The sequence below is a fragment of the Caretta caretta genome, chromosome 2, assembly GCF_965140235.1.
Source record: "Caretta caretta isolate rCarCar2 chromosome 2, rCarCar1.hap1, whole genome shotgun sequence".
Classification (NCBI taxonomy): Eukaryota; Metazoa; Chordata; order Testudines; family Cheloniidae; genus Caretta; species Caretta caretta.
This window is the reverse complement of record NC_134207.1, coordinates 265,932,546-266,506,736: the sequence shown is the minus strand read 5'-3', so window position 1 is coordinate 266,506,736 and position 574,191 is coordinate 265,932,546. Positions and strand designations below refer to the sequence as shown.

Sequence of the window (574,191 nt, the reverse complement as noted above, 5' to 3'; positions counted from 1 at the left end):
ACACAAATCTTTTCTCCCTGGATCGGACCGATCCTGATGCTTGCAAAGTGCTCTGGGACGGACTCCTGACGGTCAGCATGGGCGTCCGAGACCGGCTAGAGCTGCCTCTCACTCTGGCTGAGTTCTCGGAAGCCCTCTGCCGCATGCCCACCAATAAATCTCCAGGCATGGATGGGCTGACCATGGAGTTCTACCATGTGTTCTGTACGTCCTCGGCCCGGACCTAGTCACAGTCTGGGCCGAGTCCTTGCAGAGTGGGGTCCTCCCTCTTTTGTGCAGGCTAGCCATGCTTGCCTTATTGCTGAAGAAGGGGGACCTCCGTGACTTACCGAATTGGTGTCCCGTCTCGCTCCTCAGCACAGACTACAAAGTCGTAGCCAAGGACATCTCACTGCGGCTGGGGTCCGTGCTGGCGGACGTGGTCCACCCAGACCAGACCTACACTGTCCCGGGCCGTACCATCTTTGATAACCTCTATCTGGTCTGGGATCTTCTGGAGCTTGCATGTAGGGATGGTCTGTCGTTCGCCCTGCTGTGCTGGGATCAGGAGAAGGCGTTCAACAGGGTAGATCATGGGTATCTTCTGGGCACTCTGCGAGCGTTTGGCTTCTGACCCCAGTTTGTGGGTTTTCTCCAGGTGCTGTACGCCTCCGCGGAATGTTTGGTCAGGCTCAACTGGACCCTGACTGAACCGGTCAGCTTTGGATGGGGAGTACAGCAGGGGTGCCCACTCTCCGGCCAGCTGTACACTCTGGCAGTTGAGCTCTTCCTCTGACTCCTTTGCAGGAGGTTGACGGGGTTGGTGCTGCGGAAGCTGGAGCTGCAGCTGGTCCTGTTGGTGTACGCTAATGACGTGATCCTCGTGGTCCAGGACCCAGTTAACTTGGCGCAGTTGGAGGGTTGCCAGGCCATTTACTCAGCAGCCTCCTCTGCCCGGGTCAACTGGGTCAAGAGCTCTGACCTGGAGGTAGGGGACCAGTGGCAGGCGAGCTCCTTCCCACCCGCGCTTCAGGCCATCCGGTGGAGCGCCAGTCCGCTGCTCTATCTCGGCATTTACCTTTCTGCCACGCATCCCTCTCCGCCGGAGAACTGGCATGATTTAGAGGGCAGAGTGATAGAGCGGCTCCGGAGATGGACAGGACTACTCCGGTGCCTCTCCCTTCGAGGGAGAGCGCTGGTGCTCAATCAGCTAGTCCTGTCCATGCTCTGGTACTGGCTTAACACCCTGGTCCCGGCTCCGGGCTTCCTGGCCAACCTCCGGACGGGGATTCTGGAGTTCTTTTGGCCAGGACTGCACTGGGTCTCTGCAGGGGACCTCCACCTGCCCTGGAGGAGGGAGGGCAGGGCCTGAAGTGCCTACACACTCAGGTCCATGTCTTCCACCTCCAGGCCCTGCAGAGGCGCTTTTATAGGGCAGGTAGTCCTGCATGGAGCTTACTGGTGCACTCCTTCCTGCGCCATTTCTGAGGGCTCCGATATGACCGGCAGCTCCTTTATCTCCATCCGAGAGGTGTTCTGTGAGACCTCTCCGGGCTGCCGGTCTTCTACAAGGATCTCCTCTGGACCTGGAAACTGTTCTCAGCAACCAGGTTCGTGGCGGCCACTGAGGGGGCAGATTTCCTTGCGGAGCCCCTGCTACACAACCCCCAGCTCTGTGTGCAGGTGGCGGAGTCCCCCTCGGTGCGCCAGAGATTGGTCCTGGCAGAAGTCACCAGCGTTGGAGACCTCCTGGACTACGACTGGGGAGACTGGCTGGATTCCCTGACACTTGCTCGGCGCATGGGGCTCTCCAGACCTCATACTCTCCAGCGTGTACGTCAGGAGGTGAGGGCCGCTTTACCGCCCACTGCTCTTGCCTACCTCGACCAGGTCCTGCGAGCTGGCACGCCCTGCCCACTCTCCACTCCAGGCCCTCCCGATCTTTTCATCGGGCCCCTGTCCCGTGAACCCAACCGGCCCCCCTGCCCCTTCACCATGAGCTGGCTGCACGACTTGCAGCCGGTTCGTTTCCAGACTGTACCAAGGAAACATCTATACACGCTCGTGCTCCACACTCTTCACTTCCTCACCCTCTCGTCCCACCCCAACACAAAGTGGCGGGACCTCCTGCCACCTCTAGAGGGTGAGGAGCCCCAGTGGGCCAGCCTATACTCCACCCTGGTCCCTAAGCCTGCCGGGGATATCAGTTGGCGGCTCCTTCATGGGGCTGTGAGCATGGGCGTGTACTTGGTACGGTTTACCCCTGTCCTGGACACCTGCCCCTTCTGTGGTGTGAGGGAGACCCTGACGCATGTTTACTTGGAGTACGCCAGACTACAGCCCGTATTCCGGCTCCTCGCAAATATTTTGTTACGTTTCTGGCTGCACTTTTCCCCTTACCTTCTTATCTATGGACTCCCTATTCGTGGCCCCACAAAGCCATGGGACATTCTGGTCAACCTCCTCCTGGTCTTGGCTAAAGTGGCCATCTATAAAACCAGGGAGAGGAGGTTGGCTGATGGAGACTCCTTTGACTGTGGGGCCTATTTCCAATCTTCCGTCCGTTCACGCATCCAGGCAGAGTTCCTCTGGGCGGCGTCCACTTGACGCCTTCGAGGAGCAGTGGGTGCTGTCCGGGGTTCTCTGCTCGGTATCCCCGTCAGGTTCCCTTTGTTTGACCCTTTGACCGCACTCCTGTTCTTGTTATTTTATTAGTTGTCCCCCAAAATAATTTGGCTTCCAGGTCCTGTGGATCCCCCCCTTAGGCTGGGCGGGGTGGGGGATCCTTCAAACACTCTCCTGTAGCCATCTGGCCTGACCCTGTCACAACACTCATCATCCCCCAGGATACAGGCCAAGCCCTGCTTTTCTGGTCCCAGAGTTCAGTGCGGTTCTTGCCTTGGAATCGCTGTTCTCCATTCTGTATGCTAATGGGGATGCCTTCCTGTCCCATCTTTGATGCAGATGAGACTAGGGGAGTTGCCTTAATCCTGTCACCCTTGTCAGAGGGGGTCTAGGTGTGTCTCCCACCGCCCTTCACTGTTCTCTGCAAGGCTTTTCTCTGATCAGTTTTGGTTCAAGCAGAGGCTGGGTGCCGGGGGATGTCCTTCATGAGTCAGACAGGCTGGATACTGTGCCCTGGTTCCCCAAGAACACAGAGCTGACTGGTATCAAGACCCCCCCGTTGATGGGATGCTTGCGCTGAGTGACTATCCCCATCACATCCTTACTCCGTAGTACCGGGTCTGATCTTCCATCCTTTGCAGCCGCTGCATCAGTTGTTGTATCCAACAAACCAGCAGAACCAGACCAATTGTTAGTATAATTTGGAAATCAGTGATCACCACAATGGGGTGAAGTATGATATTCAAAAGATTTGTTGTACTGGGACTCCACCCAAGCAAAATCTCCCACCAGGAGTGATGGTCTGTGTTTTTAACTGTGGCTGCAAGCCTAGAGATCTCCTGGTTGTGTTGAATCTTGAGTTTGATATTCTCCCCCAAAGTTCTGAGCCTTTGCAGCTCAGCTTGTAAAGAGGGATGAGTTAATAGACCCATAGTAGACCCATTCCCAGTGAAATGGGGGAAATCTCCTTGTAGAGCTCAGCATAGGCATTTAAATGTTGTACAGTCTATGTAGGCACAGTAAACTTAATATCACAACTAACAATGGCAGTTACATTACAGAAACAGCGATTAACGTAAGGCACCACGGGTTGAACCAATGTCCTTTAATACAATATTACATCTTGTCCTCTCTCTCTCTCTTACACACAAACACGCACACGCACACGCTTTACCAACATAAACCATAACAGACCCCTCTTGTTGGATAATGTCGAAGGAACAGTGAGACTTATTCCCAGGTTGTGGGAAGAAGCATTCATCATGTTCCTCCAATGCTTGGTCTTCATAGATATAGCCCAAACCTTCTTTTTTCTTACACCCTTTTACATTTACTGTGTTCCACTCATTATCTTTCTGCCAGGCCCAAGTGTTAGGGTCTCTGGAGTACTTTACTGAGTTATTATTAATCTGTAATCTCAGTGGGACTACTGTTGGGTGGATTACTCTAATTTCTTTGCTTGCCACTGTTATTAGGGTGACTGTTATTAGGTGCAAGCTTTGCTGGTGGTGACTGTACAAAGCGTTAATTAGTCTCCACCAGGGCTGGAGAACTAATTCTTCTGCCGTTACATGGGGCTGAATTAAGTTGATTGCCTCCATGGGAATTTGTCCTGCTATGGCTTGCCGAATCATTTCCATCACTACGTTTTGGGTGAGAGCCTGATCTTGCTCACATGCTGAGGTCAATGAGACATTCTGGAGGGACTGTACACCAGACACCATTAACTCTTCATTCTTTTGTATGAGTCTTTCCCACCCAGGAAATACCTTACTTGTTAACTGCTGTTCCTCACTTAACTGTTTCAAAGATGCTGTTAAGGGGGTTTCCATCTTTCCTATACTTTCGGTGGCATATGACAGTTTATTAGCCAGAACTTCTATATTTGCGGCATCAACTAAAGAGATTCCTGTTCCTACAGGTGCAATCCAATCACTTAATTCCCTTTTTACTCTATTTACATGGTTGGCCCCTTGCCACATTCTTACCCATTCATCCCAACCCTTATGGCTAGTTCCAATCAAGGGAGCACATGCAGGTGCAATGTGATGTGCCCTTCAATGGAATTTCCCAGTCTGGGGGACCTTGTTGAGTCAGATCATGTCCAGCTAAAGTCCAGTTCAGCGGTTCCTAGTTCATGAGGAATCGTTTGCTATTCTTGCCTGCTGGCGTGATCAGAGACAGCTGCAGTTCATCTCCGGGTAACGGAGGTGTCTGAGTTCTAATGACAATGATGAGATGTAGGGGCATGGTTGTTCCCCAGACAAAGGAGGAAGCCAGGGCTACCCTGCACCTTCCGCCACCCTGGAGGCTGTCACGGGGTATGTTTGATGGTGTACATCCTGTTTGAGACCACAACGGCTTACAGAAGAATGGGACAGAGTCTGGGGTGGACTTAGTTTCATAACAAAACCTCTCCTGGTTTCTTCTCTTCCATTATATAGTTTCCTAAGGAAAGATGCAGGCAGTAGTATTTTAAGAGCACTTATCCATTCCCGGGGTCCAGTGGCAGTCTGCTCCCAAGAACCGATGCCCAGGGCCGGCTCCAGGCACCGGCTTTCCAAGCAGGTGCTTGGGGCGGCATTCAGAATGGGGCGGCAGTCCGTGTCCCGCGGCGGCATTTCGGCGGCAGCTCCGCTGTTCTTCCTGCCGCGGCGGCTTTTGGGTGGCAGCTCCGCTGCTCTTCCGGGCTTGGCGGCAATTCGGCGCCTGCTCTGGCGCTGATGCGGCAGTGGCAATTTGGCGGCAATTGCTTGGGGCGGCAAAATTGATAGAGCTGCCCCTGCCTATGCCTGTGTCTAGAGCATCTGCATCACAAGGAGAGGCATGTAACTGAGCCAATTGGGTTAAGTCCATGCCATCAGCAGAGGGGTACATTTGCCAAACATGGGCCAGCCATGCAACGGCTGTGTCACGGTTCAGTGGCCCTAGTCCCTCAGCAATAGCCTTGGCCTGGCTAGGAGACCATCTTACTACGTCTGTCACCAGCTCTGTTGTGGGGAGATCAGCTCCTGCACCTATGCGTATAACCTCCCTTGTGGAAATGGGCAACATTATGCATGTGTGGCCAGTTGGGGTTGAATGAGTTGTTGGGGACAGCATCAGGAGGGGATATCTTTATTTTCCCAGGGGGCTCCAAATCACAATCCTCTCTGAGCCTTACAGCTGCTACCCCCCCCCCCCTGTATGTGCGCTACGTTGGGCACACAATTTACTAATCTCTGCCTCACGCTCCTGATGGCCTGCTGCTGTCTTGGCTGCCCTGTTCTCTTCTGCCAAGAAGCGAGTTGCTGCTCTTGCTTCTTCTAACAGAACTTTTGTGTGTGTTAACTCTTTTCTATACTGTTCTGCATTCTTGCTTGCTTTGTCTCTCTCCTCGTGTATATCTCTAAGTACAGTCACCATTCTGAGCTTTTCTGCTAGCAATTCACATCTGTCTGTCTCACATTCGTTCAAATGCTGTGGTAACTCAAGCCCCAGTTCCTGCCTTCCCTTTACCATTTCCACCCTGTCCAGACATTCATAAAATAATGCCCATGCAGCAGCTGCATCCTTTGCACCACCACATGGCTTAAAGGTTGTGCGATGTTGTTCAAAGCTCAGACTACCTTCAGTCAGGGGATTCTCGCCCTTAAAGCACGCCCTTTCCCAGGGGCATTTCCTTTTCTTCATTACCTGTCTCCCTAATCTGTTGGTTTTCTTCTGTCTCAAACGAGGAGCCAAGAGGTCTTTTTCAGACATCTCTACTTCCCTTCTTTCACTAATGATCCCCACCAACATCTCTTTCACTAGCCACAGTATTGCTCTCAAACCTTTAATTTTTAAGGCACTACTCTTAACTCCTTATTGCACAGTTCTACAGGTATTCTAAGCACGATTCTTAACACAAGGTTACCAGATATTCTATGAGAAAGGGACCTTGCTAAAGGAGCTTGGTCTGAAATGGAAAAACAAGCTTGCTCAGGTCTGTGCCTCAGTTTTCCTTCTCCACAGCAACTACACAACAATTACCACGTGATTAGGGTCACAAGCTACCAGATTTGCCCGTTACTTTGGAGTATGCTCATTTATTACTCTTTGCCGGGGGGGGGGGGAGGGAGGGGCGTTCCGTAATTCTATCAATGTAATGCTTGTGTCACTTGTGTTTTCTTATAGAGCTCTACTTTCTCCCTTATACAAGTCCCCTCACAATGGAGCTATCCTGCAGGACCTAGGTTCCCTAGGGCTGGGTTCCTCCAGCCCCAGAATCAGATGAACACACACACACTAACAGAGCAAGTCTGAGTGGACTGGGTTAAGCAGGATTTCCAACCTGCCACCCTTATATGTCCCTGGACTCAGTGGGCTGGGTCAAGCAGCACTTCCAAGCTGCCACCCTCGTATGTCACAGGTTCAGCACGTCCCTATCCCCACTTTCACATTACAATTGTTCTGGTAGTAACCCACTTGATAAGCAAACCCCACGGTGTTTTTGGGTGCTACAGGGATCTGTAGCTTAGGTAAGAGGAGCATTGTTGCAGAGTAAATGGGGAAGCAAAAAACACAAAAGAGTAAAGTTCTGAGTGAGAGAGAGGGAAGCAACCAGCTTAACCATAAAAGTTATTTATTGAATAATAGTGATAATCACACAAGGAGAGCCTAAACAAACATAAGGTACATTATTAAAGATTACAAAAGGTCAGATATAGAAAACTATACCTGATCAAACAAGTCAGGGTTAAAAAGTTATACCTGAGGTAGAAAAGAAAACAGAGAGAGAGAGCGAGAGAGAGCTGGGGTCTCACCACTCCATGAAGCTTGAACTGGTCGGGGTTCCCGGGTGATGGTGGTAGCACGGGGTCTTGAGTGCTGGAGACAGGCAGAGCTCCCAGCACGATCAGTTAGGAGAAGATGAAGTCCCAGTGGAACTGATGCACAGTTTGGATCCAGGCATCAGAATACTTACTTGAGCATGGGTAGGGGTTTTTATAGGGAAACAACAATGGTTCAAGGGAGAACACTAGATTTGTTTATGGGTAAACTGACTCAAGGGTTTGCTTTAGGCTAGACCAGGGGTGGCCAGCCTGAGCCTGAGAAGGAGCCAGAATTTACCAATGTATATTGCCAAAGAGCCACAGTAATATGTCAGCAGCCCCTCATCGGCTCCCCCCACTCCCAGCACCTCCCGCCCACCGGCAGCCCCGCCGATCACCACCTCCCCGTCTCTCCCCGCACCGCCTGATCAGCTCTTTCGTGGCGTGCAGGAGGCTCGGGGGGAGGGGGAGGAGTGTGGGCATGGCAGGCTCAGGGGAGGGGGCAGGAAGGGATGGAGTAGGGGCAGGGCCTGTGGCAGAGCCAGGCGTTGAGCAGGGAGCACCCCCTGGCACATTGGAAAGTTGGCGCCTGTAGCTCCAACCCCGGAGTCAGTGCCTAGACAAGGAGCGACATATTAACTTCTGAAGAGCCGCATGTGACTCCGGAGCCCCAGGTTGGCCACCGTTGGGCTAGACAGTAGGAACTGATCATTCCTGGGTATGGGTGGTGTTCCTTCAAGGGAGCTCACAATGCAATTAAGCAGCTTCAGTATTTTGGATATCAGTCAAGGATTAATTACTAGAATTGGTCTGATAACTGCTGAGCTGGATGTGTGTAGGCGTGGGTTCATTAACATCTGGAGCAGAGATCCCCCAGGATGCAGTGCTTCCCTGCTTTTCTGGTCCCTGAGTTTAGTGCGGTTCTTGCCTTGGAATCTCTATTCTCCATTCTGTCTGTTAATGGGGATGCCTCCCTGTCCCATCTTTGATGCAGATGAGGCTAGGGGAGTTGCCTTAATCCTGTCACCCTTGTCCGGAGGGGTTTAGGTGTGTCTCCCACGGCCTTTTCATTGCTTTCTGTAAGTCTTTCTTCTGATTGGTTTTGGTTCAAGCAGAGGGTGGGGGTGGGGAGGAGTGTTCTTCATGAGTCAGACAGGCTGGATACTGAGCCCTGGTACCCCAAAAACACAGAGCTGACTGGTATCAGCCCTCCACCCAGCTGTGCCAACCCACAGCCTCCCACAACCCTCTCCCCCACACAAACCCCCACAGCCATGCTGTCCCCCTAGGTGGCCATGCTACTGCCCCTGTAGCCTGCCAGCCCAGCAGCCATGCCATTGTCTCCTATAGCCTCACCTCTCAGTCCCCATGCATACCACCGCCCTCTGCCAACAACCCCCCTCTCCTCCACAGCCCCATCACCATCCCCTGCCCCCCACAGCCCACACCACAGACAGACCCCTCCATTTCATAGCTGTGCCACCCCCACAGCCATGCTATCAGCCCCCGACAGATCCCTCCACTGCAGGTGCATCACACCACCAGAGTTGCCCCAACTTCAGTCCGCTTTTAAGAAAAAAAGAAAAAAAGCGGGGAGCTAGCCGACCCGAGCCGCAGTTACCGACCATGTGGTGGTACTGAATTCGCGTGGGAGAGCTCTCCAAGCTCAGTGTAGTGAACAAGCAAAGTGCTGGTGGTGAGGTCTCAAGAAGAGACAAGTAGTTACGAGTCATTTCAAGTCAACTCAAACCACCATCGCGGGAACTGGCACTGTCCTCCTGGTCAGAGGTCTGCTCTGCAGCATCACATTCCTACAGCTGCTCCAAGAGTGCCCAAAAAATTGAAAGGCAAAATTCAAAAAAGGAAGGTCTTTTAAATGCTTTTAAAGCTCCCTCAGAACTGTGCAAATGTGCAGCAGAGACTGAGTGAGAGTGGGTGTTGTGTGCACCGGCTGGTGTCGTCCTCACAGTGCATGCCCAAGTGAGTGGCAGCCAATCACGCCCTCTGGTGGGAAATTCAAGCAAAAACAAAAGGCGGAAGAACACCCCTCCTCCCCCAAACCCTGCAACCCACTACTATAACACATTAAAAGCAACTTTTAAAAAACCAACCCGAATCCGCTTATTGTAAGCGGACTGGGCAACGTCCTCTTGCAGTTTTTATGAAGTCATGTTATTTTGTTAAAATACTGTCATATCTTGGTGTGCAAATTGGAAGAAATGTTTGTAACCCCCCCTTTCCTCCCTGGGTTACTCGGGAACAGGCAATATTCACCTGTGTGCCTGGGCGCCTGATGTTGTTATTAAAGAAGATCCTGAGTATCCCAGTGGTGATGTTGAACAGGTGGGAATCTTCTATTCACCCCTCTGCTGCAATCCCTTACTCCTAAAGGAATTTAAATTGGCGGTGCTTCCACCTGGCTGGCCGCTGTACACACTGGGAACGTCCAGGAATAAAGCTATTCTAATAATAAATAATATAATCTGTGGCATGGGTATAAGGCATGGGTGTAACTCAAAAATACTAATTATAAATAATATACATCCAATATACTTACATTAGAGTTAGCACACCTTAACTTAAAAAAGCAGTCTAAGGTTATATGTCACTACTAATTTAAATCCACAGGGAGCAATTGAATAACATTAATTAACAAATATAGTATAAAGGAATAAATGAAACTTCTCTAACTGGCATTTACACTGCCACCATTTACCCCACCCCGCAGTGCACACTCCTCTGGATTTCAGAGTCCTAGACGCTTGCGTGGGTGTGCTGGAAGATCTGCAGCTGGAGAGAGCGCTCTGTTGGTTCTGTGTATCAGTCCAGCCAAGGCAACAAGCTGCACAATCCCGCTGACGATTGGAGCTGGTTCCACCAAAGGTCAGCAGTTCTGGGTCCTGGTTCGGTAGGAAGATCACTCTGCCTCTCCTCAGACTCAGTCTCTTTGCTGGGCCCCTTCCCTTGCAAGTACTTTCCCAAACAAGAGTGGGAGCTACTCACAGTTCCTTCACTGCAGCCCCACCTCAGTCAGCTCTAGGCACAGCAACAGTCTCTGCCCTGGCTCCAACAGCCTTTGAGGCTCCCTCGATCAAAGCCGCTTCTGGCTTCCTAGCAGCAATCTCACTTCCCAAAATGGAGTCTACCACCTGGCTCTCCCTGCAGGAGGAAGTCTCTCCCCCTCTTTCCCCAAAGCATCATGGGAATTATAGTCTTTAAGGCTAGATTGCAGCACACAGGCCTTTCCCCTGGAACACTCCCACTAAAGTTCAGGGGCCCCTCTAGTAAAGGGTGCCTACATTTTTCCCTTCCCCCCCAACCAGAAAAATCATAGAATCCTAGAATATCGGGGTTGGAAGGGACCTCAGGAGGTCATCTAGTCCAACCCTCTGCTCAAAGCAGGACCAATCCCCAACTAAATCATCCCAGTGTCAAAGTTTGACTCAGACTCACAATTTATCAGACCACTCTGTTTTATTAGTAAAGCTGCTCTGCTAATACATTTAGAAGTGAGTCCCCCGAGTGGGGCTTGTGTCTTTTAATTTATACAGTTTTTTGGAGAACAAGTTACAGAGAAGTTACAGACAAAAGAAGAAAAAGATTTTAGTCACCACCCTTCGAGATCCCTGAGACCAGTCACGTATCTTCAATTACCTGCCACCCTTAACAATCTCCTTTAACAGCTTCCAGTTAATTTAACTAATTGTCCTTCACACCTTCCATTCTGATGCCTGCTTCTTAGACGTGCTGGCTCTATCTTAATTGCTTCTCCATTCAAAAGCTAACTGTCCCTACGTGTGCTCCCTCAGATACTTTGTAACATGTTTTGGCATGCCCTCTCATATACAATGTATCCAGGATGTCCCCTTATACAACGTTATACTTATACAATGTTATACTTCCACACCAGCCAGGGCTTTGTCAAGCCTGACCTTAAAAACTTCAAAGGAAGGAGATTCCACCATCTCCCTAGGTAACGCATTCCAGTGCTTCTCCACACTCCTAGTGAAATTTTTTTCCCTAATATCCAACCTAAACCTCCCCCACTGCAACTTGAAACCATTACTCCTCGTTCTGTCATCTACTACCACTGAGAACAGTCTGTATCCATCCTCTTTGGAACCCCCTTTCAGGTAGTTGAAAGCAGCTATCAAATTCCGCCTCATTCTTCTCTTCTGCAGACTAAACATCCCAGTTCCCTCAGCCTCTCCTCATAAGTCATGTGTTCCAGTCCCCTAATCATTTTTGTTGCCCTCTGCTGGACACTTTCCAATTTTTTCACATCCTTCTTGTAGTGTGGGGCCCAAAACTGGAAACAGTACTCTAGATGAGGCTTCACCAATGTCGAATAGAGGGGAATGATCACGTGTCTCGATATGCTGGCAGTGCCCCTACTTATACATCCCAAAATGCCATTGGTCTTCTTGGCAACAAGGGCACACTGTTGACTCAGTTAAGAACCCCATTAAGGAACCAGAACAAAGAAGAAAAACAGATTAATTTACAATATAATACATACCTTCTTAATTCCTACTGCTAGCTGGGGTAACAGTCAATGGAGGGTAAAGTAGAGGCCCACTAGAATAGGCACAATTTAGGCCTAGCGTGAAGTGAGCACCACCATGAAAAACACTTGAGCTCATCCTTAGAGGATACATATTCTAGTCTGGACTCCAGAGGTGTTTTAAAATCTTTCAGCACAACCACCCCACGATGTCCTGTGGGGATGGACATCTCACTGCTGACTCCAACCACATCATATGTTAACTGCTGAGGGGGCCTGATTTCTCGCTGGGATCTCCTTACGGACTGTGCCATCCCTTCTTCCTCCTCTGCGGGAGGTGTTAATAAAGCTCCGTCAGATTCCGTGTCCACCACAGAGTTACCCATTGTAGAAGGAGCAACATCTGTAGCAACCTTATTCCCTGCAACTTGAAGACGCAGGGGGATTGTTGCATACATCTAAACCCTCCCTCAGGACTTCTCCCACAGGAAAGAATGGAAGAGCTTCAGGGTTTAAAGGGGGTGGGCTAGCTGTGCTTTCAGGTTGATTTGGCGTAAGTGACAGTGCAACAGACATATCTGAGGGTTCATGATGCATAGATATATAGTCAAGGTAAACCTCCTCTGAATCAGTCTCTGATGGGGGACCAATTATGTCCATCATGGCCTGGCACAGGATTAGCACCATGGAGCTGGGGGAGGAACTCTCGGACGTCAGAGCTTTCCTCTGGTTAAATGATTTGGGTAGAGAGGTAGGCTCAATATTGGATGGAGCACCCATTCTGACGTGTTGCCCCAGAGGAAGTAAGGGGTTTTGATGTGAAGTCTTTAATGGGCTGCCATTCTTTTCAGGCTTTAGTTGATATACTGGTAGCCCAAGCATTCGATTGTCCACAATGTAGGGCTGCGAATGCCAGCTGTTTGCAAGTTTGTTTTCCAGGGAGCCCAAGATTTTTGATAAGAACGTGATCACCAGGTTGCAGATCACAGTATTGCTCCTTCTGGTCATAATGGTCTTTATTGTCCCAGTTCATCTTATCAGATGCTGTCTGAGCAAGTTGATAAGCAGCACACAAGTCTTTTTTTCAATTAGCCACATATTGGAGGTAAGACTGGTGGGAAGACCCATCCACTGAGACCCCAAAACAGAGGTCTACCGGTAATTGTGCTTCATGTCCAAACATTAGGAAATATGGAGAATACCCAGTGGCCTCATTTTTGGTACAGTTGTAAGCATGCACAAGATGGCTAACGTGCTGGCTTCATCTAGATTTCTGTCTGGTATTCAAGGTTGCCAACATATTAAGCAGGGTCCGATTGAATTGTCCAGGCTGTGGGTCTCCCTGTGGATGATAAGGTGTTGTTCTAGTTTTTTTTATACCTAGCATAGTCCAAAGGTCCTGAATTAATCGACACTCAAAGTCCCCTCCTTGATTGGAGTGCATCCGCTTGGGCAGCCCATAATGCACAAAGTACTTTTCCCAAAGAGTTTTAGCAACAGTAGAATCTTTTTGCTTTTTAGTGGGAAAGGGCTGTGCATACCTTGTGAAATGATCAGTTACAACTAGCACTTTACAAGCATTTTTGCTATCAGGTTCAATTGTGAGAAAATCCATACAGACCAAATCCATAGGGCCTTCACTGTGAAGATGAAACAGTGGAGCAGCTCTCGTGGGTAGTGTCTTCCGTTGTATACACCAGGCACAGGTCTTACAATACTGCTGCACATCAGTCTTCATCCGTGGCCAGTAGAATCGGTCTCATATAAGCCCATAGTTCTTATCAAACCCAAGATGCCCATTGTCATCATGTAAAGGTTGCAGTACACTGGGGTCGGCAACCTTTCAGAAGTGGTGTGCCAAGTCTTCATTTATTCACTCTAATTTGAGGTTTTGCCTGCCAGTAATACATTTTAACGTTTTTAGAAGGTCTCTCTGTATAATATATTACTCAACTATTGTTGTATGTAAAGTAAATAAGGTTTTTAAAATGTTTAAGAAGCTTAATTTATAATTAAAATGCAGATCATATCAGTTTAGTGTGATCCTTGCCCTTGCTTTTCCTTGATGAGTTTTCCAATGTCTGGCATGTATTTGGATACTTTAAGCTGCACACAGGCTTCTGAGTGATCAGTTGTTAACCGGCTCCAAGAAGGACGGAGGTCAGATTCCATGTATGAAAATACCTGTTCACACAGGTATGTGGATCCAAATGTTGAAAGCATTGCAAACCCAATTTTCTTCAAACAGTTAAATTTCACTGGCAGGGATGTCCAGCAGGTCGGAATAGAGGCCCCATGATCTCTCTCGATAGCTTCAAGTGCACTCCGCAGATCTCCAAACTTTGATGCCCACAATTCTGAGCTTTTTAACTGAATGAGCTGCATTTCAAAATCTTCAACATCCATCCACTGAAATACTGACAAATCCAAGTCGCTTTTGTTGAACTTTTCAGGGGTAATTAGAAAAGAAAGTATTGGGTCAAATAGCTAGAAATCTTGAAATCTGTCAGAAAATTCTGATTACAGTTCTTGCATGTACATTCCAATCTCATCGACACTGACAGTTCAACGTATCGATAGTTCTTTTATGTATTGGAAGTAGCGTAAAGTTGAAGTTCGAATATCCCGAGAAAAAACTGCTAGTTTTACAACAAATGACTTCCAGGTTTCATAAAGATCCAGAACCGTTTGCCTTGCACCCTGGAGATGGAGGTTGAGTTCGTTTAGGTGAGCAGTGATGTCAGTTAGAATATCTGTCAGAGCTACAGTGACATGAGGAAAAAGACATTCCAACTTAAGTTCATGAATTCTATTTAACAGCTCTTGTGGTTTGAGAGGTGCACTTCCAAAGTTTGCCTTATAAATTGCTTTCATGTGTTTCACCTCATCAATGATGTCTTGTCACATTCTCTGCAAAAAGCAGAACATGAGTTTTCAATTTGAGTATCAGTGAATTCCAAATATAACCACAGAAAGCTGAAATAAATACTGATATCTCTGGCCATGACAAACCGCAGTGTCAACCCCTCGATTACACAGTCAACATGCTTGTAAAAAACAGGTTTCAGAGTAACAGCCGTGTTAGTCTGTATTCGCAAAAAGAAAAGGAGTACTTGTGGCACCTTAGAGACTAACCAATTTATTTGCGCATAAGCTTTCGTGAGCTACAGCTCACGAAAGCTTATGCGCAAATAAATTGGTTAGTCTCTAAGGTGCCACAAGTACTCCTTTTCTTTTTGTAAAAAACATTCACTTTAAAATCTCTCTCTTCGTTCTCTTCTCCCAGTTGGACTTTGTTGGAATATGTAAGGGTTAAGTGGAGACACTGGTGTGCTGGCATGGTACTGGGGAGTAGGCATAGGCATGCACTATTCCTTCTCTTGATAGATAAAGTATCATCCTGCTATAAAGTTCCCTTCTGCTTGTTAAGAATCGATAAGCTTGCAGCTGCATAAGGAATGTGGGGATCTAAAAGAATACCTTTTGTGTAAAACAGTGTTATCTCCCCCTCCTTTCCTTTCCAGCTACACAAATGAGCTCGGGGTCATGGCCTCTTCCGCCCTCCCCTGCACACTGCTGATAAAAAGAATGTGCTGTAACTAATTCAGTGCTTACTCAACAATTGGGTCAAGGGGAACAAGTACTGCAATAAAGAATCCCGTCTACTCAATCCACCTCTGGGTCCTCCTGCTCCTTCTCTAACAGGCTTCTGGTGTTTCATTGTGAAACAGCTTTCTCTTTTTGTGCGTTTCTTGGAGATTTTAGTTTCAGTTGGCAGGTCTGTTGACAGGGCTTTGGCTGCACGCTTGGCTTCTGATAGAAGAGTTTTCCACTTACCATGTAACTCTTTAAGCTCCTCAGTCAAGTTGTCAATGTTTTGTACTTCCACATCAGGAGTTGCCTCTCTTGACTGAAGAACCTTATTGCATTGATCTATGGCAACCAATATTTTGAGCCATATTGTTGCCATCAAAGTACATTTAAATGACTGTATGTAGCGCTGAATTTCCTTTAGCTCTGTTTTACACTCAGAAGACAGATTTAGTTCCTTCCACTTGATAAGTACATGTTTTATTAGTGGCAAATGTTTTGCAATTGGTTTAACACTTCCCACGCAAGCTGACAATCGAGTCTGAGACAGATTATTCAATGAACATCCAATCTTTATTTGCAATATCTCTCACCGTTTAGGCCTGTGAGCAAAAAAATTGTAGATTTTTTTTGTATGATCCCAAAAAAATGTGATTACATCATCACAGCTCTTCGCTGTTTTGAGCCACACAAATTTAAGCTATGAGCTCCACAATTAGAAAATTTGGAGAGAGGATTAATTTCAGTAATAATGGCTTGAGCACCATTATATTTGCCAGCCATATTCAAACCATTGTCATATCCCTGACCCCTGCAGTCCTGCAATGGGATATTGTGGTTTTTTAGTACAGTTATGAAGTTAGAAATATCTTGTCCAGTTTTTTGTTGCAGTCAACAAACTCCAGAGATGGTTCTTTGATAGTAAAATCTGTATTGTTGTGTAAAATGTATTTTAGGATGACTGTAGTTTGCTCTGTGTGAGAAGAATCGGGTAGCATCAACAAGCACAGCAAAATATTTAGATTGTCGTCTTTCCAATAATATTACTACAGCAGGGGGTTGTGTGTGTAGTGGACATGTGCACAGCAGGGGGCGGGGAGCTGCTGTTGCACATCATGCAGGGCAGGCTGGAGCCAGGCCCAATGCTGCTGCTGGCCTGGTGTGACATCATCACATGGGTGCGGAGCTGGACCACGTGTAGTGTCTGGTGAGCACATGCACAAGCTATTCCAGCGCAGACGCTGTCCACCTGATATTTGGGGGACCCCCCCGGGCCCTTTTTTATTAGTGGCCGGTTTTGTTCAATATCTTCATAAATGATCTGGAGGATGGTGTGGATTGCACTCTCAGCAAATTTGCGGATGATACTAAACTGGGAGGAGTGGTAGATACGCTGGAGGGGAGGGATAGGATACAGAAAGACCTGGACAAATTGGAGGATTGGGCCAAAAGAAATCTGATGAGGTTCAATAAGGATAAGTGCAGGGTCCTGCACTTAGGACGGAAGAACCCAATGCACAGCTACAGACTAGGGACCGAATGGCTAGGCAGCAGTTCTGCGGAAAAGGACCTAGGGGTGACAGTGGACGAGAAGCTGGATATGAGTCAGCAGTGTGCCCTTGTTGCCAAGAAGGCCAATGGCATTTTGGGATGTATAAGTAGGGGCATAGCGAGCAGATCGAGGGACGTGATCGTTCCCCTCTATTCGACATTGGTGAGGCCTCATCTGGAGTACTGTGTCCAGTTTTGGGCCCCACACTTCAAGAAGGATGTGGATAAATTGGAGAGAGTCCAGCGAAGGGCAACAAAAATGATTAGGGGACTGGAACACATGAGTTATGAGGAGAGGCTGAGGGAGCTGGGATTGTTTAGCCTGCAGAAGAGAAGAATGAGGGGGGATTTGATAGCTGCTTTCAACTACCTGAAAGGGGGTTCCAAAGAGGATGGCTCTAGACTGTTCTCAATGGTAGCAGATGACAGAACGAGGAGTAATGGTCTCAAGTTGCAGTGGGGGAGGTTTAGATTGGATATTAGGAAAAACTTTTTCACTAAGAGGGTGGTGAAACACTGGAATGCGTTACCTAGGGAGGTGGTAGAATCTCCTTCCTTAGAGGTTTTTAAGGTCAGGCTTGACAAAGCCCTGGCTGGGATGATTTAACTGGGAATTGGTCCTGCTTTGAGCAGGGGGTTGGACTAGATGACCTTCTGGGGTCCCTTCCAACCCTGATATTCTATGATTCTATGATTCTTTTACATCTTCCAGGCCCCTGGGCAACTGCCCCCTTTATTTCCCCCTGTCGGCGGGCCTGCAAATGTGAACCTAATTCAAAAACACCTTTAGAGCTGGACCTGTTTGAAGACCTGACTGGCTCCTCCCTTCAGGTGTTTAGAGTGACATTTATTTTGCCCCAGTCTACCTGCTCGCCATTGGCTGAACATTCTAACACCACCATTTTGGTTTTCACAACTCTGATTCCTTGCGGCCGCCGCTTTCTTTCTCATTGTGACTGCTTAAAACTAACTTTGACTATTTAAATCTTTATAATTACCAAACAAATTACATATTTATATGCACCTTATCACTGCGTTTCACTGTCACCACTCCAATTTCACTAATTTATGTAAGCCCAAATCTCCATCTCTTCCTGCTTCAGCTAATGGTGACAGATCAGCACCATTGATGCTGGACAGCGCCTCGGGCTGAACAGCATTTTCAGCACACAGAGCAGCTGAAAAATCCTGCCTATCAGTGTTGTGTCTGTAAGATTGCTGCATGGATGGGCACTTTGGTGAGAATGTTTCTCCTTTGTGACACTGTCTGAGGGTTGGAGGGGGTGTAGAAAATGTAGTAAGATGTAAGTGAAAGGTGAGATGTGTGGATGTATCCTGAACAAACCCATCTTCAAACTGAAAAGGAGTACTTGTGGCAGCTTAGAGACTAACCAATTTATTTGAGCATGAGCTTTCGTGAGCTACAGCTCACTTCATCGGATGCATACCGTGGAAACTGCAGTAGACATTATATACACACAGAGACCATGAAACAATACCCCCTCCCACCCCACTGTCCTGCTCTGGAATTTGTTCATGAGTGAGTGCAGGGCTTAAATTCTCATAGAGTATTTCCCGGAGGACTCCTCCCACTGCCTTTCCCCCAGCCTCCGCCTACCAGACAAATGAAAAGCTACTCAAGGAGACTCCACAGCAGTATCGTGTTGTTTTCATCCTTTTTTTTCTTCCCCAGCCTTGCTCCTGAGATCAGTTGCAGCATGTCTTCCTTTCTTGATCCAGGACCTCGCACACAGCTCAACACTGAACATCATGGGAGGTGGTCCTTCCAAGCTAATGAAAAGTTGAGTTGATGTGGTGTGCACTTTCAGAGATGATTGCAAAGGGGTCATGATTACGTTCATGTGTGAGAAACTCCGTTCACATTCACTTGATGTTATGGGTATGATATTGACACACTTTACAAGAGATTTTACGGGAACTGGCATTGCCTTCTGGTGACTGTCCTTGTATTCTCTGAACCCATGCACTACCGCTCTCTCGTCCAGTTGCAACCTATGGCAGAGAGCCTGGTCTTCATGTTCTTCATGGAGTATGTTGGCATTCTATGGCCTGTTCCTAGGATATAGAAATTTGACATCAGCAGCAAGTTGCTTATCCATTTTGTCTATGAGCTTATGCTGCTGCTGGTTTGCCAAACTTCTATAGAATGGGGATCAGTTGATTAATGTGATGTCCCTTGTGTTTATGTTCAGTGTGATGCCCTGAAATTCCATCACAGCTTTGGCTTCCCGCCTCTTTGCTTCCCTGAGTCTTGCACCCAGTGCCCAAAAACACAAAGCTGCCTCAGAATTTTGTCTTGTGCACTTTGGATGTTGATTTCCCTGGACTGTAACTCAAGTGAGTTCTGCTAACTCTCGTAGAGCATCAGAAAGTATGCCCAGGTTGAGTATAAAAGCTGTTGATGTCAGGTGTTTCTGGAGTCCTTTGAACATGTCTTTTTCTTTACCTTGTGCTTCTGCTGACTGCTGGAAGTGAAGAAATAGAGCACAGTAATTCTTCCAGACCCCTGCTTTCAGTGCCTGGCTGTTTGATGCAACCCATCGTGTTCCCAGATTGCGCCCAATTTTCAAGATTTCTACATGCAAAGTTGCTGCATATTCTTGACATTCCCTTGTGCTTTTTGGGGAGGCATGGTACAGAGACTACAGTTTGTCCATAAACACTTTAAAGAGGCTGACTCCCTAAACATCCTGCATGATGTCGTGAAGAGAAAGTTCCAATCGGTGGGCAGAGCAGTGCCAGACAATTACCTTTGGAAAATGCAGCTGCATGCGAGTAACCACTCTGCTATTCTGACCTAGAATGACTGCGGCTCCATCACAAGTAAGAGCAATAGTAGAGGCATCAGTGGCTGGAAACTTGATTAGGTCAACAAACGTGTTCGTAGGCTGCTGCATCTCTTCTGTTGCAAATCATATGTAAATGATAAGAGTGGAAGCCTAGCTCAAAGTAATGGCCTCATCAGTCATTACGAGATTTTGCACATACGAGATATTATATTTTTAAATTATTATTTTCTCTGCCATGTGCTGCTGTATACTAGTGCAGGTGACATTTGAGTGCAGAATTCACCCCATATTTAGTCTGTTTAACTTCTGCACATCAATTTCTGTTTCAAAACCGTAGGAGGGACAATTTTGTTTTGCCAGTTTATATGCAGTATACTGCACGTAGCCTCAATATGCTGTGACTGCCCTTGCACTTGACATACTATTAATTTATCTTTCTCTGCCTCACTCTGAATAATTTCTGCATTTTTGTGACTCTGAGACTTTGTGCTCACATATTTTTTTCCTCAGAGAGACTTCATTTGTTTTAATTTGCTGTCCCCATAGTTTGAAATATCAGAATTAGCCCAAGCTTTAACAATCTTCAAGCCTTGACCTCTGCTCATAACTCCAAAGAACTGTACTTTTGTACAGATGCTGCAACCCAGTTTACCTTTTCTAACATTTAGCCATGTTTTTTTTTTAGCAAAATCTTTTTTTTGGCTGTCTGACCAACACAGCGGTAGGTCACTCCCACCACATTCCAGTTCATCGTCATGTTCTTGCGTGTCAGGGCTATTGGGTACTGCTTCTTCATCTTGACAATCAACAGTTGCCCTAACTTCCCCATTGTCCTCCGAATCAGACAGTTTCCTCTTTCTTGTGGGAAAAAATTAGTGATTTTTATTTTTTTGACTCATGTTCAGAAATTGAGTACTGTACACAGAAATTAACCATACATACAAATCTGGTGTGATTATCCAGTGATCTTCGCCCTGGTTGATTATGTCAGAAAGACACGCTTATTTACATTCTGTGTCTCCTACCAGTATCTGTGGTTTGCCAGCCTACAAAGTGCTCCTGCTGCTCTCCATATACAGTATGTAAATATGTTAATTTGTCATAGTTACCATGAAAATAAATTGCACAGTACTCACAGATATATAGTGTTGCATAATTATTTTTATTAAAGCTGCATTTTGTATTGTTCACACTTGGAGTTCTCACCCTTTTTCTTTCTGAGCCCTCCATCCCTCAACATTCCATAAAAACTCCAGGGCGCAGCAGGGGGGGCTTGGGGCTTCAGCGGCTGGATGGGGGGAGCTTGGGACTTCTGTCTTGTGGCGGGGTGATGGCTGCGCCTCCACGGCAGGGCTCTGGGCTTCAACTGTGGGGCGGGGGAGGGGTCTCGGGGCTTTAGCCCCACGGTGGGAGGCACTGGGGCTTGGGACCCCTCCCCCCCCGCAGAGGACCATGGACCCCTGGTTGAGAACTGCTGGTTTACACCATGCAACAGCATCAGATGAGTCAATGCTTGAAAACATTTATGGGAGATCTGCTCCGGACAGCTTTGGTGAATTTAAGCCCTGAGTGAGTGTCTTTGTCTGTGTGTCTGCTTCTCCCAGTTGCTTAATTAGACTCTAGTTAGGAGAGGGACAACCAAGGAATGCAACAATGTTATAGAAATTGACTGAGGTATCATCTGGGCCTGGGGTTGTTAATTTTTAAATCTTTTATGGAATCCATAATGTTGTGGAATGTGCTGAGGATTCTGCCAATCCTCTCTTGTAGCCTAACCTTAGAATATTAGCTTGCTAGTCTAGTGGGAGCTGAACAAGTCAGGATCCCAGAGGTAGAATTGAAGCCAATCGCTTCATCATCTTGCCAAAGAGCATAAAGGGCTGGATTACGGGCTTTATTATTTAATACTTATATAATGGGATGGAGGCTTTGTTGTGCTAGGTGCTATAAAAATAGTGGTAGATGTGGCTCCTGATATTCAAATTTATTTCTACCGCCTGTCAGGAGTAGAAGTAAAATCTAGCTAAATTAAAGGGATTTAGCCATTATTAGACTGAAATCTTTAATGGGGCCAATCAATCACATACATGTGAGTTAGCTGGGGTAGTTAAAGTTCCTCTTTCAGAAGGCAGATTATCCTGGGGATCAGGGCTACCATTTCCAATATACACACAGTTATTTTGCCCTTTAGATTCTAAACTGTTTTAAAAAGATCAGTTCTAGTACTGTGCAACACTTCAAAATTTTCCAGAGGCCAAATCTGATATATCAACAACTGAGGCGAATGCTACCCTGTGCCTCTGCAATGCTGACCACCTGCATGCCTTGCTGAGTCACAAGGTGCATCTGCCTTCTCTCAATGGGTCAGTTGTATAGCTCATGGTTCTTAATGGGCCAACAAGCAGGCTAGGCAGTGCTGATGCCACTTTGTCTGGGATGTCACCCAGAAACATAGCACAAGTTTGAAATACAGACAGGATAGAGCCAATACTTATAACGTTAAATACAAAAATGATACATGCATACAGATAGCATAATCATAACCAGCAAATCATAACCTTTTCATAGACACCTCACACGACAACATTTGTACAATAGTTGCTGAAAATATATAACAGTGGTTGCAACAATGATCTATATGGTCACAGTTTGTCAATAATGTCACAGCAAGTCACATGTCCATGAATGATTCAGCTTTTTGCAGGCCGACGCCATTGTTTACATGTTAGTTTGAACGTTCCCAGGAAAGCTCAGATGTGGATTGGTGTCTCCCAAAGTCCATTGTTAGTTAAGTACTCCCAATTACTTGACTAATCCCTTCACACTGTGTTGGCCAAATTTGCCTTATGTGTTCCCTACAGCAAACACTTTAAATATAAGCATAGAGCCAATGCTCATTACTTCAGATATAAAAATGATACTCACATACAGACAGCATAATCATAATCAGCAAATTACAACCTTTCCATAGACACCTTACTTGACTTCCTTTGTACTAGATTTGGTGCAACTATAGGACCTTGGTTGCAACAATGATCTATATATACAGTCACAGTTCATGTCAATAAGTCACAATGCATTAGTCAGATTGAAGATATCTTCTCCAGTTGTATGTTCTTCCAATGGTCGGCAAAACAACAAGTCTTCTTCAACCATACCTTCATTAACGTACAAACAGTAGCAAAATAGCTAGATTAGCTACATCAGTTGATTCATCCAACTATATAGCATAATATGGACTGTTTTTCACTCTGTGTACAATTGTAGTCTCTACATTATTTGACATGTCATTAATTCTTCGTGACAACAAAGGTACCATGTCAATCCATTTTGCAAAGGTACCATGTCAATCCTTTATTGAACAAAGGTACCATGTCAATCCATTTTGCAGTCTTTTCTCCGAGCACACAATGAACAACGTCTTTTATACATGGACCAATCAAGCTCTCTGCTATGGTATGGGCTTCTTATGCTTTAGCTACTCGGTAGCTCACGCGGTATCATGCTTCAAGTGCATTTTCATTATCAGTACTTGCTTTGGATATAAAACTGGTAATGTCACTTTTCCTCTCAGCTAATTTTCGCTTGAAAAAATCAACAGGCTTGGTGAGTTGTGCAGGATGCCTAGTTTCTAAATGGCACCAAAGTAGAGAAAGTTTGAGGCTGCTCTTTGCTAGAACATCACCACAAATCACACACAGTGCTTTTAGACGTTCTTGATCACCAATGCACGCAAAGCCATATTTTACAAAATCATCATCATATTTTCTTTTCTTTGTAAGTGACTTTCCAGGACCATCATGATCATTAGACTTAGATTTTCTACAGTGTGAACTTGAGGAAACACTAGCTGATTCTTGCATCTTTACACTTTCCTTTTTCCATTGAACTTGTGTACAAAAGTTCTAATAAAAATAACACAGTGAGAATGCTAACAACCAACAAACTGGAAAATGAGAAGATTCATTTACGTCTCACTGAAGCGAAACAGCACTCCAGAGAGAATGACTTAGTATTGAATTACTGAGTCACCGTAACACTAGGGTGACCAGATGGCAAGACTGAAATATCAGGACACATTGGGCGAGCAGGGTGGGGAGGAGAGGATGACAGACACAGGTGCACAGTCTCGACCAGAGCCATGAGAGGGGGGACACAGCCCTAGGAAGCTGCAAGAGGGATTGTACAGTCCCAGCTGCAGCCCACACCACAAGCCACAGGGCAAGGACTTATGGCCCCAGCTCCAGCCCCCAGTAGAAGCCTGGGGCACAGGGCTCTGGCTCCAGCCCCTGGCTGAAGCTGCAGGACAGGGGCGCAGGATCCTGATTGCAAAGTCAGATCCAGTTGCAGGGCAGGGGAGCAAAGGGTCTCAGTTCTAGCTCTGGCTCCAGCCGCAGTCACAGAGGGGAGGCCCCCAGTCCTGCCTTCAGCCCCAGCTTCAGTCACTGACAGCTGACGCAAACTATGTCACAGAGGTCTGGAATCAGTGAGTCTAAATTATAGACTTAGTTGTAATACATATTTAAACATACAGATTTATTTGTACACTAAACAAACAACGGGGTAAAGGGCCAGGTTTTTTATTCAGTCAATAAATCAACTTCCCAATTTGCATACCTCTCAGATACGCCAGAAGTCTAGTACTTCTTGGATGACTTTGCCATAGTCATGACTTGCTTCTGGGCAATCACAAAGCTATAGAAGTCCTTGCAACTCATCTGGAAATTCATTTTGACAAGGGTTTCACTCCGCACCAAGTCTGTGGTGCTTCGATTCCGGACATTAGTCCATGCACCTTACATGATTGAAAATACACACTCTGAGTATGCATTGCTTACTGGTATACTGAGCACGTATGACACCAGCTTTGTCATGTTCAGGAATTCAGTGCTACTGTCCTTGTTTCTCAGCACTTGAGACCAGAGTTCCCCAACTGAATAGTTTCCAGGCTCCAACTTGGAGTTGATGTCTTTGATGATACAGTATTCATCATAGAGCTAATCAAGATCCACTGCTTTCTGAAGGTTTACAGCTGTCATGGCCGCAGACAGATCCTTGTATTCGAATACCCTGTTAACTTTGATGTTCAAGCACTGGGTATTGAACAAGTAGCCAGTTGCTGAAAAATCAAACCATTTCTCCAAATATAGGATTGACACATCTTAAAATTTCATGAAGTCTTTCTGGAGACATGCAGCAGTGACAGGCAGCATCTCAGTTAATGCATTTTCAACTTTGGAGCCAAAGAATTTGTCATTTTTCTGTTGCTGAAGTTTAATTCTCAGAGTATTCATTATGGCATACTCTTCACATGCTGTCATACTCTCATTTTCCAAACAGAGCACAGTATCATTGAAGATTTTCAGGGCATTCTGGAGGAAAAACAGATGAACCTCAACTTTGCTAGGCCCCTCACCTTGTTCACCATTTTCCCTGTCCGAGAACAACATCCATAGAAATGTTGGGCACTTCTCACTGCCCAGAGAAACAAAGTAGCACTTAACAGCCTGCAACATATTTACAAGCCTGTTTATAGCTGGGAAAAGACTCAACCAGCGCGTTGGAACATGGCGCAGTAAAGTGGCTTACTCCATATCCACAAAGTCAAACATATCCTTCAATGCTGCTACTCTCTTAGCAGAACTGCTGAAATGATTGAACATCTTAATCACCAGAGTCTCAATGTCAACTTGTATGGTATTGCTAGCATGTTTCACGGCGTTGTGCACAACATGGGCAGGGCAGTTTGCTGGCAAGATATTTTCATTGTCGCTTTCCATACTTCACGTTTTTGCATTATCAGCGCAGCAGGAAGAACTTTGTTGAGGTCTAGTTTGTGTGTCACAAGTTTTTCAAGTAATGTGTTGCTTATTGCCTCTGACGTCTCTTCGCTTTGCTCATAGAAGTCTAACAGTTTATCCTGGACTCCATCTTCAGGTGTCCAGTATCTCAGCGATAAGGGGAAAGTTTTCACATTGCCCTTGTTAGCTGCGTCTGTGGCACCGGAGAAATAGGGACCGTCTGGCTTGCTGGGGTCTTTTAAAAATCCTGTCGAGAGCGGTGAGAGCACATTTTTGATCAATGCCTCTGCTGGTTGCTGGTTAAAAGAAAAGGAGTACTTGTGGCACCTTAGAGACTAACCAATTTATTTGAGCATGAGCTTTCGTGAGCTACAGCTCACTTCATCGGATCACTGCATCCGATGAAGTGAGCTGTAGCTCATGAAAGCTCATGCTCAAATAAATTGGTTAGTCTCTAAGGTGCCACAAGTACTCCTTTTCTTTTTGCGAATACAGACTAACACGGCTGTTCCTCTGAAACTTGGTTGCTGGTTGTAACTTGTTGCTTCTTTTGTTTGATTTGCTCCCGGCAAGCAGGGGCAAGGAGCAATGCGGAGAGAGAGTCAGGGGTGCACAGCTGGCCCACCACAGTCCCAGACTGCACACTGAGGGGATCTAGTCACATAGAGTTTTGGGGTTCTTAGGGATTGGCTTGTTTTGGCCTTGCTTTGAAATGGGACTAGCTTGATTTTTGGCTTATTGTGAAAGTCGGGGTGCTTATTTATCATGTGAAAGTTGGCAACTGTGCTCTACCTGCCCCCTGGAGCAGTCCTTGATGAGCCAATCATTAAGATACGGAAACAGCTGCCATCTCCTCAGGAAGGCAGCAACGACTGCCATGCATTTGGTAAACACGAGAGGGGCTGCTGACTGGCTGAAGGGGAGGACTGTAAACTGATAGTGAGCGTGATTCACCACGAACCTGAGGAACCTTCTGTGGGATGGGATTGTCAATTTATGAAAGTACTGTCCTTCAAGTTGAGGGAGGCATACCAGTCCCTGGATCCAGGGAGGTGATGATGGCGGCCAAAGATAAATGCAAAACTTCAGCTTTTTCGTGAATCTGTTGAAGTTTCGCAGGTCAAGAATGGATATGGATCTGGTTATGTACTGACTGGTTAAAGAAAGAGCCCATGCTCTAAGTCCAGTCTGGGCAGGACCTGTGAGGATTTGCAATAAGGCAAGTCCCACTGTTTATCAGCTAGAAATCCAGTCAGAGAAGAAAACAACACTGAAATGTTTCAGAGGAACAGCCGTGTTAGTCTGTATTCGCAAAAAGAAAAGGAGTACTTGTGGCACCTTAGAGACTAACCAATTTATTTGAGCATGAGTTTTCACGAAAACTCATGCTCAAATAAATTGGTTAGTCTCTAAGGTGCCACAAGTACTCCTTTTCTTTTTGCGAACACTGAAATGGTTCAACTCTTCACAGCTGAAACGGTGGAAAGGAGAAAATCCTGATCAGCTCCAAACAAATTAAAATTCCTGCACATGCTAGACCCCAGAGGGCGTTTGGAGTACAGTGAAAAAAAATAAATGGAAGAACCCACTCCTGAGAAGGGGTGGGGAGAGGAGAACTCAGCTGGCTGGTCTGATTACAAGTTACTCAGTTTAGTTTGTGTTATTGTGTAACCTCAACAGGGACGGCTTGACAGCAGAGTCTCCCAAGTCTCTAGATCTAAACACAGGCAACTGCTACTAGTTCCTACCCCAGCAGACACCTAAACCTGGTAAAGCAGCACAACGGGCTGCAGGCCTATCTTTCCCTTCTCATCAAACTCCTGACACTCTCTTTCGGGCACTTGATCTTTTTTTTTTTTCCAGCCTCCTCTCTCCTCCACCCTGGAAAAAGAGGAAGGAAACAGTTTGCTCTCTGCCTAAATAGCCAGGCAGAATCAATCAACATTCACAGATCAGTGTCTGATGTGTCCAGTCCACCAATCAGGTGCCATAGCTCACTTTAAAAAAAACCTCATCGCCGTGAGATGCCAAGGGTAGGCTATTCATCAGAGTGAGATTTACAGCCCCAAAGAGTGAGGTTCAATACCCAAGAAAGAGACTTTCCAGGTGGTATGTTAGGTCATTGCTTAAGACAGGGACTCTCATCTTTGGTCCTTGGCAACCTGAAATAGTCCAGGTTTTTAATCCGACCAGCGCTTAATCATTCATTTTAAAATGTACACTGCTTAATATTGTATATGAAACCCTTAAATGTCCTAATTCATACTAAAGTCTAGAGCATGTGAGAATTCTATATGCAGTGCAAATCAGTGGATTTTAATAAAAACAATTATCTGCTGGTTGGAACAAAAACCTGGATGGTTGGAGATCTCTGAAGACCAGAGTCAATAACCCCTGGTTCAGGCACACAGTCAGTTGGGGGACAGAACAAGAGAAATATTCAAAAATAAACTGTTTTTATATAAACCTAACAAAAAAGAAAACCATTTTATCAATACAACAATCTGTTCATTTTGCATATCACCTTGTCATAGTGATCATCTGTTTGAAAAACACTTTACAGTACAAATATTATTTGTTTTGTATGTTATTGCTCATATTGCATTTACAGCAAACTAAAGTACTCAGATTCCAAAATAAATACATGCAAAATAAATTAATTAAAATAAAAAACAATACTTTAAATGACTGTAAAAATAAATAAAGTAATTAAATTGAATTGAATTACTTTGAAGCTAACAAAACATAGATAAAGGACTCAGATTCCACATTTCTTTTAATATATAATTTGGTTTTACATTTTATTCATGTGCTTTGTTATATTGCCAAGTGGCCCCCTTGGCTGTTTTTATAACTTCTTTTGGAGGCTCAAACTCAAAACATGGCTCAGAATTTGTCACTTGGATAACAGAGGACAATGTCCCGTTTAGTCCAAGGTTTGGTATGAATGGTAGTTTATTCTTTCAGTCAAGACTGAACACTCTCTCTTCTGCACTCAAGTGGGGTAAAACTAAGCCAAGCCTGGCACCCTGGATAGTTATGGGAACTTGAGAAAACCCCTAGAGCTTTTGACATTGCTCAGATATCAGTCTTGCCAATTTCAAGAGATCAAAAATCTTGAGTTGGACCCCCGAAAAGCATGACATTTAAAAAAAAAGATGACATTGTGTTTTTAGGTCACTCTTTTGATTTTTGAACTCCCCCTGCCCAAACCCAGGGTGTGTGCATGAGATAACTAGTGTTCACTCTCCCACAGGTATTGGATAAGGTGATTTTGGCCCCTGCTGCAGGAGCTCTCACCCTCACATCTGCCGGTCTCCCACCCAGCAGGACCCCCTGGTCACCCAGGGTTGACAGTGGGATCCCTGACTGCCCATGGCTGACAGCGATTTCTAAATAGAATTAAGGATCTCAGGATAGAACATTCAAATGCTGCGGCTGAAAAAATAATCCTGATATTTGAGAGTTCTATCGGGAGATGGGTGAGGCTTGATTTTACTGAAAAATTGTGTCTCTCATGAATTTATTTGAGACATGCCATGCAGTGTCCCTCCTGTATTGCCCAGTAGTGTTATCTGTGTCGGTCTGTAGTGTTGCCTCATCCCCTACAAACTGAGGGATATCTGATTTCTGCATCAACTGTCAGTCAACAAACTCCTCTTGCTGCTTCTCTATCTCAGGTGGAGAGAGATTGAATGTGTGCTAGTATCTTCCAACAAAGTGCTCAACCTGTTCGAAAGTGCTCAACCTGTTCGAAAGTGCAGTTTCCCTACTATCAAAGTTCACAAATGCTGCCGTCTTTAGCACTTCATCATTCAAAGGTAGCATGTCACATGCAGACTTGGCTACATTAGTATAGAATGCTCTGGCTGCACAAAAGAACTTCTGTTTTGCAAGAGGACTAATATCCCCTTGCCCTTCCAACTTCTGTACACCCTGTTTTGGGACCAGACCTACGGCCAGACATGAATCTGGAGCTGATTGTCAGAATTAGCAAAAGTCTACATCTGTAAGTGAGGCAGCATTTTTGATCACCTGCACCTGAGTAAACTTTCCTAGCAGTTTTCTCACATAAGTAGAAAACACACCATCTACTATGTAAATACAAGGATATTCCCTCTTGTTAGTGGTGCTAAACACGGGGAGGGCAGCCTGGTAGAACAACACATAAATTCGTGTCCTAGGATCCCTGAAAGCAGAACTTGGTCTCTTGAACCTTGCACAGCTATCGTCAACAGACAAAAGTAACTTTTGAAAACTGCAGCAATCTGTTAATAGCTACTTCCAGGCTAAGCCATCTCGTGTGAACATGCTTCAGAATCCGCCTGTCTTCAGCATCCCAGAAACTACAGAATTCCTCCACAAATGATTTTCATTATGTGCTTTTGTCAAAGTATTAGTAGCAATCAATACATACATCTCCAACATCAGATCCTGACACTTTAGAAAACGGTGAAGCACCGGCACCAGCAGTATTGTGGCTGATAAGGCACGGGCATCCCATGAAATACACACACGCACTCTTACTTTGAGCCAGTGTCTTCACTGAATTACTCTTACCCGTGTTTACACTGTCATTACCTAGAAGAAAAACTCTCCGAAAACTGAGACCGAAAAGATGAGGTGAAACACCACGCAAGGCTCGGCCTCTACCCACAGATGGTGAGAAGCAATGGAAGGGGATTAAGGTGGCACTGCCCTTATATAGCCAGGGGAGGGGCTAAGCATGGGTGCCTGCACTCCACGGCTTCACTTCCCTGCTCTGCCCCATCCCCGAGGCCCCCACTGCTGCCTGGTGAATCTGTCCCTCCTCTCCTCCACTCCACAGTCCGCCCCACCTCATGGTCCCTGCCACTCGCATTGTCCCTCCTCACACCCTTGCCCTTGCGAGACTTCCCCCCGCACTCCTCCTCACCTCCATCCCCTCCCCTGCAAGGCCACCTGCTGCATCCGTCTTCACCCCCCCCTTCCTGGAAGTCGGCTGCTCGGGCCAGCCCAGGGGTTGGGCCGGTGCCCCTCCGGCTATGGTGGAGGGGGGCTCTGGGCTCCAGTGGGCGAGGGGGAGTGGAAGGGGCAGGGCTGGGGAGCTAGCCTCCCCGAAGGGGGTGTTGCCTCAAACGGGGAAAAAGGTAACTTAGAATAAATCAGGTGTGATACAGGGAAAGAAAATGGATACCCCTTTTTCTCAGAAGTGCAGATTGGACCCACTCTGGTATCTAATCACCCGTGGACCAATACCCCAGGTAATGTGTGGTGTATAATGAAGAGGAGACAGGTAAGTAAGGTGAAAGCAAAGACGTGTGTATTGGGGATAAGAATACAATTGATAGGGAAGGGGGGAAACCACAAACACAAACCAGTATTACAACCAATAACAATAGTGACAGTGACTTCCAATGGGGCATAAAGCCCAGGCCCAGATAAATTCCTCCCTGGACCAAGTACCCTATAACAGAGATTGATTTCTTCCTACTTAATCTAGGTGCTGAACTGTGTGTGGTGGTGGTGCTCAGGACCTCAACTATCGGGCTAATGGAAAGCCGTCAAGGAGGAACTCTGAGGAGTCCAGCGGATGGATGGTGATCTCCGTGGAAGAGAAGCCCTCCGGAGATGGAACAGCAGGATAAGGTAAGTGTTGAAGATCTCCTCCGGGATCTTCGGGATAGGTGTCACTCTCGTCAATATGGTCGGAACCGCGATGAGACCTGTAGCGCACCGCACACAGGCTGCCGCTCAGATGGACAGCCCCACATCCACGCAGAGGTCAGTCTTTTATAGATGTTAAGGCAGGAAAAATTGGACTGTTCCAGCTAGCAATGCCAAGCACGTCTGAGGTGATAGAACCTTCAGGGATTTGGGCGGGAAAACGGATGGAATGTCCTGAGCCCGGAGGCGGGAAAATCCAGTCCTGACCAGTTGGGGCTAGCTTTGAGTCAGTGCCCCTGAGGTAAACAAGGATGGAGTTCCGAAGTCACATGTCAAAGACTCCATTTTGTATTTCTTATTTCAATTATCCCAACAGGGGGTTTCACCCACTACCCATGGGGCTAGAGACACAGGGTGCAAGCACCGCCCCATGGGAACTGCTAGGCAAAGTTTGGCGCATGCCCACCACATGGAATACACAGCTGCTCTACTTGAAAAACCCCTGCTCGGCTGCTGTCAAACCCTGTAGGCCCCTAAACTCGGTAGATGCCTGATTTTCAGGGGATTAGTTCCCTCAGCATCTACGTGTCTGCCTCTGGGCATGTGTGCTGCTGCCTGTCCAGACTAGGGTGGCCACTCCCTAGAATATAGGCTAACCGCACCCCCACCAGCATGGCCCCACCCTCACCTGTGTCAGCCCTCCCACATGGGCCCATCCTTGTCTGTGTGGCCCCACCCCCACCTGTGTCAGCCTGCCCACATGTGCCCGCCCCTGCCTGTGTCAGTCCATCCACATGGTCCCACCCCTGCCTATGGGGCCCCATCCCCACCTGTGTCAGTCTGTCCACATGGGCCCACCCTGCCTGTGTGGCCCCACCCCCACCTGTGTCCACCTGCCCATATGGGCCTGCCCTGCCTGTGTGGCCCCACCCCCACCTGTGTCAGTCCGCCCACATGGGCCTGCCCTGCCTGTGTGGCCCCACCCCCACCTGTGTCAGTCCGCCCACATGGGCCTGCCCTGCCTGTGTCACTCCGCACAGAGGCACCACCTTCACCCCTGCTCTCCTGGCATCTGCAGTCTCCTCCTACTCTCTCCTCGCATTTTCACTTAACAAAGCCATGTCTGGTGCCAGGTCCCGACCGGACAGGGACAGTGCTGCACCCATCTAGGACTGTCCAGCTTTAAACCGGAAGAACGGCTTCCCTAGTCTGGACCCTGCTCTCCCGCCTAAGCCCCAGAGCAATCCGTGCACCAGGAGAAGATAGGCGGAGGAGCACCTAGCTCGTGTGCAGGGCACGATCCGCTCAGCATGTCAGAGGCTGCCTAACCCACACAAAATGGGGGAGGAGGGAAAGGAGGAGGGCCTCCCTTATAACCTTTAGTCCTGTGGTCAGGGTGATCACCCCTGGTTCAATCCCCCTCTGCTTGATGAGGAGAAAGGATCTGAACAGAGGTCTCCCACCCTCTGGGGAGCGTTCTAACCAGTGATTGCAAAGTGAGTTTCACGCTGTCTCTGGCCCAACTAATATTTAATTGTTCAGCCAAAGTAGAACAGTTTCAGCAGGAGAGCTTGAGAAAGCTCTACCTGAGCGTATCCAATAGCTCAGTGGTTAGGGGCTCTCACCTGAGAGATCCCTGCTTGTCAGGCTGATGGGCAGAGGGCCCTTGATCAAGGCGGCACCCATTTCCTTGGTGCGTACCCTACGGGTCTGCCTCCTCTGACAGAATGAACCAATTGAAAGGGAATAAGTGAAGGAAATTCAGTTTGTTTATTTTGGGGGGGTTAGGGGCTGGATGAGCAGGGGGGAGCCTGAGGTTTATTTGGGGCAGGGGTAGAGCCTGGGGGTGCTGCTCTGAGGTGCTGTTGTGGGTGGGTCAGAGGAAGCCTGGGGCAGCCCCCCACTCGATTCCCACTTCTCATTACTCCCCATATGCCCCTTCCCCCCACAGCCCCAGCCCTTTTGTCTCAGCCCACTTATCCTGCCCCTTCAGCCCCCATTCACCACCCTGCCAGTTCCCATTCCCTCAGGCTGCCCATTCCCCCCCCAACATCGCTCCATCTCCTCCACTCCGCACCCCCCACAGCCAGTCACTGGGGCTGTCAGACTGCTCCCTCCATCTACCCCAGGCTGCCTGGGCGACAGCTGGGGGCATTGAGAGCACAGGAGAGACTGTCCCCTGCCTCAGGGCTGGACCCAGCCGCCCCATCGGCCGGGAGGAGGACATCTGGTGGGGGGGTCTGGCACTGAGTGTCTTGGGCCCAGAAGTCCCTAACGCTTTGCAGACAGCAGCACGGGATGGGGTGCGGGGAAAGGGACTGGATGGACACAGATGCTGCGCTCTTCTCTGGGGAGGAGGCAGCAAGAGGGGACACAGACCCTTTGGAACAAGCATCATCTAGAGGGCCCTGAGCTGGGGCAGCTCCCACTTCTCCTCCTCCCAGAGGTGCCCCTGGCACAGCCCCTTTGGCTGGGTGCCTCGCCCCTGCTCAGCAGGCTGAGAGCCTCACATGGCAGCTTCATCATGTTCCTCCGCAGCCCAGGCCATTTCCTCCCACTCACTACCTCCCCCTCTCCCCTGGCCCAGGGGCTGAGGAAGGAAGGGGGGGGAGGCTGGGTCATGCTGAGCGTCACACCTGGGAGGAGGGGGGTTCTCTGCCCAGGGTGGGTGGGTTGGGCAGGGCACAGGCTGTTCCCACCCACCACAGGCTATGCCAGCCCCTGGAGTCTTCATCCAGCCCCATGTCCTTGTGAGCACAGCCCCTTCTTGGCAGTGCGCTGCCTTGTGGCCTGGCTGGGAGCCTGGGAACCGGCCACTTCCCTGCAGTGTCAGGACATGGGTTAGGTCCCAGCTGTCAGAGTGGAGGCCGGGGCAGGGCCTAGTGCTACCCATGGGCAGGCAGGAGGAGACCTGGCTCCATGGGCCTTGCTCCAGCTGTGCTGGGGACGGGGTCTTATTCCCCACTGGAGAGGGGCAGGGATGGGGTTACTGCAGCGGCTGGGAGCTCTGGGCTGCCTATGGGACCGTGCCCTGCTCCCCTTCGAGCTGGGGCCGTTGGGAATGAGGGAGCCAGGCTCAGAGGTTACTGCTTTTATTGATGCAAGTGAATAAATGCAAAACACATGGGAAGCGCCAGGCTCAGCAAAGCGGGTTCATCGCTCAGCACAGAGGGAATGAGCCTCCCATGACCGACATGGCCCAGTCGTGGCCTCTACCCACAGGACTCAGGAGGGGCTGGGGGCTCCCGTACCCCACAGCCAGCAGCAAGCTCATGCTTTTTAGGGCCGGATTCACACTGGTGTAAATCAGGAGTGACTCCAGTGAGGTCATGGGGGATACACAGGTGTAAAACCAGTGAGGGGAGAATCAGCAGCATGTGACGCCTGGAAAGGGGTGTTTGGATCCGAGTGGCTGGCGCACACAGCTCTGGCGATCCGAGGCAGGGGCGTGCAGGCCTGAAATGCTCCCAGCTTGAAGGGTTGGTTCCAGCAGCAACTAGCTTAGTGAAAGTCAATATGGTAGCCAAATAGTGACAGGCAGCCAGGTCTCGATGGGTCACACCAGCTGAATGTGGTTCGGTTTCTCAGTCCCCATGTGGCCCTTTCCACTCTCACTCCCTGCAACAAATGAATTGGAGAGAGCGAGAATTTAGAGAGAAGAGTGAACAAGTGGGGGCAGGGCAAGGAAGTGTTTAAAAGCACCAGCCCAGACTGGTTTCTAATGTGCCCTCTCCTCCCTCCCCTCCTTTCCAGAGGTTGGGCTGAGGCCTGAACTCTGTGATCTCTGCTGATCAAAATGAGCACAGCTCCAGTGGCTTCCAGACAGCGAATACGATGTAAAGCACACTTCCTCTTTCAGCGGTGACGACCTAGCTGCAGACGGAGCGTTAAAATCCTTACGGAGTCTTTTGAGCTGAAATAGTCTCCTGAGAGAAATGGGAGAACATGAGCAAATTAAAAACTAGTGAGGACAAAGCAATGGAAAATAGGGAACAGCCGGTGGGGGGGATGAAACATAACTGGGCTATTGTGAGGGGTCTGGATTGCCTCAGGCTCTGTGCTGGACCTTGCTGAGCCACCAGCCACCGACACCTTGTTGTCTTCTTGTGCTGCGTCTCCTCATGGGACTCAGCATCCGCCAGAAAACTCACCTGCTTCTGGGAGTCAACCACTAGTGGGGCTGGGAGCTGTGTAAGGGACTGGTGGGAGTGAGAGGTTTTTAACCAGCCTTCTCCTCTCCCACACAGGGAGGTACCGTGGGGGTTTAGGAGCCTCCTCCCTCCTCCAGGGAAACAGGGAAGGGCCTCATGTGCAACACACTGAAACTGCCACTTAACGGATCTCTCCAGCAGATTTCCTCACCGCATGGAAAACTGGAGCAATAACTATTTTGTAACGTCGACCATATACCCTAGGCCCAGCCAGACCCCTCCCCTGGGGTGTTTGGGGGATGGGAAGCCAAAATTCCGGGACACATTGGAAAATGTTGGCCTAAAGAGATGACTCAGAGACTTATTCAATTGACCCTTTAATGCCTGTTGTGTCCCACTGTCTCCTTGGAGACTTGATCCAGCCCCATCTCTCTGTGAGCACAGCCCCTTCCCAGCACCATGCCTCTCTGTGGCCTAGCTCGGATCCTGGGGACCAGTTAGTCACCAGATAGGCGGATTTCGGCTGGGTCCCAGCTGTCTGAGAGTCAAGACTAGAGGACAGAGGCTACCGCTCAACTAAAGGCAGGAGGGAAGAGCCCTGCTATATAGGCCACACTGCAGCTGCTCCCCCCGGCAAGAGGGTGGGGGGAGGCTGGTGCAGGGGCTGGGTCTGCCCCATACAGAAGGTTCGGCTGGTCAGGGCAGGGGTCAGTGAGAATCTCCCACAGTGCAGGGTCATATCTGGGGAGCCCGTGGATCCCCTGGGTGGGGAGATGCAATTCCCACAGTGGGGACGTGGGGAGGGAGGGTCCCTGGCTCCACACAGAGCATCCTGCCAGAGCGACCAGGTATCCGATACCATCCCACCCCCCAGGGATCCCCAGGAAGGGGAACGAGGCAAAGAGCCTCCCTGCAGGGACGTGCTCAGGGCCCCGGGTGCAGGACTCACCAGCGGCTGCTCTTGGGCTCCATCCACCTGGGCTGATGCCCCATCATGAGCTGCCACCACACCGGGACCCTCCACGCCCAGCGGCTGCTGCAGGACGGGCGCAGCCAGGGCAGCCCCAGCCAGCGCCAGAACCAGCCACAGACGCCTCATCGTCAACCTCGGGCTGCGTCTCCTCACGGGACTGTCGAGCTCTGCTACCAATTCCGCTGAGAGAGGGGCCTTGGCCTCGTGTGGGGCTGGAGTTTGTGTGAGCGACTGGCGGGTGTGAGAGGTTTTTAACCATCCTTCCTCTCTCCCACATGGGGAGGTACCTTGGGGGTTTAGGGACCTCCCCCCCGCCCACAGGGAAACAGGCAAATGCCTCGTGTGCAATACACTGAAACTGCCACTTAACGGATCTCTCCAGCAGATTTCCTCACCGCATGGAAACCTGGAGCAAGAACTACTTTGTAATGCCGACCATAGACCCTGGGCCCAGGCAGACCCCTCCCTTGGGGAGTTTGGGGGTGGGAGTGAGGGGCAGGATGAGTTAGGACAGACTGTTCTGTCCCATTTATTAGAGTACAGATATTCAGGCCTCTCTGTAAAGGCCTATAGTGTAAGAATTTAGGTGTATTTTTATCACTTAGCTAGTTATAGAGGTGTAAAACAAAGAATCAAAATCACAGTTCAGCTGTGTATGGGCCTTCTCTCACTGTGACCTTCTGAGGCCTTGTTCTTTGCTCAGCAAAACCAGAAGCAGCCGGGTCAGCCATAAGCTGGGAAGTGTAGGGTCACATCCTCACATCCCAAACCAGTCCCATTGAAATAAGGTGCTATTGGGCTGTTAGGAAGACGATCCTGTCCTGATAGTGCCCATCACCACCAGATAAAGAAACAGATCTTAAGATGGTGAAAGAAAACTTAGTTTGACAGCATCCTGTCTGGCAAGAAATCACTTATCAATGGTTGTGGTTGTGAAACCCTCATTTCTGTATTGTTTTATCTTTATGGCCCCCACTTTTCCATTGTTAATCTGTCTGGTTCTCTAATTGCTTCCATCTGCTGTTTAATTAATTTTGCTAGGTGTAAGTTAATTAGAGTAGTGGGATATAATTGGTTAGAGAATTATGTTACAGTATGTTAGGATTGATTAGTTAAATTTTAGTAAAATGGTTAAGGTATAGCTGAGAATATTACTATATAAACTGGGGTCAAACAGGAAGTGGAAGGGGAATTGGAATCATGTTTGCTAAGGGGGGAAAATTGGAATAGGGAGCATGGAACAGGGACACAGGCAAGACGCTGTGGCGTCAGAGCTGGGAAGGGGGAACGCGGGGTAAAGGCTCTGTGGCGTCGGAGCTGGGAAGGGGGGGGGGGCGCAGGGTGAAGGCTCTGCGGCGTCGGAGCCGGGAAGGGGGACTTGGGGTAAACGCTCTGCGGCTTCGGAACTGGGAATGGTACACAGGGGGACAGACTCTATTGGTGTATAAAGAGAGAACCCCGACTGGTGTGAAGCTATTTGGAATATGCTGACTTGGAAACTAACCCCAATCAATATCACATTGTCTGCACTTCGGACTGCTGGTCTTTTGCTGCTTGCTGTCTGCGTGACAAGCACCGGGAGGAGGGTGAAGGGGAAGCCCTCTAACACCATTACTCCTACGTGATACTCTGTCTCTCACTCTGAGCCATCAGCCCCAACAGTCACTACACGGCATCTCCAGGGCGTCTGATCAGCCCAATATAAAAGGAGTCAAAGCCGTGGGGCTCCCATCACTTGCCTGGCAGAGCTGCTCAGAGCCCCCGGGGCTGGAACGCGGTGTCCCGGGGTGTTATCAGCAAAAGGGGAACTCAGGGTGACTAGTATGTGAGTGTGTTCTACCCCCCATCATGGTGTGCAGGCCTGCTCTGAACAGGGTTAGACACCACAGTGTTCAAAACACTGCCCCCCTCCTGCATCCATCTACACTCCCTGTATTCTCACCACTGGGCAGAGACAAACTTGGGGTAGGAAAGGTGGGGAATTCAGACAAAAATCTCAGTGTCGACCTCCCCCCACTTACCTGTCTAAGGGAAGGTCAAGTCTCTGTGAGCCCTGGGGTTCCCTATACACCCATGTGTACAATGTCTAGCCTTGTGTGTGCACAAGGGATGTGAGGAGAGGGAAGCGCCAGTAAAGGGTAAATTACGTGAATTCTTTTGCTGTGTTCAATGCAACTGTGCTTCCATTTCCTGCCCGGTGACAGGGAGCAGTTCAGGGCTTTGCTGAAGTGCGTTGAGATACCTGCGCCACTGGGAATGGTTCTGTGTAATAAAGCCAGAGGCCAAGATATTCCAAACTGACTGGTGAGTTTGGGGGGCTAGCCAATCCGCCTGTGGGGGCTGAGACGTGTCTGAATATCACGTACCTCAAAGGTGTCTGGAGTTGGGCACCCAAACTCATAAGTCACTTTTGTAAATCGTGGCTCTCCTGTCACTAGGTTAAAGTTCAGAGCTACTGGATGGGGCACGTAGCCCCACAGCCATGGAGAGTTTAAGGGCAAATATTTCCCAAGTGGCCATGGATTTTGGCTGTTTCAGTTTCTGGGTTTCCCAATTACCACACCTTCAGCCTGACTGTCTGAATCTCCTGAGCAGCCCCCTCCTCCTGCTCAGCACTTCGGAAACCCAGGCCCTGCATGTGTCAGGAGGGGACCCTATAAAGTAAGAGAGCGAAAAGTAGTGGGCACACCGGAAGATGTTGGCCTTGAGATGACTCAGAGACTTAATCAAACGGCCAATAAGGCCCCTTCAATATCTGTTCCACCCCCTTTGCGATTGGGCACTGGGGAGGGTGGGAGAGATGAGACCAGGACACCCTGTGTTATTAAACAGCAGCCCCTCTCATGGGGTAAGAAGTGATATCAGTTGGCTCTAAACAGAGTCAGGTCGGTGGCCCATCCATGCTGGTGGCCGACCTGCAATGGTGCCGGCCAGGCCCTGCTACTTCAGAGGAAGGAAAGGAACAGTCAGGGCTGAACATGGGGGGATTCCGTGCTGAGAAATGCCCCCCACCAAACCCAAGCTTGACACTGGCTGAGCTGGGCAGGGTCCCTCCAGGTGAGAAGGGAGTGCAGCAGGCCTGGGTCTCCCTGGGAAAATGACAAGGGACACGTGCCTCTGTCTGCTTCTACCCTCCCTGGCGAGGGCCTCAGGGCTCTCCACTTACCCACCCACTGTGCGACCCGCCCCCAGCACCCCTTGCCGAGCTCTCAGGGGCCAATGAACATCTGATGCTGTGCCAGCCCCCTAGAAGATCCTCCCTGCCCCACTTTTAAAAGTGATGGGGCCATGGCCTCCTGCCCCCTTCCGCTCCCCCGTTCCGGTTCCCCTGGGATGGGCACTGGGAGAGGAGTCGTCTCCCCACTTCCAGGGAGCCAGGCTCAGAGGTTCCTGCTTTTATTGGCGCGAGTGAATAAATGCAAAACACATGGGCAGCTGCAGGCTCAGCAAAGCAGGTTCATCGCCTGGCACGGAGGGAATGAGCCTCCCACGACCTCCCCAGCTGAGACGTCTGTTCAGCCTTGGCGGCTTCCCCTTCTGACAACTCCGCGTATGAGTGAGTACATGCCATGTCTCCAAAAGTAGATCTGCGGCCGTGCGGCCCGTCTCACTCCCACTGCCTGAAACACACACGGGCGAGACACAGCTCTAGGGGCCGGAGGAGCTGGAGGCACCAGCCCACTCCATGGCTGCCCCCTCCAGGCTCACACTGGGGAGGCCCTGGGTGTGGGTCCCTGCCCGCCCAGGCTGGGAGGCAGCGAGTCTGAGAGAAGCCCAGGGACGGTCAGTGTCCAGCAGCCTCAGCCCAGAATCCCCTTTGAATTGGTCCCAGCCGAGCCCCATCCCCTCCCCACGAGACTCGTCAGCCCTCAGGCAGCCACGCCCACTGATCTGCTGTGCCCAGGCCCTGTCTGTATTGCAGTGGGGGCGTCCAAAGTGGGCCCTCTGCCTGGCTCAGCCATGGGCCCTGCTCGGCCTCTGTCCCCTGCAGACGTGACGGGGGGCTGGGCACTGGGCGTTGTCTGGGCTCCCAGCATGTAGGAGCTTGGGGGCAAAGCAGGAACCTCCCAGCTACAGCTGCCCCCCCCGGACCCGCCAGCGAGAGGGTGGGGGGGAGGCTGGGGCCAGGGGCCAGGTCTGCCCCATACAGAAGGTTTGGCGGGTCAGGGCAGGGATCAGTGAGAATCTCCCAGGGGGCATTTCTGGGGATCCCGTGGATCTCCTGGGTGGGGAGATGTAATTCCCACATCAGAGTTGGGTATATGGAGGGTCCCTGCCAGAGTGACCCTGTATCCAATCCCATCCCACCTCCCGGGGATCCCCAGGAAGGGGCATGAGACAAAGAGCCTCCCTGCAGGGACGTGCTCAGGGCCCCAGGTGCAGGACTCACCAGCGGCTGCTGTTGGGCTCCGTCCACCTGGGCTGAGGGCCCATCACGTGCTGCCACCACGCCGGGACCCTCCACGCCCAGCGGCTGCTGCAGGACGGGCCCAGCCAGGGCAGCCCCGGCCAGCGCCAGAACCAGCAGCAGCACCAGCCACAGACGCCTCATCGTCCCCTCGGGCTGCGTCTCCTCACGGGACTGTCGAGCTCTGCTACCAATTCCGCTGGGAGAGGGGCCTCGGCCTCGTATGGGGCTGGGGTTTGTGTGAGTGACTGGCAGTTGTGAGAGGTTTTTAACCATCCTTCCTCTCTCCCACATGGGGAGGTACCTTGGGGGTTTAGGGACCTCCCTCCCCGCCCACAGGGAAACAGGCAAATGCCTCGTGTGCAATACACTGAAACTGCCACTTAACGGATCTCTCCAGCAGATTTCCTCACCGCATGGAAACCTGGAGCAAGAACTACTTTGTAATGCCGACCATAGACCCTGGGCCCGGGCAGACCCCTCTCCTGGGGAGTTTGGGGATGGGAGTGAGGGGCAGGCTGAGTTAGGACAGACTGTTCTGTCCCGTTCCTCGTAGGTGATACTTAGTCTCTCACACTGAGCCGTCAGCCCCAACAGTCACTACCCTGCATCTCCAGGGCGTCTGATCAGCCCAGTGTTAAAGGAGTCAAAGCCGTGGGGCTCCCACCACTTGCCTGGCAGAGCTGCTCAGAGCCATGGAGCTGGAACCCGGTGTCCCAGGGTGATGTTAGGAAAAGGGGGACTGAGGGTGACTAGGAAGGTATGTGAGTGTGTTTTACCCCCCATGGTGTGCAGGCCTGCTCTGAACAGGGTTAGACACCACAGTGCTCAAAACACTGGCCTCCTCTTGCACCCCTGTCTGCACTCCCTGTATTCTCATTACCGGGAGGAGCCGAACCTGAGGAAGGGAACGTGGGGAATTTGAATGAAAATCTCAGTGTCGACCCCCCTCTTACCTGTCTGAGGGAAGGTCAAGTCCCCCTGAGGCTTGGGTAATCCCCACACACCCGTGTGTACAACTTCTAGGCTTGTGTGTGCACAAGGAAGGGGAGGAGGAGGAAAGGGCAGCGCCAGTAAAGGGTTAATTACATGAATTATTTTGGCTGAGGCAGCAGGTGCTGCAGCCTGTGTGTGTTCAATGCGACTCTGCTTCCATTTCCTGCCCGGTGACAGGGAGCAGGTCAGGGCTGTGCTGAGGTGCATCGGTGCTGGGAGAAACCAGAGGCCAAGATTTTCCAAAGTGACTGGTGAGTTTGGGGGCCCAACTTGAGCCACCCTGCAGGGCCCAGCCAATCCACCTGTGGGGGCTGAGACGTGTCTGAATATCACTTACATCAAGGTATTACTGGAGCGTGGCACCCAAACTGATGAGACACTTTTGTAAATCGTGGTCTCCAGTGCGGGGTTAAAGTTCAGAGCTAGTGGACGGGGCACGTGGCCCCACAGCCATGGAGACATTTAGGTTGAAAATGGCAAAAGTGGCCATGGATTTTGGCTGTTTCAGTTTCCGGGTTCCTCATTTGCGACACCTAGAGCCTGATTGTCTGAGACACCTGGGCAGCCCCCTCCTCCCGCTCAGCCCTTCGGAAACCCAGGCCCTGCATGTGTCAGGAGGGGACCCTATGAACTAAGAGAGCCAATATTCCTGGGCATATTGGAAAGTGTTGGCCTAATGGCAGGACTGAGACTGAAAAAGAAACGGCCGATAAGGCCCCATTAATGTCTGTTTTGCCCCCTGTGCGACTGGGCTTTGGGGAGGGTGAGAGAGATGAGACCACGGACACCTCGTGTCGTTAGACAGCAGCCCCTCCCACGGGGGAAGCAGTGACATCAGTTGGCTTCAAACAGGGTCAGGCCAGTGGCCCATCCACGTTGGCGGCCGACCTGCCGTGGTGCCAGCCAGGCCCTGCTGCTTCAGTCAGTGCCCCCCACCCATGGGCCAATGAACAGCGGCTGCCCTGCCAGCTCTGTGGCAGACCCTCTCTGCCCCATGACCCGATGCCCATCGCACAGAGCTTGGGGAGCTGAGTCTATTGGCACCGACTCCATGGGTGCTCAGGGACTCAAGCACCTGCAGAGAAATATTGGGGGGTGCTCAGCACCCACGGAGCTGGCCAGTGCTGCTTCTCTGGCAGCTCTGGGGGTGGCTGCCAATCAACTGTTCAGTGTCTGTGCTGCTGATCAGCTGTAGAGAGGGACTGCCCTGCTACTCGCTCCTCTGTGCCCTTAAGGCAGGAGAGGGCAGAAAGGAGCAAGTGGGTGGGTGGGAGGCGCACAGGGGAGTGGGTCTTGGGGGAGAGGGCTGAGTGGGGGTGGGAAGAGGTGGAGTGTGGTGGTGGGGCCTCGGGAGAGTGGATGACGCCAAGGTGAGGCATCCACCAACAAAACCAAAATCAGCACCTGTGGCTGGGTCCCATTGGCAATACAGGCCAGGGGAGGAGGGTCCCCAGCACTGGGAGGCCAGGGCAGCCTGGCTTCTCCCTAGAGACTTCATCCAGCCCCATGTCCCCGTGAGCAAAGACCCTTCCCGTACCATGCCTCCTCATGGCCTGGCTGGGAGCCTGGGAACCAGCCACTCCCTTCGGTGTCAGGACACAGGGTCAGGTCCCAGCTGTCATAGTGGGGGCCAGGGCAGGGCCTAGTGGTACCCCTGGGCAGGGGAGAGGAGCCCAACTCCATGAGCCTCGCTCCAGGTGTGCTCCGGACGAAGCCTTGCTCCCCACTGGAGAGGAGCGGGGATGGGGGTACTGCAGTGGCTGGGAGCTCTGGGCTGCCTATGGGACCCTGCCCTGCGCCCCTTCGAGCCGGGGCTGTTGGGAATGAGGGAGCCAGGCTCAGAAGTTCCTGCTTTTATTGGTGCAAGTGAATAAACGCAAAACACACGGGAAGCTCCAGGCTCAAAGCGGGTTCATCGCCGGGCATGGAGGGAATGAGCCTCCCACGACCGACAGGGCCCAGTTGTGGCCTCCGCCCGCAGCGCTCACCAGGGGCTGGGAGCTTCTGTACCCCGCAGCCAGCAGCAAGCTCACTCCTGACGAGTCACCTTAGCTGACAGCTCAGCAGTGCCGGGGAACAGGTGGGGGCGGAGGGGCCAGCTGGGCCCAGCCAGAGCGAAGAGACCGGAGGTGCCGATGCCTGTTCACACTTTCCAGTTTCCATCTCTGATGACTATGCCTACGACTGAGAAACTGCCTGGTCGCCACGTTCGCCACGCGGCCCGTCTCACTCTCGCGCCCTGAAACACACACGGACGAGACACAGCGCTGGGGGCCAGAGGAGCTGGAGGCACCGGCCCATTCCATGGCTGCCCCCTCCAGGCTGGCACTAGAGAGACCCCGGGTGTGGGTCCCAGCCTGCCCAGGCTGCAAGGCAGCGAGCCTGGGAGAACCACAGGGCCTGTCAGCATTAGGGTTGCCGACTTTCTAATCGCAGGAAACTGAACACCCTTGTCCTGCTCCTGCCTTGCCCCTTCCCCGAGGCCCTGCTCCTGCTCATTCTATCCCCCCTCCCTCCGTTGCTCCCTCTCCCCCGCCCTCGCTCATTTTCACAGGGCTGGTGCTGTGGGTTGGGGTGCGGGAGGGGGTGAGGGCTCTGGCTGGGGGTGCAGGCTCTATGGTGAGGCCAGGGATCAGGAGATTGAGGTGCCGGAATGGACTTCAGGCTGTGGGTGGGCCGAGAGGTTCAGAGTGTGGCAGGTGGCTCCAGGCTGGAGCAGGGGGTTGGGATGCAGAAGGGGCTGTGGGGTCTGGGAGGGAGTTTGTTGCAGAAGAGGGTTCTGAGCTGGGGTAGGGGATTGGGATGCGGGAGGGAGTGTGGGGTCCGGGAGGGAGTTTGGGTGCAGGAGGGGGCTCTGAGCTGGAGGAGGGGGTAGGGATGCGGGAGGGGCTGTGGGGTCTGGGAGGGAGTTTGGGTGCAGGAGGGGGTCCGAGCTGGAGCAGGGGGTTGGGATGCGGGAGGGGCTGTGGCGTCCGGGAGGGAGTTTGGGTGCAGGAGGGGGCTCCGAGCTGGAGGAGGGGGTTGGGGTGCAGGAGGGGCTGTGGGGTCTGGGAGGGAGTTTGGGTGCAGGAGGGGCTCCGAGCTGGAGGAGGGGGTTGGGGTGCGGGAGGGGCTGTGGGGTCTGGGAGGGAGTTTGGGTGCAGGAGGGGGCTCCGAGCTGGAGGAGGGGGTTGGGGTGCGGGAGGGGCTGTGGGGTCTGGGAGGGAGTTTGGGTGCAGGAGGGGGCTCCGAGCTGGAGCAGGGGGTTAGGGTGTGGGAGGGGCTGTGGGGTCCGGGAGGGAGTTTGGGTGCAGGAGGGGGTCCGAGCTGGAGCAGGGGGTTGGGGTGCGGGAGGGGCTGTGGGGTCCGGGAGGGAGTTTGGGTGCAGGAGGGGGTCCGAGCTGGGGTAGGGGGTTGGGGTGCGGGAGGGGCTGTGGGGTCCGGGAGGGAGTTTGGGTGCAGGAGGGGCTCCGAGCTGGAGCAGGGGGTTGGGATGCGGGAGGGGCTGTGGCGTCCGGGAGGGAGTTTGGGTGCAGGAGGGGGCTCCGAGCTGGAGCAGGGGGTTGGGATGCAGGAGGGGCTGTGGGGTCCGGGAGGGAGTTTGGGTGCAGGAGGGGGTCCGAGCTGAGGTAGGGGTTGGGGTGCGGGAGGGGCTGTGGTGTCCAGGAGGGAGTTTGGGTGCAGGAGGGGGCTCCGAGCTGAGGTAGGGGTTGGGGTGCGGGAGGGGCTGTGGAGTCCGGGAGGGAGTTTGGGTGCAGGAGGGGGTCCGAGCTGGGGTAGGGCGTTGGGGTGCGGGAGGGGCTGTGGGGTCCGGGAGGGAGTTTGGGTGCAGGAGGGGCTCCGAGCTGGAGCAGGGGGTTGGGGTGCGGGAGGGGCTGTGGGGTCTGGGAGGGAGTTTGGGTGCAGGAGGGGGTCCGAGCTGGGGTAGGGGTTGGGATGCGGGAGGGGCTGTGGGGTCCGGGAGGGAGTTTGGGTGCAGGAGGGGGTCCGAGCTGGGGTAGGGGTTGGGGTGCGGGAGGGGCTGTGGGGTCCGGGAGGGAGTTTGGGTGCAGGAGGGGGTCCGAGCTGGGGTAGGGGGTTGGGGTGCGGGAGGGGCTGTGGGGTCCGGGAGGGAGTTTGGGTGCAGGAGGGGCTCCAAGCTGGAGCAGGGGGTTGGGGTGCGGGAGGGGCTGTGGGGTCTGGGAGGGAGTTTGGGTGCAGGAGGGGGCTCCGAGCTGGAGGAGGGGGTTGGGGTGCGGGAGGGGCTGTGGGGTCTGGGAGGGAGTTTGGGTGCAGGAGGGGGTCCGAGCTGGAGCAGGGGGTTGGGGTGCGGGAGGGGCTGTGGGGTCCGGGAGGGAGTTTGGGTGCAGGAGGGGGTCCGAGCTGGGGTAGGGGGTTGGGGTGCGGGAGGGGCTGTGGCGTCCGGGAGGGAGTTTGGGTGCAGGAGGGGGCTCCGAGCTGGAGCAGGGGGTTGGGATGCAGGAGGGGCTGTGGGGTCCGGGAGGGAGTTTGGGTGCAGGAGGGGGTCCGAGCTGAGGTAGGGGTTGGGGTGCGGGAGGGGCTGTGGGGTCCGGGAGGGAGTTTGGGTGCAGGAGGGGGCTCCGAGCTGAGGTAGGGGTTGGGGTGCGGGAGGGGCTGTGGGGTCCGGGAGGGAGTTTGGGTGCAGGAGGGGGTCCGAGCTGGGGTAGGGGGTTGGGGTGCGGGAGGGGCTGTGGGGTCCGGGAGGGAGTTTGGGTGCAGGAGGGGCTCCGAGCTGGAGCAGGGGGTTGGGGTGCGGGAGGGGCTGTGGGGTCTGGGAGGGAGTTTGGGTGCAGGAGGGGCTCCGAGCTGGAGCAGGGGGTTGGGATGCGGGAGGGGCTGTGGCGTCCGGGAGGGAGTTTGGGTGCAGGAGGGGGCTCCGAGCTGGAGCAGGGGGTTGGGATGCAGGAGGGGCTGTGGGGTCAGGGAGGGAGTTTGGGTGCAGGAGGGGGTCCGACCTGGGGTAGGGGTTGGGATGCGGGAGGGGCTGTGGGGTCCGGGAGGGAGTTTGGGTGCAGGAGGGGGTCCGAGCTGGGGTAGGGGTTGGGGTGCGGGAGGGGCTGTGGGGTCCGGGAGGGAGTTTGGGTGCAGGAGGGGGTCCGAGCTGAGGTAGGGGTTGGGGTGCGGGAGGGGCTGTGGGGTCCGGGAGGGAGTTTGGGTGCAGGAGGGGCTCCGAGCTGGAGCAGGGGGTTGGGGTGCGGGAGGGGCTGTGGGGTCTGGGAGGGAGTTTGGGTGCAGGAGGGGGTCCGAGCTGGGGTAGGGGTTGGGATGCGGGAGGGGCTGTGGGGTCCGGGAGGGAGTTTGGGTGCAGGAGGGGGTCCGAGCTGGGGTAGGGGTTGGGGTGCGGGAGGGGCTGTGGGGTCCGGGAGGGAGTTTGGGTGCAGGAGGGGGTCCGAGCTGGGGTAGGGCGTTGGGGTGCGGGAGGGGCTGTGGGGTCCGGGAGGGAGTTTGGGTGCAGGAGGGGCTCCGAGCTGGAGCAGGGGGTTGGGGTGCGGGAGGGGCTGTGGGGTCTGGGAGGGAGTTTGGGTGCAGGAGGGGGTCCGAGCTGAGGTAGGGGTTGGGGTGCGGGACAGGGTGCAGGGCGCGGGCTCTAGGTGGCGCTCCAGCTCGGGGGCAGCCAGGTGATTCTGTGTGCTGTCCCCACCAGCATGCGCTGCCCATGGTTCCTGAATCCCAGCGAATGAGAGCTGCGGAGGCCCCACGGCCACTCGTACATCTAGGAGCTGGAGGTACATGCCAGCTGCTTCCCGGGAGCTGCACCGCAGAGCCAGGCAGGGAGGCTGCCAGCCCCCTGCTCCACCAACTGGACTTTTACCAGCCCGGTTAGTGGTTCTGACCAGAGCTGCCAGGGCCCCTTTTGCATTGGTCCCAGCTGAGCCTCCCCCTCCCCCCCCGAGACGCGTCAGCCCCCAGGGGGCCACGGCCGCTGATCTGCTGTGCCCAGGCCCTGTCTGTATTGCAGTGGGGGGTCCAAAGTGGGCCCTGCCCTGCCTGGCTCAGCCATGGGCCCTGCTCGGCCTCTGTCCCCTGCAGGCGTGAGGGGCCCTGGGCACTGGGCGGCATCTGGGCTCCCAGCGTTTAGGAGTCTGGGGGCAAATCAGGAAACTCCCAGCTGGGGCTGGACAAGGGAGACAAATTCAACTACATCAACAGGATAAACCCCAGCTCCGTGCAGGGAGCGTGACGGAGGCGTTACATCGCCACGGCAAACTCTCGTTGGCCGAGCAGGCGGGGAGGCGAGCTGGGTGCTGATGCTCCACAGGGACCGAGAGCGAATTACCCCTGTGGTGGGGTGACGCTCACCGCACGTCCAGCAGGGGGCGCTCTGCAGCCAGGACATCTCACACTCCCCCTGGCTTTTCCGGGCAGGCTTCTCCCCATGTTCTCCCTCTGTCATCCCTTTGCCCCCTGCCCCCTAACGCTCAGCCCTGAATCGGAGCCAGGCCATGGGGCCCGGCTCGCATTTCCTGCTCTGAAAGGAGCCCCTTTGCCCAGAGCTGAGGAGGAGCTGGTGGACGATCCACCAGCTCAGCCCTCCCCAGCTACAGCTGCCCCCTTCCAGGGAGAGGGCGGGGGGAGGCTGGGTGCAGGGGCCGGGTCTGCCCCATACAGAAGGTTCGGCTGGTCAGGGCAGGGGTCAGTGAGAATCTCCCACAGTGCAGGGTCATATCTGGGGAGCCCGTGGATCCCCTGGGTGGGGAGATGTAATTCCCACAGTGGGGATGTGGGGAGGGAGGGTCCCTGGCTCCACACAGAGCATCCTGCCAGAGCGACCCGGTATCCTATACCATCCCACCCCCCAGGGATCCCCAGGAAGGGGAACGAGGCAAAGAGCCTCCCTGCAGGGACGTGCTCAGGGCCCCGGGTGCAGGACTCACCAGCGGCTGCTGTTGGGCTCCGTCCACCTGGGCTGACGCCCCATCACGTGCTGCCACCGCACCGGGACCCTCCACGCCCAGCGGCTGCTGCAGCACGGGCCCAGCCAGGGCAGCCCCGGCCAGCGCCAGAACCAGCAGCAGCACCAGCCACAGACGCCTCATCGTCCCCTCGGGCTGCATCTCCTCACGGGACTGTCAGGATCTGCCACTAATTCCCCTGGGAGAGGGGCCTCGGCCTTGTGTGGGGCTGGGGGTTGTGTGAGCGACTGGCGGGTGCAAGAGGTTTTTAACCATCCTTCCTCTCTCCCACATGGGGAGGTACCTTGGGGGTTTAGGAACCTCCCCCCCCGCCCACAGGGAAACAGGCAAGTGCCTCGTGTGCAATACACTGAAACTGCCACTTAACGGATCTCTCCAGCAGATTTCCTCACCGCATGGAAACCTGGAGCAAGAACTACTTTGTAATGCCGACCATAGACCCTGGGCCCGGGCAGACCCCTCTCCTGGGGAGTTTGGGGATGGGAGTGAGGGGCAGGCTGAGTTAGGACAAACTGTTCTGTCCCGTTCCTCGTAGGTGATACTTAGTCTCTCACACTGAGCCGTCAGCCCCAACAGTCACTACCCTGCATCTCCAGGGCGTCTGATCAGCCCAGTGTTAAAGGAGTCAAAGCCGTGGGGCTCCCACCACTTGCCTGGCAGAGCTGCTCAGAGCCATGGAGCTGGAACCCGGTGTCCCAGGGTGATGTCAGGAAAAGGGGGACTGAGGGTGACTAGGAAGGTATGTGAGTGTGTTTTACCCCCCATGGTGTGCAGGCCTGCTCTGAACAGGGTTAGACACCACAGTGCTCAAAACACTGGCCCCCTCCTGCACCCCTGCCTGCACTCCCTGTATTCTCACTACCGGGAGGAGCCAAACCTGGGGGAGGTAACGTGGGGAATTTGAATGAAAATCTCAGTGTCGACCCCCCTCTTACCTGTCTGAGGGAAGGTCAAGTCCCCCTGAGGCTTGGGTAATCCCCACACACCCGTGTGTACAACTTCTAGGCTTGTGTGTGCACAAGGAAGGGGAGGAGGAGGAAAGGGCAGCGCCAGTAAAGGGTTAATTACATGAATTATTTTGGCTGAGGCAGCAGGTGCTGCAGCCTGTGTGTGTTCAATGCGACTCTGCTTCCATTTCCTGCCCGGTGACAGGGAGCAGGTCAGGGCTGTGCTGAAAAGACCCTGGGGATTACAGTGGATGAGAAGCTGGATCTGAGTCATTGTGCCCTTGTTGCCAAGAAGGCCAACGGCATATTGGGCTGTATTAGTTGGAGCATTGCCAGCAGATCGAGGGACGTGATTATTCCCCTCTATTCGGTACTGGTGAGGCCACACCTGGAGTATTTTGTCCAGTTTTGGTCCCCCCACTACAGAAAGGATGTGGACAAATTGGATAGAGTCTAGCGAAGGACAATGAAAAGGATTAGGGGGCTGGGGCACATGACTTACAAGGAGAGGCTGAGGGAACTGAGGTTATTTAGTCTGCGGAAGAGAAGAGTGAGGGGGGATTTTATAGCAGCCTTCAACTACCTGAAGAGTTCCAAAGAGGATGGAGCTCAGCTCTTCTCAGTGGTGGCAGATGACAGAACAAGAAGCAAGGGTCTCAAGTTGCAGTGGGGGAGGTCTAGGTTGGATATTAGGAAACACTATTTCACTAGGAGGGTGGTGAAGCACTGGAATGGGTTACCTAGGGAGGTGGTGGAATCTCCTTCCTTAGAGGTTTTTAAGGCCCGGCTTGACAAAGCCCTGGCTGGGATGATTTAGTTGGGGTTGGTCCTGCTTTGAGCAGGGGGTTGGCCTAGATGACCTCCTGAGGTCCCTTCCAACCCTGATAGTCTATGATTCTATGGCATGTGTTGAGATACCTGCGCCACTGGGAATGGTTCTGTGTGCTAAAGTCAGAGGCCAAGATTTTCCAAACAGACTGGTGACTTTGCGGCCCAACTTTATCTGCCCTACAGGGCCCAGCCATTCCAAGTGTGGGGGCTGAGACGTGTCTGAATATCACGTACCTTGAAGGTGTCTGGAGTTGGGCACCCAAACTCGTGAGTCTCTTTTGTAAATCGTGGTCTCCAGTCATGGGGTTAAAGTTCAGAGCTAGTGGACGGGGCACGTGGCCCCACAGCCATGGAGAAATTAGGGTAAAAAATTTCCAAAGTGGCCGTGGATTTTGGCTGTTTCAGTTTCTGGGTTCCTCATTTGCGACACCTAGAGCCTGATTGTCTGAGACACCTGGGCAGCCCTCTCCTCCCACTCAGCCCTTCGGAAACCCAGGCCCTGCATGTGTCAGGAGGGGACCCTATGAACTAAGAGAGCCAATATTCCTGGGCACATTGGAAAGTGTTGGCCTAATGAGACTGAAAAAGAAACGGCCGATAAGGCCCCATTAATGTCTGTTTTGCCCCCTGTGCGACTGGGCTCTGGGGAGGGTGGGAGAGATGAGACCACGGACACCTCGTGTCGTTAGACAGCAGCCCCTCCCACGGGGGAAGCAGTGACATCAGTTGGCTTCAAACAGGGTCAGGCCAGTGGCCCATCCACGTTGGCGGCCGACCTGCCGTGGTGCCAGCCAGGCCCTGCTGCTTCAGTCAGTGCCCCCCGCCCATGGGCCAACGAACAGCGGCTGCCCTGCCAGCTCTGTGGCAGACCCTCCCTGCCCCATGACCCGATGCCCATTGCAGAGACCCTGAGGAGCTGGGTCTATTGGTGCCTACTCCATGGGTGCTCAGGGGCGCAAGCACCTGCAGAGAAATATTAGGGGGTGCTCAGCACCCATGGGGCTGGCCGGGGCTACAGGTCTGTAGGCTCTGGGGGGTGGCTGCCAATCAGCTGTTCAGCAGCTGGCCCTGCACCCCCCCAGCAGCTCTTCAGTGTCTGCGCCGCCAATCAGCTGTTGATCAAGGCTGCCCCACCACTCGCTCCTTTCTGCCCTTAAGGGGTGGGGCACCCACTGGCAAAACCAAAGGTCAGCACCTCTGGGTGGGTCCCATTGGCAAATCAGGCCGGGGAGGAGGGTCCCCAGCACTGGGAGGCCAGGGCAGCCTGGCTTCTCCCTAGAGACTTCATCCAGCCCCATGTCCCCTTGAGCAAAAGCCCTTCCCAGCACCCTGTCTCCTCTTGGCCTGGCTGGGAGCCTGGGAACCGGCCACTCCCTTTGGTGTCAGGACACGGGTGAGGTCCCAGCTGTCAGAGTGGAGGCCGGGGCAGGGCCTAGTGCCACCCATGGGCAGGCGGGAGGAGACCCAGCTCCATGGGCCTCGCTCCAGGTGTGCTCCGGACGCTGCCTTGCTCCCCACTGGAGAGGGGCAGGTATGGGGTTACTGCAGCGGCTGCCTACGGGACCCTGCCCTGCGCCTCTTCGAGCTGGGGCTGTTGGGAATGAGAGAGCCAGGCTCAGAAGTACCTGCTTTTATTGATGCGAGTGAATAAATGGAAAACACACGGGAAGCTCCAGGCTCAGCAAAGCAGGTTCATCGCCTGGCACGGAGGGAACGAGCCTCCCACGACCCACATGGTCCAGTCGTGGCCTCCACCCACAGCGCTCAGCAGGGCCTGGGAGCTTCTGTACCCCGCAGCCAGCAGCAAGCTCACTCCTGACGTGTCACCTTGGCCGACAGCTCAGCAGTGCCGGGGAACAGGTGAGGGGTGGAGGCCGGCTGGGCCCAGCCAGAGCGAAGGTGCCGTCCCCTCCCCAGCCATGGCGCCTGTTCAGCCTTTCCATCTCAAAGGGTTGATGGAGCCCAGCATTATGGGGCAGCCCGGGAACCATGTCTCGTGCATCGTTCTGTGTTTCTGCGGCCACGCGGCCCGTCTCACTCTCGCGCCCTGAAACACACACGGGCGAGACACAGCGCTGGGGGCCGGAGGAGCTGGAGGCACCGGCCCACTCCATGGCTGCCCCCTCCAGGCTGGCATTAGAGAGACCCCGGGTGTGGGTCCCAGCCTGCCCAGGCTGCAAGGCAGCGAGCCTGGGAGAACCACAGGGCCTGTCAGCATTAGGGTTGCCGACTTCCTAATCGCAGAAAACGGAACACCCTCGCCCTGCCCCTGCCCCGCCCCTTCTCCGAGACCCCGCCCCTTCTCCGAGGCCCCGCCTCCGCTCATTCCATCCCTGCTCAGTCTGTTGATCGCTCTTCCCCACCCTCGCTCATTTCCATTGGGCTGGTGTTGTGGGTTGGGGTGCAGGAGGGGTTGAGGGCTCCAGCTGGGGGTGCAGGCTGTAGGGTGGAGCCAGGGATTAGGGGTTCGGGGTGCAGGATGGGGGTTCCGGACTGGGTCTGAGGGGTTCAGTGTGGGAAGGGGCTCTGGGCTGGGGTAGGGGATTGGGGTGCGGGAGGGGGTGAGGGCTCCAGCTGGGGGTGCGGGGTCTGGGATGGGGACAGGGATGAGGCGTTGGGGTGCAGGATGGGGCTCCTGGCTGGGGGATGGGGCCGAGGGGTTCGCAGTGTGGAAGGGGGTTCAGGGCTGGAGCAGGGGGTTGGGATGCAGGAGGGGCTGTGGCATCCGGGAGGGAGTTTGTGTGCAGGAGGGGGCTCCGAGCTGGGGTAGGGGGTTGGGATGTGGGACGAGTGCAGGGCGCGGGGCCCGGGCGGTGCTTACCCGTGGAATAGTGGCCGGCATGTCGCTCCAGCTCAAGGGCGGCCAGGTGATTCTGTTTGCTGGCCTCTGGCGGCCACGGTCAGCACCACTGACCAGGCTGATAAAAGTCTGGTTGGTGGCGCAGAGGGACTGGCAGGATCCCTGCCTGGCTCTGCAGCGCCACTGCTGGGAAGCGGCTGGCATGTCCTTCCAGCTCCTAGGCATACGGGCGGCCACGGGGGCTCCCCATATTGTCCCCACCCTGAGTGCTGACTCTGCAGCTCCCATTGGCCGGGAACCGGCTCACGTTTCCTGCTCTGAAAGGAGCCTCTTTCCCCAGAGCTGATGAGGAGCTGGCGACCGATCCACCGGCTCAGCCCTCCCCACTTACAGCTGCTCGCCCAGGGAAGAGGTCGGGGTGGGAAGGCTGGGTCCAGGGGCCCTCCCCACGCCATATGGAAGGATTGGCTCATCAGGTCAGGGGTCAGTGAGAATCTCCCATGGGGCAGGGCCATTTCTGGGGAGCCCGTGGATCCCCTGTGTGGGGAGATGTAATTCCCACAGCAGCGATAGGGGAGGGAGGGTGCCTGGTGCCTCACAGAGCATCCTGTCAGAGCGACCCTGTATCTGACCACATCCCACCCCCAGGAATCCCCAGGAAGGGGCACGAGGCAAAGAGCCTCCCTGCAGGGACGTGCTCAGGGCCCCGGGTGCAGGACTCACCAGCGGCTGCTGCAGGATGGGCCCAGCCAGGGCATCCCCGGCCAATGCCTGTATCAGCAATAGCACCAGCCACAGGCGTCTCATCGTCCTCTCGGGATGTGTCTCCTTGCGGGATTCTTGGGGATCCTTAGCGGTTTTTAAGGCCTGGCTTGACAAAGCCCTGGCTGGGATGATTTAGTTGGGAATTGGTCCTGCTCTGAGCAGGGGGTTGGACTAGATACCTCCTGAGGTCCCTTCCAACTCTGATATTCTATGATTCTATGACCGCACCTGCCAGTTGATTGGAACATGAAATCCTCAGAATCCTATTGGATTCCTCAATGTGATGGATGGCCAGACAACAATTAAAACCACTCGTTGCTATCTGAGGTTGGCCAGAAGAATCTGCCCTGTACTAACACACACGGATCTGAGCACAGTTACCCAGGCTGCAGTGAGCTCCTGGCTTGATTGTTCTCTCTGGGAATGAAGCCAAGCGGAAGGCGTGAGCTTTGGCTGGTACCAAACACTACAGCTGGTGGGACTGCGCGGCTCGCCGCACTGGCTCCCCACTGGATACAGAGACCAGTGCGGGGTCTCCATTTGGGTACTCAAAGCCCTCCCTGGGATCATCCTGAGCTATGACTCTGCCTCCATGACCCCTAACTTTAAGCAACAGCTGTGTGATGGAACGGGCTACATGAGGGAAAGGTATTATTAATTGTTGTTATTCCACGGGAACGGTGAAACAGTCAGCCATAGAGGGCCCGTGGAAGCAAGAGACAGAACTTCCCTAGGAACCGGACAGCATGCTAGTGGATAAGGCATTGGACTGTGACTCAGCGAACCCAGCTTCCAACTCCTGGCACTACATCTGACATTGGGCAAGTATCTTCCCCTTTCTGTTCCCCCTCCCACCCTTTCTCTGTCTGGCCTAGTGAAACTGTAAGCTTCTTGGAGCAGGGACTATCTCGCTATGTGTATGTACAGTGCCTTTCCCACTGGGGCCCTGATTTTGGCTGGAGCCTCTAGGTGTTGCGGTGATACAAATAACAATTATGGAACTGACTGCCACAAGAATCACTGTGATCAGGCCCAAACGCAAAACCCATCTCTTTAATGTAGCTTTGTCACTATGAGCTACACACACACACACAATATAGCTTTGTCACTATCACACACACACACACACACAGATAGTGAGTTTCGTTTGAAAGGCACGCAGATTTTACAGTGAGGGGGCCACGTAGGTGTTATGTTCACCACTTACAAACAGAGAAAATAGCTAAAAATATGAAACATTTTTGTTGGAAGTTGCAACATAGCACAACTTTAATTTCTTAGTATCCAGAAACTTAACACACAAGAACCAAATACAGAGAGAGACAAAGCAGGCTGCTCCCTAAATCAGAGAGGCACACCTCATCCCACCTTGCTCTAGGCTGGCTCTTTGCAGACTGACTCTGCTAGCTTCCCTACAGAGCCCCTGACCTGCAAGGAAGACCAGGAAACCCCACTGAGCGTTTAAAGTGATAGCTTACAATTTTGACACGGTTTTCAATAAACCACAATAGATACCTGGACACAGAGCAGCTCCTGCAGGAGGCCAGAGTTCTGTGAGCTGCACCCGCTGCCCCCCCACCACATGAAACACACAATCCATTGAGGCTTCCAGAAGCTGCTGCCACTTGACCTCTCCCACCAACAGAGCAGGGGTGGGCAAGGCCCCCTTGTACATTGCTTAGGGCTCCTTTGTGGATGGGGGAGGTGGGGGTTGGGGATTATTAGGTGTCCTTTGTCATTAGTGATCACTCACAGAAAGGTAATTAGACTTCAACCCCTTCACTCCCCTGAACGTCTCGTGGGTTTCAGTGTCCAAAGAGAGACCCACGCTGTCCCCAGTGGGCTCTGCGGAAGAGGAAGGCAGGCTCCCTGAACCGTACAAAGAGCAGAAATGCAAGTTTTAAACAAATGGTTCTGCTTTCAAGGAGTGCCAGGCAGCAGCCACCAGGGGGCAGCAGAGGGAGACCTCCAGGCCTCATGGCTGGCTCCCGGCAGGGGCGGGTACCACGCTTTGCCATGGGCAGGGCACCCCGGTGCAAGGCGCCGTCTCTGTGCAGCGCCCTGGCAGTGCTATGACTGAGGTGCTGGGCACCACCGGGCAGTCCTGCCCATTGCAGCAGCAGAGCGGGAGAAGGGCAGTGTGTTTTGCCTGGCTCAGAAGGGGAGGGCTAGCGATGGCCAGGCTAGCTCAGAATCCATCCCTGCTTTGCCCTTCCCTGCAAGGGCTTCGCTTCTCAGCCCTGGGCCATGTCCCCCGGGCATGCCGGCTGGCTCGCAGACACTGGATGGCCCCTTTCCCAGGGCCAATGACGCAGAGTGGCAGGCACCAGGAACCCCAGCTGCCTTTCATAGAATATCAGGGTTGGAAGGGACCTCAGGAGGTCATCTAGTCCAACCCTCTGCTCAAAGCAGGACCAATCCCCAGTTTTTTCCCCAGATCCCTAAATGGGCCCCTCAAGGATTGAATTTACAACCCTGGGTTTAGCAGGCCAATGCTCAAACCACTGAGCTATCCTTCCCCCCACACCACAGGCCTTGCTCCTCCCTGGGTCCTTTGCCAGTGTGTGGGTAGGGGCAGCACTAGCCTCTACCCTCCCATGGCACCTGCTGCTCACTCATTCACCAGAACACAGATCCCAAGGTAGCCTTAACCCTTTCCTGGCCACCAGCCTGAAAACTCCCGTCTCTGTGTGTGAGAGAGAAAGAGTGACCCCCCCCCCCGAGGAAGGCCTGTGGGGTCTGTGCTCTAGGAGCTCTGCCCAGGAAGGGCATCGTTAATGTGAGGCCCATAGATGCTCACCCCTCTTCCCCAGCAGCAGCTTCCCCAGGGCGGTGCTGAATCTGAGTAGCCCTGGACCAGCCCCAGCCCCAGCCCCTCTGAGGGCAGCCCTGGCTGCCTGAGAGCCCCCAGGAAAGTGGGAGTGGGTAGACACTTGCCCTGTGCTGGGCTTTCCACAAGCAGCAGCCCTCCTCTGGTGCAGGTGCGAAGCCAAGGTCGCTGGAGAGGGAGGTCGCATCCCCTCAAGCCCAGCGCTGCCTCCCTTGCGCTGTACTCCACCGTCGCCCCAGGGCTGTGTCGGAAGAACCCCACAGGCACCCCGGGTGATGCTGTTGTAGGCTTGTGAACTCTCACTGCATCCTCCTGGGAAGCCGAGGGGGGCACGAGGGTGGGATGGTATGCAGCAGCAGGGGATTGAGATAGGAGATTGAAGGGGGCAGATAGCCTTGTGGCTATGGCACAGGACCGGCTCTCTGGAGAGCTGGGTTTAATTTCTGCCTCTGCCACCGAGCCCCTGTGTGATTTTGGGCGAGTCACTTAGCGTCTCTGGGCCTCAGTTGTCCTCTGTGAAATGGGGACAATGATACCCCCGTGCTCCCACCCTTTGCCTGCCTAGATTGTAAGTCCTTTGGGGTAAGACCTTTCTCTCACAAGGTGTTATGTACTGTGCCTAGCACACGGGTTCCCTGAGCTCAGCTGGACCCGCTCAATGCTACTGCTCAGCTCCTGTGCACGAAGCCTTTGAACAAGTATTTCACTAGCACTTACATGTACACAAAAGTGTAGCTCCACGGAGCTGCCTTAAGGTGGCAGCATAAGCGCACAAGCGCTCCCAGCACTGCCCTGCGGCTGGAATACATTGGCAGGCTACATCGTGTTATATACTACGTCCCCCAGCAGCACGGTTTTATTATTTAAAAAGCATTTGGTCCCCCTGCCGTGGTGGCCCAGCCGGGCTGTGGCGGACGGGGCGCTGCTCTGTAATAATTGTGATCTGGTTACAGGATGGGTCCTGTATGACTACGTTGGTTCAGTTTAATAGCTGTCTCTTGGAAAAAACAAGCAGGAAGGGAAACAGTAGCTCCAGATAAGCTACCTCCTGGTAAACGCTTCAGGGTGACAGAGGCAAATGCCTGAGCTCCTCGCTGTGAAGATCCTACCTCCTGGCTCAGCCCCAGGCGCAGAGATCATATGCCAAGGCTGGGCGCCAGCATAGCACAAGGACTGCAAAGAATTAAAAGGTTGCTCTCGGTCCAGAGGCCAGGGGAGCAGTTGCTGAGAAGTTGATCAGATGGACAGACAGTGCTGGGGATGTCTGGAGTAGGTAGGCCTGCCAGGGGCCCCATCACAGGGTGGTAGGGCTTTACGTCAGACAGCCTGTTGATTTAAAATCCTTTTCCTCTTATGTTATGTTCCTCCAGTTAAGGTTAAACGTTACTTTGGTTGCACAAGGCCATCTGGTCACTGTGAATTCCCTCACGATCATAGGCTCCCAAAGGGAAGAACAGCAGGTGCTGAGCCCAGACAGAGCTGCTGGGGTAGGCACAGGTGAATCTCATGATGCTATAGGCCAGGCCCTGGTCTAAGAGTGGGAGAATCACATGATTCCACCCCAGGAGAGGTAAGGGCATGAGGCCTGGCACATCAAGGAGAGGACAGAGATGCAGCTAGTCCTGTACCCCTGGGCACAGCTGCTACCCACATTCTTAAGGCTCCCTTTGCGGATCCAACCTGCTCCCTGTTAGCCTTGCTATAGGAGCAGCTCCCAGATCATGTGGAGCACCTCCGGCAGCTGCCATATCTTTTGGTCTTCGTTCACCCCCTTTTCCCTGACAGCAATCACGGATCCATGTTTGGCTGCTTCCCCCAGAAAAAAAGCAGAGATCTGCCCTATACATGACCCCTTACAGCAGTCTGAAGACAATGCATGCTGAATACTAAATATCCCATGACGTTCCCAGGCACCCTACAAAAAGGCAGGGCTGCCTTCCCTACGACATACAGCTGCAGTCCGGATTGAGAGCGGAGTGGCCAAGAAATACCCTTGCTCCCTTTGGAACACAGAGTTTATTATCCCCATGCTTCAGAGTGGTGAAGCCCGTCCCAGAATCCACCCTAGCCAGCTGTGTAGTGTGGAATGGGGATTCCTTCCTGGCCTCTGCAGCGACTTGGTTATGCCCTGAAGCATGAGATTTATTTACCCTTATTTTAGCCCCTTATCTACAAAGATCAAATTAACCAGCCTCTTTCCAAACCTAGCCATGGTTCTTAAAGTGACGCTTCCTTCCTGGCCGTTCCCTCACCCCCTCCTCAACAGAGTCACTTTAGCTCATGAGAAGGGCAAGCAGGGGACACATAGCCCCCTTGCTCACAGTGTGTGGGGCAGACATGCATGTAGTGACTCAGCTTCCATACGAACCCAGCTCCTGAAGAAGGAGGTAAGACCGGTAACCAAACAGCAGCACGGCTGGTCTGTCCCAAATGCATCTGTCTCAGCAGCTCTGTCATGCCCCCTGACAAAACTCCCGCTGGCTTCAGTGCGTGCAGGATTGAGCCTCAGGGGCGTAACGACCCTGAAAAGGGCACCATGGAGATCCAAGTTTATCGCCTCTCTCTGACTCCAGATCAAACGGGCCCTGTTTACATGTAAGACGGTTGAGGGCATGGGCAGGGAGGGCTCTGACTACCAGCCCTGCAAGCCCCTCTGGGATCGGAGCGGCTGACTTCCCCGGCCTTGTCTCCTGCAGAATCATCTACACCTGGGCCAAGTGGGTGTACGATGCAGCGCTGGTGGAAGTGAGGATTCTGACTCGGGAGCATTTTGTGCAGGTGAAAATGACTCACCCGAGGGCCAAGGCAGGGGAGGATCGTGCCCCGAGAGCCAAACCGGGTTCTTTCCTTCTCATGCACCCCCCCACATTGATTTGAACTTTGTAAACAATTCTGCTGGTGATGCACATGGCGAAATAGCCCCCAGCTCCCCCTCCCAGAGCTTTGGTGTCTCCCCAGAGCTAACGGGGCTGGAAAAACGGGCATCCATCCCTAAAAGCCAGTGCATCTGATTTCAAATACACCCTTGGAGCTGCCCAGTTGAGGAAGACGACGCAGTTATTACTTAGCCCCATTTCAGAGCAGAACCACGGTTTAACAGAAACTCCTGTTGCACGTGCTCAGTTCGCATTTGCAAAAGTTGTGTCTGTAGAAAGCCCATCAGTTCAAACTCAGCACAGCGCACCGTCAGCAGTCAGGCCTGCTCACTCACCATGGCCGACTTGTGATTTAGCCCCAGGAGGAGGACAGTGGGGAGAACCTTTGTGTTCATGGGAAAAAAGATTTTTTTTAACCCTCTTAAAACTTTGCAAGTAAACTTTAAAAAACAACCCCCCTACAGAGGAAGTGACCGAGGAGGGAACATTTAAGCCCCAAAAGTAAAGATTTTGTAAAACAGGAACTGCCGGACAGGATAAGACCCTAGGTCCATCTAGCCTAATGTCCTGACTTGGATAGTGGCCAGTACCAGCTGCCTCTTACAAAGGTGTAGAAAGCCCTACAGATCTGAGCTAATCTGCCTCTCTAGATACATCTCCTCCTAACCCCAACAGAGATTTATTTAAACCCTGAAGCAGGAGGTTTAATCTCCCTTCCGAAGCGCTTTGGTTCCCATTACACCACTGGATATTCTGGTATAAACATCTGGTCCCTCACAGAATCTTGAATGTTATGAATGGGTGAAAATAGCTGACACGGAAAAAGTGTTTGCAACTTAACTATAGCGGTTATGACCCGCTGAATCATTATACTGCTCGGCATAAAACAGAACTGCACCCGACCCTTTGGAAATACCAAGCACACAGCGCTAAGCTGATTTTCCACTGGCTTGCACCCTGCATAGACATACAGAGCCTGATCCAAAGCCAGCGGACATACTCCCATAGGCTTTGGGTCAGGCCCCCCCAGAGGGCGAGTAAAATGCGACCAAACCTACAGGGGAGCATTTTATACTCATAATTTATTTTATGTTGGTGGACCACTTAGCACAACGGGGCACAACTTTGTTGCAGCTTTTGGTGCTACCACGATATCCGTGTTAAACCGGAAGAAGAAGAAGAAGGTGTTAAGCAGTGGAGAGTGTTCTGAAGCAATCATTTGGCTGGAAGGTGTCAGCATACGAAGGAGAAAAGTTGGGTGAGCTGGTATCTTGTATTGGACCAGCCGGCCTGTTCTACCTTGGATTTAGCAGTGACGCTCTGAGGATGTTGCCCAGCCCTGAGGAAGAGCTCTGTGGAGCTCGACAGCTCGTCTCTCTCACCCACCAAGATTGGTTCAATCAAAGCTATTACTTCACCCACCTTGTCTCTCTAGTATCCTGAGCCTGACACGGCTACTACAACACTGCCAACAGCATACGAAGGGTCAATTATTTAACCTGCCACTTATTTCCCTTCTGTCTCCTTCAGCTAAACACTGGATAAAGCTTTCTTGCTGCATTTAGTGTTACTCTTCGGGCCTGGCTACACTTGCAGATGTAGAGTGCAGTGAGTTAAACCAGCCCTCGGAGAGCGCAGGAGGGAAAGCGCTGCAGTGTGTTTACACCGCCAGATTCAAGTGCAGGCGTGGCCACGTTAGCAGCTCTTGCAATGCCACAGAGAGCAGTGCATTGTGGGCAGCTATCCCAGCATGCAAGTGGCTGCAACGTGCTTTTCAAATGGGGGGGTGGGGTGGAGTGTGACAGGGAGTGTGTTGTGTGTATGTGGGGGGAGAGAGGTGGGTTTTTGGGGGGCTGAGAGCATGTCAGCATGCTGTCTTGTAAGTTCAGACAGCAGCAGACCCCCCCTCCCCGCCTCTCTCTCATACTCACAGAAAGCAGCATCCCACACCGATGGTTGCTTTGTCCCGGAGCAGATAAGCAGCCGGCTGTCAGAAACGGAGCTTTGAAAGGGCATATCCGCATTTCTGCAGCCAATTCCAAACAATGACAAGAGTGGCCACTTGATTTAAGGGGACTTGGGGAGGAGGGATAGCTCAGTGGTTTGAACATTGCCCTGCTAAACCCAGGGTTGTGAGTTCAATCCTTGAAGGGGCCATTTAGGGATCTAGGGCAAAAATTGGGGATTGGTCCTGCTTTGAGCAGAGGGTTAGACTAGATGACCTCCTGAAGTCCCTTTCAACCCTGATATTCTATGATTATGGGACATTTCCAGAGGCCAATCAGAGCGCAGTAAGGCAACACCTCATTCACACTGATGCTGGGGCGTTTCATCTGAGGTGCAGCAAGCTTTATGCTCCTTTTGGAGGTGGATTACCAGGAGTGCTCCAGCTGCAGAGTCCAGGAGCTCTAAGTGCCTTGCCAGCGTGGATGGGTCGTGAGTTAGGGCACCGGGGTCTGCTTTAATGCACTCTAACGTGCAAGTGTATCCAAGCCCTTAGGTGCCTCGCTGGGGACAAAAGGGTCTAGTGATGTGTCAAAAGCTTCCACATCACAACTGGATTTGCTTTTCTAGGCCTGGTCTATGCTAGGAAATTAGGTCGGTATAACTACATTGCTCAGGGGTGTGAAAAATCCACACCCCTGAGCAAGGCAGTTAAACCAACCTAACTCCCAGTGTAGACAGCAAATCCCATCAACCTAGCTACCACCTCCTGGGGAGATGGAGTATCTACACCAAAGGGAAAACCTCTCCCATCGGCATAGGGAGTGTCTTCACTGAAGCACTGCTGTGTTTTAGGTGCAGACAAGCCCCTGGAATGACTGGGGGAATGTCTACCCTTAAAACACGGCAGCTGCCCCGCCGTGCCGTCGTGCTTCCGGGCTTGTCTTCATGCACAGTGCTTCACGTACAGTCGCACCCGTGCAGCTGCAGAGCTCTAGTGAAGACACTGCTACTGTACACCGACGGTTAATCCACCTCTCCGAGGGGCGGGGGAAGCTCTCCCATCGACACAGCGCTGTCTACACGGGAGGCTAGGTCAGTGTAACTGTCGCTTAGGGGCGTGGATTTTTCACATGTGTAGTGTGAACATCTGTAGTGTAGAGCTGTCCTTAGTGTAGACACTACCTGTGCTGATGGGAAGGGTTCTCTCATCACTGTCGTTAATCCATCTCCCTCAGAGGTGTTCGCTATGTCAGGGGAGGAATTCTTATGTTGACCTAGTGCTGTTTACATCGGTGGCGGGGGGCATAGGATGGCATTTTTCACACCGCTCAGAGAGGTAACTGTACCGATGTAAAGTCCAGGTATAGCCCAGGCCTCAATTAACTGACCTTTGGAGACATGCTCCTGTGACTGTGGCTGTCCTGTACACACAGCTCTGTTACTTTACATCTGTCTAACAAAAGGCAGCCTGGCCTGCTGGGTAGGCCATTGGGTGGTGTAGAGAGGCTAGCCGGGGCTCGTCTCTCTCCGGAGCGGCGGGGAACCACACTGCCTCACTAAACTCAGGATGATACCTTGTAGGGAATTAGTCTGGCCATGGGAGACTTCCTCTGCGGCCTTTGTGAGGCTACGAATAAACACAGTGAGCACAGGCCCTAGGGCAGGACGGGGCAATGGTGAGTCAGGCCCTCAGGCCGGGGCTGAGCAGTAACAGGATATAATAACAAGCCCAGGCCCTAGGTTCCAAAGGGCCTGGGAGAGGGGGAGACGGCCACCTGCGAGTTGGGTGGCAGGGGGGACGGAGGCCCTCCCACTGCTTGGGTTTCCCAATTGTGAGCTAGGCCAGAGGCATCTGGCCTCCCTGGCAGCTGCTCTCTCAATGAGCTCTGAGGTCATAAGAACATAAGAACAGCCATACTGGGTCAGATCAAAGGTCCATCCAGCTCAGTATCCTGTCTACTGAGAGTGGCCAATACCAGGTGCCCCAGAGGGAGTGAACCTAACAGGTAATGATCAAGTGATCTCTCTCCTGCCATCCATCTGCCATCCATCTGACAAACAGAGGCTAGGGACACCATTCCTTACCCATCCTGGCTAATAGCCATTAATGGACTTAACCTCCATGAATTTATCCAGTTCTCCTGTTATAGTCCTAGCCTTCATAACCTCCTCAGGCAAGGAGTTCCACAGGTTGACTGTGCGCTGTGTGAAGAAGAACTTCCTTTTATTTGTTTTCAACCTGCTGCCCATTAATTTAATTTGGTGGCCCCTAGTTCTTACATTATGGGAACAAGTAAATAACTTTTCCTTATTCACTTTCTCCACACCACTCATGATTGTATAAGGTCCGGCCTTTATACTTCCGGAGCAATGCCTGACCCTCTGGGGAGTGGGCTAAGAGCTACCTGGCTTCACCCACTCTGGTGTCTGGAGGAATTCATTTCTCTCCAAGGCGGCGGGGAACCACACCGCCTCACTAGGGGTGGGAACTTGGGAGAGCCGGCTTCTGTTCCTGGCTCAGCTACTGATCTGCTTTGTGACTTCTTAAGTCATTTCACTTCTCTCTGCCTCTTGGGGATCGCTACAAAGAATAATTCTATATATTTTCTTTTCTATTTACCTCAATTCTTCATTTTGCTTCCTTCATTTTAACTCTCTGGCCACTTCAGAAGGACCTTTCCCTGAGCGATTTGCTAACACCCAAGTAAAGAGGTTACAAAAGTCTGTTCTTGCCACACTGGTCCCCAAGTTTAGCTCTTGCATAAAACTGTTCTCTGATATGTTAGGAAACAAGAGGCAGTGTGCACTGCTTGGAACTTGGCATGTAGGAGGAGGGGGGGCTGTCATCTGACCAGCCCTGGATTGCAAAAACAAGGCTACGGAAACGTGTGCAATGCATTTTCAAAGCAGAAGCAGAGGAAGAATTGAGCAATTCTAAGCACTCTTCTCCGGGCTAGCAGCTTCTGCAGATCGGCCTGTTAGCTGGCATCAAAACCTGGGCCTTTATTCCTAGAGCCCAAAATCTGCCGAGAGGGCCTGGCTCTCCTTCTCTGCTACCTTGGGGTAAATCAGGAGCAATGCCACTGAAGTTAAGGACTTACAAGGGTGCGACTCAAGGGAGAATCGGGCTCAGGACCTTCATGTAACTGTAGCTGGCAGGGAGCTGCGCAGTCCGTGCAGCTTGCCTGATCTGATCATTTACATCATCACAGTCAGACTTCAGCAATTCAGCTGCAGCCTGGCCCAGCTGTTTGCACACACAGCCCAGAACACTGTACCCTGGTTACGGCCAGCCAGGTGACAAATCGTGGTCACTGCCCTCGACTGGCTAAGAATTAGTCACCTTTTATTAATTTTATTACTGTCTCCACCACCCCCAGCCTGTCTGCCAGACCCACCCTCCTGTTATGCTTTGTCTTTTAAACTATCAGGACTTTGGGGCAGGATCTGTCATTTATTACATCTCTGTACAGCGCCTGGCACAAGAGGCCTACACCCTGCTTGAAGCTTTGGGGCACAATCACTTAATAAAAATCACATGGGTCCGGACAACTAACTGCTTTTGTGCTACTTACTCACTCAGTACCTGCTGGCCTGTGCAAAAGAGGGGTTTCCACACGCAGCAGATGTTACACACACAGATGCAGCTGGCCCCGGCTGTCTCATAGAGCTAAAAGAACCAACACTCAGAGCATGATCCTGCATGCTGTGCCATTGATTGTTTTTAATCAGAACTCTCCAGGGATTTCAGCTGAGAGTGCAAGTTAAAAACAAGTGCTGGGCTTGCTTCTGAGGGTCTAGATGGGCTTGCACTGATCTGGATGTTTATTCAGAGGGATCCACTTATTTTTTTCCCTTTCACACCCTTAGAAGAGTTCACTGACTCTGGAAATATTTGTCACTGGTCCAGCCAGGCATTTCTAGCCCATCGAAGGCAGGGATAGATTGAATTGGTAAGAACATATTGCATCATTCTCTAGGCCTAGCTGGGCTTTCCTCACTTCCAGTCCTAAGTGACTGGGTACCATGGAGCTGTTTCAGGCGATTGAGATTTAGGAAATGTCTTATGTTAATATTCTTTCCCTTCCAGTAACCCATTCTGTAAGCACAGTTAACAAGACACGACCGGTCACGGGCTTGCCAGAGGCACGAGGTGTTGCTGCCCCAGTGGGTTTGTACTGGTTGAGTGACACATTATTGCTCCCAGAGAAGCCGCTTTTGCAGGCGCGCTGTGTTCACATCCTACACAGCATCCCAGGCCATGGCAGGGCCACTCACAAGGGACCCACTGAATTGCTCTCATACCTCAGGCCCAAGTCTGCTTCCACTGAAATGGGTGGGTCTCTCCGCAGCTGACTGCAACGGGGGCATGACTGGGTGTGTGTGCAGGGCACTGGGGCCTAAGCCCTGGTGGTGACCGTTAGTAGACATTCTCCTTTTGTTACTCGGGGTTCTTTCAACCGAAAGCTCTTGGTAACTTTTACTCTGTGCGAGGTGGTGTCAGGAAATAAATCAGGGGAGACACGGCCGTCCGACCGATCGGTGGCTGGCACAAACAGGACAACGCAAGGGTGCTTTCACTTAAAGCTAAACTTTACTTAGTCTCAAGCACTTACACACGTCCACAAAAGGTTAGTAAAACACCCCAACTCTTGAGAATTACCAAAGCTGAGGGTGGCTCTCGAGTGGCACAGCGGCAGGCTTCCGGTGGCCAAATCTTCCGTCTGCCAGTGGGGACTGCAAGATGTATCCAGAGGGAGAGTCCAAAAAGAGTCCCCCTACCTCAAACTTTCCCCCCTTATTTATATATTAGACATGTCCCTTAAAGAAAACTTGTTACAAGCAGTTTCAGTGGTCCAGCAAAAGGTTCCTTCTGGTTATCGATTAACCAGGTGCGGGTTTTTCCAGAGTTTGCAGCCTTGAGGCCCCAATAGACATTCCCGGGGCACATCCTGCTCTTCTAAGATGCATGAATCAGCAACTTCAACACAATTCTTATCAGGAAGGAAGGGAGTCAAGCTGCCCTCTCTGTGGCACCCAAAGATTCCCCCTCCCCTCCTGCCTTGGTTAAGCTAAGCTGCTGACTTGGCCAATTTACAGCCTGCTGACTTGGCTGCTTTTAGCAATAAGCCATAGTGGTTTCAGGCACTTTACGGGTTTGCCAAAGTCTCCCCGTACAGTTTAGCTCACGTGGCAGAAACCTGTTTTCAGAGGCCAAGGGTGCAGGTTCTACCCCTGCGGCAGCATATCTGTGATTTAGCTTTAAGGTGTCCATTAGCTTCAGCCCAGGGACTCATTCCAGTGTGGCTTTGTCTTTTCCCGCTTCCCTTCCCAGCTGTTAACCGTCCCCCTCAGCCCCAGTTCCCAGGATCCCATGGCTCCAGGTCAGGTTTGGGCTCTGTGATTGCTGTCACACACTGCTACAGCCCATGGGGGCTCTAAGGATCAGGTACCCACCAGTAGCTCACTCCTGGAGGAGTGAGCCATGTTCCATGTAATCAATTGGTTACTCTCTAAGGTGCCACAAGTCCTCCTTTTCTTTTTGCGAATACAGACTAACACGGCTGTTACTTTGAAACCTTCCATGTTTATGTAAGAGCCCGGGACCTGCCCCCAGCTCAGCAACAGGCCCCGTCTATGTTCAGTTGCATACGGCTCTTCTGGGTAGGCCAGGGCAGCCTGCAGTAATGCTGGCGCGGCTGCACATCTAATTTGCCCACATGTCCAGGAATTGCACACTTAAATCAGTGCAAGGTGGCCAGCTGGGTGTCTAAACGGCTGTTGGCAGGCACAAATCCATGCTTTCCAGGGCACAGGCTGATGCCACAGTGACATGGTCACAAATCACCGTGTGCAGATTTCTGAACGCAGCTGATGCTTGGTATCATTGGGGTCATGGCACGGAGGGATTAGAGGACCGTGGAAGGGTCCTGCTGCTGGCAGGCCCCCTTGTGGCTGGGCATAGCATACCAGGCTTTCCTCCTCTAATGTCCCCATGGGACGGGTGCTCCAGTCCCTCCGGCGGTCTGCCTCATTTCGTGACTCGGCCCTCCGGCCAGGCCACAGCCGTGCCCCCCCTTCTGGGGTAACAGACAGTCCAACAAAAACAAACGCCTGGCCCCTCTGCCGCACTTGGTTCTGGCAGACGATTTTCCCAGGCTGGTAGGGAAACCCAGGCCCATCCTCTACGCTGGCTTCCAGTCCAGTGACCCTAGCACAGGCAGTCAGGCTCACGCCAGACTCCTTGTTGCTAGCTTCCCTCTAGACTTCTCCCTACCAAGCCTGTCAGCAGGGTTCCCTAGGTGTGTCCTGCCAGGGCCAGGACTCACAGGGCTCCCCCCGGAATACCCCATCAACCCCCCCCCCCGCCAAACAAAAGTATAAACAAACCCACTTCTGCCCTCCTTGGGCTTGACCTTTCATCCCCCCAATCCACAGTGGAACACCTCCCAGGGGTCTCTTTCTGCAAATCCAGATCCTGCTTCATTATCAGGGCTCAGCTCCAGCTCCAGCTCTCTCCTGGCCTCTTAGCAGACTCCCCTGCTGAACCCACTCTTCCCCTGGGCTCCCTCCTGATCTCTCTACTCTCATCCCAGAAAGTGACTGCAAAGCTTCTCCCTGCTCCAGACTTCTTGCCTTTAGAGCAACCACCCCACCCCTCTCCCAGCTGGGACTCATGGGGCTAGCCCACCGCCCTAGCTGCAGCCAGCTGGGTTAATTGGCCTCTCATTAACCCTTTTACAGCCAGGATGGGGTATATGTATCCCATCACAGGGCCAGTCAGGATCAGGTCCCCCTTGCGTACACACACACAGTATGATATAGTCCTTGCCCTGAGGAGCTTACAATCTAAAGCAGGCCCCTTTCAGTTTCTTTCCCTTGAGCTGGGGTGGGGGGATAAGTGGTATCTCCTAAGCAACACCCACTTGTGATGCCAAACTGCAGTGTCATAGCTGGCATTAAAATGATCATCACTGGGCCCCTGAGTTAGTTCGGCATGGCAATGTATGGGGCAGGAGCTTTATTTCAGGCTCTCCGCAGGCTCAGGCAGACACTGCTGCAGAGGGCACAGATGAGATCGCATCGAACAAGATGGCAGCTGGGGAGAAGTGGTGCTACACCACATTGCTGGGCATCTCTGACCCAGACCCTGGGAGTTAGGAGCTAATAATAAATGAAATGTCACAGGGAGCTGCACACCCATTTGTTCCTTCTTTCTTCGCAGCTGCTTGCCCATGCCAAGTCAGGCAAATGTTTTGCAATACACACAGCCCCAGCATTGTCCCTTGTTTGGGCTGATCTTCTTGTTTTGCACATACCAGCAGATTGGCCAAGGGAGATTTCCTGTAAACAACAGGAAAAGCCTCAGTTTCTGGGGAGCCCAAGGACATAAACAGTGAATCATGAATCTCCCCGTCGCGGAGCAAGATATAAAAGGGCTTCCTCAGGCACCAGGATGGCACTCTGCCGGCACTGCCTGCAATGGGCCCGAGGATGGAAACCTGCTGCCGGCCCGTCCTGCTGCTGGTCATTGTGGCCGCAGCAGCCACCGCAGTGCCTTCCCAACACAAGACGCTGAGCTATGAAGAGGCCATTGCCCTGGCCGTCGATTTCTACAACAAAGGGTCAGGCATCGACTATGCCTTCCGGCTCCTTAAAGCGGACCCACAGCCTGAGTGGGTAAGTAGCAGCTCACTCCCTTTATGGCACTATGTTCTGGCTGCGGCTGAAACCAGGCACCAGAATCAGACCCTCACCCACTAGGCTCCCATCTATTCAAAACACAACCCTCGAAGCTTTGAGATATTCACACCAGGTTATAACACAGCAGCTTCCTGCCTTGTAATTGTCACACTGACGGACCCCGGTTGTTGGGCGGGATCGAACCTGGGACCTCTGAAGCTTAATGCATGAGCCAAAAGCCACAATGGCCATTAGCGAAGGCTGTAGCAGACTCATTAATCTCTATGTGGTCTCGGTGCCACTAGAGGGGACAGAGCACCACACCCAGGAGGCGTGCGGGTTACATACTTCCCTGGCTGAGGAAGCACGTCCTGAGCTTCAGAGACTTCCCAGTTGAAATCCCAGATGAGCCCCCACTTGTAACGCCGACAGACCCCAGTCGTTGTCTTGTGGGGTCGAACCTGGGACCTCACTGCTTGAGCCTCTACTGCATGAGCTAAAAGCCACATGATTCTGAGCTAAGGTGGTAGCAGACTCGTGAAGCTCTAAGTGGTTTTAGTGCCACCAGAGGGGACAGAACACCACATCTGGGAGGTGTGTGGGTTACATACGGACAACCATGAAGGGTCGTAACGCAGCCTTTCCCTAGGATTTGTTAAGATAGGGATTGTTTTCTCTCTAGGCAAAAATTCATGATAAACCTTAATATTACATATATTGCAGAGCTCTCTCTATATATATTTCCAATGGAGAGCCGTGCAATAAGAGAGAAGTTTTAAATTAAGGGCCAGGTGTTCAAGCACTTGGTTGTACAAAATACAGATATGATAGCTAGACTAATTTGCACATGTGATTGCTGGGATTGCTTGTGTAAACTGGTAATTGCATTACCAGCGGCTCAGCAGTGGCATTTGTGTGTGTATTTGTCCAGTTTTCATGCTCACTTGCGATAATTATGCATGCAAATTAGGTGAGTAGTTGCCATCCACAATGTTTGTAAATCTGCCCCCCAGTGTCCACCGTGTGCCTCACTGTGCAGTGAATTGACATCTCAACAAGATAAACCCTGAGACGCTACTCTAATGGGTGCCATATAAAAGCCTAAAGTACAGAGCTGGAGAATGAGTTGAAAGCAGATTTATGGAGATTTAGCAACCGTGTCACCTTCTCCCCATGTGTCCTCTACAAACGGCGTTTGCAAAAGACTCATTTTATTTGTAAATTGCAATGATGGGGCTCAGTTCTGCTCTTGGTCACTCTGGTGTAACTTGGAGGAGTTCCAGTGGTGTGAGCTGGGTGACATGTGGGAACTTCGTCTTCTGCCTCATTACAGCTGGACCAGTGAACTGTCTGCTGCTGCAGTAAGGCTGAGCTGCAGCCCGATGCATGGCTGCCCTTGCTAGATAAATGCAGAGAGAGAAGTTGGGATCGCACAAGGCTGATGTGAGCTAAATGGCGAGGCAGAGCCTGATGTGTGGGTGCTGTTGTGGCTATGGGGGCTTACTCCCCATCAGAGTTTATCCCAAACTTCTATTTCATTTGTTTCCCCAGGACATGACGTCTAACCCTCGGCAGGCACTGAAGTTCACGGTTAAAGAGACAGTGTGCCCGGTGTCAGAGAACCTCCCCGGGACTGAATGTGACTTCAGAGACAATGGGGTAAGCCATAACCATCTCTGAAGACAGTGTCACAGGATCTGTCTCCTGTTTCGTTTAACACCCAGCTGCCGTGGTCCCCGATCAGCGCTCCCTAACCCCCAGGGATAGCAGGAGCAGAACGCTCATCACCACGGCCCTTTGCGTGGCGACAGGCTCTGTGCCGAAATAAAGCGGGCTAGTCATGGGAGTAAACCCTACTCAGGAGGAGTAAGAAATGCGGCACCAGACCCAAGCCCTCTTGCTGGAAATGAACATCCGGAAGGGGGGTGAATTCATTTTACAGTGATGTTCACAGGCTGATTTGCCAGTATCACCCAGCAGGGAAGGCTGCTGCTGGGGGGAAGTGTTCTTAGAGAAATGGTTGGGGGTGGGCTCTGACCCACCGTATACGTCTGTCTTTTGCCCATAATGGTTTGCAGCCTGTGGTCCAGCACTGCTCAGGAAGCCGCAATAGCTTATCCAGCCTTCTGCCTAGCCCAGAAGTTCCAACTTTTCCTCTCTACCGTGGTCCTCACCAGGGTCATCCAGCTGTAATCACCTCCAGGCTAGACTCTTGTAATCTGCTCTTCTTAGGGCTGTATTTACAGACCACCAAGGGCTTTAACTAGCAGGGATCCAGCTGGTGGATAAAGTGGCCATCCCAATCTCTCCCTCTTGTACCCAGCTACATCACCTCTGGTGCTACTCGTCACCATGACCTAGGCTGAGGACTTCAGCCCATTTTCCCCACAGCCAGACTTGTACCCACGCCTCCAGAGGCGGCTCACGCACTGCCTTTCCTCCCATGGCACTCAGAAACTGAGCTGAGATCTTCCTCCTCACAGGTGGTCAGAGACTGTTCAGGATTCTTCTCCACCCTGCAGAAGTCGCCCATAGTCCTCATCAGCTGCAACACTGTGACCCAGGAGGTAGGTCTTGCACTCTGGTGACATCATCTTCCAAGTGGGGGCTGGGCCGGTGATGGGGCAGGGATCGGTTTCCTGGGTGGGGATTTGAGACTGCAAGGACAGCACAGTGATGGGTGTCTAGCTGCATCCGGTAGGGACATAGCCATTAGAGACCCCCCCTGGGGCTGGCAGCTGAATCCCACAGGTCCCATCTGCCATGCAAACACCTCACTGGGATATAGGAGGAATCCAAACCTCGGTGTCGTCTCCACCTGGGACCAAGACATGGCCAGGTGAAGAGGGGGATGCCCTCTCTGCAGCTACGATTTAGTCCCATTTAGGTGGTTCATGGGTAACTGATGCAGCAGGAGCCTTTCCTAAGCCCATACAACAGATATTGCACCCCCCTCATATAGCAAGGACCTTCCCCCTGCCCAGAGAGCCATCATGGAAGCAAGGCTTGGGCAGAAATGGGAGGTGGGTACTCTTTTCTTCCATGAAAGCTTTGTCCCAGAGCTCTGGCTCTCCAGCAAGGGAGTTTCTGGCCCTCCCAGACAGGCCCCATTGTGCAGCGTCAGCCACCAGCCAGGAAGAGAGAAGCAACTGTCCTGGGGGGGACTCAAGGGCTGCCGCTGCTTCCCCCTCCTCCCAGGGCACCCACTTATAGCATCCCCTCCACTAAACACCCAGCTTCTGGCCATGGAGCAAGCGACCAAGCTGGGTCTCCTGACTCAGACCTCCCCAACACAGGGCAGTGCAGAGAACATAGCAATGGGCTGTTGAAGGAGACCGCCTCGTCCCACTTCCCAAGCAAATCCCAACTGGCAGATAGTGATGCAGAGCTGGTATCGGTCTCCCTGGAAACACTCGTGTGCTCCTTTCCTTCCAGGGTGCTCACATCAGGAGGTCCAGAAGCCCGAAACGTAGATGGTGGCGTCGTCGCTGGCACCTGCCTGGCTCCTACACACTCATAGCCCAGGGTGGACGCAAAGGCAAAGGCAAAGGCAAAGGCAGTAGATTACAAATGGTCTGATGGGAAGAGGCCTGGGCATCCACACAGCAGCTTTTGCGACTCTTGCTTTGTTACTCTGTTCCTTCTGTTTCTGTTCTTAGTTTACTCCTGACACCATGTCATGTTCTTCTGCACCAGATGTGGACTGGATACAGGGCTTCCTTAAACCCACCGGATGTGTTCATCATACAATCCTTTTATGCTCTGCTGGGTGGTATTTGACACACAGGTGTGGCTAAGGTATTAAACGAAGTATTTGACACCCCCCCTTGCCCCCAGTGTCTTGACTGTATAATACAATTTCGCATCCCATTACAGTTCCAGCCTCCTCCCTGTAGCTTCTGAATGGCTTGTAAGTGACTCAGATACGAGGGGTGGGCCACATGACATCAGAACCACAGTCCAGCTAGGCCAGTGTCTTGCCTCACACAGTGACTAGCTTTTCACGATGGCGCAAGGAGGAAAGATGTTTCAAACAACTGTCTCATTTTCCATCTCTTCCTTGGGTTGGTTTTAAACGGCCTTTCCTAAACAAGTGTCCTTTCCTTGTGTCCTTTCCTAAATAAGTGATTTAACACAGCCGGGCGACACAGGGGTGGGCCTTCGAGTAACATTTGTCCCTGGGCCTCCTGCCCAACTTCGTGAATCCACGGATGCCCAGCACAAGCAAAAGCGCTCCAGGCTCTGAAGCCAGTAGAGACACATGGGGAGCTGGGGTGGAAAGAGCTGGGAATGGGGCTCCTGCATCACAGCTGGTGGCTCGGTACAAGTGACAGGTGCTCCAGAACTGCAGATCGATGCAATAATCTAGATAGGAAGATGGTAAAAACACTCACTGTGTATGGGCCTGATCCAAAGCCATTGAAGCCAGTAGGCGTCTTTCCATTGACTTCAGTGGGGTTCGGGTGAGGCTTTCAGCTCCCACTTCCCTTTGCCTTTTGTGGGTGAGAAGCTCCGGACTTCACCTGGTCTGTCCCAGTGGCAGAGCAATCTTTGCAGCACTGAAGGCCCTATACCACTGACAAGAACCCCAAGGCAATGTAAAAAGGAAGTAGATGCTGAAATTTCCCCTGTGATCAGAGGAGACAGAGACAGTATTTGACACTGCATCAGGCTTCCCAGTCTCCCCTTACCTTTGGCAGGAGGCCCTAGATACACACTGGCCTCAGTGCTGCATTTGGGGGTGGGGAGAGTTCATCCCCTCTGAAATTGTGGTTTAAGAATCATAGAATCATAGAATATCAGGGTTGGAAGGGACCTCAGGAGGTCATCTAGTCCAACCCCCTGCTCAAAGCAGGACCAATCCCCAATTAAATCATCCCAGCCAGGGCTTTGTCAAGCCTGACCTTAAAAACTTCTAAGGAAGGAGATTCTACCACCTCCCTAGGTGACGCATTCCAGTGTTTCACCACCCTCTTAGTGAAAAAGTTTTTCCTAATATCCAACCTAAACCTCCCCCACTGCAACTTGAGACCATTACTCCTTGTCCTGTCCTCTTCTACCACTGAGAATAGTCTAGAACCATCCTCTCTGGAACCGCCTCTCAGGTAGTTGAAAGCAGCTATCAAATCCCCCCTCATTCTTCTCTTCGGCAGACTAAACAATCCCAGTTCCCTCAGCCTCTCCTCATAAGTCATGTGTTCCAGCCCCCTAATCATTTTTGTTGCCCTTCGCTGGACTCTCTCCAATTTATCCACATCCTTCTTGTAGTGTGGGGCCCAAAACTGGACACAGTACTCCAGATGAGGCCTCACCAATGTCGAATAGAGGGGGACAATCACGTCCCTCGATCTGCTCGCTATGCCCCTACTTATACATCCCAAAATGCCATTGGCCTTCTTGGCAACAAGGGCACACTGCTGACTCATATCCAGCTTCTCGTCCACTGTCACCCCTAGGTCCTTTTCTGCAGAACTGCTGCCTAGCCATTTGGTCCCTAGTCTGTAGCTGTGCATTGGGTTCTTCCGTCCTAAGTGCAGGACCCTGCACTTATCCTTATTGAACCTCATAGGATTTCTTTTGGCCCAATCCTCCAATTTGTCTAGGTCCCTCTGTATCCTATCCCTGCCCTCCAGCGTATCTACCACTCCTCCCAGTTTATTATCATCCGCAAATTTGTTGAGAGTGCAATCCACACCATCCTCCAGATCATTTATGAAGATATTGAACAAAACCGGCCCCAGGACCGACCCCTGGGGCACTCCACTTGACACAAGCTGCCAACTAGACATGGAGCCATTGATCACTACCCGTTGAGCCCGACAATCTAGTCAACTTTCTACCCACCTTATAGTGCATTCATCCAGCCCATATTTCTTTAACTTGCTGACAAGAATACTGTGGGAGACTGTGTCAAAAGCTTTGCTAAAGTCAAGAAACAATACATCCACTGCTTTCCCTTCATCCACAGAACCAGTAATCTCATCATAGAAGGCGATTAGTCAGGCATGACCTTCCCTTGGTGAATCCATGCTGACTGTTCCTGATCAGTTTCCTCTCATGTAAGTGCTTCAGGATTGATTCTTTGAGGACCTGCTCCATGATTTTTCCGGGGACTGAGGTGAGGCTGACTGGCCTGTAGTTCCCAGGATCCTCCTTCTTCCCTTTTTTAAAGATTGGCACTACATTAGCCTTTTTCCAGTCGTCTGGGACTTCCCCCGTTCGCCACGAGTTTTCAAAGATAATGGCCAATGGCTCTGCAATCACAGCCGCCAATTCCTTTTGCACTCTCGGATGCAACTCGTCCGGCCCCATGGACTTGTGCACGTCCAGCTTTTCTAAATAGTCCCTAACCACCTCTTTCTCCACAGAGGGCTGGCCATCTATTCCCCATGTTGTGATGCCCAGCGCAGCAGTCTGGGAGCTGACCTTGTTAGTGAAGACAGAGGCAAAAAAAGCATTGAGTACATTAGCTTTTTCCACATCCTCTGTCACTAGGTTGCCTCCCGCATTCATTAAGGGGCCCACACTTTCCTTGGCTTTCTTCTTGTTGCCAACATACCTGAAGAAACCCTTCTTGTTACTCTTGACATCTCTCGCTAGCTGCAGCTCCAAGTGCGATTTGGCCCTCCTGATTTCATTCCTACATGCCCGAGCAATATTTTTATACTCTTCCCTGGTCATATGTCCAACCTTCCACTTCTTGTAAGCTTCTTTTTTATGTTTAAGATCCGCTAGGATTTCACCGTTAAGCCAAGCTGGTCGCCTGCCATATTTACTATTCTTTCGACACATCGGGATGGTTTGTCCCTGTAACCTCAACAGGGATTCCTTGAAATACAGCCAGTTCTCCTGGACTCCTTTCCCTTTCATGTTATTCCCCCAGGGGATCCTACCCATCCGTTCCCTGAGGGAGTCGAAGTCTGCTTTCCTGAAGTCCAGGGTCCGTATCCTACTGCTTACCTTTCTTCCCTGCGTCAGGATCCTGAACTCAACCAACTCATGGTCACTGCCTCCCAGATTCCCATCCACTTTTGCTTCCCCCACCAATTCTTCCTGGTTTGTGAGCAGCAGGTCAAGAAAAGCTCCCCCCCTAGTTGGCTCCTCTAGCACTTGCACCAGGAAATTGTCCCTTACGCTTTCCAAAAACTTCCTGGATTGCCTATGCACCGCTGTATTGCTCTCCCAGCACATATCAGGAAAATTAAAGTCACCCATGAGAACCAGGGCGTGCGATCTAGTAGCTTCTGCGAGCTGCCGGAAGAAAGCCTCATCCACCTCATCCCCCTGGTCCGGTGGTCTATAGCAGACTCCCACCACTACATCACTCTTGTTGCTCACACTTCTAAACTTAATCCAGAGACACTCAGGTTTTTCTGCAGTTTCGTACCGGAGCTCTGAGCAGTCATGCTGCTCCCTTACATACAGTGCTACTCCCCCACCTTTTCTGCCCTGCCTGTCCTTCCTGAACAGTTTATAACCATCCATGACAGTACTCCAGTCGTGTGAGTTATCCCACCAAGTCTCTGTTATTCCAATCACATCATAATTCCTTGACATCACCAGGACCTCCAGTTCTCCCTGCTTGTTTCCAAGGCTTTGTGCTTTAGTACAATTACATCCAAAGACGCTATTATAGTCTACTGAGGTCTCAATGCATATGAAGGTTCCTGTAGATCCTCACCCCATTGCCTCACCTGGATGTTGTTGGTTTAGGCTGTGAATTCTCTGGGGCAGAGACACTGTCTCCTTATCTGCACGCTGTTAGCATGGTATGAATACATCCCAATAACCATCTGATCTATTTGACCTGGCTGAAGAAGGAGTATTATTCCTTGCAGCTATCCAAGAGAAATACATTCAGTGGGGTGTCTGTGCTCAGCTACCCAGCTGTCATGTAACTTGGAAGGATTAGGGCCCACTTACGGAAAGCAATAAAACATGAGCCTAAAGTCGAGTACATGCTTAGGTCCCATTGAAGTCCATGAAGTTCTCTGCTGAAGAGAGATGCTTTTCTCAGCCAGGCTCTAGGGCATTGAATCTGTCACCCCCTGCCAGCGCAGGGTTGTTCCCTACAAGGCAGTGCACACCCCAGTGCCTTTCCCAGCCTAGTGTCAGCAATGGAATTCCCTTGGCAGACTCGTTCACGGCCCCCAGATGTTCTACCTAGATCACCCTGTGCTAAGTTTTATCCCAGTTGGTTGCAACTGCTTTCCTCTGAGTCTCTCCCTAACATCCGGTCCTAGTCCTGCCCCCCAGCCACTCCTGAATTTACCATCCTCGTCTCACCCAAGTAAAGTCCCCTTGGAGAACTAGCCCTTCCTGCTCAGTTCCTGTGCTTGGTGGGCCAAACTCAGAGAGACCTCCACTGGGAGGGCTCCACTCACAGATCGGACTGAGAACACATCTCTAATTGCCCCATGTGGGCACTGCAGGGGATTTGAACTTTCAGGGTCTGAAGCCACTGGCTAGACTCCCACTGATTTCAATAGGCTTCAGATCAGGCCCTTGCTGTGCCCTTTTTGCCCCATCTGGTTTCCCTTGGGTTCCAGACACGCAATTGGGTCTGAATTTGGATCAGACGGTAAATACATTTAAGATAATCAGCTGTGATATTTACAGCTATTCCCAAACCCAAACGTGAGTGCAGTGGCTAAGTATGGGGAATCTAAACACAATTACATCTGACTATCCCAAGCAGATCTCAGGCACATACAGAGTGTAACAGAAACGTGTCAAGCTTCACCCTGCACACTGAGATTACTGACAGTAACAGCACCCCCTGCATGGCCTCGCCAGGTGAAAGTCACCCCTGGGCGGAGGGCCAGCCCAGGGCTATGCACCACTGAAGTCCCACGAACAACCTCCGTGCTATGTAAGGCTCTCCATGAATGTTCTCTGTCTGGTGAATCTGATTTGCTTTGTCCATCATACTGGAAGGCTGGCCCTCGACTCAGTTACAACCTCTTGACTTCTATGATCATATAATCTTCCATTAACCTGTCTCGGTTCCTGCCCCAGGGGGTATTTCCCAGATGGTTCAGATGCTCTTTCAGTCTAGTTACACATGTTGAGGAACACCTGTTTGCTGTCTGCTCAGAGACTTATTGTTCCTCATGGCCTATGAAACTTGTCTGCCAGCAGGGGTGCTGGACTAATTTGTGTGTAATGAGGGTGCAGAGAGCCATTGAACCAAACCCTGTAAACCTTGTATATAATGGAGTCCATTTCAAGCCCGGGGGGGGTGCAGCAGCACCCCCAGCACCTATATCTGCAAGTGTCTTTCTCAGCACAGGTCTACCACTGCAGCAGCCCCTGTATTGGTCTGGTCTCCTACGCTGCTCTGCCAAAGGGCCTGCGACACCCCCTGCTAATTCAGTCCTGAACCTCCCATGTAGCTTCACAATGCACCTCAGTGCTGAGCTGCAGCTCCCCTGCTCTTCCATCCTTGGCCTGCCCCCGTACCGCTCCACCAGGGCATTCCCAGCTGTTTCAGTCCTGGGTGTCCTCCACCTCTGCCAGGCCACCTCGCCCCACGCTGCCAGCAGCTCCCGCTGCTCCAGCCCTGCTCCCACCCCACAGTCCTGCCTCGGCCTTGTGGGACCCCCCTCCCTCTGCCCAATTTTTCAAGGTGGTGGATATTGCATGAGGGACTGGGGGAATGATGGGCTAACAGCAAAATCAGGGAGAAGAGCCAAAAGTATGGAAAAATGAACCCCCAAAGCCGTCTTCTCCCTCAGCTCAGGGTGTGGTGCCGAGCAGCCCAAGTGGGGGCTGCTGTGGTCACAATGAGCCACCAGGAGGCCCACACGGGCCCTCTGCATCCAGTACAGGGAAGGGCCGTCCCATCAGCCCTCTAGGGCAGCCTCATCTGTTACTCTGACCTTGCGGGACACGTTTGTGCACTTGGGTTTTCCTGAACGCTGTTGCATCTTGTGATGGGGCACATTCCTGTCCCAATCAAGAGAAGGCTAACGAGCCCTTCTGGGCTCAGCCAGCACTAACTAAGCACACCTGCAGCGCTTGGGCCACTTGGGGGAAACAAGCTTAAAAGGGAGAGCTCGTCAAGGGAAGAGGTGGCTCCCAGGAGCAGAGCGGCTGTACCCCAGAGTTAGCTGTCTCTTACAATGGGGTCACTGAGAGGAAGTCAGGATGTAAACTTCTGCCACCCACAAGAACTTGCCAGACAAGGTACAAACCGATTGCCCCAGGAAGAACTCAAAGATAACCCCTGACCTGGGGTTTAGCCATATCTCATGGCCACAAATTAGCCAGACCTCTAGAGATTCCCTTAAAGGAAAAGTCAGAGAGTGAACATCCCCTTAATCACAAGGCCCCCCTGTGAATCCAGGAGGACTGGAGGAAAGTTCCCAAAAGGGGAAAGGACTTTAGAAGGGAGAGACTCTGAAAAAGCCCAAGCGGGGCCTGGCAAAGGCCCAGCCTATCACACTTCCTTCTGCCGAAATATCCGTTGGTGGAGGTGCTGATGCAAGCAGAGATGGGAACTCTGACCAGCCGGGATCGTGGGGTTAGGCTGCACACCCCATGTTTACAGCAGCGTACAGCTTTCAGTGTCCTGTGGGCAGCCTCCCGTATGGCTGTCTAGCAGGCAAACCCATTGCTAGCTGAATATCTCTCAGGTCCCACTTGGCTAGTGATCCTCCTGGGGCAAGTGTACTTGCAACCCTGGGCAACCCTGTTGAAACCAATGGGGCAGACCCCCAGCTGATGTACCTGAGCATAGCTCCACCACGGTCAAGGGAGCTATAGCCATTTATACCAGTAGAGGATTCAGCCCAGTTAGGGCAGGATCCGATGCATTGTGTGTAAAAGTATTTCTGTCCTGGGTAGACAGTGGGGTGGAGGGTGTGGTGGGCAGGGAGGAAGATGGAGTGACCAGTGTGTGCATCCATTTCAGACTGCTAGACACGCTCCTGGGTGGCTCTCGCTTGTTGTTTGATGGCTGAATGCCTCCTTGAGTTTGGCTTGTGAGAATCACTGGCAAAGCAGAGGGACCTAGAGGATTTGGAAGCCAACAGTCACACGCACCAATAGGTAGACATTTCACAGCACCCCTGTGCCAGTGATCAGACTGGGACAAATTTACCTTCATGCCCCAGTCACCCTAGTGAAATCAACAGGCCAGACCAGGGAATGCTGTGGACCCAGGAGCTGAGTCCTGTTTAGAGCTGGGGCTCTGAGCTTCCACCTTTGCCGCAGAGCCTGGAAGATCTGGGGTTTGTGGCCCTGTGGCTGTCTGCCTGGTGGATGCACCCCAGGAGCTGCAGAACTGGAAGCATTGGGGTTCCCATCCCTGGAGCAGCCCATGTGATGGGGCTACCCCAGAGCCACAGATCCAGGAAGTCCAGGGTCTTTCTTTCCTGTGTCCCCACTCCCCAAATCCTAGAGACACACGTGTGGGGCGTCCTGCTGTTTTGGCCAGCCCATGCTTTGTCTTACACAGAACTGAAGCTTTGTTCTTTGGTCAGGCTCTGGTTTATACAGATGAGGCAGCGTTAGGTGGTGTTGGTGGGCCTGGAATTCCCCAAAATGGGGATGAAACACTTATCTAGACCCTGCTCACTGGAGCATTGGGAGGGTTGATTAGGCAATGGCTGAATATGTAAAATGTAATATAAATTCTGCTATGAGAGTACACTACTTCAAACTGAACGAGCTAAGGATGGAGGTTATTGAGAATGGGTCTTCCAGCTTCACAGCACTGCAATGTTATGGCAGTTGCAGGTTTGCTTTCCAAATGCCAGGGCATTTCTTTTGCGAATGTGGAAAGTGGAGGTTAGTTAGGTAACATCCCCAGAAGCTTGCTCGCTGGAATGGGGTCTCCTAGTCCATTTCTTTGCTGTGGTAAATGAGATCCCAATCCCACAATCACGGGCAGACAGACAGACCCTGGCACCTGTGTGGAACCCCACTGTCTTCAACAGGGTCCATGTGGGCACAGGGGACTGTCTGTACAGATCTGGCTGCAGGATCGGGGGCTAAAAGCTGCAGCTCTTGCAATGTTCAGACTAGCAATAGGGTGCACATTTTTAACAGTGAGTGTAACTGACCACGGGAACCACTCCCCTGGATTCTCCATCACTTGCAGGTTTTAAGTCAGGACTGGAGCTCTTTCTAAAAGAGACGATGCTCTCACTCATACAGGGGTTATGGGCTCAATGCAGAAATGACTGGCTGAGGTACTTGGGCCTGTCCTGTGTTCCACAGCAGGTCACTAGATGATCACAGTGGTCCCTGCTGGCCTTCACAGCTGTGACTGTATGAAAGCTGTGAAGGTCGGCAGCAATGCTTCAGTAACACATATGTTGGGGTTCCAAATTCCTTTCTCAGTGAGAGCTTGGAAGCTCCTTCACTGCGGTAAACATCACCACTGATTAGCTTCAATTTATTCTGTGGTCTGACCCTCCTGAGCCAAATTAAGACCAATTGTGTGTCTGTATCCCAAGGGAAACCATGTAGGCAAAAATGGCACAAGTCAGCAAGCGCCAGATCTGAAGCCCATTGAAATCAATGTCCAGTGACTTCAATGGACTTTGGTTCAATTGTCAAGATCCTGAAGCTTAAAACGCCCACGACTGCCCACATGGGGCAATGAGAGATGCGTCCGCAGTGAGATCTGTGAGTGGTGCAGCTCCCAGTGCAGGTCTCTCTGAGTCTGGCCAGCAGAGCCCAGGAACTGAACAAGAAGGGTTAGTTCTTCAAGCAGATTGTTACTTGGGTGAAGCAGGATGGTAAATTAAGGAGACTTAGGACTAGGAGAGGGGGTTAGGGAGTGATTTGGAGGAAAGCAGGTGCCTCCATGTGATAACAAAGAACACAAGGTAATCTAGGTAGAACACCTGGAGGGAAAAAAACAGAAGATGAGGTTTATTAGGCTGTTGTTGTTAAAATTTTCCAAAGCTCTCACTTTCATTCCGATATGGAAGGAAAACAAATTCTGAAATCTCAATTTTGTTTGTGAAACTGAATTTTTGTTTTCTGGTCAGGCCTAATTATTAACCCCCCTTTTTAGAGGGAGAAACTGAGCCAGAGAGAGAGAACATCACATTTTCCAGTACTAATGCATCTCTTTTTTTTCTATTAATGCCCTCTTCACTGATACCTGTATTGACTGCAAAAGTTGCCAGTCACTTTTTTTAGTGAGTGTGGAGCAAAACTAGAGAACATCCCCAAATCTCAGTGAAGCAGGAGTTCCAGGGTAAGTGGGGTTCAGTGAACTAGGAGTTCCAGGGTAAGTGGGGTTCTGCTGCACAGTTTCAAGCAGAACTCACTGAGACATTTGAACGACATAAAAGCAGCCACATGTTCCAGAAGCAGCTTCAGGAACAAGACCGCCAAACTCTGCAGGCTCCTAAACTCATAGACTTTAAGGCCAGAAGGGACCGTCTTTATCTAGGTGCCCTGGATGATCAGTGTCAAACCCTATGCTCTAATCGGACTCTCTGAGCAACCAGAATTCAGTGGAGTTACAGGCTCCAACCAATATCAGGGCCCCACTCTGCATACACATAGTAAGAGACAGTCCCTGCCCTTAAGAGCTTTCAATCAAAATGGGCAATACAGAAAAAGGGTGGGTGAAACGGAAGGATCATTATTTAAACATGAGTAGCTGAGGGCCAGGGGGATAAAGTGACTTGGCACGTTCATACAAGCAGTAGACACTCTTTGCAAACTTTGGAGCCATATTCAATGAACCAGCATCCAAACTGGGACTCAAGTACAATTCCGCATCTAAACTAAACCTTACAGGGACACAAGCAAGAGGCACTCGCTGGGGCTGAGGTGAAATTTGGGCTAGAGAAAGAATGGTTTTGTGATTAAGGTGTTACAACTACACAATTAATAATAATTATAAGTGAATTAAAACATGTGACAACTCAATGATCAAACAGGCAACTAGGGGAGTATTATTAGACACATTAAGAATTTCTAGTATTTCAGCTACTAACTGATAGAGAAGCATGTGATATGAGCGCACTGCCACCCAACCCCATGGGACAGAGCAACAATTTTAATTCACATACCTCACAGGGAGGGATGGAATTGTCGGTTACAAACCCCGACCGTCCTGCCTGGATTACCAAACCGTAGCTAAACAGTTAGCCAGAATGTGCAAGAAATGAGCTGAAGAAAGAATCCTGAGATTTCCTGTTCTCATCCCGCAGCAGAATCCAAGGAGACTCCAGAGCCAGCAATACTGTCCACAGTGTTCACTGCGTTTTATGTGAGAGGGAAAGTATTGTGAGAGCCCTTCTCAGAGGACACAGAGAACATGCGGTAATCACACAGAAGAGATCTGATAGTTTGATTGCTGTGCTTGACAGAACTGCAGGACCAGTGGATGAACAGTAAGTGGTCAGTGTGATATAACCAACCCTTGGTAACACATATGAGATAGTGTCTTACAAAATGTGACTCTCAAAATTAATTCAGATTGTGTGGAGATCTGGTCCAACAGAATTAAGACACGTAGCTCAGCCTTTCCCAGCGCAAAGGCCCCTGGACATCTCCCCGCCTCACCACGGGTTGTTTAGCAATTGGTGCACATGATTTCAGCAATGTATTTGAAAATTTTTTCCTTTTCCCCTGACCAACCTCCCCATGTACCTGCCCCAGCAGGGTGGCCAATGGAAACATCCTGCAGATGGAGGGAGAAAAGCCATCGATTCAGGGAGGACAGGAGCAGGCAGCCAATGAGGCACTAGCCTGTATAGAGGAGGCAGGGTATAAAAGGGCTTCCCCTGAGAGGGACAGGGCTGCCCACCCAGTTCTCACTGAATCCCACAGGGCACAGGATGGAAACCTGCCTGAAAGTCCTGCTGATCGTCAGGGTGGTCACAGCAGCCCCCACACCATCATCATCCCCTCTGCCAACCCAAGAGGATGCGGTTTTAGCTGCAGTTCAGATCTACAACCAGCCTATCGGCTCCTGGAAGCTGAGTCCTTGTCTACCCTACCGTTTAAAGAAAAGGAGGACTCGTGGCACCTTAGAGACTAACAAATTTATTTGAGCATAAGCTTTCGTGAGCTACAGCTCACTTCATCAGATGCATTCAGTGGAAAATAGAGGAGGGAGATTTTATATACACAGAGAACATGAAACAATGGGTGTTACCATACACACTGTAACCAGAGAGTGATCACTTAAGATGAGCTAATACTAGCAGGAGAGCGGGGGTGGGGTGGTGGAACCTTTTGTAGTGATAATCAAGGTGGGCCATTTCCAGCAGTTCACAAGAACGTCTGAGGAACAGTGGGGGGGGGGGGGGGGAATAAACATTGGGAAATAGTTTAAGTTGATGTAAATTACATCACTCAGGGGTGTAAAAACCCACCCCCCTGAGCAACATTCCTTACATCAACTTAACACGGTATCTACACTGCGCTAGGTCATCAGGCGACACGCTCCCGTCAACACAGCTTCTGCCTTTCACTGAGGTGGATTAATTATGTCGACAGGAGAGCTGTTTGCCAGAAGCTGGGAATGGGCAACAGGGGATGGATCACTTGATGATGACCTGTTCTGTTCATTCCCTCTGGGGCACCTGCCATTGGATCCTCTTGGAAGACAGGATATTGGGCTAGATGGACCTTTGGTCTGACCAGGTATGGCCGTTCACCAGACCCTCCGGCTAACTTGATGCCACTGCATCAATCGCAGCAGTGCGGATTTAGCATGGTAGTGAAGACAAGCCATAGCCTCAGCCAGACTGGGTGAGTGACCTGGGGAATTGCTTTGTGGCCTGTGTATATTCCATGCTGCTTGAACTCATAGGGCCAGTCAATGGGAATCGCTGCCCTCTGATGCTAGGCTCCTGAATCTACAGTCTGGTATTTGCATCCTGATTGTTATTATCGAGGGCTGATTTCTGGTGGTGTCCCTATGGGCCTGGTACTTTCCAAACGTTCAAGGACACTTAGGGAAATAACCTGTTTTAATGAAAGTCTGGATCCTGTGAGCTGCTGAGCACCCCCTGCTTGCAATGAGGTCAATGGAAATTGAGGGTGCTCAGCCCCACACAAGGGTGCTCAGAGCCATGCATGGTCAAGCCCAAAAGGAGGACACTTGGGGCCCGATCCTGCAAACACTTTTACACACAAGTCACTTCTGCAAGACAGGAACCTACATATGAAAATTACCGTGAGGCAATAAGACCTGGAATCCCAAGAGCTCACTTGGACCATGTCACTTTTCAAACCAGAATTGCACTTTCAGTAATTAAAACAAGTGCAGAAACACTGAGCGACTGGACTTTCTAAAAGAACAGCAGGAGATGGGGGAGGAATTGCAAGATACTCATTATTTGTTCAAAACATCGTGCTGAAGACACATGGGCCAGACCTCTACTGCTGCAAATCAGCCCCATTTAAGGCAATGGAGCTACACCAGATCTAGCGCACAGCATATGAAGTTACATTCCTGGATTAATATTTGAACTGCATTTGAAATATGCAAGGCCCTAGTCAACAGCTGAGAATGATTATTAACTTTTTACTTCAGTGGACAAGAACAAGTCAATGTTGCATTCTGATAGACTGGAATCTCTTTGGGGCAAGGGCCTTGCCTGTGTATGTGTGTGACAAGCGCCCAGCACAATGCGGCTCTGACGCCAATCTAAGCCTCTAGGCGATACTGTAACATAAAAGAAAAATATTTACAAGCTCAAAGTGGCGCCTGGTGCCTTGTCGATCACCATAAATGTTTATTTTGTTCTTTCATTGAATGTCTTCTTAGGACGTGTCTTCAAAAACTATCCAATCGCTGAAATTCACTGTTAAAGAGACAGTGTGCCCGGTATCAGAGAACTGTGACATCAACCAGTGTGAATTCAAAGAAGATGGGGTAAGGATCACTTGCTTCACTGAAACATCTCCATCTGCTCTTCTGTCTCACTGATCACACAGCTGCATCTTGATAATAGTATTGCTCAGATCCCCAGGTCTCACAGAAAATGTGTGTTTCCAGCAGAGACATAAAGGAAGGAATGGGGCTATGGGACAGTGCCTTTTCTGCAGTAGCCTCCTTACTGATCCTTACATCAATGTCACAGACAACATACATCCATTCATCCAACCCCTAATTATAGGACTACGTGGTTTTTAATCTCTGGTTTGCTGTTGTCAGCTGGGGCACCGTTCTACCGGGGAACCCTCACTGAAGTCCAAAGGTGAAGGGGATGCAGCTCGTGTCTAATATTATTCGTGGTACACTAGCACTTTGACATCCCTAATGAGATCAGGGGCCCATGGTGTCAGGTGCTGCACAGACACAGACAGTCCCCGCCCCAAAGTGTTCACAATCTAAGTAGACCAGACAGAGACAGGCTGGCCGAGAGGGAGTGCTCTTATCCCCGTCTCACTGGTGGGTGATGTGACCCAGTGGAGAATTCAACCCAGGTGTCCTGAATCTGTGCCCATCGCTGTAACTGCAAGACCCTGCTTCTAGTTCCATAAGCATGCTCTGCCCTAACAGCAATCCAGCCTCGCCTGGCTCAACTGAGTGTAGATTTTGACTCATTCTCTCCATGTCTATGTCTACATTTACCCATACACTTTTTTCTGTGGGCCCCTCTCACTCATCTGGAGTACACAAGGAATCCCACAGACTGCACAGTGACAGCTCACAAAGGTGCTATTGAACATGAGCCAGGGTTACCTAGATTGTGAGCTCCTCGGGGCAGGGCCCATCCTTCTGGTCTCTGTACAGCGCCTCGCACAATGGGGTCCTGGTCCACTGTGATGTCCAAACCAGGCACATAGTTGAGCCTCCCAACCTCCTGCTGAATTTGTGACCAACCCACCCTGGGAAGCAGGTCTCCACACGCGAGTGGCCTGAGCGTTATCACTCCCTGACAGGCAGATGCTGAGGTCTCTTTTCTCTCCCTTGCAGCTGGTCAAAGACTGCTCTGGATTCTTCTCCACTGAAAAGGACCCCCCTTCCGTCATTATCAAATGCGAGGAGGCGTCTGAGGAGGTGAGTGGCCGAGAGGGCCTCCTCTCTGCTCACGGCTGGGCTGAGGCAGGGTTACGGGTTTCCCTCACTGAGATCCTGGCCAGGTATTTCACACTGCACAAGTGTTCCCAGGACAAGTGTCCAGCTCCACCTGCTGGCAGTGAGCTGGCAAAGGCCGCCTGCCCTATGAGCCTGGAGGTGGAACCCTACAGCTGCCAGCAGAACCGCAGGGAGCAAATTTTAATGTCACTGGGATACATAAGAAACCTAAAGCTCCAGACGGTGCCTGGGAGCGGGGCAAGGGCAGGGGGGCTCTGTGGAGGCTCCTCACCACCTACCTTTGTCTGGCAGCGACATTTACAAATGCTGTATGATGCAGACACTGAATGGCCCCTGGTCCCACACACAAGACAAAAGGCCCCATCATGGCCCTTCTTTCTTACCCTAGAGCAGGGACCTGCCCTAACACGTGGGCCCAGGTGGGTGTGTGGAGCAGAGACAGCAAAGGGGGAGGGGATAGGAGTTGTTTATAATCATAGATCCTGCACCTTCAATGGCACGGCCCTAGCACTCTGTCTCTCCAGCAGGCAAGCGCCTGCCCCTTCCTGAGCCACAGAGCGATGTCACCCTCTGTCCAAGAGCTCACTGGCAACACTCACTCCTGAAGCTACCCTTCTGCCCCAGTAGCCACCTAGGCCTGCAGTGACACTGGCCGGATGCTCTCTGTTGCTCTGGAGAGGCTATGTGCTCCAGGGGAGCGGGCGCTGGACTGGGATTCAGGAGCCCAGGGCACTACTCTTTGCTCTGCCACTGAACAGCTGTGGGACCTCAGGCATGTCACGCTGTTACCGTCCCACCCTTTGCCCCCATGTATCTTGAGTGTAAGCCCCTTGGGGCAGAGATGGTCTCCCAGTGTGTGTGTGTGTACAGTAACACCTGTAGCCCTGATCAAAGGTGGGGCCTCTAGTCATTGCTAACCAACAATATACAAAAGAGAACAAACTAACATTCCATGAGCTGCAGGAGCCAGTGTCAGTCTGCGTGGAGATGCTAACCCTGACCGCTTTCCCCTCTAGCCTAATCTCATCTCACAGGGCTGCTGAGGAAATGGTGGTAGGTTTATTCGTCAAAATGCCTGGAACCTTATTCACGTCGGTCTTGCCCTTACTAGCTAGGAAGATCCAGAAAGAGAGGAGATGAAAGCGAGCCGATGCTGCCAGACCCAGCTGTGGCTCCATTTCCCCTCCACTGGAAGCACCATCGGAAGCCAGGCTCATAACAATCTCAACAGCTTCAGAGTATCTGCTTCTATCCGCCGCTTAGCACTTGTTTCAGTGCTGCTCTACGGGGCTCCTCTGCATAATAAACTGCCATGCTGCAAACCTAAACTGTTGTCCTCTTCTCCCCTATTGTAGGAGGAGATTAGGGACATGAACCAGAGTGAGTCACCAGACTGTGCAACAGGCCAATGAAAGACCCCGACTAAGAGTCACACGCCACCCTCATTAAAGAGACCCAACCCCTGCCCTATTGCAACAGAGATCCAAACACTAAGGCCCAACTTGTTAAAAGTGACAAGAGATTTTGGGTGCCCAACACAGAAGGCCTCAAAGAGGCCTGGTTTCAGAAAGTGCTGAGCCCCCACCCTCTGAAAACGAGGCCCCTTCAATATCTCTCTCGTTGGGCATCCAAATTTTGAGCCACCCAAAAGCAGCAGTCACTTGGGAAAACTTAGGGCCCAGGGCATGTAATGCTTTTATAGAATCATAGAATATCAGGGTTGGAAGGGACCTCAGGAGGTATCTAGTCCAACCCCCTGGTCAAAGCAGGACCAATCCCCAACTAAATCATCCCAGCCAGGGCTTTGTCAAGCCTGAGTGTAGACTGGGACTTTAATTCATCCATCACATGGCACCAATTGGCCTCAGGTGCAGTAAAGGGAATGGGTGTAACTAGCACACACAAGCCCTGGCTTCAGTCACTGAGGATCTGAACTGGGTTAACAGTCACATCCATCATGGACTCACTCAGTCTCCCTGATTTACTGCAGGTTCCAGCCAGAAAGTGGTAACACCCTCTGCCCTGTTGGTTCGATGACCCAGGTAGCCCCATAACCCCCAAAGAAATCACTACATGAGGGTTTAGTACACTCCAGCAAGGAGGGACTGACGGCATCCCATGTTAAAGGCTTGATGGTCACAGGTCCCTTTGCAGACTTGGGGTTAAATTTCCCCTAAAGAACAAGCTGGGGCTGCCCCAAGGTTTCTCCCAACCAGACACACCCGTAGAGTTCAGGCTCCTTGCACAGCTTTCAGTGAGGTGCTGATAATGAGAGTAGACCCCACAGCTCCCTTCCCACCTCCCAGTGCAGAAACCAAAAGGGACCAAATCCCACAGCAGGGTCATTAAGGGTACAATTCCACCAGACGAAAAACCCTCGAGCTGTTTGGCCTGACAACAAACCTGATTCTGCCGCCCTTATGCTCCAGCCTTAAAACACTATGAATTTGGAGTCATGAGGGACAGGAAGTCTAGTGAGAGGCCAATATGGCTGTATCAGGAGCTCTCTAGGGACCTGAAAATCATAAAGTGGAATCATGGACAAATTGCTACGGATGAGTAGAAAAGAACAACCCAAGTATGTAGGGAGAAAACCAGGAAGGCTAAGACACAAAATAAGTTACACCTAGCAAGGGACATACCAGGCAATAAGAAGAGGTTCTATAAATACATGAGGAGCAAGGGTAAAATGAAGGAAAGTGCAGGTCTGCTACGTAAGAGGGAAGGAGAGCTAATAACCGAAGACATCAAGAAGGCGGAAGAGTTTGATGCCTATTTTACTTCAGTCTTCACTAAAGGAGTTGATTGTGACCAGATGCTAAACAAGAGGGGGGGAAGGAACACAAGCCAGAATAGGAAAAACAGATTAAAGAATATTTAAATGTTAGATGTTTTCAAGTTGGCAAGGCCGGATGCCATTCACCCCAGGGTACCTGAGGAACTAGCTGAAACAGTCTTTGAATCCGTAGCAATGATCTTCCAGAACTCATGGAGGATGGGTTGGGTCCCAGAGGTTGACACTGGTTGAAAATATAGTCATGAATGTTCACTGTCAAACTGGGAGGGTGTATTTAGTGAGGTTGTCCAGGGATCTGTCCTGGGTCTGGTACTATTCAATATTTTCACTCATGATGTGGATAATGGAGTGGAGAGTATTCTTATAAAATCTGCAGATGACACCAAGCTGAGAGGGGTTGCAAGCACTTTGGAGGACAGGATAAAAATTCAAAATCACCTTGATCAATTGGAGAATTTGCAGTAAGTATTATTTAGATTAGATATGAGGAAATACTTTCCAACTATAAGGATAGTTAAGCTCTGGAATAGTTTCAGCATTAACTGCTCTCTGACACCCTCTGCTCTGCCGTGGTTCCTGAGCACCCACAATTTAAGCACACACTAAACATTCCAGGAAGCACCCACCAGCCTTATGGGGTCCCTACCGGGCCAAAGTCTTTCTAACACTTCCGCGAAGGTTGGGGTCCCCCTTGGACAGAAGGCCCTGTCCATTTGCTGGATCAGAATCCGTGTCCGTTTAAACTCAGCCTTTTATACCAAAAGCCCGTTCTCTGATTGTCTCTGGAAATCCGTTTTGAACCAATCTATTGAAACCTCTCCAGAGGCAGATCCCTTTCTAGAATGGTTCAGGTTTAGTGACTTGCCTGAATCACCCCCTCCCCTGATGTTTGTAGTTCCGGGAGGAGGTCTGGTACCCCTCCCCCAGGGAGTAGGACACAAACACCGAAGCCATTCCTAGGTTTAATGCATTGGTCCCCAAAGATCCTGCAGGGGGTTGCAGTAGCTGTCACACCCAGTTCTTCTCCCTCAGCTGCTTGTCTGCTGCCAAGGAATGAATGTGGTGGCTGCCGTGGCCACAGTGACCCACCAACAGGATCATGCCACCTCTCCCCATCCAGTGCTGGGAAGGGCCATCATGCCGCCCCACTAGGACACCCCCGATTGTTACTCTGACCTTGGGAGATTTGTTGTTTGTGCATGTGGGTTTTCCCAAAAGCTGTTGCTTCCTTTTGCAGGAAATACCTGTTGGCAAACGTGCCAGGGCAAGCAGAGATGGGAACTCAAATCAGCTGGGATCGTGGGGTTAGGCTGTACACCCCACGTTCAGAAGAGTGTACGGCTTTCAGTGTCCTGAGGTCAACAGCCCTTCTGGCTCCCTGTCAGGAATACTCACCGTCAGGTAGATATCTCACCGTACCCACTCAGCTAGTGATCCTCCTGGGACAAATGTACCTGCATCTCTAGGCACCCAGGTTATAATCAATGGAAACCTCACCTGATGTAAATAAGCACAACTCCATTAAATTCAGTAGATCAAGAGGCACTTTTACCAGCAGGGAATTTATCCCCTAGGTAGGGTATGATTTTTTCCCATTGTTCGTGAAGGAATGTCTGCCTTGTGAGACTGTGTGTACAGAAAGAACAGGAGTACTAGTGGCACCTTAGAGACTAACAAATTTATTTGAGCATAAGCTTTCGTGAGCTACAGCTCACTTCATCGGATGCATGCAGTGGAAAATACAGGAGGGAGATTTTATATACACAGAGAACATGAAACAATGGGTGTTACCATACACACTGTAACGAGAGTGATCAGGTAAGGTGAGCTATTACCTTGCTTACAGACAGCCCCCCAACCTGAAGCAAATACTCACCAGCAACCACACACCACACAACAGAACCACTAACCCAGGAACCTATCCTTGCAACAAAGCCCGTTGCCAACTGTGTCCACATATCTATTCAGGGGACACCATCATAGGGCCTAATCACATCAGCCACACTATCAGAGGCTCGTTCACCTGCACATCTACCAATGTGATATATGCCATCATGTGCCAGCAATGCCCCTCTGCCATGGACATTGGCCAAACTGGACAGTCCGTACGTAAAAGAATAAATTGACACAAATCAGATGTCAATAATTATAACATTCATAAACCAGTCAGAGAACACTTCAATCTCTTTGGTCACTCGATTACAGACCTAAAAGTGGCAATTCTTCAAGCAAAGAACTTCAAAAACAGACTCTAACGAGAGACTGCTGAATTGAATTAATTTGCAAACTGGACACCATTAAATTAGGCTTGAATAAAGACTGGGAGTGGATGGGTCATTACCCAAAGTAAAACTATTTCCCCGTGCTTACTTTTCCCCCCTACTGTTCCTCAGACGTTCTTGTCAACTGCTGGAAATGGCCCCCCTTGATTATCACTACAAAAGGTTTTTTTTTTCTCTCCTGGTGGTAATAGCTCACCTTTCCTAATCACTCTTGTTACAGTCTGTATGGTAACACCCATTGTTTCATGTTCTCTGTGTATATAAATCTCCCCATTGTATTTTCCACTGAATGCATCCGATGAAGTGAGCTGAGGCTCACGAAAGCTTATGCTCAAATACATTTGTTAGTCTCTAAGGTGCCACAAGTCCTCCTTTTCTTTTTTCTCATTATAGTGTGTTTGGTAACATCCATTGTTTCATGTTCTCTGTGTATATAAAATCTCCCTCCTCTATTTTCCACTGCATGCATCTGATGAAGTGAGCTGTAGCTCATGAAAGTTTATGCTCAAATAAATTTGTTAGTCTCTAAGGTGCCACAAGTCCTCCTTTTCCTTTTGCAGATTCAGACTAACATGGCTGCTACTCTGAAACCTGTGTGTACAGTGTGTGTGTGTGTGTTGGGAGGGGTGGGGACAAGACTGACAACTATGAGCATACATTTGAGACTGCTAGACACACTTTGGTGCAACTTGCGTGTCTTTATATGACTAAACTCCTCACTGAGTTTGACATGTGAGAGGCACTGGGACCAAGTGGATTTGGAATTTTCATGCAAAATGTCATCTGATGGACAGAGAGGAGCAAGAAGTCTCGTCCAAGTGATAGACGCTGCTGAGAAGAAGGTTCTTGTGCTAACAATGATGCGATTGGAAGGAGGGGCAGAGATGAGGGAGCTTCCAAGCTCCCACTGAGAAAGGAATTTGGAACCCCATCACATGTGTAACTGAAGCATTGCTGCCGACTTTCATAGCTTTCATACAGTCATAGTGAAGGCCAGCAAGGCCATTGTGGTCCTGTAGTCTGACCTGTTGCAGAACACAGAACAGGCCAAAGAACCACAGCCAGTCATTTCTGCATCAAGCCTGTAACTTCCATTTCTGCGAAAGCATCTTTTTGAAAGGAAATCGAATCCTGACGGAAAGCCTGCAAGTGATGGAGAATCCAGCATATCCCCAGATAAGTGATTCCCATGGTCAATTATCTTCACTATTTCAAAATGCACCATATTTCTAGTCTGAACATTGCAAGAGCTCCAACTTTTAGGCCCCAAATCTGCAGTCATCCCAAAGGACAGACCTCTGTGCCCACATGGACCCCATGGAAACCATCGGGTGCCACATGGGTGCCAGGGTCTGTCTGTCTGCACAATACTGGGGAATTGGGGTTTTATTTAGCACAGCAAAGACATGGACTGGAAACCCTATTCCAGTGAGCAAACTGCTGGGAGTGTTACCCAACTAACTTCTATTTCCTGCATTTGCAAAAGAAATACCATAGCATTTGGGAAGCAAACCTGCAACTGACATAATGTCACAGTGCTATACAGATTCACAGAATATCAGGGTTGGAAGGGACCTCAGGAGATCATCTAGTCCAGTGGTCCCCAACGCAGTCCCTGCGGGTGCCATGGGGCCTGCCAGGGCATTTTTGTGCACCCGCAGGGCACCCCGCTGCTGAAATGCTGCCGAGAAGCATTGCTGTTTCTCAGTGGCATTTCGGAGGCGACGCTTCGTGCCGCTTCTCGGTGGCATTTTGGCAGCAGGATGGCTGGCAGATGTGGGGGACCACTGATCTAGTCCAAACCCCTGCTTAAAGCAGGACCAATCCCCAATTAAATCATCCAACCAATTTTTGCCCCATATCCCTAAACAGCCCCCTCAAGGATTGAACTCACAATGCTGGGTTTAGCAGGCCAATGCTCAAACCACTGAGCTACCCCTCCCCCCATTCTGAATAACCTCTATCCTCAGCTCTTTCAGGTCGTAGTACTTTGCTCTAATAGCAGAATGTATATTACATTTTACGTACTCGGACATTGTCTAATTAACCCTCCCAACACTCCTGAGACCCGGGTCTAGAGAAATATTATAATCTCCATTTCAGGGAGTTCCAGGCACAGAAATGCCATTTATCTTTGTCTCCTCTAACGAAAGCATAACCCGAGAAAGGAAAGGCGCTTTAGTTCTCTGTAAGGTAAATCACAGACTGTCCAACACAACAGGACACAACACACACGTGTAAGTCACCTTGGGTGTGTAGTGTTCTGATATATGCGTACTGTGTGTGTGACGGGCACAGGGTATCTGAAAAATCCAAAGAGCCATTTCTAGGGAAAAATTCACAGCAAAATTATTTATTATCGGTGATTTGCATCACAGCAGCCCCTGTTCAGTGCTGGTATCAGAGTCTCATTGCGCCAAGCACCGTACCCAGGAATGAAGCCTGGACTTGGCTGGTAGCCAGCATCGATGTGAGCAGCCTTTAAGACCAGCCTGCACTGGGATGGCCCCATGGTCCCCTTTAAACCAACCTGTCTTAAAAGCACTTCATGCAAACATGAGGGGTCTCTCATTAGCTGAAGGCTTCAGGAGGACACACAAAGCTCTGTGGAAACAAGTGGGGATTCCTGAAATCCGAGGCTTCCATCTCTGTGCTCCAGATCCTCCAAACTTTGGAAACAGATTTCAAGGCCTGTAGGGGCAGCTCCCTCGCTCTTCCAGGGAAGAGAGCCGGGGAGCTGTGGAGGAGCCTGCTGCTTGGCACCATTGTGGGGACTGTATGAGCAGCGAGGATTGTGTTGGAATCAATACTGGTTAGCCCTGGAGGGAGAGGCTGGATTCCAGGATCTGCGGAGTGGGGACACAGGGAAGATGCACTGGCTGGCAATGTAAAAGGCAGCTGCCCTCCAGATCTGTCGGACTGAGGATACAGGGAAGATATGCCAGTGAGGTCTGGAGAAAGAGGCTTCTTGAGGGACCTGGACAGCCATGAGGGATAAATGTTGGTCAGTTTCCCAAGGTCAGGCTGTGCTGCAAAGGGAGGAGTCTGTGCTCCACAGGACAAACCAAGATTTCAATTAAGCAGGAGTCTTGTGATAAACAGGCGTCAGTGATCCAGTTTGTGCTGGAGAGCAGCAAGGAGAAAGCAGGGAGACATCTGACAGATACAAAAGTAACATCTTGTTACAGATGCACCTGCAAGAATGAGACTGCAAATGTTTGTGTAACAAACACACCTCCTGGGTGTGGTGTTCTGTCCCATCTAGTGGCACCCAGGAGGTGCCTGGGTTACATTTGCAGGCCCCTTGGCTGAGCACTGCTAAACCTTAGGGCTGCAACAGAGCTGCAGTGGGACTCTCAGAGCAACCACTATTCAACAGAGCGCCAGAAACTGAAGACTGGTGACTGAATTCTTCACTGCCATGCACCTCAGTCTTATTTCACAGGACACTAGCACCTGCATATACCAACCAAGGTCTATTATGCTAAGCGCTGTACGCAGACATAGGACAGGAGAGTCCTTGCCCTTATGAGCATTCAATCTAAACAGGCCACACGGAGGAAGAGTGGGAGAAAGAAAGGATCGCTATTCACAGATGGGGAGCTGAGGCCCATCGAGATAAAGTAACTTGCCAAAAGTCACACATGGAGTTGACAGACTTTGTAAACTATTGGCCAGATTCAATCATCAACACCTAAACTTTGGATCAAATACAATTCTGCATTGAACCTAAACCCCAGGAGAGCACATGCAAGAAGCACTCCTTAGGCTGAGGGGGAAAATTCGGCGGGGCAAAACATGATTTTGTGATTAAGGTGTTACAATAATAAGTAATAATAATACGTAATAAGACTCAAGGATCAGTCAAGTTAACAGGGTAGTATTATAGGACACATCAAGAATTTCTAGCATTTCAGCAACTGACTGATAGAGAAGTAAGTGGTACGAGTGCACTGCCGCCCAACCCCACGTGACGCAGCACCAGCTTTAATTCACATAAGAACAGAAGAACGGCCATACTGGGTCAGACCAAAGGTCCATCCGGCCTAGTATCCAGCCCAGTATCCTGTCTACCAACAGAGGCCCATGCCAACTGCCCCAGAGGGAGTGAACCTAACAGTTAATGATCTAGTGATCTCTCTCCTGCCATCCATCTCCACCCTCTGACAGACAGAGGCTAGGGACACCATTCCTTACACATCCTGACTGATAGCCATTAATGGATTTATCCATGAATTTATCCAGTTCTCCTTTAAAACCTGTGTGACAGGGCGGACTGGCCCCGCACTGGGAATGAGAGGGTCAACCCTTCCCTGCTGGCAGAGGAAGCCACGCACCTGAGGCTCTGCTGGGCATGTTCCAACAGAGAGTCAAGTATAAAAGCCTGCAGAGCTGCTCAGTCAGGGCTGGCAGCTGAGGTAGGAAGACACCCAGCAGAGGCTCCAGCCCAGGAACAGTGGCGATTCGTACAGGAGGGAGCGGAGGGGCCAGGAAGTGTGACCAGAGACTGGCAGCTGTGGGAACCCCAGAGAGTCCCAGGGGCTGAGGAACCTGAAGACCCTGATGCCACAGGGACTGCTACATCAGGAGAACTGGTCGGAAGCGACCCAGGAAAGGGAAGGGAGTGGTATCTCCCACCACTCTGAGGGCAGTGTGTTGCGGTAGAATTCCCCGCTGACCGGGGGAGGATCACGCCGTCAATGACAGGGCCCTGGGTTGGAGCCCAGTGAAGGTGGGTGGGCCCAGGCTCCCCTACCGGAGGTCTCTAAGCCCCCCTGCCTTTTTTTGTGATGACATAATCCACCAACCCCTCTCTAACCTCAAAGGAGATAGATGAACTCCAGCTGCTGGGCTGCACTATCCTACGAGGGGAAGGGGACTGAGAGGGACTCTGGCCCTCAGGCCACACCGCTTTAGGAGCGCACTATAGAGACTCCGGCCGCTAGGCCATGCTATCCCACCAAAGGAAGAGAAATTTTGGGAGACTCTGGCCATTGGGCCACACTGCTTTGGGAGCACACTATAGGGACTCCAGCCGCTAGGCCGCACTATCTCACCAGGGGAAGAAGATTTAGAGGGACTCTGGCCATTGGGCCATACAGCCCTGACTACCAGGGAGGTTGTAGAACTGGCGTAGAAGCCGGGAGGTGGGGTTAACCTTGCCCCACCCCAGAATCAAAGAGGCAGATGAGGTACAAAACCCGCCACATCCTGTTATAGTCCTAGCCTTCACAACCTCCTCAGGCAAGGAGTTCCACAGGTTGACTGTGCGTTGAGTGAAGAAGAACTTCCTTTTATTTGTTTTAAACCTGCTACCCCTTAATGTCATTTGGTGACCCCTAGTTCTTATATTATGGGAACGAGTAAATAACTTTCCTTATTCACTTTCTCCACATCACTCATGATTTTATAGACCTCTATCATTGCCCCCCTTAGTCTCCTCTTTTCCAAGATGAAAAGTCCTAGCCTCTTTAATCTCTCCTCATATGGGACCCGTTCCAACCCCCTAATCATTTTAGTTGCCCTTCTCTGAACTTTTTCTAATGCCAGTATATCTTTTTTGAGATGAGGAGACCACATCTGCATGCAGTATTCAAGATGTGGGCGTACCATGGATTTATATAAGGGCAATAAGATATTCTCCATCTTATTCTCTATCACTTTTTAATGATTCCTAACATCCCGGTTGCTTTTTTGACTGCCGCTGCACAATGCATGGACGTCTTCAGAGAACTATCCACGATGACTCCAAGATCTGTTTCCTGATTAGTTGTAGCTAAATTAGCCCCCATCATATTGTATGTATAGTTGGGGTTATCTTTTCCAATGTGCATTACTTTACATTTATCCACATTAAATTTAATTTGCCATTTTGTTGCTCAATACCTTAGTTCACATACCGCACAGGGAGGGATGGAATTGTCAGTTACAAACCCCGTCCGTCCTGCCTGGATTACCAAACTGTAGCTAAACGGTAAGCCAGAATGTGCAAGAAATGAGCTGAAGAAAGAATTCTGAGACTTCCTGGTCTTATCCTGCAGCAGAATCCTGATGAAGGGGACTTCACAGCCAGGAATACCGTCCACACTGTTTACTGTATTTTGTGTAGGAGGGAAAGTATTGTGAGAGCCCCACTCAGAGGACACAGAGAACATGCTCTAATCACATAAAAAGAAGTCTGACAGTTTGATTGCTGTGCTTGACAGAACTGCAGGACCAGTGGATAAAGAGGAAGTGATTGATGGGATATAACTGGCTCTTGGTAACACGTTTGAAACAGTCTCTCATGAAATCTGATTCTCAAAATTAATTGAAATTGGCTTCGGTAGGGACACAGCCACATGCGCTGAAAATTGGCCAATGTAAATACAGAATAAGGAAAAAGCGGTAGCAGCCTACAAAAGAGTTAACCCAAAGAGAGGGGGATCCATTTGGAAAGGGGGCTAGGGGTATGACTAGGAGCAATGGGATAACATTAAGAAGGAATGGGTTCGGATGACTCATAGGAAGACTTCATGATGGTGAGATGTCTCCAGCTTTGGAACAGGGGCCTCCTATTGGATACGGGGGAGCCCCATTGCTAGGGATACAAAAGAGCAGGTTCGCCAGTGAGGAGCAGTGTGGTGTGTGGTTATCCATTGTTGATGCACTGTACAGTCCCCTTGGATTTAGTGGTGACACCATCAAAACCAATGACCTGGGCCTACTGACTGGCTCTAGGGGAATGCTTGTTGTGTGATTTCTGAACTGAGAGCTGACAGGTAAAGCTCTGGTTGTCTGGACTTTAGGGGAGAGGTGTGTTCTTGATATAAGTCAGCATAGATAGAGCAATGGCAACTTATAGCAGCTGGGGTTCTGGCCCAACAGATCCTCAGCTGGTATAGTTACCCTAGCTCCATTGGCTTTTATGGATCTACGCTGACTCACACCAAGACAGGTACAGGTACCTTGGCCTTTCCCAGTTCAGAGGCCCCTGGCCACCCCCCAGCTATCGGCTGTTTAGCCATTGGTGCACACGATTTCAGCAATTTATTTGAAAAAATCCTCCTTTTCTCCTGACCAACCTCCCTCTGTGCCCGCCCCAGCAGGGTGGCCAATGGAAACATCCTGCAGATGGAGGGAGAAAAGTCACCTGTTAAGGGAGGATGAAGCAGGCAGCCAATGAGGCATTAGCCCACACGGAGGAGGCAGCGTATAAAAGGGCTTTCCCCGGGAGGGACAGGGTTGCCGACCCAGCTCTCACTGAATCCCACAGCGCACAGGATGGAGACCTGCCTGAAAGTCCTGCTGATTGTCGGGGTGGTCACAGCAGCCCCCGCGCCATCATCATCCCCTCTGCCAACCCACAAGGATGCGGTTTTAGCTGCAGTTCAGCTCTACAACCAAGAGCCAGATATAACACTGGCCTATCGGCTCCTGGAAGCTGAGCCGCAGCCAGACTGGGTGAGTGATCTGGGGAATCACTTTTTGGCCTATTAGATGATGCTTAAACTCATAGGGCGAGTCAATGGGAATCGCAGCCCTGTGATGCTAGGCTCCTGTACCTACACTTTGGTATTTGCACCCTTACTGTTATTATCCAGGGCTGATTTCTGGCTGTGCCAAGAAAGACAGTTTCTGCTCACAATCCAAGTAGGCAGTGGTTAGGGGAAGGGGAATGACAGGGAATTTATAGACCAGCCAACTCGAGTCACTGAAAGCAGCATGGCCAAAATTGGTTATAAAGAGGGAGTGAAATATGTGCAGGGACGGGTAGCAGCCAGACAGCTATTTCCCTGTATTATCACACAGCAGCTTCCTGGTCTCACTGCAGAGGAAGGGCCTGAGAGCAGCAGTTCATTCAGATTCAGCAGGCAGAGCATGTTTTCCATTTGAATTATACTCTGAGAAACTCGGGGCAGGGACCGTCTTACTCTGTGTTTGTACAGCGCCTGGCACAAAGGCGGTAGCCAGCCATAAGTGTTCAAAGAGAATGCGTCCGCCCGGAAAAAATCATGCAATTGACTTAAAAATCACGATTTAACAGAGATACCAGTGCAGTTCTAGTGGGCTTTTTTTTTTTTTTTTTTTTTTTTGCTGTCTGGGTTCTGTAACTTTACAAATAAATACTGATTATTGGTCATTAAAAGATATGGCTCTTAGAAAGCTTAAAAAGCTTTAGGAAAAGACCATTTGAATTCAGTGCCCTCCCTGGGTCTCCTTGAGAAGAGAATTCAAATTTAGTAATATGGAGAAGACAGATTTAATGTAAAGACATTTGTTAATCCCTTATTGTCATTATTTATTAACAAAGCACTGGGCACTATTCTTCCCAGAGGGACCTAATTGATATATTTATATCCCAGCAGCATCTAGAGGTTCAAGCCAAGACCACAGCTCCATTGTGCTAGGTGCTGTACAAATACATAGTAAGATACAGTTCCTGCCTAGAAGAACTTTACAATCCAAATAGATAAGACAAAGGGTCGGAGAAAGGACGTATTATTATCCTCATTTTAGAGGGGGAAACTGAGGCACAGAGCAATACCTTGCAATCAAAATAAGCATACACTATCCTATGTTCTAATGTATGTAATTTTTCATTAATGCCCTGTTCACTGACACCTATGTTGACCGCAAAAGTTGTCAGAGTTACCATTTATCTTCAGTACAAGTTTGTATTCGTTTTAAAATGCTGCCCTTGCTCTGAAAAGTGGGAGTGCCTAAAATGGCATCCCCTTGTTCAGCACAGTGGCTCCATCTGCGTTTTCACAGTCAGAACTGTCGGCTATGGGCCAAGAGTTTTGTAAGTAACAAGTGATTTCAGGTGCCCAACTTGAAACACCTCAGAAGGGTCTGATTTCCAGAACGTTCTCAGCACCCGCACTCTGAGAGTCAGACCCCCTTCAAATAGGGCACCCAATTGTGAGGCACACAAACTCACCAGCCATGTTCTAAAATCGTGGCCCATGGCTAACAGAAATGCTCACTCCTTTGTACTCCAGCTGGGTCTGCAGAGCGGGAGCTGGATTTTGTTCCTTCTCATACATTATCAACAGCACCTTGTTTCTTGGGCTCCCGTGATGAGGCATGAAAAGCAAAAGCAAGGCTTGAGCAAACATTCAATTGGCAAGACTGACAGTTAGGGAAATAACCATATTTTTAATGAAAGGCTTGATCCCGTGAGCTACTGAGTACCCTCTGCTCGCAGTGAGGTCAGTGGAAGTTGAGGGTGCTCAGCACCACACAGGAGTGCTCAGAGTGTTTCATGATCAAGCCCAAAAGGAGGATACTGGGGGTCCGATTCTGCAAACACTTGCACACACAAGTAACTTCTGCAAGACAGGAACCTACATATAGAAATTACAGTGAGGCAATAAGACCTGGAATCCCAGGAGTTCACTTGAACAATGTCATTTCAGACCAGAATCGCACTTTCAGCAATTAAAACACATGCAGAAACATTCAGTGACTGGATTTTCTAAGAGAAGGGCAGGGAACAGGAGAGGAAAGTGGGAGGAAGAAAGAGAATTGCAAGATACTAATTATTTGTTCATGCTGTAGAAACATGGGCCAGACCCTCATCTGATGCAAATCAGCTCCATTTAAGACAAAGGAGCTTACATCAGAGTTAGGCCACAGCACATGAAGTTACATTCCTGGATTTAGAGTAACAGCCGTGTTAGTCTGTATTCGCAAAAAGAAAAGGAGTACTTGTGGCACCTTAGAGACTAACCAATTTATTTGAACATAAGCTTTCGTGAGCTACAGCTTAAGCTTATGCTCAAATAAATTGGTTAGTCTCTAAGGTGCCACAAGCATTCCTGGATTTATATTTGAACAGCATTTGAAAAATTCAAGGCCCTAGACTACTGCTGAGAATGATTATTAATAACTGTTTAGTTCAGTAGAATAGAACAAGTCAATATTTACATTCTCTTTAGGGCAAGGGCCTTGTGTGTGTGTGTGAACAGCGCCTAGCACAATGCGGATCTAATGCCAATCTGGGTTTCTGGGCAATACTGTAACATAAAAGAAAAATATTTACAAGGCCAAAGTTCCTTGTTGCTCACTGTGAATGTTAATTTTCCTTATTCATTGAACTTCTTAGGACATGTCTTCTAAAACTATCCAAACGCTGAGATTTACTGTGAAAGAGACAGTGTGCTTGGTATCAGAGAAATATGACATCAACCAGTGTGAATTCAAAGAAGACGGGGTAAGGATCACTCCCTGCATGGAGACCCCTCCCTCTGCTCTTCTATCTCACTGACCACACAGATGCTCAACAGCATCTCTCAGATCCCCAAGCCTCGTAGAAAATATATGCTTCAAGCAGAGACGTAAAGGAAGGAAAGGTGCTACAGTACAGTGCCTCTTCCGCTGTATCCTATTACTGATCCTTCCATCAAGGTAACAGATGACATACATTCATTCATCCAACCCCTAATTATAGGACTACGTGGTTTTTAATCTCTGGTTTGCTGTTGTCAGCTGGGGCACCGTTCTACCGGGGAACCCTCACTGAAGTCCAAAGGTGAAGGGGATGCAGCTCGTGTCTAATATTATTCGTGGTACACTAGCACTTTGACATCCCTAATGAGATCAGGGCCCCATGGTGTCAGGTGCTGCACAGACACAGACAGTCCCCGCCCCAAAGTGTTCACAATCTAAATAGACCAGACAGAGAGAGGCTGGCCGAGGGGGAGTGCTCTTATCCCCGTCTCACTGGTGGGTGATGTGACCCAAGGTCACACACCAGGACAGAGACACAGTGGAGAATTCAACCCAGGTGTCCTGAATCTGTGCCCATCGCTGTAACTGCAAGACCCTGCTTCTAGTTCCATAAGCATGCTCTGCCCTAACAGCAATCCAGCCCCGCCTGGCTCAACTGAGTATAGATTTTGACTCATTCTCTCCTTGTCTATATCTACATTTACCCATATGCTGTTCTCTGTGGGCCCCTCTCACTCATCACTCAAGGAATCCCACAGATTGCACAGTGACTGCTTGCAAAGTAAGGTGCTATTGAACATGAGCCAGGGTTACCTAGATTGTGAGCTCCTTGGGGCAGGGACCATCCTTCTGGTCTGTGTTTTGTACTTTCCCTAGCACAATGGGGTCCTGATCCACTGTGATGCCCAAACCAGGCCCAAGGTCGAGCCTCCCAACCTCCTGCTGAACTTGTGACCAACCCACCCTGGGAAGCAGGTCTCCACATGCGAGTGGTCTGAGCGTTATCACTCCCTGACAGGCAGATGCTGAGGTCTCTTTTCTCTCCCTTGCAGCTGGTCAAAGACTGCTCTGGATTCTTCTCCACTGAAAAGGACCCCCCTTCCGTCATTATCAAATGTGAGGAGGCGTCTGAGGAGGTGGGTAACCAAGAGGGCCTCCTCTCTGCTCACGGCTGGGCTGAGGCAGGGTTACGGTTTTCCCTCACTGAGATCCTGGCCAGGTATTTCGCACTGCACAAGTGTCCAGCTCATCTGCTGGCAGTGAGTTGTCAAAGGCCTCCTGCCCCATGAGCCTGGAGGTGGAACCCTACAGTTGCCAGCAGAACCGCTGGGAGCAAATTCTAATCTCAATGGAATACATAAGAAACCTAAAGCTCCAGACGGTGCCTGGGAGCGGGGCAAGGGCAGGGCGGTCTGGGGAGGCTCCTCACCACCTGCCTTTGTCTGGCAGCAGCATTTACAAACGTTGAATGATGCAGACACTGAATGGCCTCTGGTCCCACACACCAGGCAAAGGCCCCAGCATGGCCCTTCCTTCTTACCCTAGAGCAGGGACCTGCCCAAGGTGGCTGTAAGGGTTCCAGACAGCAAAGCGGGAGGGGATAAGGGCTGCTTATAATCCTGCACCTTAAATGGCACGGCCCTAGCTCCTTCCCCTCCCTCAGAGCCACAGAGCAATGTCACCCTCTGTCCAGAGTCCAGCAGCAACACTCGCTCCTGAAGGCTACTCCTCTCCCCCACTAGCCACCTAGGCCCACAGTGACACTGGTCGGATGCTCTCTTTTGTTCTGGAGAGGCCATGTGCTCCAGGGGAGAGGGCACTGGCTAGGGACTCAGGAGACCTGGGCTCTACTTCCTGCTCTGCTACTGACCAGCTGTGTGACCTCAGGCATGTCACACTCTCACCCCTCACCCTTTCCCCCTCTGTCTATCTGGACTGTAATCCCCTTGGGGCAGAGACTGTCGCCCACTGTGCGTGTCTTACAGCAACTACCGCAGCCCTCCTCAAAGTTGGGGCCTCTAGTCATTGCTAATAACAAATGAAACACAAGAGGGAACAAAGTAACATTCCCTGAGCTGCAGGAGCCAGTTTCAGTCTGCGTGGAGATGCTAACCCTGACTTCTTTTCTCTCTAGCCTAATATCGTCACACGGGGCCGCTGGAAAAGATTCTGGAGAGGAGCTGGCAAATTTTTTCGTCAGCATGGTTTGAACATCCTTACTGCTACTCTCAAAATGGTTGGCTAACAAGATCCAGAAATAGAGAAGATCCATCTGTGCCTCCATTTCTCCTCCACTGGAAACCCCACTGGTAGCCAGGCTTATTACAATCTGAACAACTTCAAAGCATCTGCTTCGACCTACCACTTATCCACTCTTTCAGTGCTGCTCACCAGGGCCCCTCTGCATAATAAATTGCCATTCTGCAAACCTATACTGTAGTCCTCTGCTTCCATATTGTGGGAGGAGATTAGAGACGTGAACCAGAGTGAGTCACCAGACTGTGCAACAGGCCAATGAAAGACCCGGAGTAAGAGTCACACGCCACCCTCATTAAAGAGATCCATTCGCTGCCCAATTGCCACAGAGATCAAGACACTAAGGCCCAACTTGTTAAAAGTGACTAGCAATTTTGGGTGCCCAACACAGGATGTCCTCAAAGGGGCCTGGTTTTCAGAAAGTGCTGAGCAGCTGCCCTCTGAAAATGTGGCCCCTTCAAGATCTCTCTAAATTTGGAGACACCCAAAATCAATGGTCACTTTGGAAAATGTAGGACTCAGGGCATGTAATGCTTTAGAAACTGGGATTTTCATTCATCCACCACAAGATGGCAAAATATTGGCCTCAGGGGGCCCTAAGGGAATGGGTTGAAATAGCACACACAGGCCCCGGCTTCAGCCACCAAGGGTCTTAATTGGGTTAACGGCCATAGAGAAGGAATGCCTGGCCATGGTGCTGGCCGCTAAAAAGCTGCAGCCGTATCTCTTTGGGCAGCGCTTTACTGTGCACATTGACCATTCGCCCCTGACGTGGCTTCACCAAATAAAAGGGATTAATGCCAAGCTCCTGAGATGGAGCCTGCTCCTCCAGGGTTATGGCCCATGTGAAGGGGAGTGCCAATGTTATAGCCGATGCTTTACCATGAGGCGGGGGCCCTGAACTTCCCCAGGTGACTGGCTAAGTGACCCCGCTCAGTTCAGACTCAAAGGGGTGGGGAAGAGATGTGAGGAAGCAAGGGGGGTTCCTGTTGTTTTCAATGGTTTGCATGCAGAGGGGAGTGAGACTCAGTTTCCCTGGGTGTTTCTGGTTTAACAAGGTGGTGGTGGGAGAGGGAGTTTGTTGTTACAGAGGGCCAGCAAATGGCCTGGAGAATGGGTACCCCAGCGACTGGTGACCTGGTTACCGGGAGGCCCAGCTTGGGAGTCACAGCCGGTTCTGGCCAGTGGGAGGACAATGGACCGTGGAGAGAGGTCCCCAGTGACCTGACCAGCCGGTTCCAGCCAAAGGGGAAACAAAGGATGGATGAGAGGAGAGGTTGAGAGAAGAGGAGGCCCAGGCGGCCTGTTTACCTGGGACAGAAGACAAAGGACAGAGGTGGGACTTGGGGGACGGTGATATCGGATGCCCAGCTGGAAGGAGGGGGTTCTGGGCTCGGAGGAGAGAGCAGCCAGAGCCCACCTGGAGACCGGAGAGACCTAGATGTACTGTGCTGAAGGATGCTAGGCCTGAGGCCCTGAGAGTTTCCTATGCTGTGTTCAGATGCTCAATAAACCCTTCTGTTTTATGCTGGCTAAGAGTCACTCAGGTCTAGAGATCAGGGTTGCATTATTCCCTCTGGGTGTGGAGGCCCCGAGGTCCAGAGCGAGTGGACTCCCTGAGGGGGCCCACGGCAAGAGACAGGCGAGCTGAGGGCTCAGAGAGGTGCAGTTCCAGGAGGCGGAGGGGCCTATGGCTTAACCCCCGAGGGAGAGTGGACCCCTGAGAAGGGCTGTCACACTGAAGGGGGTTCCTCCCAGGGACCGTACAGAGCCGAGAGAGAGCATGAGTCCTTTGAGTCTGTGACAAGAGGCCAATATGGCTGTATCAGGTGCTCTCTAGAGACCTGAAAATCATAAAGTGGAATCATGGACAAATTGCTAAGGATGAGTAGAAAAGAACAACCCAAGTATGTAGGGAGAAAACCAGGAAGGCTAAGACACAAAATAAGTCACACCTAGCAAGGGACATACAAGGCAATAAGAAGAGGTTCTATAAACCCACTAGGAGCAAAGTAAGATGAAGGAAAGTGCAGGTCTGCTATTTAAGAGGGAAGGAGAGCTAATAATAGACAACACCAAAAAGACTGAGGATTTTGATGCTTATTTTACTTCGGTCTTCACTAAAAGTGTTGATTGTGACGAGATGCTTATCAAGAAGGGGGAAGGAACACAAGCCAGAATAGGGAAAACAGATTAAAGAATATTTAAATAAGTTAGATGTATTCAAGTTGTCAAGGACGGATGCCATTCACCCTAGGGTACTTAATAAACTATCTGAAGCAATCTTTGTACCAGTAGCAATTATCTTCCAGAACTCATGGAGGGTATGTGTGGTCCCAGAGGACTACAGAAGGGAAAACACGGTACCTCTCTTTAAAAAAAGGGAACAAAGGGAATTACAGACAGTCAGCCTAACTTCAATACCTGGAAAGTTACTCAAACAGACCATTAAACAATCCATGTGTAAGCGCCTAGAGTAGAACAGCATGATGAGTAGTAGACAAAATGGATTTGTCAAGAACTAATCATGCCAAATCAACTTAATTTCTTTTTTTGTCAGGCTATTGGCCAGCGTGTGAGGTGAAGCAGTAGATGTGCCACATGACATTTCATAGAATCATAGAAGATTAGGGTTGAAAGAGTCCTCAGGAGGTCGAGTTCAACCCCCTGCTCAAAGCAGGACCCCACCTAAATCATCCCAGCCAGGGCTTTGTCAAGCCAGGCCTTAAAAACCTCTAAGGATGGAGATTTCACCACCTCCCTGGGCAACCCATTCCAGTGCTTCACCCACTGCAACTTGAGACCATGGCTCCTTGTTCTGTCATCTGCCACCACTCAGAACAGCCGAGCTTCATCCTCTTTGGAACCCCCCTTCAGGTAGTTGAAAGCTGCTATCAAATCCCCCCTCACTCTTCTGCAGACTAAACAAGCCCAGTTCCCTCAGCCTCTCCTCATAAGTCATGTGCCCCAACCCCCTAATCATTTTCGTTGCCCTCTGCTGGACTCTTTCCAATTTGTCCACATCCTTTCTGGAGTGTAGACGCAATATTCCAGATGTGGCCTCACCAGTCCCAAATAGAGGGGAATAATCACGTCCCTCGATCTGCTGGCAATGCTCCTACTAATGCAGCCCACTATGCTGTTAGCCTTCTTGGCAACAAGGGCACACTGCTGACTCATATCTAGCTTCTCATCCACTGTAATCCCCAGGTCCTTTTCTGCAGAACTGCTGCTTAGCCAGTCGGTCCCCAGCCTGTAGAGGTGCATGGGATTCTTCCATCCTACGTGCAGGACTCTGCGCTTGTCTTTGTTGAACCTCATCAGATTTATTTTGGACGAATCCTCCAATTTGTCAAGGTCACTCTGGACCCTATCCCTACCCTCCGGCATATCTACCTCTTCCCCCAGCTTAGTGTCATCTGCAAACTCGCTGAGGGTGCAATCCATCCCATCATCCAGATCATTAATAAAGATGTTGAACCGGCCCCAGGACTGACCCCTGGGACACTCCACTTGATACTGGCTGCCAACTAGACATCAAACCATTGATCACTACCTGTTGAGCCTGACAATCTAGCCAGCTTTCTATCCACCTTATAATCCATTCATCCGATCCATACTTTTTTAACTTGCTGGCAAGAATACTGTGGGAGGCCGTATCAAAAGCTTTGCTAAAGTCATGATATATCATGTCAACTGCTTTCCCCATATCCACAGAGCCAGTTATCTCAGCATAGAAGGCAATCAGGTTGGTCAGGCATGACTTGCCCTTGGTGAATTCATGTTGAATGTTCCTGATCACCTTCCTCTCCTCCAAGTGCTTCAAAATGGTTTCCTTGAGGACTTGCTCCATGATTTTTCCAGTGACTGAGGTGAGGCTGACTGGTCTGTAGTTCCCCGGATTCTCCTTCTTCCCTTTTTTAAAGATGGGCAGTATGTTTGCCTTTTTCCAGTTATCCAGGACCTCCCCTGATCACCACGAGTTTTGCATAAGCAAATGAGAGGAATGTGGTCTAGATGAAATACTAAAGGGTGGGTGCAACACTGGTTAAAAAAAACCTACTCAAAAAGTAGTTATGAATGTTCACAGTCAAACTGGGAGGGTGTATTTAATGGTATCCTCCAGTGGTCTGTCCTGGGTCCGTTACTATTCAATATTTTCATTAATGAGGTGGATAATGGAGTGGAGAGTATGCTTATAAAATCTGCAGAGGACACCAAGCTGAGAGGGGTTGCAAGCACTTTGCAGGACAGGATTAACATTCAAAATCACCTTGATCAATTGGAGAACTTTTCTGAGATCAACAAAATAATATTCAGTAAAGACAAGTGCAAAGTACAACACCAAGGAAGAAAAAATCAAATGCTCAAATACATAATGGACAATGACTGGCTAGGTGGTAATACTGCAGAAATGGATCTGGGGTTACAGGAGATCACAAACTGAATATGAGCCAATGACAGGATGTTCTTTTGAAAAAGGTTAATCTCATTCTGGGGTGTGTTAACAGGAGTGTCATATGTAAGACCCAGGAGATCATTGTTCCATTCTACTGGGCACGGGTGAGACCCCAGCTGGAATGCCGTGTCTAGTTGTGGGGCCCACACTTTAAAAAATACATAACAAATTGGAGAGAGACCAGAGGAGAGCAACCAAAATGATAAAAGGTTTAGAAAACCTGACCTATGAGGAAAGGGGGGAAAAACGGGGCATGTTTAGGCTTGAGAAAAGAAGACTGAGGGGGACCCGATAACAGTCTTCAAATATGTGACGGGCTGTTATAAAGAGGGTGGGGATCCATGGTTCTCCATGGAGACTGAAGGTAGGACACGAAGCAATGGGCTTTATCCACAGCTAGGGAGAGTTAGGTTGTTATTATTATTAGGAAATACTAATTATTAGGAAATACTTTCTAACTATAAGGATAGTTAAGATCTGGAATAATTTCAGCATTAACTGTTCTTTTGATACCCTTCCACCTCCACCCTCATTCCTGGGCACCCACAATTTAAGCACACACTAAACATTCCAGGAAGCACCCACCAGTCTTATGGGGTCCCTACTGGGCCAAAGTCTTTCTAACACTTCCGCAAAGGTTGGGGCCCCCCTTGGACAGAAGATCCTGTCAGATTGCTGGATCAGAATCCATGTCAGTTTAAACGCAGCCTTTTATACCAAAAGCCCGTTCTCTGATTGTCTCTGGAAACCCCAGTGTTGAACCAATATATTGAAATCTCTCCAGAGGCAGATCCCTTTCTAGAATGGTTCAGTTTTAGTGACTCGCCTTAATCACTCCCTCCCCTGATGTTTGTAGTTCCGGGAGGAGGTCTGGTACCCCTCCCCCAGGGAGTAGGACACAAACACCGAAGCCATTCCTAGGTTTAATGCATTGGTCCCCAAAGATCCTGCAGGGGGTTGCAGTAGCTGTCACACCCAGTTCTTCTCCCTCAGCTGCTTGTCTGCTGCCAAGGAGTGAATGTGATGGCTGCCGTGGCCACAGTGACCCACCAACAGGATCATGCCACCTCTCCCCATCCAGTGCTGGGAAGGGCCATCATGTCACCCCATTAGGACACCCCCCAATTGTTACTCTGACCTTGGGGGATTTATTGTTTGTGCACTTGGGTTTTCCCAAAAGCTGTTGCTTCCTTTTGCAGGAAATACCTGTTGGCAAATATGCCAGGAGTAGCAGAGATGGGAACTCAAATCAGCTGAGATCATGGGGATAGGCTGCACACCCCACATTCACAAGAGTGTACGGCTTTCAGTGTCCAGAGGGCAATAGCCCTTGTGGCTCTCTGTCAGGGAAACCCACCATCAGGGAGATATCTCACTGTACCCACTGTGCTAGGGATCCTTTTGGGACAAATGTACCTGCATCTCTAGGCACCCAGGTTATAATCAATGGGAACTTCACCAGATGGTAAAAGGCATAACTCCATTAAATTCTATAGATCAGGAGGCACTGTTACCAGCAAGGAATTTATCCCATAGGTAGGGTATGATTTTCTTCATTGTGTGTCATGGCATGTCTGCCTTAGGAGACTGCGTACAGAGAGAGAGAGAGAGTGTGGGTGTGTGGTGGAGGACAGACTGACAACTTTGTGCACACATTTTAGACTGCTAGACACACTTCTGGGCAACACTCGCTTGTCATTATATGACTAAACTCCTCATTGAGTTTGACATATGAGAGGCACTGGTAAAGCCCAGGGACTGAGTGGATTTGGAATTTTTATACAATATCATCTGATAGACTGATGCTTGGTCCAAATGACAGGAGCTGCAGAGAAGAAGGTTCTCATGCTAACAATGATGCCATTGTAAGGAAAGGCAGAGATAAGGGAGCTTCCAAGCTTTCACTGAGAAAGGAATTTGGAACCACATCAACTATGTAACTGAACCGTTGCTGCCGACCTTCACAGTTTTCATACAGTCATAGTTGTTAAGTCCACCAGAGACCATTGTGGGCGTCTAGTCTGATCTGCTGTGGAACACAGGACAGGCCAAAGAACCTCAGCCAATCATTTTTGCCTCAAGCCCATAACTTCCATTTGAGCGAGAGCCTCTCTTTTAGAAAGAGATCCCGTCCTGACTGAAAGCCGGCAAGTGATGGAGAATCCAGAACATCCCGAGGTAAATTGTTCCCGTGGTCAATTATCTTCACTATTATAAAATGCACCATATTTCTACTCTGAACAGTACAAGTGCTCCCACTTTTAAGCCCGAAATCAGCAGTTATTCTAAAGGACAGAACCCTGTGCCCCCATGGACCCCAATGAAGACACAATGGGGTGCCACACGGGTGCCAGGGTCTGTCTGTCTGCACAATACTGGGGAATTGGGGTTTTACTTAGCACAGCAAAGAAATGGACTGGAAACCCTATTCCAGTGAGCAAACTGCTGGGGGTGTTACCCAACTAACTTCTGTTTCCTGCATTTGCAAAAGAAATTCCATAGCATTTGGGAAGCAAACCGGCAACTGCCATAACTTTACGGTGCTGTGTAGGTGAGGGTGAGAGACCCACTCTGAATAGCCTCTGTCCTCAGCTCTTTCAGGTCGTAGTACTTTGCTCTAATAGCAGAATGTATATTACATTTTACGTACTCGGACATTGTCTAATTAACCCTCCCAACACTCCTGAGACCCGGGTCTAGAGAAATATTATAATCTCCATTTCAGGGAGTTCCAGGCACAGAAATGCCATTTATCTTTGTCTCCTCTAACGAAAGCATACCCCGAGAAAGGAAAGGCGCTTTACTTCTCTGTAAGGTAAATCACAGACTGTCCAACACAAGAGGACACAACACACATGTGTAAAGTCACTATGGGTGTGTACTATTCTGAGATATCTGTATTGTGTGTGTGATGGACAATGGGTATTTGAAAACTCTGAAAAGCCATTTCTAGGGGAAAATTCATAGCAAAATTGCTTGTTACCAGTGATTTGCATCACAGCAGCCCCCATTCAGTGCCGGTATCAGAGTCCCATTGCGCCAAGCACTGTCCCCAGGAATGAAGCCTGGAGTTGGCTGGTAGCCACCATTGATGAGGGCAGTCTTTAAGGCAGCCTGTACTGGGATGGCCCCACGGTCCTCTTCAAACCAATCTGTCTTAAAAGCACTTCATGCAAACTAGGGGTGTCTCATTAGCTGAAGGCTTCAGGAGGACACACAAAACTCTATGGAAACAAGTTTCCTGAAATCTGAGGCTTTGATCTCTGTGCTCCGGATCCCCCAAACTCTGGAAACAGAGTTCAAGGCCTGCAGGGGCAGCTCCTTCCACGGAAGAGAGCTAGGGAGTTCTGGAGGAACCTGCTGCATGGCATGGTTGTGGGGACCGTATGAGCAGTGAGGATTGTGTTGGAATCAATACTGGCTGGCCCTGGAGGGAGGGGCTGGATTCCAGGATCTGGGGAGTGGGGACACAGGAATGAGGTGCTGGCTGGCTATGAAGGAGGCAGCTTCCCTCCAGATTTGGGGGACTGGGCATACAGGGAAGATATGCCAGTGAGGTCTGGAGAAAGAGCTGCTTGAGGGACCTGGACAGCCAGGAGGGATAAATGCTGGTCAGTTTCCCAAGGGCAGGTTGTGCTGCAGATGGAGGAGCCTGTGCTCGGTGGTCGGAGGATTTCACTGCAGTGCAGACACGCTGGTAACACAGGGCAAACCAAGAAGAACCCCGCACATTTCAGTTAAGCAGGAGTGTTGGGATAAGCAGGGTGCAGTGATCAGGTTTGTGCCGGAGAGCTGCAAGGAGAAAGCAGGGAGACATCTGACAGATACAAAAGCAACATCTTGTTACAGATGCACCCTCAAGAAGGAGACTGCAAATGTTTGCAGGCCCCTGGCTGAGCAGTGCTAAACCTTGGGGTTCCAACAGAGCTGCAGTGAGACTCTCAGAGCAACCACTATTCAATAGAGTGCCCGGAGATAAAGACTAGGAGCTGAATTCTTCACCGCCATGCACCTCAGTCTTCTTATTCATAGGACACTAGCACCTACAGACACCAACCAAGGTCTATTATGCTAAGCGCTGTACGCAGACACAACAAGAGAGTCCTTGCCTTTATGAGTGTTCAATCTAAACAGGCAATACGGAGGAAGAGTGGGAGAAAGTAAGGATCGCTATTCACAGATGGGGAACTGAGCCTCAGACAGATAAAGTGACTTGCTGGAAGTCACACATGGAGTTGACAGGGTTTGCAAAATAATGGCCAAATTCAGTCATCAGAATCCAAACTGTGACCAAGTACAACTCTGCATCAAGCTGTACCCCGGGGGGCACATGCAAGAGGCACTGCCTAGGCTGAGAGGGAAATTTTAGGTGGACAAAATATGATTTTGTGATTATGGTTTTACAATAATTATAATAAGTAAATTAAATGTTATCACGACACAAGGATCAGATGAGCTAATAGGGGAGTGTTATAAAACACTTCAAGAACTTCTAGCAACTGACTGATAGAGAAGTAAGTGGTATGAGTGCACTGCCACCCAACCCCACGTGACGCAGCACCAGCTTTAATTCACAAACCGCGCAGGGAGGGATGGAATTGTCAGTTACAAACCCCGACCGTCCTGCCTGGATTACCAAACCGTAGTAAACGGTCAGCCAGAATGTGCAGGAAATGAGCTGAAGAAAGAATCCTGAGACTTCCTGTTCTTATCCCGCAGCAGAATCCTGATGAAGGGGACTTCTCAGCCAGGAATACCGTCCACACTGTTGACAGTATTTTATGTAGGAGGGAAAGTATTGTGAGAGCCCCACTCAGAGGACACAGAGAACGTGCTCGAATCACACAGAAGAGATCTGATAGTTTGATGGTGCTTGACAGAACTGCAGGACCAGTGGATGAAGAGGAAGTGGCAGATAGGATATAACTGGCTTTTAGTAACACATTTGAGACAGTCTCTCATGAAATCAGACTCTCAAAATTAATTCAACTTTTCTTGGGTAGGGACACAGCCACGTGCACTGAAAATTGGCCAACTGTAAATACAGGATAATGAAAAAAGGATAGCAGCCTACAAAGGACTTAACCTTGTGAGAGGGGGAAACATTTGGAAAGGGGGTTAGGGGTATGACTAGGAGCAATGGGATAACATTAAGAAGGGACGGGTTAGACTGACTCACAGGAAGACTTCATAATAGAAGGTTTCAGAGTAGCAGCCGTGTTAGTCTGTATTTGCAAAAAGAAAAGGAGTATTTGTGGCACCTTAGAGACTAACCAATTTATTTGATTGGTTAGTCTCTAAGGTGCCACAAGTACTCCTTTTCTTTTCATGATAGAAAAACCTCTCAGGCTTTGGAACAGGGTCCTCCTATTGGACACGGGGGAGCCCCATTGCTAGGGATACAAAAGAGCAGGTTGGCCTGTCAGGAGCAGTCCGATGTGTGGTTATCCATTGTTAATGCACTGTACAGTCCCCTTGGATTTAGTGGTGGCACCATCAAAACCAATGACCTGGGCCTACTGACTGGCTCTAGGGGAATGCTTGTTGTGTGATTTCTGGACAGAGCTGTTGGGTAAAGCTCTGGTTGTCTGGACTTTAGGGGACAGGTCTTCTATTCATGTAAATCAGCGTAGATCCATGAAAGCCGATGGAGCTATGGCAACTATACCAGACGAGGATCTGGCCCAACAGAATTAAGACACGTAGCTCAGCCCTTCCCAATACAGGGGGCCCTGGATACCCTCTACCCACTACCATGGGTTGTTTTGCAATTGGTGCACACGATTTCAGCAATTTATTTGAAAAAATCCTCCTTTTCCTCTTACCGACTTCCCCTCTGTGCCTGCTCCAGTAGGGTGGCCAATAGAAACGTCCTGCAGATGGATGGGGAATAGTCACCTGTTAAGGGAGGACGGAAGCAGGCAGCCAATGAGGCATTAGCCCATACAGAGGAGGCAGCGTATAAAAGGGCTTCCCCCAGGGGTGATTGGGCTGCCCACCCAGCTCTCACTGAATCCCACAGGGCATACGATGGAGACCTGCCTGAAAGTCCTGCTGATTGTCGGGGTGGTCACAGCAGCCCCCGCGCCATCATCATCCCCTCTGCCAACCCACGAGGATGCGGTTTTAGCTGCAGTTCAGCTCTACAACCAAGAGCCAGATATAACACTGGCCTATCGGCTCCTGGAAGCTGAGCCGCAGCCAGACTGGGTGAGTGACCTGGGGAATCGCTTTGTGGGACTGTGTAAATTCGATGCCGCTTGAGCTCATAGAGCAGGTCAATGGGAAATCGCTGGCCTCTGGTGCTAGACTCCTGTACCTACAGTCTGGTATTTGCACCCTTACTGTTATTATCCAGGGCTGATTTCTGGTGGTGCTGGCTATGGGCTAGGTACCCTCCAGGCACTTATGAAAACAGTTTCTGCTCACAATCCAAGTAGGCAGTGGTTAGGGGAAGGGGAAGGACAGAGAATTTATAAACCAGCCAACTCGAGTCACTGAAAGCAGCATGGCCAAAATTGGTTATAAAGAGGGAGTGAAATATGTGCAGGGACGGGTAGCAGACAGACAGCTATTTCCCTGTATTACCACACAGCAGCTTCCTGGTGCTGCTGCAGAGGAAGGGCCTGAGAGCAGCAGTTCATTCAGATACAGCAGGCAGAGCCTGTTTTCCATTTGAATTATACTCTGAGAAACTCGGGGCTGGGACCGTCTTACTCTGTGTTTGTACAGCGCCTGGCACAAAGGCGGTGGCCAGCATAAGTGTTCAAAGAGAATGAGTCTGCCCTGAAAAAATCATGCAGTTGGCTCACAATTCTTGAGTGTTCTTAAAGTAATACACTTGTTTTGTTTTGTTTGTCTGGGTTCTGAGCCTTTACAAATAAATACTGATTATTGGTCATTAAAGGCATGGAGTTTGGAAGGTTTAAAAAGGTTTAAGAGGAAAAATTATTTGAATTAAATGCCTCCCTGGGTCTCCTTGCGAAGAGAATTCATATTAAGTAGTATGTAGAAGACAGATTTAATGTAAAGACATTTGATAATCCCTTATTGTCATTATTTATTAAGTGGCAACAAAGCGCTGGGCACTATTCTTCCTGGAGGGACCGAATTGATATATTATTTATATCCCAGCAGCATCTACAGGTTCCAGCCAAGACCATGGCCCCATTGTGCTAGGTGCTGTACAAATACATACTGTCAGACCTGGCGGATTGGGCTCATGCAGAAGGGCCGTGCACACCCGGGCGGTGGTGGGAGGGGATAAAGGGAACAGATGGAGTCCTGCCACTCTGGGGCTGACAGCCAGAGGCCCCGCCTCCCCGGGACAGTCACGGCCTGAATGCCACTGCCCCGAGTCAGTCACTGCCAGAATCCTGCCACCCAGGCTCTCCCTCCCATCCCTCCATCCCTCACCAGGAGACAGCCCAGGCTTGGGTTCTTTTCCCTGTCCCGCAATCACTCACCTGGAGGCAATGGCAGGGCTCCCGTTGTCAGCACTGGGCAGTGGGAACCTGGCTGTCAGCCCTGGGGTAACAGCAGCAGTGAAGAAGTAAGAGTGGCAACGGGACACTAAGTGTGCTGTGAAAAGTGATATTTCACATTGCCACCCCACCCTTATTCTGCGCTGCTGCTGGTGGGGCGCTGCCTACAGAGCTGGACGCCCACCCCGCAGCCGCTGCTCTCTGATCCCCTGGGAAGCAGTCTATGTATTTGAGTGGTGGGAGAGCAGGGAGAGATAAATGACTATAGATACAAAGAAGGGGGGTGTGATCAAATAAATTTGAGAACCACTGGACTAGAACAAGTCAATACTTACATTGTGCTTAGACTGGAATCTTTTTGCATAAGGGCCTCATCTGCGTATGTGTTTGAACAGCTCCTAGCACAATGCGGCTCTGGGCGATACTGTAATAGAATAGAAAATAATTACAAGGCCAAAGTGGAGCCTGGTGCCTTGTTGCTCACAGTGAATGTTTATTTTGTTCTTTCATTGAATTTCTTCTTAGGACGTGTCTTCAAAAACTATCCAACCGCTGACATTCACTGTTCAAGAGACAGTGTGCCCGGTAAAAGAGAAACGCGACATCAGCCAGTGTGAATTCAAAGAAGATGGGGTAAGGATCACTTGCTGCATGCAGACACCTCCCTTTGTACCTTAAGTTGACCAATAGCATCTGTCAGGTCCCGAAGCTTCACTGAAAACGTGTGTTTCCAGCAAAGACATGAAGGAATGGGGCCATGGGACAGTGCCTTTTCCACAGTAGCCTCCTTACCAATCCTTACATCAATGTCACAAACAACATCCATCCATTCATCCATCCACTAATTATCCACTAATTATAGGACTGGATGGTTTTTAATCTCCAGTTTGCTGTTGTCAGCTGGGGCACCGTACTACCGGGGAACCCTCACTGAAGTCAAAAGGAGAAGGGGACGCAGCTCGTGTAAAATATTATTCATGGTGCACTGACGTTCCTAATGAGATCAGGGCCGCATGGTGCCAAGTGTTGCATAAATTCAGACACTCCCTGCTCCGCCCCAGAGAGTTCACAATCTAAATAGACCAGACAGAGACAGGCTGGCCGAGAGGGAGTGCTCTTATCCCCGTCTCACTGGTGGGTGATGTGACTCACTCAGGGTGACACACCAGGACAGTGGCAGAGTGGGGAATTCCACCCAGGTCTCCTAAATGGCAGCCCAGTGCTTTAACTGCACGTCCACTCTTCCAGTTCTATAGGTATGCTCTGCCCTAACAGAAATCCTGCTTCACTTGGCTCAACTGAGTACAGATTTTGGCTCATTCTCTCCTTGTCTATGTCTATATTTACCCATATGCTGTTCTCTGTGGGCCCCTCTCACTCATCTGGAGTACACAAGGAATCGCAAAGTGACTGCTCGCAAAGTAAGGAACTATTGAACATGAGCAAAGGTTACTTAGATTGAAAGTTCCTCAGGGCAGGGATCATCTTTCTGGTCTGTGTTTGTACAGTTCCTCTCGCAATGGGGTCCTGATCCAGAGTGATGTCCAAACCAGCCCGAAGACTGAGCCTCCCAACGTCCTCTTTAACTTGTGACCAAACCACCCTGGGAAGCAGGTCTCCACATGCAAGAGGCCTGAGCGTTAGCGCTCCCTGACAGTAAGATGCTGAGGTCTCTTTTCTCTCCCTTACAGCTGGTCAAAGACTGCTCTGGATTCTTCTCCACTGAACAGGACCCTGCTTCCGTCATTATCAAATGCGAGGAGGCGTCTGAGGAGGTGAGTGGCCGAGAGGGCCTCCTCTCTGCTCACAGCTGGGCTGATGCAGGGATAAGGGTTTCCCTCGCTGAGATCTTGGCCAGGTATTTCACACTGCACAAGTGTTCCCAGAACAAGTGTCCAGCTCCACCTGCTGGCAGTGAGCTGGCAAAGGCCTCCTGCCCCACAGGCCTGGAGATGGAACCCTACAGCCGCCAGCAAAACCGCAGGGAGCAAATTCTAATCTCACTGGGATACATAAGAAACCTAAAGCTCCAGACGGTGCCTGGGAGCGGGGCAAGGGCAGGGGGCTCTGGGGAGGATCCTCACCACCTGCCTTTGTCTGGCAGTGACATTTACATACGTTGTATGATGCAGACACTGAATGGCCCCTGGTCCCACACAGCAGACAAAAGGCCCCAGGCATGGCCCTTTCTTCTTGCTCTACAGCAGGGACCTACCCAAAGTGGGCGTAAGGGTTACAGACAGTAAAGGGCCAGGGGATAAGGGCTGAGTCTATAATCCTGTGCCTTCAATGGCACGGCCCTAGCACACTGTCCCCGCAGCAGGCAAGCTCCTGCCCCTCCCTCAGAGCCACAGAGCGATGTCACCCCCTGTCCAGAGTCCAACGGGAACACTCCTGAAGGCTACTCCTCTCCCCCACTAGCCACCTAGGCCCACAGTGACACTGATTGGATGCTCTCTTTTGTTCTGGAGAGGCCATGTGCTCCAGGGGAGAGGGCACTGGACTGGGACTCAGGAGACCTGGGCTCTACTTCCTGCTCTGCTACTGACCAGCTGTGTGACCTCAGGCATGTCACACTCTCACCCCTCACCCTTTCCCCCTCTGTCTATCTGGACTGTAATCCCCTTGGGGCAGAGACTGTCGCCCACTGTGCGTGTCTTACAGCAACTACCGCAGCCCTCCTCAAAGTTGGGGCCTCTAGTCATTGCTAATAACAAATGAAACACAAGAGGGAACAAAGTAACATTCCCTGAGCTGCAGGAGCCAGTTTCAGTCTGCGTGGAGATGCTAACCCTGACTTCTTTTCTCTCTAGCCTAATATCGTCACACGGGGCCGCTGGAGTAGATTCAGGAAAAGAGCTGGCAGGTTTCTTCGCAGACATAAAGGGAAAATCATTCGTGCCGGTATAGGTATCGCCCTTGGCTAAGAAGATCCAGAAAGAGAGGAGATGAAAGCGAGCCGATGCTGCCAGACCCAGCTGTGGCTCCATTTCCCCTCCACTGGAAGCACCATCGGAAGCCAGGCTCATAACAATCTCAACAGCTTCAGAGTGTCTGCTTCTATCCGCCGCTTAGCAGCCGTTGCAGGGCTGCTCACCAGGGCTCCTGTGCGTAATAAATTGCCATTCTGCAAACCTAAACTGTTGTCCTCTGGTTCATGTCCCTAATCTCCTCCCACAATATGGAAGCAGAGTGAGTCACCTGACTTTGCTACTGGCCAATGAAAACCCCCCAATGAGGAGTCACACGCCATCCTCATTAAAGAGACCCAACCCCTGCCCTATTGCAGCAGAGATCCAGACACTAAGGCCCAACTTGTTAAAAGTGACTAGCAACTATGGGTGCCCAACACGGGATGTCCTCAAAGGGGCCTGGTTTTCAGAAAGTGCTGAGCAGCTGCCCTCCGAAAATGTGGCCCCTTCAAAGTCTCTCTAAGGTTTGAGACACCCAAAATCAATTGTCAGTTTGGAAAATTTAGCACTCAGGGCATGCAATGCTTTAGCCTCCCTGATTTACTGCAGGTTCCATCTAGAAAGTGGGTAACGCCCTTTGCCCTCTTGGTTCTCTGAGACTGGTAGCCCATAACACCCAAAGAAATCACTCCCTGACGGTTTAGTACACTCCAGGAAGGAGGGCCTGACAATGTCCTGTGTTAAAGGGTTGATGGTGCTCAGGTCCCTTTGCAGCCCCTCTGCCATGGGGTGAATTTTCCCCGAAAGAACACAATGGGGCTGCCCCAAGGTTTCTCCCAACCAGGCACACCCATAGAGTTCAGGCTCCTTGCACAGCTTTCAGCGAGGTGTTGATCATGAAAGAGGACCCCACAGCTCCCTTCCCACCTTCCTGTGCACAAACCCACAGGGACAAAATCCCAAAGCCGGGTCATTAAAGGTACAAATTCCATCAGCCTGAAAACCCACGAGCTCTTTGGCCTGACAACAAACTTGATTCTGCCGCCCTTATGCTCCAGCCTTAAAAATCTATCAATTTGGAGTCAAGAATGACATGAAGCCTCCTGAGAGGCCAATGCGGCTGCATCAGGCACTCTTTAGTGACCTGAACATTATCAAGTGGAAACAGGGACAAATTGCTACGGATGAGTAGAAAAGAACAAGCCAAGAATGTAGGGAAAAACCCAGGAATACTAAGATATATAATAAGTTACACCTAGCAAGGGACATACCAGGCACTAAGAAGAGGTTCTATAAATACATTAGGAGCAAGGGTAAGACAAAGGAAAGTGTAGGTCTGCTACGTAAGAGGGAAGGAGAGCTAATAACAGACGACATCAAGAAGGCTGAGGAGGTTGATGCCTATTTTACTTCAGTCTTCACTAAAAGAGTTGATTGTGACCAGGTGCTTCACAAGAAGGGGAAAGGAACAAAAGCCAGAATAGGGAAAAACAGATAAAATATTTAAATAAGTTAGATGTATTCAAGTTGGCAAGGCTGTACGCCATTCACCCTAGGATACTTAAGGAAGTAGCTGAAGCAATCTTTGAACCCGTAGTGATTATCTTCTGGAACTCATGGAGGATGGGTGTGGTCCCAGAGGACTACAGAAGGGAAAACATTTCTCTTTAAACTTAAACACTTTTAACATTAAACTTTCTCTTTAAGAAAGGGAAGAAAGAGGACCTGAGGAATTACAGATAGTCAGTCTAACTTCGATACCTGGAAAGTTACTCAAAGAGACCATTAAACAATCCATGTGTAAGAGCCTAGAATAGAACAGAATGATGAGTAGTAGATGAAGGGTGAAGCAATAGATGTCCTATTTCTTGATTTTAGTAAAGCTTTTGACACAGTCCCACACAAGCAAATGAGAGAAAAGTGGTGAAGATGAAATACTAAGAGGTGGGTTCTACAACGGTTGAAAAAACATTCTCAAACAGTAGTTATGAATGTTCACGGTCAAACTGGGAGGGTGTATTTAATGGGGCCTCCAGTGGTCTGTCCTGTGGCCGTTACTATTCAATATTTTCATTAATGAGGTGGATAACTGAGTGGAGAATACGCTTATGAAATTTGCAGAGGATATCAAGCTGAGCGGGGTTACGAGCACTTTGCAGGACAGGATTAAAATTCAAAATCACCTTGATCAATTGGAGAACTTTTTTGAGATCAACAAAATAATACTCAATAAAGACAAGTCCAAGTGCAACACCAAGGAAGAATAAATCAACTGCACAAATACGTAATGGGGAATGACTGACTAGGTGGCAATACTGCAGAAATGAATCTGAGGGCTACGGTAGATCAGAAACTGAGTATGAGCCAATGACGGGATGCTATTTTGAAAAAGCTTAACATCATTCTGGGGTGTCTTAAGAGATATATCATATGTAAGACCCAGGAGATCATTGTTCCATTCTACTGGGCACGGGTGAGACCCCAGCTGGAGTGCCGTGTCTAGTTGTGGGGCCCACACTTTAAAAAATACATAACAAATTGGAGAGAGACCAGAGGAGAGCAACCAAAATGATAAAAGGTTTAGAAAACCTGACCTATGAGGAAAGGGGGGAAAACGCGATTATGGTTATTTCTTTTATTTCTTATTGGCTTGTGGACTCCTCTGTGCTAACCCCAGATGCTTTTGTATGCTTGTAACCTTTAAGTTGAACTCCAAGAAAGTTATTTTGGGTGCTTAATTTTTGGAATTGCTCTTTTAAAATCTAGCAAAAGCCTAAGTTCCAGATGTATGTCTTTCTTTTTGTTTTTAATAAAATTTACCTTTTTAAATAACAGGATTGGATTTTTGGTGTCCCAAGAGGTTTATGCATATGCTGTTAATTAGCTGGTGGCAACAGCTAATTTCCTTTGTTTTCTTTCTCAGCTCTTCCCTGGAGGGGTATGTGTGAAAGGGCTTCAGGGTACCCCAGAGGAAGGAATTCCCAAGTGCACCTTCCTGTGTTTCAAAAAAGGGGTTTTCCATTTGGGTGGTGGCAGTGTTTCCCAAGCCAACGTCAGAGAAAAGCTGTAACCTTGGGAATCATACAAACATAGAATAACAGGGCTGGAAGGGACCTTAGGAGGTATCTAGACCCTCCCCCTGCTCAAAGCAGGACCAATCCCCAACTAAATCATTCCAACCTGGGCTTTGTCAAGTCTGACCTTAAAAACTTCAAAGGAAGGAGATTCCACTTTTACCTGGGACTTTAATACAAGCCTGGAGTGGTAAGTATTAATTTTTAAAAATCCTTGCGGGCCCCCACCTTCTGCACTCGAAGTGCCAGAGTGGGGAATCAGCCTTGACAGAACCACATTAAATATGTAACTGAAGCGTTACTGCCGACCTTCATAGTTTTCATACAGTCATAGTTGTTAAGGCTGCCAGGGACAATTGTGGTCATCTAGTCCGACCTGCTGCAGAAAATAGGACAGGCCAAAGAACCTCAGCCAATCATTTCTGCCTCAAGCCTGTAGCTTACATTTGAGCGAGAGCATCTCCTTTAGAAAGAGATCCAGTCCTGACTGAAAGCCTGCAAGTGATGCAGAATCCAGAACATCCCGAGGTAAATTGTTCCCGTGGTCAATTACCGTCACTATTAAAAAATGCACCATATTTCTACTCTGAACAGTACAAGTGCTCCAACTTTTAAGCCCCAAATCCGCAGTTATTCTAAAGGACAGAACCCTGTGCCCCCATGGATCCCAATGAAGACGCAATGGGGTGCCACACGGGTGCCAGGGTCTGTCTGTCTGCACAACACTGGGGAATTGGGGTTTTACTTAGCACAGCAAAGAAATGGACGAGAAACCCTATTCCAGTGGGCAAACTGCTGGGGGTGTTACCCAACTAACTTCTGTTTCCTGCATTCACAAAGAAATACCATAGCATTTGGGAAGCAAACCTGCAACTGACATAACGTTACAGTGCTGTGTCGTTGGGAGCGGGTGACCCATTCTGAATAGCCTCTGTCCTCAGCTCTTTCAGGTCAAAGTACTTTGCTCTAATAACAGAATGTATATTACATTTTACTCAGACATTGTCTAATTAACCCTGTGACGGGTTCGATCACAGAAACCCACTTGGGAAGTGCCAAGTCTACTTCTGCCCCTGCTTTCCCTGCCAGCCTGGGACCCCAGCACCCTGTCTTGCTGAGCCAGACATGCCAGCCTGCTCCAACACAGACCCAGGGTCTGAACCACGTGCCCCAAAGCTGCAGGCTTAAACTGAAAGCAGCTTAAGAAGTGTTCCTGTCTTTAATACTCAGGTGCCCAACTCCCAATGGGATCCAAACCCCAAATAAATCTGTTTTACCCTGTATAAAGCTTACACAGGATAAACTCATAAATTGTTCGCCCTCTATAACACTGATAGAGAGATATGCACAGCTGTTTGCCCCCCCCCCCAGCCCCGGGTATTAATACATACTCTGGGTTAATTAATAAGTAAAAAGTGATTTTATTAAATACAGAAAGTAGGATTTAAGTGGTTCAAAGTACTAATTGGCAGAACAAAGTGAATTACCAAACAAAATTAAATAGAACATGCAAGTCTATGTCTAATACAGTAAGGAAACTGAACACAGACAAAAACCTCACCCTGAGAGAAATTCCAGTAAGCTTCCTTTTACAGACTAGTCTCCTTCTAGTCGGGGTCCAGCAATCACTCACAGCTCTTGTAGTTTCTGTCCTTTGTTCCAGTTTCTTTCAGGAGTCCTTGGGTTGGAGAGGCTGTCTCTTAAGCAAGCTGAAGACAAAATGGAGGGGTCTCCCACGGCTTTAAATAGACTTTTTCTTGTGGGTGGAGACCCCCTCCTCTCTCCAATGCAAAGTCCAGCTCCAAGATGGAGTTTTGGAGTCGCATATCCATGCATGACTCATTTTGGAGTCACATATCCATGCATAACTCAGTTTTTACAGGCAGAAGCCATTGCTTATCTGCTACCTTGAACGTCTTCATGTAGACTTCTTATGTGGATTGGAGCCTTCCAAGATCCATTGTCCCTTAAGTGCTTCTTGATTGGGCACTTAATTTGCACATTCCTTTCTCAAGAAGCTGACCAAATGCTTTACAAAGGCTACTTAAAAATCAAGCCAGTAAGCAGCCAATATTCATAACTTCGAATACAAAAATGACACATGCATACAAATAGGATTAATAGATTCAGTAGATCATAACCTTTACAGAGATGTGTTACATGGCACATGTAGCATGAAACATATTCTAGTTATGTCATATATACATTCATAAGCATATTTCCATAAAGCCTTATGGGGGGCACCGTCACAAACCCTCCCAACACTTCAGAGACCCAGGTCTAGAGAAATATTATAATCTCCATTTCAGGGAGTTCCAGGCACAGAAATGCCATTTATCTTTGTCTCCTCTAATGAAAGCATAACCCAAGAAAGGAAAGGCACTTTAGTTCTCTGTAAGGTAAATCACAGACTGTCCAACACAAGAGGACACAACACACATGTGTGAGTCACAACAGGTGTGTAGTGTTCTGAGATATCTGTATTGTGTGTGTGACGGACACAGGGTATTTGAAAACTCGAAAGAGCTGTTTCTAGGGAAAAATTCATGGCAAAATTACTTATTATCAGTGATTTGCATCACCGCAGCCCCCATTCAGTGTTGGTATCAGAGTCCCATTGCGCCAAGCACTGTATCCAGGAATGAAGCCTGGAGTTGGCTGGTAGCCACCAATGATGAGGGCAGTCTTTAAGGCCCGCCTGCACTGGGATGGCCCCATGGTCCCCTTTAAACCAACCTGTCTTAAAAGCATTTCATGCAAACTAGGGGTCTCTCATTAGCTGAAGGCTTCAGGAGGACACACAAAGCTCTATGAAAACAAGTGGGGATTCCTGAAATCTGAGGCTTCGATCTCTGTGCTCCAGATCCCGCAAACTCTGGAAACAGAGTTCAAGGCCTGCAGGGGCAGCTCCTTCGCTCTTCCACGGAAGAGAGCTAGGGAGTTCTGGAGGAACCTGCTGCATGGCATGGTTGTGGGGACCGTATAAGCAGTGAGGATTGTGTTGGAATCAATACTGGCTGGCCCTGGAGGGAGAGGCTGGATTCCAGGATCTGGGGAGTGGGGACACAGGAATGAGGTGCTGGCTGGCTATGAAGGAGGCAGCTTCCCTCCAGATCTGGGGGACTGGGCATACAGGGAAGATATGCCAGTGAGGTCTGGAGAAAGAGCTGCTTGAGGGACCTGGACAGCCAGGAGGGATAAATGCTGGTCAGTTTCCCAAGGGCAGGTTGTGCTATGGAGATGGAGGAGCCTGTGCTCGGTGGTCGGAGGATTTCACTGCAGTGCAGACACGCTGGTAACACAGGGCAAACCAAGAAGAACCCCGCACATTTCAGTTAAGCAGGAGTGTTGGGATAAGCAGGGTGCAGTGATCAGGTTTGTGCCGGAGAGCTGCAAGGAGAAAGCAGGGAGACATCTGACAGATACAAAAGCAACATCTTGTTACAGATGCACCCTCAAGAAGGAGACTGCAAATGTTTGCAGGCCCCTGGCTGAGCAGTGCTAAACCTTGGGGTTCCAACAGAGCTGCAGTGAGACTCTCAGAGCAACCACTATTCAATAGAGTGCCCGGAGATAAAGACTAGGAGCTGAATTCTTCACAGCCATGCACCTCAGTCTTCTTATTCATAGGACACTAGCACCTACAGACACCAACCAAGGTCTATTATGCTAAGCGCTGTACGCACATGTAAGCAGCCAGGATGAGCTCCACCCTGACATCTGGTGGTGAGGTGTAGCAAGTTGTGGAAAAGAACTTCAGGGGCTGATGTCATTTGCATAGGCACACCCACCCCGCCTAGAATGAGGCCATAGCTGCCCAAATGGTCACTTTGGCTGCTGTGGGATCCCCAGTGTCTCTGTTATTGGGGCAGGAAGAATAAATTGTTATTACCCTGATTATGGGAATCAAGGACAGTGGAACTGTACTTGGCCTTTTGTTATGACGGAGGGACTCGCCATCAACTAAGTAGCACTCGCTAGGCAAGGGACATGGGTTCCAAAACTCTGTGAATTGAGAGAGGCTGGGGATAGGTATTAATGTGTGAGTGTATGGGCCCCCTGGTGAGGGTCTTACATGCTAATTGCACTTTCTTCTCTTGCCACTGTGGAATATCAGAGCTAATTTTGATTCTCTTAGGAGTCTAGTTACAGGCTACTGAGCTGAATTCACTTTGGGCTAATGGTGTACCAGCACTGAGGCTCCCCTACTACAAGCTAAAATCACAAAAGAGCTAAACTTACTAAGAGCTGAAATCACTGAGTGTTGTGTTAAGTATTGGGGAGCCTGAAGATATATGGTGGAGCAATTTGCAGGACAGCTGGTGGAGCAGAGCAGTTTGTGGGACGGCTGGCAGAGCGGAGCCCCTTTGAGACGCGGAGCCCCTTTGAGACGTGGGGCCATCAGCTTTAGACCACGTAAGATGCCCCTTGACGCACCCCCCCTCCAATCTCCACCCAGGTTGGGAGGTAAAACTCTGTAGATAAACTTTTGAACTCTGGGGCTGCCCTGACCAGGGACAGAGACTTTTGGGTCATTGGACTTTTGGGACTTTGGGTGATTTTGGGTTGCTGGGCTCAAGAACCAAAGGGAAAGGACATGCCCCAATTTGCTTGGGGTGGGTTTTTTTGCTCATGGGTTGTGTTATGAATCCTGTTGGTGGTGTTTCCCCAACATAATGCCACATTGTTTCTCTCTGTTATTAAAAGGCTTTTCCTACACTCAGACTATGTGCTTACGAGAGGGGAAGTATTGCCTCTTGGAGGCACCCAGCGGGGGTGGTATATATTTGTCCCAGGTCACTGGGTGGGGGCTCAAGCTGGTTTTGCATTGTGTTATTGGAATGGAACCCCTAGATACTGAACCCGGCCCTTGTTGCTGCCAACTCTGTCAGGCAGAAGGGTTACATACACATAGGACAGGAGAGTGTTCAATCTAAACAGTGTGTTTATGAGTGTTCAATCTAAACAGGCAATATGGAGGAAGAGTGGGAGAAAGTAAGGATCGCTATACACAGATGGGGAACTGAGCCTCAGACGGATAAAGTGACTTGCTGGAAGTCACTCATGGAGTTGACAGAGTTTGCAAAATAATGACCAAGTCATCAAAATCCAAACTATGACCAAGTACAACTCTGCATCAAGCTGTACCCCGGGGGGCACATGCAAGAGGCACTGCCTAGGCTGAGAGGGAAATTTCAGCCGGACAAAATATGATTTCGTGATTATGGAGAAGTAAGTGGTACGAGTGCACTGCCACCCAACCCCACGTGACGCAGCACCAGCTTTAATTCACACACCGCACAGGGAGGGATGGAATTGTCAGTTACAAACCCCGACCGTCCTGCCTGGATTACCAAACCGTAGCTAAACGGTCAGCCAGAATGTGCAGGAAATGAGCTGAAGAAAGAATCCTGAGACTTCCTGGTCTTATCCTGCGGCAGAATCCTGATGAAGGGGACTTCACAGCTAGGAATACCGTCCACACTATTTACTGTATTTTATGTAGGAGGGAAAGTATTGGGAAAGCCCCACTCAGAGGACACAGAGAACGTGCTCGAATCACACAGAAGAGATCTGATAGTTTGATTGTGTTTGACAGAACTGCAGGACCAGTGGATGAAGAGGAAGTGGCCGATAGGATATAACTGGTTTTTAGTAACACATTTGAGACAGTGCCTCATGAAATCAGACTCTCAAAATTAATTCAACTTTTCTTGGGTAGGGACACAGCCACGTGCACTGAAAATTGGCCAACTGTAAATACAGGATAAGGAAAAAAGAATAGCAGCCTACAAAGGACTTAACCCCGTGAGAGGGGGAAACATTTGGAAAGGGGGCTAGGGGTATGACTAGGAGCAATGGGATAACATTAAGAAAGGATGGGTTAGGCTGACTCATAGGAAGACTTCATGATAGAAAAATCTCTCAGGCTTTGCAACAGGGTCCTCCTATTGGATACGAGGGAGCCCCATTGCTAGGGATACAAAAGAGCAGGTTGGCCTGTCAGGAGCAGTCCGATGTGTGGTTATCCATTGTTAATGCACTGTACAGTCCCCTTGGATTTAGTGGTGGCACCATCAAAACCAATGACCTGGGCCTACTGACTGGCTCTAGGGGAATGCTTGTTGTGTGATTTCTGGACAGAGCTGTTGGGTAAAGCTCTGGTTGTCTGGACTTTAGGGGACAGGTCTTCTATTCATGTAAATCAGCGTAGATCCATGAAAGCCGATGGAGCTATGGCAACTATACCAGACGAGGATCTGGCCCAACAGAATTAAGACACGTAGCTCAGCCCTTCCCAATACAGGGGGCCCTGGACACCCCCTAACCACTACCATGGGTTGTTTTGCAATTGGTGCACACGATTTCAGCAATTTATTTGAAAAAATCCTCCTTTTCCTCTTACCGACCTCCCCTCTGTGCCTGCTCCATCAGGGTGGCCAATGGAAAAGCCCTGCAGATGGATGGGGAAAAGTCACCTGTTAAGGGAGGACGGAAGCAGGCAGCCAATGAGGCATTAGCCCATACAGAGGAGGCAGCGTATAAAAGGGCTTCCCCCAGGGGTGATTGGGCTGCCCACCCAGCTCTCACTGAATCCCACAGGGCATACGATGGAGACCTGCCTGAAAGTCCTGCTGATTCTCGGGGTGGTCACAGCAGCCCCCACACCATCATCATCCCCTCTGCCAACCCACGAGGATGCGGTTTTAGCTGCAGTTCAGCTCTACAACCAAGATCCAGATATAACACTGGCCTATCGGCTCCTGGAAGCTGAGCCGCAGCCAGACTGGGTGAGTGACCTGGGGAATCGCTTTGTGGCCTGTGTATATTCGATGCCGCTTGAGCTCATAGAGCAGGTCAATGGGAAATCGCTGGCCTCTGATGCTAGACTCCTGTACCTACAGTCTGGTATTTGCACCCTTACTGTTATTATCCAGGGCTGATTTCTGGTGGTGCTGGCTATGGGCTAGGTACCCTCCAGGCACTCATGAAAGACAGTTTCTGCTCACAATCCAAGTAGGCAGTGGTTAGGGGAAGGGGAACGACAGGGAATTTATAGACCAGCCAACTCGAGTCACTGAAAGCAGCATGGCCAAAATTGGTTATAAAGAGGGTGTGAAATATGTGCAGGGACGGGTAGCAGACAGACAGCTATTTCCCTGTATTACCACACAGCAGCTTCCTGATGCCACTGCAGAGGAAGGGCCTGAGAGCAGCAGTTCATTCAGATACAGCAGGCAGAGCCTGTTTTCCATTTGAATTATACTCTGAGCAATTCGGGGCTGGGACCGTCTTACTCTGTGTTTGTACAGCGCCTGGCACAAAGGCGGTGGCCAGCCATAAGTGTTCAAAGAGAATGAGTCAGCCCTGAAAAAATCATGCAATGGGCTCACTAAATTCTTCAGTGTTCTTAAAGTAATACACTTGTTTTGTTTTGTTTTTTTTTGTCTGGGTTCTGAGCCTTTACAAATAAATACTGATTATTGGTCATTAAAAGCATGGAGTTCGGAAGGTTTAAAAAGGTTTAAGAGGAAAAATTGTTTGAATTAAATGCCTCCCTGGGTCTCCTTATGCAGAGAATTCAAATTTAGTAATATGTAGAAGACAGATTTAATGTAAAGACATTTGATAATCCCTTATTGTCATTATTTATTAAGTGGCAACAAAGCGCTGGGCACTATTCTTCCTGGAGGGACCGAATTGATATATTATTTATATCCCAGCAGCATCTACAGGTTCCAGCCAAGACCATGGCCCCATTGTGCTAGGTGCTGTACAAATACATACTGTCAGACCTGGCGGATTGGGCTCATGCAGAAGGGCCGTGCACACCCGGGCGGTGGTGGGAGGGGATAAAGGGAACAGATGGAGTCCTGCCACTCTGGGGCTGACAGCCAGAGGCCCTGCCTCCCCGGGACAGTCACGGCCTGAATGCCACTGCCCCGAGTCAGTCACTGCCAGAATCCTGCCACCCAGGCTCTCCCTCCCATCCCTCCATCCCTCACCAGGAGACAGCCCAGGCTTGGGTTCTTTTCCCTGTCCCGCAATCACTCACCTGGAGGCAATGGCAGGGCTCCCGTTGTCAGCACTGGGCAGTGGGAACCTGGCTGTCAGCCCTGGGGTAACAGCAGCAGTGCAGAAGTAAGAGTGGCAACGGGACACTAAGTGTGCTGTGAAAAGTGATATTTCACATTGCCACCCCACCCTTATTCTGCGCTGCTGCTGGTGGGGCGCTGCCTACAGAGCTGGACGCCCACCCCGCAGCCGCTGCTCTCTGATCCCCTGGGAAGCAGTCTATGTATTTGAGTGGTAGGTGAGCGGGGAGAGATAAATGACTATAGATACAAAGAAGGGGGGTGTGATCAAATAAATTTGAGAACCACTGGACTAGAACAAGTCAATACTTACATTGTGCTTAGACTGGAATCTTTTTGCATAAGGGCCTCATCTGCGTATGTGTTTGAACAGCTCCTAGCACAATGCGGCTCTGGGCGATACTGTAATAGAATAGAAAATAATTACAAGGCCAAAGTGGAGCCTGGTGCCTTGTTGCTCACAGTGAATGTTTATTTTGTTCTTTCATTGAATTTCTTCTTAGGACGTGTCTTCAAAAACTATCCAACCGCTGACATTCACTGTTCAAGAGACAGTGTGTCCAGTAAAAGAGAAACGCGACATCAGCCAGTGTGAATTCAAAGAAGATGGGGTAAGGATCACTTGCTGCATAGAGACACCTCCCTCTGCACCTTAAGTTGACCAATAGCATCTGTCAGGTCCCGAAGCCTCACAGAAAATGTGTGTTTCCAGCAGAGACATAAAGGAAGGAATGGGGCCATGGGACAGTGCCTTTTCCACAGTAGCCTCCTTACCAATCCTTACATCAATGTCACAAACAACATCCATCCATTCATCCATCCCCTAATTATAGGACTGGATGGTTTTTAATCTCCAGTTTGCTGTTGTCAGCTGGGGCACCGTTCTACCGGGGAACCCTCAGTGAAGTCAAACAGAGAAGGGGATGCAGTTCGTGTAAAATATTATTCATGGTACACTGATGTTCCTAATGAGATCAGGGCTGCATGGTGCCACGTGCTGCATAAACTCAGACAGTCCCTGCTCCGCCCCAGAGAGTTCACAATCTAAATAGACCAGACAGAGACAGGCTGGCCGAGAGGGAGTGCTCTTATGCCCGTCTCACTGGTGGGTGATCTGACTCACTCAGGGTGACATACCAGGACAGTGGCAGAGTGGGGAATTCCACCCAGGTCTCCTAAATGGCAGCCCAGTGCTTTAACTGCACGTCCACTCTTCCAGTTCTATAGGTATGCTCTGCCCTAACAGAAATCCTGCTTCACTTGGCTCAACTGAGTACAGATTTTGGCTCATTCTCTCCTTGTCTATGTCTACATTTACCCATATGCTGTTCTCTGTGGGCCCCTCTCACTCTTCTGGAGTACACAAGGAATCGTAAAGTGACTGCTCGCAAAGTAAGGAACTATTGAACATGAGCAAAGGCTACTTAGATTGAAAGCTCCTCAGGGCAGGGATCATCTTTCTGGTCTGTGTTTGTACAGTTCCTCTCACAATGGGGTCCTGATCCAGGGTGATGTCCAAACTAGGCCGAAGACTGAGCCTCCCAACGTCCTCCTTAACTTGTGACCAAACCACCCTGGGAAGCAGGTCTCCACATGCAAGAGGCCTGAGCGTTAGCGCTCCCTGACAGTAAGATGCTGAGGTCTCTTTTCTCTCCCTTACAGCTGGTCAAAGACTGCTCTGGATTCTTCTCCACTGAACAGGACCCTGCTTCCGTCATTATCAAATGCGAGGAGGCGTCTGAGGAGGTGAGTGGCCGAGAGGGCCTCCTCTCTGCTCACAGCTGGGCTGACAAGGTTAAGGGTTTCCCTCGCTGAGATCCTGGCCAGGTATTTCACACTGCACAAGTGTTCCCAGAACAAGTGTCCAGCTCCACCTGCTGGCAGTGAGCTGGCAAAGGCCTCCTGCCCCACAGGCCTGGAGATGGAACCCTACAGCCGCCAGCAAAACCGCAGGGAGCAAATTCTAATCTCACTGGGATACATAAGAAACCTAAAGCTCCAGACGGTGCCTGGGAGCGGGGCAAGGGCAGGGGGCTCTGGGGAGGATCCTCACCACCTGCCTTTGTCTGGCAGTGACATTTACATACGTTGTATGATGCAGACACTGAATGGCCCCTGGGTCCCACACACCAGACAAAAGGCCCCAGGCATGGCCCTTTCTTCTTGCTCTACAGCAGGGACCTACCCAAAGTGGGCGTAAGGGTTACAGACAGTAAAGGGCCAGGGGATAAGGGCTGAGTCTATAATCCTGTGCCTTCAATGGCACGGCCCTAGCACACTGTCCCCGCAGCAGGCAAGCTCCTGCCCCTCCCTCAGAGCCACAGAGCGATGTCACCCCCTGTCCAGAGTCCAACGGGAACACTCCTGAAGGCTACTCCTCTCCCCCACTAGCCACCTAGGCCCACAGTGACACTGGTTGGATGCTCTCTTTTGTTCTGGAGAGGCCATGTGCTCCAGGGGAGAGGGCACTGGACTGGGACTCAGGAGACCTGGGCTCTACTTCCTGCTCTGCTACTGACCAGCTGTGTGACCTCAGGCATGTCACACTCTCACCCCTCACCCTTTCCCCCTCTGTCTATCTGGACTGTAATCCCCTTGGGGCAGAGACTGTCGCCCACTGTGCGTGTCTTACAGCAACTACCGCAGCCCTCCTCAAAGTTGGGGCCTCTAGTCATTGCTAATAACAAATGAAACACAAGAGGGAACAAAGTAACATTCCCTGAGCTGCAGGAGCCAGTTTCAGTCTGCGTGGAGATGCTAACCCTGACTTCTTTTCTCTCTAGCCTAATATCGTCACACGGGGCCGCTGGAGTAGATTCAGGAGAAAAGTTGGCAGGTTTTTTCGTCGACATAAAGAGAAAATAATTCGTGCTGCTGTAGATATCGTCTTTCCCTAAGTAGATCCAGAAAGAGAGGAGATATAAGCGAGCTGATGCTGCCAGACCCAGATGTGGCTCCATTTCTCCTCCACTGGAAGCACCATCGGAAAACAGGCTCATAACAATCTCAACAGCTTCAGAGTGTCTGCTTCTATCCGCCGCTTAGCAGCTGTTGCAGGGCTGCTCACCAGGGCTCCTGTGCGTAATAAATTGCCATTCTGCAAACCTAAACTGTTGTCCTCTGCTTCCATATTGTGGGAGGAGATTAGGGATATAAACCAGAGTGAGTCACCTGACTTTGCTACTGGCCAATGAAAACCCCCCAACGAGGAGTCACACGCCATCCTCATTAAAGAGACCCAGCCCCTGCCCTATTGCAACAGAGATCCAGACACTAAGGTCCAACTTGTTAAAAGTGACTAGCAACTATGGGTGCCCAACACGGGATGTCCTCAAAGGGGCCTGGTTTTCAGAAAGTGCTGAGCAGCTGCCCTCCAAAAATGTGGCCCCTTCAAAGTCTCTCTAAGTTTTGAGACACCGAAAATCAATTGTCACTTTGGAAAATTTAGAACTCAGGCCATGTAATGCTTTAACCTCCCCAATTTACTGCAGGTTCCATCTAGAAAGTGGGTAACGCCCTTTGCCCTTTTGGTTCTCTGAGACAGGTAGCCCATAACACCCAAAGAAATCACTCCCTGGCGGTTTAGTACACTCCAGGAAGGAGGGCCTGACAATGTCCTGTGTTAAAGGGTTGATGGTGCTCAGGTCCCTTTGCAGCCCCTCTGCCATGGGGTGAATTTTCCCCGAAAGAACACAATGGGGCTGCCCCAAGGTTTCTCCCAACCAGGCACACCCGTAGAGTTCAGGCTCCTTGCACAGCTTTCAGCGAGGTGTTGATCATGAAAGAGGACCCCACAGCTCCCTTCCCACCTTCCTGTGCACAAACCCACAGGGACAAAATCCCAAAGCCGGGTCATTAAAGGTACAAATTCCATCAGCCTGAAAACCCACGAGCTCTTTGGCCTGACAACAAACTTGATTCTGCCGCCCTTATGCTCTCGCCTTAAAAATCTATCAATTTGGAGTCATGAATGACATGAAGTCTCCTGAGAGGACAATACGGCTGCATCAGGCACTCTTTAGCGACCTGAACATTATAAAGTGGAAACAGGGACAAATTGCTACAGATGAATAGAAAAGAACAAGCCAAGAATGTAGGGAAAAACCCAGGAATACTAAGATATAAAATAAGTTACACCTAGCAAGGGACATACAAGGCAATTAGAAGAGATTTTATAAATACATTAGGAGCAAGGGTAAGATGAAGGAAAGTGCAGGTCTGCTATGTAAGATTTAAGGAGAGTTAACAACAGATGACATCAAGAAGGCTGAGGAGTTTGATGCCTATTTTACTTCAGCCTTCACTAAAAGAGTTGATTGTGACCAGGTGCTTAACAAGAAGCGGGAAGGAACACAAGCCAGAATAGGGAAAAACAGATAAAGTATTTAAATAAGTTAGATGTATTCAAGTTGGCAAGGTTGGACGCCATTCAACCTAGGATACTTAAGGAACTAGCTGAAGCAAACTTTGAACCAGTAGCGATTATCTTCCAGAATTCATGGAGGATGGGTGGGGTCCCAGAGGACTACAGAAGGGAAAACATGGTACATCTCTTTAAAAACGGGAAGAAAGAGGACCTGAGGAATTACAGACAGTCAGCCTAACTTCGATACCTGGAAAGTTACTCAAACAGACCATTAAACAATCCATGTGTAAGAGCCTAGAGTAGAACAGCATGATGAGTAGTAGACAAAATGGATTTGTCAAGAATAATTCATGCCAAATCAACTTAATTTCTTTCTTTGTCAGGTTACTGGCCCAGTGGATACGGTGAAGCAGTAGATGTGCTATATCTTGATTTTAGTAAACTTTTGACACAGTCCCACATGATATTTGCATAAGTAAATGAGAGAAATGTGGTGAAGATGAAATACTAAGAGGTGGCTGCAACAATGGTTGAAAAAACATACTCAAAAAGTATTTATGAATGTTCACAGTCAAACTGGGTGGGTGTATTTAATGGGGTCTCCAGTGGTCTGTCCTGGGTCCGTTACTATTCAATATTTTCATTAATGAGGTGGATAATGGAGTGGAGAGTATGTTTATGAAATCTGCAGAGGACACCAAGCTGAGAAGGGTTATGAGCCCTTTCAGGACAGGATTAACATTCAAAATCACCTTGATCAATTGGAGAACTTTTCTGAGTCCAACAAAATAATACTCAGTAAAGACAAGTGCAAAGTGCAACACCAAGGAAGGAAAAATCAAATGCACAAATACATAATGGGGAATGACTGAATAGGTGGCAATACTGCAGAAATGAATCTGAGGGCTATGGTAGATCACAAACTGAATATGAGCCAAATTGCAGGATGCTATTTTGAAAAAGGTTAATCTCATTCTGGGGTGTGTTAACAGGAGTGTCATATGTAAGACCCAGGAGGGAATTGTTCCATTCTACTGGGCACTGGTGAGACCCCAGCTGGAATGCCGTGTCTAGTTGTGGGGGCCACACTTTAAAAAATACATAACAAATTGGAGAGAGACCAGAGGAGAGCAACCAAAATGATACAAGGTTTAGAAAATCTGACCTATGAGGAAAGGAGGGGAAAACAGGGCATATTTAGTCTTGAGAAAAGAAGACTGAGTGGGACCCGATAACAGTCTTCAAATATGTGATGGACTGTTATAAAGAGGGTGGGGATCCATGGTTCTCCATGGAGACTGAAGGTAGGACACGAAGCAATGGGCTTAATTCGCAGCTAGGGAGAGTTAGGTTAGATATTAGGAAATACTTCCCTAATACTGTGGGACTCTTCGATGACTCCGAGCTCCAACATCCTTTTCACCTCGGCCTTGATCTCCTCCCCCTTTTTGCCGCTGGGACCCAATAGGGCCTTAAAGTTACCTTTGCCCCAGGGTCTGTGATAATGTGGTGATATGTTTCGGTGGTCCGACGTGGCTTGATTGAAAACAAATCCTGGTACCAGTTGATCATCTCAGTTACCTCCTTCTTCTGGTTTGGTGTCAGATCAGTGGATATCCTGATCTGCTCCTGCATGTTATTTCCCTGGATTGGTGTCTCTTGGGCCACTACACATGCCTCTCGTTGGTGCCAAGGCTTTAAGAGGTTAATGTGATAAATTTGTTCTTGTTTCCGGCATCCTGGCTGCCGCACCTTGTAGGTCACTTCCCCAGTGGGTTCAACCACCTCATAGGGCTCCTGCCATGGGGCCAAAAGCTTGCTTTCTGCCATGGGTACCAACACCATCACCCGATCCCCTGGTTGGAACGGTCGGACTTTTGCCTGGCAATTGTAAGGGGTTCGCTGGGCCTCCTGCGCCTTTTCCAAATGATCCCATACAATAGGGGTGACCTGGGCTATCCATTCTCGCATCTGCAACACATGGTCAATTATATTTCTCCCCTCATTGGGTTCCTCTTCCCAGATTTCTTTTGTGATATCTAGTATGCCATGGGAGTGGTGTCCGTATAATAATTCAAAGGGGGAAAACCCAGTTGAGGCCTGAGGTACCTCCTGGATTGCAAACATAAAGTAGGGTAGTAGCGTGTCCCAATCCTTCCTGTCTCGACTTACCACTTTCCTTATCATTGCCTTGAGGGTTTGGTTAAACCTTTCTACCAGCCCATCGGTCTGCGGATGATAGACTGAAGTTCTCAGGGTATGTATATGGAGCAGCGTACCAACGTCCTTCATTAGCTTCGACATAAATGGGGTACCTTGGTCTGTTAATATCTCCTTTGGTAGCCCCACTTGGGCAAAGATCCCCACCAACTCTTTAGCTATCATTTTAGAGGCCGTGTTCCACAGGGGGACAGCTTCTGTGTAGTGAGTAGCATAATCCAGAATGACAAGTATATATTGGTGGCCCCGGGCTGTCTTCTCCAGGGGTCCCACTAGGTCCATGGCTATTCGCTTGAAGGGGACCTCTATGATGGGAAGGGGTACTAAAGGTGCCCTCAAGTGGGGATGGGGACTGTGCAGCTGACACTCCGGGCAGGACACACAGTACCTCCGCACTTCTTCATGTACTCTGGGCCAGAAGAATCATCGCAGGACCCGTGCCAGGGTCTTCTCTACCCCCAAATGCCCCCCAAAAAGATGGCTAGACTTAATACAGCATTCTGGTGTTTTTGAGGTACTAGGATCTGCTGTACCTTCTGCCCCTGTACTGGTGTAACCCGGTATAAGAGATTCTTCTTCATTATGAGGTAGGGTCCTGGTCCCTGGGTTTTCCCTTCCACGGGGACCCCATCTATTTCAGTCACCTCCTTCCTAATGTTGTCGTACCTTGGGTCTTCAGCCTGGTCCCGTCCAAAATTTCCTCTCCCGGGGCTAATCTGCCCAAGATCTAAGGGGCCAGTCTCTGTTGTCTCTACTGCTTCAGAGGCATTAGGGTGTGGGTCAGACTTGGGTGCTTCTCCCTCCTGGGTGGCCTCCTTTTCAGCTGCTCGGGTCCGCCTACCTACAAGAGCGACCCTCTGGCTTTGGGTCAGTATTCGGGTTCCCAAGGCCTTAGCTGCCCTCCTTTCACTTTTTGACTTTCTACCATGTCTGGGAATGGAGAACAAATCTGGGGATATTTCAGAGAAGATTGGGGGTTGACAGCCTACTGTGGATGCCTCACTGACTTAAGGGTTTCCCCCTTTCTCCAATTCCCCTACTGGGAGTAAATCTCCAAACCCTGGGAAGTCCCTCCCTATGAGCACCGGTATGGGAGTTTAGGGACTACACCTGATTCTACCTCAATAGTGTTCCCCTGAATCTCGATTTTTACTGGGATGGTGGGGTAATAACCAACTGTCTCATGGACGCATGTTATCCCCGTACACTTAGCCCACAGCAGCTGACTACGCTTCACGAGCTTCCCCGAGACAAGTGTGATAGCACTCCCTGAATCAACCAGTGCCGTGGTCTCTACCCCATTTAGCTTCACTGGTCTGGTGTACATATCTGGGGTTAGTGAGGCCCCCACAAGGTGGATTAGGGAGCATGGGTCTGCCCAGTTCCCCAGGTTACACTGCATAGGCTCCTCGGCATTGGGACACTGTGCAGCTATGTGTCCCCACTTCCCGCAGGCGTAACATCTGTATGGAGCCCTAGGTGTTCCCCGGTCTCTTGGTTTGGGCAGTCTAACATCACGATCCTCTTCCCCCTCAGTGCTCCGACTCTTTGTGGCTTCTGGTGGGCCTTCAGCCCCTCTCTTTTTCCACCTGGGCTCTCCTGGCAGCCCAGTCACCCGAGCTCTAGGGCTTGGTGCTGCTAGTTTAACCCAGGGTGCTTCTTAACTGGTCGGGTCAGCTCCCTTGCTGTCCTTCGTCTTTCTCCCAGCGCAACAACCTCGTCGTAGGCGGAGGGTTCGTTCTGGCTTACCCAGGCGCGAAGGTCTGGCGGTAGTTCTCTCATGTACCAGTCGATGACCTGAACCTCTAGTATCTCCTCTGGACTCTGGGACTCAGTTCGTAACCACTTTCGTGCGAGATGGATGAGATCAAACAATTGGGACAGCGGGGTTTTGTTTTCCTGGTAACTTCACTCGTGATACCGCTGGGCTCCGCACTGCGGTCGTTACCCCAGATCTGGCCAGGATCTCTGCTTTCAGCTGGGGGTAGTCTTCAGACAGATCATAGTAGGCCGTCTGGGCCTCCCCACACAGGAATAGGGTGAGGATGCCAGACCACTGATCTCGAGGCCAGGCCTCCGGTAGGGCTGTCCTCTCAAAGGCCAGGAGATATGCCTCTATGTCATCCTCCCCCATCATTTTCTGCGGGCAATTGCTGGCCCGTATGATCCGTGTCCCATCATGGCCATGGTTCATCTCCGTAAGGGCCTTTAAATGATTTACCAGTTCCCACAACATAGCCCAGTCTTGAGCAGTCTGGTCCATCAGCTGGCGATTAGTCTCTTGCTGCAGCCACACTGCCTCCTGTTGGGCGGCTGCCTTGACACGGGTAGCCTCCTGCTGGGCAGCCATGGCTTGTATCAGTGCCCTCCTTTCCCTTTTTGACTTTCTACCCTGTCTGGGAGTGGAGAACAAATCACACAACCAGTGATCAGGTGTTCTGGAACCTTCCCTGTTACCTTATCCAGGGGCAAGGGACCTACTTAACCTGGGGCTGATATATCTGCCTTCTATAACTCTTCTGTAGCCATCTGGCCTGACCCTGTCACACCACAAAAGATAGATTTTAAGTGATTGTAAGTCAAAGCACAACAAGTCGGATTTGGTCAAATGAAATAAAAGCAAAATGCATTTTAAGCTGATCTTAACACTTTCAGTGCCCTTACAAACATAGATGCTTCTCACCACAGGCTGGCTGTTGCCCTTCAGCCAGGCACTCCCCTTTGAGCAACGCTTTAGTCACTTGGTGATGATGTCTGTAGATGGAGGTGGAAGAGAGAGGAAGAGCATGGCAAATGTCTCTCCCTTTTATCATGTTCTTTCTTCCCTCTTGGCTTTGCCCCTCCACTTCAAGTGAGCATGACCTCATTGTAGTCCCAAACTGTCCAAAGGAAGGGGGGTGACTCACTCGAGAGTCCAACAGATCCTTTGTTGCTACTCAGGCCAGTGTCCTTTGTTGCTGTGAGGCTGGGCTGGGTTTGTCCCATACATGCCCTGATGAGGTGTGAACTGTTCCTGGTGAGTTTTGCCTGGGCTTGGTTTAAGCCACGTGGACACATTTTCAGCCTCATAACTATATACATGAAATTACAACCTATAACATTACTATAACAACAATGCTCAGTGCATCATGAGCCTTCCAAAGACACCCGACATGACAAGCTTTGCATTGGATACCACACAATCATATCATAAGGATGAACATGGGGGTGCAGGGTGTTCCCTTGAGATACAGTGTCACAGGGTGGTTAAGCACTGGAATAAATTGCCTAGGGAGGTTGTGGAACCTCCATCATTGGAGACTTTTAAGAGCAGGTTAGACAAACACCTGTCAGGGATGGTCTAGGTAATATTTAGTCCTGTCCTGAGTGCAGGGGACTGGACTAGATGACCTCTCAAGGTCCCTTCCAGTCTTACAATTCCGTGATTAACGCCACTTAACTTTGCCTCTAAATAAATCAGAGCCTGATAAGTAGGGCCCTACCAAATTCACAGTCCGTTTTGGTCAATTTCATGGTCATAGGATTTTAAAAATCATACATGTTTCAGAGTAACAGCCGTGTTAGTCTGTAATCGCAAAAAGAAAAGGAGGACTTGTGGCACCTTAGAGACTAACCAATTTATTTGAGCATAAGCTTTCGTGAGCTACAGCTCACTTCATTGGATGCATACTGTGGAAAGTTTAGAAGATCTTATTATACACACACAAAGCATGAAAAAAATACCTCCTCCCGCCCCACTCTCCAGCTGGTAATAGCTTATCTAAAGTGATCACTCTCCTTACAATGTGTATGATAATCAAGTTGGGCCATTTCCAGCACAAATCCAGGTTTTCTCACCCCTCCCCACAAACTCACTCTCCTGATGGTAATAGCTTATCTAAAGTGACCACTCTCCTTACAATGTGTATGATGATCAAGGTGGAAATGGGCCACCTTGATTATCATACACATTGTAAGGAGAGTGATCACTTTAGATAAGCTATTACCAGCTGGAGAGTGGGGTGGGAGGAGGTATTTTTTTCATGCTTTGTGTGTATATAATAAGATCTTCTAAACTTTCCACAGTATGTATCCAATGAAGTGAGCTGTAGCTCACGAAAGCTTATGCTCAAATAAATTGGTTAGTCTCTAAGGTGCCACAAGTCCTCCTTTTCTTTATACATTTCATGATTTCAGATATTTAAATCTGAAACTTCATGGTGTTATAACTGTAGGAGTCCTGACCCAAAAGGGACTAGTGGGGGGGGTCACAAGGTTATTGTAGGGGAACCGCAGTATTGCCACTCTTCTGCTCTGCGGCTGGCGGTGGTGCTGCCTTCAGAACGGGGTGGCTGGAGAGCTGCGGCTGCTGGCCAGGAGCCCAGCTCTGAAGATAGTGCCACCGACAGCCACAGCGCAGAAGTAAGGGTGGCCGGGTACAGTATCGCCACCCTACCCTTACTTCTGCGCTGCTGCCTGCAGAGCTGGGCCCTCGGCCAGCAGCCACCACGCTCCAGCCACACAGTTCTGAAGGCAGCAGCGCAGAAGTACGGGTGGCGTGCATGGGCGGCGGGCATAATAGGCCATGGGAGGCTCTACCTCCCCCGGCGCTGCTGCAGCCACGGGACCCCTGGTTGCGGGTTTAGTGGTGAAGTTTTTCCTTTATTATGCCCCATACTGCCTCCTCGGCCACCCCAGAACCTGCATGGGGCATATCAAAAGCATCTTCTAACAGACGCTTTTCACTGGGGCGGGGAGACCAGTCCGGGGCTCTGCCAGGCGGCGGCAGCGGGGGGGCCTTGGGGCTGCGGCCAAGAGGGGGCACGCTTCTCTGGGGCTGGGGGGGGGCGGGGCCTTGTGGCTCCAGCCACAGGGGGGAGGAAGGGGTCTCAGGGCTCTGGCTGTGGGGAGGGCATGGGCAGAAGGGACGGAGCCGGGGGCTAGCCTCCCCAAAGGCAGTGAAGGAGGCAGCTGCCCTCCACATGCAGAGGACCAGTGAAGCTATACCAGCGAAGTCTGAAGAAAGAGGCTGCTTGAGGGACTTGGACTCAATGAAGGATAAATGCTGGTCAGTTTCCTAAGGCCAGCAAGGGCTGGAGCTGGAGGAGCCTGTGCTGCATGCTTGGAAATTCAGAATTTAGTGCAGACACCCTGTCAACACAAGGCAAACCTAGAGGACGACACCCCCAAATTTCAGTTAAGCTGGAGTTCTAGGATAAGCAGCGGTCAGTGATCAGGTTTGTGCTGGAGATCTGCAAGGAGAAAGCAGGGAGATATCTGACAGATTCACATGCAAGAAGGAGACTGCAAATGTTTGCAGGCCCCTTGGCTGAGCAGTGCCAAACCTTAGGGCTGCAACAAAGCTGCAATGGGACCCTCAGAGCAACCACTATTCAGTAGAGCGCCAGAAACTAAAGACTGGACCAGATTCTCCACCACCATGCATCTCATTCTTCTGATTATTTTACATGACACTAGCACCTACAGGTTCCAGCCAAGATCAGGGCCCTATTGCGTTAGGCGCTGTACATACAGATAGAAAGAGAACTTACCTTTATGGGCTTACAGTCTAAACAGGCAATTCAGACGAAGAGTGAGAGAAAAGAAGGATCATTATGTACAGATGTGGAACAGAGAGATAAAGTGACTTGCCTGAAGTCAGAGAAGGAGTCGACAGATTTTGCAAACCATTGGCCAAATTCAATTATCAGCATCCAAACTGTGATTCAAGTGCTACTCTGCATCTAACCTAAGCCCAGAGGGGCACATGCAAGAGACACTCCTGGGGCTGCGGGTGAAAGTTGGGCTAGAGAAAGGATGGTTTTGTGATTAAGATGTCACAATAATACAAAGAAGTAATCATAACAAACAATAATAATAAGTGGATTAAAGAAAAGCATGACTCAAGGATCAGACAGGCTAATAGGGGAGTATTATAAGACACGTCCAAAACTTCTAGCATTTCAGCAACCCACTGATAGAGAAGCAAGTGGTATGAACGCACTGCTGCCAAACTCTGCTTGGCACCAGTTTTAATTCACAAACCGCGCAGGGAGGGATGGAATTCTCAATTACAAACCCCGTCCGTCCTGCCTGGATTACAAAACTGTAGCTAAACAATCAGCCAGAATGTGCAAGAAATGAGCTGAAGAAAGAATCCTGAGACTTCCTGGTCTTATCCCGCAGCAGAATCCTGATGAAGGGGACTTCACAGCCAGGAATACCGTCCACACTGTTTACTGTATTTTATGTAAGAGGGAAAGTATTGTGAGAGTCCCACTCAGAGGACACAGAGAGAATGTACTCTAATCACATAGAAGACGAGATCTGATCGTTTGTTTGCTGTGCTTGACAGAACTGCAGGACCAGTGGATGAAGAGGAAGTGGTCAGTGGGATATAAGTGGCTTTTGATAAAGCATTTGAAACTGTCTCAAGAAATCTGATTCTCAAAACTAATTCAAATTGGCTTGGGTAGGGACACAGCCACGTGCACTGAAAATTGGTCAATTGTAAATAAGGAATAAATAGGGCATGAGGTTGTGGGGTCTGTCTAATGGGACACGTTATGGTTTGATGCGAGGCTCAGACTTGTAAACAGCTTCATTAATGATCTGGAAGAGAAGAAAAGAGCCAGTGCAAATTTGGGGATGTCTACGGGAAGCTATGTTGTCAGAGAGTAGAGAGGGTGTCAATTTAAAGTGGAATAGTGATTCTGGAATAACTCTGTATGGACTCTGGTTTAGCTTAGTCCACTTCCAAAGTGGATTAAGCTAATTTGGAAAAAGACACTGCTACAGCAGAATAAGAGTAGCCCACATGTGGAGTAATTCAGACAGAGCACAGATATGAACCTGGTCTTCTATGTCCCAGCTCTAACCACTGGGCTCTTAGCTATGCTGGGGTGGGGCACTCTTACTCACTTTTTTGCAAAACAAAATTAAAGGTTTTGTTTTTATTTGACAAGGGAAAGAAAACAACTGTCCAAATCTCAACATTTTTTCACAAAATTGAACAGTTGTTTTCCAGCCTGCCGTCCACAGAACCTCCCTCTTCTGTGCCTCTCCTCATAGCCACATCACTGTTTGCGCAAGAACCTTCTTCTCTGCAGCTTCTGTAATTTGGACCAACCTTCCTGCATCTCCCTATCAATCAGATACTTTGCATGCAGCTTCCAAATGCACTTAGTTCCTCCACTTTACCAGTGATTCTCATTATGGGCTAATTTCCCTGTTGGTATAAAGGCCTGTATATCCATTAACTTTAACAGCTGTTCTCATTCACATGAGCTGAGGATCATGAGCTGATTTCAATTAGGAAGCCTATTTTGGTAAATTTGCAGCAGGACCATCCCTAGCACAGGGGGTGCAGTGAGATATCTACCTAGCAGTGGGTTTGCCTGCCAGAGAGCCACAAGGGCTGTTGTCCTCAAGAAACTGGAAGCGAACATGGGATGTGCAGCCTATACAGAAGATTTCATCAGTTCTGAGTTCCCACCTCTGCTTGCACGAGCATATTTGCCAACAGATATTTTCTGCAAAAGGAAGCAACAGCTTATGGGAAAAACCCAAGTGCACAAAGAACAAATTTCCCAAGGTCAGAGTAAACAAACAGGGCGTATCCTAGTGGGGTGATAGGATGGCCCTTCCCAGCACTGGATGGAGAAAGGCTTCCTGGTCATGTGGGTGGGTCACTGTGGCCACAGCAGCCACCACTTTCACTGCTTAGCAGCAGACGCTGAGCTGAGGGAGAAGACAGCCTTTTGGTTTGTCTTTTTCACCTTTTAAGCTCTTCTCCCTGATTTGACGTTCAGTCCATCACTTAAATTAAGATGAAGTTTTGTTTTTATCCCAAGGGAAACCATGTGAGCAAAAAGGGCACGAGTCAGCAAGGGCCTGATCCAAAGCCTGTTGAAATCAGTGGGAGTCTGGCCAGCGACTTCAATGAGCTTTAGATCAAGCCTCAAGACCTTGAAGGTTCAAATCTCCTGCAGTGCCCATACGGGGCAATTAGAGATGCGTCTGCAGTCAGATCTGTGAGTGGAGCCCCTCCCGGTGCAGGTCTGTCTGTGTCTGGCCCACAGAGTACAGGAACTGAGCATGAAGGGCTAGTTCTTCAAGGGGACTGTTACTTGGGTGAGAAAGGATGGTAAATTATGCAGTGGCTGGGGTTCAGGACTAGCATAGTGGATTAGGGAGAGACTCAGAGGAAAGTAGGTGCATCCAACTGGAATAAAACTGAAAATAAATAAAATAAAGCTCAGGGTAATCTAGGTGAACATGCAGGGGGAAAATCTGAAGAGTGAAGTTCACTAGGCTGGAGGTTTTTGCAAAAAAACAATTGAAATGCCTTGGTTTTGTTTCAATATGGAATGAAAAAAACATACAAAACTTTGATTTTTGTGTGAAATGCAATTCTAGTTTTCCAGCCAGCTCTAATTATTAACCCCCTCGTAGATGGGAAAACCGAAGCCCAGAGGGATACCTTGCAACCAAAATGAGCTTATAATATAGGCTCTGTGGATGAGGGGAAAGCAGTGGATGTGTTGTTCTTTGACTTTAGCAAAGCTTTTGACACGGTCTCCCACAGTATTCTTGCCAGCAAGTTAAAGGAGTATGGGCTGGATGAATGGCTATAAGGTGGATAGAAAGTTGGCTAGATTATCGGGCTCAACGGGTAGCGATCAATGGCTCCATGTCTAGTTGGCAGCCAGTATCAAGTGGAGTGCCCCAAAGGTCGGTCCTCGGGCCGGTTTTGTTCAATATCTTCATAAGTGATCTGGAGGATGGTGTGGATTGCACCCTCAGCAAGTTTGCACAGGACACTAAACTGGGAGGAGAGGTAGATACGCTGGAGGGTAGGGATCGGATACAGAGGGCCCTAGACAAATTAGAGGATTGGGCCAAAAGAAATCTGATGAGGTTCAACAAGGACAAGTGCAGAGTCCTGCACTTAGGATGGAAGAATCCCATGCACCGCTACAGACTAGGGACCGAATGGCTCGGCAGCAGTTCTGCAGAAAAGGACCTAGGGGTTACAGTGGACGAGAAGCTGGATATGAGTCAACAGTGTTCCCTTGTTGCCAAGAAGGCCAATGGCATTTTGGGATGTATACATAGGGGCATTGCCAGCAGATCGAGGGACGTGATTGTTCCCCTCGATTCGACATTGGTGAGGCCTCATCTGGAGTACTGTGTCCAGTTTTGGGCCCCACACTACAAGAAGGATGTGGAAAAATTGGAAAGCGTCCAGCGAAGGGCAACAAAAATGATTAGGGGACTGGAACACATGACTTATGAGGAGAGGCTGAGGGAACTGGGATTGTTTAGTCTGTGGAAGAGAAGAATGAGGGGGGATTTGATAGCTGTTTTCAACTGCCTGAAAGGGGGTTCCAAAGAGGATGGCTCTAGACTGTTCTCAGTGGTAGCTGATGACAGAACGAGGAGTAATGGTCTCAAGTTGCAGTGGGGGAGGTTTAGGTTGGATATTAGGAAAAACTTTTTCACTTGGAGGGTGGTGAAACACTGGAATGCGTTACCTAGGGAGGTGGTAGAATCTCCTTTCTTAGATATTTTTAAGGTCAGGCTTGACAAAGCCCTGGCTGGGATGATTTAGTTGGGGATTGGTCCTGCTTTGAGCAGGGGGTTGGACTCGATGACCTTCTGAGGTCTCTTCCAACCCTGATATTCTATGATTCTATATCAAATGTTCTTATACTAATGTAATTGTTCATCAATGGCCTATTTGCTTGCCTCGATGTTGATTGCAAAAGTTTCCAGAATCATTTTTTTATCTTCAGTTCAAGTTTTATCTTCAGTCCAAGTAAAACGTTGCTCCTCCTTTGAGGAGTAGGAGTGCCACAAAATGCCAACCCCTTGCTCAGCAGAGCAGCTCCGTCTGCGTATGCAGAGTCAGAGCTGTCAGCTTTGGGCCAAGATTTTGAAAGAGATGAGTGATTTTTTGTTCCAGCTCTGTTTGGTCATCATTTAAACTAACATTTCTTACGACTGAGTCTCAAGCAGAGAACGGAAGGAAAGAAGGATGGTATGGTACAGTGCCTTTCCTACTGTACTCTGATTACAGATCCTGACACCCACACCACACATGCTGGACCTGGATCACTCGATAATTACCCTGTTCTGTTCATTCCCTTTGAAACATTTGGCATTGGCCACTGTCGGAAGACAGGATATTGGGCTAGACGGACCATGGGTCTGATCCAGCGTGGCTGTTCTTACGCTCTTACCCATGTCATAAACAATGTGCGCTCATGTTATAGAGGGGTCTGGGATGGAGTTTGGGTGCAGGAGGGGATTCTGACCTGGGGTAGGGGGTTGGGGTGGAGGAGGGGGTGCGAGGTGCAGGCTCCGCCCGGGAGGCGCTTACCACAAGTGTCTCCCAGCCACCGGCGCAGCAGGGCTCAGGCTGCCTGTCTGTCATAGCCCCATGCTGCTCCCAGAAGCGGCTAGCTGCTGGCACGTTCCTGCGGCCCCTGAGGGGAGGGGGGCAGCCACAGAGACATGCCAGCAGCCAGCCGCTTCCGGGAGTGGTGTGGGGCCACGGCATGCAGACAGCCTGCCTGAGCACCCCTTTTAGCAGCCCAGAGATTGCTGCCTTGATTTATTTTTGCGGGACCCCCTTGAGCCAGGGCCCTGGGCTGCAGCCTCTAAAGCCCCTGCCTTAATCCGGCCCTGCTCCCTTCTCTATCGCTTCAAACATAAGCTGCTTGTTTTCATTTTCAAGTCCCTTCATGGTCGATCCCCACCCTCCCTATCCTCTTCTCATTCGTTACTGAGCTGTCACTGCTCGCCTTTGGTGAGCCTATGCTGCTAGCCTCCATTGCCCATGTATTGCCTTCCTGCTCTCTCCCAGGCTGCCCCAGGCACTCGTGAGATGGCCGCATAAACATCTGCCAGGCCACCTCATAATCCACCTGCAGCTCGCACCTCAAAACTCTCCTTTGCCGTGATGCCTACGAAAAACAGCTGGGCTGCCAATGTGCTGAAACCTCTACCTACCATGCTGACGAGTAGTGTCCCATTGTTTCCTCGTCTGTCTGTCTCCAGCTGTTGTCCCTTGTCTTGTACTTAGACTGCAAGCTCCTTGGGGCAGGGACCATCTGACTGTTCTGTGTTTGTAAGGCGCCTAGCACAATGCGGTCCTGGTCCACCACTAGGTCTCCTTGGTGCTACGGCCACACAAATTATAATAATAATAATGAGCACGTAAAGAAATTACTAGCTCTGGGTTTAACGTACTCCAGCAAGGAGGGACTGATGGCATCCCATGTTAAAGGCTTGAGGACGCTCCAGGCCCTGTGCAGACTCTCTAGTGTGGGGTGAATTTCAGCCTAAAGAACAAGCTGGAGCTGCCCCAAGGTTTCTCCCTACCAGATACACCCACTATAGATCAGGCACCTAGCACAGCTTTGAGCAAACCTCACAGCTCCCTTCCCATCTCCCCAGACACACAGATCACCAAAAGGAACCAAATCCCTTAGCAGGGTCATTAAAGGTACAAATTCCATCACACTGAAAACACTGGGGCTGTTCGGTCTGACACCAAAAATGATTCTGCCACCCTTTTATTCTGGCCTTAAAACCGTATGAATCTAGGAGTCAGGATTGGACCCTAGTATTGGCAACAGCCTGGAGAAATCACAATTTCAGTTCTTTGCACACTGACAAGGCTTCTTAAGGTGTCTTTCAAACCTGGAGCAGGGACTGCAGAAGCAGAGGGGGAGCTGGCTCAGCATGAGCGGCAGCGTTGAACCTGCTCTGAGGCAGCAAATCCGAGGGGCGAGCGAAATATTCATAGGGGGAAATTCACCCCGGTCCAGAGGACCAGCACTGGGCCCCACTTACGTCCCGCTTTAGCACTATCGTCACAGGTACCTAGACCAGCCCTTTGCTCAGGATGCCGGTCACTAAGGGGGTCCTCAAGGTGACAGAATGCCTGCCGAAGCCATCAGTGTTGGTAGTCAGGCGTAACAGGGTATTATCAGAAGCAACATATGCCAAGCAGGAGATTTTTATACCGAAGAGACAGTTGGCAGACAAAATTTTGGCATCCCCTGCAGCAGACAAGATTCCCGGTCGGTGGTTGCAGAGAAAGCATGTGACTGAGCAGAATAAACAAGTTTATCTCACATGTTAGCTACCTTCGGATCTAGCGGCCTGATTCAAAATCCACGGTCAATGGAAAGACTCCCCTTCAGTTCGACGGGCTTCACACAAGGCGTTACGTTCACATACCACTGCCCTTGAAGTCTACCCATCTAGAGTGAGATGATGTCCCGATTTTATAGGGACAGTCCCAATTTTTGGGTCTTTTTCTTATATAGGCTCCTATTACCCCCACCCCCATCCCGATTTTTCACATTTGCTGTCTGGCCACCCTACACCTGTCACATCTCTAAACGAACTCCTCCAGCACTTTGTGAGAGCATCTTATGTTTCAATCCAATTCGTATTTGTAAAGGGCTTTGAACAGGAAAAGCACCAAATGTCCTGGGCCAGACACCCAGCTGATGTCAATGGAACTACACTAATTTACACCAGCTCAGCATCTGGCTCTTCAAGTGCTGTTTGAGGCCAGACAGTTAAAAGCCATGCTGCCTTTCACAGGCAGTGGGAGACTTCTGGACCTAACGGCACATGTAAATAGGAAAGCGTAAATTCTGCTTGGTTATACCAGGCTGGCATCAGCAGTAAAAATATCCTGAGTCTGTCACCTGGGCCTGTGTGTTACTGAGAACCCTGCTGAATGTGAAGCCCTGAACTGTAATTTGGGAAATAAGAGACGATTGCTTCATCTTTTCTTCTGCCAGTGGCATCTCCCTTCCCCCTCCTCCTCCCAGCATGTGTGTGTGCTAATCCAGCCAGGATTTGAGCAATAAAGCAAATCCCCTGCACCCATTGTTCTAGCTGAGCTCCCCTGTTTTGCACGCCCTAGCGCTCTGGCCAGTTGCAATTTCCTGTAAGTGCAAGGGAAGGTTGCAGCCTTTGGGAAAACCCAAGTAAGTAGCCAATCAGTCACCATCCACTTTACCTGAGGTACCAGAGGAGGCAGTGCATAAAAGGGTTGCCCTGGAGCCACAGGGCTGCATTTCCACCTCATGCTGAAAAGCCTGGGACCAAGGATGGAGAGAGGCTGGGGAGTCCTAATGATGCTCGGGGTGGCCGTAGCAACCACCACATCACCTCTTCCACAGACACGGAGCTACGAAGTGGCAGTTTCCCATGCTGTTGACCTCTACAACCAGAAGGCACCTGGAGACTCTCTCTTCCGGCTCCTAGAGGCAGATCCTCAGCCTGGATGGGTAAGTACCCAGGGAATAATCAGGAGGTCAGACTAGATGATCAAATGGTCCCTTTTGGCCTTAAATTCTAATGAATTACTTCGGAGCCCAGATGTGTATTAGCTGCTGACTGAAATCATGGACCACTCTGGGCTTCTGCATACTCAGGCCAACTCAAACAGGGGTCCAATCATCTTCTTGGGCATTACGCACCTCCAGCAAGGTGCAGACAAAAGCCCTTGGCTACTACTGATTTCCACACATGCAAGATCAGGCCCTGTTGTTTCAAACTCACTAGAAAAAAAGTGCTGACACCAGGTTGTAGTTTCTGTTGAGTGGCTGAAGGCTGGTGCTGAGCTACTGGACATCAGGCCTGATCCAAAGCCCAAGGAAATCAACAGACTCCCAGTGACTTCAGGGGCCTTGGGATCAAGCCCATCCTGCTGGTGAATTGCAGCTGCTGGACAAGCACAACAGTGGGGTCTGGAACATTGCTGCTCCCCCAAAAGACTTTGTTTTGTTCTTTTATATCATAGATATCTGTCTTTTCATTTAATATCTTAGGATGAAAATTCTCAAAGCACTCAAGAGCTGAACTTCCTCATTAAAGAGACTGTGTGTCCAGTGTCGGAGAAAGCTGTCACGGAGCAGTGTGACTTCAAAGAGGATGGGGTAAGGGATCACATGCTATATGGAAAATTGTGCATGTTTATTACTATTTACATTACGTTTGAATTTAGAAACCCCAACCAACAGCAGGGCTGCGTTGTGCTAGGCACTGTACACATACACACAGTGAGAATCTGTCCCTGCTCCAAAGAACTTACGGTCTAAGCAAAGAGCGGGAGGTGAAACACACGAAGTGACTTGACTTGTCCAAGTTCATGCAGCAGTGCCAGGAATAAAGTCCTGGTCTCCTGATTCCCAGCCCAGTGCCCTGTCCACTCGGCCAAGCTGCTTCCCTATGAATTCATTGCTTCAATCTGATTTAAAAAATTCTGCAGATCACCGATCAGCTCAGTCAAGGTTCTTCAGACCTTATATAAGGAACATTATCTCAGCGAGGTCCCCCACCCAAAGCCCATGCACTCACTCCAGGTACAAATAACACAGAATGGTACTTTCCAATGGATTGGTCAGTGCAGTACATGAAAAAATTTCTGTTGACATTTTATGTGGGGCTGGGGGGGAGAGTGACAATTTTCAGAGTAACATTAACTTATCCAAATGGCACCTATCTATAGAGTAATGTTTCTGATAAGTAGCAAATATAACATGACAGACTGTTAAATGCACTATGTTACACATACTATATTGAAGTCTAACAGATTCAACATATAATATGTTGCATTTTCCCCATCCAGAGCTGCCAAATCAGTTCACAGATATTAATGAATTATTCCTAATGATGAGGGCAATTAACCATTGGAACCACTTCCCAAGCGGTGGGCCCTCCAGCACTTGGTGTCTTTATATCAAAACTAGATGTCTCTTTCTCAAAGGTCTGCTTTAGTTTAACCCTGGGTTACTGGGTCTGATGCAGCGATCACTGGGTGAAATTCTCTAGCCTGCAAGAGGTCAGATTAGATGATCACATTGTGGCCTCAAAATCTAGTAATTTCCCTGCGAGGCAGGTCAGTATTATAATCCTCATTTGCAGGTGGGTAAACTGAGGCACAGAGAGGGGACGCACTTGCAGAGCAGAAAGTTGTAAGGAGCTGTTACTCGATTGCAACCAGTGATACTCGGCCTGCTGCCCGGTCTCTTTGTGCCCACAGGTGGGGACAACAGCTCAGCAGCAGGAAAAACAATATGATCTAGTGAGCTAAGGTTAGAACTGAGAGCAAGAAACTCCTCTGATCAGCCACTGACCCACTCCGCGGCCTTGGCCAAGTCCCTCAAAAACACCGTGCCTCAGTTTCTCCATCTGTGACGTGGGGATACTAATATTCACATTCCTTCCTAAAAGTAGAGGGCTGTAGCTATACCAAGATTTATTCCAGATGGGGGCAGAGACAATGGACCACGTGGGAAACACGAGGCCAAGAGACAGAGAACACGGTAGCAGAAGGGGGCAGAGACAGCAGAAGCAAGAGCATGGAGTGAACTGAAGAGAGACGAAATCAGAGAGAAGGGAATGGTGCTTTTCAGAGGGAAAAAAAGGGGTTAAAGAGGGGGAAAGCCTAATGAAGCAGTGGTCTGGAGCTGGCCAGAATGTGCTGGACATGCTGGAGAGGGAAAGGGGTGACAGAGTTATTTCTGCTCCTCTGTGGTAGAACACTCCCCCTGCAGATGGCCCCTAGCCCCGTGAGTGTGAGCAGCTCCCCTTATCCAGCCACAGAGCAGGCTGGTGGGAGCTGCATGATCGCTCTTGTTGCTCCTTCAGCCAAGCAGTCAGGGCCTTGCTGGGTGGTTTGGGTGAGAAATCGGGGCTGCAGAGGCTGGCTATTTTCTACTCTGTTTACAAAACATACCCAAGTTCCTGGGCCCCTAAACAGCAGTAGGAACAAAACCGCATGGAGGCCACTCCTTGCGGCAGAAATGTCAGATCAGATAGGGCAGCTGCCCCGTCCCGGGCAGCGGTAGCCTGTTTGCTCTGGCTTCTCGCCTAGTCTCCCGGGCTCCCCGCAACCGCTTAACACTGTTCCAGGCCCTGTTCCAGTTCCAGCACTGTTCCAGGCCCTGCGTTTGGAAGTTAGCAAACCCCCCTGGTTGTAGCTCCATGCCCTTCCTTTGGCCGCATGGGCTGCTCTGGTTGTCAGCCACCCACTCTCTGCAGTCAATCCAGCTGTTTTGCACCTCAAGAGCCTGGGTTACTCCTGCTGTTGGTTCCCTGAGCACTTTTGCATGCAAGACCCCTGGGATGAGGAGCCATGAGCACCTTTCAGCAGAGTTATCATGCCCATGTTGTAACGTCCCTAGTTAAGCACCAGACCAGGAGACAGCTAACAGGGACACAGCCCAGGAGGTACCAACAAACAGAACTTTGCTGCAGCTTCTCAGAGACCAAACTATCTGAACTCTGTGGAGCTAGTTCCACTTCCTGGCATGTGCTACAGTCAAGGCACACTCCCCTACAGGAGACGGCTGGCCACCATGTGCTGGCTGATTTCCAGACATTTCAGAGGGGGGTGGGGTGGTCCCTGCCCCAGGGAGATCAGTCTATACCTCAGCAGACCCACCCCGAGGCGCAAGGTCTGCTCCCAACGCCAGGGCTGCAGAGATTAATAAACTGACCCTTGACCTCTTCCCTGCCTTTTCTGAGCTCTTATCACCTTTACTCCCTGGCAGCTGGTGAGAGACTGTTCAGGTTACATCTTCCCTGAGCAGCAGCTGGCCACCATCCTGATCACCTGTGACACAGTGGCTGAGGAGGTAAGGAAGGTTTACACTCAGGTGATCTGCTGAGGGACCTGCATGGCCATCGTAGGGGCCTGGCAGAGTCAAGGCAGCCTTATCCACCTGGGTTCCTGGCCAGGGATTCCACACGGCATCAGCTCGGGGCATACTCCCATCGGACAAACAGATCCACATGCACCAAAGAAAGGTGCCATGCTAGGATCTATGGAGTTCACATGGGACTGAGGTGGGCAGGAAAGGGGGGGACTTGGGTCCCTCTAGGCCACCTGCTTCTAGGTGAGCCTGATGGGCTAGTGACTTTGGGAACATTATGGGATGAAGACCCCGATTACAGCAGGGGATGTCCCCATTCTCACTCAACAGCTCCAGCAAGGTTCTTCCCTCGCCACCTAGCAGGGCCCTTCACAGAGAGGTGGGGAGCAGCTGCAGTGTCTGGATCTTTACCTTTGGGCCACTATGAAAGTTCTTCTCCAGAACATCAGCCCTGACACTCCCCATCCCTTATAGTGCACATAACACATTGCCCTCTCCCAGTCAAGAGGGCAGGAGTCATACGCAGAGTCAGACCTCAGCTGGCATGAAGGGGCAAAACTCTACGGAACTCAACAGAGCTGCCACGATTTACACCAGCTGAGGATCTGGCCTGCGCGCTAAGGTTGCTCTGTTCCCCAAAGGTGTGAGTGCAATGGCAGGATTTTCCCCTCATATCCCGGTGTGCAAGTATCATCTCCTCCGGGCCCCCAGCTCTTCCTGGCCCCAGGATCGGGGTGAAAAATCGCCCTTGAAACTCAAGAGCTCCCTCTTAGGGCAGTGCAAAGCAAGTAGGGATGGGCCGGTGCTGTTCTTAAAGGAGAACCCAGCGACACCTAACGACATTCCCTCCCCCCTAGATCATAAGTGCCAGACAGAGGAGTGGAATTCTCTGAGCATCAGGTAGAGTGGCTCCCTGTCTCCCTGGAACCCCTTACGAATGTGCTTCTCTCTCTCTAGCCTACTCGTGTCCGGCGGTCCAGGTTTGGAAGATTTTTCAAAAAAGTGAGGAAGCAGCTCGGCCGTGTTCTCCGCCACTCCCGCATCACACTTGGGGGACGAATGAGATTCTAAGGCAGAACAGGGAGAAAGGCACAAACATCCCCACAGCAACTACTGTGTCTGAGCTGTGCGTCTGCCTCGATCCTGTCCCTTCGAGTCTCAGTACAATAAATGGTCATTTTCAGTGGGCTGTATGTCACTCGCGTTCTCTTTACATCCCAGCTCTCCTCCATGCCTCTCCTTTGTGTCACGTGAAGGGGACGGGAAACGTGACCCGTGAGTCACCTGACTGTGCTATTAGCCAATGGAAGGTCCCGGTGAGGAGATGTCATGCTCTAGTCCCCACCCTTTCTAAGGGTAATACTCCAGCTCAGAAACTCAATGCACATAACGGGTTTATCACCTGGCACTTCGACTAGGAGAACACCAGACTGGGAGAGCAACTGAACAAAGCCAAGTACCAAGGGCTGATGGGGGACTAGGGGTGACCTGCATGCGCAGCTATTAATTCAGTCCAGGAGGATGAGAGTGACCCAGATGTGGCAGCCAGGGCTTGCCCCACCCGCAGGTCCCTCCCAATACGTGGTGTCATCTGCATCCTAAACAACCAAATGCCGGCCAGGTTTATAATACCCCTAGCAATCCCTCCCCAAATGACCATACGGGGAGTAGCTCCCTGCTGCATTCTGCATCAGCAACACAGGGCATGAGAGAACTCCACCCCCGTCCCCAGCTCCCCCCTTGCACAGGAAGAGAAAGAAAAGAGACAGCGTGAGTACACAGTGACCCGTCCCCTCCTATAAATACATCCTCTGCAAATACAACAGCTGTCAAGCGGGATGTGTGGCCCACAGAGCTGGCTTGGGAGCAGAGCACACAAAGGGATGGGTGTATCAGGAGCGGAGCAGAGGGATGGGCACTGGGATTGGTGAAGCAGTCAGCTGGCAGGGAAGTGAACTACAGAGAGGGACTGTTAGACCCGTCCCCAAAGCTGCACATTCAAGAGGCTGAGATGTATCATTACAAGAAGCCAGGCATCCTACTGCCTCTATTGACCCCCTTGCCCTTGCTGCGATTGAGAGGCGTTCTTAGCACGTGCAAGCTGCCATGAGCCCAGTCCATCTGCCTGTAACAAGTCCATGGGACTGCCACACTGAAGAGGAGCAGTAAGGAGGGGCTGTGCTGGAGGGTGGTCCAGTGGACAAGGTGCTGGCCTAGCCCTTGGGAAGCCAGGGTTCCACGGCAAGTCAATTAATCTAGCCCTGCCTCAGTTCCCCACCTGTAAAGCAAGGAGGACACTGCCCTGCCTTGCTGGAGTGCTGTGATGATCATGCTGTTAATGATGGTGATGCGCTCAGATGTTACAGTGATGAGGCTAGACAGATAACTACCACCCCAGCATTAATTCAGGGCAGCGCCGCGATGCACGCCTGCATTTGGGAGCAAACGTGTTACAGACACAGGACCTCCCTCACCATCTGCAGGGCCCTGCTTAAGGCAGCCGGTGTCGAACAGGGAGCACCGCACCCCTTGTAAAGATGCGCTTCATTTTCTCTGCTCCTCTCCTTGCAGGGGCTTACCCATGACCTGCCCCTTTACAGCCAATCTCCCTTGCTACCAAAAAAAGGGAAGGAAACACATTTTAGTGTTATGCAACAACACAAGAGGTGCCATTCAGAACAGCTCACTCTCCTCCTCTGTTCCCCTAGAGCAGAGCTACTCAGACCTCAGGAGCCAAATTACCGAGCAACATTACCCAAAAGAGCCACAGGTTTGTGACTCCATTATAGCGCGCTATATTCCTATTTAAAGAGGATGACGGGGAAACACTTAGTTTATATATTAGTCTCACAGCAAAAGGACTGACCAAGGATTATTATTAGACCAACTACAGTTGGTTAACAACAAAGGAAAAGCCTCCTGGTTGGTTAATAATGAAATCACACCGCTTTTTACTATTATGTGCTGCCAAGGGCCACAGGCACCACCTTGAAGAGCCGCCTGCTGTGGTTTGGGACCCTCAGGCTGAGGCTCTAGGAGAAATACTGCAGGTGGGAAGGCACACGGGGTATTTGAATACTGAGCTGTTACAACGTTCGGTTACCCGTTCGGTGGCGGCATTTTCATTACACACACCTAGGGCCTCATTCCCCTCACACTTGCCGAGGTGTAAACGAGGAGCAACGCCATTGAAGCGAGCCCATCCCTCACTCCGCCTGGGCAGCAGCTCACTCCAGGCCTTGTAACCTGGTGTACTGGATTGCAGCGCTGGCAGGTTTGGCTGGCCTCCCTCCTGCGTGGTCAGGACGGAGGGGCAGCTGGGCCAAACCTGGTCACCACACCTGGAGAGGGCTGCTGGACCCAGCCCCGCAGGAAAGGAGCTGCAGGAGCTGCCGCTGCGGAGTGAGTCACGGATGCCAAAAAAAAAATTAATTAATGGACAAACAGGAAAGTGACGCTATCCAGGACTTTCTTCGCCTCCACGACAGACCATCAGCCCGAACCGCCGTCGATGGAGCTATTCCCGTGGGAACACTCAACAGTGACCACAAAGCGGGGATAGGTTTATTTGTGTCTGGTAGGAGGTGAAATTTCCCGCTGTCACGGAGTCCCTGGGCGATGCTCTGGAACTGCTCCCCATGAAGCCAGTCAGGACTCTGGGGCAGTCGCCTTTCTCTGAGCAGCCTGTCTTCAGGACACACAGCTCACACAGCTTCCACCTTCCTGGGCCTGACCTCGGAGCATTCAGCATCCTCTGCCCCTCCGTGCGCTTCCCCCAGCGAGTCCGCTCAGGCGGGGCTCCTGGGGAAGCCAGAGGGTCCGGCACCCCAACTTCGCAGTCAGACGTGACTCTCAGCCAGCCAGTAAAACAGAAGGTTTATTAGACGACAGGAACATGGTCTAAAACAGAGCTTGCAGGTGCAGAGAACGGGACCCCTCTGCTGGGTCCATTCTGGGGGGCAGTGAGCCAGACAACCAGGTCTGCACTTCACTCCATGTCCCAGCCAGCCCCAAACTGAAAACCCCCTCCAGCCCCTCCTCCTCTGGGCTTTGTTCCTTTCCCGGGCCAGGTGGTCACCTGATTCCTTTGTTCTCCAACCCTTCAGCTCTCACCTTGCAGGGGGGGAAGGGCCCAGGCCATCAGTTGCCAGGAAACAGGGTGTCGGCCATTCTCTGTGTCCAGATCCCTGCACACACCTGCCCTCTAGGGCTCTGCAATGATCATACACCCTTACTCCACCCCCTAGATACTTAAGAACTGCCTAGGGGAAACTGAGGCACCCCCACACTATTCAGAGGAAACATTAAGAACAGTCCCACTTCGTCACATCTCTCCCTCCTTCAAGATCGAACTGAGCGGGGTCACTTTACCCGGTGACCTGGGGAAGTTCGAAGCCACCAACGTTCCCATGGATGCCCCAGCATCTCTCCCATTCCTTGGTAGGAGTTACACCAGGCCCTTCCAGTTTCACGCCCTCCCTTAGGTCGGGGGTGGTCGATAGCACTAGCAGGCTGCATGTGGGAAGGTTTCTGCAGCCCATGCCCTTTGGCCACCCCAAAAACCCAGGGGGTCAAACTGGGATTGGGTTTTCTCCCAGAGCTCCAGTCTGGAGGGCTGCAATTCGGGCTCTCTTGGTTAAGGGCCACCATCTTGACCTGGGCCACATACTGTTCACTTACAGAACTAGCATGGAGACATACCTTTCTCAACAACCTTGTCTCCCCAACAAGCTGGCCAAACACAGCCACTTGGTTATAGGACGGTATACCTTTCTTAACAGCTTTCACTCCATCTGAGACCTTCTCAAAGCTATCCACACTGGATCTTTCAACAGCAAAGTCAGTGGATCCATTCACAACAGAAAATTTCTGGCTGTTAGGAACTGAAACTTTCTTGATTAAATCACTTTCACACCCTTCAGTTGCAGTAAACTGCTTGCAAAGACTCCATGAGGATTCCTTTCCCAAGGGCTTTTCTATGCAACAATTCACCCCTCCCAGAAATTCTGCTCTTACCCTCTTTACCTAGGGCTTGCTCTAGGGGAGCACTTTCCTGAGCAACAACAGACTCTTTCTGGGTCTCCCTTACATCCAGAATCACCTCTGGCCCATCAGGCGGATTCCTACACAATCCCCTTTCAGGCAAACTTACAGACTTCCTAGATAAAAGGTTAGAAGCATTCTCCTTCCCTTTGCCACACACAAGTTCAGGAATCTTTTCCTCCTTGCTACAGGTTTCCACACCCTCAGTAGGTAACACAATCACACACCTTCATGCTCTCCTTGTGCCCTGGCTAGGATCTCACCCTGATTAGACAGAGTTGCTCCACCCTTTCCAACAACACAGGAGCAACAGGCAAAATACAAGCACCAGAATTGTCTGGGCTCTGGGATTTTACATAGACCCTAACTGGATGCGACCTAGTTACAGGGCCATTCTCCCGAGCAGACAGAAACTTAGGACCCTTCCCTTCCTGGGCTTTAGCTGAGTCCAGAACCAGCTCTGAGACAACTGCATGACCCTCAACCATCACAGGCTGAAAGGCCCCTTCTGTCTGCTCCACAGACCAAGAAGAGCCGGACACACTTTCTCCTTTACCAGACACACAGCTTGGGATCTCTTTCCCCTTGTCCCAGCACACAAGGCTGGTCACAGACAACTGCTTGGAGATCAGGGTAGCTCCCTCCATAGGCAAGTCAATACCCCTGACAGACAGAGACCCATTTCCTTCACTGTCCCAATTCTCCACCCAGCTAACAGGTAAGGTCCAGGGACACTCCTCTTCCACTCTCCTCGCCTTCCCACCCTGCTGACTAGACACAGCCATCAGCTCACAAGGCTGCCTAGGCTCATCCAAACTTCCCTTACCAAGCACCTTGCCACTCCCCACAGATCCCCTGCCCTGCCTGTGTCTCCCCCCACTCAGCTGGGGTCTCAGCTCCCACTGTGCTCAGCACTGCCCTTGCTGTCCCAGTGGGGGCAGGCCACTGCTTTCCTCACTGCATCAGAGCCAGCGAGAGTCCCCAGTCTGGTGTGCAAGGGGGCAGGGAGCATCTCTCTGTCCCACCGAGTCCCAGGGGTCTGGTTACAGGCAGGCAGGTAGCCTGAGCCTAGCGGCTCCTCCCTGCTGCCAGCCAGGTCATCTGCATTTTCACTGACCATTTCCCTCTCCACCGATTGGTTCCCTGGATTCAAATTCAAACCCCTGGCAGTTACAGGAGCAGGGCCTGGATCCTGTCCCAAAGAGACACAGTCACCCCACAACAGGGTCTCGCAGCTGGTGTCCTGGGGCACCCCAACGGCCAGCCAGCCCAACCCCTCCTGGGTCTGCACAGGGATCTGGGCCATAGGCAGGGCGAGGGGCTTCGTCCCTGGGACCCTCACCCAGCTCACACAGGCCCTCAGCCTCTGAGGCTGCACCACCCAGGGTCTGACACCAGTTCTCTCTGTCCCAGGATCTCGCCACCCCAGGAATGTCTCCCCATTCACCATCACCTTCTGCTCCCACTGGGAGTCCGAGGGGCCCGACCCCAGGGAACTCCACACAGACATATAGGTTGGGGTCAGGAGTGGGAGCCTGTCCACCTCCCCACCCATCTGGCTGATGGAGTCTGTGGCCTTGGGACCGAGCAAGGGAGCTAGACACCGGGGTTTTCCGCAGGGTCCCCCTGGTTCAGATCTCCAGCCTGCTCAAAGGCAGTGAGGTGGCATCCACACCCCCCCCCCCCTTAACTAGGGGCAGCAATTTAGTCTCAAGGTTCCCTGCGGAACTGGCCCCCCGGGATCTATCCCCACTCACCCCGGGGAGGTCCCCTAGGCCTCTCCACTCCCCCACCGCCAGTTCATGCTGCTGCTGCTTCTGCAGCTCTTTCTCGGGCTCTCGCTGTCTCCCACGGTCCTCTTGCTCTCTCAGACTCCGCTCCAATCCCGTCCGTCTCGATCCCCCGATGGGGAACCCGATCGTGAAGACCCCCGTCTGGTCGGGGACAGGAGTCTTGGCGATGCCTGGCTCCCGCTCCAGCTGCTCCCAGATCCTGCTATAGCCCCATTTGGGGTCAGGAATCTGTTCCTTAGAGCAGTCATCCTCCTCCAGCTGCACGATTAACTCTGCTTTGGTGAACTTTCCAACGCTCAACCCTCTCTTTTTGCACAGGGTTACAATGTCCTTCTTAAGGAGACGGGGACAGGCCATCACTCCGCTCCTCCCAAGTTGTTGTGGACTCACAGGCCCGTGTGTTCTCAGCTCCCCACGGTTTCCAGGGAGAACCCCTAGTGTGCCAGCCCTTCTCGAGGTCACCACCTCTTTGCCAGGGTCGAGCTGCAGACTCCTCCGCCCCTTGGACTGCTTGCTGCAATCCCCAGGGGAACCCTGTTACTGCAAAAGTCCTTCTCTCTCCCCGGGCCAAGCTGCAGGCTCCTCCGCCCCTGAGACTGCTCACTGCAGTCCCCAGGGGGACCCCATTACTGCACAGTCCTTCTCGCTGGTCACACACTCCCAGGGGTTAACCGCCCCCCGAAACCGCTCCTCTCTGAGCCTTCAGCAGGCCTGGTCCTCGGCAATCCCCCTTCGTGTTACTGCTCCCCAGTCACTTACTGCAGGAAGCGCCATCCACGGGGTGCAGTACATCCCACCGCTGCCACCAGTTGACACGGAGTCCCTGGGCGATGCTCTGGAACTGCTCCCCATGAAGCCAGTCAGGACTCTGGGGCAGTCGCCTTTCTCTGAGCAGCCTGTCTTCAGGACACACAGCTCACACAGCTTCCACCTTCCTGGGCCTGACCTCGGAGCATTCAGCATCCTCTGCCCCTCCGTGCGCTTCCCCCAGCGAGTCCGCTCAGGCGGGGCTCCTGGGGAAGCCAGAGGGTCCGGCACCCCAACTTCGCAGTCAGACGTGACTCTCAGCCAGCCAGTAAAACAGAAGGTTTATTAGACGACAGGAACATGGTCTAAAACAGAGCTTGCAGGTGCAGAGAACGGGACCCCTCTGCTGGGTCCATTCTGGGGGGCAGTGAGCCAGACAACCAGGTCTGCACTTCACTCCATGTCCCAGCCAGCCCCAAACTGAAAACCCCCTCCAGCCCCTCCTCCTCTGGGCTTTGTTCCTTTCCCGGGCCAGGTGGTCACCTGATTCCTTTGTTCTCCAACCCTTCAGCTCTCACCTTGCAGGGGGGGAAGGGCCCAGGCCATCAGTTGCCAGGAAACAGGGTGTCGGCCATTCTCTGTGTCCAGATCCCTGCACACACCTGCCCTCTAGGGCTCTGCAATGATCATACACCCTTACTCCACCCCCTAGATACTTAAGAACTGCCTAGGGGAAACTGAGGCACCCCCACACTATTCAGAGGAAACATTAAGAACAGTCCCACTTCGTCACACCCGCTACCCCAAGACACACTCACAAGGACAAGTGCAAAGTCCTGCACTTAGGATGGAAGAATCCCATGCACCGCTTCAGACTAGGGACCGAATGGCTAGGCAGCAGTTCGGCAGAAAAGGACCTAGGGGTTACAGTGGACAAGAAGCTGGATATAAGTCAACAGTGTGCCCTTGTTGCCAAGAAGGCCAATGGCATTTTGGGATGTATAAGTAGGGGCATTGCCAGCAGATCGAGGGACATGATCATTCTCCTCTATTCGACATTGGTGAGGCCTCATCTGGAGTACTGTGTCCAGTTTTGGGCTGCACACTACAAGAAGGATGTGGATAAATTGGAGAGAGTCCAGCGAAGGGCAACAAAAATGATTAGGGGACTGGAACACATGACTTATGAGGAGAGGCTGAGGGAACTGGGATTGTTTAGTCTACAGAAGAGAAGAATGAGGGGGGATTTGATAGCTGTTTTCAACTGCCTGAAAGGGGGTTCCAAAGAGGATGGATCTAGACGATTCTCAGTGGTAGCAGATGACAGAACAAGGAGTAATGGTCTCAAGTTGCAGTGGGGGAGATTTAGGTTGGATATTAGGAAAAACTTTTTTACTATGAGGGTGGTGAAACACTGGAATGTGTTACCTAGGGAGGTGGTGGAATCTCCTTCCCTAGAAGTTTTTAAGGTCAGGCTTGACAAAGCCCTGGCTGGGATGATTTAGTTGGGGATTGGTCCTGCTTTGAGCAGGGGGTTGGACTAAATGACCTCTTGAGGTCCTTTCCAACCCTGATATTCTATGATTCTATAATTCTCCCTCACACTTTATATTTTTGCCCATCTCTTTCCTCCTTGTTTTCATCTCTCCCTGCCCCCTCCCTTTTGGTTAGATTCTTCCACCTTCCACCGCCTCCGTGCGGAGGGCGGATGTGCCAGGAGTGGTATGGTTTGTCACAGCAGCTCTTGGAGGCCCCAGCCAAGATTGGGCTCAAGTCTGCTAGTACAACATAGTCCGTGCCCTAAAGAATGAACAGTTAAGGCAGACAACGTGGGGGGGGAGGGTAAGAAATGAAGTGTTATTTTCATTTTACAGAGGGAAAACTGAGGCACGGAGCAACTAAGTGACTTTCTCGAGGTCACACAAGGAGTCTGTAGCCGAGATGGGAACTGCACCCAGGTCTCCTGATCCACTGCCTTAGCCACAAAACCACCCTCCCTTTCTACTCCCCCTCCATCCCTAATTTTCTTCTTACCTTCAGTTTCTCTTTGCTGTGAAGACCACACATTGCACTGGCCAGAAGGACAAGGCTCCTGCCCAGCGTCCCCCCCTTCAGTCAGGTATAAACGCTGGGTTTATACAGGGAATGAATAAAGCTGCTTTCCCTTCCAGGAACCGGGAAACCACGGGTGCTTGGGGCAGCAGCAGGTATTCTGTGTGGTCAGAGAAGCAGCCAGTTTCTGGGCACTGCTACCAATTGCCAGCCAATCTTTCTAATCCACTCCAGGCCCAGCTATGCTGGGAACCAAGGCCCCCCCTCCACAAACAAAAATAAACACAAGATTTCCTCTTGTCGGGGAAAAACAGCTCCTTACCTAGGAGAAAGCCTTTCCCCTTCACTGCACACCACCCTTCTGCTGCTTGCTTCACATTCCTCCTTCCATTTTTCTTACTGGAAGAGGTTTTTAAAGGTCACAGGTAGTCCCAGGAATCCATAATTAACTTGAGGGCTTATAGGAAAGAGAGTTTTAACCATTCTAAGGCCGATGTACAAGCCTTCAACCACCCTTCCAGAACTGTCGGGTCTGACTTTGTCACAGACGCTGTGTCCCAAAGAGCTAATGCGATCCTGGGATGCAGAAACAGGGGAATCTCGGGGAGTAGAGAGATTATTTTGCCTCTGTATTTGGCACTGGTGTGACCACGGCTGGAATCCCGTGTCAAATTCTGGGGTGCACAATTCAAGAAGGATGTTGATAAATTAGGGAGGGTTCAGAGAATTGCCTCACGAATGATTAAAGGAATAGAAAGCCTGCCTTATAGCTCCATTTATTTAGCTTAACAAAAAGAAAGTTTAGGAGTGACTTGATTCCAGGCTATAAGTACCTACATGGGGAATGAATATTTAATAACTGTCTCTTCAGTCTAGCAGAGAGAGGTGTAACATTATCCGAAGACTGGAAGATGAAGCTAGACAAATTCAGACTGGAAATAAGGCAAGAATTTTTCAGAGTGAGATTAATTAACCATTGGAACAATTTACCAAGGGTTGTGGTGGATTCTGCATCCCAGACCATTTTTAAATCAATGTAAGAACATAAGAACAGCCATACTGTGTCCATCTAGCCCAGTATCCTGTCTTCCGACAGTGGCCAATGCCAGGTGCTTCAGAGGGCATGAACAGAAAATTTCAAGTGATTCATCCCCTGTTGTCCAGTCCCAGCTTCTGGCAGTTGGAGGCTTAGGGACATGTGGAACATGGAGTTGTGCCCCTGACTATCATGACTACTAGCCATTGGTGGACCTATCCTCCATGAACTTATCTAGTTCTTTTTGTAACCCAGTTATACTTTTGGCTTTCACAACATCTCTTGGCAATGAGTTCCACAGGTTAACTGTGCGCTGTGTGAAGAAGTACTTCTTTGTGTTCATTTTAAACCTGCTGCCTATTAATTTCATTGAGTGCCCCCTGGTTACTGTGTTACGTGCAGGGGTAAATAACAATTCCTTATTCTCTTTCACCAGACCAAGACTGGATGTATTGCTAAAAGCTGTGCTCTAGGAATTGTTTGGGTGAAGTTCTGTGGCCTGTGATATACAGGAGGTCAGACAAGATGATCACAATGGTCCCTTCTGGCCCTAGAATCTCTGAAAGGCTCTGGCAAGGGTGAGCTGCCAGAGCCTTTCCCCCCTACCGGAGCCTTTCCCTGCAGCAAGGACCCTACACTACGAAAAATAGCAGGGTAGACATGGGAGGAACCGCGTGGGCGTGTGGAGAGCCATGCAGGGCAGTGGTTCTCAACCAGGGGTCCGGGGGCCCCTAGGGGCCTCGTGCAGGTTTCAGGGGGGCTCCAAGCAGGGCCAGCATTAGACTCGCTGGGGCCCAGGGCAGAAAGCCGAAGCCCCATCGCATGGGGCTGAAGCCCAGGCCCCTGAGCCTCACCACCCGGGGCTGAAGCCAAAGCCTGAGCAATGTAGCTTCGTGGGGGCCCCTGTGGCATGGGGCCCCAGGCCATTGCCCTGCTTGCTGCCCCCTAACGCCAGCCCTGGCTTTTATATGCAGAAAGCCAGCTACTGTGGCACAGGTGGGCGGTGGAGTTTTTATAGCATGTTGCGGAGGCCTCTGAAAGAAGAAGGTTGAGACCCTCTGATGTAGGGTACAGACCCTAAGGTTTTGCCTGGTCGTTACTCTACTCGCCTAAGAAGTGCCTCACTGTCTACACCGCTGTTTATAGCCATGCCAGGGTGGCACGCAGTGTATGCATTCTACACGCCGCCATAAAGCGTGTGCAGAGTAGACGTACCCCTCAGGGCACAGAGGCCCGTGCTTTCTTGCATAGGTAGGCAGGATTCCCTATATCATGTTGTGCACAGAGGGATGGCAAGATGTCCTCCAGGACACAACATCCCCTAAGCCCTCTGCACTCCTTGCGCTAGTTCGAAGGGGGAAGGGACAAGATTTAGCCCGTGCTTCACTTTGCATCAGTGCACACTACTGGCCAAAAGCCCTTCATACAACAAAATAGGTCAAAATTTAAAAAGGAGGCAACTGTGTTATGTCAGAAAGCAAACTGCAGTGTACGGATGCTGACACGCAGAAACCATGGTTCTCTGCTCATTTATAGCAACATAGGAATTGCCACATGGGCTCAAACCAATGAACCATCTCTGGTATCCTGTCTAAGGCAGTGCCAGGTGTTTCAGAGAAAGTTACAAGAATAAGCAATTATGGAATAAACGGGCCAGAAAGGAATTTTCTTCTTGACCTTAAACACCACTTTCTTCCCAGACTCCAACAGAGTTAACTCCTGATTCACATCAGCACAAGTGAGAGGAGAATCAGGCGCAGAATGGGGTTTAACTTTGCAACCTCGGACAGGAGTCGTGGGCATGCCAGGAAAAAGGACTGAACTATCCGAGATGGAAAGAGCAACAGTGAGGGGTTTTTCCAAGAAGTATTAAAAGGAGCCAGATTACAAAAGCCCGTGGGCCTTTACCAGTAGGGTGGTCAACAGTAAGTCTAGTGTTTTTACACAACTACTCCTCTGCAATAGTGTTGCAAGGTTATTTCTAAAGCAATCGGTTGTCAATATAATTACAGAATGTCAGAAGAAGGAACAGAGAGGAATTCTAGCCAACTGCCAAATAAACGGAGGGAAAACCGTACCACCCTCTTTCATTATCTCAACTGACATTAATAAAAGAGAACTCTCTACAGATGACAGTAGAAAGCGGCTATCACCAGACAATGGGTAACACATTTGACAAATTCAGAAGCAAACACTGTACTGAACTCCCGCTGGAAAAACTAATTTAAGAGACAGTTTTCAGAGTAAAAAGAAGAGGAGTACTTGTGGCACCTTAGAGACTAACCAATGTATTTGAGCATAAGCTTTCGTGAGCTACAGCTCACTTCACTGGATGCATACAGTGGAAAATACAGTGGGGAGATTTATATACATAGAGAATATGAAACAATGGGTGTTACCATACACACTGTAACCAGAGTGATCAGGTGAGGTGAGCTATTACCAGCAGGAGAGCGGAGGGAGGGGGGAAACCTTTTGTAGTGATAATCAAGGTGGGCCATTTTTCAGAGTAACAGCCTTGTTAGTCTGTCTCAGAAAAAACAACGAGGAGTCCTTGTGGCACCTCAGAGACTAACAGATAAATAAACAAATACATTTGTCAGTCTCTGAGGTGCCACAAGGACTCCTCGTTGTTTTTGCTAATTTAAGAGGGACGACCAAGAGCATACAGTGCATTTGTGAGATTACCTATTTTCCAATACCACGTGCATTATCCCAAGATTGATTTCATTCTGCTATCATGAACAACATTAGCTGGAGTAATGGGAGGTGAAATAGAAGCCAGCTGCTGTTAATGACACTGCACCACACCACAGACTTGGTAATTAAGGGTATGTCTACACACCAATCAGACACTGCAGCTGGCCCATGCCAGCTGACTTGGGCTCGCAGGACTCAGGCCAGGGGTCTGCTTCACTGCTGTGTAGACTTCTGCGCTGAGGCCAGAGCCCTGGTTCTAGGACGCTGGCAAATAAAGTGTCACAAAAATTTCACCCAGCTCTATTCCCAACACTGTAGCAGATAAGCTCTGAGTGTCTAAGACAATATTCGGTACCAAAAATATGAATTAAGTCAGCTGTAGCAGGCACCAGCAAACTCTGCGCTATTTAAACTCCAAAAGATACACAAGCCAGTTGTGAAACTTGTACCCAGGCCATTCAGACAAACAGGAAACAAAATAAAATCCCATTGGTGTTTAGGTCGGAGGAGGGAATCTGATAGGAAGCAAGGGGATATTAACAGAATATGCCATTAATGACTCCCAAGCAGTTTTTGTTGCCCTGTGAGCTGCGTGCGTTATGGGTCAGAAGCTACGTAGCAAGGAGATTAGAGAGGACCTGGATGGGAGATCTTCCAGGAAAACCCGGGTCCTCTAATAGGGATGATTCAATAGCTGGGGCTTGTAACCTAGGGCTACCGCAGCGCACAGACACTTCCCCCCACCATGGGCCCGCTGCAGCAGGATGTGGCTGTGTCCCACGTTAATCCTGCACTCGCTCTTCATCAATATGCATTCGACACACCTGGAACACGCAGGTTTATCTGTGTTCCCTATGCTAGAGCATTTAATACTCCCGCTCAGTAGTCAGGGTTCAGTGGGAAGCAGCCATACCCCTTCTCTCCTGGCTAGATTGTTGGATCATATTAAAGAAGTTCTGTATTAAAATCACAAATGAGTTTGATTCCCCATAGTTTAAATGCCAGGGTGTTACTAATTAAGAGGTCTCTTGGTTTTTGGTACTGTTTCTCTCCCTCTATGTGTGAAACTTGCAAGCTGCTAATTGCATTAGTACATTCTAAGACAGAGTCTGTTCTCAAAGCAATTCACACAGAGAGAGACTCAAAGCAATACTCTGTAACAACAGAAACAGCACCCAAAGACTCCCTGCCCTTTTGTTGTATTAACAATTGTGATTAAAATAGAGATAGAGGATGTATGTGGGGGGATGCTTGGTGTGGAAAATAATTGAATGATCAGGGAGGTGCCAGCCTAAGAATCCAGTGTCCATCGGCTGAAGAAGGCGTCAAGTGGAAATAACGGGAGGACCCTCCCTCCCTCACCCCGGAGGGCAGACTGGAATCCACCCAACAGCCTCAAGAATGGGAGAACCAAAGAACAAGATAACATCTAGCAGCACGGAGCCGTCAGGAGTGTGCTATCTGCTGATTGATTCAGCAACAGCATGATGACGCAATTCCCACAGACTGGCCTAGGAAGAAACTCCTATAAAAATGGACTCTAGAAAGTGAGAACTTTGGGGTCTGATTCTGCAAACCAACTTCCAGGAGCATCAGACGAGCATCTGACAAGACCCTGCTCCCTCCTCATGTCCAGGCCACCTGGCCAGTGGCTTGGCATGAGCAACTCTAAGGCTGGTAACTACGATAACAACCTTGCAGAACCTGTGTGTGTGTGTGTGTGTGTGTGAATGAATGTGTGAATAAATATGAGATTGAATGGCATGTTAGAGCTATAACTAACTGCTTACTAGGATTCTTTCTGTATTCACAATAAATGTGGTATGTTGCCTTTTTCCCTTTAATAAGATCCTGCTGGTTTTTATTTTATTGGTATAACAAGATGAGATGGGAAGGGGGCCTGGAACTCCATTCTGTTGTTACATGGGACCGTGGTCTGGAAAAGACTGGGATTTACAGACCGCTGATTTAGAAGGCAAACATATGCTCCACGTGGCAGAGAGATTAATTTGATTTCAAAAGTGGCGAGTCTCCTTGGAGTCAAACACATCCAATTTTATAATGAGAGTTGGTTGGGAAAGGAAGCATATTTAGCAAAACAAAATGCTATAGATATTAACATTTTTGGTATAATTCAGTCTGGTGTCGCTGGCAGCCTGGTCGGCGGGTGGCCGAAGGACTAGCTAGAACAACACGAATGACGTTGTTCATCTGGCTCTGCGGATGAGGGGAAAGCCGTGGACGGGTTGTTCCTTGACTTTAGCAAAGCTTTTGACACGGTCTCCCACAGTATTCTTGCCAGCAAGTTAAGGAAGTATGGGCTGGATGAATGCACTACAAGGTGGACAGAAAGTTGGCTAGATTGTCGGGCTCAACGGGTAGCGATCAATGGCTCCATGTCTAGTTGGCAGCCGGTATCAAGTGGAGTGCCCCAGGGGTCGGTCTCAGGGCCGGTTTTGTTCAATATCTTCATAAGTGATCTGGAGGATGGTGTGGATTGCACCCTCAGCAAGTTTGCACAGGACACTAAACTGGGAGGAGACGTAGATACGCTGGAGGGCAGGGATAGGATACAGAGGGCCCTAGACAAATTAGAGGATTGGGCCAAAAGAAATCTGATGAGGGTCAACAAGGACAAGTGCAGAGTCCTGCACTTAGGACGGAAGAATCCCATGCACCACTACAGACTAGGGACCGAATGGCTCGGCAGCAGTTCTGCAGAAAAGGACCTAGGGGTGACAGTGGACGAGAAGCTGGATATGAGTCAACAGTGTTCCCTTGTTGCCAAGAAGGCCAATGGCATTTTGGGATGTATACATAGGGGCATTGCCAGCCGATCGAGGGACGTGATCGTTCCCCTCGATTCGACATTGGTGAGGCCTCATCTGTAGTACTGTATCCTGTTTTGGGCCCCACACTACAAGAAGGATGTGGAAAAATTGGAAAGAGTCCAGCGGAGGGCAACAAAAATGATTAGGGGACTGGAACACATGACTTATGAGGAGAGGCTGAGGGAACTGGGATTGTTTAGTCTACAGAAGAGAAGAATGAGGGCGGATTTGATAGCTGCTTTCAACTACCTGAAAGGGGGTTCCAAAGAGGATGGATCTAAACTTTTCTCAGTGGTAGCAGATGACAGAACAAGGAGTAATGGTTTCAAGTTGCAGTGGGGGAGGTTTAGGTTGGATATTAGGAAAAAGTTTTTCACTAGGAGGGTGGTGAAACACTGGCATGCGTTACCTAGGGAGGTGGTGGAATCTCCTTCCCTAGAAGTTTTTAAGGTCAGGCTTGACAAAGCCCTGGCTGGGATGATTTAGTTGGGGATTGGTCCTGCTTTGAGCAGGGGGTTGGACTAGATGACCTCCTGAGGTCCCTTCAAACCCTGATATTCTATGAGTCTATGGACCGATCGATCAAGGTGATCAAGGTATAATTCATCACTTTTCGTGAATTTGGGTCTTTTTTTCCAACAAAAATTAAGGTTTTGGGCGTTTTGGAAGTATTTGAATCTTTTCTAAATATTTCATTTTATTGAAGAAATCCCCCTCCCTCCCTCCCTCCTCTTGTTTCCAGTGGGGGGAAAGGGAAAGAAAATTCCCACACGGACATATGAAACGAAACAAAACAATATTTACAAGAAATGAAATGTTGAAATGTTCCTATCAAAAGTTTTCAACCCCCCAAAATGTTGTTTTGCAATTTTTAGTCAAAACCAAAACATTTTGACCAAATTGGACATTTTTCGCGAGCATCTTTGCTTTGGTCAAAAGGATATTTTCTGGCAAAAAGTAGGTTGACCAGTTCTAGGGATAACACCTGTCCCTTCCCTGTGTAATGTAGGACATTGTTCAAACTGGATTGCAAGCACCAGCCTGTAAATCAGCACTCCCTATTGCCCTTAATTCCACTGCCCATTTCCTAATATATTTTTCACCAAATAAACAGGATTTGACACAACATAAGAGTGCCTCATGTGAGTAGCTTGGTTGCCTGCAACAGAACTATCTGCGTGAATAAAGATCACAGGATCAGGGGTTTTAGACTAGTTTGCACTGCACTTTCAATATATAATTCTCTCCCCTCCGACCACCCTGGCCCAGCTCCCCTCTGTAAATGTTGTTTCACCTTCTCCGGTGAAAACAAAAGTCTCAAATATCGACAGAATTGTGTATTTTCCATATCCAGTTTAGTTACCAAGGTGCAGTGGGAAAAAATATTGGGATTCTGGCTTTAAAATTAATAAATTTAAATCCAACATTCTTCCCTTCCAGATGATGGATGCCAAAACACAAGAATGACAGGTTTCAGAGTAGCAGCCGTGTTAGTCTGTATTCGCAAAAAGAAAAGGAGGACTTGAGGCACCCACAAGTACTCCTTTTCTTTTTGAAAACACACGAATGTAATTCAATTTAATCAATTATTAATTAGTTACAATTACATTTAAAACTGATAAAAGGAAATACTTTTTCCACGCAAGGCAGAATTCTGGAGCTCATTGCCATAAGATATCACTGAGGCCAAGGGCTTAGCAAGATTCAGAAAGGAATTAGACATTTATAAGGCCAATGAGAATATCCAGACTGATTATAGTGAAGATTATAGAAGAAACAAGAGTTTTGGAAGGGATACAAACCCTCATGCTTCAGGGCATAAATCAGCCTCTAACTAATTGGGGCAGGAGGAAATTTCCCCTCAGAGTAGGATACCCCATAATTGTGCACTGTAGGGTTTCTTGCAATTTCCTCTGAATCATCCGGTACTGGCCACTGTCAGAGATGGCATCCTGGCCTTGGTGGACCGTTGGTCTGATCCAGGGCAGAAGTTATTTGTTGGCTAATCACAATTTCCCTCCCAGTTGCCCAAAGTGTATATTTTATACCCAGCGATCAAGGTATAAGGAACAACTCTGTACACTGCATTCTGAAAAGTGCTTAACACAGAGGTCAAAGGGTCTTCAACACCGAAGATACCTTGGTACGTGACTTGCTCAGCAAAGGCTCACACAATGCTTACAAAATGAAGGTTCTTCCCAGAGCTGGGTTCAAATCCTCATCCTCCTGCTTCTATTTCTGGATTGTCTTTTTTGCCTCTTGAGGAACAAATATCTCTCAGCTCCTTTAAGAAAGAAAGAAAGAAAGAAAGAAAGAAAGAAAGAAAGAAAACCCTGCTAGGGGGCTTATTCCTTCACCCACTTACTCCCCTGGTCCTTCTCGCATGAACAGAGAGCAACAATACCCTAAGTCCAAAGGTGCAAACAATTCACTGTTTATTGGGGTGAACTTCCAGCAAGCATGATTCCAGTTTCCTTCCTTAGTGTCCCCTTTCCTAGCTCTGACACCACAGAGCCTTACACCCGTGTCCCTGTTCCCATTCCTGCCCTTAGCCAAACATGATTCTAATTTCCCCACCCCCATTCCCTGTTCCCATTTCCCCACCCCCCCACTCACACACTTCCTGATTGACTGCAGACTGTATAGTAAAACTTGAGTTCTGCTTAGCTATACCTTAACCAATCATTTTCCTGAAATTTAACTAACCAATCCTCACATATTGTAACATGATTATGTAACCAATTATATCCCACCACCTCAATTAGTTTACAGCCAGCAAAATTAATTATACAGCAGACAGAAACAATCAGAGAACCAGACAGAGACCATGCAAATAAACAATAGCAAAGTGTGAACTATAATGACAAAAAGAAAAGGAGTTCTTGTGGCACCTTAGAGACTAACCAATGAAGTATGCATCCGATGAAGGGAGCTGTAGCTCACGAAAGCTCATGCTCAAATAAATTGGTTATCTCTAAGGTGCCACAAGTACTCCTTTTCTTTTTGCGAATACAGACTAACACGGCTGTTACTCTGAAACCTGTTATAATGACAAAACAATACAGAAGTGAGGATTTCATATCCCAGCTATTGATAAGTGAGTTCTTGCCAGACAGGATGCTATCAAATTAAGTTTCCTTTTACATCTTCTAGGCACTTCCCTTTCTCTGGAGGCGACAGGCATTATCAGGACAGGATTGTATCCTAACAGCCCAATAGCACCTTCTGTCAATGTGACTAGTTTGGAATGTGAGGATCTGACCATTCGCTTCCCAGCTTATGGCTGCCTCTGCTGCTTAGCCAAAGATCTTAGCCTAAGCACAGGGCCTCAGACTGTCACAGTAAGAGAAGGACCTTACACCGGCAGAAAGTGATTTTGATTCTTTCTTTTATACCTCTATAACTAGCCAAGTGATAAAAATACACCTAAATTCTTAGAGTATTGACCTTTACAGACAGACCTGAATATCTATATCCTAACACTCCACCCCATTTTTTTCTTTTTCTTTTTCTTTTGGGATCCTCCTGGCCAGGTATCCCTGGAAAAGCATAGGACATATGGCGACACATTTCCTGATAGGGCCAGGCATCAAGGTGGACGGTGTCGATATTTCATTTGTTCCACTGCCCCTTGTGTAGTATTGTGCCCTGCACCTTCTCTCGTACGGGCATACCACACCTATTCCAATTAGTGTTCCAGACTTCCCATTAGAGTGGGCCCGAGAAGGTTGGGTCCGGGTTGTCTAGTACACTGTAGGGTTTGGAGGGCTTACTACATTACTTATAGGTTATCTCCATATGCAACGTAACACAAGTACAGTTAACAATTCAAAATCCACAGCAACTCCGAGTCCTGACCACTGCAGTATGGTCCAACATCCGAGACACCCCCAAAACACTGCCTCTCCTCCTTCGACAGGGTCAAGACTGTGTGTGTCCAGTTGCTGGCAGTTGCAACAAGCTGCCCCTGCAGGTTTTGCTTGCTTTTGTCCATATCATAAGTCCATTGAATGTTCACAGAGAAATGGGATATTGTCCAAACCAGCTTAACCACTTGGTATGGAATCAGGCCATAGGCTCTGATTTGATTATTCACAGCAATAAGATTCACTGATCCATTTGTGCACCAAAGTCCAGATAGCAGCATATAGATGGGTGTAGTTTGGTTATGGGCTGGTGTAATTGTGCCCTCAGTAATATGTACATTCCCAGCAAAACACCTTATACAGAGTACACCCAATTGTCCACCCCTTGCATAGGCCATTGATTCTGCTTCTCCATAGTCATAGGAGAGTGGCATATCCAAACATCTTCTGTTGATTTACACTATTTTACACACACCCCCATTAATTCCCAGTGAGCTCCTCCCCTTCTCATTATTTCCATAGGGCTTGTGGGGACCACCTTAGTTGCCATTCCATTTCCAGGTACCACGGTAGCTATTACACAGGTGTTGGCCTCCTAGTTGAGCATTTTGCATTCCCATACACATCTTCCCCCAGGGTCAGCCTTTTGAAGCCATCCCCCACCCATGTCATGAGATTTTCTGTTCATTAAAACACAACAATGCTAGCAACAAGACAAACACCACAGACAAACACAAAACACAGATCCATGGTATTGTGGGTTATTTTTCCGCTGGTGCCAGCTTGCTTGTAGAGTGTCTGAAAAACAAAAGAAACAATTTCCACCCCCTGGTGGGGACAGATTATTGCTTAATAATAATAATAGCACTTTATTTTACAAATTTCCTTGCTAATTGCAGGAAAAACAGAAGTATTACCTCCAGGCTGTCCTTATTTTGTTCTATAGTCAGGCTAGTGAACTACCCCACTCACTGGTCATTTATGAAATTCATGAGGTGGTGTACCCCAGTTTCCCCTCTTGTACAACAGACCATGTTTGCAATAGTTTCTCTGCTGTACCAAGCATTAAGTTTATTCTCAGGTAATAGCTGACAGACAGCTTCAGATTTTAGTACTACACACAAAATTCGTTTTTGCCTAACATCCCTTGCACTGTGATTACTCTTTTTTACACAACTGTACCCCGATTACACTTCCATCTTGTACAACTAGACACAACCAGGGGTAGCCAAGTTAAGTTCCAATAGAAACCCCTTACGTCCTTTAGTGATTTTGATTACATTACCCAATACTCAAATAATTTTGATCAGATTATTTCTCCGCCTGCTGCCTGCAGCAGTCCCTTATAGACCATTTCTGTGGGAAAAGGGCCCATTTTCCTTCAGAATAGCTGTAAAGCCTTCTGGGTACAGAAACATAGTGGTGGTAGTAGCCATTCTACCTGACCCCCTTGGATAATTTAATGACCAAGCTTCCATCCAATGTGACTGCACAGAGTTGCACATACAGTTACATTTATATAACTGGGTTTTATCATTAAACAAAAACTTCCTTCTTGTAACACCACAACTGTTACTCTTTAACATCTTCACAACAGTTACCTTTTACCATTTCCACAACCCCCAAATGTTTACTTTCCTGCAAACCCTGTATCATCAATTCCTGCAAAAGCTATTTGTAACTCACTTCTTTCAATCACTTACTCCTACATTTAGTTCTTTAAGGTAGTGCAATTTGTCTGTAACAACTTAGCCACCAAGTACAATTATTGCCACACAGCTGCCTTAACCTGTGCTGTCTTTACCGTGACACTGTTCAAAGAGGCAGTAAAACATTTGTCTCCATGGATGCCCATGGATCTTTTACTCCAAAAATTCCAGTGGAATACAGCAGACCTCCATCATACTTTGTCCAAAATAACCAAAAACAGCTCACATAAGTATCCAAAGTACCCTCCATTAAAGCTTCAGAAAAACAAAAGTGTGGAAAGGCAGGAGGAGAGATGGAAAGAAACCAATTAAGCCTGTCAGGTCAGTTTAAAGTATAGGCTACCAGCAGCAAATTAAGTAAACCGAGAAAAAGAAGAAGGAAAAGAAGAAAAGGACATAGCTAGCTCTGAGCCAAGAGTAGGTTCCCTGGGTTGAAACAGTCGGGAACCCTTATCCCCAGGTTCTCATCCTGGCTCTGGAAGAAGAGTGGGAGTTGTTACCTGCTCCTGCAAACCCCCTGCCATTTTGCACTTTGAAACTTTTTTTTTTTCTTCCCCTTCTTTCTCTCCACTCCCCCAGGACCAAGTCCCAGCTCCAGTCTCTAAAGGTCGTCTGTTAACTCTGCTTTTGACTTTAAACCCTGTTGTGCCAAATCATCTTTAACTACCCCTAACTAATTTATAACCCTCCAGCAGCCCTTGCTGAAGCAGCACCAAACTTGATAGATTCCTGGCAGCTTCCCATAATGCTGCCCTTACTTCAAACCTCTCACAAGCAGACTGAAGAGCCTCCTTTCCCTGGAAGGCATCTAGTCCCCATGTGCAGGGACCTTCTTCCGCTACCCATATACCAAGGAGGGTGGGCTCCTCAGCCACCCCCCATCCCTCTGGGTCCCCTAACACTTCCTCCATTTCCTTTTTAATCTCATCCCAGGTTGACCCCAGCACCTGGTATGGGCCCTGGTTCTTCCTTATCCATTTATCCAAATCCTTTACCCTGGCTTGCCAGAACCCGCAACTACCATCACGAGAATTCGCTATACCCCCTCCAAGCAGCTGCGCGGACTGTTGGGGAGGGGGACTTACAGGCTGCCACTCACCTATCCGATACTATCTATATCCTAACACCCCCACCAAAAATAGCTCAAATTTGGCTGAATCCTATGGACAAAAGAGGAATTTATTTGCTCTTCTGAATGTAAAAAATACTGCCTTACTAGTTAGCACTGGAAAGAAAAAGACATGCCGTGCCATTGTGCAGCAGTGGAATGGAATTTCCTTTCATTGCTAAGGTGAGAGCCGTGATAGATATCGCAACCCCACACAATGGGTTTGCGAATCATCGTGTCTTAAATTTATGTATCACTGTAGGCCGGGTATTGTATGCAACTCCCGGGGAGGGTTACCAACAACTCCTCCAAGAACCAAAAACAGTGCGGGGTGATAAAAGTGAATCACGTAGGTTGTAAACATCCCCTGGGGCTTCCATATACTGGTTCAGACTGGGTTTTCCAGAGGCCAACAGCCAAAGATCTAGCAAACGACCAGGACCTTCTGTTCAAGGAGGCCCCAACCTTTGCAGAAGAATTGGAAAGACTTTGGCCCATTAGGGCCCAATAAAACTGATAGGCATCTCCTTGTAGGGTTAGTGTGTGTTTACATCTGTTTATTGTTTATTATCTGTTTTCTCTGTAATGCTTTTGCCTCACAAATAAAGATGCTTGCTTAGAAGAGCTGTAACTGTTTATAGCTTGCCCAGTACTGAACTTGTAACTGCTGGCAATACACTGTTCATAGCCCTCGGAGACAGCAAAGCACAGGACTGGCTGGTAGGCAGGCTGGCTTGCTGGGAATACCACAGTATAAGGCAGGGAGTTGTGCAGACTTAAAGTCCCAGCTCAGAAGGGAGCAGGACAAGGGTCCCTGCCCAGAAACAGGTGATAGCTGAGACCCGACTGGGCATTCTTAGAGTGGACTATGGAGTCGGGGGGGGGAATACAGGTGTAGTTACCCTGAAACTGTGACAAGAGTGCATAACCTTCTCTATGCTGCGTCTTACTCTGAACCTGGCAATTTCCCATCCACTGATTGTAACTATAACCCAAGGCTGCTGGAAAATCGCTAGAAGGCTTCCAGTAAAATTCTGAATCGGATAATCCATCTCCTCTCTGCTCAGTACTGGGCAGCCCAGGCTTCCTGGCTACATACCACACCAAAGCCCTTGAAAACTTGCCAGAATGGGGCCTCACTAAGACACTGCAAGTTTTCCGTTGGTGCTGTTGAACTGCTGCGATAGAAACACCAGGCATTCAAAATACCCTCTTACCATCTTCAGATAGATCACCGCACTCTTACTCTTAACCTGGGCCCAGGTTGCCCCTCCTGTGTGAAAAGCCATGGGTCAGGGGACATTTTCTGAGGAAATCTCCATGACGATTCCCCTGGGAAAACCAGTGGGGCCTGCCCCCAAACCTGGGGAATTTATAGGAGCCCCACTCTGGGGTAGGCCACTGGCAGGATGGCACCATTAGAGCTCTCTCCTCCCAGTCAACTTGGATTCCACCCCCTCCCCAAGAGAGGACCCAGGCCTGTACAGAGAACCCTCCACAGAGCCAGGATCCCCCTGGACGGTGGGATCCCCCAGAGGATGGTGCCTCCAGTATTTAAATTAAATGGCTACTGGGGATCTGATTTCTTTGCTGGTCACTAGATGACCTCCTGAGGTCCCTTCCAACCCTGATATTCTATGATTCTATGATAGTTAGGTATCCCCAGCAAACCAGTTATTCAGTCTTTTTGTCTTGGGCCTGGTCTACACTTAAAAATTAGAGCAACCTAGCTACGTCACGCAGAGCTGCGAACAATTCCTTGCCCTGAGTGGTGTACTTCGGTCAGCCTCACCCCCTGTGTAGAGGTGGCTAGGTGAAGGGAAGAATCCTTCCATCAACATAGCTGCCACCTCTCACCGAGATGGTTTAATTAATTAGACAGAAAAACCCTCTTCCATCGATGTGGGAAGCATCCATACTAAGGTCCTACAACGGCACCACTTCAGCAGTTGTCGTGTAGACAGGCCCTCAGACAGCTATTCATAAATGTCAGTGACCGTGATTAGAATAATGACTATTAGCAAGTACAAGCCGGTCACCTCTGCTCTTCTGTCTTACCCCGTTATTTGTAATGGATGCAGTTCAAGCTGTGAGAGGCTGTCCATTTTCTGGTTGCAGCTGTGGGATGGGGGAGTGGGTTTTGTCCCCTCAGTTGATTTTTTTGCTCCCCTTATTGCACTGACAGATACACGGCAAGGTTTCGAAGCCCCTCTCTTTGCAGGCACCGGCTCGCTGGCTGACAACGCTTTCCTGTGGGAGAAGGGGAAAGCCACAGCTTTGAGGAAGAGCGGCACGCAGAATGAATAAGCCAATCATTCCCCCTTTGCACAAGGCTGCTGAAGAGGCAATGTATATAAAGTGCCCAGGCACTGCACTCCCACCTTACCTTGAAACAAAGAGGACCAAGGATGGCGAGCTGCTGAGCGGACCTGCTGCTGCTGCTTACCTTGGCCACTGCAGTCCCCGTGCAGCCCCCTCAGCCCTACGAGAAGGCCATTGCCCGGGCCATCGACTTCTACAACCAAGGACCGACGGTGAAATACGCCTTCCGCCTCCTTACAGCCACCCCTCCGCCTGAAGTGGTGAGTACTGAAGGGTTCCCTTCGCTAGCTGCTGTTTGAAACCCAGGCAGGGACCCGGTGAGACATGATTCTCCCTGACCCTGGGCCCCCGTCCCCTCTCGCCCGGATCACTCGGGGCCTGCTCTGTAGCCCGTGAAATAAACTCCAGTGTGGGTTGGATCAGACCCGCTGGTCTTTCGCTGTTCTAACAACGCTGAGAAGCGGTGTGGGCCGGTGGCTGAAACACAGGATTGGAACTGGGGGCCCCTGGATTCTCAACCTGGCTCTGCCACTGACCTGCAGTGTGACCTTGGGCCTGTCCCATCCTTCGGCTGCCTTGTGTAGTTAAATGATAAACTCCTTGGGGCAGAAATCTCTGCTTGTTTCTCACTATATGCATGCACAGGAATTAGCTCAATGGTCCCCCCCATCTTAGAGGAGGCCGCTAGATGCTAACAACAGTGACGACCCTCTCAACTTTGAGACTTCACACTCCCCCAAATTTACAACTCAGCAGCAACCTCCTAAGGGCAACCGGTCCCACTCCACTAATCAACCTGTCCTCAATAAGAATATCCAGCTCTTATCTAGCGCTTTGCATCAGTAGCTCTCAAAGGAGGCCAGTAGCATCATCCCCACTTTACAGATGGGGAAACTGAGGCACAGAGAGGGGAAATGACTTGCCCAAGGTCACCCAGCAGGCCAGTGGCGCAGCCAGGAATAAACCCCAGCTCATTAGGAATTAATGAAGCCGGGATTGCTTTCTATCCCCAAAACAACAGACACTGAAATAAAAAGGCATTTCAGAAGGGTTAACAATGGCTGGTCGTGGGTGGTGGGGGTGCTGGTGGAACAGGATTAGCCTGACATACTGCACTCAGGTAGACACTGTACATAGAGCATTACTGAAATATTCAAAGCTGGTTGAATGGTGCAGTTCTGTCCTACCAAATCCTCAGCGCTACATCTCAAGTAAATGCAACATTCATCCCACACTAATGAATACCAGTGGATTGCTTCAATATGCATTTATCACATCACATCTGAGATAAGGATTAGACACAGACATAGAGACTAGGAACAACAGGAGTTATATAAATTGGGGTAAATTTGTATAAAGGGTACAAAACTTTCCTGTTTCAGGGTTTAAGCCAACCACTACCTGCTGGAAGTTATGGACACCTTTCCTCTATGGCAGGTTATTCTGTAATTGTCCAGTAGGGGACTTTGATACCTTCCTCCGAAGCGTCTGGTATTGACCAATGTTGGAGACAGGAGACCAGAGTAGCTCACTGGTCTGATCCACTATGGAAATTCTCACAAGTAAGCTCACTGCAGAACATTGACACAAGGCTATCCTCTGCCTCCATCCGCCACATGATACCTTGCTTCATACCCAGGGTTTCAGTGGGACTGCTCGTTTAAGGGCACCAAGGTTGGGTCCCAAAGGCTCAGGCTGCATTTGGTGCATGCCATCGGCTGCTGAACAAAGGCAGTGGTTGAGCCCAGCGTGAAGCTACTCACCATGAGACGGTTATCTTGTTCCTTTACTGGTTTTCTCTTAGGCCCAGGGCACCATATCGAATACTCTTCAGCTGAACTTCACCATCATGGAGACCACATGCTCAGCGTCAGACAAAGCTCCTGTGGAGCAATGCGCCTTCAAAGAGAATGGGGTAAGGAACAGCTCTGGGGGTGGAGATATTGCCATGTTCTCTTGTTTAGCGCACCTCTGCTGTGATGGGCAACAAGCTCTACTGAGTCCCTGAGGGCTACAGTGGACACCTGACAGGCTTTCACTGCCTTTGGCTTTACATTGTGATGTTATGAACTATAAAGATCCAATGAATCATCACAGAACCTGCTGAGCCAGATTCACTGCTGTAAATGAAGCTGCAGGTTTCTTTTGCTTGTTCCAGCAATGAATTTAGCCCCGTGAACAGGGGTGCTGGAACAATTTGAATAGTGAGGGTTCTGACAGCCATTGAACCAAACTGTGTAATCCCTGCATATAATGAAAACCACTTCAAACCAGGGGGAGCGGCAACCCCCCCAGCACCCCTATTCCAGCACCTATGCCAGTGTGATACTCACAACTCAGAAAGATCTGTTCTCAGCTTCAGTCAGGTCTGTCAACCCACCAGCCCTAGCAGGGGGAAAAATTATGCTGAAGTTCAGGGAAAAAATGTCTGTGACCCAAGACAAAAGATGGAAGCCCCGGAACTAGAGATTCTGAAAATGGGGCAGGACAGAGGGTTAAAAAGTTCCTGGAGAGAACAAATGACAGGGAAATGGACCAAGTGATGTACTGGTTCTCTGCCACCTCTGCCCTCTGGGATATATGTGTGTTTGTTTCAGGTGAAGGGAGGGATGCAGATTCCCAAGGGTTTGGCAAACAATTTCACAGCCAGAATTTCAAAACCAGCCTTTCGTTTTGGGCATCTCCATTTGTGGGGTGCTCAGCTTCAGGCATGCAGACACCCAAAGTTAGGCACCTGACATTCATTGTTAGGTCCCTAACTAAGCATTTGACTTTCAGAGGTGGCGAGTGCCCACTTGAAGCCCCAGTCGAAGTCAATATGAGCTATGGGTGCTCTGCACCTCTGGGGAAAAAAAGCACAACACAGACCCACAGTTCCTAACTTCCCCGAATGTCTTCAGCAGTCCCCAGACTGACTGAATATCAGAACAAAGGGAAAGAGCCAGGGAAGATCAAATAGAAACATATGAAAGAAGTCAGTAAGTAATGCCAGCTGCTGACCAGATTTCACCTCAAACTACAGCAGCTGCATGGTCTAGTGGACAAGGCAGTGACACAGGGTGACCAGATAGAAAGTATGAAAAATCGTGACGGGGGTGGGGGGTAATAGGCGCCAATATAAGAAAAAGCCCCAAATTATCAGGACTGTCCCTATAAAATCAGGACATCTGGTCACCCCACAGTGACAAGACACAGATTCAGTGACTTAGCGCGACAGGAGGGGTGAGGTCTGATCCATACGTGCCTGAACACCTGCTTCCAGATGTGAGTGGTGGGGTGGTTTCCATCAGGAGAGAAGAGGAGGGTGGTTTTTCTGCTAAACGGATCTGTTTTGAGTTACTGCACCATGTGCTACAAGCCGAGAGAAGCACCATTCTATTTCTTTCCATTTTCGCACAAGAACCAGTCAAACAGATGAGCAGAAACAAGACCCTCCTCTCTCCCCATGGAAACCCCCCGCATCTAAGAGCAGACATCCAGGAACCTGTAGATCAGACCTCAGCCCCCCTGTGGAAATCAGGTACGTCAACACTGCAGCCGGGAGGTGCCATCGCGGCATGGACTCCAGCCGGCTTGGCTTGAGCTAGATCAAAGCGAGCTCGAATAACCGCAGCAGCCAGGGTGGCTCTGGCTAGCGGCTCCCGTGTGATCCCAGGGTCACTCAAGCGATGTCTGCACTTACAACACTACAGTGGCACCGCTGAAGGGCTGCCCCTGAGCTGCTGCAGTGCTTCAGTGTGGACAGCAGTGACGGGCAGGGTTCTCCTGTCGCTGTCGATAATCCACCGCCCCAGCTAGGGCGAGGGAAGAATTCTTGCACAGAGGGCCCAGCACAGAGGGCTAGGTGGGCATAACTACATCTCTCAGGGATGTGATGTTACCCCGAGAGACGTAGCTACGCCGCTGTAAATTTGCAGTGGAGACCAGCCCTCAGATTCCCCTAGATCTACCTAGATCAAAGTGACCTGGGGTATCCCTATGTGAGCTGCAGCCATACCGCCCCAACTGCCGTTTAGACAGACTCTAAGCTTTTGTCTCCTCCTCTTCCTCCCTTGCAGCTGGTCAGAGACTGCTCAGGACACTTCTCCACCCAGGAAGCATGCCCTGTCCTTGCAATCACCTGTGACGTCGCCCCTCCGCAGGTGAGCTGTCCAACCAGATGATTTGGGGGGCGAGGGAGGGGAGAACTTATACCTTGAACGAGTGGGGCTGGGGCAGCATCTCCCCAGGGTGAAAATGCCACTGGGACATCTCCTTCTGCTTTGGGTACATTCACCTGAAAATACACCTCTGCCAAACACCTCCCCCTACCTGGGACCAAGACACCCCAAGGAAGGCGGATGTCCGAGATGGCTCTTTGTCACTGCACGGCCAGGTCTAACAAAATGAGTGTGTGGGTTTCAGCAGAAGATCCCCTTAACCTCACACTACAGACATTAGGTCCCATGTTGGCTTCCCCTGTCTCCCCACAATAGGATCTGCCTTAGCTGGGATGGGTCAACCCTCAGTCTAAGCCGTAGAGCCTCATCCAGACATCAAGTGAAGTCCATGACAGTCTTTCCATTGAATTCAATAAGCTTTGTTTCAGGCCTGGAGAGAAAGTAGTACATGATTTGTATCCCCATAACGTTTCCCCAGAATATCAACCCTCCAGCTGGGAATCCCGGTTCCTCCCCAGCACAGACCCCATTAGTGTGGTGTCATCCAGCAGCCAAGAGAGCTTTCCTCCTGAAAGCGAGCCCTTTCCCCAAGTGCCCAGCAAGAGCCCCAGATGCTATGGCAGTTGCTTCTCCCGGGACGTAGAATTCCAGCCATCCCTTCCTGGCCATTCCCAGCTCCTCTTGGTCTAGCTCCAGTCTCAAACTCAGCTCCCCAGCAGGGGCTGCACAAAGCATGTTAGAATAGGCCTCTCCCCTCACCCCCCAAACCAGCCCTCAGAGATTTGGCAAGGTGCAGATGATGAAGTGGAACACCATTAGAAGCCAGGTAGGTCTCCGTGGAGATGCTAACATACTTCGTTTCCCCCCATACAGCCCGTTCGCGTCACCAGGTGGTGGCCCCTTGTGCGCTTAGGCGCAAAAATCATCGGTCATGGCATTTCCTTTTTCCACTCGAAGAATTAATCCAGAGATTGAGGAGGGGAACGCAAGCTTGTCAGACCTGCCTGTGACCCACGCTGGAAGCTTACCAGGAATCAAGGCGCAAGTCAGAACCGCCTCAGGGATCGCACTTTTCCTCGTGGCCTAGCTACCCCCTTAGTCCAATTGCATCTGCTAGGGCTTCTCTGTACAATAAACGGCTGTTCGCAGACCCATATGATTGTGCATGTTTCCCCTCACCCCTCACCTTTCCACACTGCCGGGAGAAGGGGCAGGAATCAATCCCCCACCTGTGCTTGCGGGCAGTGGAAAGCCCCCATTAGGCACTGAGCTGCCCCTCTTCCCCGGCCCATTGCCAGGGAGGGACAGAAGCCCAATGCATGGAATGACTTTAACATCTGGACTTCAAGTCCAGCAGGGAGCTGAGTCACCACGCTAAACCCAGCACGCGGGCAGAGCCAATGTAAGAGGCCTGTACCCTGGACTCACCCAGCTTAGTGACATGGACCTTGGGCACCTCTTGCTCCCATCACTGCAGCTCCAATGGTGCAACCAGCCACGCCAGGGCCCACAAAGTTATGGGGGCCCAACCAGGGTCTGATTTCAAATGCAGGAGTCCCAGGCTGGAGATCTCTGGGGATTGCACCCCTGACTGGGTGGACAGGACCCAGGCATCTGGCAGCCTGTATACCCACTGCCTGAAGGGTAATCAGATCATAGATAGATAGAACCCAGGCGTCCGTGATCCGGGGGGAGGGCTGTCTGTGCTGGTGCTGCAGGGGGCTGCTGGCCATGGGGTGCTCCTGGATCTAGCCCACGTGTGTTCCTGCCACTACCAGCAGTTACGCCACCATGCTCCACAATGGAGAGAAGCCCCGGAGGAGAGCAGGACCCGCCGGCCATGCGGGGCAAATGGGGTGGCTAAGATGGGGTGGGGGGGTCTGTTTGGAGTGGCTCCAGGCATGAGCAGCCAGCAAGGACAGATGGGGAAGCCATGGTGGCACCGCAGCACTGGGAACAGGTGGGGGGCCCAGCAGGCAGAGACAGGGGACACAGGCCCCCCTAGAGATGAAACACAAGGTAAAAGCACCGGCTCCTTTGTAGGGGGTGGAACGGGGAGGGGGGAGTTAGATTGGAGCCAGAGGGGGACAGGTTGGCTAGATTGTCGGGCTCAACGGGTAGTGATCAATGGCTCCATGTCTAGTTGGCAGCCGGTGTCAAGTGGAGTGCCCCAGGGGTGGGTCCTGGGGCCAGTTTTGTTCAATATCTTCATAAATGATCTGGAGGATGGTGTGGATTGCACCCTCAGCAAGTTTGCGGATGATAATAAACTGGGAGGAGTGGTAGATATGCTGGAGGGCAGGGATAGGATACAGAGGGACCTAGACAAATTGGAGGATTGGGCCAAAAGAAATCTGATGAGGTTCAATAAGGATAAGTGCAGGGTCCTGCACTTAGGACGGAAGAACCCAATGCACAGCTACAGACTAGGGACCGAATGGCTAGGCAGCAGTTCTGCGGAAAAGGACCTAGGGGTGACAGTGGACGAGAAGCTGGATATGAGTCAGCAGTGTGCCCTTGTTGCCAAGAAGGCCAATGGCATTTTGGGATGTATAAGTAGGGGCATAGCGAGCAGATCGAGGGACGTGATCGTTCCCCTCTATTCGACATTGGTGAGGCCTCATCTGGAGTACTGTGTCCTGTTTTGGGCCCCACAATACAAGAAGGATGTGGATAAATTGGAGAGAGTCCAGAGAAGGGCAACAAAAATGATTAGGGGTCTGGAACACATGAGTTATGAGGAGAGGCTGAGGGAACTGCGATTGTTTAGTCTGCGGAAGAGAAGAATGAGGGGGGATTTGATAGCTGCTTTCAACTACCTGAGAGGCGGTTCCAGAGAGGATGGTTCTAGACTATTCTCAGCGGTAGAAGAGGACAGGACAAGGAGTAATGGTCTCAAGTTGCAGTGGGGGAGGTTTAGGTTGGATATTAGGAAAAACTTCTTCACTAGGAGGGTGGTAAAGCACTGGAATGCGTTACCTAGGGAGGTGGCAGAATCTCCTTCCTTAAAAGTTTTTAGTGTCAGGCTTGACAAAGCCCTGGCTGGGATGATTTAATTGGGGATTGGTCCTGCTTTGAGCAGGGGGTTGGACTAGATGACCTCCTGAGGTCCCTTCCAACCCTGATATTCTATGATTCTATGATTCTAGGGGAGGGCAGTGGCAGCAGAAATGGGGGTCTGGACTGGAGCTGCTGAGGCTGGAGAAGGGGACGCATGGAGCTCAGGGGGTCTGGATCAGAGCTGGGTCCAATGCGGGATTGGAGCAGCTGAAGGGATCTGAGGGGAAGGAGCTGGGGGAGGGCTTGTGGGGGCCTGAACCAAGGCTGGGGGGTGGATCAGGGAAGTGGGGTCAGGAGGGGAGCTAAAAGGGTCTGGGGCAGGGGAGATGAGATCAGGGCTGGGAGAGCCTAGGGCTGGGCTGATGGAGGCTGGAGAGGGGTTGAGGGAGAGCTGGGGATGGGGCGGGGGCTGGAAAGGGGACCGGATTGGGGCTCTGGGGAAGTGAGCCAGGAGCTGGGGGGGCTGGAGGATGGTTATTAGTTACTGTACTTGTACCGCCTTTGCACCCAGAGGCCTCCAGCGACATCAGGGCCCCAAGGCGCTAGGTGCTGTACAAAACCAGCTTGAGCAACGGGCTCTGCTCAGAAGAGCTGACAGGCTGAATGGCCAAGACAGACAAAGGCTGGGGGGAAAGGAGGCGCCATTAGCCCCAGTTTACAGAGGGGGAGCTGAGGCCCCAGGCCAGACAGGGAGTCTAGGACCTAGACTTCCTGATTCCCAGCCGTGTGCCTTACCCCCAAGACCAGCCTTCCTTTCCTAAAGGCTGGAGGAGCTAAGGGTCTGCAAACTGACTCCTAATTGGGGTGGCTGTGCAGGGGAGTCTCCCTCCTTTTGGCATGTTGTTACTGGCTTTCCAGAGGCTGCTTTTGGGGGTGGTTCTGTGACTGGCCCTCCATCACTGACCTGTCATTGCCCCAGGCCTTGGACTGGCCCCTCTCTTCCCCCAGGCTCGGCTGCCGTCAGGCCGAGCGACTCTCCCCTCCTGGGGTCATACGGCTATGAAGCCAGCCGTCAAAGGGTCTGGTTCCCTGAATGTGCTGCCCCGTCATATCAGAGCTCAGTGGTGGTGAGCAAAAGGGCTCCCACCAGCTGGGGGGAGCAGAGTGAAACGGGGTGGGCGGGGAAGTGGGGTCAGCTCGGCGCTGGCCCAGCCGAGGGGGATTGGGAGCTGGGGGGCAGCAAAGAGGAGCTCCCTGATGACTTGAATCCCTGCCTGAAGGCCCCTCTGAAAGTGCTCCAGCCTCTCAGCCCCCCATTGTGCCTGCCAGGCAGCCCCACGTCAAAGGGTGGCCAACCCCTGATGCTGCTTTGGAGAATGGGTCCACATGGAAGGGACACCAGCCTGGGCTGTGGACCCAGCACTTGGAAGATGGAAACGCAGAGCCCCCATTGCCCCCAGGGAAAGGAGCAAGAGGCAGGAAGAGAACCCCGGGCCTGCGGGATTGATTTCACAGCATGATTGTCCGTTATCCCCATCTCTCAGGGACACCATGGAGGATTCATTGCAGCCCGGGGTTTGGCTTCCCCCTTGTGGCCGTGTTAATTATAGCTGGTATGGGATGGCCGTGATGAGACACGGAGTCTGGAGTCTGCAGCATCCGGGGTACTTGGCTCAGTGCTCCCGGGATGGCCTGAAAAACACCCCGTGCTGCATCCAAAAGGCTTTACTCCAGCACTGCCATCACTAGGTTGTTATGTTCTGGGGTCCTGAGAGGCCCCAACCAAGAACAGTGTCCCATTGTGCTAGGTGCTGTACAGACACATAGTAAGAGAGTCCCTGTCCTGAAGAGCTTACAGTTTAGAGAACACAAAGTGAAGGAGGGGAAACAGAGGCAGAGAGAAGATCAGCAGCTGAGCCGGCAGCAGACCCCAGTTTCTCTGGCTACTAATCCAGCGCTCTATCCCCTGGACCATGCTGCCTTCCAAGAGCCACCAGCGCTGGTCTGGTCTTTCTTTCCTCCACAGCGGGGGGCCGCAGAGCTCATTGGGACTCAGCTGTGCGACATACTGAAACTAAACGCTGTGTGGACCTCCCAGGTCACCCAGCGCTGCTCCAAACCGAACTAGCTGACTGACGTTTGAGCCGGTCTCCGAGCAAGCCGCAGCACGGGCCACAGGCCCCGTGCATGGTCTCAGCGTCTTTCATGGCAGCGGGGCTTGTCTGAACGATGCCAGCTGTGGTGAGACCCAGGGAGCGGGGCTGATGCACGTGTCCCAGTGGAGACCCGGGCGGGAGGATCCCTGCAGCAGAGACAGAGGTGAGCTGGAAACAGCAGCAAACAGCACTGGGAAGGCAATGACTCAAGTCAGGCACGCTAAGAATTCAGGCTGGTTCACCCTTGGGCAATGAATCACGCTCCCAGGAACATTCCTGGGACAGTGCAAGGCTCCCTGACAGCCTCTCTGATGAATCCCAGGCAGGGTGAACTTACCCGGGATCCCATCCCGTTACTGACACGGGAGGCCATTGCACTTCCCCGATGAGAACAAGACACAGTCCTGGGGCTTTAGATTTCAATCTAAACACTCATTAATTACTATTAAGGTCACACCCAGAGGTCCCATTCAGGATCCACGTCTCATTGGACTGGGCCTGTTCACACACCAAGTAAAAGACAGGACCGGCTGTGAAGAGACTAGTGCCATAGAGTTCGGGGCAGGATCTGAATTCCTTGGGCTTCCTTGGGATTTTACTTTAGGTTCATCAGTACTATTAATATTAGCTCTTATTCAGGGCCGTTAAGGGTCTCTCTCTCTCTCTCACTCACACACATGCACACAAGTTGGCTGAGTGGCAGCTGATTTGCTTTGCAATAAGCGAAGCTTCCTGTGGGAAGATCACTCAGGGACCCAGAGTGAAGATCCAGTGACTCGAAGTTGAAGTCACTCATGTTAACTTGTGTTAACTCTCCCAGGAGGGGAGAGTCGCTCGACCTGACGGCAGCCGAGCCTGGGGGAAGAGAGGGGCCAGTCCGAGGCCTGGGGCAATGACAGGTCAGTGATGGAGGGCCAGTCACAGAACCACCCCCAAAAGCAGCCGCTGGAAAGCCAGTGACAAGGTGCCCATTTTTAACAAAGAGGGCAGCCGAGCTCTGGAAGAGCTTACCCAGGGGATGTGGTGGATTCTCATCTCCCAGAGCCTCTCAGTCAAGAGTGGCCATCTTTCTGAACGGCCGACTCTGGTTCAGTCACAAGCTACCAGGCTTGGTGCAGGAATCGCTGAGTGAAAACCCCTGAAACCCAAGATGGAGTCTAGAGACATGTGGTCTGGCCATATGCCCTTGTACAGTCACAGCAGCCGTTACTTGGAGGCCGTCTGTCATGTTCTCAGGCAGGCTCCCCGGGTGGGAGATAAGCTTCTCTTAAGGCCTATTGTTTTTTCTTCATGGCTCATTGCCCTGAATAGGCCCTTCCCCAGCAGCTGTCTAGACTGAAAGCATCTTGTCTAGTGGGCATTACACAGGTGTAACTACATTTGAAATACAGATACATGGTCAATATTCATAACTTCAGATACAAAAATGATCCATGCATACAAATAGGATAATCACATTCAGCAAATCATCACTTTTCCAGTGACACCTCACATGACTTACCTTGCATTATAATTATGTCATAATCCTATCATAATAATATCACTGCGAAGAATATTGATTGCAGTGTCACACCAGACACCTGGGAAATAATTCTCTGGAGTAACTCAGAGCCCAGCCCATCCAGTGTCCCGTTTCCAGCCATTGGTGATATTTGCTACTATCTGCAGCTGCAGATCGGCTACATGCCACTGGAGGCAGTCTCATTGTACCCTCCCCTCCATAAAATCATCAAGCTCAGTTTTGAAACCAGTTAGGTTTTTTGCCCCCACTGGGAGTTGTAGGAGCTAAGACAGTTTGTAAACAGGTGGAACTTAAAACCCTCCAAATCCACAGGTGAACGCAGCCCAATGTTTAGAAAATTCACAGATCCGGATCTAAATTTGAAAGCTGTTTCCAATCTGCATCACAGGCCAAACCCAACCCCTCGGTAGGTCCAAGGGCCTCTGAGCGGAGGAAGAATCAAACTCTGGATTCGACCACCCAATGCTAACGGATAATACAGTAAAGCAGTTTCACAGGACACTTCCCCATGGCAGGAATTCTGCCCCTGTTCTTCACTCGTCCTCACTTATCCTGGTTTCACTCTAACAACACAAGGAATTCAGGGCCAGGTTTTCAACAACACGTGCCATGGAAAGCGGGTAAGTGCCCATAAAAACATGATTGGCTAGCAACTGCTGAGCAGAATGACCCCATTTGTGTGCGCACTCATCCATGCAATTCATTATTGATCCATGCAATTGCAGGAATGCACATGTGCCTAGCTTTCTGGAAATCAGGCCCTGATCCCTTACAGCAATGAGCACCATCCCTCTAAGGGCAGGCGAATATGCAGGAGATATTGCAAATTCTATGGGATGCTGAAGCCCCGGTTGCATTTGAGCAAGAAGGGGAGGAGTGTCTATTTCCACATTCAGCATTCGAGAAAACAACCCGGACAGTAATGCTGCATGACATCTGGGGTGCGGGCCCCACCATTCACCTGCCTGGGGTTCTGTTCGATCTTAAGTTTTACAGAATGGTGGAAGGAAACAGCACAAGATATGTGCCCTTGTTGCCAAGAAGGCCAATGGCATTTTGGGATGTATTGCCACCAGATCGAGGGACGTGATAATTCCCCTCTATTCGACATTGGTGAGGCCTCATCTGGAGTACTGTGTCCAGTTTTGGGCCCCACACTACAAGGATGTGGAAAAATTGGAAAGCGTCCAGCGGAGGGCAACAAAAATGATTAGGGGGCTGGTACACATGACTTATGAGGAGAGGCTGAGGGAACTGGGATTGTTTAGTCTGCGGAAGAGAAGAATGAGGGGGGATTTGATAGCTGCTTTCAACCACCTGAAAGGGGGTTCCAAAGAGGATGGAGCTCGGCTGTTCTCAGTGGTAGCAGATGACAGAACGAGGAGTAATGGTCTCAAGTTGCAGTGGGGGAGGTTTAGGTTGGATATTAGGAAAAACTTTTTCACTAGGAGGGTGGGGAAGCACTGGAATGCATTACCTAGGGAGATGGTGGAATCTCCTTCCTTTGAAGTTTTTAAGGTCAGGCTTGACAAAGCCCTGGCTGGGGTGATTTAGTTGGGGACTGGTCCTGCTTTGAGCAGGGGGTTGAACTAGATACCTCCTGAGGTCCCTTCCAACCCGGATATTCTGTGACTCTATGTGCTGGGTTTGTGTGAGGACAGTCATCTCTCTATAGCTGGTGCTAGAGAACCTAACCCCCTAATGGATTCGTAACCTCTGTGGATCAGGCGGCAGGGGACACATGCTGAACAGCAGAGCACATCTGAGAGGCATAGGCCTGCCGACGAGGGGAGGGCAAAAGGGGCAATCACCGGGGTGGGCCAAAGGGCTCCTAGGCGGGCGCAGGGTGTTACGAGCAGTGGCAAAGGCAGCCGAGCAGGTATGTGGAAGCCCTGGCTGTCATAGGTGCCGAGTTTCTAATCTGCTGGGGGGGCGGGTAGCGGCTCCCCCGGCTCCGCCCAGTTCCCCGCACACGCACCACCCCCGCCCTGCTTCTTTCTTCCCCTCGCCTCTTCCTGCCCCCACCTGGCCCCATTCTGCCTCCTCCCCTGAGCACGCTGTGGCCTCGCTCCGCCCCCCCAGTGCCTCCAGATGCCGTCAAAGAGCTGATCCGCGGCAGGCCGTATGCACTGGGAGGGAGCGGGAAGCGCTGATTGGCTGGGGGGAGGGAGAGGTTCTGTTGGGGGGCTGACAGTGGGTGCTCAGCACCCACCATTTTTTCCCCTATGGGTGCTCCAGTCCCGGAGCACCCACGGAGTCGGCGCCTGTCCTGGCTCTGCCGGAAGACCGCGCTGGGCACCAGAAGTGCAGGCGCACCAGCCGCCCCACGGGGCCCAGCTCCTGGCGTGGGTGCACCAGCCGCCCCACGGGGCCCAGCTCCTGGCGTGGGTGTACCAGCCGCCCCACGGGGCCCAGCTCCTGGCGTGGGTGCACCAGCCGCCCCACGGGGCCCAGCTCCTGGCGTGGGTGCACCAGCCGCCCCACGGGGCCCAGCTCCTGGCGTGGGTGCACCACCCGCCCCACAGGGCCCAGCTCCTGGCGTGGGTGCACCAGCCGACCCACGGGGCCCAGCTCCTGGCATGGGTGCACCAGGCCAGCCGCCGCACGGGGCCCAGCTCCTGGCGTGGGTGCACCAGCCGCCGCACGGGGCCCAGCTCCTGGCATGGGTGCACCAGCCGCCGCACGGGGCCCAGCTCCTGGCGTAGGTGCGCCAGCCGCCCCACGGGGCCCAGCTCCTGGCGTGGGTGCGCCAGCCGCCCCACGGGGCCCAGCTCCTGGCGTGGGTGCGCCAGCCGCCTCACGGGGCCCAGCTCCTGGCGTGGGTGCGCCAGCCGCCCCACGGGGCCCAGCTCCTGGCGTGGGTGCGCCAGCCGCCCCACGGGGCCCAGCTCCTGGCGTGGGTGCACCAGGCCAGCCGCCGCACGGGGCCCAGCTCCTGGCGTGGGTGCGCCAGCCGCCGCACGGGGCCCAGCTCCTGGCGTGGGTGCACCAGCCGCCCCACGGGGCCCAGCTCCTGGCGTGGGTGCACCAGCCGCCCCACGGGGCCCAGCTCCTGGCGTGGGTGCACCAGCCAACCCACGGGGCCCAGCTCCTGGCATGGGTGCACCAGGCCAGCCGCCGCACAGGGCCCAGCTCCTGGCGTGGGTGCACCAGCCGCCGCACGGGGCCCAGCTCCTGGCGTGGGTGCACCAGCCGCCGCACGGGGCCCAGCTCCTGGCGTAGGTGCGCCAGCCGCCCCACGGGGCCCAGCTCCTGGCGTGGGTGCGCCAGCCGCCCCACGGGGCCCAGCTCCTGGCGTGGGTGCGCCAGCCGCCCCACGGGGCCCAGCTCCTGGCGTGGGTGCGCCAGCCGCCCCACGGGGCCCAGCTCCTGGCTTGGGTGCGCCAGCCGCCCCACGGGGCCCAGCTCCTGGCGTGGGTGCGCCAGCCGCCCCACGGGGCCCAGCTCCTGGCGTGGGTGCGCCAGCCGCCCCACGGGGCCCAGCTCCTGGCGTGGGTGCGCCAGCCGCCCCACGGGGCCCAGCTCCTGGCGTGGGTGCACCAGGCCAGCCGCCGCACGGGGCCCAGCTCCTGGCGTGGGTGCACCAGCCGCCGCACGGGGCCCAGCTCCTGGCGTGGGTGCGCCAGCCGCCCCACGGGGCCCAGCTCCTGGCGTGGGTGCGCCAGCCGCCCCACGGGGACAAGCTCCTGGCGTGGGTGCACCAGCCGCCGCACAGGGCCCAGCTCCTGGCGTGGACACCAGGCCAGCCGCCCCACGGGGCCCAGCTCCTGGCATGGGTGCACCAGCCGCCCCACGGGGCCCAGCTCCTGGCGTGGGTGCACCAGCCGCCCCACGGGGCCCAGCTCCTGGCGTGGGTGCACCAGGCCAGCCGCCCCACGGGGCCGAGCTCCTGGCGTGGGTGCAGCAGGCCAGCCGCCCCACGGGGCCCAGCTCCTGGCGTGGACACCAGGCCAGCCGCCCCACGGGGCCCAGCTCCTGGCGTGGACACCAGGCCAGCCACCCCACGGGGCCCAGCTCCGGCCCATCCTGCACGAATCAAACCCCAGCCATCCCGCTGCAGGGGGCCCATTGACTGTTCTGCCCTGGGGCCCGGAATTGCTGTCAGGGAGCCAGGAGAGGCACCTGGGGGTTTTCAGAGCAGGAACAAGAGCCTGCAAAATTTCCCTTAGCAGCCCCAGGAACAATGTGTGTCTATTAGCTTACTGGCACCGCAGTGGTGTTGCCTTGGCAGGGGTGATCACAGCAGGTGAAGCAATAAATCCAAGGTGAACGGGAGGTCAGGAAATTACAGATTCTTGCCTCATCGAGAGCCCGCCCCCTCCCCTTCCAGCGTGTTGGTTTTTTTGCTAGTGAATCCAAGTGTTTTCAGCAACATCAGAAAATCCGCACCCTCTCCCTCTCCCTAAATCAAGCAGCTCCCTGGGTGGGCATGCACCAATTGGCCAAGAGGGGATTCTCGGAACTGAAGGGAACCTGCCTCCTTCAGGAAAGCCCGAGGGCTTTCACAATCCATCACAGGCCACCTTGCATAAGGGACCAGAGGAGGCAGCGCATAAAAGGGCTTCCCCTAAGCCCACAGGGCTACATTCCCAGCTCACACTCCAAGGCCTAGGATCGAGGATGGAGAGCTGCTGGGGAGTCCTGATGATGCTCGGGGTGGCCGTAGCAACCACCGCATCACCTCCTCCTCCACAGCAGATGCTGAGCTATGAAGAGGCTGTTTCCCTGGCCATAGACCTCTACAACCAAGAGCCACACATAGACTTTGCCTTCCGACTCTTAGAAGCAGAAGCCCAGCCTGACTGGGTAAGTACCTGGGGACATATGTAGTAAGTGCTGCTGGATATCAGAGACCAAGCCTTGGGACCCTGAGTTGTGACAGTCCCCTAAATGTATAGGCCATCCTAACCCCCTTCTTGGCTTGTAGATAGGGCCGGCTAGTTACAACACAGAAACTTCTTGCTTCCTGCGAACAACCAGCCGCACTTCAAATGCCGCATCATAGATCAGCCTCTCGTTTTGATTTAATGAGATAGGTGGGAATGGTCCAGCAGGCCCCCTCTTGATTTCACCCCCCTACACCCGAGCACATTAAAACGGTGCACCTGCTGCTCTCGCTGGACTTCAGCAGACGTTGGGAGTGGCTCATAACGCCAAGGATCAGGCCAGTTGTGTCGGCTGTTAAGTGGAGCAGGCACGTACTGGCTGCGTGGCAATAGCCAATGAAAAATCAGAAGGATGCTGAGTCTGGAAGTTTTCCTGGGCGGGGGGGGGGGGGGGGGGGAGAGAATAAAGGTCTGGGTAGATCCTGGGGCTCCGAGCAGAAGTAAAATCCCACTCTCAGCTAGCGAGTGGAGTGACCTACTGCTGGGCCACTCCCACTGCCCAGGGATTTGAGGAGCAGGTTTGGATTGTTAAGGCTACAGCGGGGGAGTCTCTCTAAGTCCCACGACAGAGGTTAGGGTTACGACAACCCTGTGTGATGGTTACAGGGAGAGATGGGTTAGGTCTTGCGCTCTGATTTACAAACTGGAGCTTTCTTTGCAATCTTGCCTGATTTTTCCAGCCTGGGTCAGGTTCCCTTTTCTATATGTGCACATAGCCCTTTGTTAGTAGTCATATATGCAAAGGCGGAGGGAAACCATAATGTGACTACATTTAGAACCCTAGACCCATCGGGTTACAAGGGACCGCAAGGGTGATCTAGTCCAACCCCTGCCAAAACGCAGGATTTGGTGTGCCTAAACCATGCCAGCCAGGTGGCTAGCTAGCCTCCTTTTGAAAACCACCAGTGCGTCTTTTCTGTGTTTGCACGCTGCCTAGCACAATGGGGTCTTGGTCCCCGAGTGGGGCTCAGAGGTACCATGCCAATTATAATCAGAGGTGGCTTATGTCTCATTGTGTAATTAACGGGCAATGAATAGGCTAGAGAAGTCTTATTCACATATCCTTAAACCATGTGCAACAATATGATTTATTTTCAATGTACAGCTACCGCCCGATTGAATGCTGACAGATACCGCAAAAGCTTGTTTCTCTCACCCACAGAAGTTGGCTCAATAAAAGATATTACCTGCCCCCCCCCACCTCGTCTCTCTAAGATACCTCGATTGCAATAGCGCCCTTTGCCGTGTATTAGTTACCTGCCAGCAGAGGAATTTCCTGCTGCACGCACTGGAGAGGTTAATTTAGCAGAGCATCTCAATGACGAGAGTGAATGCTCCCTAGCAGATAAATGCACATGGGAGCATTGCTACTGACCAGCGCAGAGTTAATGCCACGTTTTAATTTATTCTCAGGCCACGACCAATGAAACCCTCCAGCTGCTGGAGTTCACAGTGAAAGAGACCGAGTGCCCTGTGTCTGAGAACCTGCTCCTTGATGAATGTGACTTCAGGAGCAACGGGGTAAGGAGATGCTCTGTGTTTTGAAGTGCTCCGTTTCCTCCTCCTAAGGATTGGGAACAGGACTGGGTTCTTGATGTCCATCCATTCTCGTTATTCCTAAATTCTATCTGGTATCCCAGGGAGCATCTAGGAGAGCCCCATAAACTGCAGCCTTCCGCAGCTTTGTGTTTGAGGCAGAGAGGTCCTGAGCCCTGATGGATTCAGATCAGAATCCAAACTTTTCCTCAGTTAAAGGGGGCTGGGATAAAGTACTAGGTTCAGGCTGGTCATTTTGGCCCAGGTAAACAACCCCCTCCAGAAGCCAGCACACCCGTGACAAACACAACGTTCTAAGGCTGCCGGCTGCACCCTGTCCTAGCTGTGTGGCAGCCTCCCCACGGACCCTCGAGATGGCTGCACCTGTAGGATGAGAAGGAGCAGTTCCAGGAGAGGGAGGATGGGCGTGTGGTGAAGAGCACTGGACATGGACGCAGGAAACCTATGTTTAATTTCTGGCTCTGCCATAGAACACCCTGTGCATCTGGGCAAGTCCCAGCCTCTCTGGGCCCCAGCTCTCCGCCTGTCAAACAGGGAATATCCCTTCTCCCATCCCTTGTCTCTTTGTGGGTGTCTGCCTGTGGCTCTCGCATCATACTACTATGACCTAGCTCTTACACCGCACTTCTCAGCTGGAGATCTCAAAGCTCTTCCTGGTCTTTAATGTAGTTATCCTCAGAGAAGTGTTATCCCCAATTTACAGACACAGGGAGACTCAGTGACATGCCCCAGGGAATTGAACCCTGGAATCCCTAGTCCAAGGGCAGTCCTTAATTGCTAGACCAGCCATCCTCTGTGGCAACCTCTATCTCAGCTGGGCTCTCTAGGCGCTACCATAAGGCAAATAATAAGTAACAATAATTCCAGCTGAAGGCGCTTAACGAAAAGGCCCTAAAGAGAGCCAGGCCTTCCAATCCTGTTGTCCTCAGGACTCTAGACAGCAGGCAGCGTGACTGCGGGTCCCGGAGGCAGACAGAGTGGGCATGCTTGACAGCTTTAGCAGCTCCTCTTTAACGAGTCTGTCTCCCGAGCAAGAAACCGGGGGCATTTCAGAGAGATTTCACTGCAGCTCAAGAACTGAAATTCTGGAGTGTTCCCCGCTCCAGCCCCTCTCCCTTTGATATGTACCCATGGCCCCTGTGAGCGTCCCTGGAGATGTGGCTTCATATCGAGGGAAGAATGCATCCCCTCCTTGAGCTGCACGTGACACATTATCTGTGGCGATTCACTTGACTGCTGATCCTGGTCCCAGCAGGCAGCTAGGACAGGGTGTAGCGGGCAGGCCGTAACCCCCCCCGCATGACCACTCTAAGACAACTTGCAGGCCCTTCCTTAGACGAGATGTCTCCCAAGAGTCCTGGGAACAAGATCTGTCTCCTCTGGGACATGTTAACAACAGAGGGACATCAAACACCAGAACACCTGGAACGGACCAGACACTTTGCTAAACGTCCCCTGCTCAGTCCCACGGGGGTTTGGTTCCACTGCCCACCTCTCCGCTGGAAATAAACCGATGGGACGTCCTGTGACACTGATTGTCTTCTCCTCTTTCCTCCCTTGCAGGTGGTGAGAGCGTGCTCAGGAACCGTCTCCACTGAGCCGGAGGCCCCCTTGGTTCTGCTCACCTGCGACACGGTGGCTCAGGAGGTGAGCTTTCCATTCGGCTGGTGTGGGGCAGACTTGGGCTGGGTCAGAGAGTCCCCACTGTAATGCTATCCCCAGGATGGCTGCCCAAGGGCATGCGCTTGGGGCATAGTCACAAGAGAGGCTCTGGCCCGGTCTGATTGGCCATTGTATTTTGCAGCCCCTCCTCCCACTGCTTCATAAGGAGTCCGACACTCCCCATATTTTGCAGGATTGAGGGGTGGGCACAGGGTTTGGAAAGTCAATGCTAGTGACAGTACCTGGCTCTTCTATAGCACCTTGCATGTTCAAAGCACTGTCCAGATGTGAACACTGAGAAATATTATGGGATAGAATCACCGATTCCAACATAGGACTTCTCTAAATAGACATAGGGGCCTGCTGCATGGCTTCTCTTCCCCATAGCAGGTCCCTCCCCACTATAGAGAATCCATGCACTGCAGGTAACACGCACAACACCACATCTCCCACACTTGGGGGGAACTGGGTTAGAACCACCATTACCACCACCAGGTCCCTTAGCTCCAAACACACAGGCCTTGGCCTCTTGAGCCAGAGGAGACCTCCCTTAGATAGTGGTAATACTAGGTCTCCTCTCCTTCTTATAGGCCAAGCCACTAGGGGACACCATCTCACAAACACACACGGAGCTGGAATATTACACCACACAAGTGGGCCAACACAGCCAGATCCTGCACAGCAATAAGAGGGGATATAGGGCCCAGATGAGAGGTTTATGCATCAGCTACTGGTGAAGGATTAGTCAAGCAAATGAAGCGATGCTCTTAGTACCAGACTTCCCAGGTTCAGTTCCTGCTCTCAGCTCAAGCAGGACAATTCTGCTACATTCTTAAAAAAGGGGAGTCCAAACACCGTATCTAAATGGAGATTTCCCCCACATTGCAAGATGAAACATGCAAGAGTGGGGCAGGTGTAGGGGAAGGCAAACCCTGCCCTTGCAGAGCAGATGCCAGTCTCCCAGGAAATGCTCACTGGCTTTTCTCTCTTTCTAGCGTACTCGTGTCAGGAGGTCCATATTCAGAAAACTCAGGAGGAAAATCAAAAAGGGTCTTAAGAAAGGGATCCAGCACCTCCTGGCTGGTGGAAGACAAGGCCTACTCCAAGGAGGAAGACCAGGAATGATATAGAGAGCCATGGGCTGCCACTCCACTGAACCTGACAGCAGCTCTCCGTAGACCCACATTGGACGAACAAGAGGCCTGAAGAATCACATCTGACCATCTTTGGGCAAACTCCTGCCAGTGATAGCTGGGTTGTTAATTCCATGTGGTTCATTATGCGCGTTACAATAAAGTATGATGGCGTTTTAATTTGTAAAGTATTTGCCGTTGTCTCTTTACATCCCAGCACCGAGCTGTGCTTTCCCATCTGTGCTGGGGAGGGACAGATGACACACTCAGGTGGGGATTTGAACCTAAGGAAGGCACCTGTCCTTATTAGCAAATGAAAAACACTAGGCAGTATCGGTCTCCATTCCTCACCGAGGTTGCTAGGAAAGGAGCTCTCCAGCTGAGCTCAGAGCAATGGAGTTGCTGATTAGACTGGTGTACACGCTGCAGCAAAGCAAAGGAGGCCCATCCTCTTTGAAAGGGAAAAGACAAGGTGCATTGGTGAGCGCACACGAGCGTAACCAAAGGGGTGCTGGTGAGGGCGCAAGCCACCAGTCTGACATGACAGCTCACAGTTGATCACACATACAATGTAACCGATATCTTTATTACAGCTCACAGCTGCCCCCAACACAAACACAGCCAATGTTTTTTGCTGCACAATAAATCAGACAAGACACAGATGGGGGCAAATTTTCAAGAGCGCCTAAGTCACTTAGGAGCCCAAGTCTCACTGACTGACACCAAAATGGGACTTAGACGCTTTTGAAAATTTTGCCCTGGATCTTCAATATTGGCAGTGCTTACATTCTCTGGGGGAAAACGACCGATTATATGCTATGATCAAGGAATGCAATGGAATAATCTATGTAGGGCCGGGGAGGCACGAGGCTATACTGCATTGGTGCTTATTTCTATAGAGGATCGTGCAATTGTGCAGAAGCATGCTTAAAAATAGTGTTAAACTGAGTGTTTTGCTGAAAAAGGGAAAAGGTTACAAGGGGAGGGCAGTTCCAAAGTAGAGCACTAGGGGGCACTGTTTACTGTAGCTCCGCACTGACCAGCAGCCCCACCTGGAGCAGGTGCGGGGCCAGAGAAGCTGACCTGGGAACGTATGTAGACAGTAGTATATGCAAAGTATCAGCAAGGGCGTCGGAGAGAGGACGGGGGAGATTGAACCTTTCAACATGACTGGAAGCCTTTTCCCCTTCACGGATTAAGCTGTTGGACAGTCCAAAGGAGACTCGGGGCAAAGCAAAGCTGGAAAGGGCTCTGTGTGAGAAGGCGGCCCTGCCATGGGGAGTTACTGGGGCACCAGGAGAAACCACAGCAGGTGGTAGTTTCTGTCTTATTGGAATGAAGTTCTGCTCAGCTCCTCACACAAGTATTTCTGGCTCTGTCTATTCCTCTCAGCCTTCCCTTCAGAACAGCTTCATGCAGCACGTCCCTTCCCTGCAGAGCCTCTGGCCATGCAAGCTTCTGCTTTGCTTTTCCCCTCTGCTTATCGTAGAGGAGTGGTACCTAGGGAAATGCTTGATTCCCTATTGCCAGCCCCAAGCATTCCAAAACCATAGGTCAAGGATCCTGACAATCGTGAAATGGACTTAGCAAATCACAAGGCTTTAAAGCTACTATCCTTGGAGTCCTTTTATTCGCCTTTTGATTTCTGAGCCTCAGGGCACCACGATTTCAAGCTTTTTTCTCCCACCTACAAGGGCTAGAAGCCTGCTTTTATAGATTTAAAATGAAAAGCCCAGATTCTCATGTCATCACGTGACTCCAGGAGCTGGGTCTGTAAGAAAAGCACCAGCTGTCGTGACACTTGCAATAAGACCATGAGAGTTGGCCAGTAACTGTGGGAGTAACCATCCCCAGGCTCCCTACCTTGGGACTGGGCCGAGCCTTTGGTATGATGGTGCACCTCACATGAAGCTCCATCTCTTCCCAGCATTCTCATGTGTCACCCCTTTAGTCATGGGCTCAGAATCCAACTAAGGCCAAGATTTTCAAAACTGTCTAGCAATTTTGGGGTGTTCCGTTTCACACACCTTAAAACAGGCCTGGCTTTCAGAAGGCAGGTGCTCAGCACCTGCAGAAAATCAGGCCCCATTAAAGCATCTCAGATTTGGCACCTGAAAATGAAGGCACCAAAATGCCTAAATCTTTGGCAACTCAAGCAAAGGAGGCCCCGTGAGAACGGCTGTCTCTGGAAGGGAACCTGGCAGGGAGCCGGAGGGGATGGATATAACATGTCTCAGGTCTGCAAGCGAGGGGCAACTCCGCCACACACTTCAGTCCTTGTTGCGGCTTAGTAGAGAATATCAAAACAAAAAGGCTTCCCCCATTTTGCAAAGGCTTTTTGAGGCCTGCCTCTCAGTCATCCCAAAGCAAAGCAAAAAAACCAGTGAAAGAGACTAGCCAGGAATAACGTGGACCCAAAAGCTCTCAAATTATCTGTCGGATGAGATGGTGGCGTGGCAGGAAAGCAAACAGGCCTTTTGAAGACAATGGCAGCACCCTAATTCGACATCAGGCAGACTGTGCGTTAGCCTTCTTCTGGTGCTGTCAGGGCCGCGGTAGAGAAAGACGACGGAAAGTACTGGACAGTCACTTTGGGGACGGACTGGGCCTTGGGTTTTGGTTTCTTGCTGTTTTTTTTCGCCCGCTGGAATTCAAAGGAATCAGAAGGATCAATATTTCCCCCCCAGGGTCCAGTTTCTATTTCATAGTTTTCAACCAAACCATCCATCTACCCAGTTAGCTCATGATTGCCTCCTGCTGGAATAAATGGGAAATAATTTCCCAGGCCCTTGCCCAATCCTGAGTGTTTCCTGGACTGAAACCAATTCTATCCTTGGCCTCACCTCTGGGGCTGCAGCCACCTCTCTGAAGACTGGACAGGGTCATTCATCTTAACCCTGATTCTACCTCCTCCAGCCATGTTCAGAGTGAAGGACGGAGGAACCTATGGTGACTCATTCCCGCATTTCCCTCCCCTCTCGCACCAGAGAAAGGAAAACCCAGTCCCACAGGGACATGCGCTGCCGTCAGAGTTAATGAGCAAACTCCACTGAAGCCCACAGGAGCTGCAGATTGAGGGCATAATATGGGTCTCTGTCTTGGGAGCGACTAATATCCAGGCATCTGGTGGGCCCACGATGCAGCTACACATCTCTACATAGGTCTAAAGCCTTCAGAGTGGGCCCAGCAGCACCATGTGTAACCATGGGGACTGCTATAGCTTCCTCCTTCTGGTGGCCCCATATGTTTAAAGAAAAGTTTCCATGTAGGTTTGTCCGAGGATGAGATGACCAATAGCCAGCCAAAGAAAACACGGAATGATTGCCTCATTGACCCATGTTGGTTCTGTATCAATCTCCTCTAGGGACAGTCAAGGGACAACACAAACCACTGTAACTTCATTACCATGGGGGCAGAGTGTACCTGGCTCCGTGACCCCAATGGAGTGCGCCTACCTAGACAGGTAACAGCTCACCTGCTCCTGGGTGCACTTCACAGATGTCAAAGGTGCCTCTTGTACGAAGTCAAGAACTGACACGTTGGCGGAACAATCCCTTTTCATCTGGGGAGAGAGCGAGGGAGAAGTACTTCAGTGAGGGTATCTGAGGAGCCCTGTTTCAAAGCTTCATGGAGTGTAGTTTTGCAATCATTTTCAACTCAGAGGAAGCCTCCAGTGACAGTAATAATCATGGTGAATATATATTAAGTAACACTGTAATACAGAACACCCGAACTGAGGGCAGGGCCCCATCGTTCCAAGAGCTGAAGACACATCACAAAGGACAGTTCCTGCCCCAAAGAGCAGGACTCGCAATCTAAGTAAAGAATTATGTCTGAACTAGAAACATTGGCTGTTAAACAGTGAGCTCATCTCTAGAGTTGTGCAAATAACTGATTTGTCAGTTCAGTGGCTGAATCAAAGTTTTTTCCTGAGTTGTCCCATAGCAAATTTAAAAAAAAATTTTTTTTGGTGAAATAAAAGGATCAGAAAAATTGCACATCAGGTCAAATGAAGCATTTTGTTTGAGTTTTTAACCTGGTTTAATAAAAGTGAAGTAAAATTCAAACCAAAAGGTGGTGTAGGATCATAAATACAAAACATTTTGACTTTTTTGGAATTGTTTTTTTCCCCGACTGACTCCACTTGCTGAATTCAACACAAATTCACAAAGTGTTTCACTCGACCCAAATATGTGTGAATAAAGTTACTTTAGAAAAAAGTTCTCCAACTCTGCTGTTGTCAACCTCCGCTCTAGCAGCATTATCTTACCACCCCACTATTCTACTGAAACAGCTCCAAGCTACACTTCCCACTATTTCGCTATATTCACTGTGATCAGTAGCGACCATGTCTACCTCAGCTGAAGCAGCCATTTCGCAGAGAGAACACTTTGGAATTCAGCCCCTGTCTGGAGGCTGGTTTTCCAGGGTTGCTGTGCGGTTGGTTTTATTAAGGAGCGTAACTTATCTGACCACAAATGGGGCAATGCTGGTTTTTTGTTTATTAAAATGGGAACTATGTTTTTTGGAGTCCTGTTCTACCTAGGGTGACCAGATGTCCCAATTTTATAGGGACAGTCCTGATATTTGGAGCTTTTTCTTATATAGTCACCAATTATCCCCCACCCCTGTCCCGATTTTTCACACTTGCTGTCTGGTCACCCTAGTTCTACCTCGTACTGCTGGAGATGGAGCCTTCTTGCCTGAATTGTTAATTGCTTTGCAACAACATTTAAGAGGATTCAAATCATTTTACTCCCTGCAGTACCTGCAGTGATTAGGAATGCCTTGTAGCTTGGGGCAAAAGATCCTTTGCAAAGCAACGTCTTCTTGAAGCCACTAGAGAGGCTGCAACATTTGGCTTAAACACATCACTAGTTGTAAATTCTGTGGCAGGTGTAATTCTCTGGCAATGCCACACAGCCCCCGGCAGCTGTTGTTCTGAGGCAGGTGTGAGTACAGCAGGGGGAGTCTATTTTCTGTCACCATCCAAAGTCCTTGGTCAAAGTATAATCAAGGTCCAGACTCCAGAGAAGAAAGCTACACTAATGATTTTGGAGTCTGTTCAAAATCATCTGGTGGTTGGGATTTGGCCTGCAGTTCTCCTGTTGACTACCCCTGGAGTGCAGGACCCTAAACAGTCCACAGCTCAAAGCTAAAGGGCAGGCGGCTTTGACAGTGAATACACTCCCAGCTCAGCACCAGTGCCTGCCGAGGATACAAACTACACATGCACAAAAGAAAGGTTCTGCAGCACTAGTGGATTCAACCATGTTCCCTAGAGGTGACCACCAAAAAAAACCCTACCCCTGGAACAGGCAACCTTGCAGACACAGGCCAATGGCTGAAGAGGGCTGGACACCGATTTCCTCCTTCCTTCATTGGCGCTATGCGCAGAGGGTCAGGAGAACTGACTTCTTTTCTGCCACGGCTCGGCTGGGTGACCATGGGCCAGTCGCTACCCCTCTCTGTGTCCATTTGTCCTGCTATCCTTTCTTTGTCTTAGCGCCTTACATTGCAAGCTCTTGGGGGCAAGGACTGACTTTATGTACAGCACCTAGCACACTGGGGCCCGGATCTCGGTTGGGGCCTCTAGACAGCACCATAGTACAAATAAACTCACCAGCCCTACATTCACTTGCTTACTAAAATAACGGCAGGGCTAGAAAGCCTGGGAAGGAGACCCTCTTGTGCATGCAAATAAGAACACAGGCCTGGGAGGGCAAATCACAGAAGATTAGGGTTGGAAGAGACCTCAAGAGGTCATCTAGTCCAACCCCTGCTCAAAGCAGGACCAACCCCAACTAAATCATCCCAGCCACAGCTTTGTCAAGCCTGACCTTAAAACCTCAAAGGAAGGAGATTCCACCACCTCCCTAGGTAACCCATTCCAGTGCTTCACCACCCTCCTAGTGATGTGTTCCCATGCCACAGCAATCTGCTTGGGTCAAAGCCCAGGGCCACCATCGTGCAGCAGTACCAACCCCACACACTTCCTCTCTGAGGCTGTTTTACCGAGACATGAAGATAGCATATGGCCAAGCAAAACATTTACAGGGATGTTTTACATATAACAACTACAGCCACTGGCATGCAAACACCTCCCCGGCCTCCTAAAACGGGGAGGAGCATCAGGATGGGGCATGATGGACATGGCGGGGCATGAACATCTTGCTGTGACTGGAACCACGTGAAGTGGGGGCAGGTCTGGTTTGCAGGGGGCTGCGCCCAGAGTTTCCCTCTGAATTTCTGATTTGATCAAATGCTGCTGAACCTGCCAAAGTTTCCATCCAACAAAACCCATTGGTTGTCCCAGATTCCCCGTCACATGACCCAGGCATGCTGGAGACAACTAGGAACAGAGCTGTGCCCAGTGAAACCCAAAACCCGATGATCTGCCCCCGATTTCATTTATAGTTCAGCAAAACTCTCGTCATGCTGTAATGCCAGGTCAGCTGGAGTGGCAGAGACTCCATGGCTGAGGCTGCACTTAAGCCTCCCTTCACCTTCAGAGCTTTCTGAGTTATAGCAACAACCACAGTGACAACGTGTGTGTAAAATGTCTAGCTCAGATGAGCAAGAGCTCCCAAACTAGAACAGGGAAAACTGAAACAAACTGAATCGTACAGAGGGGCGATCAGGAACTTTTGTTCTCCCAGCCCCTTGACAAAAAAACAAGGGCACATTCAATGACATTTAAAAGGCAGCACAAGGATTTTTTACCCTCACACAACAGCCTGTGGAACTCACTGCCACAAGACACCCCTGAGGCCAAGAGCTTTGCAGGATTCAAAAAAGGGATTATACATTTATACGGGTAATAAGGATTTCCAGAGTTATAGTATTAAAAGCAGACAAGAGTTTTGGAAGGGATATGAACCCTCATGCGTCAGGGCGCAAGCCAATCTCTGCTGGGGGTCAGGAGGAAACTTCCACTGAGGGGCTTTGTGCACCTTTCTCTGAATCAGCTGGCACCTGCCACTGTTGGAGACAGGACTAGACAGACTCGGGGTCTGATCCAGGCTGGCAGCTGCTATGTCCCAATGCTCCCAGTGAGAAAGGGGATGGTTTCAACAGACATGCCAAACCCGTGAAAAAAATGCAAAAATTGGGCTTGTTTTTGGCTTAATTGGCTTGTGAGTTGCTTGTTGGCTAATTTTTGGCTTGTAGCTTGTTGCTTCTTTTTTATATCAACTCCCGGGAAGCAGGGGCTAGGGGCAAGCAGGGACAAGCGGGAGAGAGTCGGGGTGCACAACAGGCCCACCACAGTCCCAGACTGCACACCGGGGGTGGGGGGGATCTAGACACACAGATGTTGGGGTTCTCAGGGATTGGCTTGTTTTGGCCTTGTTTTGAAATGGGACTAGCTTGATTTTTGGCTGTGTGTGAAAGTTGGGGTGCTTATTTACTGCATGAAAGTTGGCAACTGTGTTTCACACCTACCCCATTTGGCCGATATCTGCAGTCCTCAAGGCGGTAGCTAGCCACGCTTTTCCAGCAGCTCGTCTCTTTGATGGTGAAGTTGATGCTGAAGTGCGTGCCCCAGTCAAATTGCTACAGGTACAAGGACAAATCTTTTAATGGCGTCACCAAGCAATGCCTAGTGCACAAGTCACGGCTCCCAGGCTTCCGCTACCTGCCTGCTTGTGTCAGGAAAGCCACTTGCTTTTCGAAGAGCATAGCAACCCCACAGGGGGCTTTAAGGAGACCAACAGCTACTCCTGTGTGCAGTCAGGCGTCCATGAAGGGCTGATCTCTGGGTGCGTTTCTAATGGTGCACGCTCGTGCTCTCTTAACACGGTGGTCTTAGGCCAATGCGGTAGCATAGGGACCTGCACCACACACTCCCCTTGGTCACCAGCCATCCCTGCTTTCCCATCTGGAGCCCTGCCTGACTCCAGACACGGTGGCTCAAGACGGATGGAGTTCCCTCACTGCCAGGGGCATGCACAATGTGGGGCAAGAAAGGACACAGGCCCCGCCCCCCCCAATAATTATCAGGGGCACAGATCTCCTCCAGCCATGGCCCGGGGGAGAGGGAGAGCGAGCTCCTTCGACCCCAGGTCTCGGCGGGGGAACAGAACGTGCCAACCCAAGAGGAGTCTCTCACACTCCCACGCAGGCCCCTGCTCACTGCCCTTCCTCCCGCGGCACCTCCTGGCATCCTGTGGCATGTGCTGGGGCATGGGTCAGGCCAGACCACCACCGAGCAACACACACTGGTGGATGAGGCTAGGGAGCAGCAGCAAGGCATCCACCGAAGGTGAGATTCACCCTTGAGCGAGTACCCGCACCGGCATCTGGGCCACTTGCCTCCTGCCCAAACCCTATTTGGAGGATTTAAATCAGGGGTGGGCAAACCCAAGCGCCACATCTGGGTATAGAAATTGTATGGCAGGCCGTGAATGCTCATGAAATTAGGATTGGGATGTGGGAGGGGGTGAGGGCTCTGGCTGTGGGTGCAGGCTCTGGGATGGGGCCAGAAACGAGGAGTTCAGGGTGCAGGAGGGGGCTCCGGACTGGGAAAGGGAGTTACGATGTGGGGGGTGGGGGTGAGGGTTCTGGCTGGGGGTGCGGGCTCTGGGGCATAGGAGGGTGCTCCGGGCTGGGACCAAGGGGTTCAGGAGGGGGATATGGGCTGGGGCAGGGGTGCAGCGGGGGGGTCAGGGCTCCAGCTGTGGGTGCAGGCTCTGGGGTGCAGGAGAGTGCTCCAGGCTGGAACCAAGGTATTCAGAGGGCAGGAGGGGGATAAGGGCTGGGGCAGAGGGTTGGGGCCCAGGAGGGGGTCGGGGTGCAGGCTCCCGGTGGCGCCTACTTCAAGCAGCTCCCGGAAGCCCTGGCACGTCACCCCTCTGGCTCTTACGTGGAGGCATGCCTAGGTGGCTAGGCATGCTGCCCTGTCCGCACACGCTGCCCCCGCAACTCCCATTGGCCGCAGTTCCCAGCCAGTGAAACTGTTGGGGAGGCGCTTCGGGTGGGGGCAGTGTGCAGAGCCCCCTGGCTGCCCCTACACATAGGAGCCAGAAAGGGGACATGCTGCTGCTTCCGGGAGCCACGCGGAGCCACGTCATGCACAGAGCAGGGCAAGCCCCCGACCCCCTGTGGGAGCTCAAGGGCCAGATTAAAACATCTGATGGGCTGGATCATAGAATCATAGAATATCAGGGTTGGAAGGGACCCCTGAAGGTCATCTAGTCCAACCCCCTGCTCGAAGCAGGACCAATTCCCAGTTAAATCATCCCAGCCAGGGCTTTGTCAAGCCTGACCTTAAAAACCTCTAAGGAAGGAGATTCTACCACCTCCCTAGGTAACGCATTCCAGTGTTTCACCACCCTCTTAGTGAAAAAGTTTTTCCGAATATCCAATCTAAACCTCCCCCACTGCAGCTTGAGACCATTACTCCTCGTTCTGTCATCAGCTACCATTGAGAACAGTCTAGAGCCATCCTCTTTGGAACCCCCTTTCAGGTAGTTGAAAGCAGCTATCAAATCCCCCCTCATTCTTCTCTTCTGCAGGCTAAACAATCCCAGCTCCCTCAGCCTCTCCTCATAAGTCATGTGTTCTAGACCCCTAATCATTTTTGTTGCCCTTCGCTGGACTCTCTCCAATTTATCCACATCCTTCTTGTAGTGTGGGGCCCAAAACTGGACACAGTACTCCGGATGTGGCCTGCAGTTTGCCCACCCCTGATTTAAATGGTACATAGGTCTGGGACCAGGGGTGAACTTCAGCCAGCAACAGGAGGGGCACTTGCAGGCAGCTGGCACATTGGGGCAGGGGGCTTGTTGTGGGTATGGAGAGATGGGGAAAGAAACAGATGACACCTGGCTCATTCTGATTCACAGATGGCCCTGCCGAAACTGGGACTGGCCCTAGCTGGGAATGTAAATGCTCCCGTCCTCCAGTGGTTGGGGGTTGATTTATTTGGGTTTCCTCCTGTAAAATAACCCTTGGTCAAATAGCAACATTCAAGATCGGTGTAACAGAGATTTCAGCATTGAGGGAAGCTGTCCCCCTGCACACCCACATTATAATCTCTCCTCTCATTCCCAGCTCTGCTGTCCCCTCCACCAAGCCGGTTCTGCAGCAGCCCGTGGGTAGGAGTGACCAGCACACAGAGACACTGGCTGAGGCTGACCTGGCCCAAACAGAAACTGCATTTCCAAGCAGCTGTTTACACTGGCAGCATTGGCTGGTAGGCAGAGCAAGGGCCTGGAAGTCAGGACTCCTGGATCCCACCCCAGCCCCTTCACTTGTTCTGTGACTGAGTTCAGGCCAAGCTGTTTCACTTCAGTGCCTGTTAGTTTGTGAAGTAGTGATGGTACATACAGCAGTCAGACATACAGTAAAGTTCTGTGCCGAAGAGCATCTATGTGACAACAACAGCTCCCTCCCGTTTGGAGTCACAGCTGCTGTGATAGAAACACCTCTTCCTTACGCTTTACTCCTAGCCTTGCAGAGCTGACATGGGGGAGTGGGGAGTGAGCTGCAGTCCGCTCCTCCTCAGAGGGGTCTTGGGATGCATAAGGTCCACTCAGCCACATCTGGGCAAGCCTTTCGGAGCCCATGGGGCTTTAGCAGGTAGCACAGAGTAGCCAGATGGGGACTTATAGCATCTAGGTTACAGGTCACACAGAAGAAGGAAAGCAGCCAGCTTGAGCCTCAGAACTCAGGCTGAGGGACAGGGCTGGGAGATGGATTTCTTTATCTTTTGTAAAGAGAGCACTGCAACCAGTACCGGGAAGTGTGTGTTCTGAATTGGAGCAATAAGGAGAGGCAGAGGCAATCTAGAGGCCAAATTATGTTTTATCTCAATTAGTTGGGATCTTGAGCAATCCTCTTGTGCAATCTTTCTTTACAGTTGACGGAATGTGTTGGCTATTTTCCCTCCCGTCCTTTCTCGATAACAGTCCCTTCGCTCTCCGATCATTTCTCTATTCCTGTCACTTCACCTTGTTTGCCTTAATATGCTCTCTGGACATTTTGGTTTACAGTCATTTTCTTCCTTTTCCTACAGCTCCCTTCCCCACCACTGGCTCCCCACATACTGTGTCCCTTCTTTTCGGATGCCAGTTGCTGCCTTGCTTGCTACTGCCCCCTCCCCTCCCCCCGGCTCTAGGCAGCCTCCCTCCAGACTCCACCAGCTGTTTTCACTGCTCTGTTTGGCCAGCTCACAACAGTGCTCTGTGTTTCGGGGGGGAAGGGGGGTTGATGCCTGCTCTCCCCTGCTGGTTTTGATCCCCACACCGATGCACCAAAAAAGACATTCCATGAGTCAAGCTCACCCCACTTCAATGGCTCCAGAATCTTTAGAGTTCTCTAGGACCCTCCACCCCAGAGCAGCTGTTTTGGGGTCCCCATTAAAAAAAATCCATTCTGAACACCAGGAGGCTGCTTCTGAGCAGCCAACTTGAGTGGTTCCCATTACTCGTTCGACCCACCAGCCTCCAGCACACTTGGGGATTTGCAGCCCCCTAGATCTGGAGTCCAGGAGAGAGCGAACGCAGAGCCCTGCAGAACCCTCTGCACAGCCCCTCTTCCCAGCAGAGCCACACTGAACTGGTCGGTCCAGCGCTTTGCAAGCCCCAGGACTAGAGGAGAAGGGCAGCCTAGTTATCTAGAAGAGGCATTACTAAGGTCTTGTCTCCATGCAAAAGTCACACCAGTTTAAAACGAATTTTGAAACCAATTAGGTAAAAGTGGTGCAAACCCACATGGACACATTTTAATTTCAAGGTGGCTTATTTCCATTCAGATTAAATCCATTTCCAATCTACTTAAAGCTACACTGAAATAAGTGCCCCCCATACTGGCTTAAATTCACACCTTCCGTTAAACCCGGTCAACTCCCATGTAGACAAGCTTTGCCCATGGTGGGGAGGGGCAGAGAATTCAGCAGGAAATCTGGCTTTATATAGGATGTGATTTATAGGCTTCCTATATAGCACTCCTCATTGTACCTTCAGCACCTGCATTCCTGCCTCAGTTCTGTTCCTGGAGTTCTTCCTGCAATTATACATACACCTTAAAAACCTCCCTTCCCCCCACCCCCCACACACTATGGGCTAAAGTCAATGGGGAAAAGGAGAATGCAAAGCCAATGCGCTCTTACTGTTTTGTGGAAGCTTTTGAGCTTAAACAGCCTGAACACTGCCTGCGTTCCAGTTTCTTGATTATAGGCCTCGACCGCAGAACGAGCCACATCTCGGGGGGACAGCAGCTGAGCCTCCAAAAGGGGACTGGCAGTAACGGACACCCCGAGAGACGCCAGCAGGGCCACCAGGAATAGAACCACCGCCATGGCTGCTGCTGCTTCACTGACTCCGGCGGGTGGAATACGCCGACACAGCACTTTATTCCCAGAGTTAAAGACTACCAGACTAATGGGTCAGTGTCACTGAACTCACTGCATCAAACTTGGCAAGACGCGCTCCTTTCAAAAGCAAACCTAAGCCTTAGCAGCACTCTCCGGGCTAAGTTTCAGGATGGTACCACATGTTTAAATGGGACTGATGCTGACTTCGCGGAATCCTAACTCTAAACAGTGATTTCCCAGAATCAGAGCCCAGAAGCACTTAAACAGGGGTATTTATGCAGCTGGAAAAAATTCTGGCCTTGGCTAAAGAAAAACAAAATGTAGCCAAACTCTTCTAGGTTTGTTGATGTGCAGCAAAGTTTGTGGGGCTGCTTTTTTCTCCCCTCCCCCCAAGAGAGAAGGTTCCCAGCTGGCCCAAAGCAGACGGGCCGGGAGGCACTGGAAACTCAGACCTCCGGGTGAAGTCATTCCTGTACTGACAGAGAGAATAACCATGCTGTATGCAGATTAATATTCTGCTGGGAGGGTTGAATAGAAGGTAGGAGCTTCGTCTCCGTTGGTCCGAGAGTCAGACCATAAAGCCGAGCCTAGTGACCGTCAAACTTGCCTTGCAATCATGGGAGAGAAAACTTTTGAAGGGGTTTAGAGAAGCATTTGGCCCTTTTGAAGGCACATCCCCCTGCTGAAGCCACTATGGAACATTCCACCTGGAGCCAAAACCACCTTCACTAGCTAATGAGGAGCTAGTGTGGGCTAGTGGACGGACCATAGGGCTGGGAGCCTGGAGTTCTGCCATTCAGTTGCTGCGGTATCAGGAATAGGTCCTATAACCTCATTGCGCCTATTTTCCCGTCTTTAAAAAATCAAGATCATGCTTACCAGTCTCTGTTGTGGATGGGTTTGTTAGCTAACGATTGCACTGGCCATTGGAGATGCAAGTGCTACAAGAACCTGTTGCAAAGCAAATTGGCTTCAGTCGTCTTTGAATCACGCTCCAGAAGGGCTGAGAGGTGCCAGATATTACTCCGAGTACTCCAGCGTACACAGCCAGGCAGGGTAAAACTCCACAATGCTAGGAGATCAGGCCAGCTGAGGCAGTCACCAACGCTAGTAATTTTTTGACCTTGCACCAAAAAGTTCAAAGACTAAATAGAGCATCCAAAGGGAGGGCCAATGCAGAGCACTGCCCAAACCCCCTTATCAAAGTCACGTCTCCAGCGCACCCAGAATTAGCACACCCAACCAGCCCAATTCTGAGAGACGCCACACAATCTGGGCACTCAAAACAGAGAATCCCAGTAGGGTAGGACTCAAAGGGACCTCAGTAGGTCAAAGAGTCCCGTCCCCTGCACTTAAGGTAGGACTAAGTCCATTCCTGACAGGTGTTTGTCTAACCTTTTCTTTCCAATGACCATCACCTGCCTCTAAATTACAACGATCCACTGAGCAAGTTTGTTCCTTCCCCCCCTGCAGCAAAATCCCCCAAGATCCATTGTGGTAAGATCACTGGTTTCCTATTGTTCATCACCTGCTTCCAAAGGAACAGCACCTCCACCTTGTATGGCTCCTGAAGAAGGGAGTCAGCAGTTAACACTAGTGATGAGGTACATGGGTTATGTAGTGACTTCAGACATTTCAGTCCTTGCCCTACTCCCACTACTACCAGCTACTTGGCTCGCATACACCCCAACACTCTCCTAAATGCTTCAACTCTGGAATGGCCAGGGACTGAAAGCCTGCAAAGGACAAGGAACTATTTGCACACAGGGGTGCTTTATGGAAGTCACCGAGCTCTAGATTTTCACCTTGGGGGACAAATGGCACGAAGCGTCTACGATGCCTCTTTCTACAGATGGAAACAGAGTGCAACAAGAGAAAAAGTGCGGATAGTCCCGGGAAAGGGAACATATGCATGGCATTTTCAATTCAGGTCTCATTCCAGGCACTGGGCCCACTGACCGACTCTGGACTAAGCTAGTGCAGAGGTTTCCGACCTTTTCTTATTGCGTACCCCTTTCCAGATCTACCAGCTGCCTGCGTACCCTCAGCTTTCTCATCACCGATACTTTGTGTGATACTTAACACTACCTGCCTTTAGCCATCTCTCCACATTTCATGGTTACGTACAGTTATAGTTACAGGGCAACGTTGACCACCAAACCCCTCCCTGAAGTTCTGAGTTCTTTTAGACTGGATAGTTGCTGGGCAACTGAACCCGCCCTGTTTGGTGATTGGAGGTGAGGGCTCTGTACATCAGCATCTCTGTAGCGGTGTTCTCATTGGTACATCTTGAAGTAAATTAGCTACCATAATTTTATATAACAAATTCCCAACATTTTAAAGCTTCAGCTGAGTAGTCTATTAGGAAAATGAAATAAATACACACATACATAAAATCCACCATAACACAATTTCTCCCATATACCCCCAGGGATACACATACACTAGCTCAGGGGTTCCCAAACTGGGTAAGCCCACTGATGTACAGGGTGAATTTAGCCCCTCAGACTTTTCAGAAGGAGGGCCAAATGAATCTACTGGTCTATTTTATTATCGTATCCTGCTGGTTTGGGTTAGGAGCCTTCAGAGGGGCAGGAAGTTAACGAAGCCTGGTCTGAAATCTACATCCAGGTACAGCAGCACACTTTTGCATGAGGATGGACTGGATGTTGGAGAACTTCCATACCATGGCTTTGGTGGGGAAGCAGGAGGAAGGGATAAGGTGGGAACATGAATCAGTTAAAGGGAAAGGGATCGGCTGGATTTTAAGCTTGCGATTACACTTTCTTTCACAAGGGTGATAGGATTAATATCACTGGGTAGAGCGGAGCATGGCAGAAGCTTCTACCGGGGAGAGACGCTTCTACCAGGGAGAGACACTTTCCCAACGCAGTTCAGTACCATCTGCAATTACAGGGTGGGTTCCCCCTCAGCCCCAGGCTCTGCCATTGCACTTAACTCCTACAGCGTCCACCACTGAGCAAAGACTGGGACACAACTGTGCTAGTAATGGTATTGGTCTGCGTTGTGCTATGTAGGAATATGGACTATGAGGAGAGAAACTCATCTCGTACACCAAGCAGGATCTGGCCCCAGGTCCCCTGCCTAAATAGTTGTTTTGTGTGCCCCCCCTCCCACCTTCCTGACACACAACACAAGATCTTCCAACCCCAGCACATTGTACAAGTCCTGGTCTCCCCTTGGAAGGCAATTTCTCAAACTGCATCCCCGTGTGCTTCCAAATTAAAATTAAAATATTATGCCAGCTAAACCAGTTTCTAAGTTGGGTCAGGTAGTGTAGATGGGGCCAAGGCAAATGGGAACCACATTTCAGTCTAGGGTTTTAAACACCATTCTAAAGCCATCTGGCCACAACAGCTGCCCCAGCATTGTGAACTGCCTTAGCTGGAGCCATGTTTAAAGACCAACTCTTAAGTGTTTAATCCTAGACAAGGCCACACCTTGTGCTGCACTCAGGTTGAGCCTCCCCCACAATGAGATCCGGTTTAATATATTCTTCACTTCTGGGTGGAAAACCTCCTCCTTTCCATGTGATCGTTAGGGTACAGCATGTTTCATGACTAAGATGATACTCACAATTTAGATACGCAGAATTGTCATATACAACAGTTGGACGTCACAAGAGTTGGACAGACAATACATTTCTACCATTTTTTAATATATATAAAAAGAATTAAGTTACCATAAAAGTGCCCTTTTCACATACACACAATAGAGAACATGATTAGCCAAGCGGGAGGGGAATTGGATCTTTGTGCACCAAAAAATACAATCAAAGCAATTCACATTTCTATTGCTCCGTCATGCGATGACAATAAATAGAAGCTGCAGAACTGGGGGTGGGATGCGTTTTTGTTGTTTTTTTTTAAAAAGCAAATTTAAAAATTATGAAAAGTTTTGGTTTTTTTTAAAGTCATGATTATAGTACAATGCATTGAAACAAAAGGGATGTACGAAGTGAAAATGGCACCATTCCCACACAATTTATCTCCCACTTGCTTCCTTAATGTTCATTTTCCAGAAACAAATATTTTTAAGTTTTCCCCATCACTCAGAGAATTTCCTCTGGTATTGAAGGACCCAGCTACATGGGCCTGTTGGAGAATCACAGGCTCAGTATTTGCCTACATAAATAGTACCAAACTATGCTTCAGCCATCTTACCAAACTATGTTACAGTCAACACGGCATTAGACTGGTCGCTATTCATGGCTCTGTTACTGACTGCATGACAGTGGGAAAGTCACTCAGATTGTAAGCTCTTTGGGACAGAGGCCATCTACTATTCGGTGCACAAAAAGGTCAAAGAAGAATGGGGACGCAAGGCAGTATTGTAAGATCAGGACAGTCATAGTTAGGTAATGTGGTTTATGTACGTTTTGGTCCAATCAGCAGAGAGAAGAACCAAATGATGTCATCATGCGGTCAGGCAGCTGAATATCCCCGATCGACCCGACCCCGTTCAATTGCACGTGCAGACCAGCTTGCTTCAGAGCGCCTTGTGTGCTGACATACGCCTTCAAACTCGTTCTCAGAGCTTGCTGATCAGCAATTCGCAGACGAATGCTTAGACTGAACATTCCTTCCATCTCCCACCACGGAAAGCGGCCATACGTTTCTGCACAGTACCACCACCGCCAGCAATAGTGGGAGCACTAATGTAGACAGGCCACTCACCTTGTTAACACTGGACTGGCCAGACCCTGCTCCTAGCAAGTTTCATTGACATTGTAAAGATGTTGGCAGCTAGTCTACACCACTTCTCACCACTGGTGTGATGGCACCAGAGGAAGGTTTTCAGAGAGAGCTTAGTGTAGACGCCGCCTCGACAAAGGGTGGAAGTCCAGGAGGCCCATCACCCATGACTGGGACCATCTCGGAAGGTTTATATTCCCTCCACAGCTGGGTCCTGCAGCGAGAGGCTAAGAAAACCATAGCCACACCATTTGAAGTGTATTTAAGATGGTAATTTCCTCCATTTTGTAAGGCTCACTAACATTCCATCTGTAATACTGGTACGGATCTTTGCCATAAAGTTTGGGAGCATCATGGTGATGTAGACAACTGTCCTATAGAGGAATGTGCCAATTCTGTGCCTCAATAAACCCTTTAAAGAGAATAAAATGACCCCAAAAGCTGTATTTATGCTGTTGGATACAGTCACAGCAGCTGCCCTAGAAAACCACCTTCATCCGTACACATACCCTCAGGGTGGGGCAACAGGCGGGGGAGATTAGGGATAGGTTTCTATATCAAAGGAGGTTGGCTGATTTGACACTGTACAAAATCCTTGGCAGGAATAATTGCGCTTACCCCCCGTTATCGCACATCAGAGCTAGCATGCATCGTCCATTTGAGCAGCCCAGCCTTGTCCGCTAGACAAGAGAAATACGCTGTGTCTTAAATGCAGGTCTGCTAAGTACAGAAGGCATCGCATCCATAGACCCTTCGCTAGCTGGCTTGCTAGGGGGCTCATTCTCAAGATGTGTCGCTAAGGCCTTCGCTTTCAAAGGGAGCCTCAACTTTCAGGTTTCCAACTTGAGGGGGACAGATCCTCAGAGGTGCTGACAAGATGCCACTCCCCCTGATTTCAGTGGGACCAGCAAGTCCTCAGCACTTGCCAAAAATCAGGTCCTGGATGTTTCATGCTTGAAAATATAGGCTTTAACTGGGCAGGTGTGTAACAATGCACTCCCCCCCCCACCCCGACACACACACATATTCTGACAAACTAATGGCAGACGAGGCCTTTAAAGTTTCCTTAACAAAGAGGAACTCATTCAAAACAAACTCAATTCTTCTTTGAATAGTGGGTAAACCTCTGATTAGAGCAGCTCACCTGCCACCTAAAACATGCACAATGACTAAGATCATACTCGCCTTCAAAGAACAAGGTAACCTTGGTTCTCATTTCTCTTTGGTTCAGGAACGCGGAACCACCATTCACAAAGAAGAGTCTCAAGAGAGGGGAACAGACTGACATACCGCAAAGGGAATCCTTAGAGGGCTCCTTTTCCACTATAGCCTTAGGGGATGTGGCCAGCCAGGTGGAAACAAGGACCAGATCCCCTCTTCTCCCAACTGGTCTGCAGAGCTTTGGAACCAGACAGGAAAGCTAGCTAGTGGCTGCAGATGGGACTTGCCCTACTAGGTCCAGCAGACACTCAGAAGAAAGGACTGGGTAGTGGGCGGGGGGAGATGCTAGGCTAAGACATTGCTGAACCCAGAGCACGGAGACTGCATATTGCCCCACAAAGAGGAGACCACTTTTTGGACCCTGTTTATACCTTGGAAGAGCAGGAGAAATTAAACACTTAATTTCTCCTTTGGGAATGGGTGACTTGCACCACTGGGGAACAAAAGCGCCCCTTCAACACCACACAAGAGATGGGACCTGCAACACCCCTGCCACAGGCATCAGGCAGAATGCTTGGCACGTGTCGGTACTTCACTAATGGTGTCTGAGCCAACATGGCCAACCACGTGCTCTCATGCCTGTTGAAAGCTGAAGCTGGAGAACTAAGCTGACTCAGTTATTTGCGGCAGCCCAAGGCAGCTGGCATGGATAGATAAGAACATAAGATTTGTCAAATCAGATCAGATCAATAGCCAATCAAGCCCAGTATCCCACCTCCTGCAGTGGCCATTAAAATTTAGACATAAAATGCTTTGATCGGGGTCAATCGTCGCCAAAAACAGAGCCCTCGGTCACCCATCTAGTCCCATCATTTCAGCAGTTAATATTCACCCAACCTTCAATAGCTCAAGAAACCCTAATCCGATCATATATACAAAAAGGAAGAGTCAAAAGGACTCGCTTTGTCTTCTGTCCTGCCTCATGGATGTACACCCAGGTCAGCTTGTGTTGGCAAGGATTAAGAATGTCAGAGGAAAGGTGGCATTTACTGTCCTTTCCAAGAGTTGTTACAGCTGGACACAGTTATCACATTAACAGATCTCCCAACTTCTTTGAAGCAAACCCCTTCCAACCAGCTGCTCTGAGACCTAGAGCAAAATACGCATTAGCTTGGCTGAATTCATAATCTTCATGCCTGTCAGCTGTAATGCTAACCAACCATGACAGGTTATAGATTAATCCAATAGAGAAAAAAGCGAAGAGCCAGATTCTCAAATATTGGTTATCAGAGAACAGCGAAAAAGCCCCCGCTGTCTTATACAATTGGCCTAGTATAAATACTTCCATATGCTTTTCTGCATTGTAACAGTCCTTCTGTTAATGAACACATCCGACTGCCACAGAGGAAGCAAAAAGCACTTTGTAAAACAGAAGGCAAGTACATCCCACAGTTGCTTGTCACTTGGATTAAGAAGTGGACTGAGCCAGCAGGAAATCATGAGGTTGTGAGAGAAGTGCTTTAGAACTCCCCAACCCAGCTGTCTGTACATTGTTTTGGGGAGGTACCACAAGTGTAAGAAGTGTGCTAAAAGCCTAGAGAAAATGCTCAGCAAGATCTGTAACACTGTGCTGCCATGTCCGGCTCTAGGAAGAGCCTAGTCAAAGAATTTGAGTGGCCCGAATGTTTCCAACCGATCAGAAGCTTAGAGTTGATTTAGCAACTTCATCCCTCGCAGGTTGTCACAGGAACACCCCATCCATATGGCTTTTTAGTTGTTTGGATAACTGATTAGAATATTAAATTTGTAAATACTATTAGTTTTCCATTAGTAAGCTATCAGCGAGAGACCTAACTAACTCTGCACTCTTCCATACCAGCTAATGGGCCAACAGCCTCCTAACCACCATAGTTGGGTATATATGGGCATATACACTCTTTTACCAGCTCCTCCAGGTTTGGACAGATCACACCTTAGACCACGGACATGGAGGTTGTGAGAGAAGTAAGGAATGGAGCTCAGGGAATCGGAGAATGTGCTGAAGTTCAAGTATGCTCAGAGCCAGAGTCTCAGCTGGTGTAAGTGCGCCCTGCTCTATGGACTTCAATGTTTTGATCCATAGCTCTTCTACGTGTATTTTGGATAGAATGGTGACCAGACAGGCTACCTACCAGTTAGGACTTGCAGGTTCAGAGTTGTGCGTTTCCCCTGGAGCAGTTGGTGCTATCCCAGACACCAGGCCAGAGGGACAGCACTCTTTCCCCAGCTTTTGGGAGGAACGAGACCCTCAACTGTAGAAGGCCAAGAAACAAACGTGAACTCAAGTCTTGGCGAGACGAGGAAGAGCTGATTTTCAAGGACTTCGCTTTACAGATGCATTATTGTAATTTAATTCTGCTGTGGATTTGGGATTTTAAAACAGGCTGTTTCCCCTTCCTTGCCCCTTGTAACAGTGACCCAAAAAAGGAAGCAGTATGATCTAGTGGCTAGGGTACTGCACTGGAGTCAGGAGACCTGGATTCTATTCCTGGCTCTGACACGGACTGGCTATGTGACCTTGTGGACTCTGTGCTTCAGTTAACCCTCTCACCATTTAGACTGGAAACTCTCTGAGGCGGGGACTATCTTTTACCAGACACCTGTACAGCATCCAGCACAGGGGGCCCTGATCCTGGTTGTTAACTGTAATACAAATACATTGTAAAGAGAAGATGCTGCCCACTTTATGGGGAATAACGTTATGAGATATTAAACCTGCTGAGTGCACACGGCATAACCTGTGTCCGAAGAGGTGGGAATGCAGGCAGGCAGAGAACCCCCAGCAAAATTTCCCACCCCACCCTCCAAACTGAGCTCTTTGCTATTGCTTGTTGGTTCGGCTAGCCAGGAAGTGAATTTGAGTCCCTAAATCACAGCTGTAGTGGATGAGGATTCCTGCAACCATCTGGCAATAAAGACATTACTAAAGCTGTGTTTGGAATACTCAATATCCAGATCTCTCCTGGTCTAGCTAACCCTCAGAACCGCTCTGAACACGGTTAGGAATCTGTTCTCTGCAAACAGATCTAACAGGCATAAGATTGACTTGGAAAATGCACAAAGCTTCCCTAATTAGCAAACAGGCTGCTGGAGTAACCATTAGCCCATCAGCTGTTTATGGGCATGAAACAGTGTTTGGCCAGGCAATTCCCAGTCAACTAGAAACACGTATCTCATCATCGGCATTCCAATCTCCCTGCCAAGTGAACTCATGGAAGGCATTCAAGGCAAGGCTAACGGAGATGGCTCGAGAAACTATGAGAACTATCCCAAAGTGATTCGAGATTAGCCAAAACACAATGAGACTAATTCCTCTATGACTCTCTTGTTCAGTATATCTAATTCATTCCTGACACGGCACAGTCATTTACTCATTATGGTACAAGCAGATCTACCCCAAGTAGGCCCAGTGGCACTCTAGAACTGCACCTACCAATCATTCTGCACATATGGTGGCAGTAAAGTTCAGCCTTACTCAAAGAAAGAGTCACAAGGGTAAATGCAGTTCTGAAAAAGTTTGACTCCTCCACTCCCCTTGGGTAACTTTTGATGGGCCTGCAGGATATCTACGCACTCAGTGATGCAAATACATTCTTGCTGAGGGGGAAAATTTGGGATGATGGATTAACATATGGGCAGGGGACAAACAATCCTCTCCCCTAGGAGAGCAACCCCATGATTATCACCATAGTTGCTCTACAGAAGCGGGCACCAAATGACTCGATAACTGCTGAGCCTTGCTGTATCAATGCAACACCGCTGCTAAGAAAGACACGGAAACTCTAGTATTAATAGACAGGTCAATGGGCCCCTAAAGAAATCTGCTCAATCAAACCCTTGCTGGTGAGGCTTGGCTGAGAGTGGAAAACACAAGTTGGGAAGATGAATAGGACAGAAAGAAATTGCTAATTCCTTCCTTGCCACACCCTTTACTTTCAAAAGCAAATAAACCTAAAATTCCCCCTTCCCCCGCCACACACACTCCTTCCCCAAGATACATAGTTTAAAAGCCTTGCAGCTAATGGCAAACAACAATTTTATTTTTCTACCACCTTTCAGCTCATGGCCTGAAAACTACCTTAGTTTTGATGCCGACGTTTAAAAAAAGTCTTAACAGCATGGAAATGCCAAATGAATGTTTATCCTCAAGCATGATCCATTGGTTGGTAAATGCATACAAACAGGAAATAGATATCGATACCTAGACAGAGCACCCACATTTATAACCACACACGCTCATATTATACATCTACAATATACATGGTACCTGAATATAGAGACATCCACATCCACACCCAAAGTAAAAAAAATCTAAGCAGCACTGAGGTTTTTGATATGAACAAAAAAACCAACAAAGCCCAGAAATTCAGACTCAGGACCCCGTTTGAAGAGATGCAGAGCACGCTCAGATCCCACTGAATGACAGAAATTAGGGTGCTCCAGGTCTGACAAGATCTGGCCCTTGCAGAGGAAGGTTCAAACATAAAAAAGCGCACACAAAAAGAAATGGACATATATTTATCATTCCCCCGTGTCCCTGTGTGTCAATGGAAGAGATTAGTGTTTGAATACAGCATCCTTTCCTTCCCAGCTGCTCGTCCCATCAGAAGCCTGTGTTGGCGTATTCACAGACTGTGACCAGGGCTTCACTAAAGGATCATACAGGAGGAAGTAGGTTGAGAAGGAAGCCCTAGATTAATGGCAGACCATATTCATGCAAGTGAAATACTGAAGAGCTAATAAATACATTTCACATCATTTTATAATATTATCCCCGAGTTCAAAGGGGTCTCTCCTAGGCCACGCTGTCCTTCCCTCGTCCTGTTGCGTCTAGATATTGTATATGCATAGGCTGTCAGTGTCATGCGTTCCTCTAACCCCGCTCTGATGTAAGTTAATGCAGAATGCTGGCTTCACGCTTAGACTGACTAAAGTGGTCACAGACCTACTTGGATTTTGAAAACTTTGTTGCTTCTTGATTTAGCACAAAAGAAGGTTTCAAAGAACTGTCCTCCTCCCAGTCCTGAGAGAACTCCGACGACTTGTCCAGTTAGAATACATAACCATACCATGTGCTGGCCACTCACATTTACCTCAATCAAATCATTGTGGGATGACCTACTTCCAAAAAAGTGGCAAAGTTTGTAACCTTGATATATATATATATATATATATATATAAAAAAAATAATTGTAAAGCCGCATCTCGGTGCCTGAAGTAGCTACACGGCCAGCAATGTAGGACGAGACTCCAACTTAGACTTGGACCCAGTCATCCACTCCCCAGGTCTGCAAAGGAGAACATGCATCATAAAGGCATCTGACAAGTTTCCAGGGCAAAGGTGCAGGTGCGAAGACTCCAAAGCATCTCTGTCAGGTGGTACGTGCCGCTGCAGTAAGAACACAAGGATCCATGTGTTCTTCCATTTGCAATTGTTACAGAAGAGGAGAGACAGGGATATTAAAAAGGCAAAGAACCAAGGAAGAAGGGGAAGAGAACACCTCATCTTCTGCCAGTGTAGGCTGCATGACAGGAAAACAACAGTGGGGAACATATGGGCACGGACTCCTGGGGAAAGACCAGACTGTCTGCTTGGTCGCTAATAGTCTTTCACATTCATCTCTCCTTTAAGTGAAGGATGTTGACAGTATCACACTTTTGCAACTGTCATTGTTTGGCTGTAAAAAGATGGCTGCATGGCTAGGTTAACAGATCATCAACCAAGCGTGCTGTAAAGATCTTTCCAGTGTAGCTAAACAGAAAAAGCTAGACACTGATTTAACAAAACCTTCGGCTGTGCTGAAAGTTTGTGCACGTGCAATTTTCCTGGGGCCCAAGTTATGTCCCTTGCACAAACCCTTATTGTCTATCCCTCGGCGTTATTTCTCTGTGAAGGCTCAGTCTGTATTTGAGCTTTCTTAAGTGAACGGCAGCTGTCAAACAGACCAACAACAAACACAAGAGCTCACAACACAGCAGGCCAAGTGCATATTTCAAAACCCACACAACATTTTTGTGAAATCAAAAACATCTGAATGCACAGCAGGAACTTTCCAAAACAAAGCACATGTGAGGTGCTACATTTTCATCTTTGCGCAAAAGATCAAAAGGACAGATCTTGACCATACTGGAATCCAGCTGTTTCTAATATGTATTTTGGAAACCAATGCCTAAGTTTTGTGAAAGGAAAAAAGCTTTAAAACAGATTTAATTTAAAAAAAAAGAACATTTTGGCAGTTTTCCTATTTAAATATAAGTTTGCTGCTAGTGTCATTTATATTCAATTTTTTTCCTCAGCAGTCTTTTAGAACAGTTCGATGTTTTAATCTATTTTTTTTTTGTTTTTTTGAGAATTTGAGAGGGGAAAACATTTGTCATCCTCCCTTAATGCTTACATCCAATTTTCCTGATTCAACAGAACAAAGTAAATTACATTCAAAAGAAGTAAATTAAATACATTGGTCATAGGGATAGATCCTCAGAAATTAAGAAGCAATGCATTTCCAAGGATTACCCCACACATGGGCTTCTAACAACCAATATTGGTGAGAAAGCCCCTCCTGTTTTGTAAGGGTGGGTAAAATCCAACGTGCTTGGTAACTAAACAGAATGAACTGGACTGTTTGTAATACTCAAGCTACTGTAGTTAATAATAAACTGAACTGTGGCATTAGGGTCATTTGCCCTGAACATACTGCATACACACTCTCTCCCACTGATCTGGCCAATATTAGTTTATGCAGGGTCAAACCAACATAGACTGCTCCACTGCTTCCCAACAGCATAACCAGAAGTAGACCACATCTTGATCAATGCAGTACCTGAAGCAAAGGCTAGGAGAAGGAAGCATCTGCCTAGCCTTAGATCCACGTAATGACTAGAGTGTGGGGGGAGGGAAGGGAGTAGGGGTTACACACACATGGTCTGAACGGTGAATATTCAACTGTGGCAGAGCCTCAGCCTGGAAAAATCGCAGGGTGACTTTCTTTTTAACTGTTTGTGTTCGTGAATGACACTTGAGCATCTAGAAATGTACCTCTGGATAGATCCCATCACAAAACCCTCGCTAAACCTCTCCAGAGATTGTTGCTTGGAGATGGATGCCAATGCTTCCTTCTCAGATGGTGAGGAGTGGTACGCACCCCACACCAACCCCTCCCTCGTGGCACACCATAGGGGCCATGAACGTCCAGCGGTTGGTTTCTGGGTCGTACATCTCCACCGAGCTCAGGTTGGACTGTCCATCATAGCCACCCACGCAATACAGGCGGCCGCAGTTGGCTACCAGGGAGACGCGGCTCCGTCGGGTGTTCATCGGGACGATCAAGTACCACTGATCTGCCATGGAGCTGTACACCTCGGCGATGCTGAGGAAGCCGGACCCATCGTAGCCGCCACAGACAAACATCTTGCTGCCCAGGGAAGCGGCTCCGTGCCGACACCGCTTGTTCAGCATACTTGCGACGGGGTGCCACGTTGCTGTGTGATGGTTGTAGTACTCCACCTGCAGTTAAGAGAGTGTCAACACATTGAGGGGTCCTGGCATTCAGAAACCTGCATTGCGGGTTGCACATGGACAACGAATGAGAGCTGCCCTTGAGCCTAGGTAAGTATATGTCACTGAAGATAATTACAGGCAGACTCAGAAATTTTTATCATGACTTCACAGATTTAGAGTTTAAGGCCGAAAGGGACCATCAATTCATCTCGTCCGGCCTCCTGTTTAACACAGGCCACTAAATTTCATCCAGTTATACCTGTAGAAAGCCCAATAACTTGCACTTGGATAAAGCATCTTCCAGAAAGGCAGCTAGTCTTCGTTTGGAGATATGGTGGTGGTGACTCCACCACCTCCTTCAGTAGGTGGCGTCAATGGTTAATCACCCTCAGAGTTAAAAAAAAGCAGGCCTAATGTCTAATTTGAACTTGACTGGCTTCAGCTTTCAGTTATTCTTGCTAACCTTTCTTATGGCATATAAAAGCATAGACTCGTAGGGGTGGAACAGGTCATCTAGTCCAGCCCCAACTTGCTAGACCATCCCTGACAGGTGTTTGTCTAACCTCATTCTTTAAAAACTCCAATGATAGGGATTCCACAGCCTCCAATGGGACTCTATTCCCGTGCCTAAGTATCCTTATAGTTGGAAAGTTTTCGTAATATATAACCTAAATCTTCCTTGCTTGCAGACTAAGCCCATTACTTTTTGTTCTTCATGTCCAAAGGTAGGACAATTGATCACCGTCCTCTTTATAATGGCCCTTAACATATTTGAGGATTTATCAGGCCCTCCCACCCCCACAGAGTCTCCTTTTCACAAGAAACAACATGCCCAGTGTTTTTTAATCTTTCCTCATAACCTTATGTCAAGTTTTCGAAACCTTTTATCATTTTTGTTGCTCTCCTCTGGACTCTCTCCAGTCTGTCCGCATCTTTCTTAAAGTGTGGTGCCTAAAATTGGACAATACTCCAACTGAGGCCTCACCTGCACTTACTAGACTGGGACAATCACTTCCTGTGTCTTATATATGACACTCCTATCAATGCACTCCAGAATGATATTTGCCTTTTTTGCAACTCTATCACATTGTTGGCTCCTATCCAATTTGTAATCCCCTATAACTCCCAGTTCCTTTTCTGCAGTACAACTGCCTAGCCAGTTATTCCCCATTCTGTAGTTGTGCATTGGATTTTTCTTTCCTAAGTATACTACTTTGCACTTGTCTTTATTCAATTGCATCGTGTTGTTTTCAGACAATTCACCAGTTTATTAAGGTGATTTTGATTTCTAATCTTGTCCTCCGAAGTGCTTGCAACCCCTCCCAGCTTGGTGCCATCAGCAAATTTTATAAGCAAGCTTCCTACTCCATTATCCAAGTCATTAATAAAAATATAGAATAGCACCAGACCCAGGACAGACCCCTGCTGGACCCCACTAGATATGTCCTCCCAGACTGACAGTGAACATTCATAATCACTCTTGAGTACGGTTTTTCAACCAGTTGTGCACTCCCACCTTGTAATAATTTTATCTAGACTTGTACGAGGACAACTTGGATCTCAAAATGGTTTTTCAACAAGAAAATAGGGTGGCCAGAATGTATCTGTGGTAGCTCTGGAGTGCATGGTCCATCACCCCTCTTCTTGAACTGCAGCGTTAGACCTAACTGGCGGAGCTCAAGGAGGAACATGGCAAAGTTGTGGTCCAGGCAGGCCGATATGTTAGCCCAGATTCAGCTTTTGGGCATCCCAGGCTGCCAAACAATAAGATTTTTCCCTAGTCAGCTAGGGAAGGCAGTAATAGTCAATATTACAGCCCAGTCTAAAGGCTGGGCCTCCAACTGACAAGCTAATGTTCCAAGAGCAGTTAATGGGTGGCAAGACTCATTCAGATACAACAAACCACACTTCTGTTCCCAGTAGGGCAGAAGAGATCCCCCATAACAGACTTTTCTGAATAAAAAAAAAATATAAGGAAGTCTGTAAGTTAGGACTGAGACTGGAATCAGACTAGGAATAGCAGCTCTGTCCTGCACGTGCAGCTCCCACTTCTGAGTTTGTTTAACGGGTCACGGGAGTTTCTGAAATGACATCCCACAAACAGGCAAAGAAAGCAGATGTAACAAATGTAGGCATCTGGGAATTTTAATGGTGCTTGAAACACTAAGGACCAAAGACACAAGGCTGGCTAAAATGATTTACTAAATGAAGAGGGAGGAAATGGTGAGAGCAGAGTCGACTTGTGCAGCAGTCTCACTTCTGGAAAGAGGCTCAATTCTTGGCTCAGGCCAGAAGTGAGCAGGAGTTGCACTCTCTCAGTCTAGCCTCCAGTGGGTATTTGTTTGGCTCAGTTAGCGGTCCCTGCTCAGGGATCATCCAGAACTAAATCAACAGGTGACATTAAAGATAAGGACTAAGGAGCTGTATGCTTAGATTAGGGAGCTGTGTGAGCTTTCCCACCTGCCCTTTTACCGATCTCTGGTCAGTGCTATTAGTCCAACTTCATGGCACAAAGTTACAAGAAATCAAAGTGGTGCAGAACTGGCTCTGAGATTCAGACTTACACTGCTGAAAATTTGTAAACCGTCATGCCCTCCAGACACATAGATCCTGCCTTCGAACACGGTGACTCCAGCCGCGCTGCGATTCGAACTCATGGGAGTTGCTACCGTCCACCTTGCCAAGAGACAAGCAAACAGCAGAAGTGCAAGAGTCTCTTCCTTCCATAGGCAGAGCACATGTATCTCCACATAAACACATTCAATGAGCTGCTCCATGGATTATACAAAGCTTTCAGGAGACCCAGAAGCCTTTCAGGTACTGAGTTTCTAGTACTTTTCACTCCACCATCTATAAGCTCCGCACAAGGCCCTTCGTTCTCAGATTTTATTTTGTTTAAATAAACAAAATATTTCCCTAGAATTTATCAGTGTTTACTATAAAGATTAATAATTGGGTGAATACCAGCACAATAAATTAGCTTCACTGATTATTGGGTAAATACTGGAGTTAATACTGGGGAACGGGAGGACAGAAAAAAGCAACATAGGGAAAAGGAAGAGTATTAAAAGTAAAAATAATGCTGTGGTTTATTTCATGAATTGTATGTTAACAGGACATACAAATGTGTCTTCGACTATGTCATCTTACTTTAACAGTCTTGCATTTACACTTCAACTATTTGGATATTAACAAATAGATCTCTCATGTAATGTATTGAATTTTCTTAACACAAATCGGTATTTCCATGTACCTGGATGGTCCAAAATTTAGGTGGGGGGAAAAAAATCAGTAAACCCTGAAAACGAAGGGCCTTAGCTTTGTATCAAAGCTTTACTCCATTCACTTCTCTCAAGCGAGTGCGCATGGTTTGAAGCCAAATATAGTTGCTATACAGGAAATAAAAGGTTTTTCAGCATACTGTAGCTCATCGGTTTCAAAAACAGTGCTCTCGGCTGTTACTTCTATGCTTCAGGAGAAGGGCAGAACCCAGTGGGAGAAGCAGTAGTACGTTTAGAAGCTCCTACCTGTCTGTTTCTGGTGAGTACGTCTCCACGGAGTTGAGGGATGAGTTTCCATCATACCCACCGCACACATAGATCTGCCCATCCAGCACTACTGTTCCCATTGCACTGCAATGAACGCACAACCACCAGGTTAGATTCCTTTGGGTAAATGACCCATGTTGAATTATGAAACACATTTTTTCAACACATCTTGGCTGACACCTGGTGGATGAAACAGCTGAACAAGTCTGACAATCAGGTCGAGAGATACAGCTACCGAACTGCCTATTTATATAGCCCCCAAGACCACAGCATCAAGCTGACACGGGGACGTTCACGAATAAAGTCAACTGCCGCCAGTTAGAAAACAGCTTGAGAGATGTAGAGAAATTGTTTATAACATTCTGCAAATGCGCCTCAACCCTGCCCTGAAAGACTCAACTCTAGGGAGCGAAACATTTCGTCTTTGTTCCTTTTCAACTCTACCAAGTGTGGCTACCCATGGAGCTGACTGGTGGTGGAGGTTTTGCAAACTAGGAAGTGGTTTAAGATGGCCATCTCAACTGAGCACACTTTGGTCACTACTGACCTAATATGGAATCAACCAACCAGCCTGTGAGTGAAAGGCTCAGTATCCCATTACCGGTCTGCTAAACTACTTGTCTGGCCCCAAAGCTGGTTTCACGGTAACAGACCTTTAATGCCACAAATGTAACGTCCCAATACAAATGTCCCCTTTTTTTCCCCAAACCACTTCCAAATCCTATCCCAAAATACAAACCTTACCCCAAGAAGAGCTTTGGCCCTGAAAAGAGAGATGTGCCATAGACTCCATGAAGTCCACTAAGGACTTTGCTCTTGAGGTTGATTTTATGTGGAAGATGCTCAGGTACTATGGTGATGGGCTTCAGTATAAAACCCTTTACTGCTTTACTGTACCAGTGTCACCTCCATTAAGTTGGTCACCCCTCCACTGTATTTGACAGTTAAACATCTGGCTCAAAATGCACGTTAAGGAACGAGACAATGGGATAATGGAATTCCACCTTCAAATTAAACCTTCAGTTTCACATTTAAGTTCTTCCACCACCTTCCTCTTAGCACTCATCTTGCAATGAGAAAACCATTATGGACTGCAAAAGCCAAGCTCTTGGATACAATCCTTCAGGTGCACTCTGCTCTGTGTAAAACACCCTCTTATGGACACCCACTCTGCTTTGCTTCAAAAGACTAAGTTTTAGCGAGGGTGAAAGGACAACACTCTCATGATGCACACTCTAGTAAAGTGCAAGCAGAACAGGATCCTCATGGCAGGGTTGCAGCCCAGAAGGTTGTTTAGGGGATTAGCAAACTCAGCCGCTTCGTTACTGGTGCAAAGAGCAGAATAAGCCTACTACGGAAGAAAAGCAGTCGTCTTACTGTGGGAAAAGCTCCACACAAGGAACCTCATAGCTATGGAAAAACAGTTTTCCTACTCGAGATTATGATGTGCGTGGAAATGGTTTCAGGACTTTACACTCAAGATCGTCTCCAGAGCCAGACCTAAAGTCTTGGCCGTCTACCAGTCTGAACAGGGCTTACTTGGCACAACCTGCTTAACTCCTGGATTGTGCACTACAGATTTTAAATTGTATTTGCTTGCACAGAGCAGCTAACCACCCTGAATGAGCGCAATCCCAGCAGAATCGCACTGGTGCCACCAAGTATCCGGGTTACAAACAGAATTTCAAGTAACAAGATACAGGCAATATACTCTTCCCAAGTGATTAGCATTTGAAACCACATTAAAATCAGGCACAAACGATTATGGGGAAGACGTGCTGCAAAGCTAGCAGAAGTGGGCAATTTAAGAACGCTCAGTGACTGAGGAGCAGCAAAAAGAAACCAGAGTAAAAACACTGGAAGCCACAAACACGTTTAAATTTGGAAGGAGACAGACGAGCCACAGGCTGCTGTGGAGGCAGGGACAGTGCTGCCATGAGAGTTAATAGGTGGGTTTTCACATTGTTGACCACATAATGCAGTGTGCCTTTCCAAGTGCCACCACAACATAATTCCTAGGTTGGTGTGAACTGAACCAACTTCCCCTTGCTCAGCATATAAACCACCAGATCTGCTCAGAGATAAAATCACTCAGGACTCATTTTGCAAAGCCTGGACTGCAAGCCCTGCATTGTGTAAATTGACTGCACTTTCCAGTGGAGGAGTCTATATGCTCAGCGATGCATGAGTGCACCGAAGAGACAGAAGACCCATGTGTCCATCACCCTGCCTGCCAGTGAATGAGTATTCCCTACAACACATTTTCCACTGCTTTATCCAGGCTAGTTTTAAAAAGGTCCCAAGCAACATGGCTTCCGCTACTTCCTTTGGGATATCTATTCCACATCCTTATAGATCTACCAGAAATTCTCTCTGATAATCAGCCTGTCTGCCCTGTCTCAATTTCATCTTATTTTTCTTTGTGCCACCACAAATAATTCTCTCTCAGACGCTGACACCAATAAGAGTTCTTTCTCCGCCCTTGGTCACTGTGAGGCCACACCATACATATGTAGCTCTTCATATCTTTCCTCGTACATCAATCCCTCTAGACTCGCGCTGATGTTCTCTGAACTCCCTCCAGTGAGTCATTCTGGTAAAGAGGAGCCCAGAACAGAATGTAACATCCCAAGTGCGCTTCCACCAGAGTTATGCAAAGCGCAACTACTCCCTTCCTGTTCCATTCCTTTGATCTTTTTCCTACTGTATCGCCCTACAAACTCTGATCTCCCTGGTCACCTCAGCCATTTTCAGCACTACTGATTCCTAGATTTTTCCCTGCCCTTGTGAACATTTCATCTCTTCCTCCCCTCAAATTCTTTGTACGGAACGGGGTGTATGTCTCACGTACCTTCGTTTGCTGTTCATGCTTCCTACTTTGGACCAAGAATCCATCTCTGGGTTATAAACTTCCACTGTACTCAGTCTTAACTGGCCATCGTATCCACCAATGGCATACAAGAGTCCATTCACCACAGCCACACCCACTCGGCTGCGTGCCGTCGTCATCGGCTGGCACTTCTCCCAGTGATTTGCAATGGGGTCGAAGACTTCCACCACGTTCAGTGAATCACCTGCATAAAAATTTGCTACTCAAATTAAAAAAAGTGACAGATTTTTTTTCTTTGTGGAGCCTCTGCTGAATGGGGGCAGAAGCAGAAAGCGATGGACTTTTCCCATCTGTTCATCCATGCAAGGAAGGATGATGGGGATACAGGGTTCGCGCTCTGAGTGTTAAGGGAAAAACTCTGGGCTCAGTGCCTTGAGTATCTGTAGGGATGGCCTGTGTAGGCGGCAGTAGGGAAGGGATCTTGCCCCCCAGGCCAAGGGATGATAGTGGAGCCTCTAAATGGTCCCTACTTGAGTCTCCGGTTTGGCGTAGCCTCCTCAGCCCTGGCATGGCCACATTCCTACATAAATGTTAGCAGGTGCCAGAATACCCCATCAGCACATCGGCCCCATCTCCACCCAGCCCTGATGGGGAACTGCTCAACATTGGAGGGAGTTCCTGTAAATCTGGGCTCCACAATCCAAAATGTTTGCGGACTCCTTACACCCTGCCCCTGCAATCAAACCGCTGGCAGGACCCTCACAGCAGGTACCAGGCTTTGTGACTTAACAATTAACATCGCAGGGGCCAGTCGACTCCCTGGAATCACAGCAGCACCACTCCCGCATGGCTGACCTCATCCTTCTAGGGTACGGAATCCAGGCCTCATGAGGCAGCCCTGTAGTATGCGTGTGTTCACTGGATCCGTGGCATTAGTGGGCTGCTGCATGGCATTTTAAAAGGGACTGTAAGTTTCCTGGGTTTATGCAGGATGATTATGGGCCTAAAGAACTATGGTAAAGTCCAGTTTATCCGAGATCCTACTAGCTGAACCTCCGCGTTATCAAATCCCTTCCTTGTCCCCCGTGGCTCTCACGATGGGGGACAAGGCAAGGGTTTGGATAACTGGAAGGCTCGGCTCACTGAGGAGAGACCCCTGTCCAGGACTGCGAGGAGGACGAGTCCCTGTCCAGAGGGGAGGCTGCCCTGCTGCTGAACGGCTCCTGGGGCAGCGCAGGGAACCCGCTGCAGCCTGGCAGTCCTGGAAGGGAACGAGCGGGGCTGTGACAGCAGAGCTGCAGAGGGCTCCTTCCACTGCTGCAGGGCTGATGACATCTGATCCCTGCAGGCACCAGGTGCAGGGAAGGCTGCAGTCCTGGCAGGGCAGAGTCCTGGTCAGGGATCTCTGCTCTGCCTCACCCCTTCGGGTCTGAAAGGCTTGGGTGTCAATGGCTCTGCGTCAGCACAGCGAGCCCTCTGCAATCCCAGTGTCATGGGAGCAAACGAGCAGGGCAGTGCAGAGACCCCTGGCCAGGACTGCGAGGAAGAGGTTCCTGTCCTCTCGCCCATCCAAACTCCTGATTAGTTGAATAGAACTTGTGTTAATGGGATAATGGGGAGCATACTGTCCTTGGAGTGACTCCATGTGTACCTGAATCAAAGAGAAGTTGAACTAACACATGCTCTTGTTCCCACAATGAAGCCTTGCGTGGCACGAGCCATGTTTTCATGGTTAAGGTACAACGGAAAGGTTCATAATGGAAAAGGAAACTGCCTTTACTACAGAGACTTGACTTCTTTGAAACAGACCAAAGAGCACGGCAATTATTTTACCTGTTGTACGCTTGAATGCAATGCATTAATGCTGCCAATATGTTCTTCTATTACTGCCTTCGGGGTTCTCCACACTTACACTGGAGCCCATAATTTTAAAGAGACAAATGCAACAAGTTGGTGCAGTTTCACACACACTGGAAACAATATCCCTGAACAATCCACCCAGCATTCCTAGAGTGAAAAACGTTCAACAACCGACCACAGCCCCCTTCAGCATTCTGTCGGCGGGATGGCCTGAGTGTCAAAGGGCTACAGAAAAAGGGAAGAGCAGGAGAGACCGCTCAACGTTTTATGGGTGAAGCATGACGTTTACAATCTGATGCTGTTACTCAATGTACTCGTCACTTGGTAGCTGTGGGAAGTGGATATGCAAGGTACCTGCTGAATTAAGACCTCCAACAGCATAAATCAATCCTGCGATCGATGTGCAGCACCGGGGACGCGTCTTGAATGCCGGGAGGTGCGGCCGGCGTTCTGGCATTAGGTGATAGTCTTTTGCTTCATCCACCAGGTCCCTGAAATTAAGACCAAACATTAGAACGATAGTTTGGTGGGTCTTGGGACCACCATCCAAACTGGTCCCTCTGCTGAGGTCGCCAATGATTATGTCAACTGATCTCTTCTCTACCCTGCAGAGCTAATCCTTGCAGATGCTGGCTTAGCCTCGTCAGCAGGCAGCACGAGGGAATCGCTCTTCTCCTGTGTGTGGCGCTCCCACTTCATGGGGAGAGGATTTCAGGCTCTGGGACAGCCACTCCAACACACTATCAGCATGGAGGCCCACACACACTGGACATCTCCTGAACAGCCCACAAGTGCTCACCGGCATTTGTGGCAGCAGCGGACAAGGTCATCTTGTTGCACACGATCAGTGAGGAACTGAGGTCGACAAAGGGGCAGTCGGATTTTGGACAGTAGCTCAGGTAAGTAGGGTTCCCTCTGATCTCGCTCGTACCGGACCCAGGCTAACGCAGCTTCGAATACCTGCCAGAAGAGAGAGGAGCCATTTCTTTGGTAGGTCTCTGCACTTCGGGTAGACACGAGATTTTGTTTTCTCTGTCCTGAAGCAGCTCACAAAAGGCGGGATGAAGACAAACTTGAACAGATGGACTGTAACAAAAGGAACGTTTCGCCAAGGAACACAGGTGTTCAGGAAAACAGAAGTCACTTGAGGGATCTAGAGCAAAGATACTAACACTTTGCCACTCAGAGCCCAGCATGTCTCCACTAACACCCAGCTCACCACATTATTCCTTCCCCATTCTTAGCATACACCTTTCAATCACAGAGGCCATCAATGCCGTTCCTGAATTCACCAGAGGGGTCCTCTATAACGCAGGGCATTCTTCATAAGGGCCCAGATTTGGAATTAATTCCCCACCCATTGGTCTGAAATAGCCCCAGTGTGTTGACCTTCTGGGCATGCAGCTGAGAGCTTCCATTTCAGGGGGCATTGTCCCATTGGTCTAACCAGGCTGCTGCCATGCATCCAGAGATCCTGCTGGGCTGATCAGCAGTAGATAGGAATTTGAACCGAGGTGTCCACAATACTGATGTGGAACAGCATTAATGCCTTGAAGGCCAACAATTTACACAGTTCGGCCCCCTTCTCCCAAGAACTGAATTAAGAGATTACCAGAAAAAGTTTTGCTTTGTAAACATCTGATTATTGGCATTTGTGGTTACTGCTGCCACCTTGTGGTGTAACCCTGCCACTAAGCATCATGCACACATGCTAAATATTGGGTTGTCATGGAAAAAATTTGGATAGCCACACACGTCGTTTCCAAGCCTTTCATTTACACTGGACAAAGCCAGAACCTCCCACTTCCGTTCTCTAGAGGTTTCTAGCATAAAGTATTTCTCCAACAGATCAGCTGGTAGTCATATCTTTAAACGCAACTTGCACCCCAGAAGACCCCAAAATGTTGTACAGTAGAACCTCAGCGTTACGAACACCTTGGGAGTGGAGGTTGTTTGTAACGCTGAACAAAACGTTATGGTTGTTTCTTCAAAAGTTTACAACTGAACACTGACTTAAATACAGCTTGAAACTTTACTATGCAGAAGAAAAATACGGCTTTTAACCATCTTAATTTAAATGAAACAAGCACAGGAACCATTTCCTTACCTTGTCCAATCATTTTTTTAAAACTTTCCCTGTATTTTTTAGTAGGTTACATTTAACACGGTACTGTACTTCGTTTGCTTTTTTTTCATCTCTGTTGCTCTCTGATTGTGTACTTCCAGTTCCAAATGAGGCATGTGGTTGACCAATCAGTTCATAACTCTGGTGTTCGTAACTCTGAGGTTCTACTGGACAACTCAACCGTATGCTGCACCACAATAAATGCAACACCATCTCAGAGGTGGAAGGTGGCAGGCAGCATGCTGCACAGCAGTTAGAAGGAAAACTGTCACCAAGGACATTGGGACAGAGTTTGCTGCTCACAAGGAGAGTCATGGGATCATAACTGCTTCACACAGCAGGGAGGACCTCTTGTTTTAAAATCTTATGAAAGATACGAAGCCTGTGCTAAAGTTTACCTGCCTCAGAAGAAGGTGGCTTGATTTGAGCATGTGTGAAATTTGAACAAGAGGTTCTAAGGAGATAAGACGATTCAGACCTGATGTTTATACATAAGAAAGGCCATACTGGGTCAGACCAAAGGTCCATCCAGCCCAGTATCCTGTCTACCGACAGAGGCCCATGCCAGGTGTCCCAGAGGGAGTGAACCTAACAGGTAATGATCAAGTGATCTCTCTCCTGCCATCCATCTCCACTCTCTGACAAACAGAGGCTGGGGACACCATTCCTTACCCATCCCAGCTAATAGCCATTAATGGACTTAACCTCCATGAATTTATCCAGTTCTCTTTTTAAACCCTGTTATAGTCCTAGCCTTCACAACCTCCTCAGGCAAGGAGTTCCACAGGTTGACTCTGCGCTGAGTGAAGAAGAACTTCCTTTTATTTGTTTTAAACCTGCTACCCATTAATTTCAGTTGGTGGCCCCTAGTTCTTATATCATGTGAACAAGTAAATAACTTTTCCTTATTCACTTTCTCCATACCACTCATGATTTTCTATACCTCTACCATAGCCCGCCTTAGTCTCCTCTTTTCCAAGCTGAAAAGTCCTAGCCTCTTTAATCTCTCCTCATATGGGACCTGTTCCAAACCCCTAATGATTTTAGTTGCCCTTTTCTGAAACTTTTGTAATGCCAGTATATCTTTTTTGAGATGAAGAGACCACATCTGTACACAGTATTCAAGATGTGGGCATACCATGGATTTATATAAGGTCAATAAGATATTCTCCGTCTTATTCTCTATCCCTTTTTTAATGATTCCTAACCTATACCTCTAACCAGGGACCTCTTTTTCCAACCCAGACTTTCTAAAAGTCTATTTTTCTCTAGGAATAAGCCCCCCGAACCACCACAGGGGATGGGATGGCTTGAACACTGGCAGCAAGATGCAGAGCCTTTCAGATGCAGATCTCCAGTTCAAATCAGGATCGCTGCTGCTATGGGTCAAAGTGGCAATGGTTATTCAGAGGCCTATGTGAAGTGACTCGGTGTGATTCAGTCCAGTTCCTTGTACAAAGGCCTCCATATTACGTAAGCCACCATCCCGACCGACCATCTCATTGGCAATTTCAGGAGGAAGATTCATTACAAAATGCTGTAGAGAATCTCGAAGGCATCCCTCCAGAATAAGGCTGAAACACTGTTTATTCTGTAGTTCTAGAGATCGCCTCCAGGGCGGAGATCCCAGCACCTTTCAACAGAACTGAAATTCACTCAGTAAAGCGAGAGTTCAAGATGTCACTAGAGTTCCGGACGTCAAGGGTTCTCAGCTGCGAACATTTCAGCACAGTTCAATGCCATGCTTCGCAAATAACGGATGCTCCCCAGAAGAGTGTTCTGATAACCAAGCTGAAAGAAGCCCCAATTCCCACAAGTTATGTACAGAGTGAAAGAGTCAGAGCACCATTATTCTAGCAAAGGGCATACACCCACCATCCACAACAAGGCCATCTTCTCAGCTTTGATCACTACATGGACCAGTTCAACTTCTCACCCAGATCTTGCTATGCCCCAAGGGTTTCAAATCCTCTGGTGGCAAAAGCTGCCTCTGCTATACCATTTACCAGCTGGTGCACATACCTGCTCCTCAGACTTGACATTGAGCTCTTCCCTTGAAACCAGCTCCAGCACATCTTCGAAGGGTAGAGCAAGGAACTCTTCAGACATGGACACCTCTACAAAGTGCTGGTGGATGAAGCTGTTGGCAGATTCGTAGAGCACGGCACACATCATGGTTTCTGCAAACTGACGTACGCCTAGGCAGTTCTTAGGATGAAGCCTTGGGGGATACAAAATAAGGTTATTTTAATAAAGGGGTTAACAATGTACACATTTTGAATGTGGTCCAAAGAAGCAGTGAATTTGAAATTGAATCAAGGAAACTGAACGTCAGAGAAAGTGTAACCTTGTGAAACTGATGGATGTGCCACATTAGAGAACTCACCCTTCCAACAGACACCAGTTTGCAGGTTAAACTGGCCAGTGTATGCACAGTCATGAAGATTGACTCATGCCAAATTAAGAGGACAGGGGAAATCGCACCGTAAGAACAATAAGCCCCCTTGCTGACATTCCCTGAAGTACCAAGGACTGACTGGACCTGGAGACTGATGCATGCTCTCCCCGGGCGGGCCTCCTAAAGTCAGGGCGTGACATGTAGGAGGAGTAGCAGTGCAAGAATCTACACAATGTCTATTCCATGCATAAGTACAACTTTAGATTCCAGGAATGAAACCTGTTGGTTTGACAGCAAGGGTAAGCGTGTTCTTCAGAAACTTACAAACATAGTTTGTTTTCATCAGACACCTTTGCTAATTACTGAAGTGAGATGTTGGCCACCTCTTCTTACTTGATTTTCCTGACCAATAAAGCTTTACTGAGGATGTCTTTTAGCTATTAAAGGTCAGAATACAGGAACAATCCCTGCAGAAATGAACTAGTGATCAGATCAGCTGAACAGGTGCTGCTGCATGCCATCATAAAGCAGCACAAAAGAACTGAAAAAGTATTGCTCCAGGCAGCTGTGTGGTGCAAGGAACTTTCGGCGCAGATGTTTCTAAAAACTTGTAAAAATGCTGAAAATCAAGCCCACACTATGGGAGATTTGGAAACTCCCACATAAGAGAGAAATTCTGCCACCAGATCCGTGCATCTCTGTTCAACAGGAGATGACCATTCTGGTTGTTTCACAGTATTTATGGGTCATATGGATATGAGGCATGTCAGAATACTATTGTTAGTTTCTCTTATTCTAACCCAAATGAAAACAGTTTGTGGAAACATTTGGTACCACTCTTGCCTCACTATTAAACTCACTACACAATGCCCAGAATCAGACTCTGACAGAGATACCTCAACTTTTGCCTAACTGGGGACCACAAAGTCACCCGTACCACAGCAGGGCAAACTCAGTGCTTTGAGCCAAGACCATGCACTACAGAAGCAGAAAACAGAATGCTCTGATCAAGATGGAGCCACGCATGCTTAGCATTTCCAGGGACCACACCTCCATATTTAAGAGCTTACTGGCTGTGTGTTACCATTAAAAGACTCCATAAACTGCCTTTAGCCCAAAGGTCAAATTTTGGGCACCTCCCTTTTATACTCTTCCTCCTTCTTTCAGTCCCAACGTCTGAATAATGGAAATAAACCCTAGGTGCAAGTTTCCGCAGTCTTCAGAAGGGGTCAAGGGGAGATCCACCACAATGAAGCTGCCTATTTGGATTTGATCCTCCGAAGAGGGAATCTTCACGGTTGCTTTCAAACTTTACATAACCAATTCTGAGCGCACATCAGCAGAGCATCCAAACAATGACCACGGAGAGGATGGGTACAGAACCCTGAAGGTCTGGCAATGCCAAGCTCTTACAGGGCATAAAGATCCAAACATTTAAAACAACACTGTGGCACGTTTAATAATGGAGTGAACCAAGAGTATTTTACAAAGCAAAGAGTTAGATATGGCGAGCGCAGGAAAAGCGAAGTCATTACCTGCCAAGCAAAGGTTTACACAGCCTTGGACTTTAAATCCTCGCAAACTGTGAGGTCACCAACACCCAGAAAATCCTCAGGAACACATAGCAAAGTTAAATAAGAAAAAACCCCAGTCATCATAACCTTCCTGTAAAAACTGGAACTAGACATGCATGTTCTGGCTATTCCTGAGGCAAGTGATCAAAGCCCACTGATTTTCAAATGTATCTCGTTATACATAAAAACCTTAACTACCCTCTCAAATCCATATTTCAGAGCTCAGTAAGAGTGGCCCACCATTCAAAGGTGCTCAGCATAAGCAGCTCCCATTAAGTTTAGGTGGAACTGTGGCAGCTCAGAACCTGTGGGGGAAAAAGAATCAGGCCACTTTTATTTAGGTGCCTAAAAATGGATTTGAGTCTCTAAGCGTGGCCCCAGCACTTCACCAGTGCAACCCAGTTCTCTCTGTTTGGTACCGAGCCCAGTGTGCAAAAATTAATTTTTTTGCCAGGAAAAACCAAGTATGTAATGATTTTACTAACTATTTGAGCTAATTACCTATGTTTTACACATAGTAGAGAACCCCTGGGTTCACATGGAAACATCTGAAACAGGCCCATAGTAAATTTCTTCTCTGAATCATGCATTTTGGGATAAGTCCATACAGAATGAAAAAAACTGGTTGAGATTTTGCATTTATTACGTATGTTTGGTGCAATACCATGGAATGAACTGAAGAGCTGCAGAAGAACACGGCATAGTAAAACATAAAAACTAAGTGTACCTGACACTTCTAATGGTGAACGTATGGTATATTTCCAGACACTAACCGAACTCCTTGATTTGTAGGATCTTGACATTTATTACTAAGATGGTCTTGTAGCTCAGGCACTGGACTGGACTCAGAAGACCTGGGATCAATTCCTTGCTCTTCCACAGGCTCCCTGTAGTACCTTTCATAAATCATTTGATCTGTGCCTGGTTTCCCAGTCTGTAAACTGGGGACAGTCCCTTCCTATTTCACAGGGTAAAATCGCTGTTTGAGGTGCTCAGATCTATTATGATGATGGGCAGTACAAGGTCCTACATCAAACCCCAGAGAAACATTTTAAGGGTAGATATAAAGCTGTGATAAAACTGTTCTACAGCTGCATTCAAGAAGTGGACCAAGAGAGTGCAATAGAACTGCAGAGCCCTTCGTAAGAGAGTCTGCACAATGAACCCTTACTGAGTGCAGTTAAACATGTCAGTTTAGCATTTCCATTTTCCAGTTTGAGTGATGTGACCTTTGTTCCAGACAGTAACTCATGCCCATCTGGGCCTGCCTCACCGCCCACAGCTGGACATGGAATGAGGATACACAGTCCTCCTCCACCCTTCTTGTAAAGGGCCAAAGGATATTTAACTTTTTCCTGAACCCACCACAAGCAACTGGAAGGAAGGACCACAGTTTAGCATCTTGTGCTCTAACAGCACAATTCCACCACCCTGTTCCACAGCAAGACCAGAACCCATGACCCCACGTTCTGAGGGAGCAGTCAAAGGCACAGGACCAAGGGGACCCTTACCTCTCTCTGAGAAAGGTACAGCAGGCATCTTTGATATTTTGCAGCTGAAGGAAACTTGCCCCCATCAGCAAAGACTGAACATTCTGCTGATCAATTGCTAGGTGTCCGTTGTAAGCAAAGTTGATCAGAGCCTCTAGTGCACTAAACAGGGTGGAGAAGAGCAGAAAAAGGGTCACTTGCGTTCAGCTCTATTAGATTATTTCAACTTAATAACAATCTAAGATGCTAGTAGCAACATACATTTATTTAAAAATGTGATTTATCTTAACCCTTAAAGGCACGTTTCTAAACCTATACATTTGCATTTGTGTGCAGAGATCGGCAAAAACATCATCGACAAGCTGTATTGGCTGTGGTTCCTTGGCTGCCCCAGGGAGTTACCTTGGATCCATTCCTTGCATGACAATCTCATCCTGTTTGCATTCCATCATGTCATTTGTAAACATAGCATGAAAGTAAGGGATGGAGGCTGCTAGTACGATCCGGTGGGCGCTGAATTTGTGGTCCCCTACCTATAAACAGACAGAAGGGGAACAAGGACAGCGAGCATAACTATTGGTCTAGATCGGGGTCTCAAACTCAAATGACCACAAGGGCCACATCAGGATTAGTACATTGGCCTGAGGGCCGCACCACTGACTACCCCCCCGCTGTCCCGCCCCCACTCCACCCCTTCTGTGAGGCCCCGCCCATGCCCTGCCTCTTCCCACGCCTTCCCTGCCCCAATTCCAACCCCTTCCCTGAAATAACCCTGTGGGCTGCATGTAGCCCACGTGTTTGAGACCCTTGGTCTAGATGATCCACTTTAGTGCGTTAACACCTTTAGGGGTAACCAGGGGTTGAAAAGGCTGTGCAAAAACTCTCTGATTTGACCTCTAGAGTAAGGCACTTAAATTAGTGGCCTTATTTTTAGAGGCGCTGACCTACAGCTGCAGCGAAAGTCATTGAGAGCTGCATGTATTCACCATCTCCGGAAAAAAAAAAATCAAATCACTTCTATTTAGATGCTACATGTGGAAATAAGTTTCTAACTGTAGACACCAAAGCCCACCTCCCTCCTGCTCCAGTCTAACGTTTGGAACATTTTCATTCTCCTTTACCAGCCAATGTGACTATCTGCTGTTTGGCATCTGCTGGACCCTGTTGTAGATTAACAGCGGGGTCATCTCTGGATTGTTAATGATCAACAACCAAGGTCGATAGAGTCAGTTTACCTACAATAAGTCACTCGTTCAAGAATGCGTAACTTCTCTCGTCCCAGATCTGCCTCCCCCACCTGCTTCTGTACAGGAAATACCAAGCTGCCTGGGAAAACTGTTATAATCATAATTTTTCATATCACCCATTTACTGTCGGGGCACCCTACGCCAGGAAAACAGCCAGGTCATTTAGACCTGACATGAATCATGCATTCCAGTCATTCCACAGAATTCAAAGCTGGGCTAATCAGTCATTAGTTTTCTCTTCCCTCAGCCACCAATTACTAGCTGCTGGTCAACGTAAATCCACATCTTTATTTTAGGGTTTACATTCTGTGATTTCAGCCTCTGCCTTTTCCTTCAGCATGGTCATTATACCCCAATGCCTCATCTGTTCATTTAACTTCATTCCCACATAAACTCACTTCCCCACCCCTAATAGATCTGCTCATATTTATGTTCTCTGTACAGCCCTTAACCACACTTTACGCTTTGGCATGTGCATTAGCAAAATGGTTGTGTAGTTACACCATGTCTACACAACCTCGCATCGCAGACAGCTGGATGACTAGCTCCAAAGAAGAGCCATCAAACTCAGCACTTAAGACACCAGTGATGAGTGCATTATAAATGCAGTCAAACTGGGAAGAGTCACACAACATACATAGGTTTCAGAGTGTAATCTATGCTTATTTCTCTTTAAAAAACAAATACCCTTGGCTATGTTATTAACAGATTGCTAGAGGTTTTAAAAGTCTATTTTTGCCACTAAGTTTCTTACTGCATCTCAACTTATACAATAAAGTTTCACTTTAGACTTTTGTCATCAACAATTATAGAGATGTTTATCCTTTGTAACAAACCTAATTTATATTTCCACACAAACAGAATAAATCCTATCCATATGTAAAACACATTTTCCATCTCTCACCTACAAATATAACCTTATTTAAACTGCAAATAATGAAGCGGGCCTCTAGATCAGAGGTGGGCAAACTACGGCCCACGGGACCGTCCTACCCGGCCCTTGAGCTCCCTTCTGGTGAAGCTACCCCGGGCCCCTCCCCCGCAGCCACATGGGCAGTGCTCTGGACAGCGGGGCTGCATGCTCCTGCAGGGCAGTGCGGCAGCGTGTCTGGCTCCGGCTGGGCGGTGCATCTGGCTCCGGCCGGCTGGCAGACATGCTGCTCTGAGGGACATGGGAAGGGGACTGGAGCCGGGGTGAGGGATCCCAGGGGGCGGTTGGATAAGTATGGGAGTCCCAGGGGGCCTCTCAGGGGGTGGGGGTGTGGATAGGGGTCGGGGTAGTCAGGGGACAGGGAGCAGAGGGGGTTGGATAGGGGCGGGGGGGTCCTGGGAGGGGGCAGTCAGGGGACAAGGAGCAGGGGGCTTTGGATGGGTGGGAGGTTTTGAGGGGGGCACTCAGGGGGCAGGAAGTGGGAGGGGTCGGATGGGGGTGGGGGCCAGGCTGTTTGGGGAGGCACAGCCTTCCCTACAGAGCTCTCCATACAGTTTTGCAACCCCAATGTGGCCCTCCGGCCAAAAAGTTTGCTCATCCCTGCTCTAGATAGTAACACCACAATTAACAATTAGGAAGGCCAACTCAATAGTGTAAAGGTACTTCCCTGCTATTATTGTTCTGTCTATAAATCATGTAAGTAATATGCATGCTATACGTCACTTTCTAACTCTAGGGTATTATTATTTATACACATTTCCTGCCCTTTACAGCTTAGTCTGAACAAAATACACCAAGTCACTAGACAGGAGTTCAAAGGAGGCTGAGTGTGGAGAAAGAGGAAAAACTGCTTGAGGAAGATTTCTACACACTTCTACAGCACCGTAGTACCCATGTGCCTCACAAACTTCACCACAGATGTCCTGCAATGGGACTCAGGCACAGGGTGATAAGTGACTTGCTCAAGGTCAGACAAGAAGTCTGTGGCAAAGCACCTAACCAAACGTGAATCTCCAGAGTCCCAGGCTAGTTCCTCAGGCTTATTTAAACTCCAAAGATTTGTTTCCATGGACGCTAAGGAGAGTAGAAGGGTTCCTGCTAAGGGTTTTATAAAGCCACTTTTGCTTAAAAGTGAACCAAAATCTTGCACTGAGCCTACCTGAGAGAACCCATTGAACACACACAAATACACCAACATAGAGGGTGCTTGGCGAGTCAAGCCCACAGAGAGGAAGGAAATTTTCAGACAAAGAGCCTCTGCACCTCAGGAAGTTAATGAAGTGTAACAGACTCCTACTATGCAAATGTTCTTTAATGGAATTTCCTATACCATCATGGTGAATTACCGCTCTCTGTGTCTAACTGTTGGAAGAGATTTTGTTTTTGCATAATCACTTCCATGTGGGTGAACAAATCCCGCCACAAGCATCAGGCTGTGGAATTACTCAGCGCACAACGAAGAGCAGGAAGAGTGGAAATGAGACAGCAACTGAGCCAGCTTTCAGGGGAGACAACGTTATCTCGTGGTCTGAATGCACTACTGGGATGCGGGATCAGCTGGGCCCTATTCTCAACCTGTCCACAGCTGACTTTGGCCAAATCACTGTACCATAGTGCCTCAGTTTCCCGCACCTATATGACTGAGTTGATTATCACCCACCTCCCAGGACCATTGAAGGTAAGTGCTTCTACAATAGTTTGAAGGTGTAAAATGTATTAAAAGTCGATCAAGAGTCAGAAGTGGTGGAAAGCACGAAAAAGTATCAGTTCCACGGGGTTTTGGTAATACATGGTCTCACTAAAAACATCACCCAGCATGATGGCTCTGACTCTCCAATGCCAGCAGTCCCTGTGGTACGACAGCATGAGCAAGTGTTCTTTGAACTACTACACGTTTAGTACGTGCAGCAACAGTAAAGTGATTATTGCCCCCCCAGTTTAGGGTTTAGTAAAGCCATGTTAAGGCACCACAGTTAGCATGAGCATTCAATACATGTTATTGGGGCCGTTCAGTTTCTGTTTTGATTTTGTAGGTCATCTTTCACATAACAGTGCAATTTTTTGAATTGACCATTATGCCCAGCCTTTATCGGGGCATCTTACTGAGCCCAGTTTAAAAGCAGACAAAGAGGAAAGGCATTTACTTTTTGTTGTAAATTTAAACAAACCAATACATTCTAGACATTCATTGGACAGATCATTCCCTGGACTGAACGCATCCAAAGAAAAAAGGAATTAGATGGGCAGCTCAGTTGAAGTTAAAACAGTTGTTTCCAAAGAAAGTAAGAAGTGGCTAAATCTAAAGATTTGGTGTTTTGCATAGCAGCACCCCAAAACAGGGTTTTACAGAGCAATTGCTCTCACAAGGCAAACTGAAGCATTCTACTTTAAAACATCTATCGCTGATGTGTCATTTTCAATATCTGCTGTCCTTTGTTCCATGTTACTAAGCGATATTTGCCTAAAACACGGTGGGACATAGGCAGGCCAGATGCCAGCTCTTGCCCAGGCTGCAGGCATTAGCTAAGAATTAAACTCATAGCTGGAGACTGGCCAGTTCACCTGTACGTTTGTTTTGCTCAAAATAGGTATCAGTCTTGTAAGAATGCATCCAGTGTTTAGACTACAAAATGCTTGCATGCATTAATCTCACGTAATGTGTGTATTCCAGGCTATAAGAAAATACGTCAGTTTTGCTTTATAACTTTGAAAATGTTTGCTTTGAAGCTCGTCTCCCGCACCCACCCAGAAGGACTATCAAAATCAGATGGGCCATCAAGGAACATCCCAATATAGAGAATTGGTTACTGGCCCTGTTGCACCATGGAAGTGCTATGGGCAAGGAAGCTTGTCCTGTGGACTTGGAAGCTGAATGAAGGAAATAAAACAAAGTCAGAGGAAAATTTTCCATCTTGCTGACTGTTTGAACTCTGACAATGCTAGAGACAAACTAAAGCCAGAGATCTTGAGCCCGCCCTGAGACACACTTTAAATTGCCAGATCACTACAACTCTGTCACTCTTAGGATTTAGGCGATAACTCACTTGTGTGTGTGTGTGTGCGTGTTTACTTGCTTTAACCTGTAAATAACTCATTTCTTTTTCCTAATAAACCTTTAGAGAGTTTATTACAGGATTGGCTAAAGGTGTTTTTTTTGATGTAAGATCAAGAGCACCAACTGATTTGGGGTAAGTGACTGGAAGCAATCGGAACATTTGGTTTAAGTGATCACTTATCATTACGTCAGTTTGTCTGGGTGGCAAGATGGACTGGCGAGTCTAAGAGGACTCTGTCTGTGAACCCATGATAAGACTGTTTTCGTGATCCAGAAGTTCACATTTGTTACCAGTTTGGTGAAATCTAATTATAGAGCACACCACCAGTTCAGAGTGTCTGCCCTGTTTTTGACAGTCTGCCCTAAGGAAGGCACTCAGTTGTGAGCCACTCCAGACAGCATGACACAAGGATCTTTTAAGATTTCATCCATACTTTAAGTCAGAAGCTTCCATTTGCAATGACCTAATCTGTGCCATGAGAACATCTGTGAGGTCATAAAAATACAGGCACTCTTATGAGTTCATACAGATTAGTACATTCACCTTTCACTTTTACAGACTAACATTTAAGTTGGTCTTCAAGCACAACTGAAATGCCAAGGACTAAAGTGCTGTTGACAGGAGCCCCAGGAAGAGACAAAACAGGGCACTACTGGTCAGGATTCATAGAGCTGTTTGAGAGCATCTTGTATATCACTTGCATGCTCCAATTAGCTCTTTTAACCCTTCAATTTCCTGAGCAAAAATCTTAGTAATAAAGGCCAAGGAGTCTGGTAAGAGTTTACAGAAGGATAAAACTATTTTAGAAATATTTTACAATCCATATTAGCAGGCGTCTTGAAGTTTCCTGGAGAAAGACACGGTTTACAGGGATTCAGTGGAACCCATTACAGGCAGAATCACCCACGCAGTTTATTCCACTTCTGACAAAGGATATTATGCAATGTTCCTTTACAATGATGTGTAGTACACTAATGAAAAATCATTCTCCACTACACACCCACATGCTTAAAATATTAATTAGTTCCAGCACATAATGGAGCCTTCTTCATAGAAAAACACAGTAGGTGTAATAAAAAGACATCTATTGTTTTCATGACAACAGGAGGCTGCATAACTGAGAATCCATCAGTAAACCCCTTGGTGCAAAGATCTCGTCATTTTTTTTTTTTTTGGTTAAACATCTTTAAGAGCCTTTGTTAACAGGACCACAGCTACCTAATGTGACACTGGACCTTTTTTTTGCTATGATTTCTGGGGCTATTACATTCTGAGGGAAAAGCGAAAGGGCAAAAAGACAAAGCAGTCAACTCTAGTGTAAATTAGAGAGTCAAAAACAGCATAAGCTTAGGGCAAGTCTATGCTATCGTGCTACACCGGGACAGCTGTAGCATGTCTGGTAAAGATGCACTATGCTGATGGGAGAGCACTCTCCTGTCAGCATAATTACTCCACCTCAACGAGAGGCAGAAGCTATGCCGGCAGGAGAGCAACTCCCACCAACACAGCACAGTGTGGACACCGCTTTAAGTTGATGTAACTTACACCGCTCAGTGGGGTGGCCTTTTCACACCCCTGAGCAATGTAAGTTACATCGATTTAAGTGGTAATGTAGACAAGCCCTCAGATAGGAGGAAGATAATCAAACATTCCAATTTAGGGTATTGTCACATGTCACCATTCAGCCAATCACTATGTATAAAAATATCCCCTCATGTTCGATACAGTGTAACAGTAGTTAGATATAAAAAAAAACCTCTCATAAAACACAACTGCCTGCAAAGATATCAATAAGCATCTAGAGCAACAGAAGAAAAAATGCCTTATTGGAATTACTAGGGCCAACTGATAGCTTTAAAACAAAGGGAAAATGGCATGAACAAGAAATTTAAATGGAACCTAACCCCCCCCTATTTACATTAGATCCTCTTTGGGTCTTGCAGTAAAGGTTGTGAGTAGGGAATAGTTCTCTGCATAGTTCAAACTAATCAACAGCATTCCTTTTCACTGGCCATCCAGGAAAATTGCATGTATACCAGGCTGGAGGCAATCCACAGCAGATAAAGGAATGTAAGAAATTGGAGTCCAAAAAATCTACCTGGCTCCTCTGAGTTTAAAGTACAATACCACTGTGTGTTCCATTTACATTAATTCTTATGGGGAAATTGGATTTGCTTAACATCGTTTTGCTTAAAGTCACATTTTTCAAGACCATAACTACAACTTTAAGCGAGGAGTTACTGTAGTGGAATGGGGGCTGGGAAGAGAGGTGCACACAAAATAGTATCTAACTTAAGGAGGGATCCACAATCTGGAAGAGTTTGAGAAAGACTGGAATAAGGAATGGCGTTTCAAGCCCCTGATTTTAGCAACCCAGACAAACCCTGTATGTTGGCGCAGAAATGAAAGGGCATGAGCCCTCAATGGGCACCTTGTACCCTAGCAGGGTGCGCTTGTGCCAGACACACAGCTCAACTTCTGCCCCAGAAACCTTGTGGTCAGAGAGATGATCATGAGGAGCAGTGACAGACTTCCCCAAACCCAGCTTAGAATAATCAGAGATTTGACAGATCGAGTCAAATCAGCACTTCTTTGTCTAATCGCATCTAAAACAAGCTGCCACCTGCTGCTGAAACAGCACCATGGTCTATTGAGCAACCTGAATTGCAGCGGCAGTGATTCTCAGATGAGAAAACAAGTTGGAAGAGAAGTGTTGCAAGCCTGGTACAATGTTAAAGTTATCTTACAGGTTTCTCTTGGCAATGATCATTTGAATACTGCTGTTTGTTAATCATGCACTTTTCCATTAGACAAGTAGAGGTGTCAAATACCCAGCTTATTTATGTGGCCCTAATGACACATTCAGAGTCTTTCATTTTAAAATTAAAGTTTCTAGACACTATGGTTGTGAAATTATTTTTTCAAACATGAGCCAAATGTAAAAACTGATGTAGTGTTGTCAGCCTGAGGCCATGTCTACACTACAAAATTAAGCTGACTTAACTTACGTCAGCATACAGCCGCCACAGTAATTACATTGTTTTGTACGTGTCTACACTTTGCTCCTTGTGTTGGAGGTGCATGTCCTCCCCAGGAGTGCCTGTAATGATTGAGCTGTCAGCTTGGGACAGCTCCTGAAAGCCAGTAACAGTCAACGAAAGCAACGCAGTGCCTACAGTGACACCGCATCAACCTAACTACATCAACCTTGACTCTACGCCACTCATGGAGGTCGAGCTATTAAGTTGGCGTAGGTCAATGAAAGGCAGCTTACATCAACCTAACTCTGTAGTGCAGACCGGGCCTGAGTATGCAAACAGACAAAGAGGATGTCTGAAAGCTGTGAACTCCTCCCGTCCTCCGACCTATTCATCTTATTGAGGCACTGACTCTAGAACTACAGAGTCAGCTAAGCACTCAGAAAAGAAGAAGAGCAAAAACCAGAAGTGGTCCCAAAGATTAGCACAATTAATGAGCCAAGTGAGATACAGGGACTTTAACAACAACGTACAAACCTCCTATTGATGTCTGTAGATCCAGAGTAAGGTATTGTCCTAGATTCATACCCCAGGCCCACAGACTACAGTTAAATATTGAATTCAGCCTTTAACACAGGAGTTAAGACACTCCAAGATTAATTCATTGTAATCCAAATAATAAATAGTAAATTTTCAAGTTTTACTATTCATCATATTAAATGAGCTCCTCTTTCAGTTATCGCCATAAAACTCATTTTTGTCACTGATTTTGTCCCTTCTGTCTCTACTTACAGGAAGCAGAAAGTTAGGTAGAGCTAACACCACTGAACCACTTAGCTCCTGTCCACCCAGCAACCACTATCATATGCTAGGGGAATCCCATTTACAGCCATTGTCTTCCAACATGGTTAAAGTGCTGATCAACACTGGAGAAGAGACCCTTATTCAACTGATCTGTGCTATGGCCCACAAGATCAGTGGAAAAAGTACTTTTCATAAGTCAGCTATGTATTAAAGTGGCTGCTGTATCTACTTGAAAAACACACTCAAAATTTGCTTCCATAATACCCAGTGCTGCATAATGAATAAAGCTGGAAAAGGCATCTTGTACTGAATGATCAGGAAGAAAGATCTGGCTTGAAGAGAATGAACCATGTGAACTCAACTGCTAAAGAACATGCAGGTCAGTGCTGAAAAGTGAGTTGACAGCCGGTGGAAGTGGCAGAGAAGTAGGATATTTCACTATCATGATTACTTATATGGAAAGACACTCTTGAAGAGAAAATAGTATTAATGAAATAGCCTTAGACGTCAAAGTCTTTTATCAACACAAAAGCTATTTCACAGGTATTGGCACTTCAAACCTCACCTTCTCCCCCTGAAATATGTATCAAAAGCAAGCTTGGGAGGATTGCTCAAGCCTCTGCCACAAAGACCACCAAGGACCCAACTGTGATAGTGGAATTTGTGATCTAGCTTAGGCAGATGTAATGCTATAGCATCTAGACACAAAGGAATGTGGAACCGGACTAGTTTCAAATAGGTTAAAGACACATCAGGTGGCAACTACTTTAGATGCTAACATCTCAGGAGTGAGAGGCTTCCCATCTCCATCAGACATCCACACACACTGAGAAACACAGCGCTATATAGATAGAGGTCAATACTTTCTCTCTAAGAAACTACCAAGCATGATCATCTAAGTTGTGAAGGGGATTCTCTGATTATGGCTAGCAAGCCTATCCCAAACATTATATCTTAGGGTATGTCTACACTACGAAATTAGGTTGAATTTATAGAAGTCGGTTTTGTAGAAAGCATTTTTATAGTCAATTGTGTGTGTCCCCACACAAATGCTCTAAGTGCATGTAGTCGGTGGAGTGTGTTCACAGTACCGAGGCAACCGTCGACTTCTGGAGCGTTGCACTGTGGGTAGTTATCCCACAGTTCCCGCAGTCTCTACCGCCTATTTGAATTCTGGGTAGAAATCCCAGTGCCTGATGGGGCTAAAACATTGTCGCGGGTGGTTCTGGGTACATATCATCAGGCCCCCGTTCCCTCCCTCCCTCCGTGAAAGCAAGGGCAGACAATCGTTCTGCACCTTTTTTCTTGAGTTACCTGTGCAGATGCCATACCACCGCAAGCATGGAGCCCGCTCAGCTCACTGTCACCGTATGTCTCCTGGGTGCTGGCAGACGCGGTACTGCATTGCTACACAGCAGCAGTTTATTGCCTTTTGGCAGCAGACAGTGCAGTATGACTGGTAGCCATGGTCGACGTAGTCCTGGGTGCTCTTTTAACTGGGCGCTTGGGCAAACATGGGAGTGACTCAGCCAGGTCATTTTCCTTGTTTCGTCTCAGGCGATTAAGTCCTACCGGCAGTGCACTGTCTTTTAATCTGCAGCTAGCAGAAGACGATAGCCAGTAGTCATACTGCACCGTCTTCTGCCGAGCACCCAGGTGTTGACGATGGCTAGCAGTCGTACTGCACAGTCTGCTGCCAGCAAGATGTATAAAGATAGATGAAGTGGCTCAAAACAAGAAATAGACCTGATTCGTTTTGTATTCATTTTCTCCTCCCTCCCTCCCTCTGAGAAATCAACTGCCTGCTAAACCCAGTTTTGAGTTCTATCCTTGAGGGGGCCATTCAGTTTCTCGCAAAGCCACCCCCTTTGTTGATTTTTATTCCCTGTAAGCCAACCCTGTAAGCCACGTCGTCAGTTGCCCCTCCCTCCGTCAGGGCAACGGCAGACAATTGTTCTGCACCTTTTTTCCGTGCAGACGCCAAACCACGGCAAGCATGGAGCCCGCTCAGATCACTTTGGCGATTAGGAGCACATTACACACCACACGCATTATCCAGCAGTATATGTAGCACCAGAACCTGGCAAAGCGAAACCGGGCGAGTAGGCAACGTCAACGCGGTGACGAGAGTGATGAGGACATGGACACAGACTTCTCTCAAAGCATGGGCCCTGGCAAGGTGGGCATCATGGTGCTAATGGGGCAAGCTCATGCGGTGGAATACTGATTCTGGGCCCGGGAAACAAGCACAGACTGGTGGGACCGCATAGCGTTGCGGGTCTGGGACGATTCCCAGTGGCTGCAAAACTTTCGCATGCGTAAGGGCACTTTCATGGAACTTTGTGACTTGCTTTCCCCTGCCCTGAGGTGCAAGAATACCAAGATGAGAGCAGCCCTCACAGTTGAGAAGCGAGCAGCAATAGCCCTGTGGAAGCTTGCAACGCCAGACAGCTACCGGTCAGTCGGGAATCCATTTGGAGTGGGCAAATCTACTGTAGGGGCGGCCGTGATGCAAGTAGCCAACACAATCAAAGATCTGTCGATATCAAGGGTAGTGACCCTTGAAATGTGCACGTCATAGTGGATGGCTTTGCTGCAATGGGATTCCCTAACTGTGGTAGGGCCATAGACAGAACCCATATCCCTATCTTGGCACCGGAGCACCAAGCTGCCGAGTACATAAACCGCAAGGGGTACTTTTCAATAGTGCTGCAAGCTCTGGTGAATCACAAGGGACGTTTCACCAACATCAACGTGGGATGGCCGGGAAAGGTACATGACGCTCGCATCTTCAGGAACTCTGGTCTGTTTCAAAAGCTGCAGGAAGGGACTTTATTCCCAGACCAGAAAATAACCACTGGGGATGTTGAAATGCCTATATGTATCCTTGGGGACCCAGCCTACCCCTTAATGCCATGGCTCATGAAGCCGTACACAGGCAGCCTGGACAGTAGTCAGGAGCTGTTCAACTACAGGCTGAGCAAGTGCAGAATGGTGGTAGAATGTGCATTTGGACGTTTAAAAGCGCACTGGTGCAGCTCACTGACTTGGTTAGACCTCAGCGAAACCAATATTCCCACTGTTATTACTGCTTACTGTGCGTTCCACAATATCTGTGAGAGTAAGGGGGAGACATTTATGGCGGGGTGGGAGGTTGAGGCAAATCGCCTGGCTGCTGGTTACGCACAGCCAGACACCATGGCAGTTAGAAGAGCACAGGAGGGCGCGGTGCGCATCAGAGAAGCTTTGAAAACCAGTTTCATGACTGGCCAGGCTACGGTGTGAAAGGTCTGTTTGTTTCTCCTTGATGAAACCCCCCGCCCCTTGGTTCACTCTACTTCCCTGTAAGCTAACCACCCTCCCCTCCTCCCTTCGATCACCGCTTGCAGAGGCAATAAAGTCATTGTTGCTTCACATTCATGCATTCTTTATTCATTCATCACACAAATAGGGGGATAACTACCAAGGTAGCCCAGGAGGGTTGGTGGAGGAGGGAAGGACAAGGCCACACAGCATTTTAAAAGTTTAAAACTTTAAAACTTATTGAATGCCAGCCTTCTGTTGCTTGGGCAATCCTCTGGGATGGAGTGGCTGGGGGGCCAGAGGCCCCCTCCCCGCGTTCTTGGGCGTCTGCGTGAGGAGGCTATGGAACTTGGGGAGGAGGGCGGTTGGTTAAACAGGGGCTGTAGCGGCGGTCTGTGCTCCTGCTGCCTTTCCTGCAGCTCCACCATACGCAGCTCAACCATATTGGTTTGATCTTCCAGCAGCCTCAGCATTGAATCCTGCCTCCTCTCATCATGCTGCCGCCACCTTTCAGCTTCAGCCCTCTCTTCAGCCCGCCACCTCTCCTCCCGGTCATTTTGTGCTTTCCTGCACTCCAACATTGTCTGCCTCCACGCATTCGTCTGTGCTCTGTCAGTGTGGGAGGACAGCATGAGCTCAGAGAACATTTCATCACGAGTGCATTTTTTTTCGCCTTCTAATCTTCACTAGCCTCTGGGAAGGAGAAGATCCTGTGATCCTTGAAACACATGCAGCTGGTGGAGAAAAAAAAAGGGATAGTGGTATATAAAAAGACACATTTTATAGAACAATGGGTACACTCTTGCATGGTAAACCTTGCTGTTAGCATTACATACATAGCACATATGCTTTTGTTCCAAGGTCACATTTTGCCTCCCCCCAGCGCATGGCTAGCGCCTCCTCCCTCCCCGTGGCTAACAGTGGGGAACATTTCTGTTCAGCCACAGGCAAACAGCCCAGCAGGAACGGGCACCTCTGAATGTCCCCTTAAGAAAAGCACCCTATTTCAACCAGCTGACCATGAATGATATCACTCTCCTGAGGAGAGCATAGCAAGATAAAGAATGGATGTTGTTTGAACGCCAGCAAACATACACTGCAATGCTTTGTTCTACAGTGATTCCCGAGTATGTGCTACTGGCCTGGAGTGGTAAAATGTCCTACCATGGTGGATGGAATAAGGCTGCCCTCCCCAGAAACCTTTTGCAAAGGCTTTGGGAGTATATCCAGGAGAGCCATGAATGCCAGGGCAAATTAATCATTAAACATGCTTGCTTTTAAACCATGTATAGTATTTTAAAAGGTACACTCACCAGCAGTCCCTTCTCCACGTGGCGGGTCCGGGAGGCAGCCTTGGGTGGGTTCAGGGGGGTACTGGCTCCAGGTCCAGGGTGAGAAACAGTTACTGGCTGTCTGGAAAACTGGTTTCTCCACTTGCTTGCTGTGAGCTATCTACAACTTCATCATCATCATCTTCCTCGTCCCCAAAACCCGCTGCTGTGTTGCCTCCATCTCCACTGAAGGAGTCAAACAACACGGCTGGGGTAGTGGTGGCTGAACCCCCTAAAATAGCATGCAGCTCATCATAGAAGTGGCATGTTTGGGGCTTGGACCCGGAGGGGCCGTTCGCCTCTCTGGTTTTCTGGTAGGCTTGCCTCAGCTCCTTAAGTTTCACACAGCACTGCTTCGGGTCCCTGTTATGGCCTCTGTCCTTCATGCCCTGGGAGATTTTGACAAATGTTTTGGCATTTCGAAAACTGGAACGGAGTTCTGATAGCATGGATTCCTCTCCCCATACAGCAATCAAATCCTGTACCTCCCGTTCGGTCCATGCTGGAGCTCTTTTGCGATTCTGGGACTCCATCATGGCCCCCTCTGCTGATAAGCTCTGCATGGTCACCTGCAGCTTGCCACGCTGGCCAAACAGGAAACTGAAATTCAGAAGTTCGCAGGCCTTTTCCTGTCTACCTGGCCAGTGCATCTGAGTTGAGAGTGTTGTCCAGAGCGGTCACAGTGGAGCACTCTGGGATAGCTCCCGGAGGCCAATACCGTCTAATTGCGTCCACAGTACCCCAAATTCGACCCAGCAAGGCCGATTTCAGGGCTAATCCCCTTGTCAGGGGTGGAGTAAGGAAATCGATTTTAAGAACCCTTTAAGTCGAAAAAAAGGGCTTCGTCATGCGGACGGGTGCAGGGTTAAATCGATTTAACGCTGCTAAATTCGACCTCAACTCCTAGTGTAGACCAGGGCTCAGACAGCACAACTTTGTTCATGGCCATTACACAGACAATACACTGGTGAATGCTGCTTTACAAAATATTCTTGTGTATTCCTCATTTAAATGTACGTAACCCACACCACTCAATGTAAGGAATGCAAAATCTATTTATTTATGTAAATCTCTTTCTAAGGCAGAGGGAAATGGGTGAAGAATCTCAATCTGTGCAGACTGGGGAACATTTTAGGGTTTAATTCAATAGTATGAATTTTGTACTCACTGGACTGGTCACATGCTTTGAGCATGGCAACAGCAGCACTGTATACATCTAAAAACTCCTATTCTGTTATTAACTTTAACAGGGATTCTAGCATTTTCCTCTGAAGGATCTGCTATGGGCCACACTCAGATACTGGACTAGAGGGACCACTTGCCTGATGCAGTGTGGCAATTCCTATGTTGTACTTAGCGTGTTCAGGCTTCAGGGGTTTTATTCTTTTTCAGATAGTGAATTAAATGATCTTGAAAGATAATGGGTTGACAGTCCTAGAGACTGATTTTCCATTTCTCCACAAAAGAGAAACAGTTCAGGTAGCAGCAAGCCAATTCTTCGCCCCACCAATGCGTGTCAACCCTGATGTAGAGTGACCACCCTCTGGGAATTAGAAGGGAGTACAATGTCCATGATTCGGTCAGTGCTTGGACTCTTGACTGAGAGGATCAATAAGGGTTCCAATTGCTGCTGTAGATTTTGTGATGTCGACACATCCACCAGACACTGGACTGAACTCCAGACTCATTTTGCTTTGGCCACTAAAAAAGTTGTAACAATTTTTTGCTACCACCATCCTGGGCGACATCTGAATTAGCAGCCTAATGACAGTATCTGTCTTGCAGTAACCTCTCTACGGCTCACATACCTTAGCATCAAAGGGTGAATGCTATGCCAACCTGTTACTCTGATTTATAGGTTCAGATCAGTATTTCTCTATTATAACCACCTCTACATTTTGTGTGTGTACAGATCCCTGATTGTGGGACCTAGAAGTTACTGTAACACAATAAATAATATCTCCAAGCAGCAAAAACATAAGCTCCCTGAGCAATATTAATTTCTAGCATGCATATTTTAGCTAAGATTCCTGCTTCACAACAGTGCTAGCCAGCCTTGCATTAGAGAGAATTGCGAGATTGATAGCTGTGGGAACATCTTAAATTAACAAATATTTCCTATGGCACCTCAGTGGAGAACACAGAACTATTCATGGGGCCACTCCTGGCATGCAAGGATGACTAGTGGCAAGTCATCTAAACAAATATTTAGGGTGAGAAGAACTGCACTAGATGACTCACTTGACGCACCTTTCCACCCAAAGGCATACGACGTGAATGGAGATTAGCAAACTATGGTTGGGTTGGACTTCAACTCCCCTTTGTATGTGACACAGTCTATAGCCTAGGCACCCATTTATACAGAGCTGCTGCTTCTGCCTCCTGTGGGGGACGAAGGCTCATAGGATTGGCGCCACAAACTGGTATAGGTATCGGGCCCCCCCATCCCATTGCCCCACGACCCTCACAGCTCTGCATCCCGTTCCCCGCCCCATCCCGTGTCACCCCCCCACACATTGGACCCCCCCATCCCATTGCCCCATGACCCTCACAGCTCCGCATCCCGTTCCCCGCCCCATCCTGTGTCACCCCCCCATCCCATCGGGCCCCCCATCCCATCGCCCCACGACCCTCACAGCTCCGCATCCCGTTCCCCGCCCCATCCCCCCATCCCATGTGCCCCCCCCGCACATCGGGCCCCCCCATCCCATCGCCCCACGACCCTCACAGCTCCGCATCCCGTTCCCCGCCCCATCCCCCCATCCCATGTGCCCCCCCCGCACATCGGGCCCCCCCATCCCATTGCCCCACGACCCTCACAGCTCCGCATCCTGTTCCCCACCCCATCCCATGTCACACTCCCCCCCCGCACATCGGGCCCCCCCATCCCATCGCCCCACGACCCTCACAGCTCCGCATCCCGTTCCCCCCCATCCCCCCATCCCATGTCACACTCTCCCCCGCACATCGGGCCCCCCCATCCCATCGCCCCACGACCCTCACAGCTCCGCACCCCGTTCCCCCCCCATCCCATGTCACACTCCCCCCCCGCACATCGGGCCCCCCCATCCCATCGCCCCACGACCCTCACAGCTCCGCACCCCGTTCCCCCCCATCCCATATGCCCCCCCCCGCACATCGGGCCCCCCCATCCCATTGCCCCACGACCCTCACAGCTCCGCATCCCGTTCCCCGCCCCATCCCCCCATCCCATGTGCCCCCCCCGCACATCGGGCCCCCCCATCCCATCGCCCCACGACCCTCACAGCTCCGCATCCCGTTCCCCGCCCCATCCCCCCATCCCATGTGCCCCCCCCGCACATCGGGCCCCCCCATCCCATTGCCCCACGACCCTCACAGCTCCGCATCCTGTTCCCCCCCATCCCCCCATCCCATGTCACACTCCCCCCCCGCACATCGGGCCCCCCCATCCCATCGCCCCACGACCCTCACAGCTCCGCATCCCGTTCCCCCCCCATCCCATGTCACACTCCCCCCCCGCACATCGGGCCCCCCCATCCCATTGCCCCACGACCCTCACAGCTCCGCATCCCGTTCCCCGCCCCATCCCCCCATCCCATGTCACACTCCCCCCCCCCGGCGGGGCTCCCCCCCATCCCATGCGCCCCCCACATCGGGCCCCCCCATTCCCAGTGCTCCCCCCGGCCGGTCGCCGCCCCGGTACCTTGAGGGTCACGTCGCAGAGCTTGCCCTGCCTCCGGATCTCGCCCATCACCCCGTAGCCGCGGCTGGGCAGGTCCCCCACCGAGAAATGCACCAGGTCCTCGGGGTCCAGCTCCGGCTCGGCCGCCGCCTCCAGCATCTTCCCCGCGCGCCTGCCCGGGCCCCGGCCGCCGCAGCGAGGGCAAGGCGCGAGGAGAGAGGCGCCGCCGTCCGCTCCAGCGCCGCGCTGGCCCCTCCCGGCCGCCGTAGCCAACCAGAGCCCGCGGGCCCCCGCCGGAAACGGCCTCCCCTCGCTTCCGCCTTCTCCCGCAGCACTTCCGGACGTGGTGGGAAGTGGCGGTAGTCATGGTAACGGTGTGTACACCCCCGGCCCCAGCCGCGCCCCGGAGCCTGCGGCGCGGCGGGAGCTGGCAGCGGCGGGAAGAGCGGCCGGTCCCAGTTCAGTACCGGGTGCCCGGGCCCCTGCCAGGTGCTGCACGGGCCTTCCCCCTCTCCCCGTCCCGTCTCCCCATCCCCCCGGTCCCCTCCCCTCCCCTCCCCGTCTCCCCATCCCCCTGCCCGGCCCCTGTCCCTCTCCTCTCCCCATCTCCCCATCCCCCAAATTCCCCCCGTCCCCTCCCTTCCCCTCCCCGTCTTCCCATCCCCCTCCCCGTCCCCCCCCTCCCCTCCCCGTCTCCCCATCCCCCTCCTCCTCCTGCCCCCTTCCCATCTCTCTTCCTCCCCCCTTCCCATCTCCCCATCCCCTCCCCGGCCCCTTCCCATCTCCCCATCCCCCTCCCCTTCCCCAATTCCCCCTGTCCCCATCCCCCTCCCCTTCCCCTCTCCCCAATTCCCCCTGTCCCCTTCCCCCTCCCCGGCCCCTTCCCCTCTCCCCATCTCCCCATCCCCCAAATTCCCCCCGTCCCCTCCCTTCCCCTCCCCGTCTTCCCATCCCCCTCCCCGTCCCCCCCCTCCCCTCCCCGTCTCCCCATCCCCCTCCTCCTCCTGCCCCCTTCCCATCTCTCTTCCTCCCCCCTTCCCATCTCCCCATCCCCTCCTCTCCCCGTCCCGTCTTCCCATCCCCCTCCCCGGCCCCTTCCCATCTCCCCATCCCCCTCCCCTTCCCCAATTCCCCCTGTCCCCATCCCCCTCCCCTTCCCCTCTCCCCAATTCCCCCTGTCCCCTTCCCCCTCCCCGGCCCCTTCCCCTCTCCCCATCTCCCCAATTCCCCCCAGCCCCTTTCCCCATCCCGTCTCTCCATCCCCCCCCGTTCCCCCCGGCCCCTCTCCCAGCGCCCCCATCCCCAGCCTCCTCTTCCCATCCCCCTTCCCCTTTCCCCATCCCCCCAATTCCCCCATCCTCACCTCCCAGTGCCCCCTTCCCCAGCCTCCTCTTCCCATCCCCCGGCCCCTCTCCCCAGCCTCCTTCCCCTCTCTCCATCCCCTCACATCCCCCTCGTCCTCACCTCCCAGCGCCCCCTTTCCCAGCCTCCTTCCCATCCCCCGGCCCTCTCCCCATCCCCCCGGCCCCTTCCCCTCTCCCCATTCCCCCCTCCCCTCTCCCTATCCTCCCCATTCCTCCGTCCTCACCTCCCAGCTTCCCCAGCCTCCTCTTCCTATCCCCTGTCCCCTCTCCCCGTCCCTATCCCCCCAGCTTCATCCCTACCTCCCAGCCATCCCCATCCCTCTGTTGTCATCCCCATCCCAACTCCACCACCTTGTCATCCCTGTCACCAACCCCATCCCCATCTCCCAGCCACCCCCATCCTGTCCCCACCCTGTCTCCCTGTCCTCATCCCCATCTCCCTGTCACTGTTCCCATCCCCGCAGCCATCCCTGTCCCCTGTCACCATCCCCACCTCTCAGCCATCACAATTATTGCCTCCACTTCCCCACTGTCCTCATCTCAGCTATTCCCATCTCCGTCCCCACATCCCAACCATCTCTGTAAGACCACCACCAGCCCCGCTCCCACCTATCCGTGTATTGCTACTGGTTTTGATCCCTCATCCCAGCCATCCCTGTGTTGCCACTGTCTGTGCATCTCACTGTCTCTGCATGACCACCACCACCACCCACACATCCCAACCAACCCCTCATCATCACCTCGTCCAACCTCACTTGCTTGATCACACCATCTTCTTCCCCATGTCCCAGCCATCTCCTATCTCATATTACCATTGCTCCTATGTCACCACCATCCTCATCCCTGTATCATCTCTGCCTCCATCCCCAATGTATCAGCTATCCCTGATCTCACATTGCCATGGCTCCTGCATCCTCATGTTCTCATCCCTGCATCACCTCCATTTCTGTACCCACATCCCAACGATCCTCATGCCATCTCTAACTCCACAGCCCTGTGTCACCATTGTCTCTGTAACCATGTCCCAGGCATTTAAAAAATCTGGTTGACTGCATGGCTTGGGAGATTGGTAATGGACTATGGAGCCTTGCACTTCTAGGCCACTGGTTAAAACCTGTCTGAGTGAGTGATTGCTGGCAAAGCTGAAAGGCTGTTTGGTGGCCTGTGTGGAATGACTTCGGTGGATCTCAATCCACCGGATAGGTGCCCATGTGACAAAAACAACCATCACAACTGACACTAATTGGCATCCTTGTTGCAGTCACAGCAGAAAGGCCAAGGACTGAATGAGCTATGGAGACTGAACTCCCTTTCTTATCCATAGCTGAAAACTTTCTGTCAATGGTAAAGAATCACAGGAGTCACTTTCTTCTAACACTGAACAAGGAATTTTATTAGAATAAGGAAAATTGCATTAGCCCCAAGGCAATTCTCTTCCTCTCTGTGCTTCACCTTAGAGCTTCTGCTTAGAACCTTCTCCAGCTCCCTCTTCCTGCCTGGCTTCTTGCTACAGCTTTAAAGAAACAGTGCACCTATCCTCACAACCTTCTTGTCCAGGTAGAAGCCTATTGCTGTGGTACTGTGAAAGATTACAGTACCACTACCTGAACTGTACCTGTTCTCTGGATAAAGAAAGGACTTCCCTCTCCAGGACCATCAGTCTTTCACTAGCACTAAATACATTTTAAAGTAATAACATAGAAACTGCATATTCATGTATATCTGTTTAATCTCCTCCAGGTGTCCCCAAAAGCTATTATCTGTATTAGCTGGTGAGTATCATGAGTCTGATGAGATGGTAAGAATTTTCCAATTTAAGGGTCTATCCTTGCAAGTCCTTAGTTGGTGAAACTGTCATTGAGTCCTGTGGGAGTTTTGTGCATCTCAGGCTCACAGGATTGTATCCTAAATTAGATTAACAGTATGAATTAGACACCGTGCCTGACATACCACCACACTATGGTCATCGGTCGATGCAATGTAAAGGGTTTAATAACCCTCTATGCTGGAGTATTGATAAAGAAGGAAATCTTGAGGTGTTTGGATCCAGATTATGTTCGGAGTTTGGGATCTAAACTAACTGGGTTTGGATTGGGTCATTTTAAATTCTTGAAAATCAGCTATTCTTGTGAGATTTTCAATATCTTGTGCTAAAATTTGACAAAAATAGTTTTTTTCATGATATTTCTGCCATATTTAAACCAGAGCCAAAAAACACACTCATCTTTCTTTTTGGGATCCAGTTTGGAAACACGGTTGTAGTGGTGTGTTTGGATCCAATCCCCATTCCAAAAAATCCTATTGGATTTGGGTTCAGGGTTCCAGGTTTGGGCCTCGCTTAGTTTTAAGGAGGAATCTGAATGAAAAGAATATTGTCATTTGGTGCATTAAGAGACAGTTAATTGAAACTAGAATTTGACCTTCCAGATGTCCTCTATTTTAGGAGTTCACACCAAAAGCATTTCCATCCAACCATTACCAAACTCTAGGCAGAGAGAACCAGGATGCAGAATTGTGCAAAACCAAAGAGCCAAGGAAAATGACAAGGGAATAATTAGGTACAATTAAAGAGAAATCCCCCTCATATGAAATGAATACACATACATGCCCTGGGTTGTGTTTCTTGAGCCATTCAGATTGTTTGTAAAGTGCTTTGAGTGCCTCACAAGAAAGGTGCTTTTCAGTGATCATGAGACAAAGAAATGTCTATATTTTATTATTTATTTAAAAAATGAATCAGATGGATAATAAATCACTTGAAGCAGCGTAAGGAATACAGAGCCTTGTTCTACATGGTAACAGTGATGTTGTAACCCTGTGTCAGGTAATTTGATCTTAGGTGAACAATAAACAAATAATCACCCTAGAAAGCTGATATGCTAACATACAACACCCCAGGGGTATTCACCTTGTGTAATGGCCACTTTGTGCTATCTATGCCCCTGGGAGGCTAAGAGCCCCTACAAAGGGGGCTGTTTTGGGATAGTCCATGAATAGGTGGGAGCAGGAGGTGGTGTGGCCAGAGCATTCCTAGTTATTCTGAATAATTCCCTTTTGCTCAAGGCCCACAGTGCCCATGCTAGTTGAAGCACAAGTTAAGGCAACTCTCAGATTGCAGGCTCTTTGGGGCAGGACCACATTTATCTCTCTGTAAAATGCTTAGCACAAAGTGGCCATAATCTTAATCAGAGAATCTGGGTGTCATAGTGAAATCATCATCATCATAATGAATGAATAATATAGCAGCTTTTGTCCATGGATTACAAAATCCTATGTCTGATGTAAAACATTTTCATTAAAACTTTGTGGCTAAATTGTTGCTGCGGTAGCACTGCGCCTTTAACACATCCTCCTGTTACTGTAAGAATTACATGGTTGGGACTTTGCATTTATACTCAGTGACTTCCAGTGCTCTGTTTACAGGTGAAAAGATTATTTTTCCAGCTGTCAGCATCACGTATTCCTCTTGGGATCTGAAAATCAAGCTGGTCTCTCCCTGCCTCTCAATTCACGAGTGATCAAAAGTTTGCTGACAGAACCTAGGGCCAAATTCTGCACTCAGGTACACCACTGTCAAGCTGGCGTAACTGCATCAATGTCAACGGTTTTCTACCAGATTTGTATCAGAGAGCAGAATCCAGCCATTAGCTGAGAGTTGCACTGATGATGCATGAGGCAGAATAGAATCCATCTCATTCTCCTATAGCTGTTTTGTTCTGCAGGACTAGCAGGAAGAGAAGCTTGTTTGTGTCAGTAAATAACTAGGACTCAGATACACAAGAAGAAATTGTAATGACTAAGAAGGTTTTTGCATGTTCTATTTTTACATGTTCACTTTTCTGACTTTAAAAATTTCCCTGCTTAGGCTAGATGTGTGCTTATAGTTCCTCTTAATAAACCAGTTAGAAACTACAGTTTAACATTTGTAAACAGTTTATTTTAAAAATTGATGACACTGCAGCCTACCTTTTGCTGATGACAGCCTTTTAACTGTATTTTAGAGAACACTATATTTTCTTGTAAACCTGATTTTCCCTTTCCCCCCTTCTTTTAGTTACAATGAGTGCAAAAGAAAATAAAGTACATGCATTTGCGCGAGTCAAGCCAACAGCTAATTTTCCTGAAGACATGATCAAGTATGGGCCAGACAACAAGGTAAAGGAACAAGAGACATCAGGAGCATAATGGATTTAGATTCTGATTTAAGTTATGGTAGCAGAAATGAGCAATAACCCTGCTGCAGTTACACTGGGGCTGATTTTGGCCCAATCTCTCTTGTAGCACATCAACATTCTTCATCTCTGTCTTTTTAGAGCATAGATATTTACATCAGGAGAGATATTAAGAAAGGAGTCGTCAATAACAAGCAGACTGATTGGTCCTTTAAATTGGATGGTGTTCTTCACAATGCCTCACAGGATTCGGTTTATGATGCAGTAGCTAGGGACTTGGTATCCCAAGCTCTGAATGGCTATAATGGTAATTTTTTTATTGATATGTGTTATTTTAAGATATAGTGGGGCTCCCCATCTGAGGATAAGGTCCCTTTGATGTTACATTGGAGAAATGAATGAGTCCTGCTGAATTTATTGTTTTCCTTTAAACTTTTCTAGGCACTATTATGTGCTATGGGCAAACAGGAGCTGGTAAAACATACACCATGACAGGAGCAACTGAAAGCTACAAGCATAGAGGAATCATACCCCGAGCTATACAGCAGGTACCAAAGATTTGAATTAGAAAGGAGGGGAAGAAGGAGAAACTAGTACATCTGTCATATCATCTGTTATCCTCCCAGTCCTAAGAAATGTGTTGACCGCCCCAAACATGGTCACCACCAATTTATTTTAACAGGAGATGGATATTATATGGTCCTTAAAGAAGTTGTGGGACAATAAAACATCATTATGTTGCACCTTGATGTTCCATTGTGATTTTTCATTGTAACACTGTGACCTTGTGCCGTGAGAGTGGTAACATTTCAATGCAATGTGATGACGTTGCATTGTGATATGCGGACATGTCATCCTGTTGCAACATAAACATGATGTCATGATGTGCAACTTTCTTAACCTCTCAAAAGGGTACTCTGTTGGGTGAAGAGTCTTGTGCGCCTGCTCCCAGAAGCACAGCTGAAAAGCAGAGTGTAGGGCTGACATAACCTACACAAACCAAAGCTGGAAGGTGTTCTGCATTATTTGTTTCCAGTAGCTGCTGTTTTAGGTGTTTTCCAAGCATAAAAAAGAACCAATTCCTGCAACAAAGAGCTGATCTGATTAGCTCATTGTTATATTGTCCTTAACTCCCGCCCGAATAATTTCTTACTAGTTATATTCCTTGGTATTAGTGTAAGTGCTGTTCGTGCAATTAGAAAAAAGCAATTCAGCCAGCAAATGGAATGTTCTTTATTGTTTAGATAAAACACAGAAAAGTCTTGTTTTAGGCTTCCTACCCTTGACACTATCCCTTTAAAGGTATAATATTTTCAAAACCAAAATAATTTTGAAAATCTTATTAGAGCTGCTGAGAGTGTGCCATACACTTACTAACTGATTTATAAAAAAAGAACAGGAGTACTTGTGGCACCTTAGAGACTAACAAATATATTTGAGCATAAGCTTTCGTGGGCTACAGCCCACTTCATCGGATGCATGCAGTGGAAAATACAGGAGGGAGATTTTATATACACAGAGAACATGAAACAATGGGTGTTACCATACACACTGTAACGAGAGTGATCAGTTAAGGTGAGCTATTTACCAGCAGGAGAGAAAAAAAACCTTTTGTAGTGATAATCAAAATGGGCCATTTTCAGCAGTTGACAGGAACGTGTGAGGAACAGTAAGGGGGAAAAATAAAAATGGGGAAATAGTTTTACTTTGTGTAATGACACATCCACTCCCAGTCTTTATTCAAGCCTAATTTAATGGTGTCCAGTTTGCATATTAATTCCAATTCAGCAGTCTCTCGTTGGAGTCTTTTTGAAGATTTTTTGTTGTAATATTGCGACTTTTAGGTCTGTAAGCGAGGGACCAGAGAGATTGAAGTGTTCTCCGACTGGTTTTTGAATGTTATAATTCTTGCGTCTGATTTGTGTCCATTTATTCTTTTACGTAGAGACTGTCCGGTTTGGCCAATGTACATGGCAGAGGGGCATTGGCTGCACATGGTGGCATATATCACATTGGTAGATGTGCAGGTGAACGAGCCTCTGATAGTGTGACTGATGTGATTAGGCCCTATGATGGTGTCCCCTGAATAGATATGTGGACACAGTTGGCAACGGGCTTTGTTGCAAGGATAGGTTCCTGGTTTAGTGGTTCTGTTGTGTGGTGTGTGGTTGCTGGTGAGTATTTGCTTCAGGTTGGGGGGCTGTCTGTAAGCAAGGACTGGCCTGTCTCCCAAGATCTGTGAGAGTGATGGGTCGTCCTTCAGGGTAGGTTGTAGATCCTTGATGATGCACTGGAGAGGTTTAGTTGGGGGCTGAAGGTGACAGCTAGTGGTGTTCTGTTACTTTGTTGGGCCTGTCCTGTAGTAGGTGACTTCTGGGTACTCTTCTGGCTCTGTAAGTCTGTTTCTTCACTTCAACAGGTGGGTATTGTTGTTGTAAGAACGCTTGATAGACAGACAGAGACAAACACCTAGAAGATCTCTGAGGGGTTGGAGCAAATGCGGTTGTATCGTAGAGCTTGGCTGTAGACAATGGATCGTGTGGTGTGGTCTGGATGAAAGCTGGAGGCATGTAGGTAGGTATAGTGGTCAATAGGTTTCCGGTATAGGGTGGTGTTTATGTGACCATCGCTTATTAGCACTGTATAATATAATATAACTAATATATTTGTTAGTCGCTAAGGTGCCACAAGTACTCCTGTTCTTTTTTCGGATACAGACTAACATGGTTGCTACTCTGAAACCTGACTAATTTATAGTGATTCACATCCTGAAAAGCCACAAATTGATAGGAACCTTGTTTGTGAACTCAGACTGTCATTGACAAGCATATGATCTGTGCAGGTGTTCCGGGCAGTTGAAGAACGCATTGATCAGTCCATCACTGTCCGAATGTCCTACCTGGAAATCTACAATGAGACTCTCTTTGACCTTCTCTCCACTATGCCTCATGACATGTCCGGTGACACTCACATGGCTGTAGTGGAGTACCCCCAGGGTGTCTTTGTGAAGGGCTTATCTATTCATCCAGCCAGCCACGAGGAAGATGCTTTAAATCTCCTGTTTGAGGCAAGATAAAACAATGACTCACTATTATTTCTCATCCTTATTTTTTATATTTATTTTTGCTGATTTAGCTAAGGAAAGGAGAGTTGTCTTGGGGTTAGAGCAGAAGATGGGAAGTCATGACTCTTAGGGTGAGATCCTCACTTCTTCTCCAGTCCCGGCATAAAACCCCTGGTTCCTGTCAGGGAGGATTCCCTGGTGCAGATACTGTGGAAAACAGCATATGTCTGCTGTCCGAGAACCCCCTTGCAAGTCCTGGTATATGGGCAGTGCTGTGGTGAGGCTGAAGGTGGAAGGGGTGTGTCTGGGGTGGGGCTGCATCACACAGTGCTGTGGAGATTCCAGGCAGCACTGTGGCCCATAGGGCAGGCCAGGGAGGCTGCTGTAACTTAGACAGGTTCCCAAGGTTGTCTAAATTATGCTGCGGGCCTCCCTAGCCCTAGAGCAGCACAGGACTGGGAGTGCAAACTGGCTTGTTTTCAGTGTGCTGGTGATCACATTTAGGAAGTCAAGGAGCAGGTTAAGCAGAGTGCAAAGGATAGTCTGTAACGTATCCTAGTTAGCAGAACCAATGTCTGAACCGTGTTGTTTTTCCTTTTTGAAAAAATGCTTGTCAACACTCTCCCATAGCAAGTGAAGACACTTACCATTGACACTTTCTACAGATAGATGGGGCAGTCATGGCATGCCTACATCTAGGCAGTCATGCAGAGGGGACACTCAGATAGCTGGGCAGGTGAAACTAGGAGGCATACATACATCTGCATCAACTTTGCACATAGGGGCCTTAGCTTGGACAAGAGTAAGTTGAACAGTTAGCTCCATATCTAGAAAGCATGTTTCACCAACAACTGAAAAGCCCTTAAACCCTTCCTTTTTTTGCTTTCCAATTGCTGAGACTATGTTCAGGTGTTCTGATGAAGCTCAGGCTGGGTAGTCAGCTGGGTTACTAGTAACAATCATTCTTGATTTCTAGAACGGGAGACATACGGCTAACCACAAGACCTGGGAGTCAGGAGAAGTGCCAGAGCAGTTTATGGAGATAACTAGGCACTTAGACATCAAAATGATCTAAACAGCACCCATAGTTATTTGTGCCTGCGAATTGGGGGTACAAGAAGGGAGGCTGAGTTTTGAAAAATCTGTCCTTTGATCTCTGTGCTTCCATTTCCTCATCTGTAAAACAGGGATAAGAACATTTCTCTAAAGATACCAACTTGACTGGGTTCCTGTTTTGGGGTCTCAACTCCTTACCATGAGGCAGGCCAGAACTCCTCTCGTTCTCAAAGGCTTTGAGACACAGAAAGGCCAGCCGCCTTTTGAGACTAACTACAGGTGCCTTAGTGGTGCCCTCTAGAACTTCAGTTCCTTTCTCACCGTGCTCCACTGTGACGCTCCCTGTCAGAACTGCAACCATCACAGACTGTCACAGCATCATTTTCAGTGACTGATGCATTTTCTTGTGGTCTCTTCCTATCCTATAAGTAATCTTGGGTGTCTATTACACTTAGGGGAGATCTTTGCTTCATGCTTATCAAGGAACTGAAGCAGGCATGGACGCACTAAGTCTTGCCTGCTGTTCCTCAAAGGGCCACATTTTTTGAGGATTAGGGGAGCTCTGGCCCCTTTCACACTAGGAACCTGAGCCCCAGGGATGGGAATCCAGTTAATATGGAATCTTCAGAGAAGCAGTATGACAGATAAGTAGTGATCCCTTACCTGTCTTCATGAGTGGAATATTTGCAGTGTGCTTTGAGAGCCATGCTAGAAATGCCTAGGATAGACAGATGTTGGGAGTGCCTCAGATAGAAGGCTGTGGATAAGTGACCAATTTTATTATTATCTCTACGTATTGAAGTTACAAGCATTGTTTGTTTAACTGTGACTTTAATAGTCTTCCTTTCGTATTTATTCTACTAGTATTTATTTTATTTTTTAATACAAATAATGTCCTGAATTTTGACTTCATTTTCAGGGTGAGACCAACAGAATAATAGGTGAACATACTCTGAATAAAAATTCATCCAGGTCCCATTGCATATTCACTATCTATATTGAGGTAAGGCCGCTGGCAGGTTTCCTGGGGGCTCAGAGATCTAGGGGTCTTTGGAATTTAAATGTGTACTCTACTTCTACCTTGTTGTGTGTAATGTTAAATACATTTTTTTTCCCAGTCTCATTCCAGAATTTTGTCAGATGCCAAATACACTGCTTCAAAAATGAACCTAGTGGATCTGGCAGGTTCAGAGAGAGTGGGGAAGACTGGGGTAAGCAGATGGGGGGAAATGTTTGCTCTTTGTAAGAGATGGGTCCAATTGTTAAAGTGATGCATGTGGAGTCAGAGGACTTTTCCACTACAGTTAATGGAAACAGCAAAACTGAATTCCCTTTATGCCATATTGAACATTTACCTCTAAAGGAGGCTGGTAGTAAACATAATTTATATTTCCGCTTTAGCCGACTGAATTTTATTCTAGCTTGTTTCTGGGAATTTGGTGTCAGGACGAGAAGGAGCTTGATTCTGGTGTTAGATGTACGCTTCAGTTGTTAATCCCTAAGTATGTGTCAGCATCTCCTTACCACAGTTGCACATGTGGAGCTGTAGATTTTTCAGGATCTATGCTTGACACAAGAATCAAACCCCTGGTCAGTAGATGGGAGGAACCATGACAAATCTCTACCCCATGAAAGCATCAGAGGATGCTCGGTTATCTTCCGTAGCTGTAATACCTTTTTATCAAGTCCAAATGTGCAAAACTCCATCCTCCATGCACCTGTCTCCTGCTTGATCATTCCTTCCAACAGTGTGATTGCTCAGTCTAGGCAAGAGCCTGAGCCATCAGCCTTATTGGGAACTCTTTGTAATTCAGCTTCATTCTGCAACTGCGCTGAAAGCAAAAATCCTTCTGCTTCTGGTGATACTATAGAGACTGATGCAATCACCTTTCTGAAACAATAGGGAACAACTTAAACTTTCACTGCTCCCCTGTGATATACTATGTTGTGTTGAGCAAGAAATCCCCAGGCAGCCTTGTGACAAAGAGAGGATTTCCCCTTTCAGAACCAGGAAAGCCAATATTCTGGCAGACTTGTTATTGCCCAATCACAGCCCTGAAGAACTTGCTCTCAAACTGCAGAAAGCCCTTCAGGATCTAGAATCTCATAGTTAGTCTGTGTTGGACTCATCATCTCGTTTATCCTCCACTTCAATCAGAGCTGTAAGCCCAGTGACGGACACACTCTATTTCGCAGTTCACCTAGAAAGATGCATGTGGAAACTTTTTGTCTTTTGGTCTTTCTTACAGTCTGAGGGGCAGGTTCTGAAAGAAGCCACGTATATCAACAAATCTTTGTCATTCCTTGAGCAAGCTATCATTGCACTGGCTGATCGTAAGAGGGACCACGTCCCCTTCCGGCAGAGCAAGCTCACCCATGCCCTTAAGGATTCATTAGGTAAGGACCTGGAATCGGAAGAGAGGAATGAGAAAATATCTTGGTTTCAGTTCTCATGAGGAGATCAAGCCATGACCAAACATGCTCAGTCAATCTGTTGGCTTGTCTACACAGCGATTTAATGCATGGCCAGCCAGAGTGTGAATCTACAGCGCACTAGCTTGCTGTGCACTAAGTGGCCCTGTGGACCCTGTTATAACACACTAAAAGTTCCATAGTGCACTTTGACTGCCTACCATTTCAAACAAGCTAAACCAAGGCAAAGTGATTTCCAGATCACTCACCATTCCAGTGATGTGCGCCCATGTCAAACAGCAGTATGTCAAAGTGCACTACTGAATTTACAGTGCACTCTAGCATTATCCACATGGCCAGTTAGTGCTTGGCAAGCCAGTGCACGATAGATTCATGCCCTGGCTGGCCATGTGCTAAATCACTGTGGAGACAAGCCCTCACCTAATAGTCTAACATATGAAAAATTAGCAGTGGTTTCTGTTTTTCTTACCTTAATGAAACATCAGGCGCACGTACATGCAAGCCTCATACTGATCAAGCCAGTAGAAACGTTACTAAATTTTTCTCAGCTGAGAATACTTTAAAAACACATCACAGTCCTTTCAAAGTTCTGATCCTGCAGGTGCTATCAACTCTCATTGAGCCCTGCAGAAGTTGAGGATGAGCAGGACCTGAGCAAACATGACAAATTCAAAAACTGTATTACATCTGGAATCTGTAGGACAGGTATCCACTTTAACAACAGCGTATGACACAGTCTGAATAGAGAAAGCCACTGAAGACAGGCTGTAGACATCGGCAGTAAGGAACTGAAATCATACAAATTAAGGGTGGAATTTCAAAGCTCTCAGCATTGGCCCAATCCTACTCCTCCCTCTGATTTCATTAGATGAGAGGCCAACACTGAGCGCTTTTAAAATCCCACCTTTCAGCTTTTACCCCACTCCAACCATTTACAGTTTGCATTGCCATATACTTAGCACTAACCCAGAAGGCTGGAGTCAGAACATTGACTGTTCCATTAACTCATTCCATACCTTGCTTATGAACATTATCTTTCATGTTCACCACCGATAACCCTTCCTGTTTTCTTGAAGGAAAAATTACAAACTAGCGATGTTCATTGTAGTCGTGATGTGTCTTTCATTCTTCACTCACTACAGAATGTAAAATTCTCCAGGAAGGAACCCAACACAGAGGAAGTCACATTCCTCCCCCTTGCTGTCTTTTTCAGGGGGAAACTGCAATACAGTCCTGGTGGCAAATATCTATGGTGAAGCTGCTCAGATAGAGGAGACTGTAAGTGGAGAGAGTTCCTTCAGAAACAATGTCCTTCATTTAAAGACATTTTGGTCCTGTCTGCGCTACAGTCAAAATCATGCTAGCAATAACCATGATTAAATTGTAGCATCCAGAGCACCTTAATCTGAGGTCCCAGGGAAGTATCATGTCAAATTCAACAAAATCACTTGACATTGCATCAAATGCAGCATGGTGGGAACTATATGGGGTTGGTTTTTCCAGTCTGCTAAGGTCACTCTGTGGCCACATAAGCCATCCATTGAGGATGCTAATCTTCCAAGGGGAAAATGAGACCCATCCAGATAAATACTCAAGGCCAAATTCAGTCTGGATCTAAACATGCATCGTTTCATTATGTATTATTATTATTTGTACCTTTCCAGCAATGGATTTGGAACTGTACAGCACACAGTGAAGTTAATAGTTATACTTAAGGCCCTGTTATAATCGGAGATCTTTTTTTGAAAATGCCCAGTAGTGCCACGCATAAAGTGTTGATTTTCATAGAATATGCATGGCAGCTGAGTCCCTTGTGAAGTGCTGCAGTTTTTTCAATGGTGGGGAGGCAAAAGTGAGCATCTGTGCACATCAGTCTTCTGCTCAGCGCAGCTGGTAGTGCACAGCATCACATTGGAAGAGCAGTTTGTGGGGGACGTATGTGAGACACAGTAGCCAGCGCTGCCATCACTTGGAACACAAGCAGCTGTGGCCTCAGTGGGAAGGAAGAAACGGGCATTTGTGTTCTGGTCTTCTACTCAGTGTGATGCCTGGCACATGTCAGTGTCATGTCAGAGCAGCTGTTTGGGGGGACTTGGCAGCCGGTTTTATGCGAGGCACAGTAGCCAGTGCGGCCGCTGCTTGGAACATGCACTACAAGTCACACAGAGCACAAGACTGGCATGTGCGGATGTCTGCTTCCACCTTCCCGCTGAGGCCACAGGTTGTTCATGTTCCAAATGGCAGTGGTGCTGGCTACTGTGCCTCACATAAAACTGGCCGCCAAGTCCCCCCGAACTGCTGCTCCAATGTGATGCTGCCACGGACTAAGAGCCACACAAAGCACAAGACCAGCATGCAGATGCCTGCTTCCATCTCCCCGCTGTTGGAAAAATCGCGGTATTGGGCTAATTTTGTGGTTTCCGCTCAGTCTGTGAAATTGTGATTTCCACAGGGCCTTAGCCCACTTTATACAAGGGCTGAATTTGGTCCTTGGTAGCAGCTACACAAACAATTTGGTATGCTAGTACCAGCAATAACCTCCTCATGGTGAGATCGCTTAGGCTTTGGAATAATTCTCCACAGGAAGTTGTTGGTAGCCTCATTGCTTGAGTCATTTAAAATTGGGCTGAACAAAACACGACCGTAAAGTATTGAAGGGAGGAATTCTGCAGTTTACCAGGGAAGGAGTTAGACATTTTTTGAAACTAAATGACCTGTCATACAATCTTCTCTGCTATTGGATATCATAATTGTTCTTTATTATTTGTGCTGCGGTGACACCAAAGACCTCAGTCCCATTGTGGTAGGTGCCGTACACACATATAACAGAAAGGACGGTCCTCACCCCGAAGAATTTACCATCTAAAGATGAATAATCATCTAGAAGCAACCAGGCACTAGAAGACCTACTCCTGGAATGGGGATAGTGTAGAATGGTGGCCTACAATGATATAGCTTTTCCATTTCTAGCTTCTGGGATCCTATAGTATTAAAATAGCAAAGGTTTTTGAGTCTGGTCTGGTGACCCAAACTTGCTTCCTGGTTGATAGGCAAACTGTAATGTTTTTCAGCTGTCCTCTCTCCGTTTTGCTACCAGAATGAAATGGGTCACAACAGAGCCAGCCATCAATGAGAAATACGACCCAGAGGTATGTATATTTTTGTGGGGAAATGGAAGGAAGGAGGTTCTTTTTCTTAAATCCAGGAAAAATTAAGACAACGCTTCCCAAACTTCTTCATCATGTGTATCACATATTAATAGAGAAACTGTCTCATGGACACCTTCCCTCCCACTGAGAGGATCATCTCCAGTCCCATCTGAGACCCTGCAGACCACCTCCCTTCCCACGGCTGGTCACACAACGTCCCCGCAACAACTACAGCAATTATTCCTATGGAAAAGTAACATTAGAAAAGTAATATATTTTAGCTTCTTTTAATGCACTTTAAAACAGGGAGGAGACTTAGAATTTTGTGTCCAACCAGCTCTCCTCAGACCACCAGGAAGTGCTCGATGAATTACTGGTGGTCCATGGACCACACTGTGGGAACCACTGCTCCACAACACACGTGGCAGGAGAGAACCTTGCTGTACTGTACTGTCTGATTTCACGTGTCTGTCTACAGTCGTTGGAAGCAGAGAACCATATAGAGCAGCTTCCTCCAAGAGTTTTCAGACGAGGCTGTGGACTGTGCAACAAACTGTCTTTTCCCCTTCAGCTCCTTTTCTTTCGCTGTGTGATGAACTGAGTGGAAAAGAACTGAAATGTATTTAATGAGATTATTACATGTGGATGCTAAGTGGGAGCTTTGCAAAGGCACAAAGGGCAGTTTGGCAACTAATTCCCACTGAAACTCAGTGGGAATTGCCCCCTCAATAGCCAATGCTTTAAAATAGTCCAGATTAGGGAGACATGCTGGTCTCAGGTATGCAGTGCGAATCTGCTAGCATAATGCATTCCTGTTGAAGTCAGTGGTGAAACTGTCATTGCCTACAGTGAAAGCAGCACTGGGGCTCTGTGCCTTCTGTTTTCAAAATAATGCCACGTAATCCAGAAAGACCACAGTATGGGGGCAACATATCGGTGAAGCACTGAGTAGATCAACAGGTGGCTTTCCCTTTGAAAGCTTAAAGTGATTTTACAAAGGGTGGCTCCAAGACACAGCAAAGGAGGCTGCCTACTGGAAGCTATACTAAGGCAAAGTGATTTCCAGATCACTCACTCACCATTTCAGTGATGTAAGCCCAGCAGTGAATTCTCTGGGAGTTGGTATACAGCTGAGACATTATCCAGCAGCCATAGATGTAATTTGACTTCTATATTTAGGGTGTGGGGCCACTCCAGTCAGCCAATGGGGAGGCAAATTCCACACCTGCTTTAGGCTTGCAATTCTGGGGGGAAACACCTCCCCTGCCCCCCACCAAACTACACCCATGCCGGCAGCCAATCTGAAGTGGCTTTGGACAGTTCTTTCTCTAGTAGCACTTGGTCACTTGGCATCTTTTTGTTTTCCTGCTAGCGGATGGTCAAGAATCTGGAGAAGGAGATCGCTCTTCTGAAGCAGGAACTAGCCATGCACGACAGCTTGGTAAGGAACAGGCTGCAGCGGTTAATTGCTGCCTATGCTTTCTCTCTAAGCCAGCGGTCAGCAACCTTTCAGAAGCGGTGTGCCGAGTCTTCATTTATTCCCTCTAATTTAAGGTTTCACATGCCAGTAATACATGTTAATGTTTTTAGAAGGTCTCTTTCTGTAAGTCTATACTATATTACTAGACTATTGTTGTATGTAAAGTAAATAAGGTTTTTAAAATGTTTAAGAAGCTTCATTTAAAATTAAATTAAAATGCAGAGCCCCCCGGACCCATGGCCGGGACCCGGACAGTGTGAGTGCCACTGAAAATCCGCTCGCGTTCCGCCCTTGGCACGCGTGCCCTAGATTGCCTACCCCTGCTCTACGCCATCTTGCTGGGGATCTTAGTGTGTGCTTTATCTTGATTTTAATTTATCTCTAGGATCAGTTATATCCATGCTTGTCAAGCTTTTGCTTTCCCACTGTGTCCCCAGTGGAGTCCTTTGAGTTTAGATAGAGTTCTGAGGGGTCCCCACCAGTTTTCCCTCTTGTTAATTTCCCATTTCACAAGGTTCCATGTCATAGTCATTAACCCCCAGAGTCCTGGATGACAGACAGCATAGCCTTTCAAACCCATCAGTGCCTGTCCTTAATTTGTTCAGAAGGGAGAGGCAGGGAGTGCACTACTCCCAGCCAACTCCAGAGTCCAGCGCCCAGCCAGTCTACAGGATGAGAAGCAAAGTCTAAGAATTAAACCTGCCGTGGCAAGGCAGAGCACAGCCAGGTGACTGTCAGGCTAGTATTTGCCCAGCTTATTGTAAATTGGCGCAGTTCAGCTGTTCACCTTTTTATTCCAAGGTCAACCGCTCTCTGGTGAATTATGACCCTCTGAATGAAATCCAGATAGCGGAGATTAACTCTCAAGTCCGCAGGTACCTAGAAGGAGCCACAGACGACATCGATGTGAGTAGCTACCTAACTGACAGGGGCTTGTACAACTTGTTCAGCTGGTTATATTTGGCTGGATTCCAGCCTCTTTCAGCTAGAGGAAATGAAATCAGTTTGTGGAGGAACTGAATTTAGAATTAAAGGCACCACTAATTTTTTGAACACTTCACTGTTATTTACAGGGAAACTTGGAACACCTGCCTTCTCCTCTCATTCTCATCTCCCCTTAAGTGAGTAGGAAGCTCTAGGAGGCTTCCACCCTGGCCTCAAACGTAGTGGGATGATCTGCTTTGAGCTTCCTTATAAAGACAGTGTCAGAATTCTCCATCTGGGTAAAACCATGTCATAAGAACATAAGAGCGACCATACTGGGTCAGACCAAAGGTCCATCTAGCCCAGTACCCTGTCTTCCGACAGTGGCCAATGCCAGGTGCCCCAGAGGGAATGAACAGAACAGGTAATCATCAAGTGATCCAGCCCCTGTCGCTCTTTCCCAGCTTCTGGCAAACAGATGTGTTCCCAAAGTATCGTTTGAAAAGTATTCCACCTTTTATGGGAGAGGGGAACTTCTGGGGCACTACAGCCCATCTCTCTACTCTTTGCTTTTCTCCCATCCTCAAAGGTCCCAGAAAATTTTCCTGCAGCTGATGGGGGTTGAGGAGAGTTGGCTTCTGTGGAATCCAGGGAGTCTTTTAGGGTCAGAGATGGTCAGTCTAAGTAGAAGCAGGGAAGGACTGAGGAGTTTCTTATAGGGAAAAGATGTCCTTAGTGAGGTCATGGAATCTTTTAGAGGGAAGGATGCTTCTCTGGGAGTGGGGAGAATGTACTTCAGGACTTCCTAGAGAGGAAGGATGGTCCAGTGGTTAGGCCACTCGCTTGGGACTGGGGAGATCTAGGTCTCAGACTCTGTGTATGACCCTGTGTAAGTGCCTTAGGCCCGATCTGCAAAGGCATTTAAGTTCCTAACTTCTGTTGATTGATCTGGGCCTTAATCTGTGAAATGGGGATAATAGCACTGCATTAAAGCTTGTGCGGGGCTCAGATGTTCCGGCACTGGGAACCAGATAAGTACTTTAGATAGACTCAGCAGCATGTGAGTGTGGAGAGAGCTGCATGGCCTGGAGGGTTAGAAGCTGCCTCCTGCATAATGTTGTGTGTTACACTTTGGCTGATAATTTGCTAACAATTCCTGACCTCTGGGGTTGTACACAATACCTGCACAGCTGGCATCTGCCTCAGCCAATCAGATAGATTCCTCTGTTCTTAAAGCCCACTTAAGAGGCATGAACAATGAGTGATGGTCATAGCCACATGGGGCCTGATTCTCCCGGTGTAGGATACAGGGCTGAGTTATATGTATCCTGAGGCTAGAGAAGGGGGCCCTGGGATTCTATAGCATTTGAACCAGCCTTACAGAGCAAGTTTTTTTAAACATTGCACAGTGAATGTGACCACAAGCTCACTGACCTGTCTCCCATTATATCTTCCTTGTACATATCTCTTCCTCAGATAATGAACATCAGGCAAATCCAAGAGGTATTTAACCAGTTCAAAGTAATTTTAAGGTAAGATGTTGTAGCCAGGGTGTGTGCATTAGATAAGGAGGTTTAGAAACTCTCCACCAAGCTTCTGTCTGTGACAGCACAGCACGGTGTCATGACACCGCTGGTGATGTCATTGTAGAATATGCAGACAATAAGTTGTAGTTGTGAGAAGCTCAGCCCAGCTCCTGATGGCTTGGTCGGGGAAAGGTGCTGCTGGCTAACCTAGTGACACCTATAGATCATGAGGCTGGTCCGTGGATGGTGGGCTCCATTAATTGGTTAAGTGTGCTCTGGTGTCTGATCAGGAGGGGTGAGATACTACAGTTACAAAAGTAACATGATGTCACAGCAGGAAGATTTGGGCTTTGAGGAGGGATGTGGCAAGTCTGTAGTATGTCACAGGGTGGCCATTCCTGTTCCACAGGAATCCAAACTGGTCCAGATCTCGTGGGTATTTGTGTTGGTGTTTTGCATGGATTTTGTGCCTCGGGGAATCCTTTTATGGGGCTAAAATAAAGCAAGAAGATCAGGTCTTCTCATGGTGGTTCCACCATCCAGGACCAAACTACTGTGGAGTTGTGTTATCTGGGCCATAAAAAAGGCTCCCTAAAGTATTTCAAAAGCTAGTGAAAAGTATACATGTCTGAACAGAAGAGATTTCCAGGTCTAAGGGACAGGGTGGGAAGAAAAAATAGAAGGAGGTCAGAAGAGGTGCATGAAGGAGAGCAGCTTGTGAAGAATGCAGGAAGCAGGGCGGGGAGTAGGAGGAAAGGAGAGCAGAGATAGACGTAGGGGTGATATTAGGCACAACTTTCCTTTGAAGTATGACACATTTACAAGTTTGGGGCTGTATGAAATTTTCCCTTGAGCACAATGAAAAGGGCTGTTATCTCTCCCCAGCCAACAGGAGCAGGAAGTGGAAGCCAGACTACGAAACAAATACACCCTGATAGACAAAAGTGACTTTGCAGCCATTACTGCTGCTCAGAAGGTAGGGCTTTGGGACTTGACCTTCTGCCTCAAATTCTTCCTACCCTACTTGAGAGGAACCATTGAAATCTAAGGCCCTGAGCTACCATGGTGATGGGCATGAGAGCAGAACAGAGCTGGTACAAGTCAATAGAGCTGCACCAGTTTCCACCAGCAGAGAATCTGGCCGAGTATTTTAACAGAGTGGTTTATAAAATAGAGAAAAGGAAAATACACAAGAACTATTATATCAAAAATGCCTGCATGCATGTCTGTCTGTTGTAAAATACAGGGCTAGATCCTCTGTCCCTGCTAGGCTCCCTTAGCACTGTTGGAGCAGCATAAAGGAAACTTACCCCACCCTAAAGGCAGGTGTGGATTTCCTTGGGTAGCTTAGGATACAAGACATTTTTCACTATCAGCTTGTTTTTAGTTGGTCCTAACTTTCTGAAACTTTCACCTTCTGAGCTGATCACTTCCATGCTTCGACTACGCCTCAGTTTGTTCACTTATAAAATGGGTATAAGAATAATTATCTACCTTGCAGAGTTGTGGGGCTTAACTGTAGGCACTTTGAAATCCTTGGAAGAAAGGCACAATAGAAATGCGAAGTATTATTATGACACAAAACTGCCCAATATTCCAGGCTTTAATTTAAAGCTGATTTGGAAAACAGAAATGAAATGTGAGTTAAACAGATTTCTGTGCTGAATGGGCTATTTAGCCATGCTGTTGAGGCACTGACAGAAATCAGATTTTACGTATGAAATCCTCTTGCAAACTCCTCCTTCGTTGAATGAAGATAACCCAGAGTGTGTCATTCTCTGATTTTATTAGTGAACCATGAGGACATGGCTCCATGTCTAGTTGGCAGCCGGTATCAAGTGGAGTGCCCCAAGGGTCGGTCCTGGGGCCGGTTTTGTTCAATATCTTCATAAATGATCTGGAGGATGGTGTGGATTGCACTCTCAGCAAATTTGCGGATGATACTAAACTGGGAGGAGTGGTAGATACGCTGGAGGGGAGGGATAGGATACAGAAGGACCTAGACAAATTGGAGGATTGGGCCAAAAGAAATCTGATGAGGTTCAATAAGGATAAGTGCAGGGTCCTGCACTTAGGACGGAAGAACCCAATGCACCGCTACAGACTAGGGACCGAATGGCTAGGCAGCAGTTCTGCGGAAAAGGACCTAGGGGTGACAGTGGACGAGAAGCTGGATATGAGTCAGCAGTGTGCCCTTGTTGCCAAGAAGGCCAATGGCATTTTGGGATGTATAAGTAGGGGCATAGCGAGCAGATCGAGGGACGTGATCGTTCCCCTCTATTCGACATTGGTGAGGCCTCATCTGGAGTACTGTGTCCAGTTTTGGGCCCCACACTTCAAGAAGGATGTGGATAAATTGGAGAGAGTCCAGCGAAGGGCAACAAAAATGATTAAGGGTCTGGAACACATGAGTTATGAGGAGAGGCTGAGGGAGCTGGGATTGTTTAGCCTGCAGAAGAGAAGAATGAGGGGGGATTTGATAGCTGCTTTCAACTACCTGAAAGGGGGTTCCAAAGAGGATGGCTCTAGACTGTTCTCAATGGTAGCAGATGACAGAACGAGGAGTAATGGTCTCAAGCTGCAGTGGGGGAGGTTTAGATTGGATATTAGGAAAAACTTTTTCACTAAGAGGGTGGTGAAACACTGGAATGCGTTACCTAGGGAGGTGGTAGAATCTCCTTCCTTAGAGGTTTTTAAGGTCAGGCTTGACAAAGCCCTGGCTGGGATGATTTAACTGGGAATTGGTCCTGCTTCGAGCAGGGGGTTGGACTAGATGACCTTCTGGGGTCCCTTCCAACCCTTATATTCTATGATTCTATGACAGCGAGATTTCTGGTATTTGTGAGGTGTTAGAATGAAGCATTCTGGGATATCATCAAAGAAACAGAAAATACAATAGGATTTAATAAAGGCGTGGGGAAGAAATTTTAAACATTCGTTTAAACCTATTTCTGTGATGTAAATCCCTACTTCCTCCAAACCTAGTTAGTGGGAGCACTCAGCACATGAATCTGAAAATAATTCCAAGGGCTTTTTTGCTTCTCAATTCACCTTTAAGATAATTTTTTCCACCAAGGTGCCATGAGGTGAATCTGGATTTAGATTAAGGAATTGGACAGACTTATCCCTCTGAGCAAAGTATTTAGTTCTCACAAGCTGGACATCCGCAGGGCTAATACTTCTCTATTCACATCTTCATCCCTCTCTGTTTTCAGGCAGGCCTGGTCGATGCAGAGGGTCATCTAGTGGGGGAAGTGGATGGACAGGGCTTCGGGATTGGAGTGGCTCCTTTATCCAAACACGGCGGGAAGAAAGTTAAAGCCAAGAAAGCCAAAGAGCAGCTTACGTGAGTTGACATGTAAAACAGCTGTTCCCTCTCCTGTAGTCAGGTGTCTTTCTCCACTCATGAAAATCTTCCTTATGGCAGTGACATAACCAAGGACTTATGGGCTGCTTTACACTCACAGGGGTAAGTAGCTACCCAAGGGAGAAGGCTGTGGAGAAACAGCCCCAATAATCCTTGTGATATTCTGTGTTTGTTTCAGTGAGGAGGTCCCGGCCTACCAGGATTGGTGTTGATACATGGTTGGGGCTTGGTCACAAAGACGATGGGCGGCGGGTGAAGCTTCCCCTCGGGGAGGCTAGCCCCTGCCCCATCTCTTCTGGCCAAAGCATGTCCCCGCTTGCTGCTCTCAGCCCCCCCCCACACACACACACAATGGCCCTGGCTGGGGTGGGCGCGGAGGGGGCTGAGAGCTCGGCCCTGGCTGGGGTCAAGCTCTCAGCCTCAGCCCCTGGCCGAAGTTCGAAGCCTGGAGCCTCTCCCCCATTCCGCTCCTTCTGCCCACAGCCCCACCATAGCCCCATCCCATTCCACCCCTTCCCCCGCGGCCCTGCCCCCATTCCACCCCCACTCTGCCTGTTCCCCCCCAGGCCCTGCCTCCACTCGCTCCTTCCCCTTCCTGCTGCTGCCCGAAGACTGGAAAAGCTCTGTGCCCCTGCCACGGCCCCAGGGCCAAAACAGGGAGTGAGAGCTCCTCCAGCCCTGTGGCTATAGCTAGGGTGACCAGATAAAAAGTGTGAAAAATCAGGACAGAGGGTGAGGAGTAATAGGGACCTACATAAGAAAAAGCCCTGAATATCGGGACTGTCCCTATAAAATCCGGACATCTGGTCACCCTAGTTGTAGCAGGGGGAGATTTTTCTGGGGGTCTCAAATCCACTACTGCCCCACTGGTGGCAGGAGATTTGGGCAGGCTTAGCCTCCCCCAGCCTCCATTACACACTGCCCATGAGAGACCAAACCTGCCCCTCAGAATATGTCTTTGCACAGTCAGTGTCAGACTCAATCCGTTTGGTTTTGTGGAAGTCTGGTCTGTGCAGGATTTACTGCAAATGACTACTCATGTTTATTACGGGTAGCACCTAAGGATAAACCAGGAATGGGTCCCCATTGTGCTAGGTGCTGTACAGACACAGAATAGTAGATAGTCTCTCCCATGAAGAGTTTACAACCTAACTAGACCAGGCAGGAACAGGATGGGGAAGGGGTAGAACACACCAGCAGAGTGACCAATGTAATGGCAGCAAATGGCATGATTTTGTTGTTGAGTGGGTATAGTTAGAAGGGGATCAGCAAAATGGGAAGGGAAGGGGGGTAAGAGGGACAGGGTAGGGGAGGAGAGGGTAAGAGGAGCAGATGTGGAGTGAAGCTGAGCTAAAGAGACTAGCAGGAGGGTTGGAGGAAACAGCCCATCAGCACAGGGCAGAGAAAGTCCAGAGGCCCCTATTCTAGCTGCTGCCGCTCCTGATGGCGGCAGTCTCTGGTTGGTTTCTCCTTGCAGTTATTCCGCAAGACCGCATGGGGGAAGGAGGCCCCACCTCAGTCCTAGTACCCCTGAGTGGGGGACATCTCCCCTGCACGTTTCTGGGTCCAGGAGGGGTGCTGGGGTGTGCTGCCCTGGTTGATGCCCGAGTACTTCTCCACACTAACATGCAGCTTCCATTGTCATCTCTTTCATCTCACACTGGGTGTCCCTTGCTGAACAGACTCACGGAGGCCAGTTTAAGGAGACTCTCCACTCTTCTTCCTTAAACTGGATCGGGGGCTAAGCCAAGTCTTCTGGACTCTGCTACTGGGCTCCATTGAGGGTGGATGGGGGTCCACTGTCTGCTGCTTGCTCCAAGCAGACACTTGTATATTCAGTCTCTTAATGTGCCCTAGCCAGGTCCGTGTAACCTGTGCATGCAAATGGACTTCTTGGGAACCTTCACAAGAAGCTGATCCTGTGTGTGCTGCTATTCCTACAGATTTTATATTCAGGGAGGTCCCTCTAGGTTTGCAAGTAAAGATCCGTGACAATAGAGACAATGGCTTCTGCCCCATTGAAGTTGGCAGAACTTTCACTGTTCACGTCAGAGGAGCAGGCTCAGACCTCTAGTTCTTGAATCCGAACTGGTTTCTGCAGTGTAGTTTTCGTATCAGTGTTTTGTCATATGCAGGAAATTAACCATCTCTTTCCTCTTAGCCCCACTATCAGGAAGGAAGGATTAGGAAGCCCTGTTCTGGGGAAAGATCTGGATTTTGTTTCCCCATCAAAGAGTCAGCTGGTAACTTCCGCAAGGGATTTGGATGTGAAGGAGGGACTAATACGGGAGCAGGATGCAGCGAGTATTGAGACACATCGCTCGGAGTCAGTGCCCAGGGAGGATTCCCACCGACCGAGGTAACCTTTCACCTTAATGAGGCACTTTCTATTTGCAGAGCTAAACAGGTGGGGTCATCAAGGTTGCAAAGCCAGACAAAGTGCCCACAGTTGCTGGGTCTGAGGAGGCTCGGTCTGTGATGGGGGCAGAGGGGACAGGGCCAAGGCTGAGGAAGCAGTTTCTGTTTAGCAAAAGGGACATGTAGTGTTAGCTATCCTCACTCCAGGGTATTTTGGCCTAGGTTTCCTGCTTTTACACCTTGCTGTTCGCAGTGGTACTGTAACGGGGCACCATGCACATACATGGGGAGTGCTCGTGTATGCATTTCAGTGGAGTAATGCAGCAGTGTGGTTTGTCTCCTGATTTTGGATCTATTTGATTTGGCATTCCTGTCACTTGCCAGCTGGGGATTGACATTGCATCCCTGCTCTGGGTCTAGCTCCGACTAGCTTCGAAGTGAGCTGATGGGTAAATTCTAGCCATTGCACCCGGCATCCACCCTGCTTCTGCTCTCTGCTGTCGAAAACACGTCCCTGCTGCCAGCAAAGGAAGCAGTCCCATTAGACATGTTTTTCAGGAAGCAGTAGCAGCCCTAAAATTTTGTTCTGAACTACTAAATGTTACCATTGCTCAGTAACAGAGCTGGTGCTGCTTTGGGGCTTTACATTCGCAAACCACATTAACTAATTAAGCCTCACATCCCCTTTGTGAGGTACGGATGTATTATCACCATTCTCATGGTGGGGATATAAAGGCTTGACCAAGATCGGGCAGGATGCCATCTGACAGGCTTCTGTCTAGCTTTGTAGTCCCAATTTCTAGGAGATCAATACAGGGTAGGCTCCTTTAAGGTAAGAGATGAATGACTTGCCTGTGTCAGAAGACTTCTCTGAAGGTGAACCACGATTTCTATGGATTCACACTCCTCACCCCTCTTGTAGGTTTGCTCAAGGGCGTGGCTCCCTATGGGATACCCATGGAAGATTAGCCCAAGGGCGCGTGGCTCCCTAGGGGATACCGTGGGAGGTTAGCCCAAGGGCATGGCTCCCTAGGGGATATCCATGGAAGGTTAGCCCAAGGGTGTAGCTCCCTAGGGGATACCGTGGGAGGTTAGCCCAAGGGCGTGGCTCCCTAGGGGATACCATGGGAGGTTAGCCCAAGGGCGTGGCTCTCTAGGGGATACCATGGGAGGTTAGCCCAAGAGCGTGGCTCCCTAGGGCATACCATGGGAGGTTAGCCCAAGGGCATGGCTCCCTAGGGGATACCATGGGAGGTTAACCTAATATGTAGATCCATAGAAAATACCAGCACCCTCATAGATATTTGCTGACCTCTTTCTGGTTCTCCTCCCCTGGGTTCCCAGAGTGGCCTCAGAGGCAAGAAGACTCAGAAGTTTGGATCCATAAGATCCAACTTTCTGGGAAGATTCAACTGAGACAGCTGCTAGGGAACTTTGCTTCTGTGTAAGTAACTCTTCCTTCTTGGAGTGGTCGGGCTTGTCTACACTTAAAGGACTGCGCCTTTGCAGCTGCACCAGTGCAGGGCTTCAGTGAAGACGCTCTGTGTGCCAGTGGGAGGGCTTCTCCCGCCAGCCCAGGTACACCACCTTCGACAGGAGAGGCCCTCCCACTGCCATAGCGCCGTCTCCACTGTGAGTTAGGTGCATGTAACTGCGGCGCTCAGGGGGGGCGGAAGAGCGATGTAGTCATACCAGCATGAATTGCTAGGATAGGCCAAGCCATCCAGGGAGAGAAGCAGGCATGAAGGTTAGCACAGTGAGAGCGCTGTGATGTTGCAAGTGTCAATAGATTCTGAAAGAGCCCCATGAGATGTCATTTGCAGACATTGATTATCAGTCCACTCAGGTGCAATAAGTAAACCTGAAGCTGGAGCAACTGACCCTTCCTGTATTTTTCCTTCTCTGAACCCTGGCGCAGTTCCCCTCCCTCTAAGCTGGTGGCATTTGAGGAGTTTAAAAACGAGCGAGGAAGTGAGATCAACCGGATCTTTAAGGAGAACAAAGCCATCCTCAGCGACAGGAAGAAGAAAGCAAGCGAGATCACCCACAGACTCAACCTAATAAAACAGGAGATGGACATCACCAAAGGGGCCCTTGGGGCTCAGAAGAAGGAGAGGGAGGAGCAGGGTAAGTGGCATATAGACTAGATCGGACAACACAGATCTGAGCAGGGAGAAGGGAGAGCTTGTTTCATTTCTCTGAGCTGTAACTATTGGAACACATTACGTGCAGTGCTGGGTTTGCAGTGGCGCCATGGAGCCGGGCCCATGCTCAGAAGGGGCCCCGACCTGCTCTGCTTGCTGGCTCCCCCGCAGCCCACCATTTGCTCCTCTTGGCCTGTAGGGTTGTGCAGAGTGCTCTGCATTTGTGGGAGGGGGTGTTGGGGGGGGGGCTCTGGCCATAGGGAGTCGGGGGGGGGTTGTTGCAGAGGTGCTGAATTTCTGATTTCCCCACAGGTGCTTGACCCCAAGGTCCTGCCACCCACCTCTTCCTGCCCCTGCTCCACCCCTGCCCCGCTTCTTCCTGCCCCATTCCGCACCCTCCCACAGAGTGCCCCTGCTCCTTCCCCTCCCCCCCAGCGCCCCCTGCTCGCTGCTGAACAGCTGATCAGCGGCAGGCGGGCAGTGCTGAGGAGGAGCTGACTGCGGGGCTGCTGGTGGGTGCTGAGCACACACTGTTTTTTTTTTTCTGTGGGTGCTCCAGCCCCGGAGCACCCACGGAGTCAACACCTATGGGGTGTTGGGCAGGGGGTCTGTGTGGTGTGGCATGGGCTCGCCCCCGAGGGGAAGGGGCATGCTGGCAGCACAGGTCTGGGAGGGCCACTGTGCGTCTGGCAACTGCCGGTTTGTAAATAGTGCCCTCGCACTGGGCTGGGCGGAGCGGGGCCACTCCTGCCATGCCATGCCCCATTGCCCCGGCTGGCCCCTCGCTCTGGGGACTGACCTCCCTGCACCATGCTCCATTGCCCCTATGGGGGCCCACAAATATGTTTGGCGCCAGGCCCACAAAACGTTAATCCAGCGCTGATTACATGACACCATTGTTGTGCCACAGGCTGGAGTGGCAGCCAAAGGGGCCTATGCTGTAGCTCTTTAACCTGGCCTTTGGTTCAGCAGCCAGTTCCACTGCCTTATTGCCTTGCCCTTCAACCACACGGAGCCCAGTCACTCAGGCTTTCTGCAGCTGAAGTGAGTTTCAGCCAGACTGAACACAAAGATATAGGGTCGAATTCTCCACATGGACTTCAGCGGAGTTATGCTGACATAAAATTGGTGAAATGAAATGGAGAATTAGGTCAATGCACTGTAAAACCCATTAGATGTAGGGTTTCTCGTACCACACTAGAGTAATGGTAACTTTGTTTTTGGGTAGACATCATTCTATTTGATTTGATGGGTCTGGATCAGTCCCTGACATATGAAACACCACACTCCCCGTTTGCGTGAGAATGTCTCAAGCATAAAACGCTCTAAAACAAAACAAAAAAAATGGAAATAAGACTCTAAAAGGCATCAAATTCGAAGAAGTGTCAATTCTTTCAGGCCCTGGTCCTACAGCTTGTTGCTTGTACGTCTACTGCTACACCGGTATGCTGTCAGGCAGTTCATAGAGTCAGAGATTGTAAGCCCAGAAGGGACCACTGTGATCATCTAGTCTGACCTCCCAAATAACACAGGCCAGAGAACGTCCCCACAATAATTCCTAGAGCAGAGCTTTTAGAAAACCATCCAATTTTGATTTAAAAATTGTCAGTGATGGAGATCCACTATGACCCTTGGTAAATTGTTCCAACAGTTAATTGCTCTCATCATTAAAAATATACACCTTATTTTCAGTCTCAATTTGTCTAGCTTCAACTTCCAGCCGTTGGATCATTATACCTCTCTCTGCTAGATTGAAGAGCTCATTATTAAGTATTGTTTCCCATGTAGCTACTGACAGACTAATCAAGTCAGCCCTTAACCTTCTCTTTGTTGAGCTAACTAGATTGAACTCCTCGAGTCTATCACTATCAGGCATGTTTTCTAATGCTTTAATCATTCTCACGGCTCTTCTCTGAACCCCTCAAATTTATCAACATTCTTCTTGAATTGTGGGCACCAGAACTGGACACAGGATTCCACTAGCAATCACACCAGTGTCAAATACAGAGGTAAAATAACCTCTCTGTTGCTACTTGAGATTCCCCTGTTTATGAATCCCAGGATCACATTAGCTCTTTTGGTCACAGAGTCACACTGGGAACTCATGTTCAGCTGATTGTCCACCATGATCCTTGGAGGTTTTTCAGTGTCACTGCTTTCCAGGGTAGGTCCCCCATTCCATAAGACTGGCCTTCATTCTTGTTCTCAAATGTATCAGGGCCTCAGTGATTTAATACTGAAGCTGTGACTGCACTTCAGTGTCTCTTCTCTTATCCACAGCTTGTATATGCTTATGGCTTAGCGGGCTTTTTTCACTTTGATGCTTTCAGAACTGGCCAGGTAACACTCCAAAAAAGAGAAGAGAAAAAGCACCTTCAGTTATATAGATAAGATATGGAACAAACTAAGTCAACGCAACAACGTGCTTGAGATTTTATACCCCTAACAGTCAGGACATTCAGTGCTGCAGCAAAATAGCAGAATTGAGTTAATGCCAGCCAAAGGGATCCAGGGGGATCAGAAGGGCTTTTCTAATTGTAAAGGAAGTGCCAGACAGAAAGCAGGCCCACTAATAAATGAACAGGGGAATCTTATTTACTGTGCACCACCTTCTAATAACCTCCCAGTGAATCACATCCTACTCCACATGTCATCTCATTGAGGTCACTGCGCTGAAGTCACACTTGTGGAGGAAGGCGCTGCTCCGTGCGAAAGAGAGTATCAGAACCTGCCCTGACACTATTTGGACTCTCCTGGTTTTCACCTCTGTACACACAGAGAGATTTTTGCCCAATCATTATAGCAACTTTTTTACCAGGAGCATCTTCATGTAGGGTCCAGTTCTGCAAAGTGCTGAGCTCTCTTGGCTAGCTAATGAGCAAACTCTGCCCCTGTTGAAGTCATAATGAAATGAGGGTGTTTAGCACCTCATAAGATCAGTCCCTTAGTTTGGTGACTTGGGTCTTTACTCTTGCATTTCATATCTACAAACTGGTTTATTCGGGAAGCTGGAAATCACTAAAGTAACATGATCAGAGGCAAACATTAGAGGCACAACTGCAAACTCTCCTGATGCGAAGGCAAGACAGGAAGAATAGTAAGAGGCCAATATGGCTCCATCAGGAACTCTTTAATGACCTGACAATCAAAAAGAAATCCCACAAAAAGTGGAAACATGGACAAATTGGTAAAGAGGAGTAGAGAAGAATAGCACAAGCATGTAGGGAGAAAATCAGAAAGGCTAAGTTACAAATGAGTTACACCTAGCAAGGGACATAAAAGGAAATAAGAAGTTCTTTAAATACATTAGGAGGAAGAGAAAGATGAAGGAAAGTGTAGGTCCTCTACTTAGCAGGGAAGGAAAACTAATAACTGATGACATCAAGAAGCCAAAGGTGATTAATGTCTATTTTGCTTCTGTTTTTACTGAAAAGGTTAATGGGACCAGATACTCAACACAATATAAACAAGGGGGAAGGAACGCAAGTCAAAATAGGAAGAGAAAAGGTTAAAGAATATTGATACCAGTTAGGTGTGTTCAGGTCAGCAGGGCCTGATGAAATTCATCCTAGGGTTCATAAGGAACTAGCTGAAGCAGTCTCGGAACCGACAGTGATTATCTTTGGGAAACCATGGAGGACAGGCGTGGTCCCAGAGGACTGGAGAAGGGCAAACATAGTACAGTAAAAGCTGTGTTATCTGGCACTTTGTCAACCAGAAAGCTCTATTAACCAGCATTTCTGATATCTCCCAATACAAATCTTCAGTCTAGTAACTGGGACTAGTATACTGCCCAGGAGGTTATGCAATTGCACTCTACTTTTATGCAAAAGAGGCAGAAGACAAGCAAACAAGCTGATATCAAGGATTTATTCAAAAAAGCAGCTTCCAGGGTGTGTCATTGGGCTGAATCTGTAATGACCCTATCTCCTACACTTTCTACATCTACAATAATTGATGTTGATAATGATGACCCTGAGGCACTGCAAGATCCTGAAGTGACTTCTGAATAATCAAAGGAAGATTAAAGGATGTTCAGTATAGTTTTGGGGTTAAGCGTATTTTTAGTCATCTGGGTGTATGCCATGCGCTACCCATAGTGATATGTAGTATCATAAAATAACCTCCTGTATAGAAAACTTAACCTGTGTACACCTAAGTGCTTCAAGAAACCAACCACTCTGCAGGGCAGTACTTCTACTGGATTGGTGAGTACCTGTAAACTCTTTTATACTTCATTCATTTTATTGTATTCTAATTCTTTGAAAATTGGTTCCATTGGTAAGTATAACTCTTAACCAACCAGAATTTTTGATTAACCGGCACCCCCCATTCTCCCAACATGCCGGATAACAAAGCTTTTACTGTATCTATCTTTAAAAGGGGGAACAAAGAGGACCCGACAATTATGGACCATTTAGCCTAACTTTGATACCTGGAAAGATACTGGAATAAATTACTAAACAATCAGTTTGTAAGTACCTAGAGGATGATAGAGTTATAAGGAACAGCCAGCATGGATTTGTCAAAAACAAATCATGCCAAGCCAACCTAATTTCCTTCTTTGACAGAGTTACTGGCTTAATGGCTGGAGGGAAAGCAGTAGACATGGTGTGTATTTTGATTTGAGAGAGGCTTTTGACACAGTCCCACATGACATTCTCAAAAGCAAATGAGGGAAATGTGGTCTAGATGAAATTACTAAAAGATGGGTGCACAACTGATTGAAAGATTGTATTAAAGAGTAATTATCAATGGTTTGCTGTCAAACTGGGAGAGCATATCTAGTGGGGTTCCGCAGTGGTCAGTCCTGGGTCTGGTACTATTCAATATTTTCATTAATGACTTGGATAATGGAGAATATCTTATAAAATTTGCTGATGACACTAAGCTGGGAGGGGTTGCAAGGACTTTGGAAGACAGGATTTGAATTCAAAACAGCCTTGACAAATCAGAGAATTAATCTGAAATCAACAAGATGAAATTCAGTAAAGATAATTGCAAAGTATTACACTTAGGAAGGAAAAATCAAATGGGCAATGAAAATGGGGAATAACTGGTTAGGCAGTAATACTGCAGAAAAGGATCTGGGGGTTATAGTGGATCACAAATTGAATAAGAGTCAACAATGTGATGTAGTTGTGAAAAAGGCTAATATTATTCTGGGGTGTATTAACAGGAGTGTCGTATGTAAGACACAGGAGGTAATTGTCCTGCTCTACTCAGCACTGGTGAGGCCTCAGCTGGAGAACTGTGTCCAGTTGTGGGTGCCACATTTTAGGAAAGATGTGGACAAATTGGAAAGAATCCATAGGAGAGCAACAAAAATGATAAAAGGTTTAAAAAAAATAAAACTTGTGAGGAAAGGTTAAAAAAAAACTGGGCATGTTTAGTTTGAGGGGGGACCTGATAACAGTCTTCAAATATGTGACGGGCTGTTCTAAAGAGGGTGGGGATCAGTTTTGTTCTCCATGGCCACTGAAAGTAGGACAAGAAGCAATGGGTTTAATCTTCAGCAAGGGAGATTTAGGTAAGATATTAGGAAAATTTTTCTAACTATAAAGACAGTGAAATTCTGGAACAGGCTTCCAAGGGAGGTTGTGGAATCCCCATCATTGGTGGTTTTTAAGAACTGGTTGAACAAATGCCTGTCATGGATGGTCTAGATTTATTTGGTTGTGCCTCAGCTCAGGGGACTGGACTTGGCGACCTCTCGAGGTCCCTTCCAGCCCAACATTTCTCGGATTCTATGGAACTATGAGCAAGGGGAGAGGTTTTTAATGTGGGAGGTAGCTGGATGCTAACGGTCTCTGGGGGGTGACCAGTTTATCTCCAATGTCTTGCCTTAACATGCCAGTCCTGCTCTCAGTGACATCAGTGAGAGTTTTGCAATAGGAACAATGTATGCAAGCCCTAAGTGATACCTTCACACAGTCTGTCTTGCAAGAGTTAGCAGGGCAACCTAATCGGCCCACTCTTAGTCATGTACCTCTTGGATTAGGGAGGTATCATAGAAGATTAGGGTTGGAAGAGGAACTGAGATCTCAGCTAGTTCAGGAGTTCAGTAACCACTCCATCCCTATGCCACTGGGGGTAGAACAGTGTATCTAAAGAAATGTCAGCTGTGTGGTCAACCTCCATATATGATCCCTGGTCTTTGGCACTCTCCTTCCACTCATGAGAACCTGTCACGTCCTTCTCACCCTGCAGGGGAGTATGTGAATGAGGAAGGACAGATCATAATTGATGAGGAGGAATTTTTACTGGTCATGAAATTTAAGGATCTGAAGAAACAGTACAGGTCTGATTTCGATGAACTGCGGGACCTGAAAGCAGAAGTCCAGTACTGTCAGCATCTGGTGGATCAGTGCCGCAACAGACTAATCTCAGGTATTCATGTTGCTGGCCAGAGGTTTGGAAATGGCATGCACTTTCGCTGGTGAATTTGACAGCACTCAGATCTCTAAGCCCTGCATTGTGGTCACAGAACAGATGGGCATATATTTAAATGACATCATTTGCCCTGCAAAATTGGAAGCCTCTAAAATTCAGGTTTCAGAGTAACAGCCGTGTTAGTCTGTATTTGCAAAAAGAAAAGGAGTACTTGTGGCACCTTAGAGACTAACCAATTTATTTGAGCATAAGCTTTCGTGAGCTACAGCTCACTTCATCGGATGCATCCTTGAGTCCCAGTGACCCTGTAATGTGGTTTTGTTAATCACCATTGCAGCTCTATTTTATATATATTACTCAATTTCTAATGAGACACGTAGCTCCTACAGATTCTGTTCCTCCCATGTTAACACAGTTGCTTCTGGATCAGATGCCGAGATGCAACTAGTAAGCATTGAATTCAGTGGGGCCAGGATTTCACCCATCGTTTTGTTTGACACAGAGACTTGTGGTGCAAGCACAGCACTGGGCCAAGGCTTGAGCCAGGTGCTGCAATTTTTGCACCTTTCCGAAGCCCATAAGAGTTCAGTGTGCCTCAAGTCCCAGTGTTGCAGGATGTGGCATGGTATCTGGGGGCATTGGTCCACACATTTTAGCATGCACCTCCTCACTGGTACCCTCCTCACTCGGATGACGCTTGTTTCTGGTATGAGTTAACTCGGACATATATGCAGCACCCCACTGAGGCACCCAGTTTGGGCCTGGGTCTATGCTTGGGGCCTGGATTTGACCAGTATGTTTGATGACATTAGATGTATCAAAGTGCTCAGCATTTGGAAACTGTGCAATGCTCTGTTTTCTACAAACATGCTGGGGCACAAGCTTGCATCTCTCAGGAGCAGCCCACACTGAAACAACTGCCTTGTGTTATTCAGGTAAGTACACATAGGGCCAATTCCTAACCACGCGGAAGGTTTTGCCATTGGCTTAAGTGGGATCAGGATTTGGCCCATATTTGGAGCTGCCGATGTCTATGTTAATTTGAATGTGCAAACAACGATGTGACCGTTCGTATGAATGCACTTGGTGTTTTCATGGAATGCGGAGGTGACTCGTTCGGACCAGGGTATAAAGTCAGTGGTGTTACAGTCATGGCAGCAGTGCCTAGGAAAAGCAGGGCTCTGGTTTGGCTTTCTTCATTCTTCCATACTTTCCAGGACACAAAACAAACACAGGACATTCCTGGGGGTTACTGTGCTTCTCAGGGCTTAATTCCCTCAGATTAGGCCCTGAGGCAGAGCATGCCAGAGGAATGAGGCTTTAGAGACGTGTGCCTGGGAAATGCATATTATTAGAAATAAGAGCAAGTTCCAGCCGCGCTGCTCTGCCTCTTGTGAATTCTCAGTTGCTATTATGGGATGGCAAGGGGCTATGATGCTCATTTAGCACTGGAGGCGAAGTCCGACCAAAAATGTGCTGACTGCTTAAAATTGCTTCTTCCAAATTTCCAAATGTCAGATTGAAAACTGTTCTCATCTCTAGCACTGTGTAAGAAGAGCGACCTCTAGAGGCCACTCAGATAGTTCTAATCTCCACGTTCCCTATAGCTGTCACAGGGGGCAGAGACTGTGCCTGCTTCCCATTTAAAGGTGGAGGAATATGACCAGGCCCTAAACAGCATATTTCAACTGATGGCACCATTCGGGTCACTAACTATGGTACAGATTTAGACTATTGTGAAGGTACATGTCTAGTCATTGTGCAGCATGCCAGGAAAAATACAAACCTGGCCCCCTTTGTTACCACAGCCCTGGTTATTGTCCCCTACTTTGTCTTACAGAATTTGAAATCTGGTACAATGAGTCCTTCCTTATCCCTGAGGATGTGCAGGAAGCTATAAAGCCTGGAGGCAAAATCAGACCTGGAATGATTCCCATGAACAGAGTCCTGTCTCTGGTGAGTTGTGCTGGGGAGTCCTGCCTTCCCTCCCTGCTTGACAGCGGTGTGTCATACTGTCGTCACAGGGACTACCAGTCCTGGTCGGAGGAGGGAGGTTTGCAGCTCTGGCCCTTTTTGGGGTCAGTGAGGTGTAGCACTGGGACACCAGCCAGGGGAAGCAGACGGCAGCTACTGGCACATGTCTTGTTTTTGTGGTATTGTTTTCTCTTGTTCATGGTCACACTAACAAAACATCTATTGATCCAAGTGCATGACCATCCGCTTGATGTCAACAATCAGGCGAGTGGTCAAGGCGGCACAGGGAGTAACTGAGGGGTTGTTTCTAGTGTCTATCATCAACTAAATTAAGAACATAAGAACGGTGATACTGGGTCAGACCAAAGGTCCATCTAGCCCAGTATCCTGTCTGCTGACAGTGGCCAATGCCAGGTGCCCCAGAGGGAATGAATAGAACAGGTCATCATCAAGTGATCCATCCCGTGTCGCCCATTTCCAGCTTCTGGCAAACAGAGGTTTGGGACACGATCCCTGCCCATCTTAGCTAATAGCTATTGATGGACCTATTCTCCATGAACTTATTTAGTTCTTTTTTGAACGCTGTTAGTGTCTTGGCCTTCACAACATCCTCTGGCAAGGAGTGCCACAGGTTGACCATGTCTTATGTGAAGAAATACTTCCTTTTGTGTGTTTTAAACCTGCTGCCGATTAATTTCATTGGGTGACCCCTAGTTCTTGAATTGTCATGTCTCCACCTACTGGCCATTGCCACTTAGCCAGACCGCTGTAGAGAGATGCAATCCCTGAACTTTTCTCCTGCCTGAGCATGGGCAGTTCTCCTAACTGTTCTCATTCTCCAACCCTTTTCTCATTAGTGACCTCCTCTGAATGCTCTCTCCAGGCTTCTTCTTTTTTTTAAAATGTGGGATTCAAAACTATAATGCTGTTTGACATTGACTTGGTGCCACCAATCCCAGAGAAGCTCAAAACACATCTCATCCTATACACATACAGTACCACTGAAATGCAGCTACCTCTGGGGTATACCATGACAGCTGAGACCAAACAGTATTGAGAAGGGTGGAGTTACTTTGTATTACATATTTGCATTCTCCCTGTTTAACCCTTGCAGATCCTGACCATAGCAAGGGGATCTGGCGGGTTTACTGTTTTAGAAGAAAAATTGAAAAGGAATTATTTTGCCACCAAATGTACCCTTATTTGGAATATAAAGCTCAGAGTTAAGCGCTACCTCCCAAACTGCTCTAGAAAGACACATTAGAGTGTTTTTCAAGGGCAGTCGTAGTAGGCACCTTCCCTCCCTATTGAATTACTTCACCTCCAGAGTATAAAGAGCAGGTATAAAGTGAGGGCAAATGAAACAGGTTTGTTATTAGTTATCGTTGAACTACAGACAAATACTTATACAAGGATCATGATAGATTTAAAAAAATAAAAATAGGTGTTAACTCTGTCCAGAAGAGCCCAAAGGGGATAAACACTCAGAGTGAATGCGCCTATTGAAGTCACTGGCAAAACTCCCATGATGCCAATGGGACTAGATTTCACTGTTCACATATACAAGAAGACACATCAAAAGTAACTTCTGTTAGAAGTAACGTAACTCTGTCTAGTTCTAGGACTATTCAGAAGTTGGACCAACCTCATGTCACCTAGTCTTGGTTTACCTGGTCTCTAGGCTTCTCTTCTAACACCTCTTAAAGGAGAAAACCAGCTAAGGTCATGCAGCCTAGAGTCAGAATTCAGATGTCCTGGCTTCTCCTGTGCTGTTTACCAGTCCCAAACACCTCCTTGAAGTGTGTTTTCTAGCTCTGGGCTCCCAACTTTGAATCAAAACCTTTCCCCACACAAGTGTCATGAGTGGTTTCCAACCTTGGACTATTTGTCCTCCTTACGAGTCGAGCCCAAAAGGTGTATAGAATGTGCCTTGCAGCTCCCTCTGACTTTGGATGCTACAGGTTTACATCACAAGGATGCCTCTATTAATACAACCCGGTGCAGCAGTTGCTTTGCTTTTCCTTTTGTAAGGCATTGCGTTATTCTTTTCTATTCAGCAAGCCCCAGCTCTGTCTCTGTGGGAGCATCACCCAGGCCTGTGCCCTTTGGTTTATAGTGGGGTATTTGATCATTTCATCCTGCTTTGAACCATTTTGCATTTGTCTGTATTGAATTTTAATTTAATGATTCCAACCCATTGCGGCAATGCCCTGGAGTGCCCCGTTCTGGGCAAGCATGCTTCTGCAGCACTCTACGGGCCTGTGTTTCCCTCACAAATTAGGGTTTCCAGATTTGGATTACACCAGGATTATCTGCATTTATGCCCAACCCAAGTTTCTTTATTGGTACAGGGTCACCTTATCCCTCCCCCAAACAGGAGGATTTACGTTCTTCTAAAACCCAGCGTCTAAGGACAACAGCAGTCTCTCCTCCTTACAGTTCTCCCCGTTCACCCATTCTCAGGGCTCACTCCATGGAGACAAGCTGAATCTCTAGCCCAGGATTCAAACACAGTCCTTCAATATTATAGGTCCTGCCACCTTTTCCCAGCTGGTGCCTTTTCAGGGCTCTGTCCCTGGAGACAAGCTTCTTCTCTAGCCCAGAACTCCAGGTGCTTCTTACCAGGCTCAGCATCTTCCTCTCTTCTCCAAACCCTCTCCTTACTCTTGTGCTTGGAGGGTTTGGCAGGCAGCCCCTCACCCCTGCTGCTGTGTCCCTCTTGATAAGGCAGAGGTGCTTTCCCTTTAGCCCAGTTGGGCAGGTGATAATCAGTCACAGGTGCACTAGCCTCCCGTGCTCCCTTTTAAAGGGCCAGTCACCCTCTGACATTCATACTGTAGATTTTAGCCCATTCTCCATCCAATTTCTGACCCCTCCCATCTTTATATTGTTCATGGACTTGACTTCCATGTTCTCCAAGCTGTTCATGAGAAGACAGAATATATTCCTGAGAGTGCTCACTTGAGACCTGACCCAGCACTCTCCCAATCACTGTCAGATTTGGGTATCCTTCAAACGCACATTTCTCTTCATTGTCCTTATGCCCTCCATGCTGGCGTGCTGGACAAGTGCTGGGAGGAGAGATTAGAAGGTGGGCATTAAAGGAGAGGGCTGTTCAGATAAACACATAGGTGGGTTTCTGTCCGCCAGATCCAGTGAGTCAAAACCCACCATGCACATGTGGCATTAGACTTTAGACTGGGCAGATTAGTCCTTTTTCTGCTCCAAGAAGCCCCATGTCGTTCTTCCAGCCTGCCGCAGAGAACAGGTTGTCCTGGATGCAGATATCGATAGAGCACAGCCATGAGAAGATGCGGAGTTGCTCCTTGCCTACACCGGCTGGTGTGGCCGGCCAAAAGAGAAATGATGGAACCTCCTGTCAGAGTCTGAGTGGCCGCCTGTAAACTGCCCAGGGTTCCTCATATACCCCAGGCACTGAAAGGGAAAGAGCTCTCTCATCTCCAGTCCATGTCTTTCTCGCCTCTTATAGGGCCCCCAAGATCATACTATCTGAGTGCAGTATCACAGGAGACTAACTTCCATTCATGTGAAGGGCCCAGACTGCCCTTAATTGATAAGAGAATCAACTCTTCCATTTGCTGTCGCAGATACGTCTGCAGCCTCCTGTCTAATCCTTTGTTGTTCATATAGGGCTGGGGCGCATTCACCAGCAGAGCGCCCCCCCGAGGTCAGGACACATCATTGCAGGGACTTGTCCCACTCTGTCGCCCCCCTTTTGTCAGCTGATCTGTTTCTGCAGTTGTCAGTTCTGGGTAGTTCAGCCTCTGGACCGGTCACAGGTAAACCGCGATCCCATCCCAGCAGCACTGGGTTTACCATGGCGCTGGGCCCAGAAGCAGAAGAGGCCCTGCCCAGCCCGATCGCCCTGCCAGAAAAGCTGCCCCGTCCCTTCTCCGCCTCTTCCCACCCCTGCTCCGCCACAGCCCCGCCCCCCCTCTCCACCCCTTCTCCCTTTCAATTAAGTCACACAAATGAGGGTCATTCTTGTCAGTTGCCAGCTTGTGCAGATCAAGGAGTGACTGGTTCACATTCTTTTCCAGGTACAAGGCACACTCCATTGCTGTCAACCCATTCTCCCAATCATCACGATCTGGTTTCTTGATGTCCCCTTCTCCCCCTTCCCCCTCCCCGCACTCACGGGGCAGCGAGAAGTGGAGCGACCCGGCCCTGGCCCACTCCGCCCCGCCGGCTTGTGCTGTAGGAGCAGTTCCCCTCTGCCCCACAAGCCTGGGGAGGAGATGGAGCGGTGGGGATTGGGGAAGAGGCGGGGGGAAGGAAGGAGGTGGGATGAGGAGGAGATGAAGCGGTGGGGAAGGGGCATGGGATGAGGAAGAGAAGGGGATAGGGGAAGCAGGGGCAGTGGGAACAAAAGGGGTGGGGTGGGGAGGAGATGGGGCAGTGGGGAAGGGGCAGGGGATGGGGAAGAGAAGGGGAGGGGGAAGCGGGGGCAGGGGGAAGAGCCAGTGGGGAAGGAAGAGGGTGGGGTGGGAAGGAGATGGGGAAGAGAAGGGGAGGGGGAAGCGGGGGCAGGGGGAAGAGGCAGTGGGGAAGGAAGAGGGTGGGGAGGGGAGGAGATGGGGCAGTGGGGAAGGGGCAGGGGATGGGGAAGAGAAGAGAAGGGGAGGGGGAAGCGGGGGCAGGGGGAAGAGGCAGAGGGAAAGGAAGAGGGTGGGGTGGGGAGGAGATGGGGCAGTGGAGAAGGGGCAGGGGATGGGGAAGAGAAGGGGAGGGGGAAGCTGGTTTCCAGCCTGTGGCATCCCCTTGGCAGAAGCTGGGGCCCCCCTGTTCAGCAGGCCCATCGAACCCTCACCCTGAGAAGCCCCACCTCCCCTGCATCTGTACCACCCCGATGAGCCCCCCCAGACACCCTGTCCACTGAGCCCCAACCACCTGCACCCCCACCCAAATGAACCCCACCTCCCCTGCACCTAGACCCCCCCCCCCCCCCGCTGAGCCCCAAACATCTTCACCTGGATCCCCTGCAGAGTCCCACTGCCCCTGCACCTGGAACCCCCCAATGAGCTTCTGTGCATCCAGATCTCCCACTGAGCCGCCCGCATCCAGACTGCCCCACAGAGAACTCTCTTACCCCACCTGGATCCCCCCACACTAAGTCCCTCTGCATTTGGCTCCTGCTGCCAGGCTGAGCCTGCTCACCCACGCCTGGTGGGCCTGGCACAGGGGGGCAGGGCCCCAGGGTGTTTCTGGGGCAGGCCTGGCCCTTGCACTATGTCAGGGTTGGGTGCATCCTCACTGCTGAGTCCCTGTCCCAGGGTGGGGTCAGGGGAGGCTGCAGGGTGACCTCCCACCTCCATGCAACCTGTGGCCTGTGCTCCCCACTGCTATGTTGGAGCCTCCACATTTATTTATTGACAAGTAAAATTTGCAGAATTTTAAAATATTGTGCGCAGAATTTTTAATTTTTTGGTGCAGAATCCCCTCAGGAATCTGGGGTGCTGTGCAGCTGTGATGGTGGGACTGTTAGGAAGGTGGTGGGCAGTGGGGAGGTGTATGGGCGGGGAGCGCTGCGCGAGCAGCGTGGTATGCAAGGGTGCTGTGCAGTTGTGGTGGGAGGCCAGCCGGGGAGGTCTCTGGGAGGGGTGAGGGCTGGACCTAGAGATCTGTGGTGGAGGTCTCTGGGCAAGGGGGCGCTGGGCATAAGGGCGAGGCACTGGGCAGGGAGGTGGTGGGGTGTGGTGTGGTGCGGTGCGGGCCTGCCCTCAAGGGGAAGGGGCATGCTGGCAGCACAGGGCTGGGCAGGCCAGTGTGCTTCTGGCAGCTGTAGGTTCATAAATAGTGCCCTCCTGCTGGGCTGCGCAGAGCGGGGCTGCTCCCGCCATGCTGTGCCTCATTGCCCCCAGCCCGCCCTTCACTCTGGAGACTGACCATCCCGCCCCCCTGCACCTTGCCCCATGGGGGCCCACAAATATGTTTGGCCCTGGGCCCACAAAAAGTTAATCCAGCCCTGCATTCCAGGGTAATCAAAGTCTAACTAAAGAATCCAATTACATGTCCAAACAATGAATCTTCTGCCCCTGTTGGGTTATGTTTCATTTCCTTGCTCTACACCCCTACTCGCAGGCCCTGCACCGCTTCTTCTCTGCTCTTGAGACAGAGCACGGCCTCTCTGGGCTTTCTCCCTGGAGGCTCTGCTTCTTAGCAGGTTTCCCCTCCCCTTCTCCCAGGGACCTCCCTGATTCTCTCAACCCCTATCTCAGGGCTTTCCACGGGACCCTAAGCTGCTCCCTGGGGTTCCGATCACAGGGTCTCTGACTGTGGTTCCTTGAGCCTTTTCGTTCTGGGGCCCAGGTGTTCACCACAGAGACCTCCACCACAGATCTCTAGGCCCTGCTAACACCTGGCCCCTTAGTCCCACCCTCAGGCTGGGATACAGTTAATTGCTGCACAGGTGGGGCTGGCCCTAATCCCCCTCCAAGGGGCCAGTCACCCTGTGACAGCTGGGTTCTCGCCTTCTCTTCCTCCCAGGATGAAGATGAGCAGGAGCGGTTTGACCGGCTGCAGGGGGAAGTCCTGCCAGCCTGTCCAGATTCCACCTCATTCTACAATGCCAAAATGAAGACTGATCAGAAGGTAGCGTGAGTCGGTGCCGGGCCGCAAGCGGGTTTGTCAGCGCCTGCTGGTAGTGCAAACCTGTGCCAGGATTTTCTGTTGGGGGTAAACGCCCCCTGTGCGCAGCATGGGGCATCGGCAATACCCTCTGAAACAGCCCCTGTTCAGTTATACAGCACAAGGAGCTGTTTGCAGCCCCGCTCACCGCTCCCTCTCCCACCCCGGGGGCTGGCGCTTGGTGGTCGCATGCTACAGGATGAACTCTGAATTTCTTCCCATCACCTCAGCTAAAGACTCTAAGGGCCAGAGCCTCAGCCAGTGTCAATGGCTGTGACAAGAGTGGCGCTACACTGATTTACCCCAGCTGAGGATCCGGCCACCGTGGCGTGGTTTGTAGTGCTCTGGCACTGCTATGGGGCAGTCTCATAATAAAGAGACACTCAGGACTTCCCCTCCCATGCTTGGCAGGGGCTGGGAGCGCCAGGCAGTAGGATGCTCTCAGCAAGTTACTGTGGACGTTGATTCTTGCTGTGACTTTTAACAAAGCTTGGGAAGGAACTCAGGATGTAGCTGCTCTCTGGCTCAGCGGGGAAATTCTGTATATTCAGCTCTGTGCTGGGGAGCAACTAGGAAACCTGGTGAAAACATGATGCCTGGCGTAATCAGGTGGGGCATATCCTACAGTCAATCACAGAGCGTTCTCACCAGGGCAGCTAAGGCAGTGGGGACAGAGAACCTGGGCTCTGCAACCAGATCCACTTGCTTAATATTGTAGCAAACGCGCACAATACTAGGTGCTTACACAAGGCACAATTAGCCTGTGGAACTGATTGTCACAAGATATCACTGAGGCCAAGAGCTTAGCAAGATTCAAAAAAGGACTGTATCTATATGGGTAATTGTCATAGGGTGGCTGGTCACCCCGTGTCTGGAACAGGTACAGCTCCCTTGTGCCAGAGCATGTGCTCCCAGCTAGCCAAAAGCAGGAGGCAGGAGCAAGGGGGCTATAAAGGACTAGAGGGAGTTCAGTGAGGGCACAGCTAGAAAGGGAATTGCAGAGTGAAGCTGCAGGAAGAGAGGGTCTCATGCAGGGAGTTGGGGCCAGGCAAAATAACCTTTGGGAGAAGGCAAAGAAGACAAGCCCAGCCCTGCATCTGCTCAGGCAGCAGGAAGGGGCAGTACCTCGGGGAGGAGGGCCCGTGCCCAGCTTAAGGTGGGGGTGGAAGATTTGTTTTTGTGGTTGCGTTTTACAACTTTGTGTTAATAAAGAAACCAAACCCCAAGAAGGGCTGTGATTGGCTGAGAGGCTGTGTGGAGTTTGTTTAAGGAGCCCTGGAGAAGGGGAAACTGGGGCAGAGCACGACAGAGGCACCCCTGGCCCCAAGGGCTACTTGGGTGGTGGTCACCATGTTACAGTAATGGCCACATCCAGGCTTACAGTAGTAAGGATTCTAAACCAAACACCCCCAAACCAACCTTCAGCTGATGGGGGTAAGGAGAAAACTGATCCTGGGGACAGGTTATCCTATAACTGCCCACTAGTGGGTTTTTTGCCCCTTCTTTGGAATCAGGTGGGACGGGCCTGTGTTGGAGATGGGTTACTGGACTAGGAGGGGCTCTGGCAGTTCCCATGTTCCCAATGAGGACAACTTTTCCAAATAAGCGTGACACGGGTGAAAGTAACGTTGTGCCGGCTCCGATAACCATCTCTGCATCTAAACTATAGGCCTGAAGACCTGGTGCCATTTTAATAACTAGATCTTGTTTTCTATTATCAGCACAAGTACTTTAGAGCCATGGCCGCCCTCCAGCAAATGCACAAGAAACCTGGACTCATCACAGCTACGGTGAAGAACAAACCCCCAGCGGTGCTCCATGTCATATAGCAGGTGCAGGACAGAGCCATTTGCGTTGTGTTCTATACAAGGAAATGAACCAAACTGTCCTCAGAAAACGGGTCAGCATTGATTTCCACGAGAGACTTACCAAAAAATAAAGCTGGGCTCGTGACAAATGGCTTTGGCTGGCTAGAATGAAGGTTAGTGCTGGCTACAGTAGAGTCGTCAGCGCCCAGAGAGGAAGATAAAATACACGTTCGTTAATTGAACCAGGAGAACTTGTTTCCCTGACTCTGAAAAGTGCAACGCCTTGGCAGGGCAGGTGTGTGCATGTTACTGGTGAGCTGCAGAGGAAAGAAAACCGAGCTTGTGCCTCTTCGCGACAGGTGAAAAGACCTGAAGGGTGGTTCTCTTTCTCGTATGTTTTACCGTTAGAAATACCAGGAGTGTCCAGGCCAGGCCCCTGGTGGGGTGGCCTCCTTCGGCGGACCCAGAGAATTCACAGCTTCTGAAACATCAGAATCTTACCCGCCACTCCAGCCCCTTGATGCCAGATAAAGTGGCCAGAATGGCACATAGGGGCTCTCAGCATCTGTCTACACTGCACATTAAGCCCGGGTCTGTGGGACCTAGGCTTATGGACCTGGTGTTTCCAAGCCTGTGCTTGAGTAGCCACGCTGCATTGCAAGCCTGGGTTTACGGTTACTGGACCGGGTCTCCCAGACGTGCTGACGCGTCCATACTGCGCTACGCAGGCCTTCTGACTCAGGTCTGCGGCTTGAGCTGTGTCCACGCTGCATAATGACAGGGCTGGGACCCAAGTCACAGCAGCACGCGGGCTCTGCTAGCAGGGGCCTAGGAGCCGAGTGCCTGCTGACCCGAGTCAGACTGATTGGGGGGGCGGGGAAGTGGGGCTTGAGCTCAAACCTGAGTCAGAGCCCGGGCTTAGTGTACAGTGCAGACACCCTAAAAGCCCTCGATCCAGCCAATGGAGAATTCTTGTCCAAGAACGGAAGAAGGCAGCCACAGGTGGTCCTATGAGGACCCCCTTCCTCTTGAGGGCACACTATTAAGGGAATAGAAAGAGACAAAACCTAACAACCTAGTGATGCTGGGGCACCTTCAGCCAGTACTAGGCAGCTGGTCAGGTATCATGTTGGGCCAGGGTTTTAAACAACCATCTTTTCACCTTGTGCACAATTGCTTCTTGGTACAGCTGGTTCTAGAGCTAGTTCTGGAGCCTACTTTCAGCTTAGTGCTAAATACATAACAGCCAGACTGGGTCAGACCAAGGGTCCATCTAGCCCAGTATCCTGTCTTCCGACAGTGGCCAGTGCCCGGTGCCCCAGAGGGAATGAACAGGACTGGTCATCATCAAGGGTTCCATCCCCTGTCGCCCATTCCCAGCTTCTGGCAAACAGAGGCTAGGGACACCATCCCTGCCCACCCTGGCGAATAGCCATTGATGGACCTCTCCTCCATGAACTTATCTAGTTCTTTTTTGAATTCTGTTATAGTCTAGAACTTCACAACATCAAATAACAGGGTCCTTGTAAAACCTGCAGGAGGCGCTCTGTCAGATGCCTCAATGGAAGGGTGGGGTTTGCCCTTCCTGTCCCCAGACATTGCCTATGCAATGTGTCCAAGCCTTTAGCCTGGTTAAGGAACATCTGAGGTCCTGTCTACAGGCCAAATTGCAAGCACGTTGTAACTGCGTCTCCTGCCTGGCTGTACAAGTGGAGATGAGTCAGGTCTTTACTAGTGTGTAGTCTTCTCCCTGAATAAATCTGCTCGGGTTTTGTTCAGCCCTCTAATTACCTGCTCAATCCCTCTGCTTTGTAACCCTGTCTGTTCGTAGCTTCAGCTTCCTCTCTGGTTTCCCAGGGACCAGATTAGGGACCAAAACCTGTTCCCCTTCGTCATGGAGGGTGGCTCCCCCTCTATGGAAGGTGCTAGGATTTGGCTTTAGCTCGAAGCTAAGGAGAAGGACCCACACCCTAGATCTCTCAGAGCCTTGTGTCACCATCCCAAAGTGAGTGAGATCTTCCGAGGCAAGGCACATAGGTGTGCACATAGAATATCCGAGTTGGAAGGGACCTCAGGAGGTCATCTAGTCCAACCCCCTGCTCAAAGCAGGACCAATCCCCAATTTTTGCCCCAGATGCTCAAACCACTGGCGTGTCCAGGTGGTATGTTTATAGGCTTTCTTGGTGGCCTTGCCACATGCCCTCTGTCCTCCAGAAGCAAAGGCATGATTCCTCTATGACTCCCCTTTGCTCCAGGGGCATACCAACTTGCTGCTAATCCAAACCAACAGTAAATGACTACCCCTGCAATGCTGGCTCAGCTGTGCTGGCTGGCCCTGTGCTGGGGGGGAGCCCTTCCCCTGCCATCACACATTGGGTGGGGTTGGTTCACCCCCTTATACCTCTATGCAATGTCTGGATAGCCTGTGCGGGGGCACGAAGGGGCTCTTGCTCTCCATACCACCCCTGCATAGGCCCACGGACCAAGAGGCAGTCGAGCCCACAGTCTGTTTCGCACACACTCACACCCCACCGGCTGAGAGGCGATTCTATTTGTCTAGTGTTATGTGTCACAGTATTGATTTACAGCAGCATCCCCCTCAACGCAGAACCACCCCTTTCCCAGAGACCTTGGCACGATCTTTCCTGGAGGTTCTCCGGGCTCTCAGGAGGAAGGCTGACAGCCAGCAGCCTGGAAGTGCCAAAGCAGACAGCGTTATTCTCCCAGCCGGCTGTAATCGTCTGCCACAGAGCAGAGCGTCTCGAAGGCCTGCTGGAAATCCTCCTCCTCGCAGCCATATCGCCAGTACCAGTGGAGGCAGGCGTTGGTCTTGTACATTGCCTCTGCTCTGGCCACCACCTGCTGCAGGAGTTCCGCTGAGCTGCTGTGGTTGGCGCAGACAGTCAGCGAGTGACTCTGACATCCAGGCTCCACGATGTTGAGAGAGGCTGTGGGACGGAAAGTCATCTCTTCACCCGGACGTATTAACCCTTCACAAGCTACGTGTTCCCGAGAGATCTTCTCCCACCCGGAAAGGGTTAAAAGGGACATATGGCACCTCCCTCATTCCCGGAGGGGGAAAGCCCTCTGCGTTCTAAACACCTAGCCTACCTAACTACAGTTCTGGTCTACCACTGTGCAGGTGAGAACTCTTCATAACGCTGGTCTTGCTGCAAAGTGCAGAGCGGAATTATACAAGAGCCTCATTTCCAATAATACGCACATGTGAAATCTTACAAGGCCTTATCCCGCACCCCTGAAGTAAAGAGCCACCACGTGACCGGGTACGAGCCACTCCTCTACCTCCCTCTCATTAAAGGGGAGATCATACTTCCGTCGTTGGAGTGGTGTGATGCTTCATTAACGTGTGTAAAGCAGGGGAGATCCTCACTGGCCCCTAGCACCATCTCAGAGTCGAGGACAGTCCAAGAGGAAACTCAGCATGAACACACCAGTGGTTTTAGCCTCTACTCACTGCTCCTCAGTCGCTATTGGACAAGGGCCTCAAGAAGTGTATTGACCGGGGAATTGATTGTGCTGGGCCTGTTTCACATGCTTGGCTAACGTAACAAGGCAAAGGTGTGTGCAGCTTTCCGTTCTCTCCCTTAACCTGGAGTTACTGCTTTTTGTGTCTATATGAAAAATTACAAATAAAAGCCTAATGACCCTACTTCTATGTAAAAAGTGTGCATTTCCCTGCTGGCTCTTCCCAGCATCACACTGAGGGTTGGTCTGTGTTTGTACAGCCCCTAGCACAATGGGCTCCTGGTCCGAAACCAGAGGCTACGGTAACACTACTAATAATGAATGCACGGATTCAGAGGTTTCTGCAGCTGTAGTCCCTGCTGCTGGGTCTGCCTTTGTCCATCAGTTTTTGGCAGGCAAACAGCTGAGTCAGAAGGAAGGAGCCTTCCTCCATAAGGGTCACTGCAGCTCCTACCTGTTTTTGCTTTCAGTTTTGCTGCCTTTTCTCCCTCCTTTCCCATTTTGCCCCAATCTCTTCCCACTGTCCCCTCTCTCCTTCATTTCTCCCTTCCAATCCCTCTCACAACTGCATCATTTGGGTGCGAGGGGCTTATGCAAGTTCTAAATGAGGAGGTTTGAGGGTGAGCCAATGAATTTGAGGTCACCTCCCTCCAAATGTGGGTGACTTGACAGTGCTCCTGGTGTCTCCACTCAGCAGGGTCCCTGGACTGGACTGCGAGGGTGCTGCGGCCAGGCCTGGGCTGCCTTACAGTTATGGGACAAAAGCTCCCACAAAGCCAGCAGCACCAACTAGTTCTGTCAGCCTCTCCCGAGCACCTCACTATGGAATGGACCAAGGATCTGGAGTCCCCACGTTCTTGGGGAAGCTACAGAATGAACTAGAGAGCCCAGCTTCCCCCCAGCTCTGGCGTCGGCGGGAAGAGTTGGAGGGGAGGTGCTGGTGACACTGCTCTCTGGGTCAGTCATGATCAGTGCTTCAGCACAGTGCTGGGGGCACCAGGCAGCTAGAGATCCCTTCCTGCTGAGCCATAAAACAAAGGCCTGAGCCACTCATGGCTATTAACTCTTCAAGCCCCAAGGATGCGTGGATTGAGTGGCCGTGAACTACACTGAGAGACTCCCAAGGAATCTGAGGGCAAGTCTGCACTACAAAATGAAGTTGACTGAAGTTATGTTTCTGTACGACCACCTGCAGTAATGAAATCGCTTTTGCATGTCCACTCTACGCTCCTTGTGTCGGCCCGGGGCACATCCTCCCCAGGAGACTTGCTCCAATTTGACGGTCAGCGTGGGGCACTGCAGGACGGCTTCTGAAAAGCCGCAACAGGATGGTAAGCAACACCATATCTAGAGCAGTGGCGGGCAGGCACCACCCCCGCAGCTCCCATTGGCCGGGAATGGGGAACTATGGCCAATGGGAGCTTTGGGGGCAGTGCCCGCAGAGAGGGGCAGCGCGCGGCGCATGTGCCCCCAACCCCCCATGTTGGCCCCTTCCAGGAGTGGCATGGGGTCGCGGCATACAGGGAGCCTGTCTTAGCCTTGCTGAGCTGCCCATCGAGGTAAGTGCTGCCCAGCGTGAGGCTGCACCCCAGCCCCCAGCCCTGACCCCCCCCTGGAGCCAGCACGCCAATTCCCCTCCTGAACCCCAACCCCCTGCCCCAGCCCAGTGAAAGTGAGTGAGGATGCGGGAGAGCAAGCGAGGGAGAGAGGAGGGGGTGGAGTGAGCGGGGCGGGGCTTTGGGGAAGGGGCGCGCTAGATCTTAAATTCAAAAAGTGAAATTGGACGTAAAAAGGTTGGAGACCACTGATCTAAAGTGACACTGTGTCAACCTAACTACAATGACCAAAGCGCTACACCTCTTGCAGAGGTGGAGTTAAGTCAGCGTAGTGGGCGAGTTACGGCGGCGGGAGTGACATTTGAGTGTAGACGCTTACAGAGTTAGGTTGATGTAAGCTGCCTTGTATCGACCTAACGCTGTAGTGTAGACGAAGCGATATTCCGCTTCTCCTTCCTGCCTCAGCTCGCTCCGACCCTATATTGCCCACCCCATCTCACTCGCTGCCCCCTCCCTCCCCACCAAATCAGAGCTCTCCCACATCTCTATCCCTCACCTCCACCCTTCCACCTGCAGGGACCCTTCCCCTCACTGCCAGCGTCCTCCCACTGCCCTTCGTCTGAGCCCCTGCTGAAACCTGCTTCCCCGGGCTGGCTTCTAGCCACTTGGACACTGGCCAACCCTCAAGGATCAAATAGCCCCTGGCTCCCTTAGAACGAGTAGGGATGTTAACTCCAGCTTGGCTCATTTACATTCTGCCTTCCAACAAGGCCCCCCCAGCCTTCCACCCAGCTAGGCTGGGCACAGTAGAGATTCTCAGGGTATGTCTCCACCGCAGTGGGCCAGCCGCAGGTGTCTAGTTGCTGTGCAGACAAACCCACAATGACCTCGAGCTGAATTCAGTCCTGGGGTACGTGGAGGCAGCTCCACTGAAGTCAATGCTGCTGCTTCCACCAGGCTTGAATTGGTTCCTCATGTACCAATAGAAAGGATGGTCTTGGGGTTAAGGCCTGGGAATCAGGAGACCTGGGCCCCGTTTCTGGCTCTGCCACAGACTTCCTGTCAGACCTTGGGCAAGTCCCTTAATCTCTCTGGGGCTCCCTTCCCTTTCTGTAAAATGGAGAAGAACGGTCCTTCGTTATGCATCTGTCAGGATAAATGAAAGTGAGTTTCTGAGGGGCTCAGATGCTATGGCGGTGGGTGAGATGCAAGTGCTTAGACAAGACCAGCAGTGAGTTCAGTGGACTTGGTGATGTCTATGCAGGTTTTCAGACGCTTCCCCAGCCTGTGACCTTTTCTCCAAAGCAAAGAAAACCTCTCTTGAGCACAAGGAATGTGACACACTCTGGTCTGACCTTTGCAGACTGGCTGCATTTGTCAGCCTGTCCCATATCCCCAGCAGCAATATGCACAGAAGAGGGCCCAGCGAGACTGACCTGTCCAGCAGCTGAGAGGGAAGGGATTCCAAGGAACACAGCGGTAGGCTGCTTCAACTTCCTCAGCACCGAGTCACGGGACAGAAGAAAGGTGTCCTCTTGGTAGCTGTGGGCTACAGCGAGCACAGAGGTGCTATAATGCTGCAAACAAGGCAAGCTAAGGACAAAGGGCAAAGCAGATCCAGGAATGACCTTCAGAGCTTTCCCCCAGCCAGTGGGGAAGAATTCTCCTTTCCCGGCTTGAACGTTTCCCACCCTAGAGTTGCCAAGGCTGGGATTTGAATCTGCTGGACATTTCGATCACAAATCTAGTTGTATAGGGCAGGGAAGTCAATGGACTCATGGCCTACTGGCTAGAGCAGTGGACTAGGACTCAGGAGACCAGGGTTCTATTCCTGGCTCTGCTGGTGACATTGGGCAAGTCACTTTCCCATTTCTGTGCCTCAGTTTCCCCCGCTATATAATGGGGATGATGATACTGGCCTCCCTTGTTAAGGGCTTGAGATGGATGGATGAACAGTGCTGTATCAAAGCTAGGACGTATTCTTCTCAAATCTAGTTCAGGAACTCCGTGGGGGTCAGATTTCAACTCCTGTCTAAGTGGCTGTGCTTGGGGCCTAGACGCTACTGCAGTAAATATCCCAGACAGCCTGAATAGATCCAACCCCTGCATCATGCAGCACTCCATCACCCTTCCCTGACAGATGGACCTCTCTCTGGGACAGTGTGTAAAAGCTGCAAGGCAGGTCGGTGAATGTACCCCATCTCCTCTCCTTGGGCCAGCAGAGGTTGGCAAGTGGCAGAGGAGGCGAGGGAGTAGCTCACACCACTGCAGTGACCCTGACACGTGGGCTTAGTGAGGAACAGTACTGCAAACTCCAAAGCATGGGCCAGGGCTTCCTGCTCATGCCCTGCTGATGGACAGGTGACAGCAGGGACCTGAGGCCTTGAAGGAGGTGGTGGCACGGAAGTTATAACAGAGGGAAGAATAGTGGGGGACCTTTAAGGTTTTATAAAGGCTTTAGAGGATCCCTCTCCAGTGGCACGGGGTGAAGGCTGTGTCCATATCACCACCTGTACGATGGGGACAATAATACTCCTTTCCATCCGGCTTGACCGGCTAGACTCTCAGCTTCTCAGGACCTGCTAGGTGTCTGTACAGCGCCTGGCACAACAGGTCCCCTTGGCTGGAGCCCTCTAGCTTAGGGGTTCTCAAACTTCATTGCACCATGACCCCCTTCTGACAACAAAAATTGCTACATGACACCATGAGGGGGGACCAAAACTTGAGCCTCAGGCAGGGGGGCCAGGGTCAAAGCCAGAGCCCCACTGCTCTTGGCAGGGGGGCCAATACCGAATCCCAAGGAGTTCAGCCCTAGGTGGGGGGGGCTGTAACCTGAGCCCCCCCACACACTCAGGGCTGAAGCCCTGGGCTTTGGCCCCAGGCAGTGGGGCTCGGTCTTCGTCCCTGGGGCCCAGCAAGGCTAATACCAGCCCTTGGTGACCCCATTAAAATGGGGTCGCGATGCACTTTGGGGTCCCGACACAGTTTGAGAACCACTGCTCTAGCTGGTACCCATAATACAGACAATAGGCATGGGAGGGACAAGCTCACACTTCTATCTTCTCAGCAGATCAGATTTTTAAAGAGACCAGTCCCACAGGCAAACTTCTGGGTGCCCAGAGGTCCCATCCTGGACTGCATTTCAATCTAGACGTTTCCAAATGTATTTCAAGGCAGATGAACAGAGGTAGGTAGGGGACGTCCCTGTAGTTAGCTGGGAAGTTTTGGAATGTGTAATCTTGATGACCCTGAATCTCAGCTTGAAGGTTGCAAGGAATAAACTAGAAGACAACTGGTTTCGCTTTCTCTTTTCTCCCGGCCCCAGCCAAGGTGCATAGAACACTCCTACAGGGCTTTCCAAGGGCCCTTTGGCTCAAGTCAGAGGCAGGTAAAGGGGAACTTGTCTATCTGGTTGATGTTCTCTCCCCTTCCTCCACCCGAGTCCCCAGTTCAGGCACATTTGGAAGACGCAGCGCTTGTGGAGAAAGGATACGGGCCGTCCTGCGTGAGACGCACGCGGCAATGAATGCACAACGGACAATGCCAGGCTGTCCCAAAATACTGTCCCCCTGGGAAATGAGAAACAAACCAAATTCACCAGGAGCTACGGCGAAAACTAACATGTCTGTTTCACTAAAAACTAGGGGGCAGAGCCTGGGCTTAGTTTGACTAAGGTAAGTCCAAGGAAAAAAGCACAAACAGCTGCATCAGTGCAATGTTACGGTAACACCAAAGCATCAGGGAGTGCAGCAATGGGAACGCTCCCGCATTGGATGGGTCTCAGTCCCCTCTCGCACAGTCAAGCAAGCCACCCAACAGGTACCACGGAGGCGGAAACGTTTCCAATGGCCGTGTGCTGGGTGTGCAGACACCAAGGCTGGAATGCACCTGTGTAATCACGCGAAGAAGAACTTTAGTTTTTGCATTTAATTTCCAAACAAAGGGGAGATAAAAGTGGCCCAAGCCCATTAGAAATTAAATGGGACCCCACTCAGCTTTGACCTCACTAAAATGACATGGGGACAACAAGCAGACCCCCACACGTCATTGACAACGACAGGGTGAGGGAGGGTCAGGGTCAAATCATTGCCTCTTTCATTCCCTGACTGGTGAAAGGCATTTTCTGCCAGGCTGTATTAGCAGGGCAGCGGTGCATCTGCAGTCTCGCCAGCCCCAAGTGAGTGGGGAGTCAGACTATGCCTACACTACAGCGTATGGCGGCAGAACTTACATAGCTCAGGGGTGTGAATACCCGCCACCCCCCGGGCAACACAAGTTACAGCGACATAAGCGCTGGTGTGGACAGTACTCAAAAGCTCTCCCCTTGCCATAGCTACTGCCTCTCGCAGAGGTGGTTTTATTATGCTGCCCCGCTGTACGTGTAGAGAAGCCATCAAGCTCCTGGAGAAAAAATCCTGAGTTATTTTTAATCTCATGAATTTAAAGCTACACAAATAATCAATGTTGGCTTTTTCTTTGCCTGCTCTTTCTGAGCCCATTCGGGTCATATTTCCAGACTTTTCTCCAGAACGATGAGGTCTAGAAATTTACCATTTCCAAGCCGAAAACGGAGAGTCTCATACAACTACATGTTTCCAGCGGGAGCGCGGGGGGGCTTTAAGAGAAACACCAGCTATCGCAAGACTTGTGATAAAATGGAGACGGCCTCTGGGGGCAGCAGCAACATGAACTTTTCATCTTCTGGAGGACTGTGCAGTGTGTTAGTCAACGAGCCACTTACAATCTCCCTCCTGCAAATGGCCCATCACAAGCTGCCCCTGGCCAGTCACAGGAGTTTCAGAGCATCACGGGCTCTGCTTAAACCCACTGTGCGGGCGTCTGTACTTAAACCTGATGGTGGGCCACATTTTAAGACTCCACAGGAGTCTTGTATTGGTCTCTTAAACTAGCTGCTGGGCTACCGACTGACCTGGACAAGTAGAGTGAGAATATGAGACTCATCTGAGAGGCTAAGAATGTCTGTTCAAGTGGTGGGACAGGCCCCAGTCCTACCTCTTGCAGGCTTGAGGAATGTGAAGGAATTTCATAGTCGGCATGGGGCAGACAGACCTCAGCAGCTCCCAGGGTTCCATCCCCATGCTGATCCCACTGAAAAGCAAGGGAGAGACGTACAGTCATCTACCACCACCACGGAGATACTTAAGCAGCTACTGAGTAGTGCAGCCTTATCTCTCAGAACCTCTTTCTTGCCCCACTCAGACACGGACAACCTTGCTAGCCTCTGCTGGCTTCTTGGTTTCCAGGGAGAGTGTTGCAGGCTAGTTATTCTGTAATATCCAGTTAGCTATGGCTGAGTTTAATAATAAGGTCTTTGGATGTTCAGGACTCATGCATGCTGCTGTTGCTTTCGATGTTCATTTATCTCTGCTCCCTTGGTCCCTCCGTTCCCACACTGGGAATATTTTGACTGCACTTAGCAGTTTTTGCCTCCATGCCAAAGGATTTGCCTAAAGCTTTCTATGGACTAGATTTCATGGGCCAGATCCTCAGATGGTGACTACTGGCATAGTTTGCTTGTAACTGATAGAGTTATGCCAATTTCTACCAGCTGAGGACTGCAGTACATCTAGCGTCATCTGCAGAGCACCAACAGGGGTTGGAAAGAAGACAAATATCTGTGCTCGGTTCACCTTCCTGTGGTGAAAGCCTTGAGAAGGTAAAGCAGCCCAGCAAGGCAGGAAGCAACGTAGGTGTTCATGGCGGAGAGGGAGACCTGGGGCTGCATGTCAGACACTGGCTCTTTCCTTGCAAGGAGAGCTGCTGTCCTCCTCAGCACGGCATCGTTCTGGAACAGGAGGACGCCGTCAACGTGCCTAGACAGACATAAAATGGAGTCACGGTCCCTTTGGAGTTCGGGGTCTCTGCCACAAGCCCTTAGGCAGGAATCCCACGGAAGTTAGTGGGACTTCTGCCTGGGCCAGGACCGAGCAAGTCCTCACAGCTCGTTCCGGAGGCACATCAGGTGGCCGTGGGAGCGAAGCCCCATTCACTTGTATGAGCGGCGTGCTTACAGGGTCTAGCCAAAATTGGGGCCTCGCTGTGATAGGCACTGAACAGACACAGCCAGAGACAGCCCCTGCTTGAAAGCTAAAGAGGCAGGACAAAGGGATGGGGAAAGGTGGCGTGATTGAGATGACGTGTCTTGCCCAAGGCCACCCAAGCAGTTCGTAGGAGATGGGGGAACTGAACCCAGCTCCACTAAATGCCAGGCCAGCGTCTTACACCTGCGACCTTCCCCCCAATCTCAGTAGTCCTGCCAAAACTTCCCTCGCCCAGTCAGGTTTCACTTGCTCGATATCCTAATTGTACCAGTAACTCCAGCAGCAGGGGCTGCAGGTCTCGAACCCCCAGCTACAGGGCTCTTAGAAGCCAGTACGTTCCAACCTACCACCCCGTGATCTGCTAGGAGTTGCCACAACTTGAAGCTCAACTTTGGCAGAGGACTCCCAGGCTGGGCTCTGACTGGTAAAACCCTGCGGGTCCTGATTGGTCCCCTGCTTCTATTTAACCAAGCAGAGAAACAGGAAGTTGTCTGTGTAACTGGGTTTTCCCTGCTGAGGACGGACTGCCTGCCCTGCACTACCGGTTCCTGCTGCCTGACTCTGACTTCCTGGTTCCCTGACCCTCACTCCCAGCATGCCCTCTGGCCCATCTCAGACTCTGATCTCCTGGTATCCAGACCCAGCCTGCCTGCTGGCTCCCAACTGCTGCTCCACCCCCTAGGTCAGACGGCCCAGCCGTGACATCCCATCATCAAGAGCACCTGCCAGGAAAAGCAGAGTAACTTAGTGTAGGTTATTCCATAGCTGCCCACTAGGCAATAGGTTTTATATTCTATATTTCTCAGACAGCGAGCTCTTTGGGAGCAGGGAGCAGGCCTGGATGGATGGGGGTACAACTCCCTGTACAGGGATACCTCCCGCTGCAGCTGAGGAGTGATGGGTGTAGGAAACTGGGTCGGGGGAGGAGTTTGCAGAGCTTCCTGCAGCTTGGGGAGAAATCTGGGGGTGGGTCTGACCTGGCCCTGGATGCCGTGCAGGGGAAGAGGAAATCCTATCCTCCCCAGCCCAGCTGGGACTAGCAGCTGAGCCTGGCGTGGGGTAGGAGCCACCAGCTGGGTCTTTCCCAGTCCCGCCCCCTGCCCCACCGTGATTTACCTCTCTGCCAGCTTCCCTGGGCACCCAAAACATACTGCTGGGGAGGTCTGCATGACCGCTCTTGTAGCTCCCCTTTGCTTCCCCATCAGAAAGTCATTTTTCTGTGGGGAAGCAAAGAATTCTGCGGGTGACATAAATTCTGCACATGCGCAGTGGTGCAGAATTCTCCCAGGAGTACTTAGAGCAGTTCCAGGGGAACTTCCATCAAAGGGTAGAAACAGTTACATTTGTTCATATTTATATTGGAATTTGGACTCTAAACCCAGAGTTTTACATACCCTTCCTTTGGCTCAAACATGCTGGCAGGGGGAATACCTGCCTTTGATCGGAGGCCAGCAAGGGAAGGTTTTGATCAACAGCATTAATCCCTCTGCCCCACCTTGCAGCATTCTGGTATTTAAAATGGTCTGTGGAAAGTGAACTAGAACAATGATCTTACTGTTATCAGAAATATAAAGCTAGGAGCACTCCGCAAGGGTGCATGCGGCCTTGTGATAGGACTGCCAGTTGCACAGAGAGTGCAGAACTCCTAAGATTACCCTCTGTTAAGAGCAGGGATGGATCAATTAACTCATTTGACTCCAAGTACTAGCAGGCGTAGGCTCATGAGTAGCTTAAAACTGGTTTCCTCCTTGGAACTGCAGAGTTACCATACCTGTCAGCCTCTGCATGCGGCACCTTCTCACTGGTTAGGATCTGCCACCACTCCTCGCCAATCTGATTGCCACATTGTCCAACATGTAGCCACACAGCAGACATTGCCCTGAGAGCAGAAATACACATACAAAAATGTAGGTGGTAAATACCTTAAAGAGTCAATGTCAAGTCCTTAAACTCAATTTCTGACCTGTCAAGAATGTATTATAATCTAATACAGCGGTTCCCAAAGTGGGTCGCAACGCTGTTTTAACAGGGTCACCAGGACTGGTTTAGACTTGCTGGGGCCTGGGCTGAAGCTGAAGCCTGAGCCCAACTGCCTGTGGCTGAAGCCAATGCCCTAGGGCTTCAGCTTTGGCCATGGGTCGTGGGACTCAGGTTGCAGGCCCCCCCACCATGGGGCGGTGAGACTGGGGCAGGCTCAGACTTTGGTCCCCCCTCCTGGGGTCCTGCAGTAATTTTTATTGTCAGAGGTGGGTCACAGTGCAATGAAGTTTGAGAACCCCTGATCTAACACATTGCTGCCAAGGCTAAACAATATACACAAATTACCAGTTCTGCGGACCCTACAATAGCCCCATGTTTTGTGCTTCTTCTGCAGGGGCAATGAGCTAGCAAACAGAGAATTGTGTGGGGCACTAATCGATGAGACTGGGCCAAAAGAAAGAATAGGCCAGATCCTCAGGTGGTGCAAATGGATGTTGTTCCAATGAGGAGCAGACACAATATATTTCATGCCTCATAAAGGCAAAAAGGACGGAGGTTCACAGGAGAGCCACTGACTTCAGCCAGGGATTGTGGGGGTTCAGCACTTCTGAAAGAAATCAGGCCCTAAAAGCAATGTGAGTTGTTGTTAACTAAACAGTCATCATCCAAACGGACTCTGTGCTCCCTTGGAAATACAGGGATGGGGCAGCAGACGGGGAATTGACATTTGCAAAAGGGCAAATGCTACAATGAACAGGAAAAAATAATTATTTTCAAATTCTCTCTCAGGGTCAGAGCCACAGGTCCTCAGCGTGGGTCATTGCCTGTCTGTAGCTGTAGGGGACAGAATCAAAGCTGTCTGGATGGCTGATGAAAGACTAGCCCCCACCTTCCAGACACTCCCTTGGTTTTGTTCTGCCTCTGGTAGCTACTGGCAGGGTAGTGGAATCCAGCATTTACTGCGATAGGCAGAACATTAATTAGTAATGTGGGATAATATTTGGTCTAATTTGGACATATTGGTCACCCTAAAAAGGGGCGGGGGGCTTAAGAGGCTGTGTTTCTCCTGTCTGGAGTTATCACAGTGCACCCCACACCGCTGGATGGCGGAGAAAGGTCTAAAGAGGAGACCAAGGTTCTGTCCCTTCCACTCTGTTCCCCTGCCAGAAGGTGCAGGAGGAGAGGTTTGCACCTTATGCACTCCGGCCTTCTCATCTGCTGGGACTGGGAAGGATTTGCTTTGGCCCCCTTCTCTGACCCAGGCGTCAGGTCCACATGAGTTCCCCACCTTGGGGAGTCAGACAACCAGGCTGCGGCTGTCTCGAAGGATGATAGGAAAACGAAGAGAGCCATCCAACCACCAGAGGTGCTTGTGCCAGAGGACAGTGGCCTGGTGTGGGAAAACCATAAGCAAGAGTGGCCGAATCTACCACAGATGGAGCAAGGAGTGGCACAGAAGACCACTTGTGGCATGCGTCCCTGCATAGCGCAGATCTCATCATCTCCCCCCACCCCCTTGCTGGGCAGTTCGGTCTCGATCCCTTAGGAAGTTAGGAATTATGCATGTGTAAGCAGTGTCAGGATGAGCTCCACCCTGACATCTGGTGGTGAGGTGTGGCAAGTTGTGGAAAAGAACTTCAGGGGCCGATCTCATTTGCATAGGCACACCCACCCCGCCTAGAATGAAGCCATAGCTGCCCAAATGGTCACTTTGGCTGCTGTGGGATCCCCAGTGTCTCTGTTATTGGGGCAGGAAGAATAAATTGTGCTTGGAACTGTACTTGACCTTTTGTTATGATGTAGGGACTCACCATCAACTAAGTGGCACTCGCTAGGCAAGGGTCATGGGTTGCAAAACTCTGTTAATTGAGAGAGGCTGGGGACAAGTATTAATACTTGGTGGCATGGGCCCCTTGGTGAGGGCCTTACATGCTAATTGCAGTTCCTCCTCTCTCCACTGTGGCATATCAGAGCTAATTTTGATTTCATTAGAAGTCTAGTTACAGGCGCTGAGCTCACTTTGGGCTAGCAGTGCACCAGCACTGAGGCTCCTCTACTACAAGCTGAATTCACGAAAGAGCTGAACTGACTAAGAGCTGAAATCACTGAGCGTTGTGTTAAGTAGTGGGGGAGGCTGAAGACGTAGTGTGGAGCAGTTTGCAGGACGGCTGGAGTGCCTTGTGGACAGGTTGGTGGAGCAGTTCGTGGGATGGCGGGAGCTACTTGTGGGCCACGGAGTGGAGCTAAGCGAAGGAATTCGTGGGGCAGCTGGCGGAGCGAAGGCCTATGGAGCTGTGGGGTGGTCAGCTTCAGATCATGTAAGGTGCCTCTTACCCCCGTCCCATCTCCACCCAGGTTGGGAGGTAAAGCTCCGCAGATAAAGTTTCGAACTCTGGGGCTGCCCTGACCAGGGACAGAGACTTTTGGGTCACTGGACTTTTGGGACTTTGGGTGATTTGGGGTTGCTGGACTCAAGAACCAAAGGGAAAGGGGCATGCCCCAATTTGCCTGGGGTGGGTTATTTTTGCTCATGGGTTGTGTTATGAATCCTGTTGGTGGTGTTTCCCCAACATAATGCCACATTGTTTCTCTCTGTTATTAAAAGGCTTTTCGCTACACTCAGACTATGTGCTTGCGAGAGGGGAAGTATTGCCTCTTAGAGGCGCCCAGCGGGGGTGGTATATATTTGTCCCAGGTCACTGGGTGGGGGCTCGAGCCGGTTTGCATTGTGTTATTGGAATGGATCCCCTAGATATTGAACCCGGCCCTTGTTGCTGCCAACTCTGACGGGCAGAAGGCAGCAAGGAAACAAAACAACCAAGCAGGATTCAAAGCAGTATGGGGCTGTTTAGCTGGGTTGCTCGAAACCCCTTCGGATAGGGAGGTCCCTGGCAGCAGCAGCTTGGAGCATAGCATGTCTGGGCAGGCCTCTCTGGCAGAACACTTCATGAGCAATCAGAGGAATAGAAAGGTTGGCAGGAAAGGGGGGCGGGGCGGGGGAAAGGCCTAGGCTAACCAGACCCCACTTAAGCTGCAGTCAGCCATTCCACAGCTGCCGTCAGCCATTCCACAGCTGCCAGGCTAACAGGACCCTGCTCACTGAGGGTCAACCAAGTTTCATGGAGTCAGCCTCAGAGGGCTCAAAGGAAGAGCAACCCAGAGGTGGAGGAACAAGCAGGCGGCAAGGGGCCCCCTGGCCCACCACTTATTTCTGACTAAATTTATCTGCCAGCTTTAACCAGGTGTGAGTCAGCCCTTATAGAAGCCTGAGTGAGAAAAGGAATAGCCAGCCTTACTACAGGCCAAAGTATCCTTTTCACGGCTACTTCTCGAAGCACAAAAAGCGAGGCTACAACAAAAGCTGATGAAACAAGTCTAAGCCAGAAAGGGAAGAGATCTTCTTTCCTCAATGCAAATTCCAACACTAGAAGTAACCCCTGACTGCAGTCAGGAGAGGTCCATCAAGCACCTCCCAGGGAACGGGGGGGAAGGGGAGGATATTAAAATGCAAGGACCAGTGGCCTCTCTCAATGGTGGATAGATCAGTCCTGGATGTGGCTCGACAAAGGAATGGCAAACTTTTCACAGAGTCCGAATCATCGTTTTCTCCCTTCTCCACTATCCTCAAAAGATGCAGAATATGCAGAAGGCCACAGACAATCATTTGCAAATAGGTATAACAGAGAGAGAGAGTTCCTGAGGCAGAGGAGATGTTTTCCAGCCATTACTCAATCTTATTTCTGGTACCCAAGAGATTCGGGGAGGCTAGAGTGGTGTTGGACTTAACACCTGAACAAGTTCATAAGGAGGACCAGGTTCAAGATGGAGACCTTGAATTCGATACTGGCGGTGATTTGCCAGAGAGATTAGCTTTCATCAGTCAACCTGAGGGAGGCTTACCTTCATGTGCCAATTCACTAGCCACACAATAAGAAAAGGAGTACTTGTGGCACCTTAGAGACTAACCAATTTATTTGAGCATGAGCTTTCGTGAGCCACAGCTGTGGCTCACGAAAGCTCATGCTCAAATAAATTGGTTAGTCTCTAAGGTGCCACAAGTACTCCTTTTCTTTTTGCGAATACAGACTAACACGGCTGTTCCTCTGAAACTAGCCACACAATGATAGTCAATGGGCCACGGTAATAAGAGGGTACAAAATACATAGGAATGAGAGTAGGTTGTGCTGGTAGGGGAGTGGCACTATATGTGAGAGAAAGCGGAGAGTCAAATATAATAAAAATCTTAAGTTAAACTGTACCATAGAATCTCTATGGATAGAAATTCCATGCTTGAATAATAAGAATAAAGCAGTAGGAATATACTCCTGACCACCTGACCAGGATGGTGATTGTGAAATGCTCAAAAAAATTAGAGAGGCTACAAAAACACACACATGAAAACCCAATAATAATAATGGGGGATTTCAGCTATCCCCATATTGACTGGGTACATGTCACCTCAGGACGGGATGCAGAGATAAAATTTCTAGACACCATAAATCACTGCTTCTTAGAGCAGCGAGCTAGTCCTGGAACCTGGAAGGGGAGAGGCAATTCTTGATTTAGTCCTACGTGGCACACAGGATCTGGTCCAAGAGGTGACTAGAGCTGAGCCCCTCAGTAATAGCGACCATAATGTAATTAAATTTAACATCCTTGTAGGGAAGAAAATACCAAAAAAACCCACCACACTAGCATTTAACTTCAAAAAAGGAAACTACACAAACATTAGGCTAGTTAAACAGAAACTGAGGGTTCCCAAAAGAAACTACAGCATTTGCTCAAGAAACTCCCTGAAAAAGCACAAGAAGAAATCTGCACAGACACACGCCTGGAACCCCGACCTGGGGTATTCTATCTGATACCCAAGATCCATAAACCTGGAAATGCTGGACGCCCAATCATCTCAGGCATCGGCACCCTGACAGCAGTATCGTCTGGCTATGTAGACTCCTCCCTCCTCAGGCCCTACGCTACCAGCACTCCCAGCTATCTTCGAGACACCACTGACTTCCTGAGGAAACTACAATCCATCGGTGATCTTCCTGAAAACACCATCCTGGCCACTATGGATGTAGAAGCCCTCTACACCAACATTCGACACAAAGATGGACTACAAGCCATCAGGAACAGTATCCCCGATAATGTCATGGCAAACCTGGTGGCTGAACTTTGTGACTTTATCCTCACCCATAACTATTTCACATTTGGGGACAATGTATACCTTCAAATCAGCGGCACTGCTATGGGTACCCACATGGCCCCACAGCATGCCAACATTTTTATGGCTGACTTAGAACAACGCTTCCTCAGCTCTCGTCCCCTAATGCCCCTACTCTACTTGCGCTACATTGATGACATCTTCATCATCTGGACCCATGGAAAAGAAGCCCTTGAGGAATTCCACCATGATTTCAACAATTTCCATCCCACCATCAATCTCAGCCTGGACCAGTCCACACAAGAGATCCACTTCCTGGACACTACGGTGCTAATAAGCGATGGTCACATAAATACCACCCTATACCGGAAACATACTGACCGCTATACTTACCTACATGCCTCCAGCTTTCATCCAGACCACACCACACGATCCATTGTCCACAGCCAAGCTCTACGATACAACCGCATTTGCTCCAACCCCTCACACAGAGACAAACACCTACAAGATCTCTATCAAGCGTTCTTACAACTACAATACCCACCTGCGGAAGAGAAGAAACAGATTGATAGAGCCAGAAGAGTTCCCAGAAGTCACCTAATACAGGACAGGCCTAACAAAGAAAATAACAGAACGCCACTAGCAGTCACCTTCAGCCCCCAACTAAAACCCCTCCAACGCATCATCAAGGATCTACAACCTATCCTGAAGGATGACCCATCACTCTCACAGATCTTGGGAGACAGGCCATTCCTTGCTTACAGACAGCCTCCCAGCCTGAAGCAAATACTCACCAACAACTACACACCACACAACAGAACCACTAACCCAGGAACCTATCCTTGCAACAAAGCCCGTTGCCAACTGTGTCCACATATCTATTCAGGGGACACCATCACAGGGCCTAATCACATCAGCCACACTATCAGAGGCTTGTTCACCTGCACATCTACCAATGTGATATATGCCATCATCTGCCAGCAATGCCCCTCTGCCATGGACATTGGTCAATCCGGACAGTCTCTACGCAAAAGAATAAATGGACACAAATCAGACGTCAAGAATTATAACATTCAAAAACCAGTTGGAGAACACTTCAATCTCTCTGCTCACTCGATTACAGACCTAAAAGTGGCAATACTTCAACAAAAAAACTTCAAAAACAGACTCCAACAAGAGACTGCTGAATTGGAATTAATTTGCAAACTGGATACAATTAACTTAGGCTTGAATAGAGACTGGGAGTGGATGGGTCATTACACAAAGTAAAACTATTTCCCCATGTTTATCCCCCCCCTCGCCCCCACTGTTCCTCAAACGTTCTTGTGAACTGCTGGAAATGGCCCACCTTGATTATCACTACAAAAGGTTCCTCCCCCGCCCCCCCCCCCCCGCTCTCCTGCTGGTAATAGCTCACCTTAAGTGATCACTCTCGTTACAGTGTGTATGGTAACACCCATTGTTTTCATGTTCTCTGTGTATATAAATCTCCCCACTGTATTTTCCACTGAATGCATCCAATGAAGTGAGCTGTAGCTCACAAAAACTTATGCTCAAATAAATTTGTTAGTCTCTAAGGTTCCTTTTCAAAAAGGAACCGTTACAAGAGTGAAATCATTGCAAGCTGCATGGAAAATGTTTTATAAACCACCATAGAGGGTCACATTAAATTAAGTATACCGCAAATAAAAAAAGGACCAAAAACGACACCACCATGGCTAAACAGAGTAAAAAGAGAGAGAAAAAGGCATCCTTTAAAAATTAAATCAAGATGTAACATGACACGTTATCTGTGCCTTACATCTAAGGTTCCATGGCACAACTTATGAGAAACTTTCACAGAGGAGGCCACAAGTTCTCCCTGTCATTCTGCTAAGGACCTGATTTCTTTTCCAATAGGTTTCTGGAGCAGCATGCCCTTCAAAAGGGAGGGAGGTCACTGCTGAATATACCTTAGGGCTGAAGGTCAGAGTTTTGCTTTGGCAGCAAAGTGTTGGTAGAACTTGGCTAAGTTGGTAGCAAGGGCAATGCAATTTCAGGCATTGCCCGGGTGTAACTGAATGCATTGACGGAGAGTGGGGGGGGAGGGGGGAATCAAGTTAGAGTCCTACTCTGCCAAGATGAAGGCAAGCTCCCCAGAGATAGCCGGTGAGGTGAAGGTCTTCTAAGAATGTTGGTGATATTCCTACATAGGAACTGCAAGTCCTCCGTCATAAATATAAAGGGAAGGGTAAACCCCTTTAAAATCCCTCCTGGCCAGAGGAAAAATCCTCTCACCTGTAAAGGGTTAAGAAGCTAAAGGTAACCTCACTGGCACCTGACCAAAATGACCAATGAGGAGACAAGATACTTTCAAAAGCTGGGAGGAGGGAGAGAAACAAAGGGTCTGTGTCTGTCTGTATTCTGCTTTTGCCAGGGACAGAACAGGAATGGAGTCTTAGAACTTTTAGTAAGTAATCTAGCTAGGTATGTGTTAGATTATGATTTCTTTAAATGGCTGAGAAAAAAACTGTGCTGAATAGAATGACTATCCCTGTCTGTGTGTCTTTTTTGTAACTTAAGGTTTTGCCTAGAGGGATTCTCTATGTTTTGAATCCAATTACCCTGTAAGGTATCTACCATCCTGATTTTACAGAGGTGATTCCTTTACTTCTATTAAAAGTCTTCTTGTAAGAAAACTGAATGCTTTTTCATTGTTCTAAGATCCAAGGGTTTGGGTCTGTGGTCACCTATGCAAATTGGTGAGGATTTTTACCAAACCTTCCCCAGGAAGAAAAGGAGTACTTGTGGCACCTTAGAGACTAACCAATTTATTTGAGCATAAGCTTTTGTGAGCTACAGCTCACTTCATCGGATGCATACTGTGGAAAGTACAGAAGATCTTTTTATACACACAAACCATGAAAAAATGGGTGTTTACCACTACAAAAGGTTTTGTCTCCCCCCACCCCACTCTCCTGTTGGTAATAGCTTATCTAAAGTGATCACTCTCCTTACAATGTGTATGATAATCAAGGTGGGCCATTTCCAGCACAAATCCAGGGTTTAACAAGAACGTCTGGGGGGGGGGGTAGGAAAAAACAAGGGGAAATAGGTTACCTTGCATAATGACTTAGCCACTCCCAGTCTCTATTCAAGCCTAAGTTAATTGTATCCAATTTGCAAATGAATTCCAATTCAACAGTCTCTCGCTGGAGTCTGGATTTGAAGTTTTTTTGTTGTAATATCGCAACTTTCATGTCTGTAATTGCGTGACCAGATTGAAGTGTTCTCCGACTGGTTTATGAATGCTATAATTCTTGACATCTGATTTGTGTCCATTTATTCTTTTACGTAGAGACTGTCCAGTTTGACCAATGTCCATGGCAGAGGGGCATTGCTGGCACATGATGGCATATATCACATTGGTAGATGTGCAGGTGAACGAGCCTCTGATAGTGTGGCTGATGTGATTAGGCCCTATGATGGTGTCCCCTGAATAGATATGTGGGCACAGGTGGCAACGGGCTTTGTTGCAAGGATAGGTTCCTGGGTTAGTGGTTCTGTTGTGTGGTATGTGGTTGTTGGTGAGTATTTGCTTCAGGTTGGGGGGCTGTCTGTAGGCAAGGACTGGCCTGTCTCCCAAGATTTGTGAGAGTGTTGGGTCATCCTTCAGGATAGGTTGTAGATCCTTAATAATGCGTTGGAGGGGTTTTAGTTGGGGGCTGAAGGTGACTGCTAGTGGCGTTCTGTTATTTTCTTTGTTAGGCCTGTCCTGTAGTAGGTGACTTCTGGAAACTCTTCTGGCTCTATCAATCTGTTTCTTCACTTCCGCAGGTGGGTATTGTAGTTGTAAGAATGCTTGATAGAGATCTTGTAAATGTTTGTCTGTGTCTGAGGGGTTGGAGCAAATGCGGTTGTATCGCAGAGCTTGGCTGTGGACAATGGATCGTGTGGTGTGGTCAGGGTGAAGGCTGGAGGCATGTAGGTAGGAATAGCTAGTCTAGTTGGCAGCCGGTGTCAAGTGGAGTGCCCCAGGGGTCGGTCCTGGGGCCGGTTTTGTTCAATATCTTCATAAATGATCTGGAGGATGGTGTGGATTGCACTCTCAGCAAATTTGCGGATGATACTAAACTGGGAGGAGTGGTAGATATGCTGGAGGGCAGGGATAGGATACAGAGGGACCTAGACAAATTGGAGGATTGGGCCAAAAGAAATCTGATGAGGTTCAATAAGGATAAGTGCAGGGTCCTGCACTTAGGACGGAAGAACCCAATGCACCGCTACAGACTAGGGACCGAATGGCTAGGCAGCAGTTCTGCGGAAAAGGACCTAGGGGTGACAGTGGACGAGAAGCTGGATATGAGCCAGCAGTGTGCCCTTGTTGCCAAGAAGGCCAATGGCATTTTGGGATGTATAAGTAGGGGCATAGCGATCAGATCGAGGGACGTGATCGTCCCCCTCTATTCGACATTGGTGAGGCTTCATCTGGAGTACTGTGTCCAGTTTTGGGCCCCACACTACAAGAAGGATGTGGATAAATTGGAGAGAGTCCAGCGAAGGGCAACAAAAATGATTAGGAGTCTGGAACACATGAGTTATGAGGAGAGGCTGAGGGAACTGGGATTGTTTAGTCTGCAGAAGAGAAGAATGAGGGGGGATTTGATAGCTGCTTTCTACTACCTGAGAGGTAGTTCCAGAGAGGATGGTTCTAGACTATTCTCAGTGGTGGAAAAGGACAGGACAAGGAGTAATGGTCTCAAGTTGCAGTGGGGGAGGTTTAGGTTGGATATTAGGAAAAACTTTTTCACTAGGAGGGTGGTGAAACACTGGAATGCGTTGCCTAGGGAGGTGGTGGAATCTCCTTCCTTAGAAGTTTTTAAGGTCAGGCTTGACAAAGCCCTGGCTGGGATGATTTAATTGGGTATGGGTCCTGCTTTTGAGCAGGGGGTTGGACTAGATGACCTCCTGAGGTCCCTTCCAACCCTGATATTCTATGATTCTATGATAGCGGTCAGTATGTTTCCGGTATAGGGTGGTGTTTATGTGACCATCGTTTATTAGCACTGTAGTGTCCAGGAAGTGGACCTCTTGTGGGGACTGGACCAGGCTGAGGTTGATGGTGGGATGGAAATTCCCCGCCCCCCCGACGTTCTTGTTAAACCCTGGATTTGTGCTGGAAATGGCCCACCTTGATTATCATACACATTGTAAGGAGAGTGATCACTTTAGATAAGCTATTACCAACAGGAGAGTGGGGTTGGGGGAGAGAAAACCTTTTGTAGTGGTAAACACCCATTTTTTCATGGTTTGTGTGTATAAAAAGATCTTCTGTGCTTTCCACAGTATGCATCCAATGAAATGAGCTGTAGCTCACGAAAGCTTATGCTCAAATAAATTGGTTAGTCTCTAAGGTGCCACAAGTACTCCTTTTCTTTTTGCGAATACAGACTAACACGGCTGTTACTCTGAAACCTTCCCCAGGAAGTGGGGTGCAAGGGTTGGGAGGATTCTGGGGGGAAATACGTGTCCAAACTACGTTTCCCAGTAAACCCATTTAAAGTTTGGTGGTGGGAGTGGAAATTCCAAGGGCAAAGGGTAAAATTAATTTGTATCTTGGGGAAGTTTTAACCTAAGCTGGTAAAAGTAAGCTTAGGAGGTTTTCATGCAGGTCTCCACATCTGTACCCTAGAGTTCAGAGTGGGGAAGGAACCTTGACATCCTCTATCAGAGATACAAGATAACTCAGGTACTTCCTTTGGGATATCCTCCAATTCAGATCCATCAGAATCCTTGTCCTATGCCAGTTTGGGGCACCCTACCATCACCTCAAATGAGGAAAGTGGGAAGATGGAGCTAAAACTCTCAGCAATGTCCGTCAGGCTTTCATAATTTGTGTCCATGGCATTAAGGAGAATGTTATTAGAGGTTGCATGAACCAAGATAGCTTGACCTTGGGTGGCAAGCTAACAATAGATGCTTTCTTACATGATATAGCTGGTGTGCTTGTCTTAAGAAAGGGAGGAAGATATGAAGGCCCTTCCTTCAGTCAAAGTTTTACTTATGAAAGAAATATGTTTAGGAATAAAAGACATTGGAAGGCATCTGATGAAGAAATAGCCAGGGTGAGATTTCCTCCCTTTTCAATAGGATGACAGCTGCTGAGAAAGCTCTATCTGGGCTTCCAGACACTGAAGACTTGTGAGTAACAGAAGCCTCACTGAGCATCTTGGATGACAGAGTCCTGTGAACATGAGACAAACCGACCTGCTAACAGCACATCAGGAAGGTTCCCAGCAAGATAACCAGACTCCACTTCCCCTAAGTTCTTCAGCCACATTTACTAACAGTCACACTTACTAACAGTTCATTGTTTGGTATTTACACAGAAGGAGCAGGTGTGGGATTCTATGACTCAATGAAGTAGAGTAAGACTGGAGAACTCAGAAGATACAGGGTATGACCTAGAGTTTGTTGCTTCTGCCTATGTCACCATCAGCCTAACCACTCCAGAATGGTGAGTGGAGTTGCAGAATTCCATGCTTGTCATGATTTGTTTTGCTGCCTTGAGGCTTCCACTTACTGACAACACCTTTTTAAAGAAAGCAAAGAATTTTTTTTTTTTTTTGTGGCTGATATCAGAGGCTCGTTCACCTGCACATCCACCAATGTGATATATGCCATCATGTGCCAGCAATGCCCCTCTGCCATGTACATTGGTCAAACTGGACAGTCTCTACGTAAAAGAATAAATGGACACAAATCAGATGTCAAGAATTATAACATTCATAAACCAGTCGGAGAACACTTCAATCTCTCTGGTCACGCAATCACAGACATGAAGGTCGCTATCTTAAAACAAAAAAACTTCAAATCCAGACTCCAGCGAGAAACTGCTGAATTGGAATTCATTTGCAAATTGGATACTATTAATTTAGGCTTAAATAGAGACTGGGAGTGGCTAAGTCATTATGCAAGGTAGCCTGTTTCTTCTTGTTTTTTCCTACCCCCCCCCCCCCAGATGTTCTGGTTTAACTTGGATTTAAACTTGGAGAGTGGTCAGTTTAGATGAGCTATTACCAGCAGGAGAGTGAGTTTGTGTGTGTATGGGGGTGGGGGGGATGTGAGAAAACCTTGATCTATGCAGGGAATAGCCCGACTTGATTATGCAAAGAGTTGTCACTTTGGATGGGCTAGCACCAGCAGGAGAGTGAATTTGTGTGGGGGGTGGAGGGTGAGAAAACCTGGATTTGTGCTGGAAATGGCCCACCTGTTGATCACTTTAGATAAGCTATTACCAGCAGGACAGTGGGGTGGGAGGAGGTATTGTTTCATATTCTCTGTGTGTATATAAAGTCTGCTGCAGTTTCCACGGTAAACATCTGATGAAGTGAGCTGTAGCTCACGAAAGCTCATGCTCAAATAAATTGGTTAGTCTCTAAGGTGCCACAAGTACTCCTTTTCTTTTTGCGAATACAGACTAACACGGCTGTTCCTCTGAAAAATGCTTCAGTTCTCAAGACTTACACAACTATGAGAAAAACCCACAAGCTCTTTCAGCTAGCCCAGTTCATGTAATACTTTCTCAAGAAGCTACACTGTACCTGAGGGCACTGGACATTTATGCCCTAGAGAGAGTCTGAGTCTAAAAATAACCTCCAAAGAAGCTACAGGAGAAATAGGCTCAGGTGCACCATACTCCAATTGTATAGACCTGTCATTTGTATGAACAGAAGAAACACCTGATGCAGTGCAAGGAGCCACCTTTGCCATCCGCTCTGTTTTAACATACACGTAGCCCTTTAAAAGTCACTATGTGAGTGACAGCATCTCAGTACTTAGCAAGACTCACAAGTAAACCACCACTGACGTTTTCTCATCTTCCTCTTCTCAGTTGCATTCGGTCAATTACAGCTTTTCACTATTAAACTGAGACGGTAACACGATGATTCAATAATACATTTCCCCTTTGCAATTGGGCTGCACTATGTGTTTCCTGCTACTCTAAACACTTTGAAAAGAGTCTATGGATGCAAGTCCCTTAATGGACAATTGTGCCCTAATGAGACTCTTCAAAGGACTTTGGATCAGGGCCTTGCATGCCAAAGGAAGCACTATTTTCCCAACCCCAGGCAGTAAGAGGTCAGCTTATGTTCTGAAATACAAGGTTTTATTATAGTCCTTACAGATTTTTATCCTAATGTAGCTGCAGATTTTCTTGTTATTCATATAGGCTCTGATCCAGCAAAAACTTTAAGTCTCATTGACTTTGATGGGACTACTCATGTGCTTAAAGTAAACCACATGCTTAAGAGCTTTGCTGGTTCAAAACTAGCAAACGTCTAGATAAAAAATAGGAACAGATGGTCCATTTTCTATTACTGATCTTACCAGGGACTCTCAAATTCTCTCCCTTGTGTGGAGCGCATCTTAACGGGCATTGTCTTATGGACACTTCCCTCTTGTTTATGATCACATGAGCCACCTCCACTCCCATTTGTAATCGAATAACATGCCTTTGGCAACTATGGCAGTTGCTTCCATGGAACAGGACTATTAAGAAGGTATTTAATGTATTTTTAACTGCCATTCCATGCAATTAAGTAGCTGGAAACAAGGATCAGAGATAGCACTACATGACCAAGTAGTGTTCAGTACACACCCACACTTCAGGCACTTATGTTTTATTCAATGACTGATCCAAGACTTCTCATTCCTATGACTCTACTTAGTTAATTTAATAGCCTCTGAGGATGCAATTTATCCAAGGCGCTTCAGAATTCCAAACAAATTAGACCTCCCAATTCTCCTTTGTCTGACTCTCTTGAAAAAGCCCTACTAGGATGGAGGCGTACATTTAATTACATTCAGTATAATATCTACAAACACTTTCTGCACATGTACTCACCCAGGAAAGCTTTTGTTCAGCTATAAGATCTGGTATCCAGCTAGGTTTGTTTTTTTTAAATTTCACTTTCCAACTGAATTGCACAAGGAGATGAAGTGACTGATTCAAGGCCATAATAACTAAAAGCAGTTGAATGGGTATTTATTTCACTTTATTACCCCCTTTGAAATCACCACCAGGTCACGGTGTCAGGCAGCTTTTGCAATACAACTTAAAGAAAAAACCCTCTTGTAAAGGGAAATTCACCAGATACCATCTAACAGCTGAGTCTAGTCTCAAGTTAGAGGTAAAATTGTTCGCCAATTGTGAGAGGTAATCCCAGTTGCTAGTTCTCTTAGATCTTCCAACCTCCCATCTTTGACCATGATGCGCTGTTCAGTAGTGATTGGGAAGCTGTGGTATTTGATTCCGTCACTGAACTCAAAAGGAAAGATGGAAAAAAACAAAGTCTAAGTAAGCCATCATCTGGGCCTTCTAGCGAGGGACTATGTTCAAGTGCTGAGTGAAGGACATTATTAGGGCCAAGTAGTTGTCCCTGTAAGGGGCAGAGTTTTCTGATGGGAATCAAAAAGAAGAAACCTGTGGTGATAATCTGCACCAGGACACCTTTTAAAGTGCCAGCCAAGCTATAGGAAAGGGTAGCAAGGTGGGTTTCCTCTCGCCTGTAGTGCGGGTAGGTCAAACCAACCAACCAACCAAATACTGTTCTTCCCTTGATGTGGGGTTTCATCTTGTTTTAGAAGGATTCCCCCAGTCAGCCCCTTCCCCTGTCTCCAGACTACAAGCAGAAAAAACAAAACAACCTCCACCACAGTTCTCCCCTTTCCAGGGTACAAACAGAACTCACCCATCAGGCCCAGTTCACCACTGTGTAGTTTGCCCCCATGCAAAGGGAGTATAAAAACACCACCATTCTGATTTGGTAACATTTTACACACACTATGCACTGGGGTAAATACTGCACCAGGTGCCGGGCAGTGGGGAATCAGGACCAGAGAATTCCCATCGTTCGAGAGTGCCAGCTGGGCCAGCCAGGCTCCCCCATCAGGCTGAGGCCTGGTCTATACCTAAAACTTAGGTCAACTCAGCTATGAAAAAAGAAAAGGAGGACTTCTGGCACCTTAGAGACTAACCAATTTATTTGAGCATGAGCTTTCGTGAGCTACAGCTCACTTAATCGGATGCATACTGTGGAAACTGCAGAAGACATTATATACACAGAGACCATGAAATAATACCTCCTCCCACCCCACTCTCCTGCTGGTAATAGCTTATCTAAAGTGATCACTCTCCTTACAATGTGTATGATAATCAAGTTGGGCCATTTCCAGCACAAATCCAGGTTTTCTCACCCTCCCCCCCCCCCCCCCCCCCCCACACACACACAAACTCACTCTCCTGCTGGTAATAGCCCATCCAAAGTGACCACTCTCTTTACAATGTGTATGATAATCAAGGTGGGCCATTTCCAGCACAAATCCAGGTTTTCTCAGACACCCCCCCCTCCAAAAAACACACACACAAACTCACTCTCCTGCTGGTCATAGCTTATCCAAAGTGACCACTCTCCCTACAATGTGCATGATAATCAAGGTGGGCCATTTCCAGCACAAATCCAGGTTTTCTCACCCTCCCCCCGCACACAAACTCACTCTCCTGCTGGCAATAGCTCATCCAAACTGACCACTCTCCTTACAATGTGTATGATAATCAAGGTGGGCCATTTCCAGCATAAATCCAAGTTTAACCAGAACGTCTGAGGAGGGGGGTAGGAAAAAACAAGGGGAAATAGGCTACCTTGCATAATGACTTAGCCACTCCCAGTCTCTATTTAAGCCTAAATTAATAGTATCCAATTTGCAAATGAATTTCAATTCAGCAGTTTCTCGCTGGAGTCTGGATTTGAAGTTTTTTTGTTGTAAGATAGCGACCTTCATGTCTGTAATTGCGTGACCAGAGAGATTGAAGTGTTCTCCGACTGGTTTATGAATGTTATAATTCTTGACATCTGATTTGTGTCCATTTATTCTTTTACGTAGAGCTGTCCAGTTTGACCAATGTCCATGGCAGAGGGGCACTGCTGGCACATGATGGCATATATCACATTGGTGGATGTGCAGGTGAACGAGGCTCTGATAGTGTGGCTGATGTTATTAGGCCCTGTGATGGTGTCCCCTGAATAGATATGTGGGCACCGTTGGCAACGGGCTTTGTTGCAAGGATAGGTTCCTGGGTTAGTGGTTCTGTTGTGTGGTATGTGGTTGCTTGTGAGTATTTGCTTCAGGTTTGGGGGCTGGCTGTAGGCAAGGACTGGCCTGTCTCCCAAGATTTGTGAGAGTTTGGATGAGCTATTGCCAGCAGGAGAGTGAGTTTGTGTGAGTTTGTGCATCCGATGAAGTGAGCTGTAGCTCACGAAAGCTTATGCTCAAATAAATTGGTTAGTCTCTAAGGTGCCACAAGTCCTCCTTTTCTTATTGTAGGAGAGTGGTCACTTTGTATAAGCTATTACCCGCAGGAGAGTGAGTTTGTGTGTGTGGTTTTTGGAGGGGGGGTGGGTGAGAAAACCTGGATTTGTGCTGGAAATGGCCCAACTTGATTATCATACACATTGTAAGGAGAGTGATCACTTTAGATAAGCTATTACCAGCAGGAGAGTGGGGTGGGAGGAGGTATTTTTTCACGGTCTCTGTGTATATAATGTCTTCTGCAGTTTCCACAGTATGCATCCGATGAAGTGAGCTGTAGCTCACGAAAGCTCATGCTCAAATAAATTGGTTAGTCTCTAAGGTGCCACAAGTACTCCTTTTCTTTTTGCGAATACAGACGGCTGTTACTCTGAAACCTGTCAGCTATGAAAAATTCTCTCCCCTGAGTGATGTAGTTAAACTGACCTAAGCCCTGGTGTAGATACCCCACTAAGTTGATGGAAGATTTCTTCTGTCAACCTAGCTACTGCCTCTGAAGAGGGTGGGTTTACTACAGCGACAGAAAAACCCCTCCTGTCACTGTAGCAAGTCTCTGCACCACAGCACGACAATGACATAGAGCCACTGTCACAGCTGTGCCCCAGGAACACTCGCAGGGTAGACCTACTCTGAGACTAGCATTTCCCCATCAGCCATACCTTTCCTATTCCTCCTTTTTTATACCGGGCACTGGACACTGTAAAATAAATGAGACCCACCTACATCAGTTCTCCAGCCAGTTGGCCCTTTCCAGAGCTGGCTCCTGATAGTGGAAGGACTTACATATGCACTTAACTGTATGCACTTTGAATACAGCCATTGAAATCAATGTGATTACCTGCAATGCTTAAAGCACATGGGGAAGTCTTTCCAGGATTGGGGCCCTGGTAGGAAAACTAGGTGGTGAGGTTTGGTCCTGCCTGGGCAGCGTTGCACCAAATGACTGAGGGCCTCCTGAGAGCCAGACGGCTAGCATACCTTGTCACTGAAAGTCAAACAGCAGGGCAAAGGGAGTTTCGCCACTGACTTCAATGGGAGAAGGATCAGAACCAGAATTAGGGTAACCAAAACTAGAAAAAAATTCTGTCTTCAGTGGGAAGAGCATAATCAGTGAGCTGTCAACTACTGGGAACCTGGCGTATTTCATTAGTTCAGTATAGTGCTTTGAACATATTAAAGCACAATATGAATGCTATTATTAATAATTATTAACCTATTAAGGCTTATGGTTCCATAGTTAATTACACAAGTCTGAAATGTAGTAATTAAGTAAATATGCTGGTTGCAACAGTATTATTAGAAAAACTGGGCCTAATTTGTCAGTGAAGTTATACCAGGGATGCCACTAGCAGATTCTCTTTTCAACACTTGTTAAGCAACTGGCATTCGATAAGTGAAAGGTGCAGAATGTTACATAGATGTGGCAAGATGAACCTACACTGAGGCTTAATTGAGGAGAAGATGTTTGCTTGAATATGACGTCATAATGTCTCCACCCTAAATTCTTCCAATCCTTCTGCTTCCGTGGTAAGCCCCTTGTGGAGGGACCCTGGGGCACAGTCAGTAGTGATATAAGTGGTAACGTAAGTTGGTCAGCAAATAGGTGCAAGGGATAGGCCTCTCATGGTCTATCTCCACCCTACTTATCTCCCATTTGTTATCAAGATATCAACTCCTGCCTCCCGTTGGCCCAGGATGCCCGCCTCCAACACCCACTTATTTCAAACAAGCACCTTTGTGCTTTCTTCAGTGCTGCCCCTCCCACTTGGGAGGAACTCTCCATCAACATTTGCAAAACTAACTCCTGATCCTCCTTCAAATCCTCCTCAAACTTCTCCTTTGCTGTGATGTCTACAAAACACCTGAATGGGTAGGCTGCTGGTGTGCTGAGATCATAGCCTATCATGCTGACCAATACTATCTCAATGCTTCCTTGTATTTCCCTGTCTGTCTGTCGCCATCTGTTCTCTCTCGTCTTATATTTAGATTGTAAGATCTTTGGGGTAGGGCCAATCATATTGTTCTGTGTTTGTTCAGGTCTTGGTCTATGACTAGGCTCCTAGGCAGTATGGTAATACAAATAGCAATAGTAGTCTAGAACTAGCACAGGTTTGACGTTCAGTGGGTGTTGCAAATTAGTATAATTTATGCAGATGTGATAGTTTTAGGCCTAAACTCTGTTCTTGGTATAAGCAGTTCTCATTGAATAAATGGCAGATGTTACACCATGACTAAATTTGGATCTCAAAGGGTTAGAGACAGTCACGGTGGAACTCATCTGGGGCTTGCATTATCCTAAACTATTTTGTTAATTCTTTTCCTGCTCTAATCCCTTAGTACATTAATTACACTCATTTTGCACCCCCACTGAATGCCACGTTAGTACAAGTTACACTAGGCCATTTACACACCTGTCTTCTCACCAATTTACTTGCATTGCTTACTCCAAGCTGCCCACCAGAGCCAAACACCCTGCCATCGCTCCACAAACAACAGAGCTGTCAATTCTTCATGTTGTATCAGGACACGCAGGCATGTTGCTTCGTTGCCACCTGACTCAGCTCAGTGCTCTCGAGCTCCTGCAATATATCTCATATGAGCTTAACCATCCAGTTCTGCCCTCTGTCTTGCTCATTTCCTCATTCCATAGGAAATCAAGAGTGGCTAAAACAGTAATAACTTATAAGTTAAGCAAATGATTTCCTAGATATCCCCCTAACATAAGTTAATCACAATGTGAAGAAGTGCGCAAGTTCTTCAGAAATCATTAGGGAAAAAGAAAAAAATCTTTAAAGACAAGAAACACCCCAGCCCAATATCTAAGCTGGAGCACATGCTCATTGGCCTTTGGAAGGTGTCAGAACGTACAAAAGTCACAAGATGTGGCCCAAGGAATCTGAAGACGCCATAGTGAATCGTGATCTTAGTCTTGCCTTGTGTATCTTTGAAACAGTCCTGAAGAGGGGGCGGCCTTTCAACCCTGTCCCAGGCAAAAATGAGATAGGAGTTTCATTACTGACCTGGTTAGTCAGGACAGGTGACCATCTTATCTTAAAGAAGTAGGGTGACCAGGTGTCCGGTTTTCGACTGGAACACCCGGTCAAAAGGGACCCTGGCGGCTCTGGTCAGCACCACTGACCAGGCCGTTAAAAGTCCAGTCAGCGGTGCTGGTGTGCGTGACCAATTAGGTATAATTCGTAACACTGGGGAGCTAAGGCAGGCTAGTCCCTACCTGTCCAGGCTCCGCACCCCAGAAGCAGCCAGCAGGTCCAGCTCCTAGGTGGGGGGAGCCACAGGGCTCCGCGCGCTGCCCCCACCCCGAGCACCGACTCCGCACTCCTATTGGCCAGGAACAGCAGCCTAGAACCCTAGAATCCTAGAACATCAGGGTTGGAAGGGACCTCAGGAGGTCATCTAGTCCAACCCCCTGCTTAAAGCAGGACCAATCCCCGATTTCTGCCCCAGATCCCAAATGGCCCCCTCAAGGATTGAACTCACAACCCTGAGTTTAGCAGGCCAATGCTCAAACCACCGAGCTATCCTTCCCCACCAATGGAAGCTGGGGGGGGGGGCGTGCCTAGGGGCAAAAGCAGCGTGCAGAGCCACCTGCTGAACCTCCGCCTAGGAGCCAGACCTGCTGGCCGCTTCCAGGGCACAGCGCAGAGTCAGGACAGGCAAGAAGCCTGCCTTAGCCCCCGCACTGCGCCGCTGAATGGGAGCCACCCGAGGTAAGCCCATGCCCCAACCCCCTGCCCCAGCCCTGATCTCCCTCCTGCATCCAAAGCCCTCATCCTTGGTCCCATCCCAGAGCCTGCACCCCCAGACAGTGCCCTCAACCCCCCCACCAAAACCTGGAGCCCACTCCCATACCCTGAACCTCTCTTTTCTGGCCCCACCCTAGAGCCCGCACCCCCAGTTACAGCCCTCACCCCCTCCCACACTCCAATCCCCCGACCCAGCCCAGTGAAAGCAAGTGAGGGTGGGGGAGAGCAAGGAATGTAGTGGGGCAGGGCAGGGCAGGGCCTTGGGGAAGGGGCAGGGCTAGGTTGTTCAGTTTTGTGCGACTAGAAAGTTGGCAACCCTATGAAGAAGCCCCATTCAAAGTGAACCAGTAAGAGGTTTGTCTCCTCTCATAAGGAGGACAGATGGAAACAAGTGGACCAGTCAGGCTTCTGTTCTCCAGAAGCCCAAGGAAGAAGCACTATAACATGTGGTTCAGCTAAGACAAGTTGTTTCTTTTGGCCTTCATTTTGAAAAGTTCTGAGAGGGAGAATAGGCCCTGTGACTCAGGACTCTGGTATTTTTATTCTGTAACTCGGTACTAAATACAAAATGCAGGAAGGGACTTTTTCTTTTCACCTGGAAAAGCTGGTGTGTTGTCCCTATGCTGATCATGGGCCTTCCAAGAACAGCATAATCGAAACCTCAATTAACTGAACAAGGACACCTTTGTGCACGAACAGCTCTCTTAGGGTATGTCTACACTACGAAATTAGGTAGAATTTATAGAAGTTGGTTTTGTAGAAAGCGTTTTTATACAGTCGATTGTGTGTGTCCCCACACAAATGCTCTAAGTGCATGTAGTCGGTGGAGTGTGTCCACAGTACCGAGGCAACCGTCGACTTCCGGAGCGTTGCACTGTGGGTGGCTATCCCACAGTTCCCGCAGTCTCCGCCGTCCATTTGAATTCTGGGTAGAAATCCCAGTGCCTGATGGGGCTAAAACGCTGTCGCGGGTGGTTCTGGGTACATATCGTCAGGCCCCCGTTCCCTCCCTCCCTCCGTGAAAGTCAGTGCAGACGATCATTTTGCGCCTTTTTTCTTGAGTCACCTGTGCAGACGCCATAGCACGGCAATCATGGAGCCCGCTCAGCTAACCGTCACCGTATGTCTCCTGGGTGCTGGCAGACGCGGTACTGCATTGCTACACAGCAGCAGTTTATTGCCTTTTGGCAGCAGACAGTGCAGTATGACTGGTAGCCATGGTCGACGTAGTCCTGGGTGCTCTTTTAACCGGGTGCCTGGGCAAACATGGGAGTGACTCAGCCAGGTCATTTCCCTTGTTTTGTCTCAGGCGATTGAGTCCTACCGGCAGTGCACTGTCTTTTAATCTGCAGCTAGCAGAAGATGATGGCCAGTAGTCATACTGCACCGTCTTCTGCCGAGCACCCAGGTGTTGACGATGGCTAGCAGTCGTACTGCACAGTCTGCTGCCAGCAAGATGTATAAAGATAGATGAAGTGGCTCAAAACAAGAAATAGACCTGATTTCTTTTGTATTCATTTTCTCCTCCCTCCCTCCCTCTGTGAAATCAACGGCCTGCTAAACCCAGTTTTGAGTTCTATCCTTGAGGGGGCCATTCAGTTTCTCGCAAAGCCACCCCTTTTGTTGATTTTTATTCCCTGTAAGCCAACCCTGTAAGCCACGTCGTCAGTTGCCCCTCCCTCCGTCAGGGCAACGGCAGACAATTGTTCTGCACCTTTTTTCCGTGCAGACGCCATACCACGGCAAGCATGGAGCCCGCTCAGATCACTTTGGCGATTAGGAGCACATTACACACCACACACATTATCCAGCAGTATATGCAGCACCAGAACCTGGCAAATCGATACCGGGTGAGTAGGCGACGTCAGCGCGGTGACGAGAGCGATGAGGTCATGGACACAGACTTCTCTCAAAGCACGGGTCCTGGCAATGTGGGCATCATGGTGCTAATGGGGCAAGTTCATGCGGTGGAACGCCGATTTTGGGCTCGGGAAACAAGCACAGACTGGTGGGACCGCATAGCGTTGCAGGTCTGGGACAATTCCCAGTGGCTGCAAAACTTTCGCATGCGTAAGGGCACTTTCATGGAACTTTGTGACTTGCTTTCCCCTGCCCTGAGGTGCAAGAATACCAAGATGAGAGCAGCCCTCACAGCTGAGAAGCGAGTGGCAATAGCCCTGTGGAAGCTTGCAACACCAGACAGCTACCGGTCAGTTGGGAATCCATTTGGAGTGGGCAAATCTACTGTGGGGGCTGCTGTGATGTAAGTAGCCAACGCAACCAAAGATCTGCTGATATCAAGGGTAGTGACCCTGGGAAATGTGCAGGTCATAGTGGATGGCTTTGATGCAATGGGATTCCCTAACTGTGGTGGGGCCATAGATGGAACCCATATCCCTATCTTGGCACCGGAGCACCAAGCCGGCGAGTACACAAACCGCAAGGGGTACTTTTCAATAGTGCTGCAAGCACTGGTGGATCACAAGGGACGTTTCACCAACATCAATGTGGGATGGCCGGGAAAGATACATGACGCTCGCATCTTCAGGAACTCTGGTCTGTTTCAAAAGCTGCAGGAAGGGACTTTATTCCCAGACCAGAAAATAACCACTGGGGATGTTGAAATGCCTATATGTATCCTTGGGGACCCAGCCTACCCCTTAATGCCATGGCTCATGAAGCCGTACACAGGCAGCCTGGACAGTAGTCAGGAGCTGTTCAACTACAGGCTGAGCAAGTGCAGAATGGTGGTAGAATGTGCATTTGGACATCTAAAAGTGCGCTGGCGCAGTTTACTGACTCGGTTAGACCTCAGTGAAACCAATATTCCCACTGTTATTACTGCTTGCTGTGCGCTCCACAATATCTGTGAGAGTAAGGGGGAGACGTTTATGGCGGGGTGGGAGGTTGAGGCAAATCGCCTGGCTGCTGGTTACACACAGCCAGACACCAGGGCGGTTAGAAGAGCACAGGAGGGCGCGGTGCGCATCAGAGAAGCTTTGAAAACCAGTTTCATGACAGGCCAGGCTACGGTGTGAAAGGTCTGTTTGTTTCTCCTTGATGAAACCCCCCGCCCCTTGGTTCACTCTACTTCCCTGTAAGCTAACCACCCTCCCAACCTCCCTTCGACCACCGCTTGCAGAGGCAGTAAAGTCATTGTTGCTTCACATTCATGTATTCTTTATTCATTCATCACACAAATAGGGGGATAACTACCAAGGTAGCCCAGAAGGGGTGGTGGAGGTGAGAAGCACCAGGAGCACCAGCATACTGTGGGGCCATGCGGTTACCCATAGCAGTGCCGCTGATTTGAAGGTATACATTGTCCCCAAATGTAAAATAGTTATGGGTAAGGACAAAGTCAGAAAGTTCAGCCACCAGGTTAGCCGTGACATTATTGGGGATAGTGTTCTTGACAGCTTGTAGTCCATCTTTGTGTGGAATGTTGGTGTAGAGGGCTCTTGTTTTTTCCTACCCCCCCCCCCCAAGACGTTCATGTTAAACCCTGGATTTGTGCTGGAAATGGCCCACCTTGATCATCATACACATTGTAAGGAGAGTGGTCACTTTAGATAAGCTATTACCAGCAGGAGAGTGGCATGGGGGGGGAGGTATTTTTTCATGCTTTGTGTGTATAAAAAGATCTTCTACACTTTCCACAGTATGCATCCGATGAAGTGAGCTGTAGCTCACGAAAGCTTATGCTCAAATAAATTGGTTAGTCTCTAAGGTGCCACAGGTACTCCTTTTCATTAAACTTGCTGTTACTCTGATTCTCTCTCTAACCAATACCCAAGTACAACATTATCCTAACACTTCCTATCCCAACCAGGCCAAATCACCACCTTTGTTTCCTCCATCAATAGTTCATTATTCTTCAGTCTGAACCCCCCCTGCCAATTTACTCCTCATTCCCCTCCACTGCTGAGAAGGAAGCTATGTTCTTCCGCCTCTGAGAGATGGGGCGGAGGGTGTGGGGAGAAGTAAGAGGATGTCGCTAGTCACGCTTCCACTCACCGATGGCACAAGTGTCCAGCACCCCCCCATTTTGTTGTTTGCTTCTTCTTGGACCAATTGGCACTTCCAGCAGTCATAGGACTTTCTGATCCAACATTTTTCAATCTTCATTTAAGGAGGGACATTGCCCTACATTTTTCTCACTGTTTAAAACACTCTAACCTCAGAAAAGACTTGGTTTTCCCCCCCCTATTTCTAATCAATGAGAGGCTAATCTAAATTACAATTGAATATAAGGAAAGCCAAGAAACTGGATGTTCACATCATCTTTTGGCATATTAATTAGTCAAAACTGTTAGGCTTAATTTAGTGAACTGCGGCACAATCACATTAGAATAGTGTTATTTGCTCACTACAACCACTACAGTTAATAGCCTATAAATGAGCCTTTCCTTTATAATAATCCATTTCCAAAGGCTTATTATTTTGCTGTAAAAATTCAGTCCACACTGAATCGTTACACTTAAGATCTCAGCCTGAGAAAAGCTTCTTTACAAACTGTCCTACGTATCCCTTTGGGGCTTTGAGTTATTGCATGTAAAAAAAAAATTATCTTATTTTGTGCTTACAACTCAGCTGTGGCCGTTAAGATTCTTACCAAATTTGGCAGGGCGTGTTAGTCTATAAAAGTGTCCCTGCGTTTAACAAGCAAAGAGTGACTTCAACATCAAACAGCCACTGAAAGCAAAAAAAACAATCCAAATATGTAGTGACTGTTAGTTATCCCTATCTGATGATGGTTCAGTTTTTTATATGCTGTAACTTGGTGACTTCACTCCAGTTCCAGTTGGATTGGTATCCACAGGCACACAAAAAAGTGGGTACCCTGTTGGCAGAGGTCAGTTGAATTGCCTAGTACCAAATGGGTCATGGAACCCATACTACGATTTTACCCCTTGTGACGGAGTCCACTCACCACAGCAGCGCCTCCTGCTGGTCATCACAGGGATTAGCTCTGCTAGCCAGTACTCCCTCTGGTGGCGCCACTCCTGTCATCTTCTCCGCCTGCAGACTTCACTCAGTCCAAGTACCGTAGTGTCCTCTTCATGACTCAGCCCTCCAGCCATGTCACCATCTGCAGTTATCCCCTTCTGGGAGGAGGGGAATTAGTATCACAGTCCAAATCCTGACAGGTTTCAGTATCCTGCCACTTCCCCAGTGGCAAGCGGGGTGGGGGGGACACCTGGGTCCCCCCACTACTCTGGGTCCCACCCAAGAACCCTGTGGATAGCAGCCTCCTGCTGCATCTCTTTAACCTCCGTCTCTGCTGCTTCAGTTCCCTGGGCCACTTCCCCACGGCCCCAGCACCTTCTTCGCCCTTTTCCCTGGGCATTCAGCCAGCAAGTGCCAGCAGCCAGCAAGGAGCTCCCTCTTGTTCCCCTGGTCCCTGCCAGCAAGTGCTCTCTCTGAGGTGCTACCAGTTCTCAGCCCCTCAGGGACACAGTCATCACTTCCTGAGCACCCAGCAGCCACTAACCCTGATCTTCCCTGCAGCTCCCTTTTATGTGAGCCCACTAAGCCCTGATTGGCTGCTTCCTGCACAGCCTCCCTAGGCTGCTTGGAGGATTCACCTTCACTGCTCCTTTCTGGGCCAGGGTGGCAGGCCCATGAGGCATCCATTAACTCTTTCTTCTCCAGTGTGGGTTGAACACCCCATCACACCCCCACTGATGCTCCCTCCAGAACATGGTTAAGGCACATTGCCAGTGTCTTTCAAATGCCACTCACTGTCATGTTGTGGTGGGTGAGGGCCCCCTTGAGTCCTCACTAGATCACAATTTGGGCTGCTCACAGAGTCCTTCCCTGCTTGTGGCATACAAGGGATTCTCCAAACAAAAAGGTTCTTTCCCCTCTCCGTCCCCTGGGAGAGGGAGAATCAGAATAAAAGAAAGGCAAAGGTGGTCAGTTTCTCAGGCAGTCTTTTAGTCACCCCTTTGGGGTTCAGCTTATCTGCAGATTCTAGTGGCCTTGGTCAGGGTTTGGGTTTGCCTCCAGCCCCTCTTTTTGCTCACCCCCATTTTATACTTGGTCTATGAAGCCTCAGGGGCAGCAGGTCTGCAACTGTCTTCCTCTTTGCTGATCTATCCCTGTCGCCAGCTGTCTCTGAGGCACAGCCTTCTTCCCCTAGCTGCCCCTTTTCTGGTGGCATGCTTTCCTTTTCATCTCTCCAGGCACAGCAACCTTTACAGGTGCAGCTGCTTAGTGCTGGCTGAGCCCATAAGAGCTCATTAGCCTCCTCTGAGAATGCCCCCTCACAATCCTACCCCTCAAGTTGGAAAGGCCATCTTAAGGCTGGTCATCTTCGTCTCTGATTTCCTGCTGAAAGAAATCGGTACTAGTATGGTCTTTTCCCTCCCAGTGCTGCACTTTGAGACTATAGGGTTGTAGTACAAGGTACCATCGCATTATACGCAGGTTCGCGTCTTTTATGATATGGAGCCAACATAGGGGGGCTTGATCTGTGGTCAAGGAGAAGGGGCTGCTCAGAATCCACCGCCCACTAATTTGCCTCCTCTTCAACAACTGAGTAGGTCTTTTCCTCTAGGGAAGAGCTTCATGCTCAGGCATAGGATTGGGTATTCCTCCCCTCTGAAGTCCTGTGAGAGCATGGCACTGGGACAGACACCTGAGGTATCTGTGTGTAATATGAATTCATGGCGGGAAAACAATAAGGGCTGAAGAGCAAGGGCATCTGGCACAGTCGTGTTTGCCGCTCGTTAAAAGCTTCCTCACTGTTCCCACTGTATTGGATCTTCTCTGAGCTGTTGCCTTTTATGAGGTCTGTAAGGAGGGCTCCAAATGAGGCGAAGCCGGGGATAAACTTCCAGTAATACCCTGTCAGGCCAAGAAAATGCCTCACTTGTCTGGGGAACTGGGCATCCGTTAGGACCTGTACCGTGTTGATCCCTGGTTTCATAAGGCTTCCCCCGATGCAGCACCCCAAATAGGTTACTTCAGTCGTGGCTATTCAACATTTTGCGGGGTTGGCTGCAAGACCTGTGTCTCAAAGGGCTTTTAACGCTGCCTTTAAGTGCTGAAGATGGTCTCCCCAAGTAGGACTGTAAACAACATCATCTAGGTTGGCAACAGCATACTGATGATGCGGACTGGGGATCCTATTCATAAGTTGGAAAGTTGCAGCAGCCCCATGGAGGCTGAAAGGTCTCGTGTCGAACTGGAAATACCTGAACGAGTTTGCGAAAGCAGTTTTCTTCTGTGAGGATGGGGACAGAGCGATCTGCCAATAACCTTTTGTCAGGTCAATAGTGCTCAGATACTTTGCTGGTCCCATAACTCCTCTACCCTTGGCATCGGGTAGGCACCAAACGTCAAAATGGAATTAACCTTCCTGAAATTTATGCAAAACCAAACTGTCCAGTTTGGGAATTAGAACTATAGGGATCTCCCATTCATTTACGGACTTCCTAATTATCCTCATCTCCAGCATTGTTCATATGTGTCCCACATCCTCCATGGGAACGGTAGAGGCTTCTCTCTGACTAGCTGGCCCGAGGTGATCTCTAGGTGGCATTGGAATGTGTTCCCCCACGGAGTGCGAGAAGGAAATACAGTTCCAAAGTCACTGGTCAATTGGAGGAGTTGCTTCTTCTGTGCAGGGGTACAGGCACTGGTGTCACTTCTTGGCCACTGGGTACTTGGGGCCCTAATTTGGGCTCTGTGAGGGAGGGAATTATCAGCAGGGCCTCTTTTGTCTTCCAAGGTTTAATAAGATTCATGTGATAATTTTAGTTTTCTTCTTTCTACCTGGCAGTTTTGTCTCATAGTCCACTGGCCCTGCTTGTCTAACAGCTTCAAATGGACCCTGCCACTGGGCCATTAATTTTGACTCAGCTGAGGAAGCCATAGAATGATCCAGTCATCAAGGTAGGTCTGTAGTTGTGCCCCTTAATTATAATTTTGTTCCTGAGTATGTTGGGCCTTTCTCAAATTCTCTCTTGCAAATACTCCTAGATTCCCAAGTCATTCCCTTACTTGTAAGACATATTGGGTTGCACTTAAGTTGCCTATTCCCTGTTCCTCTCAGCCCTCTCGTAACAAGGCCAAGAATTCCCTGTGGTTGGCAGCCATAGAGTACTTGAAGGGACAGAACCCTGTGGAGGCCTGCAGCACCTTCCTTAGGGAAATCAGGATTGGCAGGAGTAGCTGGTCCTAGTGCTTGGGGTATTTACTAACGAAGTGTCTCAACATTCTCTTCAGAGTCTCATTAAATTGCTCCACTAGGCCATTTGTCTGCAGGTGGTACATTGAGGTTTTCAGGGACACAACCTTCAGAAGGGAGCCTAATTTGCACATCAACTGGGAGGCGAAGTTAGTCCCTTGATCCATTACTATTTTGTGGGGAAATCCCACACGTGAGAAGAGCTTCAGGAGCTCTGGGGCTATCACTGTAGGTTTCACAGCATGAAGAGGAACAGCCTCCACATACCTGGCTGCTTAGTTCACAATAACTAATATGTACCTGTGCCCTGATGCCGTTCTTTCCAGAGACCCTGACAGTGACAGTGTTCAGAGGTTCTTTCAAGGGGCATCTCAGTCAAGGGCAGAGGGACCACAGATGCCTTCAGAGTCCTGTCATTGTTGGCTAGCGAGCACTCCGGACATGAGGCACAGTATTCCCTCACCTCCTGATGCATGCAAGGCCAGCAGAACCGGACTAGTACCCGTGCCATTGTCATCTCTCTTCCCAGTGCACAGGATGTTGTGCACAAGCTGCAACACTGTCTAGTGATACTTGCGTGGCACCAGCAGTTCTGTCTTCACTATCACAATTTGCTGATCCCTTTCGATTTGATAAAGCTGCTTTTTCCTCAAGCACAAAGTGCGGATACTGCTTGACCCGCTGAGGCTCTGTTACTTCCCCATTTACCGAGGTCAGCTGGTCATATGCATGACTCAGCGTAGGATCATTTCTCTGTTCCTGCACTAAACTCCCACCCTACAAGAGAGCTTCCAGGTCCGGACTGATTGCCTCTTCTGTCCCTTGAAGGATAGATAATCATACTGCTCAGGATGTTCCCTCCTCAGGGTCTTCTGCTTCCCCAAGGTTTACCATGCTCTGGGGCGCCTGCTGCAATGATTGACCCGCATCCCTGTTCCCTGGACAGATCTGTTTGTCAATGTTTATTGAAAAAAACAAAGGACAATCATAGACCAGGAGTATGGGGTAGGCTGATCCTTCAGCTAGAGCTACTTCTTTCACCTTGGTAGGCATCCCCAGTGTTAGTCACAGACATTGGCTGGGGTATGTTTTCACATCGCCCTGTATACACTATAAGTGGACTGACTTTGTATGAGTGTTGTCCTCTCCTATTAGGGAGGCTTGGACCACCATCTGACTACAGCTGGAGTCCAAGGGTCCTTGAACTATCACTATCAACTTAGCAGGGAGTCCTTTTCCGTGTGCGGGTTTCTGTTGTCCAGCCCTGGGCATATCCACTTTCCAAAAAAGGGCATTTGTTTCATGTGTCCTGTCTGCCCACAGGAGTAGCCAATTATCCGGCTGGCGCTGCCTGTACTTTTCCTAGCTGGGGGTAAACTCAGTCGTGGAGCAGTGGCCAAACCCTGTTCTACAGATTCTATTTCAATTGTTTGAGGTGCTTGGCAGTCCCACTGGCGGTGGTGGGTGTGAGCCCAACTCCCTTGGACTTCCCATGGTCTAAGGGGCTCTCTGACCTTCTGGAAGGACACCCTCAGGGTTGGACTCCTCAGAGTGGGTGTTACTGGTTTGAGGTCACCCTCCCGGGTGTCACTCCAGTCCATCCTGTGAACTGCCAAGGCCCTGGGGGACTCTGTCTCTAGCAATCCCTCAGATTCCAGAAAGTCCTCTATCACCACACCACATCTGACAATGTCCCAGGGCAGTGCTGTAATAACCACTTTCTGCCTTTTACTGGTAATATCCTTATTGTTTGGTCACAATTGCCTTAGCTACTTGGGCCCCAGAAGGTCTTCTGGATGGAGCCACTTCCAAAGGTGTCACCTCAAATGCTGCGCTACTATCCGGGGCCTGGCCTTTTTGGGGTAGATCTTGGATCAAAATATTGCCAATGGGTTTCCCTCAAGAGTGTCCAAATAGTCCAAAATGGCAAACCTTACTTGTTTACAGCCCTTAGCCTCCTCTAAGTCCAGGCTACGGTAGGCCTGCCTGTGCCAGACCAGTCAAGTGTGAAACTAAAAAGCCCACTGCTGAGAGGGCCACAGAGATGCTAGTGCCACTCTCTCAAATGTAACTAAAAAGGCCAGGATCATCGTCTGGTCCCATCTTGGTTAGCTTCACAGGTACAGGTAGGGGACCCACCTCAGCAGAAGTGTGACCCACTGGTACTCTGTGGGGGGGTATAGGGCCAACACTATCTGTTGTATCATTTCCTTGTATAACTCCTGCTGCTGGGTCTTCAGTTCCCTCAGCAGCTGTTGCTGTTGCGTAGTTGGAACTTGCTGTCGGGTAGCCCACTGCTGCAGCAATTGCTGCTGGAACTGTCACTGCTGAGCCCCACGCTGCTGTCGCATGTCCGCTAGCCATCTACACCACTGCTCAGGTTCCATCTTGCTCAGAACTGCTAAGCTCAGTAAATACCCTTATATCAGGTGTAGTTATGCCCACATTCTTCACCACTTGAGGTGGGTGAGGGACCCTTTGGGCTGCTCACAGAGTCCTTCCCTGCTTGTGGCATACAAGGGATTTTCCAAACGAAAAGGTTCTTTCCCCTCTCCGTCCCCGGGAGACTGAGAATCAGAATAAAAGAAAGGCAAAGGTGGTCAGTTTCTCAGGCAATCTTTTGGTCACCCCTTTGGAGTTCAGCTTATCTGCAGGCTCTAGTGTCCTTGACTAGGGTTAGGGTCTGCCTCCAGCCCCTCTTTCTGGTTACCCCCCACTTTATACCTGGTCCATGAAGTCTCAGGGGAAGAAGAGTCTGCAAATGTCTTCCTCTTTGCTGCTCTATCCTTGTAGGCCACTTTCTCCAAGGCCTCTGCCCTAGTCACATCCCCTTCCTGTGGCAGGCTTTCCCTTTTTAAGCTTCCTCCTTCCGGGCACAGCAAGTCTTACAGGTGTGTCTGGATAGTGCTGGCTGAGCCCATAGAGTGTGGGTGCGCACCCTCACACATGTCCTGTGGAGTACCTGTTCTGTGATAGACAGAAAGCTTCAGTTCAAGGCTGTCTCTCTGGCTGCTTTTGTCAGGCAGCTGTGTTTCTTAAAAGGGTATATATGAACATGAGTACGGTGACTAAATGCGCTTCAAAAATACAGTTAAAACTCACATATGTATATAAAGCAAAGCAGCAACTGCCAGTCTCAGGGCCCTGGGACCTTCCATTCTAAGCGTGTCACAAGTTTCAAATAGTCTGGTTCTGACTGATATCATTGCCATGTATATGATTTGTGTGTCTGCTTTAATTTGCCATTTCCCCCCACAGGGCAACTACCACAGCACCATTAGTATGTCACATAACACCATACTCAAACCTGATGGTTGTGAAGAACCACTGGCTATTGACAGTCGAAAGAGTGATGGGACTGTGGGACAAAGTACAGACAGAAAGCCTGCAAATGTCAGGGACAGTGCGGTCTTGAGAAGGAATAAAATGAATAAAGACACTGGGCCAAAAGGGCATAGAGCAGAGAGATACAGAAATACAGGCACCTCTGGGCCACACACTATTATTTGGTCAACACCAAGAACGTGCTTGGTGCTGCACAGCACATAGAAAGAAAGAGTGCCTGCCCCAAGGAACATACAGTCCAAGGCCTCAATCCTGCTAACGCTTACGCCTGTGCTTAACTTTAAGCATGTGAAGAGCCAAGTGATGTCTCATATGCTTAAAGTTAACTCTTTCTGGTGGACACCAGGAAGACTGGCATCCTCAGAGACAGTTGGTAGTTCCAACTAAATACCGGGCCAAGCTCTTGAGCTTAGCCCATGATCACCCTAGTGGCCATGCTGGGGTGAACAGGACCAAAGACCGTTTGGGGGGGTCATTCCACTGGGAGGGAATGGGCAAGGATGTTTCTACCTATGTCCAGTCTTGTGAGGTGTGCCAAAGAGTGGGAAAACCCCAAGACCAGGTCAAAGCCCCTCTCCAGCCACTCCCCATCATTGAAGTTCCATTTCAGCGAGTAGCTGTGGATATTCTGGGTCCTTTTCCGAAAAAGACACCCAGAGGAAAGCAGTACATACTGACTTTCATGGATTTTGCCACCCGATGGCCGGAAGCAGTAGCTCTAAGCAACACCAGGGCTAAAAGTGTGTGCCAGGCACTAGCAGACATTTTTGCCAGGGTAGGTTGGCCCTCCGACATCCTCACAGATGCAGGGACTAATTTCCTGGCAGGAACTATGAAAAACCTTTGGGAAGCTCATGGGGTAAATCACTTGGTTGCCACTCCTTACCATCATCAAACAAATGGCATGGTGGAGAAGTTTAATGGAACTTTGGGGGCCATGATACGTAAATTCGTAAATGAGCACTCCAATGATTGGGACCTAGTGTTGCAGCAGTTGCTCTTTGCCTACAGAGCTGTACCACATCCCAGTTTAGGGTTTTCCCCATTTGAACTTGTATATGGCCGTGAGGTTAAGGGGCCATTGCAGTTGGTGAAGCAGCAATGGGAGGGATTTACACCTTCTCCAGGAACTAACATTCTGGACTTTGTAACCAACCTACAAAACACCCTCCGAACCTCTTTAGCCCTTGCTAGAGAAAACTTACAGGATGCTCAAAAAGAGCAAAAAGCCTGGTATGATAAACATGCCAGAGAGCGTTCCTTCAAAGTAGGAGACCAGGTCATGGTCTTAAAGGCGCTCCAGGCCCATAAAATGGAAGCATCGTAGGAAGGGCCATTCACGGTCCAGGAGTGCCTGGGAGCTGTTAATTATCTCATAGCATTCCCCACCTCCAACCGAAAGCCTAAGGTGTACCATATTAATTCTCTAAAGCCCTTTTATTCCAGAGAATTAAAGGTTTGTCAGTTTACAGCCCATGGAGGAGACGATGCTGAGTGGCCCGAAGGTGTCTACTACGAAGGGAAATGTGGTGGTGGTGTGGAAGAGGTGAACCTCTCCATGACCCTTGGGCGTATGCAGCAACAGCAGATCCAGGAGCTGTGCACTAGCTACGCGCCAACGTTCTCAGCCACCCCAGGACTGACTGAACGGGCATACCACTCCATTGACACAGGTAATGCTCACTCAATTAGGGTCCAACCTTACCGGGTGTCTCCTCAAGCTAAAACTGCTATAGAACGGGAGATCCAGGATATGTTACAGATGGGTGTAATCTGCCCCTCTGAAAGTGCATGGGCATCTCCAGTGGTTCTAGTTCCCAAACCAGATGGGGAAATATGTTTTTGCGTGGACTACCGTAAGCTAAATGCTGTAACTCGCCCAGACAACTATCCAATGCCACGCACAGATGAACTATTAGAGAAACTGGGACGGGCCCAGTTCATCTCTACCTTGGACTTAACCAAGGGGTACTGGCAGGTACCGCTAGATGAATCTGCCAAGGAAAGGTCAGCCTTCATCACACATCTCGGGCTGTATGAATTTAATGTACTCCCTTTCGGGCTGCGAAATGCACCCGCCACTTTCCAAAGACTTGTAGATGGTCTCCTAGCGGGATTAGGAGAATATGCAGTCGCCTACCTTGATGACGTGGCCATATTTTCGGATTCCTGGGCAGACCACCTGGAACATCTACAAAAAGTCCTTGAGCGCATAAGGGAGGCAGGACTAACTGTTAAGGCTAAGAAGTGTCAAATAGGCCTAAACAGAGTGACTTACCTTGGACACCAGGTGGGTCAAGGAACTATCAGCCCCCTACAGGCCAAAGTGGATGCTATCCAAAAGTGGCCTGTCCCAAAGTCAAAGAAACAGGTTCAATCCTTCTTAGGCTTGGCTGGTTATTACAGACGATTTGTACCGCACTACAGCCAAATCGCTGCCCCACTGACAGACCTAACCAAAAAGAAACAGCCAAATGCTGTTCAGTGGACCGGAAAGTGTCAGAAGGCCTTTAACAAGCTTAAAGCGACACTCATGTCTGACCCTGTACTAAGGGCCCCAGACTTTGACAAACCGTTCCTAGTAACCACAGATGCATCCGAGCGTGGTGTGGGAGCAGTTTTAATGCAGAAAGGACCTGATCAAGAATTCCACCCTGTAGTGTTTCTCAGCAAAAAACTGTCTGAGAGGGAAAGCAACTGGTCAGTCACTGAAAAAGAATGTTATGCCATTGTCTACGCTCTGGAAAAGCTACGCCCATATGTTTGGGGACGGCGTTTCCACCTGCAAACCGACCATGATGCACTAAAGTGGCTTCACACTGTCAAGGAAACTAACAAAAAACTTCTTCGGCGGAGTTTAGCTCTCCAAGATTTTGATTTCGACATCCAGCACATCTCAGGAGCTTCTAACAAAGTGGCTGATGCACTCTCCCGTGAAAGTTTCCCAGAATCAACTGGTTAAAATCGTCCTTGAGATGTGGAAAATATTGTTAGTCTTTATGTACTTGGTAGTATATTTAGAGATGCATGTGTCTTATTAACTCTGTTTTTCCTAGAGCTCCAGGAAGAAATCCCAGCCAGTGTTTCACCCTAGCTGAGATTTGGGGGGCGTGTCATAAATATAAAGGGAAGGGTAAACCCCTTTGAAATCCCTCCTGGCCAGGGGAAAGCTCCTCTCACCTGTAAAGGGTTAAGAAGCTAAAGGTAACCTCGCTGGCACCTGACCAAAATGACCAATGAGGAGACAAGATACTTTCAAAAGCTGGGAGGAGGGAGATAAAGTGCCAGTTCCTGTGAATAAAGAAAATCTGAGCTTTTTATTTTTTTTTCTATTCAACCAGCGGTAATATGAAAAAATACCTCCTCCCACCCCACTGTCCTGCTATTTTTTCATATTCTCTGTGTATAAATAAAGTCTGCTGCAGTTTCCACGGCATGCATCCGATTAAGTGAGCTGTAGCTCACGAAAGCTCATGCTCAAATAAATTGGTTAGTCTCTAAGGTGCCACAAGTACTCCTTTTCTTTTTGCGAATACAGACTAACACGGCTGTTACTCTGAAACCTATCATTCAACTAGTAGATCCCAGGCTGGGTTCTTCACACTAACCGAAGAAACAACTTTTCATTCATAAATTGAATACATTTCACCTAGAAATTGTTGACATTAACTATAGAAGCCCATAATTCCTTTTTTCAACAGTCACTTTTCAGAATGAGTTGACTAACTTATAAGGGAAAGCTTTATTAGTGACACCACACAAGTGAAAGACAGTACTTATATCACCATGGGAAATAATGATGCAGAGAATCTTTTCCCATGGGTAAGCCTATTTCAAAGAAGCAACACCTAAATGCTTTACTATTCAGCCTAAATAACCTGCTGGGTTACCTCTGACTTCCTTTTTATCACCCCACAGCTATTGGCAGTAGACCCTGGGCATAACACAGGTGGTTACTTACCACGGCTTCTTGTTAGCCCCAATAAAAGGGGAGAGCAGCCAGCCTCCCTCCCCCTAGGGAAATCAAAGACCCAGCTGTGTACTAGCACAGCAATAGGGCATATACTGAGGGAACGTTACATCAGGTAAGAGGATTAATAAATTCTACTGTATGGGCTTATTTTAGAAAAATAATTTATTAAAAGTTGGGGTTACTTTCATGTCCCCATAACCAACCACCAATGGGCGATTTAAAAACTCATCCTCCTAAGCCTGATTGAAGAGTCCTCAAATTTAAGGGATCCTCAAAGTTAAAATACAGTTGAAATAAAACATTTGAATTGGATGGGCCCAAATACAGTGTAGTCTACTGGGAACTCTTTCCCCAGCTGTAGACAACACAGGCAGCCTAAAGTCACTTTTGGTGGCACATCCACTGTCCTTGATCACACTTTGCTTGCTCCTGCTTCTTAACAAAACCAGCATCCTTTTTTCTGCTCTGCTCTTGTATAGCCACTATCATTGCTAGACAGTAGACACCAGAGCAGATACAATCAATTGAGCTGCCTATGGGGAGATGATTTGGGTGGTGCTGATCATGCAAACATTTATGCATGAGTGTGGGACTACGCACGTGTACTAATCAATTCAGTAGTGTTGCTCATGTGGATAGTTACTTGCATGAATATTTGCATACAAGATTAGGACCTTGTAGCTTCCTGTATATTACTTGGACCTTCCGTGCCAGGACCTCATACCAGAAAAGCTAATATGGGAAACTCCCTCTAACCAAGCCCCTTGTAGCTGGGCTGGGCTTGTAAACTATGAAGGTTGTTCTGTGTGTATTACAATTACTTTCTCTGCTGAATCACTATTTTTGGCTCCTATCCCTAACAGACCATGTTCAACCATGTATTATCTACATGCTAACAGTCACCACACAATAGCGTATTAAGTAATTTATTTGTGGATTATTTAATTAATTTTACACAATATCCAATTAACAACTAACAATATACACCACTGAATGCTATCTGACAAGTGTACTGAACAGATTGTGTGTTGTATTGAATATCGCATTGCATGTTGCAGCACTATCAGCTTGATCCAAATCCCAGATTTGGAGGGTTTTTTTTTTTAAAAAAAAAAGTCTTCATGCAATTTTAAATTTCAGCCAATAATATTGTAATTTAAACACTCCCCTCCCCCACTACAGCCTAAATAATATTATCATTAGAAAATGCAAATGTACAAGGGAAAGTAGAGCAAGATTAGATTTGAAAAGTTCCTTGTTCTAAGAATTTCAGATGCTAAGGCAGAAGTAAAGATATGTCTATCTTTAATAAATTGTTATTTCTAATATTTTTTATTAATAAAAGTTAAATTGCTTCCTCTGGCTTTCCCAGGGCATCCTATCTTCTCTGAGTCTATCTTTTAGGCCTCAATCCAGTGAGTTGCTCCACATGGGTTCTCTTTACCATTGACTTAAATGCCTTTGACCCCAATCCTGCACAAATTCACACGCATGTTTAACTGTATGAATTATGCCCTAACACTGCCATGAGTTTTGTGTGTGGTGGATCTTCACTGTAATCAACATGCCTGTGTGTGCGCACAGGTCTTCCGTGCAGAACTCGCTGCAGGTAAGGGTGTAAGACTCATTGTAGTGAAGTTAAACGTGTGTAAGTGTTTACAGAATTGGGACCTACTCGTGTAAAAAGTAAACGTGTAAATGTTCATGGGATCAGAGCCTTAGGCCACAATCTTACAACTTATTACGTATAGGAGAACCTTTGTACTCATGTGTAGACCCACTGAAGTCAATGCGAGTCCACACAGGCACAGCAGTTCACCTGTCCAGAACAAATTGCAGGTTCAGAGCATTGCCCTGTAAACTCATTAGGAGACAACTGTCTTTGTTGATATCTGTACAGTACCGAGAATGATGTTTTACTTAACGATTAATTGATAATGATTATGGCTGTATCCCTTTCATGATGCATTAAGAGGTAATTGTCCCTTGTATTGTAGATCTTTTATATTGACTAAATAGCATTCATTATTTATTGCTGTTTTTAAAGTAATTTTTGAGGAATAAAATTATTTTAATTTGCCTAAGTAGCAGGCTTTATTTTACTGTTGCTGTAAAAAATGAAGGATAAAATCAAAGAAAATTTTCCAGCCCTTTAATTTAGTAAAATTCTAATTATGACATTTTTCAGTTGCATCTCCAAAATTTTGTGTATGATTACCAATCAGTTTTGGGTGTCTATCTTACTTGAGAGACTCCACTTTGCATCTTACGTAATATTTCATCATCCACAAATCTCTGCTGGAGGTTTAAAAAACTGAGTAGCTAATATCCCATTTAACGTTAGCTTGTATACGTGAATACACAATATCTGTTCAGTAACAATAACTCCTTTTCAAAGATTCTCTTGCAAATGCGTCTCAAAATCACATTTCAAGATTAAGGCCCCAGTTCAGCAGTCAGCTCTGTGGGAGCTAGGTCCTTGCACCTACAAACATGCAGATATAATTGCAGAATTGGAGCCTTAATTTTGTAACTTCTTAGGATACTACCAGGTACTTTAGGGTCAAGATTTAATTCTTGATTTTTTTTCCCCACAAAAATTAATTAACAGAAATGTTTTTGTTTGGTTCAGACTTCAATGAAAACTGTTTGCCCCCGACCCTGCAAACTGTTCCACATGCATGGACCTTTGGGCCACCTGAAGTCCCATTGACAGGTGCAGGTGCAGAGATGTGCTCACCTGGATCAGCTTGTAGGATCATGGCATGTTTGGATTTAAACCTTATATGGCAGTGTCTATAATATAAACATTGCAGTTGCTGTGCAAGTGCAGGAGAACCAGCAAGCAAAAATGACTAATCTGCTTTTATTATCCAAGCTGAGTGAAATGCAAAGCCTAAACAAACATAAATGGTGAAAAATAAGACCTCGATTCTGCAATAAGCTCAATGGGGCTATGTCAGGGCATGAGAGTCTCCCCATCCATTCATAGCTTCATGGAATTTAAATCCAGATGGGACAATTATGATAACCTAATCTGATCTCCATTTTATACAGACCATAACATTTCACCAAGTGATTCCTTCATCAAGCCCATAACTCCTGGTTGTGCTAGAGCACATCTTTTAGAAAAACATCCAGTCCTGACATGTGGAACTTATTGTGGGATAGGGACCTAATTTAAATTCCTTCTGTTTTAAGACTCAGAGACCAACATGGTTCAATGGTTCATGCCAGAGATCAGGAAATTCTGAATTGTACTTCTGGCTTTCCCACTAGATTCATGGTTGAAGTGTCCAACTCAACTAGAAGTTATAGTCTTGAGGCAGGAATTATTGGGTGAAATTCTATAGCCTGTGATACTCAGGATATCAGACAAGATTATAATAATGGTCCCTTCTGGTCTTAGATTCTGACATGACATTGAATCTCTCTGCCTCAACTTCCCTGTTTGTAAAATTAGAATAATACATGCCTCTATGGTGTGCTGAGGATTAATGTTGAACATGATATGCCATATAAGTACGAAGTATATTTTTATTAATAAGAAGCTAAGATGCTAACATTGGTAAAGAAACATCCTTGATACAAATATTAGAGAGACAAGGTGGGCGAGGTAATATCTTTCATTGGTGCAACTTCTGTTGGTGGGAGACACAAGCTCTCAAGCTTACATAGAGCTCTGAAAGCTGGTCTCTCTCACCATCTTGTCTCGATGATATCCTGGGACCAACATGGCTACAACAAGACTTGACAAAAATATGATTTTTAACCTGAGAGTGTGTCCGCACGGGAGGACTACCATGTCCACTGACTAGTAAGTCAACCCACATGAGTGACTTGTTGTATCATAGTCTTAAAATGCACCCGACTACCTTTTCCTGTGAACTGGGGGCAAGCGGTGCAATGGCTACTAGAGAGGAGGGAAATCATGTAAAAGTACCAAAGCTGTGGATGTAGGTAAATAATGTGCTGTAACATGTTAGCAAATGATTATGGCAAAATTCTCAGAAAATCTATCGAAGACAAAAACACAGCCGTTGGGCTGGGGAAATTACTGAATGTTTATATCCATAGAACAGGTACTTTAGGAGGGAGAGGGAAATGCTCCTAGTTCCCAAATGTAAAAAAAAAAAGAAAAAAGAAAAGAAGGCTGCAAACTACTCATTCGGGAAGAAAAACCTGATCTTCAATAAAAGCCCCAAACCAACAAAACAGACATGTCTCCTTTAATAGTGAGCTTCCTGCTCCATGTTTGTTTCCACGACATGAAATTGCTTCTTTACCTTGCAGAGAAGGAGCAGCAGCTTGCATTTATGGCAGTTGCTTGCTTTGGGGCCTTGTCGCTGTTTCTCTCGCTCTCTGTATTTTCTGTTACTCTCTTAGTAGGAAGTAGATGAGTTACAGTTTCCGTTTGTGTTTCAGAGCAGGAGGAGGAGGGAGCGAGGAAGAAGCCTCTGAGCTCAGCCACCGCTAAAGAGGAAAAATACAGTATACGGGGGAGGGGAGAGCTATTACAAATATAATCCACTTTCAACTCCCAGAACTACATCATAAGGGGCTGTGAATTCCCCCCCTCCCCCCCCTTCCTCCAGGGCATCGGATCGGACACCTGGAGCAGAAGAGGAGCAGAAAACCGAATCAGCGACGGGGGAGACGCGTTCGTCCACGTCTAAACTCGAGGATTTACAGTTACTGAGGGAAGGAGGTTTCAGCTGGGTTGATCTTTTTCTTTTTTATTTTATTGCTTGGCTGGATTATTTCATTGGAAACGAAGAGTGGCTCCTTTTCGGGGTGGGGCCTGGATCTCGGTGGAGGACCCAGCCCGCCCGCTCTCTCCACCACCCCGGCAAGGCGATCGCTGTTGGAGGGAGAGGATTATTGCTAATTATAAATTGGCGTCTTTCTGCGGCCCCCCAAGCCCCGGGCGCGGGATGGAGGGCAGCCCCGTGGCCTGGGCAGCGGCAGGTTCCTGTCCCTGAGCCGAGGGGGCTGATCGCGGTGCATGGGAAGCGTTTCGTGGCCTGAAAGGGGGTGGCCCTGAGACACCCTCCTACCACCAGGAGCTCGCCGCCGCCGCCGGGACGTTCGCTGGTGCCCGCTGGGGTGTCCCCAGCCCCGGGGAGGATGTGAAGGCGGCGGCTGGGGCAGGAGAGCGCGCACCCCCCGATCCCACCCACCCCACGGAGGTGGTTTGGTGTCTCTGGTGCGTGGGGACCCGGAGGAGCGGAGCGGGGGGGGGGGGTTTGTCTAACACCCTCCCCTGCCTCCCTCCCGCTCTCTCTCTATGCGGGGCGGGGGCTGCTCGGATCCTCGCTGCCGCCGCCGCTGCTAGAGGGGGAGGCCGAAGATGGGGGATTTCTATGATCCGGAACATCCCACCCCTGAGTAAGTATTGAATTTCCCCACCCCCCCCCTCAAGCCTGCTCAAGGGGGGGGCCCCACCCACCCCCCTCCCAAGCCTGCTCAAGGGGGGGGCCCCACCCACCCCCCTCCCAAGCCTGCTCAAGGGGGGGCCCCCCACCCACCTGAATTGGCCTGCCGGGGGGGGCCCCCACCCACCTGAATTGGCCTGCTCAAGGGGGGGGCGGGGGCTTACGTTCCCCCAGGACAGGCCTGCACATGGGTTACCCGCCGGGCCGGGCCTGCTCGTGGGTTCGCCCCCAGGGGACAGGCCGGCCGGCCGGCGGGGGGGGGGGGGGGGGCGGTTTAACCTCCGGCTGGAGGGAGGCAAAATGGTTCCCTGAGCGGGCTGGGGCCCCGCCGCCGGGCTGAGGGGCCTGGCGCGGGAAGGGCGGCGGCGGCGGCGCGGGCAGGTGCGCGCGGGGCGAGATTGGGGCTCGTGGGCCTGTCGGAGCCGGAGGGCGGGCGGGCTAGGCCGCGCATCCCCGGCCTCGAGTGAGAGCCCGGCCCGGGAAAGCAACGGCTGAGGCGGGGAGAGGGGCAGTGTGGGGGCGGGGAGGAGCCCACAGCCAAGGGCAGGCGCTGCCCCCCCTCACCCCCCCGGGGGTCTGCTTGTGGGGAGGGGGCCAGGGCGGGTCACTCTCCTTGTCAGCCCCCGAGTGTGGGGGGGAGGGGCTGGGGGTCACTCTCCCTGCCACCCGCCCAGGGGGAGTCTGTCTGTGGGGGGGGGGTCACTCTCCCTGCCACCCGCCCAGGGGGAGTCTGTCTGTGGGGGGGGGGGGTCACTCTCCCTGCCACCCGCCCAGGGGGAGTCTGTTTGTGGGGGGGGGTCACTCTCCCTGCCACCCGCCCAGGGGGAGTCTGTTTGTGGGGGGGGGTCACTCTCCCTGCCACCCGCCCAGGGGGAGTCTGTTTGTGGGGGGGGGTCACTCCCCCTGCCACCCGCCCAGGGGGACTGTGGGGGAGGCAGAGCGGGTCCAACTCCCTGTCAGCCCCGGGAGTGTATGGTGGTGGTGGGGAATCATTCTCCCTGCCACCCCTCCAGGGGTCTATTTGTGGGGGAGGTCGTTTTCCCTGCCACCCCCCAGGAGTGTATGGGGGAGCAGGCTAGGGGTGGTCATTCTCCCTGCTACTTACAGCTCTCCCAAGGAGGCTCTTTCTCCACTTTTTTGTGTGTGGATAATTAAATGGCTCCTCTCCCTGCCTGCTGCTTTGTGAATCCTCCCCAGTTTCCTTATGGATGGGTAACTGGTTGGGATTCAGGCTCTGACCAGGTAGGTGAACATGGCATTCTCAGGGAAATACTGAAGTTGAACTAAAGTCATACCATGCCCCTGCCCCATTTTCTAGCTGAAGGGAAAAATGGTCAATGAGATACAAGCCTGAGGAGGGGACAGTCTAATGGCTGATGTTTGTTTGTTTTTCTTTCTGCCAGGGATTTTCACCAAAACATACACACACACCAATCAGCATGTCAGGGCTGCTGGTTTCATCGCCTCTTGGAGAAGGTGGTTCAGTAGCTAATAGTGCTTTTCATCTTCTTCCTCAACAGTCTAACAGTTAGCTACTGGTCCTGAATAATATTTTGTGTTTATAACATGCTTTGCATCCTGAAGGATCCCAGAGTGCTTCATAAAATTTATACATGCAGCATCACTGAAATGCAGTCACCTCTGGGATGGAAGGAGGCAGACAACTGGCACATAGCACTCTTCCAGTGCAATAGTTGGATGGGTGTGAAGGGTAAAAAGGAATATTTTGAACAGTGCAAACATTTTAAGCAACATGCTACAAGATCTCTAATGTTCAAGGAGAGCAGATGGGATTTATGTGTCACCCAAAATGAGGTTTTGCTGAATGATGCTTACATCTGATGCTTCTAAAATTAGTAAAATGCCAAGGATTTCAGTTTGAATTCAGGTTCAGTTTTACTAAGCCTAGGTCACAGAGTCTCTTATTTCTTCTAGCAAATGATGAATAGGTGTATGTAGAAGTGCTCATTCATTACAGATAATCCTAATTGTTGGTGTAATTTTTGGTATTCCAGGTCATTTCAGTATTAAAATAAGTAGCTCATATTAAACTCATACATGTTAAAAAAAAATCTATTTATCATCTTGCATAGTCACCAGTCACTTAGAACAATCTCCAAACATATTGTAAACCTGATTTATAAAAATTCATATTGGCTTTATTTAACAACTTTTAGTTACAAATATTTCTTTAATATTTCATCTCAACAGGGGTTTGTTACCTCTTAATAAATTTATTATGGGCTGAGATTTTGAAAAATCTTCAGCAGACAAAAGTTATATGTTAGAGAAGCCTTTTGAAGTGTGGTCATGTAAAGAATGCATAGAGAAGCTGTCTTCCCAATCACCCTCCTGTGTACTAGATCCTGGAACCTTGCTCTTATACATCTGATCATTGTTTCCCACTCCATTAAAGCAAGTGTTATATCTTATTCAGGCATTTGTGCTTCTGTAAAGCAAAAGGTTTATAAAGTAGATTTGTCATGGCATCTTCTTTAGAGGCAGGAATGCTTTGTCTTTAATAACCTCCTTCTCCTTTCTCAAAGGTCACATTTTTAAAAATGCAGTGCATAGCATGTTCCAGGAGCCAGTTGAGTATTTTCAAAGCACAGTTGGCTGTCCTGTTGGAAGACACAGGTTAAAAACAAACCATGATAGCTGCAGGGTATTTTATGCTGCTGTAGAAGATGGCTTCCTCCAAATATGGTACTCCTCCAGGGTACAAACTATCAGCATACAGCAGACTTATCACTGGCAGATTTCTTACACTGTTGCTCTAGAATTTCTGTTCTTCCCCCTTTGACTGGGAGATTAAATGAAATACTTGTTACTTATCCCTGTAGCTAATGCAATTAATGACCTGTCTGAACATTGTTGGATTTCTTGTACTGTTTAGGTTTAGTTGCTGTGAAAAGAAAGAGGAGATACATTTTCATATTTTGAAAAAGCAGGATTTGTAACTTTTAATGTCTGAACTGTATACATAAACAGTGGTGTTTTGGAGAGTGACAGTAATGGCTAGGTGACTTGAACACTTAACTGGAGACCAATAAATCAATAGACTTGTACCTAGTGCAGTGGTTTTTCTTAATGGGACTATTGCTGAGTGACTTTGGCAATAGATATATTAGACTGAAGGGTGCTGTTTAATCACATGGTTGGATGTTATATTTGTAAGTGCCAAGATATTGTACTTGGGTGTACAGTGATGATGCCACTGACTTGAGTTTTCTTGTAAGGAATTAAAGTCCATTTACATTTTCACCTGCTTATGTTTTATGGTACATGTTCCTCTCAACAGTAAAACTTAAAATTTTTGTGAAATTCACAGTATAATAAATCCAATTCATGTTGCCTTTGTGTGAAATAGAACTTGCAGTATATCTAGATAACTAGTCTTTCCTAATTTTTGTGTCTAGATTCAATGTCACATTCATTGTAAATCTGTCTGGTTTCCCCCTGTAAATTTGCGTAGTGTTGACTTTGATTTAGCAGTGATATTTGACAAATGAGTTATTTTTGTTTATTTTGAACTTGGATAGGCTGAAGTGGGAGGGAAATGTGATCTGTATGTGAGTAAAGTTACTAGTGAGTGTATAGGGCTGCTAGTGGTGCAATTAAATGCTGGAAAGACTATTTTCTTAGAGAAGAAATTCAGTTTATTTTTCAGTTCAGATTATGTATGTATTAAAATACCCAGTGAATTGAACATGCAAAAACATCTTAAATGTGCTAGATTAAAGCTCACACTTTTGAGGCACAAAATATTTGCTCAATGTGAGACAAATTCAGAGAAAATTTTTGTAGCTTACTTTAGATATTTGTAAACCATTTATTACACCCAGAAACTAGAATACACCACCAAGAATTGGCTGCAACAAAAAAGCAGTATGAATTAACACATTTGAATGGTATAAGGCTGAAATCTGCACTTGTTTCTTGTTTTGCTCTCTGCTGCAGGTTATAGCTTGGCTGTATCTTCTTCAACTTTACTGCCAAAGGCCTCTGACCTAGATGGGTGACACTGCCCATCCACGCATAAAGGTCTGCTTTATGGATCACCCTACAGCAGAACTTCCCAAACTTTTTTTTTGCCGCACCCCCCCTTTGGAGATTCATGTTCCACACATGCCCCCCTTAACATAGGTGCAGAGTTTGGAGCCCATGGAGGGAATCCCCAAATGACCAGCGCGAACAGGGTGGAGGCTCGTGCACCCTGTTTGAATCCCAGCTGCCGAGAGCAGTTACTCATGTGCGCGCAGCAGTTCCACCCCCTCTGTGCATGCGCACACCAGGTGTGAGGTTTTTATTGTGGGGCCAGGACATGTCTGCAGTGCCATGGTTATGTTGATTCCGAGTGCAGCCACAAGGGCTAGCGGGGTGAGCGTTTGAGAGTGGAGGAAGGTTTGGGTTCTTGGGAGGTTGTGTGGTTCTTGAGAAGCTGACTGGAAGTAGAATGGCAGCACAGCACTGGGTGTGCTAGGTAATGGTTCATTTTTAACCAGTCAGGTCCCTGCATCCCCCTGATAACCTCAGTGCACCCCTCAGGAGGGTCATGCCCCACAGTTTACAAACCAGTGCCCTTCAGGATCAGGGCCTAAAACTATGGTATTCAAAATTGATAGATTTTAAAAATATTTTAAGGAAATGCTTAGTCTAAAATTTGAGCTTTATAGTAGTTGCCATGACTTTATTATTTTTCAAAACTTGTTGCTATTATAAAGACTCCTGGGCAATTTAGTACTGTTTGTGGGTAGTGTCACTTTGGGATTTGATTACTTTTTTCTTGGTGGCAGCTGGATTCTATTTTCTTTTCCCCAAGGGAAAATTATCCGTAGCTTAGTACCCTCAACACAAGGTAGACGCTCCTGGCAAACACATTGTAGGTGGATATAGTTAAATCAGAAAGGTAGTTCCCTCAATTATATTGTTACAATGCATCAGGGAGACACTAATGCAACTGAAAAAGACTTATTTTACAGCTGCTTCTACCTTTGATCACTCTCTCTTATTAGAGAGACTAATGGTCTCCCAGGGCATGAAACTGAAGGAGGAAACTTGGCTGTTGTGGCAAGTGAATTTTTTTAACTACATTCTTGATATTACTGCACTGTGTCACTTGCTTCTCTAAGAAAGAACTATTTTAAAGAAAAAGATGACATGTAATTATGTGATGCATGTACAACTTAGATTTTGAACCTAATATCCATAAAAACAGATAATTTGTAGTCTGCAGGTGCAAGTTTGTATAAATCTTTTTATTAAAACATCTCAATGTTGTTCAATAAATAAATTGAAACCAGGCAGAAAACTGTCAGTGCCCTAGATTTCTGCTTACACCACTTATAACTGGAGTGCTGTGTATGATTTTAAGTCCTTTTTTATTCTCTCAGGCAAGTCAGTCTTAAAGAATGAAAGCATCTGAGGTGTATATTTTCAAATGTATGTAGCATTTCTGTTAAATTATACAATTCATGTACCCATTGTTTTCTATATGCAGAATCTGTAAATATGCAGACTGTAATTTTAGGACAACTATTCTGTTTTTCAAAATCTCGAAACATAAATTTCTACAGGCACAAATTGTATTAGGCAAGACTACTCTGGTACATCTTTCCTATTTTTCTTATTTTCAAGATTATTTTTCTCTACAGGAAGGGATACACAATGAATAATAATAGACTTGAACTGCCCCCTTTGTTCCCTAAATGCTTGCTATAAATTCAGTGCAGTTCTCTTGTGCTCCTGAAATGTACACTGTGAATCTTGTCATTGCATTGATAACTGGACTGCATTTGGGTCACTAATCATACCAGTTGAAGGATTAATGAGCAGTCAGTTGAATCCAGTACATTTGTTTCCATTTTGAATGTAAATACTTACAGCCAAAACTTTCACACTTGGATGCCTAAAGTTAGGCACCTCTATCTATATTTAAACATGTTAAGAAGTGGCCTAACTTTCACTGAACACCATTTCAGTTCCAGCTGAAGTTAATGAAAGCTGCAGATGTTTGGCATGTCTGAAAATCAAGCCACCTCTATTTTGGTCCCTGAATATGGATTTTAGGTGCTTTAGCTTTAGACAACCAAGTTTGAAAATTATGCCTATGTGTCTGTGAGGAGAACAGTACTTGCATAGTGTCTGACCCTTCAGTTACTTACTATATGGTGTAGTGCTTGCTTCAATGGGAGTACTCACAGCAGTTGTCTGCACCTAATTGTAAATGTTTTCAAGATCAGCCCCATAATTTAAATTAGATATAATTGTCCCACCCAGTTTGAACATATTTTGAGGTAATATAGAACAGAACAGTGCACAGTACCCAATTGTGGAAAAATAGCTTACTGACTTGTTCATATAAGCAGGTTAAGTTATTTGAATAATTCATTAATTATCTGTGGACTGTTCATGTGGTAATTGTATGGTAAGCTCTCAACTAGAGCTGTACTTTATGAAATCATCCTGTATAGCTTAAATTCTACAGGTGTTACTGTTCTCTAACTGGAAACACTGTTCTGGATTTTATAAAAATTGATCCTATTCTCTGGACTTTGGTAGAGAGCTAGTTGAGTGGAATTACATGAGGTGATTTGCTGATCACTTTGCACTTATAATAGGGCAATAAGCTTATGGTGTATAAAATGGTACTGTATAACTTACGTTCTGTCATGATCTAACCTCATTTTTGTTTTTCCAACTTCGTGTTCTCCAACAGTTAATTTTCTTTTTTTGAAAAATAAAAAGTCTATTAACAAATCAGTGCTGGACTTTTCTTTCCTGCATTAAGAATTCTCTTCCCATTTCTTTTCTTGGGTATCGAACTATGAGCTCCCTCCCTTTTTTGGCAGATGGAGGGGCATTTCTTGCCCTGCGCTTTCTCCCCTCCATTGCTTGTCCTATTTCTCTTCTTGTTTCTTATATAGCTTCCACCTTAGTCATTTCCCCTGTGTCACTCACTCTTCCTCTTCCATCTGCTTATGTCTCAAGAAACATGGCAAATCTACCCTGCCCATGCTGCATACAGTGTTTTGAAGGGACACAGTCAACTTGAAATTAAGTTAACTGAAAGAGTATAAATTACACTATGTTTCAGGTACATCATCTACCACCGAGTTCCTATGCCAATTTCTGTAGTTTTACAATTTTCCCTCTGTTTTTATAAGGCTCTTTGAAAGGATCTTTTATACCAGAACCAGAAAACAAAAAGGAAAACAGAGTGTACACAAAATGCTGTCAAATGCGCAAAGTAAACAAACTAGGAATGGAGAAATACTTTTCCCTCTAACTTCCAGTGATAGTAATTCTAGGTGTGTGGTGACAATAGACAGAAGTGATCTAGGTTGGTAGTGTACCTGTGACATGGGATAGTTCTAGAAAGAGGAAGGAAGGGAATGGAAGAAACAGGTGAAGTGGCATCTGGAGAGTACTTGCATAATTAGGTGTTCAGTTTGATCGTTGTTTTCTTAAAGTGGGAGTCCTCTAAATGTAGCAGCTTTTGAGCACTTCAAAATAGTTATTTTGAATACTGAACAGTGTTTAATATTTGCAGTGACTTGTGTATTTGCATTGATATTGTAACTGCTCCATGCTAAATGGCTCGACCAAGTCAGTAACGCTTTTTTTTTTTTTAACAACTGTAAATGTTATGGATGGATGAAAAATAACAAAAGCAGGAGTTAAGGTTGCTAGTATATCCTAGCTGTTGCTAGGTATTATAGCACGTACAATATGTTTTCAGGCCTCTGATTAGCTGGACAAGCCATTATGAGACAGATACTAAAATCTGAAGCAGGTAAAAAAGCCTTTTTCTGCCAGGCTTTATCATCATGTGAAGTCCTGTCCCATTGCGGACAGAAACAGTTAGCATCGTATTTTAATTCTTTAATATTAAATACTTTCTAGTTTTATAGGTCTAACATGTCAGTAACAAGTTAGACTTCAAAAGTATAGACGGTAGAACTCTTAAGTAGCCTTAAATATATATGTATTGATATATATACTTATATGTATGTGTTTCTATAAGATATACATGTAGTACCCTAACTAGTAACGAAAAGTGCTGCCCCTGCAACAGGGATGAGCTCAGAGTGCAATAAGAAATTTAAGTGTAATTTCCTGAGTCATATGGTTGTATGTGTAAACTTAACACTGCATTAGAAATAGGTTGTTTGCATTTGGTTATGCCTAATTTAAAAATAAAAAACGGATCCTGGTTGCACTTGTGGAATTGTGCAACTTCTGTTTGATCAGCTTCATAGGTATTAAAGTTGACTAGTCTGTTAGTTACTGACTGATACTCGGTATCTACTGGGTACACTAGACAGTTACGCAGCTGGTTCCTATAATTCCATAGGCATTACTTTTCCTATGCATGGTCAAGCCCATTTTTAATTGTTTGTATCTTGTTAATTTCCAGTGTATGCTAATGGGACCCAGTATTCCTCATTGAGAACTAATCACCTGTGACACTTAAAGTCTAGTTCAATTACCTGAGCTATTTGTTTTTTTAAAAAAGTTTGGAGTAGAAGAATCACCTTTTCCCATCTAGATTACTTATAAATATCTAATGGATTTTTCTGTTTTTCCCCAAAAATGTCACATTTGAGACTAAACCGGCAAGGTTTTGCAGTTGAAAAAGAGAAATTGGCAATTCTTAGTGGAAATAGTGTTAGTCAGACATGCCAAACCCGTGAAAAAAATGCAGAAATTAGGCTTGTTTTTGGATTAATTGGTTTGAGTTGCTTGTTGGCTATTTTTTGGCTTGTAGCTTGTTGCTTCTTTTTTTTTTTGATCGGCTCCCAGCAAGTAGGGGCAAGGGGGAAGAAAGGGGGGAGAGACTCGGGTACACAGCTGGCCCACCACAGTCCCAGACTGCACACCAGGGGGATCTAGACACACAGAATGTTGGGGTTCTTAGGGATTAGTTTGTTTTGGCCTTGTTTTGAAATGGGATTAGCTTGATGTTTGGCTTACTGTGAAAGTCAGGGTGCTTATTTACCGTGTGAAAGTTGGCAACTCTGGTTACAGTGAAAGTAGTGACAGGTTTCAGAGGAACAGCCGTGTTAGTCTGTATTCGCAAAAAGAAAAGGAGTACTTGAAGTGAGCTGTAGCTCACGAAAGCTCATGCTCAAATAAATTGGTTAGTCTCTAAGGTGCCACAAGTACTCCTTTTCTTTTAGTGAAAGTAGTGAAGCACTTGTAATTATCATACCCCCTTTCATAGCAGTGCTGATACCTTGCAGAATATTCTGAAGACCAGTGTTTAGAAACCTACATAGCCTATTTTCATTTTCACTTCCTTTATTATTTGTTACATTTGCATAAAAACAGGATATGTTAAGTTTCTGCTGCTACTGTAGTTTGCCCACCTGAAATCAGCTTCTATTGATTGTTGCCACAGCAACCAACTATGATGTTGGGAACTGTACCTGTCTGAGGGCAATAATAAACTTCATATGTTTGCCCAGTGTGTTTAACTTTTTTCAGTAACTTGGTTCTCCCTCCTCCTGCAGTGGTTGGGCTTTACCAAGTAATTTATTTCAGACAGTCCAATTGTTTAAAAAGTAATGCCTGGAGTTTAGATTATTTTAAAATTGGTAGCCCCTTGTGTTGGAGGGGAGGGAAGAATGACTTTCAAGATGCGTGCCGTTGCTCGCTGAACCCAGTTGGCAAATTTTGTAATATAAGCGTAAACTTTATTTATCACATAAGAAACTACAATGTAAAACAAGGATTTTGGATTCTGTACTGAAGCAGTGACCTGGATAAAAATCTGGCTGGGGGGGTACTTAGTTCATAAATGGCAGCAAAGGAATAAGTGATGTCCCTCAGGGCTCTGTATAGTGGCTAATCTCAATTTTTATCTGTAGAACCAAAAACACGTCTCTGAATTTGCAGATGTCTGCATTGGATCTGTCATAAGTACTGTGGAGGTACAGATTTGCAGGTGGATCTGAGAAGTTAAGTGGCAAAGGCAGCCTTCTTATAAAATATAAGCACCAGCATTTGATGAGATGAGGTGTAGTAGATGGGTTTGTATATATGTAAAATAATTTATATGGCAATCTGTGGAACTCTTGGTACTGAAAAATACAATTAAAACATTCTAAAAGTGAATGCTCTTAATTTTAAGTTTATGACATGGAAAAATCTTGGAATATATATATATGAAAAGTGTGTGCTGGTTGGACGGCCGAGGACATGATTGGTTGAGTCTTTAGTTCTTTCCATTTTGGGAGGACATAATGGGAACAAGGACTTAGTTATCAACTTTAATGATAAACGTGTGTCTAATACCTTTACAACAGATAGTGTAAGTTTACACCTTGATATGTCAGTTCTTTGTCTGTTTTGAACATCTTTGGTTCCTGACCATTTTTTACAGTTTGATAGCATTTGTTTTGTCATGTAGTTTTATGGTAATGATGAACATAGAAACTTTCTACCTTTTATTACAGACTAAGTAATGCATGTGTAATGCTGACAGACCCCGGTCATCAGCGGGCGGGATCGAACCTGGGACTTCTGAAGCTTAGTATATGACCCTCTACTGCATGAACCAAAAGCCACATGGCTCTTAGCTAATGCTGTAGCAAACTTGTTAATCTCTAGAATGGTCTAGGTGCTACTGGAGGGGAACAGAGCACCGCATCAAGCAGGCGTAGGTTACTCATGCAAACTATAAAGTAAATGTCTTGGGGGAAGGGGTGGAGGGAATTATGACAGGTGGAAGTGATGTATATGGCTATAATTTCCTGGCCTAACAGACTGGTTTTTTTTTCATGGTACAAGGTGGGTGAGGTAATATGTTTTATTGGACCAGCTTCTGTTGGTAAAAGAGGCAAGCTTTTGAGCTACGCAGAGCTCTTCTTCAGCTCCATGATTTTTCATGGTTAGACAGCTTGATTGCCTTTAACTATGAATCTTATTTCTTGCCTGTCACTTAAAATGTTTCCTAGACAGCCAATTTTGACCCCTAAATATCTTTAATGTGTTAAGCATGGATGGGGGGAGGGATAGCTCAGTGGTTTGAGCATTGGCCTGCTAAACCCACGGTTGTGAGTTCAATCCTTGAGGGGGCCATTTAGGGATTTGTGGCATAAATTGGGGATTGGTCCTGCTTTGAGCAGGGGGTTGGACTAGATGACCTCCTGAGGTCCCTTCCAATCCTGAGATTGTATGATTCTATGAGTGGACTTTGCTTTCACTGGCTGACGGAGAGCCTTCAGAACAGTGAAGAAGCATCGTGAAAGGAGACTAAACATCTTGGCTCAATCCGGAGGGATACTTGTCCAGCCCTCAGAGGAGGTTGCAAATGTATATAATAGAACCTTTCTACTAGAAGGAGTCCTGCAGGGAGGACCCAATTGTTTTCTTCACAACAGAGGAAAACAAATTGCAGGTGACACATCAGAGCTGCACATTATTATGAGGCTTGTCTAGTCGATGCCTTTGTTTGAGATTTGTTAAATTTAATGGCCAGAACCATTTTTTCCCTTGCATAACTATAAAAATGCTCTCTGAAGCCATTAGTGCCAAAGAGTTTAAAAATATTGCCATTGATGATTCTGTGTTTCAAAGGCCAGCTTGAAAAGGGTCGGCTTTTGCAGGGAGGGTGTTGCTATGTATATTCACCCATCAAATTTGCAGTCTAAATCCTAACTGTTTATGGAACTCAGGAAATCTGAAAGATCCTGCCCATAAATGTTCAGCTTGAATCTGGTTTTGAACCTTTTAACAAAGTTACTTTAAATCTAAGACTAGTCTTATTTCTTAGTTTATGTTAAGAGCATTAACGTGACTTTTCTTCAAGTGACACAGACAAGTCTAGTTTTCCTTCCAGTTAGCAAAAAGTCTGTCTACACACAGAAAACATTCCTTGACATGGTGGTGGCCAAACTTTGTTACAGCATGTTCTAGCTAGCTGCTATTGCTGTGTCCTTACTATTTTTCAGAGAACTTCCCATCATTTCATTGGACATCTCCACTGGTAACAGTGATGAGGGAGCCTTTGTGTCAAATAGCTGCTATGGTTTTAACCACTGTGTCTTGTGGTACATTGTCTGCTGTTGCTCCCATCATTGCAAGCAGGGAATATTTTAGAAGAATGCTAATATAGTTAGGTCCAAACAGAGTTATCACAGGTTATGAAACCAGATGGAGGTACAGCCCTGGTTTAGAGCCTGCTTCTTAAAGATTGTTTACTGGTATTGATCTTGTTTCATTGTATTGAGAGCATTTTTTTTTAACCTGGTTATAACACAATTTCGCTCAGTCCACACTAGTAGACCAAACTTTTAGTATAACCGGTTTTAATTATTACAGTGTGTAAACTCGGCTTATACCGTATGGTTCACTGTTCTTTTTGCTCTGTGTAGAAGGGCGGGGAAAGAAGCATGTTTCTTTAGCACTTTTTGCCTCCATACCAAGAAGTGGTATCAACACATTGCCCATGTAACTGTTTACATCAAGCTTTGGTGATTACATGAAACCGTCAGGGTGAGTTTTGTAATGGAAGACGCTATGAGCAAAAAGCCAGTTGGTGGCAGCTCAAACACTTAGATAAAACACTGGAGCAGTTTACAAATAGCTGCTGTTTGTTCGTTAGTGAAATTGAAGGGGAAAACACCATACAACTAGCAGTGTAAGTCCTCATAAGAGTATTTTGGAGAAGTTCTCTGCGTATCCATATATGGAAAGTAATCTTTAGTTTGCATAATCATTGCCCTTTGTAGTATAATGTTTTGTTTTCCTTTTAAGATTGTGTTACTTCCTCTGGGTAAGTGTCAGTTTTGTGGCCATGAGGATTTTTCTTTGTATCTATTCTGCTCTCACAGGTTTGCATCTGATATAAATAAGATTTTCATATAGTGTCATGATTTTGGGAAAGCCATTCTGCCCGAGGGTAACTTTATTTTTTTATTTTTAAAATGAATCAGAAGACAAAGTAGAGCTTACATTATAAAAAGTATGTACCAACCCCTTCCTTATGGTATTTCAAGCGATTGTTTGTACAAAAAGGAGATTAAATGAACTTTCAAAAATCTTTCCAAATTGAAAAGCTGAAATGGTTTTCATATTAAAAAAAGGACATAAAAGGACACTTAAGATTCTTTCCAAGATCAACATTTGACTTAATTTTTGTCTTTAGCTGTCTTTTCAAAATTCAGGTAATTCTTCATGGCCTTATTTTTAATTCTCTTGTACTATATATGCTCAACAACAACAAAAAGCTCAGTATTCAGAATTAATCCTCTAGCAATAAACAGGGTGTACCCAGTGGTGGAAATCTTTTATTTTTTGTTTATATTAAAGTAGTGCCTTGAGGCCTAAACCAACTTCAGGGCCTCATTGTGCTAGGCGCTGTGCATAGAAATAGTAAGAGACAGTCCCAACCTGAAGAGCTTTCATTATCAATAGACAAGACAAAAGATGAGAGAAAGGGATAGAACATACAAGCATAATATTGGGAACTGGGGTACTGATATTGAGTGAGTTGCCCAAAGTCACACAGGGTATCTCTGGCAGAGCTGGGAACTGAACCAAAATTTCCCACGTCCCAGTCCAGGTCTTAGCCATGGGATGTAGTTTTAATTTCAAGCTTCCAAGGAGTTCTAAAAGTTTTTAAAAGGGCAGAGTGAAAAGTACTAGGGACATCATGAATTTGCCATATTTTTGTAAGTACCACGTTACTTTGATTAGGAGTATGTCACTGTCTTTTTAATGTTACACTTGATTTTATAACTCTCCTTCTTGTGACTTTGTATCCCAAAGGGAGAGATTTGAGAACAGTCACTTTAGTGTGTCATCAGATTCATAGACACTACGCTCAGAAGGGACCATTATGATCATCTCGTCTGACCTCCTGCACAACGCAGGCCACAGAATCTCACCCACCCACTCCTGCGAAAAAACTCACCTATGTCTGATCTATTGAAGTCCTCAAATCGTGGTTTAAAGACTTCAAGGAGCAGAGAAACCTCCAGCAAGTGACTGTGCCCCATGCTACAGAGGAAGGCGAAAAACCTCCAGGGCCTCTTCCAATCTGCCCTGGAGGAAAATTCCTTCCTGACCCCAAATATGGCGATCAGCTAAACCCTGAGCATATGGGCAAGATTCACCAGCCAGATACTACAGAAAATTCTTTCTTGGGTAACTCGGATCCCACCCCATCTAACATCCCATCACAGGCCATTAGACCTATTTACCATGAATATTTAAAGATCAATTAATTACCAAAATCATGTTATCCCATCATACCATCTCCTCCATAAACTTATCAAGTTTAATATTAAAGCCAGATAGATCTTTTGCCCTCACTGCTTCCCTTGGAAGGCTATTCCAAAACTTCACTCCTCTGATGGTTAGAAACCTTCATCTAATTTCAAGTCTAAACTTCCTGGTGGCCAGTTTATATCCATTTGTTCTTGTGTCCACATTGGTACTGAGCTTAAATAATTCCTCTCCTTCTCCAGGATTTATCCGTCTGATATATTTATAGAGAGCAATCATATCTCCCCTCAACCAGAGGAATGTTTAACCTAAGAACAGCCATACTGGTTCAGACCAGTATTACATCCAGGTCAGTATCCTGTCTCTGATAGTGGCCAGTGCCAGATGCTTCAGAGGGAATGAACAGAACGGGGCAATTTCAAGTGATCCGTCTTCTGTCTTCCAGTCCCAGGTTCTTGAAATTGGAGGGTTAGGGACACTCAGAGCATGGGTTTGCATCCTGAGTGCAATAGGCATTGATGGACCTGTCTTCCATCAACTTATCTGATTCATTTCTGAACCCAGTTATACTTTTCCCTATTCACTTTCTCTATTGCATTCATGATTTTATAGCCTTCTATCATATCCCCCTCTTAGTCATCTCTCTTCTAAACTGAACAGTCCCAGTGCTTTTAGTCTCTCCTCATATGGAAGCTGGTCCATACGCCTAATCATTTCCATTGCTCGTCTCTGCCCCTTTTCCAACTATATCTTTTTTGGTTGGGGCGACCAGAACTATGTGCAGTATTCAAGCTCTAGGCGAATCGTGGATTTACATAGTGGCATCATGATATTTTCTGTTTTATTAGCTAATCCTTTCCTAGTGGTCCCTAACCTTCTATTAACTTTTTTTGACTGCCACTGCACGTTGAGCAGATGTTTTCAGAGAACTAACCATGATGACTCCAAGATTTCTTTCTTGAGTGCTAACCGTAAATTTAGATCCCGTCATTTTGTATGTATAGTTGGGATTATTTTCCAGTGTGTATTACTTTGTACTTATCAGCATTGAATTTCATCTGCCATTTTGTTGCCCAGTCACCCAGTTTCTTGTGATCCCTTTGTAACTTTCTGCAGTCAGCTTTGGACTAAATGATCTTAAGTAACTTTGTATCATCTGCAGATTTTGCCACCTCACTGTTCATCCCCTTTTCCAGATCATTTATTAATATATTAAACAGCACAGGTCCCAATACTGATCTTTGGGGGACCCTGCTATTTACTTCTCTCCATTGTGAAAACTGACCATTTATTCCTATCCTTTGATTCATATCTCTTAACCTGTTACTGATCTGTGAGAGGATCTTCCCTCCTGTCCCATGACTGCTTAGTTTGCTTTAGCTTCTGTGGCTTCAGTCAAGTTCTATATCTTTTTCTGTCTCACCTGCAGGTGGACTCATGACGCCTAATAGATAACTATGGATTATTTGTTGTAGTGATGTAAGTGTGCACAACACTTTACAGATGTGGAAAAGGCGAAGTCCCTACCATGAGGGACCTACAACCTACCATGGACTATATGGAAGATGGGAGTAGCAATGCAAACACATTAAGGAATGAAGATGTTCTTAGAGCTGGAAGATTAATTTTCAGTGGCTCTTCTGATACCTTGCAGTCCTTCGTGTCCTCAGCAGTTGGTATTTCATCACCATGTGTGCTGTTTTATGTTGGGGGTATGGGGAGACAGAATTCTGCTACCAGGGTTTACAGGAAGCGAGATTAAATTTAAACTAATCACTGGCATTTAACAGCCAGTAAAGGCAGTGGGAATGGTGAGTCCCCAACTCTTCTACCCTCTAAAAGCTACAAATAAAAAATCCTCTGCTATCAAGAGGAGGATGGATGGGGAGAGGACATTCGGAAGTTGTGGACTGAAATAATGCTGTGTCTGAAATATTACCAGACTAGAAGTCTTCATTTAAGATTATGTTGTAGATTTGTAGCTAACTAATTTTGATTTTATAATAATTGATTTTAATATTCTCTTCTTGCCTTTACACGCTGTCTCAGTTGGACTGTGTTGGTGTCTTTTTCGTTCTCCACCTTTGTTTAGTCATTGTGCATGCAGTCATTAATTTACTTCCAGTGTTCTCCGTAATCCTGTGCATGGCTGCTATGGCAACGACTTTGCTTATGATGATTTCTGTCATGGTTTAAAAATTAAGCACTCATTTGGTTTCTTATTTAGACATCTCCTGGTGCTGAACAAAAAGGGGAGAGAGGGTGAGTTGTACAGAATTATCTTTAACAGTCCAGGGAGATTTTAGGTTATTTAAGGGGAAGTAATGGGTGCATGTGTTCTTTATTAGAACAAAAGACCAGAAGCCACTGAAAGCTGATGTTATAATTCTGATGGAGTCTCCTGCTTCCCAGAGCAAAGTATCCTAGCTGCTCTAAAATTGTAATATTTTAATATAAAAACGTACAAATAGCAGCTAATACATTTTAGCTTTGGGGAAAATTACTGCAGTTTTTCACATGTGCCTGCTTTCTTTGACCCACATTCTCTTTGTGTGTCTTCGCAGAATAGCAGTGGAAAGGCAAATGCCTTTCATAACATGGCCATGTAGCCATTTTTCATCTTCTCCTCAGGCTTCAACTGCTTCCTACCAAATCAGCTCAGCTCTTTATCATGGCAATCATCCTTCACCCACTCACCTACCCCTACCACTCCATTTCCCTGACACACTCTTCTGGAACCAGAGGCAGCATTTAGTGGTTGCTAGGGTAGAGTTTTCTCTGTTACCACAGCTTTGAGGATGCCAGTTGGCCAAGAACAGGCATTTTTAGCTCATGCCAGTATCAAGTCTTCTTTTCCCTCCAGCTGTGAAAGAACTGAGTTTAAAGGATCATAGTAAAAAATTTATAGAGTTATAATTTTTCCATATTGTGCTCTGATGCCTATTGGATCTGTTCTTAGTGGCTCCTGTCCATGTAGGGATACTGTGCATGTCTGAATTGGAAGATGCGTCAATTTAGGTTCTTAATCCATTTTAATATCTAGCATTTGAATGGACAGCATCAATTTGTGTGGCTCAAAAGTTGATCTGCCTCTTTCTCAGTTTGCAAAGTTCATCTTTTTGTGTATTAAGAGAGAAACATTAACTCTGGGGATTGCTGGGGGTAATCTGCGCCAGTAGCTCAGCACATGTAAGAAATTCTACACTAACATTCCAGTGACAATGCACGATGCCACTGAGCACTGATGTAGGATTATTATAGCCTGGCTAAAACATGAAGTTAAACATTCTGAAAATGCCAAGTACTGTACAAGTCGAGTATTTAGATAATGTTTTCCTTCAGAGTGTTCTTTACCAAAATGTATGTTGAGCAACTGATCTTAGTTTCCAGCTCTGAATGTTAGAGCCTGATTAAGTGAGGAAAGGAGAAGGCAGGGTTGAAACTAAAGCCTTGTCTACACTTGACATTTGCACGGATTACTGCCATTGATAAGGGGCCCCTGGTATAACCTGCATCAGTAGAAAATCTGTGTAGACAGATATATGCACAAGTGGAGCTTACCACGGTGTGACACTGAGATAAACTGTAGCGGTGCAAGTTACAGCTTACTGCTGTTTGTCTCCCCCACCATAGGGGTTTGGGTTGGTACCATTACGTCAGTGGCAGGGCACATATGGTTGTAACCAGACAAATTTACATTGTGGACAAAGCCTTAGAAATTAGGAAAACTCCCTTGTCTAAAATCTCTGTTAATAACTTTCTTGGGAAGCAGGCATTTTGTTGTTATGAAAGTGCCTGTCACAGCTCTGAAGTTAGGGCTGAGTTGATAAACGTGTGTTAGTGACAACTGTTGTACATTGTTTATGGTAGCTGGGAGACAAGGGACTGGTATAACAACCTGAAAGCTGAGTGTTACAATCAAGGTCAAGTATTTAGTTTTCTAAATGGACAAAAATGTACACACACCTATAGTGACATATAAATAATAGTCTTTAAGGTATCCTTAGGTAGGGGATTTAACTAGGGGCTTGTCTACACTACCAGCCAGATCAACGGGCAGCAATCAATCTTGCAGGGGTCAATTTATCGTGTCTAGTATAGACACGATAAATCGACCGCAGATTGCTCTAGCATAGACTCTGGTACTCCACTTCAATGAGAAGCGCAAGGAGAATCGATGGGAGAGCGTCTCCCGTCGACACACTGCAGTGAAGACACTGCAGTAAGTAGATCTAAGTACGTTGACTTCAGCTATGTTATTCACGTAGAAAAGCTCTACTCTTTTTTTTTTTTTATTTGCCCAGGAATATCAGCTCAGAAACAGTGCTCAGTTTTAGCGAAGTTCCTCGGTTTTAAAAAGGTGCTCTTCGTTTGAAGCAGGATAGGTTGATGTACTGGACTGAGTTGTGTAAACCAGAATAAATGAGAGGAAAAAGTGGAAAAAACCACCCTTCAAGCTTCAATAGAAATGAGTACTCAACATCAAAACACTCGTTCAGGTGCAGGTTGTATTTTGCCCCTACTGTTGCATCCTCTTCATCCTTCCCCTCCTGGATACTAACCTAACTTCCTCAACTTCAACTTCCAGAGTACTGCCGCACACTTCTGAGGGAGATGACTGATTTTTAAAGAAAGTTTTATGTTCTCCAAAGTCTTGAAAATCAGTGCACGTTGTTGTTTTAGGTCACCGTTCATGGTGTTAGCAAATTATGACCTCATCAGATATGGAGAGACAGGAAGCCGCACCAGCCTTATAATACAACTTTATGGCTTCAACAAGCTGTTTGTTGTGCCTCTTTCTCCTTAATCTGACCAGGGATTGCTTTGTGCCTAACAAGGCATCTTCTCCAGCAGGAGCATCTGTCATTCCCTATAATGAATAAGACTCTGTTCAGCGACATCCCAGCCCAGCAGTAGTAGCTCTAAAATCACATTTCTGTCTAAAATGTTTTAGCACAATTGTTACAAGTAGCCCCTAAGATTCCTGTTAATGAGAGATGAAAGCAAAAAATTAGTTTTCTTTTGATATACTTTTCGCATTTGGTAGAAGTGTGTGTACAGTAAATTATGCTGTTTTCCTGGCACAGTCAGTCAGTTATCCCTCTTTGTGGGGTTATTTCACAAAGCAACGAAGGAGAAACATTTTTAAAATAGGAAAATCTATTCTAGAACCATAAAGACTGACCACGGTAGAGAGTGGTGATGGGTTGAAGGGAGGCGATTGATTCAGGGACAGATGTATACTTGAAACTCATTTAACTCCAGTTTGGAAACTGAGTTGAATTCAAGTTGGTGTTTCTTTTAAATAGGGGGCTTGACACTATTGCTGTATTTTCTTCTTTTTGTGTATGTCTTAGCCTTCCTACTCTGTGCCAGTTGTTGGGAGGAGGGGAAAAGGTACTGGATTGTCTGTTACTTCCCCGCTTTTCTCACCGTGGTATAATACAGTTGTAGTTATCACGGACATTCTAGCGGACTAGAAATACAACATTATTGTCTGCAAAACTGCTCACAGTAATGTAGCACAACATTTATTAAATTTAATAATTGAAACTGGTACTAATTTGTATTATTGTTTTAAATCTCCAGGCACATTAGGAATTAATTAACCAAACACATGATAAAACTTCGGATTTCTAAACTTTTGGTATTAGGGGTTTTTTACTATGAGTTGCATTTGTCAGTAAGTGAGTGACAGAAATAAAAATTAAAAATTGTGAATTGGGCGTTTGTATTGCTTCTAAGCGTGAATAATACCCTCTCATTTATTATGTCCAACAGCTCTGTAGAGGCTTCAGTATCATGTAAAATATATTGCTTGTCCTGATATAGATTCTGTAATTTTAATTGATGCATTCACTATGTGATATTGTTTCACACTAAAAATAAATGTTATGGAAACTGGGTGGGTTGAATTGAGCAATAAAATAGAGATTCTTTCACGTCTAGATTGTTGGTTCAGATTCAGCCTAGGACAGTAACGACTGGGCAACGGTGTTGCTGGGCGATGGTGATTCAGTGGTCTAGGTGAAATTGAGGGGTTCTCTTATTCCCAGTGTACAGCTATTCATATCACAAAACTTACCGTGTCTGTTAGCACTGACCGGCGTTCTTGCTGGCAATGACATCAGTCAGGCCAAGGCTTGAAAAGGTGTTGAGACTGAACTGCACTTTTCACTCACCCCATGGCAGAAGTGGTCCCACCAGGTCAAGACTGACCGCTGGAAGGTTGTATTTCTGCTGCTCAGATTAGGGTCCAATGTTATAAATACGGTAGTATGCGAATACTGTTTATGATCACAAACTTGGATTTTTTTTATAAAGTGCTTGTGAAGGACTCAAAAAAATGGCAGTATTCCCCTATTATTTGCAATATGCCTTTCTTGTATAGTTTAGACTGCATATCCGCAGGAAAAAAAGTAAAGTCCTTGTTATATCTCTCTTCTTCTACTTCTGTTTCCCAGTGCAATACTGTTAACACTTCATTCTTGAATATTCTGTGTGGTTGAGAATAGCAGGAAAAAAGTGCAAGGTACCTTTTCTTGAGGCTGAAGAGTTCTGTTTTGGTGTTGCATTGTTTACTGTTTTGAATCTCTTCCTCCTCCAGAAGCCACATAGCAAAGGGAGAGGACTTTTTCTTCAAACTTGGATCCTTTCTTTCTCAATGAGGACTGTATAAAATAAGTCAAATTTGCAATTTCTAGTTTCAGGTGTCTTCTGCAAATTAAAAAAAAAAAAAAAAATTAGTGTGTTTTGCACTCTCAGAACTCAAAAACCCGCGGGTTGAATTGAGTGATAAAAATTTTGGAAGCCATCAGAACCTGGTTCTATTAGTGGTTCTATCACCATCAGGAATTTTTTGGTAACATTGTTTAGTGTAGATAAAGTTTATAAGTAAATGACACTTGTGAGGTGGCATACAATAGAGGCAAAAGAAAGCTTTCACACAAAGTTGATAAATACATTAGAAATGCCTGAGATGCTGTACATCGAGGTGGGGGAGAACCTTCCTTTGTATTAAAATACCCATGACAGCTTGAAATGGCTAAGGTGTTCTTTACTGTGTAGTAGTTAGGATTTATATTTATTCTTTAGTCAGTGTCAGAGTCAAACCCATGGGGCTTGTGTGTATATGTACATTTACAAATCTCACTGCCATCTGACTGGATAAAAATATTTTTCACTGTTACGTAACTGTGGGAGGCTGTCAGAATTGTGAAATATGGTTCTTTTTTTTTAATTTGGCTTAATTAAAAAAACAGGTTTTTATGCTAAAACCTGTAGTGTTTTATATAGGATTGCAGAAGGCAATAAAGGATAGTATGACTGGGTGAATTGCATCGGTCAGAGTTCCACCCACCTGTTCATAGCAGTAGTCAGTTTAAAACGTGATTTCTACTTTAGGTTTTTAAAATCCTCTTTTTCTAAGAAAAAAACATACCTAAATGAACTACCAAGAGGTCTCAGAGAAAAGGAAAAGTGTATGATTTAAATAGAAACATGTTTTCTTTTATAGCTGAAAATTAATAAAATGTAAAACAGGAAAACTTTAAGCAAGGTTGCTAGAAACCTAGTCCGTTAACATGCCATCACTAAACCACTGTAGTTATGTTGTGGTTATCATAAAGTCATCAGACTATTATCTTTTTGTTGTGCTTGTTCCTATTTCATAAAGTTTACTACAATGCTCGTACTTAATATGTAGCAATATGGAATTTTCAGATGCCTTTAAATCCAGTGTAGCCGGAATCTCTCGAACAAATTTCAAGCTAAAACCAGGGCAACTGGTAACAGTTAGAAGGCCATGCATATTTTTGATATGCAACAGAGGAGATGATTTTAAATTTAACTTGTTGTTGTTGATATCATGTGTCACATCTTCTCCTTAAAAATATCCTTCAGGAAAACAGCAGCAGCAGGGTGAAACTGATGCAATCCGTACAATCCTGGCCAGTTTAAAGCTGTAGGTAATGTTGGGTTATGGAGAAGGTGCTTTATGCAGCAAATTCAGTTCTCTGCTACTGACTGAAGTACTATGCAAGGGAGAAGATATTTCTTATGGTCTCCCGCCAGTATGAATTAAATTTTTCAGATAAGATTCTGAGATTATACAAGATGCATTACAAAATTAGTTACACGTACAGCATTCCTTTTACCTATTTATATTATATCCAAAACCAAATTCACCTTGCATGATTTGTTCCCACCTCTATTGCTCTGTTCTGCTAATATACTTCGATTCCCTAGAAAAATTCAATGAGTTAAATTTAATGGACTGTAATTACTAGATCAGGATCCTTCTTTTTTTGGAGTCACTACCAATTTTTGCTTTCCCTAGCTCTCCCTAAATCTTCAGGCACTTCCCCAGTTTGCACATAGAACAATAGATTCTAAAGTAAGTGCACAGTCTTTGTGAGGAGGGGAGTGGGAGCCCATCCTCCCAGACAGTGAAATGAAATACCTGGACTGTCTAGTTCACCTCTACCAAAGAAATTGGTATAAACTATAGACATGTGGAAAAACTTCTATTTTCAAATTCTAGTGTTTTTCACTAGATGGTGATGATATCATTAAAAACAGTTGTTCTGATAATGTTTTATTTTTAAAGGATCAAATTGTTTGGTTAAAAAAAAAATGCGGGAAACCAGTTGGCTGTTGAGGGAAGGCATTTTAGAGTAGCAACATGTACATTTTCTAATTCTTTGGTTGTTTCTTCCCCCCGCTAAATGTTCACTGGGCTTTTGAAGGATTACAGTTAATTGTTTTTAATGGATGCACATACATGGTGACTGATTTGTTTAATCTGACTAAATTCCAGAGACCCCGTCAGGGAATTTGGTATAATACAGTAACATACCATTGTGGAACATCTGTGTTTTAAATCAGATTTTGATTTTTCAAAAAGTATATAAGGTAATTAATTGCCGAGGTTGTTGCTGCTGACATTCCAGGAGAGTATAGATGATTCATGTACGGTCACATTTTTTTTGGTCAGGCAGATGTGTATAATGAATTGTGATATTTCATTAGAAGTTTCAGAGTAGCAGCCGTGTTAGTCTGTATTCGCAAAAAGAAAAGGAGGACTTGTGGCACCTTAGAGACTAACCAATTTAAGTGAGCTGTAGCTCACGAAAGCTTATGCTCAAATAAATTGGTTAGTCTCTAAGGTGCCACTAGTACTCCTTTTCTTTTTTCATTAGAAGTGGGGACAAATTGGATATTATCGTTCATGATGACTGTTGCCAAAACAACTGCCATCTACTCTTTCTTTAAGACTCTCTTATGCTTTAACTGAATGTGTGCCAAAATCTCCATCCAGTCAGTCCCCCATATTCTGAAGCATTACTGGGGCAGTGAGGTCTGGTGGCTAGAGTATAGCATTGGGAGTCAGGATCCTGGGCTATATTCCAGCATTCACCACTGACCATGTTGTGACATCAGGCAAGTTACTTAAAGGCCCTCTGACTCAGTGTGCCTCCCAGAGGTGTTGAGGCTTAGGGTAAAATTTTATGAGCATAAGTTTTACTTTCACCAATGACTGTGATTAAGGAACCTTAAGAGAATGTATGTTCTGTAATCACAGGGTGTGATTACAGCTCATGTTGATATATAGAGCCCTGCGCGGTTACAAAATTTGTATCTGCATCCAATCCGCAAACATGGTCCGTGGAGATGCACATCTGCGGAAGCGGGTATCCACGGATATAAAGCAGATGTCCGCAGATTTGCAGGGCTCTAGTAATATACCCTACCTAGTTCGGGTCCCAGAACAAAGAATCCGCAGCAGTTCAAGCTCCGTTAGCCCTGTGAGTAATTTGAATAATTGTCCAAGGTTCTAGGTGGGCTTATGCAACCTACACAGAAGCATGCACTGCTCTAGCATCCGAGATACCCGAGCTATAGATTGAGCTATGTCAGCTTGAACTGTAACCACAACCTGTGATTATGATATAAACGTACCCTAAGGCCTGGTCTACACTAGAGTTAAGTTGGCATAAGGTGCTTTATATCTACCTAATTATGTCATTGTCTACACTAAAGCCTTGCTCCCGCTGATGTAATTGCCCTACTACACTGTCATAACTCCACCTCCACGAGAGGTGTAGGGCTTATGTTGGTGTAGTTAGGATGACGCAATGTCTATGTAGACACTGTTACTTATATAGGCTGCTAATTCAGGCCTTTAGGGCACTGGGCTCACAACTGGAGCTGTGAAATTGACAAGAAAGGCTGGTAGGGTCCCTACTATGAAATTGAGCCCAGGACCAGGCTCATAGCTGTCCCTCCCCCCCAGATGTCAGCCAGGTGATGAGCTCACAGCTGGAGCCCTTGCCACCCACCCCAGGGGACAGCCCCAGCTGTGACCCTCAATTATTCCCATATTGAGTGGGTACATGTCATCTCAGGGTGGGGGGGCAGAGATAAAGTTTCTTGACACCTTAAATGACTGCTTGGAGCAGCTGGTCCTGGAACCCACCAAAGGAGAGGCAATTCTTGATTTAGTCCTAAGTGGAGCATAGGATCTGGTCCAAGAGATGAATATAGCTGGACTGCTTGGTAATAGTGACGATAATATAATTAAGTTTAAAATCCCTGTGGCAGGAAAAACACCACAGCAGCCCATCACTATAGCATTTAATTTCAGAAAGGGGAACTACACAAAAATGAGGTTAAACAGAAATTAAAGGGTACAGTGCCAAAAGTGAAATCTCTGCAAGCTGCATGGAAACTTTTTAAAGACCTCATAATAGAGGCTCAACTTAAATGTACACCCCAATTTAAAAAACATAGAGAACCAAAAAAGAGCCACTGAGTTTAAACAACAAAGTAAAAGAAGCAGAGAGAGGAAAAACGGGCATTCTTTAAAAAGTGAAAGTTAAATCCTAGTGAGGAAAATAGAAAGGAGCATAAACACTGGCAAGTGAAGTGTAAAAATACAATTAGTCAGGCCAAAAAAGAATTTGAGGAACAGCTAGCCAAAGACTCAAAAAGTAATAGCAATTTTTTTTTAAAAGTACATCAGAAGCAGGAAGCCTGCTAAACAACCAGTGGTGCCACTGGATGATTGAGGTGCTAAAGGAGAACTCAAGGACGATAAGGCCATTGCGGAGAAACTAAATGAATTCTTTGCATTGGTCTTCATGGCTGAGGATGTGAGGGAGATTCCCAAACCTGAGCCATTCTTTTTAGGTGACCGATCTGAGGAACAGTCCCAGATTGAGGTATCGTTAGAGGAGGTTTTGGAACAAATTGATAAATTAAACAGCAATAAGTCACCAGGACTAGATGGTATTCACCCAAGAGTCCTGAAGGAACTCAAATGTGAAATTGCAGAACTACTAACTGTAGTCTGTAACCTATCATTTAAATCAGCTTCTGTAGCAGATGACTGGAGGATAGCTAATGTGACGCCAGTTTTTAAAAAGGGCTCCAGAGGTAATCCTGGCAATGACAGGCCTGTAAGCCTGACTTCTGTACCAGGCAAACTGGTTGAAACTATAATAAAGAACAAAATTGTCAGACCTATAGATGAACGTAATTTGTTGAGGAAGAGTCAACATGGTTTTAGCAAAGAGAAATCACGCCTCCCCAATCTACTAGAATTCTTTGAGGGGGTCAACAAGCATGTGGACCAAAAGGATCCAGTGTATATAGTATACTTAGATTTTCAGAAAGCCTTTGACAAGGTCCCTCACCAAAGGCTATTACGTAAAGTAAATTGATACGGGGTAAGAGGGAAGGTGCTCTCATGGATTGGTAACTGGTTAAAAGATAGGAAACAAAGGGTAAGTATAAATGGTCAGTTTTCAGAATGGAGAGAGGTAAATAGTGGTGTCCCCCAGGAGTCTGTTCTGGGACCAGTCCTATTCAGCATATTCATAAACTGAAAAAAGGTAAAAAGTGAGGTGGCAAAATTTGCAGATGATACAAAATTATTAAAGATAGTTAGCACCCAGGCAGACTGCAAAGAGCTACAAAAGGATCTCTCAGAACTGGGTGATTGGGCAACAAAATGGCAGGTGAAATTTAATGTTGATAAATGCAAAGTAATGCACATTGGAAAGCATAATCTCAACTATACATATAAAATGTTGGGGCCTAAATTAGCTGTTACCACTCAAGAAAGATCTTGGAGTGATTGTGGATAGTTCTCTAAAAACATCCACTAAATGTGCAGCAGCCGTCAAAAAAGTGAACAGAATGCTGGGAATAATTAAGAAAGGGATAGATAATAGGACAGAAAATATCATGTTGCCTCTATATAAATCCAGGGTACACCCACATATTGAATACTGTGTGCAGATGTGGTTTCCCCATCTCAAAAAAGATATACTGGAATTGGAAAAGGTTCAGAAAAGGGCAACAACAATGATTAGGGGTATGGAATGGCTTCTGTATGAGGAGAGATGAATACGACTGGGACTTTTCAGCTTGGAAAAGAGATGGCTAAGGGGAGATATGATTGAGGTCTATAAAATCATGACTGGTAGAGAAAGTAGATAAGGAAGTGTTGTTTACTGTCCATAACACAAGAAACTAGGGGTCACCAAATGAAATTAATAGGCAGCAGGTTTAAAACAAATAAAAGGAAGTGTTTCTTCAGACAACACACAGTCAACCTGTGGAACTCCTTGCCAGAAGATGATGTGATGGCCAAGACCATAACAGGGTTCAAAAAAGAACTAGATAAATTCATGGAGGATAGGTCTATCAATAGCTATTAGCCACGATGGGCAGGAGTGGTGTCCCGAGCCTCTTGTTTGCCAGACAGGATCACTTGATTACCTGTTCTGTTCATTCACTGTGGGGCACCTGGCACTGGCCACTGTTGGAAGGCAGGATACTGGGCTAGATGGACCTTTGGTCTGACCCAATAGGGCAGAGGTGAGCAAACTACGGCCCGTGGGCCACATGTGGCCCGCGGGACCATCCTGCCCAGCCCCTGAGCTCCTGGCCCGGGAGGCTCGCCCCCGGCCCCTCCCACGCTGTTTCCCCTCCCACACGGGCAGTAGGGCTGCAAGTTATTGCCACTCTGAGCGGCATGGTAAGGGAGTGGTGGTGGTGGGGTTGGGTAGCGGGTCCAGGGGAGCAGTCAGGGAGCAGGGGGCAGTTGGATGGGGCGGAGGTTCTGGGGTGGTCAGGGAACGGGGGATTGCATAGGGCATGGGAGTCCTGGGGGGCCTGTCGGGGGTGTGGTCAGGGCAGTCAGGGTACAGGGAGCAGGGGGGTATTCGATAGGGGGTGGGATCCTGCGGGGGGGGGACTCTTTGGGGTGGAGGGTCCCAGGAGGGGGCAGTCAGGGGACAGGAAGTGGGAGGGGGCAAATAGGGGGCAGGGGCGGGGGCCAGGCTGTTTGGGGGCACAGCCTTCCCTACCCAGCCCTCCATACAGTTTCACACTGCAATGTGGCCCTTGGGCCAAAAAGTTTGCCCACCCCTGCAACAGGGCCATTCTTATGTAGGGCTCAATTTCACAGCAGGGAGTCTACCAGCCTTTCTTGTCAATTTCACAGCTTCAGCTGTGAGCTCCCCTGCTGCTCTGAGTCTGAGGCAGCCCTAAAATTGACAATAAAGCCTAGTAGGCTTCCTGCTGTGAACCCCTTGTGGGCTCAGAGCTCAGGCAGTCACCCTGGGGCAGGTGGGGGGCTCCAGCTGTGAGTCCAGCTGCTACCTGAGCTCTCTGCTGCCTGCTTCTGGAAGAGCTTACCAGCTGGAGCCTGTCTGCTGTCCTGGCTCTCAGCCAGACTCCAGATAGTTTAGCTCCATGAGGAGCAAGCAGGTGAGAGCCCAGGCGGCCGCCCCTCATGCTGCTCCTCTTAAATTGGTGCAAGCGCTCCTCTTGAGGACATGCACCACTGACAGAAGGAGGGTAGAGAGGACAAGAGAAACCTCAGTAATGACTGCAGTGGCTATATGTCGACTTAACTTAAATCAACTTAAATTTGTAGTGTAGACATGCCCTAAGTCACATTTAACCATTTTTGTCACTCCTAAGTACCCAAGTCACTTTGAAAATGGGAAGTGACTTAGGTGATTAATGTTTATAATCACTTGGAGATCCTCAGGTGATAGAAGCTATGTGTATATGCTATTATTTTAGATTAATTTCGCTTTGCATGACGTTGCTGACCTTAAAACACTGAATAATTCTTCTTGGCTGAAAGTAGATGATTGCTGTAACAGAAAAAATGCTGAGTGTTACCTGTAAACAGATTACACATTTTGAAAATCCAGTGCTTGATAGACAGCTGCTTACTCTGGTTTTATTTTTAAGTATGTGACTTATGGGGAAACCCTTCTTCTTTGATTCTGCAACCACTTGTCCTTATTCTATGGCAGCACTGTGTAGCTCCTTTAGAGGTGCACTTGTTAACATGTATTTATAGAAGGCTCACATGTTGGTGGTCAGCTATATCTAATCTTATGGTGAGTTTTTGACCCCATAAACACTTCTTTTAACATGTGAAGTATACGACTCAAGGATTGTCGTTTTCTGTTATTGTATTTCACTGTCTGGACTTGAAAATGAAACCTACTTTTAAACGCTAACTCAAGAAGGTTGTTGATAAATTGGAGAGGGTTCAGAAAAGAGCCCCAAGAATGATTAAAGGATTAGAAAATCTGCCTTATAGTGATAGACTCAAGGAGCTCAATCTCTTTAGTTTAACAAAGAAAAGATTAAGGAGTGACTTGATTATACTCTGTATGTACCTAAATGGGGAACAAATGGGCTGTTCAGTCTATCAGAGAAAGGTATAACAAATTCCGACTGGAAATAAGGCTTAAATCTTTAACAGTGAATAATTAAGCACTGGAACAGTTTACCAAGGGTCACAGTATATTCTCCATCACTGACAATTTTTAAATCAAGATTTGATATTTTTCTAAAAGATTTGCTCTAGTATTTTTTTGTGGTTGTTCTCTGGCCATATTTATACAGGAGGTCAGACTAGATGACCACAATAGTCCCTTTTGTCCTTGTAATCTATGTTACAGTGCTTTTCTTCAAGGGCTCCAGGCTTCCTGCACATAGATAAAATACAGAGAACTCTAAATCTTTCATGACCCCATTAAATCATGTTTACATCCTTTGTGAAGCCTGTTGGTCGCTTAAACTCACTGGTCATGTTTTCTTCATAAAAACAAAGCCTATTATTTATATTGTAAAAGTAACTTATGATGCTTTCTGGGAGCAGGAAAATAGATCTGGAGAAGGAAAGGGTTAGGATTAACTAATAAATACTAAATGTCACCAACTAAACAGTCACAATTTATCCCAGCCCCCAGCTCCCTCTTGGGCACTTTCCCAGGCAGATGATTCAGAGAAGCAATGGCATATTATCTGTGGTGATCATTTTTTCCTCTGGCTTGTTCCTAACTGTGTTGTGACATTTATTTAGGAGGGGAAGTGTCCAGTCAGGTCTTGGCTCCCATATGTAGGAGCTGCTGCATGCTCAGTACGGAAAGTGAAAGCTGACTTTCTGTTCTGAAAATAGTTACCTCACAGGAAGCCTCAGGATTGGAAGACAGTGGTAAAATGTCCAGGCCCTCTCTGCGTGAGCTTTTCCACCATTTCTGTCAATGGTTGAGCTGCACCTGTGGTGAATTATTGGTCTGAATCTAATGTAAACAAGGGCCTAGAGTTGTTTCTTTTCCTAGTCAGAGAGAAAAATATCCCCAATCTTGTGCAATTAGCTGGGAGATCATGTTTTGTTTATAAGATATACATATTAAAGAACATGTGTGCGTGTCCGTAAAGGCCAGAATGTTTGGAGAACTTTTAAACAACAAATGACTGAGGAAGGACATGACTGATGAAGATTAATGGCTAGTTTTATATATAAAACTGAACTTTAACAATAACCTCTGGTGGTAGAAATATATCGATCCATATAAGTACTTACATGGTCCCATCAATGCAGTGTTTAAGCATCTCCCAAATATTTAAAAACAAATAGCAATAGAAATCATCATAATCTTTTCTTCTTGTAGAAGAAATCACTTACTTTTGTATGTAGTATATATGTGAAGAACTTAATGAGGGAAAGCTAAATCAGAAATGGGTGTTGCACTCAGTTCTGAATGCTATAAGGTTAGTTATAATTAGTTTAATACTTGAAATAATTTAGTACTCGAGAGGCAGGAATGTTTAAAGTACTTATCTCCTTGGCATTGAAGTGCTGTAGAGAATTTAAGTATTGGAGTCCATAACATAAAATGGGGGTGTTTCTCTTGGTTTCCCTGGAAAATAATAGTAAGGTATAAAAAATAAGTTATTGTAAATATTTAATTTTTGGTAGTGATGGAGTAGGAACTCTCTGGAAAAGGACAGGTGGTGTGATCTTTTCATGGCATTAAGAAGTCATCTGACAAAACTGGAAGGAAAAATGACAAATTTCTCAAGTTTATTTTTCATTATTTCATAACTGGAAGCCTGCAGTATGCCATCATATGGTCTTACTCGTTGAAACAGGCAGTTTATTAATTCTTAAAGCATCAGAAAAAGGGCATCTACTTAATTAGCTCTGTTTTAACCAGGGTTTTACCCTGTCAGTGTCCTTGACTATTGAAGCTATGGGAAATGACTGACCTTTTAAAAAACAAAGATTTGTTGCCTCTTCTTTTTTTGAGAGGTAGTTGGCATATGTGATTTGCTGCATGTTAAGAAAGTTAGTGCTCATAGGGACAGACTGTGGCACCCTTACCTCTGCAAGTAGCCTCATTCGTTGTAGTGGGACTGTTTGGAGAGTAAAATGCTACTCAATGTGAGTAAAGGTTTCAGAATCTGGCTCATAGGTGTTTTGTTTTGTTTTGTTTTTCTTTCGAATTTAAAGACTATTACTCAATCTATTGTTTTGGCAAGGTATTTACACTTTCTTTCTGTGTTTTCTTTTGCATGCTTTCTCGGCTGGATTGCAATAGAGAAGAAGAAAATGAGGTGAGTGTGTCCTAATTAATTTTTCATATTTTGAGAAATGCTTTAGCAGAACAGTGGGGAGAAGTTAAAGCATTAGTTTGTTCTGCATTAGAGTGCCTGAAAAAAAGGAGGATTGAGACATCAAATACGAAGATAACGTGATCAGACAGTATTGGCATCGGAGGTATCAAAAGTAACCAGATTTAAAAAATTATTCTGTGGTCCCTCTAATCTTATGGTAATGTCTTGACGAATGTACTGAAGATCTTTTCTTACTATTGTTATGAACATCCTCACAAATACCAGTGCTAACAGAAGAAGGCTCTGAACCTCTGAATATCTAATTATATTAGTTGCTTTCTAACCAGGCTTGTATTCCATAATTACAAGATTATGTAAGGACTTCAGAATCAAGAAACTGCTTTTTCTGGTGTGTTTTAACTGTGTGTGTGTTGTGAAGAAAGGGGAATCTTTTTCAAGGTAAAACCTATTCTATAAATTCCCAGGCCAGGAGAGAGATTTCAAATTTATAATTTTTGATGCATTACAGCCTCAGGTTGTTTTCACTGTTGTGGTTTAGATATCCTCACAAGTGTCCACATTTCCTACTCTTGTAGCAAACAGGCAATCAGATGAATTTAAACAAGATCTTATTCATTCATTCTTCATTCACTCTACACCTCCATCAGTCAATCTGCCCAGTCTGTGTTGCAGTGCTAAATGATCTTTTATCAGTTTTGTCATGTTTGCCCCCAGAATGTTGCTTTTGTGTATTTTTCAAATACAAATGTTTTCTGTAATACAAGATGAACCCCTTTGTTTTAAGTGTTTTCTACCATAAATTTAGCTTTATGGCTCACAGAATTTGTAATGTTCCTTTCTGTAACTTTTTTTTTTTCCAAATGTCGCTCTCACATTATTTAACCTTTGTGTATTTTCTGAAGGGGAAAAAAAAAAATCTCTGAAGGAGCTAGCTTGTGAGGTGGCTGATACACCTCAACTCCAGGCTTTTATACTAAATAAAATATTAAAAACTGGAGGAACAAGATGTAGTTTACATGTTGTTTTTCTTATTTTACAGGTCTAGCACCTTATTTTATGTGTAAATAGACCCAAACTACAAGGTTCAGGTCTGAATTCAGATTCCAGACCCCTCACCCTCGAAGTTCAGAAGTTTTTGATCTGAGGTTTTGTTTTGGGCCTATCCCTAATTGTATTAAATTTTTTCATTATATAAAATTCATTGAAGATTCAGTCCAAGAAGAATCCAGAATTTTGCTATTTTATATTGTCCCTAATTTTTCAGGTAGGATCCAGATATCCAATACAAATGTAACAAGAAACAAAATGGAGGCAGTCTGGACATCCTACACTTACAGTGCAACATGAAATAGAAACATTGTGGGCAAAACTTTGAAATTATCTTCTTGTTTTATGGGGATATTAAGTAACTTAAAAAGTAAACTATTCAATATGCAGTGTTTAAAAAAATGAGAAAACTGACAAAATGCTGTTTGCCTGAACATTTGTAGGCTAATTCCATACTCTGGTGTAGGTACATTATTGTAATGTCGTTAACATTCCACTTTCTGGGAATTCGCACAGAACAGAAGCTGACAGTTTGTGACTTTGGCAGAACTAAGAGAAGAAAATAGTGGTTTGAAATTATTTATGGGGTGAATTCACCTTTTATGCTTATGGGGAGAATTTGGCTCGTAAGCCTATAGTTCATCTTTAAAAAAAATTCTTGCATGTCACTGAGAAGAAAAAAGGAACATTGCATACAAATCCTGAGAAACAAATCTGCTAACATTTTCTATATCTTTATTAGAGTATCCTTCTCAAAGATGATTATGAGAGAGACATGCTCAAATATTATATCTTGCAGTTGAACAGGCATGTGGGCCTACATTTTCAGAAGTGACTAGTGGTGATGGGTCTCAATTTTTGGATGCTCAAATTTGAGATACCTTAAAGGAGCTTGATTTTCAGAAGATAACATGTGCTCTACCTTTCCTGAAAATCAAGCCCCTTTACATGTCTCAGGTTGGGCACTCAACATTTAATAGTTGTGTCTGAAGTTCCAGATCATCATCTTTAATTTAGACCTACTGTATTTTGCTATTTTTAAAAATACTATGGAGGATATTATATTTATGAAAACTGGTTACTGTGTATAGCAAGTAGGTGAAATGCCATGGTGTTTCAATTCCACTGAAGTCCATTTAATTATTTACCATAGGGCCTGTAGCCTTAGCAACTAGTCCTGTTTTGCAAAAGTTAAATGATAACAAAGAACATAAGTGATTCACAATGGAGTGCAAGAAACGGATGCTGTTGCCAAGGGTGGAATAGTGTTCATGGAGTAGTTATGGAACTAAGGCTTGGTCAACACCGGTTCTGTACGGCTCTAACTATTTCAGTTAAGGGTGTAATTATTTTAATGAAATAGTTATACCAGTATGACACCTAATTTGGATTTATGGGAATAAGCTATATTGGCATAAACCCCTCTTTATACCAGTGTAGAATCCACAGTAGGGGGTTGTATTGTTAGTATACCAGTATAGTTAAAGTGATACAATTTTTGTGTGTAGATAAGCCCGAAGTTTAAAAATGGATGTCCAAAAACCAAATCAAATCAGCCCACTTTGGTTCATGCACTGAACACTGCTGATTTCAGGTTCTGATGGACTGATGGGGGAAGTGAATTCCAAAGGGGAAGAGCTCTTTATTGGCAAAGTTTTATTGCCAGTCTCTGAGTTCTGTTTCTCTTCCATCACAAGAGCATTCCAATTTTATCTGAGGAGACAGAGGTAGTTGCTCAGATAACCAGCTCCTAGACAATTCAGTAAGTTCCCACCACGCTTGAAATGTGTCTGAAAACCAATGGAATTGGTGGAAAAATACTAGCACCTTATTTGGATTTTATCCCAAATTACAAGTTAGACAGCTGTATTGTACAGGGTTACATCCAAGTACACTGTTATAGTAGCTTGGCCTGGAGGTGACAACAGTGTGAATGACTGACTGATTGTTAATGGAGCCTCTAGAAGGCAGTTGTATTAGAGTAATTCCATTCACTATCACCCAACTCATTAGAAATTACCAATGAATGATGTAAGTTCACTGGAGAAAACTAACTTTAGTGAGTTTGTCAGAAATTTCACTTGCAAACTAACTTGCTCTGAAAAATTACTGCATCACAGTACAAAGTCTTCTAGGAAGTGAAAACAAATGGACATAATCTTGGCAATCCAGTATAGTTTGTGATCCATTCAGTTTTTCTGAAGTCAGAACAGGGAGCTGTGCAACTGTTGAAATAGAGGTAAAGGATTTAATATATTAAACTAAGAGAAATGGGTTAAAATTTTGAATGGGTCCTGTCTAGGTCCTAAAAGACATTTTGTTCAAACTTCAAAATTACTGCATAATTGATTCTGTACAGAAGAGACCCAGTTCTAGAATTTAGTGTGGCCACACTATCTCTGACTTCAGCCAAGCTTATCTGTTGTTGTTTTTATGATCACTAAAAATTCATGAGTTAAAGGGTTATTGTTTGATAGTGTATGCAGAGTGCAGTTATTCCTTTAACTGCTTATCTTTTTATTGCAGGGCAAGACTGAACATGTGCAGAAAGCTGGTTTTGTCAAAGGCCCAGTGTTCAAAGGTGTTGCTTCTAGCCGCTTTTTGCCCAAAGGCACCAAGACAAAGGTTAACCTCGAGGAACAAGGAAGACAGAAGGTGTCTTTCAGCTTTAGTTTAACAAAGAAAACCTTGCAGAACAGATTTCTGACTGCTCTTGGAAATGAAAAACAAAATGAAACTCAGAACTCCCCAGCTACACCCCTTCCAACTGACTTCGCCCCCAAAATTAAAATGGACCTGGGGGATGCCTCTGGTTCAGCCGAAGAATCTTCACCACCGAAACCTAAGGTGGAATTGGGCAAGATCCATTTTAAGAAGCATCTGCTCAGTGTAACAGCAAAGCCCCTGCCGGCTGCTGTAGCACCACTGCCCTCGCTAGCAGCTGTCGCACCAGCAGAAGTGGCGGCAGCAGCAGAATGGCCGTTGACCCCATCTCCACCGCTCTCACAAACAGCATCTCCACCAGCACCAGTGCTAACAGCAGTAGCTTTGCCCCAGTCGCCAAGAGCCGCGTCAGGGACAGCGGCACCGCTTCTGCTGCCACCTGTAGAATCAGAAGTCCAAACTTCAAAGGAGCTATCAAATGCAGTCGCGAAAGAAACTTTAGAACTGGACATTAAACAGGATTCTGCATCTAATAGTGCCGAAGAACATGTAACTCAAAATATGTCTGAGCAAATGGAAATAACGTCACAGCAGGGAGATTCCCATATTGGGAAGGAGGAAGAAATTTCGAACAGCTCAAAAAGTGTTTCTCTGTGCTCCAAAAAGCAGGGTTCTAAGAGGAAATTTTCTCAATCTGATGCCACGTTACTGGGTTCTGAATCTGATGAAGATTCTATAAGGACTTCTTCAAGTCAGAGATCACATGAATTAAAAATATCAACAAGCACAGAAAAGGAAAGAGATCCGAAAAAGAGCTCAACTTCTCTCAAAAGTGAAGATTCGGTGAAATCTTCCTCTCGATCTAAATCGGACAGAGATGAAAAACATTCTAGCCACCCAAAACCAGAGAGAGACTCTAGGTATATGTCCTCCCGATCTAGGTCAGACAGGGACAGAAGACGAAGCAGGTCTCATTCTCGTTCTAGGTCTGACAGATGTTCTAGAACCAGCTCATCCTATTCAAGATCAGAACGCTCTCATTATTATGAATCTGACCGAAGATACCATAGAAGCTCCCCTTATAGAGAGAGGACAAGGTATTCACGTTCTTACACAGATAATAGGACAAGAGAGAGTTCTGATTCAGAAGATGAGTATAGGAGGACCCATTCCAAGTCTAGTGACTCAAGGCGTACGTCATCTCATTCCTCCTCATACAGGGATTCTAGAACTTCTTCTTCCTATTCTAAATCAGACCGGGACAGCAAAACAGAGTCGTCTTATGCTGAAACAGAGAGGAGAGGAAAGTCTTCAAAATCAGATAGAGAATCAAAAAGGACTTCAGAAAGTGAAGTATCAAAAAGGTGTTCTCCCCTTAATGAGCTGGGTTATCGAAGGGGGACATCCCATTCTAAACCTGATAGTAATGTGAACTCTTCCTATTATAAGTACACCCCCACAAAGACTTCTGCACCAAAGTCTGATAAGTCTAAAAGTTCTTTCTGTTGTACAGAATCAGTTGAAGAAATCAAACACCAGTCTAATTCTTTAGATTTAGAGACACCTTGTCTAAAAAGCAATGAGTTAAGAATGACTATTATAAAAAAGTTTGAAAGGGAAAAGATGGTTTCTCCATTCAGTCAATTAAATGATTCACCTACTTTTAAAAAGCTAGATGAGTCAAAAGATGGTTCTCCTAATTTGAAGTCTGAACTTATAGGAAATGATTGCCATGACAGTATTAAGGAACCAGAAAATTTAATAAAGGTAAAACGTGATCAATTAAGAACGTATTGTCCCATAGAACTGAATATAAATGGGTCCCCAGAGGGTAGGTCTGATGACTTGGCAACTTTGTGTGTCTCCAAAACAGAGGCTATTGCAATGTCTTCTGATGATAGTCTTGGTAGATCAGAGGTATCACCACTGATAAAAAGTAATACATTTTATGTGTTGCCATCTAATGGATTTCAAAATGTATATAAATCTAAAGAACAAGATTTGAATGAGTCTCATATACAGTCTGAGTTCAACAGTTCATTTAAAGAAAGAGAGGCTCCAGTTCCTTCAGAGCAAGATGAAGTTATATCTTCTCTTGTTACAAATGTAGATCATTCTGAAATGTTAGTTAAAAAATTGGATGATCTGGCAACTCCTTGTAACAGAACCAAAGATTCAGACTTTTGCTACATTTCAGATGATACTAGTCCTTCTTTGTATCATTCAGAAGTTGAAATTGAGTCCACAGATATAAAGGTTACTCAAGAAACTTTAATGGACATTCATGTAGAGCCACAAACGGTTACATGTGATTATGAAAACATGGAGGATCAAAATTCAACAAAGTCTGCATGTGAAGATGAACTATATGATATTAGTCCCTCCCATGAGCTGAGCCTAACGGTAGATAGTTTAAGCAGAGATTCTTCCCAAGAAGAATGCTCCCTGGAAATCAGATTAGACAATGAAATTATTACACCACAACCAGAGGAAAACCTTGCTTCCAAATTGGATAGAGCCATGCAGAATGAAAGTGAAGAATGCTTGCAACATTCTGAAACTGAGATGATAATTGAATTAGATGCCCAGCAAATTGGTCCTGATTTAGAAAAAGGAAAACTATCATTTAAAAATGAGCATTCATATTATTTAGAAATACCAGTAGAACACCTAGAAAAAGAGGAACCAGCTAAGGAAAGTTCTACCATCTTCGCTGAAAGAACCAGGTCTGATGACTTTAAAGACCAATCTCTGGAAGTCTCGGTCAGCAAGGATGAAGAAAATGAGTCACTGGTGGCTTCTGCTTTTTCAGAAGCTTTGTGTCCATCTTGTGATGTCACTGCGACTGCAGAAGAAACAGGAACTGCGGCGCAAGCGGCCACGTGTGACAGTAGTGGCAATGCTTCTGAATTCATTTCTGCTCATAATGATGGTTATTCTGATACGGAAGAAAGTGAGAGTGAGCAGGACAGTGAAGAAAGTGATACAGAGGATTCTGATTCTGATGACAGTATTCCAAGGAACCGTCTTCAGTCGGTTGTGGTGATTCCTAAGAATTCCACTCTAAGTATGGAAGAGAGTAGTCCTTGTTCGTCTCGGAGCAGCCAAGGTAATACACGCTATTCTGATCATTGGGAAGACAATAGGCCAGAGTCCAGCAAACCTTACTATGAAGAAAGATCAGAAAATACAGCAAATAAAAATGGTCCACATATTGAGAACAAGTGTTCTCCTCCTAGGGGAATGGACAAGAGTCCAGCAACATCTACTGAGCTCAATAGAAAGGAAGCTGAAGATCTCCAGCCTGATTCTCAGCCTCAGAGTGATGGAGTTGATAGTACAAGTCAGACAGACCTAACATCAAATTCTAATGGCAAACCAAATCCAGATGAAAGAATATTGAAAGAATTGATGTCCATAGCTAGACCGGTTGGCAGACAGCAAGATGAGCAGTCATTTTGTTTTTCTGAGAGCTTTGAAAGTGCTGAAAATAAATCTAGGCACCAGACACATTCTTCCAAGCCAGACAGCAGGCAGGGAAAGAGTGGGTTCAGTAATGTATCTGGCACAGGAGAGTTCTCCAAACTGGATGGTTTTCATTCAACAGAGGACTTGGGTAGCCTGGGGTGGGACTTCTCTCAACCAGAGAAACCCAGTAGCACATATCAGCAGCCCGACAGCAGCTATGGAATGTACTCGGGTTACGTTTGCCAGCAGGGTTCAGGATCATACAGTGGCTCCCAGAATTACTGGCAAGGCAATGGCTGTTGGGACCCAAGGTCTGGTAGTAGGCCCTCTGGAATTAATTATGAACGAATACAAGGGCAGGTACCAGATTCCCTAACAGAGGACCACGAAGAGTATGAACAGGATGACAATTGGGTCGATGATTGCAAAGCTCACTTTCCTAGCCAGTCGAGTAAATTTCATTCTCTCAGTGATAAAGAAAAGGGTTCTGTGCAGGCACATGAGATCAGCAGTAATTCAGCAAAGGAGCCAACAGTTGTAAATGAGAAAAAAGAGCAGGCAAAAATTTTGGAAAAAAATGATGTGAAAGAGCGAGGACCACCAAAGAAAAGAAGGCAAGAATTAGAGAGTGACTCTGAGAGCGATGGAGACCCAAGAGAGAGAAAGAAAGTAAAAACAGATGGAGAGGGGGAGCAGTCGGAGTCCTTGCCTCAGGGTTCAGCAGTGGTTCGCCCACTGTGTATCATGGAAGAGTTCAGAGACCCGCAACGCTGGAAGGAGTGTGCCAAGCAAGGAAAAATGCCCTGTTACTTTGACCTCATTGAAGAAAATGTGTATTTAACAGAAAGGTAACTAATGGATTTTCACCTTGTTTGCTTCTAATAATTTACATTTCAGTTTATCGTTTGATAGGGCGTTTAGAAAGATATCACAATCTTCTCCGAGCAGTAGTAGAGTGATGCGAAAGAGGGAATATCACATTTCCACCACCTAAGAAAGCTTTTCATAGAGAAGAGGAAGGATTAGCCATGAGGGGTGTGGAGAGAGAAGGGTAAGGATCAGCTGAATCCTGGATTCACTGGCAGTCCATAGAAACATCTAAGAGCAAAGTGTAGCCAAATAGAGGGGTGACAGTCATAAGTGCCTGGAGGAATTTAGCTCCTGCTAATATTAATTAGCTATGCTGGTTTAATTTTCACATGCAATGCTAAAAAAAATAAAATTGGTTGTCTTTGCTGTTGAGTAGCCTGATAAGCTGAAGATTGAAAATCATGGGTGCATTTGAGGCTGCTCAAGTCCACACTAGTTAGCACTTATTATTGTCATACATATCCATGTACCCATGGCAGTTTGTAAGAACGGCTTTCATTTTTTTGCCTCATTTTTTGTTATACACCATTCATCTGAACTTCATGTGGGTATACAAGAGCCTGAAGCATCCAGCAGCTTCTCTTCAGGGCTTGACATATCCATTTGCTTATGGCCTCAGGCAACAGATTTCTTTCTGAAGACAGGTGAATGGCTATCTTGACTGCAGGAAGAGAGGTTTTGCACCATCAGTGTGGGTTTTAATTGTTATATATGTAATCACTTTTAAATAAAGAACATGTTAGCTATCATTTTAACACACCCAGAATTTCAATCTGAATTTTTAAAAGGTGACAACTAATTGCAAATTATTTTATTTCCTGTTGCATAGGACTAGTTGATGTATTTTACTGTATCTGATCACTGAACCGTAAATTCTGGTTTCCAAGCTCCAGGAATGGCTAATAACATGATGCTTCAGAGCCAGACAACCCTTCCCTCTTAGAAATGTACCCACACAATTGTCTAGTGCTGTAAAGGAATGTGTATAAAAGTGCCTGTCTTAGCCCTCGTGGCAATGAACTTAAACTCTGAACGAGATTTGATTATAGTTAATTTATGCTATATGTAAACATTAATAATTTTGCCCCTTTGAAATCTAGCTGTGGTATGTAACTCAGCAGGTTTACTGTATGATCTGTTTCAGAGTAACAGCCGTGTTAGTCTGTATTTGCAAAAAGAAAAGGAGTACTTGTAGCACCGTAGAGACTAACCAATTTATTTGAGCATGAGCTTTCGTGAGCTACAGCTCACTTCATCAGATGTATACCGTGGAAACTGCAGCAGACTTTATATACACACAGAGATCATGAAACAATACCTCCTCCCACCCCACTGTCCTGCTGGTAATAGCTTATCTAAAGTGATCATCAGGTGGGCCATTTCCAGCACAAATCCAGGTTTTCTCACCCTCCACCCCCCCACACAAATTCACTCTCCTGCTGGTGCTAGCCCATCCAAAGTGACAACTCTTTACATAATCAAGTCGGGCTATTTCCTGCATAAATCCAGGTTTTCTCACATCCCCCCCACCCCCATACACACACAAACTCACTCTCCTGCTGGTAATAGCTCATCTAAACTGACCACTCTCCAAGTTTAAATCCAAGTTAAACCAGAACATCTGGGGGGGGGGGGGGGGTAGGAAAAAACAAGAGAAAACAGGCTACCTTGCATAATGACTTAGCCACTCCCAGTCTCTATTTAAGCCTAAATTAATAGTATCCAATTTGCAAATGAATTTCAATTCAGCAGTTTCTCGCTGGAGTCTGGATTTGAAGTTTTTTTGTTTTAAGATAGCGACCTTCATGTCTGTGATTGCGTGACCAGAGAGATTGAAGTGTTCTCCGACTGGTTTATGAGAAACTGCTGAATTGGAATTCATTTGCAAATTGGATACTATTAATTTAGGCTTAAATAGAGACTGGGAGTGGCTAAGTCATTATGCAAGGTAGCCTGTTTCCTCTTGTTTTTTCCTACCCCCCCCCCCCCAGATGTTCTGGTTTAACTTGGATTTAAACTTGGAGAGTGGTCAGTTTAGATGAGCTATTACCAGCAGGAGAGTGAGTTTGTGTGTGTATGGGGGTGGGGGGGATGTGAGAACCTGGATTTGTGCAGGAAATAGCCCGACTTGATTATGTAAAGAGTTGTCACTTTGGATGGGCTAGCACCAGCAGGAGAGTGAATTTGTGTGGGGGGGTGGAGGGTGAGAGAACCTGGATTTGTGCTGGAAATGGCCCACCTGATGATCACTTTAGATAAGCTATTACCAGCAGGACAGTGGGGTGGGAGGAGGTATTGTTTCATGATCTCTGTGTGTATATAAAGTCTGCTGCAGTTTCCACGGTATACATCTGATGAAGTGAGCTGTAGCTCACGAAAGCTCATGCTCAAATAAATTGGTTAGTCTCTAAGGTGCTACAAGTACTCCTTTTCTTTTTGTATGATCTGTGAAATAATACTTAATTTCTTTTAAATTTAATGGCTTTTATTTTCTTCAAGTGATTCCTTGTTCTCATACGATTTGATGAGGTAATAAGTAGCACTTTATCATGCTCTTCAGCCACATTCTGTCCACGTCTTATCCTTTTCAGGACCAAAAAAAAAATAAAAAAATAGGCCCCATTTAGGAAACCATTTATGATTAGCGCCCTAGAAGCTGTGTATCTTGCACTGTGATGCAAAAACCACAAATTTGATTCCCAGTCCTGCTCTCTGGTTCTCTAGGCTGCCGAAGGACAGCACGAACTCGGGGCAGAAAGCATGTTTTGCACCTGAAATATGGGTACAGTCTTTCTGAAGACTTCCCCACCTATCTCTTCTACATAAATCGTGGTAACTTAGAATGGTCTCTGCCTATCATTTGTGCCAGCCTAGCTCAGGCTAATTTCTATCAAGATTTTAAGATTAATTCCTTTGAAAGTTATATTCTTACCCTGCACTGAAAAAACTAAGCTAGAGTTTTACCATTACTCAGTGTGTAGCTGCAATGAAATTAAAATAGGATTGTGTGCATTAAAAAGAGGTGGAGAATAGATACGTTGCGTTAACATCTTGGCAGTCTTTTCTGAATATCGTATCTGGTCATGAATTTATCAGAAAATAATGCTCCTGACTGCTCTTACATCATGTTGATGTAAGCTGAATAGCTGAACAGTGATTTCTAAAGAGTAAATCAATTTTAGTCCAGTAGCAAATGATAAAGATTGAGTTAATTTTAGATGGAGTGATTTTTGTCTATATTGATATGTTATAATGCTGCCTTAACCTCCCCACAGGAAGAAGAACAAATCCCATCGTGATATCAAGCGAATGCAGTGTGAATGTCCGCCTCTTTCCAAAGAAGAGAGAGCTCAAGGGGAGGTAGCTTGTGGTGAAGATTGTCTCAATCGCCTACTCATGATAGAATGGTAAGTACTGTTAGGTGAGATGTCAAAATGGAGCTCATTATCTTTGTGTTGCCATTTGCAGTGACATATATTGATACGTTGTCCTTTTTCTTTTGGAGATCAGAATTTAAATCCTAACTTAGGGCTTGTGAATGAGTTTAGTAGTCTCATATTAGTCTCTGAGCCTATCACAAAAGCACTGAAGTGTCTGCTCAGGAGGCTCAATGCACTGCAACCTAGGCTTGAGGGAGGCTGGAACGGGGGAGGAGTAGCTTTCCTTGCAGCTGCCATGTTTTTCAGTTTTTTCTTCTATTGCCTACCTCTCCTCTCTCACTAAGCTCTTTCCCGGCTCTTTCCCGTCCCTTTATCTTGAGTCCTCCTGCTTGGAAGGAAGTGGTAGCAGGGCTGAGATAACTGCTGCTCCATGTTTTCAGTTGGCAGGAGGCAAAGAACTGGGCAAAAGGAGCTGCACTGACAGCTAACTGGCAGTCAGATTTGTTTCCTGATAGATGGAGACATGATTGTTACCAAGTAAGATGGGAGAAGAGGGATGAATGATATGGACCCTGTAGTATCTAAGAGGCTGGATCTCTGATCAGTCCAAGCTCTAGAAGCAGGGAAGGGGGCAGTCTCTCAGGAAGAAGCAATATAAAATATACAGGACAGATGCCAGTATGTTGATTTAATCACAGTAACACTGTGGTTCTAAAAAAATCTTTGTCTAAATGTAAACTATTCAAAATTGAACATTGGTTGTCAGGTGGTTACATTTCTTTATAGTGAAATATGTTTGTGGGTTTTGCACTTAATTCATTATTTATTGGTTCATGTCTATTTCCCAGCTGTTTCCCAAGCTGCTTCTGTTGTCACTGCCAACCCACTGGGAGCTGATTGTTCTGTTTCCTCTACTTAGTTCTTCCAGGTGCCCAAATGGGGACTACTGTTCCAACAGGCGGTTCCAGAGGAAACAGCATGCAGATGTTGAAGTGATCCTGACTGAGAAGAAAGGCTGGGGACTGAGAGCTGCGAAAGATCTCCCATCGTAAGGCTTTCCTCTTCATATGACCTTTTAATTGAGTTATTTCTCAACAAATGGAAAACAAGTTGCCGGCATTCTCTCATTTTCATTACTTATAGTCAACCAGCTGAATTTCCCCCATCCTAAACAACCTTGGCCCCACCTACTCTCCTCTCCTTCGCCCTTCACCTCTAAGCTCATTGAATATGCCTCTTACAGCTGTTCACACATTCCTCTCCTGCAGTATTGGATCTCCTCCAGTCTGCTTTCAGTCCTCTCCATATTACCAAAGCTACTCTCCCCAAAAGTACTGACAGTCTTTTCCTAGCTAGATGCTATAGCCAGTCCTCCATTCTTGTCCTCCTTGGCCTCTGTTTCTACTACTGTTTGTCACATACTCCTTGAAATCTTATGGTCTCTCTTTGTGACTCTGTTTCCTACTATCTCTCCTCCCCTCTGATCACTACTTTGGCTACCTTTGTTGGTTCTTCGTTCTCCCCTGCCTTGTCTGCGTCGGGATCCCACAGGAATTGGTTCTTGGTCCTCTCCCCTCTTTCCCTTTTCAGACTATTTCTGGGTAATCCCATCTACTCACATGCTTTTAACTACCATTTTTACACTGATGATTCATGGGTCTGACTTTCCACACTTGACTTGTCTCCCTCTAGCTAATCCCACATCACAGCCTGTTTGACATTTAAACTTCAGGTGGCCAAAACTGAACTCCAGATCTGTCCACTGAAATCCTCTCTATTCCCCTTAATTTTCTGACTGTGACTACACCACCATCCTTGTGGCTGAGGCCAATTACAATGGAGACATTTTTGACTTCTCTTGCTGAACTGATCTGTAAGGCCACAGTCATATTACATCCTTCATATCTCCCCTCCATACCCAGCTCTGCTGTAATGCTTTTGAGAAATCAGCCATTTAATGATGGCAGGTGGGGCATATGGTACTACATATGATATTGCTGGTACTCATTTGTTGTTAACCTACATATATTTGACTATATCCCTTCCCCCCTCCCCCCCACCTTGTTACTTCTCTAAATTTGAAAGCTCTGTGGGGCAAGGGCCATGGGTTTATGTGTTTGCACTAGGCACTGTACAAAAGGGCTCCAGTCCTTATCAGGGCCTATGGGCATGATTGTAATACAAATCTATTAGAATGTTGCCAAGAGACACCCCCCCCCCCCATTAGTATTGGAGTCACATTGTGTTAGATGCTGTACAGAGTTACAGGCCCTGCCCCGAAGAGCTTGCATTCACAGGCACAACAGCTGGGTGTAACAAAGTGTGATACTCAGAAGAAAGACACGGAGAAAAGTAATGGGAGGAATATGCTTTTATATAAGTGAAATGTGCACAGCTAGGTGGTTTCAGGTCAGTTAAATTTTCTTAAAATATATCTGAAAAGTCCCTACTGGCTCTCTACCCACTTAGGAGTTGGCTGTTTCCCATGAGCACAGTAGAAAGGAGTTGTTGGGGGGCATTGATGTGAGGACAGGATAGTGTCTGCATAGACTAGTTTAGGGCAGGTATTCCATGCAGAAGAGGCAGTGTGGAAGAAGTTGCAAGGGTGCTTATGGGGAAAGCAGACAAAATGGACTGTGAAGGAGGCAAGGGGAGACTTCATTAGAGACAAAAGTGGATAAATAGGGAGAGGCTAAGTTGTGATGGCCTTAAAGGTAAATTCTATGCCTTAAATACTGGATACATTTTCCTGACTGCTTATATGGTTTAGACAGCATCATTTCCTCCCCCCCCCCCCCAATATATTTCATATCCCTTCAGAATGCAAAGAGAAAATTCAAGTGTTTCTCTATAGAATGTGGCAGTTAGATTTTCTCCCGCAAAACCTTTTGTAGTTGCACACTTGGTTGTTCTGAAGAACCAAAATTGTGCATTGGCAATTGCATCAGACTCTGAAATTTGCGATTCAAACAGCCGTGAAAGGGAGCCAGCCAGTAAGTCTGTTTTGTCTCAAGTGCATGTGACTATGGGAAGTTTTAGATGACACTGTCTTGTATTTTGCTATGCAGCAATCTTCTGGTGTCCTGGAGTTTTTAATATTCCCTTGGAAATTCTGATTCTTTGCTTCTGTTGAAGCACGCTAGGAACCCAACAGAAGTTCTTTGCTAGCTTTTTACAAGAGGACACATTTGGTCTTGTAGCAGCTAGAAATATTGCTGTCCTGTCAGTTACGTGAGCTTTTGCATGAGGAAGACAGCGGGTGAGTTTTAATGTGAAGCAGTCCTTCACAAATGAAGCACGATAGTGCTTAAAATGTAGTGAATGCTGAGCTGCATATTTAAAGCAATATGTTTAACTGGCGACCTCTGTACTGAAAGTCCGTGTAAAAGGTAAATAACCAATCTTTCAAAGTTATGGTTATCTTATGTATTGACTGTTGAGAGTAGTCATAATCTACTCCTCTCAGTTGTACAAAGTTTTGATAAGGATGAGCTTGAGAGGTGTGACCATGGCTAGTAAATCAGTTACCAGGTTGCAGTGTAATATACTATCAAAAATAATTTTGATTGATTCTGGCCTGGGTATGCAAAGGCATCACAGTTTAGACCTCCACAGCTGTCCCAGAGGTGAGTCTCTATACCTTTTTGGGAATAGTGCATTTGGTACTGGGCTCCTTCATATCAGAGAATGTATGCAAACTGGGGATGAATTCAGGGAGGAGCAGGAAAATATTGAGGAGACAGGACTCACTTAGGAGGAAAAATGTAAAGAAGAAAATCTGTATAGTTTGGCAAGGATGAAAGGGACATAAACCCAGGAGTTGGGTTGGCCCAGCCTGGTTTGCAGTGCTTTTAGAGCAGGTACTCTTTTAGCTCAGTGCTGCTGTTTTTCTCCTCACTGTGCTCTGTGCTCCCATTCCCTGATGGTAGCACCACCGCCCCATCCTAGAGTCAATGATGCTGAGTTCAGAGTTGTGCTGAAGCATAAAAGCCCAACAGAAAGTGCAGTCAGGACTGTAAAAGGGAAAAGAGCCAGCTGGAGCCATAGCACACCCATCTGAAAACTGTTGCTACCAGCTTCCCAGGAGGCTGAGTTCTGCCTCATTGTGCCTACCCCAAGGCAGAGCCAGGGAAAAACCCAGCAACTTCATGAGAGAATCATGTGATGGGGTCTCGGTGATCTCAGTTGTGGCTTTCTGAAATACCAGGGGCCTGGTTTATTGGATAAATGGTCAGGGGAGATGGAATAGAGGAGCCTGACTTATGAACACAGGATCTTAGAAGAGATGGGTAACAGACATGTGGGTTGGGGTATAGATGGTCTAGACTACAGATTACAGGAGTTCAGGGAAAATGGGGTGCATAGGGTCCATGCTTTGGTGTAGCAAGTGAGGAATGTTCAGTTCGAGGGGTGCTCAAGAGGGTACCGTCACTACCTCCCTGCTGAGCCCCCTCCTCCCAGTCTATCCTCCGATGTTTGCAGGGTATGAAACTCTAGGGAGTGAAAGGAGTTTTTTAGGATGTGATGAGAGTGTAACGGGGATTAGTGGGATGACATTAAGAAAAGGGAAATATCAGGAAAAAATTCTCGACAGTGCAGCCTACTAGCCAGGGGAAGTGTGGAAAGCCTGAAGCATTTCAAGCCAGATTGGAGAATGCCCTGGATAACTGTAGCAGGGCAACAGCTCTGCTGGAGTTAAGGTTAAAGCCATTTTTCTGCTTGGAACTTGACTCTTCTAAGTGCTCTCAAATCAACACAGTTACTCGGATTGACTTGAAATTTGGTGTGCCTCATGGGGGCACCAGGTTCTGTTACTGGTCCAAATTTGGAGACTATTTTGGAGATCAGGGCATTTCTGATATACAGCCCCTCCCCACCATCATCCCCCAAAAATTCCAGTTTTCTTAAAGTGGAGAGAATCTGGCAACCTTTTTTGCTCACAGATAGAGATCAAATCAGGGCTTACATCGTTGCATCAGGGTCTCCAGCACTCGAGGGTTGCCCCAATAGAGTGCCTAGCACCCACCAGCCCTTTGAGGGAAATCAGATTAAAACGTTATTTGAAAAAGTTTGCTTCTCCTTTTCAGCTTGTTGCAAGCCTCACGACTTGTGCTTATTCTCACTCCTAATAGACTACACAGAGCATGTCCAGACAGAGGCATTAACAGGATTGTTAACCTTCAAAATTTCACAGTAGTGGGATCGCTCAAGAGGATAAGCAGTCCTTTGAACCTGACCCATCTAGTGCTAGTTTGAGTCCCACTTTGTTCAGAAATCTGGAAAAGCTTGGGAGGCATATTGCTAAAATCTGTCTCTGCCAGGGTTTTTTATTTTGTGAAAATGTAATCAAAGTATTTTTGGGGGGAGTGGAAGGGGACAAAACCTCCCACACTAGACATGGGGAGAGGCATTTTAGGAGGCATTTAGGAGGCCTCTGCAGGGGCCTGTGCCCCTGTCCCTGCCCATTGCGTGTTCTGGGATCTGGGGGACCCTGTTCCACTTGGGGTGTCTGAACCCATCTCCCTGCCCCTCCATGTGGGCTGGGATCTGGAGTAGTGGGAGTGGTGAAGGTAATGCAAATTTAAACATCTGAAATCCAGGAAGTGAATAGTTCAGATACATATCACTGGAATGTGTGGCGGTGGGGCCTGGTTTGGAAGAAGGGTGGACTGGGTGGACATGGGGCATGGCTGAGGAAGCCTGGCTGAAGCAGCAGCAGGAGTCCCAGGCTGGAGGTGGGCAGTGAGAGTGAGGGACCCAGCTGAGTGTGCAGCTTGGGTTACATAACCAAGGTAGCTTGTGGCCCTCCAGTAAGCTGCTGCCTCTGATACATATATGCAGCAGCATAGGACGGGAGACAGCAAAGAGCAACTTCTTACATATTAATGGCTTCTACGGTGCCAGCTAATGGCTTAATGGGATGGGAAGGGATAGCTGGAAATGTTGGGAGGGCTACATGTTGTGGGGAATGATGGGGCAGGAGGAGAGAGAGGCACCATTCTTCTCTCACGCTTAAAGTTACTGTAATGACCATGTAATAAAAACTGTCAAGGTTTTGGGACAGACCATGGATGAGATTTCTCTTACAGGCCCTGGCAGCAGCCAGATGCTGCAAACCTTTCAAAGCACTGTCGTTATCCCCATTCTACTACAACAAAATGTAGAGGAGTGGGGAGTGGAATCATGTAGCAATTGTGTGGTCTAGTGGCAAGACCTCTGGAGTGAGACTATTCCTAGGTGTGCCACTGGTCTGCTGGGTGACCTGGGGCATGTCACTTCGCCTCTCTGCACTCAGTTTCCCATCTGTAAAATGGAGGTAATGATCTACATTTCTTTGAGATTTACTGATAAACAAGGCCTGTATAAAAGCTAGGTCTTTTGATTATTACCTAGCCATAGTAGCATATCAGCTGCAAACCTTGGCGAGAACTACAACTGCTTACATGACCACCAACTTCTACCAAAAACATTTCTCTTTTTATTCAACAAAGCCAGGAAATTAAATGGGAGAAAAAACTTTTAATGCCAAATTAAGGTTGCCTGGCGATAGCTTATGCCCTTCCAGAATGTTGAGTTCAGAAAACCAGGAAATACAATGCTGACGCAATCTTAACTCTGTCCTCTTTGAGCAACAACAGTCCTAACACACATACTGCCACTCAGCCTTTTCACTGTACTAGACAGGTACTACCTGCGCAGACTGTATGCTCAAATGCAGCCTCCTCCCCCAGTCAGAATACCATCCTTTGATACTTTACAACCACGCCATACCCTTTTACAACCCCTGCACACAGAATGCCACCTAAGCCTATACTTTCTTCTACCTACCCATCTTTAAATCCACAGACTGCTCTCATACTCTACCTTGCTACTGGCAAGAGGTCCCCAGTGCCCTGCAACTGACACAGTCTATACAATTCTGTATTGAAATGATGCAGACTGGAACCGTAAGGTATTTATGTATCTCTTTCCTTTGATACCACACATGGGGGGGGGGGGGGGGGGGCGGGCTCATTACAGATCTCCTTAGATCACAATCACAGCTCTTTCAAGCTGCTCCAAATTTTTCCTCCCATCATTCAATACAGCTGCATCTAACACAATGAATACAACTTGAGGGAATGCAGATAATTCCCAGTAGCTATTACCAGCTCCAGTGGGGCAGAGTTATGGTTGCATGGGCATTTACCTTAACTCTGTATATCTGGATATCAGAAGTTTTGGCATAGCAGAACTCGATGTTCTGGAAAGACTCAAGCTATCACCAAGCAATTATAACACTGTGCTAATAAAGTTTTTTTGCCATTTAATATACTCTGTGGTGCGATCCTGTGGTGACTCTGAGGGAGATGGAGCAGATGACATAATAAGTCTCTTCCTTCTCTAATTTGGGGTTCATCTTTTCCTAAAAATACAAAGGATAGGTAGTTCCCTGTTCATCCCTGCCCACAAGATCAACGAGGTACAAAATGAAACCATCACAGATAGCTTTTCATGTTGTTTTATTCAAATCTGACAGTGCACATTCTGCTGAAACTCCTTATATTCTTCATCTCAAAGAACTTCCTCAGTAAACTATAATGCGTTTATATGATAGACTCTGCTTAGCAAGGAACTTTCTCTGAAGTGCCTTTCATGTTGCTTTGTAAATAACTGTGATAATGTTAGTTTAAAAAAATCACAATTGTCCAAGGTATAATGCACTTAAAACTCTTTTCAGAGTAACAGCCGTGTTAGTCTGTATTCGCAAAAAGAAAAGGAGTACTTGTGGCACCTTAGAGACTAACCAATTTATTTGAGCATGAGCTTTCGTGAGCTACAGCTCACTTCATCGGATGCATACCGTGGAAACTGCAGCAGACTTTATATATACACAGAGAATATGAAATAATACCTCCTCTTTGTTTCAGTACAAAAATCTAAGCCATATTGACAGCTCTAACAGCCTGTTCTGTGAGTTTGTCTCAACAACAATAGCTTTCATCCTTGGTATTTAACTTGGTTTGCTCCTAAGCAGATAATGATGCTTTTCCTCCTGGGGTCTTGTAGTAACACGTTTGTGCTGGAATACTGTGGAGAAGTGCTGGATCACAAAGAGTTCAAAGCCCGAGTGAAAGAGTATGCCCGAAGTAAGAACATTCACTACTACTTCATGGCACTGAAAAATGATGAGGTGAGTGGCAATGTATACACACTTGTAGGAGGGTGTGTGTGTGTGTGTGTGTACAGCTCTAGGTAAATACAGTGTTGACTCAACTTGAATGTGCCATGTACAAATAGCAGTTTTTTTCTCAAAGTCCCAAATCCCTGTTTTTCATTTAAGCCCTTTTACCTGACAGGAGCTATATCAGTGTTACTGGCTACTTATAGCTAATTTAAGCTATTGATAAACTAGTAGTTCTTAATTAGTTGTCTTTTGTAAATCCCTGCATTTGGAGTTAAAGCCCTAACTGCATGGATCTGGAATAGTTACAAGCCTAAGCAAGATTCATGGGCCCTAAGGCTCTGAGGGGACCATGTCTGTAAAAATACATTAAATATTTTCCTTTCCATGTAAGCAATTTCTGTAGTTGGCCATGGGGCAACGTGGTCCATTAGACAATCTTTGTATTAAAACATGATCTATGCAACAAAAACATTTCCGATCTCCTGGTGTGGATGTTGTTGGGGCTGCATGGGTGGGAAATAGTTTTAAAGATTTAAAAAATAATAATAACCCCAGAACCCAGGAGAAATAAACGATGCATACTGTCTTCTTAATACTATGGATAGCAATGTAAATCAAATAATCGTGTCTTGTTTTCTCAAACACAATTTTTATTACTAAACTTTTTTTCTCCAAAGCTATTAAGGCTGATGCATGAAACAGGAAAGAGTTATTAAAATTCTTATTGAAGCTTTCATCTTCACCTTGCTACATACACATGATGCCTTTTGCTTCTACCATAGCACAGAGGAGAGGAAGAGAGTGCTTTTTGCTATAATTACTTTTCACTTTCAGATAATAGATGCAACCCAGAAAGGAAACTGCTCCCGTTTCATGAACCACAGCTGTGAACCAAACTGTGAGACGCAAAAGGTGAGCTTCAAAGAAAACCTACTGTTGCTTTGTTTTCAGTTTTGTTTGAGTTTTTTTTAACATACTCAGTAGAAAATTCATTTGCCATTGACCTTTGCCTCTCTATCATTCAATCACTGCTATTCAAAAATAAATATATACCTTGGAAACCGGCTAATACAGACACTTCAATTTGGGATTTTAAGATCCTTCGGAGATGTTTTCTGCCTCTTGGAGGATTAGCAATGTCACTTGCCAGAGTTCCTTAATTGAATATAGAAACTGGGGTCAAGCCTGGTTATTGTAATAATCAATGTTGTCATCTATTTTTTTTCCTGCTCTAGTGGACTGTGAATGGACAGCTAAGGGTTGGCTTTTTCACCACCAAACTAGTTCCATCAGGCTCAGAGCTAACATTCGATTACCAGTTCCAGAGATATGGGTAGGTATTTTTCCTGTTTGTCTACTTCAGTGTTACGAGTGGGTCTCCCAGAGTGCTCATACAATTAAGAAATTATGCAGCAAAACTGACCAGTGAAAAGACATCCAAATGTATGTGAACAGTGGAAATCAAATTGGAGGTTGGGGATGAAAAAGGTAATAGGATGATCTAGTCAATGTCCTGTCTAATGGTGTAGATTTTATGATATTTCTTTCAATCTGCCTTTAAATGTCCCAAATCTGGAGGCTTCCCCCATTTCCCTTGGGAGACTGTCCTACCGTCCATAATATAGGAGTTTTCCAGATACTGACTTTATATGCTCCTTTTCCTAACTTCATTCCTTTGCTGGCTATCTGAGCTGCACTCCTGTTTTACATAATTCCTGTTTTCCACTCCTGCACCCCTTAGTGTTTGACAGCTTTGCAAATATTTGTAGACAAATACCATGTTCCTCCTCCCCTTACGCTCTCTCTCCCACTCGCTATCTCTCCCTCCGCCTCCCCATGCATAGACAAGCTACAGCATACCTATTTAACTCTGTCTTTCCTTGTAGAATGGTCCCTCAATGCCCTACTTGTTACTTTTATCTGAAAGTCCTCTAACTTGGAAAGCTATATGTACTATTCCAGTTCTCACCCTAGGTTTACAGCAAAATGCTTTTTTCTCCCTGCTTCATACTGTGATGCCTCTGCATTCTGCTGTGTGTGGTATCTGACACATGAATGAGGCACTCTGTAACTTAAACAGAGTTGAATTGTAGAGAAATTTATACTCAATGAAACATTCTTACTAATACCATTTTAAAACATCTTGCTATTTGTTTAATGAATAGTCTCTTCCTTTTTTTGTATGGTTTGGGTGGAATGGCCCACTCCTACAGACACCATTCCATGTCAGAAGGTACTGTATATTTAGAATTTGAGGGCTGGAAATAATTTAGTTTGTCTAAAAAAAAAAAAAATCACCTGTTCCAAAACGTCAAGTACTCTCACGTGGTCACCCATTCCAAGTAGTAACCAAGCACAAGCCTTGCCAAACTTCTGAAACCAGACCATATGAGGCCGTCCATCTACTAGGAGAGTCAGTCTTCAAGCATTCCTACTGCTTTCCACTTTTGATCTAACATACTGTAACTCCCACGATACATCTGTACATCTGAATTAGTATTTGTTTAATGTACCACTAACATAATTTTATAAACTGCTGTCCCAGATGAAAATATAGGAGAGTTACAGTGGCAGGAAAATGTTAACCCTTTGTATGAAGTATGCAAACTATTATGAAGACACATGAACTTGCTTTGACATGTAACAAATATCTCCTCAACCCTCTGCACTCACTTGCACCTAGGTGTATTGCACTGATGAGCATGTAGAGAATTACACATAGGGAAGTGTTCCTGAAGTTAAGGAAACAAATGTACTGCTCATTCTAAAATCCATAACCTTATTTCATATGCAAATTATTTCAAACTATTCAAAAGTCTTAGTTTTTATTCAGGACAAACTGTTACCACCTGGGTTGAGTCCCTGCAATGGACAGGCACCATTTTGCTGTCCTATACCCAGCCTGGATCTCGCATGCCTGCAAGCCCACTGGGTCTAGGCAGCATCCAGACACTGTCTGTAGCTGTGGTCTCTGTCTCACTCCCAGGGTGCAGACTCCCTGTCTGGCACCCCTCTGTGGTACAGTGGATCCCACAGTCCTGCTGCCCTGGGCCCCAAGACTAGTGATGAACCCTTCAGATCTCCTCAGAGGTCTATACATGCTATCTCCATAGCCACCCTCATGGGTACTCTGGTGTGTAGTTTAACTCTTCAGGGATATGTGGCAGATAAAGTAAGGAATATTGAGGCTTTGCAAAGGAACCTTTTAAACATATATATGCTTCACTTCGAGACAGCACAGGAGGTTTACAGATCTATGTACAAATGGCAGCACACTTCCCCACTGCTCCGAGACTATGCTCACCCCTTCTGTGTGTCCTTAGGCCCAGTGTGTGTGAGGTTGGGCTCTTCCTTATGCAGGCCTTTTGCTTCCTGATGATGTTTCCCAGTGGGAGAGAGGATTTGGAGCAACCCTGCCCTTAACTAAAGTTTCTGTCTCCTTTGTCAGGAGATTCACTGGCTGTCTTCAAAGCCCTAATCATGTGGCTAAATTCCCAGCCCACCTGCCTCTCTTAACCCCTCCTCCCCCACCACACACCAGCTTCCCTTAGGCCCTCCTTTTTAGCAAACCCATTGTTCTCATAGGGGAGTGGTATTCAAAATTGGTAGCCCCTTGATGTGCCTCATATTCGGGCACCAGACTCCATAACATGAGTGATGATGCAGTCCAACATGACTGTTACAGTCTATGGTGAAGGACATAAACAAGTTTACACTCAAAATAGAAGCTGAAATACAACATGGTTTTCACAAAATCAGGCTGGGGACCCAGTCAAGTCCCCAAATTGTCACTGTTCTATGCAATTTGAAGTTTTAAATTGGTCATTTTTGAGTTCCCTAAATACCAAGAGAATTGGTAAGCATGTGAATTGCTGAAGAAAGCTTTTTTTCTCCTGCCCCTGTTGGGTGAGACCAAGCATGAGACTTTCATCTTCAAGGTAATTTATTGAGAAAGTTATTTTGCAAGGTGGGTTTTAGAATTGTTCTGCCATGACCGCCTTAACCATGTAGTGTTTCAGGCATAATGATAAAGTGGTTGTTTATATTGGGGCTTGCAGGCACTGCTGTAGTCAGGGATCAGGCTCCAGTTGTGCTAAGCAGTGTACAAAGGAGTAAAACAAAGACAGGCCCCGAGAAGCAGGTAGAAAAACAGAAGCACTATAGTTAGCTAAAAACAGCCGGGAAAATGAATGAAATCTTGCTTTCTGTCTGTTAGAACTTGACACACAGCCTGGAGTTGAGTTTCCATAAGTGTTTGCCCAACTTCCTATTAAGGAGATATGGGAATACACTAACCATAAAGAAATTGAAGAAGTTTGTTTGCGTTTGGGAGAGATTGCATCAGCCAGAACTGAAAGGACCTGCCATGTACAGTGGTTTATAACCCTATAGACTGCCTTCTTGTGCAGGAGGGAAACTGTGTGAAACATTCTGTTTAGAAACCATTTCATTTATATGTTCGATGTAGCAGAACAAAGTGAAGGGGAAAAAATTAAAAGAATCACATAACAAACAGAATTGTCTTAAGAATATTTGTTCAGAATTTTCCAATAGCTCTTCAGTAGCCATTCGAAATAACATCTTAATGGAAAGAAGAAAGGATAAGGAGTGATTGTACAGCACAGTAGTTGTTCTTCACGGACAGTAAAATTAAAATGCATTTAGTAGTTAAGAAAACAACCCTGCTGTGAATGCCATCAATCTGTTACTAACCTCTGCAAACTAACTTCACCTGTCACTCATACCCCTTGAACAGCAAAGAGGCTCAGAAATGCTTCTGTGGCTCAACTAACTGCCGGGGTTACCTGGGAGGAGAGAACAGGGTCAGCATCAGAGCAGCAGGAGGAAAAATGAAAAAGGAACGCTCTCGTAAGAAAGACTCGGTGAGTGTGACCCTTCCTTGTTTGCTTTGTACAATCTACTTTCCATAAGGAGGCGATCTTTCTTATCGAGGTCTCAAAAGGCAGCCTTAAGAAGGGGACAGATCTCTTCTGGGATCAAAGAAAGTTTAGTGTGAGCCCAAAGGTTTCATCAGAATATTACCAACCGCAAACCCTATTTTACACACGTGTAAAAACACAAGCAAATGCAGCACACTTAAGGCCAGCATAGGATAGAATGATTTTTTTTAATATATAATGCATGCTCGTGTGACTTCTTTGCGAGCTCCCTTGGTTCTAGGCCAAGGTGATTGCAAGTTCAAATCTCTCACCACAGCTTCAGGGCTCACCCACTGCAGGAAACAACTGCACTGGTTTAACTGCAATCCTCTGAGGTGTTGAACCAGTGCAGCCGTTCCTTGCTTTCTTGCAGTGGGTGAGCCTTGAGGCTGTGGTGTTAGATTTGAACTTGCATTCACCTTGGCTTAAAGGCCAGTGTGAGCGTGCATTATATCTGCTTTGACATCAGTTTTAATTGTTGTATTTGCTGCTCCATGTAATACATTTCATTTATACAGAACGAGAGCCTTTCCTAGGTTTCATCAGGCCTTCTACTATTTCCTCCAAATAACTTTGATCAAGGTCTTTATCTGAATTCAATCGTTTGATTGGGTTGTAGTGGTGAACTTACAGTGACGATGACAAGCCCCCCAGGAAACTCTCATGAGAAGCACAATTTAAAGTGTGTGTGTGGGGGGGAAATGCTTTACCTCCTGATTACAAGTTTCCGCTAAGAAACTGGAGGGATCCTTTTCACTATCTGTAAAAGGTAGCTATTTCTTGGCTTATGGGAATGCTAATTACCCTCCTTGAAAACTGCTTTTACATTTCTGTGCCCTTTTGCCTTCTGAAGCTAGCAGCTTCCTTTTTATTGACCATATCTCTGTTTGGGTGGTCAGGGAATTAAACTTCTTAAAATTGACCTCTTCTATGTTTACATTTTCCGAGAAAAGTGTTTTCCTACTTGTCTTCCTAAAAATAGATTATAAATTACATTTGAATGATATGCTTCTCTCCAGCAAACTTCATTTTAAGGTATTCACAGGGTGTTGCAATTCTCTGCATTAAATAAGGTATTGATCAAAAAACTTTCAGTTTTAATTTGAGAACAGATATCCAAGTCTTTGCACCCTTGGATCAGAGAATGCAATCACATTGACTTAAGATCAGACCACTATCGTCCTATGTTTCAGATTTCCATGAGGGCTTTCCATTAGGGACAGAGCTGCCTTTAGTACAGAGCAAGCCAAAGCTTCCATATTCTACCTGCTTAAGAAGACTGCCTGGTCAAATCCCACACGTCGTCATCACTTATAAAGTAGAGTTAAAATATTAATTACTGCCACATTAGATCATGAATATTTGTCCCAGGTAATTTTTTTTTGTTCATATAAACTTCAGAGTGAACATTTTCTTATTACTGCCCCTGTGTATATCTTGGATATAGAGAAACCTTTGGTTTGGGCGTTCTAAATTGAAGCAGCCCTAGCCATGTTTTAAATAGCATCTCCTGTTTTCATATATGAAAAGGTAAATTTGAAACCAGAATATCTTGGTAAATAGTACAGCCAGAATTTCCTTTGCAGAGCATTCTGCATGTGTTAAATGCACACAACAAAGGACATAGGCAGTGCATAAGGTTAGAATGTGTGGCAGAAGCTGAAGCTTCAAGTCTAGATGGAAGATGCTGTGTTGCACACATTTTTGCTCCCAAGAAGGCAATCGGATTTTCTACCCCCCACGCCCCACCCCAATTTTACTGGTCTAAACCGCTAACCTGAGAGAAAAGCACAGCGTGTGAAGTATTCTGAATCTTTATTCAAGGAATGACTGAAAGAGTCAGAGGAGAACTGTGGGGCGACAAATAAAAAAAGCTATAGATGAAATCAAGTATACCTAAAAACTAGGTTTTTTTTTCCCTTTCAGTGTATGAGATTTGGTCATGAGAGACTTCTTGTGGAACCTCAAATCCAGAGAATAAATTCTCTTAACAGCTGATTGAATGGTATCTTGTGAGTCTGATAGGGTGTTCTGTGAGTTTTATAATCATTTTCCTTTGACGTGGTAGGTGGATGGGGAGTTGGAAGCGCTGTTGGAGAATGGAGAGGGGCTTTCAGATAAGAACCAAGTTCTCAGTTTATCCCGGTTGATGGTTCGGATTGAAACTTTGGAGCAGAAACTCACATGCCTGAAACTCATACAGGTGAGAAGATCCCAGCCATGTTGAATGAGGAGGGAAGTGAAATTATGTGAAGTATTTTAAATAATGTGTTTAAAGGCTAGTGAGGGAGAGGGAGAAAAATGGAAAATAGTTTTAACAGTTGTGCCAATATATAAACTGGAGGGAAGAGCTACTATATTTAGTGTGGCAAAGGGGTAAGTTTGCAGCCATATTTAAAGAATTTTTAGACCCTGTGTAGCTCCAACCCTTTAGCCGTAGTTTTTTGCCTTTTGGAGGGTTAGAAAGGTGACGTGCACAGTCCTTTCTAGACGTTAACTTAAAAGGGTCATTTTGACAAAATCATCCAAAAGCAGTGATTGATTTGGCTGAGATGAGAATAATTGTTACCAATATTCGAAGATGTCTGATAAAATAAAATTTAAAAGGAAACGAATGTAGAGGGAATAACCTGGACATCTTAGAATGAACTTATTTGCAATTCTCTTCTAAAACCATCCTGAATTTTTGTCTCTCTGACTTAGTGGAAAAGATTATTGGTTATGGCCAATTATCTGCTCACTAAAAACAAAACAAAACCAGGAGGACTTGTGGCACCTTAGAGACTAACAAATTTATTAGAGCATAAGCTTTCATGGGCTACAGCCCACTTCATTAGATGCATAAATGGAACATATAGTAATACACACACACACACACACACACACACACACACACACACACACGATAAGTTGGAAATTATCATACAAACTGGGAGGCTAATTAGTTAAGATGAGCTATTATCAGCAGGAGAAAAAAACTTCTGTAGTGTTTTGTTAGTCTCTAAGTTGTCACAAGTACTGCTGTTCTTTTTGCGGATACAGACTAACACGGCTGCTGCTCTGAAACCTATCTGCTCATTCTAACTTCCTGTTAAGTTTTTGTGCTGTAATACCAGCTGGCTACCAGGGAGGCTTGTTTTCTTTCTGCATGCACTATTGCATTAAAAACAGCTGTTCCTGTTCACTTTAAAGTTCCTGTAGATTTTCGGTGATGCTGTTAGATATTGGCACATGTCTAGGCTTAGCTGTCTGCGTTGTGTGCATTTTTAGTAGCATTGAGTTTTGTCAATAACATGCACGCAGTTCAGTAGTTAGCAATGTCAGGATGTGCAAATTAGGTTTTAGTCTCTGAGGAAGTTGCTGACTGTTTCCATGGATTCTCTGTAAATGTCTCCTCTAGAACACACACTCACAAGCCTGCCTGAAGTCCTTCCTGGAATGTCATGGCTTGTCTCTCCTCTGGATCTGGATGGCTGAGCTGGGCGATGGAAGGGGAAGCACTGTGAACAACCTGAAGCTCCAGCTAGAGGTCAGTAATTGTCTCAGGATTTCCAATCACTATTTGTACATGAAGCTTTCAAAGCAGCTGTAGTAATTGCTGAGAAGAGGGAACGTGATCATGTATGTATGAACAAAAATATGATGCATCGATTCCAAAGCCAGAAGGGACCATTGTGGCTATTTAATCTGACCTTGTGCATAATGCAGGCCAGAGAACTGCCCCCCAAAATTCCTAGACCGGATCTTTTAGAAAAACTTCAAATCTTGAAATAAAAATGGTCAGTGAAAGAGAATCCACCACGACCTTTGGTAAGTTGTTCCAATGGTTAATTACTCTCACTGGTAAAAATGTGTGTGGCTTTTTTCCAGTCTGAATTTCTAATATCTTTAGATTGAAGAGCCCTTTATTAAATATTTGTTCCTCTTGTAAATACTTATAGACCAGGGGTAGCCAACGTGAGCCTGAGAAGGAGCCAGAATTTACCAGTGTACATTGCCAAAGAGCCACAGTAATATGTCAGCAGCTCTCCCCCTCACCTCCTGGTAAGCTCCCACCCCCACTCCCAGTACCTCCCACACACCGGCAGCCCCAGCAATTAGTGCCTCCCCGCACCTCCCGATCAGCTGTTTCCTGATATGCAGGAGAGTCTGGAGGGGAGGGGGGCAGGAAGGGGTGGAGCCGGGGCAGGGCCTGTGTCAGAACCAGGGATTGAGCAGTGAGCACCCCCCGGCACATTGGAAAGTTGGCACCTGTAGCTCCGGTCCTGAAGTCGGTACGTATACGAGGAGCCGCATATTAACTTCCGAAGAGCCACATGTGGCTCCGGAGCCACAGGTTGGCCACCCCTGTTATAGACAGTAATAAAGTCACCCCTTAACCTTCTCTTTGTGAAGCTAAATAGATTGAGCCCCGTGGATCTGTCACTGTAAGGCAGGTTTTCTAATCCTTTAATCATTCGTGTTACTCTTAGAATCATAGAATCTCCAGGTTGGAAGGGATCTCAGGAGGTCATCTAGTCCAACCCCCTTCTCAAAGCAATCCCCAATTTTTGCCCCAGATCCCTAAATGGCCCCCTCAAGGATTGAACTCTAAACCCTGGGTTTAGCAGGCCAATGCTCAAACCACTGAGCTATCCTTCCCCCTCTCCAATTTCAACATCCTTCTTGAGTTAGTGTTTAACTTCATTTTGAAGTCCACAGACAGTGAAGTACAATACATAAAGTCAGGTTTCAGAGGAACAGCCGTGTTAGTCTGTATTCGCAAAAAGAAAAGGAGTACCGCACAGACACACCCCTGGAACCCCGACCTGGGATATTTTATCTACTACCCAAGATCCATAAACCTGGAAATCCTGGGCGCCCCATCATCTCAGGCATTGGCACCCTGACAGCAGGATTGTCTGGCTATGTAGACTCCCTCCTCAGGCCCTACGCTACCAGCACTCCCAGCTACCTTCGAGACACCACTGACTTCCTGAGGAAACTTCAATCCATCGGTGATCTTCCTGATAACACCATCCTGGCTACTATGGATGTAGAAGCCCTCTACACCAACATTCCACACAAAGATGGATTACAAGCCGTCAAGAACACTATCCCCAATAATGTCACGGCTAACCTGGTGGCTGAACTTTGTGACTTTGTCCTTACCCATAACTATTTTACATTTGGGGACAACGTATACCTTCAGATCAGCGGCACTGCTATGGGTACCCGCATGGCCCCACAGTATGCCAACATTTTTATGGCTGATTTAGAACAACGCTTCCTCAGCTCTCGTCCCCTAAAGCCCCTACTCTACTTGCGCTATATTGATGACATCTTCATCATCTGGACCCATGGAAAAGAAGCCCTTGAGGAATTCCACCATGATTTCAACAATTTCCATCCCACCACCAACCTCAGCCTGGTCCAGTCCACACAAGAGATCCACTTCCTGGACACTACAGTGCTAATAAACAATGGCCACATAAACACCACCCTATACCGGAAACCTACTGACCGCTATTCCTACCTGCATGCCTCCAGCTTTCACCCTGACCACACCACACGATCCATCGTCTACAGCCAAGCTCTGCGATACAACCGCATTTGCTCCAACCCCTCACACAGAGACAAACACCTACAAGATCTCTGTCAAGCTTTCTTACAACTACAATACCCACCTGCAGAAGTGAAGAAACAGATTGATAGAGCCAGAAGAGTTCCCAGAAGTTACCTACTACAGGACAGGCCTAACAAAGAAAATAACAGAACGCCACTAGCGGTCACCTTCAGCCCCCAACTAAAACCCCTCCAACGCATTATTAAGGATCTACAACCTATCCTAAAGGATGACCCAACACTCTCACAAGTCTTGGGAGACAGGCCAGTCCTTGCCTACAGACAGCCCCGCAACCTGAAGCAAATACTCACCAACAACCACATACCACACAACAGAACCACTAACCCAGGAACTTATCCTTGCAACAAAGCCCGTTGCCAATTGTGCCCACATATCTATTCAGGGGACACCATCACAGGGCCTAATAACATCAGCCACACTATCAGAGGCTCGTTCACCTGCACATCCACCAATGTGATATATGCCATCATGTGCCAGCAATGCCCCTCTGCCATGTACATTGGTCAAACTGGACAGTCTCTACGTAAAAGAATAAATGGACACAAATCAGATGTCAAGAATTATAACATTCATAAACCAGTCGGAGAACACTTCAATCTCTCTGGTCACGCAATCACAGACATGAAGGTTGCTATCTTAAAACAAAAAAACTTCAAATCCAGACTCCAGCGAGAAACTGCTGAATTGGAATTCATTTGCAAATTGGATACTATTAATTTAGGCTTAAATAGAGACTGGGAGTGGCTAAGTCATTATGCAAGGTAGCCTGTTTCCTCTTGTTTTTTCCTACCCCCCCCCCCCCCGATGTTCTGGTTTAACTTGGATTTAAACTTGGAGAGTGGTCAGTTTAGATGAGCTATTACCAGCAGGAGAGTGAGTTTGTGGGGGTGGGGGAGATGTGAGAAAACCTGGATCTATGCAGGAAATAGCCCGACTTGATTATGTAAAGAGTTGTCACTTTGGATGGGCTAGCACCAGCAGGAGAGTGAATTTGTGTGGGGGGGTGGAGGGTGAGAAAACCTGGCTTTGTGCTGGAAATGGCCCACCTGTTGATCACTTTAGATAAGCTATTACCAGCAGGACAGTGGGGTGGGAGGAGGTATTGTTTCATATTCTCTGTGTGTATATAAAGTCTGCTGCAGTTTCCACGGTATACATCTGATGAAGTGAGCTGTAGCTCACGAAAGCTCATGCTCAAATAAATTGGTTAGTCTCTAAGGTGCCACAAGTACTCCTTTTCTTTTTGCGAATACATAAAGTGTTAATGAAAGTCATATGTGGTACTTTACCTTAACATAAAGTACAGATAAACCCATAACTTTTTTCTTTAAGTACATTAGTTCATATACAGAAAGCTTGAAATACCTGGAAGGAATTTGCCTTTGATTTTCCTTAAACTTAAGGGACACATACCAAGCTTTAAAAAAGGGCACTGCTATTACTGGCTATTCAGGAGTGGGGGACTGGCTGAAGGATCCAGAGTTTGCTCTGACAATATCTATCATTGAAATTATTTTCTTCTGCTGTTTTCTGTATGTACTTAATCACCTTAGCATCACATACAAAAATCATTTTGGTGTTTACTTTATTAATAGAGACACTTGTAGCCAAAACATAAAATTCTTCTTTCTCCAGAAGAACTACTTTCCATTCCTGGGGCCAGCATGTGACAGCAGAAATTCCAAAAATTTTCGAGTTCTGAAGACATGCACAATAAATGGTCATTACTACTTCTAAACGTCAGTTCATTTTTCATAGCTGCTGATAGAGGAGCTCTCTTTTATATCACTGCTGTTAGTTTAGTGCAGTTTCTCTCAGCTGTTTAGAATCGTGAGATTATTTTTCTCAGATTTTCTTTGAGTGGTACCCTCTCCTTACAACCTATCTATTTTTTTAAAAAAAAAATGCTGCATAGAGGTGAAATCCAAAGGCTCTTGCAACCATGGGTTACTTTTCTTTTTCTCTTGTCCCTGTTCACAATATTTTTTTTACAGAAATAGCTGAGAAGGAGCCTAGATTGTTTGTAAAATGCCCGTTATGGTAGATGTGAGCCATGGCTGATGTCTTGCAATAGGCTATCACTTGGCTCTCTAGTATCTTAGTATTGTCTTTGTGAGTTGGGATGAATGTTTCCAGAATCTGGTAACCCAGCTGGTCATCAAGAGTCTATTGGTGTAGGCCTAATAAAATAGTCCCTATGCAGACATCTTGACATTTCCAAAATGGCTAGGGACTCCCTCCAGTTGAAGTTAATAGGGGGCAAAAAGGCTTCTTTCTGCTATAAATATGGTAATGTTTTATGGGGTGGGGAGACCAGTTGACTCCATCATCCATGTCTCATCTGTCCTTATCTTGACAAAGATCTTGCTTCATTAGCATTATAAAACATCTGTTCTCCTGGGCCAGATTGTCACGCTGCCTCAGCTATGGGTGAGATGTACTAATCTCCTGGGCTGTTAAACTTTTGCGCTATCACAGTGCACACTCTGAGCTTATGGGCCCATCAGGATCCTGTACACATCCCACAAGATTCAGCGCAGTCAGCATCAGTGCTTACTCTGACGCTGTTGTTCTTTTCAGTGCCAATGGCCTTGATGCAACTGTAATTGACATCTGCTGAGTCAACATCCCTTCCACACCTGTTTAATGCATCAGCCTGAGCTTGCTACATGAGGATAGACTCTTCATTAGGTTATGTGGGTTACCTAAAAGACCTCTCTAAGGCTGAATCCACTGGGCCTGGGGAGAAAGACCACAATTCCTGCTGTGACAACCATCCTCTTTGGAGTATCTGAGCTGCTCTTTCATGGACTTCAGGGCAGAGATTATGAGCTAGCTTAAGAATTCCCTTCTGCCATGGCACCATCTTCTTTTGGGTGGATGGAACAGAGTGGATGGTAACGCCCACATTACTAGCTTGCCAGTCTCTTAAGTAGTGGAGCACAAGTACATGTACCATGTGTCCTCAGGTGCCCTTGCTGCTGAGGGAGTCTTCATATTGAAGGAGTGGGGAAGCCGTATAGCCATTTCTATTCTTAGCTCCTGAGATATGACTGACTTGGCATTACCCTCCTCGTTGTCACTGGTGGGACTCTCACATCTGTGGTGGTTTTGAATTCTGGACAGCAAAGCTGAGTTACGTTATGTTTAGTCTGGAGCTGAGAGTTCAGAGTAGACCTCTGTCCAGCCCTGTCCCATCATCTGTTCTCCCTTGTTCAATTTGGAGTGGAATCAGATTCTCAAGCTCGATGTTTCAGACATTCAGACTCACTCCATGTAGCCACCTGGATGTTGGGACCATTCAGACGTTGAACAACAGTGCTCATATGAGGCAAAATGTCTTAAAATTTCACAAACCATCTACAATGCACCTTGAAGTGGAAGTGCTTAAACCAAGACTTTATATCACCATCATTTGAAGTTCTTCTGGCGACACATTAGCCTTTGATTTGCCTGTCCAAGGAATTCTCAGTTTTCATCTCTCCACCTGTGAAGAGATTTCTTCAGGGAATGATTCATGCCTGTCTTTCTGCACGACAGCCTCTAACTTTTTCATAGACTTAAATGTACTTCCTCTTCTTAGAAGGCATGTCACTTATAATGGATCCAGTGTGCATAGTTTTTGGCACTGTTTTTTTAATTCTTTTGTTTTCTGTCATTTGCTTGAAAAATGAACTGGTGATTAGAGGCACAAGGGGCCTTAGATCAGGAATTGCTGCCTTCTCATGAGTTGGTTTAGTGACCTCAGAAGACTAAAACAATAGGAGTTCCTGCAAGTTAGGTGCTGAGAACCTAAAACCAGGAGTGGGAATTTAATTCTTCTTGTACAGAAGGTATGTGGAGTGATTTTTATTTTATTTAATCACTCAAGATGCACATCATACAGTAAATAAAGTCTAATTTTTGCATGTCTATGTATCATGGTACAGTTTAGCTAGGAACACTTTTTTTAATTTTTTAGCTTTCTTTAAAATTTAGATTTTTAAATTAGCAGCAACCTGTAAAAAAAGGCACATTTCTGTAATAGTATTTGGCTTTATTTTCTGTGGGCTTCAGAAATCTACATGATCATAGAATCATGGATGTTATAGATGGAAATGTAAAGCTATCCAGTCTCCCTCCCTCCCTCCCTCCCTCCCTCCCTCCCAGCACAGGGTTGTTGTCCACAGTACATTTCTCTAGTGTCTTGCCCAGTCTAGTTTTAAGTGTCATACGATGATTACACCGTGCTGGCAGTTGTGACGTTCTACCCAGGAGAATGATGTCAGGGTCTTCCTTCAGCTAATCTGTGTAATTCTGTGACATCCAATGGATGTTTTAAATACTGCTGTCTAGTGAAAAAAGAACTTTTCAAATATTGCTGTTAGTAAGTTCAAATCTTCCTACAGTTGATTTATCTCTGTTTATCAGTTTCTATTAACTTCTTCCATTAATATAGTTAAAAATAAAATAATCACTGCAACATTTACAAAGAGGAAAATCTGACCCACGATGTTTAGTATGCAATCAAAGCCAGTTTAGAGAGCGATTAACTTAACCATATAAAAGTGTGATTTCTATACCAAAGCCTAAGTTAAAACGTTAACCATTTAAATAGTCAACACATTTTTATGAGAGTTATTCTACCTGGGGTTTGTTTACATGGAAACTCAAGATATGCATGGTCAGCTGGATTTGTGCTGGAAATGGCCCACCTGTTGATCACTTTAGATAAGCTATTACCAGCAGGACAGTGGGGTGGGAGGAGGTATTGTTTCATATTCTCTGTGTGTATATAAAGTCTGCTGCAGTTTCCACGGTACACATCTGATGAAGTGAGCTGTGGCTCACGAAAGCTCATGCTCAAATAAATTGGTTAGTCTCTAAGGTGCCACAAGTACTCCTTTTCTTTTTGCGAATACAGACTAACACGGCTGTTCCTCTGAAAAATGGTCAGCTGTAAATGTCTGAGCCCTCTGAACTCATTGCAGTTGTGACCTGAATACTTTTAGTCCTTTTTTCCACCCATATATTTTATTTGGTGTCAATAGTAGTCAGCAAAAGTTCTCTACCACCATTCAGCCCCTACAGCAAATGCATCTCTACTAACTTGTGTCAGTATGAATATGGCTCTGGCATATACTAAAGAACTCCCCTCCGTTTGGAAGAAATTGCTATTGCCAAGTCAGAGGTTTAAAAAAAAACTAGTGCAAAGTGACAGTTTTAAATATAACTGCTGTGGTTTTGTGTTTTTAACCAGATTATGAAGACTCTGGAGCTCTTGCCTATACCCAATAAAAACATGTTGGAGGAGAGCAAAGTGCTTCCAATTATCCAGCGCTGGGCTCAGACCAAGACTGCTGTCCCACAGCTCAGTGAGGGGGATGGTTATTCCAGTGAGAACACATCACGGGCTCATACGCCACTCAACACACCAGATCCTTCCATCAAGCAGAGCACAGAAGGCGACACAGATACCCCGAAGAAACTTGTCTTTCGAAGGCTCAAAATTATAAACGAAAACAGCATGGACAGTGCAATCTCTGATACCACCAGTGAGCTGGAGGGAAAGGATGGCAAAGAAGACCTAGACCAGCTGGACAGTGTGCCTGCAGAGGTGACAGAGGAGCAGCCGCAACAGGAAATCAAAGCTGCCACTGATGCTGCCGTGGACAGCAGCAAACCTCAGGCTGCTGAGCTGGAGGCTGAGCCTGAAGCAGAGGCCAAAGAGAGCAATGGCACAAAGCTAGAAGAGCCCATTGCAATGGAAACACCGTCTCAAGATGAAGAGGAGGGTGTGTCTGATGTAGAGAGTGAGAGGAGCCAAGAACAGACTGACAAAATAGTGGATATGAGTGACTTGGCTACCAAGCTTCTGGACTGCTGGAAAGACCTAAAGGTAAGAGGAACAGTAGCTCACTGAAGCGATGACAGTTGTATTATAAAGGGAAAACTTAATTGTTTGCAGTTGAACATAAATAAGACTAAGTTGTTGCCTTGTTGGCAAATGTTTTTTGCCAAACAAATACGAATGCCTTCCCTAAGTGAGGGATTTCAGCCAAAAAACACACCTCCAGGTACTTTCTGTGAATTTCCTTTTGTTTCAAATTATACCCTATGGGATTTATGCTAGTTTGCTAGACATTGGTGTGGTGTTCATTGATCAAAGATGAATCATGCCAACTTGACCACTGAGAAGACCGCTTATTCATCCAGTTCAGTTTAAGTTTATTTTTTTAAAAAGCTGTTTATTGATGATTTGGTCTTTGGTTGGCTGGTGCTAACTTGCAGGCCTGTTTTCTAAACCAGCCAGAAAATAGCAGGGCAATAATATTGCAGTGAGCAATTCTGGCTCAGCAGCTTCAGCGTACGTCTGAATGTTATACCAAATGTCTGATTTAGATTTAAATTCAGTTATCTCAAGATGGTCAGTGTGGCCTCTCCTACAAATGTTTGCTTTTCATCTGCAATTTTATGTAGCGTTAGGTTGTCTTCCAGCAACTTTCTGTTCTGTTGACATTATTGCTAGTGTTGAGTTAACTTCCAAAGATTTGAAGTTTTATGTTCAGATCAGCTAAACATAAAAGTCTGGATGCTAATCTGAAACTTTGAAGCCTGCCACTGGGCAGTGGGGGTTGTGATCCTCCATACACTCTTTCCAGTCTCTGTACCTTACCTGCGGTGTTGCCTTGGCAGGTGAGGGAGGTGGTGGCTGGCAGGCTGCTTCCTTCTTCCAGCATCAAGCTGACCTCTCCTCTGAGCACCTGAGTGGCCTTCTCTGGTAATGAATCTCTTCTGTGAGCAGCCTACTCTGGCCCAGTGGGACCCAGTGAGTCCTAACAGTCTGCCACTTGAAAATTTAAAACACTCAATCATCTGTCCTAGAGTTCTCGATGGTACAGTGAAAACCCTCACCCCATCCCCATAAAATGAATGTTTCTTGCAGGAATGGAAGGGCGGGAGTTTAGTTTTAAATTTGAAAGTGGCATTTCACTGGGACCCTGCAGAGATGTTACAGGCCACTGCACTGGAATGAAAGAGTTGCTCCTGAAGAGGGGAGGTGCTGAACAGAGGATTGCAAGGCTTAAGTATACACTTGTCCCTCATACTCCCGCAGCCATAATAACAAAAGGAACTAATGGGAAGGGACTCTAGTTTGACCTCTCCCAGTGGCCTCCTTGTGGGAGAGATGGAAAATGCAGTCCTGAAATTTTCTTGTACTTCCAAAAGGGTTTATTCTTGGTTAGGTTAGTTAAGGTACAGGTAGCCTTCATTTTAAGAAAAGAGTTTGCCCACCCTTAATAAGAAGTTCTCTTGTAGTGTACATTCCTGTCAGACAACACACCATAAGGCCTTCGATGGTAGTATTTTGCCCCTTAAAATGACCAATTCTTGATGTTTCAGAAGAGTCTAGTAGAGAGAATTGATAATGCACCTCATTGGGCAGTGCTGTACATGAATGGGGATATTCCTTCCTGGCCTTTGCTGGAGATCAGTTTAGGCGTGAATTCATGAGACTCTATTTCCTATGACTCTGTTAGCTTCCATAGCCACCAGTGTTAACAGTCCTAAAATTATCCATTTTTGGTAGGAAAGAAATTCTTCTCTTACCTGTGTACTATTCAAAATAATCTCTAATTTGTGTGCATTTACGGCGTTTTGACTATAATTATGTTGTAAACCTAATAAGAGAAAAGATGTGACCTTTGTAAATTACAAATTATGCACTAAAATATAAGGAGTACTTGTGGCACCTTAGAGACTAACAAATTTATTTGAGTCTCTAAGGTGCCACAAGTACTCCTTTTCTTTTTGTAGATACAGACTAACACCGTTGCTGCTCTGAAACCTGGCACTAAAATATGTTTATATATGCAAATAAGTTTGTGTGTATTTTCCCCCCTTTTTAACCCTGTGTATCTACAGTATATTGGTTAACAGCTTTAGTCTGCAGTTTGTTTAATTAATCAGGGGTTGAAGATTTCTTCACTTAAAGGGACACTGTCAGGTTAAATATATATATAAATATATATAAATAATATAAAAAACCAAAACACATTTTCCTTATGTAATTAACACCATGTATTATAAAAACTGAAAAGTTTAAAAAAAAGTTATTCACTTTATGCTGTTTTGTTCTTGAATTTTTCTCACCTTGGACAGTTATGGACTATTCAGCTTTCTTTTTGTTTATACTCTTTCTAGCCACTTTCATTTTCAGGATCTCATGCTGTATTGTTTGAGTTGCAAACACAGTTGGGGAATAATTGTTTCAAAAACCAATTTTATTGAAGTTTTTAAGGAAAATCTTGCGTTCTAATGGTGTTAAGTTTTATAAAACCTTATTTTGGGACCAGATTTGACCTGACAGTGTCATTTTAACACCAAGTGCTGACTCCCAGCACACTTGTAGTTTCTGTTGAATTTGGAGTAGCCCAGACTTCAGCTACCTAAACCCACTGGCTCAAGCCTGTGGTCAGCTATGGAATCATTACCCATCAAATTTGCTATTTGAGATGTGGATTGACTTCCTCCCTATGGGGTCTGCCCTGTTGCAACTTATCTGATATAATTCTGAGGACACTAATAACCTTATGTAACATGGTTTAAAGTTCTGATCTTGGGTACATGGGTATATTTTCCCAACAGCTGGTTTTGTCGTACTTGAATTATAATGTACCATGTATCTGAAATCAGAAGCAAGCCTTAAGTCTGTGAAAACCTTTTTATTCTGCCAAGTGTTCTTGGGGAACTGTGATGACCCTCTGGATGTATTCCGTACTGTATTTTATCATGGCACTAAAAGAGTTAACTGCTTCTGTCCAACTTTCACCTGTTAGAGTATTGCATATTGTCTTTTGGGCTAACTGTCAGGCCAAGATACTAGAGCTCTGAAATGGCTGATAAGTCTTAAGACTTTTAGGCTACAGGAAGGCCATTAGTAGAGTATCATATTCTAGATTAAAGGGGGATGCATAGTTACCCTGTCTCCTGATCCTTTAGACTTTCTGTGGGAGCTGGGTGTGTCTTCCCATCAACTTTGTCCCATCACCAAAGCAGGAAGACAGCAAGGTGAATTTTCAGGTGCTTCCAAGCTCTTTAAAGCTGGTTTTTCATTGAGTTGTGGAACTTGAGTCATCTGCAATAATAGTGCCATAGGAGGGGTGGGTGGGAGGTTGTGAAATCTCGTAACTTAAGCTATGTCCTCCCCGATCTTGATGATGACCCCCTTGTAATTTCAACCATTTCCATCCAGCTTCTCAGGGCAGCAAGGAGCTTGTTAACATCACCAGCTGACCATGTGTCTCCTTTTCTCAACTCCATTTTCAACTCCGTGCTGAAGAAGGGAGAGAACATAGCGTGCATACTGTGAAGAAACAGGAAGATGGTTGGGAAGCTGGATGATGCATGAGAAATATAATAGGTGAAAAGAGGACAGAGGTGGTTAACTCATTGATGCCGACGTTATTTTGGTGCGTCCATTGCCGGCAATGGATGTCGCTCCGGGAAAATCCCTACTCCTGGCATGAAAGGATTAAGTGAGCTATCTTTTTATATACCTCTATACACAGGACAGCTGCCTTGGGTTGCAAGGCCTTGTACGTTTTGACGCCTGAACTCATGCGAAATATTGGCTGATAATACATACCTCATTGCAACACAAACATTCACAATATCCAGTGAGGTAAATTTTCAGCATAGGCTTTTGCACACAGTTCCTGTTGGAAGAGGAAATGGTGCATGTATCTCCTGATGCTGAAAATGTACCAGAAGGGTCGGTGAACACACAGTAGGTAACAGGTGGTGGTTAAATGCAATACTTATATGCTCTTTAGCCTGTGCAAGAACCTGGACTGTGCTACTGTACAACAGGATTCAAAGGAAACAGGTAAGGCCCCTGTGGGACTGATGAGTACCTAGTTACATTTATTATGAATACTGTGTGGTGCATGATGGCTAATGATTCCAGTGCTTTTCACCTTGTGGTATCTGAGGGGGCTGGTGTTCTTGACCATTAACCCTAATTTGTGGGGTGTTTTCACACTCGTTTACACTTCGCAAAAGCTCATGGTGTTAGGAGGATCACAGTATTTTATAGGAAAGGGCTGAGCTTTCCTCAACAGATTCTTTTGATCTTCTTCCTCAATCTTTATCTTATCAAATACTTTATATTTATTACTTTAAGTTTAGTTATTTCATTTTAACAGTGCTGATATTTTGAAGACAGTCTCGCTCTTGTGGATTCTTAGCTGAGACTTCCCCTGCCTGGGTTTGAACTCAGCAGCCTAAAGTATTAGAAATATTAGTTTCAATTTTGTTTTATATTGTTTCTTTCATACTAATAATCTCAAAAGTCTTTTCAGAGAGAATTTAGTTACTTTAACAGAATTGGCAATAGCAACTCAATTTGTGGTGGTGCAATAAAGTTAGCATCATATATGCACTTCTGTAGGGCTGGTGGTGCTAAGCTTCTGGCATCTTTCTTCACAATACTTTTGGGTATGCAGACAATCTCATAACCTTCTTGGTGAGAGGTCAAAAGCATTAGGTTATAGCTGTTAGGCTTCCTAGAGCATGCACTTAAATTACAGCGTACTCATTTTTTATAGTACTTTTCTGAGTACCGTTCTGAACTGGGTATCTCATGGGATCAGTAAAGGTTAAGTTAGCTTTGAACTCTGGGTCACAGTTGAAAATATTTCAGAGGTCAGCAGTGGTTAAGTAAAAAGAAAAGGAGTACTTGTGGCACCTTAGAGACTAACCAATTTATCTGAGCATAAGCTTTCGTGAGCTACAGCTCACTTCATCGGATGCATACTGTGGAAACTGCAGAAGACATAGTATGCATCCGATGAAGTGAGCTGTAGCTCACAAAAGCTTATGCTCAAATAAATTGGTTAGTCTCTAAGGTGCCACAAGTACTCCTTTTCTTTTTGCGAATACAGACAAACATGGCTGTTACTCTGAAACCAGTGATTAAGTAATTGTCCTAATTTGGCCTAGGTGAGATGGATTTGGTCTCTGTTGCAGTCAGCTTCCCAGTATCAGCATGAAAGAGCCCTCATCCATTTAGAAAAAAAATCACAGATAGCATGATTATTAGCAGCCTGAGCAGAGATGGGAAGGATTGATTGGCCCGTGCAGACTGAACCTATCCTCTCGCCCCTAGAAATGGTGTTTCCAAGTCATGACTGAGGCAGCATTGAGAAGCTTTACAAGTACAATTTCTCAGGCCATACCTATTCTATAGATAAAACTCCATTTCCCGGGATGGCTGTCTTGCACCTTATACAAATACCAACCTCAAATTAAGAAAAATATGAATTACATATAATACATATGAAAATATAGTTGTGCTTAGTGGGTAATCTAACTCAACCGTGTTCGCATTTATTTAGCCTGCACTGCCCACACCTCCTTGCTTCGTTTTTCTTCCCCCCGCTTGGTAGCTCTTGCAATAACAAGTGTCACTTCGTAGCTCATGGTGTCCACAGAATGACTAGAGGAGAAAGGGGAGAGCTGTTCAAAGAAAATGAGAGCAGCACATGATACAGACAAGCAGGGAAGAGGAAAGTGGAATGGGGGGAGAAGAGAGGGGAGTTATGACTGGGATGGAGAAAGTATTCACAATTAATAAGGGAAGATGGGAGGGAAGAGAACACAATAGCAACGAGCTTTGATTCAGTGGCTGTAAAAGAAGCCAATGTTTTTAGTGAAAGAGGTTTAGAGAATAAGCAAAACGAGGTAGAGAGGAAGAGGAGAAACAATAGGCGGAGGAGAGAGGGACAGAAATAGAAATGATAAATGTGGTGCCATGCGCCGCATCTAGGTTAGTGGAATTATACGTGCACATATTATTTCCTGCATTTTTATTGTGTTCCTCTGGACAGCATCTGCTAGCTCTGTTTTGGCACTGAAGAGCAGAAAGCAGTGACCAAATATTGTTGATAAAACTTAAGTTTCTTCTTATTCTTGAGCTTGTAATTAGACATAGACGGATCTTTAAAAAGTCCATGCAACTGGTAATTTCCCCCCTTAATTTGCAAACCTTGCCTAGTGATACAAGTTCCAGAGAAGTGTTTGTGTGATTTTGTAGCTGCACAAACTGAAGTGTGAATGGATTTGTAGGCATGAAAGTGGCTGTACCCAGTTTTATTGACGAGTTTCAAATACAGATTTTTCATAATCAGAAGATGGAAAAAGTTCAAAATAGAGAGTCAAATGAGCAGTTACTCTACTGCAGTCTTCTAGCATGCTGAGATACCTGTGAAGATACATGATTACCTTTTTACCGTTCTCCCCATATAGTAACATTTGTTCATCCATATTCATTACACCAGACCAGCCTTCATCCTTGGTTTGTTGAGTTCTACTCTTTCCCTGTTGTACTGTAACTTTCGTACATTCATATTCATTGTCTTAATTGTCCAATGTCTTTTCTTCATCTATGTTCTATCCTGCTAAATGAAAAAAAAATTAAACTCTGTTAGCGAGACATTAAAAGGAAATTCCATTAAACTTGATACTCCTTCCTTAGAGCTGCAGAATGATCTCAAATATGCTGCCTTACCTAGACCCAGTAGGATGATTTAGGGACAGACTTGGCAGTCTTAACTATTGCTTTTCCTTTAGTTTAAATTAGATCTTTAAGGTTATTATTTTGTATTTAATTTTCTAGGTATCCTGTTAAACAAAAATTGTTCTGAAAGAGGGTAGAAAAGCATATGGACATTGTTATGGCACTTGATGTGGCAACTTGCGTTGATTCAGTCGTTATGTATATGTAAGTTAGACTCCTCAGTTTCAAAAATGAAAACAGCCTTTCACTGGCATTCTATCTGGTTTGCATCTCATTTGATCACCACATGGTTTTCAGAGAATAATTTTGATTCATCACTTTATATAACATGCGTCTGCTTGCCAGACCGCTCGACCAGTGAATCCTTCAAAATCTGCTGGACCTTGACCTTTAGGCCTTGGAAGAAGCCCCTGGGGCATCTGGTTCAGGGGTGGCCAACCTGAGCCTGAGAAGGAGCCAGAATTTACCAATGTACATTGCCAAAGAGCCACAATAATAGGTTAGCTGCCCACCCCCCTCACCATCAGCCTCCCCCTGCTCCCAGCGCCTCCCGCCCACCATCAGCCCTGCCAATCAGTGCCTCCCCTCCCTCCCCATCAGCTGTTTTGTGGTGTGCAGGAGGCTTTTGGGGGGAAGGGGGAGGAGCGAGGGCAGTGCAGGCTCAGGGGAGGGGGCGGGAAGGGGTGGAGTGGGGGCAGGGCCAGGGGTTGAGCAGTGAGCGCCCCCCGGCACATTGGAAAGTTGGTGCCTGTAGCTCCAGCCCCGGAGTTGGTGCCTAGACATGGAGCCGCATATTAACTTCTGAAGAGCTGCAGGTGGCTCCGGAGCCACAGGTTGGCCACCCCAATCTAGTTCATCGCCATGTGCTAGTTCAGGACTGTCTTCTATGTTAAACTTTTAAGTTGTTAAATAAGGATATACGGTTTGCCAAATCAGATTAGATCACTGATCCATCAAGTCTGCTATCCCACCTATAACAGGGGCCAATATCTTTTACTTCAGAGGAAGATATGCCACCAAGCTAACTGTGCTATGCTGTGTATGGGGAGGGCAAGCACCTTCCTGACCGCTGCAGCATGACCTCCTTCAGGCCCTGAACCATGAGGCTAGATTACCTTTATTTTGGTCTGCAAAGCTGAAAATATTTTTAATGGTCATAAAATATCCATCTGTTTTAAAGTACAGCCATAGACCTTGGATACATGATGACCTGCAGCAGTAAATTGCATAAACTGAAAATATACTGCATGAAGCCATATTCCCTTAATTTGTTGTAAATGTATTGGTGCTGTTTTTGTTAGGTGAGCCCTTGTTCTTGTCATAGTCTTTGTAGCTCTAGAAGACCTCTAATAACCAAGTTTCTGTAACCAGAGCCCTGCACAGATACAAAAATTTGGATCCACATCAGATCTGCAAAGATGGTAAACAATACAACCGCAGATACAGATATGCACAGATATAAAGTGGATATCCACAGATCTGTAGGGCTCTATCAGTAAACTGCCTTGGCAAATTCCATTATCTAATTAGCCTAATGGTTTGTGGGGTTTGGGGAATCCAGTTCCTAGAGTCTAACCTACCTCTTCCCTTTTACTTTCAGGCTGTTTCTATTTTAGCCATACTAAATGGCTCATTTTGAGTACTATTCTACCCAATTTTTTGTGTTTCCTGAGAGCTGCGTGTGTTAAGTGTCAGTGGGACCATTGTATTACAAATCTTATTATGTTAAGTTCCCTTGGAAATTGATAGGATTTAGTGTAACACAGAGTATAGACTAACCCTTCCGCATACATGACCCAAGTAAACTGGCTTCTTCTGGGCAGCAAGATGGTGGAGGGGTGGGGGTGCTGAAATCGTTGGCAGTGCACACTGCCGCATTATAGCCACTTCGCAGCTGCTACTCCAGTTGCTGGCACTGGATCTACATAAATAATGTCCTTAAGCCTACCACTCCCTCCAGTATGAAGAGGCATAGATAAGTAAGCCTGGCATTTCATCTCCTCAGTATCCTTGGTAATGGAGATAGAGGGCACGGGCGTCATCTAGCCTCTCTGCAGTGTCTTTATCCTTCACAGCTGCTCTTTTTATACTCTGGTGGCCACCAGACCTACATATTCTCTCACATATTCTCTTCCTGCTTCTGTTACACTTAAATAAGTTCTTCTCTGCAAACTTGTGATTTCTTTGTGTGAGCCATTTCAGATCTTGTTCTTTTCGACCTTTTGTTAACTTTTCAAATTACATATCTTGCCATGGTGCAAAAATTGGGCTAGGACAGGCTTAGCATTTTAATAATTTTTTTTTTTTAACACAGGAAGTTCCCACTGATTTTTTTTTTTCCTGAGTGGTGTGTGTGTATATTTTCTATAAACACAATCATAAACCCAGCACAGGTTTTTTTTGGTCCACAAATACATGATAGCAATGCATGAATAAGCGCATATGAAAAATTATTTAGACTTTTCTGTGGCTCTTCTCATTGTACTAGGTGAGCATCACAAACATCACTGAATTTATCGACCTGGATAAGGAAGGCAAGTAATATTAGCCCCAGTCTACACGTAAGGAACTCAAAGGGCTCATCTTTACTGCATTGTTAGCTGGAGATATAACTTGAGTTTTGCCCCTACGTGACTCCCATCCACTCACACACATCTTTAGATCAAGTGAAGTTGAGCTCTAAATTTGAGCTAGCTAGTCCATCGGGATGCAGGCAGAAGCTTGAGTTCCAGCTGCTGCATCCCAGCTGCATTATTAGCAGTTAACATTGGAGCTAATAATGCAGTTGGGATGCAGCAGCTGGAGTTAGACCTGCTCAGCAGCTAATCCAATCACTCTGCTAATATAATCAGTATGTACCGCTGATTAGATTACTGTGTGCTTGCACTCCCAGGGCAGGTCTACGCTTAAAAAGCTGCACCAGTGCAGCTGCAGTGCGTAAGTGAAGACGCTCCTACACTGATGGGAGAGCTTCTCCTGTCGGCGTAGCTAATCCGCCTCCGCGAGAGGCAGTAGCTATGTTGACTGCCAACATAGTGCTATCTACATCACGGGTTAGGTTGCTAGAGGTGTGGATTTTTCACACCCCAGAGTGACATAGGTATACCAGTATAAGCCTGTAGTGTAGATCTGGCCTCACGCAAGCATCTAGCTCAAGTGGAGAAAGTTGGGTGTGCTAACTTGAGCCATCTACACTGGGGGCTAGGTTGGTTTAACTGCAGTGCTCTGGAATGTGGATTTGTCACATCTCTAAGCTATGTAGTTACACCAACCTAATTTCCTAGTGTGGACAAGGAAAGTATAAGACTTAAAATATATATATTCAAGATTCCTACCTTGAATCTTAATATCTTGCAAAATGAAATCTTATTCTCATTCAAGCAAAAATACTTTGAACAAAACATTTACTTTTTCCCCATTTACTTTTTCCCCATTTACAATTCAAATGGGAACGTTTTATATAGGATTCATTCTTCAAAAATTGTATCAAAGCCAATAAATCAGTATGTAAAACTCAGCAAAAAATATTTGAAATTACTGTTTCAAGCACTGTTATAAATTCTGTTTAAAGGCAAAAATAAAGATTATTTTTCCCCCCTATAAAGAGAAGCTAACACTAAAACCAAACCAAACAACTAAAAGTATCTGAAACACACTCTGTGTTTTTGGACCTGCAATAGTACTTGCTTAGTTATCCGGTAGTTACTCTTTGCACTAATGTATTTTAAGCAGAGTGAGTTGTTTTTCTTGAGGATTTCTTAAACATTGATTTAACTAATTGAAAGGAAATTTGTGCACTCGGCCGAGTGGGACAAAAAGCATTTTCTCCCCATCAATAAAATTTGCAAAATGTGGTTTTTCATGGCTATTGGGTTTTTGAAGTCTAGTGCTGGAGCTAAACACTTTGCCAAAAGTGATGTCATTTTGTGACACTGGGAAGCCCAGTGGAAAAGGCTGTAAATCAATTTCCAACCAGCTTTAAATAATAAAAACTTATATTTAGTATTTTAAAATAAACATTTTGTTGAAGTATTTATTAGTTTTACTTCTGACCCTAACCCATTAAAGCAGGTTGGAAGCTAGCTTGATGACAGCATCTCAAATGACATCACTTTTGAGCAAGATGACTGCACCCAGCTCTAAACAGGGAAGTGAATAATGAAATGTTTAAAACTTTAGAAGAATATGAACTTATTTTTTATTCATGGTGACAAGCACTTATTCTCTGAACTCTCAGACTGCTGAGCTGAGTATTGCAGCCTCCTTTTAAATTAAGTTTTGTATTGAACTTTTAAAAAATTAAACGGACTTAGAGTTGAGATTTTGAATGCCGAGGTTAAGCAGAGATTAACTTTTTAATGTTTAAGTGCAGCTGCATTATAGAAATATACAAAAGAGACTGCCAGCACTCAATCACAGTGGCAGAAAAGCCTCTTCATGTTATTTTGTGTAGACATCACGTTATTAGCAATCAGTTTAGTCTTTCCTGCCTTTGGAATCAAAAGGTTTTCGTTAATGCTGTGTTGAAAATAGTGCAGCACTTTATCTGGGACATGATTACTGAAGCACTGTCAGTATACTCAGTGTCGGAACAACACCCAATGGAAAGACCCTGTTCAGAGGAGCTGACAGGTTCAGGGTAAGGACCATTGTGCTGTGCAGAGTTCTGTTGACTTTAGTGAGGTTCCAACTGGGTATTTGTGTCGACTCATTAGCAGAATCTAGCCCTAAGTAAACAAAAATCAAATATAAAGCAACATGGGGTCGCTAACCTAGTCTCTTTTGAGTGATGTGGTGGTGACCACCATTTACTGACATGACTTAGCATTTGTGGACCTGAAAGAGGACATGTTTTATGGAGGCACTTGTAATAGAGGGGTACAGTTGCTTAAGAATACTCTGAACTGGCCTACATTTATAGCCTTCACGCTTTATGGCAGCATCCCACATAACAGTCTGCCTCTGTTACTTTCCAATAGGTCAGTTTTCTTTCCCAATATGTAATGCTGTTGTATCCTTTCACCTGACTTTCAGTATTACACAGCCAGAAAATGGCTAGCTCATCACATATTCTACTTTCACAGATTATTAAATTTAGTTTCTGTTCTTGTTAATTAACTTTAATCGGTCTGGGAAAGGCATGGAGTGGAGAAGCTCTCCATTAGCTATTCCAGTTAGCCCTGTAAGTAGCAGCAGGGTCTTGGTCTGAGTTGAAACTAAAATAATAACAGGAGAAAATTATAAAGAAAACATCACTGATCCAGAATGCAGCACCACAGACTGATTCATCATATGCAAGTTGTTACACATATTATAGGATCATTATCATGAAATGCATATTCTGTTACAAGTAATGAGTGCAATAAGAACAAATATATTTAAATTTAAATAGTATACAATTTAAAACATTAGTGTTTATGAAAGATGTTTCACAATCCATAATGCTATACAATTGGTTAACATTTCATTTAAATAATTATTACTAAACATATCCAGAGGCACTTGACAAGAACACTTAGGTCACTAATCACAATTGCAATCTAAAGCTCTAACCCTGCCAACACTTATTCATGTGCTTAACTTTAATCACATAAGTAGTCCCATTAACCTTACTCATGTGAGTAAAACTAAATGTGTGTATGTTTACAAGCTCAGGGCCCAAAATAGAATGCACAGATCTAGTTCATAGAAAAGAAAATACATAGACATTTTAACTACTAAGACATAGAAAGGTTCCTGTTATTATATTAACTGCTCTGGGACCTAGATATAACTGTGACATACTCATTAGAAATCTTCTAAGATAAGGATGAAAGTAGCGCTAGGCGTAAAAGGCATTTCACAGACCATCCTATTGATGCCAAAAATGTACTATGCATTATCCACATTAGATAGATAATCCGTGCCCTAAAGAGTTCAAAATTTTAAGAAATTTGCACTTGTGTGTAATTTATATTCCAGATGAGTAAAATGCACACACAAAATCAGTTCTGAGTTCTCTCTCCTAAACTGGCTTTCTCCCCTTTGTTCCTGCAGCGATGTCTTCATCTGACATTACAAACTAAGTGTTGTTGTGGATGTTATTGCGGGAGGTCATAAATGCATCACTTAGGATTTGCCTGGAGCCTCAGAGAAAGAGAGTGATTTATTTTAGTAATAATTTGTACAGAGTTTGTCAAGTGCAAAGTATGAAGTAAATAATTACATAGCACCTTTAATAATACTCTGCAGTGCTGTAGCACCTTTAATTCAGAGACCGCAAAAATACTTTAGACATTAACCTCGACATCTCTGAAGTAGATAAGGGATATTGGTTTCACTTCACCTACCAATGAAACCAGCTCTGGGCATGGAATCAAGTTATAGCATACAAAGAACACCAAACAATAGCATAGGCCAGGAAGTGAAGAAAAATACCAAGTCATCTGGAACAGGGAAAATTGTATGCATATAAAATGTAATTACATGAGATGGAATTTGGTTAGAATCAGAGGCCTAACACATCTACCATGGTAAAAAATGCCCTGGGATTTTTAATGACCACAAGTGGACCTCTGTTTTATGTCTCATCTGAGAGGCAACACATCCACCAGCACAAAACCCTTAATGCTATGCTGTGACATTGGTTCATGCCTCAGAGAAGCATGAATCCTTAGCCCTACTTCCTGTGGCACTCATATCCAAGTACTGGCCAGGCCCAGTCCTGATTAGCTTGAGATCTGATAAGTGCACAAACCCTAGTAAAATGGCTGCAGGTGAGAGGCTCTGTGTAAGTGATGAACTCCTTGCTAAACAGGTGTTGGGTAAATACTTAAAGTAGCAAGGAGAATTCTAAAAAGTAAATAAGATGGAGTTTTTTGGCGGTTTTAGTTTCAAGAATCTGCTGGATAATTAAGTTTGAAACTTGAACTACCCTTAAAATAATGAAAATATGTAGGGTCTATTTTTGCTTTTAAAAAAATTACACTAATCAATAATAGTTCCAGTGTTCATACCCCTAATGGAAAGTGCTGTAGAATTTCTAACTAATTATCTCAAGACTCATGTGAAGTAAATAGGTCCCCCATGTAAAATGGGGGTAACTGAGGCACAGCAGTTGAAACTGACCTGAGCACCCAGTGGTACTGGATACACTATGCCAGTGGCTGTCAGCCTTTCCATACTACTGTATTCCTTTCAGGAGTCTGATTTGTCTTGCGTATCCGCAGGTTTCACCTCACTTAAACTACTTGCTTACAAAATCAGACACAAAAATACAGAAGTGTCCCAGCACACTATTACTGAAAAATTGCTGACTTTCTCATTTTTACCGTATAATTATAAAATAAATCAATTGGAATATAAGTATTGTACGTACATTTCAGTGTAGAGTATATAGAGCAGTGTAAACGAGTCATATGAAATTTTAGTTTTATTGACTTCACTTTTCATGTAGCCTGTTGTAAAACTAGGCAAATATTTAGATGAGTTGATGTACCCGCTGGAAGACCTCTTTGTACCCCCAGGGGTACACATACCCCTGGTTGAGAACCACTGCACTAGACCATGTAGTCTCTGAATTTAAAAACTGATTATGGTAGGATCCCATAGATTTTGCACTCCTTTTAATGAGGCAGCCACAGCCAAATGCTGTTCCAAGAGTTGTATTGGTTTTTGCAACACACTCCTATCTTAGGGCCCATTGCCATAGTATTTGAGCATCTCACAATCTCTAATGGATTTATCCTCATACACACCCTCTGAGATAGGGAAGTGCTACAATCTCCATTATACAGACATACAGACGGGGAACTAAGGCCCAGAGACGCTGACTTTCTCAAAATCATAGAAGAAGTTTGTGGCAGAGCAGAGAATTGAAATTTGGTCTCCCAAGCCTCAGCCTGGTGCCCTAAACACAAGACCATCTTTCTGCCATATAAAGATATTCTGACAAGATCAGTGCTAGAGAAATTACCAAAACAAGGTGGCTAATGTCACCTGTGTTACAAACACCAAAGACAAGCAGGTTTTGCCACAGAATAATATTGTGATAAGAAAATGAATTTATTTTTAATTTTCGAAGCAGGTATTCAGTGCACAGTAGAGTAAAAGCAAGAAATGTTCTACTTTCCCAGTACCTTCACTATGAAATCCTCATTATTCATTTTTGTCTTAATGTGGTGGTAATCAAAAATATGGCAAAAATGTCACTTTACCCATGGTAACTCCTTATGTAGGGGAAAGTGAGCTTCTTCAATACCTCTAGAGCAATGGGGACACGTTCCTCAAAGTATTCAAAACCCTCCATTATCTCAGGGACATTTGCAAGCGTCATCAAGCAAGACAATGAGACTTACTGTGGTAGAAGTATGCAGTGTTGTAGTAGCCGTGTGGGTCACAGGATATTAGAGAGACACGGTGAGTGACAGGCATGGGGAGCGGAGTGGGGTCAGGGGCCCAGTGATTTAAAAGGCTGATGGGATAGATACGTATTTTTTAATAAAAATTACGATTAAAAAAAAAGAGATCCGTTTCCTGTCGCTCTGTACAGAGCGCCGTCCCTCCTGGTGCCAGTAACCGTTTTTCAGAGCGCTGCTGCACCCTGCTGGTCTGGCAGAGCGCTAGCAACAGCCGCCTGGGGACCGCGGAGCTTGCTGCCTCCTCTGATTGCTTGGGAGCCGCTGTGCCTGCCATGCTGGCTCTCCGGCTGCAGGGCTGAGGACAGGGAGACTTGAAAGAGGAGCAAGTTCCCTCTGCGCTACCAGATTTCCTCCCCCCAGGGCTGCAGCTCCTTGCCAGACACAAACCAGCAAATTCAGCCACCCAACTGAGCTGCCCTAGGTTTGCCGAGAGGCAGGTGGGGCCAGCCCCCGCTTCGCTGCCACGAGCACTGGCTGACACAAGCTGCTATTACGAGCGCAGGATAAGGGGCCACCTCCACCGCTCAGCCAGAGAACGAGGCACGGGTTTTCCCTCTGCCTTCGCCCCTGGCCGCTTCCCTGGAGATCTCCCGGTAGATGTGGCGCATCATGCCTGCCATCTCCTCATTGCTCTGGGTGTTGATGTCCCACAGCACCAGCTGCACAAGTATTGTATTGTATATTTTGACTTTGTTGGTCATATTCAGTTACATCTTGCATATCCGTTTTTTCCTTGTCTTTAGATTACACATGAATCACGATTAGGTGTTTAATTAGCCTACTTGATACTTCAGGTGTTTTCTTACTTTGTGCTTCTTTAAATGTTTTATATATTAATTAATTTCATTCCATAATGTATGTATTTAATTTAAATATATAATTCAAAATAACACATTCTACATCTTATATTTAGTCTCACAATTTGTTTAATACTGGTGCTGTATGTTACTGGGAAAAAAGTTGACTAGATCAAGCAACGCCACAACTTACGTATAGTGAGTTCTAATGTGTTATCAATAGCATAAAAAGTAGTGTCGTAATCCCTTTCTGGGGAGGGGGCCATAGACTTTCTGCCCTGGGGCCCGGAATTGCTGTCAGCAGGTCTGGTGAGTGAAGTAATATCTTTATTTGGACCAATTTCGGTGGGTGAGTGAGACAAGCTTTCGACCTTTTGCAGAGCTCTTCTTCAGGTCTGGGAAACTTACTCAGAGTGTCACAGCTAAATACAAGATGGAACAGGTTGTTCAGCATAAGCAGTACTTAGCAGTTGTACTAACGCTGAGGAATCTGTTCCACCTTGTATTTAGCTATGACACTGAGTAAGTTTCCCAGACCTGAAGAAGAGCTCTGCAAAAGCTCGTGTCTCTCACCCACCGAAGCTGGTCCAATAAAAGCTATTACTTCACCCACCTTGTCTCTGTGCTAGAAGTGTGAACAGTTAAACAGTGTTGACTGCCGATGAGTTCCCTGCGCTCTACGTGTAGGTCAAGGAACAGTAGTGTGGGTTGGTAGCCAACCTCCACAGTGCGAATCAGTTCTCTTCACCCGGTGCATGGTCTTATTCAAGCATTGGGGCTAGCTCCATGCAAAGAGAATGCTGAGAGTGTGCTTAGTCATCCAATTTCCTCATGAAATTCCTTTCGCAGTAGCTGGTCACACTATTATTCTGCCATTGGGGTAAAGCCAGGCTTGACCCAGAGCGTCATCGCATAGGTCAGGTCAGCAATACAGAGAGATCACCTTCTACAGGTGGGGTTACGTGTTAGCATTTCCACCTTGCTCAATGCTAGGCAATCCAGCTTTGAGACTTTAATGCTAGAAAGCATAGCTGCCTAAATCATGAAGCAGGTTTCTTTTCTTCACTATGTCCAATAAGGCTGTTAGCGTCTGGGCACGGCATACGAAATACCAGATCCTAAAATAAGTCTTTTGAGAAACACCCACAAGCTTCGTGCCAGCAGCTGAGGCCATGTGGAACAGCTGCCTGTATTTTCCTGGAGTGTGCTGATTGAGCCACAATTGTGCAACGTGAAAGGTGTGACCATGCACAGTTGATGCACTTTTCCCTGGAAAATCCTACTGTGTGGATATGCTGAAACTGTTTGCTATGAGAGGGTCAGATAAATAAGTTCAGTCCCAGTTTCACAAACATGGTTCTGGGGCCCAGGAAGACACTTAGGCATTTGCTTAAGCACCCTTTCTACATAGGAATGCTTTCCTGATAAGTATTTAGCTGTTAGCCCTCTAGAGCCAATGCACTTACTGAAGAGTGAACTGGAATTTGTACTGGCTTCTGGATAATCCATTGTATTTCACTTCAATTCCGATTGCAGGGGCGTGATCATTGACAATAAAATAAGAGAGATACAAAGTGGGTGAGGTAATGGGCTTGTCTTCATGTACAGCAGTGCAGCTGCAGCCTGTCAGTTAAGGTGCTACTGTCTTGATGGGAGAGCTTCTCCTGTCAGAGTTGTTAATCCACCTCCACGAGAGACTGTGGCTATGCTGATGGGAGAAGCTCTCCTGTTGACATAGTCCCCCATGTATGCAGCACTATGTTGGTATAACTACATTGCTTAGGGGTGTGGATTTATCACATCCCTGAGCAACAGTTATACCAATATAAGTCTGTAGCGTAGACCTGGCCAATATCTTTTATTGGACCAACTTCTGTTAGTGGAAGAGACAGAGAAAATCTTTCAAGTTACACATAGCTCTTCTTCAAGTCCGGGGGCTTGTCGACACTTAAAATGGTACAGCAGCACAGGTATGCCATTGTAATGCTTCAGTGTAGATGCTACCTGCACTGATGGAAGGGGTTCCTCCATCAGCATAGGTAATCTACTTCCCCAAGAGGCCTAGTGCTAATTACGGGCTTGTCTATGCTTACCGGGGGGATTGACGATCGGCAATCAATGCATTGGTTGATTTAACGGGTCTAGTGAAGACCCACTAAATTGACAGCAGATTGCTCTGCCATTGACTCAGAAGTTTCACCGCAAAAAGAAAACCACCTCCACGAGAGGCGTACAACTCTTTACCGGTGATGCTTTTGCGGCGATGTGCAAGTGAAGATGTTTTTCCTGTTTACACAGTTTTTAGCTTCCTGAGGATATCCCATAGTGCCTAGGTGACCACTCTGGCCAGCAGCTCTGATGCCAGGTAAACAGACATCCAGCCCTCCCCCTGTAAAGCTCTGGGAACTTTGAAAATCCCCTTCTTGTTTTCTTGGCAAGTGCTCACCTATCATCTGGCCAGATGACAATGCCTGCTCCACAGAGCAAACGATCCCCTGCTTGGAGCAATGCTGAGCTACTGGAGCTGATCAGTGTTTGGGGAGAGGAGGCTGTGCAGGGACCCAGGATGCCCCGCCATCACCCCCCTGCCCTTCCCATAAGACCCACATCAAAATGGAGAGAGATGCACTGTGGGATAGCTGCCCTAAAGTGCTGCTCTCATCCGGGATGGAAGTGCTGCAAATGTAAACACTCTCTGAGACCTGAGGAATTGAGTACACAAACCTGCGCTTTACTTTGGTTCCCTATCACCAGTGAAATTTACAGTGCAAAAACTCTGCAAGTGTAGCTATACCCTAAGGTTTCTGGTGTAGACATGGCTAACCCTTGTCCTATGACTGCAGAGGTGTTAATGGGCCACTTCATTTTGAATGGTCCTTTGCAACAAGCTAACTCCTATGCTTCCCAATCTGTTCCACATTGTATTTAGCTGACACACTCTGGGTATGTCTACACTACGAAATTAGGTCGAATTTATAGAAGTCGGTTTTTTAGAAATCGGTTTTATATATTCGAGTGTGTGTGTCCCCACAGAAAATGCTCTAAGTGCATTAAGTGCATTAACTTGGCTTCCACAGTACCGAGGCTAGAGTCGACTTCCGGAGTGTTGCACTGTGGGTAGCTATCCCACAGTTCCCGCAGTCTCCGCTGCCCATTGGAATTCTGGGTTGAGATCTCAATGCCTGATGGGGCTAAAACATTGTCGCGGGTGGTTCTGGGTACATATCGTCAGGCCGTCGTTCCCTCCCTCCCTCGGTGAAAGCAAGGGCAGACAATCGTTTCGCGCCTTTTTTCCTGAGTTACCTGTGCAGATGCCATACCACAGCAAGCATGGAGCCCGCTCAGCTCACGGTCACCGTATGTCTCCTGGGTGCTGGCAGACATGGTACTGCATTGCTACACAGCAGCAGCAACCCATTGCTTTGTGGCAGCAGACAGTGCAATAGGCCTGATAACCATCATCATCGTGATGTCCGAGGTGCTCCTGGTCGCCTCTGTGCGGTCGATCAGGAGCGCCTGGGCAGAGATGGGAACAGGGACTAAATTTGGAGTGACTTGATCAGGGCATTCTCTTTAGTCCTGCAGTCAGTCCTATTGAACCATCTTATGGTGAGCAGGCAAGAGATGAGGATGGCTAGCAGTCCTATTTTACCATCTTCTGCCGAGCAGCCATGAGATGTGAATGGCATGCAGTCCTTCTGCACCATCTGGTGCCAGTCAAAGATGTAAAAGATAGATGGAGTGTATCAAAACAAGAAATAGACCAGATTTGTTTTGTACTCATTTGCAAAACCCCCCGCCCCCATCTAGGGGACTCATTCCTCTAGGTCACATTGCAGTCACTCACAGAGAAGGTGCAGCTAGGTAAATCTAGCCATGTATCAATCAGAGGCCAGACTAAGCTCCTTGTTCCAATAAGAACAATAACGTAGGTGCACCATTTCTTATTGGAACCCTCCATGAAGTCCTGCCTGAAATACTCCTTGATGTAAAGCCACCCCCTTTGTTGATTTTAACTCCCTATAAGCCAGCCCTGTAAGCCATGTCGTCAGTCGCCCCTCCCTGCGTCAGAGCAACGGCAAACAATGGTGCATCTGAGTTGAGAATGCTGTCCAGAGCAGTCACAATGGAGCACTCTGGGATAGCTCCCGGAGGCCAATGCTATCGAATTGTGTCCACAGTACCCCAAATGCGACCCGGCAAGGCCGATTTAAGCGCGAATCCACTTGTCAGGGGTGGAGTAAGGAAATCGATTTTAAGAGCCCTTTAAGTTGAAATAAAGGGCTTCATCGTGTGGATGGGTGCAGGTTTACATCGATTTAACACTGCTAAATTCGACCTAAAGTCCTAGCGTAGACCAGGGCTCTGTGATTGCCTTTTTCAGGGTATGACTACACTAGAAACTTCAAAGTGCTGCTGCGGGAAAGCAGCTCTTTGAAGTGCGAGTGTGGTCACGCGTGAGTGCTGGGAGAGAGCTCTCCCTGGGCTCCTGGTAATCCACCTCCACGCTCCCAGTGCTAGCAATTTAAAGCGCTGATTTTTCACACCCCTGAGCCAGCATGTTAGGGCGCTATAAAATGTAAGTGTAGACAAGCCCTCAGACTTGAAGAAGAGCTCTGCTTAGCTCATACGCTTGTCTTGGCCTGATCAGTCACATCATATGTGACCTCTCCTGCCAACATAGGTATCACCCATCGTTGGGAGTGGATTAATTAGGTCGAAAGGAGAGTTCTCTCCTGTCCGCTTAGGGCTAGTCTACACTTAAATGTGGCTTGTGTGTAGTCATGGTAGAGCGCTGGGAGAAAGCTCTCCCGGTGCTCTTAAAAAAACAAACAAGAAAAAAAGCCACCTCCGCGAGGGGCATAGCTCCCAGCTCTGGGAGTGCAGTTCCCAGCGCTGGTGCAGTGTCTACACTGACGCTTTACAGCGCCGAAACTTGCTTCCCTCAGGGGTATTTTTTCACACCCCTGAGTGAGAAAGGTGCAGCTCTGTAAAGTGCCAGTGTAGACAAGCCCTTAGAGTGGCTACGTGAGAGAGCTTACAGCGGAGCAGCTGCATTGATACAACTGCGGCACTGTAAGCTCTCTAGTGTATGAGCTAATTCAGGTCAGAGGTTGGTTTACCCTTAGAAAAGGCAGCCTTTGATTTTTATTTCAGTACATCTCCAACTTCATATATTTATAGTAAACAGGAAAGATGGCAACTTTAGATTCTGCTGGCTTGAATCCTCTGCTGACATACTTGGATTGCTGACAGAGAGTGACTGTAGCACTTAGTATGGTTGTGTAAACCAAACAGATTTGATATACAAGATATTGAGAGAAAATAAAATAGGATCCACCACAATGCCATGTTTTTAGAACTATATCTGCATTTTGAGACCTGGACCTTTTTATTCTATTGTTTACAAAGTTGGGGGACTTACGTGACCTTTCCCACCCCACAGTTATATTAGCAGTAGTCTCAATGTCCACGTGAAAATCTGATTATTTTTTCTGGCTTGCTTTGCAGGAGGTGTATCGAATCCCGAAGAAGAGTCAAGCAGAAAAGGAGAGTAGTGGTAGGTAGTCAAGGATACCTTTCAAGTAGCAGCTGAAAGTGTAATTTCCTCCAGAGAGGATTGATTTTCCTGTGTCTAAAGTTGAATGCTTATCAGAGAGGTTGCATGCGCGCGCACACACAAAATCACTTTATTATGTGTGTTACGGTGGAGCTTAAGGGATCCCTTGGGGTTGGTGCTGTACGTACACATGTCCAAGACGGTTTCTGCCCTAAACCGTTTACAGTCTAGGTGAACGTTGGGAGAAAGGAAGTATTACTATTTTCATTTTACAGATAGAGAACTGCGGCACAGAGAGTAAATGACTTGCTTAAAGTCACACAGTCTATGGTAGAGCTAAGAATTGAACCCAGATCTCTTGAATCCCAGCCCAGTGTCTTAACCATGAGGCCAGCATTCCTCTCTACAGCTCATACGTAATCTGATCACAGTAAGGAAATTCAGAGTGGGATGTACAGAGGCTTATCAGTATCTGGACAGAGGGGGCTTTAAACTCGGAGGTTTCTCTTTGTGCCTGTTGGTATTGGACTCCATAAAGTGCATCTCCCGTTAACTGAATATCTTCCTCTTATGGGTCCCCAGCTTCAGGTGTTTTACGCACCAGGTCTCAAGTGTTGTGTGCTGAACCAGTTTAAAACCACTTTTCAGCAGACCAATGTGTGTGGGCCCAAAAAGCGTTTAAACCAACTTTAAGAATGATACCATAGCCTGGGTAAAAGGCAAGATTAGAACATTGTTTCCAAGCTCAGTTTACATACTTGGGTCCAAGGATCTCCATGCATACTGGAGTTCGATATAAACAAGAAACAGAAGCCGTTTGTACCCCTGGGTTGCAATTGTGTTCTGTCTCACCAGGTTACTTATTTGTAACTTTAGCTCAGACTGTGTTTGCACCTGTTACTCACTGTTCCACAGGGAGAGGGAGAACTCAAAACTGGTGTGTAGTGCTTGTTACATTTTATCTATGCACAACCCCACAAGAACAAAATCAATTAAAATAAGATGTTAAATTACATCTAGTGCTACATGACATGGGGGCGTTTGTGGAAAGTGACTTATATGCTCTGGGGACCTTATGTTTAGTTGAGGATTGGTCCTGCTTTGAGCGGAGGGTTGGACTAGATGACCTCCTGAGGTCCCTTCCAACCCTGATATTCTATGATTCTATGGTGCCCATTTGCAGGGATTAAGAGCCTGGGTTGTTGTTTTTTTCCTGACTTAAAAAAGATGGAAGCTAAAGAGGTTATTCTCGAGCACTGCAGAAAGAGCGACTCCACTGCTCTTCACAAACAGCAGTTCATGCTACAATTTACATTGATTGGGTGACCTTTGACAAATTAATTGAATTGTGCTAGCGACATTGCCAAAGCGTAGTTTTTCTGTTAGAAAATACTCCGGTGCACCCTGAAGAATTAATGGAATTTTTGAGATGTGTTGGATGTATTAGACATTTGCACAACCCAAGTCCTTGCAAATTTTCAGCTTTGCAATGACTCAGATATGAGCACTCAAGGAATTAGCTATTAATACAGTACAGCACAGTGATAAGTTATATGTGCACTCATACCGTGATAATACATTCACTTCAGAGTTCTCTTATGGTATAATGCTGTGGCTTTCAAAATGTGGGCCATTTTATAAAATCAAGGTCCTCTCTTAGAGCATCTTCTCCACTTTTCTTTCCTCTTTCTATGCCTTTCCGTCTGGTATCCATATAGGAGACGTTAATATTAAGACACTATTAAAGAGGTAAAATGAAATAGGACACTGTTAAAGAAATTCTCCTAATGTGATAATTATAAAATCTGCACTTTGTAAAGTGTAAATCTGTACTAAATCCATGCCGTTTATTAGTAGTTCAGAGAGAAGTTGTGGGCTAGGTGTAGAAATCATCGGATGGGCTTCAGTGGTCTTAAATTCTGATTCTATAAAACAATTTCTCTTCACAGCTTTTAGGAGACTCTTCTTTTATGGGGCCAAATGTCCCTGTTTCCTGCAGTCCTTACTCTCCAGGTCACTTCTGCGTGTTTGGTACCTCTGTAATTTTGATTGTGCTTCATTTCCCTTTCCCCACCCACCCCCAAAAGACCCACCCTTGACTAAGACAGGAATCAGGGTACAGGTAAGTGTTGGGGGTGGGAGTAGTTGGTCTGAAAAACCTCTGGCCATTATGAAAAGCATCCTAGACTGTGCTTACAGTTAGCAGAAGGCATCACTCCTTGCAGACTGACCGATGCTTCATCAGTGTGACACTGTTTTGCAGGCAGCCAGCATATGCTCTGGAGAGCACTATTGAAGAATCACTGATAACAGTTCAAAAATATCATGAACTATCTCACTGCAAGTGTCTTATCATTAATATGACAGTTCCTTGTTAGTTATAGTAACTTGTCAGTGCTGTAAACTCAGGGTGCACAAATCCATTGTGAAAAATGACAGTATTGTAAGAGCTATAGAGTGCCAAAAAGTTGAAGGACTATATTGTGTTGTGTCAACATGTGTAAATACTGATTGGGACCTGTTTCTTGTTTAAAAGGGTTTTATGGAAGCAATTATGTTCAAACTGTATATGAAAGAGGCCGTAGTGTCAAAACATGTCCCTAGTGATTAATACAAAGGCACGCTCTGCCAGTGCACTTTGTCTCCTGGGCTCATTATCTGGAGACAAAATTCAAGTTTTACCCCACACACTGCATGCTTCCCTGCGTTAAAAACTCCTAGAGTTCTTGGCCAGATGCTTTTCAAATCTAATAAAAGACATAAGAGAGAAGTCACTAAAAATAGGGGGTTAAAAAGAAAGTATTGTCTCAGCCATAACTATAGTGTAATGCTAATATAGGGCATCCTGCATTTCATTTGAGTGAATGGACCAAAAAATACACCAACTACAACAGCAGCAAAGGTGAAAGCAGAAACCTTCTGAAATGTAAAGACTACTTCCTTTTATTCATCTTGCTTAACAGGAGATCGTGGGAGGGATGCAGCTGGTCATAGGGACCAAACTGCTACCCCAAAGAATCCAAACCAGAGCAGAGAGAGAGACCCTGAGAGGCAGAGCCAGAGTAAAGAGAAGAAGAAACGGAGAGAGTCGTTGTCCCCACCATCTTCGGCCTATGAGCGAGGAACCAAGAGGCAGGATGACAGGCAAGTTGTCTTACTGTACCATTTCCATCAGGGATGCTGATGCTGAGGGTTCTGATGATCCTGTGTCAGTCCAGCAGGGGAAAGTTGGTTGTATTTAGCCTTTTCAAAATAAAATTGCCAAAGATGATATTTGTGACCTTCTGAAAATAAATAGGAAAGAGGAAATTTTCTATTAAATGAATATGCTGTGTGGTTATTGGTAATGGACATGGAAGCAAGTCTTTCATCTTAGATGACTGCTTCAAATGTAGTCCACTTCGGCTACTGTTGCTTGGAGTTGTGTGGCTACAACTGAGAAGAGCTGATCAGACCATTGCAAATACCGTTAGCGCCTCCCATCGACGACTCAGTGCTGCTTGGGAATGAATTATGCTGGTGGTGTTTCGGTGATGGAAGCTGTATCCAGTCCTCGTTCAAAAATTACCGTGAAAGTGGGATGGCTTAAAGGGGAAGTCAGAGCGTCCCAAACTGGACTCTGAAGACTTCCCATTAGCCTTCCCAGGAGATACTGTATTTAATTTTAAATTGCTTTGCACTAGGGCCCATCTGCACACTGCAGATAATAAAAGTACAAAGCCAAAAATGAAATAACTTCCCTGGATAAATAGAAAATCCTCAAAAGCACCTTTTTATATATAAAAATGGAAATTATCCAGTGGCTATCCAGCAAAAAATCATCCAAGGAAATACTCTCATCACCAGGCAGCTGTGTTTCTCCCATGACCCTTCCTTCCCCTTTCTCCCCAGACAGTTTCATCAGGCTGCGTTTGCTCGGGTAAAGTGACTCTTAGAAACATATAAACACAATTAAGGCTGCTCCACATGATGGTGGTTCTTGCTGAGCAATCTATTGGCTATCTCCCCTGCACAGCTTCTTCACAGCTTAGCTTTCACAGCTCCTGAGAGGTTAGTGAAGTGCTGCTGTTCCCGTCTTGCATACTACTTGTATCGCACTTCTCATCTTCAAAGTTCTTTCCAGATGATTATCTAATTAGCCCTTCAGAAATATCCTATGAGGTAGGTAAGCAGTATCTGCATATTACATATAGCCAAACTTTAAAAATAAGAGGTCAGAGATGCCCTCACCTTGAAATCTAATTAATTTTTTCAGTTTAAAGTAGCTTCAGTTACTACACCTACCCCTGAGACCCTTTGCAAATTTTTGTGTTTTGTTTAATTAAACTATCTATTTTAAAAATACTTTGTGTGAAACATCTAGACAAAGGGGGGAACTGGCTAGCTACATATGGGAAACAGTGAAATTGACGATGCATGAAAACAATTCAGAGGTGATTTCATTTGGTTTGTATTACATTGCAGCAAGAGGCCCTAACCAAGATCCTGGGTCCATTGTCTTAGGTGCAGTACATATACAGAGTAAGAGACAGTCCCTGCCCAAAGGAGTTCACAATCTAAATAGACAAGATGGACAAAGGATGGGAGGAAAGAGGTAGTATCCCCATTTTTCAGATTGAAAACTAAGGGAAAGAGAGGTTGTGACTTGGCCAAGATTGCACAGCAAGTCCGATAGAACTAGGTATTGAACTCAGATCTGCTGCATGAGCATCAACCCTCAGTCCAAGAGGGACTTGTCACAGACCATGCAGGAAGTTAGGATTAGAACTTGAGAACCTTCTGGCTCATAGTCCTGTGGTCCAACCACTCCTGTCTGCCTGCAAGCCATTAAACTGCTTGCAACTTTAAAGTCAGAATACATGCACACTTTCATTATTCTGATGTCATTAATACAGCTCGATATCTGCCACTCCATTTACTTCCAATGAGAGGAGAAGTTGGCATACAGAAAGTTGGTTGGGAACAGAGTGGCAATCTACTGAAATTTAATAGTTATGGTCCACATTTAATGTAATAAATTCCTTCTGGAGGATTAGCAAACACCGCCATGTTTGGAGGGAGAAAAGTCCTGTTCAATATAACAAATGGACAAAAGTATATCCCAAGAATTGAGTGTGAGCCATATCTGTACATTAATCGTGTCAAATCACACTACAGAATATCCTTTCGTTTTCATATGGACCCTTAAACTGCCCGGTCTAGCACCTGGTGTCATCTGTATGGTCATTTTTCAAGTGTTGTATGTGAGTGTGGCATTGCGTAGAGAGTCTAAAGGAAATAAAATGGCCCCTGCTCAGAGAGCCGAGATACTGTGTGTTCAGTGTGAGCCAATGTTGACGACTGGAGAGACACGTGACAACTGGTAGAGTGGGTTGGGCAGCTGAAGCAGAGTGGGTTGAGCTGTTCACAGAAAACAAGGAGTCAGTAATTATGAATAAGCAATACTTGGAGATGTTGAAAGGCAGCAGAGGTCAGTGGAGTTAATAAACGTTACATTTAAGTATGTGAGATTCTTGGGGTCAAGACAGAACTCTTGTTCTTACTAGCTAAAATGCAGCACACATCCTTGTTAAAGCCAGTACCAAGCCAGTCAAGGTCTACTATATGGACTTCAGAAAAGCTGAGGGAGAATAATTGATTACAAAAAAGTCACATTTTTCAAATAAAGCAGCATTCCATTGTCCTCATGTTATTCTCTATTAAGCACGTTTGAAAGGCGAGCATAAAAATTGGAGTATAAATCCACAAAAAACATCCACTTGCAGAACAAAAACCAAACAAATGACTGAAGGCAGAAGTAGAGATGGATGAATTACTAACATATATAAAGAGAGTTAAAAAGGCAAAAAGCACAGGAAACATGAGACAAGGTAAACTTCATGGCAGGAAAGTTCTTGTTACAGCAAGAGAAAGATTAGAAAAACAGAAAATACTGAATAGCAAATGATTGAGCATGAGTGGTCTCTGGTGCTAGAGGTCAGGAAGCCCTTTCTTTGCATGTTCTTCCCAGCTGTACCCTCTCTGTGTAAACAGTGACTTTGTATAAGAGGAAAATCTGCAAAATGTAGCATGGCAAAAATGAAGCTTAGAGAATGAGGGGATCGCTGCCCATAGAGGCATCCTAATAGTCATTAATCTGACTCTCTTTCGTAATATGGACCAATCAGTCTTTAACTACGGCACTTTGGATAGTACTTTGTTCCAAAAAACTGTATGAAATCCGTATAGTGGTGGCAGGGTGGATTTGATTTAAATCACTAGTCAGGAAAACTTGATTTAATCATGGATTTCTACATAAAAGAGCATTCTTGTTGATTGTTATAACCTTAATACATATTCTTCACAACTCAAAGATGTAGGTTTCATTTTTAGAAGGTACACACTAGGCATTTTTGAAGTGATTTATTTTGAAAACTTTTCAGATTAGTTTTACAGCTATATCAAAAAATGAATGATTGTTTGGTTTTTCATTTACCAAAGGTAATTGAAGCAGATAGTTCACCTCCCAATGACTTCATAAATATCTCCAGTTCAACAGGTTAATCATTAATATTTTGAGGATTTTCTTGCCATGCTGTATTAGGAGGAGAATATCACCAGACAGACATTTAAATTGTTTTATTTAACTAAAACAACAACATTATGTATTCTGGATTTTTTTCTTCAACAGCAAACCTATAATATTTTAACAAAACAAGCATATGAATTTTTTAATTTAGTTAAACATTCAAGTTTTTTAAAATCAGGTTTGTTTTTGTTAAAATTGTTTAACTAAAATAGTTGAATTTTTAAAAAAAAAAAAATGAAAAATTAAATCGACTGTCAGCCAGGTCAACATAAGAAACTTAAAAAACTGGCTTCTGCAGCTAACTCAGTCGTCTTAACCTTCATTTTCCTGTTTGTTCATAATCTGGAACAGAAAAACAAGTTTTCCTGCTTTTTTAGGTCCCAAACGATTTCTCAGTTTGGAATGAATTAGTCCAAAGGAAGAAAATATTCTTTCTACACCGGCAGAAGAAGCTAATGCTGTTAAAAGTGAGATTATCGCTTCAACAGTCTTCAGAATCTTGTATGTCGAGGATGTAGTCTCCTAAGCAAAATAAGTCAAAGTAGTTATTTAATTATTACCATACTGCTCATTTAGTATTACTCATTGCATTCACTGACACTCAGTACCACTTTAAAGGTGAAACTGTAAAAGGAAGATCTGCCTATTTCAGCTATTTATTTTTTATCACAACTGCATCTAAAATGATAGTACCATAGAGTAACAACTATATTTTTTGTGCTCAAACATGAGAATTCAAGAGTAGTCCAGAAGGAAGACAGGCAGTCCTTAAGAAAGAAGTATGAAATAAAAAAGTTTATCAACCTGAAGATCCTGGATGTTCAGACATGTTCCTTTCATCATCTTCAACGCAGCTTCCTCCTGAGAAAAAACACTTCCCATGATGTTGTTTCATTTGGGCAACCAGGCTTTGCATTTCTTTTTTGCACTGTTTGCATTTTGCATGCATGCCTGACTTACCCACAGGTAGAGGAACTTCATTAAAATATTTCCAAACTGGGTCTCTCTTATGGCCTGCTGCCATTATAGGTTTTCCCTTCTAGTGAGAGAATGGTATGGTAGATCTCAAATCAGTGATGGCTACACTCAGAAAGACCTCAAGACTTCTAGAATATGCTGCTCAAACAGTTTCACTTTTGTTTCTACTGCCTGTCCCTCCCTTCTCACATTTATCTCCAGACTTCTTCTCCTTGTCCAGATCTATTCCGCCCCCAACAATCTTCTATTCACTGAACTTCTTGAAACTTTGCACTTTGAGAGAGGAAGAGATTGACTCTATATACACAAATTTGCAGAGGGACAATAGGTTTGAGGTCTGTTATTTCTCACTTCTATATATTATTTATTAAAAACATTTTTTTTTTCTGTTAACAAGCATGTTAGCTCTGGAGACAAATCCACAGTTTGAGAACTGCAAAACTAAGCATCTCTGATGGTATCTTCTAGACTGAGCATTGAGTCCCATTGGGTAGATAGAAAGATTAACCTAAATAATCTATACAGAAGCCCCTGGATCCGCATAAAATTGGGTCCCTAATCCATGAACTATTGGAACTCATTTACAAAACTTTTCTTAAACGTTGCATGAATATATTGTCTCATACTATAGAATTAGAATTTATAATCCCTATTCCATGATGAGAGATCTTTGAGCTATAATGTTTCTTAATTAAAACTATCTTTAGATAAGTTTTTTCCTCAAAAAGCATTTTATCAAAAAAATCTGATTTAAATAAAAAAAAAATCATTGATTTTTATCTATCCTGAATGGAGGTGAGCAGAACAGATGACATCAGAGGGGTAAAGAACTCCAGAGTTGGTCTCAGATCACTGAAAGATTTGGGGGTATGCTGGCATGCCCTTGGCACACTTCCTTGCCCTTGCTGCTGCTCTGGAGTGGAGATTCTCTTAGAGGAGATGGGCCTTTGGGTGAATGGAGAAACTATTATGACACCTGCTTAACTTCACTACTGCATCACATGGGGGTTTTTTTGTATTTATTCTTTTGTGTGAGTTGGCTCTTAATGTAAGTTCTTCGGACGAGTGCAGAAAAATATTGACATTTTTGTTAAATTATTTAAATTGGGTTCTCACTGCCAACAAGATTCATATAAACATAAATACTCACTGGTATTATTTGAATTGGACTGAAGAAACAAAAGGGCATCTTAACTGAAGTATTTGTAGCAATGTGTCCTTGTTATGCAAACTGGATGCATGAATAAAAAGTTGATGTATGTATGAGTATATTGGATGCTTTGTAGAACCCACGATAGTTAAGACTGCAAAGCATTTTCACTTGTAACCCCCTGTTTTCATACACTCATAACTTTAAAAAATATCCACCTTTTGATCTTTAATCTTACATGCTTTGTGTCTGACCTAAGCTATCTTTTTTACCCCTAGAAAATCTCTTCAGCTGTTTTGTGTTTCAGGAAGAAAAATATGACTCCTATTTAAATAAATAAATAGAAAAAAAATCTAACCACGTTTTTTTTAGGCAGATCTGTGGTTCAGTAAATAGCACAACTCTAAGTGGAAGTCAGTTGTTTATAATTCCATTGTTCTTAAATAACATCTGCAAATTAAGGTGGAGACTAGTATTCAGAAATAATTAACGTTCCAAAAGGTCTCAGTGGTTGAATGTCAGTATTGAGTTATGCATGCAAAGAAGTCTTAATCTTCTTGTGGCAGAAAAGTTTGAATGTTTTTCACCCTTGCTCCAGATCAGTGAATACATTTCATTCCCTTTATCAAAAAATTGAGAGTCACGAAGCATGGAAAATATCAGCCAAAACAGGTACATTTTGAGAAATTTATGAGCCTATGAAAAGGGAGCTATAATGGAAATATCAGTGTAATATTATCTGCTGTCTTGTTGATCACTAGGAAAAGTTATAATGCAATAGATATTGTTTAGATTATCCAGCACAATTTCTCTTGGGTTGCATTGCCTGAACTTGAGGGCATAAAGACACATAAAGTGTATGTTACACAGAGACAGCATAATTACCTGTGTTGCTCTGCTAAAATCCTTAAATGCTCTGACAGACCCAGAGCCATGATGCAGCTGTGAAGGGGGAAATCTCCAGGGGAATGAACATTACAAGAGTGGGAAAACAGTGACATGAGGTTCCTCAATATTTTTGGATGCTACTCAATGTCAGCCTCTTAATTCACAATTAAGACTTGCCAGTGTAAACATACAATAGTTCGGGAATTCTAAGGTTTAGGTTCCCACTGGAAGTATTATTTGCCCAAACTCCTTTTGCTTATGCATTATATTGCAACATGGCAGAGGCTACCCAGCTGTGGTCTGAACCACAGTTGGCTCACAAAAAGCTGGCTAATCACACAGTTCTGGCTTCTTCATATTCCAGTTGCTAAAAGCGCATTTAAAAACTCTAAAAAATATTCTTTTCTTAATATTACTTTTCCAAAAGGCCATTACTGTAGTGACCACAGAGATGTTATGTTAATGGGAAGAGAGGGGACCAAGTAACTTAAGACATGGACCACGCTATGAAAAAGATTGGGAATGCCTCTATTACTGGATAGCATGTTACATTTACCCCATGAATAACAAGTTACGTTAACTTTTACTTATGCAAATGCAGCTTGAGGGAGCCCAGAAATGGAACGTGTAAGCTATAGCTGTCTGCTGGTCTGAATAAACTTGCACGGGATTTTTTTTTTTTAATCTGGTGTGGTACTGGATGCTTCGTTTGGGGTTCTTTCAGTAGTGTGGTTTTTTCGTCCACCAAAAGGTTAAGTTTCAGGATTAGCTCTGCCTGTGATAAGAACAAGATCTTTTGCATTATTTTGAACGGGCTTTTTAGAAAAGTAATGCTATACATGTGTGTGTATATAAGTGAATGTCTTTCACTCACATGCAGAGCATATGAGTCTGTGTATGAAGTAGAGAAAATGTCCAAACCTAGTGAGGTTTTTTTCTTTTGCACTCTATTTCAGGCTATCTTTTCTTTAAAGTGAATTTTAAAATTCTTTTAAAGTTAAGAAATGTGTTCCAAGGTTCGATTTGGAGCAATAAATATTCTGTTATGACTCCTACCTTCTCTCTCCTTTTAGTTTTTAATGCATTTATTGACGGGCCTTTGTCTATAAATAGCATCCGAGGGTACCCCTATAATCTGTTTAACTCTGGGGCAGGAGTTATGAAGTGGTTCTCTTTTTCAGGTATGACACACCCGCTTCTTCTAAGAAGAAAGTGCGGCTCAAGGATCGCAACAAGCTGTCCACGGAAGAACGCAGGAAGCTGTTCGAACAGGAAGTAGCTCAGCGGGAGGCTCAGAAACAACAGCAGCAACTACAGAACCTAGGGATGACTTCCCCACTTCCATATGATTCCATGGGCTACAGCGCTCCCCACCACAGCTTCATTGGCTATCCCCCTGGCTATCCCATGCAGGCTTATGTGGATCCCAGCAATCCCAATGCTGGGAAGGTGCTACTGCCCACGCCGAGCCTGGATCCCATGTGCTCTCCTGCAGCCTATGAGCATCCCCAGACTTTGGTTGGGCACACAGTCGAACCACCCCTGACTGCTCCTCAGCCAGTACCAGTAGTACAACATGTAGCAACAACGATGGAGGTTTCTGCTCCTCAGTATGTAGCACAAAGTGACGCCGTGGTCCATCAGGAACCTAATGTAGCTGTCTTGCCAGTGCCTGCCCCGGGTCCAGTGCAGGGGCAGAGTTATGGAGTATGGGATTCCAGTCAGCAGCCTGTAGCTGTGCAACAGCAGTACTCTCCGGCCCAGTCTCAGCCAGCCCTATATTACCCAGGGCAGACGTGTCAGACTGTTTATGGTGTGACATCACCTTATGCTCAGACTACTCCGCCAATTGTACAGGTAACTCTCTATGAGAAAATGCATAATGAACCCTTCGAACACAGCTTGTCAATAAGCACCAGACAATGAAAGGAGTTAGACTGCTAGCTGGAAGACAAATTTTTCTATAGTTAACACTTCTAACTCTAGTATCTGGTGAGTCTGGCGCACTGGTGCAGTTTAATCATGTGGGCCTGCTTTGTGGAGTCTAGGTAAATCAGACTCTTCCAATTTATTAAGATTTTTTTCTTTAATGTGCACAGTGAAGCATCTCTTAGTCACTGGGACTGAGTGCTTAGCAGTTGGAGAGAGATTTTTCCTGCTCTATATGTGTTTTATCCATTACTTTTTCTGTTGTTAATGTTGTCTGTTTTTGTGAACAGATACTTCTGGGCAAGGGATTATACTCTTACGTAGTATGTTATGGAGGCAGTAAAACATGCAGGTGTGCAGTCACTTAACATTCCTAGCCCTTGGGTGGATCTTTAGAAACGTGGCCAAGGGCTCTAAGGGTCTCTGTAAAGTATATGGAATGCAGAACCTGTGCACCCTAGAGTGTTACTGCAATTCTGAAATGGAAGACTGTGTTGGAATACAGTACAATGAAATCTACCCCTTCAGGGATTCTGCTGCCCTGAATAGAGGGTTAAGAGGTAGTTTATGATAATGCTAGAACTCCATGATACTGATTCCATGCAATTTTCTGCAATCCATCAGTGGTGTGAGGGCTTTCGTTTGAAACCAGCTCTTGAAATGACGACAAAAAATGTAGTGTTCCATACTCATTCTCTTTCGATTCCCTAACCAGTTTGGTTAAACTCAGTCTGGCCCTCTGAAAAATCAAGCTTGGACTCCTTCTGCCTATTAATAAAGATTCTGCTATTTGATCTTAAGTAACAGCTGTGTTGCTGATTCAGAGTTCCATCAAATGCAGCACATGGGTAACTGCATGGCTCAGAGGGTTGCTAATAGGACAAATGTTCTTTCATTTGTAGGTCACTGGTTTGAATTCAGCACAGATCAATAATTATCACCATCTGATCTTGGTACTTACCACCTGTCTGGTGGGCTGTATGAAATGAGTTGACTAGTCAGTTCAATTCCTCGTGGACAGGTGTCCATCACAAAAAACATGCCCACCACTAATTTGCTCCATATTGGCATTCTCAGCAGATCAACCAAGTCTTATTGGGCCATGGAGACTGAAGCCTTCCCCTGTGACACTCACACATCACTAGAGATAGTCCCATTAGGTCAGGATTGAGCATTGTGAGATGGCTTTCCCTGCTGTAGACTTTCTGCAGACAATTTTGCTAGTATCAGTCTGGCTCCTTCTAGAAGCACTAAATCCACACTCGGGTCTATTTTTTGCATTTTCCAAATACAATAAAGAGATTAAGTTGGATCTGTTATGATGGAAGGGAGACCTCATGAAGAGCATAAAAATGCATCCCTCTCCTATATGTATCAGCAAATACGCATCTTAATATTCAAATAGGAGCATGCACAGTAAGAGAAGAACAAAACACTCTCACTTCCTTGATTGTCAATTCAAGGGAGAAAGCGTAAACAAACAGGAGTTCAGTTATCAGCTTTATGTTGTTGCTTGCTGAGTTCCACATAATCTTCCATTTCCACAGGTAATTGTCGGGGTTACTCCATGGGCTGATAGTAGCATAATTTTTATTGTGCCTGTCACAGTCATAACTAGGTTGTGGTACAGACTTGAAATACACAGATGTGTAGTACCATTGTGATTAGATATAGGGGATTGGGAGCCAGGCGTCCTAAATTCTCCACTCCACTCCATTGCTTTATAACTAGCCTTGAACAGGTCACGTCACATTTCTGTGCTTCAGTTTACCAAGCTGTAAAATACATGCAATATTTCAAATCAGTGATGAGAATTCATTAGTTTTTAGCTACTTTATCCTCCTCAGACATAAATGGAAAGTAGTCTTAATTGCTATTAATATTGAAAAATATGATGATAATGAAGGCACATAAGTGCATCTAAGGGTGACATAAGTGTATTCATTCACTCTTCATGAATCATTTTTGTGTAACGCCAACTTAAAAAAATAGCCAGTTCACATCCCATGTTTAAAGACTATTTGCTGCTGATGTGCAACCAAAACTGAAAGTTTAATACAGGAATTTCAGTGACGGAGAGGTCAGTCAGTCACTAGTCGAGGTGGGAGAGATAATCATATATATGCATAGATTATGGGGATAGAAAGGACCATTGTGAACATTTGGTCAGACCACCTGCATAACACATGCCATAGGACTCCCCTGAATTAATTCGTATTTGAACTAGAGCATAACTTTTAGAAAAACATCCAATCTTGATTTAAAAACTCCCAGTGATGGAGAATGCACCTTGGCATATTGCTCTGTTGGTTAATTACGCTCACTGTTAACAATGTACATCTTTTTTTGAGTCTAAATTTGTCTAGCTTCAACTCCCAGCTATTGGGTCTTGTTATAGCTTTGTCTGCTAGACAGAAGAGTCCTCTTACCTATTTTTTATTTCTTGCGTGTACGTACATACACTGTGATCAGTCACCCCTGTACCTTCTCTTTGATAAACTAAATAGACTGAGCTTCTTGAATCTATTATTATGGGTGGGGCTTCCAATCTTAGGTTTTAACTAATAAACACCCCCAACTCTCGCTCTCGCTCTCTCGCTCTCAAAAATGAAATCGGTGTTTACTGGATAAACATAAGAAAGATGGGAAATGGTTACCTGTATCTATGGGTTTGTCTATACAGTGCAGTAATGCAGACTATATGGATGTGATTTTTAAAGTGCACAGATTTGTTGAGCATTAATTGGTCCATTTAGACCTTGCTGGTTCTTTCTTTGAACATTGTGTGCTTTAACATTGTGCATTTTGAAACAGTACTTCGTTAAAGCCCACTAAGGAATGTTACAAAGAGATTACTAATTACAGTATATGCTACTGTAATTATATATATTACGCATTAAAGTACATATAAAGAGAGAGCCCTGAAAAAATCTGATTTTTGGACATCTGCATAAAACTCAGAAATTGCTTTAAAAAATACCCAAAAGTGAAATCAATAAACCCCAAAACCCAGAAGCCATTACTGTAAGGTATGTTTTCCAATCCTTTAATCATTCGCATGGCTCTTCTCTGAATCCTCTCTAATTTATCAGCATCCTTCCTGAATTCTAAATACTAGGCCTGGATACAGTATTCCAGTAGCGGTTGCACTAGTGCCAAATACAGAGGCAATATAGCACCTCTGTTCCAACGCGTAGGAGTAGAGATGTCGTACTGAGCACAGGGGACTGGACTAGAAGACCTTTGTGGTCCCTTCTGTGATTCTCCAGTTTATATATCTGTGGGTCAGTTGCATATTGTACAGTACTCAAGTCTAGGGAAGCTTTGTTTTATTCAAAACTGGTCCACTATTTCTTTTCAAAACAATTGTTCATCTACTTAGTTGACAAGCGCAGATTTCACCCAGAGCAGTAATGGACAATATTTACCTAAAAGTGATTATTGCAGGAGAATGAAGGATTTCAGAATATTTGATGATGATTTCAGGGTTTTGGTTTTTTTAATATTGTGTCCCAGGACATTTTGATCACACTTCGCTTGGTACCAGTATGTCTGAGTCTTTTTACTGAGGGACTCTTGCTCTGTTGCATAGGGCCTTCTCAGTCTACAGGTGCAGATTATACCTAGACCCTTTTAAATGATGGAGCTTTATAAAATCATGAATGGTGAGGAGGAAGTGAATAAGGAAGTGCTATTTACCCCTTCATATAACACAAGAACCTAGATCACCCAATGAAAATAATAGGCAGCAGGTTTAAAGAAACATAAGTATTACTGCACACAACACACAGTCAACCTGTGGAACTCATTGCCAGGGGATGTTGTGAAGGCCAAAACTGTAACTGGATTCAAAAAAGAATGAGAGAACTTCATAGAGGATATGTCCATCAATGGCTATTAGCCAAGATGCTCAGGGATGCACCCCAGTGTTCTAGATGTCCCTGCACCTCTGACTGCCAGAAGCTGGGACTGGATAATTAGAGAAGAATCACTTGATAATTGCCTTGTTCTGTTCATTGCCTCTGAAGCATCTGGCACTGGCCACTGTTAAAAGACAGGATACTGAGCTAGATAGACCATGGTTCTAACCCAGTATGGTCATTCTTATGTTCAGTTGTCCTGCTGAAAAGGTTCAATGACTGAAAGCTTCTGTCCAGTGGAAGAACAAGGTCATTCCTTTTAAGTATCAGTATTCTGCTGGAAAGCTGGTATTTCATAGGTTGTATATGTGGTATCTGAAGTAGTACTGGCAGTGAGTTTTGCTCAACATAACAGGTATTTTATATGGGAGAGATCCAAGACATCCCTTCTTTGGATAATACTTAATCTGCAGGGACATGATGCATGCAGCATGCCCTTCATGGCAGACATTGATGTTTGTTTTCAACAAGATGGCTGTCACCAGTCAGAGGCTCAGAAATGCCATTGTAATTTAAAATGCATTGCAGGTTTTATTCATGGTGAACCTGTTTCTTGACTTAAGCATGTTCATAATTGCATCCATTTTGCTCAGCTTTGCAGTTTTCTTCTAGTACTGAGGGAATACCAGTTTTGAATCCCAAGAAATAGAATATTTTACATATTTTTTTAAACTTAAATTTCCTGTGAAGAACAAAGATCTATCAAATTTATGTAAAACATTTTATGAAGTTAAAAATGCATTGATACATATCCTGTTCCAGAACAGTTGTACAACAGAAACAGTATATTCCACTTTCCACTGCATCTTGAAATAAAACCAGTTTTACCCTGTTTCTTTGTTCCATCATTGATCACAGAAGTAACAAAAGATTTTTCAATAAGGGAACTGATTTCCCAGTTTCTCTTGCTTTGTTTCAGAGTTATGCACAGCCAGGTCTTCAGTATATCCAAGGGCAGCAGATTTACACAGCTCATCCACAGGGAGTGGTGGTGCAGCCGACAACAGCAGTAACAACGATCGTAGCAGCCGGGCAGCCTCAGCCCATACAGCAGGTGAGGCCTGGAGCGTTACAGTCCAGCCTTGTAACATGCCAGCAACTTATGGAAGGCAATTTTTTCATGACCCATGAGAGACGACGGTGTGATGCCTATCCCATTTGGTGTACCCTTTCCCCTGTTTCCCATTTATGTTGGGGAGGACAATATCCTATCCATTTCCCTTAAATTGTAACTAGAAAGCCAATGGATTTACTGTCAAAAGGGTAGTTAAAACTTAGAGTTGATTCCTTTGCAAACAGCATCCCTTCCCTTGCTCTACTGCCTGGCATTGTGAGAAGGGCTGGTCGATTTCATATCCACTGTTCTTGTCTCCCACTCTAGCATTTGTAAACGTAGTACTCTCATAAGCTATCTATCTTAAAATGGCAAGTCCTTTTCTCCTCCCTCTCTCTGTGTGGACTTTGCTGTGAATGATTCCTAAGCTTGGTTCTCTGTCCTGAGAAAAGAGAATCACTTGTGCTGTGTTTAGTGATCTGGTCTCAACGCTGCTCTGTGTAAGGGGAATATCTCTGCCTCCCTACCAGCCTCCTGTCTCCTCACTGTATAGGAAAGGTGATTAGGTTCTGTAGTGGCCTTGGTTTCAGACTGGATTCAGTATACTAAGCCTTTATCGTGTGAAAAGGGCTGTTGGTGCTGTTCTTGTCAGCCACCTCACAGAATGATGTAGATTCCTCTGAGGCTATTGATTGCCTAAAGTTATGTCTACGCTACAAACTTCTGCTGGCATAGCTACATCAATCGGGATGTGATCCTTGGGTGACATAACTGTGGCATCAGAAGCCCGAAGTGCATCTGCAATTATACCAGCAAATCTGTGCTTTTACCAGTATGGCTTGTTTCACTCATAGAATCATAGAATATCAGGGTTGGAAGGGACCCCAGAAGGTCATCTAGTCCAACCCCCTGCTCAAAGCAGGACCAATTCCCAGTTAAATCATCCCAGCCAGGGCTTTGTCAAGCCTGACCTTAAAAACCTCTAAGGAAGGAGATTCTACCACCTCCCTAGGTAACGCATTCCAGTGTTTCACCACCCTCTTAGTGAAAAAGTTTTTCCGAATATCCAATCTAAACCTCCCCCACTGCAACTTGAGACCATTACTCCTCGTTCTGTCATCTGCTACCATTGAGAACAGTCTAGAGCCATCCTCTTTGGAACCCCCTTTCAGGTAGTTGAAAGCAGCTATCAAATCCCCCCTCATTCTTCTCTTCTGCAGGCTAAACAATCCCAGCTCCCTCAGCCTCTCCTCATAACTCATGTGTTCCAGTCCCCTAATCATTTTTGTTGCCCTTCGCTGGACTCTCTCCAATTTATCCACATCCTTCTTGAAGTGTGGGGCCCAAAACTGGACACAGTACTCCAGATGAGGCCTCACCAATGTCGAATAGAGGGGAACGATCACGTTTGCTGGTATAGCTGTGTCCACGCTAGGAGCACTTTGCTGGTATAGTATGCCAGTTTTCCTATACATATTAGGCACTCCTAGTGTAGACATGGTCTTAAACTTGCTAAGTTAATCAAAAGCATCACACTGAAAGTGAAAAGTGGCCCACTGGACTACTGCTTTATAAATGGACTTGGTCAGGTAACCGTCACTTTGGATGGGCTAGCACCAGCAGGAGAGTGAATTTGTGTGGGGGGGTGGAGGGTGAGAAAACCTGGATTTGTGCTGGAAATGGCCCACCTGATGATCACTTTAGATAAGCTATTACCAGCAGGACAGTGGGGTGGGAGGAGGTATTGTTTCATATTCTCTGTGTGTATATAAAGTCTGCTGCAGTTTCCACGGTATGCATCTGATGAAGTGAGCTGTAGCTCACGAAAGCTCATGCTCAAATAAATTGGTTAGTCTCTAAGGTGCCACAAGTACTCCTTTTCTCATTACTTTCTCATACACTGTAGCTTTGTATTAAAAACTTCGTAATGTTGTCGTTATTTGCTCATCTTTCTCTCTTTGCTGTTGTTGGGGTATTTTTAGCCAGAGCTGGTAGTGACCAACAATCTTCTGGATCTACCGCCGCCATCTCCTCCAAAACCCAAAACCATTGTCCTCCCTCCCAACTGGAAAACAGCCCGAGATCCAGAGGGGAAGATCTATTATTACCATGTGATCACAAGGTAAATGCTCACTTACCTATTCAGTGCTGATGTTCTTATTCATGTGTAAAAACTGCACCTTTATTCTGTGTTGGTGGTATTCCAAACTACTGTGCAATGTATTGACCTGTCTCTACAATGCTGTCTCTGCAAGGTGCTGCAGGAGGTAGGCTGGGGATTCGTTTAGCAGTGTCCCTCTGTCAGCACTGAGCCGATAACCCAGAATGATGTTAGGGGTCCTCTCCTTCTAGAGGTCTTAAATCATTAAAGACTCTGTGGTACTTTATGTAAGTGGAGAGGTGTTAGCCCAGCAACCTGATGAAATGTTTGGCAAACCTTTTTCATACATACAAACTTCAGCTTCAATTGGAAACAGTTTTCCTCTTATCTTCCTATCTTAAAATATGACTGGCATGTCAAGTGTAAAAGCAAAATTAGGCAGGCCAAAAAAATAATTTGAAGAGCAACTAGCAAAAGGCACAAAAACTAACAGCAAAAATATTTTGAAGTACATCAGAAGCAGGAAGCCCGCCAAACAATCAGTGGGGCCACTGGATGATTGAAGTGCTAAAGGAGCCACTCAAGGAAAACAAGGCCATTGAGGAGGACCTAAATGAATTCTTTGCATCGGTCTTCACCGTAAAGCATGTGAGGGAGATTCCCACACTGAGCCATTCGTTTTAGGTGACAAGTCTGAGGAATTGTCCCAGATTGAGGTACCAATAGAGGAGATTTTGGAACAAACTGAGAAATTAAACAGCAATAAGTCAGCAGGACTAGATGGTATTCACCCAAGAGTTCTGAAAGAACTCGGGTATGAAATTGCAGTACTAACAATTGTGGTATGTAACCTATCGCTTAAATCAGTCTCTTTACCAGATAGCTAGAGGGTAGCTGATGTAATGCCGATTTTTAAAAAAGGCTCTGGAGGCAGTCCTGGCAATTACAGGCTAGTAAACCTAACTTCAGTACCAGACAAGCTGGTTGAAACTATAGTAAAGAACAGAATTATTAAACACATAGATGAACGTGATATATTGGGGAAGAAGCAACGCCGCTTTTGTAAAGGGACATCATGCCTCACCAATCTTCTAGAATTCTTTGAGCGTGTCAACAAATGTGGACAAGAGTGAGCCAGTGGATATAGTGTACTTGGACTTTCAGAAAGCCTTTGACGGTGTGATTGGGCAACAAAATGGCAAATGAAATTTAATGTGAATAAATGTAAAGTAATGCACATTGGAAAAGATAACCCCAACTATACGTACAATATGATGGGGGCTAATTTAGCTACAACTAATCAGGAAAGAGATCTTGGAGTCATCGTGGATAGTTCTCTGAAGACGTCGACGCAGTGTACAGCGGCAGTCAAAAAAGCAAATAGGATGTTAGAAATCATTAAAAAAGGGATAGAGAATAAGACAGAGAATACCTTATTGCCCTTATATAAATCCATGGTACGCCCACATCTTGAATACTGCATACAGATGTGGTCTCCTCATCTCAAAAAAGATATACTGGCATTAGAAAAGGTTCAGAAAAGAGCAACTAAAATGATTAGGGGTTTGGAACAGGTCCCATATGAGGAGAGATTAAAGAGGCTAGGACTTTTCATCTTGGAAAAGAGGAGACTAAGGGGGGCTATGATAAAGGTATATAAAATCATAAGTGGTATGGAGAAAGTGAATAAGGAAAAGTTATTTACTTGTTCCCATAATGTAAGAACTAGGGGCCACCAAATGAAATTAATGGGCAGCAGGTTTAAAACAAATAAAAGGAAGTTCTTCTTCACACAGCGCACAGTCAACCTGTGGAACTCTGCCTGAGGAGCTTGTGAAGGCTAGGACTATAACAGGAGAACTGGATAAATTCATGGAGGTTAAGTCCATTAATGGCTATTAGCCAGGATGGGTAAGGAATGGTGTCCCTAGCCTCTGTTTGTCAGAGGGTGGAGATGGATGGCAGGAGAGAGATCACTTGATCATTACCTGTTAGGTTCACTCCCTCTGGGGCACCTGATATTGGCCACTGTCAGTAGACAGGATACTGGGCTGGATGGACCTTTGGTCTGACCCAGTATGGCCATTCTTATGTTCTATACCAAAGGCTCTTAAGCAAACTAAGCAGTCATGGGATAAGAGGGAAGGTCCTCTCATGGATCAGTAACTGGTTAGGAGATAAGGAACAAAGGGTAGGAATAAATGGTCAGTTTTCACAGTGGAGATATGTAAGTAGTGAAGTCCCCTAGGGATTTGTACTGGGACCAGGGCTATTCAACATACTCATAAATGATCTGGAAAAAGGTGTAAACAGTGAATTTGCAGATGATACAAAACTACACAAGATAGTTGTCCAAAGCAGACTCGGAGAGTTACAAAGGGATCTCACAAAACTGGGTGACTGGGCAACAAAATGGGAGATTAAATTTATTGTTAATAAATGCAAAGTAATGCATGTTGGAAAACATAATCCCAGCTATACATACTAAATGATGGGGGTCTAAGTTAGCTGTTAACATTCAAGAAAAAGATCTTGGTGTCATTTCAGTTGTCTGAAAACATCTGCTCAATGTGCAGCAACAGTCAAAAAAGCTTAACAGAACATTAGGAACTATTAGGAAAGGGATAGATAAATCAGATAAAAAAATCATAATGCCACTATATAAATCCATGGTGTACCCACATCTTGAATACTGCATGTAGTTCTGGTTGCCCCATCTCAAATAAGATATATCAGAATTGGAAAAAGTACAGAGAAGGGCAATAAAAATGCTCAGAGGTATGGAATAGCCTCCATATGAGGAGACTGGTACTGTTCAGCTTGGAAAAGAGACAACTGCGTGGGGATATGAGAGAGGTCTATAAAATCATGAATGGTGTAGAGAAAGTGAATAAGGAAGTGTTGTTACCCCTTCATATAACACAAGACCCCTGTATCACCAAATGAAATTAATAGGCAGCAGGTTTAAAACAAACAAAAGGCGGTACTGCTACTTCACACACCGCAATCAGACTGTGGAACTCCTTGCCAAAGGATGTTGTGAAGGCCAAAAGTAGAACTGGGTTGGAAAAAGGATTAGATAAGTTGATGGAGGATAGGTCCATCAATGGCTATTAGCCAAGATAGTCAGGTGTCCCTAACTAAACCTCTGGCTGTTAGAAGCTGGGGCTGGATAACAGGGGATGATGGGTCGCTTGATACATTTCCCCGTTTTATTCACTCCCGCTGAAGCATCACCGGCTATTGTTGGAAGACAGGATATTGGGCTAGAAGGACTATTGGTCTGACCCAGTATGGCCATTCTTATGTTCTTATGCTTTATGTGGTGGTTATGGTTTTTCATGGTTAATATAAGTCAGAAAAGAGGTTTGGATGGGAATTCAGTCTCTTATTTTAAGGAGAGCTAGTGTGAATTGTTCCATTAAAAAAAAATGACTCTGTTGTTGATTTGTGCTATCCCTGATTTGTGCTGGGATGTACAAGCCCCAGGTAATACCAACATAAGGAGCATTTCAGAACACCAGGCAATAGGAAGACCTTACTGATTACCTAACAAAAATTAATATTCCGTGTTTTGGGAGTCTTCATATAAAAGGAATGACATGCAATTCAGCCTTCAGCTGTTGGTATTGATACATTTAGGCAATGAATCCTCCATCAGTTGCTTTGGAAACTGCTGACTAAACCTTATTAGACTTAAACTCATAGCAGTTTTACCCCCTGGAAATGTTTTGTAGGCTCTTTTTTTAACTAGCAGCATTCTAAGGCTGATACAGTAGAGTCGTATTGCATGATTACTCGTTTTCTCACCTCTTACTTATTGGTCCATTTTTCCCTATGGGGCAGATATTAGTTTAATATTATGGCTTATGTAGTGATGGAATAAAATCCAGGTGCTCACCATTAAGTAGGTTTTTAAAATAGTGTATTAGGTTTGCAGAAGGACATTTGGTCCATTTAAACAAGCATATTTAATTTTCCACACAGTCCTCTCATAGACTTTAAGGTCGGAAGGGACCATTGTGATCATCTGGTCTGACCTGCACGTTGCAGGCCAGAGAACCTCACCCACCCATTCCTGTAATAGACCCCTAACCTCTGGGTGAGTTTACTGAGTCTTCAAATCAAGATGTAAAGACTTCAGGTTACAGAGAATCCACCATTTACTCTTCTCCCTGACCCCACCCCCAAAATAAGTTTTTGTTTGGATTGTGATGATTGTCTGGGTACTTCCATTGATGAATCAAAACCAGAACCTTCAAACCAGATGGTCCCTTTTCTTCATGGTTTCAGATACTTTGTCCATAGTGTACAGACAGCTATAAGTCCAGGCCTTGTTTGGAATCAAAAGTTAGAGATGGAAAAGACCTATGTAACATTTGGTCATTTAGTCTATCTGCCGGGACCCAGTGCAGAATAGTTCTCTCTGTTGTCCCCTTCAGGATTTTGATTAGTCTAATTTTAAATGATTCCAGTGATGGGATGGGGCTTCCAAAACTTCTGGGAGACCATTCCACAGTCAAATAGACAGCATTTTTAAGACATCTTTCCTGATAGCCTAAATTTTCCATTGCACCATTTTGTCCCATTACTTGTACTTACCGCACCTTGGATCACACTAAACAATTTCTCTCCCTTGTTGATGGATATACCCTTTCGGTGGCAATTATCTCTCATTTGTCATAATTTAGCCAAGCTTTTCCATATTAAATTAATTATTCTTCGTCAATCAATCGATCTCTCCAGTCCTTTGTTCATTCTTGTTGCACTTCTTATGAAATCTTCCCTGTTTGTCTGCATCTTTCCAGTAATGAAATGCCTAGAACTGAACACTTGATTCCAGGTGTGGTCTGACCTCATTTCTGTAGAGAAGAGACTACTACCCTCAGGCTCTGTGATGTGATGTCTCTGTACAGGCAAACCAAAACTGCACTGTTTCTGCTTACTACCATGTTGCTTTTCAAATTCATGTAATTCCTACACCTTTCAGCATTACAGTCTCCCAGGTATATGATGATTTCCCCAGATGCACTAGCTTGGAACCTCGTTTTATTTCATAAACATGTCTGTTCTGCATAATTCTCCGTCTTCACTGGCATTCATAACTACCCTATTTGGTATCATCTGTGTGTGCCATTACTGTGCTATTAGTCATTATTGATCTGGAAGAAAAGACAATGTTAAGATTAGATCTGTCCCTAATCCAGTGGCATGCTCATAGATGCCCCAACTTGAAATGCATTGCTGTTTATTGTTGACTTATTTATAATACTTTCAATGCATGTGACACTGTTCATATCCCTGTCAATTCAAAATATTATTTTCCAGGAGGTTTTTGTGAGGCACTGGTTATGTGTGATCAAAGCTGAGAGTCCTGTTTACAGTCAGTTATTTGCAAGAAGGCAATCAGGGCTGGCTTCCAAGTGTCCAGAATAGAGGCTATGATGGTAATTTCATGTGTGTGCTTCCATTACTTCAAGATATGAGTGAGACAGTTCCCTTCTTTCTCTAGGCAAACCCAGTGGGATCCTCCTACTTGGGACAGCCCCGGAGATGATGCCAGCCTCGAACATGAAGCTGAGATGGACCTTGGGACTCCAACGTACGATGAAAACCCAATGAAAGTAAGTGTGCAATCAGCAGGTGGAACGTCTCCTCTTTCACTGCTTTAAATGGAGGAGTGGAAAATTGTGTCATTCTCTAAGTCCTGTGGCCAACTAGTCTACTGTGTAGCAAATACAAGCATGTGAGAAAATTCAAATTGTTGAAAGCATGGATGTCCATATCTTATACACACTGAATATGAACAGAAGATAGTGGTGTTCTTTTAAATGTCGACTGAAAAGCTCAAATTAATGGTCTGGCCAGATGTTTCTGAAAGCTTTGTTAGTATACCATTAAACAAGGTTTTCCTTGGCCCTTTGGCATAGGAAATAGGTGAACCTTTCCAATAAGAAAATATATTAGTAGAGTATTGGCCCCCTCTAGCTCTAGAGAACACTAGTACCACCCGTTCTGTTCCATAACTGCTGAAGAAGTTTCTCTTCATTATCTGGAACTTCTCTTACGGGAGCTAGGAGGAGGCCGTGGTAGACTCCCTCTCAGACATGATAGCTTGTTTTGTTAGAGGGTGTCCCTGAAGTTCTATCTCCCCCTCCCCCCGCCAAAGAAATAAATGCCCATCTTGGGTTATATTTGACCCTGACACTTTACAAAGTCAGTGTCCTGGATCCAGTGTTTGAGTCTGGCTGAGCAAAGAGAATTATTTTGTGGTGTTGGTCTAGAAAGAATTTTTGTATGTTCATATAGATGTCATGCTCTTAAAGCTGGGCATCAGTGTGGAATCATGTTTCTGAAACTGGGGTGCTTTGCAACTCAAGAGAGAAAAGCTTACAGTTCTTCTTTGAGTGATTGCACATGTCCATTCTGTGCTAGGTGTGTGTGTGCCTCGAGCACGGTCACTGGAAACTTTTCCCTCAATGGTACATGTCAGGTTGGCTCCAGTGCCTCCTGGAGCCCCATGCTCATGGTGCCAGTATAAAGGGTCCAGCCGACCCCGCACCCCGTCAGTTCCTTCCTACCACTCATGACGGTCGCTGGAACTGCTCATTTCCCCTGTTTCTTTCCTCACTCGTTACTTATTTTTCATTTGGACTATAAATAGTGCTTGTACATAGTTTGGATGAAGATTCTGCCTTATTAGTGGTGCCAAAAAAGAAACATAAGAAGCAGCTGGCTGAGAGGGGGTGTTCCCTGACTCAGAAAAAGGCCAAGCTTGTGGAGCGCAGTGGAGTGCGACCTGAGTTAGAACCCTTGGTGTTTCTCCCTCCCCCCGATGTCAGGGACACATTCCAGATGCTCATATTTTGTGGCCATGGAGAGGACTCCTCTGTCCCATCATGCAGCACCTGACCTGGACTCTGGTACTGAGCCCATTACTGATCCTTAGGATCTAGACCTGAAGGATCCAGTTGGTGCAGAAGGAGAAGAGGAGGGCCCCCTGTTGGTGATGACTTAAATAGCTTCTGATGAGCTTTGAAGAGGGTGGCCTCAAGCTTAGGGCTGCAACTGGAGATAGTCAAAGAATCCTCCCACAGCCTCGTCGACATCTGGGCAGCGGCGAGGCCGACTAAAGTGGCTCTGCCTTTCAATGAGGCTACCATGGGACCAGTTAAAGCCTTGTGGCAAAACTCATACTCCCTGCCGCCCACCTGTGGAGAGCTGAGAAGCAGTACTTTGTTCCCACCCAAGGGTATGAGTACTTTTGCTCCCACCTCCCGCCAGGGTCCCTGGTGGTCTCGGGGGCCGCCAAAAGGGAGAGACGGGCTGCATGGAGCGACCCCTAAGACAAAGGACTCAAAGAAGCTAGACCTATTTAGTCGAAAGGTTTATTCTACAGGAGGTTTACAGCTCCGCTTCTCCAACCATCAGGCGTTGTTAGGGAGATATGACTTTAATGTCTAGAACTCCATGTCAACGTTCAGAGACTTGCTTCCCCAGGCATCCAGGCAGGATTCTACCAGTGTGGAGAAATCAGTAGCTGGGGCCTCCCTGCAGGCCACCCTGGACGTGACAGTCTCAGTGGCTAAATCCCTGGTCATGCACAGGTGTTCTTGGCTGTAGTTGGGCCTGCCAACGGAGGTCCAGCAGTCTCTCCAGAACCTTCTGTTTGAAGGAGCCTCGCTCTTCTCAGACCAGACAGATGCAAAGCTCCTTGGACTGAAGGACTCCAGAGCTCTACCTTCAGTCCCTGGGCTTTTACACCCCAGGACCCTTGGGGGAGCATTTCAAGAGTCAGCAGAGTGCCCATTTCTCCACTCTGACATCCCAACCTGCAAAAGAAATGAAGCCGGGGTTTTAAGCACAGACAGCCACCCCCATCCACCTCAGCATCTCTACCCACCCCACCCAGATACTCGGGGTGGGGTGGGGGCTCTAAACAGAGCTTTTGATGGGATGCCCGAAGGCATTATATCATTTCCCATAATGCCGGATCCTGTGTTCCCACTGTTTTCAGACTGCCTGTCCCACTTCAGCTGAGCAGGATCTCATATAACCATAGACCTTTGGGTGCTGAGTACTGTAGGGATGGGTTATATTCTTCAGCTTGTTTCCACCCCTTGGTCGCACCCTCCCTCCCTGTCCCTCTCCAGAGACCTACACACAAGCAACTCTTAGCCCTGGAGGTGCATGCCCTCCTCCGAGTGGGAGCTGTGGAGGAGAATCCTCAGAATTTAAGAGGGAGGGGGTTTACTCTATTTCCTAATTCCCAAAACCAAAGATGTCAGGCCTATCTTAGACCTGCACCATCTCAAAAGGCTGAAGTTCCACATAGTCTCCTTGGCCACCATCATTCCCACCCTGGATTTGAGGGACTGGTATGCTGCTCTCTATTTGAGAGGCGCCTATTTCTACATCACAGTTTTCCAAGGACACAGGTTATTCAGGTTCATTGTGAATCAGGCCCACTACCAATTTGCTGTTCTTCCATTTGACCTGTTGGCAGCCCCATGGATTTTTATGAAATGCATGGCGGTACTGGTGGCCTTCTTGAGAAGACGAGGGGTACAAGTGTACCTGTATCTCAACAACAGGCTTGTCAAAGGCCAGTCCAAGGCTCAGCGTCTGCCTCATTCAGTCAACCTTTCAGGCATTGGGCTTGCTATTAAACAAAAATCTACCCTCAGCCCAGTGCAGAGGATCAAGTTTATTGGAGCAGTGCTCAACTCCACCCAGACCAAGGCCTTCCTCCCAGAAACCCACTTCCAGCTGATAGCGTCATTAATAGCACAGGTCAAGGCCCACCCTCTCACAATGGCACATTTCTGCCTCAGACTTCTAGGTCACATGGCATTGTGCACATACGTAGTGTGGTATGCAAAGCTACACCTCTGACCCTTTCAAGCTTGGCTGGCCTCAGTGTTCTCACCGAACCGCCACCACTTGGACTCCGTGCTCTCTGTACCTCCTCTGGTCCTCGCCCCCTCTTGATGGGCTGCACAGACGTTCCCTTCATCAGGCTCCAGTCTTCCATATCCCTAGTCTTTTGGATGTGTCTGAGCTAGGGTGGGTGGGGCTCGCCTGGGGCACCTCAGGACCCCGGGGCCTTTGGGTCCAGAAAGAGCTATCATCACATATCTTTGTCAGAGAACTCGGCGCAATCCGCCTAACCGGTCAGGTGTTCCTACCGCACATCGCAAACGAGCATGCTAGTGCTCACGGACAACACGGCAGCCATGTACTACCTCAGCAGGCAGGGAGGGGCTTGTTCTTCCCCCCTGTGTTGGGAAACTATTCACTTAAGGGAGTTTTGCATAATGCACTCAATCCACCTCGAAGCTCCTCACCTTCGGGGGGCCCAGAACGAACTGGCAGATCACCTCAGTAGGTCTTCCCCTGGTCATTGTGAGTGCTTCCTCCATCCCGACATAGTGAGGGTCGTTTTCCAGCAGTGAGGGACTTTCCCATATAGGCCTGTTTGCGACCAGACACAACAAGAAATGTCACCACTTTTGTTCCCTGCAAGGCCACAGCCCAGGCTCGCACACAGACGCTTTCTTGCTCCCTTGGACAGAGCATCTTGTTTACAATTCCCCCCCATTCCACTTGTGCACAAGGACCCAGTCTGGCCCCATTGCCACTGGTTTGCCACACTGCTAGGTCTTTTAGAAGCGACTCCAATACCACTCCCTCTCCTCCTGGACCTGATCTCACAGGACCATGGTTTAATGCTCCATCCAAACCTCAGCACCCTCCACCTGACAGCTTGAAAGCTCCATGGCTGAATCCCATGGAGTTGGTCTGTTCAGAGTAAGTCCGCCAGGTCCTTCCAGGTAGCAGGAAACCCTCTACCAGAGCTATATACCTCACCAAGTGGAAGTGCTTTTCCATTTGGACCTCCCAGCCATACGATAGTCTCTGGAGACTGTTCCTGGAGTATCTGCAACATCTAAAACAGCAAGGTCTGGCAATACCGTCAGTTAAAGTACACCTTGCAGCGATCTCAATGTTCCACCCTCCAGTGGATAGCTAATCAGTTTTCTCGCATGAAATGTCCATCTGCTTCCTGAAGGCCTAGAAAGACTATACTCTCAGATTCTGGAGTCCATTCCCCTGGGAAACCTAAACCCCATCTGATCAAAACTCATGGGCCCCCTGTTTGAGCTGCTGGTTACTTGTTCCCTATAATACCTTTCCCGGAAAGTGGCCTTTCTGGTGGCTATTACTTTGGCCAGAAGGGTCTTAGAGATTTGGGCCCTTACGTCAGAACCACCGTACACGGTCTTCTTTAAGGACAAGATACAGTTATGCCCCCACCCTGCATTCCTCCCAAAGGTAGTTTTGTAGTTTCACAGTAATCAGGCAATTTTCCTGCTGGTTTTCTTTCCGGAACCTAACGCAAACAGGGAGGAACAACATGTCCAAACACTGCATGTTAAATGTACTCTAGTGCTCTATTTTGAGAGGACAAAACCATTCTGTAGATCCGTTGTGGCAGTAGCAGACAGGATGCAAGGCCTTCCCATCTCACTTCAGAGGCGCTCAACCTGGATTACAGCATGCATTCGCACGTGCTACGAGCAGGCAGGGGTCCCGCCAGCAGCTGTCTTGACTGTCCATTCTACAAGGGTGCAAGCTTCTTCAGCAGTGTTCCTGGCCCAGGTCCCTATCCAGGACATGTGCAGAGCAGCAACTTGGTCATCAGTGCACACATTTTCTTCCTGCTACACCATCACCCAGCAGGCCAGGGATGATGCCGGGTTTGGTCGAGCCATGTTACAATCAGTATGTCCATAAACTCTGATCCCACCACCTGCATTACTGCTTGGGAGTCACCTAATGGGGAATGGACATGTGCAAGCACTCGAAGAAAAAAAATGTTACTAACCTTTCCATAACTATTGTTCTTTGAGATGTGTTGCACATGTCCATTCTACGACCTTCTACGACCCACCCTCTGACCTCTCTGTTGGAGTTGGCTTGCAAGAGGGAACTGAGAAGGGTACGGGGTCAGCTGGTCCCTTTATACCAGCGACATGAGAGCACGGCACTTGGGGGCATTAGAGCCAACCCCACGGGTACCACTGAGGGGAATATTTCTGGGGACTGTATCGAAGCGCGCCCACACCTAACACAGAATGGACATGTGCAACACATCTCGAACAACTGTTACAGAAATGTTAGTAACTGTTTTTTGGGGACAAGGTCATAGATAGTATCCTCAAAAGGGAGACTCTGTCTATCCCAAAAGAGGCAGCCTGAATTCAGTGGGCAGAGCACAAGATTTAGGAGGCAGGAGACGGGGGTTCTGTTCCTGGCACTGCCACTGACCAGCTATGTAACCTTGGGCATGTCAGTTATTCTCTCAGTGCCTTTGTTTCTCCATGTCTGAAATGGGGATGATTCTTTGTAAAACACACTGAGATCTATAGAGGAAGTGTGATATAAAGCTAATGTGATACTGAGAGTATATAGAATTTAACATTGAGTGGCAGTCCTTTCAGCACACTTAATTTTTTTTCTCCCCTGCTGAATATACCTTCCAGGTTTCACTGATCACCGAGCCCACCTTACTGGCCCATTTAGAGTTTTTTAAAAGCTGCTATTTAGCTTTATAGTTAAGCACTGTTCTATAAATACATAGTTTGACTGCTCTTACTTCAAAAGCTGATGGTTTTTAACTCTCCCAAAGGAGCCATTATTGCCTGTATTGTTAGAGCATAAGGGATTGTAAATCCAAGGATTGTCTGTCATATATGAAGCTGAGTGTTAAAAATGTGTAGCAAATTCCCACTGAGAAAGTAACTTCACTTGCAAAGCAAACAAAGAGGCTAGTTGGCTTGGTTTTTAACATCCCATGGCCTATGTCCAAGGTCTCAGTGAGGATCTGAAATCAACTTTTTTCTTTTCTTGCACTCTTACACTTTAAACAAATGAGGGTAAAAAGGAGACCTGTGTCAAGGTGCACTGGAGAGCGTGTTTTATTGCGTTATAGCATCATAGAATCATAGGACTGGAAGGGACCTTGAGAGGTCATCTAGTCCAGTCCCCTGTGCTCATGGCAGGACTAAGTTATAACTTCCTGGAAATGGTTTACTATGGACATAGCCCCTAAACCTGTTGACTGTAGAATGTTGCTATATGTTCAGAAAAACTCAGCATCCAGAAGCTCTCTTTGAAAACACAACAAAACTTATCAACTTCCATCTTTCTAGCCCCCTCACAATCCTGAAAACTCTCAGCCCAACCTCCTGTTCAGACTATTCCCTCTCTCTACCTACTGTTGCTGGTCACCCCCGGCCCCCTTTCTATCTTCCATGGTAATGCACTGCTAGTTAACCCATCTTCTCCCTGCTAGTTGCCCACACAGTGCTCAAGTCACGAACTCTCAGATACATGGGAAGCACCAGGTGAAGTTCACTGTGGGTTTCTGTTGCTTATATTACCGAGACGTCTAGGATTGGGCCCTGTTGTTCTAGGCACTGTACAAACATAGAGATAGATTTTGTGCCTGCCATGAAGAGCTCTGCTCTAAGCAGGAGTAGCCTTGTCCCACTTCACTTCTACTATGGAGACTTTCCTCAGCCTCATGTACAAATGTCCGTAGGGCTCTCCTAAAAGCCCTTGAAAACGTCCAGTTGCTAGGTGTTGCCACCTGGAAAGAAGCCAGGGTCCTAGGGGGTTAATAAAATCCATGTGTTTTTTCTCTCTAAGTATTATAGCATTCAGCACTCTGTTATAAATATCTAATTTGCAAATGTTTACTCCCTTGCGAAAAAGAACACCACAAAAATAATGAGCAAGAACTTGGTATACAACTGCTCAGCTGTGGAGCAGTTAGTTTTGCAAATTGACAAAGAAATCCATCAGGCCATTTTAACTACTTTGCTGTTGGTTCTGTATCCCATCGGCTGCATTTGCTTTCGACTGGCATCCATGGAATGTCAAGACATTCCTGGTATGGTAGGCAGCAGTCGTCCCTTAAAATAGATGAGTTGTAAAGATACAACACATCTTGTCGTTTCTGGTTCTCTTTTGCCTGTGTAGTTTTTTAAAAAAGGCAATTGTGTACATTTTCAATGCAGGGGGTTTCCAGTGTGACTTAACTAACTCCCTGCACCACACCATTTTGAAAATGTCTACCTTTAAAGTAGTTAGTGTGATGGACAAAAGGATTAAAAATTCTATAAATTAATTTCCTTTATGAATGCTCTTGATTTTTAAAATTGAAAGAAATGTTAAATTTGCACTTTTTCACCATTTATATAGTTGCATTTAACTCAGCCTGAAAACAGTAAGAAGTCTAATCAATTTACCTTTTGTTTAAAATCTGATTCTGGTCAATTTTGTTTTCTTGTTTACCTGTATTAACCCAATCCTGCTCTATGTAGGTTGCAAACAGCACAGGAAAATTGTTGCATCCAAACCAAAAGCATGCTTTCCATCTAAACTTAAAAGGATGTTCATAAAGACATTTCAATTAAGTTTTGTAAAATATTTATTAAACAAAACCTTTATCTTAAATCCTCCTAGTGTCCCTTTTAATTAGAATACGTTAGTTTGTCTACTTGAAAATAAAGGCCTCGCTGTTCCTGAGAATGAGAAATGAATTGGAAAAAGTGATTGCTCTTTGTTCTGATCCATCAAACTCTGGAATCTGTGATGTCTGAATCTTGCCTTTAGGTAGTAACTTAATGGTGCCTGGACTAACAAGGTTAGGGACACTTCCTATTGTAAATGGAAAAGGACCTGATCTGCATTAATTTGTATTAGGAATGGGTCCTTTTGTAAATCAGGATATTTCGTTTGGGTCAGAGGCAGTCATAATTTTAAAGGATTGATAGTTTTTAGTCTCTGTATTAAACATATAATGAATAGATTGCACTTTACTTTCAAGAACAGTATGATAAAATACACGTATGTGCTGTTGGTAAAAGATAACCATTAAAAATGGGGAAATGGTCATTAAAAAATATATACAAAGTTTTGGAATATATAATCAATAGACTAGATGGTGTTGAAGGGACACCAACTTAAAAATCATATCTGTTTTGATTTACCTAGTATGGATGCCTTAAATTACAGTAACAAAGTCGGGGGGGGGGGGGGGGGAAATGTTCTGTATTTTTCCAATTTTTCTGTACATTTGGCAGAACTTTGTGCATTGTCAGTTTCACTGTTTCTCCTGCACAGTTTTTCCTGTTAGTGTGGGTCTTTCATGCATCAACAGGAGTTCCTCCTCCTCCTCCCCAAAAAAGCAGCCTTGACATTTTTTTTAAAATATAGGACAGTGAAATTGTAAAGCCACAGAAACTGGTAGGGAGACCATGGGCAGCTGAAGGTACTATTAGTTTGCATCTTGAAATTGGCTAGGTTTCAGGTTGATTGCATTCCATTAAAATTTTCAACATTTTGTGCTGTGCTATCTCACCAAATTAGACTCTTTTGCTGCTGTTAGAGAGCTTTGCTGTAAAATGAAAGACTTCATGCCATGTTTCAAGATGACACTGCTTCAGCATCACACTGACATCATGGTGCATTGTAAGTGCTGATATATGGCTTGTCAGTATTTTACATTCGCTTTTATGAAAGGCTGCAGCTGTAAAAGACAGGCTAAATTTTACTTTATGCACTTATAATCCAAAAAATTTGGAATTCATTGTAATAATATTACTAATGCTGACTTCAGTTGAAATAAATGTGGGTCTGATGCTTGTTTCTCTGGGAATTTCACTGTAAATTAGGTCAGGTTTGCCAGTGCACATGTAAGTGAGCACAGAGGAGTGGTACAACCACTGATATAATTAATCTCCACCTACTCTTGGTGAATTCATCAAAATTAAATCAAGATCTTAGTTGTTTTAGTAGATTCTGTTTAGTCGTGATTATTAGACATAATTGGAGGAAATCTTCTGGAGTTCATTATGTCAATGTCATATTTAGAATTCACTTTCTTTTATTTAAGAAGAACAAACTTCTGTTATGCATCTAGTGCAAAATATACAACATTTGTCACCTGTCTAAAGACATGAAATTGCACTATCTTAAGGAACTGAATGTTGTAATTAAAATCAAGGTAAATTTCATGAGGGCTGGAAAATGGGAGCTGTGTGTTTAATACAGTATTTATATGGGTAACTGCCCTTCCTCTCCCAAGTCTTTTGAAAAGTTCTGTGAAGTTCATTTTTAGTACCCATGTTGTTGTAGGTATGTGAAATCTCTGTGAGAGACCTTATGTAGGGCTGTGGGATCCAGTGTCATCTTTATGCTGATGATGCTCCGCTCAACATCTCCTTTTCATTGGACCCAGACAGATGTTCCCTTGCTCTGTATCTGACAGATATGGACTTGGGTGCTCAATGTGGAGAAGACCAAAGTGATACTGTTTACCAGAGGGAAGCATTCTGAGCATCTGGCAAAGTCTCTCCTTCAGTTGAAGGAATTTGCATCCTTGTAAAGGTAGTTAGCAATCTTGAACTCCTACTTGAGCCCTCTCTACTCCGAGTATTGGCCAGAAAAACCTTCTGTGGTTTACAACTAGCTAAGAAGGTAAGTCCCTTGCTCTCAGGTGTGGAACTTACTACAGTCAAATACTCCATGGCTCTAAATTATTGCCACACACTATGCCTTGGCTAACCTTAAGCCATGTTTTGTTTTATGACAGTGTATTGCTTAGTCACTAGAAAGTGTTTTAACTTTTTCCTTTTACAGACATGCCTTTTTGTTGTCTGTATTAGAAATAGCAATGTGTTTACAAACATTCAAACTGAATGCTGTCCCGTTCTTGCTTAAGACACAGGCTGTCCACATTCAGTAACAAGCGTTCAGAAGTAGACACATTCCCACTTACTCTGGTTTTGTACCTTTTGGGGTAGGAACTAGGATCAAATTTCAGACACCATTCAAGCTCTTTCTCATCTAGAGTCAGTGCTCTTTCTGCTGAGGAGTAGTGGTGCCGCAGTCCTTGGTCTGATTAGCTTGTTACCTTGCATCACTGCTCTGTGCCGTGGGGTGAGACGCAGAGGCATAATTCTGGAATATTGGCAGTAATGGATGTGGCGTTGATGACAGATGGTCTTCACCAATGGTTATTTCCCCTCTTTGATTCATTTGACCCACAAAGGAAGGCTTGACCAGATTGTACATCTACTCATTTTGTTAATAAACCCAGAGCCCAAAGGTGGCTGCATTTCAGTGGTGGGCAAAGCAAACCCTCTGTGTAGTTTGCATATCAATTTAAGTGCTTTATCCTTGGTTGAAAGATGCTGTAGATGCATTAAAGCATGGTTATTATCATTACTTCAATTCATCTTTCATAAAAAATTATTTTGAAGTCTGCTGTGTTGCTCCCACCTCTTTCATTCTCTTTGAAGAAGCAGGAGTCAAGGACGGATTTCGTTCTTGCTTTAAAGGATGAGTTTGTGCCTTTGGGAAGTAGCAGTTAAAATACCTAGGATTTATTTATATATATATATATTTTTTTTTAAGGTGTTTGTCTGTATTTAATACATCAACCCTTGTATTTCCAGCCCACTATATTAATGTCTCCTGTACTACAGTTCTAGAAGGCTACCCAATAGTTACAGTAACGTGGTGGTTCCTTCTATCTTCTTGTTTGCCTTGTCTTCCTTTAAAAGAAGGTGGAGGACATCAACAGGCATGGGGTCCCCCTTCTGACTTTCTTGGTGTATTTGGTGCTCCTACCTTCCAGTTTCCAGGATCTCCCTTTCAACTGACCACGCTGACCTGTTCCCTCCCTCACGTGCTAGTCTCTTCCGTTTCATCGCCTCTTCGTTTACAACCCTGACCTTTCTCCCCCTGTTTCCTTCTCTCAGGTTCCTGACTACCATCTTCTTTGCCCCTCTTGCTCCTCAAGACCAGCTGGTGCTGTTAACTCAGCTCTACAGCATTTCCATTTAACCCATCGCCCACTGATACAAGATTAAGGAATCTGAATCTCGTCAGAGTGCTCTTTTTTCATATTACATATTACGGGTATAGTGTGCAGCACTGGAGTGTATGTGCACTCCATTTTCCTGCTAGGCAGGAATCCAATCAAGGTAGAGCTTACTTGTCAATTAGGAAGACGTTGGAGTGATGTAAACAACAAATCCTGTGTCCTGTGCTGAAATACAAGCCTCTGATACTATTTCTAATACAACTATGATTCTCGCATTTCAGGTTTCAGAGTAACAGCCGTGTTAGTCTGTCTTTGCAAAAAGAAAAGGAGTACTTGTGGCACCTTAGAGACTAACCAATTTATTTGAGCATGAGCTTTCGTGAGCTACAGCTCACTTCATTGGTATGCATCCGATGAAGTGAGCTGTAGCTCACGAAAGCTCATGCTCAAATAAATTGGTTAGTCTCTAAGGTGCCACAAGTACTCCTTTTCTTCTCGCATTTCAGTTACTGTCTGCAACGTCCTTCTCTCTGGCCTTGACAAAGGCAGTCATGCCCCGCTGATATCCATTCAGAAGGCTGCTGCAAAGACCACTTTCCTAGCCCTGCTTTGACCATGTCACCTTCTCTTTGCATCCCTTCACTGGCTCCCTCTTCTCTCTTGTATCAGACATAAGCTACTTGTCTTCACTTTCAAGGCCATTCACGACCTATCCCTACCCTCCCTATTATTTCTCATTCAGTGTTGAAAGATCAGCTTCCCATCTGATAGGCCTATGATGCTAGCCTCCATTGTCATCTTGTTACATTTTCAAACAAGCACCTTTGTGCTTTCTCCCACGTTGCCGCTCATTCCCGGGAGAAGTTCCCCATCAACATCTCCAACGCCCTCCTCAGAACTCTCCTTTGCTGTGAAGCCTGTCAGAAAAGTGACAACAGCTAGGCTGTTAGTGTGCAGAGACCACTACCAATGATACTGACCAGTATTGTCTCATTTCCTTGTACTCCCATGTTGGTCTGTCTATCCCTCTGTTGTTTTCTTGTGTTATATGTAGATTGTAAGCTCCTTGGAGCAGGGACTGTCTTTGTGTTCTGCGTTTGTACAGTGCCTAGCACAGTGGCATCCTGATCCATGTCTAGGGCTCCTAGGCACTTTTGCAATAAAAAGGAATCTAAGCAAGTTTCTGTACTAAAAGAAAAAATACACTGAGATTAAAGATAATAAAGTTAACATTAATTTTATTTCTCACAGCTTGCAGCTTGAGATTTTTTTCTCCCTCTGATTTGATTCTTTCATTTGATGAGCACGGACTTCAATCCATCCTGCATGTTTCAAAACCAGCTGCAATTAACCAAGATGATCATGTTTTAACTTCAACTTATGTATCATGTTTGATTTGCCAAATCTGGAACATGTGCAACAGTCCCTTCACCCTCACAGTTCTGGGGAATAGTATTTGCTAGCTTGCAGCTACTAGAGAGCCACTGGGCTGCAAAATATTTGTCTGTAGATTTGAAGCAAAACAAAAGTTGTTTGTGTTGATTTTAATTTCTTGGCACCAGGATGGTAGATTTAAGAGTATTTTGATCCTTAAATTGTAATTTTAAATTTTCATATGTAAAATGTAACTTGCAGTATAACTACCATCCTATCACAAGTTTAAAAGCTGCTATAGTACATGCTCTTTGTATTCCAGGTGCACTGGATCAGAGCCACATCGTGTTAGGTGCTGTCTAAACAGAGTGAAAAGACAGTCTATAATTTAACGTAAGGCAAGAAGTGGGTGAAACCAACAATAGAAAGGAGTGGGGGGATGGAGAATGAGGGAGAGAGTAATGAGACAGTGAGTTCATCTAAGGCCTTCTGTGCACAGCTAAATTATTTCCTGTTGGTTAAGACCATTGTCAAGTTGGGTTCATCTGTGTGACTAAACCACTTGTCAGCGTTCATTTAATAATTCCCCCTGCTGTGCTTATTTAACACAAGAGACTCTCTTCTTCCTTGCCTCAATCTTCATTTCAAAAGAGGGCAGGTGCTAAGAATAGCCTTGGCATGTCCCTTCCAAAATGCCAGCTCTCACAAGCAGAGCAGCTTGCTTTCATCTTGTGCAGAAAAGGGTCATGTTTGAGGCACAGGAGCCATGAATGGTTCTCCAGGGAAGAATCCAACATTCCACTGCAGGGAGCTCTGAGCAGGTTTCAGCTGCACATTGTTATTTTCTTTGGTTTAAACAAACAAAACAAACTCATCTCTGTTCTGCGTGTTCCTTCCCTTCCTTCCTTCCTTCCTTCCTTCCTTTTCAGCTGGGTCCTGTCTATGCTACAGATTGAGTCTGTAACCAGGTAGGGTTATGGCTGGTTTTGAACATGGTTTGTGTCCACATACAACATGGTTAATACTTTGTTTGTTAGTATCCATGGCAGCTAAATGTTCTACCCTTGCCATAGGCTTAGACTGATGCGTGGTTGTCTACCTATAATTGGTTTGGCACACTGTGTTTTGAAGTGCACACAGGACCCACTGATTGTATCTAGGCAATTGGTTTGGCCAGTCCTCCTTCCTCCCAGTCCCCCCTATGGTAGGACACCATAAAGTATATTACCTTGTGTGATTCTGGTGCTACTCTGCTTGCGTGTCCTCCAGAACCTGTCCGCTAATGAGGCTGTGAGACGGCTGCACAGATTTTTTCCCCCTGTGCAGTGATCCAAACGCAGGTAAGATGTTAGGCTTAGAACAAATAGGCGTTGACACATTTGTGTCATGGGAAAACCTTGTTGTGAGGACACAACCATGTAACTGGGTCAGAGGAGTGTCACGTATTGGTTTGAAAAACACATTTGTATCTGTAGAGTAGATCGGATCTAAGATTGCAACATGAACATTTAAGCAGAACGGGATTTTGAATTATTGACAAAACTTTACATTGAAATTTTGTTCTTAAAAAAGGGGTGATTGTTTAGAGAAAATTTCAGTGACAAATTCATCCTGTTTTCTAGTCAGCTTAACAACTGGTTGAAAAAAATTAAATTTAAAGTTTTTGTAAACACAGAGAAGTTTTTTATGCAAGATGTTCATATTTTTCAAACAGCTCTCCAGTTAAGCAAATCAAATAATGCCCAAAACATCACTTTCCCAACCCAAAACCAAACTCAGATCCCATTTTTGCATAGTAGTAAGTGTAGAAAGTGACCTTTTCTTTATGCTCTCTGCAGAGAAGCCCTCTCAATAAATTAGACAATCTAAGAAATTCTTTGAACTATTTTGTATTTATTGGCTGATCGAGAGTAGGACCTCATGCCTTAGGAGTTTTGCAGTACTTCAGTTTTCTTACTTATGTGTGTGAGTGGAAACGGTCAGATCAGCTAAGAGTCAGACTCGGAGAACTGATGCCGTATGCATATCTTGACATGGTGGACTGCAGACCAGCAACAGACAAAGCTTGTGGGAGACAACTGCACCAAGCTTTGCTTTTCCACTTTCTCCTGGTGGTCCCTCGTCTCGTCTTTAACCTTTCATTGATTCTGATCCTGTGTAGTTACAAAGCTTCATCCCTGTACAGCTCTGGCCTACTGCAGTATTTGCCATTCCAGTCTCAAGGTTCTTTTGCCCCCTGCCATTCCCACAGAATCAAAGAAGTGTGGGACTGAAGGGACCTCAGGAGATCACCTAGTCTAGTCCCTTGCACTCCAGGCAGGACTAAGTAATAGCTAGACCATTCCTGACAAGTGTTTGCAAATGCACTTCATTCTTGACATGCAACACCATGATTCTAGTCCCAGTTCTCATCTTCCTCAGCCCAGTGGTGAAGCTATTGTATCTTACTTGACTGGCAGTAACAGCTTAGTATTCCAGTCCTGGGCACCTCTTAAACAGAGACTGTCAACTGTCTAGTGGGCTTTTTGTTTCTAACAAAATGTCATTAGCAGCTAAGACACTATTGTCAAACTTGTGATCTAAGCCCAGCTCCCTAGGTGTGAAAAGCAACTGCATGAACTGTCCAGCTGGAGATTTCTAATGCAGTTGTCTTTGGGCACAAAGTAAAAGGACAACAACTTATTTTAACTTGAATTTTTCAAGCACCTCTGTGACTTAATGTAGGTATTTCTTCCATCCACACCACCAACTATTGTGTGAGGTAGGTCATATCTATACTGGGGATCTCTGTACTGGTGTAGTTATCCTAGTGCAAACCCTCCAGTGTAGATTCATGGGGTTGATTCTGTTTTGAACAAGGGTAAGTTATGCCAATGTAAGTGCTGATTTCCCACTTGTGTGGCACAGTTATGCTGGGTGTTTGCCCTCTCATAGCTACACCAGTACAAATATCCCCATGATAGACAAGCCCTTCATCATGAAAACTTGCCACTACTGAATGTAGCTGGAGTAATTAGAACCAGAATAAGATCTGTGAATATTATCATCTCCTCCTGAAGGGAGTTCTAGAGTCTTGGACCAGCTGCCAAGAAAGTTCTGTCCTCCCTCTTCTACCCCCCAAATTTAACCCTTAAGGATGTCTGTTTCCTAGTTCATAGCTGTCAGAGTAAATAACACATTGCCCAAAAATCTTCACTCCTGGTCTCTTGCACTCACTCACCCATGTGGTTAAAAACTCATCCCAACTCCCTGCTTCATATAATATCACCTCTGTAAAAGGCCATGGTCTTCCAATGCATTTTGTGTATAGCATCTCAACTTAAGGTATTTTTAGAAAAAAATCCCCCCACCTTTGTTTTTCCCCCCAGGATCCATTAATGTCTCAAGATGGAAGCATAGAAGGTACACCAAATGCTTATAAGGTATTGCTTGCTTTTTCTGTCTATTACTGTACACATACTCTCTGCATGTGCTTGTATTTATACATTTTCTCCCTCATGCTAACGGGGTCTGTCATAGGAGACATCTGTGGTTTCTCTTCATGCCAGCTGTCAGTAAGGATTGGGGTGATAAACAAGGGATGGGCTGGTCTTGTGGTTAACAAGGACTGAGAGCAAAGGAGTTCTGGGTTGTATTTATGACAGTGACTTTGGCCAAGTCACTTAACCTCAGTGTCTCAGTTTCCCCACCTGTAAAAAGGACCTATACCTACCTCCCAGGAGGGTGGTGAGGCTTAATCCATTAAGGTTAGAGAAGTACCATGAGAACCCTGCATAGAAGGCTCTGTAGAAATGTGAAGCATTTTCTGATTGGTTACTGGATCCAGTGGCTTTCCATCCCTTTCCGTTTTCTCCAAGCCAGAATCAGTGGAAACTTCTTTCAACGCTTTTGCTTTGAGGAGCTGTTTGTTCTAGTATTAAATATAACTACCAGACAAATGCATTTCAATTCTGCTAATGTTCAGTCTCAGATCATTTTCTGTCCCTGTGTGCAGAACATGGAAGGAAATTTACTCATTTTCAGGGTACTGAGGGATTATAGAAACCTTAGAGAAATAATAAAGGTGGCAAAAGGTGGTTCTTAGAGTTGATAATCAGAGCAAACAGTTACCTGTTGGTTGTTAGTTGGGCCATATCATGTGAGTCCTTGGAATGAAGGATACTGTATCTCGTTTAACCTGCCATTCAAAGAACCTTCTCTGGAAGCTTTATTGCTTTTGTATTGTATGCCACACCATGCCCCTCTCCCCCTTAAAGTCATTAAAATAGCCAGCTGCATGTCAAAAATAGACCAAGCTGGAAATATGCAGAAAATGAGCTGTGCAGGCTGGTAATAGAAGTGTAAGGGTTTTCTTCCATTAGTGAGAGGTCCCCAATATCACTTTTCACAAAAGGAAAGCAGTCTTGGCACCCCTAAGCATTCAAAAATCATGAGCCATACCCCCCAGAATTATGCATGCCTTAAAAGCGTGAGATTTTTAAAAGTGATCATTCTGGACTCCTTTTCTTTGTCATCCGGTGTCTGAGCTTGTAGGACTCACTCAGGTCACATTTGCAGGCTTTCTGTGCAATCATAAGGGCTAGAAACTTCTTTTTAAATGAGAATCTCAAGTAATCATTTGACTCCAGAGGCTGGAACTTTAAGAAAAACACCAAATATCATGAGATTTGTCATAAAACCACGAGGATTGGCAGGGCCGGCAAAGCACACATAGTTAATTTACACTGCAAAAGGTACATTCATGTGAAAACAAATAGAGATTTTGAGTAAACGCATGTTCCTCACTCACGTTGCTCTTTGTAACATATTATTTATTCTCTTGTTTATATGAAATTGCATTCCCCCATTCGAGGACACTTCTACAGTGTGTCTAGGAGAAAAAAATCTACAAATAATTTTAGGAAGGTTGTAAAAGGTGTATTCTATTTTGGAAGTAGCGGAGGTGTGAAGGGTGGGAGAAGCTACTAGAAAAGATTAAATTCATAGTTTCACTTAGAATATTTTAACGGTTCTCGGCTATTTTTGGACCACAACCCACAACAAAATGGCCGAAGATTTGTTCTGGTGCCCCCCTGTATCCCATAGTCCTTTGTGGCTGCAAAGATCGTGGGTATGGGATCAATTTTCAGCCACGTGTGATGAGGTAGTGATTTTCTAAAGGGCTGTGGAACCAGCACTGCTTCTCCTGTCCCGAGCTCAGTGGCAGGGAGGAACTCAGAGAAGTTGCTCTGGGGCTGGCTGGTGGGCCATCAGTGCCCAAGATCCACATCAGAAGGGGGCAAGAAATAAGCTGGTCCTTCCCTACTGTCCCCGGGTTCCCTTTAGGCCTTAGCAACCACAATGTTACAGTACTCTCCCTTGGTGGGGTGTGAGGCACGGCTGGGCTGTGCTCTACCTATTAGAGAAAGAAAATGCATCTTTTCCAAAGGTTGCTCAGTGTTTACTCTGGACTTGTCGTTCCAAGACAGGCTGCTGGATGTACCCATTTCAAAACACTCTGTCCAAAGAGAAGTAACACAGAAGTAATGGTTTAAAATCACCGCCCACTCACAAGATGGGACATAGCGTCACCTCAGGAGGCTTTCTATTAATAAATAAATCCCGTATACCCATGACATACCCCATTGATTTTTATGCAAGGGGCTATTAAGCACTTCACTCTTGTCAGCCGTTTGGCTCAATTTTTCTGCAGTGCCCCAGTTGATAGCACTGGGGTGGGATTCAGGAGAGCTGGGTTCCCCACTCGGCCACTCACCTGTCTTTGGGCAAGGGCCTACCTCTGTGTCTGTTTCCCTATCTGTAACATGGTGTTGATGATATTTGCACTCCTTTATGAAGCCTTTTGAGATCTATGGATAAAAGCACAATGGAAGAACTACGTGTTGCGTGTCAGACCTTCACACGCATTGTGAGGCAGGGGTTGACATGCACATCCCTTCCTGTGTGCGCTCGTTGGGCTTTGAGTATGTGCTGCATGCTTTGGAACATTTGGGCCTCCAAGCCTGTATAGGCAGAATGCAGCTGCTGTGCTGTTGAATGTATCAGGTGCATTCTGATACTCCACTGCTTTCAGCAGGATGCTAATGGATGACAGCAGCCCAGCACGTTGCAGTGGGGGGAGCCAGCAATGAAGTGGTTACCATTGCCATTGTGACTAATACATTTACACTACCAGACAGAGTAACACATACGTGTACTAGGACAGAGTAAATGTTTCTCTTGGATATTGAAGAAAAAACGTTAGTGTGGATCCTTCTTTTTGTGCTGTACAGATTTAAAATATATACGTTATTTCCCTTACACGCTTCAACATGCTATTGGCTACTACCAGGTTAGACATCCGTAGGGCAAAAATCATGATATCTAGATACCACCCTGAAGACAACCCCAATGGCACACAGCTGCCAATGGAGCTGGCTGCTAAACAAAACTAAGATCCTGCAATGCTCATCAGTTTCCCTTTGTGAGCAAATTCCCTTGTAAGGTGCTTGATACAGAAGGATGCTAACTACTCTTTTCCCTCTGCATAAAGTGTTGAAGGATCACAGAGGGAAACTGGCTAGGATGCATGTCAGAATTGAGACATCACAGTTTAGAGCAGACCACTGAAATACCTGACAATAATTATTTGTTCATGTCTGATAGCTACAGGGTGTAAAGACAGAGCTTGTCTTAAAATCAGAAGAGTCCTGCTCCACTCCCCAACTAGTCTCTTTTAAATATTTCTTTGCAGTTGGAGATACATACCCTTGTTCACTTCTTAAAATCTAAGAGTAAATACCATGTATTATCTTCATACGTATAAGGTGTCACAGTTGTTCAATTTACTGTTGCACCAAAGACTGATATAAAAATATTCAAAAGTTCAAATACTACAGGCCAAATTCTGTTGTCATTTGCAGTGATCCCACTGTACTGACTCTAGAATTTACATGTAAGGGTGAGAGCGTCATTTGGCCCTGTGGATCTTAAAATGTTACTGTTAAAACACATGGCCCCAAAACATTCCTCAGTGTCAAGCCACATTATTGTATTTTGGCTGTACCACCAAATACAGAATCTTACCACTGCACTTGGGCTTCATTCTGTAAATGATGCATTTTATTGGAACCACTTGCAACCCACTAAATCAAGTTGTGGCGCATACCGGCTGGAGTCTGTAATTATGTGTTATTTGAGAAGCTTTGCTAGCTCTGGAGGGTAACAACCAGCCTTAGCGTGGCACTGCAGACTTCAAATTTGGCTTTAATTATTAATTCTCAGTTCATAAAAGTGCCCATCAAAGAGGCTCTGGTTGCATTAGTTTGAACATGATGTTGAGTTGCCATGTGGGGGGAAAATAGGCTGAATTCTGTACCAAGAGAGTTGGCTTGAAGCCAGTTCCAGCAGCAGGGTATGGAGTAATTTGCACTTTGGGATTTGTCTTTTTGGCAGCAATATAACCTCCTGCCTGTGTTTACTGACACAATCGGATACCTAGATGCAAGTAGATTTTTCCAAACATACATAGACTCCATTGTGAAATCTGACTATAGTCTGTTCTCTGAATTTTCTCTATGTGGTATCTCATTTACCTTTTGTGCTTTGTAGAGGATCAAAATTAACTCATCTGCTCTTCATTATTAACCCTTTGATCTGGGTACCATAGATGAGGGAAATGAATGAGCTTTGATGTTCAGCCAGCAGGTAGAATATACAGTTACTAACACTGATTCACTTTGTTTAAGAAAGCTCTCAACAATAAAACTTAAAAGCCCATAACTGCCTCACTTCTATGTGAAAATGTTATTTAAACCCAGCATTCATTTTATTACAAAACACTTACGTCTCGCTTCCGAATATAAAATCCCACCTCCTTGCAAATGTGTACACATTCTTTTGGTAAGTTCAAAACTCTCTTGGTTTGGGGGAGAAAAGTCGTATTTGCTTTGATCCTAAAAGAAGGAGCACTTCCATTGGTACAGCGGGGCTAGGGCACTGGATTTAGGAGGCAGGAGAATGGAGGTGCTATTCCCGCCTTGCCGTTCACCTCTTGGATGACCTTGGGCAAGTCACGTCCCCACCCTGTGCCTCGGTTTACCCCTCTGTAAAATGTGGGCAGTAGTAATTGTGCATTCAGTTTTACAGAGAAGTGCGAAGTATTGTTCACCATTTTTCACTTCATTAGGCTCTACCAGAATGTTGACTTTGAAACACTCCTGTAAGAGGTTGCGTTTCAAGGACCAGTGCACTGTTTGCTATGGCAGGAATACGTATTCAGATTTGTTGTTAGCCCTTGTTCAAAATAGCCAGCAATACCTGTGGAATGTATTTCTCAATCGTTCTTTTAATCCACCCCTCTCAGTAAGTGTTGTTTTAAAACTTGCCACCATGTTCGCCTGCTCTCTCCAAAATGGTGTATGCAGTGTCCTGTGTAAGCTTCCAGGTGCTGGTCTGTAGCAGCAATTAACAAGCCATGGCTATGCAGTTATACTCTGGAGGGCTGGGGGGGGAGAACCAGGGGGCATATCGTCCCTCAGATCTGAAGGCCTGTGTCATCCAGCTCTAAATATACTCAGAGGCAGCAGTTCAGGAATGTTATGCCATTCCTTCATGCGTGACGTGCAAGCTGACTTTTCACTTTACGTGCTTACAAATCTACTAAAAGCCAGGGATGTGCCAGGTATGGGTGGGCAATGTAAGAAAGGGTGTGCTGGGCAAGAGAAAACGTTAGTCATTTACTAGAGGGAGAAATTAAGGCTGAAGTCTTTGACTGTCTATTTATTATTCCCTGAGCTCACCTCCACTGTTGTGTAATTCAGACTGTAAGCTGTGTAGTCAGCATAACATCTGCGCAACATGGAGGTAGGATTGTGTGGTCAAAACTGCTGGTTCTCCAGTATCTATATGGCCCTTGCCAAAATGGGGTGAGTCGCTTGTTTGTAATAATCTGCTTATGCTCAGAAAAATGATCCCAGACAAGGGAGCAGCCGCAGGCCTAAGAGTTACTCATGTGTAGAGCAAGATTGGCAGGAGCAGTGGTTTTTGTTGCCTTCCGTGTGGAGTAGATATTAATATTGCATTGCATTACTTTCACAGCTGGGTGTGTCAGCAAGGGACTGGAGAAGACCAATGGCTTTTGGTCACTGTCTAACAGCATGGCATGCTCAGAAACTGCTTTACCGCATTTTAACATAAAGAACGGTATACTGGGTGGTGATTCAGTGTGTCTGGCTGGCTGGCTCCCTCTTTTCACATCAGAAGTCTCTTAGAAATTTCAAATCAATATATTCAGGGCTGTGACAATTCTCGTCTTGTTTATCTTTCTGCTTCCATGAAGCAAGCAGTGTTCATGCATCTAAGGAATAAAATCATAGAAATGTAGGACTGGAAGAGACCTTGAGATGTCATCAAATCCAGCTTTCTGCACTGAGGCAGGACAAGTAAACCTAGACCATCCCTGACAGGTGTCTGTCCAACCTGTTATTAAAAACCTCCACTAAGGGGGTTTCCACAACTTCCCTTGGAAGCCTGTTCCAGTGCTTAATTACCCTTATAGAGGGAAAGCTTTTCCTAATATCTAACCTAAATCTCTGTTGTTGCAGATTACGCCCATTACTTCTTGCCCTATCCTCAGTAGACGCAGAGAACAGTTGATCACTGTCCTCTTTATAACAGCCCTTAACATAGCTAAAGACTGTCACCCGGTCCCCCTCAATCTTTTCTCAAGACGAAACATGCCCAGGTTTTTCCCCCTTCCTCATAGGTCGGGTTTTCCAAACCTTCTGTCATTTTAGTTGCTCTCCTCTGCACTCACTTCAGTTTGTCCAAGTCTTTCCTTAAGTGTGGTGCCCAGAATTGGACACTACTCCAGCTGAGGCCTCACCAGTGCCAAGTGTAGAGCAGGACAATTGCCTCCATGTCTTGCATATGGTGCTCCTGTTAATACACTGCAGCATATCAGACTTTCACAACTGCATCGCATTGTTGCTTCATACTCAATTTGTGATCCATTATAACTCCCAGATCCTTTTCAGCCATTAGTTATGTTCCCCATTTTGTAGCTGTGCGTTTGATTTTTTTTCCCTTCCCAAGTAAGGTACTTTGAACTTGTCTTTGTTGAATTTCATCTTGTTTTCAGACCAATTCTCTAATTTATCATTTTGAATTCTAATCCTGTTCTCCAAAGTGCTTGCCACCTCTCCCAATTTGGTGTCATCCACAAACTTCATAAGCATACTCTTTACTCCATTATCCAAGTCATTAATGAAAATATTGAATAATATCAGACTCAAGACTGACCCCCCCCATAAGTCCTCCCTAGATACACCCTCCCAGTTTGACAGAAAACTGTTGATAACTACTCTTTGAGTATGGTCTTGCAACCAGTTGTGCACCCACCTCATAGTTATTTCATCTGGACTGCATTTCCCTAATTTGCTTATGAGAATGTCATGTGGGTCTGTGTGAAAAGCCTTAGCAAAATCAAAATAGGTCACGTCTTCTTCCATTTCATGCCCCCCTCCCTGCCAATCCACTAGACCAGTAACTCTAGCAAAGAAGGAAATTAGATAGTTTGGCATGATTTGTTTTTGACAGTTCCATGCTGGCTATTCCTTATAACCCTGTTGTTCTCTAGGTGCTTACAAATGGATTGTTAGTCATTTGTTCCAGTATCCTTCCTGGTATCAAAGTTAGGCTGACTGGTCTGTAATTCCTCTTGGTTCCCCTTTTTAAGGATGGGTCCTATTTTTGCCCTTCTCCCATCCTCTGGGACCTCCACGGTCCTCCATGAGTTCTCAAAGATCATTGCTGATGGTTTTGACATTGCTTCAACTAGTTCCTTAAGTACCCTAGGATGAATTTCATCAGGCCCTGCCAATTTAAATATATTTAGCTAATCTAAATCTTCTTCATCCTGTTCTCTCTTTATTTTGTCTTGCATCCCCTCCCCTTTGTTCTTAGTATTAATTTGTTGAGTATCTGGTCATCATTAACCTTTTGTAATGAAGACTGAAGTAAAATAGGCATTTAACACTTCAACCTTCTTGATATCATCAGTTATTAGTTCAAATAGGTAAGTGAATAGTGTCCCTTGGAACTTGCCAAATGCAACTGTAGCTATATCTTCGAATTTCAACAAATCTGAGTCTTGTATTTGTATACAACAGACAGGACCAGTTTGCATTGCGTACTACTTAAGCTGGTTAAAGTAGTGCATGGGTTATTAAAAACGGTTACCTGTTTCTTGCTTCTGTCTTTGAAATTTTAATTGGCGAGAGACCCCAGACTGAAACCAGCAAGAGTTACTTTTTAAGGAAAGAGAGGAACAGATGCCTCTGAAGGTAAAGATCTGCACTAAAGCCCTGACTTTTATGATTAGGGCATACTAACTTCACAGGACCATTAATTAACCTCATCTGAAAATCCTGTTTTGCTTTTGAGTGATTAACTGGTCCGGATGATGTCCATGTCGAATGTAAAATCAAGATGATTTAGCAAGGCCCTTTCCGAAGGTATTTTTGGCACTACTTCGCTAATAAATGACTGGCAGCTACTGCCAAATATCCAGGTTTGGTTAGAGGAGTGGATAAAGCTGGACTTTGGCTGAACAGACCCAAAGCAAACTAGACTCCAGCACCCCATGTATTTAAAAAAAACCTGCGGAGATAAAACGTGCTTGTTGCATACTGCGTCTCCTTTTCTTCTTGGTCCAGGTGATTCACGGCTCCCTCAAGGCCAGCTCCATCTCAGCACGTCAGATTTACAGGGATGTAAAATGAAATGAAAATGGCCCTGCCAAATGTCTGAGAGCACGCCAGTCTGACTTCCCATGTCTTTGTGCTAGTGGTGATATAAAATGCAGTATAAGCTGGCTGTGTGCCATACCTGTTAATATTGAATCCTGGTGCTGCAATGAAATGTGATTTTTCCATATGGCAACCTGATATTTCAGACTATGAGCTCTCATTTTTAAGTTTTTAAGAACTTATGTCAACAGATTAATTGTCCCTTCACAGACTAGAAGGGAGAAAACAGGTGGAGTCAAAGAACTCCTTGTGTAGCATTTCAGGACACATTGCTCCAATTTGGTCCAGTTTGTTTTTCTTGCCTATGAGCCACCAGCCTCTCGTATCCCCCAAAGTGCCACAATGCAAACTAAAATGTCTCACATTTTCCACAAAGCATCCTTCTGTCACCAGTTTGTTGCACATGAGGAACTGAGCATCTCTGAGACACTCCCAGCTCCCACTGCTTTGTGATCCCAGAGTTCAAACTCTACCCTTCGTTCACTACTGAGTTGCACCATTGGGTTGGCTTAAAAGCGTTTACCACTCTCCAGTCAGATATCACGCACTTTCAGATGTATTTATACAGAGACATCAAACAAAGATCTATGGTACTCTTGGATCTACTCCAGCTATTCCTAGCATAGGGTTGCTGGTGAGCCATATGGGTGGGGTTCTGAGCATGCCAGAGTGAAGCTGGGAACTCCTATCCTGAATTAGGAATGTAAGAGAATGCATATTAATCTGGGTGCCTGGTCAAATTCCAGGTGGAGCAACCTGTCTCCCTAAATGACCCTGGCAATTTCAATTGAGTACCCCATTCTTCTTCACCATTTCCACTGGGCTGTTAGGTAGCGTTGCCTTGTGCAGTTACAGCTGCTGCATTTTACCCTGAGGTAGCTGCACTTTGGAGATGGGTGGGAGTGATTCTTGTGTGTCTAGCTTGCATGTCAGTTGTTTTACATTTCAGTGGATTGAGAGGCCCTGGGTTAACTGCAGGATGTCTACAGTGCCCACAATGACTCCATAATTTCTGATAACCGCTAACTTTGAAACAAAGAAACCTCCCAAAAACCCACTAACCTGGTTATTGAACCTTCATGAGGTGAGCATGACCAGTCCAAATAACCATGTGCTCTTATTGCTGTACAGCTCTCACCCTTCCCTGCTCCATCCCTCACAACTGTTTGTTGTCCCTACTTGGTTGTGTCAAGCACCAGCAAACCTCGGAGCAAGGGCTGGGTTTTCTCCCTGCATTGTGAAAAGCTTAGCATACCTTTGGGTTCTGTAAAATAATAAATAGTTTCTCTCTTCCTGGTAGTGTAATGCACAGAATGATGCCACTTGTTTGAAAACATAATGCAGGAGAGTTGAATGCTATGTAAAGCGTGTTAAACCTGGGGAGTTTAGATGGAGTATTACATGCCATCTAATCCATTTTTTTTTGGTCCTTTTTCTAAGATAGCTTTAGGTAGTGTCTCAGTGAATAGTCCCATTGATTATGAAAGGAGAGCCGTGGTGAGTCTTTGTATAAACATAACATCCCTTTAAAAACAAAACTTTAGAAACATTTATCATAAAATAATGCACCCCACAGGTCTGTGTAGTTGGCAGATTGTAAGCCAGTGCTGTCTAATAGCTTCAAGCATTGACATCTCTCCCTTCCACAAAAATATGGGGGGAAGTATTGGGGAAGTGGGGCAGACCCATCCTGTAAACAGTGAGAAGAGCTTTAAGCACCAGAAACGAAAGCAGCCATGGTGCTGAAGGTTAAGGGAAAGAAAGTTAGAATCATAATTTCATTTGTAATAGCACGTTAACATACATGAAATAAAATGAGAAAAAAACTTCCAATTTCCTCCTCCTATCCTTTAGCTAAACATACTTGAGCACTAATAATGCTAACCACAGTAATCCATAGAGAACCTGAATTAGCCCTCTCTGAATTAACCAGTTGTGTTCAAGTAGCCAGGCTTGCAAATTTTAGCTTTTTCCATGGAAAATGTGAGCTTGTCTACATGGGATGTTGGTGTGCAGGAAACCTGGGTGTGAATCTACAGTGCTTTAGCCTGTCACGCAGTTGTGGCAGTGTCCACATGGGATGCAATGCACTGAAAGTTTTGCAGCATACTTTGACGTACTACTGTTTTGAAATGGGAGTGCCTCAAAGCACACTATAGAGCTCGTAGTGCACTTTAGCAGTGTCCATGTGGGATGTTACGGCTAGTGCGCTGTAGGTTCACACGCTGGCTTGCTGCACTCTAATGTCCCATGCAGACAAACCCTGTTTTGCGGGAGTGGGAGGACTTTCTCCCAGACCCCCTCTGCTCTGTTATTCATTGCTGCCTTTTCCCTCCAACACAGCAGAGCACTTCCAATGTTCCAATGCCACTGCAACAGAGGAGTTTGCCTAGAATCAGAGTGTCCTGCATGGATTTTCTTAATAGCAGACTTGAACCTGGCATGCTTCACCAATGCAACAGCAATCGTAGGCTCCTCTTGCTATTGGAAAGTGATCCATTAGCAGGGAAACCAGGTTCACATTCCACTGAAAAATGTATGCCATAAGGGGCACGTGGTTTCCTGGAGTTTTCTGATCCAGTCTTGGATTCCCTATGGATATTTCCACTACTGTCTCCTTGGTGTCCTGTAGCATGAAAGGCAATACTGAAAACTTGCCTCTGATTGCACAGCATGGGACTTCCAAACGGTTAACAGAATGAATATATATGTGTATGCTCCTGAGCACAAGACCCTTTGAAACAGGACAGTATTTCCCCTTGGAATCAGTGATGTTCATTATTGGTGTAATAGATCTGCCGTTTATTACAGGCGGAGTGCTAGCTATACCTAAAGTTCAGATTGGCTAACACTGTTAGAAGACAGTTGTTTATAACTTTGCCAACCTTTAACTGTTTGGGCTGCAGTTTTCTGTGCTGGGTGGCTGCTTTAGGCTGAATTGTTTTTGAAAGTTTCAGCGAAGATGGTTCAGCCACTTCTGAAAACTAGATAAGAGAAAACACATTGTTCTTCTCTGAGTGCTTGCTCATGTCCATTCCATGTTAGGTGTGCGTGCTTGCCATATGCACTGGTGCCGGAAGCTTTTCCCTCAGTGGTATCCATAGCGGGCCGGCTCTGGCGCCCTCTGGAGTCATGCACGCATACGCTGGTATGAGGGGTGTGGCCAGCTCCTCCTCCATTCAATTCCTTCTTATCTCCGGTAACAGTGCTGGAATGTTCTCTTGCCTCAGCAAGCAAATCTACCAGTGGTTCTCTCTACTCTAAGTGTACATAGTTGTCAGATAGCTTTATTAGTTTTTTTTAGAGTAGTTATAGAGATAGGTTAGTTAGTCCCTTAAGGGTCTTAGTCCAGGGATGGGGCATGCCCCGGTCTCTGGGCTTCATACATTGTGAGCACTGCAAGAAACCTATGTCCAGCAGCAATCCCCACCAGAGCTGCTTAAAGTGTCTGGGGGAAACCCACGTCTGCGACAAGTGTCACATCTGTAAAAGCTTCAAGCCGCGAACCAAGAAGGAACGGGACATAAGGTTAAGAGCATTCCTCAGGGAGCCAGCCCATTTGGACTCAGTGCCAAGCACCAGCATCCATGCGAAGCATGCCATCAGCACCGACATCTGCCTGGCACCGATCTCCATCCCCGGTGCCTGCTAAGAAGCAGAGAAAGCACACCAGGAGAGGGTGCTCCCCGATGTCCTGTAAGGAAAAGGTGGTGTCACGACAGCAGTCTCCTGAACCCGCTGAGACCTGCCAGAGTTCTCTGCAACAGTCCCTGGAAGCGTGGCGCCATTTTCTGGACACGCAGTGCAGACCTCCAGAGGAGTGGCATAGGTCCCTGGAGCAACAGTGCTGGTCCCTGAGCCACGGTGTCAGTCTCCAGAACCACACCACCATTCTCCAGAATTGCAATGCTGGTCGCTGGACTCGTGACGCTGGTTCCCGGAGCCGTGACGACGATCTCCAGGTTTCCCCCTCCTAGTCGCCAGAGCCCCAGCACCAATCCCCCAGCTCTAGGCGTCGATCACCAATTACCATCACTGATCCACCGAGCACCGAAATCCCAGGACCACTCCCCAAGTGATAAGCGCCGGGAGGGCCAGTATGGTAGGGAGATGGAGGCAGGAGTGGCACCGCCTGGGTCCCCAAGGGAGGACCCTTCCTCCTCAGGTTCAGAGGTCGAGGAGGTCACAGTGCCCTCGGGCCAGTGCTCCTGTTTGGCCTGGCCACAGAGCCAAGAGTTTTACCAAATGTATGGCGGTGATCGCAGCCTTCCTCAGACGCCAGGGGGTTCAGACCTATACTTTGACTACTGGCTTATCAAGGGTCACTCGAGGGAGCACGTTCAACACAGCATTACAGTTGTGCAAGCCACTTGCCAAGCGCTGGGGCTGTTGATAAATGAACAGAAATCAACTTTAGTCCTGCTGCAAAGGATAGAGTTCATCGGAGCTGTCCTCGACTCTACCCGAGCCAGGGCTTTCCTCCCAGAACTCTGATTCAGAGCAATGTCAGACCTGATTGCCCAAGTCACCAACCACCTACTCGCTGCAGCCCGAGTCTGCCTCAGGCTGTTGGGACACATGGCAGCGTGCGCCTACATAGTTCAGCATGCACGATTGCACCTCAGACCCCCTCCAGATGTGCTGGTGTCGGTCTGTTCCCTAGCCAGGCATCACTTGGACAAGGTCCTCCCGATTCCGCCACATATACTCACTTCCCTGGAATGGTGGTCCAACCCATGTCACATGTCAGAGGGAGTGCCAGGGTCACTAGCCTTGGACGTGTCTGACCTGGCCTGGGGAGCCCACCTTGGCACACTAAGAACTCCAGGCCTGTGGTCCGAGGAGGACTTGTCACTACATATAAACATCAAGGAGCTCATGGCCATCGGTCTGGCTTGCGAAGTGTTCCTTCCCCAGCAGTCCGGATAAGTGGTGCAAGTATTGACCGGCAACGCGGCGTCCATGTTCTGTGTCAACAGACGGGGAGGAGCAAGGTCATCGGCCCTCTGTCAGGAAGCATTTTTCCTGTGGGATTTCTCTATCCAGCACTCTATCCATCTAGAAGCCCTGTGCTTCCCCGGTGTCCAGAACTCACTGGTGGATCGCCTCAGCAGGTCCTTCTTCTCTCGCCACATGTGGTCCCTCCACTTGGAGGTCATCAGGATGATCTTCCAGAGGTGGGGAACTCCCCAAGTGGATCTATTCGCCACTAGGCAGAACAGAAAATGTCGCCAGTTCTGCTTTCTGCAAGGTCCTGACAGCAGCTCACTATCCGATGCATTTCTCTGTGATGGGCAGGTGCCCTGACGTAGGCCTTCCCACCAATCCCACTGATCAGCAAAGTCCTCTTGAAGATCAAGAGGGACAAGGTGAGAGTCATTGTAACCACCCTGGCATTGCCTTGCCAGCATTGGTTCGGCATGCTCATGTACTTAGCGGTGACACTCCCATGGATGCTTCCCGACCTCGCAGGACCTGGGACGGTTACTGCACCCGAACCGAACCTCCATGCACCTTACTGCATGGATGCTGTGTGGCTGAGTCTTGAGGAACAAGCCTGCTTGAGTCAGGTTCAGCAGGTTCTCTTAGAAAGCAGAAAGCCCTCCGCCAGAGCTACGTACCTGGCAAAGTGGAAGTGCTTCTCCTGCTGGGCGTTGGAGTGGAACCTTTCTCCAGTTCAGTCATCTTTACAGTCCATCCTGGATTAGCTGCTTCACTTGAAGCACCAGCGCCTTGCCCTCTCGATCAAGGTGCACCTGGCAGCCCTGTTGGCCTTTCATCCAAGGTAAATCAGTCTTCTCGCATGCAATGACTATCAGGTTCCTGAAGGGCCTTGAGAGACTTTTCCTGCAGGTCTGGGATCCAGTTCCCCAATGGGATCTCAACCTGCTCCTCACCAGCCTCACTGACCTTCCCCTTGAGCCTTTAGCCTCCTGCTGTATTTTACATCTGTCATGGAAGGTTGTTTTCCTTGCAACTGTCACCTCGGCAAGGCGAGCCTCCGAGATTAAGGCTCTAATGTCAGAACCCCCATATACGGTGTTCTACAAGGACAAGGTCCAGCCGCATCGCCATCCGGCCTTCCTGCCAAAGGTGGTATCACAGTTCCATGTCCATCAGGATATCTTCCTTCCGAAGCCACATGCTTCCAGCGAGGAGAGGCATCTACACACCCTAGATGTCAGGCATGCCCTGGCTTTCTTCCTTGAGTGAACCAAGCCCTTCCGCAGGTCTACTCAACTTTTCATTGCAACAGCTGACAGAATGAAGGGTCTCCCAGTGTCTTCTCAGGGGATTTCCTCCTGGATCACCACCTGCATCCATACCTACTACAAGCTGGCACAGGCTGTGCCTCCACCAAGCTCGTTCCACAAGGGCTCAAGTGTAGTCGGCAGCTTTCCTGGCACATGTCCCTATCCAGGACATCTGCAGAGCCGCGATGTGGTCATCAGTCCGCACCTTCGCAGCCCACTATGCCATCACCCAGCAGGCCAGAGATGACACTGGCTTTGGCAGAGCTGCGTGCAGTTGACACGTCCATGAACTCCTGCCTGCCTCCGATTCCTTGAGAGTCACAAGACATGGAATAAACATGAGCAAGCACTCGAAGAAGAAAAAACAGTTACTTACCTCTAGTAACTGTTGTTCTTCGAGATCTTGCTCATGTCCATTCCATGACCTGCCCACCCCTGCCCCTCTGTCAGAGTTCTGGCAAGAAGGAACTGAAGGGGCGCACCTTATACTGGCACATAGGCGGTGCGCCACTCCAGAAGGTGCCAAGGCTGGTCCCTGCAGATACTACTGGGGGAAAAACTTCTGGCGCATGCAGTGTGCACACACCTGACATGGAATGGACGTGAGCAACACATCTCGAAGAACAACAGTTACGAAAGGGTGGTAGCCATTTTTTCCCCCCCAGGTTTAAAAAATTCTGACAGTCATTTTGTTGAGACGCTCCATTCCTTCCAGCAGGAATTTGCAATGTGAAAAGCTTTCCAAATTTGGCCTCTGAAGTTATGAGCCTTTGAAAAAATCTTGGTTTACATGTGCTCTGCAGAGATTTCAGTCTGGCAGCTAATGGGGTCTGCACTGAGCATGCTTTATGAAACATAGCGTGTACCCTCACCACAGAGCAACGGAGCATGCTCTAGTCCAGGCCTGCGGGACTTGTGAAGCCGGACTTGCTCTGGCAGCTGTGGCACTGGGCACCAGAACTGAAAGCCCAGTGCTTGTGCTCCTGTTGCTGGCGCTCAGGCAGCATGGAAGAGGAGGAGGAAACATCCTGACTCAAATGCAGAGAGGGAATAGAAGCAGGGGATTGCAGAAGCCAGAGGGTGAGGGGAAAGGGTTGGAAGGTGGATAGGAGCAGAGGCAGAGAGACTGTGGGGGTGAAAGGCAGGCTGGAGACAAATGGCTGTGAAACTGAGTGGCAAAGTGTCTCTCTCATCCCCCTGCCTGACCCGCACAGAAGTTAATCACCTGCTACTGCTACCAGTTACTCTGTTATCTCAAATGGTAGAGAACTATGCTGCGGATCCAATGGTCTGAACCTTGCTGATGACTTGAGTTGCGGGTCATTATGGTTCCACGCGATAAACTGAAAAAACAGAAATTTTGTTTTATTTTGTTTTTTAATTAGGAAATTACGAGATCATTAAAAACACTGAAATTGCAAAGTCAAGCCCCCAAAAGTTAGGAAATGCCAGAATTAAGGAAAAAATAGTATGTGATCATGTGATTAGACCGTACCGTAATATATACATGCATGGGGGCCAGATTAAGGTGGTCTGTGCCATGTTGATTCAGTTCCCTTGTGCATATACATTATGGTACCATCTTTAATTCCATGATCACGTACTATCTGTTCCTTAATTCTGCCATATACAAACCTTCAAGTGCTTGACTCTACAGCCTTAACATTCTCTTCACTTTTGGATGGTGATTATTTATATAGCACCCTGGAGAAGAGAGAAAATACGTTTCCTGGCCTGAGGAGCTCATATGCTGAGTTAGAGCACATAAGAACAGGACATGGAGGAGGGGAAGCTGGGGAAATAAATGGGTAGGAGGAAATGAGTGATTTGCAAAGATCATCCCTTTTATTACGATTTTGTGCTTTCTTGTTTTCAGTGTGGTCAGGCACGAGCGGGAGAACAACTAGCTCTGGAGCCAAGAATAGCGATGGAAAGTGAGCCAGCAGCAGTGAGTCTTGAGATGTCTGGAGAAGAGTAGGATGTTTAATGGCAGTGAATTGCAAGTGGGTGGAAGAAAAGAGCCTGAGGGCTTGTCTACATAGCGGACTTATACCAGCATAGCCATACTGGAGTAAATAATGTGCTATAGCTATGCCAGTCAATTTCCCTGTGTAGACAAGCTCTCTGAGAGGAGTGGCCAGGGCTTAGGGTGCACTGTGGAGGAGTAGAATGCAAGCAGTGCTGAGATGCAGGCTGATACAGAGCCTTGCAGATGAGCACAAGGAGTCTTAATGCAGAAACAGATCAGGCTTCTAACTCACAAAAGACATTCGGGCCCAGTCATGTGCTCCAGTAATGATGGACTTCTGCGGTATGTGATAACCCTCCCTTGTCATCGGAATTCTTACTCCTCAAAATTACTTGGAAGAGAGGCTGCTGGGCCAACCCCACATTCTTGTAATATCAGTGGTGGGAATGGGGAAATGTCTCTCGTGTTGCAGCAGCGTGGGGCCATCTTGGTTTGGTTTGTATTTTGTGTTTATAAGTCAGAAAGTGACAGTTTGACTTTTTTCTCCCCCGCAGTCTTCCAAAAAACCCAAAACAGCAGAAGCCGACACTTCAAGTGAGCTGGCTAAGAAGAGCAAAGAAGTGTTCAGGAAAGAGGTAAGGGTTTTGAGATGGGCTTTCTAAAGCAGGGGGCTGGAGGGCAGCAGAATGTCCTGTCCTTTGCAGAAGAGGTTAGTCCGAGTCTTTACTTGGGCTCATAATTCAATAATACCATAGACCAGCTACTATTCAGTCTTGGAGTCATAAGAATCCCCTGAGGGAAATGCTGGCCCAACTGAAGTCAATGACGAAGCTCACAATGACTTACATGGGATAGGATTTCACCACCATGTCTCTCTCAGGAAGGGAGGGTCACTTTATAGCAACTCAGTGGAATTCATCCTTCAGGGCAGGCAGAGTGAAGGACCCAGGACTGTAAAACACTCCCTACTTAGGGTTCTTCTTAGGGCATAAGGGTGGATCGGGACTTGCTGCAGCTGAGCAAGAGCAGAGGAGCCGTTTCCCATGCACTGTGGTAAGGTAGGCCACACTCTGGAAGTGACTGCGTCCTGATCGGATTAGACTCTGTCTGCAGGCTGAATACCTGTCGATAACCCTGAGTTACCATATTAAAGGGAAAACCCAATTCCCATCCTGCAGGACAGGTGGGATGTAAAGGCTCTGGGACTGTAGATACTCATAACCCTGAAGGCTGCACACAGAAGGCCTATCTTGAGCACCTTACTCAGGCTGAACTCTTATGGAAGTAAAGGGAACTTTGCCTGGGGAAGCAGTTCAGGATTGGGTCCATGGTTATGTTTTTCCCACCATTTTTGTTTTTCCGTGTAATAAAATGAGGTGGTCACTTTTCAAAAGCTAGCTCGCTGTTTTAGCTGGAATCTTGTGTGTGCTTATAGTGCATGGAGCATGTGTGTTGAGAGAGGAATTAGCTATAAGAAGAAAGTATAGGTGGCCCTCGGGAAATCGTGTAACAATTACTCAGCAAGAGAGTGTGTAACCCACTGGTGTGGGTGTGTTATAGGTCCCCTTCTGTGCCCGTATGCAGAGGATATGAGTTGTTACAGAGCTTGTAGCTCTTTACCTCAAGCTATAGGCTTTTAGCTGTGAAGGTCCCCAGTCAATCCACCCAGTCTGACAGCCAAAGATGGCAACTGCCACAAATCTACAACTTGGTTGAATACACTGCAGCTTGGTCTTTTCTTAGTCGCTGCTGGTGTGAGTGGGAGGTGGGATCCGTCCCTTAGACTCCACTAAGAAGGTTTAATTGTTTTACACTAGCTTGTAGCTCTATTGATGGTTGCCTTTAAATTCACTATTGTGAAAGCCCAAATGTCGTGTGGGAGGAGGTTTGGAGGGATGGGTTTTACCCCTTCTGGCAAATGTTCCTGGGCCCAGAACTGTCAGTAGCTAATCAGCAATGGCATGAGGCGCTCCTGTTTACTAGTGTGTCTCTTCCCCGTCTCCAGATGTCTCAGTTCATCGTGCAGTGCCTGAACCCCTACCGCAAACCTGACTGCAAAGTAGGGAGGATAACCACAACGGAAGACTTCAAACACTTGGCACGCAAGGTACCCTGGCTTTATTGCAGCAGCTGTGCGCGCGCGGGGTAAAACACACGCAGGGGCCGTTTCCCACCCAGTAACCCCAAAGAAGCTGTAGTTCCTGGTGCTGTGCTCGGAAGGCCCACCATGTTGGGAGAGCTAATGCAGAGGAGATGGGTGTGGTTTTCAAACAACCCTTGGGGCTTAACCCCTCTGCACCCTCTGGGCCTTCTCTGCTCCTAGGGGGCTGGATCACAAATCCCTAGCTTCACCCACACCTGCCCCCAGTCCGTAGGCATGCGACAGGCGAGCATGCTGGCGGAAAGGCGTGCTGGGGACACTTCCTTGCAGTGACTTCCTGTGTTGCCAAAGGACCGTGAAGCACTGTGGGCAGCATACCACAACTGAAGCTAGGAGGAGAATTGTGGTGCATCTAGTTTCCGACCCTGTCTGACAGTGGCCAGCAGTGCCAGCTGCTTCAGAGGAAGGAGAAAAGGCTGTTTTGGTCAGTTGTCGGACACCTTTCCTGTAGGGGAAGTTTCTTCCTAGCTCCCCTCAGTGGCTCAGTTGGCGCTGGGGCAGCGAGGGAGTTTTGTTCTGTCTAATGTAATGTAACTGTAGATGTTCTCCCTACCCATATTCATATATAATCCTTTTGGAATCCCACTAGGCTATTGGACGCACATATCTAGTAGCAATGAGTTCCACGGGTGAATTATTCATTGTGTGAGAGGGGATTTCTTTCTATCTTAAATTTTTGCAGCCTCTCAGTTTCACTGGATTTTCCCTTGTTCTTTTATGATGAGGGAGGGTAGATAGGAGCAATATTTCTGGAGTGCCAGCTCAATCCAGTAATCCATTAGATAGCAGAATAGCTTGTCCAAAAATCCCTGTTTCCACCCATAAGAAAGTCCTCCTTTCCATTCCAGCCATCCACACACGTATGAAATCCTTCCAGGTACCTTCCAGCGTCCTGGATCAATGAATAACGTTTGCATTTCTTGCTTCCTTTCCAGCTGACTCATGGTGTGATGAACAAGGAGCTGAAATACTGCAAGAACCCGGAGGATCTGGAGTGCAACGAGAATGTGAAGCACAAAACTAAGGAGTACATTAAGAAATACATGCAGAAGTTTGGGGCGGTTTATAAGCCCAAAGAGGACACGGACTTAGAATAACCACCTCTAACCTTTGGAAGGAGAGATCCATCCTTTTTGGACCTGCTGAGAAGGAATCCTCCCCGCTAACCTCAGAGGCTGTTGGCTTGGACGGGACTCTCAATTCTGACCCGACCCTGCCTATTCTTTGACAGAAATATCCGTTTCTGTATGAAATGAAGCAGTTGCCCACTGTTTGGGAGTGAGGAGGGTGACACAGAGCGGCGGAGTGGAGACAGCTCCTTCCATCCTCTTCCTCTTTGCAGGCAAACCCGGGTCTCAAATCTGGCGGTGCTGTTAGGCGCACTGACCCATGCGCACATCTTGTGTCCCCGAGATCTGTATTATATTTTAACGTATATGTGAATATATTGATAATTTTTTTTGCTTTTAGCCCAACACGTGCTGATATCACGGGAACACTTTGTAAGGATAGTTTTGTTTTTTTTGTTCTCCTGCAAGGTTAATCTGTTATCATGTAAATATTCAGGAACAGGCTGCCTCTGGGTTTCTGGCAGGCCTTGTGCTATGTTGATAAGATTGATTTTACTGCTTAAATCATTTTACTTTATCCAATTTTTACTGAACTTTTTATGTAAAAAAAATTTAAAAAAAATAAAATGAAATGAAATGAAAGAATATATTTGGCCTGCAAGTCACTTGTGAGCCAAGCAAGGGGAATGGTAAAAGCTCTCTGTCCTTCTGAACGTAACTAGACAGCGGTGTGACTGATCTGAGAGCAGCCCGTTGCGTTCCGAGACCACTACAGGGACTTCAGTTTTTCTCGGTAACTGGAGTCTCCTTCATGTCCAAGAGAGGACAAAATTATTACTGTAGAGCGCTCCCAACCGAGATCCCACCCCACTGTGCTAGGCTCTGTCGAGTGACAGGCAGTCCCCGCTCCAAAGAGCTTACAGTGGAAATAGACATAAAGAATGGGAGGGCACAGGGCACTGCTCTGCCTTGCGGCAGGTCAGTGTGGAGCCAGGAACAGAACCCAGCTCTCCTGATTCCTAGTTGGGTGCCTTGTTCACCAGATCACACTGGTACAGCAGCAGAGTTGGGAGAAGAAGATGAGTTTTTTCATGATCATCATGGTGAAGGGGAGTGGATTTTGTGCTTGGGCCAGTCTTTTTTCGTGACTGTTGTGTGGCAAGGAGCTTCACACTTCCCACTGACTACAAAGGGACTTCTCTGCTGGCACAGGTATCTGCCGGTGCAGGAGAGCCCGCAAGATGGCCCTGCGGCTTTTAAATGACTGGCAATACTTGCCCTGAAATGGCCTTACACTTTCTCCGCCAGCATATTTCAGTGGCAGTGTGGAAAACCCCCGAGAGCCAACTTGCTTCTTCGTAAGCAAGGCTGAAAGAGGATATAGATTTCATACCAATTGATAACACTTAGTGCTTCTCATCCAAGGATCCCAAAGTGTTTACAAAGAAAACAGGGGCTCATAGTCTGTTTTGCACATGGGGAAACTGAGGCACGGAGTAACTGACTTTCCGCAGTCTCGTGGTGACTTGGTGGCAGAACCAGGAATTAAAACCCAGGCCTCCTGAGATCCTGGCCAGTGCCTCCTCCCTCAGACCACACTGCCTCTCCCGACCTTGTTGTCCTTAGACAGCCACCTATTCATTGCCTTGGAGTGGAGTCATGGACCTTGCGCGGACTGCAGCATTGAGCCAAGTAGCCTCATTTTCATATTCTATATTTCCCACTGACTTTTGGGGGGGGTGAGGGGGGGTGGACTGCCACAATCTAGCGAGTGAGGGACCCCGTGACCCAAAACGACTACTGCACATCTGTCCTTACACACCAGGGGAAGGGGAGAGGCTGGATACAAGCAGAGATTCCAAAGCCCATACACTGCCCCCTTAGTAGTGCCCGTGAGCCTGGAATACTGCACTCTGGCCTGGGCTCCTGATTGCTAGACAGGTGCTGACAAAACAGAGGGAGTTTAGTCAAAGGCAAGGAATAGGATCAGAATGCCGAGGGGTGGATTTCTGAGGGACAGCAGCATGTGCGGATAATTGTGTAAGTTGTGACCACAACAATGGCAAGGCTGTCGAGACCAAGGAGGGAGCAGGATTCGTTTGGGGAGGCAGGAGTGGGCGGGATGGGATGATTTGGGTTCTGTATCAGGCAGAACGATTTACCAGTGAGCTGTATGAGGCTGGAATCACCACCCATGGGGAGGAGTAGAAAGCTACCGCTCGGGAATGTTTGACACTAGAAAACACCCCATAGGAAGAATTCTGCGTTTACAGAGAGCTGGGTTGAATACACTACTGGCTCTTTTCCTCTGGAACCTCAGATTCTTGCTGTCCTCATTCCAAACTCAAATTTGCCTCGGTCTTAACTCTGATCTCAACTGATTTGTATTCGTGGTAGCATGCAAAGGCTGTGATCAGGGCCCCATTGTGCTGGGGGTGAGACACAGTGAGACTGTCCCTGCCCCAAAACAGAATGGGAAAGGAAGTGACTCGGGGACACAGCAGGTCAGAAGCGAAGCCAGGTCTCCTGACTCCCAGTCCAGTGCCTGATCCACCACACCATGCCATCTCCCCTGTGAATGAACTTGATGTTATAGACCAGTCTTCCCCTTAACCAATGTAAGCAGCTATCAGAGAGTTTAGTGGGTCTTACTCATTATCTTGCAGGGGAAGCCTTTGCTTCATTTTATTGGAAGAGAGGAACAAATGCCCCATTAGTTCAAGGGCCGTCCCATCTTCCAGGTCCCTTGCTCTGGCTGAGTGGCATCACCAGACGGTTTCTATAAATTCCAAACAGGATCAACAAAAGGACGTCTTAGCTTCACTTGCTTGTGTTGCGCCTGGAGGTGGGAGCCCCTTTGCTGCCAACCTGCTGGGCTGAGCTATAAAAGGAAATCTCTGTTAACCATCCCGTAGCCAGTTCCATGCCGGTGAGTCAGTGTTTTGCCTTAAGGCAAGCAGAAATCATCACTGTGACTGCAATTCCAATTGGTGCAGGAATTCACCTCTGTGGATTAAAAGAGAATCTGACTTCATACAACATCTTTCAGATGACCTGACCTGGCAAAGCACATGCTTTACTTTTAGTACAGGCTTATGTGCTTTGCTGAATCAGGGCCTAAGTATCCTTAAATGCTTTACATTGGATCCGGTCCAGCACAGGCACTGCAATGGTTTGAGGCAAATGCTGTTCTCTTTGCTCAGTATTTGAGCTCTCCCTTGGCATCAGATATGAGAACCTGCTTCCTGGAGTGTGGAAATGTACAGCGGTCCAGCAGGAAAATAAAGCTAAAACAAAGGAAAAAGCAGCCATGTAACATGGGTGGTCTTTGGCCCTCCTTGGTGTATGTGTCATGGATTCTGCGTGAAAATTGAAATACTGTTAAACCCTTGAAGTCTGTATCCTGTGGCAGGGTGTCCCACAGGCTAATTGTGTGTTGGGTTAAAAATTATTTCATTGGATCAGTTTTAAACTTGCCTGCCTTTCAATTCCACAGATCTTTGTCTATCTTGTATTATAAGAGAGGGTACATGGAAGTTCCCAATCGATCTCCTCTGTCCCATTCGTTATTCTGCGTACCTTCCCCCTGCCCCGTTGCTAAATTAAACCGCCTCAGTTTTCTTTTCATATGGAAGTTCTTAATCTTAATCTTAATCGGCTGAGGGAGCTGGGATTGTTTAGGGATTGATTTAGGCTGAGGGAGCTGGGATTGTTTAGCCTGCAGAAGAGAAGAATGAGGGGGGATTTGATAGCTGCTTTCAACTACCTGAAAGGGGGTTCCAAAGAGGATGGCTCTAGACTGTTCTCAATGGTAGCAGATGACAGAACGAGGAGTAATGGTCTCAAGCTGCAGTGGGGGAGGTTTAGATTGGATATTAGGAAAAACTTTTTCACTAAGAGGGTGGTGAAACACTGGAATGCGTTACCTAGGGAGGTGGTAGAATCTCCTTCCTTAGAGGTTTTTAAGGTCAGGCTTGACAAAGCCCTGGCTGGGATGATTTAACTGGGAATTGGTCCTGCTTTGAGCAGGGGGTTGGACTAGATGACCTTCTGGGGTCCCTTCCAACCCTTATATTCTATGATTCTATGAATCTCTCACCCGTGCCCCCAGCACTGTCGCCTGTCCCATTGCATCACTGGATTCTCGATCTTGGGGGAAGGTCAGGATGGTGGAGAACGACGATGATCCTTGCAGATGACTTTAGTAAAGCTTACTATCCCTCATGACCTTCTCCTAAACAAACTAGGGAAATGCAACCGAGATGGAGTTACTACAAGGTGGTGCATAACTGGTTGGAAAATCATTCCCAGAGAGTAGTTAGTTATCAGTGGTTCACGGTCATGCTCATAGACTATCAGAGTTGGAAGGGACCTCAGGAGATCATCTCGTCCAACCCCCTGCTCAAAGCAGGCACAATCCCCAATTTTTTTTGCCCCAGATTCCTAAATGGCCCCCTCAAGGATTGAACTCTCAACCCATGCTGGAAGGACATAACGAGTGGGGTCCTGCATCAGTTCTGGGTCCGGTTCTGTTCAATATCTTCATCAATAATTTAGATAATGGCATAGAGAGTACACTTAGAAAGTTTGTGGACAATACCAAGTTGGAAGGGGCTGCAAGTGCTTTGGAGGATAGGATTAAAATTCAAAACAATCTGGACAAACTGGAGAAATGGTCTGAAGTAAATAGGATGAAATTCAATAAGGACAAATGCAAAGTACTCCATTTAAGAAGGCACAACCAGTTGCACACATACAAATTGGGAAATGACTGCCTAGGAAGGAGAACTGCTGAAAGGGATCTGGGGGTAATAGCGGATCACAAGCTAAATATGAGTCAACAGTGTAACGCTGTTGCAAAAAAAAACAAAACCCAAACATCATTCCTAGATATATATTAGCAGGAGTGTTGTAAGCAAGACACGAGAAATAATTCTCCCGCTCTACTCCACGCTGATTAGGCCTCAACTGGAGTATTGTGTCCAGTTCTGGGCATCACATTTCAGGAAGGATGTGGACAAATTGGAGGAAGTCCAGAGAAGAGCAACAAAAATGACTCAAAGTCTAGAAAACGTCATCTGTGAGGGAAGATTGAAAAAATTGGGTTTGTTTAGTATGGAAAAGAGACAGCTGAGATGGGACATAATGGTTTTCAAGTACATAAAAGGTTGTTACAAGGAGGAGGGAGAAGAATTGTTCTCCTTAACCTCTGAGGAGAGGATAAGAAGCAATGGGCTTAAATTGCAGCCAGGGCGGTTTAGGTTGGACATCAGGAAAAACTTCCTAACTGTCAGGGTGGTTAAGCACTGGAATAAATTGCCCAGGGAGGTTGTAGAGTCTCAGTCATTGGAGACTTTTAAGAGCAGGTTGGACAAACACCTCTCCGGGATGGTCTAATACTTAGTCCTGCCTTGAGTGCAGGGGACTGGACTAGATGACCTCTCAAGGTCCCTTCCAGTCCTACAATTCTATGCAGTGAGCGGCCCGGAAGGTGAAGCGTTGTCCCCTGAGCTCCTCAAGGACAGCACAGTGTGACTGGTGACTTAGCTCCCAACTATCAGGGCGACCGGGCCTGGGCTCTTCAAGCAGGTGTTCAAACCATCAAACAAGGTGGTTGGAAGGAGAACGCCGTTGGATCGAATGACACAGCTGTGACCACAAGGTGGCAGTGCTGAGTCCACTGTGGGGGATTCTGCTCCATGGCTCCTGTGAATGCTCCCAGCTGGAGATGCCCGGGCACGTCTGTGCCTCTGAACTCCTGTGCGCTGGACGGACAGCCTGAGCCGCTCACGGCCTCTGGCCGGCCACGGGACAAATCCAGTCTGCGCAGCAGCAGGGCGCGGTTTGCCACCGCACCGTGCAGGCCCCGCCTCCCGGGGAGGGTTGATTCTTCGTCCCTTGGTTGGGCCTGCTAGTTCGTGGCTCCTCGGGCAGTGGGGACGGGCTCAGACCCACCCAACTCCCGTCACAAATGGCCCAGTCGATGGGAGCCGCGTCTGGGCTGAGCCGGGCAGCAATAGGCAACCCAGTGGTGCGATGCGCCGTAGCCCGTTCCCATCTCTCGAGTCACCTGGATCTCCCGGGCTGTGCGGACGGCGGTCCAGCCGCCCCTCCGAGTGGAGTCCATCCCTCACTGCTGCCACTCCCTCAGCAACGGCTCCGCGCCCCAGAGGAGCCGGGGCCATGAGCACGGAAGCGGAGCTCAGGGGAAGGAGAGGGGCTGGCAAACGGCCACCCTGGCCCCAGCGCAGAGCGGGCCAGGCTGAGTCTGCTGTCCGGGAAGCAGCGGGGAGGAGATTCAGGGACACGCAGGGTAGAAAGGGGCAGGAAGCCTGATTCGGAGGCACTTTGTGGGTTGAAGGCTATGGGGGGGGGGCAGTGGTTCCCACCACTCAAACATATTGCCTCCCTCTCCACCCTGTAGCCTTCCCTGTCCAGCCACCTACTTCCTAACCCCATCGATGTGCCCTTCAGGCCCAGTCATCCCCAGCCTCTGTCCTCAGGGACATTCCCCTCCAAGCCCCACCAGGGCCATGCACCCCCCACACCTAGTCCACCTCCCGCTCGGGGCAGGAGCACCAGCCCCTGCTCCTGTCAACCCATCCCTCCCCACCCCAGGAATCTGGTCCCTCCCCCAAAGCAATTCTCCTGTAATTCAGAAACAGGCCCCAGCATAAAATACTCTGGCATTCCTGGACTCTTGAAAGGGATTCCTGCACGGCAGATGGGAGCCTTAATCCTCAGTGACGGACAGAGCGGGCCCATCAGATTAACTCGGAAATGTGAGACTTTGCAGGCAGAGCGCGATTCCCCCCACGCCCCTGGCCACCAGCCGCACCATCCGAGGGTACCAAGCTACAGCCTGTCACCCCCCGCCCCCTCGGCCGCACGGCAGCAGATGGCATGGCCTGGAGCGTTAGTTTCCCCATGCAACTTCTCTGTTTACACTCTACGTCCCAGGCCTGGAACAGATGGGGATCACAAACGAGACAAGCAATCGCCTCGCTCAGGAACCTCAGCCCAAATACCAGTGCCCGGTTCCCGGGAAGCAGCTCTGCCCCTGTTACAGAGATGGAGGCAGAGAACAAACTCCCTGCTGCTTGCAAGGGCTCCCTGCCAAACCACCCATCACAAAACCACCAACAGACCATTTCCTCGGCGGCTGCACAGTGGGAGGGCCCGTGTAACAGCGCCACCGAGTGACTCCTCCTCCCCAGGCCCTGTGCTTGTTCCAAAGAGCGCAGATAGCAAGAGAGGCCGAGTCGGCTCGGGGCGACTGTCCCAACCCAGCACAAGTCTCCTCTCAAATCCTGTTGGGCCTGGTGACGCTTAGCTACTGCTAACGCTGCAGAGACCCACAGGCCTAGTGACCTGAGCGCAGGTCCTGGAGCCAGAAGGCCTGAGTTGTACCCCCCCCCCCGATGACAATGGACTCTGTGACCCCCAGCGGGTTGCTGTCCAAGCTGGGAGCGGAGCTCAACGCTTCCTGACTTCTGCTCTGGCTGGGACTGGCCGGGAGGGGTTGCCATTTGGATGGGCTCCCCGGGAGTCTGCAGCCGCGCTACAGCGTCACTTCTGCTGCCAAGAGCATCGCTGACCCGCCAGTCGTGTCCCGCAGCTAACCCGGGTCTGGTGCCCCTTCCCGCTCACAGCCGGGTGCAGTTGAGCCACGCGCCTGCATGCCCCAGCTAACAGGCCGGCGGCCTTGGCGTGGGCTGGCCCCAGCTAGTGCCGTTCCTCTGAGCGCGGCTGCAGGACTGAGGCCGAGCGGCTTCGCTCTGTGATGGCCGGGCCTGGGGCAGACGCTCGGTCGCTCCTCCTCCGAAGCCTGGCGCCTTCAACTCCCGCCAGCCCGTGAGCACGGCGGGTGCCTGGCCCCTTCCAGGAGGGGGGGCCCAGAGCGAAAGGGCCGGAGGCTCGGGCCTCTGTGAAGGGAGATTCTCTTGGCTCACAGCCACCTTGGCGCTCAGCAAAGAGGCGGGAGGGGAGCGGGGATCCAGGTGGAGCCCCTCAGGGCTTCCTGCGCTTCAACGGCGCCGTGAAGCTGCTGACGGCCGCGGGAGAGCAGCCATGGCCCTGTGCAGCTCAGTTATCGCTGCAGCACGCAGGCCGACTCCCACCCTTCGTGGGGGCCGGCTGGATAATGCCGCAAGCCTCCCCCACGTCGTCCACTGCCACACCGGCCAGGCACCCGGCTCACTTGGCATCAGACTGTCAGCAGAGCAGAGACGGCCCCTGGCTCTGTGAGCTGGGCAGAGCTCCCGGCTGGTGGGGGGCAGAGCGTCCAGCCACGGCTGGGTTTGATCAGGCAGGCATCCGCGCCAGTCCCCTGTTCATTCCCGCCCTGCCCCATCGTCTGTAGACAAAGGGGGCCTGCTTCCCAGCCCCTTGAAGTCGCTGGGAAGACTCCCACTGGGTTTGGATCACACCCCAGCAGCATATTTCCCCAGCCAGCCTCTTTGCGGGGCTGGTGGAATCAAGCTGTTCCCAGCCATAAGCATCAGGCCTGTCTGCACCTTCTCAGCTGTGGGCGGTTGCCGGATGCCTCTGCTGCCTTTGTAAGCAACACGATCCTGCCTAGAGGTGTAATGTAACCCCGTGTGCCATGGGGCCTCCCCTCCACTGTAACCTCCTGGAGCATTAAACAACTGCTGTGTCCCCCCGCCCGACCCTGCGGTGGCTGCATTGCTGTTGTAGGGAGCTGCTAAATAGCTGCCATGTCACACCCCAGAGGTGGCTGCATAACAGTGCTAGGTGAGAGGTCCCTGTGTGTTTTGTTAAGAGTGTAACGCAGTTCCAGGGGCTCTGGAAATCTCTGTTCCTCTTGGCTGCAACAGCGGCCCTGGCTGACTTTCAAGGGAAGAGACTCTCCCGGTCCTGCCCCGCCCCCACCCCTTGCCATTCCTTCTGGGATCCAGTTTCCCAGCCTGGCTTCCATGAGCATCAGCTGCTCAGCGTCGTCCCATGGATCGGCCAGCCCCGGGCAGCAGGCACGTTCGCAGTGCGAGCCCACAGGTCCGTGCGGGGCATGGAGAGCGGCCGGCCAGGCCTGGCTCTGCGGGCTGGGCGCCTGCATGCTCCAGCAAGAGCCTGTGCCCTGGCAGAAAGGCAGGGAGGGCGGGTTAGGGGCAGGGTAGCCCAGTGGGTAGAGAAATGCACTGTGCCTTGGGAGACCTGCTTCTAGCCCCAGAGGCTGAGCTGCTGCACCTCCCGGGCAAGGCCCCATCTCTGGCCCATTTCCCCTCTCCAGCTTTTCTCTAGTTGGACTGTGAGCGTCTCAGGGCAGGGCTGGGCTGGGCTCTGCCTAGGTTCAGGACAGCGCCTAGCACATCCAGGCCCGCTGTGCTATTGGAACCCACCCCATAGCGCACGGGGGTGCAGTAGGCTCCACCCAGCGGGGCATGAGCCCTGCGTGTTTTCTGGACGGGGGAGCTGTGAATGCTCCTGGGGAAGGGTCCTTGGGTGAAGACCTGCCCCTGTGCCAGCCTATACTGCACCTCCAGTTCCACAGCTGGGCTCTTCGCAAGCCCCCCAACGCACGGCCCCCATGTGGGCACAGGGGCTTCTTCGCTGGGGCCGTTGTACCCAGGGGTCAGGGCACAGGAGAAGCAGTTGTTGCCCAGCTTCTGGGGCCTGGGGAATTAGCCCCGTTACCATCCCCTGCTGCCTTCACATTCCACGGCCCCATATGGGACCTGCCCTGAGAGCTTTCCCCGAGGTGCAGGGCCACTGGGACAGGAACTGGGGCCGGGTCTGTCAGGGGAAGCCACATGGACCGTTGGAGCTGCTGCATCCCTCAGCGACGCTCTTCCCCAGCTAGCCCAGGGCACGTAACCCCTGCCGGAGCCACCACCAGCTGCTGAACGAGGATGGGCAGGCCAGCTGCTTGAGTGGGGAAGCTTCCCCAGGGGGATCCTAGACAGGGCACCCCCTTAAAGTGTCGGTAACAATCCCGCCCCCGCAACCCACCACTGCCCTTGGTGTTTGGGTCAGCACCAGGGTTTGGATCCAGGCCCTTCACCTCACCAGGTGAGCTGACGGACTGACTCCATCAGCCAGCTGTAGTAGCAGGCTGTTATTCTCTAGGAACAGGTGCTATTGGACATCACTAGGCTCCTGGGGCAATTTGAGGCAGAAGCTAGTGACCAACAGTGGAAGGTGGCTGGGGATGATCCTAGGGCACATGCCAGGACATCCTCACTCAGCCCAAGCAGGGCCTTGGTTTTACGGCTCATCTGTAATAAGCAACATGCCCCTTGCGGCACCCTCCTGGTCAGTGACTCAGGTAAGGGGGCTCCGGGGGCCACTGCTGAGCTCTTACCCTGTGGAAGCTGGAGCCGCGGTGAGCTGATTAGGCCAGCGCAGTCCTTGGTCCCGTGACCATGAGGGCGGAACCCCATCCCCCAAGGGTACCCCGCCAGCAACGGGGGCTTCCAGTCCTGCTCTGTCAGCCCAGCCCGCAGCAGCAGCTGGACCCGGGAACGCTGGCAGCCTCGCCAGGCAGGAGGAAGGGCAAATAGGGATGGGGACCTGGGCAGCGGCCCTGTCTGCTTCCATCAGCATGGTACCTGTGCCAGGGGACAGCGGGCCTGGGAGCACCCTCAGCTCAGCTGCCTGCCTGCACCCAGGGACACCCCTAGCAAGGATGGCAACCTGCAGCTGGGGGAGGGGCCCCTGGCCCCAACCACACCCGGGGGAGGCCCCTGGCACCTGCCCTGCACCCAGGGGAGGCCCTGCCGCGGCCCCACCTAGTGGTTGTTTATTGTGTGCCCAAGGTCAAGGGGACGTCACAGGCAAATCTAAAGCCTAGCTCCCGGGTGGTGGGGGTGGTCAGTGTGCTGGGGGCTGATGGGCGAGCCAGTGTGCAAGGCCCCCAGCAGGGTGTGGCGGGGCTGAGCCTGGCCCACCAGCTGCTGCCTTTGGGGCCCGAGTCCACGGCATCCTGGCCGTGTTCCCAGCATCAGGAGGGAGGCTGGCATGTGGCAGGGCTGTGTATTGGGGGAGCTGCCGATGGGGCGCGGGCAGCCAGGGCTTGCTGCTCCCATTCAGGCTCACAAGTGGCCCCCGGTCGGCTCCCCGCTGCACAACTAGGATAGAAAGGCTGCAGGGACCAGGGAAGCAGCGTCATCTGGCTGCCTGGGGGAGGCGCTGTGGGCAGTGGGGTGCTGGCACATGGGCAGCAGTTACCATTAGAGCCCAGTGCAACCAGGCCAGGGCACCAGTCTGCTCCTGCAGCACCAGGACCATGCCAGCAAACCCGAGCATCTTGTCCCCCTGCCAGCTGCCACCTAGAAAGTTGGGGGGGGGGGAGGCAGCCTTTACAAAAGCTAAATGCTGGGTTTGTGTGTACACGCAACACCTCCTCAGCAAGGGCCATGTGGGTCACCGGCTCAGCCACACCTCCAGGCCACGTGCCATCCCATAGCGCAAAAGCGTTCCCATGGGAGGAGCCTGTCACTGGTTGGACTCACCCAGGGGGAGGGGGGTGACGCTTTCATGCTCAAGCTTCAGGTCTTAAACCAACTGCATCTATGCAGGGTCAGGAGGGAAAGTTCCTTGGGGACAGGTTATTCCATAACTGCCTCCTCCAGGGCTTCAGACACCTTTTCCTGAAGCATCTGGTGCTGGCCTAGCTGGGCCACTGGTCTGATCCTGGCTGGTGACTGGGCTCCTTGCTCTTGACGTCATGCCTCGTGTTTCATTGGCTTGGCATGCTGGCTGCGCCTACTCACCCACTCCCCTGCCCAGGAGCCCACCTCCCAAAGGCCACAGCTCCACCGACGCGCGTTTAATGCAATTGGTTTGTAACACGTGAGCATTACACCCATGTCCTCCGACACGGCAGAGTCATACACAACGAGAGGCCGAACAATACAACACTAGAGCAGGCAGAGAAGTCAAGTACAGCAAAAACTGTCCTAAAACGAAGAAGAAGAAAAGGAGGAGGCGCCCTTAGCTTACAGGCTAAAGCTGATGTGCGTTCCCGTGCTACTTAGCCCTTCCCGAAGGTCCCATTAGACCAGCCCTGCTGCAGCTGATCACCTGTGGGGCGGGCGCCCCACGAGACCACACCCTCCCTGCCCCAATTCTCCAAAGTACGCAGCAGAGCAATAACACAGGGCAAGGTCTGCCGTTACCTTGACCCAGAAGAGCCCATTGCACGCCCAGCAGGGATCGTAGCAGGGCTCTCACGAGGGATTGACCTGAGGACCTGCTGCACCCAACAGAGGGGCAGCTACTTCTTGGGGTACAGCAGTCTGGCCCCAGCAGCCTATTACAGTCACTAGCAGGAGCCAGGCTCGCACCGACTCAGCCAGCCTCTGGCCACGAGCTGAGCCCAGGAAATTAAGGCTAAGGAGGTCCAGCCGGTGGGGGACTTGGCGAGCTTTTGGGGCCATGGTTGCTCTGGCAGGCTGGTTCCATTCACCGGCGAGGTGCCGCTCTGCAGCCTGCTCTCCCGCGGCGGTTCAGCACCGCTGGGCTCACGCGGAAACACTTTGCCAAGCGTTGCAGACCTGGGGTGGGGGGTTGGTTTCATTCCTCCAGTGCAGGGGCAGGGAGAAGGTCTTATTGTAGGGGAACCATTTGTGGAGCCAGGGCTGACGACAGGCCTCCATCAGCGATGGGAGCTCTGCCCCCAGCTGCCCCATGGGCAGGGGGGCCATCAGCTCCTTCCGTCTGCTGCGCCGAAACGGCCCAGCTCGGCAAGCACACGTGCCGCTTGCGGCCGCTCCAGCTGGCCGGGCTGAGGCTCCAGCGGTTGGTGCTGGGGGCAGCCGGGACCCGGGGCAGCGTGCCAAGCAGCTCAGCAGAGGGCCGTCACAGAGCACAGTTCGGGACACAGGCAGGCAGGTGGTGACCCGCCAGGGGCAGGCTGGCATGGCCACCCCAACAGGCATTCTGTGGGGCAGGGGACACGGCATGATCTTTGCACCTTGGGGCAAAGGCCTAACTATAATGGCCTGTGCCTAGTGCCAGGCTCAGCCAGCACTTCCCAGCATCGGGGTCCTGAATCCCATGGCAGGGGGATCACCGGCAGTGCTGTCGGGGGGCCGCAGGGTCAAAGGAGCAGCCGGCTGGTTCTCCCTCCCCCGTTCCCTCTCTGGTTTCTGGCTGAAGGGAGGTTGCTGGGTCACTTGGAAGTCCCCATATGCCACTGGGCCCAAGGGCAAAGGGCTGAACCCCTAAAAGGGCTACAGGCAATGTCCATGAGGCCCCACCCCAAGGGCAGCACCCTAAAGGATTCTGGGAACCGTCCTTTGCGAGCAACCCCTAGGCATGGGGAGGGTGAATGGCTTGGCCCTGGCAGGTCAGGGTCCACAGGCTCCCCGTATGGCTGAGGGCTCTTCCAGATGGCGCACAGGGAAGGGGAAAGCCCATGGTTAATCCCCAGGGGTTACGATGGCCACGTGACGGAAGGAAACCACATGACAAGGCGGGAGCTGCACCAGGCCAGACGGGACAGAGTCAAAGGGGCAGAGAACCCATCCCCACAAACTCCCCTCCCTCTCCAGCAACGCCAGCCTCTCTCCCTGCCAGGCTGTGAGGCATCACCCACCCGCTCGCCTCAGGGGCTAGCTCTCTCCCAAGCCCATGGTCAAGCGGGGAGAGGACCCAGAGCCTTTGGCCCCAGAATCCCAGGTCCCGTCCATTGGTGCTAAAGAGGCTGCCCTAATATTAAGGCATAGCTCCCCTGCTGCCACAGCCTGTGGTACCCGCAGGTCCGGTCGCCGCCGGTAGGGGACGCTGGGCTCACGTGCCAGTCCCATCATGGTGCGCCACCTGGTCCCTCCAAAGGCCGCTGCTCCATGGCTTTTTTTGTTTGTTTCGTTGCTTTTTTTTTTTTTCAAAGTTCCCTTATAATTAACAAAATTTGTTCCCCTCCCCCCTTTTCTTTTTTGTTGCCATTTAAAATTCCTGGCGAGTCCGGTTCTCGCGTGGGGGGCGCATCCCCCTGCTGGCTTGCCCCTGCCATTACACCACTGAGCTGGCCTCAGTGGGGCCGGTCAAGTTCTCCACCACGTCCGGCCGCTCGATGCCGGCCAGGGCTGCGCACAGGGCCTCCAGCGTGGCCCCCTCCTTGGCGGACCAGTCGGAGAGAAGGGTGTGGGCGGGGGCTTCGCCCCGGCCGAAGGTGTCGATGGCCTCGTCCTCGTAGCCCAGCTGGCTGGCCAGGCAGCGCCAGTCTTTGCCGTGGCTGGAGCTCTCCAGCAGCTGCTCCACCTCCTCCTGCTTGGGGGGTGGCAGGGCGCTGTACAGCCGGGGCTCAGCCTTGTGCGCTGCGAAGGGACAGGCAGAGAGAGAGTCAGGGCCGGGACGCGCGAGGGAGCCGGCGTTAGCCCTGCATCCTTACACAAGCGCTACCTGAAGAGAAGCCACCGCCCTCCTGTTCCAGGCACCGCCCCGGCAGGTCCCAGCACACGATGCCCCGGGGTTGTGTCTGATGCTCTAAGCTGAGCAGTGCTCGGCTACGAGACCTCCCGGTGCCGGAGGAAGCGGTCCTGGGGATTCGGTGCATGCCCCTCCCGCTTTGAGTCGTCACCCTGGATGCCAAAGGGGGGCCACGTCTTGTGGCTGAATCACCAAAGAGAGCCTGTCCCACGTTCGGCATTAAAGCCGCCTTTCCCGGAGTGCTTCCCGGGGCTGGTCACAGAATGGCCGTTCGCAGTGCATTGGTGGCATAGGTCAAGTGCGCGTCGCCAATAATCACCCTGGAGTTTCGGGGGGCGGGGGGTACAGTGTTCTCCACTCCCTGGCCCAAGCTGCTGGCCAGCATTTCCGGGGGCTGTTTAACAATCCCCCCAGCTTTGTATTACGCCTGGTAACGAATGGAAAGTGCTCAACGTTGAAACCTGGACTGTTTTACGGGTGGGGTTTTGCATCCCTTTGCTCCAACGGGATCGGGTTCCATTTAGGGACCAAAACAAGGGGCTGGGTTTTCAAAAGCACACATGGCCACTGTAGGGTTGCCAACTTTCTAATCACACAAACCCAAACACCTTTGCCCCGCCCCCTGCCCCGCCCCTTCCCTGAGAAACCACCCCTGCTCACTCCATCCCCCGCTCCCTCCAGCGCTCACTTTCACTGGGCTGGGGCAGGAAGTTGGGGTGCGGGAGGAGGCGAGGGCTCCAGCTGGGGGTGCAGGCTCTGGGGTGGAGCCGGGGATGAGGGGTTTGGAGTGCAGGAGGGGGCTCCAGGCTGGGGCCAAGGGGGCTGGAGTGCAGGAGGGGGCTCAGGGCTGGGGATTGGGGTGGAGGAGGGGGTTCAGGGTGTGGGACGGGGCTCAGGGCTGGAGCAGGAGTGCAGGGGGGAGGTTCGGAGTGTGGGCTCCAAGAGGGAGTTTGGGTGTGGGACCGGGCTCAGGGCTGGCGCAAGGGGTTGGGGTGTGGGAGAGGGGGAGGTCTGTGGGCTCTGGCTAGCCAGCGCTTACCTCGCGTGGCTCCTAGTGACCGGCATGTTCGGCTCCTAGGCTCAGGGGCAGCCAGGTGTCTCTGTGCGCTGCCCCTGCCTGCAGTCACCGCCTCCACCGCTCCCACTGGTCACATTCCCTGCCAATGGGAGCTGTGGAGTCAGCGCTTGGGGCAGGGGCAGTGCGTGGATATCCCCTGACTGCCCCTGCACCTAGGAGCCGGACATGCCATCCGCTTCTGGGAGCCACGCGGCACCAGGGCAGGTACGGAGCCTGCCTTAGCCCCGCAGCACCACTGACCGGACTTTTAACGACCTATTAAAATCTCCCAGATTGCCTTCAATAGCCACCAGGAGACATGGAGGCCGATTCTGGTAGACTCCTGGCCAATCCAGGAGGGTTGGCAACCTTAGGCCACTGGGTCCAACTGTGTGGAGGGCAGCGGGAAACATGTATTAAAATGAACCAACACACAGAGGCAGGCATTTAAGGTTTAATTGCTTAGAGACTTTAGCCGCAAGCCCTGGGCGTTCTGATGGGAAAGTGGACACTGACCCTTTCCAGTGGGGGAAAGCTTCCATTTCTAGCTCTCGAGAGATGCAGGATGACAGCCCTTAAACCTGTCATTGGTCCAGGCTTGATATCGCCCAGCCTAGGCCTCCTTCAGAGATCATTTAGGATGGGGCGGGATCCCACAATTTGGGGGAAAGCAGGAAACATTTCTCAGGTGAGCTGCTCACTGTTGATGGCCAGTTTCTAGCCATTTGTTCTTCTGCCCACACTGGCGCGTAACACAACTAACCGTAATAGCTGTGGCTTCCCTTTAAGGAGCTAGGACCCAATCCTGCCACATTTCAGAGCTCTGAGCACCTCTTGCTGTGGCAGGTTGGCTGGAGCAGGCCCCCAGGGTGAGAAAGCCAGAGAGGCTGCAATCTTTAGCCCCGGGGGGCTCCAAAAAGAGCCACTCGAACCCATTATCTACCCAAATAAGCGCCCGGCCTGGTTCCATTCCTGGTCTGGGTCCCTGTATTCATCCCACAGTGCCCTCTCTGGCTGATTTATGCAGCGGCACCAGCCAGTCCCTACTTTGTCCTCCCCAACCAGAGAGATGGTGGCCCCAGACTAAGGCTATACAGTGGGAGGGGACACAGGTGCCAACTTTTGTCCGCGCTGGTGGGTGCTTGTGCCCCACCCCGCCCCAACTCCACCCCTCCCTGCCCCTCCCTGCCCCTATTGGATCCCTCCCCAAATCCCCGCCCCGGCCCCGCCTCCTCCCCCAAGCGCGCTGCGTTCCTCCTCCTCCCCACTCCCTCCCAGGCTTTCCACGCGAAACAGCTGTTTCACGGCGCAAGTGCTGGGAGGGAGGGGGGAGAAGCAGGACCCAGTGGTGCGCTCAGCAGAGGAGGCAGAGTGGAGCGGAGGCAGAGATGAGCTGGGGTGGGGGGAACAGGGTTGGGAGCTGCCGGTGGGTGCAGAGCACCCACCAAATTTTCCCTGTGGGTGCTCCAGCCTCGGAGCACCCACAGAGTCGGCGCCTTTGGGAGGGGACCCTCGGGGCCCATAAGGGCGTCTATCCGGCAGCCCACTTTGCCACGGCAGCCACTCCATCTGCAATGGCGTGGTCCCAGCTTCCTTTGGGATTCCTCATGGGTGGACTGTAAACCAAATGCTGCATCTGTTTGGTCCCCAGGGGACATTTTCAACTGTGGCGGACCCAGAAATTGCTGAGGCCCAGACTTCCTGGGTGGGAGGGGGGGAACCTGGAAACGGGTCCATCATACTCCCTGGGGGACACAGAAACCACCAGTGCCCACATCCCCGGGGGAACATAGAAACCACCAGTAACCATATCCCTGGGGGACAAAGAAACCGCCAATGCTCACACGCCTTGGGGGAACCCCGAAACCGCCAAGGCCCCTCGCCCCAAGGGAGTGGACGCTACCAAGAACGCCCGTGCGTGGAAGAGGCTCCCTCCCTGGGGTGTGTGGCCCTGCTGAGGCGCGGCTGAGACGGTCTTACCCTTGTTGAGTGGGTGGTGCTCCTGCAGGCTGTGCGTGTCGAGGAAGACGCCGCTGTCGCTGTGCAGCTTCTCGCCCTCGGGGGAGGCCCCCAGCTCCCCAGCCCTGGCTTTGGCCAGCTGCTTCTTCTGCTTGCAGGTGTTCCAGCTGCAGCGGGGGAAGGGGGAGAGCGGCTGGGCTCAGTAACGTGCTAGCCGTGGGGGGGTGGGGGGTGGAATCCTTGTGTGCACACATGGGGAGTTAATATGCCCCCTTCGCACCCCCAGAGTTTAGCCTCCTCTCAGCGGAGCGCCCACACTTGACTGACCCCGTTGCAACACCTGGCTTGCCCCCGACCGTGGGGTTTTAGCCGGCCCAGTCCTGCGCACGCAGCCTCGGCAGGGAAGGGCTTTCGGGCTCAGCTGCGCTCTTTCTCTGCAGGCTCCCAAACTGCAGGATAATTCCCCCCGCCCGGTCCCCTGCAGACCCCTGGCACAGATGGCTCAGCCGGGGCTGGCTGCTGGAGCGGAGGACGGGGGTCCTCCTGCCATCTATGTCTCTCTGCCCCTAGCCAGCCTCCACTTCTTTCACCCTCCCTCTCCGGCTTCTCTCTGCCTCTCTCACTCCATCCCTTTCTCCAGTCCCGCTCTCCTCCCCGTCCTCCCAGCCCATGCATGGAGGAGCCCGGTTTGGAAACAGCTTGATGCACCTTGCACCCCCCACCCTCCTGTCCCCAGCCAGAGAGCTGGGGCAAATGCCCGTGGCTAGTGCTAGTCCTTTAGCGCCGGTCTGTGCACGGGAGCATACGTCTAGTGCAACAGGGAGAGCACTGGTGAAAGGTCTCATAGGGCACGAGGAGGCAGCAGAGGGTGCGGTCCTGGGACTCAGGATGCCTGGGTTCTGCCCCTGGCTCTGCTGTGCGACCTCAGACGAGTCACTCCACTCACTCTGTGCCTGTTTCCCCTCCCTCAGCTTGTGTGTGTTTAGGCCCTTTGGGCGGGGCTGTCTCTTACTATGTTCGTACCGCCTCCCCCCCGGTAGCGCCTAGGGCTGGCGGACGGGCTCTGGGCCCCACTGCGCCAGGTGCTGTACATGCAGGACCAAAAGACGCTCCCCACCCCATAGACCTCAGAATCGAACCAGGGCCCTACGCTCGGCTGGAACCGGACACTGCTGTGCTACAGACAGCCGTAGGCAGCCAGGGCCCAATCCTGGGAGGTGCTGCCCCACCCCGCCCTCCCTGTTGGTGCTAGCAGGAGGTGAGACATTCAGCAGCTCCCAGGACTGGCCCCCAGTGACCAGGCACCTGCTAACCAGAGAGGAGAACAGGGGGTGCATGGCAGTGGGCAGCAACGGGGGAATATATCTAGGTAGAAGAGGCCTCGTAGAACGCTGTTTGGGGCAGGGACTGTGTGTTGGGTCTCTGTTTGTACAGCACCTCGCACAATGGAGTCCTGGCCCAGGCCTGCCGGGGGGGCCTACATATATACTGCTCCGGCTGAGTCCGGCATCAGAACGTGGCCCTCGGTGCTCAAGTGACTTGCCCAAGGTCACCCAGACTCTGGAGCAGAGCCGGGAATCGGACTCAGATCTGCTACGTCCCGAATGCCGGCAAATACAAGTGGTGTAAATCGCCACCGGCCCCAGCGCTTGCAGAAGGAGCTGTGGGTCTGTACTCAGGGTGCTCCTCACATCCTGGGGGGAAGGGGTCTGTCGAGTGAATGCTCTCTGATTCACCACGCAGAGGGAGGCTTGGGGAAAGGAAGCCAGGGTGAGCGAAGGGGGCGGGGGGGTCTATGATCTATATGGCAGGAGGCAGGATGGGGGGGACTATGATCTATATGGCAGGAGGTGGGACGGGGTCTGTGATCTATATGGCAGGAGGAGCGACAGGGGATCTATGATCTATATGGCAGGAGGCAGGACAGGGTCTATAATCTACATGGCAGGAGGAGGGACAGGGGGGTCTATGATCTATATGGCAGGAGGAGGGATGGGGGGCCTATGATCTATATGGCAGGAGGAGGGATGGGGGGGTCTATGATCTACATGGCAGGAGCAGGGACGGGGTCTATGATCTATATGGCAGGAGGAGGGACGGGGTCTGTGAACTATATGGCAGGAGGCAGGATGGGGTCTATGATCTATATGGGAGGAGGAGGGACCCACTTGGCTCTGGAGTCTCTCAATGTGAGTGGAATAGAAAGAATGTAAACAAGCGGGAAGGGGAGCAGGGCGGCTCAAACACCACGGAACGAAATAAATCCCCAAACACAGGCACAAAGAGAGCCGGCCAGGGGTTGGCTTTGCACTTTCCAATAGAACAGCCAGCGGTTTGAAATCCTTTCAGCAGGGTTCCCATTAATCTACCGCCCACTCCTCCGGTCTCCCCAGCCGAGGCCAGATACAGAGGGAGAGACGGATCTAATCTGGCGCCCCAAACGAGGTTTAATCCTATTCAGCCGCTGGGCCCCAGCAGCATGCCCGATGCAGCAGGGGACACGGCCCCTTCTGTGGGCCAGCCCTGCCCCGAAGGGAATAACAACGCTCTGCCCGTCCAGTTCCCCGGCTGAACATTTGTGCACGGCGGGCAGGACATGGTGACCGGAGGGCAAATCCCTCCCTCCGGAACAGGCTGCGACCGAGTCATCCCTGGCTGCGCTACACCCGCAATGGACTTGGCCCAGCGGCCTCAATGCAGATGCACTCAGGATCCACTTGGCCCACTGAATCCAGCCAAACCCTCCTAATACTTTGTGCCTTCCGTCTTCAAAGCGCTTTACAAACACCCCCCAGTTCTTCACTCTGCCCTGCCTGCCCCCTGCACGGTAGGAGGTACCTCCAGATCCCAGCCAGGAAAGCAAAGCAGAGGAGGGCTAAGGGACACACCCAAGGTCACAGAGGCAGTCAGTGTTAGAGCCTGGGTTAGAAACCCAGGAGTTTCCAGCTCCCAGTCCTGTGCTGAGCCCCTAGACAATAATCTTGCTCCTCCTTCCTGCCATAAGACAAGTGCTGCCCCTTGGCTGGATGTCCCTCCTATTGCTTTCATACAGTATGTTTTATCAGAGCCCGGGGAGCTCAGGTGTGAAGAGGATGCATGGTCAAGTGGTTAGCTCACAGGTCTGGGAGTCAGGCCTCCTGAGTTCTCTTTTTGGCTGTGCCACTGACTTGCTGTGTGACCTGGGACTAGTCACTTCAACTCTCTGTGCCTCGGTTTCCCCATCTGTGACATGGGGATAATGATACTTCTCTGACTCCTGCGGGTGAGTGGAAGGCGTATTGAGGAGAGCAACTGGATGCAAAGCGCAGGAGGAGATGAATGTCCATACCATGAGGAATGGGCAAAGTGGGAAAGATCCCAACCCTCACAGAAACGGGCCTAAGCCCTGGACTTTGGATCCAAAGCTGAACTTCCCCAGAGTTTCAGGGGGTGTGGTGTTCTGATTCTAGCCCATTACAGCATTAGGGACCGACGGGAACATCCCCAGAGCTCAGGGTTTGGAGCTGGGGTCCTGGTTTGGGCCCATGTCCGGCAGGACCCAAAGGGCTTTGCTAGGCACCAACGGGGTAAGACATGAGGGGGTCCCCCCAGGAGGGGGAACAGCCAGGCCAGAAGGGGGGGTCAGCTAGCCCAGGAGGGCAGCCTAGTCAGCGTGGCTGTGGAGAGCACTTGCTTTGCTGGCTGGTGCCCCGCATGGGAGCCGGCTTATGCTGAGCGGCACCGGTGACCCCCCTGCGGTGATTCTCCCGGCACCCCCTCCCCAGCCACACGTACCATTTGAAAGCCACATAGGCCAGGAGCCCCACCACCACCGCGGCCAGGATAGAGCAGTAAACGGGGATGATGTTCTTGCTGTTGTCCGGCACCGGCGGGAGGAACTCGGAGGAGTTGTTGGGGGAGGCGCTGCCCTCTGACTCAGACAGCGGGGGCTTCTTGGGGTGAGCCTTGCGGGGGTCCCCCTCCGTGCGCTTCAGGATCTGCAGCTCTCTGTCTGCAAGCGAACACAGCCGACAACATGAGATGCTTAAAAGAGACAGCGAGAGACCCATGCTTACCCCCTGCTCCCCAGGCACCTCCATTTGCGGGGCCTCGTGTGAGACACTGGGCCCTCTCCCAAATCAGCAGCCATGGCTCTTCCCCGCTGTCTCCCCTCTGGTGGAACATTTTCCATCAACGCTTTTTTTTTTTTGAGCAGAAAAAGGCTTTTTTTTAGCACAACAGAAATGCTTTTTTCAGGTAAAAGTTTCATTTTCATTAAAGCTCTTTGAGTCTGCCTCAAAATGGATTTTTTTCAATTTTCAGCAACCAAAAGCCAACTTTTGAGAGGTTTAAACTGAAAATGGTTTAATTTTGGGAGTTGTCAGAAACCAATGCATTGCAGGGGGGAGGGGGTTTGACAAAAACTCAAAAATTTTCAACAGGAATTTTTGACAAAAAAGTTTTTCGTCAAAACTTTTTGCTGGGGGGAGAGGGGCAGAGGTTAAGGAGGACTACAGGAGCCCTGGGATAATATCTGCCTCCCAAGTGGGTTTTGTGGGTTAATAAATGTTTGCAAAGACCTAGCACATCACATGGTAAGCGGATGGCTAAAGATCATTCTTGTGGTGGACTGTCCAGGCCATTTCCATGAGCTGTACGGAAGTGGTGGGTTACTACGGGGAAGAAAAGTGACGTGTCTAAAGTGATTTTCAAGCCAAGGGATGCTGAAGTGCTGTTCAGACAAAGGGTCCGACTCTCTTCTCACTTAGACTGGTGTAAATCAGGAGCAACTGCTAACTCAGTCAGTGGAGTTATGCTCCTGTAACACTGGGATGTAAGGACAAGTGGGCCCTCTCCAGTACAGGAATCACTTCGCCCGCCAGTGAAATGCAGCTGGCCCTGGGTAGAGCAGCACACAGTCCCGCACTACCTCTCCCACCTTGTCTCGCTAAGGTCCTGGGTTCGACCTGGCTCCCCCGACACTGCCAACGGGAGGATGAGCGGGCAATCGAAACAGACAAGGCAGAGTCATTCTCCCCATTGCGCAGGTGGGAACCCGAGGCAGGGAGCGATTAAGTGATTTGCCCAAGGCCACACAGGGATTGATGGGCAGCGCTAGCAAGTGAATACAGCTCTCCCGTGTCCTTCACCCAGTGCCTGAGCCACAAGACCTGCCTAACTTCTTGCTAGGAGGTCCCCCCACCGGGTGCCGTGGAAGGCAGAAACAACCCGGGTAGCTGGCCCAGCACGGAGTCGGTGAGGTCTAGAGCAGCCCGAAGGTCTGACCCTTGCCGGAGGGGCAGCCGTCCATCTGCGCCCTGCTGAACGTGTGAAGGCTCCAGCAAGCCGGTATCCTGATCTCATTCTCCGGACACGGCAGAAGCCGAAGGCCCAGGCAGCAGATAACGAAAGAGACCCAAGCGGGGCTGCATTCGCTCAGCCAGGCCCTCAGCCCTGGGGCTTGAAAACCAGCCCTGCAGCTCCCCTTCTCCATCCTCCCCGTCTGGCCCAGCTCGACCCCCTCCCCCTTCCCCCACCTCCTGCCCTTTTGCCTGGCTACATCAAAGTCTCCACAACAGGCTGCGGCTGGGGATTGCTCCAGCGCCTGAGAGGAGCATCTGGTCTGTCTGCTGGAAAGTGATGACAAGTTACGGGCCAGGGGGGATGCGGGGAGAGGCCTTGTCTATGGAGGAGCAGCTGGAGAGGGAACAGCTTGCAGAGTCCCTCCTGCCTTTGAAGCTGCAAAGTGGGGTGCGTGAACTCGTTCTGCAGCTGCAGCTCCCCTCCTGCTTCACCCCCAAATGGAGCTGGCTGCCCCCGATGTGCAGGGAGCATGGCCAGCGGGAGGCTGGCTGAACTCGCGAGCTGGCGGTGAGCTAGCCTCTTCCACCAGGCCCCTTCCCTGGCTGCGGGGTCTGAGCTCAGCTGGTGCAAGGCAGGCTCCAGAGAACTGCAATCAGATTCTCTCTGCGTCCGGTTTCGTGGGTGATTCAGCGGAGCCCTCTGCAGAGCCGTCTTGCCCAGGTCCCCTGGAACGCTAGGGAGGTTTAAGCTGCAATGGAGGATGTGAAGTCACCAGCTTTTCTCCGTGCCCTGGACCTGGACCTCTTGCTGCTTGGGGGAAGCGCTCCTCCAAACAGGAGTGGGTGGGCGAGGTTCTGTGGCCTGCGATGTGCAGGAGGTCAGACTAGATGGTCCCTTCTAAGCTTAAAGTCTATGTGTCTATAAAGCAGGGGGCGGCGAGGTACAAGCGCGTGGGGGAGTTTGAAGAGGGACTAGGCTCTGGAATTGTTGGTTTGGTTCACTCTCCGACCTCAACAGTCCCCAGCTGCGGCAGCTCAAGCAGAGATGAAAGTGGCATGTAAGTGTGAGCATGTGTGTGCGCGTATGGGGGATACATGAGAACGGCGTGTTGGCGTGTGAAAGCTCTGGGTGGCAGGGACATTTCTGGTTATGTATGTACAGCGCCTGGCGCAGTAGGGCCCTGATCAGAGCCTGTGTGTGTTAATGAGATCATAAGAGGAAGTGCCTCATTTTCCACGGCTTGTGTCATCGGTGCAGAGTAGGAAGTGGATGCTCAGAACGACTGGCTGGATATCTTTTTTGCAATATTTCATTGGAAGATGCCTTTTCAATTAAACTGATTTGTGTGTGTGTGCAAAACTATCACTTTCAATGCAATTTCATTTAAAAATGGGAAAGAAACCTGTTCTGAGAAAATATCAAGATGACATTTTTGGAAGAAAAAGTGTTGATTTTTCATTTCGAAATTGAAAAAATGTTAACGATTAAAAAAGGTCAAAATCCAAATGAAATCTTTCAAACTCATCGAAACAAAACGTTTCGATTGCAGCCAGGACGACTTTTTCAGCAGAATTTCGTTTCACAGAAGTGTTTAAAGCGGTGGCTTTTCATCCCAATGTCAAAGCTCAATTTTTTTTGCAAGACAGAAAAGCCATTTTCTGACCAGTTCTAATGCTAAGCTGCCCTGGTGGTGTGTGACACCCACGCTACACAGACTCGCGCTCGCCTATGGCGGTTGTGTGTGCATGTGGGTCAGTGCGTGTGTTGGTGTGAATGCACCTGGAGTGTGTATCAGGCAGCCAGAACTCATGCAGTCACGCGTAAACCAACAGAAGGGCTGGATGCATGTTGCATGCAAAGACCAGAGGCAGCTGCTACATTCCCTTAATGGTAACACTAGGAATATGGTATGAGCAGAGAAGGGGGAAGCCACCTGGTTCTATCTGAAACCCCCACAGACCCAGGCAGACGAGGGCTGTCTAGCTAACACTCACCCACTGTGCAGTATAACCCCCCCACCCAAACACACACACACTCTCCCTTACGCAGCTGTGCTCTCCACTGGCCTACCCAGCCCGGGAGACTCACAGACCTTGTGGGCCCAGCCCCAGCAGGGGCCCAAATTCATTTCCCTGAGTGAGACGGGTGGATGAATTTGAGCAGGTGGGAAGCGCTGGCAGAATACGGATTCTCTCTGCGAATCAGAGAAGGTGTTTCCCGTTTAAGGAGCCAGGAGAACCAGTGGGAAAGTTAGGAGGTTAGGGACGGGTGCAAGTCGCTAGCAGTGAGATGCATACAGCCCAGCTTGCTGGGCACGGCTGCTAAGAAAGGCTCCGTTGTACGTTTGCATCACGAGTGCCCATCTCTGAACACCTTGGACAACCCCTCCTGCTAGGAAGGGGCTAACGACTCCTGCTAATCCCGATGGAGTTCGGGGAATCTAGGCACTGCTATACAGGATCACAGCAGTATCCGCTCACTGCCAGCTGCTTCAGAGGCAGGTGCATGAATCTCTGCAGTGGGCAGTTCTGGGACGACTTGCCCCAGGGGAAAGGTGCCTCTTAGCTTCTGTTACACAGCAGTTGGCTTAAGCCCTGAAGTATTAGGGTTTATCCCTTCCAAAACCCTTGGGTGTTTTAAATCCCTACTACTATAACTCTGGAGGTTCCTCTCCTCCATAAAAATGTCTCCAGTCCCTTTCGGAATCCTACTAAGCTCTTGCCCTTGGTGACCTCCTGTGGCCATGAGTTCCACAGGCCAATCCTCCCTCCACCCGACCTTGAATTCTCAAAGCATTCCTGGGGGTGGCTTACTAACCAGAAGGGCATTAAGGCTCTGCCCCTATTGAGCCCCATTATGGCTGGTCCAATAAAAGGTGTTTCTATGCTCCCAGAGGCTGGTCAGCAGATCTGTGTGGGCCATAGATAATTACCACCCAAGCTAGGCACAGTGCATTCTCCTCCCACAACAGCGGGAGACATTTCCTCCTTTGCTTGTCTGCACCGCCTCCCTGGACTTCAGTGCACCCGCTTACGCCCCGTCTGAATTCGCTGCGTTAGGCTGAGAGCCCAACTGACAGATGTGGCTGGTTTCCATGTAAACGGAGCAGGGGCAAATGGCACCTGGCTGACTCAGATCACCTGCTCACTCACGGAGCCAAGTGTCCCACCGCCAGCCTGACTGGGAGAAAGAGAACAGTTTTCCTGGCCCGCTGATCATCCACTCCTAGGCCCCGGTGCTGAAACCGATGACAGGGCAGATACATTTTGTGATGATCAAGACCTGAGCACCACCCAACTTATTACACCTGGAGCAATGACTGTCTTCCAGTCCTCGCTGACCTTGGCTGGACTTGAAGCAAAACTGCACGCCATTAGCACTCCACATCTGTCTCATCTCCCAGCAATGTGCCTTTTGTAACATGTCATACCCTTGCCAGGAGGGGTTTCCGTACTTGATTGTACAGGGGAAATTGCCAGAGTCTGCTCTGTGTGGCCAAATCCCGCCCAGAAGCCAGGTGCCCTGCTGGGCTTCTTTAGGTGTTTGTATCAGAACAGGAGGGTTTTTTTCCCTGGACCTTTTTGGTTTTTTTTTAACATTCCAAGCTGGGGACTGGTCTGCCCTGGCAGACATCAAGAGAGCTAGTGAGTGAAGTTAAGACATCACACAGCACTGAAATTTGAGCCACTGGGAGAGGGAAGGGATTTTTCATTGGTATGTTCAAAAGTCTGGTTTTCATGACCACCTATTTCACTCTAATGCCTAATGAACTCTTGGGAGAAAGGACACATCTGTTAAAGAGTCAACCATCCGGCCCTATTAATTAAAGCAAAGAGCTCACAATAAACATCTCCGAGACCTTCCAGAAGACCTCCAGCAAAAACCAAGGAAGAGGAGAATTGACGGTTCAGATATTTCTCCAGATAAATCAATGTCAGAACACAAAGCAACCTCCCTCCACCTAGAATAACCTTTCAGGCTGTCTTCCTCCATCATACGAGTGAAAAAAGGCCCAAGCCCAATGTTTTTAATATCCTTTCACCCTGCCACACCCTGGACAGCTCCCATTTCTCCAAGCGGCGTTTGTTCCAGCGATGGCTCTATAAGCCTGCAGGCCATCCTGCAAACCTGCCTCATCCTCCCCTCTCTCCTGCCAGCCCCTCTCATTCAATCCGACAGGCGCATATGAGTTTGGTCTTCTCTGCCCCGTGTGGTGTGGTGTTTGGGGGGAGGGAGAGGACTTTAATTATCTACTAACTAGAAAGGGACAAGCATGGTCATTTCAGAGGTCAGGGGTTGTGACCCTTCCTCTCCCGGGGGCTCGGCTCCTCCCAGTTTGCCCATGTTCTGAAATTCAAGAGAAACTGGAGATGAAAAAGCTTTCTTAAGCCACTAACAATATCTGAGCCCAAGAGCCGTTTCCCAGGTGTTTAATCCAGGCTAGTGTAAAGGACGGGGACTGCTCCACAGCTCGGAGTACGTCTACACTAGGCCTAGAAGGTGCCGTTTCCCGCTCGGCTAGATGTACCTGCGCTACTCTAGTCGAGTGAGCAGGCTAAAACCAGAGAGGCAGCCGCAGCAGCATGGGCGGTGGGAGGATTAGCCTCCTGACTATGTACGAGGCTCTGGGCCGGGGCTGGGCTCAGGGCTTCCCGCTGCTCACGCCACTGTGGCTAGACTTCATATTTTCAGCGCACTAGCTCGATCGGAGCCAGCCTGGGTATTTCTCCTCACGCTGAAAATGACACGGTCCAGCTCCGGTGCAGTTCTCTCTGCTGGGACTTTTCCCTCTCCCCTTGATTTCTCTCTTTCTTAATTTCATCCCATCACTTGTAATTCAGCCCACTCGTCCCTCCCTTAAACACCCCTCCTCCACCCCCTTCTGAGACACCTGTCATCTGCCCCTAGGGCCTGAGCCACTGAAGTCAGTAGAAAGATGCCCCCTGATCACAGGTGCGGGAACTAGGGGTGCGGGAGGTGCTGCAGCACCCCCAGGTTTTAAGCTGGGCTCTGCAGCCGGCCTGCGCCTGGGGCTCCATTGCTGTCCCCCACCCCCTCCAGGGTCCCAGCTGTGGGCCCTGTGCCTACCCCCAGATGTGGTCCCAGCCTCGGGCCCCTTACCCCTGTCCGTGTCCCCCCGCCCCTCCTGGAGACACAGCCCTGCTCCTGGACTCCGCTCTGGGGGGAAGTGAGGAAGGGGGAAGCGGGCTGGCTTTCTGCCCCCCCACTATTAAAAGTGTTCCAGGGCCCCTGCCCCTGACTGCAATGGATCAGGCATTTATTGATGGGCCCCGGGGCCCAGTCCCCCCCAGCTCTGCACATCTCCAGCACGTCAGTCGCTCTCTGCCAGCGACTGACTATGGCGTTGACTCCCCGAGACGGTGGAAGAGCCCTGGGGAAGGAGGAGACAGAAGAAATCTGGCGGGTTAACCCTGTGTGAAGAAGCTGTCAGTCACGGGACCCCGGCCCTCGGTGCCTAGCAATGGCAGGCAGAGCCAGTGCCGTCCCCTTCCCAATAACACAGCAGCTCAGGGAGTGTCAGCAGAATGTGGACGATTTATATTATAGCAGGGCCTAAAGGCTGCCTCTGAGGCTGGGCACCTTGCAGCTGTGCCAAAGGGACAGCCTCTTTTCCACAGGCCCACCTCCGCCAAGGTCATTAAGCGCCATTGAAATCAATGGAAGTGAGGTGTCTAAATGCATTGGAGGATCCAGGCCCTGCGGCCTAAGTCCACAAGACAGACAGAAGGTGGGAGTCTAAGATGAAGCAGAGAGCCTTGCTGAAGGTCACCCAGCAGGTAAATGGCAAAGGCAGGATTTGAACTGACGCCTCCTCAGGGCCAACACAATGATTCTGCTGCCTCCGGGTGCCGTCGCTTGCCGTCCAGTTGCTGTGGCCGTTTGGTGAGTTGGAAAGGCCGTTTCTACATTGCTCCCTGCAGGTCCTGGTGGGTCACTCGGACAGAGATCAGCAGGTGGTAACTCTCAGAGTGTGGGTGGCGCTGGAGGAGGAGAGCCAGACCCCGACCAGCCTGGTGCCCTCTCCTCTTGGACCCCAATTCTGCAATGCACAGGGGCTGGGTTTCACTCGCACAAAGGACCTTGGTCATTTCGAGCAGTGTGCAAAGCAGCCACCTTTCCCTGAGCCCCCGCTGCTCTGACAGAAGTTTCTTCTTCCCGATCACTAGCCAACACCTGGAAATAGGTGTTCTGGGGCCGCCAATGCGCTGCTAGCCCTGGAGGATTGTGAGACATGAAAAGCCATGCCATTCTGATTCCCAGCTGGCCTTTCACCCTACACAATTTTAGCAGCTGGCGGCCCACAATACTTTGCACATACATAGCCCCTGTGAGCCGAAGAGCTCAAAGCACTTTCCTTTCATCCCCATTTCCTAGATAGGGAAACTGAGGCACAGAGTGGGTAGGTCAATTCCCAGATGCACCAAGGGCCTCATCCAAAAATCTTTGGATCAGGCCCCAAGTCAGCGGCAGTTCCCAGGGCTGTAACAGCAGAAAACACTGGTTTGTTGCCCTGCCGATTCTCAAGATATAGCAAGCCCTGGACCTTGGCCCAGCATCCATTTCAATCCTGCTCTCATAATATCATTGACTGGAGATGGCTCCCCCGCTGTTCTATTATGGGACAAGCCTCTCCCCACGAACGCCCGCCCTGCCCCTGAAGAAGTGAACAGGGCCCAAGGATGCTGCCTCGTTCCACCAGAGCTGCCCCCTCCCGCGCTTGGAATGGCAACGCCCCTTTGCCGGATACTTTCAAAAGCGGCGAGGACGAGATCACACGGAAGCTGGAGGCAAATACCGGGGAGACAATGAAGTCTTAAGGGATTGGCGCTGCCCCCTCGGCATGGTGCTGCCACCCAGCCCTTTAATACACTCTGCTTCAGAGAGTTTCATTAACAAGCCCACATACTCACCCCGCAACAGCCAAGAGGGATTAAAGACACAGCGACCGGGACAAAGGGGAGATTAAGGGCAACCTAAGGAGGCTCTGTCCTCATGGACAAAAAAGCAACTGTTTCTCTAAAACAAAACCGGAGGGAGAGGAAGATGGAAAGAGAGAGGGTGGGAGTGTTTCACTGGATTCAATCCACTCTGGCCTCTGATTCTGGCCCTGATCCTCTTCCCGGGAACATGCCCTTCATTCTTCAGACAGATGATCAAGTGTGTGTGGGGGGGGCTAGATAGACAGACAGTGTGTATGGGGCTGGATAGACAGACAGACAGTGTGTATGGGGCTGGAAAGACAGCCAGCCAGTGTGTATGGGGCTGGATAGACAGCCAGACAGGCCAAGATTTTCAGAAGTGACTAGTGATTTGGGTGCTCAGCCTGAGACCCCTTAGGGGATCCTGATTTTCAGAGAGTGCTGAGCACCCGCTGGCTGAGAATCGGGGCCTTTTTAGGGGACTCGGGTTGGCCATCCAAAAACTGAGGCCCCAGATATGTTTGTTGCTCCAGGAATATTTCCCCCATGGCCAGTATAGTTCTAGTGAATGGCGGAAGAAGTAGGGCGGGGCAGCTCCAGGGAATGATGATGCGGGAAATGAGTTTTGTCCCTGCCCCACTTAGCTCGGTGCTCTCCAAATTCCTGCCCGGGGCTCTCTGTCACCAGTTCAAACTCAGCCCAGCTTGGCACTGCCCTGCAGTTTGGGCAATTTGTCAGGTCTCCAGCAGACACCAGCCTAGCAAAGCTACGGACACCAGCGTTAATCAGACCCTTTGACATAGGTGCCAAGGGCCAAATGAGCTAGAGAGGCTGCAGGCCCCTTTTCAACCCTACCCGTGGTTTGCTCAGGCCAGGGTTGGTGTGATGGCAGCCAGCCCGGCTGCTTTCTGTTCTCTGGGGAGAGGACTCCAGTCCCCAGAGCTACCAACCCGGCGCCTTTCTTCAGCGGTAAATGCACAAGCAAAACTGAGAACAAGACAGAGGGGAAGGAAAAAGGAAAACAGGTCTCAAGAGGACACCTAAGACAATCTGGGTCAAATCCTACCCAGCTCCCAAGCCAAGCTCCCACTGCCAAGCTCCCATCAATTTAAACTGGGCCAGGGTCTGGTCCGATCTGCACACATGGCTATCTTCCAATGCCAAGGCCTTCTGGGAAGGATAGGGGGAATGAGCCCCTGATGGGACATTGTCTCCCTATTATCCCTGCAAGTTGAGCTATCCCAATACAAGGCACCAAGCCAGTCTCAGGCTAACGACATGACAGCTAGATTCCACCCCCAGCAATGGGCAAAGGACAGGTCCCATCCTAACCAGAGTGGATCACAAAAGGGGTGGGCGGGCGAGGAGGGAAACATGCTAAAAGCATCAAGGTCATTTTCCTTCTACAGATTCCAACATAGGACATGGGTTTCTTTCTTTCTTTCTTTCTTTCTTTCTTTCTTTCTTTCTTTCTTTCTTTCAGTTATTTTTTAAAAGGTGGGAGGGAAAGGGGAAAATGATAAACCAACAAGGGCCAAAAACCAACTCACCCATGACCCACCCACCCAAACGAAAAAAGATAAATTTTTAATCTTCCAATTTCATCCGATCCCATCCCTACCCCCACATCCATTTAAAAAAATTCCAACCAAACTTTCTGATTTTTAATGCCATTTTTCAACAACAACAACAATCGAATTCACTCCTAAGGTGTCAGCCAGCTGGTCACAAAGTGGCTGGCCCAGCTCCACCTGTGACTGATCAGTTGCCTCCCAGCCAAAGCAGCAGGGTGGGGGTGGGTCAGGTGATAGTCGGTCCCTATAGAGGCCAGCCAGACCTCTGAGCTGGAGAACGGTAGGAAGTTTACTGCCGGAGTGCCTGGACCCAGAGGGGCCGAGAGAGAGGAGAGGGATGAACCGCTGGGACCTGCAGTTCGGGTTGGGCAGAGGAAATACTTTAGTTTGGTATTTAGTTAAGTTCTCTGTTCACCCAATAAATTGTGCCCTGAAACCGACTCTGGCCTGACATCCATCCTTCCTGGGCTGCTGAGCCAGCTTACACAGCTGTAATAACAATACATTGTTCCCCTGCGGCTGCGGGGGGGGGGACGGGGGACGGACACACACAGCTTAGACTGTCAGGTCTTTGGGGCAGCGACTTTCTGTGTCTGGACAGCGCCTGGCCCAAAGGCGTCCTGGCCTATGGCTGTGGATCCGAGACGCGATGGTACCAGTCGCCGCGCTTACTTCTCAGCCGCTTTGCACGCCCCAGCTGCCTGGGTTTCGTGAGTCAGCGGCAGGCGGGAGACGGGCCCAGCTGGGTTGAGTGGCCCCCTGTACCGCTCAACACACAACTCCCCCACCGCAACCCGCACACCCACAAGAGTCAGCACACGCCCCTCGCTCGCCACCCGGGCAGATCCCCCCAGCCCGCGCTCGCCCACCTTCTCCGATATAGCCAGCCATGCCCGCCAGAGCGGCCAGCGCGGTACGTACCCATGCACAGCGTGTCCGACGCTGGGCTGCAGGCGCGGATCATCACCTCGTCCTCATTGCACTCCAGCCGGCAGGGCAGGCATGGCGCTGCGTAGCTCTTCTCCTCCGAGTAAAAGCCCTCCGGGCACTTTTGGCAGACAGTGTTGTCCGTAGGCCTGCACGGCATAGCTGCCCCATAGCCCTGCCCGCACACCTGGCAAGGCAGGCATTGGCTGCTGCTCCCGTTCTCTGCAGGCAGGTAGTGGCCGGGGGCGCACTGGGGGGCGCACACAGTGTCATGGGTGGGGGTGCACGCCTCTACGACCGGCACGTGCTCTGGGCACCGTGAGCACGGCTGGCATGGCTCCGTGGCGCTGCTGATGGAGGAGAACGTCCCATCTGCCGTGGAAAGAGAGAGCCATTGAGTTCAGGACCTATTCCTGGTATAACAGCCACTAGCAACAGATCCCGCACCTGTCAGCAACCTAACCACAAGCCACTTGAGTCAGAGGAGTAACTCCATCCGCTGCGGGTAGCAGGCTATTATAGTTACAGGCACCAGCCACCAGGGGGAGACATGCTCATATGTCTGAACTCGGCCATTGAATTACCATTGCACAAAGCATTGTGGGTAAAAGCGGCCAAACCCTCTAGTAGGGTGTGTCAATGTTAACCAGCTTGCATGTATACAGCCCAAAGCATTTTACAAATGGACTGATGAACTATACGCCAGAATGTCTTTATCAGCAGAGGAAATGCAGCCACCTCTGAGGTGGAACATAGCAGCTGTTTAACAGCTCACAGCAACAGCCCTCCACCCCTCCGGATCGTTTAGAATAGGAAGTGAAAAGCTGCAGGGGGATTTAAAGAGACAGGATGCGATTATCTGAGTTGGGATCCTCAATGACCACAGGTGGTCAGGACCTTGGTTTCGGGTCTCCCTCGAAGGCAGCACAGTGCTAGTAAGTGACCCGAAGGGAGGAGTGCCACCCGCACCACCTCTCCTGCTGACTGCAGGGTCTCCGGGGAGGTCTCCCCTCCTAGCACTGGCCCCAGCTGTCCCGATGGGGGTGCGGTTCACAGCAGCAGCTGTGCAGTCACATGCTCAGCTGAGCCAGGCCCGGACACGTTTAGCGACTGACCCAGGCAGTGCGTCTGGACAGACAGGCCAGCTGAGGCTGGAAGGTGGCTTCCTTTAGATCAGCACGGCGTCCGATCAGCTTCAAAATGCCTCTCGCTGGGTGAATGTCCTCTCCAGGGGGAATAACGCGAACCTGGGCTCCCTGGCCTGGCTCAGGTCATGTGGGGATCGAGCTGGGTCGGTTCTCAGCCACCACCGGGTCCACATCACGCGGCTGCGGCACGGCTGACAAGCTGAGCTCAGGGTGGGTGGGTGGCTCTGGCTCAGAGCAGCTGCAGGGCAGAAGTGCCGGGTTTGGGTGGGGCGGGGCCCAGGCCAGGAATAGCAGGTGGGGACTGAGGGATGCCGGCCGAGCGGTTGCTGGGGAATCACGCAGACCCCTGGCCCAGCTACCCCTGCTCTCACGAGCACTAACAGAACAAAGGCCCCCAATTTAGAAGAGGCTAAAGGAGGTCAGCCAGACCTGAGGAGCAATGAGATCTCTGCAGGTCTAGCTTACAGTGCTCATGGATCGGGTCCCCGTTCCCTACCAAGCCAGTAGGGAGAGGACGTGGCCTGGAGCTGGAGGACACTAGACGTCCCTTCCTATGCCGCACTCTGCTTACCCTATAAGCCCCCCTCCTTATACCCTTGCCCTTTTTACATGGGCCCATCCCCCACCATTTCTCCCTTCACTTTCCTCCCCAATGCCCCCGCTCACCCCAGAGCTCCCCGACCTCTCCTTGCCAGGACCCCTCCCCACACTCCCCCCTCATCCTACCCTTCTCTCTCATACACATTAGTCCTCCGGTTACCCTGGACCTGCTGATCAGGCCCAGTCACCCACACACGGCAGCATCTATGGGGCCAGTGGGATGCAATGGGATGAGGTGGGCGCCCTTTATAAGTGTCCGTTGAGGGGCTCGGCCCAAGTCCCGAGGCGTGGGGCGCACTAGGCCTGCTGCCTTAGCAGAGTGAGATGGGTCTATTGCATCACAGACAGGGGAAGGCAACCAAGTGATCCTGTAACTGACCACTGGGATGGGTTTCTGCACCTCCCTCTGTCACTGCTGGCCCTGGGCACTGCAGGAGACGAGATACTGGCCGAAAGGGCCATCCCCGGTTCCCTTGCCCAGCCGTTAGCCTGCCCTCCCCTCCCCGGGGTCCCCTCTACTCACTCTCTCTGCAGGGCTCGCACTCCGTGTTTGAGCTGCCGCACGGGACAGCCACCCCATAGCCCTGGGGGCAGAGGTCACAGCAGCCCCCAAGGGAGGTTAGGCGTCCACTCTTGCAGCCTTGGCGGGCTGAAACCTGCAGGGGAGAAGGGTGGAAAGAGGATGAATGAGGCAGGGCCCGAGCTGGCTGGAGAGCAGTGGGGGGTGAGGCTGCAGACAGAGACCCTCTGTGAGCATGGAGCTGAGATCTGCCTCGCCTGCAGGGAACCAAAAGGGGAAAAACTGTATTTCCCATCAGCTGCTACAGCCCAGACCCCCGCCTTGTTCTTTGGCATAGGAGTGTTAGATGGAGATCCCCCTCTGTGTTTCCTGTGGGTCTCTAAGCACCAGCATGGTGATACCTTTCGCTGACTACCAGTCTGGGCTGATGGCAGTGCCGTCCAGTTCCAGCCCAGCCCAGCCTTCCTGCTTTGCTCTAAAATAGCCCAAATAGCCAGCCAGTGTCACTAGAGGTCCAAGGAAACGGAAGGATTTATCAAGCCATACATGCAGTCCTTCAAAGACACACGGTGGCATTGTGGTCACAAGACCCGGTCCAGTTGCTGATTCTCCCTGGGTGACCGTGGGTAAGTCCTTTCATTGCTCTGGGCCTCAGTTTGCCCAGCTGTAAATGGTGACTTTGTCCGTCTTGCCTCTTCAAACTCAAAGGCCTTCAGGGCAGTGTGGGTTCATACAGCCCCTAACGCAATGGGGCCCTGATCTCGGCTGGGATCTCTAGGCGCTGGTGGCATAGAACTAATAATAATGAGGGGTCCGGCTAAATATCAGGGTTCCCTCCTTGTCTTTGAATCAATGGACTCTGCCCTAGCTCGAGTCTGGAAGCTCATTTCTCTGCCCCTTCTACTGGTGCCACCACCCAGTTTGTTTCCTTCTTCCATTCCCAAGCTTGCGCCCCCTTCCATGCCACCTACATGGGGCACCCCCTGCTCCCACTGCACTAGCCCCTCCCCATTCCACTCATTCCTCCCTCCCGGGCCACCCGCTGGCGTTAGCCCATCCTGCTCACCACGTTCAACACTTAGCAGCAGCAGAGGGGCCCATCCCTTCCTGTGGGGCACACAATGCATGGGTCCTGATCTGTGTCTGCCATCCAGCCTGCGAGCTCGTCGGGGCAGGGGATAGCTTGATGTATGTTTTGGCACTTACATAAAAGTACCATGTTCCCCCCCGCTTACAGATGGGGGGACACTGAGGCGCAGAGTGGCAAAGCAAAGCGACCACAGTCCCAGGGCAAGTCAGTGGCAGAGCCCAGACCAGAATCCAAGTCTCCTGACTAGACTCAGCTGCCTGGCACTAACTATGCTGGCTGTTCACACCTGATCTTGCTGTTTGAATACAAGGTAGCCCAGGTACCAGAAAGAGTCTGGGCTTCTCTCCTCATCAGTCTTCCCCTCCCCACCCTCCTCTCTCCTCTTCCTTCCCCCTCTCCTTTCCTGGGCCATTCCTCCTTCTCCTGTTCAGGGCCTACCAAAGGGTGGTGGGGGGGAGGGTGGTCTCCTCCCAGCAGATGGCTCTCTGGGATCTGACACCGGTGTGAAACCTGGGAAGTCATAAAGCAGTTTCCATATCAGAGAAGAAATCTGAGGAATGACAAGAGGCCCTAAAAACAGGGAGGGCCCGGGGGTGGGGGAGTAGACTCCTCTTCTAACAATGCCTGTTTGTTCCTTTCACATCTTCACAATGGGGGATAAAGGGTGGGAAAGTCACATCCCCTCCCCTCTGACAAGTCTCTGCGAATATGCACATCCACCCACAAACACAGCGGTGGACTCAGGTTAAACACAAACGCAATATAGCACAAGATGGTCCCATCTCTCTGGTTAATATCATCTTGCCAGAAACAGCAAATGATTCCAGAGTAAAGGGCTGAAGGCCAGGCCATGAGGCTCATTAACAAGAGCTGGGGACAAAAGCCTAAGGGGTGAACTTCAAAAGCTTTGGGGAAGCAGCTCTGTGTAAAAAGAAAAGGAGTACTTGTGGCACCTTAGAGACTAGTCTCTAAGGTGCCACAAGTACTCCTTTTCTTTTTGCGAATACAGACTAACACGGCTGTTCCTCTGAGCTCTGTGTAGGTTCAGAAAACACAGGTGTGGTGCATAGGAAAATCTTTTGACTAATTTGTGAGCGCTCAGCTGGTGCTCACTGTGTTCCATGTGTTAGACACTACCAATCAGAGCAGAAGTGTGTAAGCAGCTAGTAAAGCTTGGTGAAATTTCTCACACAAAACTTTCTTGGGGGTGAAAAATTGCTGATTCGGCAACACTGAAACATTTGGCAAATTTGTCCGGTCTTTGATGAATTGTGGTGGTTAAAAGAAAATCTTTAAAAAATCAAAACGTTTCAATTTTGTTCAGTTCAGAACGACTTTTTGTTTCAAAATTTCCTTTATTTACAAAACAGTCAAAAATGTACAGATGCTTGAAATGGAAACAAAACATTCCTTCTGACCCGAAATGAAACGTTTTCCTACTTTTCCGGTGCGCTGAAAATTTCCAAAAAATAAAGATCAGGCTTGGTTTGATCTGAATTCTTTCCACCTGATTCTTTGGAATTGCTAGAGAACCCAAAATCTGTTACTCACCCAGCTTGTATTGACTTGTATATTTCATTAACACAGAATGGGAACCAAATGGGAACCAAATGTGCCAAAGTAGTTTCTGAATATTTCTTGGCTGTGTAAAGAGCAAAGGATGCAACAAACAATGGGTGAAACCTGGTAGGGAAATGAGGCAGAGACATAGCTAGCTCTGGAGTCAACAGCAAAAGTACCATCTGGCCTGTACACACAGCACTCATATCTGTGCATGCACATTCAGCGTGGAAATGAGGCGTACTGGATCTCACAAGGTACAACAGGTACCTCTTTCCTTTGATCATATGCACAGGGGTTGCAGAGAAAAGCTCACACACACACACACCCAGAGGCGCACAACCTTCCAGTTCCCTTATACCACAACCAGACCTCCTCCTAGGTGCACCAGCTAATGCCTCCACCATTCAGTACAGCTACACCTTACCCAGTGACTGCAGGTCAGTACATGCTGATAATCCCAGGGATTTACTGCCATGTCCAAGGGGGCAGAGTTAAGGTACATTTGTATAGACACACATACACTGTCTAATTATAGGTGAAGCTGGCAGCTAAGATCCTGTTTACAGTTTCTTACAACTTTGCCAAACTTCAGCCATGTAGATTATCTGTAACATTAAAAAAACCAAAGGATATTAAGGGTACCCTCAAAAATCCAGCAACACCCTGGTAACCTTAACTTTGCTCCCATTACACAATGGGAATGAAAATGATTAGGGGCAGAGAGATTAAAAGACTGGGACTGTTCATCTAAGAAAAGAGATAACTAATGAGGATATGATAGAAGTCTATATAATCATGACTGGTATGGAGAAGGTGCCTAGGGAAGTGTTATTTATCCCTTCACATAACACAAGAACTAGGGGTCACCCAATGAAATTAATAGCTAGCAGTTTTAAAACAAACAAAAGGAAGTATTTCTTCCCACAATGCACAGTCAACCTGTGGAACTCATTGCCATGGTATGTTGTGAAAGCCAAAATTATAACTGGTTTCAAAACTGAATTAGGTAAGTTCACGGAGGATAGGTCCATCAATGGCTATTAGCCAAGATGATCAGGGATGCAACTCCATGCTCTGGGTATCCCTAAAACCTCCAAGTGTCAGAATTTGGGACTGGATGACACTCGAAATTTCCCTGTTTTGTTCATTCACTCTGAAGCATCTGGCACAGGCATGACACTGGGCTAGATGGAGCATTTGTCTAATTCAGTATGGCCATTCTTATGTTCTTATGTGCTTTGCATCACAATCTTTACAGTCTTACAAGCATGATCACATGCAAGACCCTAGAGCGGGACATAATCTTTCAGCTAAAACTATTTTTCACCAAAAAATGGACATTCAGATTGATGGAAACATTTCACGAATTCGTGTTGGATTTGCCCAATTGTTTTAGTCAACAGAAAAAACCCACTAAAATAATTCCGGGAAAATGGGACCATTTTGATTTCTTGATTGAAGATACCCTTCATTTTGAGACTTACTTCAACGTTATTAAAAAGAATATGTAAAAACCTTTTTTTAAAAAGCTAAAAATGAAACAAAACATTTCACTTCCGGTCAAACAAAATGTTTCATTCAACCCAAATGAATATACATTTTTTTTTTTTTACTTTTCAGGTCACTGAACATTTTTTAAAAACTTTGGTTTCGGTGGATCTAAAATGATTCCCCTCCCCCGATCTTTTGGTATGGCCAGCAAACCAAAACGCCCAGTCTTTGCACAGCTCTGGCCCTGGCCTCATTCAACATGTATGGTAAGTTGTGCTGATGAGCACAGTATCTCGGATGTTTCTGATATTACAGGTAGCGACTGTCCAGTGAAAGTTGCTCTCATGGCACCATGGTGATTATAGACATGGGCTTAAGAGCTTTTATTGGACCAACTTCTGTTGGTGAAAGAGACAGGCCTGGTCACGTGTTTGCCCCAGTGGAGTTAAAACTGAAAGATTTTCCAGATTCTTCAGACTCCTGCAGAACCCGTGGGGGACCGTAAAGCACACCTGTTTGAAAACACTATCCAGACAGAAGTCTGTTGTGTACTACCAGTGTCTCTGACTTACTGTTTGCCCTCAGGTGGGAGCAGAAATTGTAGAACTCAAATCCACAGCCTGCATGGAAATCTGCTGCCCTGTTTACACTGCAGCTTGTAGTAGAGACAGGAACCAGGCAGTGGCATGGTAGAAACCTAGAAATTGCCAGGTTGGATCAGCCCTGAGGTCCACCTGCTCCAAGATCTTGTCTCTGACAGAGGCCAGATGCTTCAGAGGAAGGTGTGAGAGCCCTGAAATAGCAGATGTGAGATAATCTGCCCCCTGATTAAATTAGCCTGATCTCTAATGGACTGGCTTAAGCCCTGAACATGAGGTTTTATTGTAACTCTCGATATGTTACAGAGTTCAATCAGATATGGCCAGAGTTCAATCCTCTTGGAATCTCGCTAAGCTCTTTGCTCTGATGACACATCCTGTGGCCGGGAGTTCCACAGTCTAATCACATGTTGTGTGGAAAAGTATTTCCCCTTATCAGAGTTGAATTTGCCATCTTCTAATTTCATCGAATGGCTGAATGTCATAGGGCTAGGCCGGCAAATGTTGCCTCATTGTAACTGGTTCAGCACATTTGTTCTTTGCTGTATTCACAGGAACCCCTCTCCCCCACTCCACACAGTTCCTGTGCGACTGGATTTGCTGGCTCTCCTTCCTCCCAGAAGCCTGTATGATAGGGCCTCCCAGAGTGCATTGCTCCACATGTTGTTCTGTGTGCAACTCTTCCTGGGCACTGTCTCCTGTTCGATGAGCCACTATGGGAAACTGCCCGGCTTTTCCCAGAATGCAGCAGTACACCCATAGGAGTTAGGAGCATACTGACAAATGTGGCTGTGAAAATGGTTACTACGGGGACACAGTCATGTTCACTGCCACCAGCTCAGATCTGCTTACAACAACAGAGCTGCATTTGCCGTTCAGATGGCACCTGGAAGGGCAAACCTGCAGTGATCCTAGAAGGCCCTAGGATAATACAGTGAGTTGCCCTGATAGAGGGACACGGTGCATCGGTTAAACCACAACGTTTTTGGTGCACCCAGCCCAAATCCATCTCACCTAGCGCAGCACAGATCCCTGTGGAAGAACCAGGCTGCTCTGGGGACAGAGCGCTAGGACAGTGGGGAGCAGCTGTCGGACAGCTTCCGCCGGCCAGTTGCCTTGTCAAGGTTTTCACTCAAAGCCCACGCATTAGTCCCTGCCACAGACACACAGGTGCAACCTTTCCTGATTCTCTAATGAACATCTCTGGATCCAGAGGAATGATGGCAAGACTGGAGGAGCCAAATACATCCATAGGAGGAAAAGAAAGAAAGAAAGAAAGAAAGAAAGAAAGAAAGAAAGAAGCTGAGGAAGGACTAGAGGAAGGCATAAAGACAGAAGGGGAGGAAGGACTAGAGGAAGAAAGAAAAACAAAGAAAAAAGAATGAAAGATGAAAAGAAAGAAAAAGGTGGAGACCAAGAGAAGAAAAACACTGCTAAGTGACATAAGAGAAGAAGCCCTTGTCTGGTTGATTCCCCGACCTGCGGCCGAGCTGGGGAGCCCCGTGGGGGATCGTAAAGCACACCTGTCTGAAAACGCTGCCCACACAGAAATCTATTGTGTGCTACCAGTGTCTCTGACTCTCTGTTCGCCCACAGGTGGTCGCAGGAATTCTAGAGCAGAGCTGGCCGCACAGTCCAGCTTGCAAACCAACCTGGTGTGGAGGCTAGATGCAGGGGAGGCCACTTGCCACCATCCTGGCTTGTCTGACAAAGAGGTCTCGCTAAGGAGACCAGTGGCCCTTTTTACAGACACTGCCCACCTCATGGCCCCAACACCGGAGCTGGGAGGACAAGCTGGGGGCTGGCAGGCAAACGGCCCCTTGCCCGCTCAGCTAACATGTCCCACAGCTTTACAGACAGAAGGCAGAGGGGGTCTCCTCTCACCACAGGAGTGGTGGTGCTCTGTAGAGTCCAAATTTAGCCTGGGCATAAAAAAGTGCAGAGACCCTGGGGGATTAGAACATAGGACTCCAGTGGGTCTGGGCCATCGATGCTTCTGCATCACCATTGGAAGCTCGGGGTGGGGGTTTCTGCTGGGGGACCCTGGAAGTTAAACATTGCAGGAAGTACCGGCCAGCAGGGCCTGATTGGCTCATACCAGTATATAAACCAGGAAGCCAGCATGGGGAGCTGTCTGAGCAATGATGCAGACACTGTCTACTTGTTTGTGCTCCAGACCTTGCCTTACGATGAACCTTAAGACTCTGGTTCCTGGCCCTAGTTTACCCCTGATGCTGCTAGTCATCTCCTGACTGCAAATGGTAACTGATTGGTGCCTGCCAGCACCCACGGCCTGGCACTCACAGATCCTTGCAAGAGGAGTGGATGGAGAAGGAGGAATGGAGAGGACAGGATCACACAACTAAGTGATTTACTCCCTTCCTTGTTGTTAAGATGCAGATTTCACCTCAGCCCCCTAAACCCCTGTCTATGAACCTTTTCAAATCCACGGACCGACTGCCCCCTGCCCCATAAACATCTCCCAGTGTAAAACAACCACCAGTTTATGCAGGACCTCCATATAAACCACAACTGCACTCTGGTGCCCGACCCGCACTGCCGGTGCTTAACTGACAAAGTGTGTCTGGGAAGCGCACCCACATACCACCTTCATTTCAAGTTCCATTTGACGGATCAGCACCCAGACAAATAGCACCCTAAGGCCAGGCCTACACTGACAAGTTTGCAGCATGGCACAGCTGTGCCGCTGTAAGATCCCTCGTGTAGCTGGAGAGAGTTCTCTTCTTGACACAAAACCAGCTCAATGAGCGACGGTAGCTATGTTGGCGGGAGAGTGTCTCCCACCGACAGATATGCTGGCAAAACTTATGTCACTCAGAAGTGTGAATAAAACACCCCTGAGTGATAAAACTTTTACTGTCATAAATGCTAGTGTAGACATGATCTAAGCTGTCAGGACAGAAATGTCCTTTGGAAGGTCCTGAGGGAGTATTTCAACCAAGGGGGAATGATTTAAACTCTTTTTTTGAGGGACTGGGATCCTGTATGGAATGATATGAATGCAGTGATTCCCTTCCCTAAGTAAGTGTGTCCTTCAGTCACTTCCTCCCTTCAGTTCCCATGTTAAAGCCTTCCCTGTTTGCCTTAGCTAGAGTCCCTAAATGCCACTCAGCGCTCCCAAAACCAGCATTTATTCCAGGTATTGGAAAGGAACAGTAACGCTGGGAAAACATGCCAGATGAACAGCCCTTCAGATGAGGGCTCTCCAGCCATCGATGAGGGTAGGTATACTGGTTGCTTGCACACACCCGACACACTAGCATGTCAAGGGGCTTCCTCGCTGACCTGGAGAGAAGGGCCCACAGGGCAGTTCAGTTTTATTCCTGGATTTTCAAGGCCAGGATTGGACAAGCTCTAGTTCTGGTACAAGGGTCTGGGCTTGATGCAGGAAACATGGGTGGTAGTCTAGTCTGATCTCTCGATCATAGAATATCAGGGTTGGAAGGGACGGAGGTCATCTAGTCCAATCTCCTGCTCAAAGCAGGATCAACACCAACTAAATCATCCCAGCCAGGGCTTTGTCAAGCCTGACCTTAAAACTTCTAAGGATGGAGATTCCACCACTTCCCTAGGTAACCTGGGTAACTTGAAGACACAGGTTGGAGAATTTCACCGCGTTTTCTGCATCAAGCCCAGCAACCTGTGGATGAACTAGAGTGTATCTTTTGGGAGGATGTCCAAGTCATGGTTTAAATGCTTCAAGTGATGGAGAATCCACCACGTCACCTGGTGAGCTCTGCCAATGGTGGGTCACCCTCCCTGTGAGAAACACCCAACCTACTGCCACTTTGAACGTTGACTTCAACTTGCAGCCCTTGGCCCTCATCCTGTTTTCATCTGCTCTATTAAAGAGCCCTGTAGTATCAAATATAGTCCCACGGCGTCGGTACTTAAAGGTCGTGATCAAGTCACCTCTTGACCTCCTTTTTTTGATCAGCTACGTAGATTGAGCGGCTTTCCTCTCGCACTGGAGACCTCCAACCATTCTTGTAGCTCTCCTCTGATCCCTCTCCCACCCAGGCAGATTGCTGGGATTGCCCAGAGCACCCATTGCATAGGAGCACATCCTAGCGGCTTGCCTTTGTTTTAAAGGCCCTTCCTGGTTCCGCACCTTCCCTCTTCGCACATACCTGTCTCCCGTCACCTTCGTATCTGAGCCTCACGATCTCGGATGTATTTAGCCTCACCACCCCTGTGAGCTAGGGCCGTGCTGTAATCCTCATTTTACAGATGTGGACCCTGAGGCACAAGGGAGGCTGAACAGGGAGGCTGTAGCAGAGCAGAGATGTTTACCCATGTCTTGTAAGTGTTTGGGTACTGCCCGACATCCGTCCTCTCTTCCTGCTTGCTCACCCTCCTCTCTCATTGCCGGGCTCCCCACCCTTTCTGCTCTGCCATCTCTCACCTGCTCGACACCTCAGCCACTTGCTGCTCCACAACTTCTTCCACAACCCCCTGAGCCTGATGCCCTCCCTGAACTGGGCCATAAAGCTGCTCCCATCTCCTTCTCCGCAAGACCACCTCTGCGGTGAGCCTACAAGACATCGGCCAGGCGTGGCTCAAGGTTTGGGGGTGGGGGGATGAATGTGCTTTAAAAGTTGTTTGTATTTGGTGTTTCCTTCTTCCCCCGCTCTTTGGAGATCACTTGTCTCTTTAGATGATAAGCTCTTCAGGTCAGGAGCCAGGCTACCTGCCAGGAACCGGGGCCTGCAGGAGAGCCGGTCTCAGGGCAACGTACCGAGCACAGCTGGCCTGTAGTAGGCTGCCTGACTGGTGGGAAGAGTCAGCAGCCTGACGCTTACGCCCAGGAGCAGTTCAGCGGCTGCTCAAAGCATTCGCCCCTGGCTGCGATCGCTCCTGCCCCGGCCTTGGACCCAGCTTCACTTGTCTCTCTCCCTCCATCTTCCGATCTGTTCCCCCTTCCCTCTCTCAGCCACACTTCTTCCTCCTTGGTGCTCTGCCTCCCTCCTCTTTTCTCCTCCCTCCCCAGCACGGGACGCAGGGGAGGTGATGAGAGAAGGGGATGCCTGGGCAATACCCACCCACGCGCGGTGACGGACGGGCTAATCTCCTCTGCCTGGCGGCTCACCACTAAGAGTTTCTTCCCCTGTCTTTACGGACTTGCCTCTACCTGTGAGTCTGTAGGGAGGGGATGATTTATCTAGGTACTTATCTGATTCCCATCACTGCTGAACTGGAGCAGCTGTGGCCGTATGTGTAGCCATGTGACCATTGGGAGTGCTGTCTGCGTACCGTCCATTTCTAAGGAGCCTGCCCGTCTGCACATTGCTTGAAGCAGAGCTGAGGCAGCTTGTTATGCAGGAGAAATGCCCTGTGCTCCCTCCTGGGGCCTTTGATTCTTTCCTGATTTCCTATTTTCCCCCCATCTGAAAGCAAAATCACTCAGGCTTGAGGAGTGTGGGAACATAGAAACGGCCACACTGGATCAAAGGTCCAGTATCCTGTCTTCCAACAGTGGCCAGTGCCAGCTGCTTGAGAGGGAATGAACAGAACAGGTCATCATCAAGTGAGCCATTCCCTGTTGCCCATTCCCAGCTTCCAGCAAACAGAGGCTAGGGAGGACTTATCCTCCAAGAATGTATCTAGTTCCTTTTTGATCCCTGTTATAGTCTTGGCCTTCACAACATCCTCTGGCAAAGAGTTCCACAGGTTGACTGTGCATTGTGTGAAGAAAATACTGTTTGTTTTGAACTTGCTGCCTATTAATTTCATTAGGTGACCCCTAGTTCGTGTGTCACGAGAAGGAGTCAATAACACTTCCTCATTAATGTTCGTACGGCGTAACTGCGGGCAGGTGTGTACACACGTTCCGAGCTGAAAAGCATCTGTGCACGGCTGTAGCTCCCTCTCTGCATGTGCACTTGTCTGCATGAGAATCTGAGTGTGCGTGAATCTAGCCAACTCTCGTGACTTTATCACAAGCCTTGTGGGGAAATTCGGGGTGATAATCTGGTGTCGCTGTGTTCCAAGAATATGATGAGATGAGGTTTGCAGCAGTCATTCAGTAAAGAAAAAAGTATGTTTCTGGCTCTTGTGTCACAGAGACCCAAGCATGACTCTGAAGGCTCAGAAACTAGACAGCAAAGAAAAAGAAGCTACTTTATTATTATTATTTTTTAAATCTCATGATTTTTAAACCAATCTCAGGATTTGGAGGGGGGGGCACAGATTCCTGATCTATAGCTGCTTGAGGCTGGCAGCATTGTACACACTTGTGTGCACGTGAATATTAGTGCGTTCATGTCTGTGCGTGGAGCTCCGTGCACATGCACATCGGTGGGTGTGTGAACATGCCTACCTTTGTGGTGGTGAGGGGGACCTGAACATCTCCCTCTGTCTCATGCTCAACTGCAGGCTGAAAAGGAAACTCCTCGAATGCAGAAGGGACAAACTAGGGATCTTTGAGGGGAGACAGTCCGTGGCCCTCAGCAGCCCTCCCGTGTTCCCATTCCCCTGCAGAAGGCTCACCTCTACCATTACAGTTCAGAAGAACTAAACAACACCCTTGTTCTTCCTCCACCTTTCTCCCTCCACCCCACGGTTCCCCCCTGAAGTGTCTATATTACCAGCATCAGAGTATGGCCGTGCAGATTGCCTAGAAATTGTAACGGTTCTAAAACAGGCCTCTTTGCTTCCCCAAAATGGAGCCCAGCTAAGAACCATGAAGGTGGGCGCAAAGTGAGACTTCATGGCTGGATAGATCCCAGCTGACGGGACAAAACGACACTGTTCTGAGTGGTGGAACCCTGGCTGTTTTCCCCGCTTGGAGTCAAAGCCTGTTCTAATTAAGCCAAAATCTTTCTCCCTAGCCCTCCCCCCACCCTTTTCTTATGAGATGATCATATTACAATGGCTTGATCCATATTTGCTACAGGAACTCGGCTGGCTGCATCTTTCAAGAGGCGCGGCGCCTTTAAATATTTTTCCCTCTGAATCCAAGAACAAAGACCTTAATTGGCACCATGCATCTGGAGACAGTTAATTATCATAAGGCCATCTTAAAGACACAGCGCCTAAATAAAGCAAGAAAGGAGAGGGAGGTGGGCTGGACTGGGCTCTCCAAGGGAGAGAATCCAGAGGGCAGTGGATTTACTTTAATATACATATGTCAGCGTCCATGTGTTTTGGACCGTTCAAACAGAAGGCAGCCCTGTTAGAGCAACAGAGCCCCCACCATCTAACGGCCCCTCCTGATGATAAGCTCTTCAAAGGCCCTTCTGGCCTTTGCAAAAGGCCCTTCTGGCTACATCCAGGTGTTCAGATTTTCAGTTAACTCTTTGGCTGCTGGTCCTCCTCCACTGCACAGTGTGATGGAGCATTAAGAGGTACCTAAGAAGCGGCTCTGTTTTACAATTCATCTTTCAAATGGAAGAGGAAGCAAGCATGGTTCAGTGGCTAGGGGCTCTAACCTGAGACATGGGGTCATTTCCTAGCTCTGCCACAGATTTCCCATGTGGCCTTGGGCAAATCACTTAGCCACTCTGTCGCTCAGCTCCCCATCTTTACAATGGGGTTAATAGTCCCGCCCTGCCCCACAAGGGGCGCTGTGGGATAAATACATTAACAATTGTGAAGTGCTCAGGTACTACAGTAATGGGGGCCAGATAAACATCAAAGGGAGATCAACACAGCCCCAGAGGGACAAGCACCACTTACTAAATTTTTCACCCCACTCGCCACAGCAGTCTGGGTTTTCCCTACAGGTCTCCCCTTTAAGTACCAGCCCACCTTAATTGAGGAGACCTGACCAGATCCCAGCTAGATGTGGACACAACTACAGGCCTTGGCGTCGATGGACCCAAAGAACCTCTGCTCCAAAGCAGCATCTGGTCCTGAGTAAAGTTCCTGCTTTTTGGTTTGACTCAATTTTCTAGCTGGACTGGCTGAGGCACAAGGAGATCGAGTGACTCTGGGGGAGGTCAGGGCTGGGATTAGAGTCTCTTGGATTCTTCGCGTTGCACTCGAAGGTTGCATTACCCATTACTCCTGGGTAATGCAACCTTCTGCCACCCGCTGCAAACCTGAACAGATGGGGCCGATCAGCGGGACATGTGCCAAACAGAATAGAGATGCAGGACCTGCTGGGGCTTAAACTTCTCGGCCCACGGCCGCAGCAGATGTAAATCGGCCCAGCTGCATTGAAGTCAACGGATGTTATGGCCATTTACACCAACTGAGGGCTTGGCCCCTTTGTGACCTCAGCGCTGGCTCTTTAAAGCTGAACCCCCCCCTTCCCCCACCACCACCGCACCCCTGTCTCTCTTAAAAAGGCAACGCTTGTAATTTTTTTAAAAACCTCCATTTGCCAACCCCCGCAGCTTTCCCTGACCTGAGGGAAAAGGGTTAAAATCAAGGAGGACTTGAAATAAATAGAATAGCAGCTGAAGCAGGGGGTTGTCTCATTTGGAGAGTTAGCCCCCCTAAGCAACTGCATGGGCAGGGGTGCTCTGCAAAATGAGCATTCAGATAAAGCTGGGCTTGGGCCCTTTTTTTTACTTCTTTGTGATGGATAAAGCAGATGGAGGATTCCCCCACCTGCCCACTACTTGTTTCTTATTCTGGGGCCTTGTCTACTTTGTCTTTCCTGGCAGTTTCTATGTGTGGTCGGAGAACAAGGAATAGATTTTCATTGGAATACATCCGATGAAGTGAGCTGTAGCTCACGAAAGCTTATGCTCAAATAAATTGGTTAGTCTCTAAGGTGCCCCAAGTCCTCCTTTTCTTTTTGTGGATACAGACTAACACAGCTGCTACTCTGAGAGCTGGAACAGACCTTCTGGGTCTTTGAGTCCGGACCCCTGCTAGTGCCGGGCACTCCATGATATCATCCCGCTCAGACATTTATCAACCTCCCTCTTTAAACCAGCGAGGGCGTTTGCCCCACAACTCCTACCGGGAAGCTGTTCCAGACCCTCGCTCCTCGGCTGGCTTTACAAAGAGCTGGGCTCATTAGGGGCTGTGCACTTATGAACATCTGAGCCTGATTGTGGGGGCTGAGTACCTGAATAATCTGTTCCAAACTCGGCCTGTAGCATCTCAGTGAAAGAGCCCAGATTTCAGATACTGGCTACGACTCCAGTCCTGCAAACAATTTCTGCACATGCCTCGGGGCCGCCCAAAAGGGTGGGGCAGCTGGCCCCAGCCTCCCCCCTCCCCTTTGAGAGGGCCCCCACACAGAGCGACGACCTGGTGCACAGGGTTACGGAGGGGCAGCTGGGCCAAACCTGAGTGGCACCGTGACCCCATGCACCAGGTCACAGTGCCCGGAGTGGGGAGACAAAAGTGCCAGATCAGAATGAGCCCAGCATTGGCTTGCTTTGCCACCCCCACCTTCTGGGCCTCTCCTCGGTATTTTTGCATTCTTGGTTGGTTTGGGGTTTTATTTGAAGGGGGGGAAGGTCAGTTTCCAATTCACCCTAGGACCCCCAACACCTCTTCGTCACCCTGTTATCGTTAGACAGGGAGCAGTCCCACTGACTTCAAGCTCCTCGTGTGCTTTAAGTTAAGCTTGTATGTAAATGTTTGCCTAAGTGAGATCAGACCGGGCTGTGGGGGAAGCTGTTCTCCGAGCTATTCCCCATGAACTCTGCAAAGCTCAGCACTGGAGATTTCCCGCATATTGTTGCGATTAAGGGCAGAAATGGTCAAGATCCGGAGGAAACCGCCCTGTGAAATTCCAGTGATGTTCACTCAAATCTGTTCATTTCTGAGCAAACATGGGGCATCTCACATCGTGGTGGTGGCTCAAAATTTTTAACTCCAAAACAAACGGTCCGTATTGTGGGCTGGTGTACGTGGGCGCAGCACAGTTGAAGCTGGGCTGGTTGGCCCCAGCTAAGGATCTGGCGCTTGCTTTGGACACAGCTCGGTGCCCACGTTCGAACATGCAAGATTTGGGGTCTGCATATGGAGGGTAGGAAAAAAGAAATGGCCAACATTCAGGGTAGGGGAAAAAGAACATTTAGCAGGTGGAAAATGGCTTGCAAAGAAATTGTGAAACTTGTCACTGGTGTTCCAGATCTCCACACACGAGCTCGTACCGAGCGTTCCTGACTTCCCCACGCACACACCCCGAGTGTCCCTGATCAGCAGGCGCGCGCCCCGAGTGTCCCTGATCGCCAGGCGTGCGCACACATCACACGTTCCTGATCCCCAAGAGGATGCACAGAGTTTTGCACAGCCCCTGTGAGTGGTCCCCACCCTTTCCTGTGGCTCTTTCTTAGCAGGCCCTAATCAGGTGTGATTGGCAGGCGTGTGAATAGCGGAGGGGGGAAGCTGCTATCAGAGGAACAGCCGCGTAACAAGAAGGGTTCAACTGGCAAAGGGAGGGGACCCCCAGCAGAACCGCCCGTGTTCATGCTATTCCCACGCAACCTGTTACATGGCTGGTGTCCCCCTTCCCCCAGCCAGTCGCACCCAACTTGTTACTTGCCTGTTCCCCTGCTAATACCTCGCCCCTCCACCGCTCACAGCCTCACACCCAAGTGGCTAAGCCCAGTAAGCACCCCCTCAGCTATCCACACTACGCTGGTGACATGCCTGATCCATAAATAGCACCCCCCCCGGGGGGCTGCCCGCCCCTGCTAGTCACATCCAACCTGTTGTAAGGCTCTTCCAGGAGTCGCTCCCCCACCCACCCCAATCAATCCTGCCCAACCTGTTAGATGGGCTGTTTCACTGACAGCACCCCCCCACTCCTACGCTGTGCTCACCCAACCAGGTGTTCCATTCACAGCAGCCCCCCGCGGCCTCCTCGGCCTGGCTCAGCGCTCTGCCCCAAATGGCGTGGACCCCACGCTTCCCAGTGAACGCCCCCATCCCATCCTTCAGAACACCCTGCTGCCGCAAGGAGAATACGACCTCTCGGTCACCTCGCTTATACTCGGGGCGTGTTGACACTATGTGTTGATCTCGCCAGGCTGGCCTCAGCCTGTAGTGTGGACGCAGTCCAACAGAAGGGATTTCTCTGTCGACGGAGTGAGGATGGATCCGCACAGCTTTTTCACAGCTATTCTGACTTGACTTTGCCCCCTAAGCCAAAATAAAAACCTGGTCCAAACAGGATAGCACAGCTGTGGGGCGAGCAGCAGGCTCTTTCACAGCGGTTGGTAGTCACTCCAACCCCGCTCTCAGTTTTGCTGCCCAAATGCGATTAATGCTGAGGTTTGGGGTGTTCCGGGAATAACGAAGCCGGGAGGCCATCAATACCCAGTGCCATGTTTATCGCTTATTCCTACAGCAGTGCTTGGAGACCACGCCCCAGACTGGGGGCTCCTTGCCCATACCATGCTCCGAGGCGCTTGCAGACTAAACCAACAAACCAGACAGAGGGTGGAAGGGGAAGTGACTTGCCCAGGGACAAACAACTCATCAGTGGCAGAGCCAGGCATAGACCCCCCCAGCTCTGCTAAGTCTCCGTTGCCTAGCTCCTATTGACTCAAAGGTGTCGCGAATTGTTGACATGCGCAGTTCATTCTTAAAAATGCTCAAGAGACCAAATAACTGAACTTAGCCACACTGACTGTCTAAAGACAAAGCCGTACGATATGAAAAGGGGACACACAGACCCCCTCCTTCCGGGAAGCAGCTTGTACCAGGGCAGAACATTCATGTATTTTGCCAAATTTCCGATTTTTGGACTTGATTTTTGTGAAATGTTGTGGATACCGGACATGGGTGAACAGAACTGGGGGGGGAAGGAGCGTACTGCATTCAGGTAGCCTAGCTTCTCAACACTTAGATAAATCATGTCTGCTATATTAATACCATGCATCTAATAGTTACCAGTGTGGTGTACACTACCTCTAACATGTAGGTATCGGCGAACAGATCCTGAAGGAAAACCCACAGCCTGGATCCAAACAGCCCCAAGATTTGCAGGACGTTTCACAACCAGATCTTGATCCAGACTGCACAACTTGAGCTTCTTTGTGTATTAGGGGCATCATCATCCCCTTTCAGCCTTCACCCAACACTTGGGTAAGTCTTAATAAGTGGATAATCTAGCAACATCAATGGGCAAATTACTCACTGGGACAGTCCAGGCTTTTTGTTTTCCCCAAATTTCCTACGGTTACTACCCCTGGTGGAGCTGAACTGGTGAGAGCAACAGTGGGAAATGGGGCCAAAAGGCCTGCTGTAGGCAAGGAGAATGGCATCTGAGATCTATTGGTTTGCAGACCGAAACTGCAGCAGAACCAAGCAGTAGGAGAGGACTCTGGAAGTGGGGGATGGGGAGGCTGGCTCATGAGAGACAGTGCTGTCCAGTGGCTAGCGCACTGGGCTAGGGTTTGGGAGACCTGCTAGCCACCACTGTAATAAACAACAACTTGCTATGCTGCCCACAGAATGAAACAGCTGGAGAGCTAGCTCGTGGGGTGTTCTTTACTGGTGTTGTCTGGTGGCTAATGTCAGAGAGCACCTGGCTTCTAGTCCTGGCTCGGCCACAGACACCTGCTATGGTCTTGGGCAGCTCAAAAACTCTGTGCCTCGGTTTCCCCATCTACATAGTGGGAACAGCCCTTTCCACTGGCCTCCCAGGTGGGCTGGGAACATACATTCACTTTGACAGCTCCAGATAAAAGGGCTAAGTATTAATAAGATATTAATTTTAACCCAGCCCAGGACTGTTTAACACAAGGGATTCAGAGCAGAACATGCCTCTCTCCTTGAGCCTAGAAAGCCAGCCTGCTTTTCAACCGGCCTGAAAGGCTAGCTCACCCCCTCTCCCTCGAAGTCACTGGTCCAGACCTCATCCTCCTGAGGTCGATTATTATATTATGGCAGCTGTCAAGGACCATAGCAAGGATCAATACCCCATTGTGCTGAGCCCTGTGCAAACAGAAATAGAGAGACAGCCACTGGCTGGCCTCTAAGTGAGCTCCCGACATTTACTGGGAGGGAGACATTCCATCACTCTACAGGGATATTATCAAAACCAGGGCTACATCCTTTAGAGCAAAGTTTTCCCCCAGCTAAAGCCCGCTCTTTGCCCTGCACCCCAGAGGTGGCTGCATTCCGGGAGCGCTGTGTGTACATCGCATGAAAGCCTCTGTATGGACGTCATGTACCTGTTCGGACCCTGCCTAACCCAGTCTGCTCTCTCCTGCTTTGGGCTTTCCAGTCCAGACAGTATAAAACCTCACACGGCATCCTTCCCCCCTCTTCTCCTTTAAAAAACTCTCAGCTACTCAGGCTTGCATCACTTCCCCTGGGAAATCTAATTGCACGCATTGTCAGTAAGTGCTGCTTAAGACTTAGCCTATTCATCCCATTGCACAGACACACCCCCTTCCTATACTCACTCCATCCCCCTAAATAACCCTCTTCTGGATTTACAGCCTGGAAATATTGCTAGCCAGTTGGCATGTCTCCCGCATGTCAGCCAAGCTAGACGTATCGGGCCTGATCCACAGATCAGTGAAATCAATGGAAAGACTCCCCTGGACTTTCACAGGCCATTCAACTTTCTGCATGAGGCCAGGTCTTGCTGATCTTCTCTGAGGTCCCTCCAGTGTGAGTCCTCCTGCTTGAGGGCTCTGATTATTAGAGGTCAGGAGGAGACCTCACGTGGGAGGCAGATTATCCCACATCTGCTACTTTGGGGTTCTTACACCTTCCTCTGAACCCGTCTGGTGCTGGCCCCTGCCGGAGACATGGTACTGGACGATGGACCTCAGGTCTGATCCAGTCTGGTGATGTCGATGTGCCTCTTTTGATTCCATTTTAGGATATACGCAAGGCCTTGCTTCCTGAGGGTCCTAGATTCTATAGATAGGAAAATGTCCCTCCCTGCACCAAAGGAAGTGGGGTTCTGGACTCAAAACGTGAGTTCGGGTGGGGGTGTCATCTGTGTCTGTGCATGGGATTGTGTGCGGGGCTAGGCGTGTGTGTCGGTATGCATGTGTGTGCCACGAAAACGGCCATGCTCTGCCCTAGGAAATCACATGAGGGATTAAACAGCGGTGGCTGCACAGACTCTCCGGCAAATTACAGGCTACTGCAAGGATCGAGTTTCGTTTACCCTCCGGGAAAATATTATGGGCCAAGGAAGAAGAAAACATACTCTTTATATGGGGCAGTGAAGCTTTTACAAGTGCGGGGGGGGGGCTCGTGGGGGGGCAGTGAGCTCATGCGTCTGTGGCAGGAAATCATTATCTCCCCTGAAAAGGAGACGTTTTGTTGGGAGCCTGAAAACAGCCTCAGTGGTTCTTTGTACAGAGCTTTGCGCGTGTGCATATACACAGTGTGTGGGTGTAGAGACCCTTGGCAGGTGTCAGTCGGCCCAGCTCTGTCCAGTGGATCTCTGCCGATTTGTACCAGTCCTGGGCCTGGCCCACTATCCTATTTGCTAGCTGCGCGAGTGTGTTTTGTGTCAGGCTCTTTGTGCAACTCGGCTGTGTTTGTCCAGCACGGCGGTGGTGTCCTGCGGACTGTATGTGTCTGCATCAGTGTGTGTTGGTGTGCACAGCCAGGGCATCTCTTCTAGGAGCCGCATTTTCAAAAAAACTCAGGGCTCGGCACTCACAATCAGGGCCAGATTTTCAAGTCCTCTGCTTGCATGAGAAGTGCAGAGTCCGGCTGCAGCCAGCTGGCTGGGATCTGGGTCCCTCCTTCACTGTGTGGGAGGGTAACTGGATTACATGGGTCTGTGGCATGTGCTTTTGGGGCGAGGCCTGTCACTTACTCTGCACGTACAGCACCTAGCACGATGGACCTCTGCTCTCAGTTAGGGCTTGGGGGAATGTCGGGACCCTGGTACAGGGGAAGAGGGCACACAGAGCCTGGTGTGGGAGGAGGAGAAGGAATGGGAGCCCCCAGAGCTCCTGGCATGGGGCCGGGCAGGGAGTCCCAGAAACAGAGGGGGATGAGAGCGTTACATCGGGAGCTCATGGGGTGTGCACTGGGCCTATAGAAGCAATAAAGTGTGCAACCCTCTAGTGATAATAACAAAGAGTGTGTGTGTGCGTGTTACCCATTGCACCAGCCTTTAGGCCAGAATGCTACCAGCTGTTGCCAGCGGTGGGAGCCTGACATCAAGTGCCTTATGCCAGGCACGGGTGCCTTCTGCTGAGACAGCGTTGGCTCTCCCCTCTGTGGCCAGACTGCCAAGGTGTAAGCCAGGTGGGGCTGGGGGTGCATTGCTCCCAACCTCTACATGGGGGATTCCGTCTTTCCAACATGGGCTTTTACAGGGAGCTCTTATAAAGCCCCCTGCCTGCCTCCTGCCTTGAGTCCCTGCTGAGCACCCGAACCTTTGAGAGGTCTCTTTAAATAGCAGCAGGAGGAAAGTCCTGACCCCACCTCCACCCATAAAACCAGCTCATTAGGTTTCTGTCCACAATGAGAGAGAGACCCCAGAGATCAGGCAAAGATGGGTTATAAAAAGAACCCCTGCAGGCGATGGTCCTACACCCGGTGGTCACTAACAGAACCTTTGAGCTCACCCCACTGGGCTTGAGGCTTTCCTGTGTGGATCAAACTGTGTTTACTGGAGGCTAGCCGCCCGGAGCACCAGCATTCCCTCTCATGTCACGAGAGCTGAACATCCTCTGGGCTGGATGTCAGAGTGTTTAGCTGAGACCAATGGCCTGAGAGTGCTCAGCTCCTTGGAGGCCAGGGCCCTAGACTGGAATGTCCTCCGGACAAGCTCGGTGTCTTATCTGCGGGGGGCAACTCCATAAGCACCTAGGGTGATTGTATGGGCCTGATCCAAAATGCCCATTAAAGTCTTTGGAAGGGGAGTCTTTCCATTGCTCTACTGGGAGTTTGAGTCACAGGCTCTAATTCTCCGCTTGTGTCAACAGCCAAATGCCACCCAAGTCAAGGAAGCATTTACACCACCAGAGCATTTGGCCCACAGTTTTTAAGACACCACTATGATCATCTCTGGCCTGTGCATAACACAGGTCAGAGAATTTTGATAAGAAAGAAAGAAAGAAAGAAAGAAAGAAAGAAAGAAAGAAAGAAAGAAAGAAAGAAAAGGCTGGAAGGATAGATAGATAGATAGAGGGGGTGTATGGGGGTAGATAGATAGATAGATAGATAGATAGATAGATAGATAGATAGATAGAGGGGGTGTATGGGGACAGACAGATATTTTGATAGAGGGGGCATATGGGGGTAGATAGATAGATAGAGGGGGTATATGGGGGTAGATAGATTGATACAGGGGGTGTATGGGGACAGACAGACAGATAGATTGGTAGAGGGGGGTATATGGGAGTAGATAGATTGATAGAGGGGGTGTATGGGGTAGATAGATAGATTGATTTAAGGAAAAATCTCTCACTACCTGTTGGTAAAAATTAACAGGCCAAATTCATCCCTAGTGTAAAGCCATTGACAGATCCAGTGTTTACATCTTCTACAAACTGAATAATGACCCAGCTGACACCCCCTCACCCCAATCTCACCCAGCCTGACCAGCAGGACAGAGATGTGATTCTGCGGAGGGAGTTTCCCCCAAGTTTATAAAAGCAGCCCTTCGGAAACCAGTCTGAGCATTGCTCTGAAAACAAAAACACAAGTCACAAGTTCCCTAAGGGCTTTTTCGAAGCAGAGTCTTAACTAAAACCCCAGCCCCTCTTCACAGTCACCCCTGCACCAAGCAATTCCTCCCCAAAGAATGGTGTTATAACTGCTTCCTTTATTATATTTATTTTATGCCCCCCCAACAACAGCCCCTCCTCAACCAAACGAAAAATCTCCCTGCGTCACAACTAATAAGAATAGAAAAATGAAGCCATGCAATGTTAATTACCTCCTCAGGATATAGGAGGATAAACGCAGCTTTTACACGGGCTGACCGCATAATTACAGAGACCGGCTGCACAAAAATGTTAATTCCAGACCAGGAAACTGTTCCACATTAATCCTGACATGAAATTTACTGGAAAGAATGAATGGGGGACTCGCCTTGCTTGTCTCGCTCTCTCTCACACAGGGCTGGATCCTGCTCTCGCTCCCAGTCCCAATGGGGGCAAAACCAAAGCAGCTGTTAATGGCTCGACAGCCAGGAGATGGAGAGAGAGCCTCAGCGTCTTGCTCACCTGGGAGATCTCGAGCATTGTCCAGCACCAAAAAACCAGGACAGAGCTAAACACAGGCCACCAATGCGAGCAAAAGGCTGGTTCTGGTTCTGCTCAGAGAGAAGCAGCTGGACTCTCCTCTGACATAGACCAGGGCAGTTCCAGTGACTTTAGCTGAAGTTTGCAGGGAGGTAAGTGGTAGCCGATCCCACACCCAAACCCTTCCCCCTTTGCTCCAGTGAGGTCGGTGGCAAAATCCCCTCGATCTACTTCAAAAACTGAAGGATTGGGGCGGACCCACTGCGCTCTGTAATGCCCCACGGGTGTGTAAGCGGTGCAATCCGACAGCTCTAAAGCTTAGGAGTTTTATGCAACATCCCGGGGCTGCTCGTACCCTCAGCCCCCCTCCCCCTTTAAAATGCGAACCGGTTTCACTCACCCTTCCCTCCCCCGAGCAGAGAAACCGGGAAACTTTGACCTCTCTGGAGCCAGGGGGGGCGCTTCAGAGGAATCGCAGGGTCAGCCCGGGAAGGCAAAAATCCCCGTCCCCTTCCTCTAGAGTTCACAGCCCTCTTTCCTTGCACGCGGGGTGAGTGTGTGCGCGCGTGCAAGGCGCTGGGGGGGGGCGCGTGTGTGAAGCCTGGATTCCAAAGGCTGCAGCCCGATCCAAACCCGCTGATTCCCTCGGGGCCAGGCCGGGATCTCCCGAGACCTCCCCCAGCCCGGTGACCGCAAAGCGCCCCGGCAGCTCCAGGCTGGCAACCGGCCTGTGTCCGCCCCGGCCGGCGGACGGGGGGGCGAGGAGCGGGGCACTCACCTTGCCCGGGAACAGCTGGCACAGCAGAAGGAGGCAGAGAGGCGCCCCGGTCGGCTGCATCTCGGCTTCTCCGCCGTCCGTCGGTCTGTCTGTCCGGGCCGCCTCGCCCCCCCTGCCCGGTTGCAGTTAATAAGCAAATGCAGAGCTCGTGCCCCGGGGCTCGTCCTTTGATCCGGCGGATCTGTTGTTTGGAGGGGGGGGGGGGCCGCTGATGCAAACTTAAGAGAAACCCCGCATCTAGCAGTCCGGGGGGGGGGGGGGGTGGGGTGGATCTAGCAAAACAAAACAAAAAATCAAAAACGTTGCAGGAAAGGCGATTTGCTAAAAAAATAAACTCCCGCACAAAGCCGCAGCAGGGGGAGTTGTCGTGTCCGGCATCAGCCCCTACCCTGAAGTGAGACGGATCCAGATGCTCCAGCCACGGCTCCCGACCCCAGGGGAGCCGAGGGAGTCAGTCCAGGGCGAGCTTTGGCACAAGCGAGCCTCGCTCAGCCGCCCCCCTGCGCTCGGGGCCGGGGAGAGCCGGGATCCGAGCCTCCTCCCCGAGGGGAGCCAAGGACGCTCCTTTGCAAGAAGGGACCTGGCGGAGTTTGCTTTGCTAGCAGGAGCCGCGGCGGCTGGAAATGCCTCTGTGTGTGTGTGTGTGTGAGAGGAGGGCTGTGATGTGAGTCTCCTTGGCCCTACCCCTCCCAGGATCTGTGCCGGCTGCCACCTTCTCCCGCCCCTCTCCGTGTCTGTCTCCTCTCTTTTCCATGCAGACATGAAAGAGGGAAGGGACCCAGGATGAAAGAGGGGAGGGAGCAACAAGCGGGGAGGGGTGGAGAGAAGAGAGAGATCATACATTTTTAAAAGTTACAGGGGGGAGGGGGCGGGTTTCAGCCCCTTGATTGGCTACCGAGCGGCAGAGGGGGCAGGTTTCTGCTCTGGGACTGGCCGAGAGCAAGAAGGGGTCGTAAATCTTCCCAGCGAGTCTGGTGGGGAGGAAGGGAGCTGACAGCTTCCCAATTCCTGGAGCCGAAAAGCACTCCCAGACCTGATCACCACCGGCCTTTGTTGTGTAATCGACGCCCTCGCCTTCCGGGTCTAGCCTGGGGAGAGATGGGCTCCTCTTAACCCAGAGCTAAGGCTCCCGAACTTTGGATCCCCCTAGATTTGTGTATGCACGTTACACACACACACACACACACACACAACTGCACATAAGCACTGACACGCACACATGCCATCTACAGTTTTTAATGCACGGGAAGATTAGGCATGGATGCCCATTGCTTACTTGGCAAGGAGGTGGAAGCCCTTAATTAAATCAAAGCCAGCTTGGGTGGCACTGTAAGGCAGTATTTCTCAAGGACCAGTCTGTGGACTGGCGCTGGTCCCTGAGATCTCCCCGACGCAGTTTCGGAAGGCAGCAAGCCCGTCCCGGTATCAAAAAGGTTGAGAAATGCCGCTCTAAAGTCGGTTTCAGGGTAGCAGCCCTGTTAGTCTGTATCCGCAGAAAGAACAGGAGGACTTGTGGCACCTTAGAGACTAACCCATTTATTAGAGCATAAGCTTTCGTGAGCCCACTGCTGCTCACGGCACAGTGGGCCCTGTAAATACTTCCTTAGCATCAGGAGCTTTGCAAAGGTTGCCCAAGTGGAAGGCCTCGCCAACCTGTCGGGGAAAGAGAGCGTGGGCACCGCACTGTGTAGCCACCGGCCACCCGTGCTGGGCTGCACAAATAGACACAGGGGCCCGAGGCCGACTGCAGTGTGTAGCCCGACCCTGCGTTGCATCCACCCGTGTCAGCTGCCTGCCACCAGCAGAGACACGGCTACTGGTGGTGATGATGTTACGTTCGCGCCTAGACGCTCCAGCTGGGACTGGGGCCCTGGTGGTGCCGGGTGCTGTACACACACATAGGAAGGGATGGGACTTGCCCTGCCCACTGGGCCACACGGCCATCGCCCTAGCCTGGCGCTAGTCTCATTGAGCTGGCCTGAACGGCACGCGAGACCTCCCCTATCTAGCAGAAGGAGCGACGGCCTCTTGGGTCCACAGAGTCCGTTGGCCGCCACTGCTGTCCATCCCTGATGCGGTGGTGGATCGCAGGGAGATCCCAGGCCTCCCACCGCAGCCTCTCGCCTGGTCCCCCAGAGTCACTGTCGTTCTCTTTTGGTTCGGATCATAAGACTTTGGTCATTTCTGATCATCTTAGCGCTAGCTGGAGAGAGGCAACCGGGGCCCAGCCTGTAGGGCAGAGGGCTGGGAGTCCGGAGATGGTGTCGGGGGGTCTGTTTCTGACGCTGAACTTGGGCCAGCCACGTCACCTCACCTACTTTATCTGTCTTGCCTGTTATAGGCTGTAAGCTATTTGGGGCGGAGACTGCCCCTTGCTATGTGTCTAGACAGCCCCTACCCTGGCAGGGTCCCAATTTCAGGAGGGGCCTGAAGGTACCACTAAGCTTTCTTCCACGCCACTTCAGACATTGGAGTAGGAAGTCCAAAGAAAGGGCAGAGAGCAAAGCGACGGAAGGCGATCCGCGAGAATGCTGTGGGGTGGAGTAAGAAGGTGGCTTTTCCGCTAAAACCACTGATCTGCGGGGATTTCTCTTGTGATTAATCACGTTGCTCTTGTCGACTCTTTCAGTTAGCATAAGGATGGGTTGGTTTTTTTCCAAATCCCGGTGTTACAATTATCCTGTTGGAGATGTCAGGCTGAGATCTGCTCTCCCATCACCGGCTAGATACTCGCGGGGGCGGGGGGTGGGGGGGATGCAGAGCACTGAGGCTCTCTATTCAGCCAGAGGAAAGGAACAGCATCGGAACCTGTGGCACAAGCTGCCCGGAGCTTGCAGGAGCTTCCTCTCCTCGTCCTCTCCATCTAGGTACAAGTACATCCCCCGCTGCACGAGAGTTAACGCCTTGATCTCCATTTTACAGATGGGAGCGCCGGCCCAGAGCCTCGCAGGTCGTGAGGTGCCCATCTCCCATTGAAATCTGGGCCAAGGGACTTGCCCAGGGTCACTCAGTGAGACTGTGGCAGAGTACGGACTTGAATGCGGGTTTCCTGAGACATAGGCAGGTGCCCTTGCCACCGGCCCATTCTTCCTCTCCCAAAGTCTCTCATCCTTAGTCCGCTCAGTACGTGGCCACTCAGTTAAGCCTGCCAGTTGTGGTGCTAATGGTTTAACTGATTTGGAGACAGTCCACTGGGAATATGCTAGAGACCCACCAAACTCATTCCACTCATGGCCCTGAACAGCTGTCAGATGGGCACAGCTTTGGATAACTTGAGATGGAATTCTCATAAGAACGGCCAGCGTGGGTCAGAGCAAGGGTCCATCTAGCCCAGTGTCCTGTCTTCCGACAGTGGCCAGTGCCCGGTGCCCCAGAGGGAAGGAACAGAACAGGGCAATTATTGAGCAATCCATCCTGACAGTCAGAGGGTTAGGGACATCCAGAATGTGGGTTTGTGTCCCTGGCCATCTTGGCTAATAGTCACTGCTAGACCTATCCTCCTTGCCCCCTGCCTTTATTTCCCAGGTGAAGTGAGCTGGAGCTCACGAAAGCTCATGCTCAAATAAATTGGTTAGTCTCTAAGGTGCCACAAGTCCTCCTTTTCTTTTTGCGAACACAGGCTAACACGGCTGCTACTCTGAAACCTTTCCCATAGATGTTTCCATCCTGCTGTTGGAGAGGCGCTAACAAAGGGAGGGCTGCTCCCACTGACCTTCTTCTCTGCAGCTTGAGCAGGAAATGAAATCCTGTGTGGACGTAGCTCAATGATTTCAATAGTAGAAACGCTCCGGAGCTAACAACACCTCAAACCTTGGCTGTGGATCCAGATCCCAGCTTTGTTATGTCTAGTGTTGTAGCACCCGAGAGCCCTTGCCATGGAACAGGATCCTATTGCACTGGGCGCAGCTCAAACACAGAACACAAAGACAGTCCCTGCTGCAAGGAGCTTACAATTTAGGTATCAGACAAGAGACAACAGATGGAGCCAGACCAACCGAGGGGGAGCACAAGGAAACAATGAAACAGTATTCATCAGTGTGACAGGCAGTGGACTCTGCATGCCGGCAGCCTAACAGCTGTCAGGTATTTTGCAGGCATCTCCGGGGAGGAGAGTTTTAAGGAGAGATTTGAAGGAGGATAACGAAGTAGCCTTGTGGATGATTACAAGGAGCTCCTCCCAAGAACAAGGCGCAACGTGGGAGAAGCCATGAGGCTTTACAGCTCACAGGCAAACAACAAGGGGTTAAATTCCAGCTCTGAGACCCCTTTTCATCCCCTTGTCTGCTACCAACCAAAAACAAGAGAGAGAGAAAAGGGGGAATTAATAAAATCTAAAACAAACAAACCAACAACTCCCTACCCCAATCCGAGCTATGATGCCCCCAAAAAAGAGAAGTGCAGGAGACTCCATGAAATCCCCTAAAGGACTTTGATATTGCTATAGATTTTTATGAGTCAAGGACCCAGATACTAGGGTGATGGGCAGGGATAAATAGAAAGATCGATACGAGAGATTTTTTTTTTTTTTTAAATCAGGGTTTCATTGAGCTCACTCCATCTCAATAGCTCACGCTTAACATTTAGCCCTTTGCAAGGGAGGCTGTCAAAGCACCAGGCAAACAATAACGATCGACAATCATGGTGCTCTTAGAGGTAGGCACTGCTGGGGAAACTGAGGCACAGCCAGGCTCAGCAATTGGCCATGGTGTGGCGTTGGCAACGTCCAGGCAGCTGATGCGCCGGGGCTACTCCTTGGTACACTCGTCAGAACACCAGTTACTTTGGGCTGTCCTCTTTGTTTCATTGTAGCCACCTTGTGTCTCCGATCCTCGGCTGCTCACCCCACCAACTTGCCCTCAAACAACAAAAAGTGGGGCAGGTTCAATCATGTGTTCAATGTGTTTAAAACGTCTCAGTGCAGGGGCCCAGCTGAACAGGGGCCCTGAGCTGCACAGAGAGAATAAGCTGCCCTCGTTCATTAGGGGAGGTGCAACAGACAATGCTGAGAAATGGGTTTCCCAGCGAAAGCATCCGAGTCCAAATGCTGGTGGTGGTCACGGAGCCCCCGATCCTTATGCCCAGGGAATTCCCGCGGTCCCTTCCTGTGCGTGGCAGGCGTTACACCAGGGGTGCTGCTGCTGACAGATGCACAGCGTTGCTGAATGGCACAATGCCTGCCTCTGCTTCCCCAGACTGTCCAGACAGCTGTGCACGGGGGCGTCTCCTGTCCACATCTGCCCACGCCTGAACACAGTGGGTCTCCGACCGGCTCTGCCCCCTAGGAACACAGGAGACATTCATCTGGCTTGCAACAGGCTATCAGGTGAACCTGCTCCCGCTTCCCCATCATCACTGCCAGCTCCCTGCTCCTCCTGCAGCCCCATCTCCTCCTTTCCACCACCCTGCAGGCCTGATTCTGAGCTCACACCAGTGCCGATCAGGAGAGACTCCACTGGCGTGACCCCATGGAGATCTGAATCAGGCCCTGGGTACCTAAAATCAGCCCCAGCCCAAGCCCTCCTGCTCTGAGCCCTGTACCTCAAAGCCACACTCCCAGCCCCAGCGCCCCAGCCCCATGCGTGTGGCAGAATAGCCTATTGTATCAGCCATCTCGTTCCTTCCCTCTTTGGCTCTCACTCTGGGACGTGGGATCCCGATAGCTGAACACAGCAAGTCCAGTGTACCCCAATCTGTGGCAGGCATCGATACCTAATGCTTCTGTGGGAGCACCACCATAATGCCCCGATGCAGTGTTGTAAGGAGCAGAGGAGTAATTCCTTCCTGACCCTCTTTGGTGCTCATCTCCTCCCCTGAAGCATGGCACTTAATGGGTCATTTTTGCATTCCAGATATACCAGTCCTGTGACTTTTCCCTCTGCCCCTTGGCAATTAGCAATGCTGAAAGAGACCTAGCAGTGATAGCTGGCTAAGTGTTTGCCATGGCAGGAAAACAAAGCCAATGTGAAGGAGTACTTGTGGCACCTTAGAGACTAACCGGTTGTTACTCTGAAAGCCAATGTGGTTTTGGTTCACATGCATGGAGGAAATGGCTAAAGAGATGATCGCCAGCACTACCGGGACTATACTTATAATGGGAGGGAGTATTAACTAGTGGGTAGAACAGGGGACGGGGAGCTGGAACGCCTGGGCTGTATTTCCAGCTGTGACACCTGGGAAAAGCCACTAAAGCACTCTGGGCCTCAGTTGCCCCTTTTACAAAATGCAGATACATAACCCAGGGAGAGGGCTTGCGAGGCTTCAGCCACGATGACTGTCACGTGCTTTGAGCTCCCAGAAGGAAGTTGAGGCATTGGAAGGAACTCAGAAACACTCAGCACACACGATTCAGGAGCTAAAGAGATCATTTTAGGGTTGGGGAAGGTTAACAGAGCTAAAGGCCTGAACCTTATTGGTGCAGAGCGCTGGCTGCTCCTCTTGAAGTCACTGGGAGTGTCAGCTGCTCAAGCCCTCACAGGAGTAGGCCCTACATTTCTTAGGCTTGTGACCTCTTTGGGGCATGACCCATCTTTTACTATCTGTATATACAGCACCTCGTGCGAGGGGACCCTGCTCGTGGCTGGGGCCTCCCGATGCACCCATAATTCAAATGGCAGTCCTAATCCACTTGTGCAACTTGGCCAAATGCTGCGTGTGGTGATTCAGAACCCTAATACTTAGCAATCAGGTAGCAATGGCCATCTGTAGCTAGGAAGCTGCTTGACTAAGGGAAACTGAGGCGCACTGCGGGAAAGTGCCTTGCTCAATGTCCCACACAGAGCGAGTCAGTGGGAAACGGAACCCGGGCGGCCTGAACCCCAGAAAGGAAAGCAAAGGGGCTGCGGAAATCTATAAGTATTTGACTGTTGTAGGGAGGGCAAGGCTGGTCTTGGGGATGGGTGACCACCTTGGTATGCATCCAATGAAGTGAGCTGTAGCTCACGAAAGCTCATGCTCAAATAAATTGGTTAGTCTCTAAGGTGCCACAAGTACTCCTTTTCACCTTGGTTGGAGGTGCCGTCCAAATGCTGCAAGTTGGCAGGCCTGGGCTGCCAGAGCGGGGGTCAGTGCAAGCGAGCCCGGGGCTGGAGAACACGGCCAGCCGGGCCGGGGGTGGGTGATGCCCCCTGGAGCTGCCCTGTTGGCGGAGAAGGGCTCTCCCCCGTGAAACCAATGGGCCAGCCCCTGGGTCCCCCCTTCCTGCGGGCACAGTGGTCAGGGGTGTTTGGCTGGGGCAGCTCCTGGGCTCAGAAACTCTTCCCTGTGCAGCCCTTCCCACAGGCAATGGGGGTAGAAACTTCACTTCCCCCAGCGAGGGTAGCTGGTCCATGGAAGTGTTCTCCCATAGGCCTAGCTGCGTCTACACAGGGTGTGGAGGGGTGTCAGGGCGGCCTGGCTGCCTGCGCAGAAAGGTGGATTTCTCACACCCTCAGCCCCCGAGCGGCTTAGACCAGGCCCCAGCCCCCCTCCTCCCACAGCCAGCACCAGCTGAATGGAAAGTTGTTGAGTGAATTAGTGCAATTGCCTTGCAGGGGAATCTTGCTTCCTGCTCTTTCAACCCCAGCCGGGCGGTGAGGGAGATCAAAGGCTGCTGCTACTGTCCGTCTGGCAGGATTAATGTCCTCGGGTCCTGGGGATGCCTCCCTTTGGTGTGTGGGGAATCCGCGTGGGAGGGACAGGGGCATCTCTTTATCCAGAGGAGCAGGAGTTAGGCCGGCTGCAGAGGGCGCCCCCCTACCCCCGCAGCACCCGCGTGCACCACCCAGTGTCCTGGCTACTCTGGCATGCGGGTAAAGGGCTCCGTCTGCATGGCACTGGTTCAGCCCCAGCTATGGCAGCACTGGGCACTGGTGTCGGCTAAGCCTGGCAGGCCAGGTCTGGACACAGCAGGGGTGGGAGACATGGCCTTTCCTAGAGCCGATGGCATGGCTGGGGCCAGTGGAAGTGGGTAGACAACCTGGGGGACCCCACACACAGGGGAGGGGATGCAGTGATCGTATCTAGAGGCATCAAGAGCCAGTGTCTAGACAGTGGCGGGGGTTGGGGGGTGTGTGTGTAAGACAAGAGTGAGGGCTGGTTCCCTGGGCTGTGTCTGCTTTCGTACAGCGGTCTCATGTGCAGGCAGCCGTCGCCCTGCCGAAGGAACCCCGGGGAGATGGGGGAGGACAGCCTCCCGCGAGCCATGGGTCTGGGGGAAATGTTGCAATTGGGAAATCTATTCTAACTGGGGGGTGGCTGAGTTGGGGTGCTCAGCTGGCCCTGTGGAACCCCTGTGCCCCCCTGGCAGTAACACCCCAGAGCCGCTGTCCTGGAGCTCCCCTCCCAGAACGCTTCCTCCCAGCCTTCCCCTCCAGAACCAGCCGAGGCAATCAGACCTTGCAGCTCTAGCCCCTGGTGGTCACAGCCAGACCCTCCTCTCCCGTGGTGGGCAGGGGTTCCAGAAACACACACTCCAATGCCACCCTGCAGCATTGAAACCCCTGTAAATCACCCTGAGCCTGTCTTGAAACCCTCCCAACAGGAGAGCCCCCCCCACACTTTGGTACAGGCCTCCCCTTCTCCCCCAGCTCCCTGAGCTCCATCTCCAAGGATGCCTTTCCACACACAAAACTCAGAGGGAGGCAATTACCCAGAACCACTCCTGCCTCCCCCCGCCAAATAACCCCACCCATCCCCCTTCTCATTGCTCCACCTGCCCCACTTAGAGCCCCTTCCCCCTCTCACTCAGGGGCTCCCATGTATATCCCTTGAGTTCAGGAGTCTCCTTTCCTTGCCAGCTCGAGCCCTGATGGCTTGGATGACGTCTCTTATTGCCCTAGTAATACTTTGCATTTGAGCAGGGCTTTTCAAATAGGGAGAATCATTATTAGCCCCATATTACAGGTGGGGAAACTGAGGCAGAGACTCTCACCAAGTATGGGCACAATGACCTTAAACTGGGGGGCACAAAGCACAGGGCAAAGCCAGAGTGAAATAACCATGCAGCAGCGGGATGGGGGAGTAAAAGACACATTCTGCTCCAGTGTGAGAAGGAGATTGGCTCCGATTCGCTGACATGATGGCCATTATTAATGATCACAGTAGCACTGGCATGCCGCTGTTGGGATCAGCGCCCCATGGCGCAAGGTGCTGTATGTACATGTCCTGAGGGAGTGTCCCGAGCCTAAACGGTTTACAGTTTAAGTAGGCGAGGCAGAGGAAGGGTGGGGAAGGACAGAGGCTCAGAGATGGGAAGTGACGAAAGGGTAGCCAGGGCTCCAGGCGGAAAAGAGTCAGGGCGAAGGGAGACGAGTGCCTGGCACACCGAATACAATGGGGCAGCCCGGTGGAGCAGAGCTGTGTGTGTCTCTAATGCAGACACCGCGTAGGGACAGCTCTCAGACCAGGGCGGCCCTTTGATTTCAGCCTGATGCTAGAAAACTCACACGTCCAGTCCCCTCAAAGGCCCTTTGTTGCCATCTTGACATTGTCCTGACATTCGGGGGCTGGTTGTAAAGATGTGGATTGTAGGCTCTGGCTCCTGCCCTCCTGCTGGCCCTTTGTCTCCCTGTTGCAATTGCTCCCTGGGAGAAGATGGCAATGAAGACAAGGCCTTTTTTGGAGGGGGGTGGGAGGGAGATCAAGAGATGGAGAAGACCAGTTAGCTCCAATCCTGTCCCTTGGGACCACTGCAAGTTCTTCGCTGCCCTCTCCAGTGCTGTACTTCCCTCTTCCTTGGAAAGAAAGAATTAGCTACGTTCATGGAGGATAGACCCATCAATGGCTATTAGCCCAGATGGCTAAGCCTCTGGCTGCCAGATGCTGGGACTGTACAACAGGGGATGGATCACTCAGTAATGCCCTGTTCTGTTCATTCCCTCTGATGCATCTGGCATTGGCCACTGTCGGAAGACAGGATTTTGGGCTAGCTGGCCCTTTGGTCTGACCCACTATGGCTGTTCTGATGGTTTAAAACTACACCCTCGTCAGCTCTGCCCCGACCTGTATCGCTGATCTCAGCTTGTATCTCCTCCCTGCCAATGATTCCAGCCCCACTGTCCCCTTCCTGCCTCCTCCTCCACTGCCTGGCGTTTGGAGCCGCATGGAGAAAGGCGATTTGCCGAGCACGGCATGATATGACGGCCACACCGATGTGCGCGGCGTGGTGCTCTTCCCAGCCAGTGGGTGGCGCTGCGTATATCTAGCTGCCTGCCTGTGCACGACTGTACAGCTGTGTACGCACGAAGAATGAAGGGAGAACTCAAATCTCTTCAATCAGCCCCCTCCCGTGCAGCAAGGGAGATTTGGGATAGAGATTGGGGAAAACTTTTGAAAGACAACAATAGTTAAAACACGGGAACAGGTTACCCAGGGGGGTTACAGAATGCCCAGCACTGGAGCTTTTCCAGACCGGGTTAGGTGAACACCTGGCAGGGATGATCTAGGTATATATTTGCTCCTGGACTACATGATCTCTTGAGGTCCCTTCCAGCCGTAAATTTCTAGGATTCTCCAGGTCCACCTTGGCCACTGCAAATGGGTTGAGGTAGAGACTGCCAGGTGTTACATTATGTCTTACACACGAAGACTCACAATGTGCCTATGGGGAAAGAAGCATTATTTTCTATTTGGCAGAGGGGTTAAGGGACTTGCCCAAGGCCAGTGTCGGAGCTGGGATTAGAACCCTGAAGTTCCTGGCTCCCAGTTCCATGCTCTAGAAAACGCATCCTCCAGAAGCTATTCCCTGGAGCTAGACGATGGGGCTTTAAGCATCTCATGGGGACCCCGTTCCTCAGGCAGGATCCAGCTCACGGTCCGTTCCTCCTTCAGGGAAAGCGTGGCTGGATCCCGGGCTCTCCTTCTGCCCCTCTCCCAGCCCCTCTGACTCTGGTTTGATCTGCGAAGCAATTGGGACAAGGCCTCTCCGGCTGAGAGCTGTTAGCTGTGGTGAACCACAGGGACATTTAAATCAGCTACTAATACATGCATGGGCCCGCGTGTGCCATACATGTGATTAGATCTCCATCCTCAGCGGGGTCCCCCGGCTTGAGCCTACCAAACCCCGTTACCTACCGGCACTATGCACTGAGACACCCAGCCACCCCTACAGGTGCGCGCACATTCCTGCAGCGTCTATAGGACCCAACTGAGATCCGAGCCCCCTGGGGATAGGTGCTGGACATACACATAGTGAGAAATTGCCCCTGCCCCAAAGGGTTTGGAGTCTAAACAGACAAAGGGGGTGAGGGAACGAGGCACAGAAAGGGCCCCAAGGGCCAACAGCAGTAAGAGAGCTCAGGTTTCCAAAGCCCCAGGCCAGTGCCCTACCCCCTAGCCTATACTGCCTCTACTGGTCCTAGCCCTGCACACGTTTTTGGGGGTGTGCACACTGAAATCGATGGCAGCTGCACCTGCTGACAGGAGGGCTGGATTGGGTGCTGTACCTGGACACGTTTGTCAATGGGGCTGGCCAGATTCAGCTCTCAGTTATATCCCACTGACTGCACGAGGGACACCGAGGTCAGCGTCTGGCCCAGCACGGGGTCCTTTGGCAGTACCCCATTCCCTCTCTCTCGGGCAGCCACTGCTTCTGCCTCTCCACCTTGTCTCCCTAAGGCTGGGAGAACTTTTCCCCTTATGCTTCAGTAGGAATCCATTTACTACGGTACTCCCAGCCTCACTCCAGTGCAGCTTTGGAGTCCGTACAGCAACACAGAAAAGGCTTCTCTGCCTCAGTTTCCCCTGGCCACTCGGATCACCAAACTACAAGCCCTTGGCTTTCACACACACCATGCAGCCCCTGGTTTCAGTGTGTCGGCACTA

The 574,191-nt window shown here is 48.1% G+C and overlaps 11 protein-coding genes, 3 long non-coding RNA genes, 1 other non-coding gene and 1 pseudogene across 27 annotated transcripts; 9 read left to right on the top strand and 7 right to left on the bottom strand.

The window, feature by feature from the left end:
* Nucleotides 1-34,376: 34,376 nt before the first annotated feature.
* On the bottom strand, nucleotides 34,377-36,684 carry LOC142070893 (uncharacterized). Its single transcript, XR_012666809.1, has 2 exons — nucleotides 36,401-36,684; nucleotides 34,377-34,918 (listed from the first exon to the last, which is right to left on the bottom strand). It is a non-coding gene; the product is annotated as an uncharacterized LOC142070893 (long non-coding RNA).
* A 3,120-nt stretch (nucleotides 36,685-39,804) lies between these two features.
* Nucleotides 39,805-41,076, bottom strand: LOC142070892 (uncharacterized). Its single transcript, XR_012666808.1, has 2 exons — nucleotides 40,815-41,076; nucleotides 39,805-40,044 (listed from the first exon to the last, which is right to left on the bottom strand). It is a non-coding gene; the product is annotated as an uncharacterized LOC142070892 (long non-coding RNA).
* A 28,094-nt stretch (nucleotides 41,077-69,170) lies between these two features.
* Nucleotides 69,171-73,223, top strand: LOC142071238 (cathelicidin-2-like). Its single transcript, XM_075126082.1, has 4 exons — nucleotides 69,171-69,397; nucleotides 70,952-71,059; nucleotides 71,884-71,967; nucleotides 72,836-73,223. Exons 1-4 carry the CDS (start codon nucleotides 69,200-69,202, stop codon nucleotides 72,977-72,979), a joined length of 534 nt encoding a protein of 177 aa, XP_074982183.1. The 5' UTR covers nucleotides 69,171-69,199; the 3' UTR covers nucleotides 72,980-73,223.
* Nucleotides 73,224-84,213: 10,990 nt separating this feature from the next.
* On the top strand, nucleotides 84,214-88,843 carry LOC142070782 (uncharacterized; annotated as a pseudogene).
* A 10,904-nt stretch (nucleotides 88,844-99,747) lies between these two features.
* LOC125631118 (uncharacterized) lies at nucleotides 99,748-120,064 on the top strand. Its single transcript, XM_075126081.1, has 8 exons — nucleotides 99,748-99,953; nucleotides 102,601-102,708; nucleotides 103,778-103,865; nucleotides 111,732-111,742; nucleotides 115,444-115,650; nucleotides 117,450-117,557; nucleotides 118,616-118,699; nucleotides 119,738-120,064. Exons 1-8 carry the CDS (start codon nucleotides 99,774-99,776, stop codon nucleotides 119,849-119,851), a joined length of 900 nt encoding a protein of 299 aa, XP_074982182.1. The 5' UTR covers nucleotides 99,748-99,773; the 3' UTR covers nucleotides 119,852-120,064.
* A 9,343-nt stretch (nucleotides 120,065-129,407) lies between these two features.
* Nucleotides 129,408-134,116, top strand: LOC125631117 (cathelicidin-2). Its single transcript, XM_048837334.2, has 4 exons — nucleotides 129,408-129,701; nucleotides 131,510-131,617; nucleotides 132,669-132,752; nucleotides 133,790-134,116. The coding sequence occupies exons 1-4, from the start codon at nucleotides 129,522-129,524 to the stop codon at nucleotides 133,901-133,903; spliced, it is 486 nt and encodes a 161-aa protein (XP_048693291.2). The 5' UTR covers nucleotides 129,408-129,521; the 3' UTR covers nucleotides 133,904-134,116.
* Nucleotides 134,117-150,498: 16,382 nt separating this feature from the next.
* LOC125631120 (cathelicidin-2) lies at nucleotides 150,499-155,449 on the top strand. Its single transcript, XM_048837337.2, has 4 exons — nucleotides 150,499-150,890; nucleotides 151,434-151,541; nucleotides 154,161-154,244; nucleotides 155,220-155,449. Exons 1-4 carry the CDS (start codon nucleotides 150,687-150,689, stop codon nucleotides 155,331-155,333), a joined length of 510 nt encoding a protein of 169 aa, XP_048693294.1. The 5' UTR covers nucleotides 150,499-150,686; the 3' UTR covers nucleotides 155,334-155,449.
* A 17,425-nt stretch (nucleotides 155,450-172,874) lies between these two features.
* On the bottom strand, nucleotides 172,875-176,799 carry LOC142071237 (uncharacterized). The gene is made up of 2 exons (XR_012667323.1): nucleotides 176,540-176,799; nucleotides 172,875-175,158 (listed from the first exon to the last, which is right to left on the bottom strand). It is a non-coding gene; the product is annotated as an uncharacterized LOC142071237 (long non-coding RNA).
* A 2,756-nt stretch (nucleotides 176,800-179,555) lies between these two features.
* Nucleotides 179,556-184,680, top strand: LOC125631122 (cathelicidin-3-like). The gene is given in 4 exon segments (XM_048837339.2): nucleotides 179,556-179,729; nucleotides 181,274-181,384; nucleotides 183,528-183,611; nucleotides 184,503-184,680. Coding segments are annotated over 4 exon segments (459 nt in total). The 3' UTR covers nucleotides 184,593-184,680.
* A 10,012-nt stretch (nucleotides 184,681-194,692) lies between these two features.
* On the top strand, nucleotides 194,693-199,733 carry LOC125631119 (cathelicidin-2-like). The gene is made up of 4 exons (XM_048837336.2): nucleotides 194,693-195,113; nucleotides 196,607-196,714; nucleotides 198,314-198,397; nucleotides 199,408-199,733. The coding sequence occupies exons 1-4, from the start codon at nucleotides 194,928-194,930 to the stop codon at nucleotides 199,540-199,542; spliced, it is 513 nt and encodes a 170-aa protein (XP_048693293.1). The 5' UTR covers nucleotides 194,693-194,927; the 3' UTR covers nucleotides 199,543-199,733.
* A 377-nt stretch (nucleotides 199,734-200,110) lies between these two features.
* LOC125631121 (cathelicidin-2-like) lies at nucleotides 200,111-212,052 on the bottom strand. The gene is made up of 4 exons (XM_048837338.2): nucleotides 211,658-212,052; nucleotides 206,989-207,099; nucleotides 203,021-203,107; nucleotides 200,111-202,189 (listed from the first exon to the last, which is right to left on the bottom strand). Exons 1-4 carry the CDS (start codon nucleotides 211,844-211,846, stop codon nucleotides 202,070-202,072), a joined length of 507 nt encoding a protein of 168 aa, XP_048693295.2. The 5' UTR covers nucleotides 211,847-212,052; the 3' UTR covers nucleotides 200,111-202,069.
* A 9,845-nt stretch (nucleotides 212,053-221,897) lies between these two features.
* KLHL18 (kelch like family member 18) lies at nucleotides 221,898-258,667 on the bottom strand. Of its 2 annotated transcripts, none has more exons than XM_048837350.2 (10): nucleotides 258,435-258,667; nucleotides 241,502-241,632; nucleotides 241,121-241,261; nucleotides 237,660-237,858; nucleotides 234,312-234,472; nucleotides 233,867-234,003; nucleotides 231,674-231,911; nucleotides 228,802-228,906; nucleotides 227,839-227,950; nucleotides 221,898-225,280 (listed from the first exon to the last, which is right to left on the bottom strand). In XM_048837350.2, the coding sequence occupies exons 1-10, from the start codon at nucleotides 258,570-258,572 to the stop codon at nucleotides 224,894-224,896; spliced, it is 1,749 nt and encodes a 582-aa protein (XP_048693307.2). In that variant the 5' UTR covers nucleotides 258,573-258,667; the 3' UTR covers nucleotides 221,898-224,893. The 2 variants fall into 2 exon arrangements, with proteins under 2 accessions (XP_048693307.2, XP_048693308.2); XM_048837351.2 differs by having other exon boundaries at nucleotides 231,674-231,896.
* On the top strand, nucleotides 258,667-305,943 carry KIF9 (kinesin family member 9). Of its 7 annotated transcripts, none has more exons than XM_048837347.2 (23): nucleotides 258,724-258,787; nucleotides 261,518-261,549; nucleotides 263,201-263,339; nucleotides 263,832-263,932; nucleotides 264,091-264,256; nucleotides 264,391-264,497; nucleotides 266,792-267,016; nucleotides 268,989-269,072; nucleotides 269,188-269,280; nucleotides 270,319-270,466; nucleotides 271,716-271,780; nucleotides 273,574-273,651; nucleotides 275,024-275,092; nucleotides 275,933-276,037; nucleotides 277,532-277,587; nucleotides 278,467-278,557; nucleotides 280,797-280,927; nucleotides 283,110-283,307; nucleotides 285,225-285,433; nucleotides 291,661-291,840; nucleotides 293,684-293,799; nucleotides 300,325-300,429; nucleotides 302,187-305,943. In XM_048837347.2, the coding sequence occupies exons 4-23, from the start codon at nucleotides 263,837-263,839 to the stop codon at nucleotides 302,292-302,294; spliced, it is 2,430 nt and encodes an 809-aa protein (XP_048693304.1). In that variant the 5' UTR covers nucleotides 258,724-258,787; nucleotides 261,518-261,549; nucleotides 263,201-263,339; nucleotides 263,832-263,836; the 3' UTR covers nucleotides 302,295-305,943. The 7 variants fall into 7 exon arrangements, with proteins under 7 accessions (XP_048693305.1, XP_048693304.1, XP_048693303.1 ...); XM_048837346.2 differs by having other exon boundaries at nucleotides 258,731-258,902; XM_048837348.2 differs by lacking the exon at nucleotides 263,201-263,339 and having other exon boundaries at nucleotides 258,667-258,902.
* On the bottom strand, nucleotides 304,807-356,399 carry LOC125631127 (uncharacterized). The gene is made up of 7 exons (XR_012667322.1): nucleotides 355,436-356,399; nucleotides 315,149-315,256; nucleotides 312,967-313,149; nucleotides 312,329-312,424; nucleotides 310,809-310,884; nucleotides 308,752-308,892; nucleotides 304,807-305,221 (listed from the first exon to the last, which is right to left on the bottom strand). It is a non-coding gene; the product is annotated as an uncharacterized LOC125631127 (transcript).
* Nucleotides 356,390-506,007, top strand: SETD2 (SET domain containing 2, histone lysine methyltransferase). Of its 6 annotated transcripts, none has more exons than XM_048837340.2 (23): nucleotides 356,390-356,537; nucleotides 387,742-387,757; nucleotides 391,352-395,805; nucleotides 399,103-399,234; nucleotides 400,127-400,255; nucleotides 407,257-407,380; nucleotides 408,209-408,286; nucleotides 408,610-408,707; nucleotides 412,131-412,257; nucleotides 414,383-414,517; nucleotides 415,715-415,843; nucleotides 423,180-423,818; nucleotides 445,207-445,255; nucleotides 448,219-448,399; nucleotides 456,021-456,696; nucleotides 461,608-461,742; nucleotides 463,725-463,864; nucleotides 469,356-469,467; nucleotides 485,486-485,539; nucleotides 502,037-502,108; nucleotides 502,684-502,764; nucleotides 504,135-504,236; nucleotides 505,226-506,007. In XM_048837340.2, exons 1-23 carry the CDS (start codon nucleotides 356,500-356,502, stop codon nucleotides 505,385-505,387), a joined length of 7,863 nt encoding a protein of 2,620 aa, XP_048693297.2. In that variant the 5' UTR covers nucleotides 356,390-356,499; the 3' UTR covers nucleotides 505,388-506,007. The 6 variants fall into 6 exon arrangements, 4 of the variants coding, with proteins under 4 accessions (XP_048693297.2, XP_074982177.1, XP_074982178.1 ...); XM_075126076.1 differs by having other exon boundaries at nucleotides 356,390-356,538; nucleotides 387,719-387,757; XM_075126077.1 differs by lacking the exon at nucleotides 502,037-502,108 and having other exon boundaries at nucleotides 356,390-356,538; nucleotides 387,719-387,757.
* Nucleotides 506,008-517,133: 11,126 nt separating this feature from the next.
* Nucleotides 517,134-562,647, bottom strand: LOC125631130 (tumor necrosis factor receptor superfamily member 16-like). Its single transcript, XM_048837356.2, has 6 exons — nucleotides 562,393-562,647; nucleotides 539,764-539,896; nucleotides 537,487-537,864; nucleotides 526,542-526,758; nucleotides 522,789-522,934; nucleotides 517,134-519,639 (listed from the first exon to the last, which is right to left on the bottom strand). Exons 1-6 carry the CDS (start codon nucleotides 562,450-562,452, stop codon nucleotides 519,335-519,337), a joined length of 1,239 nt encoding a protein of 412 aa, XP_048693313.2. The 5' UTR covers nucleotides 562,453-562,647; the 3' UTR covers nucleotides 517,134-519,334.
* Between the last annotated feature and the right edge of the window lie 11,544 nt (nucleotides 562,648-574,191).

Coding starts and splice junctions, on each gene's coding strand:
- KIF9 (XM_048837345.2), top strand. CDS start 261,492: ATGTATATCTGTTTAATCTCCTCCAGGTGTCCCCAAAAGCTATTATCT. Junction 270,467..271,715: donor TGCCCTTAAGGATTCATTAG/GTAAGGACCTGG, acceptor TGTCTTTTTCAG/GGGGAAACTGCAATACAGTC. Junction 293,800..300,324: donor TGAACAGAGTCCTGTCTCTG/GTGAGTTGTGCT, acceptor TCTTCCTCCCAG/GATGAAGATGAGCAGGAGCG.
- LOC125631119 (XM_048837336.2), top strand. CDS start 194,928: ATGGAGAGCTGCTGGGGAGTCCTGATGATGCTCGGGGTGGCCGTAGCA. Junction 196,715..198,313: donor GTGACTTCAGGAGCAACGGG/GTAAGGAGATGC, acceptor CCTCCCTTGCAG/GTGGTGAGAGCGTGCTCAGG. Junction 198,398..199,407: donor GCGACACGGTGGCTCAGGAG/GTGAGCTTTCCA, acceptor CTCTCTTTCTAG/CGTACTCGTGTCAGGAGGTC.
- LOC125631121 (XM_048837338.2), bottom strand. CDS start 211,846: ATGGCGGTGGTTCTATTCCTGGTGGCCCTGCTGGCGTCTCTCGGGGTG. Junction 203,108..206,988: donor GCAGATATCGGCCAAATGGG/GTAGGTGTGAAA, acceptor CTCTCTCCCCAG/ATGAAAAGGGATTGTTCCGC. Junction 202,190..203,020: donor TGAAGTGCACCCAGGAGCAG/GTGAGCTGTTAC, acceptor TTTGAATTCCAG/CGGGCGAAAAAAAACAGCAA.
- LOC125631118 (XM_075126081.1), top strand. CDS start 99,774: ATGGAGACCTGCCTGAAAGTCCTGCTGATTGTCGGGGTGGTCACAGCA. Junction 102,709..103,777: donor GTGAATTCAAAGAAGACGGG/GTAAGGATCACT, acceptor TCTCCCTTGCAG/CTGGTCAAAGACTGCTCTGG. Junction 115,651..117,449: donor CTGAGCCGCAGCCAGACTGG/GTGAGTGACCTG, acceptor ATTTCTTCTTAG/GACGTGTCTTCAAAAACTAT.
- SETD2 (XM_075126076.1), top strand. CDS start 356,500: ATGGGGGATTTCTATGATCCGGAACATCCCACCCCTGAG. Junction 502,109..502,683: donor TGGAAAGTGAGCCAGCAGCA/GTGAGTCTTGAG, acceptor TCTCCCCCGCAG/TCTTCCAAAAAACCCAAAAC. Junction 502,765..504,134: donor AAGAAGTGTTCAGGAAAGAG/GTAAGGGTTTTG, acceptor CCCCGTCTCCAG/ATGTCTCAGTTCATCGTGCA.
- LOC125631130 (XM_048837356.2), bottom strand. CDS start 562,452: ATGCAGCCGACCGGGGCGCCTCTCTGCCTCCTTCTGCTGTGCCAGCTG. Junction 526,759..537,486: donor GTCGGACACGCTGTGCATGG/GTACGTACCGCG, acceptor GTTCGCTTGCAG/ACAGAGAGCTGCAGATCCTG. Junction 519,640..522,788: donor GCACCACCCACTCAACAAGG/GTAAGACCGTCT, acceptor GTCCCTTCGCAG/CGCACAAGGCTGAGCCCCGG.
- LOC125631120 (XM_048837337.2), top strand. CDS start 150,687: ATGCTGAAAAGCCTGGGACCAAGGATGGAGAGAGGCTGGGGAGTCCTA. Junction 150,891..151,433: donor CAGATCCTCAGCCTGGATGG/GTAAGTACCCAG, acceptor TTAATATCTTAG/GATGAAAATTCTCAAAGCAC. Junction 151,542..154,160: donor GTGACTTCAAAGAGGATGGG/GTAAGGGATCAC, acceptor ACTCCCTGGCAG/CTGGTGAGAGACTGTTCAGG.
- LOC142071238 (XM_075126082.1), top strand. CDS start 69,200: ATGGGCCCGAGGATGGAAACCTGCTGCCGGCCCGTCCTGCTGCTGGTC. Junction 69,398..70,951: donor CGGACCCACAGCCTGAGTGG/GTAAGTAGCAGC, acceptor TTGTTTCCCCAG/GACATGACGTCTAACCCTCG. Junction 71,968..72,835: donor GCAACACTGTGACCCAGGAG/GTAGGTCTTGCA, acceptor CTTTCCTTCCAG/GGTGCTCACATCAGGAGGTC.
- LOC125631117 (XM_048837334.2), top strand. CDS start 129,522: ATGGAGACCTGCCTGAAAGTCCTGCTGATTCTCGGGGTGGTCACAGCA. Junction 129,702..131,509: donor CTGAGCCGCAGCCAGACTGG/GTGAGTGACCTG, acceptor ATTTCTTCTTAG/GACGTGTCTTCAAAAACTAT. Junction 131,618..132,668: donor GTGAATTCAAAGAAGATGGG/GTAAGGATCACT, acceptor TCTCCCTTACAG/CTGGTCAAAGACTGCTCTGG.
- KLHL18 (XM_048837350.2), bottom strand. CDS start 258,572: ATGCTGGAGGCGGCGGCCGAGCCGGAGCTGGACCCCGAGGACCTGGTG. Junction 237,859..241,120: donor TGTACCTTTCTCAGAGAGAG/GTAAGGGTCCCC, acceptor GTATCCCCCAAG/GCTTCATCCTAAGAACTGCC. Junction 228,907..231,673: donor AGCATGAACAGCAAACGAAG/GTACGTGAGACA, acceptor CGTTCATTGCAG/TGCAATGGGAACAGTAGTGC.